The sequence below is a fragment of the Choloepus didactylus genome, chromosome 10 (genome assembly GCF_015220235.1).
Source record: "Choloepus didactylus isolate mChoDid1 chromosome 10, mChoDid1.pri, whole genome shotgun sequence".
Taxonomy (NCBI): Eukaryota; Metazoa; Chordata; class Mammalia; order Pilosa; family Megalonychidae; genus Choloepus; species Choloepus didactylus.
In genome coordinates, this window is record NC_051316.1 from 66,167,858 (window position 1) to 66,744,573 (window position 576,716).

The following is a 576,716-nucleotide window of genomic DNA, read 5'->3' on the forward strand; positions in this document are numbered from 1 at the left end:
AGGTGTATTTACTTTGTTACATACATAGTATTTGTACAATATAGTATCATGCTTTTTACATTATATAATGCTTATTTTAGATTGAAAACGCTAAATCCACTACCACAAATGCAAGAACGCCAAAATCATACACAGGCTTTTCCGTTTGTGTACACAGAGGATTAAATGTTATTGCTGAGGTAATACCCCAATTCAATTCTATTTACCTGGCCAGCTTTACAGTTGTTTTATATATATATATATATATATATATATATTTTTTTTTTTTCCTAAAGTCATTAAATCATATCATACCAAAAGGAAATGGGTGAGTTCCCGCGGGGCAAAGCGAGAAGGAGCAATGACTTATTGCCACTCCTTTCCAGGCTGCAGAGAGGCCAAGCTCAAAGGGCAGGCGGGGAGGCGGCAGGCAGCGCCGCAGCGTCTACCTGGAATCCGAGCCAGGCACCTGAGAAGTACTGGTACCTGGGCTGCCTAGTTGCAGCTACCCATCTGCAGTCCGCGGGGTCACGAAAGACATTCCCCAGAGCGGGAGAACAGTGTCTCCTCCCCTCTGACAACGCAGCCGGCCCGCAAGTGCGGCGAAACCAGAGCCCAGCGGCGGGCGCCAGGGCCCAGGTACCGAGGGCCGCAGCACCTGCCAGGCCAACCCGGCTCCCGGGGCGGGGCTTCCCGCGTCTCCCTTAAGAGGCCGCATCACCCGCCCCTGACGTCAGGGTGTCTCTCCGCACGAGCCCGCGTCCCGCGCCAGCTCCGCGCCCCCGCGCCCAGAGCCCCGGCGGCTGCAAGACTAGCGGCGGCCGGGCGAGCGCGCCGCCCCGCTCGGTTCTCCTGCCCAGCTCCGCCGTCGCCGCCTCCTTCCCGCAGCCGCGCGGGCGTCCTTCCGCACCATGTCGGTGGCCGGGCTCAAGAAGCAGTTCCACAAAGCTACTCAGGTGAGGCGCGTGACAGGTGTGTCGCGGGGCGGTCCCGGGCGGAGCTGTGAGGGGCGCGCTCGGCGCTCGCCGCCTGGCGGAACCGTTGAGACGTCGGCCCGGCTGGGAGCCTGCCTCGGCCGCGGCCCGCAGTGTCTGCCGCGGCGGCGGCCCCCGGGGCATCCCGGAGCTGGGAGCCCTCTCCGCCCCCGCGTTCCCCACCTCCACCGTGCCGCCTTTCTCCCACGCACAGCCTTGGCTTCGCGCGGCTCTGCGGGCGCCCGCGGGGTCCCCGACGTCCCGCCTGCGTGCCTCGCGCGCCGCCCCCTCACCGCCACGCGGGGGAGGGGAGAGGACCGCCGTTGCCCCGCCGCCGCGGCGCGCAGGTGCTCTGAGGCGCGGCGGGAGGTTATGTAAAGTCGCCTCTTTCACGATGACCTTGCGGTGTGGGTGCGCCCGGCTGTCCCGGGCTGTGTTGGCATGAGCGGTTACCCGCACTGAGGGTGGCTGCGGAGATGCTCGCGGTCTACGCTGTTATCCAGTGGTCCCTGAATCCCTTCTTCCAAGTCCTTCTCTGGCTGTAGAGGAATGGGAAGGGATGGAAGGGAAAAAGGGGCTTTCTTCAGGAAGTTATGTTAACTTCTCCCTGGAAAACTCAGTCGTGAAACTCCTTGGAGGCCAAGTCTTGACCAGCCATCTGCGTGCCTGTAAAAATTTGTTCTGGGTCTTGCTACCGTAACACAGTTAAATTGCTGAAGACTTAAAATCATGTATTTTAAAGTATTATTTTTAGTGAGCTTTTTGCATCTTGAATATGCCTGTTTTCCCTTATGGGGTTAATAAGCTGGGATTATAACAAAACTTACTTAATTCAGATTTTAGTGACTTAAAATTCATTGGACTAAGATGAAGGATTTTACATAGGGAAATATAAGTTGAAGGATTTTACATAGGGAAATATAAGTGAATACTTTTAATGTGACCTTTCTTATATAATGTGTATGATTGCTTTTTTCTTTCTTATCCTTTTGAAACCAGTTTTAGTCTAAAGGATCTTCAGTTAAGGGCTTTGTCTTTAAATATTTTCAATAATTTAGCCTTAAATATTTTTTCACAAATTAGCCATAATTGGCTTTATCATTTTTTTTTAGAAGTGAGGTTTTCCCAGGCTACCACAGTGGCAGCCCTTTTATAAACCACATCCAGAAGGGTGGAAGAGTGACTTGTGTAGAGGGTGACAGATGCATGAAATTCAACTCTTGTGTGTGTGTGCGTGCGCGCGCGTGTGCATGCGTGCCACGCACATGCCTGCCACCTCTATCACAGTAGACTTGACTTTATAGAATCAGTTAGTTGTACCCATCAATTTGGGAAATGTAGAAAATAAGGCTATATTGGGAAAATGCCCATTAGCAATTATTTTGCTTTTCAAATTGAAGCTTTCTGTGACCTCTCTTCCAGAAATGTTTTAAAACACAAGTGCATAGTTGATGTAGTTTGGGTCTTTAAAAACTTTATACTTCAGATTCTTTCAGGAGTGAACACTAATTTAAACGATGGGCTTTAATAGTACAATTATAAAAAGCTTTCATGGATTCTAACAAGTGTTTCATTAATGCAAGGTATTAGTAGGGGTGGTATATGGGAACTCTGTATTTTATGCATGAGTTTTTCTATAATTCTACAACTTCTCTAATTAAAAAAAAAATCTTTCTGGTGTACAGAACCAGCATACATGCTGCCTGCTGGGGCAAGGTTTCTTTGATGTCACTGACTTTTTAATTTCAGATATTAGTTACTTCTCTAAAATGGACCTCAGCACTGCATTTACCAACACCACGTTTTACTTTTATTCTAAAGACTTCCTTTGCAAAGCTTGCTGACCCCCCCCCCAAAAAACAAACAAACAAGCAAACAACAAACAAAACCATTAGGAACCTTGACTTTGGAGTGGGAAAGGCCAAAGTTTGAATTCCACCTTGGCTGCCTCTGTTGTTGAGCAAGTTATTTAACTTCTGAAACTGTCATTGATAAAATGAGGATGTATCTATTTCCTAGATGTGAGGATAAAGGAGTTTGTAGAACAACATAAGCTATCATCAGTAAGTGATAGCTATTAATAATGGTAATTTTATTATAAATATTTTATATTTCAGTAATAATGAGACATGAGGAAATTTTTGAATCTAGAATTTTTAGCTTTGCTAACTTAACAAAAAAATAATCAAATGGTTCCAATTCAGCTAAATCCAAAAGTTATAGCTTTATGTAACTTTGTGTTACAGACAACTTCTTAGGTGTTTGGAGGTGATCTGCTTGTGATAGAATTAGATTACTATTTATCACACCAGATACAGAATCGTTGCATATTTTCTTTTTACGGAAAAGCTTCTCATTTTCAAGGTGAAACAACATAGTCTTTTTATCCATACCTAGTGTAGCGCAGTCTTAGAAAGCCCAAGACAAAGTTTGCATTTTTTGTGTGTGCATGTGTATTTTGAAGGGTGTGTAAAGTCAATGCTAATGTTTGTATGTTATAGGGATGTTAGGGGAAGTGGTTGTGTCATACTGTTGTAGCCATTTTCCCCATAAAATTCCAAGAGGCTGATTTTTATCTGTAAAGGATGCTTTAGACTTAAAACTATTTTCTTAGAATTGATATTTTATTTTTTTGGAAAATAATGGACATGCTGGATTATAGCCTTTGTCAAAAGTGGAAGTCTCCTCATTAGGCAAACGTTTCTCTTACTGAGTTTTTTCTTTATGTTAGAATGATATTTGGATTAATAAAGCAATGTACCTTCAGTATTTGCATTACTAATTTGAAGTCTTTGATTAAGACATGTCTCAACTGTTCTCTTATTTTAAAAGTGATTATTTCTACCTTGTTGCTGGCAATTATTTTTCATACTCTACTATTTGGAGGTGAAAAAATGCTTTTACCAAGTAAATTTTATTAGAGGAAAATATCCTTTGGGTCAGGAATATATTAACATAGCAAAATATGATCAATTTGATATACTTTATTAATTTAATATATTTGATTAGTTACTTATAAGAAACTATTTTAACATGCAATTAGAATAAATGATTTTTTTTTTACTGTAAAATAGACTAAATGAGCATAAATTACTCTAGTTTTTGTGACTTTTCTTCATATTGAGATTTTGTTTTACCCAGAGTACTGCCAAGCTTTTGTTTTTGTTTTTTTTTTTTTTTGTTGGTAGCAGTTTAGGTAAAAACAGCTTTCTGATTACAGTTAACAACATCCTGCTTTTACAAAATCTATAGCTTTTTTTACTGCCCTCTATCATGCATTTGATATGGGTATATCATGCTTTACAGTACCATATGAAAGTCTGTTATATAGTGAAATTTATTAGGCTTTTTTTTTTTTTTTTTGCATTAAAGGATTTGCCACAGTATTCCTCTAAATATTGTCCTTGATTCAGCATTTAAAAGGGTGATTTTTGTAAATAATATATAACTTTTTATTGCATTGAATGAGGTATGCTTTCTTCTTTTTAATGAGTTTAGTTGAATATGTACCTGTTATAGATTATATCTTCTGATTTTTTCAATGGCAAAACTTATATTTGGGTAGTTTGTGTATTATGATACAGTCTGGTATGTGATTATTGTCATACATAAATTCTTCAGCTGGGAAAATTTAATTTCCTTGGTAGTTTATGCCTTTCTTGTTTTAACTAATTTCTTCATGCTTCCATCATATTTAAAATGCTGTATTTTATAGAGATGATTTGCTCAGGAGAGTGGTACATAAATCTGTTCATGCGTTTGATGATTTGATGAAATCTAAATTTTATTAAGGTATTTGATTAAATATATAATTATTTGTGATTTATAACTGATAGAATTTCTCACTTCTGTAATTGCCTGCTCTAAGCAATAAAATCTCTGCTGCCTTCAAAATCTCAAGCATGGCTCATTGGTTGACGCAGAGTTCCTGTACCTGCACCCTTAGGTTCTTAGCCTAGGATCCATAATAGACTTCTGGGGTCTATTTATTTCTAGAATGATATGCCACATTTTATATGTACTTTTTTCTGAAGGATAGAGTCCTTAGCCTGTCACCAAATTCTTAAAGGAATTCCCGATTCTTGTCCCTGCCTCTGAAGATAAAAAGCATGGCAAGAAATTGATCATTTCATTAGAGAATGGAGTGGTTCCTGCAATAACTCTCCTTGCAGTCATACTATTTTTTGGCTTTAGGATGTCTGATCAAAGTGCAGCTATTTTGGTTTGCTAAAGCTGCTGAAATGCAATATACTAGAAATGGGTTGGCTTTACAATGGGGGTTTATTAGCTTATAATCTGCAGTCCTTAGGCCATGAAAATGTCCAACCTGAGGCATCAACAGGACGATACCTGGACTCTGAAGATAGCTGCTGGCATCCGGGATGCATCTGTCACCTGGGAAGGCACATGGCAGGTGTCTGTTGGCCATTCTCTCCCGGGTTTCGTTGCTTTCAGCTTCTGGCTTCGGTGGCTTTCTCTCTTGTTTTTTGTGGGTCCTCTCTTGGCTTCTCTGGGGCTTTTCTCTGAACTTCTCTCAGTTTCATCTCTAAGCTTCTGTTAGTGTTTTATCCTCTTATAAAGAATTCTAATATGAGGATTAAGACACCCCCCCCCCCCGCCCCGGGTAGGCCTCAACTGAAATAACCTAAGCAAAATGTCCTACCTACAATAGTTCTGCACACACAGGAATGGATTGAAAGAGCAAGATCCTTTCTGGGGTGCATGCATCCTCCAAACTACCACAGCAGGCTTCTCTGAACCACTTTTAGGGATGATCAAATATAAAAAACCTTTCCCAAGATGTCAGGATTGAATGAGATAATACTTGTGAGAGTGCTGTGCTTGTATAAGGATAACTTGAATCATGTAAAAAAAAATTGTGACCTCTAACTCATTCATGCACTTGGCAGATGGACATGTAGGGTATGTGAAAGGAAAATGGTGAATGAAAATAATTTCCATGAGCCTGAGATTGTTCTTGATCAAAGTTTTTGTTGTTGACAGTTATATTTTTGCAAACTTTTCTCCCCACAATGATTCTTTAATGTTTTAAATTAAGTGTTATATGAATTTCTAGTTTCAGTCTACTTGGAAAATTTCAAAGTACCTCCAAGGTTAATTAGAGGTACCCTTGAAAGTGGTAAGACTTGGTTGGAGAAAACAGTGAATGTTTTGAGGACAAATAACATTAGGAGAGTGAGGGTTTGTTTTTTTGGTGGGTGGGGTGGGGAACTTAGATGTTCTTTCTTTAAATTTGCAGAGCAAGTTTCATTCTGCCAAGCCTCTCAGCTGCATACGGATTCCCAGGGTGTCAGGTGAATGCTGGGCTTTTAGGTTGAAGAAGTGGAGAGAGAAGGCTGGGACCCACTGATAAGTGAATAGAATTGAGCAAAGTGGCAGAGTCTAAGAACAGCTCCAGTGTTTGAAGTGAATGCTTGGTGGTGCTTTCCTAGGGATGAGAAATCCTTCAGAAGGCACAGCCGGGTAGGCAAGATACTGGGGAGGTAAGAAATCAAAGGATTTCCTTGACTTCCTTTTTTTTTATTTTTTTCCTCCTTTTACCCTTTTAATCCTTTGTACCCTTCTCAATTTTTTTTTTTGTTTAGCTTTTTCTGTTTTGCTAATTGCTTATAGAGCCTAAATGCTTTAGAGTGATGTGTATAGTCTGTAATGGATAATAAAGGCCAGGAAGAGAGCAATAAAGGCTAAGAAAAGAGTTATAGTTATAGCTATTAGAATGTCAAGATTGTGAGACCCTGTCACATCTCCCAGCAGGCTATTAAAAAAATATTCTCAACTGATGCTAAGTCACCAAGTGATGTCTGATGCATCAGGGAATTACTATATATAAAGATTTTACATTTAGTACCACTTCTAAATTCAGAATATGAGTTCTAGTAGCTCTTGACCCCACCCCCTCCCCAGGTCAGATTCCCTGATGGGTCTTTGCTTAGTACTTAAGCCTCTGAAGGACATCTAGGCAGTATTTGCTGGCCTCTTCTGAATTACAATAGCTGAAAGAAATAGAAATATGTTTATTATAATTCAAACTGAACTTTCTCATGGATCCTAAGAGGAACAGTTTTATGGTGCTAAAAAATATTTTGGTATCTGTGCCAGTTTGAATGTATTGTGTCCCCCCAAATGCCATTATCTTTGATGTAATCTTGTGTGAGCAGACCTATCACTGTTAATTAGATTGTAATTCTTTGAGTGTTTCCATGAAGATGTGCCCCACCCAACTATGGGTGATGACTCTGATTGGATAATTTTCATGGAAGTGTTGACCTGCCCATTGGGTGGGTCTGAATTAAATTACTGGCATACCATATAAGATCAGACAGAAGGAGCGAGTTTGCTATAGCCAAGAGGGACACTTTGATGAAAGCACAGGAGCTGCAGATGAGAGAGAGTTCAAAGATGGCCGTTGAAAGCAGACTCTTGCTCCAGAGAAGCTGAGGGAGGGCAGATATCCCAGGTGCAACTAAGAGTGTCATTTTTGAGGAACTGCAGCCTAGAGAGAAATGTCCTGGGAGAAAGCCGTTTTGAAACCAGAACCCTGGAGCAGATGCTAGCCACGTGCCTTCCCAGCTAACAGAGGTTTTCCTGGCACCATTGGCCATCCTCTGATTGTTGATGTGTTACCTTGGACACTTAATGGCCTTAAGACTGTAATGTGTAACCAAATAAACCCCCTTTTATAAAAGCCAATCCATCTCTGATGTTTTGCATTCCAGCAGCATTAGCAAACTAGAACAGTATCAAAGTATGGTGTTTCTTGGGCACATATAGCAGATAGTCTGCCAATACTTTAAGTGTGCAAACAATATTGTCCATAGTGAAAACTTCTGTTTGGGACAGGAAAGAATAGGAGTCAAAGCAGTTATTATCTGTAAGAGTGATGCAGTCCTGCTGGGTAGGAATTGTGAAGTTTCCCCAGCTCCTACAAAGAAGATGTTCCTTTCTTGATTTTTACCCCAATTTTGCAATCTGGGAAGAAATATTTTTTCCTTTCTTCTGTTTGGCCAAATCTGAATGATGACAGGGAGGGTGGCCTCTCTGGGAGCTGCAGAATGTTTTCAGTCAGCTTTCTCTTTATTTAAATTGGGGGATTATTTTACAGTCATAGGCTTTTAAGTACCAGGCTCATGGATGATTTGGGCAATAAAATTCCCTCATAAACTTAGTAGCGTTCTAATATATTTGCTTCTTGTCAGTTCCACTTGTCAATTACTACAGTGGAGGTTCCTGTTAGACTTAGTTTTCAACCCCTAGGCTTGGTTTTGCTTATCTGAACTTTGCAAGAGGGCCTAATGCTTTGGTTTAACCAGGAAGTCTTACTGGGCTTTTGCTGCTCAGAAACTTTTCATTCTTATTTTCTGTTACTTGCTTCAAGGATCCAGATGACTGAGGTTCTTCCATCTTTAACACGTCCTTTTCAAGGTTGGAAACCACATGGGAGATTTTCATGGGTCAGACCTGGAAGAGGAATGTGGTAGGCAGAATTATAAGAAAACTCTTAGTGACCATTCCCCTTGAATTATCCCCTCCCCTTTTATTGTGCCCAGAACCTGTTAATATGATGAGATATTTCCAAGACTGTTACTTTATATGGAAAATGTGAGATTATACAGGTGAGTTTAATCTAATCACATGAGTCCTTTAAAAGCAGAGTTTTCTCTGGCTGGTAGCAGAAGAAGTTGTATTTGAAATAGGAGAAGACTTCAACATGCTGTTGCTGGTTTTAAAGATGGGAGGGGACCGTTTCAGAAGGAATGCAGGTGGCTTCTAGAAGTAGAGAGCAGCCTCTGGATGACAGTCAGCAGAGAAATAGGAGCCCCAGACCCACAGCTGTAAAGAACTGCGTTCTACCAACATCCTGAAAAAGCTTCATGGGGAATTCTTCCCCAGAGCCACAGATAGGAGCCCAGTCTAGCCAACACCCTGATTTCAGCTTTGGGAGACCCTGAGTAGAGAACCCGTCAAGCCCATAGAATTCTGACCCGTAGAACTATGATCTAATAAATGGACATTGTTCTAAGCTGCTAAATTTGTGGTAATCTGTGCAAATGCAAAAAGCTAATGGAAAGAACAAGCATTTTTATGTTCATTTGGCTAAAACCAGTAACATGGCCACACCATACACACCTGAGTGCAGGGGAAGAAGGGATACTGGAAATGTGTCTGGAATGTAGAAGTGGGTTTTGGTGAAAAGCTAGAGGTCTTTTGTCTCCCTGGGATCTATAGCACATTGATTTTTAAAAAAACATTTTTTGCTGTGAAATATAGCATATATACAGAAAAGTGATAAATTTCAAAATACAGTGTAATAGGTAGTTATAGAGCAAATTTCAAAGTATAGTGTGGGTTATACTTCCACAATTTCAGGTATTTTCTTCTGGCTGTTCTAATATACTAGATATGAAAAAGAAATATCTATATAATGATTCTGTAGTCATAATGATTTGTTAAATCCTAATTTCTCTGTTACAACTCCTCCCTCTCATTTGATCAGTTTCTCAATCTTCAGGGATATTTGGGCAATGACCATTCTAACTTCTTCGTGTTGAAAAGGGGTGTCGACATTATGGGGTAGGGGAATGCAACTTACAGCACATTGATTTTTATGTGTGCTTACGAATGTATGTATAGACTCGTGTATACATACATGATATATATATATATATATATATATATATATACACACATACATGCATTTGAATCTGTTTCAGTCTAAATTTGCTGAAGTGATTTTTAGTATATAAGGGTCAAAGTTCTGTATGCCTTTTTAAAACATTTTACACTTCGTTATTTTTTCACTATGATGTTTAGTTTTTTTGATATTTAGATATTTTTCCCTGGTGAAACACCAGTTTCCTTTTGTGGTTCTTGGTCAGTTTTAAACAGTGTCACTCTTCACTACTTTCTGAGCATTTTCTTAGCTTGGTGGGCTGGTGGTACAATGACAGCTTTCTTAACTTTGGAATGGAGAGGCTGTAGAGCATGTGCAGATGCTTTGAATTACTAGTCTGCAGCAACATGCCAGGGTTTTTTAGGAGTGAGAGTAGAAGGCTCGGCTCTTTACCCTACATCTATTTTTGTGCTTGTGGAAGACCGATGCCAACATAGACATGTTGAAATGCCCTTGTCTACTACAGGTACATCAGACTGGTACATGGTAATTTGAAGTTGTTCATGAAGTTATGGAGGATTGTGGCTGTTTGTGGCACACTTGTACTGTACTGTTGCAGGAGCAGCACTGAGCCCTACAGCATGTGGGCACATTGCCTGTGATGTGTTAGTCCACGCTTTTTGCCATGATTCATCTATCCGTAGCCCTGAATGGCAGCTGGGTGGATAGTGCTGGACATATTATGTAATGGATGAGGTCTGGTATCCTGAGATGACCAGCGAGGACTTGTCACTTCAGTATCTTATCTGAGGAGAGAATGGTCAGGCATGGTTCTGTGTTTGAGCATGAAATAACCCAAAAGTGAGATGTCCTTTAGAAATTGATTGCAGGATGGCACAGCTTTCACCCTTGTCATTTTCTGTTTCATACTGATCACTGACATGACCCTGGTGTACCTCTTTATGTTGCATTAAGTCGTATTGAGTAGCATGATGGCCACATTTATACCATTCATTATTAAACTGCTTATGTAGCTATTTCTGGGTAGAGGGACCTAAAATCCAAACCCTTTTGCAATAGCCATCCTCCGTCATCTTTGTACACTGAATGAAGGAAGCGCTTTCTGGAGGCATTCACCATCAGTTTTATCACAACGATTTTGCTCATTAAAGTTAGTGTCCTCTTATCCAGAGATCCCATCTTGCTTCTTATGCTCAGCCTTGCATTTGAGTTCTGTTTCCTTTATCACCTTTTAATTATGCTTAACAAACACAGAATTTTCTAAGTTCTTTTCCATTCATCTCATCCACTGCTCCCTGTGCATCTTTGAGTCTTTTTAAGCTCACAAATCCAAAATCTTTGTGTTTTCCACTTTTTTTTGGTCATTACCTTCACTTAAACCTGGTTCAAATTTGTCAGAGATACACTGATAGTGCCTGTTGGGGATTGAATCATGTTCCCCAAAATGACATGCTCAAGTCTTAATCTGCATTCCTGTGGGTGTGAACTCATTTGTAAATAAAACTTTTGAAGATGTTGTTATTAATTAAGGTGTGGCCAAACTGATGAGAGAGACCTGAATCCAACAGGGCTGAGGTCCTTATAAGCAAAGGAAATTGGACATGGAAATAGAAGCCAGAAGTCAGCAGAAACGAGAGGAGGAGACACAACGAGAGAGAGATCACCATGTAACCGAGACTGCTGAAATGATACAGACTCTGAGAGAAAGTAGCCTTGCTGACACCTTGCTTTTGGACTTTGAGCCTCCAAAACTATGAACCAGTAAATTTCCTGTTGTTTAAACCAACCAATATGTGGTAGTTGTCATAGCAGTCCTGAAAAATTAAGACAGTGGCCATTATCCTTGTCTTCTCCAGATAGAAAACTCCTTTTTCTTTTTTAGCTCCAACTTCTGCTTCTCATTCTTTACAAAACTTAAATTGTCAACAAGTATTTTATGAGCATTAAGATGAATTCTTTATATGAAAGGATGTGTGTAAAAGCAGAAAGCTTACCATAGGTGCTCAGTATCTATGTGTTTGTCTAAAGTTGGGTGGATGTTACCCACCTCACTTCTATGAGGCAGTGGGTAATGCTGAAATCGTGTGATATGTACAGGCTTTCCTTTATAACATCTAAGTTCCTGGTGTTAGTCACACTGCTATGACTGATTCAGGTGAACTTAGGTAGTCAACTTTGGTAAGGTTTTGTTTCCATATGGTTATGCTGGAGTAGTTTGACTGTTTGCCATATTTGCCATTCAGTTTCGCCCTCATGGCTTTTAGGGCATCTGTGTTCATCTTGAAATCAACTGACAATTTTAATTTAAAAATGAATCACAGTTTAACTTTCATAAATGGAAAAACCACTATCACCATAAATAGAGGTACAGGAAATTATCATACAAACACAAAAGTTAAGTCCTGTATATTCTTGCTTGAGTAAATTTGTGAGCTTGAGGTTTATTCTGCCTTTGTTTAAAAAGGATGTTAAAAAAACATTAGAGAAGTGGTAAACATCCTAACAATACATGGAGATTTTCTCCTTCACTAAGTAGAACGTTTGATAGAAGAATAAGGCAAATGAGATCCTCATTGAGGGCATCGGTGTTACAAAGGATGCAAGTCTACACCAGCTATATTGTTCAAATGGGCTCCATTCCCAGCCCACCCGCTATTTGATGACATAAATAGTGGACCATTTTTGATCACCAGAGAGTCTGCCCTTAACATCTAGGGGATTTGGTTATGTATCAAGAAAGGAAAGGTCATTTGTTTAGTGCAGCACTAAGTCATCTGTTCTGTGCCTGATATTCAGAAGGCAGGCAGAGGGGTTCTTAAAGAGAAGCTCCTGAAATCATTTAGAAAATGGTGAAAGGTCTCCCATTGTTAGGCTGCGTAGAATGTGATCAATAAGATCCCAGGATTAGAAGGCCAGAGACTTCAGATCTCCTCTTAGTTTTCACATTGTGAGGACCTCAGTGATTCTTCTCCCTCCTTGTGGAAATATCCCTTCCCTCTTTCCCACCTTGTACTTGAATAATCACTCCTCCTCTTTGAGGAACTTAGCTTTATATTTTCTCAGGAAGATGAACTCGTCCCTCATTTGATGTGCAATGGAAGTCGCTCATCTTACTTCTCTTAGTGTAGTGTTTGATCCACTGCATTGCACAAGCGACTGTTCCATTGTTAGTATCCTCCAGGGTGGGCATAAAGAAAGGGAGCATGTCCATTCTGTCCTTCATGGTGTCCCCAATGCCTGGCCCATAGCATAGTGTGCATTCCATTGGTATTTGTTGAATGGATACATACATAAATACATACTTATTTAAAAGAGGTTATACTGTGCATACATTTTTTAGTTTATTTCTACTTAAAAATAAACCACATTTTTAAAGGTTAATTTAGAAGTTAAAACATACCATCATAAAAAAAGTTTTAAGTTGGTAAATTTAGAATAGCATTAGTAGCAAACATGACTAGTATGATAAGGCACTGTTCCAATTCACTTACTACCCACAACAATCCTATCAGATTGTAGCATTATTATCCCCCTTTTATAGAGGAAGAAACAAGCACAGAAAGATTAAGTGAGTTGTTCAAGGTTATACAGCTTCCGTGGCAGGACTGGGATTTGAATCCTTACTGGCTGGTTCCAGACCAGTAACTGCCAGAGATTTTCAACTGTAAGTCCTATTCTAGTGTTCCGTGTCAAACTAAGCCATGTCTGAAAGCTCTTAGTAATCAGTAAGAAAAGGATGAACATCTTGATAGAAAATTTAGAAAGAATGTGAAAAAGCGCTATATGAAAGGGCAATAAGTGGCCAGGATATAAATGTAAAAACATGGAAAACAAAATGTATGATCTTTTTTTCACTGTTTCGATGGACAGAGACTGAAAGAATAACATTCTAAGTTAGCAGGGAGTAAGAAAGTGGCTTCTCATTTGATGGGTAGTGTAAACCATTGTGACAGTTCTGGAGATCAGCAGTTTTCTTCCCAGTAATTCCATTTTTGGGAATCTATCCACAGAAAATAAATGAATGAGCATGTAAAACTTGTATGCAAGGTTCACTTCAGTGTTAATGTCATGAAAAATTGGAAGCAGCTTAAATGTTGAATGATGAAAGATGGGGAAGTAAATAATGGTATGTCTATATCACAGAGCACTGTATAGTGTCTGTATTATGCAGCCGTCTGTAGCTGTTTTGTTCATAGGGTTGTATTTATTGGTGTAGTGAAGAAACTAAGCCATAAAATAGATATGTAGGTAGCCTTATATTGTAAAACTGTAGTTATGATAGTAGCTAAAATACACCAAACACTTAAATACTAGGCACTGTGCTATATTTCTTCTCCTGTATATGTGTTTGTTTAAAAAAATTAACATTTGAACAGTGATTATACCTTGATAGTGGGCTTGTAAGTGAGTAATTGGCCTTTCTAAGTTTTCTTCCTTTCTTTGGTAATTAGATGTATCTATCACAAAATTTTCTTTCCACTATATCGTTATTTCTTGTACTTCAACCCCTCTTCTCCAGGTTAAGTTGAAAATGAGGAATAGCAGAATCTTACCAGCCATCTGTACGATAGGGAGGAAACCCAATTTCTAGCCAGGTACTAGAACTATAAATAGATGTTGGTTTACTCCATTAGGCAGTTAAGCTTAAGACTATCGGAACATCTGCCTTGCCCTCCATGGAGACCTGAATTAAATTGTGCTGCTTGGGTTTCTTCCGAATGTGTGGTTGCTTTTCATATTTCTCCAAGGAGAAGAGTAAAAGCATTGTAAATAAGAATGCTGCTAATGACTTTTGCTGGCATTTCTTTTAAATGATGATTTTTTTCCATGTCCGGCGCTGCCCCGCTCGGTCCCCGGTTCCCGGCCGGCGAGGGGAAACAGGGAAGGAGAGAGAGAGATGCAGACTGCGCGAACTAACCTGGTCATGAATCACGACTCGAACCACACGGCAGTTGTGAAAGCAAGCCCTTTACTACAGCTAGATGAACATTCTGTGTTACTGGTTCCCACACGGGGCACGGCGCCTCGTGGGAGAGCAGCCTCGATGTGGCCGTCAGGCACGGCTCCTTGTGGGCTGTCTCACCCTACCCCGTCCGGGTAAGACCTTTTATACACAATTAACAACCAATAAGCTTCTAGGCTAGTATCGCGTATACAGGATTTCGATTGGTAGGAGCGGGTGGCGGATACATGCGTCACTATGCGGAAACAGGATGCAGGCGCCATCTTGGCTCACTCGATGGGCGGGGGTAACTCTAGAGCAGGCTGCAGCGCATACGCTAGGCCCGATTCGGGAGGCGGCTTTCCACATCTCCCCCTTTCTTATTTATTTTTGACCCAGTGTCTCCAGTGATGAGCGTGCTCCCGTGAACCCAAATGGTTCACAACCTCTTTGGTGCTTTGGGGAGTCTGGACTAGGCCTCAGCCATCCAGCGGCGGAGCCTCTAGCACCAACCAGAATGCTCACGTCATATGGAGACCGGAGAGTCCGTAAGCTGGAAGCAACGTGACTCTCCCTGCAGTGCTTTGCCTGGCAACTGGGGAACAACGACGGGGGCAGGAACAGCAGTAACCAGAGTCGGGGGTGTCACTAGGTGTCTCTGTGCAATGGCTAGGGTCCAGTCTGGCCACAACTAGGACTCTGCCCTAGAGACCCACCTGAGACAAAATTATGACTACTGGTGTCGCCTTTTACACCCGAGAAACAGCCATGCGATTCGCTACAAATTTTGCTCCAATGCGCCCCACCTGAGGCGACCAGGAAGGGGTATGGTTAATAAATCGGTCACTATCGGGGGTAACAGAGGTGGGAGTCATAGCCATCATAGTGGTAACACGCAATTGCTGCTGCGCTTGAAACAGGCGTTCTAGCAAACATTTAACAACGACTAATCCCACCAATAATCCCACTACAATGAGGATCCAATTAGTTAAATTGGGCCAAGAGAACCAGGAAGAAACACTGTGCAATAGTTTCTGTAGAACCTCGCCTAACCCGGAGAGATCGACTTTAACGGGTTTTAACTTGATCCCCCCAATTGTGTCTAAACTAGATTCCACCTGTTGGGAGAGATTAACAAATTCAGGAAAATATGACCTTTTCAGCCAATCAGAGACTCTGGAAATGCTTCCGGTCACGTTGGCCCTGACAGGAGTGACACAGAGTTTAACCGTAAGCCACCGGGTGTCACATGTTTGCTGAAGCACTCTCCAGAGTCCATCTATTTCCAGTCCAAGTTCATCTATCTCCGCTTGGAGTTTCTGAATGGCCTGGAAATTTAAGTTCAGCATCTGATTGTGGCGGCGTAGCACGTCTCGGGTAAGGTTGACCAAGCCATTTACCGTTTCCATCGTTATGGCGAGCTGCCGATCTGTCCATGCTTGTAGCACAGCCTGCCCGATCGTTGGGACAAACAAAGAGGAAGCTACACTGGCAGCATTCGATAGCCATTCTTTTATGCCTCTTGGACGCCTAGACTTAGAGAAGGGGATATTGTTAAGTGAAACAACTTGAGAAACAGGGCCAACCCAGTCGGTTGCCTTGACGGGGAGCCAGACATAACTTGGGCGATACACTAGGATAGCGGGGCGGCGAGGCATCCGGGTCTTTGGAACGGTTGCAGACTGTAGGAGCAAGCCCTGGAAGGAAAAGGCACCTTTGAGTCTCCTTTTTACTCAAGATCCCTTCACAAGACTGGCGGCTCTTCCCTGTAACGTTAAGAAATTCAAGCAAGACTCCCTTACTTAACTCGCCATTACCAGTTTCACAAGTAGCATTCGCCGCAACTGTGGTGTTGACAACCTTGACAGAGAGGTTAGCAAAAGAGAGGATCAGTGTGTCATTGGTGAGGAGGAAGGACTCGTTGAAGCTTGTGGAGGAAATATAGTTCCACTAAAAAGAAAAAGGCAGATTAGAAGGATTGCTATAGGAGAGCAAAGAACAGAGTTACCGATCCTCTTTTTGGGCAACCGCGGGGTGGTCAGTCCTACTATTATCGTCTTGTCGGTCGTCGCCATCATCAGCAGGGTCGGAGGCTTGGTCTAATGGTTCAGGTTGTATATTCGTTGGCGTTTCTGACAGCTGTTCCTTGGCTTCTTCAGGTGATGTCACGGTTCTCACCAGTCTTTCCGGAACCCACACTGGTTGACGTCCTGGTTCCTGGGGAAAAACACAAACAGAGCCTCTGGCCCAGCTGAGCACCGGGTCAGGGCCTTTCCACTGCCCCGACAGGACATCCTTCCAACGGACTAGACCTCTATGCGGAGGACTCGGGGTGGTGTGTTGCAGGGCAGGTGTCATTCCTTGTGAATTTTCGTTTAAAAAATTATATGTGAGCAAGGCTACAGACAGTCGAGCTTTTGGGGACAGGCCGTGGCCTATACCCTCTTTCTGTTTTTTAAGCAAGTCTTTGAGAGATCTGTGCGCTCTTTCAATGATTCCTTGCCCCTGAGGGTTATAGGGGATGCCATGTTTTAATTGGACATCCATGTTGTCACAAAATTTTTGGAAGGATTTACTAGTGTAGGCAGGCCCGTTATCCGTCTTTAACGTCTTTGGCTTACCCCAAGCTGCCCATGCAGCAAGGCAGTGTGCAATGACGTGGGAGACTCTTTCTCCTGGTTCAGCAGAGGCAAATAAAACTTGGGAGCATGTGTCCACCGACACATGTAAGTACTTGATCTTACCATACTCTGAATGATGAGTGACATCCATCTGCCAAGTATCCCCTGGGGTGAGACCCCTAGGGTTGACCCCAACCGAGGGGACTGCTCTCTGCTCTGCACAATTGTTGCAGGCTCGGACAATATCTCGAGCAGCTGCACGTGGTATGCTGAACCGCTTAGCTAGGGTACCTGCGTTGATGTGAAACTTGGCATGGAATTCTCGGGCTTGTTGATACGGTACCAGCGTCGGAAAGATGTGCAGCTGTCGAGTGGCTACATCTGCGCTATGGTTCCCCTGGGCCATAGGGCCGGGCAAACCTGTGTGGGCTCTAATATGGGTTATGTAAAAAGGGTGTTGCCTGGTCCATATAACCTCCTGTAGTTTGGCAAAGAACGTCCTTACTGTAGAGGAATGTTTAACAATGCCCACCGTTTCTAAAATTTGTACAGAGTTCACAACATAAGCAGAATCCGAGACGACATTTAAGGGCTCGGAAAGGCTTTCCAGGACTGCAATGATAACCTGCAGTTCTACCCATTGAGGCTTTTGTGGTTGGAAGAGCACTGTTTTAGGAGTGTCCCCCTCCACACAATACGCCCCTGTTCCAGAGCTGGAGCCGTCCGTGTATACGGTGGGGGCGCCTGCTAGTGGCCTAGGAGAGGTTACTTTGGGAAAAATCACTGGGTGCCGGGTGACAAACTGCAAGAGAGGAGCCTTAGGGAACTGATTGTTAATGGGACCAAGAAATGTACACCGGAGAATGGCCCATTGATCTATGCATCCGGTGAGTATCTCAAGCTGCTGGGAAGAATAAGGCACCCTGAGATTTTTGGGCTGCTGACTGAAATGCTGCACAGCCCTTTTAATGCATTCTAGGGCCAAGTCTGCAACCGCTGTAGGATTTACTGGGCATGGCCACTAGAGGGAGCTCTCGGCAAGGTCCTTTGGTGGGACCGCCCAAGGCGTCAGTTGGGAGCTGGGGTGTCCCTGGGGGTGCAGCGGTAGACATTGGCGGGGCGGAAGGCCGCACGGGTGTGGCGGGAGGCTCCTCCCACTCAATTAGCGGGGATGCTTCCGCCTTCTCGTCAGTATCGCTATCTGACTCTGAGTCAGAGTCACTGGACTCCGGCGGTTTGCCCTTACAGGAGCCGTCCGCTGACGAAACTGACTGGGTTTCTTGGAGCGCGCACCGTGCTTCTTGCAAGACAGAGGACGGGCTTAGGCCGGTAGCCGATTCTAGTTCAAGGACCGCACGGACGGTCTCCCATATGGGTACTAGAATCGGGTCCATACACACGCCCGTCTGGCACGCTCGGTCTATGTCGCGACCGAGCTTCATCCAAGAGGGTAGGCTAAGGCTGCCGGTGCAGGCAAACCAAGGGGCAAAAGTATCAACATCATCAAGAAAACGCTGAAGGGAGCTTTTCCTGACCGAGATACCCCGTTGTTTCAAAAGGTTCTTTAAGGGAGCTAAGAGAGGTGAACTTCCGGACTGCCCCATGATTGCAGTCGGCACTATACTTCAGTCACTCGGAGAGCTCTTCCGAGTCCCCCGGGGTCACCTGAAAACCCACGGGCCCTAACTATCATGTAATAAGACGCACTCACCTTCTCGCGTTGATCAGGCGCGGGAAGTCCGCCGTAAGCTCGACGCGCAGCGCTGCTCTCCTCACAGAGGGACCGTCGAGAGCGAGGCAGGAGGAGGAGCTTCCCCGTACGGGCCACCACTTGTCCGGCGCTGCCCCGCTCGGTCCCCGGTTCCCGGCCGGCGAGGGGAAACAGGGAAGGAGAGAGAGAGATGCAGACTGCGCGAACTAACCTGGTCATGAATCACGACTCGAACCACACGGCAGTTGTGAAAGCAAGCCCTTTACTACAGCTAGATGAACATTCTGTGTTACTGGTTCCCACACGGGGCACGGCGCCTCGTGGGAGAGCAGCCTCGATGTGGCCGTCAGGCACGGCTCCTTGTGGGCTGTCTCACCCTACCCCGTCCGGGTAAGACCTTTTATACACAATTAACAACCAATAAGCTTCTAGGCTAGTATCGCGTATACAGGATTTCGATTGGTAGGAGCGGGTGGCGGATACATGCGTCACTATGCGGAAACAGGATGCAGGCGCCATCTTGGCTCACTCGATGGGCGGGGGTAACTCTAGAGCAGGCTGCAGCGCATACGCTAGGCCCGATTCGGGAGGCGGCTTTCCACATTTCCAGATCTTTAGTCTTGTGCTTACAAAAGGCAGTGGTCATGATTTGCATAAAGGGGTGGAGAGCAACTAGGATATGCTTGATATGGAAGTGTGTTTCTGCAAGATATTCTCAGTAATTTGGTGCAAGACATGCAGCCCTGTTCTTCAGTCCTTATACAAGGAGACTCCTGGGAGTGGTACTTCTTAGCTTTTCTGCAAAAGGCCTCTAGGCAATGCCATCCCAGCAAAAAACAATGAAGTGAGACACCTTAAGAAGATAGAAGACATTCCTTATTTTATCTTTAATGCAGAATACTGTAATTGTCTCTGGTGGAATTGAAATTTGAGGACAGCACATACAAAGTTAGAAAGTCGTGAATGCAGAAATAACACCCACCCTCTCCCCGTCCCCCCAAAGTAGAACAAAATGGAAAACCACTACCATGAAAACATAGTTCGGTTATGTGATGGGCAGGCCACATTCAGCTTCTTTCCAGGGAGGACATGTCTGGCAAGATAAACTAGAGTACTGAGGGTGGCTGCTTGTAGGGTACAAGTGTGCCTTTATGGATGGTTTGGCTTTCTCTGGGGCCTGGCACTCTCTAATGGCTTTAGTGAAAAGTGCTTTGAACTTGGAGACAAATAAACTGTGAAGTCATTTCTGGAGCAAAGCTTGCTTTTCCAGTCTCTGCAGCATCTCTCTTAATTTCTGGAGTAAATGTTAACTTGTAAATGAAAAGAGTTGAAGACTGCCTTAGGAAATTTGATTTCCTGCATGGTAATCTGATGGAAACAAATACTAAATTGATGCTTTAGGTCCTTTTAAAATTTTTTGGATTCCAACATTTAAAAATATCACTGTATAATCATGATTTTTGAATTAATGTAGATGTAGGATAATGGAACTTGGTTACCAATTGTCATAGTTCTCCTGAGCTACACTCACAAATACCACACAGTGGATTGGCTTAAACAATGGGAATTCTATTGGCTCACGGTTTTCAGGCTAGGAGAAGTCCAAAATCATGATATTGGCAAGGCTTGCTTTCTCCCCAAAAACTAGAGCATTCTGGTGCTGGCTGGTGGCACTCCTTGGGGTTTGTGGTTTTGCAGTTCCATGCTGATGCCCTTTCCTTTCTCCCTGTTCTTCCAGGATCCATTGACATCAGGTTTACTCCTCCTTGTGGGTTTCTTTTTGTAAAGCCTCCAGTAATCCAGATTAAGGCCCACCCAGGTTTAGTTTTCCATGCCTTAACTAAAAATTACATCTTCCAAAGGTCTTATTTACAGTGGGCTCACACACACAGAGAATTGGATAAAGATTAAGAACATGTGTTTGATGGGGTGCATAATTCAACCTACCACACACTAGTACATTTGGTACTATTGCACTTATGTGGTTCTTGAGTGGGAAGATATTGCAGGCTCCTTCTGTTATAAGTGGCAGTTATTGGTGGAAGGTGAGGTGTGAGTTATTTTGCCTGATTTGTAGGTATTTAAAACAACAGGTTATTAAAATATGCTTTAATAAGCTTACCTTATAACTTATCTGATTTACAACCTCTTCTTTTGCAAGATAGAGTCTTGATCAAATCAGTACTTTACCCTCCCTTTACTCCTGTATCACTTTTCCTTAAGAGTAGTAAATCATGGTTTTGTGGGTTATAAACATGCCAGTGTATGGCCCTTTAGTCACTATGGTTTGTGGTCTTGGCTTAATTTTATTGTAAATTCAGTATATTTAATACAAAGGAGCTCTCTTTTCCAGGAAGATAATTAATGTTCCTTGGAAAAGTGAAATTACTCAGAACTGGGACTCTAAAGTCTACTGTGGAGCATAGACTTTATTACAGGTTGCACTCCCATTTTTACTTTGTAGGTTCACGGATTAAAATAACTTATTTCTGCATTGTACAGTCTCACATTTTGGATGAAGCTTACTAACCATGGAGAATTTCCTTTTCTGATGCCATATCAGTCCCTGTGAAATGCTGACACTTATCATAATGTTGGTGTTGAAGCGCTGTGGAAGTGCCTTAGGCATGTACTTCTTGTCCCGCCCACCGCCTCCATCCTCTTCCTACCTGTGACCATCTCTCAGGAGCTTCCTGATGGTCCCCCAGAGTTCTCTCCTACCGTTCCAGTGAGTTCATGTTTTAGCCACAGGGATCGTTTCAAAACCCCAATCTGTCCTTGCTGCTTCTGCACTTAAAACTGTTCAATGACTTCTTGTTATGAAGACCAGAATTAAAATTGTGAGCTGCAAGGATCTCCTTGATCTGACTCTTGCCTTTCCACTCCAGTTTAGTGCCAGTTCACGCCCATGCTGTTTTCTGGTCGTCCATCTGTCTTACAGATAGTAGGCATTAAATCAATTCTATGCCAATTTTGGAGTTGAGAGAGGTGCATAAGATACTCATTCTACTCATTCTCTGCTGCTGGGAGACAGGCAAATAATCACACGAATATATAATTATAAATTATCATGAGTGCAGCAAAGAAAAATACGAGGGTGCTATGAGGGGCCGACAAAGAGGTCATACCTCACAGTGTTGTGGAAAGAGACCACGGTCTCTTCGTCACCTAAAAAAGGTTATGGTTGTTTATCTGGCACAGCCAGGGATGGTCTTACCAGAAGAGATAATGCCAAATATGTGTATGTGAGCAAGGTACAATTATTTCCACATAAAAAACAGATGATTGTTTCACAGACATTTGCACATTTAATTCAGAGAGGATGACCTTGAGGATAAACAACTACTTGTGTCTTACTGAAGGCAGGGACTTAGAACATCATCAGTTTTCTGTTGAACAAATAGAATTGTATGAAATGGTTTCTATCACTATCTCTATTAGCAAAGACTATGTCTCTGACTTTCAGAAGCAGCTAGTCAGGGAAGATTTCCCTGAGAATGTTACTTTAAACTGAGAAGTTGAGGGTGAGAACAACAAGCCCTTTGCAGGGTGCTGACCCAGGAGAGGGTCCCTAGAACAGGAGCTGTGCAGTTCTGCAGTTGGGCCCCTGAGGCTGGACTGAGCCCTTACCCTCCAGACTGCCCACCTCCTGTCACCCTGGGGCTAGTTTTTTTCCACTTATGGTTGAGCCCTTATGCAGATGGTGCTTCTTAGAAGCCCCTTCTTTGACTAGATTGTGTTAGGTTCCCCTTAATACGCTTACTATGGTTTGTGATTTTGCATTAGTTTGTGTGACTGTTTAATTAAATGCCTATCTCCTTCACTGGGCTCTAAATCCTGGAAGGCAGGGCTCATGTTTCTCTTTGTTTACTTTTGGTGATGATGATAATGATGAATAACATGTATATAGTGCTTATCATTTAGTTCAGTCCCCAAATAACTCCATGGGGTAGGTATTGTTATACCCATTTTATTAATGGGGAAACTAAGGCACAGAGAGGTAAAGTATCTTATGCAAAGTAACACAGCCATTAATTAATGGTGGTGCCAGAATTTGACACTGGCATTCTACCCTTTGGATGCTGGAATAGACTTTAAATGAATCATTTAATAATTCCCTTATTCAGTCAATGGAACAAAATAGAAAGTCTGGTAATAAACACAAATGTATTACAACAACTTAGTATATGATGAAAGCAGCATATCATATCAGTGGAGAAAAGAAGGGATTATTCAGTAAACAATGCTGGGACATTTAGCTCTTCATTTGGAAAATAATATAAAACTGGGTCTTTTTGTCACAGTTTATACTAAAATAAATTTTAAGTGGTTGGAAATTATAAAGGTAAAATTTATAAAGTAGCAAAAGGAAAATATGGGTACTCTTGAGATGGAGAAATACTTTCTGAACATGATTGATGGGAAGCAGAAACTGTAGAATGAAGGTTGATTATTTTTAGTACATATAAGTGAAGAATTGGTGAATAGAAAAAGCATTATATTGAAATGGCTAATGGGAGTAAGATTTGCACATAGTACTGAAAAATAAAATTGACAAAACCCAGCTTTGGTAAGGATGTAGGGTCAATGGGTACTCTTAGGTACTGCATTTTCCTGTTTCTGGGAATCAGGCCATATGTATAAATAAAATTGTATATTCCATTTGATTAAGGAATTATAATTTATCACAAGAAGGATAATTGGGGAAGTGTGTACTGGTGTATGTTCAAAATTCCTTATTCTGTTAAGGGTAGTGAAAGATTGGTGCAGTCACACAAAGGGGTTGATGTCACCTGTATTTATTCACTGGGAAATCTTTCCCTGATATGCTGGGATGAGGGGAGGTGGATTTTAGAAGGGCATGTGTAGTACAAGCCTGTATGTACCGTGTGGGTATGGCCTGTGCATGTGGATGGATGGTGGTTTGGGATGATGTTCACAATGTGAATGGTTATCTCTAGGTGTGGGCTTTTGAAAGTATTGTCTTGTTTTTTTTTTTTTCTGTGTTGTTTCCTTTAAAAATACAAACAATGAGCATATACCTTTTGATAACGAGAAAACAATTATCCAGGAAATGAGAATAAATATCTAAGACCATGTGTCTTTAGTTTTTTTTTTTTTTTCCAATCTGACCTTTTATCTTGCTTATGAAAAAAAAACTGACGTGTTGTCCTTTTGCAAGTACTTAAATTCTTATAACACTTATTTTTGGCTCCTATAAATGCTATTCTCACTTTTGGCCATCTTAGCCATTGCATTAGGGATGTTTAAAGTATTCAGGGTACTGAACAGCAGCTCAAGCACAAAGAAGGGAATGGGGGTTCAGAAGCATTTTCATTAAAATTGCGTGAACACTGGAGTTTATTCTGTAGCACAAACCCTTCCTGGATGAACTGAATAAAAGATTAATACAAACACAGCATTTTAAGCATCACTGTTCTTAAATTCGTTTGTTTTTACTTAAATCTCCTATGTTCTTTAGCCATAAAAGACAGAGTAACTAAGACAGGAGAAGAAAACCAAAGCGTCCAAGATAGGGGTATAAAGTTGAAGAGAATTTCAAACAACCCACCTACACACACCTCCCTCAGAGATAATATTAAACAGCACAGCTGGTTCAGATTCTGATCTTTTCCCAGTCAGGTCTTCAGAGAACAGTTTAATAAAGCATTATTTATGTAGCAGCCCTACACACATTGTAGAAAAGGATAATCTAGCTGCATAATTTTGCTAACGACCCGTCTGTAGAATGCTATTTCTGTCCTGTTGTGAGGTATCTGTTTTTTCTTTGGTTACTAGGGGTATGCTGATTTCAGAACAACAAACAGCATATAATAGTTTTATCTGGGTCAATGAATATGTATCATTATTTTGAATTTTGTGGGGAGTGAACTTCAAAGACTAATTTTATGAGAATCCACAGTGGGTAAACATACTTGAAATTTAAAAAAAAATCTTTACCATCGTTGTAGTTGAGGTATCGTTGGAAGGCAGAGCAGAGGGAAGAAAGGGACATACTGTTTAAATATGTAAAAAAATGCCATGTGAGCCTAGGGCTTAGGGTGTGGAGATTGTAATGAGGCTTGTTGCTGCGTTAGGTGATGGATCTGTATATGTTCACATTTTCCCTGTAGTTTTTCTTTTTCATTAGCTCTGTGCCAGTCATTGAGATTTCCCTGCCCACTGAGCATGTGTGTGTGAGTGTTCTTAACTATGAGCTTTTCCTTGGATGCTTCACGCGTGGTGCCGTTTCCCCTGTTGCAGGGCTGGGCATCTTCAACCAGCTGTTCAGATCCTGCTGTGCCTGGGTGTGTCCGTCCTGAACGGTCTCAGGTGTTTTTTTTTTTTTTTTTGTTTTAAAGCCCATGTTGTTTTAGTGATATCTTATTCTTTAATTTGAACCTATCTGTAAGCAAAAGACACTCAGCAAAATGGGTGAAAGGAGTTAAAAATAAACAGTAGGCTTAAAGTTAATGTTTAGAGGTTATTTTTAGATGTAGAAGCAACTTGCTGCTTTCCATGGAATTAGTCTAGTGTAATTAATGGCTCAGGTTTCCTTCTTTGGGACCTTTCTTTAATGGTTCAAATGCTGGTTTTAACTGTGTGTGTTTATGTTTAGTGCTCCAGAATGATATGAGTGGGTTTATTTTATCTAATGGCTGTGTGAACAGTATTTCCCTTTGTCCCTTTTAAAGTATCTTTTTTTAGTTATTTCAGAAATCAAATCTCCTTCCCATGTAAGCTTTGGAAAAGGTGAAGTTATATATTAAAATAAACCACCACAGTAATTTTTTTTCTATTTTTTTAGGATATAAGAGTAAGCCAATGCATGGTTAAATGGCATGGTTATATGGCCAAGTCCTTTGGAAGATGCTTAAGTAGAGGCAGAAGTAACTTTTTTAGGGCATTTTAATTTGGTACAGTTTATTTGGAAACTTATTGAATTCTCCCCTTGAACTGAGATATGGTCAGTGGTGGTAAATATTCATCTGTCTGCCACGAATTTGATTTCGTGAAATGGCTAAAAGTAATTCCAAGATCAGTAGTCAACTCGAGAGTCAGGAATTGTATATAGGGCTGGGAATATTACAAATAATTTCACTTACGGGAAGCTGAGACCTACCATTTTAAGAGCATTGTAGTAAGACTTCTGGTTTAACTTAATGGAAGTTAATTTTCCTTCCCAGACTGTCCCTCCCATCTTTTAAAAATTGGATTGGCACTCTTTATAGAAGGTGCTAAAAACTGAAGAACTCTGTTTATTGGATGGTATGATATAAAAGAGAAAAAGACTGAAGGGTGATTATCAAAAATCCATGACATTTTCTGGAGTCCAGGCAGGATGCTCTTGACATCCTTGCATCCTTCCTCAGGATTACGGTAGCTTGAGAAAGAAATGATCTTAGTGATTCCATTGGACCATGGCTTGAAATGGGTCTGCTGGGCTCCCTTCCCCACCCCACCCCCCTTTTTTGGTTGGTTGCAGTGACCTTTGAATTTGGTCTCAGTGCACTATCTAAACAAGCTCGGTGTGCTCTGCCTCTCTCCAGCCCGGAGGCTTGGCTGCCTTACAGGCTGCTTTACCCACTCTGTCCATTAGAAGTGGTCTAGTACCTGACTGGTCCTGTCTCCCCCAGGGATGCTCTGTCGAATGCAGAGGCCTTTTTAGTTTACTTTATTTACCTTAAATGCAGTCAGTGGAATGACAGGTTAATTGCTATTGCTTGAACTGTTTTGTTTTGCTTATGGACTCAGTGTTGGGTGACAGTTGATGTCTAACTTTTTTTAGGGCAGTTATGATGCAGCATACAACATTATCTCTGACTTGGTACATTTTAGCCAAAACATTTTTTTGTAACTTCTGCTTCTCTCTTTACAAGTGTTTTGTAGCACATTCTAACATAGAGGCTGCCACTGCCTTACCTTTTCCATCCCTGCTTCCAGGAGATTGGCAGGTGTGGTGACTGTCATAAGAAATAATGCCTTCTGGCAAGACTTGACCCCTCTTTTAAAGGATTGGCCTGGTCCCATTTAGACCTGTAAGTGTAAAAGTGACATAAATAATGTTGATTTGCAACAGAAGATTTTAAATGGTAACAAGACAGTTGATTACCAATTTGTTCTCCCTTCCATTTTGGGGGAAAATGAGGTGGAAAAAAGGTAGGAAACACCTGTACCAAAATGAAAAAAAAAACTTCTTGTACGTAGAAGTAACAAAGGACTTCCATTACTGAGGCATTTCTTTTTGCTTTATAAGTGTGGACTAACTGCAGGGTGATTAAAAGAAATCCCACAGTTATTCCAGAGATTGTTGTGCTGTCAAGAAAATCCACCTTAAATCCCCTGCAAAGTACATTTGAATCTTCTTCATTCTTGCACTGTTTGTTTGTTTTTTAGATTATTTTCTATAGGAAGTGTGTTTTTATTTTATTCTTCAATCATAGGCAAAGAACCACATTTGCAATGGGAGCCCAAGAAATTGAGCATTGCTGTGTGTACATTCTGTGTGACTGATTCCTGCAAAGTTCTGTAGACTCTCTGGGCCTGTGCTTAGCAAGGTCAGCTCAGTTCAGGCAGGGCGAAGGGTTCCCCCCAAACCCCCTTGGAAACCCAGAGTGAGTCACACTATGAGTTGGCTTCTGGTCACACTGGGTTGTGGCTTTCATGGTCCTGTGGTTGATGCTGAGGATCATACAGTGAGCAAAACTGTTGGTTGAAGGGACTTTAGACCTCATCTATGCCAATACTCTCATTTTACTGATGAGAAAACAGACTCAGAAGTGAGTTGATTTACCCACCTCATTAGAGAACTTAGTCTTTAAAACTTCTTGCTCATCCAGTTTTCTGTGGAGGCAGAATAGAGTATATTAAGAAACAGGCTGTGGAGTCATTGTGCCTGGCCTTCACTTTGACTCTGCTACTTACTGACCCAAGATCACACAGAAGATTGGCTCCCCTAAACCTGTGTCCAAATCTGTAATATGGGGATAATATCAGAATCCCATGAGATTGTTATGTGGATTAAATGAGCTAATCCTTATTAGGCACTTAACATACTATTTCTACATAATAGTAATGAATGAATGTTAGCTATTTTTAAATAATTATCATTTTTGTTAATATTGCTGTTTCTGGCACATGTTGCAAGGAGGATTTGTGGACAGAGAGGTTCTGGGATTGAGACTCATTGGTCACCAGTTATTAGGTGTGTTCTTCACCAAGTTGCTTAATTTATCCTAAGTTTCAGTTTTCTAGTATGTGAAATAAGGGTGGATGAAAATGCTTGTCTTGGTGTGGTGGTTGTGAGCAGGAAGTGAGTGATGTTCCTGGCAGAGTTCTTTGTTAATGGTTACAGTCTAGGTTACCTTTAGTGGTTAAGAGGGTGCCAGTGCAGGCAGGAGGCCTAGCATCTACAAAGTCATGATCTTGAAGAGCTGTGCTGAGAACAGGCAGCTAAGCTTCATCTCGGGCCAAGGGTGAATGTGTGTTCTCTTGGTTCTGCTTTCCAGGGCATCCTGCAGAAGGTGTCACCAACTCCTCCAGGTCATTTGTGCCTGAAAGTTCGTCAGGGGCCTGCAAGGTAAAGCTTAGCTCAGTTTGCAGCAGGGGCACAGGTGTTAGCATTATTCATAAGTACTTTTGTTTCTGGATCCAGATGATAAACATCCCCTCACTGCTGACTCGTTTTGTTAGCTCTGGATGACAGACATCCCCTCACTACTGACTCGTTTTGTTAGCTCTTTTTTACTTCTTAGACTTAACAGCTTTTGGAAGAAGACTTCATCCAAAATTGAGATTACCAGGAAGGCCATTTATGCTAAAGGAAAATTCGTTTAACAAACATTTATGCAACACCTGTTTGCATAGCTGAGGGTGAGAATCTGGAGCTCCAAAGGCAGAATGAAATGATTTTGCCCTGGAAAGACTCCGCTCTCTACTGTATATGGTCCTAGTTCCTGAGAACTAGAAGAGAACCGGGGAGAGACATGTATCTTAGCCACGGCTAAGTGAAGAGGGCTGGGGCCAACATGGCAGTCATCCCATGTATTATTGAAGTGTGGGATATGCAGTTGTGTCAGTGCATATATAAATGCTAACATATAGTGAAATATTTATAATAAGCTGCATATTATAAAATTCATGGTGTGCAATTTGTCATCCTCTATGACATCCAACTTAACCTCTCAGTATTGTGGACATGCAAACCGGGTGAATCCAGAATGACTTTAAAACTCTAATGCAGAACTGGCCCAACCTACCTTCCTGCCAGGGTATGTGCATACATTCTCCTACTCAGGCTCTGTCAGAAAGTGACTTCTCGTTCCGTCAAAGTCAGCAAATCATTTTACCTGCTGTAAAATTTCTGTGCTTGACCAGGCATTCCACTTTCACTCATGATTTACTCTTTTCTGGAGTAGTCTAATCTAGTAGTTCTCAACCCTGACTGCATGGGTTAGCATCACCTGGGTGAGCTTTAAAAAAAAAAGTCCAGACTCCACCCCTCCACAGACCAGTTAAACCAGAAACTTCACAAGTTTTCCCAACATGCAGCCAGAACTGAGAGCTGTTAGCCTTTCCTTTTCTTGAATAGTGCCTTTCCCTTCTGAGTAATGTGAGCTATGCTCATCTTCTTGCTTTAATGGTCCATGACTTTACCAATTGGATTTCTTCTTGTTAGCCATTCTGAGAGTTTTGATCTAGGAAACCAAAAGCCAAAATATATTTAAAAAGTGTTTTTAAAAAATTTTTTAATCAAATTTAGTTGATGCTCTCTGGTGAAGTGAAAGTTTGATGTCCTCGTATAGTGAGCTGCCTAACATTATCTGTTTGCCTTTGCTTCATTGAGGGAGCAAAGGAAGATTTTAGTGTTTGGTGTTTTATGACCCTTGGTGTTGAGAACTACCAAGACAGACAGATGTTCCGGTTTGCTAATGCTGCTGTTTTGCAAAGCACCAAAAATGGATTGGCTTTTATAAAGGGGATTTATTTGGTTACAAAGTTACAGTCTTAAGACCATTAAGTCTCCAAGGTAAGGCTTCAGCAACAGGGTACCTTCACTGAAGGATGGCCATTGGCATCCGGAAAACCTCTGTTAACTCGGGAGACATGTGGCTGGTGTCTGCTTGCTTCCAAGGTTGCGTTTCAAAATGGTGTTCTCCAAAATGTTGGTCTTGGGTTTTTTGTCCTCTGCTAGCTACAGCTCTTCTTCAAAATGTCACTCTCAGTTGCTCTTCAGAATGTACTTACAGCTGCACTGAGCTCCTTCTGTTTTGTCAGCTCATTTATATAGCTCCAGTGATTTAATTCAGACCGGCCCTGAATGAGTGAGGTAACACCTCCATGGAAATTATCCAATCAAATGTTTCACTCACGTTGATTGAGTCACACCTCCATGGAAACAAAGGATTCCAATCTAATCAACACTAATATGTCTGCCTCCAAAATATTTCATCAAAGAACATGGAGTTTTGGGGGACATAATACATCTAAAGCGGCACAACAGATAAATAAAATGAGTGTAATTCAAGATGTATCTTGGACTAGCTTCACTTTTTGTCCTAACAGCTTCTAGTCTAGCAGTGAAATGGCAATTTGGAAATAGAGCGTTAGCAGTTGAAAACAAGATTTCGCTGTTATTTTCCATGAACTCATGTGTAAGATGGCAGCACACCCACAAACAGAAGAGCATGTTCATGAGCTGAAACCCTTTTTTTGTTTTCCTCTTATAGAGACTGTTATAGGAGAAGGGAGATCATACTTCCAGGTAAAGGATTACTTTAATATGGTTGCTTAAAACTATGATAGCTGAAGGGTACAGAGAATATATATTAAGGCCATTTTCCAAAGTATTTTTTTTTTTTTGCAGGGTTACTATTCATAATCTCTATAAATTTATAGCACATTATGGGATATGCAATTGTATTTTGACTTGTTTCTTTACATTTTGAATGTCTAAAACTTCCAGCAGTTTCCAAAAGCTAGTCTTTTGTGATTGTTTCCATCCATAGCATAATTGACTGTTGAAATGACATGAAAATAATTGTGTACCAAGAAAGTAGTAACTTGGAAGAGGGCCCACCTGCCCAGACTCCCCAAGGGTGGGTAATAAATGTTATTGGAGAACATATGGTTGCAGCCCACTTGGTAGCAGAGATGTTCTCTGGGTTTTTTGAGCTAGAGGTGGTTTGTAGGTACCGGATGAGCAAGAGAAACCAATTTTGGAATGGAGATAGTGGGTGGGCACACAAAATGTTTCATCAGGAGCCCACTAACTAGTGAGATGGTGAAGTTTGAAGAGGGCCCAAGTGAAGTTCTCACCGGACTGGGGCAGGGTCAGCAAGCTTGCCAAAGGGCTGCATGCTTTGGACACAGCGAGGCCAAACATCTCTGGAAATGGATAGCCAGGAGGAGAATCCCCTTCCTCATGACAAGCTCAACTTCATGCTTGCTACAAAGGAAAAAATCCTCAAGGGTCCAGTCCATTCTCACAGAGCAGATAATGAAATGGTGACTTGGAGCTGAGAGACAATGAACTTATAACAGCACAGTGATGATACAGTTTTGGCCAAAGCAAGATACTTGGGAGAGTGAAATTGTCTTTTGTTTATAAATATGTCAGAATAATAAGCACACAAAAAAATAATTGTGAAACTTGGTAACGTCAAAAATTGATCATTCAAGCCCATGGATTAAATATCAAGTTCACTTCATGATTCAGTGAATGCTTTTCTGTTCAAAATACTTGTGTTTGGTGCTGGAGATATGATACAATATTTTGTTATTCTGAAAAAATTCAAGATTTTTCTTTTCTTTTAGCTCAAATATGATATTAAAATGGAATCCTTGTATTTTCAGGGAGGAATTTCACTTGTATCTGTGGAAGTTATTTAGAAAGAAAATAATTTTTTAAAAATTTGAAAGTGATTAAGCCTTAATGTAGAAATCTGTTAAAGGCAACTTTGATAAACAAAATTAGCAGATTTAGTTCTTCCTCACCCAGACAAGTTGTGAGCAACAAGTACTTCAATTTTGACTCATCCTTTCCCAAGTGCAGTTTGTTGATGGATGAAGCACTATGATATTTCAAGCTGCTTTGATATTCCCTAGGCAAAGTGTTGTCAGGAACAAAGTTCTGAAGTTTGAGAGAGTTGCAAATGCTTTCATGTTTTTTCACTGTCTCTCCTTACGGAGACATTTCAAGAGAGGAAATAAAGTTATTCCGTAAGGCTAAAGGCAAAGGTGTTGTCAACTGGCTTTGAAGTTGGAATTAGATGGAAGGAAAACATGAATTATTTTCAGTGACAAATGGAAATATGATTTAATCAATCCTTTTTAGTTTTAGTGAATTCAAGACACTGAAAATTCCATGGAAGTGGCTGCATGTTTCTTAATGTATATGGTTTTAAAAAATTTTTAGTAAAGCAGGTCTTTGTAGTGGATGGAGTTCTAAGAGACCCAGACACACATGTAGATGATCTTTCTTTTTCTATCCTTATCAACAATGATAAACCAAACCCTGTGTCTTCTACTTCTACATCACATGTTAGGGACTATGGGGGATACAGAGCTGATGAAGGCATGATCCTCGCCCTCCATTGGGCACAGGGCATGATCTTAATAGCCAAAATTATTGAACACATAATGAACAGTAATTCTCAGTCCAATGAAGTATTTACCCATATCACCCTCATTTTATAGATGAAGAAATAGAAGTGCAGAGATGTAATAGCTTGCTCATGGTCACATGGCTTGTAAGAGGGAGAATTAGTTTGAACCCAAGCTGTCTGGATTTTACACACTAAGCACCAAATTAGTAGTTTAGGCAGAAATCATTCCGGAGATTTGGTGAAGGTGCTTGGGTCTATCAGGAAAGAGAGAGCAGAGATGCTCACCCTTCTGTTTAAGCAGATCCAAGGCCTGTGTACCTATAAAATTGCCAAGTACAGGGTTTGCAAATCAAATGCCTACTGAAGCCAAGCAGGTAGAGCAGATGAGTGAAGCCAGCCAGTGGGGGGCTGTGGTGAGCTGGGATGCCTCTAGGGAAGGCAGCTCTGGCTCAGCTATTGCCAGTGGGAAAGTGAATGCAATATGACGGATTTTAGAAGGGCAACTAATTAAAGGTTTAAGAAACAAAACAACTGTGGGTCATAAAAATAGAACTTTTGAGATATATCAAGTTTGTGAATCTCTAATTTGCAACTTCTATACATGCACTTGATAAGGGTTTGGAGAGAATTATTGAGAATGTGTGTAAAACACTTCTCTTAAATAAAGTTACAGAACACATCGGAGAGACCCAGCTGAGGAGAGGCTGCCCTTGGGAAGGTAATAGGCTCCTAACTCATTACTGCCTGGGCCCTGGTTGATAGTGGAGGTGGAGGGGAAGATTCTCAGAAGCCATAGCAAGATGTTCTGCACCTGTGCTGCTCCCAGAGCCATTTTGTTGTCACCGAGAGCACCAGATACATGATTGTCCACTGAGAAAGATATTTTCTGATGCAAGCATATGCTCAAATATGTATTCGCTAAGTTAGGGGTGGAGCCTAGTTAGAGCCCTTGGTACAAGCAAATCATATTTTTCCTAGATTGGTCTATGATAGTAATACCTGTATACAATTTTAACTCTGTGGGTCTGAATTTGAATGAAGGTTCCACCCTGTTGTAGCTGTGCACCATGGGCAAATACTACCTTCTCCAAACTCAGCTTCCTAGGGTATTGCAAGGATTAAGTACCATCATGCACATAAGGGTCTGGCACACAGGGGCACTCAGCAAATGAAAGTTTCCTTTCTTTTCCTCCTTTTAATTGATCATTTTATCTAAGGAAGTGAAAACAAGCTTTCTGTACATCAGTGCTATGTGTCAACATAGCAGTCTGATTCAACACATGTATTCAATAACGATATATTCTAACAGGCACCTGCAAGGTCATCAGGGGAGTTAAAGATGAGTAAGGCATTTCTGATCTCCAGGAGTTGACAATTTAGTATAGGGAAGATACATAAAAGCTCATATTCTCATGAATGATTTAGGTTGATACATTTGGAATGGCTACTGTGACTGTTTAACAGGGGAAGGTGCACAGTACCGTGGCAACTTAGAATTTTGGGAAACTAGTTTGCTGAATCACAGGTAGAATAGTAATCAAAATAGTGCATTGCCCCCTCAAAATGAGGTCTTATATTATAGGATCACTTATTTAATGAACACATTATATTTATTTAGTTGTAGACTTTTCAGACAGAGTTATTAATGTGAAAAAATTACTCTTTGAGTAAAGAGAAAATGTTAATAATGCCATGGTGTTAAATAAGGATTCTTATTTCTTTTTAGTGAAGGTTTTCTCCCTCCCTCCCTTCCTTTTCTTTCCCTTTCACCATTTCTCTGACTGTAGTTATTCAATATGACAAATTTCATTTCATGAAAGATGTAAAAACTTATTTAATTAGCTTTCAGTGCTCAAAGAGTACACATGGTAAAATAAATATAACCTTGCAAACAGGAAGATAGCCTTTATCGGTCTTTTTTTATTTAATAAAATTAACAATTATTTTGCTACAAAGAAATATGCAGGTAGAGTAACTTTTTAAGACTGTCTTGTAATAAGTAAGTGAAGAACAGCTTTTTGCAAGTCTGCTAAACCTGTTTTTGAAGCTAATTTTAGAGAAATGTACCATAAATTCTGTATTTCTTCAGTATTTGCATGACTGTAAAGGTAACTTCCAAGAATAATTTTCATGGAATAAACGCAGGTACACGATAGACATATAGTATATTTGGTTTATTTTTTTCAAGTTTGCTTTTGGTTGAAATTGCTCATGGAAACTAAAATATATTCTACAGTGAAATAAGTTTTCTCTTATTCTCAGGGCCCTACAATTTAATAGAAAGGAAAGCTCATTTTGAACTTTATTAGCTTTAGTTACTTCTAGCTATAGGATAATCAGAGACTGAATTTTCATGTCATTTTGGTGGTGTGTTTGAGATGTGTGTGAATTGAGTATGGGACATCCTCTAGGAGATGTCTCTGACTGGTAACTGAAGCTCCCCATTATTAAGTTCATGAAATCACACTGACATTGGAGCTGGTGGAACTCTGAGCCATAGAATGAAACTTTAGCCACCTCTCAGCACATATCTCATTAACTTCGGTCACTCAAGATGTCTCCTTCTCTAGGGACTGATCTTGCTCCCACAAAGCCCTGTTCAAAGGGGGATCGGGGTGGTTATTGCCTTGGCCTCATTCTTCAGTGCCAGTAGGAGGAGACATCAGGAATTGTGGGATGCCAGAGTCTGCCCAAGTTCTCTTATCTTTTCTGCCCGTCAGGTCAGTCATAATGTCTCTCTGTCCTTTGTCCTGTACTGTGCACAGGAGGAGCAGGGAGGAAAGGACCTTTCTGGGAACACTCCTGGCTGTGCCTTGAAGCTGTGCTTGTGGTAGTAGCTCTTGTCAATACTTACTGCTTTAGGATGTGTTATGAATCCTTATGTGTCGCAGAATCTTTTGGTGGAGGGCTGAGCTAAACCTCTTAACCTTGTCCCACCTGGGAGCTTGCTAGAAAGGCACAATCTCAGGCTCCACCCTAAACATAAGGGATCATAATCTGTGCTTTATCAAAAGCTGCAGGTGATTCTTAGTTCTTTAAATTTGAGAAGTACAGCTTTAGAATATAGGGACGAGATTCTACAGTTGAGAAGAATAAAGTAAGGGGAAGACAGGACTGGGGGATAACTGAGGCGATGCATTTCATTTGCAAGTATGTTTGTTAGTGTGAGTGTTTTTTTTTTTAATTTTTAAAAATAGCAGCTTTATTGAGATCCATACCAGTTAACCCTTTTAAAGTATATAATCCAGTGGTTTTTAGTATATTCACAGACCTGTGCAACCATCACCACAATTTTAGAACAATTTCATCACTTCAAAAGGAAACCCCATGCCCATCATTACTCACTTGGTATTTTCCCCCAACACCCCCTGCCCAGAAGCTCCTGGTAACCACTTATCTACTTTTGTCTCTATGAATTGGTTTTTTTGGACATCTCATTTATGAATGAAATAATGCAGTACATGGCCTTTTGTGTCTTGCTTTTTTCATTCAGCATAGTTTTCACTGTTCATCAGTGTTGCTTCAAGTATCAGCACTTCATTCCTTTTTATTGCCATCAGTTTACTTCTCTTTTATTTTTAGTAGGATTAAAGGAATCCTGCCTCTTTTTTTTAGCCTTGAAATTGAGACAGTTTTTTCATTGTATAGTAATACCATACAGTACTATAGAGGAATTTCATTATACAGTAATACAACAAGAATAATAATTTCTTAGTACAATGCTTTTCTAATGCCACATCCTCTAGGATGTGAGAACTGTGTGACAGTGAAATACTAGGAATGTTGTTAAATTAATTCAACTGAAGAAATAAAATGTTAGTGTTTTTAACTTTCTTTCTAAGTGAAATGTTGAGTACTTAATTTTCAATCGCTTTTCTCATAAAAGCAGTGATATACCGTCCATATTCTGCTGAAAAGTGTGCCTGCCTTACAAAATATCCAGCTGATGTTACTGAAAATTAAAATGACAGAATATTGTGTTCAGATAAGCAACAACAATGGCTATATTTTTGGCAAGAAACCACCTGATTGCCCCTCCTCCAAGCCATCTGTTCCCTGTAGTTCTGAATGTTCGGTAATTTTAAGTGCCCCAGAGGAAGACAGCATTCTTTCCTTTGTTGTGTGCTGTAGGTTCTCAATGTTTTTTTTTTTTTTTTTTTTTTTGTCAAAAAAATTTTCTTTGTTAAGAAAATTGGTTAAGGAGATTGGAGAAAATCTTCGTTTGCTTCTTAGTGCTTTCCAATGATCATTTCATAATGCAAATAATGAAATAGTGACTAGGAAAAGGATGGTCAGGAAGATGTGTTTATACCTGCACAGGAGTCATTTTAGCATTGCACTGCTTTGTTGGTATTATACAGTCACTTGGAAATTATTATTTTGGTTTTAGCAACATGAAAAGCATTCCCGTTCCCTCCTCCCTGACTAAGCTCATCTTAAGGCCACTAAATTACCAGGGCCTTATTTGGCAGGCTGCCTGGTAAATCAAATGAATGACTACAGTACTGGAGATCTTGTGTGGTCACTTTCTAAAGGGTTTTGTGATTCCTTTGTGCTCTTGTCTCCCTTTCCTTCTTTGGTGTATAGACTCAATTATTTGCTTTTGTTTGAGAAGGCTTTGGGCAAAATGCCATTTATCTATCTTTTCATCTTTAAGAGCAATGCTTTCTTAACAGATTTCTTTGGGAGTTAAAATTCTTTCTTTAACCTGGTTACTATTTTTCTAGGTGCTACAAAGTGTTGATCATTCTCAGCAAATTACAAGCATTCTTTTCTTCCTCAGCATCCTAAGTTGTGTTTATTTATGTGTGTTTGTGTGGTATGCATGTGTCATGTTTAAAATACATGGCTTCTTGTTATTTTTGTGTGTGTGCTAATGAAGGTGTCAGGGATTGATTTAGGTGATGAATGTACAACTATGTAATGGTACTGTGAACAATCGAATGTACGATTTGTTTTGTATGACTGCGTGGTGTGTGAATATATCTCAATAAAATGAAGATAAAAAAATAAAATACATGGCTTATGTTTCAAAATAAAAATAAAAAATAAAAATCCTTGCCCCTTTTAGACTTGGAAATTAACATATTTGGGTTAGCCAGATCCCTCTGTTGGAGGGAATAAGAAAGATCAGATTGAGCCCTTATGTCAGAGAAATTGATTTGGCTGGATTTCAGGGAGCAGGATGGACTGGCCCACTAAAGATCTGTGTCAGTATCTTTAGTGACACTGGAATTGGGGCGGGATAGCTATTTTCTGCAAAATGACCAACTCTAGGGAATAAGGGCAGGCAACCAACATTCAGTTAGAAGCTACTATATGTCAGGGAGTGTTATATGAACACAGTGTACGTTCATGTGTAATACAGTGATCTTTTGAGCTATGTATTATTATTACTTATTACCAACACTGCTTCATGAATGGAGAAAATGAGGCTCAGAGGTTAAGTATGGTTTCTGAAGTTCTACAGCTAGGCAGTGGGCTATAGAGGCTGCTGCCCCAAAGCTGATGTCCTTTTCTCCACTGCCTCTGTTAAGTGATGTTTGTCTTGGCTGTATTTCTGCCCGTATACTTTGAAGAGCACATTTGTTACAAGGTGGTGTGACTAATGGAAAAACCAACAGACATAGAACAAAAATGCAAGGTCCCTTAAGAGATTCAGATTTCCAAATTCTTATTTACCAAATGGGGTACAGCAGCATTTCCGAGTACAGTGGCAAGCTTCTTGGGATGCACAGAGGTGTGTCCAGCTGCCAGTGGAGCTCCCTTCTAAGTAAGCCCTTCCCTCTCTGTTCTGAGGTGCCTCTGCCCTTCTGGCCGTTTCCATCTACTGTGGTGACTGGCTGTGTGCTGCCTGCTTACAGGTGCCAACTGACTGGTAGGGTAACCTATTGCTGAGTGTTTGTTGCAGTTTGGTGAATCATAGATTCCTGGTAAGAATCCCCTAGCAGGCTGAGGCTGTAGACTTGCTCCCAAAGTCTGCTTCTGCAGGAAATGTTTTCTGGACTTTTTAGCAATTCAAATAAAGCCATGTAAGTGACCACCTATACTTTCCATTAATAAATTGTACTTTTAGAAAAGTATAATCTTTCCATTTGTCAGTCTTCCCCATAACACTTTATTTTTATTTCCCCCATTAATACATGTTCGTTATGAGAACAAAAGATAAATGAAAAAAAATCACTACTCTATCACAAAGAGATTCTCATTGAAAGAATTCTGTAAATTCTTTTCTATAGAAAAAATTTAATGCTAACTTTGTAAAACTCAGTCAAATGGCAGTGTAATAATTTTGATCTGTTGATAATTTGTTCTAAGAGTTTGAAAAATGGGTTTGCACCATTTTGCTTTCTCAACCTCATGTTTGGTTGTAGTTCTATGAATAAGAAAGTTAAAATTTATGCTCAGTGGCAGGGACTCAGTGAGGCACTTACGAGAATTGAGATTCTGAATCAGTCTGCATTCTGCTTTCTCAGAGGACTCCTAATTAATGAGGCCATTGTTCAGTAGTGGAGAGTTATTTTCCCATTTTATTTATCCTACATCAGCCTTAATATTTTAAGGAAAGTTTTATTTACCAAGCTATTCTGAGTAAACCTGTGGAAAAGAGATAAACTAGGAAGCCTTAAGAATTTTTAAAAAAGAAATGCAAAGCTAGCAGAGAGGCATTATGATTGTGTGATATATAGAGTGAATCAGTGACCCATTTTTCAGGAAGTTGGCAGCTGCATTTTGTTTTCATGGGGAGGAAACAATATATGGGTACAACTTCAACTGTAGCTAATTGGTTGTAGTGATACTTTTAAATAATTGAAATCAACAAGAAATAATCTGCCAAAACTAATTCTATATGCCCTAAACTAATAAAAGAAGCTGTTATTTTTTGTGTGGAGATGTTATTTTAATTTTTTTGTGAGGTGGTGGAGGGGAGAGGAGGAGGCTGAAGACCTGGGAGTTCGATAAGGCTACAAATGACAGAGAAAAGTAAAAAAAAACTAGATGATAATGAATTTTTCTGAAATCATGACGGGAAATAAAATGTTACTGCTTTATCTGTTAAGAAAAAAAGCAAGAGGGTTTCAGGCTTCAGAACCATCTCATTCATCAGTAAATTCATTGTTTTGCCTCTTTACTAATATGTAATTTGCTGTTTTAGTAGAATTTTTGCATCTTAACTTCTTTGGTTCCTATTCTAAAAAGACAGGTAAAATTAATTTATATGCTTATTTTTAACTTTAATTTTATTTCTGAATATATGACATAGTCAGCATAATACAAAAGATTAGATAGTGATATCTCTGTCCTACTCCTCCCCTTAGCTAGTAACCTCCCCCAGAGGCAACTGATGTTACTGTTATCATCTGCTTCCTTCCTACCATAGTCCAGGCACATGTTCTCTTCCCTTCCCTCCTTTATTTACAAACACATTGTGGCATATAAACATAACAATCTGTATCTGTTGTTTTCACTTCATGTACTTTGGAGCTCATTCATATCAATACACAAGGCTTTCCTCCTTATAGTTGTGTAGGATTCTGTTGTATTATGCTATCATGATTTATTTTACCAGTTTGCTGTTGGTAGATGTTTAAGATGTTTCCAGTTTGCTCTTATGAGCAGTGCTGCAATTGATAAACATGCATACATTGGTAGATTTGTTTAGAGAGAAGTGGAAAAAGTGGCCGAAAGACTTTAGAATGGTTCCAGGAAGTTAGATCTCTCTGTCAGTGATTCCCAGGGCTCCTTGGAACCCTCCTCAGGGAAGTAGACATGATTGGAGTAGAAGGAAAATGGGATTTCATGGCCAAGTAAGTTTGGAAAATGCAGTACTCTGTTTTATTTTGGAGCTTTGTGAAAGAATTAACATGTTAAAGGCTAATGAGAAGTGAGAAATGGCTTGTTTGGAAAGCTGTAAGGGGAGGTGGGTTAGATACCTGGAGAGGAGCCCACAGTTTGGCTAAGGTCTTAAGTTGTAAAATCATGTTGCATTTTGGGACAAAAGCAGGAAGTTCATTTTGACTGGGGTTTAAAGTATTGTAGTGGTGGAGAAGAATGGTAAAAACTTTCCAAAATAAATAGCACCAGAGCAGAAGCTGCAGTTTGGAGTTCCACTGAGGTCATTAAACTATTTTTCTTTTGTTGCTTGTGCTTTGGGTGTAAAATCTGAGAAACCACTGTGTAACGCAAGATCCTGAAGATGCTTCCCAACATTTTCTTCTAGTTTTTTAATCTTAAATTTAAGAAAAAATTTAGTCTTTTTTCTTAAATTTAGGTCTTTGATCCATTGTGAGTTGAATTTTGTATATGTTGTGAAATAGGGGTCCTCCTTCATTCTTTTGCATATGGATATACAGTTCTCTCAACACCATTTGTTGAAGAGATTATTCTTTCCCTATTGAGTGGGCTTGGCAGCCTTGTTAAAAATCAGTTGGCCATAGATATGAGGGTCTGTTTCTGAACTCTCAATTCTATTCCATTGGTTGATGTATCTGTTCTTGTGCCAGTACCATGCTGTTTTGAACACTGTAACTTTTTATTAGTTTTAAAGTAAGGAAATGTGAGTCAGCCATCTTTCTTTTTCTTTTTCAAGATTTGGTGATTGGCTTTTTCATTTCTGCATAGAAGGTTGTTGGAATTTTGATTGGGATTGCATCAAAAGTGTAAATCACTTTGGGGAGAAGTGACATCTTACCAATATTTAATCTTCCAATCTATGAGCATGGAATATCCTTCCACTTTATTTAGGTCGTCTTTGATTTCTTTTAGCAGTGTTTTGTAGTTAAAGAGTGTAGTCCTTTACATTCTTGGTTAGATTTATTGCTATATATTTGATTTTTACAGGTGCTGTAGTAAATTGATTTTTTCTCTTGTTTTCCTCCTCAGATTACTCATAGTTTACAGAAACTGCTGATTTTTGCGTGTTGGTCTTGTACCCTGCAACTTTGCTATATTCATTTATTAGCTTTAGTAGATTATTTGTAGTTTTTTGGGACATTCTCTAAATAGGATCATGTCATCTGCAAATAGTAAAAGTTTTATTTCTTCCTTTTCAGTTGTATTCCTTTTATTTCTTTTTCTTGCCTGATTGCTCTTGCTGGAACTTCTAGTACAAGATTGAATAACAGTGGTGACAGTTGGCATCCTTGTCTTGTTTCAGATCTTAGAGGGAAAGCTATCAGTGTTTCACCATTGAGTATGATTTTAGCTGTGGGTTTTTCATATATACCCTTTAGCAAGTTGAGGAATTTTCCTTCTATTCTTATTTTTCTAAGCGTTTTTATCAAAAACTGATGCTGAATTTTGTCATATGCCTTTCATGCATCAATTGATCTTGTGGTTTTTTTCCTTTCATTTTGTTGATGTGATGTATTACATTGATTTTCATATGTTGAACTACCCTTGCATACCTTAGATAAAACCCAATTGATCATGGTGTAAAATTCCTTTGATGCACTTTTGGATTTGATTTACAAGTATTTTGGGAGGATTTTTGCACCTATATTGATAACAGAAATTGGTCTGTATTTTTTTTCTTATACTATCTTTATCTTGCTTTGCTATTAGGATGATGCTGACCTCAAAGAATGAATTAGGTAGTGTTCCCTCATTGCTCAATTTTTTGGAAGAGTTTGAGTTGTATTGGTATTAATTCCTCTTGGAATGATTGGTAAATTCACCTGTGAAGCTATCTGGTCCTGGGCTTTTCTTTCTTTGGAGGATTTTGATAGCTGATTCAATCTTTTTACTGGTAGTTGGTCTGATGAGATCTTCTATTTCTTCTAGAATCAGGATGGGTTGTTTGTGTATTTCTGGGAATTTGTTCATTTAATCTACATTTTCTAATTTGTTAGCATACAGTTTTTCATAGTTTCTTCTTATGACCCTTTCTGTTGCTGTAAGGTCAGTAGTAAAGTCTTGTAAGTAGTAATGTCTCCATTCCCATTTCTAATTTTATTTATTTACATCATCTCTCTTTTTTTCTTTGTCAGTTTAGATAAGGATTTGTCAATTTTATTGATCTTTTCATAGGAACAACTTTGGGTTTTGTTAATGCTCTCTGTTTTTTAATTCTCAATTTCATTTATTTATTCTCTAATCTTATTTCTTTCCTTATGCTTGTTTTGAGTTTAGTTTGCTGTTCTTTTCCTATACTTCCTCCAGGTATGTGGTTAGGTATCTTTATATGTCATTTCAGCTCTTTCTTCTTTTTTAATGTAAGCATTTAGGGTTATCAGTTTCCCTCTCAGCACTGCCTTTGGTGCAGGCTGTAAGTTTTGATATGTTGTGTTCTTGTTTTCATTCATCTCAGGATATTTACTGATTTATCATGTAATTTCTTCTTTGATCCAATATTGTTTAAGAGTGTGTTGTTCAACTTTCATCTATTTGTGGATTTTCCAGTTCTCTTCCTGTTACTGATTTCCAGACTCATTCCAGTATGGCTAGTGAAGATGCTTTGTATAATTTCAGTCTTTTAAAATTTATTGAGGCTTGTTTTGAGACCCAACATGTGGTTTGTCTTGGAGAATGACCCAGGTGCACTTGAGAAGAATATGTATCCTGCTGTTTTGGGATGCAATATTCTGTAAAAATCTGTTAGGTCTAGATAATTTATCATAGTATTCAAATTCTGTTTCCTTACTTGTCTTCTGCCTAGATTTTTTTTTTAATATTCATTTTATTGAGATGTATTCACATACCACACAGTCATACAAAACAAATTGTACATTTGATTGTTCACAGTACCATTACATGGTTGTACATTCATCACCAGAATCAATCCCTGACACCTTCATTACCACACACACAAATAACAAGAATAATAATTAAAGTGAAAAAGAGCAATTAAAGTAAAAAAGAACACTGGGTGCCTTTGTCTGTTTGTTTGTTTGTTTGTTTCCTTCCCCTATTTTTCTACTTGTCCATCCATAAACTAGACAAAGGGGAGTATGATCCTTATGGCTTTCCCAATTCCATTGTCACCCCTCATAAGCTACATTTTTATACAATTGTCTTCAAGATTCATAGGTTCTGGGTTGTAGTTTGATAGTTTCAGGTATCCACCACCAGCTACCCCAATTCATTAGAACCTAAAAAGGGTTGTCTATATTGTAAGAGTGCCCACCAGAGGGACCTCTCAGCTCCTTTTGGAACCTCTCTGCCACTGAAGTTTATTTCATTTCCATTCGCATCCCCCTTTTGGTCAAGAAGATGTTCTCCATCCCACAATGCCGGGTCTACATTCCTCCCCGGGAGTCATATTCCATGTTGCCAGGGAGATTCACTCCCCTGGGTGTCTGATCCCACATAGCGGGGAGGGCAGTGATTTCACCTGCCAAGTTGGCTTAGCTAGAGAGAGATGTCCACATCTGAGCAACAAAGAGGCATTTGGGAGGAGGCTCTTAGGCACAATTATAGGGAGGCCTAGACTATCCTTTGCAGCAGGTCTTCCCAAGGGCAAATCCTGTGGTAGAGGGCTCAACTCATCAAACCACCAGTCCCCTATGTCTGTGGGCATGTTAGCAACCCTTGCGGTGGGGCAGGCCAATACCCCTGCATTCTCTGCCAGCTCCTCAAGGGGGCTCTGCATAATTTTTTCCTTGTTTTTTTTTTTTCAAATCAGCTGTATGAAAAATTAAAAAAAAATTAAAAAAAAAAACATACAATTAAAGAACATTTCAAAGAGACCATAACAAGGGAGTAAGAAAAAGACAATTAACCTAAGCTAACTACTTTCTTCCAACAAGTTCCTACTCTACCCCAAGAAATTAACCTAATATAGCAACATTTCTGTGATCTTGTTCGTACTATACCCATCAGAAATTAACAGACCATAGTCGTTCTGGGCATTCCCAGAACATTAAATTTACCCACGATAGCTTATCTGTTCTTATTGGATTATTGTTCCCCCTTCCTTAATTACTCTCTATTGCTAGTTCCCCTACATTCTACATTATAAACCATTTGTTTTACATTTTTCAAAGTTCACATTAGTGGTAGCATATAATATTTGTCTTTTTGTGCCTGGCTTATTTCATTCAGCATTATGTCTTCAGGGTTCATCCATGTTGTCATATGTTTCATGACATCGTTCCTTCTTACTGCCATGTAGTATTCCATCGTGTATATACCACATTTTATTTATCCACTCATCTGTTGAAGGACATTAGGGTTGTTTCCGTCTCTTGGCAATTGTGAATAGTGTTGTTATGAACATTGGCGTGCAGATATCTGTTTGTGTCACTGCTTTCCCATCTTCCGGGTATATACCGAGAAGTGCAATCGCTGGATCAAAGGGTAACTCTATATCTAGTTTTCTAAGGAACTGCCAGACTGACTTCCAGAGTGGCTGAACCATTATGCAGTCCCACCAACAATGAATAAGAGTTCCAGTTTCTCCACATCCCCTCCAGCATTTGTAGTTTCCTGTTTGTTTAATGGCAGCCATTCTATTGGTGTGAGGTGGTATCTCATTGTGGTCTTAATTTGCATCTCTCTAATAGCTAGTGAAGCTGAACATTTTTTCATGTGTTCTTGGCCATTTGTATTTCCTCTTCATAGAACTGTCTTTTCATATCTTTTGACCATTTTACAATTGGGCTGTCTGAACTATCGTCATTGAGTTGTTGGATTTCTTTATATATGCAAGATATCAGTCTTTTGTCAGATACATGGTTTCCAAAAATTTTTTCCCATTGAGTTGGCTGCCTCTTCACCTTTTTCAGAAATTCCTTTGAGGTACAGAAACTTGTAAGCTTGAGGAGTTCCCATTTATCTATTTTTTCTTTTGTTGCTTGTGCTTTGGGTGTAAAGTCTAGGAAGTGTCCACCTAATACAAGGTCTTGAAGATGTATTCCTACATTATCTTCTAGGAGTTTTATGGTACTTTCTTTTATATTGAGATCTTTGATCCATTTTGAGTTAATTTTTGTGTAGGGTGTGAGGTAGGGGTCCTCTTTCATTCTTTTGGATATGGATATCCAACTCCCCCAGCCCCATTTGTTGAAAAGACCACTATGATCCAGTTCAGTGACTTTGGGGGCCTTATCAAAGATCAGTCGGCCATAGATCTGAGGCTCTATCTCCGAATTCTCAATTCGATTCCATTGATCTATATGTCTATCTTTGTGCCAGTACCATGCTGTTTTGACAACTGTGGCTTTATAATAAACTTCAAAGTCAGGGAGTGTAAGTCCTCCCACTTCGTTTTTCATTTTTAGAGTGTCTTTAGCAATTCGAGGCATCTTCCCTTTCTGAATAAATTTGATAACTAGCTTTTCCAGGTCTGCAAAGTAAGTTGTTGGAATTTTGATTGGGATTGCATTGAATCTGTAGATGAGTTTGGGTAGAATTGAGATCTTAATGACATTTAGCTTTCCTATCCATGAACATGGAATATTTTTCCATCTTTTAAGGTCCCCTTCTATTTCTTTTAGTAGAGTTATGTAGTTTTCTTTGTATACGTCTTTTATATCTTTGGTTAAGTTTATTCCTAGGTACTTGATTTTTTTAGTTGCTATTGAAAATGGTATCTTTTTCTTGAGTGTCTCTTCAGTTTGTTCATTTCTAGCATATAGAAACATTACTGACTCATGTGCATTAATCTTGTATCCCGCTACTTTGCTGAATTTGTTTATTAGGTCTATCATCGATTTCTTGGGGTTTTCCAGATATAAGATCATATCATCTGCAAACAATGACAGTTTCACTTCTTCCTTTCCAATTTGGATGCCTTTTATTTCTTTGTCTTGCCGGATTGCCCTGGCTAGCACTTCCAGCACAATGTTGAATAACAGTGGTGACAGCGGGCATCCTTGTCTTGTTCCTGATCTTAGGGGGAAGGTTTTCAGTCTCTCACCATTGAGTACTGTACTGGCTGTGGGTTTTTCATATATGCTCTTTATCATGTTGAGGAAGTTTCCTTCAATTCCTACCTTTTGAAGTGTTTTTATCAAAAAGGGATGTTGGATTTTGTCAAATGCTTTTTCAGCATCTATTGAGATGATCATTTGATTTTTCACTTTTGAATTGTTAATGTGTTGTAATACATTGATTGATTTTCTTATGTTGAACCATCCTTGCATGCCTGGAATGAACCCCACTTGGTCATTGTGTGTGATTTTTTTATTGTGTCTTTGGATTCAATTTGCACGTATTTTGTTGAGGATTTTTGCATCTATATTCATTAGGGAGATTGGCCGGTAGTTTTCCTTTTTTGTAGCATGTTTGCCTGGTTTTGGTATTAGATTAATGTTAGCTTTATAAAATGAGTTAGGTATTGTTCCATTTTCTTTGATGTTTTGAAAGAGTTTAAGTAAGATTGGTGTCAATTCTTTTTGGAAAGTTTGGTAGAATTCCCCTGTGAAGCCATCTGGCCCTGGGCATTTATTTGTGGGAAGCTTTTTGATGACTGATTGGATCTCTTTGCTTGTGATTGGTTGGTTGAGGTCTTCTATTTCTTCTCTGGTCATTCTAGGTTGTTCATAAGTTTCCAGGAAATTGTCCATTTCCTCTGCATTATCCAGTTTGTTGCCATACAGTTGTTCATAGTATCCTCTTATAATTTTTTTTAATTTCTTCGGGATCTGCAGTAATGTCACCTTTCTCATTCATTATTTTGTTTATATGGGTCTTCTCTCTTTTTGATTTTGTCAGTCTAGCTAGGGGCTTGTGAATCTTGTTGATCTTCTCAAAGAACCAACTTTTGGTGTTATTTATCCTCTCGTTTTTTAATTCTCTATGTCATTTATTTCTGCTTTAATCCTTGTTATTTCTTTTCTTCTACTTGGTTTAGGATCGATTTGCTGTTCATTTTCTAGCTTCTTCAGTTGATCCATTAGTTCTTTGATTTTGACTCTTTCCTCCTTTTTAATATATGCATTTAGTGCTATAAATTTCCCCCTCAGTACTGCTTTTGCTCCATCCCATAGGTTTTGGTATGTTGTGTTCTCATTTTCATTCATCTCTATATATTTAGCAATTTCTCTTGCTATTTCTTCTTTAACCCACTTGTTGTTTAGGAGTGTGTTGTTTAACCTCCAGGTATTTGTGAATTTTCTAAGTGTCTGATGGTTATTGACTTCTAATTGTATTCCATTGTGGTCGGAGAATGTGCTTTGAATAATTTCAATTTTTTAAATTTACTGAGCCTTGTTTTATGTCCCAGCAGATTATCTATTCTGGAGAAAGTTCTGTGAGCACTAGAGAAGAATGTGTATTCTGGTGATTTGGGATGTAATGTTCTATATATGTCTGTTAAATCCAATTCAGATTTATCAGATTGTTTAGGTTTTCAGTTTTCTTATTGGTCTTCTGTCTGGTTGATCTGTGTATAGGAGAGAGTGATGTGTTGAAGTCTCCCACAATTATTGTGGGAACATCAATTGCTTTCTTTAGTTTTGCCAGTGTTTCTGTCATGTATTTTGTGGCACCTTGATTGGGTGCATAAACATTTATGATGGTTATTTCTTCTTGTTGAATTGCCCCTTTTATTAGTATGTAGTGGCCTTCTTAGTCTCTCAAAACATCCCTGCATTTAAAGTATTTTTTCTGAGATTAATATTGCTACACCTGCTTTCTTTTGGCTGTAGCTGGCATGAAATATTTTTTTCCATCCTTTCACTTTCAATTTCTTTGTGTCCCTGTGTCTAAGATGAGTCTCTTGTATGCAACGTATTGATGTTTCAGTTTTTTTGATCCATTCTGCGAATCTATGTCTTTTAATTGGAGAGTTTAATCCATTTACATTCAATGTTATAACCGTGAAGACATTTCTTGAATCAGCCATATTATCCTTTGGTTTGTGTTTGTCATATGCATTTTTCCCTCTCTCTATTAATATCCTTTAATGTACCTATACCAAATCTCTTTAGTACCGAACCTTTCTCCATGTCTCTCTCTCCTTTCTTTGTTTCTCTGTCTGTAGGACTCCCTTTAGTATGTCCAGTAGGGCAGGTCTCTTGTTAGCAAATTCTCTCAGCATTTGTTTGTCTGTGAAAAATTTAAGCTCTCCCTCAAATTTGAAGGAGAGCTTTGCTGGATAAAGTATTCTTGGTTGGAAACGTTTCTCACTCAGAATTTTAAATACATGGTGCCACTGCCTTCTTGCCTCCATGGTGGCTGCTGAGTAGTCACTACTTAGTCTTATGCTGTTTCTTTTGTATGTGGTGAACTGCTTTTCTCTTGCTGCTTTCAGAACTTGCTCCTTCTCTTCCGTGTTTGACAGTGTGATCAGAATATGTCTCGGAGTGGGTTTATTTGGATTTATTCTATTTGTAGTTTGCTGGGCATTTATGATTTGTGTGTTTATGGTGTTTAGAAGATTTGGGAAGTTTTCCCCAGCAATTTCTTTGAATGCTCTTCCTAGACCTTTACCCTTTTCTTCCCCTTCTGGAACACCAATGAGTCTTATAGTTGGACGTTTTATATTATCTGTCATATCCCTGAGGTCCATTTCAATTTTTTCAATTTTTTTCCCCATTCTTTCTTTTGTGCTTTCATTTTCCATTCTGTCATCTTCCAGGTCACTGATTCGTTGTTCAACTTCCTCTAGTCTTGTACTGTGAGTATCCAGAATCTTTTTAATTTGGTCAACAGTTTCTTTAATTTCCATAAGATCATCTGTTTTTTCATTTAGTCTTGCAATGTCTTCTTTATGCTCTTCTAGGGTCTTCTTGATGTCCTTTATATCCTGTGCCATGCTCTTCTTCATGTCCTTTATATCCCATGACATGGTCTCGTCGTTCATCTTTAGTTCTTTGAGTAGTTGCTCTAGGTACTGTATCTCTTCTGATCTTTTGATTTCAGTGCTTGGGCTTGGGTTATCCATATCTTCTGGTTTTTTCATATGCTTTAAAATTTTCTGTTGTTTTTGGCCTCTTGGCATTTGCTTAAGTTGATAGGGTTCTTTTAGGATTTGTAGACCAATTGAAGTCCTTATCTCTAATTTGTCTGATCTACATCTTCGTGGAGTACGCTTTCTCTAGCCAGCAGGTGGCATCCACGAGCCACCTGTTCCCCTCAAGCCAGTTCTCCCCCGCTTTGCCTTTGTGGTGAGTGGGGGAATGAGTCTTGTGGGGTCCAATTGGTGTACCAAGCTTGTGTGTGTAGTTGGTATGCCTGCCCTGTATATGGGGCGTGTGACTGGGCGGTCAGGGAGGGGGTGCCGCTCTAACAATCAAATCTCCCGGGTATTCCTGGAGTTTTAAAGTTGCTGCAATAGTCTAATCTTTCAGTTCAGTCCTGCCATAGTTTGTCTCTGCCACTGACCCACAAGTCCTTGGTATGGCCCCTGAGACTTGCGAGTGGGTCTCTCTTCCAGGCCGTGCACCCCCTGGTCCTTTGTTGAGGGATGGCTGTGCTATGTCACAGGTGAGTGCCGTCCCCCCAGGGTGGTTCTGGGCTACAGGGCTGCTTAGGGAGGCTCCCAGTCTGCTCAGTGGATGCCCCCCTTTTCTTGGAAAGTTATGGTGTTTAGTGAATTTTCTCAGGCACTGGATTATTGCCTTTTGTCTCAGAGCTCTCTTAATTCTGCTCTTGTTTTGACCTGCCCAAACTGCAAGTCTTTGAGGCTTTCTGTATTGGGCTTCTTAGAGTAATTGTTTTAGAAAAAGAAAAAAAAAGATGGAAAAAAAAAAGGGCCCTCCTAGCAGATCTAATGGGTTATTGACATGCTAAGAGACAAAGCAATTAGGGCCATTAAGGAAAAGTCCATGGGGCAGAGAGATCAGTTTTTCTTCGGGATTTGCATATGAGCCTCAGGGCCTGAGCTCTGCCCTTCCCCTTTCTATGTTCACCAGAACTCCAGAAAGCCTCTGCTTTTCTTTTTGGGCTTTTCTTGCTGTTTCTTGCTATCCCTATCTCCTCTCTGCTGGGCTGGCTGCTCTCAGATTCTCTGGTGTCTGGTCTCAGTCTATCTATGGTTGGAGTTTGGATCAGTAGAATGAGTTTCCGATAAGAGCTGCCACTGCAGTTCTCCCTTCTCCTTCCCAGTGCTGATGGCTACTCCTCCCACGGGACTGAGCCTGGCAGGGAGGGGCGCGGGTCCCCTGGCTGCAAAAACTTACAGACTTCACTGATCTCAGCAGTTCAACATGTTCATAGGTGTTGTATGAAGTATGCCCAAAGTCAGATTGCTCTGCGGTGTCCAGTCCACGCAGTGCCTGGCTTTCTACCTACTTTCTTGGAGGAGTAACTAAAATATACACCTCAGCAATCTGCCATCTTCCCCTGCCCCCCTGCCTAGATGTTTTATCTTTTGATGAGAGTGGTGTATTGAGGCCTCCAACCATTATTGAAGAGGTGTCTATTTCTCCCTTCCATTTTTCTAGTGTTTGTCCCATGTATTTTGGTGCCACCATGGTTAGGTGCATGAATATTTATGTTGTTATTTCTTCTTGGTGGATTGCTCCTTTTATTAATATATAGTGTCCTTGTTTGTTTCTCATAGCAGCTTTTGACTGAAAGTCTGTTTTGTTCAATATTGTCAGATAGCTACCCTGGCTCTTTTTTGTTTACTATTTGCATGGACTATTTTTTTTCCATCCTTCACTTCCAATGTATTTTTTTCTTTGGTCTAAGGTAAGTCTATTCTAAACAACATATAGTTGGAACTTTTTTTTTTTTTAATCTATTCTGCCAATCTGTGTCTTTGGAGTGGGGAGTTTTATCCATGAACATTCAGTGGTATTACTGTAAAAGCAGTTTTGTCCTTTGTTTTTTATATGTCATGTCTTTTTTTCTGTCTTTTTTTTCCTTTATTGCATCCTCCTTTTCTGTATAGTTGACCTTTTGTGATGTATCTGATTGATCCCTTTCTTATTGCTGTTTCTGTATATTTTGACCCACCGTCCTTGTGGTTACCCTGGGGTTTATATTATGCAACCTGTATCTATAACCTAATTTGAAAAGATATCAATTTAGCTTCAATAAAATACATGTTCTCTTCTCTCATATACCTGTTTCCTCTCTACGTTGATTTTGTTCCACTTTATGTCTTTATATTTTGCATGTCCATTATTGAGAAATATGCCTTTTTCTTGTTCAATTGTGTTCTGACTCTTACAGGAACCAAAGAACAGAGTGATATATTGAGGACATGGTATTATTGGGTTTGCTTTTATCCTTTTAGTTACCCTTCTGAAGATCTTCGTTTTTTTATACTACTCACACCGCTCTCTCCTGTCTTCCCTTTTCAAAATCCAGAACTCCGTTTAGATATTCTTGTAGGACGGGTCTTTTGTTGACAAATTCTCTCTGTTTCTGTTTATCTCTGAATATTTAAACTCCTCATTTTTTGAAGGATAGTTTTTATGGGTAAAGAATTTTTGGTTGGCAGTTTTTCTCTTTCAGTACCTTAAATATATCATACCACTGCCTTCTCACCTCCATGGTTTCTGATGAGAAATTGGCATTTAGTCTTATTGAGGGTCCCTTGTATGTGACAACTTGTTCTTCTCTTGCTGCTTTCAAAATTCTCTCTTTATCTTTGTAACTTGACATTCTCATTACTGTGTATCTTGGAGTAGGTCTGTTAAGATTTATTCCGCTTGGGGTATGTTGTGCTTCTTGGATTTGTATATGCCTTTCATAAGAGTTGGGAAATTTTTGGCCCTTATTTTCTCAAATGCTCTTTCTGCCCCTTTTCCCTTCTCTTCTCCTTCTGGGACAACTGTGATGTGTATGTTTGTGTGCTTTGTGATGTCACTCAAATCCCACAGATACTGCCCAATTTTTTCTGTTCTTTTCTCTCTGTGTTCTTCGACTGTATGATTTCACTAGCTCTTTCTTCTGTACAATTTGCTGTTGTATGCCTCTAGTGTACTTCTAATCTCTATTATTGTGTCTTTCATCCCCATAATTTTTTTTCTTTTTATATTTTGAAATTTTTCTTTAGGCTCACACACTGTCTTCTTAATATCCTTTAGCTCTGTATCCATATTTTCCTTCATCTTCTTGAACTAACTTAGGAGATCTGTTTGAACTTCTTTTATTTAGTTGTTCCAAATTCTGTGTCTCCTCTGAAGTTTTAATTTGTTCTCTTGACTGAGCCATATCTTTCTGTTTCTTAGTATGGCTTGTAATTTTTGCTGATATTTGGGCATCTGATTATCTATGAGTTGACTCTGAAGGACAGTTTCTCCCTCTTGTCTAGGGTTTTATTGTTTTATTGGCTTTGTGTTAAGGCTCTTCCTTGATACTTGGGCCTACTTATTCTAGACCTCTTAGCGTATGTTTAACTGTTCAAGATTTTCTTTGTTCTTCTTCATCTAATTCTTGCCCTGGATATTTGGTACAATTGTCAAAATTTCATTTTTTGTGTAATTGTTTCTCCTTCAGGAAAGCTTTCTTTCCTCTGTTCCTTCTCTGGGAATCTTGATCAGTTCTGTGTGTTTTTGTGCAGCTTTTTCTCACCAGCTCATATGATTTGTTTAACTTCTCTCCCTCACTCAGGGTCCTCTTTTCCTTACACTTTTCAGTTCCATGACTGTCCTGTCTTACAGCAGCTCAGTCCCTCCCTCCTTTTTTTTTTTAGACTTTTCTTCTTCCGGTTTCTTCCCTGTTGTGGTATGTCACCCCACAGAACCTGATGGGGGCAATCCAGAAAGGTGGTCCACTCCAGAAAAGTCTGTTTTGTGTTTAGGTGGTTCACCCAACACGGAAACTGGATTGAGTGTGTGCACCTCCTGCCAAGAGTTCTGCTGTGTCTCTCTTGTCTCCCCTCCCGCACCCCAGCCCTGGGCCCTTTTTTATGCAGTACTACTTGGCAGTTTGTGTTCTGCCCAGGGTCTCTGTAGACTTGAGTCCCTGGGTCTGGATATGTGTAAGGTTCTATCTCCCTGCTGTGAGTGGCTCTATAGTCTGCATTTGTGGCAGGAGGGACCCAGGTTATGCTGCCTCTGTGTGACTTCCAAGCTGTGTGGGACAGAGTGAGGGGGAGGGATCTAGACTGGCCAGTCCAGGAAGGAAAATTCCTACCTGAAATTGTAGATTATCTTATATTTCTTCAATTCAGCATTTGTGGAGTCCTTCTCCAGTCTCTCTTCCAGAGTTCTAAGCAAGTGAGATTTGTCCTGTTATTAGGTGGTTCTGAGGGAAGACTTTTCCCAGGAATGTCTTATGTCACCATGTTGATGATATCACTCTTCCTTTCTTCTTTTTTACTGTAAGCATTTAGCGCTACAAATTTCCCTCTCAGCACTACCTTTGCTGCATCCCATAGTTTTGATATGTTGTGTTCTTGTTTTCACTCATCTGAAGATATTTACTGATTTCCCTTGTGATTCTTCTTTGACCCATTCATTGTTGATGAGTGTAGTATTCAACTTCCATGTATTTGTGGATTTTCCAGTTCACTGCTGTTATTGATTTCCATATTCATTCCATAGTGTCTAGAGAAGATGCTTTGTATAATTTCAATCTTATTAAGTTTAGATTCTCGTGCTCAGTAATCTGGGCGTGAGAAAGTGGTAGTTTTAAATTACAGTCCCATAGTGGGAGAGAAATTGAAACATGAGAAAGATTTTTCAATATGGAATTTCAGCAGACTTTATGATTGAATGTGGAGGGAGAGGGTAAGAGTCAAGGGTAAAACCTTTTTCTAACTTGAGCAACTTGTGAGGTGGTGGTATTCTTCAGTGGTTTGGGAAGTACTCAGGGAGAAAGAGGAGCATGGTTTTGGTGAGGGAGAGATAATTTTAGATTTGAATTTGTTAAGTTGGAGGTGTCTGAAAGATGGAGATGCCAGGAAGGCCATTTATCTCCAAAAGATTTGGGAGTTACTGTGTTTGAAGCTCACCAATAATTGCCAGAGTTGCCCTGTTTCGAGATGTTGGCAAAGCTTCAGTTGATTGGTTTGAAAATAAATAAGACCAAATGAGCCCATCATCTCCCTTGCTGTTTTTTTCACACATCACACATGTAAATTCCGATCGTGTCATTTTAACTCATTTTAATGCTTATAGACAACTTTGTAATATGGTTTTACTGTTATTTGCACAGTCAACAATCTGTGGATGCATAAGTTGTTGCTATTTTTTCTTTATTGTAAATAATTTTCCAGTGACTTTTTATGTATAAATCCCTTTCTATAATCAGGATTATTTATTTGGAGGTAGATTAGAACTAGAATTACTGGATTTAAGTATACATTGCAAAATTACTTTCTAGAGACAAGGGAGCTAATTTTTGTCTGCAAATGTGTGTGAGACTTACCTCTTAATCATCCAGTGAGTTGAATGTCATCCTGATGATCTTTGTGTCACCATTATTCACTTCCTACTTTTTGTAGCATATCCTGTGATCACAGTCAACTGATGCCTTTAATACTATGTCTTTATTTCATTATGCTCAATGGCTCATTCATGCAGAATATTGCCAAGGGAGTTTTACAAATCTCATAAGATGCGGGAGATCATGATCATTATTCTTTAACTCTCTACAAAATATTGATGCTGGGATGATATTTGAAGATCAAGATACCAAAGATTGGCTAATGGTGGTGGAGACACCTGGAACTCACTCTAAGAAGCATGTTCTTTATTATGCCTTTTGGATAATTCAGGACAAAAACAAATTTTACTTTAAATTACCTGATTATTTTGGGCCAAAGCAGGATGAATTTTTGACTGGAATTATGCCAATAATTGCCCAGTTTTCTACTTTGTCCAGTAAAAAATTTTCTCTACAACCTTCAATTTCTATAATTTTTCCACCTCAGTTTTCTACAGATAATGCCTCTATTTTGTGTAATTTTCTTTAGGGTTCTAATTCCTGCCTCCAGAGCCATGGGATCGGGCTTCTTTGGATTGTTCACACGTGTAACTTTTGAGAAAAGTGGTATCAGGCTGTTTCTCAATTTGTAATTTTGCAATTTTCTGCATTCATAAAATGACTGATCTTTTCCTTGTGACCTTAATGAATATGCATTATGAGTTTTCATTATTTATTAATTATTTTATTAGCCTGGTTATTCTCCAAAGTGACACATTAAAAAAAAAAGTTTGTCCATCCATCTGCTTCTCATATCCCCCTAAGGAATCATCAGCTAAAAGAATTTAATATGCAAATAAACCATCAGCCAGGTCAGAATGGCCAGGTCATTTGTCAGTGATCTGCCAGCAGTTGGGTTGTAATTTCAGTAGCATTCTTAAGTGGTGGGGAGATCTTAAGAAGTAGCATGATTTGGAATACTCCCATGTTACAGGGACACTTGGAATTGGGTGCCCAGGCCACTTGTGACTCAAGTCTTCTGTTTCCAGATTCAGCTTCTGCCTGTGGGATGCCTATGTTTCATCATAGGTGTCCTCAACTTTATTGCCATCATCTGTCTTTTTAACCTTCTACAAAGACAAAGTAAAACAAACCAAGTGAATGTGAAAGAAAATTAACTGGGATCAAACAGTACCTGTGGTTTTCTAGTGCAGACCTAGGCCTGTGTTATCCCCTGAGAAAGTGGGTTGGTAGGCTCCCTGTGTCCTGAATTTTGATATGAGGAAGGCAAGAGAAAGCGATCTTTGGTAAAGAATCCTGGGCCTGGTTTACTGGTCACTCATTTGACAGGGTTTGTGCCTGGAACATGAAAACGAAGACTTAAAACTATGACATCTTTCCTGTGGTGTTTTGAGAATAAAATTACGCCTGCTATTTTCTTAGTTCTTCCCTTTCTCTTGAGTGTTTTCCTTAACCATTCTCCTTAAGCTTCTTGTTTGGAAGTGTGAAATAAAGCATTGCTTCTGTTCTTCCCCTTTTCCCTTCCATCTCAGTGGGCCCCTTAGTGCTAATGGTGAGGAATAGGAGGTACTGTTTCTTCTTCAGACCCCAAGCTGTGTCTGAATGTCCCCCAAACCAGAAGCCATGTCCTGTCAGTGTCAGGTAGTGTTTGAGATGCTTGTGAGAATCTAGGTGGAGAGAGCCAGTGAGTAGAGCAGTGGGAAATAGGGACTTAGGATGGTCCTCAGCATGGGGTTGTTTGTTGTTTCTTTGTGAGAGGTTATACAGACTCAGTTGTAATATTTCATAGATGATGTTGTGTCCTTCTCAGGTCATCATACCTGGAGGCACATGCTGTCCATTGGTGATGTTACTTACAGTCAGTACTCAGGTATTTGTCTAATTTATTGACTGTGTAATTACTGTTTTATTTTTCCTCCCTTGCAACTAATAAGCAGTTTATGGAGCTGCTCTTTAAGTCCATTTAAAATATTCTGCTTCTCATCAAAATAAATGCTAGGTTTAACATCCCTTGATAATTCTTACTAGATCCACCCTTTACTGTGATGGATACAAAATCATGATTTTCCAACTCAATATTCCTTCCATATTTATCAGTTGGCCTTTACAGTTCTCCTGTAAGCAAGAGCCCTCCCTTCATTCCCATTTATTTATTTTTGATATGGACTCATACCCAAAATTCCTATTTTCCCAGTGGTTTAGAATTCATTATTGTACTCAGTTATTTTGGTGTTCATATTGTCCCAGAGTTGGCCAATGGGAGTCCCTTCAAATTGGCTCTTATGTCCATGTGGCATATCCCCATCATTTTATTGTAAAGAACTTTCTTACCTCTGGCATCTAGGCTCATCTTGAAACCACTTTACCTCACCCCTGGAATTGGCTGTTTCTTTGAGGATCTCAGGTTCCTTTAGTGAGGAAAGAGCACAGCACCCCAACATTCATCTTTTCAGTGATCTTCTCTGCCAGTTTCTTGGTTGATGAATTTTGGACCAAATAGAAATCTTAGGATACTGTGGAAGATCACATTTTATTTGCAATGGGTAAATGAAGAATATTTATTCAGAGTAGGTTTGAGATGAAAAGTGTTCTTATATGTAATGTGTTTGCAAGTCTTGGCTAGAGATAGCCTGAGAGATTGTGTCCTTTTTCTCTCTGGCCATATGTTTTAAGGAGGGGGCTGGCCATATGTTTTAAGTGTGGATAGTCTAGCATTCTCTCAGGCTTGCATGTTTTCTTAATTTAAATTTTTTATTAGAGAAGTTGTAGGTTTACAGAAAAACTATGCAGAAAGCACAGAGTTCCCATATACCCCTATTATAAACACTTTGCATTTGTTACAGTTGATGAAACAATATTATAATTATATTATATTATATTAACTATAGTCCATGGTTTATATTATGGTTCACTGTGTTATACAGTTCTTTGGATTTTAAAACTTTTATTTTAGTAACATATAAACAACCAGAAGTTTCCCCCCTTTACACATTCAAATATATAATTCAGTGGCATTAATTACACTTAAATTTTGTGCTACCATCACCACCATCCATACCAAAACTTCTACATCACTCCAGACAGAAACTCTGTACCAATTAAGCATTAACTGCCCATTCCCTACCCTTACCTCTGGCCTTGGCAACCTGTTTTCCAGTTTCTGACGATGAATTTGCTTGTTCTAATTATTTCATATCAGTGAGATCATAGAATATTTTGTCCTTTTGTGTCTGGCTTATTTCACGAAACATATGGTGTCTTCAAGGCTCATCCCTGTTGTTACGTGTATGTTGTTGCATGAATTCCTGTTTATTGCTGAATAAAAAGCCACTCTATGCATATACCACATTTTGTTTATCCATTCTTCTGTTGATGGACACTTGAGTTGCTTCTGTCTTTTGGCAGTTGTGAATAATGACGCTATGAACATCAGTATGCAAATGTCTGAGTCCCTGCTTTTGTTTCTTTCAGGTATAAATCTAGAAGAGGTATTGCTAGGCCATATGGTAATTCTACTCTTAAATTTCTGATGAAGCACCAAACTTTTCCACAGAGCCTGCACCAATTTACATTCCCACCAACAATGAACAGGTGTTCTTCTCCAGCACTTATTTTCTTTTTTTGTTGTTTTTTTTTTTTAATAACCATTCTAGTGGATGTGAAATGGTATCATTCTGATTTTGATTTGCATTTCCCTAATGGCTAATCATATTGAGCATCTTGTCATATGCTTGTTGGACAATTGTATATCTACTTGATAGAAGAACTGTCTATTCAAGCCTTAGGCCATTTTACTGGGTTGTTTATCTTTTTGTTGCTGAGTTGTAGGATTTCTTTATATGTCTATATAGTAAACCCTTATTGGATATGTGGCTCCCAGATATTTTTTTCTCTTTCTGTAGGTTGTAAAATCCTTTGCATAAAAATTTTGAATTTTGATAAAGTCCATTTATCTATTTTTTCTTTTGTTGCTTGTGCTTTGGGGGTAAAATCTAAGAAACTATTGCCTAACACAAGGTCCTGAAGATGCTTCCTTATGTTTTCTTCTAGGAGTTTTATAGTTTGGTTCTTATATTTAGGTCTTTGATCCATTTTTTGACTAATTTTTGCATATGGTGTGAGGTAGGCATCCACCATCATTTTTTGCCTGTGGATAGCCAATTTTCCCAGCACCATTTGTTGAAGAGACTATGCTTTTGCAATTGAGTGGACTTGGCACTCTTGTAAAAAATCAATAGGCCTTACATGTGAGGGTTTATTTCTGAATTCTTTATTCTATTATATTGGTCTATATGTCTGTCCTTCTACCAGTACCATGCTGTTTTGACCACTGTAGCTTTGTTATAAAATTCAGAATCAGGAAGTGTGAGTCCTCCAGCTTTGTTCTTCTTTTTCAAGTTGGTTTTGTCTGTTCAGGTCCAGTTATCCTTCAATATAAATGTGAAGATTGGCTTTTACATTTCTGCCTAGAAGGCTGTTGGAATTTTGTTTGGGATTGCATTGAAACTGCAGATCACTTTGGGTTTGACATCTTAACAAAACTTAGTAGTTCTTTCCATAAACGTGGAATGTCCTTCCATTTGTTTAGGCCGTCTTTGATTTCTTTTAGCAGTATTTTGTAGCTATTTGTGTACGAGTCCTTTACATGCAAGGTTAAATTCATTCCTAGATATTTGATTATTTTAGTTACTATTGTAAATGAAATTGTTTTCTTGATTTCTCTTCAGATTGTTCATTACCAGTATGTAGAAACACTACTGATTTTCACATTTTGATCTTGTACCCCACCATTTTGCTGAATTCGTTTATTAGCTCTAGTAGATTAGTTGTGGATTTTTCAGGATTTTCTATCTATATGATTATGTCATCTGCAACAGTGAAAGTTTTAATTTTTCCTTTCTAATATGGATGCCTTTAATTTCTTTTTCTTACCTATTTGTTATGGTTAGCCCTTCTAGGACAGTGTTGAAAAACAACGGTGACAGTGGGATCCTTGTCTTGTTCCTGATCCTAGAGGGAAAACTTTCATTCTTTCATCATTGGGTATGATGTTAAGTGTGGGTTTTTCATAAATGCTCTTTATCATGTTAAGGAAGTTTTCTTCTCTTCCCAGTTTTCTAAGTGTTATTATCAAGAAGGTGTGCTGGATTTTGTCATATGCCTTTTTGCATCAATTGCGATGATTATGTGTTTTTCCCCCTTTTTCTATTAATTTGGTGTATTACGTTACTTGATTTTCTTATGTTGAGCCACCGTTGCATACTTGGAATAATTCCCACTTGATCATGGCATGTAATTCTTTTAATGTGCTGTTAGATTTGATTTGTTAGAATTTTGTTGACTTTTGTGTCTATATTCATATAGCATGTTGATCTGTAATTTTCTTTTCTTGTAGTATCTTTATCTGGCTTTGATATTAGGTTGATATTGTCCTAATAGAATGAGTTAGGGAGTGTTCCTTCCTCTTCAGTTTTTTGGAAGAGTTTGAGTGGATTGGTATTAATTAAACCAACATCTTGGAATATTTGATATAATTCCCCTGTGAACCCATCTTGTCCTGGGCTTTTTGGTTGGGAAGTTTTGGATTACTGATTAAACTCTTTGCCTGTTAGTGCTCTGTTGTGATCTTTTATTTCTTCTGTAGGTAATTTGTGTGTTTCTAGGAATTTTTCCATTTTATCTAGGTTATATAATTTGTTGGCATACAGCTGTTCATAATATCCTCTGTGCACATGAGTTTGCCATAGTGGTTACTCTGCTCCCTCCAGAACAGAGCCAAGGACCCACAATGGGACCTCAGATTGGCTCCACTTTGCACCTGGGAGGGGGTGAGAGACGAGGGAGCCAGGAACTACTACTACCATTTTTAAAGCAGTGTTTTCTTGATTTGGCCCTCACCCAATTTTTGCTGTACTTTAAATGTTTTCCAGAGTTTTGAGACAGATGGCTCTGCCAGATTTTGCTAGCTGTTCAAAGATTCTATTGGGAATGTCACCCTAATGCTTCTCACATAGCCATCTTGATTAATCAGAACCTCAAACTTGCATTTTTAGTGTCCTCTTGTCTCATCAAGCCCTGCAGGCTTTCCTTAAATGTTGGATCTTCATGTGTAAAGGTGTAGGAGGACGAGGTGAGAGAGAGGATGTCCTGGCTCTTCCCACAGAAGCAGTCTGCAGATGCTATTTAGTGCACTCTTGTTGTTGATTGGATCCTGGTCTGGGAGCCCCACCTTGTACTCTTGTGTGGAATGGACAGAATCGGTACTGCAGGACTGTGGCAACATGTTTTGTTTGTTTGTTTTTGCTGTAACCCACCTCCCCTCACAACTCTTCCTTCTGGTGGTTTCTGACATTTTCTTACTGTGCTGGTTTGAAACTGTTATGGAACCAGAAGAGCCATGATCTTTTACTCCAGTCTTGTTGGGTGGAACCTTTTGATTGAGTGTTTCCATGGAGATGTGACTCACCCAACTGTGGGTGAGACCTTTGATTAAATTATTTTCTTGGAGATGTGACCCTACCTATTCTGGGTGGGTCTTTATTAGTTCACTGGAGTACTTTAAGAGAGCTCACAGAGAGGAGAAGCTCAGAGAAGCTGAGATAGACATTTTGGAGAGAAGCTAAGATATGTTTGCCCCTGGGAGAAACTAAGAGCCAACACAGACCCAGGTGCTTGGGGATGCAGACAGAAGGATGTATGAAGATGCTAAGGTAAGAGACGAAGCCCAGAGTTTACCCCAGAGAAGTTAAGAGAGGACTCTCGGATGCTTAGAGAGAAACGCCCCCGGAGAACCAAGCAAAGAGCTGAGAGAAGCCTGAAAACTAAGAGAGACAGAAGAGACATTTTGGAGAAAAAGCCATTTTGAAACCAGAACCCAAGGACCAGCAGATGCCAGCCATGTGCCTTCCCAGCTGACAGAGGTGTTCTGGATGCCATCGTCATGTTGATGCCTCACTTTGGACACTTTTATGGCCTTAGAACTGTAAATTTGTAACGTAATAAATACCCTTTATAAAAGCCAATACATTTCTGGTATTTTGCAAAGTGGCAGCTTTAGCAAACAGAACACCTACCAATTTGGAACTATTTTAAAAGTGTTCCTGAATTTTCTGTCTCATGGGATCCTCTCAACAACAGCCTTGTATGGTAATCAGGGGAGAGATTAATTGCATTTTATAGGCAAGGAAACTTAAGTTTAAGAGAATATCTCTCCACAGGGGAAACAGCTAATAAGTGGCACAACCAGGAATTTCCTCTGTGTCTTAATTTGCTGCTTCTTCCCTTTTTTCTATGTAAAGACTGAAGGCAAGTGAACTCTCTAGAAGTGGTTTACGTGGGTGACAGTTAATATTTCTTTCTTTTTAATCAGCTTCCTATCTGAGTTTCAGCTATCCAGGATACAATTTTTCAATGTGAAAGAGAGGCTGAGGTCTCTCTGCTTCCTCATGTGGAATACCTCCAAGGAAGTATGTCCTGAGCCTTGTTCAGAGAAAACTGAATAAAGACATGTCTCATTGCCTTGAGGATGATGAAGCAGAGCACCAAGGCTTTTTTTTTTTTTTTTTTTTTTTGTCCTTTGTTTTGGCCTCCCCCCATCTAATCTCCTGTATCTGAGCTGATAGGCTGTCTTGTGGGGGTGAGAGAGATGTCCTCTTGTTTCTCTGGTTATAGTTCACAGAGGGTGACTCTGGCCATAGGACAAAGCAGATGGAGCCCTGTGGGAGCCCATGTTTGTGTGTCTCAGCAGGTGTGGGTCTGGGATGAGTTCTTAACCTCTATATGGCACCTGTTCCTTTCAGTGCCTCCATATGTCAAGAGAATCTCAACCCCTATGAGCATTTTCAGATTTCTCCAGCCAGAGGCCGACTTGGGAATGGCATGAGTGATGCTGAGGGGACCGTTGTGAGGGCTGGTTGAAGGGATGATCTGCGATCGGAGGAACCCACAGCTGCACCTTCTAGAAGCCTCACTGGGCCCTCAGGCATGGCTTCAGGAAGGCCTTAGTTGGGCTGTTTTCTCATTGTTTTCGTATTTCCTCCTCCAGTCTTGTTTTTGTTATTTTGTTCAAGTCTTCATGCTCATGGACTTTTAAAAAAGCACTAATCTTTTTTGTTTGTTTTAAAGAGGAAAACCATGGTAATCTAGTGCAGTTCCTTCAAGACACATACTGGCTAATTTATTAAGAAATTGAAGGCTGTTAAGTCGGGGTTCATAGGGAATCTATGGATCCCCTGAAATTAAGTTACATGTGTGTGCTTAAATGTGTTTTTCTAAGGAGAGACTTCCATCGCATACAGCAGATTCTCAAAGGCATTTGATGGCCTTCCTCCAAAGTGCGGCCTCCAATACATTCCTACCTTCTGCTTGAGGACTGGCTTTACTTACTATATACCCTCATCAGTTTCTGAGCCATTTCATTTGTCAAAGAGTCAAGGAAGAGGAGGCCTTGAAAATATCCTCTTACGACAACATTTGAGGATGGCCCTCCCTCTTGTCCCATCCCCAGTCTGGTTCCCTGAGCTGGGGTATGTGGCTGGATGATGGATTCTTCAGCCTTGACATTGTGTCTAGCCCTGGATTACATTCTGTGTGTACCTTATCTCACTTAATTCTTATATTTATCTTGTAAAGTAGGTGGTCAAGATAAGATGACATTGTAAGCTATTAAACAAAAGAACTGGGACTACCCACTTATATCTGCCAGATTCCAAAGCCAGTGTTCTTTCAATATACTAAAGGAACAAAAACACCACCTGTCATTTTTCTTAGCACCCACGATGAGGACATCCTCTTGCCCACTCCCTTTTGTTCATCCAGCAGTGCCGTAAGTCATCCCAAGGCCTAGATAGTGCCTTTCCATGGGAAGCAGAGAACTGTCTCTCTTTTTGGGGATAAAACAGAGCTTCAGAAGGTGCTCGGTCCCAGCCAAGAGCTCTTCTGGAAGTGAAAGTCAGAAACTGTGGCTTTCTTGCCTGCAGAGACTCAGCTGGAGAAAGACAAGTAACAGAAACAAAGTGTTAGCAAGCAGAGCCCATCTGTTATCTGACTTAAAATTAGAAATAATAATTAAAGTAGTCATAGTTACAAGGTGTTTTTAATGTAGTCACATTGGCATGAAAAATATAAACATGAAACTTGGGGATTTTAATTCTGAAAGTGTAATTTGTGTGTAATTCTTTGAATATCATCAATTAACATAAATTACTGTGGCTGTGCTCTGATGACATTTTGAGAAGGTATTTATTATCCTTACTTGCTCCTCCATTCGTCTGTGATAACTGTGTGAACAAGAGATAAAACCCAGGTAAACATCTTGTGCTAGAGATTCCAGATGGCGCTAGCTGAAGACACCTGCATTCAGGGAGGCCCCGTGGCTTTTTTGTGCTTGAGCCATGGGTATTGCTTATTTTTATTGCTGCGGTGGCTCAGTAATACAACAGTGGTTTGGGAAGGTATGGCTTTAGGCTTCCCTCTCCTGTATTTTAATCTCTTTATACCTCAAGTTTCTTACTTTTTTTCTAGCCATTGCACAAGGTGGTTGTGAAGATGAGTGCACAAGAGATTTAAGAGCAGTCAGTTCTCTTGGGTCAAAGGAGTGATGTCTCTTTGTGGTAATATTTTTGCAGCATAAAGCACAGACATAACTGATCATGGAAAAGTTACTTAACTTCCTCTGAGTCTGTTTCCTCTTTTGGACACGATTATATCATTCAAAATAATTGGTTGTATTTTAAGTGAGCCAAAATAGATCAAGTATCTAGCATTGTTATGGGCACATAGGCATTCAAGAAGTATGTAACTCTTTTTCCCTTCAAACTCCATTACCTACCTAAATGCTCTCAGCCTAAGCTAGACCTTTTGATTGGCTGGAAGGAGAAGAGGAACATGAATCTGTTTCTCAAACTCAGTGCCAAACTTAAAAATGCTTCTCTAGTTCTGAAGATGACCAGATAAATTTATTTTGACATTGGCATGCATTTATCTTTATATGTAAGTATACATAAAGCTTGGTCCCACCTAATGAGATGCAGCTGGCCTTGATGACTTCAGATCTTTTGAGTCTGGTTTGAAGATCTCAAGATGAGAAAAGATAGAGTAACAGCAAATGTTTGAAGCAGAAAGCCTCAGCAACTGTCTTGGAGGCTTTCTTTTTCTTTTTTCTTTTTTCTTTTTAATGGATTGCTTTAATTTATTTATTTATTTTTTTTTTTTTTTCCAAAGCCATAACACTTTAATAATTTAAATAGAACCAACTTCAGGTACATACATACACATACATAACATTCAAGCAATTTAATTGAACAATATATTTAAATGCATCAAATTCTTAAAAATCCCCCCAAATTGACTCAAGGCCATAGATATGAAAAGATAAGTATGAAGTACTACAGACCACAGTAAAATAGACAAGGTAATTACTTTGCATTTACTAGTAAGAGAACAGCCTTTGGATACATTAGACCTTTATGAAAAGACTTCTAGAGAATATTAGAACAAAGGGTTGTTTAAAAGGAATACAAATGATCTCAGAGAGATGAATCTACAGCTGACAATTTCTTTGGTCCTCCAATTCCACCTGTTTTTACTTTAAAATATTAAACATGAGTTGAGTGCTTAGAATTCTACCTCTGAATGTCTAAATATCAAGCAGGATAATGATTATACTAGGTTAGGTTAAAAAAGGAATTCAAAATCAACCATCATTATACTTGAGAAACTCCAAGTACAGAAAAACTAGGAAATACCAGAAATCAGGAAGAATTAAAACAAAAAAAAAAAACTCTGCCATCTTATCCCATCATAATGCAAAGTGTCAGAGATAAGACTTATATAGGACAATCAAAATTAAGTCAAGCATTATGTAGTTCTTCTTAAAGTGATGGGATAAATTTGAAGACCATGATGTCAAACAAATATGAAAGTTCTACATGAAATAACTGTGCATGGGGGTGAGGGATTGTTCTGTTTTAATTTGCCCCACACTGCCCCAGTGAAGGAAATTTTATGGTAATTATTGATAAGGCCACAGCTTCCTGGACTAAAATACCTATACCCCTTGTACAGAACTACATTGAAAACAAAACCCACATGGAGCACATGGAAAACTAGCTGAAGGTTTCCTGGTGCATTTTTTCACAGACATCAACAACACAGATATCATTAGCACACTGGACATAGCTCACAAGGTAGTCACAGTTATTTCATTCTTCATTCTCATGTTCGTGGAAGTAATGGTTCTCAGACCCGAAAATGATGCACAATCCCAAAATTTTTTGGAAAAATACTTTATAAGACCAAAAGAAAAAAAGTTTTGAGGCATGTATATGGAACATTCAAAGTAAGTTCCCAGGAAACTTCTAAAAGTAAAACTGTGAGGACTAGTTAATTGCAGTGTCCCTACTAAATCTTATAAAATAATGGCTTTTTTTTAAAGGCAAAGGGTCTACACTTAAAAGGTATGATATTCTCATCAAGGCACAGAGAGTTAAATGTCTAAATCCCTGTATGTTGACATGAGAATAAACTTGTAACCAACTCCAGAAACTAATTTCCTATATTTGAATTTTAAAATAATAGAAGGTAGATATGTGCTTTTTAAACTCATAGTAAAATCCGAAGCACAGCTACCCCATCACTTCCCATTAGTGACTAATGTTATGACTTGATATTTAAAAGTTAAATATGCAAAAAATAGACTGTCACTGTTGGTTTAAACATGACTAAAATGGAACCTATTAGACTTTGAATTTGCGGAGCAATGTTTCACACTGTATATAAATTACAGTACTTTCAGCACTACACCATTTTTGTCTGGGGAGGAGAAAACAGTGTATTGACCATAGTTCTCTCCCATTCCCAGCACTCCTATGCTGAGTCAATTTGCCATACAATTTCAACAAAATAAATTAATTTTTCTCCCTTCCCAGCACTCTCAGGTATTTGAATGGCAGTGATTTTGTGTATATAACTTACACTATTGGCAGTTCAATTTAATGTCACCAGTAAAAGGTGGCAAGAATAAAGTAGAGGGTTCACCCCTTTATAAATTGTTTTTATTTTGACTTGCTATAAATAATTCTTAAGCACAATTAGTAACAAGAAATAAAGTTTACATCTGTAACAATTGAAAAATAGAATATACAAACAATTAAGACCAAACAATGCTAATGCTACTGGCAGTATGATGTGAAAACCACACGGCAGGCACTACAGTTCAGCTCCTAATGAGAGTGTATTAGTTAGGGTTCTCTTGGGAAACGGAATCAATGAGAGATGTCTCTGATTATCAAATTGTAAAAGTGACTCACGCAACTGTGGGTATGCACGAGTCCAAATTCTGCAGAGCCGTCAACAAACTGTCAACTCCAAGGAAGATGTCCGATGAACTCGGGAAACGAACCGACAACTTCGACGAACTCCTCAGGAAACGAACCGGCAACTTCGACGAACTCCCCAGGAAGTGCTTCACTGGGCAGTTGAAGAAGTGAAGGGTCTCTAACCGTCCAGTTTATAAGCCTTCAACTGATCACCCGGACCAAATCCAGCCAATTGCATTCTCTCATTGTGGAAGGCACGCCCCCTTGATGAGTCATCAGTCAGCTGCAGTCAATTGACTGATGATCCAACAAACCGGCTGATCACCCGGACCAAATCCAGCCAATTGCATTCTCTCATTGTGGAAGGCACACCCCTTGAGGAGTCATCAGTCAGCTGCGGTCAATTGACTGATGATCCAACAAACCAGCCCCTTGGTTTATTAACCAGCCTCAAATATCCTCACAGCAATTGTCAGGCCAGTGCCCGCTTGACCAGACAGCTAGGCCACCTAGCCAAGTTGACACATGAACCCAACCATCACAGTGAGTTAGAAACTCCTCCCGAGTCTTCCGGTCTTCCCGGAACACACCCAACATCGTGCTGGTCACAGTTTTGCTGTTCATTTTCTGTACCCCTTGCATTAACATACACATATGTGCTGCTTCAACCACTACCCCAACTCCAGCAGGTGTCAAGGCTTCTGTGATTGCTACAGCAGTTTGTTTCTTAAGGCGCTCTTGAACTTGTAATCTTCTGTAGATTTCTACAATTCTTGCAAGCTTGCTGAGGCCAAGGACTTGCTTGTTAGGAAGATAACGGATATGGACCTTTCCAACAAATGGAACTAGATGTTCACACATGGAAAACATATCTGTGTCCTTCACAATCACCATTTCATCATGATCTTCATCAAATATAGCATCATTTAGGTTACCTGAGATAGTCTCCTGGTAGCCCTTAGTGAAAAACTGCATGGCCTTGGCCGCCCTCCAGGGTGTCTTGAGCAGCCCTGCTGCTCAGAGTCCTCGCCCAATGAGCACAGGATAGACGAGCAGGCAGCCGTCAGGTTGGGGAGGTTCAGCTCGTTATCCTTGTCTCTGCGGGGCCGCTGGCCCTTCCAGCCTTCTGCGGGCTGAGCGCTCTTGGACTCCGGCCGCGGGGTCTTCTCGGTTGACCGGCTTGGCCCGGGCCCTGGCGGCTCCCGCTCGGGGAACCCATTACTGCACCTGATGCCCCGCCGCTTCGCCGGCGCCCGCACCATGTCCTTCCCCATGGACCTGCCGCTGCTGCCCGGGAGGGACGCTGGCGCGCTCCAGAGGCTGCAACTGAACTTCGCCGGTGGCTGTGAGCAGTAGGCTGCGGCGGAGTCACCTGAGGAAGAGAAGCGACCAGCGTGAGAAACAAACCTAGCCAAGAGCAGCAGCCGGCGGGAGAAGCTCGCAGCCTGCTTTAACTTCTAGCAAAAGTTCTGGGTAGATGTTGTTCAGCTACACAGAGAGTGCATATTGGGGCACTAATTATTAAGGGTTGAAAATCCTGCCAGTTGTCCTTTTGTACATCTTCAGGATGAAGCAAAGCTTGGTGCAGGTTGCCAGCTAAGAATTGATCTAGGATTCAATTCCGTAAGAGAAGCGTTAGTGTTTTTAGAAGTAACCCTCACCTTAGCACAGCATAGTGCAGTATGTAATGCTGACTGTTTATAAGAAAACCATGTTTTAATTAATTTCTAGAAAATTAAATTGTGTTTTTTTCTCTTAATGCCTTCTGTCCATCAGTCTGTATAAAACCTCATCCAAGTTCAGGATGTGGCTTTTGCTGAGGACTTATAGATAAATTGGGATGTTGACCTCTAGAAAACGAGGAACACATGGTATCTGGATAGGAAGGAGCACACTGAGCTAAAGCCAGGAGACCCGGGTTCTAACCTCTGTGCTGCCTTTCATGAAATGTGTGATCTGGGCCTGGTCACAAGGCTCATCTGCCCTCAGATGGTGCAGTTATTAAAGAGGTTGTATTATCTCCAAAATTCCACTGTGATTTAATTCTAATAAATTATCATTATAGCTTCATGATAGAAATGAAATAGTGTTTGTAAGATTCTCTTTCAAAATCATAATATATTCATTAGAGCCAAGCAGCTTGGGTGGTTCTGAAGCCTGGTTGGGGAGAAATGAGATTTAAAGTGTCAAGATACGGACTTTTGGAAGTCCAGTACTACATCCTTGCCATGTTCAGTGAATCCCCTCGTTATATATTCAAAGAGTATATTTATTTTTCATTTATCCAGATTTCACTTTTGATTGATGGTCCAGTGTAAGGGCCTTCTTCTACCTACACCTGTGACCAGGTATCTCAATCCACTGAAGTCCTGTAGCTGTTCATGGCACTGATTTGGATTTTCAGGTGCTTTTGTAAATATTTCTTTCTGTATATATTATGAATTTTCCTGGACCATTGTTTAAAATGTGGTTCCCAGGACACTTGCAATAGAATCACCTGGAGATGCTTAATGAAAGTGCACATTTCTTGTTCGCACCATATTCTTATTGAAGCCGGATCTTTTGGGGTAAGATATAGGAATCCTCATATTTAGAAAGCTCCCCAAGTGACTCTCAGATTTAAACCTGCCTCAGAATCACGGTGTTTTGGAACTGGGGCACTGTTTCTTCAGGGCCTAACACATATCTGAGTTCCATGAATATTTTTTGAGCACATGAATCAGTTCATGAATGGATAGATTTGTGGTAGCTAATTGGAAGGTTATAAAATATATTCACCAGCCCCTTTATATCTAAAGTCTTTGAAATAATTATTGAATGAACAAATGGTGGTAACTAGGTGATGAAGGTCATTTTTTAAATCACAGATTTCTAACATTACTTTTCATTTTACAACAGTCTTCCAAACACAGAATATCTCTTTAAGTGTTAGAGCAGTGAATGAGTATAGATTGAATATTTCTGAGTGCTGCTCTGGTTGTGCACAGGTGTCTTTTCACCTTGTTTTCACATATGCTCTACTCAGCTTCTTTTGTGAGAAGCTTGAAGGAGAGCATGAGCACAGGGTTTGTGTTAAGAGGGTGTTCAAGTGGACTGATTGGGAAGGACAGAAAGTGGTGGCAAAAAGCAAAAGGCTCAGGCACCAGCTCCTTGCTCTTTCTCATTGTTTTAAGAGCTTTGTGGTGGTTACATAACACCAGTGGAGCAGGAAAACCAAAGATTCACTGATTAAAGAATTACTGCTAATTAGCAGTTAAGCTGGAACTCAAATGTTTCCTTGGTATATTGTGTAATGATGATGTAGTCTTAGGGGCTTTCAGTCTCTTTTGGCAGATACAGGGGTAGGAGGTGGGAGGCTGATTCTGGGGCCAAGTCCTGGCTTGCTGCTTGGTGGGCAAGTCAGGGCTGGACCAGTGCTTGTTCTTTCTGTCATGGCCCCTTTCTCCTATAATGACTGTAGACTGTTTAGTACCCTCTAATTGTTTAGGAACTTGGGTATTCAACATACAGATCCAATCAGAATGATGAGAAAGAAAGATAAGTAGCAATTTATGTAATCTGTTGTGATCTTTGCTAACTTTAAAAAGTGCCCAGAACCTATGAATGCAGTGATTGCTTGATACTATAGTTTGAATTTGAGTTATGGCAATAACTTAATCCTTGGAAACTGTTCTGTTAATAAAACAAGCCTAAAAATGTGAAACCTACACTTAATGGCTAGTAATGTGCATGTAGCAGACTCTTTGTTGTTCTCACATTTCACCTAAGTAATTCTATTTTGGCAGTACATTTTGTTTTTGGAAAAATAAAAGACAAAAGATATAATTTTTATTAATTAATTCTTCAGAGGGCAAGATGGATACTATCCATCTCTATCCTCTCTAGAATTCACACTACCTCCCTCTCCACAATTGACATTTATGATGTTCCTAACATAAATAATTTTTTTAGCCCTCTGGGTCTTAGTTTCTCATCTTTAAAATGAGAGTTTTGTATCACAAGTTGATTTTAGAGACCTCTTCCAGCTCTAATAGTTAAGAGTCTGGGTAAGAGGCTGTATTTTCCAAATGGATAATTAGTATAACTAAGGTCACACTTTACTTCCAATATTTTCTATATCTTTACGTACATGGGAGATTTCATTCACCAGTTTCTAACATACCACCTTTCATTTTGTAACACTCATCCAAAAACACAGTTGATCTGTGATAGAGAAGTACTGAGTATTGAATAAGTCTCAGTTCTGCATTGGTATACACAGGTGTCTTGGTCCTTGGATTCACAAACATTCCACTCCCTTTGTGAGACTCTTGAGGGAGAGCATGAGCACAGGGTTTCAGTGTTAGGAGTTTTTTTCTTCTTGTACTGCCTCCATATTCCATCCTCCCACCTACCCCCATTTTCTTGTATTTATTGAGAGCATATTCTTTTAGTTTGGCTGAATTGCTATAGAATGTCTCTAAATGTTAGGTTTAACTTGGAGTTTTAGATATATTATTTGTATTTCAAAGTTGGGCCAACAGTAACTTCACAAATTCCATGAAAACTCCCAATGGTGAATTTATATGCCGTGCCATTCCCCAACTATTGACTAGTTCCCTCTCAGGTTTCAGTGCAGTGATGATGACTGAGGTGAGAGGCAAGGTTTGTGCAGGAGAGTGTAAAGAACCAAAACTCCATGCACACAGGACCTTTGTAACTGTGAAGAGGTCATTGAATGTCTCCTGGCCTTTGTTTGCTCATCAATAAAATAAAAGTTTTGTACTAGGTAAGTGTTGAAATAGATGATCTAATGGTAACGTTGGGTGCTTCAGGCTATTTAAAGCATCTTCTAAGTTGGCAAAGTGAAATTGTACTAACTATAGCTTGAATATAATACTAACATTTTGATTTACAAAATTTGGCAGTCCAAATATGGAATAGAATAGATCCCTGGTTCCACACTGGGCATGCAAGATGGTATGTGGAGGTAGAGGGAAAAAAATAGAACTTAATATTTCTGTTTTTCAAATTTTTTAAAAACTTGGATTTGTATTTTGAATTAATAGGGTATATGTTGTAAAAATATCAGGGGCCTGCATGCTCAAATATTTTGCTGAAAAGGGTTTGCATTCAAAGTTCAGAGACCACTAGAGCAGATTATATTTCTTTTTATCCAGAAGAATGTGTTTTATTAGTATATTCCAACCTCTGATTATTAAACAACAAGACCTCCTGCCTTTACTTGGTAAAGATTAATATGAAAGAGTTGTTTTGGGTTTGTCTAACTCAGCAAACTTATACTGACTACTGTGTCTCAGGGCAAGTTGAAGAGGAATGGGTTTTAAGGATGTGATTCTTGCCTTCCATAGCATATAGTTAAAATAAAAACAGCAGCAGCTTAGGCGTACTGACACCCTCCCTCTCATATCCAGGACTTCATGCTCACCTTGACGTACGAAGCACTTGATGAACTTTGGCTCCTCTAACTGTTCTGCTGTTTCTCTCGCTGCATTTACTGGATTGTATTTTAATGTTTGCTAACCTAACAACATATCTGTAGATGGAAAATATAAAGCCTTTATTTGATGGTAAGTGGTTCCCATGCTGGAGAAAATGAAGCCCTGCCGTGCTGGATGTTCCCAGGGCTGGGGCGACACTGCTGCTGAAGCAGTGCTTCGGAGGTACTAGGGTTAAGTGTTTTGAATTCCACTCCTAAGCATAGTATCATGAGTTTGGTGGGAACTTAAAATGTCCTTTATTTTACCCTACTTTCCACTGTCCTCTGTAAACATGCAACAGGTTTCTATACTTTTTCTGAAGATGAGCTTCTTTTATTTCCCAGTCCATATACCTGGAAGAGACTTTATAAAGCAGAGAGATTGGCTTATTGAGGGCTTTGGGGCTGCTCCTTGCTAGCATGCTCATGATTGCGTTTTTGAAATCAGCTTCAAAACTGTCATTACTTTGTTTTGGTTTTTAAGTTTACCTGATAATTCCTTTTGGGGAATGTTAAAATCTTAACTTTCTTGGCAGAAGAGTCTTCTTTTTAGGGTTGAGAAACTTTTTTAGGGTTGTTTCTGGAAAGACTTAAATAGAACCTGAGGGCAGTCTTAACCACATACAACATTATTTCCTCCATAAATTAATGGTGGAAAATCAATGAAAGCGTTAGTGTAACACTAATTAGTGAATGTCATTTGTTCTAACATTGGCCCAAATTGACTTTGAATTAGGACAGATTATTTTAAAAAATGATCAAATCATAGTTCCAGAAATGTAAAATAAAAGATTACAAATTGTTCTTTGTTATAAAAGCAATCTATCCAAGACAGTAAGGAAAAGTAGTATAAAAATGTCACAATCTCTAACTGTAACACAACTATTTTCAGTTTTTGTATGTTCCCTTCATCTTTGTTCACATAGATACAAATCATTTATTTGAACTAGAGTGATTGTTTTATATTTCTAATTTTTACTTGCTATTTGTATTTCATCACTGTTTTAATTTTTCCATACATTGTATAAAGTAGCACTGTATTGGCTGCATATTGTAACCCTTCTCATTTTGATAGGATTTAGATTGTTTCCAGTTTTTTGACATTATAGATAATGTTGCAGGGAACATGTTTTTGCCTATGGTGTTTTCTTTTATTAGTGTGCCAGTTTGAATGTATTATGTCCTCCCAAACACCATTATCTTTGATGTAGTCTTGTGTGGGCAGACGTTATGAGTGTTGATTAGATTGTAATTCTTTGAGTGTTTCTTTGGAATGCACCCACCCAGCTGTGGTTGATGACTTTGATTGGATAATTTCCATGGATGTGTTGCTCCACCCATTTGGGGTGGGTCTAAGTTGAGTCACTGGAGCCATATAAATGAGCTGACAGACAGGGGGAGCTCAGTGCTTCTTTGGAATGCACCCCACCCAGCTTTGGTTGATGACTCTGATTGGATAATTTCCATGGATGTGTTGTTTCACCCATTCAGGGTGGGTCTAAGTTGAGTCACTGGAGCCATATAAATGAGCTGACGGACAGGGGGAACTCAGTGCAGCTATGAGTGACATTTTGAAGAGGAGCTACAGCCAAGAGGGACACTTTGAAGAAAGCACAGGAGCTGCAGATGAGAGACAGTTTGAAGACGGCCACTGAAAGCAGACTCTTGCTCCGGAGAAGCTCAGAGAGGACAAATACCCCAAGTGCAACTAAGAGTGACATTTTTGAGGAACTACAGCCTAGAGAGGAACGTCCTGGGAGAAAACCATTTTGAAACCAGAACTTTGGAGCAGATGCCAGCCACGTGCCTTCCCAGCTGACAGAGGTTTTCCGGACACCATTGGCCATCCTACAGTGAAGGTACCTGATTGCTGATGTGTTATCTTGGACACTTTATGGCCCTAAGACTGTAACTGTGTAACCAAATAAACCCCCTTTTATAAAAGCCAGTCCATCTCTGGTGTTTTGCATTCTGGCAGCATCAGCAAACTTCCCTAAATTAATGCATTAGCATTACTTCTTTAAATAAAATTCCCAAGAATGGAATTTATGGGTCAGAATTAACTTTCAATACCCCTGATATAATATTCTGTTTTAGATTTTTAGAAATAGTTTTTCTTCTTCCAACCAACCAGAGCACATGACAGGTGAGCTTTTAAGTTTAGTGCTTGGAGAAGTCAGAATTGCACAAGTTAAAATAGCTCCCTGCAGACTAAATGCTCTTAATATATCCTTGTTATTTGGAGTCTTCCTGGAAGTAATTCTGCCAGAGGTTTCTGCTAATTAAATCAAATTGGTCAAGTTTTTTTTTTTTTTAATAGAAAATTGTCTGGAAGAATATGTGGCAGAGAGGTGGAAGAACAAGAACGCTTCTGTGTTCTGCATTTGAATTTTTTTTTTAATTTTATTTTGAAATAAATTCAAAGTTATAGGAGCAGTTGCAAAAACAATACAAACCCCATACACATAACTCCAGCATACCCTGACCCCCTCCCCTGATACCCCAGTCCACCGACTTTAACATGCTGTCACACCACTACATTTTTCCCTCCCTCCCTCCCTATCTATCATCCATCATCTATTGCTCTGTCTTCTGAACATATGAGAGCAAGCTGCACACATCCTTGAACAAACACTATAATTCACATATGCAACTCCCATGAACAAGAACATTGTTTTATGCAATCCCATTAAACACAGCTAAGAAGTACACGAGATTCAACATTGATACAAAGCTTACATTCTTTATTTCCTTTTTTTTGTTTCCTTATGTCTCAACTGTGTCCCTTTGAGCCTCCTGTCCTCCATCCTCAGATCCCATCCAGGGTCATCCTTGCCATTCAATTGTCATCTATTTAGACTGTCTTTTTTTTTTTTTTAATTCAATTGTGGAATTGCCTAAATCTTCCCATTCCACTCCCTCCCTAGCCTTCCATTAGTGGGATTAATCACATTTAGAATGTTGTAATGCTATCTCCTTCCCACTGTCCATTACTAGAAATTTCCCTTCACCTCAGACAGCAGCCCTACACTCATTTCTTAACTCCCCATTGCCCCTTCCCCCATTTCTCTTAACCCATACTCTACTTTTCATCTCTGTGGTCATATTCTCTGATAATTTCTTTGTGTTTACTGTGGGGCTTGAAATTCACCTCTTAAATCCATAACAGTCTTGTTTTTCTTTGATACCAACTTAACTTCAATAGGACACATAAACTATGTTCCTATACTCCTCCATTCCCCCACCTTTATATAGTTCTTTGTCAAAAATTACATATTTTACATTGAGTTCAAAACCACTGATTTGTCATTAGAGTTTGTGTATTTTATATCATGTAGGAAGTAAATAGTGGAGTTACAATTCAAAAATTATTGACTTCTATTTGTATTCCATTGTGGTCAGAGAATGTGCTCTGAATATATTCATTTTTTTTTTTTTTTTTTAAATTTATTGAGGGTTGTTTTATGTCCCAGCAGATGGTCAATTCTGGAGAAAGATCCGTGATCACTATAGAAAAATGAGTGTCCTGGTGATTTGGGATGTAAGGTTCTATATATGTCTGTTAAAATTCTCTATATCTCTTTCTCGTTTCTTTGTTTCTCTGTCGGTGGGCCTCTCTTTAGTATCTGAAGTAGGGCAGGTCTTTTATTGGCAAACTCTTTCAGCATTTGTTTGTGAAAAATTTAAGCTCTCCCTCAGATTTGAAGGAGAGTTTTGCCGGATAAAGAATTCTTGGTTGGAAATTTTTCTTTCTCAGAATTTTAAATATGTCATGCCACACTGCCTTCTTGCCTCCATGGTGGCCGCTGAGTAGTCACAACTTAGTGTTGTTTCCTTTGTATGTGGTGAAGTGCTTTTCTCTTGCTGCTTTCAGAACTTGCTCCTTCTCTTCAGTATTTGACAGTGTGATCAGAATATGTCTTGGAGTGGGTTTATTTGGATTTATTCTATTTGGAGTTCACTGGGCATTTATGCTTTGTGTATTTATATTGTGTAGAAGGTTGGGGAAGTTTTCCCCAACAATTTCTTTGAATACTCTTACTAGAGCTTTATCCTTCTCTTCCCCTTCTGGGACACAAATGAGTCTTAAATTTGGACATTTTATTTTATCTATCGTATCCCTGAGATCCTTTTCGATTTTTTTCCCCATTCTTTCTTTTGATCTTTCATTTTCTTTTCTGTGGACTTCTAGGACACTGAGTTGTTGTTCACCTTCCTCTAATTTTGTATTAGGAGTATCCAGAGTCTTTTTAATTTGGCCAACGGTTTCTTTTATTTCCGTTAAGATCTTCTGTTTTTTTATTTACTCTTGCAATTTCTTCTTTATGGTCTTCTAGGGTCTTCTTTATGTCCCTTAAATCCTGTGCCATGGTCTTCTTCATGTCCTTTATATCCTTTGCCATGTTTTCATTCCTCGATTGTAGTTCTTTGATTAATTGTGTCTCTTCTGATATTTTGATTTGGGTGTTTGGGTTTGGGTTCTCCATATCATCTGGTTTTATCATATGCATTAAGATTTTCTGTTGTTTTTGGCCTCTTGGCATTTGCTTTGCTTGATAGGGTTCTTTCAGGTTGTAAAAAAAAATACCAGTCTAATTTTTCAGAAATACAAGTGGGTGGCGTACACTTTCTCAAACTGACCAGCAGATGGTGTCTACGAGTCACCTATACCCCTCAAGTCAGTTCTCCTCAACTTTGTCTTCGTGGTGTGTGGGGAAATGATTCTTGTGGGATTCAGTTGGTGAACTCCGTTTGGGTGTGTTTTTGGAGCTGTCCGCCCTGTATGTGGGGCATGTGTCTGGGTGGTTAGGGAGGCAGGGTAGCTTTAATATTCAAACCTCCCAGGTGTTCCCGGAGATTCAAGGCTGTTGCAAGAGTCTAAGCCTTCATTTCAGTTTTGCCCCAGGTTTTCTCTGTCACTGACCCACAAACCACTGGCATTGACGTAGCGTCCCTGGGTTTTCCAAGCAGGCCCCCCCTTCTCAGCTGTGATCTTCCAGGACCTCTGCTGAGGGAAGGCTGTGCTATGTCTCAAGTGCGCGCTGTCCCCCAAGGGAAGCCCTGGGCTGCCTGGCCGTGCAGGGGCGCTCTCAGCCTGATGCAAAGATGGCTGAATGGGGCGTCTCAACACCCCTCCCCCTTTTCACACAGTTCCTTCTTCCCAGCTCCGGGACGACTGGTGAGGCTCTGGGCTGTGGGCACGGCCCCGGGCAGGAGTGTCTCCAGGCTGCTGGGGAGCCAGCTGCAAGCAGCAGGCTTTCTTTCTCCTTTTGGCTCTCCCCTCTGCTCCCCTGGCCCTGAGTGGGCTGTTCTCCACGCCAGACACTGAGAGGTTGGCTCAGCCCACTCCTGCCGTGCTTCACTGCGTGGTTCCCACCATTGCAACTGCAGCTGCTCCTGGGTTTTTCCCATTTTTTTTTTTTTTTAAAAGAACCAGTCCGTCTCCAAATGCCAACCCCTGGCTTCTCCACCCTGTGGCACGGCCACAGGTCTTTCAGCTGGCTTACTCATTCGTTTCAGAATGCAGACTCCCGGTTGCACCAAGTGCATGGCCCCTGTGGTTTTAGCAGACCTTGTCCAGCTGGTGCATCGCTGAAACCGGTATTCTGGGTCACCTTCTGGTTTTTATCTAGTATTTTTCATGGAGGTGTTTTTTTGCCCTGTCTCACCTAGCCGCCATCTTAGGTTCTCCCTGGTTAAGTTTATATTAAGGTGGTGGCTGGTTGTGGGGTTTTAGTCCTTGATATAGATTGTTGGAAAAATGGTTTCAATAAAAAGGAAGGATGTTAGCCTGAGGACAAAGGTAGTTTGGAGTTTTGCAGAAGGGCTGCCAGTGCTAACCAGCTATTAGTTGGAGCTTGCCAGCTCCCCCTTTTCTCTCTCCTGGGCCAGTCCCATTGGACTTTTTTTTTTTTTTTTTTTTAATCATCATTTTATTGAGATATATTCACATACCACGCAGTCATACAAAACAAATTGTACTTTCGATTGTTTACAGTACCATTACATAGTTGTACATTCATCACCTAAATCAATCCCTGACACCTTCATTAGCACACACACAAAAATAACAAGAATAATAATTAGAGTGAAAAAGAGCAATTGAAGTAAAAAAGAACACTAGGTACCTTTGTCTGTTTGTTTGCTTCCCCTACTTTTCTACACATCCATCCATAAACTAGACAAAGTGGAGTTTAGTCCTTATGGCATTCCCAATCCCACTGTCACCCCTCATAAGCTACATTTTTATACAACTGTCTTCGAGATTCATGGGTTCTGGGTTGTAGTTTAATAGTTTCAGGTATCCACCACCAGCTACCCCAATTCTTTAGAACCTAAAAAAGGTTGTCTAAAGTGTGCGTAAGAGTGCCCACCAGAGTGATCTCTCGGCTCGTTTTGGAATCTCTCTGCCACTGAAGCTTATTTCATTTCCTTTCACATCCCCCTTTTGGTCAAGAAGATGTTCTCCATCCCACGATGCCGGGTCTACATTCCTCCCCGGGAGTCATATTCCACGTTGCCAGGGAGATTCACTTCCCTGGGTGTCTGATCCCACGTAGTGGGGAGGGCAGTGATTTCACCTTTCAAGTTGGCTTAGCCAGAGAGAGAGGGCCACATCTGAGCAACAAAGAGGCATTCAGGAGGAGACTCTTAGGCACAAATACAGGGAGGCCTAGCCTCTCCTTTGCAGCAACCGTCTTCCCAAGGGTAAAACTTATGGTAGAGGGCTCAACCCATCAAACCACCAGTCCCCTATGTCTGTGGTCATGTTAGCAACCATGGAGGTGGGGTAGGCGAATACCCCTGCATTCTCCACAGGCTCCTCAAGGGGGCACTACATCTTTTTTTTTTTTTTTTTCCTTGTTTGTCTTTTTTCTTTTTTTTAACTTTCCCTTCTTTTTTCAAATCAACTGTATGAAAAAAAAAGTTAAAAAGAAAACAAACATACAATAAAAGAACATTTCAAAGAGACCATAGCAAGGGAGTAAGAAAAAGACAACTAACCTAAGATAACTGCTTAACTTCCAACATGTTCCTACTTTACCCCAAGAAAGTTACATAATATAGCAACATTTCAGTGAACTTGTTCCTACTACATCCATCAGAAATTAACAGACCATAGTCATTTCTGGGCATCCCCAGAACGTTAAATAGCTTATCTGTTCTTCTTGGATTATTGTTCCCCCTTCCTTAATTGCTCTCTACTGCTAGTTCCCCTACATTCTACATTATAAACCATTTGTTTTACATTTTTCAAAGTTCACATTAGTGGTAGCATATAATATTTCTCTTTTTGTGCCTGGCTTATTTCGCTCAGCATTATGTCTTCAAGGTTCATCCATGTTGTCATATGTTTCACCAGATCGTTCCTTCTTACTGCCGCGTAGTATTCCATCGTGTGTATATACCACATTTTATTTATCCACTCATCTGTTGAAGGACATTTGGGTTGTTTCCATCTCTTGGCAATTGTGAATAATGCTGCTATGAACATTGGCGTGCAGATATCTGTTCGTGTCACTGCTTTCCGATCTTCCGGGTATATACTGAGAAGTGCAATCGCTGGATCGAATGGTAGCTCTATATCTAGTTTTCTAAGGAACTGCCAGACTGACTTCCAGAGTGGCTGAACCATTATACAGTCCCACCAACAATGAATAAGAGTTCCAATTTCTCCACATCCCCTCCAGCATTTGTAGTTTCCTGTTTGTTTAATGGCAGCCATTCTAACCGGTGTTAGATGGTATCTCATTGTGGTCTTAATTTGCATCTCTCTAATAGCTAGTGAAGCTGAACATTTTTTCATGTGTTTCTTGGCCATTTGTATTTCCTCTTCAGAGAACTGTCTTTTCATATCTTTTGCCCATTTTATAATTGGGCTGTCTGTACTATTGTCATTGAGTTGTAGGATTTCTTTGTATATGCAAGATATCAGTCTTTTGTCAGATACATGGTTTCCAAAAATTTTTTCCCATTGAGTTGGCTGCCTCTTTACCTTTTTGAGAAATTCCTTTGAGGTGCAGAAACTTCTAAGCTTGAGGAGTTCCCATTTATCTATTTTCTCTTTTGTTGCTTGTGCTTTGGGTGTAAAGTCTAGGAAGTGGCCTCCTAATACAAGGTCTTGAAGATGTTTTCCTACATTATCTTCTAGGAGTTTTATGGTACTTTCTTTTATATTGAGATCTTTGGTCCATTTTGAGTTAATTTTTGTGTAGGGGGTGAGGTAGGGGTCCTCTTTCATTCTTTTGGATATGGATATCCAACTCTCCCAGCCCCATTTGTTGAAAAGACCATTATGGCTCAGTTCGGTGACTTTGGGGGCCTTATCAAAGATCAGTCGGCCATAGATCTGAGGGTCTATCTCTGAATTCTCAATTCGATTCCATTGATCTATATGTCTATCTTTGTGCCAGTACCATGCTGTTTTGGCAACTGTGGCTTTATAATAAGCTTCAAAGTCAGGGAGTGTAAGTCCTCCCACTTCGTTTTTCTTTTTAGAGTGTCTTTAGCAATTCGAGGCATCTTCCCTTTCCAAATAAATTTGATAACTAGCTTTTCCAAGTCTGCAAAGTAGGTTGTTGGAATTTTGATTGGGATTGCATTGAATCTGTAGATGAGTTTGGGTAGAATTGACATCTTAATGACATTTAGCCTTCCTATCCATGAACATGGAATATTTTTCCATCTTTTAAGGTCCCCTTCTATTTCTTTTAGTAGAGTTAGGTAGTTTCTTTGTATAGGTCTTTTACATCTTTGGTTAAGTTTATTCCTAGGTACTTGATTTTTTTAGTTGCTATTGAAAATGGTATCTTTTTCTTGAGTGTCTCTTCAGTTTGTTCATTTCTAGCATATAGAAACATTACTGACTTATGTGCATTAATCTTGTATCCCGCTACTTTGCTAAATTTGTTTATTAGCTCTAGTAGGTGTATCGTTGATTTCTCAGGGTTTTCTAGATATAAGATCATATCATCTGCAAACAATGACAGTTTTACTTCTTCTTTTCCAATTTGGATGCCTTTTATTTCTTTGTCTTGCCGGATTGCCCTGGCTAGCACTTCCAGCACAATGTTGAATAACAGTGGTGACAGCGGGCATCCTTGTCTTGTTCCTGATCTTAGAGGGAAGGCTTTCAGTCTCTCACCATTGAGTACTATGCTGGCTGTGGGTTTTTCATATATGCTCTTTATCATGTTGAGGAAGTTTCCTTCAATTCCTACCTTTTGAAGTGTTTTTATCAAAAAGGGATGTTGGATTTTGTCAAATGCTTTTTCAGCATCTATTGAGATGATCATTTGATTTTTCCCTTTCGAGTTTTTAATGTGTTGTAATACATTGATTGTTTTTCTTATGTTGAACCATCCTTGCATGCCTGGAATGAACCCCACTTGGTCATGGTGTATGATTTTTTTAATGTGTCTTTGGATTCGATGTGCAAGTATTTTGTTGAGGATTTTTGCATCTATATTCATTAGGGAGATTGGCCGGTAGTTTTCCTTTTTTGTAGCATCTTTGCCTGGTTTTGGTATTAGATTGATGTTAGCTTCATAAAATGAGTTAGGTAGTGTTCCATTTTTTTCAATGTTTTGAAAGAGTTTGAGTAAGATTGGTGTCAGTTCTTTCTTGAAAGTTTGGTAGAATTCCCCTGTGAAGCCATCTGGCCCTGGGCATTTATTTGTGGGAAGATTTTTGATGACTGATTGGATCTCTTTGCTTGTGATGGGTTGGTTGAGGTCTTCTATTTCTTCTCTGGTCAGTCTAGGTTGTTCATATGTTTCCAGGAAATTGTCCATTTCTTCTACATTATCCAGTTTGTTGCCATACAGTTGTTCATAATATCCTCTTACAATTTTTTTAATTTCTTCAGGATCTGCAGTTATGTCACCTTTTTCATTCATTATTTTGTTTATATGGGTCTTCTCTCTTTTTGATTTTGTCAGTCTAGCTAGGGGCTTGTCAATCTTGTTGATCTTCTCAAAGAACCAACTTTTGGTGATATTTATCCTTTCTATTGTTTTTTTGTTCTCTATGTCATTTATTTCTGCTTTAATCCTTGTTATTTCTTTTCTTGTACTTGGTTTAGGATTGGTTTGCTGTTCATTTTCTAGCTTCTTCAGTTGATCCATTAGTTCTTTGATTTTGGCTCTTTCTTCCTTTTTAATATATGCGTTTAGTGCTATAAATTTCCCCCTTAGCACTGCTTTTGCTGCATCCCATAGGTTTTGGTATGTTGTGTTCTCATTTTCATTCGTCTCTATATATTTAGCAATTTCTCTTGCTATTTCTTCTTTAACCCACTGATTGTTTAGGAGTGTGTTGTTTAACCTCCAGGTATTTGTGAATTTTCTAAGTCTCTGATGGTTATTGACTTCTAATTGTATTCCATTGTGGTCAGAGAATGTGCTTTGAATAATTTCAATCTTTTTAAATTTATTGAGGCTTGTTTTATGTCCCAGCATATGATCTATTCTGGAGAAAGTTCCGTGAGCACTAGAAAAGTATGTGTATCCTGGTGATTTGGGATGTAATGTCCTGTAGATGTCTGTTAAATCTAATTCATTTATCAGATTGTTTAGGTTTTCAGTTTCCTTATTGGTCTTCTGTCTGGTTGATCTATCTATAGGAGAGAGTGATGTGTTGAAGTCTCCCACAATTATTGTGGAAACATCAATTGCTTCCTTTAGTTTTGCCAATGTTTCTCTCATGTATTTTGTGGCACCTTGATTGGGTGCATAGACATTTACGATTGTTATTTCTTCTTGCTGAATTGCCCCTTTTATTAGTATGTAGTGGCCTTCTTTGTCTCTCAAAACATCCCTGCATTTGAAGTCTATTTTATCTGAGATTAATATTGCTACACCTGCTTTCTTTTGGCTGTAGCTTGCATGAAATATTTTTTTCCATCCTTTCACTTTCAGTTTCTTTGTGTCCCTGTGTCTAAGATGAGTCTCTTGTATGCAAGATATTGATGGTTCATTTTTTTTGATCCATTCTGCGAATCTATATCTTTTAATTGGGGAGTTTAATCCATTTACATTCAACGTTAAAACCGTGAAGGCATTTCTTGAATCGGCCATCTTAACCTTTGGATTATGTTTGCCATATTTTTCCCTCTCTCTATTAATATCCTTTATTGTACCCATACCGAATCTCTTTAGTACTGAACCTTTCTCCAAGTCTCTCTGTCCTGTCTTTGTTTCTCTGTCTGTAGGGCTCCCTTTAGTATCTCCAGTAGGGCAGGTCTCTTGTTAGCAAATTCTCTCAGCATTTGTTTGTCTGTGAAAAATTTAAGCTCTCCCTCAAATTTGAAGGAGAGCTTTGCTGGATAAAGTATTCTTGGCTGGAAATTCCTCTCACTCAGAATTTTAAATATATCGTGCCACTGCCTTCTCGCCTCCATGGTGGCTGCTGAGTAGTCACTACTTAGTCTTATGCTGTTTCCTTTGTATGTGGTGAATTGCTTTTCTCTTGCTGCTTTCAGAACTTGCTCCTTCTCTTCTATGTTTGACAGTGTGATCAGTATATGTCTCGGAGTGGGTTTTTTTGGATTTATTCTATTTGGAGTTCGCTGAGCATTTATGATTTGTGTATTTATGTTGTTTAGAAGATTTGGGAAGTTTTCCCCAACAATTTCTTTGAATACTCTTCCTAGACCTTTACCCTTTTCCCCTTCTGGGACACCAATGAGTCTTATATTCGGACGTTTCATATTATCTATCATATCCCTGAGGTCCATTTCGAGTTTTTCAATTTTTTTCCCCATTCTTTCTTTTATGCTTTCATTTTCCATTCTGTCATCTTCCAGGTCACTGATTCGTTGTTCAACTTCCTCTAGTCTTGTACTATGAGTGTCCAGAATCTTTTTAATTTGGTCAACAGTTTCTTTAATTTCCATAAGATCATCCATTTTTTTATTTAGTCTTGCAATGTCTTCTTTATGCTCTTCTAGGGTCTTCTTGATTTCCTTCATATCCCGTACTATGGTCTCATTGTTCATCTTTAGTTCTTTGAGTAGCTGCTCTAGGTGTGTCTCTTCTGGTCTTTTGATTTGGGTGCTTGGGCTTGGGTTATCCATATCGTCTGGTTTTTTCATTTGCTTTATAATTTTCTGTTGTTTTTGGCCTCGTGGCATTTGCTGAACTTGATAGGGTTCTTTTAGGGTTTGTAGACCAGTTGAAGTCCTTATCTCTAATTTATCAGATCTACAGCTTCGTGGAGTACACTTTCTCTAACGAACCAGCAGGTGGCGTCCACGAGCCACCTGTTCTCCACAAGCCAGATCTCCCCTGCTTAGCCTTTTTGGTGAGTGGGGGAGTGAGTCTTGTGGGGCCCAATTGGTGTACCAAGCTTGCGTGTGTAGTTGGTGTTGCCTGCCCTGTATGTGGGGCGTGTTTCTGGGCAGTCGGGGAGGGGGGGTGGCCCTAACAATCAAATCTCCCTGATGATCCTAGAGTTTTAAAGCTACTGCAATAGTCTAATCCTTCAGTTCAGTCCTGCCACAGTTTGTCTCTGCCACTGACCCACAAGTCTTTGGTATTGGCGTATGGCTCCTGAGACTTGCAAGTGGGCCCCTCTTCCAGGCTGTGCACCCCGGGTCCTCTGTTGAGGGATGACTGTGCTATGTCACAGGTGAGTGCCGTCCCCCCAGGGCGGTTCTGGGCTGCTGGGCTGTGTTGGGAGTCTCCCAGTCTGCTCAAATGATGGCTGAATGGGGCTCTGTTAATTCACACTGCTCCCCCTTCCCAGCTCTGGGACATTCAGCTGAGGTTGCAGGGAAGGCTAATGTCCACGCCCAGTTTTGTGGTGTGTGCCTGTTATTTGAAGCACTTCTGTCACACTGGGTTGTCTGGGGCAGCTCTGGGCTATGGGGCTGGCGATGGGCAGGAGTGTTTCCTGTCCACCAGGATGGTGGCTGTGAGCGGACACCCCCCTTTTCTTGGGAAGTTGTGTTGTTTAGTGAATTTTCTCAGCCACTGGATTATTGCCTTTTGTCTCAGAGCTCTCTTAGTTCTGCTCTTGACTTGACGTGCCCAAATTTCAATTCTTTGAAGCTTTCTGTATTGAGCTTCTTAGAGTAATTGTTTTAGAAAAAGCAAAAAGGATTTAAAAAAAAAAAAAAAAAAAAGGCCCTCCTCAGAGATCTAATGGGTTATTGAAATGCTAATAGACAAAGCAACCAGGGCCATTAAGGAAAGGTGCACAGGGCAGAGAGATCAGCCTTGCTTCGGGATTTGCATATGCGCCTCAAGGCCTGATCTCCGCCCTTCCCCTTTCTGTGTTCACCAGAACTCCAAAAATCCTCTGCTTTTATTTTGGAGTTTTTCGTGTTGTTTTTTTTTCTATGCCTGTCTCCTCTCTGCTGGGCTGGCTGCTCTCAGAGTCTCTGGTGTCTGGTCTCAGTCTATCTATGGTTGGAGTTTGAATCAGTAGAATGAGTTTCCGATAAGAGCAGCCACTGCAATTCTCCCTTCTCCTTCCTGGAGCTGACAGCCCCTCCTCCCCCGGGACTGAGCCTGGCAGGGAGGGGCGCGGGTCCCCTGGCCGCAAAAACTTACAGATTTCGCTGATCTCAGCAGTTCCACGTTTTCATGAGTGTTGTATGAAGTATGCCCAAAGACAGATTGCTCTGTGGTGTCCAGTCCACGCAGTTCCTGGCTTTTTACCTACTTTCCTGGAGGAGTAACTAAAACATACAGCTCACCAGTCTGCCATCTTGCCCCGCCTCCGCCCATTGGACTTTGACATTGCTTCCCACTGACTGCCACGAGAGGCTTTTCAGCCCCTTCTGTTGTAGGCCTTACCTCTCAAGTGGGTGTTGTTCTTGGTGGATTGGGGTGGGGGGGGCAACTGGACCATCTGGGACCTTTGAACCATGGGAGAATGTCAGTGGGGTAGTACTCTGTGGTGAATCTGTGTGCCAGTCCTGCCTGGCAGGAATAGAGTATTTATCTCCTTATGTCACTTAATGTATTCCCCTGGTGTAGGAAAGCACTGCTGCGAATGGCTGCATTGCCACCAGTGACATTAGAGTCTCCTGAGAAATTAAGTAAGCGTAGAGGTAACTGTTAAAAATGTTGTGTTAAATGATATGTTAGTTTCTAGGCTGCTAAAATAAATATACAAAGGGTTGCTTAACAAAAGGAATGTATTGGCTAATGGTTTCCGAGGCTGGAAGGCTTGCTTCCTCCCAGGGCGGGTATCTTCTGAATGGCTGGCAATCTTTGGGGATCCTTGGCTTTTCTGTCACATGGCAGTGCACATGGCAGTATCTTCTCTTTGTACTTCCGGATTCCATTGACTTCCAGCTTCTGACTGCTCTCTGTGACTTCTTTCTCTGTAAGAACTCCAGTAGTAGGATTAAAACCCATTCTGATTCAGTAGGGCCCTACCCTAATTGAAGTAACCTTATCAAAAGGTTCTATTCACAGTGGGTTCACACCCACAGGAATGGATCAATAATAAGGACATGTTTTTTCTCTCCAAACCATCAGAAAAGATAAAGCAGAATACAAAATGGTCTAGATACTGTGCAAATATCCTAAAATCTTTGCATATGGTCAAAATAATGCAGGAAAATATAAGTACCTGTAATAGGGTTTGGTGAGATTAGGGAACATTTCTTTCTCTCCCCCCACTCCCACCTTGTGTCTTAGTGTATAAGCACATTTTCAGTAGAGTTTTGAAGTTATTTTTGCAAATTATACATATTGGATTTTAAGGTCTGTGTAATGAAGTTGAATAAAGAAAATTTGTTCTTCTGGTTAAACTCTTGGGAAATGGAGAGGTAAACAGCAGCTTTTTGCCTGTGTACCTTCTGGATCTGAAATGAATACTTCTGCCCTTTTTGCTGTATGTACATGTGAATGTATTCTAAGATCTTTCTGGGGAGGAAGTATGTCTTTGGTTAAAGGAAATTGTCTGAATACCCAAATCCCTTCAGGAAGCCAAAGGAAAGTTTTGGGGTATCTAAATTTGCCTTCAGTAACCCTTGGCTATGCGTTCTGCACATTCTGCATCTCCATGATTCATCTCTTTCATTACTGGTTATCTCTTCTTGCTCACAAATACCCTCATCCCAGTTCTGAACAACCTGTATGAGACAATGGAGCATAGAGGTAAAGAGTGCTGATTCTGGACTCAAAATGCCCAAGTTTGAGTTCTGGTGGTAAGAATTTGTTTACTCTAAGATTGTTTCCATCTGTACAGTAGAGACCACAATAGTACTCCTCCTCTGAGATTTTTGTGAGAATTACATTAGTTAATATTATGAAGCCCTGAGCACAGTGTCTGATGTATAGTACTCAAGTGTAGTTATGACTGGTTATGTCTATGATAAATCCTCTAAGGTAGTTGAATATTTTGCTCATTATCAATTATATCAGTCAGGGTTCTCCAGAAAAACAGAAATGGATTTATGTTTGTGTGTGAGTTTTATTAACACCCAGAGTCCATAGGGCAAGCTGGAGGCTAGGCATTTTGGTAAGAGTTATGTTGAAGTCTTGAGTCTGGATTCCTGAGACTGGAAACTGTGGAGGGAATGGAGATATCGTCTTGAGGCAATTTCCCCCTCTCCCAACAGTCAGTTCTTTCTATTTAAAGTCTCCAACTGCTCGGATGAGGATCACCTACATTATCAAGGGTAATCTCTTTTCCTTGAAGTCAACTGATGGTAGATGCTGATCCCGTCTGTAAACTGTCTCCACAGTAACATCTAAGCCAGTGCTTGAACAAACAACTGGACACATAACCAAGCCAGGGTGACACATAAAATTAACCTGCATACCCATATACCCTTTTTCATTGCAGAAAATCAGAAGTACAGAAAAGCACAAAGAAGAAAGTAAACATAACCATTAATTCCACAATAGTTTTTGCTCTTTAAGTCTTCTCTGATGAGGAAATGAAAGGCTTTGGCCATTCAAGGAAGAAAAAATATCTTTACATGGGGGTGTTTCTAGCAGCCCTGAAATAGATCCCTCTGCTCTACTTATGCCTAGTATAATGCTAGGCATATTGTCACTCAGAAGAGACTTGGCTTCAAGTCTTGGTTCTGCTACTAATGTTTGTGATTTGGGAAAATTATTAGGCCTTTCTTGGGCCTCTTTTTTTCTAGCTAAAATCCAAGGTTAGGCTATATTTCATTCTTTCTCTTCTTACCTTTGTTTTGGTTAGGCTTGTGGTTTGTTTAGGACCTTTTTTCTTCTCCAGTGAAAGTGTAACCAGTGCCCAGCTGACAACAGTGCCAGGCAGAACTCTGATCCAGGTTTGGAGCTCTCGCTGCAGACAGAATTCAGAGGCAAAAGGGGCCAGTAGAAATAAGTAGTAAAGTTTTTTAAAGAAAAAGAGAAAGAAGATACACTGTAGAGATAGTGTGGGCATGTTCAGGGAGAAGTATGCATTGAGTGGGAGCGGGTTGGCTTGTTACATAGGAAAGTTTTGCTGGTGGCAGGTTTCCATAGTAACCTTTGAACACTAGGGGCTTACAAGGTTTGTATTAACCATGGTTGGCATTAACTAGGTATCTTCTTTGTTCTAGAAGGAGGTAGCTATCAGGACTTGTGGCTTTCTGTCACATACCCAAAATTTGTCTATGGCAGATGTGTAACAATCTTTATGACCCCATGCTTTTTGTCATTAACTAAGAGTTTGCTTTGGGCCCATGATTTTACAAGCTTTTTTGGTTTGGGGAGGCTTCAGAGCTTTGGGGGAAATTTTGGCTTCATGGAGTCTGCAGGTGAAGCTTGCAGATCTGCTTTGACTGTTTCAAAGCTGAATAAGAAGACCAGGGAACACAGCCTTGATGCTGTATTCTATCCTGCCTCAAAAGGAGCAGAGAAGATGACATTGGACACTTAACCAGTTAACAAATTTTGAGCACCAAGTAGATTCTAGGTATTCTTCTAGGCACTGGGAATTACAGAACTTAACAATACAGACATCCTCTGGGCTTCTTGGAGCTTGCAGCAAATATTTTCATGTCATGGTATGATGCATGCCTCTTTGGGGAAGCACAGGATCCAATGCAAGTACTTATTTTAATTCTCTAATTGGTATGAAGTAGAATAAGAGAAGGGTGGTATACAGTGACAGGGACATAAGACTCTGAGCCAGGAGGCCTGAATTTGAACTGCTGCATCTTCAAAAGCTTGACTTAATTCAGTAATCATGTAAGTTCCTAAAACATGGCTAGCACCTGCCTCCTGGGAACAGGGATTGACAGTTCCTTCTCTCAAGAGCACTTAGTGGAGCCAGGAAGGCAGTTGCACGTTGTGAAGGGAGGTCCAGGGTGCCATCAGTGTACACAACAGGGACTCCATCTGTCTGGGGTTATCCCTTTGGGATGTCTCTTGGAGTCAGCTGTGATGCCACTGGAAACATAGGGTCAGGAGAGAATGAGTAGGTCACTTTAGGCCTTCTGAGGGTTTCTTGGTCCAGAATGGAGTTGAAGAGTAGTGCTAGGAGCTTTGGAAGGATGGATGCCACACAAAGAATGGCAGTTGCTGTTTTCTCTAGCTGCCAGGGTTTATTTTTTATTTTTATAGCCAGGTGATGGCAGCAAGTAACCAAGAGGTCCTGAATGCGGTGGGTAAAGCTGTGTGTGGGCACATGACCTTCCAAACCATTCAAGCACAATGACACTGAAGCTTTACTCCCTTAGCACATCGTTTGGCTGTCTTATCTCTTGTCAACTTGCTATGCTTTTCATGGAATATTAACTGGGGTTGGATCTCTGGTGTGTGGGCAAGTACACACACTCTTATGTGCAGGTGCCTATGTATAGAATGTTAATGATGCAGTTTTAAAAAAATAATAGTCCCTTAAAAAGAAGGAGTTAGTACATGAACACCATGAATTGAGGAGCCTAAACTGTATTTTATTGCTGTATTTCCAAGTCCCAGCCCAGAGCTAAGGGCTGAATGGAAGTGTTAAATAATGGGTAGATGGCCTATGTCATGAACAACCTGCTTACCCTGTCTGGAATCCCCAAAATTTATCTCACACCCAAACTCCTTCTATCTTTCCAGATTATGTTTTCTTTTCCTTTCAACTAAACCATCTGTGTAAAGAAACCTTACATTGTAAGATAGCATTGTACAGCCTGAATCCATCATTCTATTTGCCATGTTAATCGTAACTGCAAAATACTTTTTTTTACTACTGGAATCATGTCATGATACAACTTCCAGTAGTTCAGCTGTCTTTATAAGTGAAAGGAAATTAGTTATCAGTTTCTTTTGGTCCAGGAAGACAGTTTCCCCAATGTGCAGATTTTACTAGTGGTAGAATTAACCCTTACCCTTATGTTAAGTCAAATATTTATCATATACTGGAAAACAATTTAAAGTGGACATTTAGTTCAAATATTGTTTCTCTTGTGTCCACTGAACTGGCACTAGTTACCTTTTCCTTGCATAGTCTTTAAAGCCAAAACCAAAATTAAGGCCATCTGTCTCTGTTTATTGTTGAGAAAATGCATGCACTTCTCTTCCTGGGTGGTGTTCTTTGTGGTTTTAAATTCATAATTATTCTAGTATGTTGGAACACGAGGGTAAAGGTGGTCTTCAGGCACTTTATACATGTGACTGTGTTGACAATTGCTAAATTTTATTCCATTTGCTTATAGTGCAATACCTGCTTTAACTTGCTGATTTGCCTCGAAGGAAGAGGAATTAGAAAGATGAACTTGGTGCATGAAGTATTTATTGTTTGAATGGTCTCTCTTTAGTAGGTTTGTCTTCTGAGAAGAATGGAAGTTGTTGGGTAGAGCTTTCAGTAAATTGTGGCATTTTAGCTATATAGCTTTTGGACATCAGCATAAACACTTAGCAGTTGATTCACGTAATGTTACATTTTAACCCATCACTTAAAGCCCTATCACAACTTGAGCCACTAATGAAGTTTAGTACTTGAATAAATGTTGCTGGTAAATAGAGAATGGTTGGGATAGGCCCATCAGAAGACAGGCAACCCAATTAAAACATGGGCAAAATATTTGAATAGACATGGTGTAAAAGAAGATATGTAAATGGCCAATAAGCACATGAAAAAATGTTCACCATCAGTAGTTATCAGAGAAACGCATATTGAAACCACAAGGAGATACCACTTCATAGCCACTGGGATGGCTCACGTTAAAAAAGGCTGTTAGTACCAAATGCGTGTGAGGATGTGGAAAAACAGGGACCCTTATTTGTTGCTGGTGGAAATGCAAATTGGGAAACAGTATGGCAGTATCTTATAAAGTTAAACATAATTTGCCAAACCCAAAACAATAATTACTATATGATTACATTTATATGAATTTCTAAAAATTCATATAAATGAAGTAGTGATAGAAAGCAGTTCAGTGATAGAAAGCAGAAGTAGTGATAGAAAGTGATAGAAAGCAGAAATAGTGATAGAAAGCAGTTCAGTGACTGTGTAGGCTAGAGCTTGGGAGATTGGTATTGACTGTAAAGGGCTATGTTATAGATTGAATCATGTCCCCGACAAAGACACGTACAAGACCTAATCTCCTGTCCTGTGGACGTGAAATCATTTGTAAATAGAATCTTCAAAGATCCTATTAGTTAAGATGAGAATAAACTCAGTCAATGTAGGCCTTAATTCAATATGAGTAGATTCCTTATAAGCAGAGGAAATTTGGATGCAGTAGCAGTAGGAGACAGAAGGAGATGAATGGCCATGTGATGGAGGTAGAGATTGAGTTATGTATTGCCAGCAAGCCACCACCACATGCTGGGCTGGTGAGAAAGCATGGCCCCGCCAGCACCTTGATTTTGGACTTCTAACCTCCAAATCTGTGAGTCAATAAATTACTGTTGTTTAAGCCAATCAATCTGTGATACTTTGTTACAGCAGCCCTGGCTAACTAAGGGCATAAGGAAACTTTTTAGGGTGATGGAATTACTATATACTGTTTGGGGGGGAGGTTACAAGGCTGTATACAATTATTAAAATTAATCAAATGGTACAATTAAAATGAGTGAATTTAATTTATTGTACTTGTAATTTATTAGTGACTTTATAAATTATACCTCAGTAAAGCTAAAATAATCTGAACAAAAATAACCTCTGCCAGTTTGTTTCTACCAATGAAGCATTCATGACATTTCTTAATTAAATATGGTAATAAAGTATTATACTTCTAAGCACTTCATACTCTTATTCTTTTGCTAATCATTATATGGCTAGAGTATTTGGGAAGAGGTTACTTTCCTCCCTCTCTCCCTCCCTCTCTCCCTCTGTTTGTTCCTTCCTTCCTTCCACCTACCTACCTACCTACCTACCTACCTACCTACCTTATTAATCCAATTCATAGGCCCTTTATTTCCAAGCATATTATTTCTACTTACTATTAAAAGACTGGTTAGGTTTATGGGGCACATATTCTGTTTTGAAGTAGAGAGCTTGTACTTCACAATTTTAAGGAATACCAACAATATTTGAATTCATTTTAAAGTCCCGTTCTTACCTGGTTTTCTCAGAACTCTGAAACAAGCAGAGTGATGCTCACCTTGTCAGGCTGTTGTGACAGAAACTGAGACCATCTAGGTCAGCTGCAGCCCTGGGCACCGGCCAAGGCAGGTCCTCAGGAGGACTGGAGGCTTCTTTACTGTGCTCCCGATAAAACTTCTGACAGTGTTCTGTTAGCCAAGGCCTGGGGATGTTTTGAAGTGTTTATTTGGAATTTTTGAAATGCTTAGCTACTGTGACTATTTCATTTACTTACTGTTAGTGTCTTCAAAATGAAGCCTGTATTATACAGAAACTCAGATGAGTATTTACACATCATTTAGACCTAATAAACTATTTTTTTCTTTTAACTCATTGCCTAATGTAGCATAATAGTTAATAGCATAGTATTTTAACTTAGTTGAATTCTAGGGAAAAATATAAGTGGAGAAAAGCTTGCCTTTAGAGATTGTCTAAATTTATATATAAATTCTAAGTAGAATTATGGAATTGAATTTAGATATAGAATCTTTATAAACCTTTTGATTATATCAAAGTTGAAAATTTCTGTGTTTTCTTTTTACCTGCATGAATTCCTTTTTAAAGTGATTATCATTATGCTTTGATAAATGGGCCTTTTTTGGGGGTAGATGCTGATTATTTTATCAGTTTCCCTCTCTGAGCTGAGTATTACTTTTCAGCCTTCTAATCTCAGTATTCAGTGTTTCCACACATATAGCTCTTCTATTTACTCTGAAGTTATGCCAGTAACCACTCCTGGCATGCATATTGCTAATGGTGTCAGGTCTGGGCAAGGATGCATCAATGAGATCAACTCATAAATTGATAAAGCTTCAAATTCAGATTCTTGTTTTCTAATGATCTGGAGTTAATAGGGCATAGAGTCCATCTTTAAATTGATTTGGAAAAGAAATGTGTTTTAAGAAAAGATGGAATATTCTCTGATAACTAGTATATTTTTGTTTCTCCAATGTATAAATCAATGCACTATATATTGTGAGGAAAGACTAAAATCAATAATAACTGACACTCAATGAGTGTGCATTGTGTGCCAGGCATTTCTAAGTGCTTATTACAGTGGGTAATTTTAGTCTTCATCAACAGCCCTATGGGAGAGCTGTTGCTTCACACACACAAATTCATATGCACACACACACACATGCACATATACACATACACTTTAACATTTGAGAAAACTGCAGCTTTGGATGATGCAAATGGTGGAGCTGGTATTCAAATCCAAACCCAGTGTTGGAGTTCTTAACTCTCACGATTAACATCCAAGGCCTCAACCTTCTCATCTGTAGAATGGGGGTAATACTATCTACTCACTAGCTTGTTGAAAGGGCTAAATAAAATAATGCTATAAAACACTTGTGGTACCACATAGTTAGCACTTAATGGTAATAATTATTCTGGCTACCATTGTGGAGGGATTGTAAAGATTAAAATAAATAATGTATATAAAGCACTTAGCACAGACTGTGCGATATTACTGTCAGCACTCAGAGACTCAAAGAGACAGATTTTAAATTGGACCTTGAAAATTGACAGAATGTTTATGTATGGAATCGATGCTTGGGGAAAGAGCATGCTCAAGATTAGGGGGAATGCAAAAATTCAAAAGTATTAAGGTGGAATTAAGTAGTTAGTTTAGGTACATTAAGGTGCATGTGAAAAGTAGGAAGCAGGGTTGGGCTAAAATTATTAAATATCTTAAATGCCAGGAAAAGAAGTGTGATTTTGTCCTTGTTTTGGAAAGTCAGTTTGTTGATTTTACTCATTCAAAAATGCACAGAATTTCTTTCTTAGCATTGTTGAATTAATTCTTTAGATGCCAGAGAAGGAGAGTTCCCGTGGAATATTTTCTTGTTGTCATTACTATTTAATATATTTATTTTCCAAAACGTACTGAGAATAGGGCTTTGATAGAATCACTGCTTTTCAGAAAACAAGCCATTGGCTTCTTTCAAATAGCTTCATAGAATTCTAAATTATTGTGTTGTCAAATCGCAAAAACTGTTTCAAGTCTGTCTTTTGGTATATCTGAAATATTCCAAAGAGTTTCCTATGATAATGGTTGATTCATTCAGGTTGAAAATGAGGAAAACCATTTCTGGAAACAACTGACAGGTATAGATTATGTATGGCAACCCAGAAGCAAAGTACTGTAGACTTCTCATCACATTATCAATCATTATTTTTTCAAGTTATAATAATAAAGTCTAACTATAAAGACTACTGCTCCATCAAGGATTTTATTGTTTTATGAGAAAATTGTTTTTCCTGTGTGATAGTGTGTGTGTGTATGTGTGTATAAAAATAAATAAATCTATAAATGCGGGTGTGTGTGTGTTTTTTTTTTTTTTTTTTTTTGCCTTTTTATGTTAACTCATGCATTCACCATAAGGTTCTACAGTACACATTTTAAAGGGCAGAGTCACAGCCCATGTTTTGAATTAAACAACTCACTTTAACTCATAGATCCTGCGTTCTGATTGGTCAGAGTTCTCTGTTTTGAGTATGCTTTGAATTAAAATATTGATTAATAATTGGATGATAAACATGAGTCTATATGTACTTTACCTAATGTATGATATTTAAAACGGCAGTGGCAAAGTGCCATAAAATGTACTTTTACGACTTCAAATGAAAAATAAGTTAGTTTTCTACATGTCTGTTTAACTTATACAAGTGAATTTGCTCTGCTAGACTTACCTCAAATGAGGCAACATGAGTTTTCTTTTGATAAAAATGTATATATGGCATCATTCCAAGCATGAGAAAAATGTTTTTAGTTATTTTTAATAAAACTTGTAATGCTCTTTTTTCTGAGATGTCTAAGTACTTTTTTCTGCTATGCCTGAATTTTGGGCATAGCCCAAACCAATTTTTTACACGTCTGTTGTAACAGAGAGAAATGAGGAAGAAATATCAGAGTTAACAGTTTTGACAGGTTTGTACCAAAGTGGTATTTAATATATCCAGATGTTCTGTCCAGAAAAAATGTAGAATGACTCGCAGTTTAAATTAATCTAAAAGAAAAATCTTCACATCCACCAATTTTTATTTAGTGTCCCACACATTTCTATTATACTGATAACTGTTTCTTCCCCGGAGAGAGTAAAGTTGACATCATACCAACTCTGATTAGAATTTTAACTAAAAACAACAGCTGAAATGATTTTATTTTCATTCAGATTCTCAACTTAGTTATGAAAAAAGTGTGGTATATGATGTGTATCAATATAAAAAAGTAAAATGTGATTACTGCCAAATAAATGACATCCTTGTAGTATCTGAATTACACAAAAGAGCATGAAATATGGTGTGTATGTTCCTCAAACCTTAATAATCATTGAAGATTATTTGAGGCAGTATCCACTTGATGTTTTCATGGTCAAAAAGCTAAAGCATATTTTTGTGAAAACATAGGTAAATGGTAATTTAAAGGATAAAGTGGATCTGAATACGTTATAGACTATGGTCTTGTCTTATTTGGAACATGAAATTGCTCATGATATTTCCTTATTTTCAAGCATCTTAAGCTTTCACTTTTTCTCATAGAGGATATTTCTTTCATGAAATATATGATTTCCTCCCCTTCACTGTGCACCCTGTTGTCCTAATACTATAACCATAAGAATTTCCCCAAGCTTGGATTCTGACACCTTATCACAGACCCCAGACCTTTTCTCTGATTCTTCTCTTTTGCTGTTTGCATGTGTCTGCATATATTTTCATATATCATAGATGGATAGATAGATCAAACAAATAAACGAACACATTTTGTTTCTCGATACTGTGCCGATTCTTTTTTTTCCATTATTTTTTATTGTCCTTAATTACTAAGGTGTAGTTCTTTTTAATATCTGACAGGATAAGCCTCACCCCCTTTTGCTTTATTTTCTTCCAAAAAAGTCTTAGCTGCAAATTTTCTTTTATTTCATTCTGTATTTTTAGAATTAGTTGGTGAAGCTCCCTCAAATCCCTGATGGGTTTTATGGGAAATGCACTGAAGCTAAAATTTAATTTTAGGGAAATTTGATATCTTTACAATGTTAACTCATCCTATCCATGAACATTTCTTTCCGTGGGTTTTTAAATGTCCTTTAAGTTTTTTTTTTAAATTAAATTCAGTTTTATTGAAATATATTCACATACCATACAGTCATCCATGGTGTACAATCAACTGTTCACAGTACCATCCTATAGTCATGCATTCATCACCCCAATCTATTTTTGAACATTTTCCTTACATCAGAAAGAATCAGAATAAGAATAAAATAGAACACCCAAATCACCCCCCCATCCCACCCTATTTTTCATTCAGTTTTTCTCCCATTTTTCTACTTGTCCATCCGTACACTAGATAAAGGGAGTGCAGTCCACAAGGTTTTGACAATCACACTGTCATCTCTTGTAATCTACATTGTTATACAGTCATCTTCAAGAGTCCAGACTACTGGGTTGGAGTTCGATTGTTTCAGATATTGACTTCTAGATATTCCAATACGTTAAAACCTAAGAGGTGTTATCTATATAGTGCATAAGAATGTCCACCAGAGTGACCTCTTGACTCCATTTGAAATCTCTCAGCCACTGAAACTTTATTTCGCATCCCCCTTTTGGTCAAAAAGATATTCTCAATCCCATGATGCGGGGTCCAGATTCATCCCCGGGAGTCATATCCTGCATTGCCAGGGAGATTTACACCCCTAGGAGTCAGGTCCCACGTAGCGGGGGAAGGTGCAGTGAGTTCACCTGCCGAGGTGGCTTACCTAGAGAGAGAGAGGCCCACAACTGAGCAACAAAGAGGCACTCAGGGAGAGACTCTTAGGCACACTTATATGCAAATCTAGCCTCTCCCTTGCAGTAATGAGCTTCATAAGGGCAAGTCCCATGATAGAGGGCTTGTGTCCTTTAAGTTTTTAACATTTTCCCCTTGAGGATCTTGTGCAGTCTTCATTAGGTTGATTCCTAGATATATTGTTTTTGTAGCTATTATAATTAATGCCTTGTTTTCTTGTTCTCTAGTTTGCTAATTGAATACTATGGTATAGAGGGACACTATTGATTTTACGTATGTTGGCTTTATATCTGACAACTTTGCAGAACTTACCCATTAGTTCTCCACTACCTTATTTACACTCCTTTGTTTTACTTTTCAGTATCCTATTGTTAATTAATTCTCTCAGCTTTTGTTTGTCAAAAAAGTCTTTATTTTGCCTTCTTCTTTTATATTCATTTTATTGAGATATATTCACATACCATGCAGTCATATAAAACAAATTGTACATTCAGTTGTTCACAGTACCATTACATAGTTGTGCATTTATCACCAAAATCAATCCCTGACACCTTCATTACCACACACACAAAAATAACAAGAATAATAATTAAAATGAAAAAGAGCAATTAAAGTAAAAAAGAACACTCGGTGCCTTTGATTGTTTGTTTCCTTCCCCCATTTTTCTACTCATCCTTCCATAAACTAGACAAAGGAGAGTGTGGGTGGTCCTTATGGCTTTCCCAATCCCATTGTCACCCCTCATAAGCTACATTTTTATACAACCGTCTTCCAAGATTCATGGGTTCTGGGTTGTAGTTTGATAATTTCAGGTATCTACCACCAGCTACCCCAATTCATTAGAACCTAAAAAGGGTTGTCTATATTGTGCATAAGAGTGCCCAACAGAGTGACCTCTCGGCTCCTTTTGGAATCTCTCTGCCGCTGAAGCTTATTTCATTTCCTTTCATTTCCCCCTTTTGGTCAAGAAGATGTTCTCCATCCCACAATGCCAGGTCTACATTCCTCCCTGGGAGTCATATTCCACATTGCCAGGGAGATTCATTCCGCTGGGTGTCAGATCCCACATAGTGGGGAGGGCAGTGATTTCACCTGCCAAGTTTGCCTTCATTTTGAAAGATACTTTTGTTGGGTAAAGAATTCTAGGTTTATGTTTTTTCTTTCAGCACTTTAAAGATGTCCTTTTCATATTTCAAATATTTCTCTAATATCGATATTACTGAACTTGTTTTAAATTCTTATTCCCTCAGTTCCCTCTTATTGCTTCTGTATTTATTTTCCCTCTAGTCCTTGTTCTGTGTATAAACCACCTGAAGTTTGCTTTAGCTTAGAGTATGAGGTAGGGACCATCACCATGTTTTCTCCTCTCTCATCAGTCTTGCTTGAGGCTATTCTAAATTATTTGCCTTTCAGCACACCACTTGTGGTTTATTCATCAGCTCTATTTTTTGGTCTTCTTCCAGTTCATTGATTTCTGCTCGTATCTTTATTCCCCTGTTTTTTCATTTGTTTGGCTTCATTCTCTTGGTTCTTTCCTCTTTAATTGAATTGAATTATTGGTTTCTTTTGTAATTTTGTTATTTTGTATTAAAGGTATTAAAAGCTCAAAATTTCCCACTGTTACTGTTTTAGTGCATCCCATAAATAATAAATTTTGGCATTAATTCTTCCATTGTCTTTATGCTATATTTTGTAATTTCCCATTTGATTTTGATTTTAAATAACAGGTTATTATTTTTACATATGTATGTAAATATATAAATATATACGTAAGATTTAAGATAGTGGAGTCTCTTCTAGTTGGTTTTTCTTATTTCTAGTTTTATTGTATTGAGGTCAAAATATAGTCTGATTTTTGTGTGTAATACTTGAGACTTCTGTTTGAGTCTATGAAATCTTCAAGTTGTGCAAGTAATCCATGAGTGTTTAAAAAGAGTGAAAAGTCTGTTTCTAAAATTCTGTGTGTTATGTATTATATCACTATTAATTATTGTATTTGCATTTTTCCTGTAATTCCTGAGAGGAATGCCAATATTATATGTAAGTTAATATTGTTAATCATTTATTTAAATCTTCTATCCATTTCTAAGGGGAGCATGTTAAATTACCCAACTAAAATAGTTGATTTATCTGTTTATTCCAGTAGATCTGTCATTTGTTCACTTACGTATTTTGAGGTCACATAATTAGGTACGTATAAATCTGTGAGAATTGTTTGCTTGTTTTGCATCATTCACATTACAAGTTAAGAATATCCCCTCTTAGTCTCATATACTGTGTTTGGTTTTAAATTCTATTTTATGTGAGAGATCACTACACTGTTTTTTTGCTTTTCCTATATAATTTTTTAATACTTTAGTGTTGACTGTTTAAGTCATGATTTAAAAAAAATCTAATCTGTGAGCCTGTCTTTTGGTATTAAGTTTAATTCATTTCCTTATAGTTAACTATTCTATCAGGTTTAATTTTTTAATGTAATTTTATTGAGATATATTCACACCATATAATCTATCCAAAGTATGCAATCAGTGGCTCACAGTACCATTATATAGTTGCCCACTCATCACCACAGTCAATTTTAGAATGTTTTCATTAGTCCAAAATAAAGAAAAAATAAAAGTAAAAAAGAACACCCAAACATCCCATACCCCTTATCACCCCCTATTATTTATATACTTTTTTATCTTTATGTTACTACTCATCTGCCTCTACACAGGATAAAGGGAGTGTCAGTCACAAGGTGTGCACAATCACACAGTCACTCGATAAAAGCTATATGGTTATACAATCATCATCAAGAAGCAAATCTACTGAATTACAGTTCAACAGATAGCAGAGCTAAATTAATTGATTTTCTTGTGTTGAGCTACACTTGCATACCTGGAATAAAACCCACTTGGTCATCGTGTATAATTCTTTTAATGTGTTGCTGTATTTGATTTGCAAGTATTTTGTTGAGGATTTTTGCATCTCTATTCATTAAAGAGATTGGTGTCTTTTTCTTGTAGCATTTTTGTCTGGCTTTGGTATTAGGGTGATGTTGGTTTCATAGAATGAGTTAGGTAGCTTTACCTCCTCTTCAATTTTTTTGAAGAATTTGAGCAGGATTGGTACTAATTCTTTCTTGAATACCTGATAGAATTCACATGTGAAGCCTTCTGATCCTGGACTTTTCTTTTTGGGGAATTTTTTGATGACTGATTCAATCTCTTTACTTGCGATTGGTTGGTTGAGGTCTTCTATTTCTTCTCGAGTCAGTGTTGGTTGTTCATGCTTTTCTAGGAAGTTCTCCATTTCATTTAAATTGTCTAGTTTGTTAGTATATAGTTTCTCATAGTATCCACTAATTATCTCCTTAATCTTTCTGGAGTCAGTAGTTATGTCCCCCCTCCCATTTCTGATTTTATTTATTTGCATCCTTTTATTCTTTGTCAGCCCAGCTAAGGGTCCATCAATTTTATTGGTTTTCTAAAAGAACCAACTTCTAGTTTTGTTGATTCTCTGTATTGTTTTTTATTTTCCCAATTTCATTTATTTCTGCTCTAATCTTTGTTGTTTCTTTCCTTCTGTTTGCTTTGGGGTTTGTTTGCTGTTCTTTCTCTAGTTCCTCCAGGTGAGCAGTTAAGTCCTCTATTTTTGCTCTTTCTTCTTTGTTAGTATAGGCATTTATGGCATTAAATTTCCCTCTCAGCACTGCCTTTGCTGTATCCCATAAGTTTTGATATATTGTATTCTCATTTTCATTTGCCTTGAATTGTTTGCTGATTTTTCTTGTAATTTCTTCCTTGACCCACTGGTTGTTTCAGAGTATGTTGTTTAGCCATCATATATTTGTAAATTTTCCAGCCTACCACCTGTTACTGATTTGCAGCTTCCCTTTATTATGATTGGGGAAAGTGTTTTGTATAATTTCGATCTGCCAAACGGGGCATCTCAGCCCCCTCCTCCTCACACAGTTCCTCCTTCCCAGCTCCGGGACAACTGACTGGGCTCTGGGCTGTGGGCATGGCCCCTAGCAGGAGTTTATCCAGCCCTCTGGGGGGCCAACTGTGAGCCACGCGGTTTCTTTCTGTTTCCGGCTCTCCCCTCCACTACCCCGAACTCAAGGCTATCTGCTGCGGGCTATCTTCCCGGCCAGACACCGAGAGGCCGGCCCAGCCCCCTCTAGCTGTGTTTTACTGCGTGGTTCCCACAATTGCTGCTGGAGCCGCTCCTTTTTTTTTTTTTAAAAGAGCCAGCTGGTCTCCAAACGCTGAACCCTGGCTTCCCCAGCCCACCGCACGGCTGCGGGTCTTCAAGCCAGCTTACTCACTCGTTTCAGAATGCTGACTCCTGATTTCACCAAGTATATGGCCCCTCTGTAGCTAGGAGCCCTCGTCCAGCTGGCGCATCGCTGTAACTGGTATTCTAGGTCACTTTCTGGTTTTTAGCTAGTGTTTTTCATGGAGGCATTTTTTTTGCCCTTTGTCAGCTAGCCGCTGTCTTAGTTTTTCTAATTCTTTTTTTATTGCGATTTATTCACACACCATACAGTCATCTAAAGTATACAATCAATCGTTCACATTGCCATCATATAGTTTTTCATTCATCACCCCGATCTATTTTTTAACATTATCCTTGTACCAGAAAAAAGTGTAAATAAGAATAAAAAAATAGTTTAAAAAAGAACACCCAAATTGTTCCCTCCCTCCTGCCCTACTTTTCCTTTAGTTTTTTCTTTCCTAATAAGGTCTATGTAGTGTTGCTGTGAGTTTCTGCCAGGTATAAAACTTTCCCAGGAAAAAGTAAAACCCGGATCTATTTCGTTTAGACAACTACAGAAGATGAGTATCCATTACTGATACCTTGTCTCTTTTAGTAGCTAATTATAATGCTTCCTCTTTGATTTCTCCTAGTGACATATTTTCGTTCCCTACTTCTTGGAATGTCTAACAAACAACTTTCTTTTCTCTGTATTTCATTGGATCATCACATTGGATGTTTGAAAGAAAACGGATTTATAAAAATTAATTTAAAAACAATACCAAATAATATTGCTTATTACATGTTTACCATATAATGCAACAGGGCTAGGCATTTTAACACATAATTTCATTTAAATTGCATAAGAATATTGCTATATATTATCCCCATAGCGCAGTTTGTTTGTTTTTTTACTTACACTAGATGTTTATTTGAAGGTGGCTTGAAGCTGCACTTGCATACTAAATACTCTGTAATACACTTATTTGGGAGTGTGGCTGTTGGGAAATATTTGAGTGTTAGCTGAAGTCTTCCAAGCTGCCCTACCAAGGACATGAGAAATGAGTTCTTTGGATTAAGTCATCCATCTTTAGGAGCTCCTGCTTAAAATGCAAATGTCCCTGGAGGGGTAAATGATTATCATTTACACCTGAATATGGAATTCAGTTATCAGATTATCTCCTCTGAGCAAGAGTGGAGCTGAAGTCTTCAGTAACTTTTTTTTTCCCTCACAGTGTACTATCTGTTGTTCATGGCATCATCACATAGTTGTACATTTATCACCACAGTCAGCACTTTTTAGTAACTTTTAATGGGAGAAAGTTCCGCCTTGGGAATTAACTAGAGGTGGAACTGGGGATACAGGATGGGAATATAGAGTGGGGAGGAAGAATAGGAAAAGGGACATGGGATAAGCTAAATGAAGACTGAAGCTCCCTGTATTAACATTGGGATCCCAAATTCTGAAGAAAAGTCCTTGTTTGGTCCTCTTGGGTCCTCAACCGTGTGTTCCTGGGAGACCTCTTCAACCCCACACTCTGGCTCAGCAGTAGATGCTGCTCCTCTAGGATAGGGGTTGGCAAAACCATCCTGAGTGGCTTTACAGGTGTGGGTGACAGTGTGGCAAACAAGCGTCCCTGGAATGTCTGCCCTTGAAGTAAGTGTGTGTGTGTGTGTGTATGTTCACACCAACATTTTCCCTTGTGTCTCTGGACTAGAGAGATGTTAATGAATGAGTAGAAGTTTAGAAAATATAGTAGTTAATCTATGGGTGTATCACTTAGATTTAGGGGGAAAAGTCAGTCCTTGTAACAGCAAATATTACATTTACGTGGCCTCCGGAATCTGAATTAGAAACTAGTGGTAAAACACAGAGATGAGCTTACCCTCAGGGTTCACTGATTATTTCATCTGACATGGCTTAGAATTATTACTACGTTATTGGTAAGAGTTGAAATTGGTTCACTCTGGAGGTAAAAGAATCTCAGTGATGACCTCCAAGCTAAATGAAAAGCAGTTGAGAAGTCAGGAAGTGTCTTCTAGTTGAAGACTCACTGATTGACAGTGCTGTATATCCTCTTAAGACTGGGAGACAAAAATATTCTAATTTTCTTAAAGCTGGGTTCTCAGTAATGACTTCAGGCCGGAATCTCTCAGAGACAAGAGTCTTTCCCCGGTCTGTAAATCTGGATAATGTTACCTGCCGTTGAAGATGGTTAGTAAGGATTAAATGGCAGTATATTACAGTTGTTAAAAAAATAGGCTTGAATTATGACCCTACCATGTATTAGCTATGTAGGCAACTTTAATCTCTTTGATCTACAGTTGCCTCATCCGTTAAAACTTTGGTTGTAATAAGAACTTAATAAGAGGATATATGCAAAATTTCTCAAATCTATTAAGTGGAATTTGCCATTCAAACATGGTTTCTTCTGCCAGGGCTGTGCTACATTTGAAATAGTTGCCAACATTTAAACATGAGTTGATTTTACTTTAAAGATCTGGATTTCAGAAATCAGAAGACTGAGCAGCCATGTGCCTATATCTCTGTGTGGCTGCAGTCCTCAAACTGTGTACCTGTTGAACTCTTTGGAAGGGATGTGTTCTCTGCTCAGTTAGACTGTCTAGCTAATCCTGTACTTTACCCCTGAGGTGCAGGCCTTTGTCTGTTTGTTTGTTTATTTTAATAGGAGGGTGTCATCAGAAGTTTGGAGACTACTGGATTGAAAGCTTTGTTTGTTGAGAGGTAGCATGGTGTAGTGGAAATTATAGACTTTGGAGTCACTATTCCTGAATATAAATTTTGACTTTAACACGTAATACTTAAGATCTTATATAAGTAACATAATTTCTTTTGAGTCTCACTTTCATTAATTGTAAAATGTGTATTTAATACTTACCTCATACGTATATTAGGATGGTTATGATGAGATCATTTTTCCTGTTCTCTTTCTGTTATTGATTTCTAGTTTGATACATATGGTCAGAGATTATACTCTGTAAGATTTCAATAATTTGAAATTTGTTCTTTTGTTTTATGACCCAGGATATGTTCTATCTTGGTGACTATTTCATGGGCACTTGAAAAGAATGCTTATTCTTTTTTTTTGGGTGGAGTGTTTTATAAATGTCAGTTAGATCCTATTGGTTGATGGTGTTGTTCAGTTCTTCTATATCTTTGCTACTTTTTTTTTTTCCTAGTGAGTCTGTCAGCTGCTGAGAGTGGGTATCGTAGATCCATGATGAGATGAATTGTTCTCTGTGCCTGGCACGATGTGGCCCAGAAGAGTCAGCTTAGAGGAGACTTATGCTGGCACAATATTAGGTCTTCATATATTTGCTGGAGTGCTATATGGAAAAGGGTTGGTTGCCCCTCTCTGGCATCAAAAGATAGAACAAATATAAGGAAGCTGTAGGGGGAAAATAGTTGACTCCACTCAAGAAAAATGTGTTCTAATCCTATGGCTTCCCATGAATTCAGTAATAGTCTGCCACTGTTAGCTGTCCAAGGTTGAAAAAAATACTGCCATCCCTTTGTCTCCCTCAGGGGTTTAGAGTAAGCTTAGATAGGAGAGCCCCCAATTCCTTCCTTATAAAATGCATTGGGTAGATTAGGCTTCGTGTTTTTAGTGTGGCTCTTTCATTCAGGCAGAGGCTGAAGTATTTGGCCCTCTTTTGGAATGTTAGCATGTAGAAATACATTTTCACATTTCACAGTAGCACGTGTGAAATCATATGCTTTTTGTCTTTGGCTAAATCCTTTCTTAATTAAACCTCTTGGAGAAGGATGTATTGTAATGCAAAAGAAAGAAGTTTATGTTAAATGACAAAAAATAGCCTCAGGCTTTGTGCCTTAACAAATCTAGTCATTCTTGAACGTCAGAAAACATTTTATTTCTCTATCTCCCAGTTTCTAAAGAAAGTTATCAACCTTGTTGGGCCCTTTTTCTCCCTAGGATTAGGAGAGATTAAAACAGATAGGTATCTACTGGTGTGAAAAAAATATATAAATAAACATCATCTTCTCTGAAAGATCAGTAGTCAGTCATAATCATAGCAGGGCAAATTCTGGAATTCTGGGATAAATTAATCAGAGAAATCTCTTTAAAATCTGGGAATGAAGAGCCTTAAAAGAAAGACTTCAAGACTAGAAAGGCACAAAATCCCTTTGCCTAGTCTGTATTATCAGCCTGAGTGGGGAGCAATTACAATCAAGATTTTCATAGACCCATAGAGTCACAATGTTAGAGCTGAAAGGGACCCCAGAGCATCTGTCCTCGTTTTAGAAAGACATTTTTCTTTTTTTCTTTTTTTGTGGGTTTTTATTGACTTCTGCACTCACTCCCTTGTTGTCAAAGAACCCAGTCTATTTGAGATAAATTCTTTGATATTTCAGATTTGCTTTGGAGCTGAGAATATCATTAGTTGCTAATTGCTGATGTTCCATATGTACTTGAAAAGATTGGGTTCGGGATTTGATATGTATCCATTAGATCAAAATTACTTTTTTCATATCTTTCCTTATTCAACTTTTATCTGCTTAATTATCTGTTTCCTAGGAAAAAATGAGTTAATATCTCCCACAAAATTGCAGATTTATCAACTTCTTTGTAATTCTGTCAGTATCTACTTTATGTTTTGGGGCTATATTAGAAGGTTCATAGAGGTTCAAAGCTGTCATAAATTCTAATGCATTTGATCATAACATACAGACACTTTAAAACTGGAAAGCTTACTAGGAATAAAGTATTTTCCCCTGATATTAACATAACTTCACTGAGTTTTTTTTAAGTTTTTACTTTGAAATAATTTAAAACTTACAGAACAGTTGCAAAAATAACAAAATCCATAGAGTGCTCCAACATATACCCCATCCATATCCACGAACTTTTAACATTTTGCCCCATTTGCCGTATCTTTGTATCTGTACATCCTTCTATCTATCCATCTATCTTCTATTCTCTATCTCCTTGAGAAGAGGTTGTATGTTTTGTGTTCCTTGAACACTTAATAATACTTCTGTATACATTTCCTAAGAACAAAGATAATCACTAATGTAACCACTTTAAGTAGAGTTATCAAGTTCAAGAAATTTAACATTGATATAAAGCTTACATTTATATTCTAATTTTTCATATACCCCAATGATGTCCTTTTGGACCTTTTCTCTTTCATTATTAGATCCAGTCCAGGAATATGTACTGCATTTAATTGTCTTTGCGTCTTTAGTCACTGCCCCCTCCCCCTTTTAATTGTGTAAACATGTAACAAACTCTCCCATCAGCCATTCCAGAACATGCCATTGTGGGATTAATCACATTCACAATGTTGTACTACGCTTACCACCATCAATTACCAGAACTTTCCCATATGCCAGACAGCAACCCTGCAATGTGTTATACATGAACTCCCCGTTCCTTTTCTCCACGACCCTAACCTGTACTCTGTTTTTTATGTCCATCAATCTGTATATTCTATTTTATATAAGTCTGTCCCTTTGTGTCTGACTTACTTCACTCAACATGATGTTTCAAGGTTTCATCCATATTGCAGCATGTAACAGAACATTATTCCTTTATAAGGCTGAGTAATATTCCATTGTATGTATATATCACATTTTGTTTATACATTTATCTGCTTGTGGGCATCTGGGTTGCTTCCATCTATTGGCTTTTGTGAATAGGCTGCTTATGTACATTGGTATACAAATACCTGTCCAAGACCTCCTTTTAATTCTTTTAGATATATCTCTAGAAGCGAGATTCTGTGATCAAATGGCAATTCTATGCTTAACTTTTTGAGGAACTGCCAAACTGTTTTCCATAGTGGCTGCACTATTTTACATTCTCCCCAACAGTGTACTAGGGTTCCTATTTCTCCATATCTTTGCCAGGATTTATATTTTCCATTTTTAAAGTAGTAGTTATTCTAATGGATGTTAGAATATCATTCTAATGGATGTTAGATTTTTTTTTCTTTATTAGAGAAGTTATGGGCTTACAGAACAATCTCTCATGTGGTTTTGATTTTCATTCCCCTAATGGCTAATATGTTGAGCATCTTTTCATGTGCTTATTGACCTTTTGCATATCTTCTATGGAGAAATGTCTATTCAAGTCCTTTGCCCAGTTTTAAATTGGGTTGTTTACCTTTTCTTGTTGTTGAGTTTAAGGAATTCTTCATATATTCTGGATGTCTATATGGCTTCTAAATTTTTTTTTCCCATTCTATTGGTTATCGTTTTACTTTCTTGATAATGTATTATGCACAAAAGTTTTAATTTTGAGGAAGTCCATTTTATCTATTTTTTCTTTTGTTATGTATGCTTTTGGTGTAAAGTCTAAGAATCCATTGCCTGTTAAAAGGTCTTGAAGATATTTCCTTCTGTTTTCTTCTAAGAGCTTTATAGTTTTAACTCATATATTTAGGTCATAGATCCATTTTGAGGAAATTCTTGTATATGGTATGAGATAGGGGTCCATTTTATTCTTTTGCATGTGGATATCCAATTTTTCCAGCACCATTTGTTGAAGAGACCGTTCTTTCCCCAGTGAGTGGACTTGGCTCCCTTGCAAGAAGCATTTGGCCACAGATGTGTGAGTTTATTTCTGCACGCTCAATTCAATTCCATTGACCTATATGTCTTGCCTTCTGAAGTATCATACTGTTTTGATTACTGTAACTTTATAATATGCTTGGAAATCAGGAAGTATGAGTCTTCCAACTTTATTCTTTTTCAAGGTGGTTTTGGCTATCCAGGTTCCTTGCCCTCCACACGAATTTGATAATTTCCTTTTCCATTTCTGTAAAGAAATCTGTTGAAATTTTGATTAGGTTTGTGTTAACACTGTAAATAGCTTTGGGTAGTATTGATATTTGTGATGGTTAGGTTCATGTGTCAACTTGGCCAGGTAATGGTGCCCAGTTGTCTGGTCAAGCAAGCATTGGCCTAATGATACTACGAGGACATTTTGTGGGCTTTAAATCATCAATAAGTTGACTGCATTTATGACTGATTACATCTAAAGTCGACTAAGGAGAGTGTCTTCAGCTATGAGAGATATTTCATCCAATCAGTTGAAGGCTTTAAAAGATGAAGTGATGACTTCAGCATTCAGAAGAGAGAATTTTCATCTCTACTTAAGCCAGTCAGCATCTCCTGGGGAATTGATTAAAAACCTTTATCATTGTTGCCAGCTTGCAGCCTACCCTACAGAATTTGAACTTGTGCATCCCCACAGTTGCATGGGAGACTTTTATAAAATCTCAAAATATTTACTGATATCTCCCATTGGTTCTGTTTCCCTAGAGAACCCTTACTAATACAATATCTTAACCATATTATTCTACCAATCCATGAGTGTGGTATATGCTCATTTTATTTAAGTCACCTTTAATTTCTTTGACTAATGATCTTTAGTTTTCTGCCACAAGGCCTTTACATCTTTGGTTAATTTTGTTTATAGATATTTGATTCCTTTAGTTGCTACTGTAAATGGAATTGTTTTCTTGATTTCCTATTTGGATTGTTCATCACTGGTGTATAGAAACACCACTGATTTTTGTGTATTTATCTTGTATGACACCGCTCTGCTGAATTTGCTTATGTGCTCTAATACCTTTCTTGTAGATTCTTTTGGACTTTATATAGCACTATGACATCTGCGAATAGGGATAGTTTTACTTCTTCCTTTCTAATTTGGGTGCCTTTTATTTCTTTTTCTTGCCTAATTGCTATTGATATAACTTTCAGTATCATGTTGAATAGCAATGGTGAGAGGAGGCATCCTTGTCTTGTTCCTGGTCTTAAGGAGAAAGCTTTCAGTCTTTAACCATTGAGTATGATGTTAGTTGTGGATTTTTCAAATATGCCCTTTATCGTGCTGGGGAAGTTCCCTTTTAGTCTTATTTTTCTGATTGTTTATATCAAAAAAAGGGTGCAGGATTTTATCAAATTCCATTCTGTATCGATCTAGATGTTCATATGGTTTTTATTCTTTCTTTCTGTTAATTTGGTGTATTTCATTGATTGATTTTCATATGTTGAGCTACCCTTGCACTCCTGGGATAAATGCCACTTGATCATGGGTATAATCCTTTTGATGTGCCATTGGGTTTGGTTTGCTCATATTTTGTTAGAGATTTTTGCATGTATATTTATTAATGATATTGGTCTGTCATTTTCTTTTCTTGTGGTATTTCTGTCTGGCTTTGGTATTAGGTTGATGCTGCCTTCATAGAATGAATTAGGGAGTCTCCTTTTCAATGTTTTGGAAGAGTTTGAGAAGGATTGGTGTCAATTTCTTTTCGAATGGCTGGTAAAATTTACAAATGAAGCCTTCTGGTCCTAAACTTTACTTTGGTGGGAGGTTTTTGATTACTGATTCAGTCTCTTTACTTGCTATTGGTCTGTTGACATTGCTTTTTTTGGGGGGGTGGTGAGGGGTAGGTAAAGTTAGGTAGTTTTTGTGTTTCTAGGAATTTGTCTTTTTCATATGGGTTGTCTAACTTTTTGGGGTACAGTTGTTCATAATACCTTCTTATTATCTTCTTTATTTGTGTATGGTTGTTAGTAATGTCCCCCCTTTCATTTTTAATTTTTGTTATTTCCATCCTCTCTCTTTTTTTCCTTGTCATTCTGGCCAAAGGTTTGTCAATTTTATTGTATTGATCTTTTCAAAGAATGAACTTTTGGTTTTATTGATTTTTCTCTATCATGTTTCTATTCTTATTTCATTTATCTCTACTCTAATCTTTATTGTTTCCTTACTTTTGCTCACTTTTGGTTTAGCTTTCTCTTCTTTTTCTGTTTGCTCTAGTAGGAGAGGTTAGATTACTTGAGATCTTTCTTTGTTTTCAATATAAATGTTTAGAGCTATGAAGTTTCCTCTGAGCAATGCCTTTACTGCATCCCATAAATTTTGGTATGTCATATTTTTATTTCCATTAGCCTTAAGATATTTTCTAATTGCACTTGTGATTTCTTCTTTGACCCACTGGTTGTTTAAGAGCATATTGTTTAATCTCCTCATATTTATGAATTTTCCAGTTTTCTCTCTGTCATTGATTTCTAACTTCATTCCATTGTGGTTGGAGAAGATACTAGGTATGATTTCAATCTGTTAAAAATTTGTCAAGACTTGTTTTGTGACCTAACATTGTTGACCTAACTTTCTTTTGTTATATTTGTTGTCATCCCTTTTTGTGCCACTGTATTTCAGATATGTCTCTTGTAAACAGAATATTGCTGGACTTCTTAAATGCACAGTCTGAGAATTGGTCTTTTAGATAGTGAATTTAATAATGAACGTTTACATTGATTGTGAGGATTGCTATATTGGGATTTATTTCCTTTATTTTTTTTCATTTTCAATTTACCATGCTTTTGCTTTTGTTCAGATTTCTCTATATTATATGTGTATTTGAAAAATTCTTTATTTTTCCATTCACTGGTTTGGACATTATGCATTCTATTTCTATTATACTTACATTTTAATGTATATATGCTAATTCATTTTACAAAGTAAAAATCTAGGTTTCAGTAAAGTTTGTGAATCAAAGAACTAGGAATTTATTCTAGTTTTGAAAAACATGACCACTCAGGGTTCTGCAATGTAGATCTTTTTGTTGTTGTTTTGCTATGACTCTAGTCTGACATTTCGTAATTACTTGTTAAGTATATTCTTATTAATGGTTCTGGGGAATTATCCATCATGGAGATGCCAAGGATGGTTGGTATAAATCTACTGTGGGATGATTTATTCTATGTCTGAGCACTGCAGACTTATTGTTAATGGATCTGTAATTAAAATGAAGACGTTGCTGCTGGCTGAACTTGAGTTGGAAAATGAAATAATCATTAGCAAAAAGACCAAAATAAAAAACAAAGCTCTCTTATGAAACTAAGAATATATTTGAATAACATGAATTAAAGACTTGCCATTTTCATTAATGCAGTGAATTTCTTTTTAATGCACACCAAGTGGCAATTTAAATGAAAGAAAGCTAAGTAAGAAAAATACTGAAACTAAATTGTTTTTCTTCTATCTTTAATATTTTCCCTTGGAAATTGTCTTTAGTTTTAACTTCACTGAATTTTCATTCTCAGAGCCTTCATTGAGTGTGAATAAATGAAATTGCTAGCAGCTAAAGGAACAGCTATTTGAACACAGAGTGTTATTAAGTTTAAATTTCTGATTAAAGGGTTTAAATTGTTATTTTAGTCTCCTTTGGATAAAAATAAATGCCATGCATATGTTTGCAAAGCGGACTTCCTGTTAATTTTTCTCTTACTGTATATAATGTCCAGAAATCTGTTGAAGAAAAACAAAATCAAATTAAGGTGATTGTGATGTGGAAATTAGAGAAGTCTTCTGGAACATTCAGTTCTTGCCTTCCTTGGCATTATTCATTCTGAGGTGTATGCACATCTCCATACCTCTTTGCTTTACTTATTCTTTGAGAATGAATATTGTAATGATCTTGAACTCACATAGCCACTAGACAGTCAAGAGCTTTAAAAAAAGGCAGTTTTGCATTAAAATACATTAAAGTACATTAATATAAAATTTATGAGAAACAACCCTTTATGACAAAGAAGGGAAAGTGACATTGATTCTATGAGATGATAGAAATATATAATTGTATAGAAAATTCAGAAGTATTCTTTAGAAGATGTATTAGTTTCCTAGGGCTGCAGTAAAAATAACACAAACTAGGTGGCTTGAAGCAGCAGAAATGTATTGTCTCACAGTTCAGCAGGCTGGAAGTTCAAAATCAAGGTGTAGGCAAGGCTGTGCTCCCTCTGAAACTTGTAAGTGGGAATCCTCCTTTTTTCTCCTAGCTGCTGGTATTTTCCAGCAATGCTGAGGACTAGCTTTGATCTCTGCCTGTCTTCACATGGCTGCCTTCTCCCTGATTTCTCCTCTTTTTATGAGGACATGAGTCCTAATGGGTTAGGGCCCACCCTTATTGTGTGACCCCATCTTAACTTTAATGTATCTACAAAGACCGTATTTACAAATAAGTTCACCTTCATTAGGTTCCTGGAGTTAGCATTTCAACTTATCTTTTTGGGAGATACAGTTTAACCCGTAACAGCGAGAGTCAGAAAATACTTTCCAACCACATTCGCATAGTGTTTCCTTTTAGTCCTTTCTCCTCTTTCCCTTTCATTTCCTCCACTGTACTAGAGAACAGTGACCTTACAAGGGGAGAGTCTTTAACAACACAGGGAGGGATTTAAGATGATTTTTTTGCTTGATTATATTTATGTTTATATTTCTTTTCTTTGATTATGTTTTAGAGAAACTGATTCTTTTTTGGATAACTTTTTATTTTGACTTAAAGAAAAGAACCAAACATAGTATAAAATTTCCCATCTGTTTCCTTTACCACATTCACTAAGATTTAACTATTTGCTCCATTGGCTTTAATATTTGCTCTTTCCCTTTATTTATATACATGATAATTATTTTCTGAACCATTAGATAATAAATTTCAATGCATATCTCCTAAGAACAGGGACATTTTCTTTGTAACCTCAGTACAGCTGATAAAAAATCAATGAATTTTACATTCAATGCATAGTCTGGATTTAAACTTTGTCAGTTGTCCCCCAAATGGCTTTTTTAGCTTTTCTCCTGCCACTGCGTCTTTCATCCATTTATGTGCATCATATTTAACTATGTCTTTCTAGTTTCTTTTAATCTGGAACCGTTCCTCATCCTTATTTTTTCTTTTATGATGATGTTTTTGGAGAATACAGGCAATTCTTTTGTAGAATGTAACTTAATTTAGGATTATCTGATGTTTCTTCATAATTGTGTTCAGGCTGTTTGCTTGTTTAGTTATTTGTATTTGTTATGGTCTCATGGATTCTTATTCAGTAGATTATAAACTGTCAATATCAATATCTATTTTGATGCTTAAATTGTCCCAAATGTGGCCAGTGGGTGCCCCATGGGAGCTGGCTACTTGTCCTTTTGGTATGTCATCATTGTTTTTTTTTTTTTGAAGAGAAGTTGTGGGTGTGCAGAAATATGCATCAAATAAGGGTTCCCATATACAACTCTATTATTTAACACCTTGCATTGGTGTGTTACATTTATTACAATTGATGAAAGGACATTTTAATAAATGTACTATTAACTATAGTCCATGGTTTAACTTAGGGTTCACTGTGTTGTGCAATTCCATGGATTTCTAAAAAAATTTTTTATTCTAGTAACATATATATATATAACCTAAAATGTCCCCTTTTAACCACATTCAAATATATAATTCATTCTTTAAACATATCCTTACTTTCAGGCCCAAAAATGATGTTCCAGACTCTGTTCCAGCCCTGGAATCAATTATTTCTCCAAGGAATTCTTCCTTTTAGTGGAGAATGGTATTTTGATCTTGGTGCTAGTTGTGTGCATTGCTACCAGGGTGTCATAATTTTTAGGCCCTCTTGGAGGTAAAAGCTAGAAAAAACATATACACATGTACACATGAATATTCATATACACATCTTTCTATTTATCCATTAAGAACTATGAATTCATACTGATACCTTCAGATTTCAATTCAGTACTACAGGGCTCCTTCTAGCATTCCCCCTGTCCATATTCACAACTCACACAGCAATGAGAAATCTGGCTCCCATTATTCTCAATATATCTACTTAATTGCTCAATGCTAAAAAACAAAGCCCTTTTTAGAATTTTTAACCCATACTACTGTGAAAAAAGGACTTAAGTACAGCTCAGTATTTGTTCATGGTTGTTTCTGTCTTTAGACTGAGAATATGCAGTCAGTTACTGTGTTCAGAAATTACTTGGGTTAGCCCCCAACCCCCCACCCCATTCGATGTATATATGTTAATTTGAAATACAGTTCAATTTGTACGTTTCTGTTGTATTCCATGTTGGGATCAATCCCCCCATACTTGCTGATTTTATTTGTTTGGATATCTAAAACTTTAATATGGCTTCAAAATCAGAAATGTCGTGCCTCTATTTTTTTCTACCCCATTCCCGTCTATTCCTGTAGGTAACTAGCCTCAATAGTTTCTATTTTAAAGTTCATGTATTTCTTTTGTAAAAATAAGCAGATACGTGTATATTTTCTTTTGCCATTCTTTCTTATACAAAAGGTAACATACTACATATGCTTTCAAACTGCTTTTTTCACTTAACGGTATATTCTGGAAGTCATATGTATTACTTCATAGAAATGGTCCTCTTTCATCTTTACAGCAGCATAGTATCCTTTGTGTGGCTATCACATAGTTTATTCAGCCAATTTTCTAAATATTGGCATGTAAGTTGTTTGCCATAATTTGCAATCACAAACAATGCTACAGTAAGTAACCTTGTGTGTGATATGTAAATGTGTATAAACATAATGTGTGTGTGTGTGTGTGTATACCTAATGTTGGAGGAATATATTTAGAGTAGATTCCTAGAAGTGGGATTTTGGGGTCAAAAGATAAACAGCTATGTAATTTTTGCTAGATAATTGACAAATTCCCCTCCGTAAGAGCTATCTGTACAAGTTTGCATTCCCACCAGCAACCAATGAGAGAGCCTGTTTCTTCACAGCCATGTTAACAGAATGTCAAACGTTTTATTTTTTTGCCAATCTGAAAAATGAGAAATAGCATTGCAGTATGTTTTTATTTGCATTTCTCTTTTACGTGTTAGGTTGTCCATATTTTCACATGTTTAAATACCATTTTTATATCTTATTTTGTGAATTGCCTGTCTATGTCTTTTGGCTATTTTCTTTTGTTTTTTAAATGTCCTTTCCTTCTGTTTAAACATTCATTATATAAGATATATGTATTTATACATATGTGTGATAATAGCTCTTAAACTGTGATATCTGTTGCAAGTATTTTTCTGCATTTGTCACTTTTATTTTTTGTTTTTATTTTTTATTTTAAAATCTACCCCTTGAAGTACAATTCACTTTTTTTGTTTTTGTGTTTTTTTTATAGCATTTTCACAAGGTTGTACAACCATCAACCCTATTTAATTGCAGAACAATTTCATTACTCCAAAAAGAAACCCTATACTCAGTCACTCCCTGTTTTCACCTCCTCCAGCTTCGGGCAACCTCTAATCTATTTAGTATCTCTATGGATTTGTCTATTCTGGACATTTCATGTAAAGGGAATTATACGGTGTGTGGCCTTTTGTGTCTGGTTTATTTCACTTAATATAATGTTTTTGAGACTCATGTAGCACGTGTCACTACTTCATTACTTTGTATGGCTGAATAGTATTCAATTGTGTGTATATACCACATTTTGGCATCAGTTGATGGACATTTGGGCTGTATCCACCTTTTTGACTATTTTGAATAATGCTGATATGGACATTTATATACACATTTTTGTGTGAACATATGTTTTCAGTTCTCGTATATATTTAAGAGTGAAATTGTTGGGTCGTATGTTAACGCTCTGTTTAACTTTTGAGTAACTGCCAAACTTTTCTCAAAGTAGCTGTACCACCATTTTCCATTTCTCACCAACACTTGTTATTGTCTGTCTTCATGATTATAGCCATCCAAGTGGTTGTAAAGTAGTATCATATTGTGGTTTTGATTTGCATTTTTCTAATGACTAATGTTGAGAATCTTTTCATGTGCTTTTTGGCCATTTGCATATCTTGTTTGGTGAAATTTAAGGCCTTTGACTATTTTTAAAAATTGGATTATTTTTCTTTTTATTGTTGAGTTGTAAAAGTTCTTTATATATTTTGGGTACCAGCCCTTATCAGATATATGAATTACAAATGTTTTCTCCTACTCTGTGGGTTGTCTTTTCATGTACTTAATGGTGTCCTTTGAAACACGAAAGCTTCCAATTTTGTTGAAGTTCAATTTTTCTTTCTTTCTTTCTTTTTTTTTTTTTTTTGGTTGCTTGTCCTTTAGATTGTCTTTGTCTAAGAAACAATCGCCTAATCCAGAGTCATGAAGATTTACCCTTCAAAGAGTTATATGGTTTTAGCTGTTACACTTCAGTCTTTGATCTATTTGAGTTAATTGTTACATATCATGTGAGGTAGAGATCCAGCTTCATTCTTTTGCATGTGGATATCCAGTTTTCCCAATGCCATTTGTTGGAAAGACTATTCTTTCCCCATTGAATTGTCCTGTCTTCCTTGTTGAAAAATCAATTGCCTATAAATGTATTGATTTGTCAGTTGTCTTTTGAGTTTGCTTGTGTTTTTTTTTTTTTTTTTTTGCCATGCTTACGTTTTGTTTTTTTTTTAGTTCAATAAATTTTATTTTGAAATAAATTCAGTCTTACAGGAACAATTGCAAAAACAATACAAACCCCATACATAGAACTCCATCATACCCTGACCCCCCTCCCCCGATACCCTGATCAACCACCTTTAACATCCTGTAACACCGTTTCTTTCTTTCCCCCCCTCTCCTTCCCTCCCTCCCTCCCTATTTATCATCCATCATCTATTGCTTTGTCTTCTGAACATATGAGAGCAAGCTGCACATATCTTTAAACAAGCAATATAATTGACATATACCTTTCCCATGGACAAGAACATTCTTTTATGCAGTCTCATTAAGCACAGCTAAGAAGTTCAAGAAATTCAACATTGATATAAAGCTTACATTCTATATTTCCTTTTTTTTTCTTGTGTCCCATCTGTGTCCCTTTGAGCTTCCTCTCCTCCATCTTCAGATCCCATCCAGGATCATCCTTGGCATTTAATTGTCATCTATTTAGACTGTCTTTTTTTTTTTTTGCAATTGTGGAAACATACATATAGCCTAAATCTTCCCATTCCACCCCCTCCCTAGCATTCCATTACTGGGATTAATCACATTTAGAATGTTGTAATGCTATCATCTTCCCACCGTCCGTTTCTAGAAGTTGCCCTTCACCCCAAACAGAAACCCTACTCTTAACTCCCCATTGTCCCTTCCCCCACTTCTCGGAACCCTTACTCTATTTTTCATCTCTATGGTCATATTCTCTGATACTTTCTTTGTGTTTACCATGGGGCTTAAATGTAACCTCTCAAATCTATAACAATCTTGTTTTTCTTTGATACCAGCTTAACTTTAATATGACACATAAACTATGCTCCTATACTCCGTCATTCCCCCACCTTTATGTAGTTCTTGTCAAAAATTACATATTTTACATTGAATCCCAAACCACTGATTTATCATTACAGTTTATGTATTTTAGATCCTGTAGGAAGTAAATAGTAGAGTTATAAGTCAAAAATACAGTAGTATTGGTGTTTGTATTTACCATGTGATCTTTACTGGAAATCTTTATTTCTTCATGTAGTTTCAGTCAGTTGTTTAGTGACTCTTCCTTTCAGCCTGCTCAACTCCCTTTAGCATTTCTTATAGAACTGATTACTGGTGATGAAGTCCCTCAGCTTTTGATTATCCGTGAATGTTTCATCTCCCCCTCATTTTTAATCTTCAGGTGTTTGTGTTTTCTCCAAGTCTCTGATGGTTATTGACTTCTATTTGTATTCCATTGTGGTCAGAGAATGTGCTTTGAACAAATTTTTTTTTTTTTTTTTTTTTTTTATTGAGGCTTGTTTTATGTCCCAGCATTCTGGAGAATGATCCATGATCACTAGTGTGTCCTGGTGACCTTTGATGTAATATTCTATATATGTCTGTTAAAATTCTCTTTTTCTCTCTCTCCTTTCTTTGTTTCTCTGTCAGTAGGGCTCCCTTTAGTATCTCAAGTAGGGCAGATCTTTTATTAGCAAAATCTCTCAGCATTTGTTTGTCTGTGAAAAATTTAAGCTCTCCCTCAAATTTGAAGGAGAGTTTTGCTGGATAAAGTATTCTTGGTTGGAAATTTTTCTCTCTCAGAATTTTAAATACGTCATGCCACTGCCTTCTCGCCTCCATGGTGGCTGCTGAGTAGTCACTACTTAGTCTTATGTTGTTTCCTTTGTATGTGGTGAATTTCTTTTCTCTTGCTGCTTTCAGAACTTGCTCCTTCCCTTCAGTATTTGACAGTGTGATCAGAATATGTCTTGGAGTGGGTTTATTTGGATTTCTTCTATTTGGAGTTTGCTGGGCATTTATGCTTTGTGTATTTATATTGTGTAGAAGGTTTGGGAAATTTTTCCCCAAAATTTCTTTGAATATTCTTTCTAGACCTCTACCCTTCTCTTCCCCTTCTGGGACACCAATGAGTCTTAAATTTGGACGTTTTATTTTATCTATCATATCCCTGAGATCCATTTCGAATTTTTTGATTTTTTTCCCCCATTCTTTCTTTTGTTCTTTCATTTTCTGTTCTGTGGTCCTTGAGGAGGCTGAGTTGTTGTTCAGCTTCCTCTAATCTTGTATTATGAGTATCCAGAGTCTTTTTAATTTGGCCTACAGTTTCTTTTATTTCCATAAGATCTATTTTTTTATTTACTCTTGCAGTTTCTTCTTTATGCTCTTCTAGGTTCTTCTTTATGTCCTTTATATCGTGTGCCATGCTCTTCTTCATGTCCTTTATATCCTGTGCCATGCTTTCGTTGCCTGTCTGTAGTTCTTTGATTAATTGTGCCAAGTACTATGTGTCTTCTGATCTTTTGATTTGGGTGTTTGGGTTTGGATTCTCCATATCATCTGGTTTTATCATATGCTTTAAGGTCTTCTGTTGTTTTTGGCCTCTTGGCATTTGCTTTACTTGATCTTTAATTTGTCAGAATTGCAACTTGGTGACATACACTTTCTTTCACTAACCAGCAGATGGCGTTCGTGAGTCACCTATTCCCCTCAAGTCAGTTCTCCCCAACTTTGTCTTTGTGGTGTGTGGGCATCTGATTCTTGTGGGGTCCAGTAGGTGCATTTAATTTGGGTATGTTGTCTGTGCTGTCCGCCTTGAATGAGGGGCGTATGTCTGAGCGGTTAGGGAGGAAGGGCAGCTTTAATAATCACACCTACCAGGTGTTCCCAGAAATTTAAGGTTGTTCTGTGCCACTGACCCAAAAGTCCTTGGTATTGGCATAGGTTCCCTGGGATTTCCAAGTGGTTCCCCTTCCCTGCCGTGCTCTTCCAGGACCTCTGCTAAGGGAGGGAGGGCTGTGCCATGTCAGAAGTGCGCGCCAGCCTCCAGGAAAGCCCTGGGATGCCGGGCCATGCAGGGGCGTTCCCAGCCCGCTTCAAAGATGGTTGAATGGGACGCGTTAACTTCCCGCTTTCCGCACAGCTCCGCCCTCCCAGCTCCGGGACAATCAGCCGTGGGTGTATTACAGCCACTGTCCATGGCGGATATTGTGGCATTTGCGCGCTGCTGCGGGAAAGACTCCCTGTCACACTGGGTTTCTTGGTGCGGCTCTGTGCTGTGGGTTCGGCCCCGGGCAGTAGTGCCCCCGCCCGCCGGGGAGATGGCTGCAAGTCATGCGTTTTTTTCTCCTTTTGGTTCCCCTTTGCTCCCCTGGGCCCGAGACAATCAGCAGTGGGTGTGGGAAGGGGTATCTTCTATGCCAGACACCGAGGCGTTATCCCAGCCTGCTCCCATCGTATCTGCAGCTGCTCCCGGGCTTTTTTCTTTTTTTTAAAGAACTAGTCCATCTCCAGATGCCAACCCACCGTTTCTCCACACTGCAGCGCGGCCGCCGGACTTTCAGCTGACTCACTCACTTGTTTCAGAATGCAGACTCCTGGTTTCACCAAATGCATGGTCTCTGCAGATTTAGCAGACCTTGTCTGGCTGGTGCTACTCTGGAAGTGGTGTTCTGGGTCACTTTCTGGTTTTTATCTAGTATTTTTCACAGAGGTATTTTTTTGCCCTGTCTCACCTAGCTGCCATCTTAGGTTCTCCGTTTTTTGTTTTTATATAGTCAAAAATTTCAGTCTCTTATCCTTTTCAAAATGCCTGTTCAGTTGTGTTAGCATCAATTATTAAAAGTCCATTTTTCTCAGTCATTTGAGATGTTGCCTATATCATATACTAAATTTTCATATACAATTAGTTCTCTTTCTGGTCTTTCTGTTCTGTTCCACTGCTCTATCTATTTATGCACCAATACTATACCTTTTTAAAAAAATAAAACTTTTTATCTTAAGGTGGTTGTAGATCAACATGCAATTGTAAGAAATAATAAGAGAGATCCCCTCCACTATTTATCCAATTTCACCCCAATGGTAACATCTTGCAAGACTATAATACAATATGTACAATATGACAAACAGGATATTGATGTGGATATAACCTACAGATCTTACTCAGATTTCTCCTTTACTTGCACTCATACTCCTGTGTGTGTGTGTGTGTGTGTGCATTTAGTTCCTTGCAGCTTTATCACATCTCTAGGTTTGTGTATTTGCCGTCATAGTCAAGATACAGAATTATTCCATCACCACAAGGATCACTTGTCTTGCCATTTTGTAGCCACACCCACTTTCCCCTCTACCCTGTCCTCAACTCCTGGTGACCAGTAATCTGTTCTTCTTTCTTTAATTTTGTCATTTCAAGAATGTTACAAAAATGAAGTCAACATTTTGAGATTGGCTTTTCTCAGCACAATTCCCTTGAGATTCATTCAAGTTGTGTGTATCAACAGTTTGTTCCTTTTTATTGTTGAACAGTATTCCAGTGTATGGTTGTACCATAGTTTGTTTAACCATTTATCTATCAAAGGATTCTGGGGTTGTTTCTGGTGTTTGCACTTACAAATAAAGCTGCTATGAATGTTTGTGTACAGGTTTTTGCATGAACATAAATTTTCATTTCTTTGTGATAAATATCCAGGAATACAATTGCTGACTTGTATGGTAATTGCATGTTTAGTTTTACAAGAAACTGCTGTATTGTTTAAATTATAGAGGCTTTTTGGTATGTTTCATTGTCTGTTGGACTGATAATTCCTGGTAACTTTTCTTTTTCAGTATTTTCCTTGCTGGGAGCAACAATTTTATTATGTCATTAACACATTTGTCTACCCTGGTTACTGAATTGCAAATGGACATCAAGTAGCATTTCGTTTGTTTTCCCAACTTAAATTCTAGCTACTTTTGGTTTAATTTAGTTTGGTAAATAGTTTAAAATGTTGTATTTATTTGTACCATTTCTGAATTTCTGAATGTTGCTTAAAGAAAATAAAATTATGGGACTAGGTTTTATTCCTTTTCTTCTTTTATCTACTTGATTTTATGATCTGCTTCTTTTATGGGACTTTGATATACATTAGTGATTCTGAAATTTTAGTGTGCATCAAAGTCACCCTCAAGAGCTTCCTAAAATACAGTTGCTGGGCACCGTCCCGAGGTTCTGCTTCAGTATGTCTTGGTTAGGGCCTAAGAATTTGCATTTCTTAGATCCCTGGTGGTACTGATGCTGCTGGTCCAGGGACCACACTTTGAAAAACAGTGGTTTCTATTGATGGTATAGCTCATGGAGTATCTTAGGGAAGTTTGCTAGATCTTATGAATATTTGAGTGATTATATAGGACAAGCATCGTGATGTCTGTGCTGCTGAAGAGATGAGATAAACAATGCTGCTATCTAAGAGACCTTCAAATTTTAGCACTGAAAAGGAGATAGAAAAGCCCAGCCTCCAGTCATCCTTTTATTTACTCATTCATTTATTCATTAGATTACTTGAGTCCCACTGATATTTGCTAGGCAGTGCAAAGGCCTCTATTTTACATATTGAGGAATTTTATTCTAAAAGAGTTACATATACTTTCCAAGATCTAACATTTAAGAAACAAAACCCTTGACTTCAGGACTCTTTGAATAACTATGACAGTTCCATGCTCTGTTCTGCATATAATTGACTTTTCCTATCTTGGAGCTGAGAGTTTAAGATGAAATTTAATTTCACAAACTTAATGGTCTTGATAACTGATAATGACACCATGGTTATCTTGCAATAACAGGCCTTTCTTTGGGTTATTTATCTAACCTCATAACAACTGTGTTACCCATATTTGACTGAAATTAAACCACTCTGGTAAATTCCTCCCATTTAAGTCTGTAGAATTGATTGGGTGCATCCATTGACTAATTTCAGATCCTAGTTGTCACAAGAGAGCAAATTAGATAATGAACTCAGCAACCTGATGTTTTATTTTGACCTGAATTTACTCTGGCATGTGAGTAAATACAGTTATTTAAAGGTCCTGAAAATGTAGATGTTCGTTTTGCTTATTTTGTAGTGGAGGTGATACATGCAAATATTAAAGTTTGTGGTTTGGCAATAGTTAATATGGGAGCAGAGAAGGAAAATTTAAGAAGTCTTGGTTTCCAAGCAACTGAATGAGTAATATCAGATGTGTATACCACTTGTTTAATGTTAAGATGCCCAGAGTATAAATAATTGATTGAGCAGAAGACTAAAACAGCCATTATAGTCAGCTGAATTCTAAGCTCCTTGACCTGAGCTCATTATTGTCAGATTAGTGAATAGAATGATGAGTTCTCCCACAAAAGGAGCCCAGATACCGTTTCTAGCATGTACATGGATGTTGAAAATTAGTTGGATTTTAAAAAGTACTTCATTTTCAAACTTTGGTTTAGTGGATATAGGAGTCTCAACCTACAGTCTGCCAGTCAGTAAATGAGCTTCAACAGAGCTGTGGCTTCTTTCCCTTCCTCTATGGGGTAGCTCCCTTCCCCCATATAGAGGATGTAAGAAGTGATTGTTTTTATAAAAGATACAAAGAGTAATACACCTTACCTTCATAAAACTCTAAAATAATTTTTATTTCTAGTTCTCCCTGAGATCTCTCTCTTTTTACTCTGGAAGCTTTCCCTTAATAATTTCATCCACATTCACATGGTTTTGCCTCTTGTGCTTAAATGGGTAACTTCCAAATGTATACCTCCAGTTTTATTCTCTTTCATGAGAATTTAGACTCCTGTATTCCAGTACACACTAGACATATTAACTTTACCACTTGTTGGTTACCCTAAACATGTCCTATAAGTATTTTATCTCTTACCTACCCTTTCTTCCAGAGAAGACTATTCTACCTGCTATGTCTTATCTTGATATGATGCCTGGGAGTTTAATTGGCCTCTTCCATTTCCTGCCCTATTACCCTTCCATCAAGTCATTTGCCATGGCCTGCCAATTCTGCCTCAGTAATGCTTCTCAAATACGTCCACCCTCTCTTTTCTTCTTATCATCTCTCACCTTGACCTTTGCAGTAGCTTCCTGACTGGTCTCCCTGTCCCTGGACTTGGCCCAGTAATGTTCATTCTCCATGCTGCAACCATAATTATCTTTTAGATACAAAATTCTGACCACGTTATTCCCCTGAGTTAAACACAGATGACGTCCAGGTTCCTTGGCTTGATCTAATATAGTCCACCACAATCAGACTCTTGTTTACCTGCCCTTCTCCACACATGCATTAGAGGATAGTAATTAAGAACTGCTTTTAGTCCCCTTGAGTCACCACGATATTTTGCACTTCCTTGCCTGTGATTGTGCTGTTCCTTCTTGCTGACACCTGCACCTCTCTTAATTGTTTTGCTTTTAAGACTTTGCTCTGTAGCCTCCAGAATGACTTCCTTGATTTCTCTTACTCACCTACCCATTACCACGTTAGCTTATGTTGGTTGATCGTCTCTTAAATTATTCATAGGAAACCATGTGTTTTTCTCTGTGGTAGAACTTTGTCCACTTATTGAATTCATCTCTTAAGTTCCTTGAGTAAAGGATCTGTATTTCTTTCTCCTTGTATCCCCCTTGCCTAGTACAGGTTCTAAATATGTTAGAAATTGATATATGTTTGTCTGTGGACGTATACAAAATTAACTGCATGAAGGAATGTCTGTGCCTTTTCCTTCAGTACCACTGATAAGTGGTGACATAGTCTTGGTATTAATCTTAGGTATTTGCTGCTGCATAAAAAACCATCCCAAAACTCATGGCTCAAGACACAGTTTGGTGGAAAACCAAGGGCTTATGTTTGGGTTGGGCTCAGCTTGGTGTTTCTTTTTTTGGTCCCTTCTGTGGTGGCTTATGTGTCTTCAGTCATCTGGGGCTCAGCTGGGGCTGAGTGGCCTAGAGTGACCAGTTTGGTGTTGGCTGCCAGCTCTGCTCTTCTCTCTCATTGTCAAAGGGGCTGGCCCAGGCTTCCTTATAGGACAACCTCAGAGCAGCCAGAGGATCAGAGCAGAAGCTGCAGGGGGCGGAAAAGCCACATAATGGCACTTCTGTCACATTCCGTTTGTCAAAGCAGATCAGCAGACCAGCCCAGAGTCAAGGTTATGGAGAAATGGACTCTGCCTCCTGTGGGAGGAGCAACAAAACCACCTTGTATAGCAGTGTGTGTAAGAATGGGAGGAATTGGCAACTTTTTTTGTTTTTAAATATCTAACAGAATTCCTTGTGAAACTGGATTGACACCTCTCTTTTGGAGCTCTTTTCCAACACTATTTGTATTACGTCTGTGATAGTCATTTTACATCCTTTACATTTATATGCTTTGGTAGGTCATATTTGTTCTTCAGTAGATCACTTTTTAAAATTTAGGAATAGTATAATAAACATTTATGTGTCTATAAAACATACCAAAATTTTAATGAGGCAGGTTTTCAGTCAGTACGTTTGGAGTATTTTTTAATTAAGAAATAATTCAAGTATACAGAAAAGTATGAGAATCATTTAATAAATACTCATCTACCTACCACTCTGAACATCTTTCCTGAGAGAGAATTCGTACTGTTAACTGATAGCGAAAATACTATTACCTGTTCAGTTACTTTGTACATTATAATAAGCTGTTGTTAGCTGACTTGAGCTTCTAACCAGCATTTATAACCTTCTTTAAATGGGAGAAGGAATTATAAATTTCAGGCACCCTGCCTTCCAAATTTAGTTGTGTCATGCTTTGGGGACTGCCTTTAAAGCTAAAGAAATACTCCTGCATGTGAGTAGTAGAAGCATCTGGGTAAGATCGGTGTCTATCTGAAAAGAATGCAATACTTATAGAGTTCAAATTGTATAGAGGATTTTTTCCCTTAGAACTTTGAGGCATGAGAGGGAAGGACCCAGGATGCAGATCAAAGTCCTTTAAGGATGTAGACATGCTGTCTCTAGTGCTTATTTGTTACCAGTAAGATCTTGGAAAAAAATTTAAAGATTTTATTTGCATGTTGGATTTGCCTCATGGTTGATTGCTAAAACCCAATAAAAATTATAACGTTTTTTACTTACATATTGCATTTGTTTCATGAATGATTTTTTCAGAGTCCTTAGAAGCTGTGTGTATACTAAGGGGACTAGGGAGAGAGAGAGGATAAATGATTTAGTGAGAAGAATGTAGAGAAGTATGTCCCAGTTTAGGGGCTGTGCATATTGTTAAGTTCATTTGCCTGTGTTAAAGCTGAGAAATTTAAATCCTTGTTGTCAGTCTTAATTCCTTATCTTAGTCTCTGGCATTTCCCTCTTTTTCTTTTCCTTCTTTTTTTACTTTTGTATAAGAATAAGCATCTAGAATGGGGATATAATCTTTTTTAACTTTTTTATTTTGAAATAAATTCAAACTTACAGAAAGTTGCAAAAATAATATAAAACCCATAAAGAGAACTTCAGCATACCCCCAGACCCAAATCCACAAACTTTTCAGTTTGCCACATTTGCGTTATCATGTATCTGTCCACCTAGCCATCTGGCCACTTAGTTGTCTATCCGTCTATCTGTCGGTCTGTCTATCTATTTTCTAAACCTTTGAGTGTAAGTTGTATATATCGTGCTACTTGAACACTGAATACTTCCATGTACACTCCTGAGAACAAGGATATTCACTTATGTAATCATCTTAAGTACAGTTTTCAAATTCAAGAAATTTAACTTTGATGTAAAGCTTATGTCTGTATTGCAATTTGTAGGAGAATCTTTTTTTAGGCCAAAGTTTTAAAAAGTAAATCACAGATATTACATTTTCTTCCTTAGTATGTAATTATGCATCTGTGAAAGTGACATTTTCCTATATAGCCTCAAAATAATTGTAACAACTCAGTTTTTCCCTTTTAAAACAAAGATGATGGTACCATCTTCATTGATTAAACAAGATTATAGCTAAGAAGGTCTAAGGCATAACAGGTGCTTCCCATATTGCTTACTTTCCCATCTTTGTCTGGTTTCCTTCCTCTCCTTTTTTTTTCCCCCCAACTTTTCATAGTTCTGTCTCCCCTCTTTCTTCCCTGGATTCTCTTATTGGCATCTCTACATTGCATTTCAAATATGCCTTAACTCCTCCATCTTGGCTGTCTTCCCGAGAGATGGGTGGGAGCCATTGCAGTGCCAGGGCTGCTCAGAGGAGATCACAGCCCAGTTCCAAAATGGCACCCTTCGGAGAAGTCATCCTGCTTCCCCATTTGCCTTCAGTCATCCCTGCATGCTTAGGGACTTCTTCAGGGGTGAGCAAGACCCTCTGTCCTAAAAGAATCTACATTTGTATCCTGACCTGTTCTCCATCAAGACTTTAAAAAATATATTTTCTGAAAATACATGATCATGTCCATTTGTGCACAACTGGAATCTGTTTTTTTTTTTTTTTTCCCTCATCGCCATGTTAACATCCACTGGATAATTGTGTTTTTGGCTGATATTTGACCCTAACACATATTAAATGAATTGGATAATCTTCCTAGTGATTCAGGGCTCCAGGGTTGAGAAAGTAATATTTCAATATTGAGTTTTCTTTGAAATATTATCAATTAGAAGCTTTTAAAGCATTTTATAACCTTCTACCAAGCAATTATTTTGGGATCCACAAGTTTGTATTTAGATATTACATAAATGTGAAACTATTTCATGCAACTCAGACTAAATTTTTTAACTGCTCCTACTTCTGCCAGCCTCCGAAGAATCGGTATTAAAAGAAAGTGACTGTATTAAAATAGGAAAAATAAGCAGAAGCTTATGATGGAAAGAATCACAAGTCTTTTCTAGGAAATATGTTACTATTAAGCATGGAACTAAGGATGAAAAGATAAGTGGCAACAAATGCTAGTATTATCAATTTGGAAACCCATACTGTTAGTGGAGATGAACAACACCATTATAATATTACCAATTCATACTTGTCTCTGCTTTTGTTCTACTTCCTTGATCCCATTGTATTGTTCTCTGGATCCTGATTTACCTGCAGAAACATAAGCACATTTCTGAGTCTGCTTAGGATTTCCTGTGACACAGTCATGAGTCACCAGAAAGCCTGCTGATTCTGAGTTAACATAGTGTCAGTGGGAAATGAGATACATTTCTCCTTTGAAAAACCTGGTTGGTTTGGATAAGTTCTTTGTTTTTTATATTAGACAAGTTGTGAGTTTACAAAAAGTCATGCTTTAAATACAGGGTTCCCATATACTACCCTATTATTAACACTTTGCATTAGTGCAGTACATTTTGTTACAATTCATGAAAGGACATCTTTATAATTGTACTATTAACTTTAGTCCATGGTATACCCTAGGGTTCACTGTTTGTGTTGTACAGTCCCATGTGTTTTTAAAAATGTTTATTCTGCTACCATAAATAACCTAAAATTTCCTCTTTTAACCACATTTAAATATATAACTCAGTGCTGTTAATTATGTTCACAATGTTGTGGTACCATCAACACTATTCATTACCAAAACTTTACTATCAACCCAAATAGAAACTCTTGTACAATTTAAGCATTAATTCCCTATTCCCTCTACCAATCCAGTTCCCTGGTAATTTATATTCTAGATTCTGATCATACAAGTTTGCTTATTCTAAATAATTTCATATCAGTGATATCACACAATATTTATCCTTTAGTGTCTGGCTTATTTCAGTCATTGTGGAGTCTTCAAGATTCATCCATGTTGTCGCATGTATCAGAACTTCATTCTTTTTTTTTTTAATCTTCATTTTATTGAGATATATTCACATACCACGCAGTCATACAAAACAAATCGTACATTCGATTGTTCACAGTACCATTACATAGTTGTACATTCATCACCTAAATCAATCCCTGACACCTTCATTAGCACACACACAAAAATAACAAGAATAATAATTAAAGTGAAAAAGAGCAATTGAAGTAAAAAAGAACACTGGGTACCTTTGTCTGTTTGTTTGTTTGTTTCCTTCCCCTATTTTTCTACTCATCCATCCATAAACTAGACAGAGGGGAGTGTGGTCCTTATGGCTTTCCCAAACCCATTGTCAACCCTCATAAGCTACATTTTTATACAATTGTCTTCAAGATTCATGGGTTCTGGGTTGTAGTTTGACAGTTTCAGGTATCCACCACCAGCTACCCCAATTCTTTAGAACCTAAAAAGGGTTGTCTATATTGTGCGTAAGAGTGCCCACCAGAGTGACCTCTGGGCTCCTTTTGGAATCTCTCTGCCACTGAAGCTTATTTCATTTCCTTTCACACCCCCCTTTTGGTCAAGAAGATAGAACTTCATTCTTTTATGCCTGAATAATATTCCATTGTGTATATATACCACATTTTGTTTATCCATTTGTCAGTTAATGAATGCTTGGGTTGCTTCCATCTTTTGTCAGTTGTGAATAATGCCACTGTGAACATTGGTGTGCAAATATCTGTTTGAATCCCTACTTTCAGATTTTTGGGTACATAACTAGAAGTGGGATTGCTGGGCCATCTGGTAATTATTTAACTATCTGAGGAACTGCCAAACTGACTTCCACAGTGGCTACACCATTTTACATTCCCATTGAAATGAATGACTGTTCCTGTTTTCCACACCTTCTCCAATGCTTATAATTTTCCAGTTTTTCGATAGGAGCCATTCTAGAGTGTATGAAATATTTTAGTGTGGTTTTTAGTTACATTTCTGTAATGGCTAATGTTCTTGAGAATCTTTCATGTGCTTTTTGACCATTTCTATATCTTCTTTGTAGGAATGTCTATTCAGTAGTCTTTTGCCTATTTTTAAATTTGGCTGTTTATCTTTTGTGGAGTTATAGGATTTCTTTATATATTCTGGATAGCAAATCCTTATCAAATATTTTCTCGCATTTTGTAGGATGTTGTTTTATTTTCACAATAAAGTTCTTTGAGGCAGAAAAGGTTTTAAATTTTCATGAGATCCTATTTATCTATTTACTTGTTGCTTGTGCTTTGGGTATAAAGTCTGAAGACCCATGGCCTAACACAAGGTCCTGAAGACACTGCCTTATGTTTTCTTCTAGGAATTTTATAATTCTGGTTATCATATTTAGGTATTTCATCCACTATAAGTTTATTTTTGTATATGGTATGAGGTAAGGGTCCACCTTCCTTCTTTTGCATATGGATACCCAGTTTTCCCAGCACCATTCATTGAAGAAACTGTTCTTTACCAACTGAGTGGATTTGGCACCCCTGCCAAAAATCAATTAGCCATAGATGTGGAAGTCAATTTCTGAGGTTTCAGATTTATTCCATTGGCCTATGTGCCTGTCCTTATGCTAGTACTATGCTGTTTTGATTGCTGTGTCTTTGTAATAAGGTTTAAGATTGGGAATCCTCCAACTTCATTTTTCTTTTTCACGATGGCTTTGGCTGTTCAGGGTCCCTTACTTTTCCATGTAAATCTGATGATTGGCTTTTCCATTTCTGCAAAGGCGGCTGTTGGAATTTTGAATTATTTCCGATGAAAATGCACATCAAATCAACTGGTAGTACTAAGAATTGAAGATATAAACTAGCATAAAAATTTATAAGCCTTTAACCATGCCCAATAATATAAGTATATACTTTGCCCTTAAAATCGTTTAATATCTAGAACCACTTATATATTTTCAGTTCATTAGGTCTAATTTCACATTTTTAATTTATCCCCTCATTTAATGTTATCTGATTAGCAAAGGTGATGTAAGGCATTGAAAGCTTACAATTCTCTGTGATTTCATCTGCAAGTGAATAAGTAATAAACTGAGTATAACGTGGATATCGTTAAATTACAAATCATGTTCCCTATAGAAAATTATAGTATTTCTCTTCCTGGCAAAATGGAAAATCTACAATGAAGATTTATCTATTCCTCTGAAACCGTCATTATTGTGACTATCTCTTATAGTTACATTTACTATGTTAGAGAGAAATAATGACATCTATTTCAAGGTTCATGAGGAAAGGATCTCAAAGATTAGTTCTATCTGGGACCTGCAATTTAGAAAGTAATTTTCATATTTGAGACTGTGGCAACTAAATGGGAATAAATAAAGATTCTTGCCTAAAGCAGTTCCATTATGTAAGAAATTTCATTTAAGAGATGGCTGATAGTATGTTTTTATAATTCTATAGTAGAGATTACATTGCATAATTTAACCTGGTAGTAGAGGCTTTTTTAGTGCATGAGAGTTAAACTTCTGCTACCTGTACTCCCTAAATTCATCTCTCCCAGTCTCAGTCTACTTAGAAAGTTCATATGCCTTTGAACTTGTTTTGACCTTGTTATGTGAATGGGATGTCCAACTGCCTAATGTAAAATGGTTCCAGGGTTATCCATTTCTGTCCTTTGAGTTCTGTTTTCTGAGGAGGCATAGAAGCACAGCATGACAACATTTTTGGACCAGTTTTGCAACCTGTAGAATTGTCTTTTAAATAGTGATTTTTCTTTTGTATGTAATATTTGATATAGCTTCCTTTGGGCAGTAATTGGGAAAAAAATGCGATTTGGGCTGGAAATTGAGTGAAAGGAGAATATTGGATATAAGAGGAGAAGTAGCATATTCTTCAATAAATAAAAACATTAGATAAATTATTTATAAGCAGGGGAAGGAAAAGGAAAAAAGATCCATTGTTAAGGAAAGAAAAGAAAAAAAGAAAGCAGGTGTCAAGAGCACTCGTAGTGCCTGTATCTTGGTTTTAATACCTTTTTCCAATAAAGGGAACCAGGGTTTCTTGTAGAAATGGCTGATTCTAAGACCGGGAAAGGAAATATACAGTATGAACCTGGAGCCTCTTGCTGTGCCAGAAAGTAAGGAGGTGCTCAAGAAAAAAAAACAAAAAAACAAACAAACAATGCAACACATTGATGGGGTATGTCAGAGGGTCACAGAGGCCAACTCAAGGGGCTCCCAGTGGCCAAAGCTGGAACAGTTTAACCCAAAGTATAAACTGAATGCCCATGAGTCTATACTGATATAAATAAATTATTGAATATATAAATAAATTGAGGGAAAGAAACAAATCTGTGCAGAAGCATTCCAAATAATTTATATAGTCTTTCTACAGGAGGAGGAGCATAGCTCCTTACTCCTTAAGTTTGGATTGCACATAGTGATTTCTTTCCAAAGAGTACCATAAAGAAACAGGGGAATAAAGAGTAACTTTATAGTAGAAAATCTTGACAAACACTACTTCATCCAGGTGATCAAGGTCAACATCAGCAGTCATAAATCATATTGTAGGTATGTACCCTTGATATGATATGATGACAATGGCACGTTTGTCTGTGGTCTTTTTCCCTAAAACGCATTACCCCAGTCTAATGATAAGAAAACCACCAGGAAAATTCCAGTAGAGGGGCATCCTACAATATACCTAAACGGTACTCCTCAAAACTAAGGTCATCAAGAACAAGGAAAGTGAGAAACTGTCAGAGCTAAACAGACATGACAACTAAATGTAATGTGGTATCCTGGGTGGGATTCCAGAACAAACAAAAAGAACATTAGGTAAAAACTAAGGAAATGAATAAACTATGGACTTTAGTTAATAAAAATGTATCATCAATATTGGTTCAGCAATTGTAACAAGAGTACCATACTAATGTAAGATGTAACAATAGGGGAAAGTGTGTGTGTATTTGTGTGTGTGTGTGTGTGTGTGTGTGTGTATCGGTGGGGGAGTGGGTGGATAGGGTTGTAATATGAGAACTCTCCATTCTACCTTCTCAATTTTTCTGAAATCTAAAACTCTAAAAAATAAAGTATATTTAAAAAAATAACAGGGGTCTAGCAAAATGTTATCCTAAGCAAAAGGGAAAGGGGGAAAAAACTATTCTCAATGGTAATTTTCCATGAGGAGTGTTTTGGCAGGTGAATTTTAGAAAATTAGACAGCAACTTTTCTTTTTTCCTTGACGTGAAATATAGATTAAGATAAAATGATCAAAGTACGGTAAAACAGTTGTTTTTTAAAGTAGGGTTTAATTTTACGTACAAAGTTCAGAAGAATATAATCTGTGAATCAAAGGAGATTGTCAGATTAGCAAAGGAGGTTTTTTATTGTTATGGTTTATTGTTGCTTTACTTTATAGATGGCATAGTTGAATAGTAAACAATACAAAACCAACCAGCCTAACAAACAAAATATCCAATAGAAAAAGGGTAAATTTAGCCCTAAGACAAATAGTTTGTAGCTAAGGTAAGGCTACTAGCTCTGGGTTGGCCAGCTTGGACCTGGTGCGTTTGCTGGAGAGAAGCCTTAAAATTGAAGAAACTGATTGGCTGATAGATGTCTGGGCAGTGGAAGTAAAAGGAGTGCTGACTTGGAGATTTCCATGTTTTGCTTGAAGTGGAATCAAGAAAGGGCAATGCCAGGAATTCCCATTCAACAATATCCAGAGGATATCTAGGAAGTCACAGTGAGACTCCTGGGCATGCAGTGAATTGTGTGGGCTTGAGGTTCACCAGCCATCTGTATTACATGTTTGACTCCTACAAAACAGAGATTTTATGCAATGATTTGAAATAAGAAAACAGGCCTTGGCTACAAGGACTGTACTTTGCAGACAAGCCAAGGTAGAATTATGCATTATGGTGTTCAATTTAAGTGAGAGTCAATAGTGGTGAACATTTAAGATCCATAATGTTCTTTTTGATGATACAAGCAGAAGCATGGTGCTGGGAGTAGTGTTGTTATGAGGTATAATTTTCCTGTGACTATGACAGTTGCTTTTTTTTAATGGAAAGACTGAATAAAGACTTCTGTATATCTCTAAGGTGCTGCCATGATTTCCTTCAGTTTTTACTTTTAACCTCTAAGATTATTATCTGGAAGAAGATGCTGAAGCAGACTCAGTCATCATTGCTGAGTAGTTACATAGTATCAGAGATCCCAAAAGAGCAGTTCATGTGAGCATTTTGGGGATTTACTTGCTTAATGTGGTGACCGACAAGCATGATAGATAAGTAGCTTTGCTCTCTATCTTGGTTTCTTTGCATTTCTTTGAGGGGTGGTAGATTGAGTCTTTCATTTGTGCATTTTTCAGCTGTTTATTGACTTTGTCCTGTTTGCCAGGTACTATGCTAGGTGCTGTCGATACAGCATTGAGAATCCCTATCTTCAAGGATGTCAGCCTAGATGCAATACAGGTGAGATCACAGTAAAAGAGCATTTGGCAAGTAGAGTAATAGATGCCTGCAAGCTAACCACCCAAGAGGCAACCTTATTGAATGAATGAGCTGTTTTAGTGGGGAGGGGTAGGTACAAGGACACATAAATGAGACATAATCCCAGTTATTTCAAGTTTCTTCCTGAAGGGACGCAGCCTACTATAGTTTGGGGGAAGCTCTGTCTCATTGTATTGTGATATTCATCTGGTTATTTGTGTTTCTATTGGTTCAGCCACAGGTTGCAGGGAGTATATTGGGGGCAGGCACAGACTTAAGCATCTGTCATAGGTAAGTTGTACGCATGAGGGCTGCAGACTGGACCTACCCTAGTAGCAGAGTCCTGATTACTTCCATCATGCATCTGCCCAAAGGGGCTTCTTCTAGTTTGTTAATGCTGCTGGAATGCAAAACACCAGAAATGGATTGGCTTTTATAAGAGAGGGTTTATTTGGTTACACAGTTACAGTCTTAAGGCCGTAAAGTGTCCAAGGTAATGCATCAACAATTGGGTACCTTCACTGGAGGATGGCCAATGGTGTCCGGAAAACCTCTGTTAGCTGGGAAGGCACGTGGCTGGCATTTGCTTCAAGTTCTGGTTTCAAAATGGCTTTCTCCAAGAATGTTCCTCTCTAGGTTCCATTTCCTCCAAAATGTCACTCTTAGTTGCTCTTGGGGTGTTTTTCCTCTCTTGGCTTCCCTGGAGCAAAAGTCTGCTTTCAACAGCCATCTTCAAACTGTCTCTCAGTTGCAGCTACTCTCTCAGCTCCTGTGCATTCTTCAAAGTGTCCCTCTTGGCTATAGCTCCTCTTGAAAATGTCACTCTCAGCTGCATGGTGTTCCTTTTGTTTGTCAGCTCATTTATATGGCTCCAGTGATTTAATTTAGACCCACCCTGAATGGGTGGGGTGACACCTCCATGGAAACTATCCAATCAGTCATCACCCACAGTTGGGTGGAGCACATCTCCATGGAAACACTCACAGAATTATAATCTAATTAACACTGATAGGTCTGCCAACACAAGATTACATCAAAGATAATGGCGTTTTGGGGGACATAATACATTCCAACCGGCACAGGGCTTTTTTTCATACATGAGGAAAACCAGCCAAGATATGCTGTGTTTTGGTTTGCTAAAGGTGCTGGAATGCAATATACCAGAAATGGTTTGGCTTTTAACAAGGGGGATTTATTAAATTACAAGTCTAAGGCCCTGAAAATGCCCCAGTTAAGGCATCAACAAGAGGATACCTTCTCTGAAGGCTGCTGGCATCTGGGGTTCCTCTGTCAGATAGCAAGGCACATGGCCAGTGTCTTCTGGTCCTTTGCTCCTGGGTCTCGTTGCTTTCAGTTCTGATTCCAGTGGCTTTCTCTCTGAGCATCTGTAGGTTCTCTCTTAGCATCTCCAGGGCGTTTCTCTCTCTCTAAGCTCTTTCCAAATGTTTCTGCCTATTTTCCTCTCATAAAGGACTCAGTAAAGGATTGAGACACACCTTGAAAGGGCTGGGTCACATCTCATTTGAAGCAGTCTAATCAAAAGGTCCCACCCACAATAGGTCTGCCCCCACAGGGATGGATTAAAAGGACATAACATAAAAGCTTCAAACCAGCACATGCTGTTAGTGATGTAGCTCATCACAGACTCAACATAACATATAGAATTGGAAATTGTTAGATGACATGGAGCTGGTTACCACAAATAAAAAACAAAGTTACTAGAAATGAATAATGAAAAGTCAAGTGTTTTAACTATAAAGATCTGTATAAATATAAATGGAAAGCAAAAGGGTTTTGAAATAATATGGAATAGGATAGGAAGGGCTTCAGTTGACAGACCTTGTTGATTCCATCTGTAATCTTTCTTTTACATGCATCATCAACCATTTCCACTTCAGTTTCCCTGAATTTAGATCCTTGTTATCTTTCAGCTATGTAATGGTAATATGCTTCTTCCTGATTTGCCTATCTCTAACATTCCCCCTTCAATCCAGAATAATGTTTCAGAATCATAGCTCTGAATGACTCACCAGTACATGAAGATTAAACCCTGATGTCATTCAAAACCCTACAAAGCCAGGCTGCAGTTGCCCTTTTTTCTCCCTTGTACAAATCCTGTGCTCTAAGAAAGTACTTCTCAAACTTGAATGTGCTTGCTAATCACTTGGGATCTCGCTGAAATGCACATTCTGATTCGTAGGTCCAGGCTTGAGAGGGAATTTCTAATAAGCTCCCAGGTGATACAGATGTTCCTGAGTATGTGGACCACACTTTGTATAGCAGGGGTCTAGGCAAAATCCCTTTGGAATGCCTTTGTCACATTTTTGCAGGTTTGGATTACACATACATTTTCAAGTCCAGTGCTAATGTCTCCTCTTTTTGGAGTATCCATGACCTACAATCCCCAGATGATCTGGCCCCTTCTTACCTCTTCAGTTCCATTTCTTAGCATTGACCTCTTTGTCACTGCTCCAGCTACAGTGGCATTGTTGCTGTTCCTTGAACTTGTCAAGGTTGTTCATGCCGCAGAGCCTCTGCTTTTCTCATTTTCTCTGTCTGAAATTCTCTTCCCCTAGATCTTCCTATATATTGCTCATTCCATTTAGGTATTTTGGCAAATTCATTAGAAAAGCCTTTCCTGATCATCCTACTTAAAATAGTATTTCCTATAGTCCCAGTACAATCACAGAATGTGTTCTTTTTCTTCATAGTACTCAGCGTTTCTTTAAATTATTTATTTGTTTATTTCTTTCCACCACACTCAAAAGTAGATCACATGAAGTTAGGGACTTTGTTCAATTTGTTAATCCTGTATCTGCAGCAACTAGATCAGTTCCTGGGAAATAGTTGGCACTCAGAAAATATTCATTGTGTGAATGAAAGAAGAATTCTCAGATTCTACCTCCCTCCTTTCCTCTGAATGCTTACAGCACATTCTCTGTGCATCTCATAGAAATTGTGCTCTGCTGTGCATTCTAGTTTTGTATGTGTGAGACCATTTCTCTTCTAGATTGCTAATACTGTAGCAGTTGCTTACCTCTGATTTATCTTGTACCCCCATCTCAGTGCATGGCATGGAAATTACTGCTCAATAACCATTTGTGGAATAAATAGTGCACTTGGTTTCAAAGGACCCCTCTGGGAGGCCTCAGGCACTGTGTAGAAGACTGGATACACTGAGTTTGTTTAGGGCCCCCTCCAGGACTTACTGCTCCCCACCACCATTCTGAACTTCTTCAGGCTTCAGGTCCCTTGATTGTGATCTTCTTATGGTTTTGGTCTTCATTCCCCCTCCATCATATGTTCTCTTTAGAATTGGAGACTGTGTTAATTTTTTTACCAAGGCCCTGACCTAAAAATCCTGTAGGATGCCACCTCATCTTCCACAGGAACTGTGATTATGAGGCACTGAGCTCCTAGGACCAGCTCAAGTTCCAAGATGTTGCCCACTGGATTGTTAGTGTGCCTGTATGGGAAGGAGGCTCAGCCTTGTGAATGTATGCTGCAGTTTGCATGAGGCAAGGTTGACACCTCCGCCTTTATTAAGAGTGCCAGGAAAAGTGACATTATTGGGAACACCGAGGTGAATAAAGTACAAAGACTTTGAAGAACTCATAATGCAGACAAACAGTCCTGATACAATGTGATCATTGCTCATGCCTATGGAAATCCAGATCATTTGCTTGTGAAGTTTGACCCAGGCCTCTTCTTGCATAATAAAGCTTGCCTGAATGAGTTGTAGGCATAGATTAGCCAGAATTAAACAGTCTTCAGCATCCTAATCTCCCAAACCCTACTCCCTAAATGGTGACAAAAATTGCAGTTTTAGATAAGCTCCTCCTACAGAGAGAGAGCTATGCTTTGGAGAGTGGGGACTTACTGATGCAGTTCAAAACCAGAGTCCTAGCATGCTAGTTAGAGTCAATAGTGACTCTGTCCTGGCAGGTGCCATACACATGATTTTCTGCCATCTAACATTTATATTTTTTGCTTTCACTTTAGTCTCCCAAAGGGTGAATAGTTATTTTTTAGATTTCTGAGGGAAGATTGACAAAATGACTGAGATTGCTCTGCACTTATCTCCTCTACTTTGGAATGAATTTCTCTAAGGAGCCTCATCCCATAGTTTCAGTAATCTTAAACACTGTTTTCACAATCTTTTGATTCAGGAGTTTTAGAGAATGGTTCCTTAAACAAGCCATTCCTGTGTTTTAAGGGCATTTTCATGACTGATAGGAGTCGAGATTGGATAAAAGTAGTTTTGCCATCATGAAAAGCAGCTTCAGTTTAACATGTCTGTGTTTTTTTTAAAAAGCAGGGAAGTATCATTGTGACAAGGCCCTGAATTCTGCTCAGATAATTCTTTTTTAAGATGATTTCTTTGTTGGAATAATCACTTATTCCCAATTTACAGTTTCAGTTCTTAATTCCTCATGTACCAGATTTTTTAAATAAAGTACAAAAATGGCCAAGTTGACTTTTTTAAAAAAAGAAATTTCTCTGCCTTCATATCTTTATTAAAGAAACAAAACTCCATTTCCTTTTGCCATGTCCCTCATTTCTTCTATTCTCACTTAGTTAATGTATATATTATTTTCTGGGGCAGCCTATGGTAAAATAGCTTAAAGAGTCTACTTATAATCTATCTTCTTTAATATAAAATTGAAGCCTTATGGGTAGTAAGTCAAGATAGACTTTTCTGTCTCTTGAGTCCCACAGTTTCTAGGTAACTGAAGTATCAGCCTTTGAATTTTATTTTCTAGGGTTTATAAATACCCTATCAGTAGTCATTTGCATCTTAGCATAACTTGATTAGATTTATTGTCAGCATTGACTGGGCACCAGTAAGGTGTAAGTGTTGATGGGGAAAAATATAAAAGTATATTTTGAAGCTGTGGAATAATGCTTGGAGAGAAAGATGTGCCAGGGTGTTACAGGGGGCAGCCTGAGGTTCTAAGAAGAGATTCATTTAGCAGTTAGGTCTTTAGCACCTCCTGGGTGCCAGGTACTGTTCTGGATGCTGAGTTATAAGCAGTGAACAAAACAAACTCTGGCTGCATGGTGCCATGTACCAGACGTGAAGATTTTGAGGAGCTAGTTCAAGGAATATGTCTTACAATTTTTTATAGTGTGGCCTCAGACTCATGCTATTTTCCTTTCTTCTCCAGAAGTTTTGCACTGTGATATTAATTGTTCTGCAGTGCACACTTGGCTGACTAGAACTATCATCTCTTAAACTCTTTGTCAGTGGAGTCATGTCAAGATTTTTTTTTTTCAGTTCTTTATTCCCTGTTCTAGTCATTGGTTTTTCAGCTTTTTTCCACAGTTCTTGAACCTTCTCTTTGATAACTAAATGGCCCTTTAAATTCTCCCTAATCCTAAATCCTCTTGTATTTCACCTCATCAATCAGAAAAAATTTGCACCATTTTCAATAAAAACATTAAAAAAGATGGATTGTCTTGGCCCATTTTAAAAAATTTGTTGGACAGATAATAGAAAATTGGCTATTAATTCATTGCTTTGAAAAATGTGCATACTTAGGACTTTCTTGTTAAACTTTATTTTTAGGGGAGTCTACAAATATGTCCCTGTATCATTGGTTTCAGCCAGAAATTATAACGTTATGAATGTATTCTTCAGTTTGTTTGCATATGTCTCCTACGTATGCAAACAAACCAAATATGCTTAGTTCATTTAATGTACAAAAAAACGATTAGATTTTTAAAATCTACAAATAAACTGTTGCTTTCTCCTCAATTTGTTGTTCATACTTTTGTTAGATAAAAATTGATGAGACTTGCTGTTAGAGGTTTTATACTAGCGTAGTTTGTGTATTTTATTTAAAATCAAACTTGTACTATCCTAGTAATATTAAGAATTGTAGATTTGCTCATTCTTTATTGTTATTTGAACTTTTTTTTTCCTGAAGGATTGTTTTTTATCTTGTAAGTATTTAATTTTTACTTTAAAGTTAATCTTCTTAAATGTCTTTGGCAGTTATTATAAAGTACCACACACTTCACATAAACTGCCTTATGTTGTTTGAGGGCTCTTCGTAAAGAGTTTTTGTGGCAGATTGAATTGTATACCCCAGTTTGGACATGTTTACGATCTTGGTCCACATTATGGTAGGGGTGGACACATTGTAAATAAGGTCCCTTCAAGTTGTTACTTTAGTTAAGATGTGGCTCAGCTGAATCAGGTTGGGCTTTAATCCTGATTACTGGAGTCCTTTATAAAAATAAAATAAAATTGAGACAGAGAGAAGCCACAGAGAGTGACCAGAAGCTGGAAGCCAATGGGACCCAGAAGAGAAGGAAGAAGAGACCATGTAGTAGAAAAGCCAAGGACCAGGGATTGCCCACAGCTGGCCTCAGAACACCACAGTCTTCAGGGAGAAAGCATTGCCTTGCTAACACCTCAATTTTGGACTTCTCCTAACTGCAAAACCAATAAATTCTCATGGTTTATTTATTGTGAGCCAGTAAGTTCCCATTATTTAAGCCCACCCATTGTATGGTATTTGTTTTAGCAGGTAGGAAACTAAACATTTATTTCAGCCATAAGAATAAACGCAAGAGTAGACCCTAAATTTGACAATATCGATTACTTCTGGAGTATGCCTACTTATGTATGAAATAACATACATGCAAAGTTATTAATTATAATTACAATTAATTACGATTATTTGCAAAATTTTTGAAATGACAAAATATTGGAAAGAGACCAAATAAATGTCTGTTGAGAAGATAGATTCAGTGGTGGTGAGTTTATACAGTGGAATACCAGGTAGGTGCTGAAAAAAAGCAGAGGAGGCACTCTGTGCATGGTAGAAAGGAAAACGATGCAGAATGCGCTTGTTTATTATGTTAGCTTTTGTGTAAGAAGTGGATGGTGTACACTGGTATTCTTACTTGCTTTTGTTGTTGTTGCCTTAAAAAACCCTGGAAGAATATCCAAGAAATAATGTGATTATTTGTATATGTTATGTGAAGGAAGTAGGGCAGATGGAGGCAGAGATGAGTGGGGAATTTTTTCACTGTATACTTTTTAAATAACTTTTTTGTTTTTTTGAAACGTGTGAGTGTATCCTCTATTGAAAATAATAGTTTTAAAAATCTTGAGAACTTGAGAACTTACATGTATACCAGTATTGATAACAGGTTTTGGAAATTTACTGTCTGTTTTGACCAAAGAAAAGGTGATGTTTGGACACATGGATTGGGGTTCTCCTTTTGAGGTTTTTGATTACTGATGAACTTGCTTCCACTGGCAAGTGCCTCAGCATTTCTTCTCGAACCAAAATCCCACCAGTAGGAAACCTGATGGATGCTCTTTTGTTGCATTAGATAAATGAGGAAACAGAGAGTGATGAACTAAACACACAACTTCTCCTTTCTATGATTTACCTGTGCTCCTCTGTAAAGTGGGAATTGAGATAATGTTTTTGTTTTATTTTGTTTTTTGGCAAATGTGAATGGTATAAAGGCTATTGAAACAAACACAGATAAAAAGAAAGGATGCTTTTTATTCTGCCATTCTATATGAAAGTCTTTCCACACATATATAAAAGGACAGCAGAATTGCACCTGAAAATATGTAATTTTCTCTCTAGATCATATTATTTTGGAAGAGCTGAGTTGAAGTTGCTAAGAAATTAATGGTTTCTTATTGGATGAATCATACAAGTTGTGAAATGGAACACATAGCACAAAGTCATTGACTGGGGTCCGGGGAGGTGTTTCATTTCGCTTCAGTATAGGTACTGAGCATCAGTATATTTGGAATAATAACCACCTGTATGTTTGGTTAGAATTTACATGTTAATAGTTTAATTTCTGTTAATTATAGTATTTATTATTGAACTTATGGTGGAAATTTAGGAAGCTTATTAATGACATTCTAAATTTATGTGAAATATTTGCTAAATTTTATTTTTCCTACTGTTCTAGTTTGCTAATACTGCCGGAATGCGAAACACCAGAGATGGATTGGCTTTATAAAAGGGGCTTTATTTGGTTACACAGTGTTAAGGCCATAAAGTGTCCAAGGTAACACATCAGCAATAGGGTATCTTCACTGGAGGATGGCCAGTGGTGTCCAGAAAACCTCTGTTAGCTGGGAAGGCATGTGGCTGGCGTTTGCTCCAAAATTCTGGTTTCAAAATGACTTTCTCTCAGAATGTTCCTCTCTCATCTGCAGCTGAGCAAAAATGTCACTCTTAGTTGCTCTTGGGGTGTTTGTCCTCTCTCAGCTTCTCTGGAGCAAGAGTCTGCTTTCAACGGCCGTCTTCAAACTGTCTCTCATCTGCAGCTCCTGTGCTTTCTTCAAAGTGTCCCTCTTGGCTGTAGCTCCTCTTCAAAATGTCGCTCACAGCTGCACTGAGTTCCTTCTGTTTGTCAGCTCATTTATATGGCTCCAGTGATCAAGGCCCACCCTGAATGGGTGGGGCCATGCCTCCATGGAAATTATCTCATCAGAGTTATCACCTACAGTTGGGTGGGGCACATTCCATGGAAACACTTAAAGAATTACAATCTAATTAACACTGATAGGTCTGCCCACACAAGATTACATGAAAGATAATGGTGTTTGGGGGGACATAATACATTCAAACTGGCACACCTACTTTCTTTTGTGCCTGCTATTATTAAGAATTCCATTGATGACGATTCTCTCTTTTTGCCAGCTGGAAACTTGCATATTATTCAGAAAGGAAAAATCCTGTTAAGGAAATTGGAGATAGAAGCAGAACATGCAGTATATCAGAGTCTGGTGTTGATTGCCCATTTTTTATGCCAACAAGAAAATATTAGTTCTTATTCTCTAGAGATTCTCAAATATTCTATTGTAAAAGTAACTGATTCTATTGTAAAAGTAACTGTTGCTTTTTAATACCATAACAACTAGATTTGCTGTATACTTTGCATGATGTGCCTGTAGCATTAACGACGATTTAGACTTCACAATTCAGTTTATAAAATTTCATTTTTTGTGTCCATTGAGATGGTAGAGCTGAAGCCAGGAGAGAAGAAAGCAAATATTTGAGGGTGTGAATGTTGTAAGAGTATGACAGGTGGCAATGAAAATCTCCACCTTTAGATAAACAAAGAGAAACCTTTATTATCTCTAGATTTCTGAGTGCTGAGGGTGGTAATTTCCCTACAGTGTTGCTATAAGGGTGTTAAAATAATTGGGTTAAAAAACAAACTTCATATTAATAGAACCTACTGAAATCTTTGGAAAGGGAGTTATGTAATGGCTCGCCCTCTTTTTTTCTGTAGGGGATGGTGTGGGGAGGCAGCAAAACACTTCAATTATATCTTGTACAGCAATCACGACGCTGAATTTTGAGGAAATCCAATAAAATTATAAAATGCTCTAAAGTGAATAGACAATTACAAAATAAAGGGAAAAAAGGCACTGCAAAGACTACCAGAGGGAATACAGAGGAAGAAAATAATTAGAAAACAGAGAGTTAGTTACAAATGTCAACCTAGTTTCTCTCCTGGCTGTTTTTTATGGCTTTGTTTAGTGTGTGAAATTTCTGGAGTGTTCACTAGTATCTCTTAGCTCAACATCTTATCAAATTTGTTTCATTTTCTCAAAAGGAAATGCAATCCCTCTGCCTTCTTAAGATAACAGCCACATGACAAAGGATGGAAGAATTCAGGAATCCCTTGAGCTTGATACACAGATTATATGCCTGAGGTGTCAGTCAATACTGGCAATTATTATTTCTCTAAGGTTAGAAACGTTACCTGCCTTCTCTCCTCTGCATGTATAAGGAGTAATTGGATTATTTTCTGTGAGTTGATAAGGTTTTTGGTCTCAGAACCTCAGTGAAACAAATGTGATTTCTTGAGTCTCAGTAAATTCCTGTAGATGGAAACTTTCTGTAATCAGAAGGTGTTTCGACTCCCTCTGTTTGCCTGAGGCCTTCTGACCTTGTCTATAAAAAGCCCGTTCTGTATTGATGCTCTCAGGTGGTGGCAGTGGGTCAAATGGCAGTTATATAACCACAGTGCCTTTTTCAGTTATGTGGCCATTATGCAGAGAGCTAGAGAGCTAGGAGTAGATTTCTTTGTGGCAGGAATCAGCAAAGAAAAAAATCCATTCTGGTTTTTTTTTTGTTTTTTTTTGTTGTTGTTGTTTTTTTGTTTTGTTTGTTTTTTAATGGAAACATCATGAAAACAAAACAAAACAAAACTCCATGGCTCTGATATTGGAGAATGGTGTTTCATCTGAGGGAACTGGTAGGAAATATCAGGGCCATTTCTTAGATTTGGTCTTAGTAAATAATAGAGGTTTTTGTACTGATGTTGCAGTTTTTAAAGGCATCTTGTCACACTGGGGGTGGAAACACCAGATCAGATAGGCAGGCCTGGGTTTTGGTTCTGTGTGTGGTTGTCAGAGTTGTCTGTCTCTGTTACAAACCACCTGACTTCACTGGTCTCTCCTTTCTCATCTCTTCAATGAAGGCCCTCGGTAATCCCCATCTCCTTTCTAGTTCTGAAACCCTGTTATTCTTCTTAGACATTTTGAGAACTCTGAGAGGCCCAACTACTGAAATTAAGAGGTCATCTTTTAAAGCTGGCTTTGTTACTCGAAAAGAGATATTTTAAATACAGATTGGATTACATTTGTGTTTTGCAGTGATGGTTTCAAATTTAGGTTTGTGCCCTGAAGCTGACTGTAAAGAAAATAGTTTTGTAAACAAAACCAAAGAAGATGTGATTGCATGTATTACAGCAGGAAAATAATCCTTTTACTCTCAGGGCTTTAGGTCCACCCCTCTTTTCTCTTGGGAAGGGGGAATCCTTCTTACCCCACACATTTTTGTGTGGATGCTAAAACTAAATTTGACCTCTGTGTACAGTATCTCTGTGATTCTTTTAACTTCCTTTAATTCCTTGGATTTTCACTCATTTGTAAGATAATTTTTAAAGACTGAACACACAGAAGCCTCAGTGCCTCTTACAAATATAACAGTTGATTTTTATAAATTTATAGACGAAAGGAGGGGTGGACCAAGTCCAATGTCAGGAACTTGTTGCCTTCAGAGACTGACTTCTCCCTTTCAGGTCAGCTACCTTGCACATGTAACTAGAGAGGCCACGTGGGATTTAGAAAGTGGGGATTCAGGGTTGGTCAGATATGTTGCTAGCAGCTGTATAGACAATCTCCTCTCTTCCATGTTTGTAGCCGGTTTTACACTGTCAGCCTGGGTTCATCCCCAAATGAATAATCATCTGGTATAGACAATTCCCTATTAGCAACTTCATTAGTAATCCTCTAGTGCATAATTTCTGTTAGTGACTTTGTCAGGGAAACCCCGTGATTGCCTGCCAAACAACCTTCTCGTCGACTGGGCTTGGAAGGGACCAAGGGAGGTTTTAAACTATCCCACAGTTTTACCGATGCTGAAACTAAGACTGTATCCCATGTCTCCTGACTTCTTGACCTCAGTTTCTCCTCCTACATTCTCCTTATTTTTCCATTTGCCTTATTGTCAAAATGAACAGAAGTAAAATGAGGTTAGCAATGACTCTCCAGCATCTGTAAATGGACTGTTAGGATTTGGACATCACATTCACTCTCTGCATTCCCTCTTTCCGTGTGCTTGCTACTATTTACCCACAATCTAGTCCCATCACCAGTCTCCTAGTCTTCTGTGGTCAGCCTTAAAACAGATTTGACCAGGTAGTTTCCTCTGCTACGTCTGAAATAACTTAAAGAAGAATATTGTTTGCTTAATAGAAAGAATCCTGGATAGGAAGACTTGCCTATCTGGATTCAATTCCAGATACAGCTGCTCATTTATTACTTTGGTCAACACCTTAACCTCTCCAGGCTTCAGTTACGTTGTTTAAAACATGTGCCTTGTGACTCTAAATTTCTGACTCATAAAATGATCAAGTGATATTGTCAATGATTATTAGTTTTAATATTAGTTAGGGAGGTAGGTAGCTTTCCAGGACTGCTCTGAGTTCTGGATTATACAAATAAATGAGCTTCTGTGTATCTACTGGCCCCAGGAAAGTGAAATTTTTGTAGCTGGTGCCAGTTTTGAACTTTGTTTAAACTGGCTTTTAGGTTCACACAACTTGAATGTTTTTCTATCTCCTGGTTTGTTCTAAAATCTTGAAGACTGGTTTAAGATGGGCCCTTCTGTATAAATAAGGAAAAATGGAAGTTTGGACATCATTATTTTCAGGATTTGTGGTCTTCAACTATGTCTTATATCAGGAATGAGGGTGCAGGGATGAAATGAACTCGAGATTTATAGCTCTGACATAGTGGCTCTTTGGGCCTTTCAGTTCAATTCCATTTCATCTATTTGATTTTGTTGGCCTCAACTGAAAAGCTCTATACCTTTTTACCTTTTTTTGTGTGTTGAACAGAGAAACAAAAGCCTTTGTTGGTCATTGTCCCTTAAATTAGAACATTTGGCATTATTTATGGGCTGGTGTGAGCAATCTGTGTGGGGAAAGCAATATAGTTGTTGAAAAACCTTATGGTTTATAGTTCTAGAAGAACAAAAGAGTGGGTTCTCATGCTCTTAATGCTGTTTGCTGAGACACTGCTTATTTTCTAATAAATAAGAATGCTCACAGTTATGAGGGAGGGACGATGTATGTGTGTGTGTCTGTGAGAGAGAGATGGAGATCTGCAATGTCTCAGTGAATGGGAAAGAACCAGAGTTGAGTCCTAGGAAATATATATATATTTAAATCTATGTGAACATGTTTATTTTGGAATGGTTCTAAATTCCAGACATTAGATAAAGTAAGACAGTAGGACATAATATTGAGGTAAAATTTTGTCAGCCAACATTTACGAATAATAGCTGAGAGAGGGAAAAAAAAGAATAAGAGACTAAACTTGATGAGTAAAATGATGCTAAGCAAAACTCTGGCTTTGTTTCTCCACATGTAAAGAAGCTGAACTAAATTGTGCTTTAAGTTCCAGGGCTGTATAGGTTATGAATACAGCAAAAGATGTTTCTGACCTTGAAGGAGAGTTAGATATTAGTCATATTTTTCTTTTAATAAAAATGTAGTGTCTTAGTTTGCTAGGGCTGCTGTAACAAGTACCACTGACTAGTTGGTTTAAACAAGAGAAATTTATTGTGTCACAGTTCTGGAGGCTAGAAGTCCAAAATCAAGATGTTGGCATGGCCATGCTTCTTCTTAAAGGGAGGAATAATTTTTGTGCCTCTCTCGGCTTCTGGGGGGTGGCGTGCAATCCGTGACGTTCCCAGACTTGTGACAGCATAACTCCATCTCTGCTTCTGTCACCTGGCTGTCTCTCTGTCTCTCTCACTTACTGTCCAGATTTCCTTTGCTTTTAAGGACAGTAGTCATACTGGATTAAGGGCCTGTCCTAATCCAGTTTAGCCTCATCTTAATTAGCAACCCCCTATTTACAAGTAAGCTCATGTTCACAGGACTGAGGATTAGCATGTAAACCTGTCTTTTGGGGGGGATTAAATGAAATCCATAACATGTTTTATATACAAATTTTAGAAAAGTTCAGAAAATACAGAAAGGTCTGACAATCATTTGGTGGAGATAGCATTAGATTTCTGTGCACTGTAACAAGAATGACCTGTTTCATAATATTCCACATGAAGGAAACAAGAGATCACATCTTATATTCCTTCAAACTAAATTAAAAGTAATTGAAATACTCACCTGCCAGATTGACAGGAATTTCAGTATCACCCTCCAGGGATATCCCCTCCCATGCCCTGTTCTCTCCCTCAGCCCCTGCTAAGTTTATACAGTCCAAAAAGGAATTTCACTGAGATCTGCTATCAGGCAAGGCAGAGCATTACTATCCTTCTGTCTCCTGCTGTTGTCCCTGCATCCCAGCCTTCCTGCCATGTGTGACCACTGTTGAACACTGGCCCTCCTGGGCTGTCCAGCAGGGCTTGACTGTGGTAGTGTGAAGCCTCATGAAATTAAGATCCCAGCATAGACCATGTGGCTCTTTGAACAAGGGCAGATCTGCTCCTTCAGTGCCTCCTCCATTTTGGGTATTCCATTGATGACATATGTCATCATTTATTTAGCCCGTCATCAATTGGTGAACATTTAGGTCATTTCTAGTATTTGTTATAAATAATTTTATGATGAGAACACACTTGGGCATATGAAGGTGATAATGATCTTTAAGTAAGACTTTTTTATGGAATCTATAGAGGGGAAAATTCTGAGAATACCACAATCAGAAATGAAACTAGGGAATATAAAAATAGAAAGCAAATAGATACAGGAATATTCTGGCATAAATTATTTTTATTTAACCAGTAGTAAAAGCCTTCAAATGTGTCTCCCAGACACCATCAGTAAATTAGGGTCAAAGAAGATTTTGGCACTTATGTTTGGTTTTCTGCATTTCCATAGTTCTGTATGTCCTTTGTTAAAATAGGAAAATAAGACTAAACCCTTTACCTGGGCAGAAATGTAAAACTGATCAACTTTTATGAACTATAAAATGTTCACTTTTTAAAAAGAATTTAAAGATGTAAACAAATGATTAATATATTAGTTGATGTTATGGGGAGCAAAGAATCTTGTGATCCATTCTGTACTTTTGATTGTTGCTTTAATAAAGGGTGTGTGCAGGTGCGTGGGAAAAGTTTATATATGGACATAGTATATATTTGGGTGTCTTTTACTATAGATTTGCATGTCAGAATAGTTGCACCAATTTACTTTCCCATCAAGAGTGCATGAGAGTGCTTTCCCTTGTCATGCTTCCTGGTGATCTCTGTGAAAGAAGAAAAAAGTTCTGGCTCCCACTATCTCAGAAAAGGAACATATGGCCACACACATAGGCAGAATTATCTCGAGAACTAACCTCCATGTGTTCAGGATTCATCTGCAAGGGATTTATAATTTTTCTTGGTTTCTTCATACATTTTTTTGAATTGATTGTCTCACCGCATTTGGATTTAGAGGATGGGCTATTTATCTCATGTTTTTTTTTTTAACTACGTTTGAAGGAGTGGCCAGATTTCTCTCACCTTCTGACTATCTCTGATCTATTCATTGTTGTTTTTCCAATATACATATGATTTACCAAGTAGCATAAATTTAAATTCAGGGCCTCCAAGTAAAGTTTCCCAAAACAATATCCTAAAACCCAGTTGTAAGTTGAAAATTGCCTGCAGGTTCCTGAGCCCATGGCTAGGTCAGTCAGTACTAATTTCGGAATCTCTCTTAGATGTTTTTCTGAAGATAACAGTTATTGTCTACCTTTTTTCTTCAGCCAGATTCACTTGACGTTCTGAATTTTTCATATTATCCCTGAATTTTGTATTTATTTCTTTAGAAATTTCCCTATTATAATATGCTTGTGATTAATTTGAAGGGTCTCCTAGAAATTACAGAGGCCCATGTTAAAATGCTGTCAGCAATAAGACCATGTGGTTTCCTAGATGTTCTGAAGACTAAAGAAAATGCTTATTCTAATGTTACGAAACAAACTCTGAGGACTTAAATGTGATATAAAGATGCTAGGGAAATGGCTTTTGTTTAGTTTGGGAGCAGTTATTTTATAATTTTATTTAATAACCAGGTCTTACTTTTCATACGTGTTTACTGTCTGTAGGGTTTTCAAAGTGGTGGCAAGTATACAGGTAACTAATGTATAGAACCTGTTTGGTAGATCTTTATCTTCATTACAGTTGCTAGACAACCATGCATGGGTATGGTGTGGGACTTCCCTTGTTCCTTTGGCCAGACACTTTGTTGAGCTTGGTGTCAGTGTGCACATCTGGCATTCCTATCCTTTGTGGCATATTTCTGGGTCTCTTTGCATGCCCTAGGGGCACTCTTCTTGAAGCCTTCTCCGTGGTTATGCTTATTAATGTTGATGGCATACTCTTTGGTCACCACCTTGTTGGTGGAAGAACACCTTCTTCTGTTTGTCATCCTTCTTTGCAGGACCTGTTCTGCTGGGAACAGGTTGGAAAGGAAGAGTGCAGAGGATTTGGACCTATAGCGCAAATCTTCACCAGGTTAAATTCCAAATGGAATAAAAATTTAAATACAAATAAGTGAAGCCATAAAAGCATTAGAAGAAATCTTGGAGAATTTTTAAAAATAATTTTGGTTTGGTAAAAGCCTTTCTTATTATAGCCCCAAACCCAGAAACTATAAAAGAATCAACATATGTGCCTATATGAAAAAAGAGAGCATACTGCATGGCAAAAACACCATAAGTAGAGTCCTGGAAAAATTTAAATGATGGAAAAGTAAGCAGTTCACCATTGTCAACTCATGGCTTACCTTGTTTATCTTGAAGCTAATTTTTGTTCTATCACTTTATTTAAAAAATCTGTATCCATATCCATCCCCATATCCATACCCTTACCCCCTACCCATATCCATACCACCTCCCTCTAAAGGGACTTTTTAAAAACATTGTGAAATACCCATTATCACAAATAAAGAATTAACAGTGATTCCTTAAGATTCATGATCATTTTTAACGCATAGGGAAATGAATCACTTCTGGTAAATAATATCCACATAAATGCATATAAAAGACACTTTTGATAACTTTGGAAATGTTACAAAATTAACATAAATTGAAAAGAGAGAGCATATGCTGTAGAAATTTCTATTAAACTTAATGTAGATGCTCTTTCCCCTTGCAGTTTTCCAAATGCTCTGAATCTGTTAATGCTTTGCTGTCAGCTGGTTATGTCACTTAGTTATTGTTTTGCTAATCCTAGGTCTTTCTCTGACCTGAATGGAGCCCTTTGCTCTATCCTGCCCTTAGAAATTGCTTAGTACTATAGCCTATGACAGCCCAGCAGTCTCTTAATACATCCTTCAAGGTGTGTATATATTAGATTTTGGTAGGAACCTCAATCTCTTGAAAGAAGGTTCAACTCAGATGAAATGTGGTCATAGTCTGGGTGCTTCCAGAATTTCCTACCATTCACTAAATGAAAATGAACTGTATTCTATGATAGTGAAATAAGTTAAGGATTTAATTGTTCAGAAGAAGAGAAATAAAAATTTCAGTGTTTTAAAAATGACTAGCTTAAGTGACGCTATTTCCCATGAAGATATTTAAGATGCTTGTAAGATCATTTGTGAGATTGATGAAGGTTGGATTTTGATATCAAAATCACAAACTTGACTTTTAAAATCAGTGTTGGTGAACGGTTTGTTTAGAATAACATGGCAGTTTTACCCACTTTGTTTTATTAAGACTAATTTAATAATTTTTTTGAGACATAGAACTAAAGACTAATAAAAAATAATATATGTCAGATTTTCAGTAAAAATTATAATTGTATCATTTGAGAGTTTACTCGTTTTATTCCAGAGTGACTGTTCCAAAGTACTTAATCTGCTGTTGGATCTGGATCCCAGGTGTCCTGAACTCATGCCTGTGCCTTTTCCACCGGGCCACATTTCTTCCTTTTATACCTTTAAATATGTTGTCTTCGTTTCTTTAGAAAGCATATGAAAATTTTCAGTAACAGATGATAGGCATGAATTTATTTTTATGCTTTGTCATTTAAGTTATTTTTTCCATGTTGTGTGTGATATGGAAGGCTTTTCCATGAACCTCCTGTCCTCTAAATTTCACCAACCTTTTGGTTCTGTCAAATGGAGCAGGAGCAATTGCTATTCCTAAATAAACCCATAATTCACTTTATTTTCTCTTTATCTTGTCTTACCCTGGTAAACTTTTATGGTCATTTACCTCTGTCATAAAAATGAATGAATGCAGTAAATATAACCATTTCTGTGTTAAATCCTATGGCATATCCATAATTATGTCTTCATTCTAGTTTCTTTGGGTGAATAGAAATTTTTGTTTATGAAGGAAGACATTGCATTTTTTTTCCTATGCAGTTTTAGAAATCTCACAGGTAGGTAACTCAGGGTTTTTGAACCGTCCTTGTTTTTCCCTTTCTTTCTGATGTGTAAGGCTAATCTCACACCATTCAAGTGCATAGTGAAAAAAAAAAAAATCCCACTTCCCATATAGGAGATCCTTAATTGTCAGGGAAAGTTAGAGGAAACTGCCACAGGGTTTTGCCTCAACAAAATAGTAAGTGTTGAAAGGAAATTTAAGCAGTGCGGGTTGGTACAGAAATTTAAGCAGTGCGGGTTGGTAACAGAATGTTGGTAACGTTTCAAAGTAAAAAGAGTTTTAGGCAACATCTATGTATAACCACTTGACTTAAGACTCTCTTTCACTGCTAACTGGTGACCAGCCTCCCTCTCCTCAACCCACCCAGAAGACCAGAAACTTAAGAGAACAGCCTGGAGGGACCAAAAGAAACTGTGCTGTGGAGGCTGGCAGGGCTGTATGCCTTGGCTACACTCCACGTGCTCTGTGATATTGTTCAAGACTCTTGACAATCTGATCCTTGAGGTCCTTATTGTAATCTCATTAGGCTGTTAAGAGAAGTAAATGAGATTGCAACAACCGTTATTCTTAACCGGTCCATTCCATTCTTTAATACTCTTGGTTCCGAGTCTACCTCTTGGGGCCACAAAATGTGTTGATAGTTTTATTAGCTGTTTTGGTTTGCTAAAGCTGCCGGAATGCTATATACCAGAAATGGATTGGCTTTTACAATGGGGGTTTATTAGTTAACAAGTTTACAATTCTAAGGCCATGAAAATGTCCTGATTAAAGCATCAACAGGCTTCTCTGAAGAAAAGCTGATGGCATCTGGGGTTCCTTTGTCATGTGGGAGGGCACATGGCTGGAGTCTGCTAGTCCTCTCCTGGGTTTAGCTTCTGGTTTCCCTGGCTTTCTCCAAAATGTCTCTGGGCTTCTGCCTTAGCTTCTCTTGTGGGTCCTTCTTGCTTCTCCCAGGGCGTTTTCTTTCTAAGAGTCTCTGAGCTCTCTTCAAAATGTTTCTGCCTTTTATCCTCTCATAGAGGACTCCAGCAAGGGGATTAAGACATACTTTGAATGTGTGGGGTCACACCTCCATGGAAACAACCTAATCAAAAGATCCCACCCACAATAGGTCTGCCTCCACAAGATTGGATTAAAAGAACATAGGCTTTTCTGGGGTACTTAATAGATTTAAACCAGCACAGTAGCTATCCCCTAGGGGCATTTAATTTCAGGTCTCAGTTGTTTCTCTAGGGCTGTCTGTTGTCCTTTGTGTATTTGAAAGTTGTGTAAACAAAGGACAAATGCAGACAAAACAGTAGTAAGCTGGAGGTACCTTATAGCATTATCTATGACCTACCTGTATTTTACTGTGTTATTATATTTTGAGTTTATGCTACACAAGCAGTCGCAGTTGTGGACTTGGCATATTTATGAATGGAAGCTCAAATTAAATTGTTTCATTTAAGACATAAACTGATGTGAAAAATTCCTTACTTTCTGTAGTATACATTATATTTAAGCACACAAGAGTGAGACTTGTCATTGACACCAAACAATTTACTATAGGGCTGTTAGAGTTTACCTCAATACCTTATCCCTAAGATTTGAAGCCCAGTCTATATATAGCCAATTCCACTTGCCACTGATGAGCAAAATCCCATCCCAACATAAACTAGTAATCAAGTAACACACTCTCATGTGCATACACTATTTTACACACACTCATCACATGTATTCACTCCTCACCTTCTTCCCTAAAATCAAGGTGAGATCTGGATAGAGATTCTATACTTGTCCTGCTTGGAAGCATGTGGATTATATGCATGATGAATCCATTATATTAGAGGGTACAAAAATAACTCAGCAACATTTTATCTCTTGGGATCCCATTAAGTATATTCTGGATTTGCTGCCCTCCAGGCCTCTGAGATAGATAGGGAACAGTCTGTCCCCAGATTCTGGATCGTTCTCCTTGGCTTGGCTTTTCTCTTCCCCTCATGTTCATCTTTCTTCTCAACCAATTGCAGTGCCTGCTTCTTGACACTTTTATCACCACTTCTACCACTTTCCTCTTTTCTCTGTTTTTTTTTGTTTGTTTGTTTGTTTTTCTTTCTACATTTTTACTTATACCTGGGTTTGGCTCTAGCCAGTGACACTGAATTTTGCTTAGGTTTAACTGATAGTCACATTTCAACATTTTATTTTTAGGGTTTGACTCTTCTTGGCCCTCTTTTATGTGAGATTTATTTCTAGAGAAGCGTAATTTAGGGACCTTAGAGTAATTTAGGGACCTTAGAGTAGAACAATTTTAGTTTAACAGTACTCTAACTTGAGTTTTTAATACTTTAAAGTTTGAAGACAGACTTAAAATTTGACTTTCATAGTAATTTTTCAACAAATATATAGTTAGCAAATACTATAGTTGTGTTACATTCCACTCAAAAATGTAATACTCTTTCGCCCTGAGCACACAAAGGTGTCTCTAGTGACTTTAACAGACTGCTTTACTTAACCTCATGTGGCTAAGATAATGCTCCCTGTAGCTTGAAAATTTTCTTATGTGAAGGAGGTTCATTTCTGAGATCAGTTTAAAATGGGCTATTTAAAGGCTGTTTGCATGGCCCCATTTAAGAAATTAGGCTATGCAAATCCGACCTGATTTCAAGATTTCAGGTTTAAGGGAATTTGAGAAGCATTTGGGGCTGGCTGTTACCATAGATCTTAAATTTTACTGGAACTAAAAGACTGATGTTTAGGCTTTTTAGGTTTTAGGTAAGAAGAATTCAAGAATTCCATTTTCAGCACAATCTTTCACCTTAAATTCTGAGTCCTCAGTGACCAGGCTATTATTTTTCTCCATCTTCAAAAATTGAGTCTGTTGCTTTGATACACATTTGTTCACCATCAGCTTATTTCCCGTTGTCATGATTCTTACTCTCAACAAAACACTTTGTTTCTTATATAAGTGAGTTGTTTAGTCCTGAGGTTCTGCTGATTCATAGCTTTCCTAGTTGTGCAAGTTAAAGTGTTTCCTGGGGCTTACTTGTTTGGGGCCCATGAAGAATGTACTTGGCCTGGAAAAAGCCTGTTTTGTTCATGGAAGTGTTATTGCATCTTACTTGCAAGAGAAGTCACTCCTTTGCAGTTAACCTGTTGTGGATGGAGTTTGAGGCTCCCTATCTCATAAGTTCCATTCCTTTTTAGCACCAACTCATAAATAGAAAACCCAATAATGTAGTCTGTGAAATTTTTTCTGCGGCAGTTGGCAGCCTTGGAAAGCCAATGAACCCTTTTGGACAATCTGACATTTTACTTTACCAGGAAGATTGATGGAGTTAAAAAAAAAAAAAAGCAATCATCTGGTATGCACAGTTAGAAACTGCCATTTATTTTAATTTGCTTCAGGAAAAACGTTATCCATAGCCTTTCATCAGATTTCACTGCATGCTGAGGTACTCTTCCAATCTCTTATTATTAGGCAGTGAAACCGTTCTTGGTCTGATATGAATGTAAAACAGAAGCTTACTGAAATCTTTAATCAAGCAGTCATACTTGATTCCTGATCTTTCCTGCACAACATGTCCCTAAAACCAAAGGCCTAATCCATGCACAGATGCATGATACTTTCAGCAGAGAGACTCCCTAGGCATTAGCCTTTTTCTGATACACTGTCTGATATGCAAGTGGAATGGGTCTCATGGCCTGTTTTCTTTCACCATACTTGTCTGGGGAACCAGAATGGCATTGTAAGGAGCTTAAGACCAAAAATGGAAACTAAAATGTGAATGACCATACCATAAATCATTAAATGTAAAGAAAACAGGTCCTCTCTCTCTCACCTTGTCTTTTCTCTCTCCCTCTTTTACTTAACACACAGACATGTGCACTCTTTTTCTCTCTATATATGTATATTAATTGTAATATGAGTAATATAATATCATTGAACTTGCATTCTGACTCCTCCATTACTTTATTATGGCAATATTTTTATTCTTTGGACATGCGTTAGTCCATTTAACAAATGTATATGGGGTTCCTTTTGTGTCCTAGGTAATGTGAAAAGGGTTCTGGAAATACAAAAATGAATAAATATGGATCTTGTTCTCAAGTAGCTTACAGTCTAGTAAGAGGGATAGAAATATAAAGCAGTAACAATGGAGTGAAAGAAGTGCTAATAGAGGTACTGTATGGACAAAGTGCTTTGGAACCTCAGAAGGAAGGAGGTACTTGGGGTGGGGGTAGGATTATTGGGAAGGACCTTGTGGAATACAATTTGAGAATGGGAGGGACAGAGAGTAATTGACAATCCCTGAGGAGGCATTTGCAGTAGTTCCAGGGAATAAGAATGAAGGTTTGAACTAGAGCAGAGTCAGTTGTGAAAGAAGCAAAGGAAGGGATTTGAGAAATATCCACCTTGACTTGATGTTTGGTTGTTTATGATGGAACCTGAGAAGGAGGAGTCAAGCATGAATGAAATTTATTCCTGTTTTGGATGTTACGTGAAAGTTCTTTTGGTGATGAGGCACAAACACAGATAGCCAGCCTCCCTTGAATACTTGGAGGACAGTTTGTTATTTCAAAGAGTTGGAGGAGGAGAGGGGAGAAGGAGCACCGGGCCCTGTCTTGCCTACCCTAGGCTTCTATGACAGTCCGTGGTGGAGGGAAGGGAGAGGAAGAGCACGTGTGGGTCCTGAGCTCTTGCCTTTATTGTGACCCAGAAGGTAGGGTAGGATTTTCCCGTGGTTACTGGGGATTGGAGGTTTTAAAGTATATGTGAAAGGCAGAAGGGCAGGGACCATTTGGAGAAGCTGAGGGAGTTTCTTATCATCTAAACCATATGGAAGCACCTGCCCTGCTAGTAATTTCTGCGATGCAAAGGAGAGAAGTGGCAAGGAGCAGCTTAGAGAAGCTAAGGGTGGTCCTTATCATCCAAAACAATATAGAGATGCAGGCCTTGCTAATTGTGGTTATACCCAGGACAGGGCTAACAGGGATGGTTGCTTAGAAGAGAAATATGTGACTAACTAGGCCAGGCAGGATCATGAGGCACCAAATATGATTTCTTTTATGCTATTACAATTTCCCATTAAAAGAGTTCACGTGTCTTGGTGAAAGACTTTGTGGAATGGACTCCTGTAGGGCTGGTTCACTCCCCATATTTTTTTTATACGAGTGGTTGTTCATTTGGAAGAAAGATTGCCTTCTAGATGGAAGTAATTTATGGTTTGACCAGTATTCTGCTTAGTGAGCAGGAAGATGTCAACAAATATTGTATTGATAGACAATCCCAGACACTGGCGTTTGCTAATAATATTTTTGAGTTATACAGCCTTTTATTTTGGATCAGGAGGAATTGTGCAAGCACTCCATACTGAGTAATTTTGCTGTTGTTTTCTTTTTAATTCAAACTTGGAGGGTTTAGATATGACTGCATTTCATGTTGTGAAGTCCCTTGAGTATTGACTGATATTAATTGGGAGATGAATAAACCTGGGTGCAGTAGTTTATAACTAGTAAAGTGTGTGTTTGCACATACCAGAGTATGTAGATGTGTGCCTTTGAAATTTAGGACTGAGATTTAGCTCCCACAAAAGAAACGGCCATTAAGGAGGATAGCCTGCTTTTACTCTGCCCAAGGGATATTGATTTCCGATTTTGGTTGTGTCTATGTTTATAAAAGATGCACAAAGCCACCTTAGAGTCTTTTGTGGAAAGAGGGAGGGATCCTAAATGAAGCCATTGAAACACATTGAAAAACGAACAATAGCTGCATATCTCAAAGTGTAGCCTTGGTACAATCAGAGAATGGCTTTTATTAAACAGAATTAGGTGGGGCAAGATGGCGGACTGGTGAGCTGTATATTTTAGTTACTCCTCCAGGAAAATAGGTGGAAAGCCAGGAACTGCGTGGACTGGACACCGCAGAGCAATCTGGCTTTGGGCATACTTCATACAACACTCATGAAAATGTGGAACTGCTGAGATCAGCGAAATCTGTAAGTTTTTGTGGCCAGGGGACCCGCACCCCTCCCTGCCAGGCTCAGTCCCGTGGGAGGAGGGCCTGTCAGCTCCGGGAAGGAGAAGGGAGAACTGCAGTGGCAGCCCTTATCGGAAACTCATTCTACTGATCCAAACTCCAACCATAGATAGACTGAGACCAGACACCAGAGAATCTGAGAGCAGCCAGCCCAGCAGAGAGGAGACAGGCATAGAAAAAAACAGCACGAAAAACTCAAAAATAAAAGCGGAGGATTTTTGGAGTTCTGGTGAACATAGAAAGGGGAAGGGCAGAGCTCAGGCCCTGAGGCTCGTATGCAAATCCCTAAGAAAAACTGATCTCTCTGCCCCCTGGATCTTTCCTTAATGGCCCTAATTGCTTTGTCTCTTAGCATTTCAATAACCCATTAGATCTCTGAGGAGGCCCCTTTTTTTTTTTAATCCTTTTTTCTTTTTCTAAAACAATTACTCTAAGAAGCCCAATACAGAAAGCTTCAAAGACTTGCAATTTGGGCAGGTCAAGACAACAGCAGAACTAAGAGAGCTCTGAGACAAAAGGCAATAATCCAGTGGCTGAGAAAATTTACTAAACACCACAACTTCCCAAGAAAAGGGGGCTGTCCGCTCACAGCCATCATCCTGGTGGACAGGAAACACTCCTGCCCATCGCCAGCCCCATAGCCCAGGGCTGTCCCAGACAACCCAGTGTGACAGAAGTGCTTCAAATAACAGGCACACACCACAAAACTGGGCATGGACATTAGCCTTCCCTGCAACCTCAGCTGATTGTCTCAGAGTTGGGAAGGTGGAGCAGTGTGAATAAACAAAGCCCCATTCAGCCATCACTTCAGCAGACTGGGAGCCTCCCTACACAGCCCAGCAGGCCAGAACCGCCCTGGGGGGACGGCACTCACCTGTGACATAGCACAGTCATCCCTCACCAGAGGACCAGGGGGTGCACAGCCTGGAAGAGGGACCCACTTGCAAGTCTCAGGAGCCATATGCCAATACCAAAGCCTTGTGGGTCAGTGGCAGACACACAATGTGGCAGGACTGAACTGAAGGATTGGACTATTGCAGCAGCTTTAAAACTCCAGGATCACCAGGGAGATTTGATTGTTAGAGCCACCCCTCCTCCCTGACTGCCAGAAACACGCCCCATATACAGGGCGGGCAACACCAACTACACATGCAAGCTTGGTACACCAATTGGACCCCACAAGACTCACTCCCCCACTCACCACAAAGGCAAAGCAGGGGAGAACTCGCTTGTGGAGAACAGGTGGCTCGTGGACACCACCTGCTGGTTAGTTAGAGAAAGTGTACTTCACGAAGCTGTAAATCTGATAAATTAGAGATAAGGACTTCAATTGGTCTACAAATCCTAAAAGAACCCTATCAAGTTCAGCAAATGCCAAGAGGCCAAAAACAACAGAAAATTATAAAGCATATGAAAAAACCAGACGATATGGATAACCCAAGCCCAAGCACCCAAATCAAAAGACCAGAAGAGACACAGCACCTAGAGCAGCTACTCAAAGAACTAAAGATGAACAATGAGACCATAGTACGGGATACAAAGGATATCAAGAAGACCCTAGAAAAGCATAAAGAAGACATTGCAAGACTAAATAAAAAAATAGATGATCTTATGGAAATTAAAGGAACTTGACCAAATTAAAAAGATTCTGGACACTCATAGTACAAGACTAGAGGAAGTTGAACAACGAATCAGTGACCTGGAAGATGACGGAATGGAAAATGAAAGCATAAAAGAAAGAATGGGGAAGAAAATTGAAAAAATCGAAACGGACCTCAGGGATATGATAGATAATATAAAACATCCGAATATAAGACTCATTGGTGTTCCAGAAGGGGAAGAAAAGGGTAAAGGTCTAGGAAGAGTATTCAAAGAAATTGTTGGGGAAAACTTCCCAAATCTTGTAAACAACATAAATACACAAATCATAAATGCTCAGCGAACTCCAAATAGAATAAATCCAAATAAACCCACTCCGAGACATATTCTGATCACACTGTCAAACACGGAAGAGAAGGAGCAAGTTCTGAAAGCAGCAAAAGAAAAACAATTCACCACATACAAAGGAAACAGCAGAAGACTAATTAGTGACTACTCAGCAGCCACCATGGAGGCGAGAAGGCAGTGGCATGATATATTTAAAATTCTGAGTGAGAAAAATTTTCAGCCAAGAATGCTTTATCCAGCAAAGCTCTCATTTAAATTTGAGGGAGAACTTAAATTTTTCACAGACAAACAAATGCTGAGAGAATTTGCTAACAAGAGACCTGCCCTACTGGAGATACTAAAGGGAGCCCTACAGACAGAGAAACAAAGAAAGGACAGAGAGACTTGGAGAAAGGTTCAGTACTAAAGAGATTTGGTATGGGTACAATAAAGGATATTAATAGAGAGAGGGGAAAAATATATATGACAAACATAAACCAAAGGATAAGATGGCTGATTCAAGAAATGCCTTCACAGTTATAACGTTGAATGTAAATGGATTAAACTCCCCAATTAAAAGATATAGGTTCACAGAATGGATCAAAAAAACTGAAGCATCAATATGTTGCATACAAGAGACTCATCTTAGACACAGGGACACAAAGAAATTGAAAGTGAAACGATGGAAAAAAATATTTCATGCAAGCTACACCCAAAAGAAAGCAGGTGTAGCAATATTAATCTCAGAAAAAATAGACTTTAAATGCAGGGATGTTTTGAGAGACAAAGAAGGCCACTACATACTAATCAAAGGGGCAATTCAACAAGAAGAAATAACAATCATAAATGTCTATGCACCCAATCAAGGTGCCACAAAATACATGAGAGAAACACTGGCAAAACTAAAGGAAGCAATTGATGTTTCCACAATAATTGTGGGAGACTTCAACACATCACTCTCTCCTATAGATAGATCAACCAGACAGAAGACCAATAAGGAAATTGAAAACCTAAACAATCTGATAAATGAATTAGATTTAACAGACATCTACAGAACATTACATCCCAAACACCAGGATACACATACTTTTCTAGTGCTCACAGGACTTTCTCCAGAATAGATCATATGCTGGGACATAAAACAAGCCTCAATAAATTTAAAAAGATTGAAATTATTCAAAGCACATTCTCTGACCACAATGGAATACAATTAGAAGTCAATAACCATCAGAGACTTATAAAATTCACAAATACCTGGAGGTTAAACAACACACTCCTAAACAATCAGTGGGTTAAAGAAGAAATAGCAAGAGAAATTGCTAAATATATAGAGACGAATGAAAATGAGAACACCACATAGCAAAACCTATGGGATGCAGCAAAAGCAGTGCTGAGGGGGAAATTTATAGCACTAAACGCATATATTAAAAAGGAAGAAAGAGCCAAAATCAAAGAACTAATAGATCAACTGAAGAAGCTAGAAAATGAACAGCAAACCAATCCTAAACCAAGTAGAAGAAAAGAAATAACAAGGATTAAAGCAGAAGTAAATGACATAGAGAACAAAAAAACAAGAGAGAGGATAAATATCACCAAAAGTTGGTTCTTTGAGAAGATCAACAAGATTGACAAGCCCCTAGCTAGACTGACAAAATCAAAAAGAGAGAAGACCCATATAAACAAAATAATGAATGAAAAAGGTGACGTAACTGCAGATCCTGAAGAAATTAAAAAAATTATAAGAGGATACTATGAAAAACTGTATGACAACAAACTGGATAATGTAGAGGAAATGGACAATTTCCTGGAAACATGTGAACAACCTAGACTGACCAGAGAAGAAATAGAAGACCTCAACCAACCCATCACAAGCAAAGAGATCCAATCAGTCATCAAAAAGCTTCCCACAAACAAATGCCCAGGGCCAGATATCTTCACACGGGATTCCTACCAAACTTTCCAGAAAGAACTGACACCAGTCTTACTCAAACTCTTTCAAAACATTGAAGAAAATGGAACACTACCTAACTCATTTTATGAAGCTAACATCAATCTAATACCAAAACCAGGCAAAGATGCTACAAAAAAGGAAAACTGCTGGCCAATCTCCCTAATGAATATAGATGCAAAAATCCTCAACAAAATACTTGCAAATCGAATCCAAAGACACATTAAAAAAATCATACACCATGACCAAGTGGGGTTCATTCCGGGCATGCAAGGATGGTTCAACATAAGAAAATCAATCAATGTATTACACCACCTTAAAAATTTGAAAGGGAAAAATCAAATGATCATCTCAATAGATGCTGAAAAAGCATTTGACAAAATCCAACATCCCTTTTTGATAAAAACACTTCAAAAGGTAGGAATTGAAGGAAACTTCCTCAACATGATAAAGAGCATATATGAAAAACCCACAGCCAGCATAGTACTCAATGGTGAGAGACTGAAAGCCTTCCCTCTAAGATCAGGAACAAAACAAGGATGCCCACTGTCACCACTGTTATTCAACATTGTACTGGAAGTGCTAGCCAGGGCAATCCAGCAAGACAAAGAAATAAAAGGCATCCAAATTGGAAAAGAAGAAGTAAAACTGCCATTGTTTGCAGATAATATGATCTTATATCTGGAAAACCCAGAGAAATCGACAATACAACTACTAGAGCTAATAAATAAATTTAGCAAAGTAGCGGGATACAAGATTAATGCACATAAGTCAGTAATGTTTGTATATGCTAGAAATGAACAAACTGAAGAAACACTCAAGAAAAAGATACCATTTTCAATAGCAACTAAAAAAAATCAAGTACCTAGGAATAAACTTAACCAAAGATATAAAAGACCTATACAAAGAAAACTACGTAACTCTACTAAAAGAAATAGAAGGGGACCTTAAAAGATGGAAAAATATTCCATGTTCATGGATAGGAAGACTAAATGTCATTAAGATGTCAATTCTACCCAAACTCATCTACAGATTCAATGCAATCCCAATCAAAATTCCAACAACCTACTTTGCAGACTTGGAAAAGCTAGTTATCAAATTTATTTGGAAAGGGAAGATGCCTCGAATTGCTAAAGACACTCTAAAAAAGAAAAACGAAGTGGGAGGACTTACACTCCCTGACTTTGAAGCTTATTATAAAGCCACAGTTGCCAAAACAGCATGGTACTGGCACAAAGATAGACATATAGATCAATGGAATCGAATTGAGAATTCGGAGATAGACCCTCAGATCTATGGCCGACTGATCTTTGATAAGGCCCCCAAAGTCACTGAACTGAGTCATAATGGTCTTTTCAACAAATGGGGCTGGGAGAGTTGGATATCCATATCCAAAAGAATGAAAGAGGACCCCTACCTCACCCCCTACACAAAAATTAACTCAAAATGGACCAAAGATCTCAATATAAAAGAAAGTACCATAAAACTCCTAGAAGATAATGTAGGAAAACATCTTCAAGACCTTGTATTAGGCGGCCACTTCCTAGACTTTACACCCAAAGCACAAGCAACAAAAGAGAAAATAGATAAATGGGAACTCCTCAAGCTTAGAAGTTTCTGCACCTCAAAGGAATTTCTCAAAAAGGTAAAGAGGCAGCCAACTCAATGGGAAAAAATTTTTGGAAACCATGTATCTGACAAAAGACTGATATCTTGCATATGTAAAGAAATCCTACAACTCAATGACAATAGTACAGTCGGCCCAATTATAAAATGGGCAAAAGATATGAAAAGACAGTTCTCTGAAGAGGAAATACAAATGGCCAAGAAACACATGAAAAAATATTCAGCTTCACTAGCTATTAGAGAGATGCATATTAAGACCATAATGAGATACCATCTAACACTGGTTAGAATGGCTGCCATTAAACAAACAGGAAACTCCAAATGCTGGAAGGGATGTGGAGAAATTGGAACTCTTATTCATTGTTGGTGGGACTGTATAATGGTTCAGCCACTCTGGAAGTCAGTCTGGCAGTTCCTTAGAAAACTAGATACAGAGTTACCATTCGATCCAGCGATTGCACTTCTCGGTATATACCCGGAAGATCGGAAAGAAGTGACACGAACAGATATCTGCACACCAATGTTCATAGCAGCATTATTCACAATTGCCAAGAATTGGAAACAACCCAAATGTCCTTCAACAGATGAGTGGATAAATAAAATGTGGTATATACACACGATGGAATACTACGCGGCAGTAAGAAGGAACGATCTCGTGAAACATATGACAACATGGATGAACCTTGAAGACATAATGCTGAGCGAAATAAGCCAGGCACAAAAAGAGAAATATTATATGCTACCACTGATGTGAACTTTGAAAAATGTAAAACAAATGGCTTATAATGTAGAATGTAGGGGAACTAGCAATAGAGAGCAATTAAGGAAGGGGGAACAATAATCCAAGAAGAACAGATAAGCTATGTAACGTTCTGGGGATGCCCAGGAATGACTATGGTCTGTTAATTTCTGATGGATATAGTAGGAGCAAGTTCACAGAAATGTTGCTATATTAGGTAACTTTCTTGGGGTAAAGTAGGAACATGTTGGAAGTTAAGCAGTTATCTTAGGTTAGTTGTCTTTTTCTTACTCCCTTGTTATGGTCTCTTTGAAATGTTCTTTTATTGTATGTTTGTTTTCTTTTTAACTTTTTTTTCATACAGTTGATTTAAAAAAGAAGGGAAAGTTAAAAAAAAATAAAAAGAAAAGAAAAACAAGGAAAAAAAAAGATGTAGTGCCTCCTTGAGGAGCCTGTGGAGAATGCAGGGGTATTCGCCTACCCCACCTCCATGGTTGCTAACATGATCACAGACATAGGGGACTGGTGTTTTTATAGGTTGAGCCCTCTACCACAGGTTTTACCCTTGGGAAGACAGTTGCTGCAAAGGAGAGGCTAGGCCTCCCTATGGTTGTGCCTAAGAGCCTCCTCCCAAATGCCTCTTTGTTGCTCAGATGTGGCCCTGTCTCTCTAGCTAAGCCAACTTGAAAGGTGAAATCACTGCCCTCCCCCCTACGTGGGATCAGACACCCAGGGGAGTGAATCTCCCTGGCAACGTGGAATATGACTCCCGGGGAGGAATGTAGACCCGGCATCGTGGGACGGAGAACATCCTCTTCACGAAATGGGGGATGTGAAAGGAAATGAAATAAGCTTCAGTGGCAGAGAGATTCCAAAAGGAGCCGAGAGGTCACTCTGGTGGGCACTCTTACACACAATTTAGACAACCCTTTTTAGGTTCTAAAGAATTGGGGTAGCTGGTGGTGGATACCTGAAACTATCAAACTACAACCCAGAACCCATGAATCTCGAAGACAGTTGTATAAAAATGTAGCTTATGAGGGGTGACATTGGGATTGGGAAAGCCATAAGGACCACACTGCACTTTGTCTAGTTTATGGATGGATGAGTAGAAAAATAGGGGAAGGAAACAAACAGACAAAGGTACCCAGTGTTCTTTTTTTACTTCAGTTGTTCTTTTTCACTCTAATTATTGTTCTTGTTATTTTTGTGTGTGTGCTAATGAAGGTGTCAGGGATTGATTTGGGTGATGAATGTACCTCTATGTAATGGTACTGTAAACAATCGAAAGTATGATTTGTTTTGTAAAAAAAAAAAAAAAAAAAAGGAAGTATATGTTGGATATTGTCAAATGTTTTTTATGCATCCATTGAGATTATCATATGTTTTTTTTTCTTTTTTTTTTTGGTTTCTTAATATGAATTAAATTAATTGATTTTTTTTTACTTTTTTATTAAGATTTATTCACATACCATACAATCATCCAAAATATATAATCAGTTGATCACATTACTATCTTATAGTTGTTCATATCTTATAGTTGATCACCTCAATCTATTTATTTTTTATTTTTTTATTGAGATGGTTTAGATACCATACAACTATCCAAAGATCCAAAGTGTACAGTCAGTTGCTTACGGCACCACCATACAGCTGTGCATCCATCAACAGAATTATTTTTTTCTCAATTTTTAGAATATTTTCACTACTCCAGAAAAGAAACAAAGACAAAAAAAAGGAAACTCACATCCTCCCATACCCCTAACCATGCCCCCCCCCATTATTGATTCATAGTTTTGGTATAGTACATTTGTTACTGTTGATGAAAGAATGTTAAAATACTACTGACTGTAGTATATAGTTTGCAATAGGTATATATTTTTTCCCTATATGCCTCTCTGTTATTAACCTTTAGTTATAATGACATACATTTGTTCTGGTTCGTGGGAGAGATTTCTAATATTTGTATAGTTAATCACGGACATTGTCCACCACAAGATTCACTGTTTTATACATTCCCATCTTTTAACCTCGAACTTTCCTTCTGTTGACATGCATGACTCTGAGCTTACCCTTTCTACCACCTTCACACACCTTTTAGCACTGTTAGTTGTTGTCATTACATGCTACCATCACCCCTGTCCATTTCCAGATATTTAAGTTCACCCTAGTTGAACATTCTGCTCATAATAAGCAACCGCTCCCCATTCTTTAGCCTCATTCTATTTCCTGGTAACTTGTGTTTCATGTCTGTGAGGCCCTGCAATATTTGCCTTTATGTGTCTTATTTCACTCAATATAGTGCCCTCAGGGTTTCTTCATCAATCCATTTAAGATGGTTTTGTTCAAACACTATATATTCCATCCTAAGTAAACAATCGTTGGTTCCCCAAAGACTCATGTATTTATGTATTGAGCACCATCGCCACTCTCTACATAAGGACATTTCTTCCACAAAGATGGAGGAAGAGTCAAAGAAGGCAGAGAGGCAAAAGAAAAAAGGCAAGAGAAAGAGAGGAAAACAAAGAAACAAACAAGCAATCAGAAAAACTTGATAGCTAGAAGGTGACAAGAGGAAAGGTAGCATTAACCTAAAGTAGAATAAAGAGTCAGACAACATCACCAATGCCTGGAGTCCCATATCCTTCTCCTATTCCGCCCCCCATATGCATTTAGCTTTGGTATATTGCTTTTGTTACATTAAAGGAAGCATAATACAATATTTCTGTTAATTCTGGCCTCTAGTTTGTATTGATTGTATTTCCCCCCCAATCCCACCTTATTTTTAACACCTTGCAATGTTGACATTCATTTGTTCTACCTCATGTAAAAACATATTTGTACCTTTTATTACAATTGTTGAGCATCCTAGGTTTCCCTGAGTTACACAGTCCCAGTCTTTATTGTTTGTCTTTTGTTCTGGTGTCCACATGATCCCAGCTGGCTCTCCAAGGTTAGTCGTCACCTGAAGCCCCTGTCTACCTGTTGGGGATTCGTATCTCTTAGTGAGCAGTTCACACTTGCTAATTAAAACCCCAGTTGGAGCTCAGCTGAGCTATATTCCCTTGTTGGGAGTAAGCTTCTCTCTGGCACCAGGAGGCTTTGTAGCTTGGGCTGTGGGGGAGGGGTCTCCCGATTTGGATCTGTAGTTTTTGCTTACAGATTTTATGCTGTGATCTTGGGCATTCCTCCCAACTAATGTTGGTGTATGATGAGTGGACAGTCACGTTTGTCCCCTTGCAGTTATTCCGGAATATTTACTAGTTGTTTCTGTTTTTTTTCAGTTGTTCCAGGGGGACTACTTAGCTTCCACTCCTCTCTATGTCACCATCTTAGATCCTCTCCAGTTGATTTTTTTTTGAATGTTAATCCAACCCCGCCCTTTAATGCTGGCCTGGGATAAATCTCATTTTGAAATGATTGATGTATGTTATACTTTTAATGTACTATTGGATTTGATTTGATAAAATTTTGTTTGGAATTTTTACATTAGGGATATTGGTCTGTAGTTTTCTGGTAATGTTTTTGTGTGGATTTGGTATTGGGGGTAATTTTGGCCTCATAGAATGAGTTGATAAGTATTTCCTCTTCTTAAATTTTCTGGAAAAGTTTGTGTAGAATCAGTTTTATTTCTTCCTGAAATGTTTAATACAATGAGTAAAGCTGTCTGGACCTGGAATTTTCTTTGTGAGAATGTTTTCCACTAGAAATTCAATTTCTTGAATAGATATAAGCTTATTCATGTTACCTATTTTTTTCTTGGAGTGAGCTTTATTAGATTATGTCATTCAAGGAATTTGTCCATTTTATCTAAGTATTCTGTATTGGCAGAAAATTCTTCTTAATAGTTCATATGTTATCCTTCTGAAATTTTGATAATCTGTAGTAATATCACTTCTCTCATTCCTAGTGTAGTGTCTTCTCTTTTTTTACCTGATAAGCCTTCCCTGAGGTTTATCAATTTTATTGATATTCTCAAAGAACCATCTTTTGGTTTCATTGATTTTTCTCAGCTGTTTTTCTGTTTTCTGTTTCTTTGATTTCTGCTTTGTTGCTTCCTTTACTTCTGCTTATTTGGGCTTAATTTGCTTTTCTTCTTCTAGTTTCTTAAGGTGTGTTTCGGTTTGCTAAAGTTGCTGGAATGCTAAAGACCGGAAATGCATTGGCTTTTACAATTGGGGTTTATTAGTTCACAATTTTACAGTCCTAAGGCCATGAAAATGTCCCAGTTAAGGCATCAATAGGACAATACCTTCTCTGAAGAAAGGCCAATGGCATCTGAGGTTCCTCTGTCATATGGGAAGGCACATGGCCAGAGATTGCTGGGCCTCTCCAGGGATTAGCTTTTCGTTTCCATTGCTTTCTCCAAAAAAGTCTCTGGGCTTTTGTTTTAGCTTCTCTCTCTCCACTCCTGTGTGTCCTTGGTTGTTTCTCCTGGGGCATTTCTCTCTAAGCATTTGGGAGTCCTCTCTTAGCTTCTCCAGGGAAATCTCTGGATTTTTTCTCTTAGTTTCTCTCCTGGTTCTGGTTTCAGCAGCTGTCTCCAAAATTATCTGGGCATTTTCTCTCTAAGTGTCTCTGAGCTCTCTTAACTAAACTAATGAGGACCCATCTTTAGTGGGTGGGGTCACATCTTCATGGAAATAATTGAATCAAGAGGTCCCACCCACAACTGGGTGGGGTCGCATCTCCATGGAAACAACCTAATCAGAAGATGGCACCCAAAATAGGTCTGGCCCCACAAAATCGTATTAAAAGAACATGGCCTTTTGTGGGGTGTTTACAGATCCAAACCAGCACAAGATGGAAGCCAAAGTCATTGATTTGAGTCCTTTCTTCCTTTCTAATATAGGTGTGTAGTGCCATAAATTTCTGAACTGCTGCTTCAGTGACATCCCTCAAATTCTAATATGTTGTATGTTAATTTTCATTCAGTTCAAAATCCATTCTAATTTCCCTTTATTTTTCTACCAGTGGGTTATTTTAGAAGTGCATTATTCACTTTATTCCTGTTGTTGGATGGAATGTTCTCTAAATGTTAATCAGGTGAAGTTAGTAGATAGTGTTGCTCAAGTCTACTATATGTCTGATTATTTTCTGTCTACTTGTACTACTAATTTATATTAAGAGATACTAAAATCTCCAACATTAATTTTGGATTTGTCTTTTCTACTTGCATGTCTATTTTTCATGTGTTTTGAACATTTATTACTGGAGCATACATATTTAGGATTCTTATATCCTCTTGATTAATTTGACCTTTTTATCATGAAATGGTGTTCTTTATACCAGTAATATTTCTTGCTCTGAAATCTTTGTTATCTGATAAACAAATAGCCACATATTTCTTGAACTGTATTAGAAGAGTGTATTTTTTTCCACCCTTTTACTTTTAACCTATTAGTGTCCTTGTGTTCAAAGTGTTTTTCTTGTAAGCAATCATGGTTGGCTCTTGCTTTTTTATCCAGTCTGACAATTTCTGCCTTTTAATTGAGATATTTAGACCATTTACATTTAATGTTATTATTGTCTTTAGGTTTAAATATATCATTTTGCTATTTGCTTTCTATTTGTTCCATCTGTTCTCTCTTCACTTTCTCCTTTTTTATTCTTCCTTTTTTGGATTGAGTATGTTTATATCTCAATTTATTTCCCTTGTTTTATTGACCATAGAGATTTCACTTGTTATTTAGTATTTGCTTTAGGTGTATATATATCTTTTAGATGTATAGTATACATATTTAAAATATCACAGTCTCCCGCCTAGTGATACTACTTGACATATAGTACAATAACCTTATAGCAGTTTACTGCATTTATCCACCTCTTGGTGTTTATGCTGCTTTTGCCATACATTTTGCTTTTACATGTCATAAACTCTATAATACATAGTTATTGTTGATGTTTACAAAGTCAGTTCTCTTTTAAATAGATTTTAATGAGAAGAAAAAATCCCATATGTTTACCCATGTAGTATTTTCAGTACTTTTTATTCCTTTTTGTGTTTCCAGATTTCCATCTAGTATCATTTTTCCTGTTGCCTCAAGGACTTCCTTTAACATTTCTTCTAATGTAATTCTGCTGATGATGAATTATTTCAGCTTCTGTATGTCTGAAATGTCTTTATGTTGCCTTTGTTTGGAGAAGATATTTTCACTAGGGTATGGAATTCTAAAGAGAGTGCTTTAAAAATGGTGCTCCACTGCCTTTTCACTTTGTATTGTTTGTGCTGTCAACCAGAATTTTTGTTCCTTTATTTCTCTCCTCCTAACTTATCCTTTTCCTCTGGCCTGCTTTTCAGATTTTTTTCTTTTTCACTGGTTTAGAGCAATTTGATCATAATTTGCTTTGGTGTAATTTACTTCACGTTTCTTATGTTTAGAGTTCATTGAGCTTCTTGGATTTGTGGGTGTATAGTTTTCATCAAGACTGGAAATTTTTTCAGCCATTATTTATTCAAATATGTTCTCTACTCCCTCCACCCCAACTTTCCTCCCCTTCACAGACTCACTCCAGTTACCCATGTATTTGGCCACTTAAGTTGTCCCACAACTCACTGATGCTGTTTTCTTTAAGATTAATTTTGTTCAGTATTTCATTTTGGAAGGTCCATATTGCTCTGTTTTAAAGTTCACTAATCTTTTCTCCTTCAGTGTCTAACCTGTTATTAATACCGTCCAGTATATTTTTCATCATAGACGTCGTTTTCATCTTTAAATGTTCAATTTTCATCTTTTTAAATATATTCCATGTCTCCAACTTTTGGAACATATAGAATACAGTTATAATTATTTTAATGTCCTGTGTCCTTGTCTACTAATTCTAATATTTGTATAAGTTCTGGGTAAGGTTTGATTGGTTGCTTTTTCTCATCATGGATTTTTTGTTGTTGTTTTTGTTGCCTTTTTTGTGTGTTCCTGGTTATCTTAAATTGTCTTCCAGACATTGTGAATTTTATGTTATTGGGTGCTGGGTATTTCTGAACATATGAGAGCAAGCTGCACACATCTTTGAACAAACAATGTAAGTCACATATACCTTTCCCATGGACAAGAACATTCTTTTATGCAATCCCATTAAGCTCAGCTAAGAAGTTCAAGAAATTCAACATTGATACAAAGCTTACATTCTGTGTTTCCTTTTTTTTTTTCTTACGTCCCATCCGTGTCCCTTTGAGCCTCCTCTCCTCCATCCGCACATCCCACCCAGGATCATCCTTGGCATTTAATTGTCATCTATTTAGACTTTTTTTTTTTTTTTCAATTGTGAAAACATACATACAGCCTAAATCTTCCCATTCCAACCCCTCTCTAGCATTCCATTAGTGGAATTAATCACATTTAGAATGTTGCAATGGTATCACCTTCCCACCATCCATTTCTAGAAGTTTCCCTTCACCCCAAACAGAAACCCTACACTCATTTCTTAACTCCCCATTGCCCCTTCCCCCACTTTTCAGAACCCCTACTCTACTTTTCATCTCTATGGTCATATTCTCTGATAATTTCTATGTGTTTACCATGGGGCTTAAATTTAACATCTTAAATCTAGAACAATCTTGTTTTTCTTTGATACAAACTTAACTTCAATGTGACACATGAACTATGCTCCTATACTCCATCATTCCCCCACCTTTATGTAGTTCTTGTCAAAAATTACGTATTTTACATTGAGTCCAAAACCGCTGATTTATCATTACAGTTTGTGTATTTTAGATCCTGTAGGAAGTAAATAGTGGAGTTACAAATCAAAAATACAGTAGTATTGGTATTTATATTTACCATGTGACCTTTACTGGTAATCTTTATTTCTTCATGTGGTTCCAGTCAATTGTTTAGTGTCCCTTCCTTTCAGCCTGCTCAACTCCCTTTAACATTTCTTATAGGACTGATCCACTGGTGGTGAGGTCTCTCAGCTTTTGATTATCTGTGAATGTTTTCATCTCCCCCTCATTTTTACCCTCCAGGTGTTTGTGAATTCTCCAGGTCTCTGGTGGTTATTGACTTCTATTTGTATTCCATTGTGGTCAGAGAATGTGCTTTGAACAAATTCATTTTTTTTTTTTTTAATTTATTGAGGCTTGTTTTATGTCCCAGCATACATTCCATTCTGGAGAAAGATCCATGATCACTAGAGAAGAATGTGTGTCCCGGTGACCTGGGATGTTATATTCTATATATGTCTGTTAAAATTCTCTATATATCTCTCTCTCTTCTTTGTTTCTCTGTTGGTAGGGCTCCCTTTAGTATCTGAAGTAGGGCAGGTCTTTTGTTAGCAGAATCTCTCAGCATTTGTTTGTCTGTGAAAAATTTAATTTGAAGGAGAGTTCTGGATAAAGTATTCTTGGTTGGAAAATTTGTTAGCAGAATCTCTCAGCATTTGTTTGTCTGTGAAAAATTTAATTTGAAGGAGAGTTCTGGATAAAGTATTCTGGGTTGGAAATTTTTCTCTCTCAGAATTTTAAATATGTCATACCACTGCCTTCTCGCCTCCATAGTGGCCACTGAATAGTCACTACTTAGTGTTATGTTGTTTCCTTTGTATGTGGTGAATTGCTTTTCTCTTGCTGCTTTCAGAACTTGCTCCTTTTCTTCAGTATTTGACAGTGTGATCAGAGTATGTCTTGGAGTGGGTTTATTTGGATTTCTTCTATTTGGCGTTCACTGGGCATTTATGCTTTGTGTATTTATATTGTGTAGAAGGTTTGGGAAGTTTTCCCCCAAAATTTCTTTGAATACTCTTTCTAGACCTTTACCCTTCTCTTCCCCTTCTGGGACACCAATGAGTCTTAAATTTGGATGTTTTATTTTATCTATCATATCCCTGAGATCCATTTCAAATTTTTCTATTTTTTCCCCCATTCTTTCTTTTGTTCTTTCACTTTCTGTTCTGTGGTCCTTGAGGAGGCTGAGTTGTTGTTCAGTTTCCTCTAATCTTGTATTATGAGTATCCAGAGTCTTTTTAATTTGACCTACAGTTTCTTTTATTTCCATAAGATCTTCTATTTTTTTATTTACTCTTGCAATTTCTTCTTTATGCTCTTCTAGGTTCTTCTTCATGTCCTTGATATCCTGAGCCATGCTCTCATTGCCTGTCTGTAGTTCTTTGATTAATTGTGCCAAGTAATGTATGTCTTCTGAACTTTTGATTTGGGTGTTTGGGTTTGGGTTCTCCATATCGTCTGGTTTTACCATATGCTTTAATATTTTCTGTTGTTTTTGGCCTCTTGGCATTTGCTTTACTTGATCTCTGATTTATCAGAACTGCAGCTTGGTGGCATACACTTTCTCTAACTACCCAGCAGATGGTGTCCGTGAGTCACCTTTCTCCTCAAGTCAGTTCTCCCCAACTTTGTCTTTGTGGTGTATGGGCATCTGATTCTTGTGGGGTTCAATTGGTGCACTAAATTTGGGTGTGTTGTTGGTGCTGTCCGCCCTGAATGTGGGGCATGTGTCTGGGTAATGGGACGCAGGGCAGCTTTAATAATCAAACCACCCAGGTGTTCCTGGAGATTTAAGGCTGTTGCAGGAGCCTAAGCCTTCATTTCAGTCTTGCCACAGATTGTCTCTGCCGCCGACCCACAAGTCCTTGGGATTCGCTTAGGGTCCCTGGAATTTCTGAGTGGTTCCGCCTTCCCAGCTGTGCTCTTTGAGGACCTCTGTTGAGGGAGGACCACGCCACATCACAAATGCGTGCCGGCCACCAGGGAAGCCCTGGGTCGCCAGGCCATGCAGGTGCGCTCCCAGCCTGCTTCAAAGATCATTGAATGGGATGCGTTACCTTCCCCCTTTTTGCACAGCTCTGCCCTCCCAGCTCCGGGACAGTCAGCCGTGGGTGCATTGAAGGCCACTGTTCATGGCCGATATTGTGGCGTGTGTGCGGTGCTGCGGCAAAGACTCCACATCATACTGGGTTTCTTGGCGCAGCTCTGGGCTATGCGTCCAGCCCCGGGCAGGAGCGTCCCCCACCCGCTGGGGAGATGGCTGCAAGGAATGCAGTTTTTTTTCTCCTCTTGGCTCCCCTCTGCTCCCCTTGTCTTGAAACAGGGGTATCCTCCACGCCAGACACTGAGGTGTTAGCTCAGCCCGCTCCTGCCGTGCTTCACTGCGCGGCTCTCCCCATGTTATCTGCAGCTGCTCCCAGGCTTTTTTTTTTTTTTTTTTTTTAAAAGAACTAGTCCGTCTCCAAACGCCAGCCCACCGTTTCCCCACACCACAGCGCGGCCTCCGGACTTTCAGCTGGCTCACTCACTCGTTTCAGAATGCAGGCTCCTGGTTTCACCAAATGCATGTTCCCTGTGGATTCCGCAGACCTTGTCTGGCTGGTGCTATGCTGGAACTGGTGTTCTGGGTCACTTTCTGGTTTTTGTCTAGTATTTTTCACGGGGGTGTTTTTTTGTCCTTTCTCTCTAGCCGCCATCTTAGGTTCTCCCATCTGGGTATTTCTTTATTCCTGTTAAAATTATTGAACTTCATCCTGGGATACACATGAATTACATGAAGACAGTTTGATCCTTTTGGGTATGGATTTTAAGATTTGTTAGGCGGTAATAGAGCAGCAGTTAATCTAAGGCTAAATAGTTTTACTCCCCACAACTGAGGCAAAAATTTCCAAATACTCTACCTAGTGCCCAGTGATTTTCTAGTATGACTGGTGGGAAAAGGCACTGTTTCTGAGCCTGTGTGAGGCTGGGTGCTTTTCCCTGTACTCCTCTCAGAAGGTTCTTTTCCCAGTGTCTGTTTAGTTTCCTCACTCACATACATGTGCTGATCTGTACTCTGCTGCGTGGTATCCAGTGAGAAATCATCATGGAAGCTTATTGAGGGTCCACTGTATGTCACATGTTGCTTCTTCCTTGTGGCTTTCAGAATTCTCTTTCACTTTGACATTTGACAGTTTGATTTTTTTTTTAATTCAGTTTTATTGAAATATATTCACAAACCATGCAGTCATCCATGGTATACAATCAGCTGTTCACACTATGATCATATAGTTATGCGTTCATCACCACAATCTATTTCTGAACATTTTCCTTACATCAGAAAGAATCAGAATAAGAATAAAAAATAAAAGTGAAAATAGAATACCCAAACCATCCCCCCATCCCACCCTATTTGTCATTTAGTTTTTACTCCCATTTTTCTACTGATTTTTTTTCAATTTTTTAACTTTGTTTATCAAAAAATTAAAAACAAACAGGCAAACAACAACCAAAAAAACCCCACAACATTTCAAACAAAGCAATGGATTAAGGAAAACAAATAACCTAAAATAACTACTTTGCTTCTAATATGTTCCTACCATACCCCAAGAAAATTAATAAACCATGTCCAAACAGAGGAGTAAGAAAAACAAATAATCTAAAATAACTACATTGCTTCCAACATGTTCCTACCATACCCCAAGAAAATTAACAACCCCTAAGAAAACAAAGGAATAAGAGAAAAAAAAACCTAAAATAACTCTGTTGCTTCCAACATGATCTTACTATATCCAAGAAAGTTTACAAACCATAATCATTCCTGAGCATTCCCATAACATTGAGATTACCCTCCATAGTTTATCTGTTCTTATTAGATTATCATTCCCCCTCCACTAATTGGTATCTCTAGGTTCCCTACATTATATAGTATAAAACATTGTACATTTTTCACAGAATTCACATTAGTGGTAACATACAATATCTCTCTTTTTGTGCCTGGCTTATTTTGCTCAGCATTATGTCTTTTTTTTAATCTTCATTTTATTGAGATATATTCATATACCACACAGTCATACAAAACAAATCGTACTTTCGATTGTTCACAGTACCATTACATAGTTGTACATTCATCACCCATATCAATCCCTGACACCTTCATTAGCACACACACAAAAATAACAAGAATAATAATTAGAGTGAAAAGGAGCAATTGAAGTAAAAAAGAACACTGGGTACCTTTGTCTGTTTGTTTCCTTCCCCTATTTTTCTACTCATCCATCCATAAACTAGACAAAGTGGAGTGTGGTCCTTATGGCTTTCCCAATCCCCTTGTCACCCCTCATAAGCTACATTTTTATACAACTGTCTTCGAGATTCATGGGTTCTGGGTTGTAGTTTGATAGTTTCAGGTATCCACCACCAGCTACCCCAATTCTTTAGAACCTAAAAAGGGTTGTCTAAATTGTGTGTAAGAGTGCCCACCAGAGTGACCTCTCGGCTCCTTTTGGATTCTCTCTGCCACTGAAGCTTATTTCATTTCCTTTCACATCCCCCTTTTGGTCAAGAAGATGTTCTCCGTCCCACGATGCCAGGTCCACATTCCTCACCGGGAGCCACACTCCACGTTGCCAGGGAGATTCACTCCCCTGGGTGTCTGATCCCACGTCGGGGGGAGGGCAGTGATTTCACCTTTCAAGTTGGCTTAGCTAGAGAGACAGGGCCACATCTGAGCAACAAAGAGGCATTCGGGAGGAGGCTCTTAGGCACAACCATAGGGAGGCCTAGCCTCTCCTTTGCAGCAACCGTCTTCCCAAGAGTAAAACCTGTGGTAGAGGGCTCAACCCATCAAACCACCAGTCCCCTATGTCTGTGGTCATGTTAGCAACCATCGAGGTGGGGTAGGTGAATACCCCTGCATTCTCCACAGGCTCCTCAAGGGGGCACTACATCTTTTTTTCCTTGTTTTTCTTTATTTTTTTTTTTTAACTTTCCCTTCTTTTTTAAATCAACTGTATGAAAAAAAGTTAAAAAGAAAACAAACATACAATAAAAGAACATTTCAAAGAGACCATAACAAGGGAGTAAGAAAAAGACAACTAACCTAAGATAACTGCTTAACTTCCAACATGTTCCTACTTTACCCCAAGAAAGTTACCTAATATAGCAACATTTCTGTGAACTTGTTCCTACTATATCCATCAGAAATTAACAGACCATAGTCATTCCTGGGCATCCCCAGAACGTTACATAGCTTATCTGTTCTTCTTGGATTATTGTTCCCCCTTCCTTAATTGCTCTCTATTGCTAGTTCCCCTACATTCTACATTATAAGCCATTTGTTTTACATTTTTCAAAGTTCACATTAGTGGTAGCATATAATATTTCTCTTTTTGTGCCTGGCTTATTTCGCTTAGAATTATGTCTTCAAGGTTCATCCATGTTGTCATATGTTTCACGAGATCGTTCCTTCTTACTGCCACGTAGTATTCCATCGTGTGTATATACCACATTTTATTTATCCACTCATCTGTTGAAGGACATTTGGGTTGTTTCCATCTTTTGGCAATTGTGAATAATGCTGCTATGAACATTGGCGTGCAGATATCTGTTCGTGTCACTGCTTTCCGATCTTCCGGGTATATACCGAGAAGTGCAATCGCTGGATCGAATGGTAACTCTATATCTACTTTTCTAAGGAACTGCCAGACTGACTTCCAGAGTGGCTGAACCATTACACAGTCCCACCAACAGTGAATAAGAGTTCCAATTTCTCCACATCCCCTCCAGCATTTGTAGTTTCCTGTTTGTTTAATGGCAGCCATTCTAAACGGTGTTAGATGGTATCTCATTGTGGTCTTAATTTGCATCTCTCTAATAGCTAGTGAAGCTGAACATTTTTTCATGTGTTTCTTGGCCATTTGTATTTCCTCTTCAGAGAACTGTCTTTTCATATCTTTTGCCCATTTTATAATTGGGCCGACTGTACTATTGTCATTGAGTTGTAGGATTTCTTTATATATGCAAGATATCAGTCTTTTGTCAGATACATGGTTTCCAAAAATTTTTTCCCATTGAGTTGGCTGCCTCTTTACCTTTTTGAGAAATTCCTTTGAGGTGCAGAAACTTCTAAGCTTGAGGAGTTCCCATTTATCTATTTTCTCTTTTGTTGCTTGTGCTTTGGGTGTAAAGTCTAGGAAGTGGCCGCCTAATACAAGGTCTTGAAGATGTTTTCCTACATTATCTTCTAGGAGTTTTATGGTACTTTCTTTTATATTGAGATCTTTGGTCCATTTTGAGTTAATTTTTGTGTAGGGGGTGAGGTAGGGGTCCTCTTTCATTCTTTTGGATATGGATATCCAACTCTCCCAGCCCCATTTGTTGAAAAGACCATTATGACTCAGTTCAGTGACTTTGGGGGCCTTATCAAAGATCAGTCGGCCATAGATCTGAGGGTCTATCTCCGAATTCTCAATTCGATTCCATTGATCTATATGTCTATCTTTGTGCCAGTACCATGCTGTTTTGGCAACTGTGGCTTTATAATAAGCTTCAAAGTCAGGGAGTGTAAGTCCTCCCACTTCGTTTTTCTTTTTTAGAGTGTCTTTAGCAATTCGAGGCATCTTCCCTTTCCAAATAAATTTGATAACTAGCTTTTCCAAGTCTGCAAAGTAGGTTGTTGGAATTTTGATTGGGATTGCATTGAATCTGTAGATGAGTTTGGGTAGAATTGACATCTTAATGACATTTAGTCTTCCTATCCATGAACATGGAATATTTTTCCATCTTTTAAGGTCCCCTTCTATTTCTTTCAGTAGAGTTATGTAGTTTTCTTTGTATAGGTCTTTTACATCTTTGGTTAAATTTATTCCTAGGTACTTGATTTTTTTAGTTGCTATTGAAAATGGTATCTTTTTCTTGAGTGTCTCTTCAGTTTGTTCATTTCTAGCATATAGAAACATTACTGACTTATGTGCATTAATCTTGTATCCCACTACTTTGCTAAATTTGTTTATTAGCTCTAGTAGCTGTATCGTCGATTTCTCAGGGTTTTCTAGATATAAGATCATATCATCTGCAAACAATGACAGTTTTACTTCTTCTTTTCCAATTTGGATGCCTTTTATTTCTTTGTCTTGACGGATTGCCCTGGCTAGCACTTCCAGCACAATGTTGAATAACAGTGATGATAGCGGGCATCCTTGTCTTGTTCCTGATCTTAGAGGGAAGGCTTTCAGTCTCTCACCATTGAGTACTATGCTGGCTGTGGGTTTTTCATATATGCTCTTTATCATGTTGAGGAAGTTTCCTTCCATTCCTACCTTTTGAAGTGTTTTTATCAAAAAGGGATGTTGGATTTTGTCAAATGCTTTTTCAGCATCTATTGAGATGATCACTTGATTTTTCCCTTTTGACTTGTTAATGTGTTGTAATACATTGATTGATTTTCTTATGTTGAACCATCCTTGCATGCCCGGAATGAACCCCACTTGGTCATGGTGTATGATGTTTTTAATGTGTCTTTGGATTCGATTTGCAAGTATTTTGTTGAGAATTTTTGCATCTATATTCATTAGGGAGATTGGCCGGTAGTTTTCCTTTTTTTGTAACATCTTTGCCTGGTTTTGGTATTAGATTGATGTTAGCTTTATAAAATGAGTTAGGTAGTGTTCCATTTTCTTCAATGTTTTGAAAGAGTTTGAGTAAGATTGGTGTCAGTTCTTTCTGGAAAGTTTGGTAGAATTCCCCTGTGAAGCCATCTGGCCCTGGGCATTTATTTGTGGAAAGATTTTTGATGACTGATTGGATCTCTTTGCTTGTGATAGGTTGGTTGAGGTCTTCTATTTCTTCTCTGGTCAGTCTAGGTTGTTCATATGTTTCCAGGAAATTGTCCATTTCCTCTACATTATCCAGTTTGTTGCCATACAGTTGTTCATAGTATCCTCTTATAATTTTTTTAATTTCTTCAGGATCTGCAGTTATGTCACCTTTTTCATTCATTATTTTGTTTATATGGGTCTTCTCTCTTTTTGATTTTGTCAGTCTAGCTAGGGGCTTGTCAATCTTGTTGGTCTTCTCAAAGAACCAACTTTTGGTGATATTTATCCTCTCTCTTGTTTTTTTGTTCTCTATGTCATTTATTTCTGCTTTAATCCTTGTTATTTCTTTTCTTGTGTTTGGTTTAGGATTGGTTTGCTGTTCATTTTCAAGCTTCTTCAGTTGATCTATTAGTTCTTTGATTTTGGCTCTTTCTTCCTTTTTAATATATGCGTTTACTGCTATAAATTTCCCCCTTAGCACTGCTTTTGCTGCATCCCATAGGTTTTGGTATGTTGTGTTCTCATTTTCATTCGTCTCTATATATTTAGCAATTTCTCTTGCTATTTCTTCGTTAACCCACTGATTGTTTAGGAGTGTGTTGTTTAACCTCCAGGTATTTGTGAATTTTCTAAGTCTCTGATGGTTATTGACTTCTAATTGTATTCCACTGTGGTCAGAGAATGTGCTTTGAATAATTTCAATCTTTTTAAATTTATTGAGGCTTGTTTTATGTCCCAGCATATGATCTATTCTGGAGAAAGTTCCATGAGCACTAGAAAAGTATGTGTATCCTGGTGATTTGGAATGTAATGTCCTGTATATGTCTGTTAAATCTAATTCATTTATCAGATTGTTTAGGTTTTCAATTTCCTTATTGGTCTTCTGTCTGGTTGATGTATCTATAGGAGAGAGTGATGTGTTGAAGTCTCCCACAATTATTGTGGAAACATCAATTTCTTCCTTTAGTTTTGCCAGTGTTTCTCTCATGTATTTTGTGGCACCTTGGTTGGGTGCATAGATATTTACGATTGTTATTTCTTCTTGCTGAATTGCCCCTTTTATTAGTACATAGTGGCCTTCTTTGTTTCTCAAAACATCCCTGCATTTGAAGTCTTTTTTTTCTGAGATTAATATTGCTACACCTGCTTTCTTTTGGCTGTAGCTTGCATGAAATATTTTTTTCCATCCTTTCACTTTCAGTTTCTTTGTGTCCCTGTGTCTAAGATGAGTCTCTTGTATGCAACATATTGATGGTTCATTTTTTTTGATCCACTCTGCGAATCTATATCTTTTAATTGGGGAGTTTAATCCATTTATATTCAACGTTATAACCGTGAAGGCATTTCTTGAATCAGCCATCTTATCCTTTGGTTTATGTTTGTCATATTTTTCCCCTCTGTCTATTAATATCCTTTATTGTACCCATACCGAATCTCTTTAGTACTGAACCTTTCTCCAAGTCTCTCTGTCCTTTCTTTGTTTCTCTGTCTGTAGGGCTCCCTTGAGTATCTCCAGTAGGGCAGGTCTCTTGTTAGCAAATTCTCTCAGCATTTGTTTGTCTGTGAAAAATTTAAGCTCTCCCTCAAATTTGAAGGAGAGCTTTGCTGGATAAAGTATTCTTGGCTGGAAATTTTTCTCACTCAGAATTTTAAATATATCGTGCCACTGCCTTCTCGCCTCCATGGTGGCTGCTGAGTAGTCACTACTTAGTCTTATGCTGTTTCCTTTGTATGTGGTGAATTGCTTTTCTCTTGCTGCTTTCAGAACTTGCTCCTTGTCTTCTGTGTTTGATAGTGTGATCAGTATATGTCTCGGAGTGGGTTTATTTTGATTTATTCTATTTGGAGTTCGCTGAGCATTTATGATTTGTGTATTTATGTTGTTTAGAAGATTTGGGAAGTTTTCCCCAACAATTTCTTTGAATACTCTTCCTAGACCTTTACCCTTTTCTTCCCCTTCTGGGACACCAGTGAGTCTTATATTTGGCCGTTTCATATTATCTATCATATCCCTGAGGTCCATTTCGATTTTTTCAATTTTTTTCCCCATTCTTTCTTTTATGCTTTCATTTTCCATTCTGTCATCTTCGAGGTCACTGATTCGTTGTTCAACTTCCTCTAGTCTTGTACTATGAGTGTCCAGAATCTTTTTAATTTGGTCAGCAGTTTCTTTAATTTCCATAAGATCATCCATTTTTTTATTTAGTCTTGCAATGTCTTTTTTATGCTCTTCTAGGGTCTTCTTGATTTCCTTTATCTCCCATACTATGGTCTCATTGTTCATCTTTAGTTCTTTGAGTAGGTGCTCTAGGTGCTGTGTCTCTTCTGGTCTTTTGATTTGGGTGCTTGGGCTTGGGTTATCCATATCGTCTGGTTTTTTCATATGCTTTATAATTTTCTGTTGTTTTTGGCCTCGTGGCATTTGCTGAACTTGATAGGGTTCTTTTAGGATTTGTAGACCAATTGAAGTCCTTATCTCTAATTTCTCAGATCTACAGCTTCGTGGAGTACACTTTCTCTTACTAACCAGCAGGTGGCGTCCACGAGCCACCTGTTCTCCACAAGCCAGTTCTCCCCTGCTTAGCCTTTTTGGTGAGTGGGGTAGTGTGTCTTGTGGGGTCCAATTGGTGTACCAAGCTTGCGTGTGTAGTTGGTGTTGCCTGCCCTGTATGTGGGGCGTGTTTCTGGGCAGTGAGGGAGGGGGGGTGGCCCTAACAATCAAATCTCCCTGGTGATCCTAGAGTTTTAAAGCTGCTGCAATAGTCTAATCCTTCAGTTCTGTCCTGCCACAGTTTGTCTCTGCCACTGACCCACAAGTCCTTGGTATTGGCGTATGGCTCCTGAGACTTGCAAGTGGGCCCCTCTTCCAGGCCGTGCACCCCGGGTCCTCTGTTGAGGGATGACTGTGCTATGTCACAGGTGAGTGCCATCCCCCCAGGGCAGTTCTGGGCTGCTGGGCTGTTTAGGGAGGCTCCCAGTCTGCTGAAATGATGGCTGAATGGGGCTTTGTTAATTCACACTGCTCTACCTTCCCAACTCTGGGACAATCAGCTGAGGTTGCAGGGAAGGCTAATGTCCACGCCCAGTTTTGTGGTGTGTGCCTGTTATTTGAAGCACTTCCGTCACACTGGGTTGTCTGGGGCAGTTCTGGGCTATGGGGCTGGCGATGGGCAGGAGTGTTTCCTGTCCACCAGGATGATGGCTGTGAGCGGACACCCCCCTTTTCTTGGGAAGTTGTGGTGTTTAGTGAATTTTCTCAGCCACTGGATTATTGCGTTTTGTCTCAGAGCTCTCCTAGTTCTGTTCTTGACTTGACCTGCCCAAATAGTAAGTCTTTGAAGCTTTCTGTATTGGGCTTCTTAGAGTAATTGTTTTAGAAAAAGAAAAAAGGATTAAAAAATAAAAAAAAAACGGGCCCTCCTCAGAGATCTAATGGGTTATCGAAATGCTAAGAGACAAAGCAACCAGGGCCATTAAGGAAAGGTCCACAGGGCAGAGAGATCAGCTTTTCTTCGGGATTTGCATATGCGCCTCAGGGCCTGAGCTGGGGCCTGAGCTCTGCCCTTCCCCTTTCTATGTTCACCAGAACTCCAAAAATCCTCCGCTTTTATTTTGGAGTTTTTCGTGTTGTTTTTTTTCTCTATGCCTGTCTCCTCTCTGCTGGGCTGGCTGCTCTCAGATTCTCTGGTGTCTGGTCTCAGTCTGTCTATGGTTGGAGTTTGGATCAGTAGAATGAGTTTCCGATAAGGGCTGCCACTGCAGTTCTCCCTTCTCCTTCCCGGAGCTGACAGCCCCTCCTCCCACGGGACTGAGCCTGGCAGGGAGGGGCGCGGGTCCCCCGGCCGCAAAAACTTACAGATTTCGCTGATCTCAGCAGTTCCACGTTTTCATGAGTGTTGTATGAAGTATGCCCAAAGTCAGATTGCTCTGTGGTGTCCAGTCCATGCAGTTCCTGGCTTTCTACCTACTTTCCTGGAGGAGTAACTAAAACATACAGCTCACCAGTCTGCCATCTTGCCCCGCCTCTGACAGTTTGATTTTAACATGGCATAGTGTAGGTCTATTTGAGTTCATCCTGTTTGGAGTTTGTTGAGTGACTTGAGTGTGTATATTCGTGTCTTTTTTTAAAGTTTGGAGGTTTTCAGCCATTATTCTTTGAGTATTCTGTCTGCCCATCTCTCTCTCTCTTCTCCTTCTGGGAGATCCACAGTGTGTTTGTATATTGGTACGCTTGATGGTGCACCACAGGTTCCTCAGGCTTTGCTCAGTTTTACTCATTCTTCCTTCTTCTCCTCAGACTAAATGATTTCAGTTGTCTTATCTTCAAGTTCACTGATTGTTTCTTCTGCCAGGTACAGTCTTCTTTTGAACCCTTATAGGGAATTTTAATTTTCCGTTACTTTGGTCTTTCAGCTCTGTTTCATTCGTTTTCATAATTGCCATCTTTGTTGAGATTTTCTTTGTGTTCACCTATCATTTTCCTGATTTCCTATGTTTTCATTTTAGCTATTCAAGCATATTTAGGACCATTTTTAAAAAAGTTTTTGTCTGGTTTGTCCCAGGTCTGATCCTCCTCATTGATGATCTTTAAGTGAATTCCAATCTTGTAAGCTAGGGGCTCTACTGTTTCTCTATTATTTAACACTTCACAACTCCATATGGCAATTGTAATACTTCAGGATTTATCATAGGGAGAAACAGAGAATAACTTTCAAAACAAACAGTGGCACTGCATTGTTGCCTTTGTCATAATAAATCAGGTGATCATATATATGAGGCCTGCTGCTGTCTCTCTGTTCTCAGCCTTTGGTCTCTTTATCCATCCCACGCTCACATGTAGTGAGTGTCAGCTGCTCTTAAGACTTGATATCTTGTAATTCAAGTCCCTCCTTTTATCAGAAAACAGACAATCTCTTACCAGGGAGATAATGAACTTTGTATGCTGAGAGCCAGAGACTCTTGTCTGTGCATTTCTGAATTAATAGTAAAATTATACAATTTCAGTAATAATAAATAATATATGATAGCTTAATAATAAATAATAATATGATTATAATTATAACCAACATTTAAGCACTCACTGAATGCCAGGGACTCTTCAAAGCACTTTTACGCTTGTTTAATCTTTACAACTATCCTGTAGAGGGTGTGAACCTTCAACTTTGTAAGCATATTCCAATTATTAACCATAATTCAGATTTCCTAGGGAAAAAGAAAAGCAAACTTTTCACTGCTTTAAGAGTATAATATGCAAATCAAAGGTCTGTTGAAGAAGGGTGGAGGACAGCATGCCACTAATTAGCATACATTTCTGTATGGAGGCATCTTTGATGCACTAATGTTTACTGCTGTTAACTCAACAAGGGAGGAAAGCAGTAGGGGAAGCATCTAGGAAATTTAAGATACGAATATCTCATTAGCAGCATTAGCAGTAATTTGTAAATGCGCTACTTAAGAAGGGCCACATTTTCCCATCTCTTTTAAAAGCAAAACGAAAATTCTCATGACGTCTAGATCGTGTTCTTAATCAGTGGCACTCTTTCCCTTGGGCAAATGAAATGTAGCCCAAGAATCATAACAAGGATTCACTCTCCACTTGTAAATACACTCTGTAGACTCTTGTTTTCAGATGAGGAATCTGAGGGTGTTGAGAAAGTGAAATACCTGCCCTGTGTGCTATAACCACGAAGGGGGAGGATGGAACTCAGGAAGGGGCAGTATCAGAGCCCAGGAAGTGTGGCTTTCAGGGCTTACTCTCTTTATTTAAGTTAACCTCTTACCTGATCTGTACCTGCCGAGAGAAGGCAAATGTGATTAGGAAAATAATATGTTTGGTGAACTTTTTTTAGTGTCCACTTTTAAACAAAATGGCTGTTCTTTACATATGAAATACCAACTTATATGTTCTCCTAGGTGTGTGTCTGGTATTTTCTCTGTGCTGAACAAGAGCTTGTTGAATATAGTTAACACCCCATTATTCAAGAGAAAACATTTTCTCCGAGGCTTCATGAACATTCATTTCCTTTTGGAAATATTCATTGTGTTTTTGAATCTAACCCTTTGGCTGTTGAGTGTGCAGTAAAATATTGGTTTTCAAAAATTCCTTCTATTTAACAAATGGTGCATCAGGATTCACACACCTCTGGGTCTCTTGCCCTCATTGTCTAATGGAGCTGCTGCCATCACTACTTATTTTCTTTGTTCATTAGTCCTTTTCTTTGGTCAGTAATTTGACTGTAACAACTTGATTCCAGTAGGAAGCAACAGATGTAGGTGAAGGAAGCATATCCAGGGCACACCAAATATAATTAGCTGGCTCTTTTTGTTAGCTCATTATCACTGTTTCACTGATGCCCCATGCCCCTTTCTCTTCATAGATGTCTTTTATCTAAATCACCAGTGCCCAATTAGTAATTTTGCTTCAGCTGTGAAATATAAACAATACTCTACATTAAAAACACATTTAAAATACACTTGCAGAAAAGTCATACAAAAAGCAATGCTTCCTGGATGCCAACACAGTACTTTTGTCTACAATATCACTCACGTGGTGTGTTTATAAACTGTTATTAAGAATGCAGCCCCTTCTTTATGAAGATTAAAAATAATTCTGTACATTTTCCATACATCAAACCTAAATACAGAAAGGCTCCCTGACAAGTCTGGTTGAGATTCATATCTCAGTACTCTGTTGGACAAGCACATTGTGATAGAGATGAAAGAGATGTTTACTTCTCATAGACTTCCGAATCACATACATGAGGATTTTTCTCTCTGTTACCTTTAATGGAAAGGCAAGTTTTAGGTAAAACCTTTTGAAAAGTGAGACCTATCTTTTTGTTTGTAACTTGCTCTCTCAGCATTCCCTTGCCCCTCCCCTTTCTTCCTCTGCTTGCTGGAGGATTCCTATTGCCCACCAAAATCCTTCTCAGTTATTTGTTCGATATCTTTCTCTCTTCAACAATTAAAACTTCCTTGTCTGTTCCCAGTTTATCTTTCAGCACTTGGAATACATCGCCTCACCACCTTCTGGCCTTTTTTATGAGAAGCAAGCAGTTAATGTTATAGTGGTTACCTTGCATGTGGTGAGTTGTTTGTGTTTGCCCTACTTGGAGTTTGTTTAGCTTGTTGGAAGTGTAGAGTAGTGTTTTTCATCAAATTTGTGGAGTTTTCAGCCATTATTTCTTTGGATTTTCTCTCTTTCTTCCTTCTGATACTCTTATTATGCATATTTTGTTGTGTTAATGGTATCCTCCATTCTCTGAATCCCATTTTTCTTCTTTCTTTTGTCTTTCTGTTCTGCAGATTGCTTAATCTCTATTTGGTCTGCCTTCAAGTTTGCCATCTCAAATCTGCTATTGAGCCCCTTTATTGAATCTTTTATTGGATTTTATAATTTTAAATTCCAGAATTTTCATTTCATTTTTTATTTCTCTTTATTGAAATTCTCTATTTAATGAGTCATTCATTGTTAACATACATTCCTTTAATTCTTTAAACATATCTTTCTTTAGTTTTTTGAATGTATTTATAATAGCTGCTCTGAAGTCTTTGATAAGTTTATAACTTGGACCCCCTCAAAGACATTTAGCCAGGTTCTGGTAGCTCAGGTGGTCTATCTCCAGTGTATCCCGAGAGGGTACAGTCCTTGGCATGTGCACATTCTTTCAGGCTATCTGTGGTGAGTATGATTTATTTTTAAGGCAAATTCCTACATGGCGCCCCTGGGTCAGAAAATCTTATTTTTCAGTAAGTCTTTGGTTATAGAATGTGTTTAAGTCCATAAGACTTCTGTATTTCGCTGATGGATCTGTCTGGCTTTGGGAATTCTCTCAAGTCTGCCCTATATCCTGGTAATGATTGCCTCTGAGTGGGAGCACCCTAGTGTATGTGCTCATCCTTCGGACCCACAGGGTTGTGTATGAGCTCTGAAGCACTGTTGATTATCTGTCTCTTTCTGTGACTCTCTGTTAAATTTCTGACTGGTCTACTATTTCACGTGTTGCTACTAGTACCATGAAGTTATAATATAATGCAAATGTGTAATATATACATTATTTATATATGGTTGTTTTGATGGGAGGAGTGTCTGCTGAGCACATCAAACTGTCATTCTGTAAGTTCCACCCTTTGTTCCTGGTTTTTCAAGGCTTTGCACAAAGCTAAGTGACGTCTAGCTCATCTGGTGGATGAATCCTTCATTGTGGTTGAATGTGCTCCTTAGGTTGTGACCTCCCTTGTCTTTATTTTCTTTATCTGCTCATAGTAAGATACCAGATTCATAGTAAGTGGATGAATGAAGGGAGTGTATGCCATATTTTCCAAGTGATGTGTTTGTATTTACCCAAAGGCAGTGATATGAACAGTGGGATTTCAGACATTGTGTCTCCACAGGGTGTGACAGTAGGGTTAGATTCTGCGTACACAGCCCAGATATAACCTAAGCTTTTAAAAAATAAAATGGGTATGAAGAACTACTACACACAAATAAGCAATTGACAGCCATTTAGCCAAACAATAGTAGCATCAAAAATGTGGGAGTACTTGATATGCAGAGATAGCTCATATGGTAGGAATCACAGATGACTGAGTAACATGAAAAGATGTCCTACCTCTCTATTAACCATGAATATGAAAATTAGAACAGTGATGGGATATCATTTCATAACTGTCTGATTTGCAAAAATTAAGAAGTCTGACAAAACCAAGTATTGGGGACAAAGTAGAGAAACAGAAATTTGTTACATTGCAGGTGGGATTATGAATTGGTGTGACTACTTTGTAGAATAATTTGGCTGAAGATTCTCCTACCTAATGAACCAGTAATTTCACTTCAAGGTATATATATCATAGAGAAAACTCTCTTTTGTATGCAGCAGGAGACACTCAGAGGGATGTTCATTGCAGCATTGATTGTAATAGTGAAAAACAGAAAACAATTTAAATACACATCAGTAAGGAGATGGATAAATAAAATATATACAGGAATTAAAATGATTGGTCTGTTTATCGGGATAGTAGCATGTATAAATTTGATATGTAACAAGAAGTTGTAGAAGAATACATACAGTATAATACTAATCATGTAAGTTAAAAAAAAACAGAAAACAAATTTTTATATTGTTTATGGATACTGTAGCTTAGGTGTTAGCAAACTATAGCCTGTGACCCATGAGCCAAGAAATGATTTTTACATTTTTAAAGGGTTACAAAAACAAAGAATAATATGTGACATAGAATGTACCTGACTCAAAGCCTAAAATATTTCTGTTTGCACCTTTATCAATAAAAGTTTGCAAACCCTTGGCATGCTTATCATACCTTCTTGATATTAATTTATTATGAGAATAAAAGGCTTCTGTATTTAACTAGTAGATGCCTGGTGTGTCCAAGGTCATACTCCCTCAGCCTAGCCCCTGGGAGAGTTCCAGCATCCCATCTCCAGCTTTTCTGCCTCAAGGATTTCTGCCAAGCCTTGAACTTTAGCTCTTCGTGGGTGCAACCTGAAATAGTCAATGATTACAACACTGGGAGGCAATTTTTAACCAATGGAAACATGAAGCAGCCAGTAATTGTCTGAGCTTCTTCCTCTTTGTCCAAGGAACAATGCTGAAATGTGTTCTATGTAGTTCCTTGCTGGGGCCCCAACTGGGCTCAGCCTCAATGCCTAATGTGGTGACCAGCTCCTGAAAACACCCGCCATTGGCCTTGCCCTTCCCTGCCCCACTCTTCTTGCTCCTTCCTCTGCTTCCTGGGACCACCTCACAAATAAACCACCTGTCACTTAGTCCCTGTCCCAGGCTCTTCTTTGGGGAACTCCAATCTAAAACAGATCCATGGGCAGTAAAAATATAAAGCTGCCATTGGGAAGGAGAGTGGTTATCTCAGGCAGGGCAGGGACCATAAAGGGAATTTAATTGTATTCATAACATTTTTTAAATTTAGAAATATATATAACAAATACAGCAAAATGTTAACTTTTTAAAAAACTGGGTGGAGTGTGGATGAGGGTTTAAATTTCTATATGAAACTAGTCTTCTTCAATGACTTTTAATTTTTCTTCAGGAAAAATCCAGTTTTTACCTTGGCATGCTTGTCATACCTACTTGAGTGAAATTAATTCATTATGAGAATAAAAGAAAGGTGCCTATATTTAACTGTAGTAGAGGAGGAGTTGTACCATGGTAATCAAATTGACAGGCATTTCCTCTTTATTAAAAATATTTCACAGTATAACATTCTTGTCCAGCTGTGGTGTGATATCTAAAACTTTCTGCTTTATTAGAAATATTCTCCTGATTTTAAATGACAGGCTGAGCATGCCCTAACTTAGAGAATATTATGTAAGAGTGGATGGTAATTCACTCGAGACATAATTTGCAGGAAACTATAAAATAATTCATTGGGAAATTTTCTCTTAGGTTTCAGAAAATTAAGTCCCTCTATGCATTCTCGTAAGTTGTGTGGGGTGGGGAACCAAACCAAAAGGAAAAAAAAAAGAAAAACAAAAGTGCAACAACAAAAACTGTATTCACTAAGCTTACTTAGAGAGCAGGATGTTTTCATTAGCAAATTTGAGACTTGATGTGCACAGGACTTCTTCCAGAAAGAAACCACATGTTCCCTGGTGCCTGCCAGCCTTGTGACAGTCATGATTCTGTGGTTCGGCTAAGGAAAGAAAGAAGTTTTGTAGCCTCTGTATGTTAGCAGGAATGAAACCTTGTCTTAAAGCAACATCCTTTTGTGATGCCAACCCCTCACTTGGCTAAGTGGTTTTTGTGTAAGTATATCTAGAGTGATGTTTTAAAATCATAAATCCTATCATGTTTTTCCATTTTGTTCTTAGGCTGAAGGTCTTCAGTTAGTCCAAAACACCCTGCAAGGTTTTGCTCCTTCCGGAATCTCCAGCTACCTCTTAGGTGTTTTCTCCCACCTCTCTGCCCTTCACCGAGGCTGGCTTCTTGAAGGAGCCATGCATCCTCCATACCCCCTAGGGCCTTTGCAAATCCTCCTCACCGTATTGTCAGTGAGCTACATAGAGACATTCAATAAATGTTTGTCTAATGAATGAATGGCAGACATTAAAACGATAGCCAGGTTCTAACATGACGATGGTGGTGGAGATGCGGTTGGGAAACAAGCATATCCAAAAGGTGTTATCTGTGACTGCTGTGTGTGATCACTTCTGTTTTAATTGGGCATTGAGTAGGCCAACTTTGGCTTTCAGTTTACTTTCTCTAACATCTTTTTGTCATATTCTGAACAGTCATACCAGAATATTGCCTTTAAAAAAAACCTGTTGGATATTGTAAGTACAGTGAACAAATTTGTCTGTGAGTTAAGTTGAAAGAGAAAGGCTAGGGGCATATATGACACCAGAAGGAAAGATAAGACGATAAAGATTGGGGCTATATAGTTTAGTGAAACCAAGAGTGGTCAATGATGGTGACTAAATGTACAAGTATAAGAATGTTTTTAGATGAGGGAGAACAAATGAATGTCAAGCTTGCAAGCTATTGGAAATGGGAAGGTATTGGGGAAAAAATATAAGTGCAAAATGGAGTCTATGATTAACAGTAACATTGTACTGTTCTTGTGATAAATGTAACAAAGGCGATATACCGAAGCTAGATGTCTATGAGAGGGGGATATAAGGGACGGGTATGGGATGCTTGGTAGTGGTGTTGTTATCCTATCTTATTATTCTATTTTAATTTTTCTTTTATTTTTTTATCATTCTTTAAAAATTTTTTTTTGGAATAATGAATATGTTCAAGTGTTGACTGTAGTGATGAATGCACAACTATATGATGATACTGTGAACAGTGGATTGTACACTGTGGATGATTGTATGGTATGTGAATATAAAATTGCAGGAAAAAACATAAAACAGTGGGATACAAGTGCTGGAGAAACCATGGAGAGAGGGATGTACTTATTCACTGTTGGTGAGAAAGTAGAATGGTATAGCCTATCTGGAGGACAGTGTGGTGGTTCCACAAGAAGCTAAGTGTGTGGGTGCCATAAGATCCTAAAATCTCATTGTGGGGTATATACTTGGAAGATCTGAGAACAGGAACACGAATGGACATTTGCACAGTAGTGTTTATGGCGGCAGTATTCACGATTTGCAATGGATGGAGGTGGCCTAAGGGTACATCGACTTATGAACAGAATGGTGAACTGTGGTGTATGCATACAATAGAATATTGAGCAGCTGCAAGAAGGAATGAAGCTGTGAGACATCCAACCAGGTGAATGGATCTGGTGGACAGCATTTTGAGTGAAGTATGCCAGAAATGAATAAACAAACATAACGCCTCATTTATATGGACTAACTATAATGTGTAAACTCTGAGAATTGAATCTTAGAACACAGGTTATTGGGGGAACACTTATTTTAATGGTCCCTAGATTGCAAGGTCTTAGAGCAGTCACATCTATTCCTGAGTTGCAATGGTTATCTCTCAATTCCAAGATGCTGATCTCTTTGTGTATAACCTGGTTAGTCTCTAGAACTTTGGATATCTGTGTGACACCTGAAACTCAGAGCTAGAGCTTGGCAGCTATGAATGTCAGTATCACCTCATACAGCAACTGTTAAAAAAAAGCTGAAAAAGAGTTCAGACTTCAATTTGAGGCATGAAAAAAGTGGATCTGATTAGGACCAAGGCAAATCAGGCCAAAGGATAAATGGCAGTATTGACTGTGTTTTAAAGCTTCAACTTCTGTGTGAGATCAGGGAAGGGATGTTTATTTGATGCAGGATCTATATTTTCTGCAGCACCCTAAATAATTTACCTTGCATGGTCAGTTTATTCAAACACCATAATTACATGACTTCGAATGGGAAGTGAGATCTGGTGGGTTTGTACAGGTTAGTGTGAAATCCTGATACATCCCAAAGTAATTTGGGCAGAGAATAAAAATATATTTGCAGGGTTCCCTTGAGGAACTAGGGAAAAATGTGGAAATGTTGGAATTTCCCACCTGGGTTATTACTGATATTCTCACAAACATTGGGGTCTGCCAATTCAGTGAGCTGAGCCCTCAGTCTTGGGGCTTGCCCTTATGAAGCATGTTACTGCAAAGGAGAGGCTAAGCCTGCTTATAATTGTGCCTGTATCACCCCCAGAGAACCTCTTTCGTTGCTCAAATGTGGCCTCTCTCTATAAGCCAACACTGCAGGTAAACTCACTACCCTCCCCGTTATGTGGAACATGACTCCCAGGGTGTGAAAATCTCCCTGGCAACAATGGGACATGACTCCCAGGGATGATCCTGAACCTGGCATTGTGGGATTGATAAAGTCTCCTTGACCAAAAGGGGGAAGCGAAATGAAACAAAATAAAGTTTCGGTGGCTGAGAAATTTCAAGTGGAGTCGAGGGGTCAATCTGGAGAATATTCTTCTGCGCTATTTAGATATCCCTTTTTACTTTTTAGTGTGTTGGAGTAGCTAGAAGGAAATATCTGAAACTGTCTAACCACAACCCAGTAGACTTGATTCTTGAAGATGACTGTGATTTTGAAAAGCTTGTGGCTCACACTCTCTTTATCCAGTATGTGGACAGATGAGTAGAAAAATGGGGACAAAAATTAAATGAGAAATAGGGTGGGATGGGAGGAAGGAATGCTTTGAATGTTCTTTGTTACTTTTATTTTTATTCTTTTTTTTTTTTGAGTAAGGAAAATGTTCAAGACTGTGGTGATGAATACACAACTATATGATGGTACTGTGGATGATTGTATGGTATGTGAATATATCTCAATGAAACTGAATTTAAAAAGAAAAAAGATTCCACTATTGGAGAATATGTCCAGAGTTGCTGCTAATTACCCTGTTTTCTCTGACCACATTTTGCCTTCAAGCTTTGCCTTTGTCAGAAGAGTATTTAGTGAGAAAGAGGAAAAGGCAAATATAGTGACTGTTTACGAGAATGATAATCAAAGAAAATTGGGTAGAAAAGAGAAATTGAAGAAAAAAATAATCAGGCCAAGTTAGTGCAGGGGGTTTGGTGCTCTGTTCCACTGCATTTTTGTGTGGAACACAAAATGTGGAATGAATTTTGTGCTCATACATTGCAGGACACCCATGGGCTAAGACCTGCTCTGGGAAATAGAGATGGACAAGATCAAAACCACTGTCTGTCCTCAAGGAGGTCTACAAACTTAGAGAAGCAGTCAGATGCACAAAATACAAGAGTACAGGTGCTGAGTAGAGTCAGGCACTAGGGCTGTGGAAGCACACAGGGATTTGGAAGTCTTCATAGGGAAGGTTACAATTGAACTAGTGACAGTATGATTCAGTAGGGATATAGGCAAAGGAAGGAAGTTAAGACTTTATTATTGAAGGACAGCAAATTCTAATTGGCTTTAATCAGTTCTTGTTAGTTATCAGGAAAGTGTTTACCAACAATTTTCAGCAACATCAAGTATAGAAAGAAAGCTAAAACATTTTAAAGAAATTCTGCATGTTAAAGTATCCTCTGATGCTGCTGATTTATGGCTCTTGATTATAGTAAACTCAAGTAGAACCTGCCCTGGAAAACGGGATTTTTATTGGATATGGAATCAGGAGACCTGGTTTCAGTCCTGTCTCTGCTACCAATTGGCTATCCAACCATTAATATATCTGTTCATCCCACCCCCACTTCTGCAGTGGTTCTCACCCATGCACTTCTCCCCTCACCTGTCTCCCCAACACAGATAGATACATTTGGTTTGGCATATTCCCTATCAAGAACAGTTCACCACTGCTTTGATTCTTTTTTTGGTGGGTGGCCAGACTTCTCTCACAGAACTCCACTCCAAATCAGAATTTGAATTCCTCATTTTACAAAGCAACAAAAAAAAAAACCCACCACCACCCCCCACAAAAAAATACATATACTGTATTCATTTTCCTCTCACTTTCTCCTATTTAATCTCTGCTCATTAACCAATACCATAAGAACAGTAGTAACATAAGTTCATTTGATAAGAAGACTTAAGAGGTCACTTCTGAAAAATGCATTCTTAGTATAGCATTGCATTCTGAAAAGTAAATCTCTAATTTATCTTTAACTAGTAACAAGTACCTATAGGCACATCATTTTGCTTTTAAAGATCCTCATCTGGAATAATGCCATTGAGAGTAATGTGAAATTCTTAAATTTAGTATGCAGATTGTTGCATCAGTGAGAATACTTTTTGGTTATAAGTAACAGAAAATCTGTTATCAAACTGGTTTGAACAATAAAGGGAAATTATTCACTCATGTTACTGGAAAAATCAAAGTGGGGAAGTGATACCTTCAGATTTAGTCATATAGAATTCCAGCTCCATTTCTCTGTGGCTCTCTTTAGTGTGTGCTCTTTCTCTTCTCTCCCCTATGTGTGCAGCTCCATCCTCAAGCTGGCTTCCTCAAGGTGACAGGAAAATGGCTGTCAGCACATCTAGGCATGTATGCTTCCAATCATAAGTTCAGAAGGAGAATAAGTGGCTCTGTCTCAGCTTCTAATCAAGAGTCCTGAGATTCATTCTTATTGAACTGGCTTAGGTCACAAACCCACTCCAGATGCATTCATTGTGGCCTGGAATAATTGAATGTGCAGATAGACATATGCCAATCAGGATTCAGCAGTAGAGGTCGGAAACTGGGTCATCTTTCCCTGGAACAAGGGTCCACATGAGAGGGGGTAACCCAGACAAAATTAGGATGCTGTCAGTGTACAGTATTCTCAGGCAGAGATGGGCTGCTGAGCATTCAGGAAATTCTATCCAGGATTATAAGTGGAAAAAATATATATATGTGTAACTTTGTCCTGTAACTAAGATACTTTGTAAATTTTTAGCTTGGGGGATAGAACTTATGCATATATGACAGTTTTCAAATTTGGTAACTCAGATAGGGATCCATCTTACTGAGTTTTGTGTCATTATTATTTTGGTCCTAACTTAATTCCTTTATTGACAGACAGTGTTCTTATTTACTACACAACAAGGTGAGCAATTTTCTGCCGTAAGATAGTGGGTTGGTGTCTCTTAACTTGCACATCAACCTTTTCCACTTTCTAGACTATCTCTAAAGTCACTCCCTGTCTCTTCTTTATTGTTACTTAAGGTAAACTTATAATTTATTACAGCTATGAGTATGGTGCCAGCTTCCTTTGGCTTAGAGGAAGTAGAAGAAAATTTGTCTCGAGATAGAGCTTGGCTGCCATATTTGGTGGCAAAGGATGCAGCATGGGGAGCTGAATATATCAAGGTGTGAAATACTTGCATAAAGTTTCTCAAACGTCTTCAGGTACTCATTGGCTTGAAATTTGTCCCTGATGTGTGCTGTCTGCAAAGCCAAAGTACCTACCATGCATGGATGGAGGAATGCTCCTCAAGCCTTAGTGATGGATGTGGAGTGTATCCTAAATTGCCTGCCTGCAGCTGTAAGCCAACAATTGTCAGTTACTCTACTTTTCATGAGCAAATGATATTTCCTGAATGATATTTCTGTAGGCAGAAAATGAGATAGAAGAGAGAAATACTATACACAAAAATGAGGATTTTAGTTCCTATTGTCTCATTCCTGGTATCCCTTAGATCACGTTTCTTTTACTTTGTGCCCAGTGTACTGACTACACCCCATATAGAGCAGTTTGTTTGCATGTACTCTGGACTATCACACCCTTGAAATTCTGCTGGCTCTGGAATAATTGTTCTAATCTCCAGGTCTCTTCCACTTTACCCATCCTCTGGACTTACTTAGACTCATTTGAGAAATGACCTCATCAGCTGCTGTGACCCTCTCTTTCCCAGTTTTCCATCTACTTTTTTTACTTGTTTTTCTTGGCCTTTTTGGTTGATTCTTTCCCTGCCAAACCTTTAATTGTTAGTGATGTTCATAGTCCCCTCCTTCACCCACTTCGCTTTCTTAATACATGTTCCCCCTTAACAATCACATCCACTCATATGATTTTACATTCAAATGGTTATGGCCCATATTCTGACTCTCTCCTCAACCACTCCCTTGAGGTTTGGAGTCAGTGAGTCAGTCTCTGTCTCTCTCTCTCTCTCTCTGTTCTCTCTCTCTCTCTCTCTCTCTCTCTCTCTCTCTCTCTCTCTCTCTTTCTCTCTCTCTCACACACACACACACACACACACACACACACACACACACACACACACACACACACACACGCCTGCTGGACATATTTACTTCAACCTCAAACCCAGTGGGTCCAGAGCTGAGGTCTGTTCATTTGTATTCATCAATCATTTGCCAAAGCTTGAGACCTGTTACTAAGCAATGGGCTCGCTGTCCGATACGCATAGAAGCCAATACTGTGGACACCAGGATTTGGATATAAGAGTTTTACCGTGAGGTTGACTGGCAAGGAGACGGGTGGCAAAGCTCAAATCTGCCTCCTCAATCATCAGGTCAAGCAGGTTTTTATGGACAAGGAGGAGCTTATGGCACAAGCGTGATGAAGGAGCATGCACAGAGGTCTTACATGCAGTATCATGCGTCACATGTTAATAAAACAGTGCCTTAGGCATGCTCTGCTAGAGGGGGGCATTCTGAGGAAAGGTTTCTTAAGGTTTGTAATTGGCAGCAAGTGCACGTGTGTCTGTCTGGCTGGGGAATTTTACAGGCCGGTCTGGGCTGGTTCTTGCCCATATCAGGCAGTTTGTGATAATGGCAAATAAAAGGGGAAGTTATGACAATGGCCCCACAGTTTCCAACCTGGGAGTCATCCTAGAATTCTCTGCTTCATGCCCGTATAAAATCAGTCACAAAGTTCTGATTATTTTGTATTCTAAGTACTTACTGAGTCCATCATTACTCCCAGGGTTCTAGGTTCTGGTCTCCCTTGTCTTTCACCTGAATGATTGTAGTAGCATTCTAACTGGGTCCCTGTCTCCAGTCTTGCTTTCCTCAAGTCTGTCTTCACTGTGTATTCAGATGACGTAAAAATTAATTTAGCTATGCCACTCCCCGGCTTAAAACTTATTAATCACTTCCCATCTACTCTAGGATAAAATCTAAGGTCTTATGGTTCAGCCAATTTAAAAAACATTTTGTCAATTTCTTAAAAAGTTAAATATACACTTACTGTAAGACCCAGCAATTCCACTCCTAGATTTCCACAAAAGAGAAATGAACACATATGCCCATACAGACTTGTATGTGAATGTTCATATCAGTATATTCATAATAGTAAAAAAACTGGAAGCATTTGAAGCTTCCATCAACTGGTAAATGGATACACAAGATGTTATATAACCATGCAATGGAATATTGTTCAGCAATAAAAAGTAACTACTATTCATGCATGTAACAAGGATGAATTGCAAATGTATTATGCTAAGCGGAAGAAGCCAGATATTTAAAACTTTCTATTGTTTGATTCTATTTATATGAAATTTCTAGAAAAGTTAAAATTATAGAGAAGAAAGCAGATCAATGGTTGCTTTGGGGTGGGAATGGGATTGGCTAAAATGGTATAAGAAAATCTTTGGGGTGACGGAAGTGTTCTAAAACTGGATTGAGATGGTTGCACAACTGTATAAGTTCACTAAAACTCAAAGAAAAAAAGAAAAGAAATCTGAAATCTTTAGCATGGCATATAAGGCCACCACCATTTGCTCTCTCCCTGCCTTTGCTGCCTCAGTTCTTACCATTCCCTACCTTACGTCCTGACTCTAGCAGCACTGGAATGTATGTACTTCCCCCACATACCATGTTTGTTGCTTGTTTGCTTTTGGTCCAATAGATAGAGGCTTCTGCCTGGAAAACTTCTTCTGTATCCCATGTCCATCTTCCTGGCTTATGTACACTTTTTTTGAGAATTAGACTAGTGTGCAGGAAGCTTTCCCTAACTTTGTCTTCTCACCCATCTAGGGCTCAATTGTGTATCCTGGGCCCTAATGATGCTCTACTTTTCTTTAAGTACTTACCCCATGGTATTGAGATTGTTTATATATCCATATATCTCACTAACTGTAAATTTCCAGAAAGCATGTGTCATATACTGTTTGCATTTGAAAGCTCCTGTTCTAGCCAAGTCCCTGGTACATAGAAAGCACTGAATTTGAGTTCTGTGGTATTTATTCTGTTTGATTACTTTAATCCTAATGATGATTTATAGTCTTTGTTTTTTTAAAAATGGGATAGATTTGCATCAAAATAACCTCGATTTAACATTTTTTCTTCAGATATTTTACATGAATTTTCTCTTTTCCTCTTTTTCCTAATTTATTCTCTGCCTTTAGTATACTACAAGTAGCACTGTAGCAGTTAGAAATAGACATCAAATTTTAAGTTATGAGGGACCTTATAACTCTGGTTATACAACCCCACCCCACCTTGCCCTGTTTTGTGGATGAGAAACTGTGGCCCAGAGAAGTTCATGGCTTTTTTCAGGCCACAAAACTAGTTAGTAAGAAGAAAAAGACTTCTCAGTGGTCTGACTTAAATGAAAGCCAAGAGTAACTCACACTTGCCTTATCTAGAGAGTCAAAAGCATGAAGTTCTAAGTGGCCATTTATTAACCAGGTCTGAAATTTTTCATCAATTTTTTTTCTTTTGAGTTCTGGTTTTTGTTTTTTTGTTTTTTTGTTTTTTTCTCAAAGGAATTTATAACCAAGCTTTAAATAGAATAAGAAAATACAAAATTCAAAAAAACTACTACATGGATAATTCCAGCCCCAAGTCTGAGAGTCTGTTTTAGGCAGACACTTTTTATATTTTGTTCAATTTCAGTGGCTTATTGCAGAGGACTATGAAAATGTGCAATATTTGTCCCATTACCAGAGATGGGAAACTTTATGGACATACCATCCCCCTCTCCTGCACACCCTCTAATAGCCCCTTACCTGAATAGGAACTAGATTATTTGAGGGAGTAAAAAAATAGAGAAAGGCTAGTTGCTGTCTTTTATTTGTGTGCATTGCACACAACTTTTTAAGAAAAATTCTAGAAGGCAAAAATAGGATCATTGTAAGTGAAATTGTGGATTATAATTATAAACTAACTTTCTAGTGAGGGACTGAAATCTCTGCATGAAAACTAGAATAATTTCTTCCAACTTCCTCTGAGGGATGTTATGTAAGTAATTAACACGTATTCTATGGGAAATTTTCACTTTGGGGAGATGGAGCTTCAAAAGTTATTATTTTTAACCCCATTGAGCCACACCAGAAACAATTAGAGCATCATGCAAATCAATTTCTGTATTTCCAATATAGTATTTGACAAGTAGCAAAGATAGGCTGGAAGCTGGGGAAAAAAGAAAAGTGCTTCTTAGCTCACCCAAACTCATTTTGAAGTTTTCAGCTTTAGATACTCAAGGAAAATCAGTCTTCATTCTGTAAAATTCTTGTGGGGGTTTTAATATTATGTAAGAGGAACTTTTTCTACTTTGCTTTTAACATGCAAATTCCACTTATAGTAAGAAACAGTCTGACTTAGCTCAAATAGGCAAAAAGGCCTTTTCTCATTTTCTATGAAGTCTTAAATTTCTGGTTGAAAGAAATGAATATATTTAGTTTGAAATCCATTTTCAAAACATCATGGCATTTAAGCATTCCAGTTTAATGACAGCTGAGAAAAACTGGTGTGAGACTTAAATCCTATAAAGTGAATCCACCCTGCCTTTAATTTCTGGGAATAGCTCCATCTGGAAATACAAGATCTGCTCTTTAGTCAAATACCAGGAAAATACTGGTGTAATTTCTATTCTTGTGCTTCCCATATTTTCTATGTGATCAAGGACTGTCAATGTAATTTTTATTTTTAGTTCCTTTTTAAATAATAATGATTGATTAAAGAATTTTCATGAAGAGTCTGAGTATGACATGGTTGCATGGAACCTAGAATGGGGAATGAGATCTTGTTATTCTTTACAGGTTAGTATGATACCCCGATGTACCCTAGAGTATTCTGGGCAGAAAATAAACAAGTATTTGCAAAGTCTCCTTGAGGGACTGGGGGAAATTTTGGAAATATTAAACTTCCCCACCTGGGGAATTCCTGATATTCCCACAAGCATTGGGGAATCCAATTTCATAGTCAAGCCCTTGATCTTGGGGCTTGCCCTATGAAACTTATTCCTGCAACAGAGATGCTAAGCCTACTAATAATTATACCTAAGAATCACCCCCAGAGAACCTGTTTTGTTGCTTAGTTGTGGCCTCTCTCTCTCAGCCAACTCTGCAAATAAACTCACTACTCCCAGGTGAGTAAGTCTCCAGGGATGAGCCTGGCCCTGGCATCATGGGATTGACAATGCCTTCTTAATCAAAAGGGGGAAAAGAAATGAAACAAAATAAAGCTTCAGTGGCTGGGAGATCTCAAATGGAGTCAAGAGGTCAATCTGGAGGTTATTCTTATGCATTATATAGATATTCCTTTTTAGTTTCTAGAGTATTAGAATAGCTAGAAGGAAATACCTGAATCTGTTGAACTGCAATCCAGTAAACTTGATTCTTGATGATAACTGTATAATTATATAGCTTTTATTGTGTGACCTGTGAGAGTGTAAACCTTGTGATTGACACTCCCTTTAACCAGTGTATGGGCAGTTGAGTAATAAAATAATGACAAAAAATATATAAATAACAGGACATAAAATTACAAAAATACATAAATAATATTGATATACATAAATAAATTAAGGGGAATGGGATGGTTTAGGTGTTCTTTTGTATTTCTTTTTTACTTTTTTAATATATGTTTCCTTTATTTTGGAATAATGAAAATGTTTGAAAATTGATCAAGGCAATGAATGCACAACTATATGATTATACTGTGAGATCCTGATTGTATACTTTGGATGGATTATATGGTATGTGAGTATATCTCAATAAAATTGCATTAAAAAAAGTCTAAGCGTGGGCTTCTTTTACTTATGGAAGGCAATGCCTTTGTGCACATATTGGGAAAATAATACACTGACACACAAGGATAGTAATTATGACTTTTCTAAAGAAGAAAAGCAAAGAGCTTGTTTAATAGTGATTTTAAATTAACACTTTCAGAATTTTTTTCCCAAAGTGTAAGAAACCAATTTAAAATTACATTTTTCATGTGAACCAGACTGCTTAAGTCATAATAATCCCTTACTTTAATAATGATTTTAGATAGTTTAGAAAGTATTCTTACACATAAGTTCTAATTTAATTCTCATAAAATCTAGTATGTGGTGATGTTGATTTTCAGTTTTTTGGGTGAAGAAGTTGAGGCACTTAGAGTTTATGCATTTTTTCTTTCACACAACTGTTAGGTTATATTGTTGTCAGGACTGGAATCCACGTGTCCTGACTCTAAATCCAGCATTGTTTTTCTCTCAAGTGACTTTCATTTACAGAATTGTTAATGAAATTTCACTATGCATAAATAAATTATATGCTTAATCCGTGATGTAGATTGGTCAGGAAAACGTATGAGTTCTAATTTCTGCTCTTAACAAATTAGATATACTCAATTTATGGAATTTTAAATATTCTTTTTTAATGTGGGTAAAATGTAGTGCAGTCCTTAATAAAATTATTTTTCATGATTTTTAAAAAGCAGTTTGGAAAAGCATTGTATTGTTTTCTATTATATGTGTCACACACACACATTTGCCCACATATGTGTGTGTTTATATACATAATATTTATATAAAACTAATATACATATATATTTAGACAGAACAGGATTAACAGGAAGAATATATATCAATACTCACTATAATTGTATGAAAATTAATATGGTAGATGAATATAGCATGGCTATAATTAAGATATTTCTTTTCCCAGTTATAAATAAAATATCACATCGTACCTTGCTGAATTTTCAATTTTTTTGCCTATTGTTGATAGAAAAAAATGTATTTTATATGGGAGATTAAACTCTTAGAAAGGAGATGATTAATCAGTACTAACTCGTGGTTAAGGATCTTTTTTGCCTATTGTTGATAGAGAAAAATATATTTTCAAGGGGAGATTAAACTCTTTAAAAGAAGATGATGAATCAGTACAAACTCATGGTTAAGGATCTTCTTTGTGTTTATTTGTAGCTTTTTGGTCTTAGAATAATACATTGACATAAAACTTCTTCAACTGATAGTTAAATGTCTGTTCTGCAAGCACTATCTTAGGTACTGCTGTCTCAGACATTTTCAGATGAGGAATCCTATCATATGATTCCTGCCTTCAGCATCTAACAGTTCAGATGAACAGAGGTACTCAGCAAATGGTTTGTTCTAAGTAGTCTAACAGATGATGGGTGTCATTAAGAGTACAAAGGAAGTATGCTAATTTCCACCTGATGTGGGCAGTCACAGATGGTGGAGAAGGTGCAATCTGAGGGTTTTGAACAGAGGAGTTGTTCATGGGTTTTTAGATGGTTCAGTAAAGCATTTGTACTTCTCTGTTTGATTCCAAGGCCTTTTCCTGGTCTCATTTAAATAGGTGATCAATTTCCCATTTGACAAGCATATTAGCCAAAGTATACTTAGCATCAGAATATATTCAATATTATGAAATCTTGGTTTTAAGAACCACCTCACTGGAAAATAGTGGCAAAATTATTCTTAAATAAATGGTACTACCTCTTGTTTCAGTCATATGAGCTCACCTTGATTCTTACACATAAAACTGTAGGAAGTTTTAGTGACGTTATTTTAAGAAAAGGAGAAGATATTTGCCATTCTCCTAAAAAATGAGTCAGTTATTATTTAGCCTACAGTTTAATTCGGTACCTTGATATATTTAGAGCTTTTGTGACTTAGGAAAAGATAGCCCAGTAAACAATGTAGCTGTCACTTTAAACATTGCTTTTTTCCTAGGAATCTAATTAGATCAGATTTTTTTTATATCAGCCAACCAATCAAGCCAGTGCTGGTACCGAACTGCTAACATCATTTGTTATGTCTGTTGAACTGTTTCTCAGAGGAGCTCAAATGTCAGCTTTTATAGAAATGATCTCTTTCTCTCTCTCTCTCATCCACCCACCAACATACACACAGTACTTGTAAACTGGATGGCTAAATCCAGTGGACTAATCATTGGCCTCAGTGTGGGTTACCAGGACTAGATCATAATTATTAATGTTGAGAGTAATCTAATGTGATACAGTGAGCCAGCTACTGTGGTACTAAGCTGTTAGTGGTTGAAAAAGGGGAGAAATTAAAATTGCTATCAGTTACTTGAGCAATATAAGATTGAAAATGTGGTATCAGCTCTTGTTCTTTTTTGTGTTTTTTAATATTTTTGTTTTGTTTTGGTAACATAGACTCTTGTGCTTTTGTGAGGGCCGTGTTTTATTCCCTAGAGATTGTCAAAATATGATTAACCCAAGGTAGCCAAGGATTCTCTAATGCTATTATAAGGGTAAATGGAGACACTTCTCAGCTACATGTTTTTTTGTGTCAATTTGGAAAATAAAAAGTGGAAGTTTCATTATACATTATGGGAGGGTTCTATGTATACTGTTTCTCTTTGATAATACTGGGACCTTAGAATATAGTAGGTTTCCTGACATTGGATATAGCCAAATGGTAATGAGATGACAGTGTTTTTATGTAGCAACTACTTATTGGGTGGGAGATAGACTAGATTAGAGTTTCTAGCCTTTATTTTATTGTAAACCATATTCTTCAAAAATAAGCTACAAGTGGTGCTGAAATCTGAGCTAAAACTGCTGTAACTGAGCAAAGTGAAAGGGAGGTAATCTGTGTGACATGGTAAAAATGTACTTCACTGATGCCAGCACCACGGACAGTTCTCCAAAGCTGTGGTGCAAGAGTGGGAAAACCACTTTCAGATCCTGGTTCCACCTCTTCCTAGCTGAAAGTCACTACCATGAACAGGTAATTTAATTTATGCAGCTATCAGATAGAAATAATATGTGCTCTACACATACCAAATGATAAATAAGAAGTAAAAAAAGTGTACAGCAGCTCTACAAATCAAAAATGTTAATATGCTTTTTATTAACTATTCACTTTTAATTATTGACCTTTCTCTACCTAATATTATATTATGTTAAGGAAAATTGATAGATTCTTCTCAAGGAGTTCATAAACTTCTCAGCAGTTAAATAAACCGGTTGGAGAAACAAGAATACTATAAACAAAAAGGATTGGTGAGAGAATGGAACTAGGATTTATTCTATACCTTGTAGGTTCAGACATAGGTTCTTATATTTGTTATACCAGTTAGTTTACATGACAATTCTGTGTTAGGTATTACCCAGAAAATAGGAGAGGGTGAGTCCATGCCATGTTCTTTCATCAACCACATTCCTTCTGTTACTACAAGTGGCCTGAAATGGATGTCATCTTGTATGTCGGCCAAGAGGAGTGACAAAAATCAGACTCTTAGCTTTTCCAACAGTGGTCTCTTCTGAAGGTTATCTTGATTTCAGAAAGCTTGAGTGAAGGACAGAGAGGAACAAGGAGTAAAGAACACGCCTTAGCTCCGAAAAGGGCCTATATGAGCTTCCATGGCTGGAGATGGAGCCAGGTATCCAGAGGCTCCTTTTTGCTGAAGATCTGGCCATGGTGCGGATTTTTTGCAAAGATCTTCAACCCAGTGGCTATTGAAAGAAATTAAAAATCGTAATTTGATATCTGTGTATGGTAACTTTATGTAATGCAATGACATGTTAGTGAAAAGCAGCAGTTTCTACAACATTAACATTTAATAAATATCTGTCATTGAGGAAACCAAAGTATTTTTCTTGTTCCTTTATATATTTTTATTAGACTTAATTTGAATCTTATTTCTAAATAGAAGAGTTATGTCCAGTTTTTTTATGAGCATGAATTTTACATTTGGAAAATGACCTTTTGCCTATGTAGGTTAATGTATCTAAAATATGTGATAATGAGAAATGATTTGGTAGCAAGAAATACCCTTTGCATCATCATATGTACATAAGGATGGAGACAGCTACAGGAAACTTCATAAGACGACTATTCAAGTCCTTTTATATGAAAGTCAGCTGGACTGATTTTTTTTTTTTCCCACCAGTTTGATAGATATCTGTGTATCTGTTCAATAGCCCATTTAGGAATAGATTGAAACAGTAGTGATTTTCTACCTAGGTAGCATTTTAGATCCATTATCAGAATGAAAGGATTATTGTATGATGCACTTATCCTCAGATTTTTCAAAGGGAAAATTTTAGTTTTTAGTTATGTAATGGTTTATGTAATAGAAAGATCACTGCACTGGGATTAAATTCAGAAAATACAAGTTTGAATCCTTAACTTCATGATAAGTTGCTATGAAAATGGGACTGTCCATATATGTCATAGAATGATGTGAGATTATATTAGATGATGTTTGTGAAAGTGCTTGGAACTTTTAAGATGTCTTTTTTAAAGAAACCTTATTTACATTCTCTTTTTTTGGCTATTTTCTACAGAAAGTGAGTGAGAAAGTTGGAGGAGCTGAAGGAACGAAGCTAGATGATGACTTCAAAGAAATGGAAAGGGTAAGTCTTTGTCCACTCAGAGCTCCCTTTTGCATGGAAATTGTCCACCAGACTAAGAGAAAAGAGGAGAAATGGAAGGGGAAACTGTTCTCCACTTTAATCATTCTTAAAAATACTCTCATTTTAGTATATGTTTTCAGACAGAAAACATAAAGTCTCCTGACTTTTCTTTGAGCTATCCTGAGAACAAAACCTCAACAAAAGTGAAATGTTACAATACACTTTTCCTGTTGGATTTTCTTATCAGTCTTCCAAGTAGGGACAAAGTATAGCTCGTGTTTGAATTGGTATGAGGTGGGGAGAAAGCAGGAGGTGAGGAATGATGTCACAAATATTTTCTGGAGAGCTTGAGTCTCTCTCTGGCTTTAGAGGACTTCCCTCACAGGACTGTACCCCTGGAGGTAGTGGGGTGTATTAGAGAGATTGGAGTTTTGGTGCCTGCCAGACTTTGGCCTAGACTCCACTTCTACCTCTTGTTGAACAAGCCAATTTTATTTTCCTGAGCCTCCATGTTTTATAACAGGAATACTGATATCTATTTTGCAGGGTTTTGTTAAGGACTAAAAATAACATAAATTATTTAGTGTTCTGTTGAAAGATATCAGGTTCTCAACAAGTGAGGCTGAGGGTAGGGAACAAAATATCTCATTTTGTTTTTCTCACAGAGTAAGCCATATTTTCTCTTTCATGTGTCTTTCACTTTGAGACTTTGTAGCAATTGGTATTTGGGCTTATGGGAAAAAGCATTTATTGCAGAGAAATATTTTAGGTGCTAAATTCTTAGTTCATGGATATTGGATCCGGGGATACAGATCCTGCATTTGAACTAAAGAGGATGTTGCAAGCCTTAGGATACCTAGCAACCACACGTAAGCATTATTAAGGATAGCACTTTTGTACATTATCATAACAAAGTAAATTTTTTTCTTTATGTTCTGATTTTGGCTTTACCAGACATTTTTTAGAAGCCTGTTTTTTTTCTTGGCCCATGTCAGTTCCAGTGGACTCCTTCAGTTTTGCTATTTTTCCCTATGTTTGAATGAAGAGTCAAACAAAGAAAATTCCTGGATATTCTCTGCCTTATCTTTTTCAGTTTTTCTCCTGATAAATTCGTTGTTGAATTCAACAAATATTTGTTGATTGCCCCCTGTGATCTAGGCACTGAGAGTACAGCAATGAACAGGTTAGACAAGGCTCCTTACCTCATGAATTCGTAGTCTTATGGGAAAGACAAACTTTTTATGAATAATTATCAGTGTGGCAAAGGTAACAGTACGTGTTGCTGGAGAAGCCTGAAACAGAGGAAACTCACCCAGACAAGGAGTGTGGTCCGGGAAGGATGTCCTGACATGCAAGTGGAGATGGGAAGGATGAATATGAGTGAGCAGAGCCAAGTGTGTTCCTGGTAAAGGAAAAAGCCTTAGAACAGGCAAGAGAAAATGGAACACATTCAGATTTTTGAAGAAAAGGGGAGGTGTCAAGAGGCAGGTGTCTTCTGGAATGAGACTGTATGGTGGTGCTTACCTTGTTGGCTGTCCTGGCTAAGTTCTCAAGATTGGCCACACTGACAGGTACCCACTGGTGGGGAACTGGCCTCTTACACCTAATTCCTGGCAGCCACTTGCCCCCACTGGACCAAAGTCTTCATTGGTCCTCACTACTCATTTCTGAACCATTTTAAACCCCACTTGATTTTCAGTCAAAGCTGGTAACCACCACTGTTCATAGTCCTAGGAACAGTACTCTACCTTATCCTTCTACAGCATCTGAGTCTCCAGGCATTGCAATAACCTGCCCAGAATGATTCGACTTTGACTCTAGACTCCTTCACTCCCCATAATGTTGGAGTTCCCCACCGCCCATCATGGACAGCCCCATGGATCTGTGGATTCATACCAGCCTCTATCTACATCCGTTGCACCCAGTCTTGCTTAGTACTCCCTTATCCTTTAACAACCTTCCCACCCCTCCCCCACCCCAAGGAAGTTTATAGTATGCTACATGGCCAATGCCATGTCATTAATGACAGGTTAGGTAGGTATTTAGGAATTTAGAACTAAGAACCAGGAGTCAGAATTTAAGTCCCGCTTTCAGCATCTGCCTTGACTAAAAATAAGCTGGTTAGTTCAGTTGAAACTAAGCAAACTAACTTTCTGTTTCTTAAATGACACTAAAAAATAGGATATTTAGAGAACAGAATTCTACTCTGTAGTATTCACTGAGTAACTAATGAACCCTTTGTAAAGTGATTTTGATACAGTCCATGTCAATCTTATGAACTAATTAAAAGATCTTGCAAATATTTTCTTTTAGCCAGGTAGCCGCCTAAATCCATCTGAGTCTGAAAATGACATTTATTTCTCATATTTCCTAGAAAATAGTGCATTTCTGAAGATTTTATTTCAAAATCTAGATATTCCCACAATAACATAAACTGCTAGTTGTGCAAAGAACACATCTGTGGTTCTGCATTTCAGCTTATACCTAGTAAATTGGGAGATTTAGATTTCAGTTCAGTGTATATGTTGTTTTACTTTATTTTAATCCCACACATCTTTAAGTCTTATCTGTGGCTTTCTTGCAGATCTTGTATTCTCTACCTATGCTAAATTTGCATTAAATTTAAAGATTTCTGTGGTAATTGAAAACACATGCTTTGAATTTAGAATATAAAATCTTTTCCCTCCTGTTAATTTTTTATTACTCACAAAAGTATTTTAGCCCAACCTCCTAAGCCTACAGTGGAATCACCTTTCCACGGTGGGTCTTCTGATTAATAGGCATTTGGGATAAAGAGACTTTTGCTCAGCTATATTCTCAGAGGTGCAATTAGACAACAAAAGGAAACAGATTAGAGGTTTGTATGAAGCAGCACTACTGGGAGAAAGAGGTGGGGATTCCTAGGGGTTTCTTTCTCTAAAGCAGCCAGCCTAGCTGTACTCTGCTGCCGTGCTGCAGTAAAATCACGGTGTGAGTCGCTCAGCCTTGGCAGTCTTCCTCTCCTTGAGTTGACTGAGTGGAATCCTGTGGCTGTGTGTCTCTGTAGGAACCCTGCCCATAACAATCTCTCACTTCTCTTAAGTGCCTTACATGGAGTCGTTTCTGTTTTAAAAATTACCTGCTGCTTACAAGCTTCATTAAACACAAGCTAAATTTCTTACCGTGTGTATTAGTTAGGGTTCTCTAGGGAAAAAGAACCAACAGGAGATATCTGTAAATATGAGATTTTATGAAAGCATCTCATGCAACTGTGGGGGTGCATGAGTCCAGATTCCATAGGGCAGGATGCATGAGTCCAAATTCCGTAGGGGAGGCAGCGAGCTGGCAACTTTGATGAAGGTCTTCGATGAACTCCCCAGGAGAGGCTTGCTGTCTGAAGAAAAGGTTCTCTCTCTTCTCCCTTAAAAGTCTTCAACTGAATGTATTAAATCCAGCCGATTGCATTCTCTCATTGCAGAAGACACACCCTTTGTTGATGTAATCAGCCACAGGTGTAGTCAATTGATGATTTAATAAACCAGTCTTCTGGGTTATTAACCAGCCACCAATGTCCTTGCAGTAATGGTTAGGCCAGTGCTTGCTTAACCAGACACCTGGGCACCATCACCTGGCCAAATTGACACATGAACCTTACCATCACAGTCCACTCCTTGTCAACTTGGCAGCTATACACGTCACCTTAAACCATACTTAATCTCTAAATAGACACAATTACAGACATAAGTTTCATCTAACAATACTCAGCTGTCCTGCATACAACCGGAAATGCACTAGATCTCTCCATAATAGGGTGCAAGTCCTTGGGTAACATTTACTCTTACACTTGACATCCTGTAACTTAAACATTACGAAATGAACAATACATCTTATGTCATACGATAAGGGGATAAGATAGAGAAGAAAACAAAGATATTTCCTTTATGTACAAATACAGACATACTTAACAAAACAAGGAGGAAATATTCACACCATCATAGTCCTCATTTCTGTAACTGGTCACGTGGTTGTAGTTTGTATTTATCACTACATTTTTCTGCTACCCATTCCATTTTCCTTTTGCCCTCAGCAAGCAATTCAGCTGGCCATGGTTCTTTACCTGGTGGGGTGACTCACACCTTCATTCCTGAAGTTTTTTGGCCATTGGTAGCCCTGCCTGGTTTGGGTTGTTGCAGTTTTCCATTGACTTTAATCACAGGTCATGGTAGTAATAAGAGACGCCCTAGAGGATCTTCTGTATTCCAGGAAAACTCTTCTTTACCTCCATTCTGTAGTTGCAGTCCTATTCATGCCCTTTGTTGGTGTAATGAGCTACAGATGCAGTCAGTTGACTGATGATTTAATAAACCAGCCTCCTGGATTATTAACTATCTACAAATGTCCTTGTAGTAAGGGTTAGGCCAGTGCTTGCTTGGCCAGACACCTGGGCACCATCACCTGGCCAAGTTGACACGTGAACCTAACCATCACACTCTGGTGTTTCAGACATTAGGTGGATTTGTTAACTGAAAAGCTGCAGACTTTTGGTCAAAAGGAAGTTCTGGAATTTGAGAGGTTCCTTCTCAAGTTTCCATCATTTGCTGCTGCGCTTCTGTCTTTTTGTGTCATTACATTCATTCATCACTTGGCAAATCCATGAATGCCTCCATGTGCTAGGCATTTTGTTGGGCACTCGGAATGCAAACATGATTGTATACAGCACAGTCTTCAAGGTATGGATCCACAACATCCTAGTGTGGATTGAAGAGGTGGCATGTAAATCAGTGGCTTGCAGGGTTTGGTGCCCTGGTGATAAATGCCATTCTATTTCAAGAGCAGCCTTAGGAAAGTAAGGATTTTTCACAGAGTGGGGTGGAGGAAAGGCCTGTACGAAAATGTCCAAGATCATTATTTTTATACACTTAATTAGCCATTGTGTGGAGAGGGAGTAGGCCTTTTTATGCAACCCAAGTTGGTAGAACTAGAATCAGTGAGAAACAGTGGGGAGATTCTGGCTCAATATGAGAAAGAGCTTCTGACCATCAGAGCTATAAATAATAAAATCAAAACAAAAATCAGCCTCAAGAATTAGTTTCATTACTGCCCATGATAAGAGGCTAAACCCAGTGTTCCACCTGCCAAGTAGAGCATGGTAGTCTTCATAGGAGTTTTGTGGCAAGTAATTCGTTGCTTTATAACATCACTTTTATTAACTTCACTGTTACTTGAATTCCGGTGATCATCTCAAAAGGGAGACAAAGGAGTAAAGCTCCAGCTAGCCTTCTCAGAGGACCACATATCCCTGAGTGCACCCCTGGGCACCTGCCTTGCCTGTGAATGTCTGCTTCATGGGTGTGGTGGTGGATGAGAAGCTGGGAGTTACTGTACTAAGGCAGTCACTCACTGGTGTAGAATTGTAAAGAGGGGAGAGCCCCAAACAAGGTGTACTTTAAAGATATCTTTCTTCTTGTCTTGAAATCAGTGAAAACAAATTTCCTCTCAATTACTTGTTTACAATGTATTTCCAATCTAACATTAAAAGTGATGTCCTAGAGGAAAAAGGCAGCAGGACAACCTCAGCCAAATGCCTTGTTTATTTTTGTTTTTCAACAAATCAGGCTTTCTCAGTTTGTGAGAACTGCTTCAAGGGAAGGCAGTTTAGGGATCTGTGGATTAACTCTTCCATATCAGTAGGGAACTATTAAAACATTATCATTGGAACAGCTTGTATCTCACTGTCAGAAATCTTTCCCAAGATGCTGCTTTCATTATGTCTCTGTGACTTATTTCGCTGTCCTGGTTCAGTGTTCTCAGTACCTTAAGTTGGTGTGTGTTTGGTCTTCACAGTTGCATTTTCTTAACTTTGACATTAGGAAAATTGAGAATTTGAAAAGGTTTTAGTATTTCATACAACATTTTAACATTTGTTTTATGTAACCACTGTGAGTTACACCATGTCTAAAAGGGTGCTTAATTCGTCTAGTTATTTTTGATGACTAAACCCACAAACTGTGTTCCATTTTTTAAGATGTCTAATTTTTCTTAAACTCTGCTGTTGCTTGCCTGTGGTAACATCTGGCATAATGTAGTATCTGACATTATGAAATCATATCTTTCAATACTTTTGTTGCTCCACAACGAATGCCATGTGGTTCAGGTGTGCTTCAGTTGTGCTTCTAGCTGAGTTAGGAAACACTGATCTATATTTACTCCAGTGAAGAAACGTAACCAGACACCTCTGGAACAATAAACTCATTCTAGTCAGTTCACTGCTTTTCAGTTTTCTTTCATCTTTCCTGTAAAGACTGATACTGGCTTGTGAAATGATCAGCAGTATCGTAGGTTCACAAAGGCCCACCTTAGTAAAACTAGCACCTTCGAACAGGGGTCACCCAACTTTTCCTGTATTTTAGGCTCTGTGAGCCAGTTGGTCTCTGTGGTCTCTGCTGCACCTACGTTTACTGCTGTTTAGCTGCAGAAGCAACCATTGACCAGATCTAAAGAAATATAAAACTTCATATAGGGTCACTGAAATTTGAATTTCCTGTTATTATTATTATGAAAAATGAAATCTTAGCCTACTTTTGAATTTTTCAACCATTTACAAATAAAACAGGCAGTGGACTGGTACTGGCCTGTGAGCCATAGTTTGGCAAACCGTGTGTTAGTATGAAGAAAAAAATGTTACATTGGAAAAGAAGGTTGAGGGAGCTGTTTCCTCTCCCTATCCAAAGTTATAAATTTCAAGACTGGATGGTGGAGAAAATGCTGAGAGTTGCTAAAATCATAGTATTGAGAAATTTGTGGAAAAAAGACCAAAGGATATATGCCTATCATGCTTTCTGAAAGAAGCATATTTCACACGGAGAAGTTATTTCCCAAAAAAATGCCTATATTTGTGTGTGTATGTATATATGTTTATGTGTGTGTATATATATAGTGTGTGTGTATATGTGTATATTTAAACTATATATACATATTAGTTTCATCTCCTCTAAACAGCTTTCACTAATGGCTTGCCACCCCTACCCCAAGAAGCAAGGTTAAAGAAATGGAGGCCTCATGAACTCACAAGAAGTTGTTTTTATTTAGGACTCATTAAAACTTATTTTCACATAATGAGTAAAGTTCAGCAGTGAGGAAGTCATCAGCTATATGTCATCAGTTTTAAACTTGTTCTTTTCTCAATGAGAGTATGTTCTTGCCAGTTATAGTAAGGTATTTAAGTAGAAGTCTTCCTAGTTCATGCAGATTATATCAAACCTGTTAATAAGAAAATATGTACTTGGGTGTTGCCAGATTAGGTATATAAATAGCTTTCTGAGCAGGTGCCTGGCAGGGTTCATTCAGGGTTCTCACAGGGTTCTATCTTCGGCTTGTCCATGGCTGACACAGTATAGTTTAGTGAAAAGAATCCTGGACTAGGACTAGGCTGTGCTTCCGACAGCTCACTAGTTGTGTAATCTCGGGCAATTCGTTTCCCTTCCCTAGACCTTAGCTTTGCGCATTTAAAAAATTAAGGCTTTGGCCTAGATGCTCTGTGTTCTCGTCCTCTGGTGTTCTTTAACTCTTTATCAACTGATTATCTTTCAGAGTACAATCAAGAGCAAGGTCAGTTCCCTAATAGCAGTTCCCTGTTTATTGTATGTCCTGATAATGCTGTACACAAATAACTGTATTAAATGAAGTTGTTTTCAGAGGTAGACTTTGAGTGAATGTTGTTTAACTTATTGATCACAAGGGCTTAGATATAGCTTGTTCTGTGATAATGCCTGGATTAGGTAACCGAAAGTGTTAAAGCAGTCCAACACAATGGGCAAAGTTCTGTAAAGATATGGGGTAGCATGGGCTTCTTCCTGGGAGGCTTGGCTCTAAGCCACAGGGGACCCTGGGGTAGTTTTTATGCCTACTTGTCTTCTAAGATCAAATCCTGCTCTGGGCACCAAACTGAATGCTCTAATATAAGTATCTCCAGAGTTACTGTGCCTTCCCAAGACCCTGGCTTTAGTCAAGCCAGTAGCTTCTGTCTATAAAGCCCGAGTGTTTGGGCTCTCTGTGTATAGTGCTCAGTCTTGGGCAGAGGTTCTGAATGCCAAAGGAGAACCACTTTTCTTAGTCTTCTTTGCTGACCATCCATATAAACCACTCTGTCACCCAGCCTCTGTATAGCCTTATACCTAAGGGTATTGTGGCCAGTCAGGCCAACATGGGAAAGCCTCCCTTTCAGAGAATCCCTGGGTATAGTAGTGCTTGTGGATGATGTTCCCACAGACTTTGAGGACTTTCAAAAACAAAACAGTATATGGATGGCAGGTGTTTTCTAATAAATGTGTCTGGGGCAAAATGTGATTAATTATATACACTTTGTTTTTGTAAAAAGGTAATGAAATATATTCTGAAATGAATTTTGGGAAATTGTCAGGTTCCTCTTTGGATAAATAGGAAAAACCTTGATCTGATGTTACTGAATGCAAAGCCATGATTACTTCTGGCATATACTCAGCCTCCGCTACCTTCTGCAACAGGGCTTATCATTGCTCTGTTGCTCAGCAGTGGTTATAGATATATTCAAGTAAAAACTGAGTTTCTAAAACTAATGATTTTTGTCAAAATTATTTATTTTCTCATTTCAGAAAGTAGATGTCACCAGCAGGGCTGTGATGGAAATAATGACTAAAACAATTGAGTATCTTCAACCCAATCCAGGTAAGAGATCATCTTATACATTCAAGGTATCCTTCCAAGGTAAATTTTAGTTTCTCGTTGATGGGCAGTTTAGATTTACCATGCTTCTGCTTCTACATTCTACTTTTCTGGAGGTTCAGCAACTGACTTCATGGATAACATTTGATTGTTGGAGAGGAGTGTTTAAGAAGTAACTGGAGGATTCTGTGGTGTTGTATCTGACTGTGGTATATTTAACAAAGAACATTGTGTGGACAGCTTGGGTGGTACATAATGTCAAGTTAACTGCAAGCTGTTATTAACTGAACTTTGTCAAGGGAGAGCAGGAAAGAAAACTGGGATAGCATTACAATAATATATGGTAATTCTAAGAAGATGTGAAAATGTAGGAGGTTGAATAGGTTTTGTGAAATAACAGAAGTTTTCTGTTCATACTGCATTGCAGTCTTCGGAGGGTTGTCCTTAATTTTGATTGTTCTCCAGGCATGTCACAAATCACATTTGTCCCTGCTAACCTGTTCAACTCTAGAAGAAAGGAGTTATAATAGAAGTAATGGAGTTATAACAGAAGTAATGGAGTTATACCTTGAAAAGAGAGCCAAGCAGAACTGGGACAATCTCTGTAGGCATCAGGTGTAACAGAACAAAGCAGACTACATCATAGACCTCCTCACTATTCTTCCTTTATATCACTTCCTAGCTGCATAGTATAAAAACTTGAAGCAAGGCTGAGTGCATCTAAGTGAGGTAGTAGTCAAAATGCTACATATGAAGTCACTGAACTGCTTGCTTTTGAGACTAGTTTCCTTGGGAGTTTCAGGTTGGGATTTCAGTGTCTTAGTGGCTCTGGGGAAAATGGTCTAGGTAATCATTTCAGCTTCAATGTATTTGAAGTGCTCTTAGGTACTTGAGGATTAGTGACAGTGAAAGATAAGACAAGGGAAGGATGTGGGATAAGAGAAAATATGGCAAGTACAACATTAAATGCTAACTAGCTCTCTACTGTCTCCTGCAGCTTTCTGTGGCTTTCATTCAGCCTTCACATATAACAGCATAGCTGCTATTTTGAAGATGAACAAAAATACATGGAGATAGCATTCTTGATTTTTCCGTTCTTAAAATATATCATAGATGGGAATACGTGAGTGAGAAAAATATAAAAATAAGTATGGTAAAGCATAGGAGCCAGGAATTTGACAGGGCACCAAATATATTTTCAAATGGTCAGCAGATTAGGCAAAGAGCAACAAAAATCAGCCTTCTAATTTTTACCCATAGCCTCCTTTCTGAACTTTCTATTTCACAGAGGCAAGGATTTCTTAGATGTGCATTTTTTCCTTAGTACTTGAAAAACTGTACTAGATCACATTCTGAAAAGAGAGCCCCCTGCCTTACCACAAGAAATCACTGTATGTGTTTGAGAAATTTTTCTCTTTTTCTCTGCATAGAGCATTGAAGTACTCTGTGATTTCCTGGTATTTATAAATGAATTATGCTAGTAACTTATTGCTGTAGGGCTAAGAGAAACATAGGGAAGAGGAGCAGAAATACAATATTTATTGAGCACAAATGAATTTTCAATACAGTGGTAGTTATATACACTCATTTTTTAAAGAAACCTTTTTTTTTCTGATTATAAAGCTGAAACACATTTGAACAATTCACAGTATAAAAAAGAGACAAAAAAATCCACTAATTATCAGTTGTCAGTGGAGAACCCTCAGTGTTCGTAAATATAGTGGAAATATGTTCTGTGGTAGGTAGGTGTGCCAGTTTGGATGTATTTTGTGTCCCTCAAAACACCATGTTCTTTGGTGCAGTCTTGTGGGGACAAACCTATTAATGTTGATTAGGTTGGAACCTTTTGATTGTTTCCATGGAGATGTGACCCACCCAACTGTAAGTGACACCTTTGATTAGGGTGTGACCTCTTGATTGAATGTTTCCATGGAGGTGTGGCCCTGCCCATTCAGGGTGGGTCTTGATATAATCATCTGGAGTCATCATATAAAAGAGTTCACGGACAGAAGGCCCTCAGAGAAGCCAAGAGTGACATTTTGGAGAGAGCTGCAGCTAAGAGAGACATTTTGGAGACGACCATTGAAAGTAGACTTTGCTAGTCCAGAATTTGCCTGGGAGAAACTAAAAGAACACTCCTAGATGCCTAGAGAGAAATGTCCTGGAAGAAAGCCATTTTGAAATGCAACATAGAGCAAGCAGACACCAGCCACGTGCCTTCCCAGCTAGCAGAAGTTTTCTGGATGCCATTAGCCTTCCTTTGGTGAAGGTATACTTGTGTTGATGCCTTAATTTGGGCACTTTTATGGCCTTAAGATGTAACTGTGTAACTAAATAAACTCCCCTTTAAAAACCAATCAATTTCTGGTATTTTGCATAACGGCAGCATTAGCAAACTGGAACAGTAGGCAGACCTTATTTTAAGCAGGAAAATACATGGGCCAGAGAATTTAAAAATCTTCCCCAAAGTTGCACACCTAGGAGGGAATGAAGACAGGATTAGAATCCAGGTCTGACTGCCACCTAAGACCATGCACTTAAAGTTTCACAGTTTTGCCTCTGAGAAGAATGGGCTCAATTTCATTTAGGTGGATAGGGTCCCTTATTTTCACAGTGGGTACAATAGAAATTCAGTTAAGGAAACAAATTGTGAGATTGAGACATTTTTATTTTAATAAAAAAGATTACAGGAAGAAGTAATTGGGGGACATTTTAATTTTTAGAAATGATGCATTTTTGATGGAATGATGAATGTGCTAATCAGCTGCTAACATAATGGTTTTATGATTATTTCAGAATTGAATTGAATGGACATCTGCCATACAGGAGAACAATTATGGCTATCACAGGCAATCTCATATTGGTTTCAGAAAAGCAGTTATATGGACAGGCCACATACATACACAAATAAGTGCCACCCAAAAGAGATCAGAACAGACAAAATATTACATAATCATTCCACAGATTTTAGAAAATCTGTATTTAATTGGGTTATGATAGGATATTTTTCCTTCATGAATTTCTCACCTGAGAACAAACACTGGCTGTAGAGCTGCTGAAATGTGGCTGGTCAACTACACTTCCTCAGAGCCCAGCTGTCCTGGAGGAGGGAACCCAAGGCACTTAGTCCTCCGGCTTAGAAGAAGAACGTGAATACATTGGTACCTCAGTACTCATTGTTAATTGGTCCTGGGAGATGTGATGAGTACCAAAAACAATGAGTACCGAACAAATTTTTCCCATAAGGAATAATGTAAATAAATTTAATGTGCTCCCAAACCAAAGACAAGGACATTTTTAAGGAAATATGTAAAAAGATATGGCTGTATATCATGTATTACTTTACATGAGAAATAAACCTAAAATTAATAAATACTTAGATAAAATAAAATAAAACCTCCACTTTAGCTGTACTGAGAAGAGTCCATGGCCTAATGGGATGGTGGGAGGAGAGTGGTGGGGAGGAGACGTTACATGGAGTGATGCTTGGAAGGAGAGTCCCCTCCAGTGGAACACTGGGCACTTGCACCACAGGTGTTCTTTCTCTTTTCTGCCTTTTTTCAACTTGCACCACAGGCTCTGACACACTTTTTGTCACTTTCACTAAAAACTTATCAAAGAGAACTGCTTCTGTCTTCTTTTCAGAATTCCTCAAAAATGTGAAATTGTTTGGTCACTCAATAAATTCACATTTCTGCTTTGGTCACTCAATAAATTCACATTTCTGCTTGTCAGAGTTTTGTGTGGGTGGTGCTTCTCCACAAAGTTTTGAACTTCTGCCCATTTTGCACACACATTTTTTTTTTTTAATCATCTGAGGACGTCCTCCCTTATCTCCTCCTCACCTGAAGAAATCTCTTCAGCCACCTCTAGTTGCTGTTCCTTCTGTGGTTCCTGCAGCCCCTCCATGAGCTGTCTCAGTAAAAAGATCAGTAATATGAATACTGCTCACATTTTTGCCTGTTTTTTCTTTTTTTTTGCTCAGTGGTAGTGCGAAGTAATCTTTTCTGCTCAGTGCTCTCACTGCTCATTTTCTTAGGACCCATGATGAGAAAAAAAAAAGTGCAAAAATACACAAAATGAACACAGAAACTAAGATAAGGCCACAAAGGGATGTGCACAGGGCACACATGACTAACACAAGACCCTTTGTTTAGGCTGGAAAGGGTAGCTAGTCATGAGGCGACTGATATTTGCATGTGGAGTACCAAACAAACAATGAATACTGGGACAAAATTTTTGCATCAAAATGTGTTGAGTACCAAATTCGAGGCGTTTCAAAGCAGTCAAATACCAAGGTACCACTGTATACCCAAACTCATGCAGTTTTCTAAATACTATTCCCATGTGGCTACTCAGTGACCCCAGGAGCTTCCTCAACCAAAATGGACAGTGGATGCTTGTCCTGAATAAACTCAGTCTGGCTTTGGTCAGGGCAGGGACAATGCCAAGTAGCAAATTTACATGGACTGGACAGGAGAATTAATGGATATTAAAGTTTTAAGGGTACTTCAAGAGATTATTAGATTAATACTCTGGGGTGCTTGCTGGCTTTCAGATCTTATGGTTGTGAGCATATACTTCTGTAATAGTCTCATAACTCAGTTCCTATTGAAATGATGATCAAAAGCGTTTTGATTTATTTTCAAGAATCCTTGGCTATATTCTGTGAATGCCCCACATCCACTCTTGCCAATCTTCAGAGTGTTATTTTTAAAAGCAAATCTGATCATATCATTTTCTTGTGCTAAACCTTTCAATGGCTTGTCATTGCTCTTAGGATTAAGTTTTAAATTCCTAACATGGCCTAAAGGGCACTCCCTGCACAGTTGGCCTGCCCTTTCCCTTCCACCTCACTAGGCTAACACCTACTTCTCCTTCAGGTCCAGTGTGAAGGTCATTTAGAAGCCTTCCTTGACCCCCTGGCTGTATTAGGTTCCCCTGCAAATGTCCCTCTCATAGTTTAAGGTACTTTTTGTTGTAATTGAATGGTATGCTTTGTTTTGTTTGTTTTTCATTCCTTGTGAGGGCAGGACTGTGCCTATCTTATGCGCTATGTCCCTGACATCCAGCTCAGTGCTGGGCAGCTAGTAGGTACTTGGGTATTTGAATAAATGAATTATGAAACACAGTTGGAAATCCATACCTAATATGATAAAACTACCCTAGCAAAAGAAGAGGAGAAACAATTCTCTTTACCCTAAACCATCAGATTCACCCATGTAACCAAGAATTATCAAATGCATTATCTTTTTTAATTTTTTTTAATTGTGGTAGTACAAAAGTTGCCATTTTAACCATTTTTAAGTGTACAGTTCAGTAGTGTTAACATATTATACTATCATCAGCATGATCCATTACCAAAACTTCTTCATTACCCTCTAAGAAATAAATCCCCTTCACATTCCCTCCCTCCCCCCGGACCTCTGCTCTTGGTAACCTCCAATCTACTTTCTGTCTCTGAATTCACATGCCTTTACTTTTCCACAAAGACCAAGTCTAGATCCTAGGTGGGCTAGAAATAGGGCCAAGATTAAGTCCCTTCCCTCTTGAGACCTCACAGTCTAGTTACATGAGTTACACACACTGAAAGGTGTGGCCCAGAGTGCTTTCCAGATGATTCCAGCTACCTGAGGAGGCGAGGAAGGATACATGAGGTCACAGGCCTGAAGTTCTGCCCTCGGAAGCAGGGATTCCGAGAATGGAAAACAGAGAGCTCTAAAGGCTTTCTATTTGGACTGTGGAATTACCGTGACTAGAACAGCATAAACTGATGAAAATTTCCAAACTGCTTAGATAAACAATGATTTGAACATGAAAAATAGTTTACATCAGTTCCATTTTGTTGGTTGTGAACTACTATTCTCATGATACCTGGGAAGGAAGGTCAGTGGAGAAGATAATAAATCAGTTTTCCTATTTGAGAATTTTGATGCCTTGTAGGGAAGAAAAAGGCACTAGATCACTGTTGCCCAATAGAAACATGATGCAAGCCACATTTATAATTTTGGATTTTCTAGTAGCTAGCCACATTTCAAGTGTGCAATAGCCCCATATGGCCAGTGATATCCATAATGGACAGTGCAGCACTGGACAATTTGCCATTCAACCTATTTATTATAGTTTCATATATGGTGGATGTTGAGCTCTGTGGTTTTAATATAATATAATGACTAATTTTTCAGTAGAGAGATGGGGCCTTGATATAGGATCAGGATGTCACTACAGAAGAGATTTTTCCCTTGAATAAAATAACAGACCTGGCTGGATTGGGTTGTGTTTTTGTTCCAGCCTCAACATACTTATGACAGAGAGCTGCAAAATTTTTCTCTTTATACTCAGAAGTTATTTTGGCCTCAATGATATAATCCAATGTGAATTTCCAGGCTGCTTAGTTAAAAAGCAGTTTGAACATGAAAAATACCATGCACAGTAGGAGTTTGCTTCTCTACAGAAATGCTTTACCCTTGTATGTCCTCATGGTGTAGCTTTCTCCACCATTCCTGAGATTGGGGTGTTAAATTATGGTCATTAGATGTCTATTCAGAGTTTTTAATAATAACTTCAAACCTCATTTGTGTAATGTTCCCTGTGGAAATAAAAGTTAACTTTTAAATAGCTTAAAAATATCTCATTATTTCCTGGTAGGAGATCGTATCAGAATTCTTCTTTCCCACAGACTTCCCTCTTAATCATCTCCTAGAACTGCCTTCTCCCTGCTCCCGTTATGGCTGCTCCTTCCCTTCTCTCCATCCCTAATCAGATGTCATCTCCTCGAGCAATCCTTCCCTCATCACCCTATCTAAAAGAGCTTCTCCCAATCCTCTCATATCCCCTTCTATTATTTCCTATCACCATTTGAAATTATCTTCTGTTTTATCTTTTTGTTTATTGTCTGCCTGTCTCCCCCATTTCCCATCTAAAATGTAATCTCCACAGGGGTGAGAACTTTGTATTATTTACTATCTCTAATATCTAGTGCTTGACCCTCAATATATTTTGATTGAATGAATGCTGTTTATCTTTCCCACTGTAACACAAACTCATGGAGGACAAGCGCTATGTCTCTTTGTGCTTGTTTATACATACCAGTGCATAGCACAGTGTTTGGTACTTAATAGGTACTTTGTTAAATGAATGAATCAAATCCTGTTAAAACTGTTTAAATTGCATCTTATGGTAGTAGCTAACCTTTCAGGTAGAATCTTGGACTGTAGACTTCAGATGCCAAGATCAGTACTGTTTCTCTCTATATGTCATATCTGCTTAGTGCCATGCACAATTAATACATTTCACAACTGATTTTGAAAAAGTGTGGATTTGCATATTCTCATGTTTAAGATCATTGGACTGAAGCTTTTGATAGATAAGATTTGTTAACTATTTTCAGATGAGAAAACTAAAGCTTAAAGAGAGGATATATAATTTGCATAAGGTCATACTAGAAGAACTAGAATTCATATTCAGATATGATTATCTCCAAAGTCCATTTTGTTTTCACTGTCTCCTGCTACAAAATATGAAGATACCTTCAGTTTTGGTATGTGTGATGAGTAAACTCTAGGATGACTAACCCTTATCCCCCAGTAATTCAATGTACAATCCCCCACTTTGAGGGTAGGTGGGACCTATGACTTGCTTCTTACCAATAGAATGTGGCAAAGGTGATGGGATGTCATTGCCATGATCACCTTATGCCATTTAAGACCCTGCCTTAGCAGACTGGAATGAGATACATGCTCCTGCTGGTGTAGAAGAAGCAAATCTCCATGTTGAGAAGTGCCTGTGGGGATGGCCAATGGCAGAGAATTGTGGGTGGCCCCTGGGACCTGAGGGTGTCCTCCAGCTAACAGCCAATAACAAGCCAGGGCCCTCAGTCATACAGTTGCAAGGAAGTGGATTCTGCCAAACAGCATGAGTTAGTTTGGAAGCAGATTCGTTCCCACTCAAGCTTCCAGATGACAGGGCAGCCTGGCCCAAGCAGAATACCCAGTTAAGCTCTGCTTGGGCTTCTAAACCTGCAGAAAATGTGAGACAAATGTTTGAAGCTGCTAAGTTTGTGGTACTTTTATCCAGCATAGACAACTAGCACCATATGGCTGTTTGAACCCCAACCAGAGCTCCTATTTCAAGCACATAACTGCCTTCCTGGGCCATCAGTCCATTTACCCCTATCAATTTTGCTCTCTAGATATGTTATATTGAAGAAGGAGGTGAATTGAGAACACCTGTCACTATATTTTCATCCTAAAGTGAGAGTTTCTGAATCTCCTAGGGAGTGGTAAGGGCTGTCTCTGCTGGGAGGCTGAGTGGGTCCTTTCTGGCCCTTAGCACTGCATGCCAAGACTGAAGGTGTCTTTGAATTTTGAAGCATGAGGCAGTGAAAAGTACCTGTCCCAGTGCTTGACACTTAGCAGAGGCTCAAGAAATGTTACCTTCTCTTCCCAGAAATCCTGTAGCCCTACTGAGGGCATGTCAGGTGTGTACCCAGCAATTCCTCCACAGGCAAGACCTCTAGAAAAAGTGCCACTGCAGGATTCTCCCTCCCAAAATTTCCTAGTATCAAGATCCCAACCTTTGTTTGCTCTGAAAACCTGAAGAAGCAAAGGCTCATGATGTTAGTACACAGAAGGATTGTGTATTTTTTCAAATCATTCAAATCGTATTATGTCCCTGGAGAAATTGCCTGCTTTTCCAGGGCATGCTGTAATCCTGTGCCTACACAGTGTCACACCTATCCTGAGATGGAAAATGTTTGTTTCATGGGTTCTTAGGGCTGCTGACTATGCACCACAGCACAGTGTCCTAAAATACCTCCCGCTGCTTCCCACTCAGGGCATGAGAGAGCTCTGTCGCCTTGGAGAAAGTGTTACATAAACAGCATTATTTGGGTTGAGAGTAGCATGATCCAGTGCTAGAGTTACATATTTGTATGAGTCAGTGGGCAAATCTTCCTCTTGCCGTTCATCATTCCCTTCTAATATTTAGCTTCAAGAGAAACTGCAGAAGCTTGAAGAAATTTACCTAAATCCTCATTACCATGTAAATCTTTTGAGTCATTCAGTAATTGTTAGTGTACAAGGCAAGGGGGCACCTTGCTCACAACACACAGTGCACCAGAGGGCCACATTCAGACTTGTGGATGTCCTGAGATTTTGCCTAGAAAGATTAGGCCATTATATGCAATCACCACGGGTTGCCAACATGAAATATATGCTGAAAGGTTATTTCACACCTTTTCTTGCAAGCATTAAGCCCTGAATATAATGTATCATGACCTGGACATGTATATTCATATTCCAGTAATCTCTGTTTTAGATTTTTTACAAATTTAGCTAAAATAATTCAGAATTATTTTTTTCCCTCCAACTAAAGAGATAGTTGAGCTTTGAGTCTATAACTTAAACTTTTAGTAAAAAGGAAGTAGATTTTTAGCTATTGATGGTTGCTTCAGTGAAATGGCTATCAATTACAGTTTTCTCTGGCCAAAATAGGGAAACAGGAGAAAAGAACTAACATTGTTTAAATGCCTACTTAGATTACACACATCATCTCTTTTCGTCCTTACCACTAAGTATTATCTCTTCCTTATAACCAGGCAAACTGACACTTAAGATGGTAAGCACCTTCCCTTTCCTGCCCAGCCTAGCCATCAGCATTTAGGCCCCATCCTCTGTTATTCCTTTAGTACCATGTGCCCTTGCATGAATTAGTAGGCAATGATAAAAGATTCCCTCACTGGAGAACACAGTTTTAATTATTTTATCTTCAAAAAGAGGCTGTATTTTCAGATTTAGATGTCTGTCTTTGGACCTCTTTATTTTAACAATGCTTATTCATAATGTTGCATTTAGCATTATTCCTTATAAAATTTGACAGTTTTCTACAAGAAGGGGAATAAGTTACTTTTTTGTTTTCCTTGAAGTATCTATGATCTTTTAAAAATAATACCTATTTTTGTAAAGACCCATAAGCAGAGACCAGATTCTTAGGAAATGGTCTGGCTGGAGTATACATTCTTTAGAAATTTTTTTAAAGGATTTAAAAATTAAAATTAAAATACTTCCATTGAGTTTTAAAGTAAGACCTATTAGTTTTGCTCTTAGAAATGGTTTTGCAAAAACATTTCTTTGGTTTTGAAAATTTGCATAAGGGTTCTGTGTTCACTGGGATAGATACCATTTACTCATTTGCAAGTGATGTAGTCTTTTCATCCTTTGAATTCTAATGCATGTGTTAGAGACCTTTAGATTTGAAAGGCTTACAGAAATCTGGTAAGCCGATTTTCTTATGTTAGCGAAGTGAGGAAGTAGAAGTCCAGAGGGGTTAGGCAGCTTGCCAGGGTCACGCAGAAAGACCTCAAATTTCCCAACTTAAGGTGTGGTGTTCATCCTGCTTCCTGAGTCATATCACCTGTCATGCTGCCTCCCCTCTGCATTTTAAACACCTAACAAGTGTAAATATAGCACAAGCTCTCAGTTTTACTTCTGACAAGTCTTAATTTGACCTCTTTTAATAAATAAGTACTAAAGTAATGAGAGCTGGTACAGCATTCTGGGAAGAGAGTTTTGAGACACAACTAGGATTCAAATTCTTGTTGGCTCCTTGTTGCTATTATGTCCTTGGGCAAGTTATGTAACTTCCTTGTGCTTCAGTTTCCTTATCTGTGAAATGGAGAAACAAAACCTCTCTCAAGTGTTATGGTGAGAATTCATGAGGTGATGCATATGAATTACACATAGTAGATACTTCTGAAATGATAGCCTTAGGGTGAAATGTGGCCCTGATCTTCAGCTTTTCAAAGCTCTTTCAGAGCTCTAAGTTTTCAGACCAGATGGCAGCATTTACGAATACTAGTACAAATTATTAAGCATTTGTCCTGGTAAATAACTTGCTCTTTCTGGATTTGGTTTCTATAAGGAGGTGGAGATGACAAAGGAATTTACCTCCTAAAAGCTGTAAAGGCTTCTGGAAAAATTGTTCCATGTCTTTAGTCTTCCTGGTACGTGGAAACTAGTCCATTAGGTTTCCACTAACCTTTCCCATAGCAGTCATAACATGGAGATGTGACTTGGAATAATGTAGCCACCTGTTCTGCCTGAGATGTCAGCTGTGTCCATCAACCAAGCCTAGGACTGGGGTTGGATTTCCTTCTTCCCTGTTGTGACAAACAGATGCCTTGTCAATATGTTTTCTTATTTGAAATTTCATAGTTAAAGAGGGAAGGAAGCCACTCTTGAGAGCATAAAATAGCAATTTTAAGCAAAGTCATAATATTTATTTGCAAAAGGGGAATTGGTAGCTCCCCAAACACTTTTGTCATGATCAGTGAGGGTGGGGAGAAGATAGGGTGCAGAAGAGCAGACTCACCACCTCTTCTTGCCCCCTCCGACAGTGAACGTTCCTTTGCACCACTCATGCTTCCCTACTTCTCACCATATGCTCAGATTTGTGCTAGGCTCTTTAGTCCAGCTTTCCGTTTTCCAAAGACTGCTAGTTTCCGGAGCTACAGAAATCTCATTTAGTGTAGATCTTGATTTCAAATTATAGTAAATGAAACTGATAAAAAAAATGACATCAGAGCTCTCTGTTTTTTCCTTTAGAAAAAGGAACACTCCATCTTCTGCCGTCACGGTCTTTGGAACCAACCCCCCTTAGAAAACACCACTTCTCCTTAATCCCAAAGACTTGTAGTCCAAGTGTCTTGACATTTCGTGGTGACTTTCTAGACATAAATGTCTATCAAAACCTCAGCACACATTCATATGAATGTGCACATTCATGTTTTAGAAATGGGATGGAAGTACTAGCACGGAAGTACCTGTTCAGAAATTGTTAGGATCCAGTGGTTGAGTCTGAGATAAAAAGCTTGATCATTGTTTTTAACAAGAATAAATCAGAGTAGCGTATTTAAGTGTGTTGTTATCTCTGTATTTCTTCTAAATTTGAAATATTTTATCATTATTTAAAGCAAAGAAGTATAACAATAGGCCATCACAGAAGAGAAGAGGGCGATAAAATTCCCTGCAAGCTGGGGCAGGGAGGAGGGGGACAGGTAGCCAGTGGTGTACTGGTAAAGGTTTAACAGCTGTCTCTCCAGCAGAAAAGCCCTGATTGTAGCGTTCACCAATAACTGTGATGTAAAGGCTCCCATGACCCTTTCCAAGGGCCTTTTCATGACATCACTGAACATAAAGTTGGGAAGAGTAATTTATAATTGGCTCCCACAAGCCTTTGCTAACTGGCTCCAGCACTCCATAGGATGCAACCACCAGGGAAAAAATAGCTCCTACAGGTTGGTAGATACTGAGTGCTCAGTAAATATCTGTAGATGGAGGAGGGAAGACCTTTATAGCATGAAAGATGTTAGAGATAAGCCTCCTATTTCTGAAAATCTTAAATTACACGTTTATTGGCTGATTTCACATTGATGTGCTTATGAAAGTAAAGCTCTTCATCTACAACACATCTTCACCTGAGACCATAATAAACCATGTAGTCATGAAACTTTGTATTTCTGTAAGGCTTCTTTCAAAGTTAATATTTTTCTCAGATGACCTTATTGAAGAACAAACCCAGATGGAATCTATAAACAGTGTGGCTTCAGAAATCTGTGTGAAATGAAAATTATTTAAAAAATGGTTTTCTCGTAAATATAGGAACTGAGGTAGTTCTTAAAACTTAGCTTGCAAAATTTGTTAAAATGATCAGATTTTAAAAGATAGTAATAAAATATTTCAAATTGTTCCTAAGTCCCTGCAACACTCACTTTGGGAATCTTCACAGACTCAAAAGACAATTAGTCCCACACAGTTTGAGTAGGCCTCTGGCATTGCATTCATTTAGAAGGATATCAAGACAAAGAAATGCCGCATGCCAGCAGTGTGGAGTCATGTGTTTTCTTCTGTGGGGTTCTTGCAGGAATTAGTACAGCAGTTAGAGGTTATTTTCTGGGCCCCAAAGTGACAGCTCCAGTTCTAGAGGATGAAAGTACAATAGTTTGTGGGTGCAGGAATTGACCCTGGCTTAGAAACCCTATGTCCCAGTAGGAACCAGTATCACCAATATCACTTGTAACAGCATAGCTTCCAGGTCCTGGCAAGAAAAATGCTGTCACAAGAGTCATTTCACTTGTGGGAGCCCTGAGCTAAGGCTTCCCACCAGGTGTTTAAAGTTCATTCACAATCCTCTGAGTCCAGATGTAGTGTATCAATCAGGAGTCATTTTTTACCGTAAGCAATGTTGCCTAGTAACAACTAGCTGTTCACCTTTATCAACTTTCCCGGGAAACAGAGCTAGAAAGTTAGCCAGAGGTCATATTTGTCCAGAGAAAAGGAGAAAGGGAATTTATCATTTTACTCATCATCCTTAGCTAGCAAAGTAAGTCTAGACCAAAGCTTCTTTCTGTGGTCAACTCTACAGGCTTTTCAGGTTTAATCCACAGACATGGAGGTCTGTGGTAGGGAGAGAGGAAGAAGTGGGAATGTAGTTTCCTGAATTTCCTCTGGTGCCTTGCTCCTTTTTTTACATCGTCGTTTACTCACTCTATTCCCTTGGCCTGGGTTGACTTCTTGTTCTCTCCCTTAGTGTTGTACTAGAGGCAACGTTTGATATTTACATCTAAGTCACAAACTCTAAGAACTTTCCCCTTGCCCATGATAAATCTGGGAAGGCCATATTTATTCAGTTCAGTCTAACTCGGTTGAACTACTTCGCATATAACAATTTATCATTATAGCCTCCATCTTATTACTTTACAAATACCATTTCCAATCTTCATAATAACCTGGCAAGGTAGATTTGATTTTCTTCATTTTATAGATGAGGAAAATCATTTATTTATTTAATTTCTGGCACATTTATTCTATGGCAGTGTTCTAAGGATTCAGCAGTGAATGAAGCAAGGCTGTTCCCTCATGGAGCCTACACTTTATTTTTGGGGGGGGGGGGTGGTGGACAATATCTTTATTTTACTTTAGACAGGATCTCTATATTTTTATAATAAGAGCAGGACCCATTTTTGTCCATTGAAGCCTCTCATCATTGGTGGGCTTCCCAGGAAACAGATGTTGTGATGGGGGTTTATTGAGAAGTGGTCTCAGGCTCAACCCCTGGGAGGGAGCCAGGGAAGCAGGATGCGACAGAGGGGGGAGGTGGATGTAATGCAGTTGCAACAGATGCCTCAGCAGGAGCTATGAAGCAGGGATGGTGCATCAGAATTGCCCTCATTTCTTTTTTTTTTTTTAATTTTTTAACTCTATCGAAAAATTAAACAACAAAACACATTTCAAACAAAACAAAGGAAAGGATTAAGAAAAACAAATAACCTAAAGTAACTATTTTGCTTGCAACATGTTCCTACCATACCCTAAGAAAATTAATAAACCATATCCAAACAAAGGAATAAGAAAAACAAATAATCTAAAATAACTATATTGCTTCCATCTTGTTCCTACTTTACCCTAAGAAAATTAATAAACCATATCCAAACAAAGGAATAAGAAAAACCAAATAACTTAAAATAACTACATTGAAGTTAATTTTTTTAATGCAATATGTTTTACTTTATCAAAAAATTAAAAAAATTCAAATAAAACAAAGGAATAAGAAAAACAAATAACCTAAAATAACTACATTGCTTCCAACATGATCCTACTGTACCCAAGAAAGTTTGCAAACCATAATCATTCCTGAGCATTCCCATAACATTGAGATAGCTTATCTGCTCTTATTAGATTATCATTCCCCCTTCACTAATTGCTGTCTATCTCTATGTCCCCTAGAATATCGTTATATTCTATGATATAAAATATTTATTCTACATTTTTCACAGAGTTCACATTATTGGTAACATACAATATCTCTCTTTTTGTATCTGGCTTATTTCACTCAGCTTTGTGTCTTCAAGGTTTGTCCATGTTGTCATATGTTTCATGACATCATTTCTTCTTATTGCACAGTATTCCATCATGTGTATATACGACATTTTATTTATCCATTCATCTGTTGAAGGGTATTTGGATTGTTTCCATTTCTTGGCAATTGTGAATAATGCTGCTATGAACATTGGTGTGCAAATATCTGTTTGTGTCACTGCTTTCAGATCTTCTGGGTATATACTGAGAAGTGAAATTGCTGGATCAAAGGGTAACTCGATATCTAATTTTCTAAAGAACCACCAGACTGTCTTCCAGAGTGGCTGTGCCATTATACAGTCCCATTAACAATGAAAAAGAGTTCCAATTTCTCCACATCCTCTCCAGCATTTGTAGTTTCCAGTTTGTTTATTGGCAGCCATTCTAATTGGTGTGAGATATCTCATTGTGGTCTTAATTTGCATCTCCCTAATAGCTAGTGAAGATGAACATTTTTTCATGTGTTTTTTAACCATTTGTATTTCCTCTTCAGAGAACTGTCTTTTCATATCTTTTGCCCATTTTATAATTGGGCTGTCTGTACTACTGTTGTTGAGTTGTAGGATTTCTTTATATATGCAAGATATCAGTCTTTTGTCAGATACATCGTTTCCAAATATTTTTTCCCATTGAGTTGGCTGTCTCTTGACTTTTTTGAAAAATTCCTTTGAGGTACAGAAGCTTTAAATTTTGAGGAGTTCCCATTTATCTATTTTTGTTGCTTGTTCTTTGGGTTTAAGGTCTAAGAAGTGACCTCCTAATACAAGGTCTTGAAAATGATACCCTACATTATCTTCTAGGAGTTTTATGGTGCTGTCTCTTAGATTGAGGTCTTTAATCCACTTTGAGTTAATTTTTGTATAGGGTGTGAATTAGAGTTCCTTTTTCATTCTTTTGGATATGGATATCCAGTTCTCCCAGCCCCATTTGTTGAAAAGACTGTTATGTCCCAGTTCAGGTGGCTTTGGGGGCCTTATCGAAGATCAATTGGCCGTAGATCTGGGGTTTATCTCCGAATTCTCGATTTGATTCCATTGATCAATATGTCTATCTTTGTGCCAGTACGATGCTGTTTTGACTACTGTGGCTTTATAATAAGCTTCAAATCAGGGAGTGTAAGTCCTCCCACTTGGTTTTTCTTTTTTACAGTGTTTCTAGCAATTCGAAGCATCTTCCCTTTCCAAATAAATTTGGTAACTAGCTTTTCCAAGTCTGCAAAGTAGGTTGTTGGAATTTTGATTGGGATTGCATTGAATCTGTAGATGAGTTTGGGTAGAATTGACATCTTAATGACATTTAGCCTTCTGATGTTGGATTTGTTTTTAATTCAGACCTGGCAAAATTTACTGACATATTGGATACTGGGTATGAGACAAGGAGAGGCAACAATAATACTGTGAGGTTTAGGGCTTGAGCAACTAGAAGAATGAATGGAGTTGCAGTCACTAATATGGGAAATACTGTCGGAGGAGCACATTTGGGGTGGTGGTGGGAAATCTGGGGTTTAGTTTGAACATGTCAAATTTGAGATGCCTAAATATTCTAGTAAAGTCAATAGATATTACAATATTTAAGTCTGTAATTCAGTGGAGAGGTCAGGGATGGAGACACAAATTTGGGAATCATCAGCTTATCTACTCAAATAGGTTAAATAATCATCCAGAACCAGTAAGTGATGGGATTCCAATGCCCAGCTTTTCTCTTTCATATCTCCCTCTGAGACACATCTGCAATCTAATCATCCTTGGATAGTTATTTTAAATCAACAAGGCTGATGAGGGTTCCTCAAACCTATATTTTAAAAAAGTTTTCTAAGTAATTCTGATACACACCAGGTTGGTAACCATGGGTAAAGGTCTCTAGAGGAGGAGTTTTTATTTTCTCTTTGAGCTATGTGGAGACTTAAGGGTTTTCACCTGCAATATTAGTCCCATAGGTAATTTGATGGAATGAGAAAGAGAATGGACTTTGAAGTTGCTGACCTGAGTCTGACTGCCGTGATTGCCTCTTAGTAACTTATGTGAACTTGGACTGATCTTTCAGCTTCTTTGAGCTCTGAATTCCTTAATTTATGGATATAGCCCATCATTCTTTCTACAAAGGGGAATAATACAAGCAGAACTTGTGAAGATTAAGTTCAGTTATTTACATAAAACTCCTGGTTTATGGTAAGTGCTAAATAAGGTTAATTTTTACCTACCAAATATACAACTATCTGAAGAAAAAAGAAACCTTTTCTAAAATATTGTTTCATCTTGATTTGTTTGGGATTTTCTGCCTCTTCTTCCTATTACCTAATGGCCTAGTCCCAAGATTCCAGATATTATTAGATAAGCTACTTCTTTACTTGTCCCAAGCATCAGTATTTTTCCTGAACTTTTTATTGAACTATAATAAATATGCAGAAAAGTGCAGTGCACAAGTAATAAGTATATAATTCAACAAATTATCACAAACTGACACTCTTGTACAATAGCACCTAGTTAAGGAAATTGAACATTACTGGCAACCCAGAAGCCCCCTTCCCAAACACAAGCTCCCCTGACTTCTAACACCATACAATTCTGTCTGCTTTAGAACTTTACTTAAATGGAACAATAGTGCATTTACGCTATTGATCTGGCTTCTTTTGCTGAAAATTGTTTTTGTTATTGTGTGTAGTTGTTGTTCTTTATTTGCATTGCTGAATAGCATGCCATTGTGGGATTATAGCACAATTTATTTATCTGTTTTCCCACTGATAAATGTTTAGGTGTTTCCATTTTATGGCTGTTTTGAATAGCTCAGCTGTGAACATTTTTGTCCATGTCTGTTGTACCTGTATACATTTATGATGGATATGTACCTAGAAGTAGAATTGCTGGGTCACAGGGTATATATGTCTGTTCAGCCTTAATAGATACTATCAAATTGTTTTCCAAAATGGTTCTATCAATTTGTACTCCCACCAGCAGTACTCGTGTTCTGGTTGCCCTAAACCCTCTTAAACACTTGATATTTTGTTTTTGTTTTGTTTTGTTTTGTTTTCATTTCTGCCATACCTATACATGTGTTTAGTTGTGATTTTAATTTGCATTTCCAAAATGACTAATGAAGTCAAGCACTTTTTTAGATGTTCATTAGACTTTCTGAGATTCTTTTTCATGAGCTTCTGTTTAAGTTTCTTGCTTTTTTTTGGATGGGGGGAGGATCTGTTTCTTCATATATTCTGTATACAACCCCTATTGGATAGATGTATTATGAATATCTTTACTCACTTTATTAGTTGCCTTTTAACTCTTTTGAAAGAAATTCTTTAATATAGTCTGATTAATCATTTTTTTCTTTTATTTATATTGCTTTTCGTGCTGTATTTTAAGAAACTTGCATACTCTATAGATCATGGATGTGTTCTGTATTATTTCCTAAAGTTTGTACTGTATTTCCTTCCATATTTTAGTGTACAGGACACTTGGAATTGATTTATTTGTATGGCGTGAAGTGGAGTTAAGATTCAGTATTTTTCCTCATGGAATCTTGTTGACCCTGGATCAATTTTGAAGGAATCAATATTTTTAAAAACTCCCAAATCATTCTAATGTGCAGCCAACCATTGCCCTAACATCTTCACAGGTGGCCCCTCTTCAAATTGGTTACCTGTTCTAATTAGTCACCTGGTTCTGTTAATTCACTCCCCCAAGGGACTCTAAAAATCATCTCTTTTTTTTTTTTCTCTATTTCTTACAGCTCATCTGTTACAGTATTCTCATAACTGGTCTTTCTGCCTCCAGTATCTTCCCATTTCAACCAATCCCCTACACCGATGATAGGGTTCTCCTTTCCAAACTGAAACCTTACTAAATCTAAATTAAAGCGCTTTGATAGGTCCAGATGTTTCATGATTTTCTGTTGGAAACCATTGAATAGGAATCATTGTCTTCACAATGGAATCCAAGCTTCTTAGCATTAAATTCTTAGCTCTTCACAACCTGGTTCCAACTTTGCACCCTCTCCATCTGATTTGTTCTCTTGCCCTTGTACCTAAACCTTTTGAAGTTTCCAAGCACACCAAGCATTTTTGTATGTCTTTGCTCATATCCTCCAAATGCTTATTATTGCTTTTCCTACCTTTTCTGCCTTTACAGCTCACTCATCCAGAAAGCCCAGCTCAAGTGTCACTTTTGTCATGAGGTTTTCCAACCACACTCTTCTAGGCAGAATTCATTGCTCTCATTTCTGTGATGTAAGTAGATTAAAACCTTATCCACAATATAGCCCAGGCTCTGCCTTGTATTCCAACGAGTGGAGCACTTTACAACTTTCCAGCCAGATAATAAGCTCCTTGAGAGCAGAGGTTGGAGGCCCTTGCTTCTCTAAGTCTCGCTAGCATAGTCCCTTTCACATAGTAGGTGCTTAATAAATTCTAATTTTGATCATTTTATCACAGAGAAAGTCTTAAAAACAACAATAGCAACAACAAATCAAAATGTATTTTTGGTAAATACCAATTCTACCAGGCAGTACAACTTCAGAATTTTTGTGAATGGACTGCATAATTGTTTCCAGTGCAACCTATTTATTGATTTTTTTATCCTAAGTTTATAATTTAACTTAGGAATCTTCTTTTGTTGGGGGAAACAAGAGCCTTTTTCTTCTCCATGCTGGTAGATTACATGATTGCTTTACTATCATTCTCATATAAAACAGGTTTTCACGGCATAATTTAAAGATGAAGTACTATCAAGGAGCCAGTAGTAATAAGGGAAAGTTGGAATGCATGGGATTGGCAAATCATGGCCCCTTAGACTAGTCTAAATAAGACTCCATTCGTTTGCACTTTAAGAAATGGAGTCAGGAGAAACGAAAAGGCCCTGCAGCCTTGGAAGTCTTAAAATCTAATCTGAGTAAGGGAAAAGAAGGAAAGACTACCAACAGCAGGGCCTGCTCTCCCCGACCATCCTGTCAGACCACAGACTTAGTGGCCTAATCAGATCTTACCAACAGCCTCTAGCTCCATTTCAGAGTACAGTAGGAGGTCATGGTGCATTTAAACAGGAAGTCTTTCCTAAGGATTAGAAAAAATGATGAGTACAGAAGAATTTTATTTTAAAAAAATTGAAAATTTTTAATTAAATCATTTGGCAAAGCAAGCACCAACTATATGGTAGTCCCTTTCTTAGAATTCAGCAGGACACAACTTTTCCCCTTACAGCATGAAACAGCATGCAGAAAAGAAAACTAAAGTTATGTGAGAGACGATCACTGTATGAACAGGGCACAGTGGTGACATAAGATGATAGAAGGGGTCATTTTTACTTGGAGACAGTAGAGGAAAGGGATTGGGGAAGGTTTTGTAGAATAGGTGTGTCTGGAGCTGTGTCAGCAGGTGGCCAGGGAGAAGGAAGGTCATTCCAAGAAGAGGAACAATTCTAGAAACTTAAGGAAAGTTTCCTTTGACTAGAGGCCAGGGCATGCTGTTTTTGAGAAGTTTTGTATCCAAGAAAAATGACCTTAAGTAAGGGAACCTGAAAGAATTTTGGGAATAATCCAGCTTTTTCCATTTATGGATGAAGAACTTGAGACTCAGGAAGGTTAAGTAACTTGAAACAAAATCACACAGCGAACTTGCTGGCATGCCTGGCACTCATAGAAATAGCCAATATTTATGAATGTTTTTTATCATGTTCCAGCATTGTGGCATACATTATATCATGTAATCCTTACATCAACTCAGACTGATGAGGTGGCGGTACCATTTAACAGATGAGGCAACTGAAGCCCAAAGTCACCCAGCAAGAAATAGAGCCAAGGTTTGAAACCAGATGGTCCATCTGCAGTGTCTGTCTTACTCACTTTGTTATGTTGGCTCCTTATTCTGTTTGATTACTGCTTTGGACAGGGGTAATTTTTGTTCTTTTTCTGTCTTCCAATTCCCCCTCATATTTACTTTCTCCCAGTATGCTCATAGCATAATTTTTGTTAAACCACTATTCAGTTTTTACATTTTATGCCCCTGTGAATTTTGTACAAAGTTGAGGCAGGTAAAATAATGTGATTATATTTCTTTTCTTGTACAACCTTTTTGTTTTCCCTGGAGTCAGTAATGTTGTCTTATTTTGTCATTTTCTTATTTTTTTTGTGTTTGTATTGTCATTAGAATTTAGAATTGTACAAGCAATTTCTCTTCTTGCTTATGCTTTTCTCATGTTCAGTGACCTGATTCTTGTTACTTTGTATGTAAGCTATCTTTTTCTCTCTGAAAGGTTTTAGGGAGCTTATCCTTGTCCCCAGTACTGTGAGAGTTGACATTGATGGCCCTTGCTGTGAACCTTTTTTATCCATGCATTGAGCACTCACTGAGCCCTTTCAGTCTAAAAACTCTTGTCCTTTGGTAAACTTTTAGAATTTCTTCACCTTCCGTTTCTATGTTCTGTCTTTCTGGAACTTTCATTATTGAGCTGCTAGACTTCCTGGATTGATCCTGATTTTATCTTTTCTTTCCTGTTTTCCATCTCTTTGAGTTTTTATTGTATTTTGGGGGACTTTTGTCTCAACTTTTAGCATCTAATACTTCCAAGGATTTTTTAATTTTATGTTTTATTTAAATTAACATTTAAATTTAAATTATATTTTAATTTCTAAGAGCTTTTTTTCTTAGTTCCTTTTTTAATTTCATGGATAAAATCTTTTCTAAAGTACCTGAGAATACTAGTGATATTTTTCCCTCCCTGAATTGTGTACTATAATTTCCTCTTTTTTAAATTTCTTGATTTTGGTCTCTTATGTTAGAAGCTTTTTTCAAAATCTGGTGATAGTTGCTGTCCCTTTCCATTTAGGAGTAGGACACTAAAGCTGTGCAGGGCAAATGGGGCTTATTACCTGTAATGGCTTCATTCTAGGTTGATCAGCCTGCAGTTGTCGCATTGGATGCTTCCAGTTGTGAGTGTTTTCAGGTCTCTTCTTTTGGAGTGGTTGTATTCCCCAGAGAAGAATCTTCCAATTTCCTGTTCAGAGGATACAAGCCTGGCTGCTAGTTCTTTGGGAGATAGTGGGGGATGTAGGTCTCACCATTCAATATGTGGACTGGCCCTAATCCCCTATTTTAATATGGAATCCCACTCCCAGCAGGGATAGGTGTCACCTCTTCTCTCTTAAAAGAAAAACAAAAACTATTGGATTACCACACATTTAAATTTTCAACAAAAGAAACCAGTTTTCTAGATCCCATTCTCTGTTATGCTTCAAAAAGCTTTTAGATGCATTAGCCAAACAATGAAATGAAATGAGCCTGCTTCTGAAGACTGCTGTGATGGGTGTATCTTTTCCAAGCTAGTTTATTCATTCATTTATTTATTTCTTCAGTAGGTTTGTGTTAAACAGCTACTGCACACAAGGCTTTATGCTGAGTGTCTGTGAAAGATACATGCATGAATATAACCAAGGTCCTGCTCTCAAGGACCAGGGAGAGATTGTTGTTAGGAAGCTGTTTCTGCAACAAACTTAGCAGAGGCAACCTGAACTAGGATAATGATGGTAGGAAAGAAAAGTTGATAGTGCAAAGAAGAGAAAGGAGTTAGATCCCTGGAGGGACATCCAACTTGATGGAGCAATTCAGGCTGAGACCATATTATAAGAATTTAAGTGTCTTGAATTTGTATTTTCAAGCCTCACTCCTTTTTTTTCCCCCTTTTTTAAAAATTGAGATTGTTCAGATACCATACAACTATCCAAAGATCCAAAGTGTACAATCAGTTGCCCACGGCACCACCATACAGCTGTGCATCCATCAACACAATTATTTTTTTTTCGATTTTTAGAATATTTTCACTACTCCAGAAAAGAAATAAAGACAAAGAAAAAGAAACTCACATCCTCCATACCCCTAACCACGCTCCCCACCCCCTCCGTTATTGATTCATAGTTTTGGTATAGTACATTTGTTACTGTTGATGAAAGACTGTTAAAATACTACTGACTGTAGTATATAGTTTGCAATAGGTATATATTTTTTCCCTATATGCCTCTCTGTTATTAACCTCTAGTTATAGTGCATACATTTGTTCTAGTTCATGAGAGAGATTTTTGATATTTGTATAGTTAATTGCAGACATTGTCCACCACAAGATTCACTGTTTTATACATTCCCATCTTTTAACCTCCAGCTTTCTTTCTGGTGACATGCGTGACTCTGAGCTTACCCTTTCTATCACCTTCACAGAGCATTTGGTACTGTTAGTTATTCTCATTACATGCTACCATCACCCCTGTCCATTTCCAAATATTTACATTCACCCTAGTTGAACATTCTGCTCATAATAAGCAATTGCTCCCCCTTCTTTGGCCTCATTCTATATCCTGGTAACTTATATTTCATGTCTATGAGTTTACATATTATAATTAGTTCATATCAGTGAGACCCTGCAATATTTGCCTTTATGTGTCTGTCTTATTTCACTCAATATAGTGCCCTCAAGGTTTCTTCATCAACCCATTTCTTTTAGGATGGTTTTGTTCAAACACTATACATTCCGTCCTAAGTAAACAGTCATTGGTTCCCCGTATAGTCATGTATTTATGTATTGAGCACCATCTCCACTCTATATAAGGACATTTCTTCCACAAAGATGAAGGAAGAATCAAAGAAGGCAGAGAGGCAAAAGAAAAAGGCAAGAGAAAGAGAAAACAAACAAAAAAACTTGATAGCTAGAAGGTGACAAAAGGAAAGATAGCATTAACTTAAAGTAGAATAAGGAGTCAGACAACATCACCAATGCCAGGAGTCCCATACCCTTCCTCTGTTCTCTACCTCCTACCCCCATATGCATTTAGCTTTGGTATATTGCTTTTGTTACATTAAAGGAAGCATAATACAATGTTTCTGTTAATTCTAGCCTCTAGTTTGCATTGATTGTATTTCCCTCCCAATCCCATTCTGTTTTTAACACCTTGCAGTGTTGATGTGCAGTGTTGACATTCATTTGTTCTACCTCATGTATAAACATATTTGTACCTTTTATTACAATTGTTGAGCACCCTAGGTTTCCCTGAGTTACACAGTCCCAGTCTTTATCGTTCGTCTTTTGTTCTGGTGTCCCACATGATCCCATCCTTCCTCTTTCAACCATATTCACAGTCATCTTTGTTCAGTGTACTTACATTGCTGTGCTACTATCTTCCAAAATTGTTTTCCAAACCTCTCACTCCTGTCTTTTCCTTTCTGTTTGCAGTGCTTCCTTTAGTGTTTCCTATAGAGCAGGTTTCTTGTTCACAAACTCTGTCATTGTCTGTTTGTCAGAGAATATTTTAAGCTTTCCCTCATATCTGAAGGATAGTTTTGCTGGATATAGGATTCTTGGTTGGTGGTTTTTCTCTTTCAGTATCTTAAATATGTCACCCCACTTCCTTCTTGCCTCCATGGTTTTTATTGAGAAATCCACACATAGTCTTATCAAGCTACCTTTGTATGTGATAGATTGTTTCTCTCTTGCTGCTTTCAGGATTCTCTCTTTATCTTTTATGTTTGATAATCTGATTATTAAGTGTCTTGGTGTAGGCCTGTTCAGATCTATTCTGTTTGGGGTACTCTGCGCTTCTTGGATCCGTAATTTTATGTCTTTTGTAAGAGATGGGAAATTTTCATTGATTATTTCCTCTATTATTGCTTCAGCCCCTTTGCCCTTCTCTTCCCCTTCTGGGACACCAATGACACATAAATTCTTGCTTTTTGTTTTGTCTTTAAGTTCCCAGAGATGTTGCTAGTATTTTTCCATTCTTTTCTCTATCTGTTCTTTTGTGTGTAGGCTTTCAGCTGCCTTGTTCTCCAGTTCCTGAGTGTTTTCTTCTGCCTCTTGACAGCTGCTGTTGTATGTTTCCAGTGTGTCGTGCCTTTCATTTCCATAGATTCCACCAGTTGGTTTTTTGAACTTTCAGTTTCTACCTTATGTACGTCCTGTGTTCTTATTATATGGTTCAGCTCTTTCGCCATATCTTCCCTAAACTTTTTGAATTCACTTATTATTAGTTGTTTCAATTCTGCATCACAGTTAAAGTGCAAGTTTGTTCCCCTGACCAGGCCATAACCTCATTTTTCTTGGTGTAGGTTGTAGTTTTCTGTTGTCTAGGCATGGTTTCCTTGGTTACCACAATGAGGCCTCCCCAGACCAGAATGGGCTAAGGTCCCAGAAGGAAGAAATAGTCAGTATCCGGTTTCCCTGAAAGTGTGTCTTAGAAAATTGGTACACCCTCTGATGCCTCCAGTCACTATGCTTTTCTGCCCAGCAGGTGGCAGCTGTTAGCCTATAATTCTTGACTGGTGTAAGTTCTGAATGAAAGGCAGGTAGTAGAGCTGGGCCCCACCCCATTCCTCTTAGAGAAGTTAGACACCCTAAGGGGAGCTTATTAGCATTTCAGTGGTCTCTCTCTGCTTGTGCTATACCCTTGTCTGGGTCACAGAACTGGGAACTGAAAATGGCTGAGGCTTTCTCCACCGAGTTGAAAAGGAACAGAGCTAGTCTGAGGCAACCCTGCAGCCCTCCAAGGTCAGTCGTCACCCAAAGCCTCTGTCTGCTTGTTGGGAATTCATACCTCATAGTAAGCAGTTCACACTCGCTAATTAAAACCCCAGTTGGAGCTCAGCTGAGCTATATTCGCTTGCTGGGAGAAAGCTTCTCTCTGGCAGCACAAGGCTTTGTAGCTTGGGCTGTGGGGGAGGGGTCTCCCGATTTGGATCCACAGTTTTTACTTACAGATTTTATGCTGTGATCTTGGCATTCCTCCCAATTAAGGTTGGTGTATGATGACTGGATGGTCATGTTTGTCCCCCGCAGTTATTCCAGATTATTTACTAGTTGTTTCTGGTTTTTTTCAGTTGTTCCAGGGGGACTACTTAGCTTCCACTCCTCTCTATGCTGCCATCTTAGATCCTCCTCCTTGTTTCTTAAGATACTACTTTTAGAAGTGTTTTTTAAACTATTGCATTAATATTTAAAGGTGGTTAATTTAGAGCCTGGTAATCTATTTGAAAAACACACAAGTTTTACTAATCCAAGCTTCTTAATTACAGTGTAATGAGGTTATGAATGAATTTAAAAGCCAGCCTCTTCAAATATGTGGATTAATAGTTATTTTAGAGGATCAGAAGAAATAGATAAACTAGTTGAATATGGCTTGCTCCCCCTTCTCCTGAAAATATAGGATATATCCAATATATTTTTAAGTAACTAGTAAGAGAATAAGGCTCTTCCTAATTGTACAACATTCAAAACAATGCATTTGAAAATCACACAATATATTAAACAGTTTAAAATTACTTACCAGAATACAACTCTTAATAAAACTGAGATATAAGCAAAATCAATAACCATATTCCATGAAAGGAATAAATTTTTAAAATGTTAAGTGATTAAAACAGGGTTTGAAGGGATTTACCACCATTTGTGGTTTTCATTACTCCACTTCTTTGATCTCCATTTATTGTCTTTTCCTCCTATTCGCTATCCTACTTTTATTTGTGCTTCTTTTACTCCGTATTTGTGTTCCCCTAGTACCTTGTGCATCGTAGCCATTATAGCCTTTATCATGTTGTTGCCACTCTATTTATCTGATTTTTCACTATACCTTGAGCACCTTGAGGACAGAGATTGTATCTTTCCTGGATTTCAGATATGGCTTAGTGTAAGACTTTGAAAATATACTCTAATGATGTTATCCCCTCAAAAATGTGGGATTATGTGACATTTTCAATCTTTGGAAGTTAACATGAGAGTTAACATTTAATGAAAAGCAGCATAAAGAAAAATATAATTTTATATTTTTTCCAGTCACCACCAGGCTTTGCTTATGCTGTTAGCCTTCCTAACGCTACTCACTGTTTGCTTCTAAGCTCAAAGCCATTTCCCTCCAGGAATCCTTCTTTGCCATGTCCTACCCCCACGGACTAGAGTTGTGCCGTATTTCTGTGACTTGCTGTAATCTCCCATCATGGCACTTAGTATATATACTTTATTCTAATTGCTTTTTAATTAGACTCTGCCCTCAGTTCACTATAAATTTTGTGGAAGCAGGCACTACAGCTGTCTTACTCATTGTAGTATACCCAGGGTGGGCACAGGGCATGGGGAGTCCCCATAAGATACCTCTTCTCATCTCCAGTCTCAACCTCTAAGGCCCAAAGTTTAAATAGAAGCCTATTTGAAATAAATGTTCAAGATTAAATGCCAGTCACTGAATGTTCAGACGGCCTTTAGCTGTACTTTATCAGGGGTTTCCATGCAGTGAGATCTTGGGCACAGTCCTAGGTTAATGTACCATCCAAACTCTTAATAATGAACCTGGGGGACCCATGAAAGCTTCCTAGCTTCAATTAAATCGCTGGCTTTAATGGTTTGTTAATTAAACTCTTTCTTTTACTAGTGCCAGAATTGCTTTCTAGGCGTATCTTCTATAAAAATGAAAGCAAAAAGTAAATTTAAGTTGTAGCTATCTTTGTGCCACAAAACTAATTTTCACATTCATGCAGTTATATGCTAGAGAAATGATTAAGTCTTTTTAATGAACACAGTATTTCTGTTCTTCATGGAACTGTTTACCATCAGAATCCTAGTTGAGAAATGATTTTGAAAATAGTTCTAAGTGAAATATGGTATAAGTCCCATGTTGCAAGAATGCCATTAATTTTTTTAATTCATAGACTTCTGGAATTGAAATATAAAACTGGTATCCTGAAATTTGGAGAGCATGTAATCCAGTCATTTTCAAAATGCCCACCATGCAGCCACCCAGTGGCACTGCTGGGGTCACCACAACAAAGTGAGGATGGAGAAGGATATAGAAAATGGGGTCAGAGCCCACTTCATTCAGAACAGCTTTGCCTTGCCTGCTTAGGTCTTCATAAGATTTTGAGGAAGAGTTTAGTACTTAAAAAATATATAAACCAAGCCCAGAAGCTTAAGGTATACTTTTAAATACCTGAGCTGGTTTGTAGGCTGGTTTAAGGCCTGATTCTTCATCCTGTCCTGTTTCTACTATATCACGTTGCTTGCCTTGAAAACCTGTTGTATCTTCACCTTCAGCTTCCAGAGCTAAACTTAGCATGATCAACACAATGTCAAAAATCCGCGGCCAGGAGAAAGGGCCAGGCTATCCTCAGGCGGAAGCGCTCCTTGCAGAGGCCATGCTCAAGTTTGGAAGAGAACTTGGAGAAGACTGCAACTTTGGTAACAATGATTGCTCACAATTCAATTTTTTTTTTGTCCGTGAGGATTTTGGTACCAGTAAAAACTCTGTAGGAAGTTATTAAAATCATTTTACATTTGGATTCTTAGCTTTAGATAATGTGGTACACATAGCCCCAAAATTTGCTTTCAGAATTGTTTAATCATTTTTAGCATTTGTTTTAGGGGTTGATGAGATCTCAATCTTTACCATAGCTTTGATTGGTATACTCAGGTGCCTGCACACTCTCTATTGGGTTTGTCTGGCAGTAACTGAATTTTGAGGCAGAATGAGCAGTTAAAACTCAGCATGCAAGATTCAACTCCCTGCCCCATGGACTTTCTCTTAGATCTCTGCTCTTTCGTTTCTTGGTACCTATTTCCACTGCCCTAGGTGAGACCTGATTTATTCCTTTACCCCTTTCTCCTCCAATACTCAGATACTCAGCTACCATACTAAACACTTTCTATTTCCAGTCACTCATGAGGTGTGGTCTCAGAAAATAATTGTGCTTCCTGGTTAAGCCCTCCCCTCTATTCCTGGTGTTTGCTTCTGCTAAAGGAATTGGTGGTAAGGCGCCTCACGTCACCCATTAGGGAAGGCTGATACTTACAAGAGAGGGAAGGGAGCTTCCCAAATCTTTGAAGAAAAGTACAAATCTGCTTTCTCTATGATAAGGCATAAAACCACCTTAGTCGGCATCGAAGCTTTTGCAGTGTATAAACCGCTGTGAGTAGAAAATACACTGTTCTCTGGAGGCCCATTACATGCTCTCTCTTGTCTAGGTTGTCTTCAGAAGGCAAGCAGTAAACCCTGGGTTTTCATCTGTGTAGGGCCCTGTTATTGCAAAGCCTTTCATCTTTGTTCTTTACATAAAAGAGGTCTATTGTCCCATTGCAGGCCCAGCCCTGGGTGATGTGGGAGAAGCAATGCGGGAACTCTCTGAGGTGAAAGACTCTTTGGACATGGAAGTGAAACAGAACTTCATTGACCCCCTTCAGAATCTTCATGACAAAGATCTGAGGGAAATTCAGGTATCTACAACTAGTCTTCTGGGAAATGGGCAGGTGATAGATGCAGATGTCCTTTTCCTTTAAAAAACATGTTTTAGCCTACCTTGTTTGCTGTCAGCACTGGCACATGAATTATAGACCATCCCTGAGATAAATTGAGAGAAACTAGAACTGCAGTATTGTTTGCCCCCATTACGATGTTCTGACTGTACCACTCATGAGTGTTACTTTTGACTTCTCTCCATTCGGTGTTCACATTGAATATTTTTTCTCTGGAAGTATAATTATCCTTTCCCTGAAAATACACAATTTTTAAATTATTCTATAGTTGTATTGGCTCACAGTAACTCTAAAATGCTAGCTTCACTGATTGTTAGCATAAATAAAGTTACTCCGTCTATAGTCCCATGTTTTTATATTTTCATGATTGTTAGGATTGAGGAAGAATACTCAACTATCCTCTTTTCTAAAAGCAGATAGCTCAGTTGAACTATTTCTAATAAATAAAGTTTAACTAGATTTCCCTCTAAATGGGTGTGTTTATTTGTTCATTCATTCGACAAATATTTGTTAAATCTGTCTGTAGCTTAATTTTCTTGACTTCCGTAACTTGCAATGAGGTGTCTACTAGATTTCTGTCTTCCTAGCTTAAATCTCTTTCAGTCCTAACCACTTGTTCAAGGTCATATAGTTACTAAGTGGCAGACTCACTCCTAATATTAAAAAGTAACTCTAACTCCAGTGGTCTACCCTACACCTGACCATGGGTTCAAATGTTTTCAAAGAATATTTAATTTGGATCAGGGCGTGAACTGGGGGCATGGGGTACAGTGGAAAAGAAGTTCTGAAATATAATTCTTTCTCCTTGACTTCTCATTTTCTTCACCACTCCCCACAAAGTTTTCATTTCCTTCCTTTCCACTCCATACACACCCAGGAGGAAGGAAAAATCCAGTACTTTCTCCCATCTGTTAGTATTGGAAGACTACAACCCTCAGGGAAAAAAAAGAAATGCTTTTTAGCTTTGGGAAACTACTTTCCCACCTGGTCATTATTGCTATTGGGTAGAGGCTGGACAACCACTCATCAGAGAAAATGGCAAGGAGGGGAGGAGTGGGTTGAACCTTAGCATGGAAATTAAATGAGATGCCTTCTAACATCCTTCTCATTTTAGATTTCATAACTGAGTTTCATTAACTGTCAAATGGGAGACTTAAACTAAGTCAGTGGTTCCCAAAAGCTGCATCAGTCACATGGGCTCCAGCCCTAGGTATTTTGTTTCATGGGATCAGGAATCCGTATTTTTAATAAGCAACTTAGGTGGTTTCAATTGACTGAATTGCCTCTTCCAACACTAACATTTTAAGATTCTAAAAGCAAAAGCACTATCTTTCTCACTTTATTTCAAGGAAAGTGTTTTTCCTCTGCCTTCTCATGAAGTATACTTGAAGATAGGGACTTGTATATGTCCTTTCCATGTGCACACACATCCCCAAATTCTGTCATGGAATGGAAAGGCATATTCTAGGTTGGCTTTGGCCCAGAAGTCCAGAAAAGAGAGGTTACTGGTATTTCCCAAATTTTATCTTATTTATAAATATTTTTTAAAATGTTTCTCTACATTTAGCCTTTGCAAATGTTTGCCCCACTGATGTGTTCCCTTAATTCTCTGATGACATGCTATTTTAAAAGTTAGCCTATCTTAGTTTGGAAGTGAATGGGCATGATGGAAATTCAGCAGGAGAAAGACCTCCATGGGTCCTTTCAAAGCATATTCCTGCCATTGACTTTTTTGTTTTTCATTTTGTCTAATTTTTTTTAAATAAATTCAAAGTTATAGGAACAGCTGCAAAAACAATACAAGCCCCAGACACAGAATTCCAGCATACCCTGACCCCCCTCCCCTGATACTCTAATCCACCAATCTTAACATGCTGTCACACCGCTCTTTCTCTCCCTCCCTCCCTATCATCCATCATCTATTGCTCTGTCTTCTGAACATATGAGAGCTAACTGCACACATCCTTGAACAAACACTATAATTCACATATACAGTTTCCATGAACAAGAACATTCTTTTATGCAATCCCATTAAACGCAGCTAAGATGTACAAGAGATTCAACATTGATACAAAGCTTACATTCTATATTTCCTTTTTTTTTTTTTTTTGTTCCTTATGTATCCCTTTGAGCCTCCTGTCCTGCATCCTCAGATCCCATCCAGGGTCATCCTTGGCATTCAATTGTCATCTATTTAGACTGTCTTTTTTTTTTTTTTTTTCCAATTGTGGAAACATATATACAGCCTAAATCTTCCCATTCCACCCCCCCCCCAGCCTTCCATTAGTGGGATTAATCACATTTAGAATGTTGTAATGCTATCTCTTTCCCACCATCCATTACTAGAAATTACCCTTCACCTCATACAGCAACCCTGCACTCATTTCTTAACTCCCCATTGCCCCTTCCCCCGTTTCTCTTAACCCATAATCTACTTTTCATCTCTATGGTCATATTCTCTGATAATTCGTTTGTGTTTACTGTGGGGCTTAAAATTAACCTCTTAAATCCACAACAATCTTGTTTTTCTTTGATACCAACTTAACTTCAATAGAACACATAAACTATGTTCCTATACTCCTCCATTCCCCCACCTTTATATAGTTCTTTGTCAAAAATTACATGTTTTACATTGAGTTCAAAACTCATGTAAATCTAATGATTTGTCATTAGAGTTTGTGTATTTTATATCATGTAGGAAGTCAATAGTGGAGTTACAATTCAAAAATTATTGACTTCTATTTGTATTCCATTGTGGTCAGAGAATGTGCTTTGAATATATTCAATTTATTTATTTATTTATTTATTATTATTTTTTTAAATGAAGCTTGTTTTATGTCCTGGCATATGGTCCATTCTGGAGAAAGATCTGTGATCACTATAGAAAAATGAGTGTCCTGGTGATTTGGGATGTAAGATTCTATATATATGTCTGTTAAAATTCTCTATATCTCTTTTTCCTTTCTTTGTTTCTCTGTCGGTAGGGCTCCCTTTAGTATCTGAAGTAGGGCAGGTCTTTTATTGGCAAACTCTCTCAGCATTTGTTTGTCTGTGAAAAATTTAAGTTTTCCTCAAATTTGAAGGAGAGTTCTGCTGGATAAAGTATTCTTGGTTGGAAATTTTTCTCTCTCAGAATTTTAAATATGTCATGCCACTGCCTTCTTGCCTCCATGGTGGCTACTGAGTAGTCACAATTAGTCTTATGTTGTTTCCTTTGTATGTGGTGAATTGCTTTTCTCTTGCTGCTTTCAGAACTTGCTGCTTCTCTTCAGTATTTGAGAGTCTGATCAGAATATGTCTCGGAGTGGGTTTATTTGGATTTACTCTATTTGGAGTTCGCTGGGCATTTATGGTTTGTGTATTTATATTGTGTAGAAGGTTTGGGAAGTTTTCCCCAACAATTTCTTTGAATACTCTTTCTAGACCTTTACCCTTCTCTTCCCCTTCTGGGACACCAATGAGTCTTAAGTTTGGGCGTTTTATTTTATCTGTCGTATCCCTGAGATCCATTTTGATTTTTTCGATTTTTTTCTCCATTCTTTCTTTTGTTCTTTGATTTTCTGTTCTGTGGACTTCTAGGACGCTGAGTCATTGTTCAGCTTCTTCTAATCTTATATTATGAGTATCCAGAGTCTTTTTAATTTGGCCAACAGTTTCTTTTATTTCCATAAGATCTTCTATTTTTTTATTTACTCTTGGAATGTCTTCTTTATGCTCTTCTAGGGTCTTCTTTATGTCCCTTATATCCTGTGCCATGGTCTTCTTCATGTCCTTTATATCCTTTGCCATGTTTTTGTTCTTCGATTGGAGTTCTTTGATTAATTGTGCCAAGTACTATGTCTCTTCTGATATTTTGATTTGGGTGTTTGGAATTGGGTTCTCCATATCGTCTTGTTTTATCATATGCATTAAGATTTTCTGTTGTTTTTGGCCTCTTGGCATTTGCTTTGCTTTGCTTGATAGGGTTCTTTCAAGTTGTAAAAAAAATCCCAAGCTAATTTTTCAGAAATACAAGTTTGTGGCATATACTTTCTCTAACTAATCAGCAGATGGCGTCTGTGAGTCACCTATTCCCCTCAAGTCAGTTCTCCTCACCTTTGTCCTTGTGGTGTGTGGGGAAATGATTCTTGTGGGGTTTGGTTGGTGAACTCAGTTTGGGTATGTTGCTGGAGCTGTCCACCCTGAATGTGGGGCATGTGTCTGGGTGGCTAGGAAGGCAGGGCAGCTTTAATATGCAAACCCCCCAGGTGTTCCCAGAGATTCAAAGCTGCTGCAAGAGTCTAAGCCTTCATTTCATTTCTGCCCCAGACCCTCTCTGTCGCTGACCCACAAACCACCAGCATTGATGTAGCGTCCCTGGGTTTTCCGAGAGGGCCCCCCTTCTCAGCTGTGATCTTCCAGGACCTCTGCTGAGGGAAGGTTGTGCTACATCACAAGTGCGTGCCATCCCTCAAGGGAAGCCCGGGCTGCCGGGCCGTGCAGGGGCACTCTCAGCCCGATGCAAAGATGGCTGAACGGGGCGTCTCACCCCTCCTCGCACAATTCCTCCTTTCCAGCTCCAGGACAGCTGGTGTGGCTCTGGGCTGTGGGCACAGCCCCGGGCAGGAGTGTCTCCAGCCCACTGGGGAGCCAGCTGCAAGCAGTGGGGTTTCTTCCTCCTTCTGGCTCTCTCCTCCGCAACCCTGGCCCTGGGGGAATCTGCAGCGGACTATCCTCCACGCTAGACACCGAGAGGCCGGCTCAGCCCGCTCCTGCCATGCTTCATTGCGCGGTTCCCACCGTCGCAACTGCGGCCGCTCCTGGGTTTTTCCCTTTTTTTTTTTTTAAAGAACAAGTCCGTCTCCAAATGCCAACACCCGGCTTCCCCACACCGCAGCGTGGCCGCGGGTCTTTCAGCCAGCTTACTCACTCGTTTCAGAATGCAGACTCCCGGTTTCACCAAGTGTACGGCCCCTGTGGTTCTAGCATACCTTTTCCAGCTGGTGCATCGCTGAAACCAGTATTCTGGGTCACCTTCTGGTTTTTATCTTGTATTTTCATGAAGGTGTTTTTTTGCCTGCCATCTTAGGTTCTCCCCCCTGCCATTGACTTTTTTCAGCATCATCTAAAGAAGTTGGAGGGTCGACGCCTGGACTTTGATTATAAGAAGAAACGACAAGGCAAGATTCCAGATGAAGAACTCCGTCAAGCTCTGGAGAAATTCGATGAGTCTAAAGAAGTTGCTGAGTCAAGCATGTTCAATCTTCTAGAGATGGATGTGAGTAACTTTCAGTGCCTTTTAATTTAATCTTGCCATTTGAGGCACAAGATTAATGGGTTAAAGAGTTATGTAATTAAAATGTTAGTATCAGATGACACTGTGTGTTGAGAACTTCAGTAGGCAGTTAGTTCTTTTAAATAATTAGAAATTTTAAAGTAGGTTGAGAAATGGTGAAGCGTTTTCTGTATTCCTGTTGTTTAACTAGAATTCTGTCTACTAATGAATCTTAAAGTATTACCAATAATGGGAAGGTAAAGAATGTTTCCCTTGATCCATGTAAGAGCCTAGTAACCTAATCAAATACTTCATTGAAACACAAGACAGATTGCTTTCATATTGTAAAAGAGTATCAATTGAGGTGGGGCAAGATGGCGGACTGGTGAGCTCTATGTTTTAGTTACTCCTCCAGGAAAGTAGGTAGAAAGCCAGGAACTGCATGGACTGGATACCACAGAGAAATCTGACTTTGGGCATACTTCATACAACACTCATGAAAATGTGGAACTGCTGAGGTCAGCGAAATCTGTAAGTTTTTGTGGCCAGGGGACCCACACCCCTCCCTGCCAGGCTCAATCCCGTGGGAGGAGGGGCTGTCAGCTCCGGGAAGGAGAAGGGAGAACAGCAGTGGCAACCCTTATCAGAAACTCATTCTACTGATCCAAACTCCAACCATAGATAGACTGAGACCAGACACCAGAGAATCTGAGAGCAGCCAGCCCAGCACAGAGGAGACAGGCATAGAAAAAAACAACACGAAAAACTCCAAAATAAAAGCGGAGGATTTTTGGAGTTCTGGTGAACATAGAAAGGGGAAGGGCCCTGAGGCACATATGCAAATCCCGAAGAAAAGCTGATCTCTCTGCCCTGTGCACCTTTCCTTAATGGCCCTAATTACTTTGTCTCTTAGCATTTCAATAGCCCATTAGATCTCTGAGGACGGCCCTTTTTTTTAATCCTTTTTTCTTTTTCTAAAACAATTACTCTAAGAAGCCCAATACAGAAAGCTTCAAACACTTGCAATTTGGGCAGGTCAAGACAAGAGCAGAACTAAGAGAGCTCTGAGACAAAAGGCAATAATTCAGTGGCTGAGAAAATTCACTAAACACCACAACTTCCCAAGAAAAGGGTGGTGTCCGCTCACAGCCATCATCCTGGTGGACAGGAAACACTCCTGCCCATCGCCAGCCCCATAGCCCAGAGCTGCCCCAGACAACCCAGTGTGACGGAAGTGCTTCAAATAACAGGCACACACCACAAAACTGGGCGTGGACATTAGCCTTCCCTGTAACCTCAGCTGATTGTCCCAGAGTTGGGAAGGTAGAGCAGTGTGAATTAACAAAGCCCCATTCAGTCATCATTTCAGCAGACTGGGAGCCTCCCTACACAGCCCAGCAGCCCAGAACTGCCCTGGGGGGATGGCACTCACCTGTGACATAGCACAGTCATCCCTCAACAGAGGACCCGGGGTGCACAGCCTTGAAGAGGGGCCCACTTGCAAGTCTCAGGAGCTATAAGCCAATACCAAGGACTTGTGGGTCAGTGGCAGAGACAAACTGTGGCAGGACTGAACTGAAGGATTAGACTATTGCAGCAGCTTTAAAACTCTAGGATCACCAGGGAGATTTGATTGTTAGAGCCACCCCCCCTACCTGACTGCCCAGAAACACACCCCATATACAGGGTGGGCAACACCAACTACACACGCAAGCGTGGTACACAAATTGGACCCCACAAGACTCACTCCCCCACTCACCAAAAAGGCTAAGCAGGGGAGAACTGGCTGTGGAGAACAGGTGTCTCGTGGACGCCACCTGCTGGTTAGTTAGAGAAAGTGTACTCCACGAAGCTGTAGATCTGATAAATTAGAGATAAGGACTTCAATTGGTCTACAAATCCTAAAAGAACCCTATCAAGTTCAGCAAATGCCAAGAGGCCAAAGACAACAGAAAATTATAAAGCATATGAAAAAACCAGACGATATGGATAACCCAAGCCCAAGCACCCAAATCAAAAGATCAGAAGAGACACAGCACCTAGAGCAGGTACTCAGAGAACTAAAGATGAACAATGAGACCATAGTACGGGATACAAAGGATATCAAGAAGACCCTAGAAGAGCATAGAGAAGACATTGCAAGACTAAATAAAAAAATAGATGATCTTATGGAAATTAAAGAAACTGTTGACCAAATTAAAAAGATTCTGGACACTCATAGTACAAGACTAGAGGAAGTTGAACAACGAATCAGTGACCTGGAAGATGACAGAATGGAAAATGAAAGCATAAAAGAAAGAATGGGGAAAAAAATTGAAAAAATCGAAATGGACCTCAGGGATATGATAGATAATATAAAACGTCCTAATATAAGACTCATTGGTGTCCAGAAGGGGAAGAAAAGGGTAAAGGTCTAGGAAGAGTATTCAAAGAAATTGTTGGGGAAAACTTCCCAAATCTTCTAAACAACATAAGTACACAAATCATAAATGCTCGGCGAACTCCAAATAGAATAAATCCAAATAAACCCACTCCAAGACATATTCTGATCACACTGTCAAACACAGAAGAGAAGGAGCAAGTTCTGAAAGCAGCAAGAGAAAAGCAATTCACCACATACAAAGGAAACAGCATAAGACTAAGTAGTGACTACTCAGCAGCCACCATGGAGGCGAGAAGGCAGTGGCACGATATATTTAAAATTCTGAGTGAGAAAAATTTCCAGCCAAGAATATTTTATCCAGCAAAGCTCTCCTTCAAATTTGAGGGAGAGCTTAAATTTTTCACAGACAAACAAATGCTGAGAGAATTTGCTAACAAGAGACCTGCCCTACTGGAGATACTAAAGGGACCCCTACAGACAGAGAAACAAAGAAAGGACAGAGAGACTTGGAGAAAGGTTCAGTACTAAAGAGATTCGGTATGGGTACAATAAAGGATATTAATAGAGAGAGGGGAAAAATATGACAAACATAAACCAAAGGATAAGATGGCTGATTCAAGAAATGCCTTCACGGTTATAACATTGAATGTAAATGGATTAAACTCCCCAATTAAAAGATATAGATTCGCAGAATGGATCAAAAAAAAACGAACCATCAATATGTTGCAAACAAGAGACTCATCTTAGACACAGGGACACAAACTGAAAGTGAAAGGATGGAAAAAAATATTTCATGCAAGCTACAGCCAAAAGAAAGCAGGTGTAGCAATATTAATCTCAGATAAAATAGACTTCAAATGCAGGGATGTTTTGAGAGACAAAGAAGGCCACTACATACTAATAAAAGGGGCAATTCAACAAGAAGAAATAACAATCGTAAATGTCTATGCACCCAATCAAGGTGCCACAAAATACATGAGAGAAACACTGGCAAAACTAAAGGAAGCAATTGATGTTTCCACAATAATTGTGGGAGACTTCAACACATCACTCTCTCCTATAGGTAGATCAACCAGACAGAAGATCAATAAGGAAATTGAAAACCTAAACAATCTGATAAATGAATTAGATTTAACAGACATATACAGGACATTACATCCCAAATCACCAGGATACACATACTTTTCTAGTGCTCATGGAACTTTCTCCAGAATAGATCATATGCTGGGACATAAAACAAGCCTCAATAAATTTAAAAAGATTGAAATTATTCAAAGCACATTCTCTGACCACAATGGAATACAATTAGAAGTCAATAACCATCAGAAACTTAGAAAACTCACAAATACCTGTAGGTTAAACAACACACTCCTAAACAATCAGTGGGTTAACGAAGAAATAGCAAGAGAAATTGCTAAACATATAGAGACGAATGAAAATGAGAACACCACATAGCAAAACCTATGGGATGCAGCAAAAGCAGTGATGAGGGGGAAATTTATAGCACTAAACGCATATATTAAAAAGGAAGAAAGAGCCAAAATCAATGAACTGATGGATCAACTGAAGAAGCTAGAAAATGAACAGCAAACCAATCCTAAACCAAGTAGAAGAAAAGAAATAACAAGGATTAAAGCAGAAATAAATGACATAGAGAACAAAAAAACAATAGAGAGAATAAATATCACCAAAAGTTTGTTCTTTGAGTAGGTCAACAAGTTTGACAAGCCCCTAGCTAGACTGACAAAATAAAAAAGAGAGAAGACCCATATAAACAAAATAATGAACGAAAAAGGTGACATAACTGCAGATCCTGAAGAAATTAAAAAAATTATAAGAGGATATTATGAACAAGTGTATGGCAACAAATTGGATAATGTAGAAGAAATGGACAATTTCCTGGAAACATATGAACAACCTAGACTGACCAGAGAAGAACTAGGACCTCAACCAACCCATCACAAGCAAAGAGATCCAATCAGTCATCAAAAATATTCCCACAAATAAATGCCCAGGGCCAGATGGCTTCACAGGGGAATTCTACCAAACTTTCCAGAAAGAACTGACACCAATCTTACTCAAACTCTTTCAAAACATTGAAGAAAATGGAACACTACCTAACTCATTTTATGAAGCTAACATCAATCTAATACCAAAACCAGGCAAAGATGCTACAAAAAAGGAAAACTACTGGCCAATCTCCCTAATGAATATAGATGCAAAAATCCTCAACAAAATACATACAAATAGAATCCAAAGACACATTAAAAAAATCATACACCATGACCAAGTGGGATTCATTCCAGGCATGCAAGGATGGTTCAACATAAGAAAATCAATCAATGTATTACAACACATTAAAAATTCACAAGGGTAAAATCAAATGATCATCTCAATAGATGCTGAAAAAGCATTTGACAAAGTCCAACATCCGTTTTTGGTAAAAACAGTTCAAAAGGTAGGAATTGAAGGAAACTTCCTCAACATGATAAAGAGCATATATGAAAAACCCACAGCCAGCATAGTACTCAATGGTGAGAGACTGAAAGCCTTCCCTCTACGATCAGGAACAAGACAAGGATGCCCGCTGTCACCACTGTTATTCAGCATTGTGCTGGAAGTGCTAGCCAGGGCAATCCGGCAAGACAAAGAAATAAAAGGCATCCAAATTGGAAAAGAAGAAGTAAAACTGTCATTGATTGCAGATGGTATGATCTTATATCTAGAAAACCCTGAGAAATCGATGATACAGCTACTAGAGCTAATAAACAAATTTAGCAAAGTAGCGGGATACAAGATTAATGCACATAAGTCATTAATGTTTCTATATGCTAGAAATGAACAAACTGAAGAGACACTCAAGAAAAAGATACCATTTTCAATAGCAACTAAAAAAATCAAGTACCTAGGATAAACTTAACCAAAGATGTAAAAGACCTATACAAAGAAAACTACATAACTCTACTAAAAGAAATAGAAGAGGACCTTAAAAGATGGATAAATATTCCATGTTCATGGATAGGAAGACTAAATGTCATTAAGATGCCAATTCTGCCCAAACTCATCTACAGATTCAATGCAATCCCAATCAAAATTCCAAGAACCTACTTTGCAGACTTGGAAAAGTTAGTTATCAAATTTATTTGGAAAGGGAAGATGCCTCGAATTGCTAAAGACACTCTAAAAAAGAAAAACGAAGTGGGAGGACTTACACTGCCTGACTTTGAAGGTTATTATAAAGCCACAGTTGCCAAAACAGCATGGTACTGGCACAAAGATAGACATATAGATCAATGGAATCGAATTGATAATTCAGAGATAGACCCTCAGATCTATGGCTGACTGATCTTTCATAAGGCCCCCAAAGTCACTGAACTGAGTCATAATGGTCTTTTCAACAAATGGGGCTGGGAGAGTTGGATATCCATATCCAAAAGAATGAAAGAGGACCGCTACCTCACCCCCTACACAAAAATTAACTCAAAATGGACGAAAGATCTCAATATAAAAGAAAGTACCATAAAACTCCTAGAAGATAATGTAGGAAAACATCTTCAAGACCTTGTATTAGGCGGCCACTTCCTAGACTTTACACCCAAAGCACAAGCAACAAAAGAAAAAATAGGTAAATGGGAACTCCTCAAGCTTAGAAGTTTCTGCACCTCAAAGGAATTTCTCAAAAAGGTAAAGAGGCAGCCAACTCAATGGGAAAAAATTTTTGGAAATCATGTATCTGACAAAAGACTGATGTCTTGCATATATTAAGAAATCCTACAACTCAATGACAATAGTACAGTCGGCCCAATTATAAAATGGGCAAAAGATATGAAAAGACAGCTCTCTGAAGAGGAAATACAAATGGCCAAGAAACACATGAAAAAATGTTCAGCTTCACTAGCTATTAGAGAGATGCAAATTAAGACCACAATGAGATACCATCTAACACCTATTAGAGTGGCTGCCATTAAACAAACAGGAAACTACAAATGCCGGAGGGGATGTGGAGAAATTGGAACTCTTATTCATTGTTGGTGGGACTGTATAATGGTTCAGCCACTCTGGAAGTCAGTCTGGCAGTTCCTTAGAAAACTAGATATAGAGTTACCATTCGATCCAGCGATTGCACTTCTCGGTATATACCCGGAAGATCGGACAGCAGTGACACGAACAGATATCTGCACGCCAATGTTCATAGCAGCATTATTCACAATTGCCAAGAGATGGAAACAACCCAAATGTCCTTCAACAGATGAGTGGATAAATAAAATGTGGTATATACACACGATGGAATACTATGCGGCAGTAAGAAGGAACGATCTCGTGAAACATATGACAACATGGATGAACCTTGAAGACATAATGCTGAGCGAAATAAGCCAGGCACAAAAAGAGAAATATTATATGCTACCACTAATGTGAACTTTGAAAAATGTAAAACAAATGGTTTATAATGTAGAATGTAGGGGGACTAGCAATAGAGAGCAATTAAGGAAGGGGGAACAGTAATCCAAGAAGAACAGATAAGCTATGTAACGTTCTGGGGATGCCCAGGAATGACTATGGTCTGTTCATTTCTGATGGATATAGTAGGAACAAGTTCACAGAAATGTTGCTATATTAGGTAACTTTCTTGGGGTAAAGTAGGAACATGTTGGAAGTTAAGCAGTTATCTTAGGTTAGTTGTCTTTTTCTTACTCCCTTGTTATGGTCTCTTTGAAATGTTCTTTTATTGTATGTTTGTTTTTTTTTTAACTTCTTTTTCATATAGTTGATTTAAAAAAGAAGGGAAAGTTAAAAAAAAAAAAAATAAAGAAAAACAAGGAAAAAAAGATGTAGTGCCCCCTTGAGGAGCCTGTGGAGAATGCAGGGGTATTCACCTACCCCACCTCGATGGTTGCTAACATGACCACAGACATAGGGGACTGGTGGTTTGATGGGTTGAGCCCTCTACCACAGGTTTTACCCTTGGGAAGACGGTTGCTGCAAAGGAGAGGCTAGGCCTCCCTATGGTTGTGCCTAAGAGCCTCCTCCCGAATGCCTCTTTGTTGCTCAGATGTGGCCCTCTCTCTCTAGTTAAGCCAACTTGAAAGGTGAAATCACTGCCCTCCCCCCGACGTGGGATCAGACACCCAGGGGAGTGAATCTCCCTGGCAACGTGGAATATGACTCCCGGGGAGGAATGTAGACCTGGCATCGTGGGACGGAGAACATCTTCTTGACCAAAAGGGGGATGTGAGAGGAAATGAAATAAGCTTCAGTAGCAGAGACATTCCAAAAGGAGCTGAGAGGTCACTCTGGTGGGCACTCTTACGCACACTTTAGACAACCCTTTTTAGGTTCTAAAGAATTGGGGTAGCTGGTGGTGGATACCTGAAACTATCAAACTACAACCCAGAACCCATGAATCTTGAAGACAGTTGTATATAAAAATGTAGCTTATGAGGGGTGACAATGGGATTGGGAAAGCCATAAGGACCACACTCCACTTTGTCTAGTTTATGGATGGATGAGTAGAAAAATAGGGGAAGGAAACAGACAAAGGTACCCAATGTTCTTTTTTACTTCAATTGCTCTTTTTCACTCTTATTATTATTATTGTTATTTTTATGTGTGTGCTAATGAAGGTGTCAGGGATTGATTTAGGTGATGAATGTACAACTATGTAATGGTACTGTGAACAATCGAAAGTACGATTTGTTTTGTATGACTGTGTGGTATGTGAATATATCTCAATAAAATGAAGATTAAAAAAAAAAAGAAGCTACCAAAAAAAAAAAAATATCAATTGAAATACATTCAATATTGAGTGTCCAACATAGATTAAGTTGTTCTGTATTTTGAAGTAAAGTTGACATTTTCTTTCAAAAAGTGGTTTCTGTAGAGATTAATGATTATACCATAGAAACTATATCTGAGGCATAGATTAGATAGTTTAAAAGTTTCTTTCATATTTTCAGAGCACTAAATTATTATTCATGACTTTCAAAGTTACATTCTGTTGAGTTATTTAAGCTTCTTAAAGCCCTATGGACAGTTCTTCCTTCCTGCACTCATGTAATAGGACCTATTGACCAGATTTCCTTTCCTTATTCATCTTCACTTCCCTTGCTGACCAACTCTGCCAAGATGTTATATGGCCCTTTGTACTTACTATTTAACTGTTTTTGTCCTGACAAGTGGCAGGGGAGGCATGTTTCCCACCACCCAGAGACACATGGCCTGGGATGTGAATGTGTTTAAGTGACGCCACCTATATTTGCCTGACTAATCAAGAGAAATACTGTGGCATGAGGGATGGCCTGAATGACAGTGCTCCTTCTCTCCACCCAGGGCCCTACTCCAACCCCAAACTCACAGGACAGCATTGCCTCCATGGATGTTAAGGCTACAGCTCAGCTAGATCACAACACGAGGTACAACACGAAGAGTACCAAGGATGCTTAGAATATTAGAACTGGAATAAATCCAGAATATCACCTGATCCAGCCCTCTTACATTATGGATGAGTCTCCGAAAAGGAAAAGGTTTTTCCATCATATCACACACACTGCCTCCCGTGGTACCTTGTGTGAGAAATCAATATTCACATTTTTATTAGTAGCAGTAGTAGCAACCTAGAGTGAAAAATATGGGCAGCAAAGCATCAAGTCCTTTGGTCAATGCATATTTTTTTGACAGGAAATCAATAAAAGAAGCCAAATACTAATCAGAAGGTTGTAGGTAAGAATGAGACTATTTAATGAGAACTATGTGATATTCATGAGGATTCTTATCACTGTTGCTTCTCCTCATGGTATTGAGTTTCCAAGCAAAGGATGCCTTCTTATCCTTAATCAATTTGGAACCTATCGTAGAGCTGTCTGTCTTAGCCTGGCTCACAACACAACCCTCAGTCTCACCAAGGGGTGGACAGTGTATTAGGGGCAGCAGCCCTTCCATATGTGCTGGGTAGTAGTAGTTGCTTAAGAACAGTGACCTGGTGTCTAAGGCTCATGATTTCCCCTATTGATCTGCAGATTGAACAGGTGAGCCAGCTCTCTGCACTTGTACAAGCCCAGCTAGAGTACCACAAGCAGGCTGTGCAGATCCTGCAGCAAGTCACCGTCAGACTGGAAGAAAGGTATTTTGCAGTTCCCTTCATTTTAAATTTGCATTTTCTTCCTATAATGTGATGTGTAAAGAAATGTGATTTGGAAGCAGGTTTATACCAAAATTCCTGCTGATCCAAACCAGGCACCTTTTGGATCATTTGTTTTGATTTTATTTTGCCTTGTTCTTTGTTTTGCTTTGTTCTTTTGAATCTTGTGTTTATGAGATGCCATAGATGGAACACGAGGATGCTTCTGATGATAGTGGATGTGATTTTCTGAGCAGAAATACTGCGTGGGTACTGAATATATTTTATCATCAATCCTCATAACAGTCTTGTTAGCTAAGTTTTTTTAGCCTCACCTAATAGAATGAGCAAACTGAGGCTCCAGGAGTTGAAGTAACCAGCCCAGGGTCACACAGCTATGAAACTGAGATTCACAGTCAAGCATACCTTATTGGAAAGCCTGTATTTTTTTCATACCTTGTGTTTCTCAGAATGATGATAATGTCTTCCACCATCAGAGCTGCCTTCATCTTTCTCTTCTACCTCCTTAGATGTGCCCCCAAGTGGGGCTGGAGTAGTTTACTAGGTGAACAGTACTCCCTGGAGTTGTGCAAGCACAGCCTACACAGCCATATGTGGTGGCCCTGCACTACAATGTGTCTTATGTTATTTAGCCAGATTAAGCAGGATGATTTTGCTCAATACATATTGGAGGGAAAACTGAGCAACCTTTATTCTCAGATTATGGGCATATTAGACTCTCATAGCTGCAGAAATGGCTAAATGCAAAATGAAGGTTCCAGACATATTGTGCTTTACTATTGGAAGCCTCCTCGCCTGCTTCCATCTCAGTATCTTCTATGATGAAGGCTTTGATTGTGCACTTACCTTCAGTGCACCATTATGGAAATGGATATACGTTTCCAAAGCCTCTAGAAAGGTTTTAAACTATACACTTTAAAGTACTAGAGAAATATTAATATGCCTTTGTGACATCTTTGTGTGTGAATGGGCCACTTTCCTTTTTTTTCATCTGAAATATGTTCAAAGTCAAAATCATTCTATAATCACCATCCCCTAAATGCTCCTCACCCTTGCAAATCTGTTGTATACTTTGCTTATTGATTAGCTAAAACTGTGGCTTATACTTTGGAGTTGTGTAGAATGTATATTTGTTGGTCATATTTTCCACCTCCCTCATGTCTTCTCTCATTGTTTTCCCTCTCCCACAGCAGTTTCATAACTGCTTCCACACCTTCTCCTTATGCTTTGCATGGGATGGCTTTCTGCCACATGTTCATATGGAAACAATTCCTATATATATCTTTTTTTCTCCTTCCTTACACCTTCTTCAACTTCCTCATGGAGAGGTAATCTCCATCCCCCCCACCTCACCCCTCCCACCCAGTGTTCCTGTAGCATTTCATATGTCTCTATAATAGTACTTACTACAGTTTATTGTAATTGGTTGTATATATTCTGTGTCCCTTACAGAGCATAAACTGCTTGAGGGCAAGAACTATGTCTTATTCATCATTGTGTTCCTGGCACTCTGCACAGTGCATATTTGCATAGTGAGCACTCAATAAATGAGGGAGGAAGAGGGATTGAGACAAATAAATGAGGGATTGAGAGAAAGAATGAAGACAATGAGTGTATGACCATGAAGGGACATCGGCAAAATCACTTACATACATGCATAAGAAAACTAAGGGTCCTTTTCAGATTTCTCATTTTCTAGAATAATAGATTAGTGGGTGACTCTAGCATATCCTAGATATTATTGCTTTTTTTTTTTTGCTTCTTAATGGGCTCCTAAACTTTTTTTCCCCCTTTTATTTTCAATGCAGAATAAGACAAGCTTCATCTCAGCCTAGAAGGGAATATCAGCCTAAACCACGGATGAGCCTGGAATTCCCAACTGGGGATAGTAGTCAGCCCAACGGGGGCCTTTCACACGCGAGCACTCCCAAACCTGCAGGTGAGGAGTTCAGACCTGCAGGTACCATTTATATGGGCCTAGGACTTGTTCCGTTGACCTTTTCCAGAAATCCTGGAATCAGTGCAATCTGGCCATGTAAGAAATATACAGTAAGATATTTCTCAGGGGATCATTTTGTCAGATATAAACTCTTAGAGGAATCCTCTATTTTCATTCATCTTTTCTTTCTCTGCTTTTCCCTCTTCTTTCCTCTATAAAACTTTCTTTGCATGTCCATTTGTCTCTCAATCTCAATCGTAAGTGCAAACTAACTTGCTAACACATCTGATTTTGACCCTCCTTTTTGGTAGTAAATCACATTAACATGTCAGCATGGTGCTGAGAGTGCCATGTTATCTTCTTTTCTTCTGTTTTTTTCTTCCCCTGGATGTGTGTGTGCACACTCATACTCACATGTGAGTCACATGAACATATGGGTTTGCAGATGAATGTATTTTGAAACCCAACACTGGCTGGGTCCCCCCCACCCCACCCCTGGTTCTTTGTGCTGTTTTACTGGGGTTGGTACAATAAAAGCTAAATTTATTTTCTGTCAGGAATATTGATACATACACAGTAATATCTTTCAGTTGACACTAACACTCTCCATCTCCCTTCACAGATCAGACAAAAGACCATGTTTGAGACGTTTTAAATCTTAACAAGTACTTGACTGAAAAAGAGGAAATAGTTTTATACAATACATGGCTTTTAAAGATATGCAGCTTTCTCCTATATTCCCTGTACCCCAAATACTTGTTGTTTTTCAACAGTAGGAAAGTTTTAAAAGATGCTCTGAGGAGGCTACAAAGGAGAGAAGTGAGGTCTGAGACAGCAGTTGGAGCTCTCTGCCCTATGTGCTCACCTCTGCTGCTCAGATCTCTGTGTGATGGTACAAACAGCAGTGGCTTTTCAGAGTTAGTTGGTCACAAGAACTGGTCACGTAAGTTATGTATAGTTGTGCTTTTCCCTGCCAGAAACCAAGCAAGTATTTTATTTTTCACTTGGAGACAGATTAATTTGTTACTTTCTATAAGTCCAACAAATAAATTAGACTGTTTCCTTTCAAAACTATCTGGATGGCATGAGTGCCGTATGCACTTGTCTAAGTCTATTTACTTATGTTTATGCATACTATAGTAATATATTTGGCCATTTTAAATGATCCCTTTTGAGATATGACTTTATCCTAAATTATTTTACTCAAGATAGAGCAAATTGTTTTTATACCATGAGTTTGATAGTCTTTGCATTTACATATGCAAAAATTTACCAAGTGCCAAATTATATCATTTTTTTACATAATCTCATTTAATAGACAAGAATCCTATGAAGTAAGTGCTGCCATTTCCATTATTAGACAAAAACACTGAGACCAAGAGTGAAGGGCTGTGTCTATGGTCACAAAGAGTAAGAACTGGAATCCAATGTTTTATATTGTTCTGTTTATGCTACATTATAGGTACTTCCCAAGGGCTGGTGTCATTATTTTTAAAGAGTGAGAAGTGACCTGTATTATTCTTAGGATGCAAAACATCGTTCTTGTAATTAACTATACTGCTTCAAATGTGCAGAGATTTTTTAAATGCTTACACTGAAAGAATGCTGGCCATGCTGTGTCACTAACTGAAATCTCATTATAAACTCCGGAAACCATTGGGTCGTCCATCTCTGGGCATTATCAGGAAGGCAGACTTTGCTGAATAGTTCTGTGTAGCACAAGAATAGATGTAGTCATTTTTCATACTGAAAACAGAAGCAGGACTATCCAACAACTTCCAGAAATCTGAGAAAGCTTCTGAAGGCTGTTGGAGAGCAGGGTGCCCATGCAGCAGACACCTGGGACCTAGTAGCAAGAGGCAGCCTCAGCAGGAAGAGGGATGAGGGAAAAGAGAAGGGATAGCAGCTATCTAGGTGGGTACAGCCTGCAGTAGATACTAGGGAGTTAAATTCCCCTGTCCTTTTGTCATCTTTTCTCCCCTTCTTACTCCCAGGTGCCCCGATGGATCAGCCCTGTTGCCGAGCTCTGTACGACTTTGAACCTGAAAATGAAGGCGAGCTGGGTTTTAAAGAGGGTGACATCATCACACTCACCAACCAAATTGATGAGAACTGGTATGAGGGGATGCTTCATGGCCAGTCAGGCTTCTTCCCCATCAACTATGTGGAAATTCTGGTTCCCCTGCCCCATTAGAATGTAATGTTGGCTGGCTCACCTCCTCTTGACCCAGATAGTTATGTTTAACCACTGCTTTGGTAATGCTGCTTACAACATATCCCAAGCGCAGGCTGCAGTGGTCCAAGTCATCAAGCCCCACCAAGTATCTTTGGTTGACGTGTGCGATCCCACAAGAGTCATGGTGATGGATGGTATCTTCTTAGCCTGGTGGGCATGGCATGTGCTTTTAAAACACCATCCAAGACCAACCAGTAGTCACAGAACTGCTGTTTATACAGTTCTCAGGAGGCAGTGGCTTCTTAGAATATGACCATGAGCCACAGCCAGAAAACCCATCCTACTGAAGATATCACCCAGAGGCCATCTTGTGGTCTCAAGTTCTCCATTTAAAGGGAAAAAAGTTATTCCTTTCACATTACCCCCTCCCAAATAAATGAGTGCAGAATTGTCAAAGAAACCTCCCTCACCAGCAAATTGTCTTCTGGTCTGAATGAGTTTCTCCCTAGAAGCTATCAGTAGAAAAATGTTGAGTGTGGGTTCAAAGCCTTCTCTCAAGCAATCACCTTTGTGTTCCCCCTCTCATGCCTGTTTCTAAGGTACAGCCAGTTTTCTTCCCTCCTTGCTATTAAAGGGCTAGGGAGTCCCATTTTATTTCTGGATAAGATGATTAGCAATCAGCGTATTGTGTCAGGGGCTGGAAAGAGAAGATTCTCCATAATGAGGAATTGGCAAATAATCTGGGTTCCAAGCATAAATTCCTTGCTTTACAGAAATGTATGTATCTAAGACATTTCTTAAGGTTACAAGAATGGAGAACAAATATATTCACCTCAGTTTTATTTATGAATTATGTGTTTCATAGATTCATTTGGCACAGAGACACAAGGAGAAATACACTAGAAACCAGTTTCATGCTAGTTCATAGACCAAGAAACAGTAAATAATTTTCCTTTCCACCTTTACCTTGTGTTCTTGGAACATCATTTGTGCATATTCTGCCCTCAGTGAGGACCAAATAAAGATGATCTTTGTGCTTAGCAGTTTAAGATGTGTGGCTGCATATGCAAAACTCTTTCCCAATTCAGTTGTTACTTTTACTTCTGTCCCTTCTACCCATCTTCATTTTGTGTACGGTGCTGTGCGCGTAAGCTTATCAGTGGTTTTTTTGTTTTGTTTTGTTTTGTATCAGTCATGAAAGTCCTGTTAGTTATCCAGAGTTCTATTTATCTAGCTGTACAGACTCTTCCAGAGGTTTAATGTGCTGCTTCGGATGTGCCACCTGCAGTAGTGGATCATGTGGAGTGAAAGGCAAATCTTACTGCTTAATGTATAAACTCTTACCATGGGAAGCATTGCTGTTTCCAATAAATATTGCTGAAGAGAGAACCAGAGACTCCAGTCCTTTATTTTGTGTCAGTTCTTTGGGTCTGACAGGTGGATTAGGGCTCATTTAATTCTCATTGACTTCTAATGCAGTCACATCAGACCTGGTTCCAGCCTCAGATCTGTGTCTCTGAAGTAGAAGTTTCAACATCAAGGAGTGAGCTAGACTGGACACTGGTAACTTCTTGGTAACCCCAGGAAGGAGGAGAATTTGGAAGAGAGGATCATAAAGTGAGGAAAGGAGGTCTTCTAGGAGAAGTTGAATGAGATATCATTAGTAGTGGTGCCGTCAGAAGGATATCATGTTCAAAGGACCAAATAAAATAATTAATTTCAACCAGTCTTTTATTTTCTCTCATGTTCAAAGAGAGATAAATTGACATGGGAAAAAAGCCAACATGTTCTCTTTGTGTGTGCATTTGTGGGGGGGTTGCTCATACAGAATATATATTTTTCAAGCTTGGAAAATAAACATGGTCTTTATATATTGGATGTCATTCATATTCTTTTACAATAAGGTCTGTAGTCCAGATGTTCTAAAACATGAGTAGTTTTTTATAACAAAGTCTATATGTGAACTAGTGTGACAATAATCTTTTTGCTGGCTACATGAGTTACAGGATTAGAGATAAATTCTTAAAACTAATTTTAAAAAAGGAAATCACCAATGACATTATAGTGAATGTAGAAAATTCCAAAGAATCCACAGTTAGAATAAAAAACTGAATTTTAGGTGAAAAGGCAGCCTACTCAATGGGAGAAAATATTTGGAAACCACATATCTGGTAAGGATTTAATATTCAGAATATATAAAGAAAATCTATAGCTCAACAATAAAAAGACAAACAACCCAATTTAAAAATGAGCAAAAGACTGGAATAGACATCTTCCCAAAGAGGACATACAGATGGCTAAAAAGCACATGAAAATATGTTCAACATCACTAGCTATTAGGGAAATGCAAATCGAAATCACAATGAGATATCATGTCACACCTACTAGAATGGCCATTATTTAAAAAACCAGAAAACTGCTAGTGTTGGAGAGGATGAGGAGAAATAGGAACACTTACTCACCACTGGTGGGAAGGTAGAATGGTGTAGCCACTTTGGAAGGCAATTTGGCAGATCTTCAGGAAGCTGAGTATAGAACTGCTATATACCATTACTAGGTATATACTCAAAAGAACTGAAAGCAGGGTGCCGAACAGACATTTGCACACCAATATTCATAGTGGCACTATTCACAGTTACCAAAAGATGGAAACCAAGTGTCCATCAATTGATGAGTGGATAAAGAAAACATTGTGTATAAATACAAGGCAATATTATTCAGCAGTAAGAAAAAATGAAGTACTGAAACATGCAGCAACGTGGATGAACCTTGAGGACATTATATTGAGTGAAATAAGTCAGACAGAAAAGGACAAATATGGTATGATCTCATGAATATAAGTTAATTATAAGTAAGCTCATAGAGTTAAAATCTAGATGATAGGTTACCAGGATGTAGAATATGGGTAGAGAATAGGGAATGGATACTTAATGTGTGCAGAATTTTTAACCAGGTTGAATTTAAAAGTTTGGAAATGGATAGTGGCGATGGTGGCACAATATGCTAAGTGTAATTAACAGCACTGAATTGTGTAAGTGATTGTGGTTGAAAGGGGCAGTGTAGAGTAGAGGAGGCAAACCATGGACTATAGTTAACAGTAGGGTTTTAATGTTCTTTCATCCAGAGTAACAAATGCACCACACCAATGCTAAGGGTAATAATAGGGGGAATAAGGGGTATGGGATGTGTTGGTATTTTTTGTTTTGTTTTGTTTTGTTTTGAGTAATGAGAATGATTGTGGTGAGGAATGCACAACCATGTCATGATTCTGTGAACCATTGATTGTACACTTTGGATGGATTGTATGATATGTGAATATACCTCAAAACTGCAAAGAAAAAAGTGAGTTTATTAGGATTACTGCATATGAGATCAAAATTCAAAAATCTGCTTTGTCTATATAGCAGTGCTATGGGTTGAGTTATGTCCCCCTCCCCAAAGATGTATTCAAGTCCCAGACCTGTGAATGTTATCTTATTTGGAAATAGGGTCATTGCAGATGGAATGGAATTAGGCAGTTTGAAATGTAGTCATATTGGAGTAGATTGGGACCTTAATCCAATATACCAGTGTCTTTATAAGAAGGAGAGAGGAGACACTGACAACACAGAGAAGATGGCCATGTGATGGAGGGGGAGAATGAGTTGTGCCATAAGCCTGGGAACGCCGTGGACTGCCAGCCACTGCCAGGAGAGGGGCATGGAACAGACTCTTCACTACAGGCCTCAGAAGGAGGGAATATGGGCCTTCTGACACCTCAGTTTCAGACTTCCAGCCTCTAGAACTGTGAGACAATACATTTCTGTGGTTTAAGCCACCTAGTTTGTGGTACAGCCCTAGAAAACCAAGATAATGGTAATAATCAATGAGAAAAATGTAATTTTTAAAAATAAGCCATTTACAAAGTCATCAAAAAATCAAATAAATCTAAGAATTGCACAAAGATCTCCACATAGAAAATTATAAGCATAGTGGAAAGAAAACAAAGCTTAGTGATTGAAGAGATATTCTTTGTTCATGGATTGGAAATCTTGGTATTGTTAAGATGTCACTTCTCCCCAGATTTATCTGTAGATTCAGTGAAGTTTCAACCAAAATCTCAGGTGTGTGTATGTGTGTGTGTGAGAGAGAGAGGGAGGGAAGGAGGGAGGGAGGGAGAGAAAATTCACAAGACTGTTCTAATATATGGAAATGCAAAGGGATGCTTTTTCTTGAAGAACAAAGTTGGAGGACTTATTCTTCCTAGATAGTAAATATTATCAAGTTAGAGTGTCTGTGTTAGTGTGGTGTTGGTACAATGAAGGGAAAACAGATGAACTGTACAGAATAGAGTCCGGGAACAGATATATATGCATTCAACCATGTTTAAACTGATGAAGCATTCCATTTTCTTTGTTACACATTCAGATGTAACTGTACCTGTAAAATAATGGTTCCGTGGCTCCAAAGGGAAACTAAGCAAGATCCTGCACAAAATAGAGTAATCACATTATGAGTCCATGTTGAATGAAGCAAAAATGCCATAACCACAGATGCCAGGAGGAACTTAAGAATATTTATTTAAGGGAATATTTTGGAGAACATCAATAACTCACAAGATTCAGAAGTGTCTGGACACTCTGCTTTTTTATTGAAGTATAATAAATTCCTTTTTATGATACTTCAGATGCAAAAAGAGCAGTCAACTCTGTAGAACACCACTGGGAAAGTTGAACTTACCCCAAAACACCTGTCTTCTAAGACTAATCGCAGAAGAGTGAACTGTCTGTACTGGAAATGGATACAGAACTAAACTAAATAACTAAAGTAGAAAATGTGCAGTGGGGCAACTGTCACATCTTGTTTTTCTAATAATTAAAATGAAAACTTTCTGGGAAAAATTATTTACGTTTAGTTTCTCTTTGCTATTAATAAGTAGACTATAGGAATAATATCAAAAAGGGAAATTTCCCTGGGATTATGTATAGCAGAAAACATGTATCATGGAATATGCCAAGTCCTGTTCTGCAAACATTGCTTAGGAAATAAGGATTATCCCAGGGTTCAATTTTCAAGGCAGCCTCTAGTGTGCTGGATGGAAGAGCATCAAGTTTCAAGGCCCCCTCATCATCTGGATTAATAACTACTACTAAAAAAGTGGGTTGCCTTTCATCCCATGGGGATAGTAGAGTAGGAAAGACTTAATGCTGAAGGAGAAGGCAACCTGAACCCTCTTTTCAAAGTCTGGGTGATGACTGGTGAAGATGTACAGTGTGGCATGGAGCGGTGGCCATACCAACAATTGGGGACCTAGGTCACAGCAGCTGTCAAGGAAAAGAAAAAAAAGTTACGTTTGAGGGCCCAATGAATGCTAACCACTTAAAGGCCAGGCTGTGGAATGTCACTCAGGGAGCTGTCTCATGCCTAAGTGATGGCAGCCTTCCACTGAGGGCAGGAAGAATTGTGATTCTTGATGGGAAGAGAGTGGATTGTCAGCTCTGGGAGCAAAAGAATGGAGAGCATCTCAACAATATTTCTCGAAATGAACCCTCGACTTTTTTGTAGCACCCTATGTGATTAGACACAGTCACCCATACATACAAAGACTAAGACATTGGAAAGTAGCTTCTGACAATAAATAGCAAAGATGTCCACCATAAGGGGGTAGAGAATAAAGTTTGAATATCAGGAAAACTAGAAGGAGGCCTTTCTTTAACCTGAATTCTTTATGTTTTCCCCATGGCAAATGTGGTCTCAGAAAAAAGCATTTCGTGTATCCTTCTGTGTATCAACTGAAATAGGTTTGCAGGATCTGCTAAGCCAAGACCTTTCCTTTCTTTATATTCTAGGCAGGTGAAATGTAAATTTGTTCATCTGGTGGAATCTCCTGATTATAGGTTTTAGTGGCCTTTAAGCGATAAAAATAGCTGTTTGAATTTCCCATATCTTTTTTGTTCACACCAGGAAATCAAATTCATTGAACACTTTAATGAGATGATATTTGCAGTTGAAGAGGGAAGAAAAGGAAACCACCATTTATTGAATATCTACCCTGTGTCAAGCACTTTGTTAAGTTCTCTGTACATGACTTTGATTGAAGATTAATGTTACACCTTCAGCCCTGAACTTTGTGGTACACTGAAAGGAGGAGAGTTTGTGAGCAGGTTGATTGTTTATTCAGTGTAGAGTTGGGTATCTGGGGCTTAAAAAGAAGAACGAGAAAGGAAATTTATCAACGTTATGAAATATCTTAGAAATCATGAGCTTGATGGTGAAATAAAAAGATACTGTATACTTATAAAGGGCTAACTTTTTTGAATTTCAGATGTAGGAGATAAAGCAAATGGGTAAGGTGAGAAAAGATTTAAAAGCAACATTTTTCACATTTGTTTATTTCTCTGCTTGGTATATGGTTTCCTTAAAATCTTTCTGTATTTGACAACAGATATATAACAAATCTTTATTTTCTAAACCATCCCCCTTCCCATCAGAATTGTCAGGCAATACTATCTCAGTTTTGGCTTTGGGGAGGGGCCCCTTGTACTCCGCCCTGGCAGTGTTGCTTGTGGTCTATCTGAAGGAGTGCAGCTCACCCGCTGTGCCTGAGCTTGGTGCTGGAATCTTTGCTGAGGACCCCAAGCTGGAGCACCAACACTCTGCCTCCCTCGGCACAGAGCCTTCCCCACTGAAAGTTTAACCCTTCTTTAAATCACCTATTACAGGGGAACGAGACAAAGTGTTTATAGCAAGTTATTCTACCATGTATCCAAAATACAGTAATTCACTAAGGTTTGGGGAAGAGCCAGAGAATCTGTGTTTTTACCTGTACTAATGATTCTGATGTACATCTCATTAAAAATCTACTTCTGTCAAGACTCATGGAGATGAAGAAATCAGGGGAGCCCCTAGACAGTTTCCTAAACTTGGCAGATTCTTAGAGTTGCCTGGGGTACTTGTCCAAATCAGATTTCCAGGTCCTCATTGAGGCTGCTCAGAATCACAATTTCAAGTAGAGGAGCCTAGGAAGCTGTATCAGAAAAGTTTTGGCAACAATCTAGTACAGTGTTCTTAAAACCCTAACATACTTTGGAGTCTACTGAAGGACTTGTTAAAACACAGATGCCTGGGCCCACCCCCAGAGTTTTTGACTTAGTTGATCTGGGGTAGAGACCAAGAATTTGCATTTCCAAGAAGCTACATAATGACAGTGCTGCTTGTCTCTAGACCATGCTTGGACTAGGACTGGTCTACTGCATCAACTTCTTAGGAAGAGCCAGCAGTCTCCTGATGTTTATTTAGGCTCTGCCTTCAGTGTCGAGAACAATGAGGAAATACAGACACTTTATTTAGTTGTTTTCTGCAACTAAATCAGTCTTTGTTTTTCCACACTGAATAGAATTTTCAGTGGCAAATGATGGCTAGGTAAATCCAGACATGTTTTTGCACACCTGAGAATTCCCACATCAACTGTGCTTTGGTGGCTACTTAAACATACTCCTCAGTAATTTCAGCACACATCCCAAGTGACTCTCAGCTTCAGGCAAGCTTAGGAAGCACTAGTCTATATAAAAATGTTTTAGTAGGCAACCAGCTGTTTGCTGACTTTTTGTTTCTATTTTTGCTTTGATTTTTTGAATATTTTCACATATATTGATTGTTTAATTAATATTTGACACACTCATTTCCACCCTCAGAGTGATCTTGCAAATTTAGGGCATCCAAATGTTTTTTCCCAGCTTTGCTAATGACAGAAAATACTAGATCTGAATCCGTCATTCCTTTATGCTTTGCTGCTCACTTCATGTTCTTCTGAGGGAATCAGAGAGAAGTATGTCTACAGTCAAATCTGTCAAAAGAAACTGAGTCACCAATAATAATCAGTGCAATGTGTTTATTGAAGGAGAAACCTCCAGCAGGGAGGTTTCAAACAGAAGTAAGAGTTTCAAATGTAAGTCACATTGGCTTATAAAGGCAATTAGAGGATTTTCAAAGGGGAAGTTACAACAACTGGTTGACATTTAAGTTCCTTATTACAAAGGAGGGTTTTACAAAAGTGGGGAATGATCGTAGGTTGGTTATTATAGCATACCTTTCTATTTCTGATAAGTTTTCTCTACTGGACTGAAAACAGATTATTTTTAATTGTTGCTTAAACTTCAACTTTTGAAGGGTACATTCCATTTTTTCCAGAAAGTCCCAATTAATTTTTAACTCTCTAGAAAGTCCCTGTCACTTCTTAGAAAAAAGAGATTGCTCTCTGACAATACCAATGTAGGCAACCAATTTATTTTACTTAACGCATCCAAGAGCCTCAGACAGGTTCTTGCTTTTCTTTAGATCAGTGGATCACTTCATTTCATCTCAGAATCATGAGGGGCACATGCTTAAAAGCAGATTCCTGACACCAGAGATTCTGAGTCAGTAATCTAGATGGGAACCCAGGATCTGCGTAGTTAGAAACCATCCTGCCCTATCCCACTGTTCTGATGCAGGTGATCTTCAGACCACCCTGAGGATCCCTGGTCTGGACTTAGGAATGCTTAGATTTGTGAGTGTCATGGAAAAGGAACAAGTGTTAGACATGGACTGGTAACAGGAGGAACCAGCTTCCTTCTTGAAATGCAAGCACTTCCCATGCAAAGAGAGAGTTTGAAAGAATTGCCTGGTATTAGCACCAAAGCCTTTGCTCTTGCCTTAATTTTTTTTCTTTTTCAGAGCATCAGAGGATCTGAATTTTATTATATAGGAGATAGAGATGGAAGGAAGAAGGCAGACAATGGGAGGGAGTAAAATGATTCATGAGTCTGAGGAAACCTGGACTCATTGATTTTAATATACTCAATCACCAGAATTTTCAGTGACATCTGATTATTATATTCTTTCTTTTTCTTTTTCTTTCTTTCTTTTTTTTTTTTTTCCTTTTTCCTCTTTTCTCTTTCCTCAAGTAGTTTTCATGGGACCTAGATTGCCCTCTGCTGGCTACAAAAAAAAAAAAAAAAAAAACTCACAAATTTCCTTGGGTATGTTTGTTTATTTTTAAAGCAGCTTTTGATTATCCTATAATCATTTATAAGCAGAGCCTAAGATCTTCATCTTCCTAGCAGTGTGATGCACAAGCTCTTACTCCTTTAATAAGTTAGTCATTTTTAGCACTTCAGTGTCAGATTGATAACCAGTGAAATAATGTGCCATCTGCAGAAAGAGAACCGAGTTCTTGCTCTCCTAATATAAAGCTTGGTTGTGGATGCCAAGTGACTGGCAAATCAAAATGGTGGTGAGTTTAGAGCATAGGAATTGCCGAAAATGTCTGAACTACCCGGTACTTGATAGGAATGCATTCTTGCCTCAGCTTTCTGAAGCTAAGTTGAAAAGGAAGTTCTAGATCACAGAATTTCACCTTGGACAGCAGTCTGGCTTCATTCCTTTAAGAAATGTCAATTCTGTAGACCACAATAAAAGTTACAATATTCTTGGAATAACTTATTATTGAGGTATAACTTACATTCCATAAAATTCACCCATTTTAAATGTACAATTCAATGATTTTTAGTAAATTTATAGTAGTGCAACCAGCACTGAAATCCAGTTTTAGGACATTTCCATCTCCCTAAAAAAAGATGCCCTGTGCCCATTTCATACCCACTGCCAGGCAACTAAATCTGTAAGTAATGTTCTCAAGTAAAAAAATTGAAGCATTTTATTTCAGTGGAAAAGAGAATGGTTTAATTGATAAATGGTACTGGCATAATTGGCTGTCCATCTGGAAAAGAATTCCATCTAACATCCTCATCTTCCTGAGTCTTCTCACCTCTTTCTTAGCACTCTGCAAGGCACTTCCTGCATCTCCACCTCATTTGCTGTCAGCATCATTATATGCAAGCTTCAGGGGGCTATCTGACAGCATATTAGGATGGGCTCCAGGGGTTAAGTGCTCCAACAGTGGAGAATGCCACCTTGTCAATAAATCCCCATTCAGCCTTGTTTTCCTCACACACATTCCCAGTTCAACATGCATGAGATCGACTCCCACTTATCTTTTTCTAGTTCCCTCTGGGACGTATAGGCCTGCTATTCTTTCAGTGTGTAAACTATTTCTCCTAGAGCAGGAACTGCATTTCTCTGCTCTGGGTATACTGAGCAGTAACCCAGGATTATAAGCCTAAAGCCCTTAAGATGCAGCAGGGCAGATATTGTGAAGCACCAGTCTTGGATGAAGTCTTTGCAGTCTTTTAAAACATCAGGAGGTGGCTCTCCTCTAGCAAAGTGGAGCGATTTGCTTCTGTCAGATGAAATGATGCAGGGGCATCTTAGAGTTTAAGATTCTGAGCCTTGTCCCCCTAACGGCCCCATCCCAGTCCTCTGGGTCCTGTTCTTTCTGACTTTAACATAAGAGAACAGTCAAGATTGTGTATTCCAGTATTTTCTTTGTAGTTTTGCTTGCCAGATTCTGAGCTTGATTTCCAGTGCAGGCTACTTTGCAGCCGCAGGAGACAAGGATCTCCTAAACACATCCATAAAAGACCTCTGGTTTTCACAGTTTATGTTTGGCTGACATGTAACTGTCATTTTCTTTTTTTTTTTTCAAAGCAGTCACTAAAGCCAGTCAATGCCACAATCATTATAATTACCATTGCCCTATATATTCAAGTACCAATTCTTCACCTTCCACCTATACCTACTACTAATCCCACACAAGTAAGGGTTAATAATTATGATGCCATGTCCCTCAGTGACCACCACAAATAGGATCCTTACCATCTGTCTGGTGGATGATCCATCTCCAAAATGCCATTCTGAGCATCTGCTTTATAGGCCACTTCTGATAACCAACTGTCTTGGCCTGGGTAGGCCAAAGGCAGAGCCTCAGACAAAGGTCTATATGTGTATAGAGTCTGGGGAATTTTGATCCCAAGAAGCAGGAAATTGGGACAGGGAAGTATAAAAAGCCAATTCAAAGGCATATTATTGCTCTCACTCTTTGGCAACTACTGCTGATCCCACTGGAAAGTACCAAGGAGAAATTTTCACTTGGGGAAGGAAAGGAGAAAGCATTTATCTGTTGGCTCCTATCCCCCATACTTCTGGGTTTCACATGGCTGAATACAAGAGTGGGTTCCCAGGAAGCGAGAGGTAGACAGTTCTAACCTAAGGCAAGACACTGACAAATACATCTGTGCAAAGTCAGTCAAAATTTGCATGGAATTGGATGTTGCAGCTGTAGTTAGATAAGAAGTGGAGCCAAGAGTGTCAGAGGTTGTGCCCTCTATAAACCCCAGTGCAACTTCTGTTCAATCCATCTTTGCCCTCCCCACCCTGTTTTCTGCATCTCTTGTTGTATTCAAGTGATATTTATCTTTCACATCAGGTTAAGCCTCTTACTTAGAGGAATTGTATTCTTCCTGACATCTTTTGAGCCCCTGGACAGCTCACTAAGCATTCCCCCCTTCACAGCTTCTGCTGCACACCGTTTTTGAGCCTGAGGATTCTCTCTCTCTCCTAGTTTGCTGAAAATGGTAATACCCTCACCCCTTTTGTTTCCATTAATCTTGTTTTGTAGGAAATCCAGGGGTAGAAGTGGGAAATTTCTGTCTCAGACTGCCATGTTAATCCTGGAATTCCTACTCCACTCCACCTCTAATCACAAGGAGATAGAAATGTCAGGTCTCTAAGTGAAAGGCAAGTCCGAGAGTTTCACTTTCTTTTGTATTATTATCCATGTAAGGCCAAACTATTCAGATATTAACTTTGTTGATTTTAGACCCCTGTTTGAAGGCAGGATTTCTCAGTTGTCTTCACAATCCAGACCTGAGAGCCAGCCTGGCTCTCTTGGTGATGACTGTGGACATGGAGGGGATTTGCCTGCACATAAGCCAAGCCTGTGTAGTGGCTACCAGGTGAGTATTCCCCGGGGAGAGAGTATGTTTTGTTATTTTTCATCAGGGTGGAAATTTTAGGCCAATGGTGATGTCTAATTGCAACTCTTCATACTTCATTTGTGGCAGATAACTCTCTGTGCTCTTATAGAATCATAAAAATCAAGCAAGCATGATTTCTAACCAAAGAGGGACTTTTTACATTTTTTCTTCCATTCCTGTATATAAATGGCCTATTTCCTAGGGAAGGACTCAGATACTTAGGTATCTTGTTTAGAAATCTATAGACAATAGTCTACTAATTCCATTTGCATGGAGAGATTTTTCTGAGGATTTTCCTAACTGCTTGAAATATATTTCTTCATTTAATTCACACAGCAATCCCAAGAGAAGGATGTTAGTTGTGAAGGGACTGAGGTACTGAATTCTAACCCATGTTTTTCTGACTCCAAAGCCTGTACTCTCCTTGCACCGTACCACACAGCATTTCAAATAACTCATATTTTGTGGATGAAGAGCACAAGTCTCCAAATTCAAAATGTATGACACACACACCCTTTACTAGCTCTGCTATGTGGGAAAAATATTTAAATTCCCCGTGCCTCCGTTTCCATATTTGTAAAATGGGGATATAATAGTCCCTACCTCATTATTGTGGGAGTTGATGAGGATTAAATGAGTTAATATATGCAAAAATTTTAAAATTGTATGTGACACAGAGTAGACGTGCCATGTGATTTAACAAAACAAACAACGACCAAGTTTCACAGATTCTGAGACTCTTTCAGGCCTTCTGACTCCTGTTTCAAAGCTTCCCTCTATGAAACATTTCTGAAATGGTAATTTAAGTCAATGGGAAAATAAATTTATTTTCCAAAAGGCTTTTTATGCACCTGTTTTCAGCAAACAATTATAACATTAAACAGGGACAATTTATGACTTTTGTTATTTGGAGGTTGCATCCAGTACAGAATAATTCAAATTCATTCAAAAGAGACAATTTATTGTTCATGCCAGGGAGAGGGCAGGAGCTTGTAACCAATTGGAGCCAGTGGGTAATGAGGGTAGCAAACTGGGGAGACCAGATAAATAGAGGCTCAGTGGGCAGGACAAGCCATGTCCTTTAAGGCTTAGGAATTGATAGAGCTCAGACCTGCCCTACACATTACAGTAGTGCAGCTCTTGGTTGCAAATGACTGTAACCTAATGTGTACTGTAACAAAAACAAAAGAATGAATTGGGTATGAGCATTTAGGAGGTTCAAGGGTAATAACTCTTTCAGGGCAAGACTGGATGTAGGGCCTGAAGAAGTATCATTTTATTACATTTTTTTTTTTTAATTTTCACATTTTAGTATGTTGGCTTCATTCTCTTCTGCCTCAGACAACTCTTTGCACATGATGGGAAAGATGAATGCTGACAGCTTCAAGTCTTCATCCTTTCAGGAAGAGAGACCCTTTCTCTCCAATATCCATATAGAAAAATCTATGGAAGAAATCTGATTCGCCCTCCTAGGATCTGTGCCCACCCCTTGAATCAATCACTATGGCCAGATGGATAGGTCCTATGATAGTTCCAGCCTTGGTCATTGCCCTTCCCCACGGAGTAAGAGAAGTGAGGGTTTAAAGGTATAGGGAATGCAACTACCCATTGAAAGGGAGAAATGCTGGATGAACAAAAATCAATTGATGGCCACTCGACCCTATATATACAGTTTCAGGCTCTCACTTGTTCTTTTCCTCTTTCACCTCCAGTCTAGTTACCAACTGGTTTATTTACCTTTTATAAGGCCACCTCCCTTGGAGTTGATGTTTACTTCTGATCCCTCTGATCCTTGACTCTCGGCCACATCTCAAGGATTTGGGCTCAGACATGGTCTACTCTTTTTACTTTGGACTTTGAGTGAGATTTCCTTCTTTGGCAAGCTCTGCAGAGCATAGTTTATAGCCCCAGTTTCATCTTTCCAATCCCCCTGAACTTTGCAGAGGTAGAGATCTCATATGAATCACGGTTGCAGTGAATTTAGGGTTCATATGACAAATAGTGAATACTAAAGCTTGAGTTTATATAAATACCCTGAAGGGAATGAGGGGTGGGATCTCAAGAACATTGGGGTAGGAGAAACCTGAGGACTACACTGTGTCAGAGTACGAGCCTTGCTGTAGCTCAGGTTCTGAGACAACTATGGGACTTTGAGATTAAAGGGGAAAAGGGTCACTCCAGGGGCCATGAGAAACATAGGGACATCAATATAATTTCCTTTTATTTCTTTTCTTTGCAGGAGGAGTTGCTTTGTCTCTTAAGACTTATTTAATCTGTTTCCCCATCCATATCTTTTTCCTTGCAGTTTGTCATATAGTCTAGATTTGGCTTATTGCACACCCAGGGTGTTGTTTTACATGTTCCTCTTTCTTCTATATTTCCTGTAATTTGGAAGTTGGATCTAGAGAAGAGACTTGATCAAATTCAAGCTTGAGCTTTTGGCAAGATGACCTCTAGAGTGGTATGTTCTTCCATTAGGAGTCATATAATATTTGATCATTTATATTTTTGTGATTTTGGCAGCCATTGATGACTATTGCTTAGATCCATTAACTCATTTATTAGCTAGAAGACTTCTATAAAGAGACTCTTCCTTTTAGCTACTCTTTGTTTCCCAGTGTATAAGGGATGAAGGAAAGGCAGGATAAATTCCCAATTTTTTCTTTTATTTTCCTGTTTTCAAAATAGTGAGTTAATTCACTAGCATCTCCAGTGGTTGCCAATAATATATATTTTTAAATTTAGTGTAATTTTGAACTCATGGATCTAACCATATTTAATATGTTTCAATTATTCAGTGCCATCCTTGTTGATACCCTATTTTGGTCAGTGAGAATCTCTTTAAGTTGATGCCTCAGTCTTTTTAACACAGCCCTATTTGTTTATCGTAGATTCCTTGATTCCTGGTAAAATGAGATACACTAGGTTCATTTGGTAAGTTTCTTGCCCCAGAGCTGAAATCAGCCATTTCTTCAAGGAGTCCTGGTTCTTTTTAGCAGGAGATAGAATCTCAAGACCACAGCCTTGGTGCAAGGGGGTTATTTTATTGTCTGAATAAAGAAGAATAATGAGTTATTCAATTACAATCTATATAAGTAAAATATAGGCTCTGACTGTTGCTAGTTCCATGATAAGACTACAGATTTTCAGAAAATTTAGAGGTAATTTTTGACAATATGGATATACTTAAAATAATTTTGTGCAATACCTCCAAATTATCTTTGGAAGGTCCTCAGGGGCTTTTCAAAGATATAGACTGTTATTTTCCAGAGAAGCTGAAACTGACATGTGATGACTGACTTGTGGGGCTGCTGCTCAGGCAAGGCATGGTAAGTGAACATAGAAATCAAATTGTGGTTGCAAATATAAGCTTAAAATTGAAGTCACTGGACCAGATGCTTCACATTTCAGGCACTGATTTGTGCAAGCTGTTTCTCACATGGGCAACCCTACGTAATCGGCCTCAGGAGGCTTGGAAGCAAGAAATTATATATTTAATGATGGTTGAACATCCACTCAGGCACTGTGGGATGCCAGCTGGTGGGAAAAAGAACTATCACAGAGGCTGGATGTCCGGCGCTGCCCCGCTCGGTCCCCGGTTCCCGGCCGGCGAGGGGAAACAGGGAAGGAGAGAGAGAGATGCAGACTGCGCGAACTAACCTGGTCATGAATCACGACTCGAACCACACGGCAGTTGTGAAAGCAAGCCCTTTACTACAGCTAGATGAACATTCTGTGTTACTGGTTCCCACACGGGGCACGGCGCCTCGTGGGAGAGCAGCCTCGATGTGGCCGTCAGGCACGGCTCCTTGTGGGCTGTCTCACCCTACCCCGTCCGGGTAAGACCTTTTATACACAATTAACAACCAATAAGCTTCTAGGCTAGTATCGCGTATACAGGATTTCGATTGGTAGGAGCGGGTGGCGGATACATGCGTCACTATGCGGAAACAGGATGCAGGCGCCATCTTGGCTCACTCGATGGGCGGGGGTAACTCTAGAGCAGGCTGCAGCGCATACGCTAGGCCCGATTCGGGAGGCGGCTTTCCACAGCTGGAGAGTCCATATCATCCATTCTGGGTGTTATTTGTGTAGGTGAGCTTTGCAGAAAGCTAAATTTTAATCTCAGTGTGCTTAATCTGATTTCAGCTACGTGATTGATCTTAATGTTCAACTTCACCATGCTCGCATACCCCGACACAATTATTTCCACCATGTGGGCATTCCTACCAGGTGGTGTGGAATGCCCTTTCCACTAGTCAAGTTGCCCCCTTCAGTGGATATTGCTGGTGACTATTCAAGTTGTGTGAAAATCAGGACTCCTCTTTATAAATGAGTTAACAACACCACTCCCCCTTTTCTCTTGAAAAAAAAAAAAATGACATTTTATGATGCAGGTCAATTTATAGGAGCCTGGAATCTTTAGCTGGGGAATTCTAGGTCAGCATGGGCCTTACACTTAGTACTTGTTGAAATTCATGAAGACTTTTGAGTGGCCCTTGTCCACACGTGTAAAGAGGGCTATTGACTTTGCTTAAATGACTCACTTTATTCTTCTGACCTGAAAATGGGCAGTGGAAACTTCAGGAGGAACATCTGATTCACAGAACTGATTGGCCTCTGGGCAAGAAATTCCCAGTATACTTGCATGTTTGGGGCTATCACCAAGGTAAGGCTAAGGATGTAAAGTGACTAAATCCAGTTAATGGTCAGATCCTGGGATACTGTGACATCTTATCATTTTCCAGCTAACTTTAAAACAATGTAAATCTTAAGTGGTGTCTAGACCATGTTTGTGGTCTGTCTAGCTAATACAAGGATGAGAAAAATCCCAATGATATTTTTATGAGTATGTTGACTACATGATTTTACCTCTGAAAGAACATGTAGCTTTCTTTCGTTGTCACCTCATGTTAATTTACATAAAGAATTTATATGTGTCAAAATGACACAATTTGGCCACTATATAGGAGTGGAGTTTCTAGTGGGCAGAAAAATGAATTATACATGATCAACATTAGTTAAATGCATACTGTATGCCAGGAACAGTGGGAAGCATTTTAGGTGGATTATTTCTCACAGTTACCCATAACAACCCAATCAAGTAAGTAACTACTATTAATCCCCATCATATGGATGAAGAATCTGAGACCCAGAAAGATTTAGTTATGATGAGTATGTGTCATGTGCCAGCAACAGTGCTAAGAATTTTACTTGGATTATTTCCTATAATCCCTTACCACAACCCAGTGAGGTAAGTTGTAATCCCCCATTTTATGGATGAGGAAACTGAAGCACAGATATTTCATAACTTCTCTAAGATCACACAGCAGTGAATGGCAGGGCCCCTTCCTTCTTGGGATTGTATCAGCCTCTTAGAATTCATCTCCCATATTACAGTTTGTAAGTGCTATTTTGGAAGAGGGGGTGTTTCAGTTTCCTTAGCTGCTCAACCAAATATCATGAAATGGATCAGTTTACACAATGGGAATTTATTTGCTTACAGTTTTGAGGTTAGGAAAAAGGTCCAAATCAAGGCATCATCCAGCTGATGCTTTCTCCCCAAAGACTGGTCTGGAACTGGCTCTTGGTGATCCTTGGTCCTTAGCTTGTCACGTAGCGAGGCACATGGTGGCCTCTTCCAGGTTCCTTAGATGTTAGCTTCTGGCTGCTTCCTCTGTGACTTTCTCTCTCCCTGTTTGAATTTCATTCTGCCTATAAGGGGCTCCAGTAATAGGATTAAGACCCATCCTGATTGAGGTTTACTACATCTTAACTGAAGTAAACCTCATCAAAAGGTCCTATTACAATGGATTTGCAGCCACAGGAGTGGATTAGGCTTAAGAACAGGTGTTTCTGGGATACATACAACTTCAAACCACTACAGTGGTCGTCATCCTTAAAAGGCCATGTGCAACTAGGGTGGAATTCAGGGCAAAAGAAGCAAAGATGGGCACCTGTCCTTCAGAGTCCTCATGGCCCCACTGTGGCTGGGCACTCACTCTTGGGATGTAGAGAGGGCCATGTGGAAAAGCCCAGCTCTGGATTCAGGCCTCACTGACAGTTTTTAGGCAGCAGGGCCTTCAGAACCCATGCTACCTGGAAAGACTGCACTACTGCTTGCTTCTGACACATCATTTTTATTGGTAATAGCAATTTATAACCAAGTAAATTTTTAAAAGAAGTGTGTATTTATAGTCTTAAAGCACATATAAAACAAGAGAGTCCATACTATAGCAGCAGAGAGGTATAGTGGAATGACACTGGATAAGGAAGGTTGGGGGTAAGGGGGTAAAAGATCTTACATCAGTCCCTTTCTTCCTCTTGAATCTCACTTCCCTCATCTAAAATGGTGGTTTAGACTAGAACAGAATCTCAATTAGAACAGAATCTCAAATAGAACAGAACCTCTTGGGGTGTGATCCTGGAATCATCATTTTAAAGACATTCCATGTATGACCAGGTAATGTTGAGAACCATTTACTCAGAGGAGTAAAGTCAGTATCCTCCAGTTTTCCATTGCTGCTTCCAAACCACAGCTCATTTATCCTTTTATAATCAGCTCTCCTCCTGTGAGGCTCATGCTCTCTGACTCTTCCCGTCCTTTATCCTTTCTGTCACTCACCCCCACATTCATTGATGACTTTCATATGTGGCTCAGAGACTTCCTCTCCACTCCCAGTCTCATTGTCATCCTGGTTACTTTCAGTGTATATGTGAATGGCAAGTTCAACTTCCTGGCCTCCCTAGTCTTCCTTGGTATTTTCATCTCCAGTGATCTTCACTTCTTTTATACCACCACCAACCAGAACTGCATTGCCTCTGAGACCTTTAACTCCAGCAGTCTACTCTCTGCCTAAATTCCATGGTCCCCTCTCCATGCAGTCTCTAAGCAGTACCCTGGGCTCCTTTGCCACTCTTTCTGCCATGTTCCTTGCAATATCCCATCCTATGAGCATCCAACTATGTACCTTCTTCACTCATTCTTCATGTCCTAGAGCTGCCAAGCTTACTAGAGAAAATGACATAATCATGCAGATATGCACTACAACAATGTGTGTTTTCTAGTTCCAGCTGAGAATTTAATTTTGCCTAGTAATATATTTTTGTGTTCCTAGTCCGTTTCCTTCCCCCTTCCTCACAACAGCTGTTTTGGAAGCACCTCAGCAATGTCCAGTGAAAAAGATGCTTCTCTTGTGAAGGATTCATTTTTCCAACTGTATTTTGGATTCTACTCCTAAGATATAATAGTTTATTGCAATACTAATTTGTGCTTGCTGTACGTTCTTTACCACCTCTACCACTTTGCTCAGGATGGCTTATGGCAAGGTGAAAAGCAGAGGTTGCTAGAAGTAAGTGACTCTTCCTGTTCTCTGTGAGTGCCTGAGCTTATTGAAGAGGCTATATTGGGTGTGCTAGAAGGGGAAGGTAGAGAAGAGATGGCTTATGAGGGCAAGAAGAGGGGGAGTGGAGTGACTACCCCAAGATCAGGAAGATGCTGAAGGTGGAGAGTAGAGGGGAATTCTGACTGGTAATGGGGATTCAGTGGCAGTGCCCTAGGGGATGCTGGGTTGTCTGTGAGATCAACTGAAGGGTCGTGACCCCCAGGGCCATGGGCTCCCAGTCTCCCCCAAAGAAGACAGGACCCTTTGGCTGGGAGAGTTTGTTTTAACAACTGCAGTCAACAACTAGAGTAGCCATCCAGATGTTTTGATTTTGTGCTGGGACACTGGGATGCTTGCATGAGCTCCAAGAGGTGGGGGTTGAATTTCCTACCAAAGAGTTGGATTTAAGTTGCTTTAGAAGGAAATTTGATCTGAATTTGTTTGCAAGGTTCATGCCTACAACTCCTTTCTGAAACATCAGGGATCTCACCTATCAGTTATCTCTCTTACCTCTCTCATACTTTTGACCCACCTCCTCTGCCTGTTCTTTACCTTCAATATGTAATCACATTCAAATCTCCCACATCTTGAAAGATAGCACTCCCTGGGCCCATGGCCTTTCCTAACTATCCTTCAATCTCTCTCCTTTTTTTCATAGGCATCTTCTTGAAAGACGAGTCTACTTTGGTCATGTCCATTTCATTCCTTCAACTTAACTGGCTCTGTCTTGGCACTCAGCACTCCACGGAAACCGTCTGCTTAAAGTCACCAAGGGTGTCCTTTTCAGGCTCTATTGCACTCATCCCCCTCTGAACCCTTTCTTTTCTTTGGCATTGGAAGCACCAAATTTTCTTCCTTTTCTGTCTTGCTGTTTCTTAGTTTCTATATGGCTTTTCTTCCTCTCTCTTGAATTTCAGTGATCATGACGGCTTCTCCCTGAATTTCTTCTCTTTCCTCCCCTCTCCTTCCCCTTTCTTCTTCGTCTCTCCTCTCCTTCTCCCCACCCCTCCCCTACCATCCTCTCTCTGTACTCTCTATATAGCTATATAAACACACTGAGAAAAGAGTAACTGTTTCTACTTCCATGGCTTCAGTCACTCTATACATGTTGATATGTTGCAAATCTTTACCTAAGTCCAGATTTTCTGAGTTCCAGATATAAAATTCAGCTGTCCATTGGGCATATCCTCTTGGCCCCTCAAGCTCAGTGTGTTCCCTGACAGAATTCACCATTTCCACCCAATCCTAGACCTGTTCTTCCTCTTAAATTCTGCATATTCCTTATTATCTAAGCCCCAAACTTGTGATTCATTCTTGATTCCTCCCTTCATCTCATTTTATAGCTCCGCCCATAAGTGACCAAATCCTATCCATTTTGTTTTCTAGATACATTTTTTTATATCCCTCCCTTCTCCTCTATTCCCGGGAATTCAGAGCTCAGGCCCTGATCTTGCCCCCCACCGCAATTCCCACTTAAACCCTTGTAAGTATTATCTTCCTTTGTCTCCTTGCCTCCTGTCTTGCCCTCCTCCAATTCACTCTCTGCTTGTTATCAGACTGATGTTTCTGAAATACCAATTTTGTTTGTGTTACAGCCCTTCTTAAAATTGTCCATTTGTTCCTCATGTCATAGAATGCGAGTATATTAATATGTATGTTTTTGACTATAAATAACAGTATATAACCAAGAATGGCTTAAGCCATAAGGATTAATTGTCTCTTATAACAAGAGTCCAGAAGTAGGAAGTGCCAGGGGTGGTTCAGCAGCTCAGAAATGCCATCAAGGACTGCAGTCCTCACAATGTCTGTGTTCCTTTTCATAGTCACCAGGTGGCTGCAACAGCTTGAAGGGTCACATCTACACGTGACAACTTTGACAAACAGCTTGAGAGAGGTGAGCTCTCATGAATGCCTCCTATTTTATTATAAAATCTCAGCCATCCCTCTAGCAAATGTCCCCTTACATCTCATTGGCCAGGATTTGGTCACATAGCTGCCTCTAACTTTAAGAGCAGCTAGGAAAGTCAGTACCTGGTATTTTCAGCCCCAAAGACGAAAGCAGGCCAGCAAGAAAAAAACAGTTCGGAGAATGTCTGAGTAGGTAATGAAGTGTAATTGCCACAAATTTCATCTTCTAGAGTCCCTCAAGTTGTTCTGTCTCACCTCCTTGACTTTGCATACATAAAAATATATCTCCTCACATACAAACCACTCCCCCTCTTTCACCTGGCTAACTCCTACCCCTTATTCAAACCTTAGCTCACGTATCACATCTTTTATAGCCTTCTTAGACCCTTCCTGTGCATCCCTATGAAAACACCCATATCCCAACCTGTTAGATTAAATGTCCATTTTGTATTCTGGATTACATAATTCCTTCTACTCTATTATAATTCAAGATTTCTGCTCCTCATACTAATCTCAAGCCCTTTGAAAACAGGGACTGGAGTCTTTTTCACTGTTATAACCACAGCCCATTTTCTTTGGAGAGAATGAAATACTTTTAAATAATCCCATTAATGGATTTAAATATCAAGTTGCTGCGTTGTGATCCCCTCCCCCTGGTTTTGTTAGCTACCGATGGCCAGTAGGGGTCACCCTGGCCTTTGACTAGAGTGCCCTTAGGGGTGGTTTGATTCCTATAGCATTAAGCTTGCTTTTCTTTTTATTTTCCCCAAAATAGGTACCAATTTTGAGTTTCCCAATCAAAAGACTGAAATCATGCATTAGCTATATGAAGTCAGATTTTCCTGTATAATGTCTGTGTGGAATATATTGATGTCATTTGGAGTTAAAGCGTACCTTCAGTTATTTTCTGAAGTTTATTACTAAAATAATGTCCACTTTAAATTCTCTTCCTTGGGCAGAGTGGGTGCAGCTGATGATTTATTGACAGTAGCTGAAGTGATCTAAGGAGCATAATCTGGTGTTTTGAAAAATGTTGTAACCTTTCACCTGCTCCAAAGCCTTTTCCATTCCCTCGCCTTTGTGGGAAATCCTGTAGGCCAGGTTGACTTAGAATAGTTTTGATAAGTTGTGACGGTAATGCTTATTTTATTTTAGGACTTGAGGGAGAATGAGGATATTCATTAGGAAATGAGGATAGCATATTATTCATTCAGTCAAACTTTCATACATTTCATAAGTATTTGAGAGCCTCCTATGTGCCTGGCATTATTCTAGGCACTGGGATACAGTAGTAATTGATTAAATCCTTGACCCCATGGAGTTTACATTCCAGATAGAGACACAAATAAAAGAAATAAACAAATGTTTACTATAACAACAGGTAATGAAAAATCCTGTGGAAAGAAAAAAATAAGGCATGATAATGGTTTAGAAATTGGGGGCACATACTGTTTTAGCTACATGCCATAGAGGGAAAGAGAATATTCTAGACAGAATGTTCAGCAAGTGCAAAGACCCCAAAAGACCCCAAAGCAGGAAAGTGCCTGGCATGTTCCAGGAATTGCAGAGGCCAAAGGAGCTGGAGCAGTGGACTGAGGGGGTGGGGAGGAGGTAAGCTTGGACAAGAAGCAGGAGTACTTCCAGTGAGGAATCTGGACTTTATTCTTAGCATGATGGGAAGCCACAGGAGGGCTTTGAACAGAGGAGTGACTTGATCCGATTTATTTTTAAAAGGAAAAGTCTGGCTGGCTTAGGAGGGGGGAGCCCAATAGTAGAAGCAGAGAGACCAGCCTAGAGCTCTTGCAGAATCCAGGCAAGAGGTACCAGTACTAGACCACACTAGCAGCAGTGAACGTGGCGTATAGTGGTCAAACCAGGCAGTATATGAAAGATAGAGCCGCCAGGATTTGCTGATGGATTGATTATCTGAAGAGTGTGAGAGAAACACAGTTGCCAAATTCAAGGATCTCAGTTTTTCCTTTCTTTTTCTGAGGGGGAAGGTACCAAACTGGTCTTTAATCTTGAACTCTTTTGTACCCCTAACTCCAAACAACTTTTGTTTATGCTGTTGTTAACAATGAATAGCTTCGATTTCAAATAAGAGAACCACAGAACGTGGGCTTCCTTCATTGTTCTATGACTGACAGCAGTCTGTTAGGTTCGGATGGCCTGTGTTAGTGGTCTCAGTTTCTCCCCCATGCTGCTCTTTTATCTGAGATGACAGCATTTCGTTTTGTTAGCTGGAGCAGACCACCTTTCAATTGTTCTTCCCTATAACTCCTGAAAGAACATTTTCTGTCCCCTCTGAGAAAGTATAGTGAAACCTCAGTGGGGCATTTTTTTTTTTTTTTGTCATTACTTCAGGACTTGGGTTTGCAAAATCCAGTGTCAGGGCAGAATTCAGTAATTCAGTACCTTTGGGTCCTTTGCCTGTAATTCAGAGAGCTGCCACCAAGTGGCGCCTGCAAAGCCTAACAGGCTAGATCCCCAGGCAGGAGTACCTGAGAGCTGTTGTGAATATTTCCAAAATGCAGAGTCACTTTTATTTTTTTTAATGAACTTACAGTTTTTAAAAAATAAGCTTCATTAATAATTATACCCAATAACTTGGAAAGAATATTTGCATAATAATTCATAATGAAAAAAAAAAAACCTGACTTTTCCCAAGTCCCTCACCTTCTCTACATCTCACCATTCGGTTGGGGTCCTGTCCTTGTCCTCAGTCTGTCTCCCCCATTCTCATTAAAAGAGCCACCAAACTGAAGTCCAAGACTTCACCTTTCTCACCTAGTCCCTCAATTTCATTAGCCCGCAGTAATCTTTCTAAGTCACAGATTTGATCACATCATTCTCTCCTTTAGAAATGTTGTTACCCATTGCCTGTACAATAAAGTCTGAACTTTAAGGTCCTTTACAATTTGGCCCCAATTTGCCTTTATATTTTCCTCTCCCACCCCATCTTTTCAAGCCTGTGTTATATTGGCACTGGACACTCAGGGTTCGTTTATTAAAGATGTAATGTCAAGTCTTTGCTTTCCACACACTGTCCCTTCTGCTTGGAATGTTCTTTCCTTTCAGATGGGAAACTCCTCCAGGGCTCAGCTCAAAGCATCTGATTTGTAAAACTTTATACAGTTGCCCCATGTCAGGTCTTTCTGCCTGCTACATTAGCAATTTGGCCTCTATTATAGCTCAGAAACTAATAATCACAGCTATTATATTTCCTAAGGGCTTTCTATGTGCCCAGGATGTTTTTAGGTCCTTTCCGTTTACAATAATGTGAATTCATGTCTCCAATACTATACCACCTGAGGGTCAAGTCTTGTTTGCATTCTGTAACCCTTTTTAGGGTTTAGTAATGTGTTGGATTCATGGAGATGCTTATGAAATGCTCATTGCTTAAAGACCCAAATACTTTGTTTTTGACCTTTTTGGTTCCCAAACAGCTCCTGATGACTATAAAGTTCCTGTAAGATTGTGTAAGAGTTCCCATAAGAACTCTAAGAACACTAAACTATGCCTCTTCACTGGGATGAGGTTTGGGGATGCCTCATTTTATGAAACATGGGTTACGCCTCTATTTACCATAGAGACAAAATCAGGTCACCCCTCTCTCTTATGAAGAGTATTTCCCCCTTCCTAGCATTAATTGTAGATTGAACATGTTTTGGATAATAAGATTAAATATAATAAAATTACCCAAGGTATTGTGAAGTTCTATTCAGAAATAAATAACTCAGTGTCTTTCATATCCTTTCATCCTTATACAATTTAGAATATTTTTGGAGTTCTGGTATAAAAATAGAAAGCAAGTGAAAATTTTTCCCTTTATTCCAAAGAGTTTCAAGGGTTACTAGAAATTTCTATATACTCTTTTAGAGTTAAGAATGTCACAAATATGGGAAATTATGTGGATTCAGCCTTTAGCTCATGCTGCTTTGGACCCAGAAGGGTGGAAGCTTGTTCCTGTATCTGCAGGGGGAAGAGGCTAACCTAAATGTTTACCGTGGGAATGCTGGTGAATGAAGGAGTACTATTTTCATGAGAGAAAAGAGAGGGTAAAAAGTAGATGATAGGTTGATTGATAGGTGTGCAGGCAGGATATTCAATGCCTGGATTAAGTCTCTTGAACAATGTAGGGAGACTAAAATTATTACCTGTCTCCAGGTTGAGTGCCCTGAATATGCATAAACATCGTGCTGAGAACCAAAGCAGTATGATCAAGTTCAGGGTCAGAGGAGAAAAGTAATTTTTAGCCTAAAACTAGGTGGTACCATTCAAATGCCTTTAAAACAAAACCCAGGAAACTTGAACCTAAATTCCTCAAGTTAGGAGACTAAAATACCTGCAGGGCATGCACCTGTCCTGGACTCTAATAAGAAGCCACACATACTGGTATGAAAGGAAGCCTTCCCCACTTACTTCTGAACAGGAAACTAGCCATGAGAGAGAATCAGTAGCAGCTTCAAAGAAAACCCCCAGAGGGCAAGCAAAGGTTTAAACTGACAGAGAACTTCCCCGGCTAGTGAGGTACTAATCACTGAGAGACTTATCTGGGAAGAGAGGAACTTCAGGGGGCTTGGAGTTCTACTCATTTTATTGTATCCAAGGGAAGCTGGAGTTAGATTTCTCTTCTAAGGATTAAGAAAAAAAGGAAATGCAGAAAAACACAAAACACTGAAAAGCTTATCTGTAAGCTGCGCTACCAGGCACTGCCCAGAGTTGATTCACCTTGATGAAGCTGGTGTGTGCATGTGCGTTGGGGGGAAGGTGTGATGGTGGCTTAGGAACATTTCCTTTATAGCTCTTGCTGTGTTGTACTATGATGTGTTGTATCTTTCTCTCTTGCCAGATTTAAAAATGAATAATATGTGCTTCTTTCTCCTGGTGAAATGAGACATATTAATCATTTTTGGACCTCTAGAACCTAACATAGAAACTGGACTGTTGGTTGATCAGCAAATTCTGGTGAATGAATGGATTTATCAATGAATCAATCAATGAATGAATGATTAACATGGTTTGGCCTGACTCCACATGCTGCTTTCTAATAAGTCCTTCACTGGTGTCTGACAAATTTGACCCCTGGCACTATCCTTTGCATTGTAAGGGTGAAGCGTTTAGAACAATTGTTTATCTTTGTAGATGGAGCTGGAAAAGACAGATTCATTTCAGAGGGGACAAGACAAAGACTGTTCTTTGACTTGTGCCTCCAGACACTCCCTGCAGACTCAACCACTCTCGCACAGCTCTGATATTAGACCAAAGCACCACCCACCTCTGCGAGAACAGCTGGATGACAGGGAGCCTGTGAAGGAACTGTGCATGGTGAGCGTGGAACAGCTTCTTGTGTGGGACCATGCAACCTAGGCATCTGTAGGAAATTCAGTACATAGTGTTGTAAGCACGTTACCAAGTATGTTTTTTTTCTGTTTTTCTTTGTATTTGTTGCTTTGTTTTTCAATAAGCTTGTCATCATTATCGTCAATGTCATCATCATCATCACCATCAATATCATCAAAATCTGCTAGGGCAATTTAGGTTTCAAATGAACAAAACTCAAATACAGGCAAACACAACAGAAAGGTGGTGGCAATACAGATGAAGGGAGTTTGGGAGAAGTATCTTTTTTTTTCATGAGCATCCTTGTATTTCGTGAGTAACTTAAAGATATCTTACCTCTATGGTTGGGCTATGCAGAATCTCTGAATGGAATCTCTGTTGGCAAAAACCAACTCTCTATTCTAGGATGATTATAAATTAGTTCATAAGTTTTTTCTGATTCCAAAATGGGGAGAACATTTTATCATGCTGCAGTTATTTTAGCATATACTAGGGTGGAAATGGTTTGGTCCACAGCTGTTTTTCAGCACTTTACAATTACCTCACTATGAAATTGCTTTAAAAGTAATTAGATTTAAATGATTTAATTATGGTGATTTAGGTTTCTGTGAGGTTTGCTATTCTCCAACATTTAAGCTTCTACAAGATGCTGTGGGACTTGCATCTGGTGGAAAGAGATTAATAGGTGGTTAGATGATCCAGAAGCTTCAAACCCTATTTTGCCCCTGTCTCCAACCCCCTTGAGGCCCTAAAGAAAGAGAGGATAAAGATAGGAAAGGGTCTGATGGGGATTGACATGGTGTGTTGATCTTCCAGCTTTTCTGGATTCAGAGGGTCTTTCTCACTTGGAGTTACCTGGTCTAAGACCCAGTTTGACTACACAAAGGGAAACTTCCTGACCCCTTTTGTCCAGTTTACACTGATATCTCATCTCTTAAGCTTACCCTTAAGGGGGAGGAAGGGCAAGTCAAAGAAAAAAGTATTCTAAGAAAGAAAAGGAGCCTCATGCTGCAAAAGCCCCATTTATCTATTTTTCTCTTGTTGCTTTTGTTTTGGGTGTAAAGTCTAAGAAACCACTGCGAAACACCAGGTCTTGAAGATGCTTCCCTATGTTTTCTTCTAGGAGTTTGGTAGGTATTTGGTCCATTTTGAGTTGATCATGTATAAGGTGTGAGGGAGGGGTCTTTTTTTTTTTCAAATGGAGATCCAGTTTTCCCAGCACCATTTGTTGAGGAGACTATTTTTTCCCAATTGAGTGGTCTTTGATCCTTTGTCACAAATCAGTTGGCCATAAATGTGAGGGTTGATTTATCAGCTCTCAGTTTGATTCAATTGGTCTAAATGTCAGTTCTTGTGTCAATATCATGCTATTTTGATTACTGGAGCCTTGTTTATAAGTTTAAGATTGGGAAGTGTGAGTCCTTCAACTTTATTCTTTTTCAAGACATTTTAGTTATTTGGGGTTCCTTACCGTTGCATATAAATTTTTTTAAATGCAATTTTATTGAGATTTATTCATACATCATATAGTTCATCCAAAGTACGTAATCAGTGCCTCAAAGTATCATCATATAGTTCTACATTCATCACCACAATCAATTTTAGAATATTTGCATTATTCCAAAATAAAGGAAAGAAAATAAAAAATAAAAAGGAACACCCAAAATATTCCATAAACCTTATGCCCCCTATTATATATATATGTATATATGTGTGTGTGTGTGTGTGTGTGTGTGTGTGTGTGTGTGTATGTATGTCTTTATTTTATTACTCATCTGTCCATACACTGGATAAAGGGAGTGTCAGTCACAAGGTTTCCACAATCACACAGTCACACAATAAAAGCTATATAGGTATACAGTCATTATCAAGAATCAAGTCTACTGGATTGTAGTTCAACAGATTCAGGTATTTCCTTCTAGCTATTCTAATACACTAGAAACTAAAAAGGGTTATCTATATAATGCATGAGAATAACCTACAGAATGACCTCTCAATTTTATTTGAAATCTCTTAGCCACTGAAACTTTATTTTGTTTCATTTCTTTTCCCCCTTTTGGTCAAGAAGACATTCTCAATCCCATGTTGCCAGGGCCAGGCTCATCCCTGGGAGTGATGTCCCACATTGCCAGAGAGACTTACACCCCTGGGAGTCATGCCCCACGTAAGGGGGAGGGTAGTGACTTTACTTGCAGAGTTGGCTGAGAGAAAGAGGCCACATCTGAGCAACAAAAGAGGTTCCCTGTGGGTGACTCTTAGGCATAATTATTAGTAGGCTTAGCTTCTCCTTTGCAGGAATAATTTTAATAAGGTTAAGCCCCAAGATCAAGGGCTTGACTTATTAAATTGGGAGTCTCTAATGCTTGCAAGAATATCAGGATTCCCCAGGTGAAGAATTTTAATATTTCCCCATTTTCCCTCAGTCCCTCAAAGGGACTTTGCAAATACTTTTTTATTTTCTGCCCAAAAGATTCTGGGATCTATTGGGGTATTACATTAACCTGTATGGAATAACAAGATCTCATTCCCTAATCTAGGTTCCATGTAATTATATTGTTTAAATAAACTGACCATAAAAGTTAAATTAGAAAGTGTGCTGCAAAGAATATAAAGTTTGTACCAAATAAACGTCTTTTAAATAGCAGTTAAAACTGAGGAGTAGATGGGACTGCGAAGAGCTTACAATCTGTGAACCTTTAAAATAAGCCTTATTGAATATTCTGTACTTCTGCATCATCAATTGCCCAATCTCTGCACATGTTCTATCCTCTGATAGCCTATGCCCTCAAATTCAATTCTTAGTGTTTGCTCATTATAGTTAGTTTCTATTAATGAGGCCTTACAATATTTACCCTTTTGTTTCTGGCTTATTTCCTTCTATATAATGTCCTCAAGTTTCATTCACGTAGTCACATGCCTCACAACTTCTTTCCTTCTTGCAGCTGTTCAGTATTCCATTGTATGTATATACCATACTTCACTCTTCCATTCACCTATCGATGTACCCTTAGGCCACCTCCATTTATTGCAAATCATGAATATTGCCACCATAAACACCATTGTGGAAATGCCTATTCATGTCCCTGCTTTCAGTTCTTCCAAGTAATTACCAAATAATGGGGTTGCAGGATCATGTGGCAGCCCTACACTTAGCCTCCTGTGGAACCACCACACAGTCCTCCAGAGGGGCTGCACCTTTCTTCTTCCCTACCAACAATGAGTAGGTATATCTCTCTTCCACATCTTCTCCAACACTTGTATCTTTCTGTTTATATTTTAAACAGTTTTATGTACACAGTATACAATCCATTCTAAGCTATTGTTCAATCAGTAGCTCCCAGTATAATCATATAGTTATGTGAAAACCACCACAATCTATATGAGAACATTTCTGTTTCTTCCGCAAAAAAAGAAGAGGAAGAAAAAAATAAATAAAAGAATAAAGAATTAAAAAATAATTAAATAAAACAAAAAAAAGGAGAAACAATAACAGTAACAACAACAAGGATCACTTACCCATCCCTTATATCCCCTTCTGTTGGACATTTAGCTTTGGTGAATAGCCTTTGTTACAATTGATGGAAGAATATTACAATGTTACTGTTAACTGTAGATCGTAGTTTGCATGGATTGTATTTTTCCCATACACCAACCCATTTTCAGCACTTTGCAATGTTGACATTACTTGTTTTCCCTCATGTAAAAACTTTCTTATATTTCTACATTTAATCACTGTCATTGGACACTCTAGTTTTTGCTCAGTTATACAGTCCCAGTTTTTATCCTGTCTTTTCTTACATGCCCCTAGCCTTCCTTTTTCAACCATATTCATACTTAGCTTTGTTCATTATACTTACAGTATTGTACTATCATCACAGAATATTGTGCTATCCATTTCTGGATATTTACCATCAATCCTGTTGAACATTCTGTAGTCCTTCAGCATCAAATGCCCAAACTCTACCCTCTTTCTACCTCCTGATATCCTGTGTTCTTAACTTGAACTCTCAGAGATTGCTCATTATAGTTGGTTCACATTAGTGAAATAATACAGTATTTGTCCTTTTGTTTCTGGCTAATTTCACCCAACGTAACATCCTCAAGATCCATCCATGAATCTTCCAGCTTATTTTATTTATTTTACCTTACAGCTGTGTAAAATTCAATTGTATGTATATACCACAACTTGTTTATCAGTTCATCTATTGATGGGCATTTGGGCTGTTTCCATCTCTTGGCAATTGTAAATAATGTTATTATATACATCAGTTTACAAATGTCCATTCATGTCCTAGCCTTCAGTTCCTCTGAGTATATGCCTCGTAATGGGATTGCTGGATCATATGGCAATTCTATATGTAGCTTCCTGAGGAACTGCCAAAATGCTTTCCAGAGTGGCTGCACCATTTCTACATTCCCACCAAAAGTGAATAAATGTACTTCTTTCTCCACATTCTCTCCAACACTTGTGATTCTGTTTTTTTTTATTTTATAATGGCCATTCTAGTCAGTGTGAGATGATATCTCATTGTGGTTTTGATTTATATTTCTCTAACAAGCTAGTGAAGTTGAACATCTTTTCATATGTTTTTGAGCCATTTGTATTTCCTCTTCAGAAAAGTGTCTGTCTGTGTCTTTTGCCCATTTTTTAATTGGTTTGTTTGTCTTCTTGTTGTTGAGTTTTAGGATCTCTTAATATAGTCTGGATATTAAATCTTTATCTGATATGCGGTTTCCAAATATTGTCTCCAATTGCGTAGGCTGCCTTTTTTACTTTCCTGATAAAGTCCTTTGATGTACAAAAGTTTTCAATTTTGAGGCAATCCTATTTATCTATTTCATTGTTTGCACTTTGGGTGTAAGGTCTAGGAACCTACCTCCTATCACAAGATCTTGAAGATATTTTCCTACATTTTCTTCTAAAAGTTTTATATGCTTAACTTAATGTTTAGATCTTTGATCCATTTTGAGTTAATTTTTGTAAAAGGTGTGAGATAAGTGTCCTCTTTTATTCTTCAGGATGTGGGTATCCAGTTCTCCAACCACCATTTGTTGAAGAGGCTGCTGTGTCCCAGTTGAGTCGACTTGACAGCCTTATCAAAGATAATTGTCCATAGATGAGAGGTTCTATTTGTGAACACTCAATTCGAGTCCACTGGTCAGTATAACTACCTTTATGCCAGTACCATGCTGTTTTGACAGTTGTAACTTTGTAATGTGCTTTAAAGTCAGGTAGTGTGTTGGGATTTTAATTGGTATTGCATTGAATCTGTAAATCAATTTGGGAAGAATTTACATTTTAACCATATTTAGCCCTCCAATCCATGAACTCAATATGTCCTTCCATTTGCTTACATCTTCCTTGATTACTTTTAGCAATTTTTTGTAGTTCTCTGTGTATAGGTGTTTTAAGTCCTTGGTCAAATTTATTCCTAAATATTTGATTCTTTTGGTTGCTACTGTAAATAGAATTTTTTCTTGATTTCCTCCTCAGATTGTTCCTTACTAGTGTATAGAAACACTACTGATTTTTGCACATTAATCTTGCATCCTGCCACTGTGATTTTTAGGGATTTTCTACATATAGGATCATGTCATCTAAAACAATGAAAGTTTTACTTATTCCTTTCCAGTTTGAGTGCCTTTTACTTCTTTTTGTTGCCTAATTGCTCTACCTGGAACTTCCAGCACAGCGTTGAATAACAATGGTGACAGTGGGCATCCTTGTCTTGTTCCTGATAATTGAGAGAAACCTTTCTGTCTTTCCCTATTGAGTATGATGTTAGCTGTGGATTTTTCATATAATCCCTTTATCATGTTGAGGAAGTTTCCTTCTATTCGTATCCTTTGAAGTGTTTTCATCAATAAAGGACGCTGAATTTTTCAAATGCCTTTTCTGCATCAATCAAGATGATCATGTGGTTTATGCTCTTTAATTTATTGATGTGGTATATTATGTTTATTGATTTTCTTTATCCTTGCATACCTGGAAGAAAACCCACTCGGTCATGATGTATAATTCTTTTAATGTCCTGCTGGATTCTATTTGCAAGTATTTTGTTGAGGATTTTTGCATCTATATTCATTAAAGAGATTGGTCTATAATTTTCTTATAGTATCTTTGTCTGGCATTGGTATTAGGGTGATGTTGATTTCATAGAATGAGTTAGGTGGTTTTCCCTCCTCTTCAATTTTTTTTGAAGAGTTTGAGCAGGATTCATACTAATTCCTTCTTGAATGATTGGTAGACTTCATGTGTGAAGCTGCCCAATCTTGTCCTGGACTTTCTTCTTTGGGAGTTTTTTTATTCAATCTCTTTACTTGTGATTGGTTTCTTAGGTCTTCTGTTTCCTCTCAAGTCAATGTAGGTTGTTTGTGCTTTTCTAGGAAGCTGTCCATTTTGTCTAGTTTTTTGTGTTTTTTTTTGTTTTTTGTTTTTTTGTTTTTTTTAGCGTATAGTTGTTCGTAGTATCTTCTCATCATCTCCTTTATTTCTGCAGGGTCAGTAGTTATGTCCCCCTCCTATTTCTGATTTTATTTATTTGTGTTCTCTCTCTCTTTTTCTTTGTCACCTTAGCGAAGGGTCCAACTATTTTATTGATTTTTCTCAGAAAACCAACTTCTGGTTTTGCTGACTTTCTCTATTGTTTTCATGTTCTCAATTTCATTTATTTCTGCTCTAATTTTTGTGATTTCTTTCCTTCCCTTTTCTTTGGGGTTAGTTTGCAGTTCTTTCTCAAGTTCCTCCAGGTGAGCAGTTAAATCCTCAATTTTTGCTCTTTCTCCTTTTTTAATATAGGCATTTAGGGTGATAAATTCCCCCCCAACTTCACTGCCTTTGCTCCATCCCATAAGTTTTGATATATCATGTTCTCATTTTCTTTTGCCTCAAGATATTTACTGATTTTTCTTGTAATTTCTTCCTTGACCCACTGGTTGTTTAAGAGTGTGTTGTTTAGCCTCCAAATATTTGTGAATTGTCCAGTCTTCTGCCTGTTACTGGTTTCTGACTTCATTCCATTATGATCTGAGAAAGTGTTTTGTATAATTTTGATCTTTTCAAATTTATTGAGACTTGTTTTGTGACCCAACATGTAGACTATCCTAGAGAATAATCCTTGAGCACTTGAGAAAATGTATATCCTGCTATAGGGTGCAATGTTCTGTAAATGTCTTAGTCTATTTCATTTATCATTTTATTCAAAATCTCTTGTTTCCTTATTGATCTTCTGTCTAGATATTCTATCCATTGATGAGAGTGGTATATTCAAGTCTCCAACTATTATTGTATAAGTGTCTACATCTCCCTTCTGTGTTGTCAGTGTTTGCCTCATGTATTTTGGGACACTCTGGTTCCATGCATAGATACTTTAGATTATTATGGCTTCTTGAAGGAGTGTCCCTTTTATTAATACTTAGTGTCCTTCTTTGTCTCTTTTAATTGTTTTACATTTGAAGTCTCATAAGTCTGATATTAGTATCACTACCCCTGCTCTTTTCTGGTTGTTGTTTGCATGAAATATCTTTTTCCAGCCTTGCACTTTCAACCTGTTTTTTTCCTTAGGTCTTATGTGAGTCTCTTATAGACAACATATAGGTGCACTGTTTTTCATCCATTCTGCCAATCTATGTCTTTTGATTGGGAAGTTTAATCCATTAACATTTTGTATGATTGCTGTAAAGGCTGTTCTTTCTTCAACCATTTTTCCTTTTGGATTTTATATGTCATATCTTTTTCTTTCTTTCTTTTTACACTTTTAGTTACCCTTACTGTTAATGTTCATTTCTACACTCCTCTCCAAACCTCTCTCTCCTGTATTTTCTTATCTGCCTATTGTGTTCCCTTTAGTATTTCCTGTAGAGCAGGTCTCCTGTTCACAGACTCTCTCAGTGTCTTATTATATGTAAATATTTTAAACTCTCCCTCATTTTTGAAGGACAGTTTTGCTGACTATAGAATTCTTGATTAGCAGTTTTTCTCTTTCAGTATCTTAAATATATTATACCACTGCCTTCTTGCCTCTGTGGTTTCTGCTGAGAAATCCGCATATAGTCTTATTGAGCTTCTGTTGTATGTGATGAATCGTTTTTCTCTTGCTGCTTCCAGAATTCTCTCTTTATCTTTGACACTTGACAATCTGATTAGTAAGTATCTTGGAATAGGTCTGTTTGGATCTATTCTGTTTGGGGTATGTTGCATTTCTTGGACATGTAATTTTATGTCTTTCACAAAAGTTGGAAACTTTTCATTGATAATTTACTACATTATATTTTCTGTCCCTTTTCCCTTCTCTTCTCCTTCTGGGACACCCATAACATATGTATTTGTGCACTTCATGTTGTCATTCAGTTCCCTGACACCCTCCATGTTTTCCCATGCTTTCCCCTATCTGGTCTTTTCTTTGTGGGATTTTGGATGTCCTGTCATCTAGTCCACTAATCCTTTCTTCTGCCTCTTCAAATCTGCTGGTGTATGTCTCCATTTTGTTTTTCATTTCTTCTGTTGTGCCTTTCATTCCCATAAGTTCTGTCATTTGTTTTCTCAAGCCTTTGAGTTCTTCTGTATGGACGCCCTATGTCTTCTTTATATCCTTCATCTCTTTTGCCACATTTTCTTTTAACTCATTTGGTTGATTTAGAAGATTTGTTTGAAAATCTTTAGTTGTTTCAACTCCTGTATCTCATTTGAGGTGTTAGTTTGTTCCTTTGACTGGGCTGTATCTTCATGCTTCCTGGTATGACTTGTGATTTTTTATAGTCTAGGCATCCAGTTTTCTTGATTGGTTTACTCTGGAGGTCATTTTCTCTCTTTTACCTAGTGTTTTCTTGTTGGTTGGCTTTGATCTCCATTTGTTCTTTTTCTCTCTTGCCAGCCAGTTGTCAGATTGGTTCTGCCCCTCAGTCTCCCCGCAAAAATCAGGTGCCCCCAGGGGCCTGCCTCAGGGATGGGTGGTAGGCACTGGGCACCCCAGCAAGGTCTCTGTGTGTGGTGAAACAAGTTTGCAGGCTCCCAGTGGTGCTCTGTTTTTCACCAGCCATCAAGACCTGGGTTTATTTTAGAGCCCTTCCTTAACAATTGTGTTGTCCATATTTCTCTGCCTAAACAGGGCCAGGTTTCTGTACAGGGTGTGCCAGTGGTCCTAAGATAGTTCCTGGAGGGTCTTTTAAAAGCCTTCAACAGATGGCACTGCGTGGTGATTTAATTGTCCTCAGAAGCTGTTTTGCCTTTGAGCACTGGCTGCATCTGAACAGGTGGGGCTGAAACTGCAGGATTCCTGTGCCTTCAGTTTGCCAGCCCAAATCTAGCTTAATTTTGGCAGAAGTCTCTCCCAGCTGTCCCAGTTTTTTAGTCATCCCCCAGGCAAGGAAACAGCCACCTGCTGCTATTACCCTCAAGGGTGGGGGAAGGGCTTTTGAACTCAGGGCTGGAAACACAGTCTCTGTCCACATTTTCTCATATTCTTTGTCCTTCACTGACATGGGCCTTGAAATGTCCTTCCCTGTCTCCTCAGTCTCCAAATGATGGGAGTCTGTTTCACTGCTAAGAGAGATTTTATAGTCTATGCCCCTAGTGATAGGGGTCTCAGCTGCTGTTTCTGTGCCTTTTCCACACTGTGTGAGACCAAGTGAGGGGGAGGGGAGAGGACTGGCTAGTCTGGAAAGAAGATTCCTATCTGATATTTTTTCTCTTTCTTCAATTTGGCATTTGTAGGGGAATTTTACAGTCTATATTTTCATTCAGAGTTCTGAACAATTCAGAATTGTCCTTTTTTTCCCCATTGAATCTCTGCAGAGATGTTTTCTATAGCTGTTTATATCACTCTGTTGATGACATCACCCCCTTCCATATAAAGTTGATGATTGGTTTTTCCATTTCTGCAAAGAAGGTTGATAGAATTTTGATTGGGATTGCATTGAATTTATAAATTTCTTTGGGTAAGATTGACATCCAAACAATATTTAGTCTTCCAGTATATGAACATGGAATGACCTTCCACTTATTTAGGTCTTCTTTGATTTATTTTAGCAGTGTTTTGTAGTTTTCTATGTACAGGTCCTTTACATACTTGGTTAGATTTATCCCTAGATACTTGATAATTTTAGTTGCTATTGTGAGTGGAAAGTTTTTCTTGATATCTTTTTCTGGCTGTTCATTGCTTTTGCATATGATTTTTGGGTGTTGATCTTTTCCTCCTGCCACTTTGTTGAATTCATTTATTAGCTCTAGGAGCCTTGCTGTGGATTTGTCAGGATTTTATGTATATGGGATATTGTCATCTGCAAATAGAGGAAATTTAACTTCTTCCTTTCCAATTTGGATGCCTTTTATTTCTTTTTCTTGCCTAACTGCTTTGCAAAATCTTCCAGTACAGTGTTGAATAACAGTGGTGACAGTGGGCATCCCTGTCTTATTCCTGATCTTAGAGAGAAAGCTTTCATTCTTTCACCATTCATAGAATGTTGGCTGTGGGCTTTTCATGTATGCCCTTTATCGTGTGGAGAAGGCTTCCTTCTATTCCTAGTGTTCTAAGTGTTTGTATTTAGAAAGGTTGAAATTTGTCGAAAGCCTTTCCTGCATCGATTGAGAAGAACAGGTGTTTTCTTTTCCCTTCATTGTGTTAATGTGGTGTATTACATTAATTGATTTTCTTATATTGAACCACTTTCGCATACCTGGGATACAACCCACTTGATCATGGTCTATAATTCTTTAATGTGCTATTGGATTTGATTTGCAAGTATTTTGTTGAGGATTTTTCCATCTTTATTCATAAGAGAAAATTGGTCTGTAATTTTCTTTTCTTGTACTATTTTTATCTGGCTTTGGTATTAAGGGGATGTTGACCTCATAGAATGAGTTATGTGGTATTCCCTCCTGCTTAATTTTTTTTTTTTTTAGTCTTCATTTTATTGAGATATATTCACATACCATGCAGTCATACAAAACAAATCGTACATTTGATTGTTCACAGTACCATTACACAGTTGTACATTCATCACCTAAATCAATCCTTGACACCTTCATTAGCACACACCCAAAAATAACAAGAATAATAATTAAAGTGAAAAAGAGCAATTGAAGTAAAAAAAGAACACTGGGTACCTTTGTCTGTTTGTTTGTTTGTTTCCTTCCCCTATTTTTCTACTCATCCATCCATAAACTAGACAAAGTGGAGTGTGGTCCTTATGGCTTTCCCAATCCCATTGTCACCCCTCATAAGCTACATTTTTATACAATTGTCTTCGAGATTCATGGGTTCTGGGTTGTAGTTTGATAGTTTCAGGTATCCACCACCAGCTACCCCAATTCTTTAGAACCTAAAAAGGGTTGTCTATATTGTGCGTAAGAGTGCCCACCAGAGTGACCTCTCGGCTCCTTTTGGAATCTCTCTGCCACTGAAGCTTATTTCATTTCCTTTCACATCCCCCTTTTGGTCTGGAAGATGTTCTCCGTCCCACGATGCCAGGTCTACATTCCTCCCCGGGAGTCATATTCCACGTTACCAGGGAGATTCACTCCCCTGGGTGTCTGATCCCACGTAGAGGGGAGGGCAGTGATTTCACCTTTCAAGTTGGCTTAGCCAGAGAGAGAGGGCCACATCTGAGCAACAAAGAGGCATTCGGGAGGAGGCTCTTAGGCACAATTATAGGGAGGCCTAGCCTCTCCTTTGCAGCAACCGTCTTCCCAAGGGTAAAACCTATGGTAGAGGGCTCAACCCATCAAACCACCAGTCCCCTATGTCTGTGGTCATGTTAGCAACCATCGAGGTGGGGTAGGCCAATACCCCTGCATTCTCCACAGGCTCCTCAAGGGGGCACTACATATTTTTTTCCTTGTTTTTCTTTTTCTTTTTTTAACTTTCCTTTCTTTTTTAAATCAACTGCTTAATTTTTTGGAAGAGTTTGAGCATGATTGGTATTGATTTTTCTTGGAATGACTGGTAGAATTCAACTGTGAAGCCATCTGGTCCTGGGCTTTCCTTTCTTGGGAGTTTTTTTGATGACTTATTCAATCTCTTTATTTGTAATTGGTCTGTTGAGATACTCAGTTTCTTCTAGTGTCAGTGTAGGTTGTTTGTATGTTTTTAAGAATTTGCCCATTCCATCTAGGTTGTCTGATTTGTTGGCTTACAGTTGTTCATAGTATCCTCTTTTGATTCTTTTTATTTCTGTGGGTCAGTAATAATGTCTCCCCTCTCATTTCTGTTTTTATTTATTTGTATCTTTTCTCTTTTTTTCTTTGTCACTCTAGCTAATAGTTTGTCAATTTTGTTAATATTTCAAAAGAACCAGCTTTTGGTTTTGTTAATACTTTATTGTTTTTATACTCAATATCATTTATTTCTGTTCTAATCTTTGTTATTTCTTTCCTTCTGCCTGCTTTGGGTTTAGTTGGCTGTTCTTTTTCTAGTTCCCCCAGGTGTGCAGTTAGGTCTTGGAGTTTAGCTCTTTCTTCTTTTTTAGTTTAAACATTCAGGGCTATAAATTTTCCTCTCACCTCTGCCTTTGCTGCATCCCATAAGTTTTGATATGTTTTATTCTTATTTTCATTCATCTCAAGATGTATACTTATTTCCCTTGTAATTTCTTCATTGACCCACTGATTGTTTAAAAGCATGTTAACTTCCATGTATTTGTGGGTTTTCCAGTTCTCTGTCTGTTATTGATTTCCAGCTTCATTCCATTATGGTTAGAGAAGATGCTTTGTATAATTTCAGTCTTTTTAAATTTATTGAGACTTGTTTTGTGACCTAACATGTGGTCTATCCTGGGGAACAATCCATCTGCGTTTGAGAGGAATGTATATCCTGTTGTTCTGAGGTGCAATGTTCTGTATATGTTTCTTAGGTCTAGTTCATTTATCTAATTAGTCATGTTATCTGTTTCCTTATTGATCATCTTTCTAGATGTTCCATCTATTGATGTGAGTGGTGTATTGAAGTCTCTAACTATAGAGGTGTCTATGGGGCTCCATGGTTACGTGCATATATATTTATGATTGTTATTTCTTCTTGGTAAATTGCCCCTTTTATTAATATATAATGTCCTTTGTCTTTTATTATATTTTTGTATTTAAAGTCTATTTGTCTGAAATTATTATAGTTACTCCAGCTCATTTTTTGGTTACTATTGGCATGAAATATCTTTTTCCATCATTTTACTTTCAATCTATTTGTGTCTTTGGGTCTCAGGTAAGTTTCTTGCAAACATATGGTTGAATCATGCTTTTTTATCCATTTTGTCAATCTGTGTCTTTTGATTGGGGAGTTTAATCCATTAAAATTCAGTGTTATTACTGTAGAGGCAGTAGTACTTCAGCCATTTTGTCCATTGGTTTTTATGTCATTTATTTCTTTTCTTTCTTTCTTTCTTTTTTTTTTTTTTTTTTTTTTCTTTTTTGGTCTATCTTTTCCTATAGTGAAAAATCCTTTTCTGTATAGTTGATCTTTTGTGGCACATGTGACTGTTCCCTTTGTCATATTTATTTCTCTATATTTTTAAAATATACTCTATTTGGTCACCCTAGGGTTTATATTGTGCGACCTACATCTATAACCTACTAATTTGAAAAGATACCCACTTAGCTTCAATAGCATACATGTTCTCTCCAAGAACCACTCCAAGAACCACTCCAAGTCACTCCCTATTGTCTTTTCCTTTCAACCTCCAGAACTCCCTTTAGGGATTCTTACGGAGCAGGCCTTTAATTGACAAGCTCTCTGTTTCTGTGTGTCTGTAAATATTTAAAACTTTCTCTCAAATTTGGAAGACAATTTTGCTGCATAAAGAATTTGGGGCTGGAAATTTTGCTCTTTCATTACCTTAAATATATCATATCACTGCTTTCTCACTCCATGGTTTCTGATGAGAAATCAGCACTTCGTCTTTTTCAGGGCTCTTGTATGTGATGAATCATTTTTCTCTTGCTGCCTTCTGTCTCTACTAAAATTCTCAAATTGCTCATTCATTATTTTCCTGTTATTCTTCAGTCCTTTCTCTGTATTTTTCTTCATTTCCTTGAGCATTATTAAGATCATTTTTTCATTTTTTAAAAGGCTTTGTTTGGTATGTCCACATCTGGTCTTTTTTGTTGGTGTTTTCTGGGTTTTTATCCTTTTCCCATAGATGAGCCATCATTTGCTGTTTATTTGTCTTGTTCTGTTTTAATGTACATTTTAATGCCTGTACATTTTAATATTTTAAAATGTTCACTCTGGGATTTATTCCCTGAGATGTCTGTTTCTTGATTTTGTAACCAGCTGCTGATAAAGCAGATTTTATTGAGCTTCACCCCTCCTATCAGGAAGGTCTGCCCAAGGTGAATGCACTGTGCAGGGTTTTCCCTGTATTTCTGGGCCTCTGTCTTGTCCTGGGCTTTTGCTTGTTAGGTGTTTTAGAGCTTCCCTGTTTATAGGAGTTTATAGGTCTCTGTTTCCCAGGAGACAGACCTCCCTGTCCTGGATGTTTGAAGCAGGCAAGCTTTTCCCCTAGATCTTCTGCTGCTATAGCTTCTTACCCTCCTTCCAGGGGCTCAAGCTGCTTTTGCCTGGGGGGCAAATTCTGGGAGGGAGGGCACGCCTGAGACTCCTTTCCCAAATCGGTCTTTCCCAGCCAAAACAGGGCCAGGGAACCACAAGGGGCACAGACCATCTCCACAGTGCCCTGAGGGGGAATCAGGAAGGAAACCAAGAGCTTCTTGCACAGCTCCCCAAGCTGAGCTGCCTTGGATGGCCAAGAAATGCATTCCTTCCACTAATTGTCCCCTGAAGCCCTGAGGAAGCACAGTGTCCTTCAGTCTCCCCCACTGCCACCCCTTTCAGGGGCATTTTGAAACAATGGCTGTTGCTGCTTTTGTCCAGGGTAGGTTGAAACAATGACTACCCTCCAAGCAGGGACCTCCGTGACTCAAAGTCACTAAGCAAATGCTGTGATCAGTGACTGGCCATGCACACCCCTGGTCTTGGGGAAGACAATCTTTATGTTCCTTTCTGTCCCAGTGAGCTGGCCAGGAGCTGGACCCCACAGTGGCTTGCTGCAAGAGTGGAGGATGGGTGCCGGTAGCCGCTGTGTGGAGAGATCAATTTACTGTTCTTTACCGTAATTTATCAGCCTCTTCCTCCCATTCTCCCTTGGACGCTCTACAGTGTTCTTCTGGCCTACAGGGTTTCAAAATAGTTGTTTCAGATGGTTCCTTTCTGTATAATAATTGTTCTGGTGGTAGGACTGTGTCCTGGAGCTCACTACTCTGTCATCTTCTCACCACCCTCTAGCCTGATCCTTAACCATCTTTTGAGATATTTAACTATGGTTTGCCCAGGTGGGTGGAAATCAAGATTATAACTATACATATTCTAGATATTAATGGCCACACAAACAGATGTTCAATGTATGTTTGCTAATTATTTTGTTTCCTGAATTAAAACCTTGGTTGACCAATGCTAAATGCTTCAACATTGAACCTACATAGAAACTTGTGTACCGCTAAAGAGAACATGGGAATACAGTGAAATGGATTGTCTAAGTAGTAGTAAGGAGTCAGACTTTTTGCAAAATATGCTTTCCGAAACCTAATTAGTCAATAATACTGAGAGGCATTGTAGACTGTCTCTGTCCAGTGATTTCAAAGGTAAGCCAGTCTCTGGAATAACCAAGTAGATTAAGGGACTGAATGAGAAGGTCCATGTGAAGGTTCATATGTTTTACATGAAGTAGTACAAGGGAAATTGAGCATATCTTTCCCTCCCTTACTTGAGTTTTATATCTCTTTGAGAAAAGGATCAGGACAGAGAAAAATCTGGAAAAGAAAATGGAGTTGTGCTTAATAATCAAATATTGGAATGTAGGAAAAAAAGCAAAAGGCTTTAGCACAGAGGAGCCACTGATGGGGGAAGGCAGAGCTTGAAGAATGATTTAAATATGTATGCCCAAGTCCTGTATTCATGTAAAACTGGGCACAGCCCATTTCCAACTCCTTGACTCCTCTGGGCCAAGTCTGAAGGAAATAAATACCTGAGCATACCAGGCCACAGGGGGAGGGTGCATGTGCCCGTTGTTGTAGGGATGGCAGAGAAATCTCAGAAATGAAGGGCATGGGGATGGGGATCCAGCAGAAGTGTTAGGGCATTTAAGAGTGATTATACGATTTTTTTTTTTTTTTTCAGTTTTTGCTCTTTTAATTTTTTCCTGGGAGAAGTTATTAACTGTTCTGTGTTCAGAAATAGTTTAAGCTAAACATAGCATAGCTGTCAGGGATAGTTATAAAATAAGACCTGGGTGTGGGAATGCTGCCTCTTAACTGTAACTCTTCCCCAGGATAAAGTAATGTCAATATGTCAATGCTATGAACTCAAACCCAGATGAAACTTGAAAACTGAGTGCAAGATCTCTTTGCTTCAGATCTCTTTACTTCAGAGTTAGTTCTTATGGGTATGCAACCTGTCTAAAGTCAGAGTGTCCTTTTCTTTAATAGTCATCATTTTTTTCAGAAGTGAAAGAGACCATTATTAAGAAAATTTAATTCAAACTTCTGATTTTGTGGATGAGAACTACAGAAGTAATTTACCCAAGCTCACACAGGTATTTGGTGGTAGAGATAGGATTTCTGGTTCCGTTCTCTTCCCACTATACCATGCTGTTTCTCTTAAGTTATAGTTTTTTTTCTCACTAGAGTATGATTAAATATGAACATGAATAGAATATAATTAAAACTTGGAAGAGGTTGTGCACTGGCCCAGTTTAAAACTAGGGGTAGAAGGAAGAGGACTGTAGCTGGAGATGAGGCACACTCTGGAAAATAATCAGAGGCTTTAGTTAGAAACAGGTTTAGCTTTCTGCCCATTAGGAAGTGTGATCCCAGGAATGCTGGAAAGATGTTTCCAGGTGTGTTTGAAGAGCTGCCCGGGCATTTAATGTATGGGTGCCTGTTTACGAGTGAAGCAGCAGTTTTTCCTAGCTGTATGCATTTTATGTCATTAGGCTAGGAACCACCAGAAAAGAGGGAATGTGGCTGGGTAAAATCACTCCCTTGTATGCCTCATTGGGAATCATTTCCTGCTTGCCTCACTCCAGCCCATCCTGCATGGTGATTCCAAGCAACAATTTTTTTTGTGTTTGCTAAGTAGTAAACACTTAGAAAGTTGTGTTTATTTTTTTCTTTTAATCTTTTAAAAAATATTTTATTTTGAAACAATTTCAGACTTACAGAAATGTTCTAAAAATATTGGGAAGAATTCCCATATATCTTTTACCCAGATTCCCAACATGTTGACATTTGACCAATTTGATTTATCATTCTTTCTCTGATTCATTTTAAAGTACACTGAAAATATAATAATTGCTCTTTACAGCCAGATTCTTCTGGGTGTATTCTTGAAAGCAAGAGCATTCTTTTACTTAACTACAGTACAATTAGCAAAACCTATCTATAGACCTTATTCAAATTTTGCCAATTGTCACACTAATGTTTTTTATAGAAAAAGAAAAAAAATTGACATAGAATCCAATCTAGTATCACATGCTGCATTTAGTTGTCATGTCTCTTTAGTCTTTTTAAATGTGGAAATGTTCCTTTCTTTAGTTTTAATGACCCAGACATTTTTGAAGAGAACTGCTCAGGTACTTTGCAGAATGTCTTTCAGTTTGGGTTTGGCTGATGTTTCCCCATGATTAGATTCAAATTATACCTCTTTGGAAGTAATACCACAGAAATCTTGTTTGTTTCTTTGTTTGTTTTTTTCCCCTATGTATCATCTCAGAAGGCAAATGGTACCTATTGCCCATTATAGGTTATGTTAACTTTGAAAACTTGAGTGTGGTGTCTACTGGGTTTCTGCACTGTGAAGTACTATTTTTCCATTTGTAATTAAGAATTTTGTGGGGAGTATGGTGTTTTGAAGCTGTACGTACCCCAGAAAAACATATTCTTAAATTTAATCCCTTCCTGTGGCTGTGAACCCATTGTAAGTAGGAACTTTTGATAAGGTTACCTCAGTTAAGGTGTGGCCACCTCCATCAGGATGGGTCATAATCCTGTCACTGGAATCCTTTATAAGCTGAGTGAAATTCAGACACAGACAGAGAAAACCAGGAGCAGTCAGAAGCTGAATATCAAAGGAACCCAGAAGAGAAGGGAGAGACCAGGATACGCTGCCATTTGGCTTGCCTTGTGACAAGCTAAGGACCAAGGGTCGCCAGTAGCCAGCCCCAGAGTACCACGGTCTTGGGGAGACTTTAAGAGCATGAATTAAAGAGGCCTTGATGATGCCTTGATTTGGACTTTTTCCCAGCCTCAAAACATGAGTGAATAAATTCTCATTGTTTAACCCAACCTATTTCATGGTATTTTCTGGAGTAGCCCAGGAAATTAAAACAGGGAGGTATTTCCAGACAGAAATATTCTGTTTCTTATCAATCTTTTATCCATGGAATTTAGAATCCATTGGTGATCCTTGCCTAAAACAGTTATTACTATGATGTTTGCCAAATGGTAATATTTTTCTCTAATTCTATCATTCCTTCTACATGGATTTCTATCATATCTTCTCTATTAGTGGCCATTCCACTGAGGAAGAGCTTTCCCTTTTCCTATCTATTTATTTGTGTGTTTACACAAGTGGGGCTCATGAATTTTTGTATTCTATGGGTTATAATCGGTACTATCAATATTTATTTTGAGACTCAAATTGTCCCAGATTAAGTCCCCTCAAGCTGACTCCTTATCCTTTTGACATATCTCCACCTGTTGTTTGTTGTTGTTGTTCTTTGTTTGTTTGTTTAATCACATCTCTACTTACTGGCCTATAACAGTGTTTCAGGTTTGTCTTGTATTTTCCCACCTCCAGCCCTAGAATCAACCATTTATCCAAGTAGCCCAGATTCTTTTAGTGGAGCATGGTATTTAGACTTCACGATCTGGGTGCTAGGATTGTTTATTTGGAAACGGTATTTTTTCAAACCACAGCTTTCATCATTTCACTTCTGGGAAACTTTCTGGACCTTTCTGCCAGGGTCTACTTTTCTAATCCCAAGCCAGTACCATGTGCTACCTCTTGTCTTCCATAAAGAAGCTTCCATCTGATCTTACCTTTGCAGTAACATTTCTTCTCCAGGTGGCTACAAAGTTGGATGCAAGTTCCCCAAAGACCTTCTTTCCAACCAGTTCTTACGGTGACTGTGTCTTCTGAACATGACCTCCCAAGTTTGAATATACTTATAAGTAGAATGGAACAAGGTATTTGAAATCAGTGTAGTCCTAGAAATTTTATCCATCAACAAGTACAAAGACCTCACCTGTATTTTAAAAATGGGTGCATGGACATGAAGAGACAAAATTGTTAAATGTGGGTAGAACTCAATGTTTCCAAATATTGCTCATCTACTTGTAGCCTGTTCCCAGGTCAATAGTTTCCTTTTTCCTTAGAGGGTTCAGGGATGATGTCTGCCTCTTATACCTCTTTAATTCATGCCATTAAAGCTCATAAGCCCCACTTTCTTTCTCTCATTCTAGGTACCTCAGGAATGATTTAGTCCTCATCAAAGCATCTGCTCTCCATACAAATTCCTAAATGTTCAAAATATCAACCCACCAAAAGAAGACCAAATATAGTGTGTGATGGTGGACAGGAAAAGTAACAACCATAACATGCAAGTTTCTTTTTCTCTGTCCTGGGAGATTTTTTTGGCCAAGTCTAGCATGTTTATTATATCTTAAACTTGTGCTTTGTGATCATTTCATTTGAAAACATATCTTTGTATAAAAATATGTTATTTAATGCCAATTGTAAATCCTGAAGCATCTTCCTGGGGTAATAGTAATTTTCATTAATCTTGATAACTGTAGCCTTTTCTAATGCAAGGGAAGCACAAGTACCAGGGCTTGCTAGAGCTGACTCCCAGCTCAGGGTTTCATTTCACTATGTTGTCTTAGCAAATCATGGGTCTTGTTTACCTTTTCTACTGTTGTCACTAGCCAATCTGGTAGCATTGCTTGAATTAGAAGTTCCTAAAGGTCTCAAACTCAACTCACTAGTAATTAGTTGATCATTTCTACTCACCATTCATTGGCCAGAATTAGTCACTTGACTTTCCCTGTTCACAAAGCTGTCAGGAAGGGAAGTCCTACCTTGCTCCCAGAATGGGGAGAGAACAGGAAATATTTGGCAATAAGAATGATGACGACCAAATGTCTTACAATTGGTTATATTTTACAATTAATTTTTCAGTATTTTACCTTTCTTAGTGGTACATAAAATAATGGTGCTTCTTACAATATGCAAACTCTTTGCTTCTATGAAATATGGTAACTTTTATCGATAGTTTGAGAATATTTACAGAATTACCCTATGGTCGTACCAATACAAAGAGGTAAAAATCAAAGTCTGTGATCATGTTACCACTCGCAGCCAATAAACCAACCCAAATGCTCACAGGACTGCCTTGCAGGAGCTGCCTTACCATCTGCATGTCTATAGGAGGAGCCGTGTCCTCTGGCCACCACTGTTGCTGCATGCACCTTCTCTCTTTGCCCTGAATTCTTCCCCTATCTTGTGGCCACTGCAACTGCTGCTGCCATGCCTGGGCCCGAGGTCTCTGTGCTTTTCTGAGTCCTGGTAGTCTCTGTGGCTCTTGCCATGAATCCTACTTCCCCTGGGACCCTGCTTGCCTTGATCTGCCCCATTTCAAGCAAGAACTGCACTTAGGCCAAGGCCTGGGAACTGAGCCCTACTGCCATTCATCTCAGCCTGAGCCCTGGCACTAACCTGAGGCAAGTCCTCTGCCTGCAGCCTAAACGCATGCTCCTGTCTGGGTCCAATGCTGGTTACCACTTGGCTGAACTGCCCCAGAATGCCACATCTTGACTACAGAACCTGTTTTTCTCCAGTTGCAAACACTAGTCACCAGCAACATGTCCTTTTCCTTGAGCACCCCATGATGGTGCTGAGAAGACTGTGTTTTTCCTGTTACAGAAACTGTTAATGAGCTTCTTCTAAAGGAGAGAACCCAGATGAGAGAAAGCCTGTCCCTATGACCTGTGAAGTTTAAACCTTGCAAGGCTTAGACTTGCTTTGTGAACAAATCCTTGTTTTCCCTTCAGACCCTTCTCAATCACTCCTGTCCTTGCACTTTATACTCCAGCCACACTAAGCTACCTTTTCCAATATACCAGGCTCTCTCACACCTCAGGTCTTTGCACTGGTCATTTGCTTAGAATATCTGTTTCATCTTACTCTTGCTACACTGATTTCTATACATTCTTCAATGTCGGGCCAAAAGCTACCACCTCTCTTACATCTTCCCTGATTTCTGCAGCCTTAGCCAGCATTCTTCTACCTTACTTCCTCCAAACTCCCACTGAATTTCAGTCATACCAATGTAAATCTAATCATCGTATTACATTATAAACAAGTTTATCTCTGTATCTTCACTGTGAGCTTCTTGAAGGTAGGGGACGTGTCCTTGCCCTTCTGTGTACCTCACAGCATAAAACCTGTCACATTGTAAAAGCTAAATACATGCACATCCATGCACTTGATGAAGAGAATGGGAAGTAACTCACCAGGACATGCAGACTTGAAGGCTGCAAGAAGGCTCTCACACTGGAAGTGGGGCGACACCAGACCTCGTGACTGAATATGATTGAGAGGCAGGAGAGGAGATGCTATCCCTCTCAGCTTTGCTCTGGTGTAGTGAGTGGGGAGAGGGCAGAAAGCAGCAGCGATACCAGTATCACCAGCAGCCAGCCCCAGAACACAACAGTCTCAGGGAAAAAGCCTCACCCTGCTGAACCCTCAGTTTTGGACTTCTAGCCAATAAATTCCCATTCTTTAAGCCAGCCAATGGTATGGTATTTGTTTTAGCAGCTGGAAAACTAAAGCAAGTACTATATCAGATATATTTATTGGAAGTATTTTCCCCTAGTCTATGGCTTGCCTTTTCATTCTGTTAGTAGTGTCTTTTAATGACAAGAACTGTGTTTTGTCTTCAAAATTTTATAACATATTATTTATATACTTTTTCTTGGGAATAGTACTTTCTATATCCCATCTAAGAAATTTTGACTGATTGTTAAGATACTCTCTTATACTCTATTCCAGAATCTTTATAGTTTTAGATATTGCACTTAGGTCTATGATTTCAACTTGGATAAATTTTCTGTGAATGGTGAGAGGTAGAGGTCAAGATTAACTTTTTTTTCCATTTGTTGAAGAGTTTCCTTTCCCCATTGAAATTTTTGGTCTCTTTATTGAAAATCAACTGACTGTGTAAGTATATTTATGGACTCACTAATCTGTGTCATTGCTCTATTTATCTTTAAAAGTATCACACTATCTTGATTACTGTAGCTTCACAGTTTGTCTTGAAATCAAGCAGTGTGTATTCTGTAAGTCTTTATTCTTTTTCAAGACTTCTTTTATTCTGAAACTTGCGTCTCCATATAAGCATTTGACTCAGCTCAGCAATTTCTACAGAAAGTCTGCTGGAATATGGTTGGGATTATTCTGAATCTATTGATTAATTTTGAGAGAACTGACAACTTAAAAATGTTGGTACTTTTAATCCATGCTTTTTCTTGGGTTTTCTTTAGTTTATTTCAACAATACTTTGTAGTTTCAATTATAAAGAATTTAAGTATATTTGATTAAATTTATCCATAATATTTTGTATTATTAATACTATTCTAAAAGGTATCTTTAAAAATTTCATTTCAGTTAGCTCATTGATAGCATACAGATATAGAATTGATTTTTACATATTTACCTTGTGACCTTGCTAAATACATTGATTTGTTTTAGTGGTTGTTTTGTAGATTCCTTAAGATTTTCTATACATTGCAATCATATTATCTACAAATACAGACAGAGTTTTTTCTTCCTTTCAAGTCTTCATGCAAGTTTCTTTTTCTTGCTTCACTGCACTGGCTAGGACTACCAGTATTATTGCCTTGTTCCTAATCTTTCAAAGCATTGAGCTTTTCAACATTAAATATGATGTTAGCTGTTGAGGATTTTTTTAAGTCAGATTGAGGAAGTTCCCTTCTATTTCTGAGTGCATTTTTAAATAATTAATGGGTTTTTTGGTCAAATGATTTTTCTGCATCTTTGAGGTGATGATGTGATGATGTGAGTTTTCACCTTTATTCTGTTAATATGGTGAAATATTTGTTTGATGTTCATATGTTAAACTGATCTTGCATTCCTGGGATAAAACCCATTTGGTCATAATGATTTAATATTTTTATATAGCTGTATTTGATTTGCTAATATTTTATTAAGGATTTTTGATGTTTATATACTTGAGGTACATTATCTATAATTTTTTTCCTTATAATGGTCTTGTCTGCTTTTGGCATCACAGGTATGCTGGTTTCATAAAAGGAATTGGGGTGCGGTCCTTCTTACACTATTTTCTGGGTAAGTGTGTAGCAATATTGATATTATTTCTTCATTAAATTATTGGTAGATTTCCTTGGTGAAGCAAAGTGAGCCTAGAGTTTGCTTAGTGGGAATTATGAGGTAAATTTTCTTATCATATATTCAGATTTTCTGTTTCTTCTTACATTGATTTTGATAAATGATGTCTTTAAAGGATTTTTTGTTTCATTTCATCTAAGTTATGAAATTTACTGGTATTAGGCAAGAAAAAATATATCTTTATCATCCTTATACTGTCTAAAGAATCTACTATAATGTCCCTTCTTTTGTTCCTGAAATGGGTAATATATTTATTTTCCCTTATTTTCTTTCTTTTCATTTTTTGATAAGTCTAGCTAGAGGTTTATCAGTTTTATTGATCTCGAAGAACTAACTTTTGGTTTTCCCTTTCTTTTCTCTTTTAGTTGGTTTATTTTTTATTTCATTGGTTCCTCTTCCTATATTTATTATTTTTCCCCTACTTATTTTTTGTTTATTAGTTTAATTTTCTGTTCTTTTCCTAGTTTCTGGAGGTGGAAGCTTTGATTGTTTATTTTTAAACTTTCTTCTTTTTTAATAAAAGCATTTTGAACTATACATTACTCTCCTAGCAACACTTACCTTTTTCTACAACTTTTAATGATGTGATGTCATTATCACTCAGTTCAAAATATTTTCTACTTTCTTTTATGATTTCTTCTTTATTTAGAAGTATCTTATTTAATTCTCAAATATTTGGAGAGAATTTTTGGTTATTATTTTGTTATCCATTTCTAATTTGAGTCCATTTTAGTCAGAGAATATTCTCTGTATGATTTTAATTCTTTCAAATTTATTCACACTTGTTTTGTGGCCCAGCATATATTCTATCTTGATACATGCTTCATAAACACTTGAAAAAATATGTATTAAATGGTTCTTGAGTGTATTGTGCTCTATAGATGTCAATTAGATTAGGTTAGTTGTCAGTATTGTTCAATTCTACATTGTTGTTTTAAACTTTTTGGTCTCTGGATGCTTTTATATGTCTAATATCATTGAGGATCCCAAAGAGTTTTATGGGTTATTTCTATTGATATTTTCCACACTAAGAAATTAAAACAGAAAATATTGAAACTCAAGAATATACAAGCTCACATTCCATTAGCATCAGAGTGATGATATAATCATACATCTCATGGTTTCTTGGAGAACTCCACTTTATAGTCATAAAAGAATAAGAGTGAAAAAAGCAAATAACCTCTTAGTAGTATTAAAAAATAGTTTTAAGTTTACAGACTCCCTAGAAGAGTCTCAGAGACCCTCAGTAGTAGTGGGACCTTGTTATGAAAATCTATACTCAGTATCCTGACTTTTTGTGTGTACCTGTTCTATTAGAAGTATGAAAATCTCTAACTATAATTGTGTATTTTTCCACTTTAGTTCCATGATATTTTGCTTCATGCATTTAAAGGTGTGTTATTTGGTACATGCACATTTAGGATTTCTGTCTCTCCTGACTTACCATTTTACATGTCCATCGAGTGATGTATTTTGTTTTGTATTCATTTGTCTGATATTCATATAACCACTCCAACTTTTAAAAAAATAATGACTGCATAGTTTATATTTTTTGATTCTTTACATTTAACCTATCTGTGTCTTTATATTTAATGTGCAAATCCTGTAGACAACACATAGTTGTTCTTGCTTTTTAAAGAACTGAATCTGACAATTGCTTCTTAAAATAAGAGTATTTAGTCCATATACATTTAATACAATTATTGACATGGTTGAGTTTAATTCTTCTGTCTTGGTATTTGTTTTTATTTGTCTGATCTGTTTTGGGTTCACTTTTCTTCCTTTCTAGTTTATTTTGGATCAAGTATTGTTTCATGTTCCATTTTATATGCTTAATTAGATTTTAATTACAGCTCTGTATTTGATTTTTTAGTTGATTTGGGGATTAAAATATTGATCTCTAACTTAGTCTACCGCTAATCAATATCATACCATGTCATGTACAGTTTAAGATCCTTTACAGTATCTTCACTTACCTACATCTGTTCTTTGTGTTGTTGTCATACATTTTACTTCTACATATGTTACAAACCACACAAAGCATTGCTTTCAATTTTGCTTTGCACATATAACTATAGCGTCCTTCTCTTAGGCAGGCACAGTTCCATCTTCAGCTCAGGTATATTTTCTTCTATGACTTATTTAGTTACGTTTAATTATGGTCTCACCTCCATCTCTTCTTTTTTCTCCTTTTGGGACTCACATTATTTGCGTCTCAAGTTACCTCAATTTATTCTCCAAGGCTTTTATCTTCTCCCTTGTAGCTTACTTCACTTTTTATTGTCCTTTGTTCTTTAAAATTTAATTTTCTCAATTTGTCTGGCTTCTGATTTGAATCTCAGTGGTTTTCATTCTTTTGACAATTCATGTATTTAATTTATTAAGTCTAAATGATGTTTTTCAGTTCTGAGGGTTATTTTTGCATTGCTCCCCTGAGTCCCTTTAATTACTTTTTTTCCTGTCCAATTTGTTGTCAGTCTCTCCAGCAGCTCTGTTTCCTTAGGGACCTGTTCAGAATGTTTCATTTGTTTACCCTCTCTCTGACTGCTAGACACCCCCATGTATAATTTGGTTTGATTGTCTGTTCATGTAGGCTCAGGCTCAGTTTCTGATATACTTTAAATGTGGTCATCTGATGAGCAGTGGAAGGCCTGGTGTTTTCTGCTGCTTTGAGCCAGTAGTGGCGCAGTAGGCAGTTTGTCATCTTTTACTTATGTGTCAGCATCAGGAAGAAGCCTTTCTGCCACCCAGTTTTCTTGGGTTGTCTGACCTTAGGAATAGAGAGAAGAAAGAAGTCTCCTTTTTCAGTCCTCTTCAACATCTTAGGGGCAGGGTGTGCAGACGCTCTTACCCAGGACTAGTTGCTCTTCTCTTGTTGGGGTTGGGGGCAGAGACTGCATATGTATCTCAGTGGGCTAAGTTCTCCTCCTGAATTCTTGGCATCAAAGTCTCCAGTGCTGCTTCCAGGGTTCTCAGCTGGCCTAGGTGGAAAATGCCCTTCACACATAGTGATACTCACCTTCACTGTTGTCACCTGCAGCCCTGGAAGTGCTTAGTTCAGGAGAAATAGCTGGATTGGAGAAGGGAGTGAAGGGGTCCAGGACACATCAAGCTGCCCTCCTCTCAAAATCTTCTACTCCAGGGACTCTTTTTAAGCAAAAGAAAACTGACCACAGAGATTACCCAAGGTAATTATCACATTCTCTACAGCATGGTAGGTGAAGCAGTGCATGTAAGGGAGAGGATTTGGCGTCATTTAGCCCTGGCTTAGAGTCCTGGTTCTGACACATACTTACTATGTGCAAGTTACTTAAGGTCCTGTATAAAATAAATAAAATGAGAGTCCCTTCATAGGGTTGCTAATATTAAATCAGGTAATACATGGAAAGCTCCTACCATCCACAGCTAGCACCTGGTGGGTTCCCTTCTCCCCCTTTTTAATCCTTTTTCTGCTGACTTACCCCTACTTTCATGCTTCATTCACCAACTTTTAGACATGTCTCATACCCCAGACAAGGGTACCCACAGGATCTCAGCTCCAGCTCACGTTTTCCAGTTTCAGCATTTCCCCAGCTGTGTAGCCGTGTAATGCTACAATATGTTCTTGTACTATAAACAGCAGTGCACCACACCCAGGCTGTCCTGAAACAAGGAAATTGATGTTATGTGAGATTCAGGGTTTGAGGTGGAGAACGAATGTTTCCTACAACCCTGGACTTAGCTCTGGATATAGCCTTGGTCAGGTTAATATGGGAGAGAGAATCCAGATCTGAGCAGAGGGAGAGGGACTAGGAGGATGAAGGCGAATGTAATATGAATTAGGACTGGTACAGGGACAAGGACAAGTTTTGAGAAAGAGAGAGGGACTGGGATCAAGGAAGGGAATATGGAGCCCAGCAGCCTTCATACCGACAGGCCTGTGAGAGCATGCTGGTGCCTCATGTGGAGACAGGCACAGCACCGTCCCCTGGGTACGGCACACGGTCGGAGCAGGCTGCCAGCTGATGGCCAGCTTTCCTGTAATTTATAAGGCCACCTGATAATCGACACATCCTACATGCCCAGAGAACCCAGAAAGGCAACCTGCTGACTAATTGAAAGTATCTTCCACCCAAAGTCCTCTTTAGTTTGTTCCAAATACTCATTCTTGCCCTGCTTCTCATCTTTGTCTCTAGTTTCCTATTTTTCAACTATGCTCCTGATTTTGGTGCTCATTGAGGCTCTAGTGCTTGCTGAGAAAGCTTAAAATCATCACTCCCATTAGCTCCAAAGAATGACCCCATCCTAGTTTCAGCACCCGCTCTTGGAATAGGGGTCAACCATCAGCCTGGCATGTCCAATTATATCACCTCTCTGGTATGTCCAACTATGTCTCCTCTGTATCTCACCCCTTCCATGACTTGAGAGTGTCTTTGTTTTAAGGTCTAGTTTTTCCAAAAGATGCTCTCTTCATCATCTATATCACCACCACTATGATAGTGACTACATTAGCAGCTACTGTTTGTTGATGTGTCATTAGTACTTAGAAAAGTTTGTATTTTCTTATTTAATTGGCATCAATTGTTCAATCAGATTTGCTAATCTGCCAGTGTGGTTGAATGAAAAGGAGGAACCATAAGTCAGAATGTGGATGGGAGATGGGAAAGATATTTCAAGAAAAAAATTGAGGATTCCTGTCATTTATAGAAGACAGAGTTATTAGGTAAGATAGCTTGCTAGAAGAACACCAAAGCTAAGTTTCTTGTACTTAGTATTTTACTTAGGGAAAGCAAGATTGAGGGCTGGGGACAAACTTTTCTGTTACCATTTTCTGTTAATATATAGACAGTTCTTCTAGTTAAGGGGCTAGGATTTCTAAATCCAAGTTGTCTAAAATACATTTTGTCTTGAAACTCATCTTGTATGTCCCAAATTAACCTAAGCTCCCATATTAAGAGTCTGGGGGCGAGGGTAGAGGGAGAGTGAAATAAATCCAAAGCAAACAAAAGGAAGGAAATTACAAATATTATAGCAAAAACAAATGAAATGAAAGCAGAAGAGCAGTACATAAATAAATGAAACCAAAAGTTGATTATTTGGAAAGAGCAACAAAATTGATTTATCTGGATTAGTGGTTCTCAACCAGGATGCTTGTCAAGATCTAGAGACATTTTTAATTGTCAGACCTTAGGGGAGGTGTGCTATTGGTATCTAGTGGGTGTTAAACACCCCACAGTGTACTTACAGCCCCTCCACAATATCAGTTACTCAAACAATATGTCAGCAGGGCAAAGGCTGAGAAACCCTGATCAAGAATGGCCAACAATAAAAAAGAGAAGACAAAAATTACCAAAATCAGGAATGACAGAGGAGATGTCACTACCAACCTTAACAAAAATCAAAATGGTTATAAGACATACTATCAATAGCTTTATACCAACAAAATTAGGCAATTTTGATTAAATAGAAAAATTTATAGAAAGACAATGAAGTTGACTGAAGAAGTAGAAAAGCTGAATAGACCCATAACAAGTAAAATATTTGAATTAGTAATTGAAAATCTTCCCACAAAGAAGAGCCCAGATCTAGATGGCCTCACTAGTGAATTCTATAAAACATTTAAAGGCAAAATAATATGAACCCCTCACAAAGTCTTCCAGAAATTAGATGAGAAAATACTTCCCAATTAACTCCATGAGGCCAGTATTACCTCGATACAAAAGCCAGACAAAGACATCAAGGAAAGAAAACTACAGACTAGTATTTTTCCATGAATATATATCCCAAACTCCTCAGCAAAATATTAGCAAAATGAATCCAGAAACATATAAAAATGATTATACACCATGACCAAATGGGATTTCTCCCAGGAATGTGAGGTTAGTTTAATATTCTGAAAATAAATTAGTGTAATGCCATATTATAGGATAGTATGAATGAAGGAAAGAACCACATGATCATCTCAGAAGATGTTTAACAGTCATTCATGATAAAAACTCAATAAATTAGATATGGGAAAAATTTTCTCAATCGAATAGAGGGCATCTATGTAAAACCTACAGTGAGTTTCATACTAATGATGAAAGACTGCATACCTTTCCATCTAAGATCAAGAATAAGGCCAGAAAATCTGCTCTTGCCATTTCTGTTCATCATTGTATTGGGTTCTAGCCAGTGAAATCAGGCAATAAAAAAGAAGTAAAAGGCATTGAGACTGGAGATGAAGGAAGAAAACTATCTTTCTGCATGGATAGCATTATACTGTAGATAGAAAATCCTAAAGTCTCCACCTAAACAAACAAATTAACAAAATTCTAGAACTAACTAATGAGTTGATTAGGTCACAGACTCAAGATTAATATACAAAACTCAATTGTATTTGTATATACTAAAAAGGAACTATATGCTGTGTACTAAATCTGAAAATGAAATTAAGAAAACAATTCCATTCATAATAGCATCAAAAACAATAAAATATTTTGGAATAAATGTATAAGGATAACATTTTTATGCTGAAAACTACAACACATTGCTGAAAGAAAAAAAATAAGATACGAATAAGTGGACAAATATCCATGTTCATGCATTGGAAGTCATTAAAATAGAGTTCTCCCCAAAGTGATCCATAGATTCACCACAACTCCTATTAAAATCCCAGCAGGTATTTTTTGCAGAAATTGACAAGCTGATCCTAAAATAAATGTAGATGCAGAGGACTTAGAATAACCAAAGCGATCTTGAAAAAGAAGAAAAAATTGGAGTAAACACCCTGATTTAAAAATTTATTTCACTTACAACTTAAAAATGAAAAGACAAATAGCCCAATTTAAAAATGGGCGATGAACTTGAATGAAAAGTCTTCAAAGAAGACATACAAATGGCCAATAATCACATGAAAAGATGCTCAACATCATTACTTCTCAGGGAAATGCAAATCAGAAGCACTATGAGATACCACTTCACACCCAAGATGGCTATGATCAAAAAGACAGATAATAAGTGTTGATGATGATACAGAAAGATCAGAACGCTTATAAACTGCTGGTGAAATGAAAAATTGTACCTCTTTGGGAAACAATTTTATAGTTCTTCAAAAGGTTAAACACGGAATTAACATAAGAGTTGTCATTTGATCCAGCAATTCCATTCTTAGGTATATACTCAAGAGAAATGAAAACATGTTCACACAAAAACTTGTACACAAATATTCATAGCAGCATTATTCCTGATAGCCAAGAGGTGGAAAAGACCCAAATGTCTATCAGCTGATGAATGGATAAATAAAATGTAGTATATCCAGACAATTAAATATTATTCAGCCAGAAAAGGGAATGAAGTACTAATAGGTGCTACTAGATGAACCTTGAAAACATTATGCTAAATGAAAGAAGCCAGTCACAAAAGATCACTGTTCTAGTTTGCTAATGCTGCTGGAATGCAAAACACCAGAAATGGATCAGCTTTTATGAAGAGGGTTTATTTGGTTACAAAGTTACAGTCTTAAGGCCATAAAGTGTCCAAGGTGAGGCATCAACAATCGGGTATGTGCTTCTCTAGGCTGCAGTTTCTCAAAAATGTCACTCTTAGTTTCTCTTAGGGTGTTTGTCCTCTCTTAGCTTCTCCGGAGCAAGAGTCTGCTTTCAATGGCCTTCTTCAAACTGTCTCTCTTCTGTAGCTACTCTCTCAGCTTCTGTGCATTCTTCAAAGTGTCCCTCTCGGCTGTAGCTCCTCTTCAAAATGTCACTCTTAGTTGCTCTTCAAAATGTCACTCACAGCTGCACTGAGTTCCTTCTGTTTGTCAGCTCATTTGTATGGCTCCAGTGATTTAATTTAGACCCACCCTGAATGGGTGGGGTAACAACTCCATGGAAATTATCCAATTAGAGTCATCACCCACAGTTGGGTGGGGCACATTTCCATGCAAATGACTTAATCCAAACATTCCAACTTAATCCCCACTAATATGTCTGCCCCACAAGATTGCATCAAAGAATATGGCTTTTTCTGGGGGACATAATACATTCAAACTGGCACAACCATGTATTATATGTTTCCATATATATGAAATACTCAGACTAGGCAAATCTATAGGGAGATAAAGTATATTATTGGTTGCTAGGGCTGGGGTCAGGTGGGTAGAATTAGTGATTGATAATGAAATGATATGTGGTTTCTTTTGGGGACAATGAAAATGTTTTAAAATTGATTGTGTGATAGTAATACAACTCTGGATATATATATATATATATATGTAGATAGAGAGAGAGAGAGAGAGAGCAAGAGAGACTGAGAGAGAGAGCCATTGAAGTATACATTTTAAATAGGTAAATTGTATGGTGCCATAGTTTCCTGGTTGCTAAAACAAATACCATACAATAGGTTGGCTTAAACAAGGGAAACATATTGGCTCACAGTTTTGAAGCTAGGAGAAGTCCAAAACTGAGGCATCAGCATGACAGTGTTTTCTCCCTGACAACTGGCATTCTGGGGCTGACTGCCAGTGATCCTTGGTCCTTGGCTTTTCTGTCACATGGCAATGCACATGGCCATGTCTTCTCCCTTCTCCTTCAGTTCCATTGACTTCCAGCTTCTTCCTGTGGCTTTCTGTCTGTGCCTTAGAATTTCATTCTGCTTGTAAAGGACTCCAGTAATCTAGATTAAAACCCAACCTGATTGAGTTGGGTCACACTTTAAATGAGGGAACGTCTTTAAGAGATCCCTTGCAATTGGTCCACAACCACCAGAGTGTGGACTGAGATGAAGAACATGTCTAAACTGGATGCACAATTCAGTCCACCACATATGATATGTGAATTATATGTTTTATTTTTATCTACTTATTTATTTTTATTAGAGTTTTAAGCTTACAGAAAAATCAGGCATTACATACAGAGTTCCCATATACCAACCTATTATTAACAACTTGCATTGGTGTGGTACATTTGTTATAATTCATAAAGGAACATTTTCATAATTGTACTATTAAAACTTGTTATGAAACTATGGTACTGTCATAAGCCTAGCCATAAAGATCAATGGGACAGGATTGAAAGTCCAGAAATAAACCCTTTAATTTATATTCAATTGAATTTTGACAAAGATGCCAAGGAAATTCAATAGAAATGAAAACCACATATTATCCATTCGTCAGCTGATGGATATTTGGATTGTTTCTACCTTTTGGCTATTATGAATCATGCTGCTATGAACAATTGTGTAAACGTTTTTGGGTGGACATGTTTTCATCTCTCCTAGGAGTGAAATTGCTGTGTCAAATGGCAACTCTAACTTATTAAACTTATTGAATTATACAAGTAAAATGGATTGTTTACTGTATGTAAATTATACTTAACAAAATTCTTAAATATATCCATGTGTGTAAATGATCATTAGAATGTCTGAGGGCTTTGGCCTTAGTTCTGGTCTGATCTCTAATTTGCTGACTATCGTTGATGAAATTACTCTATCATTTCTAGTCTCAATTTCAACTATAAACTGAAAGAGCAGGACTACTTGATTTGCAAGGTCTCCTCCAGTTCTTCTACTAGTCTATGCATCTGGGTGCTTTCATGTGAATTGCGTCTCATGGGCCAGGAGACTGAAGATCAGACTTGGCTTTAGAAAAAGCTGCTACTCTGTGCTTTAGAGACTGTTAGGACGGGCGAGGATCTTGGAGATCAAGTATGGCTAGGTTATGCCCTTAACTGTGTAGGTGAGAACACTGATGGAGTAAGTGCCTTGTTCAAACTGAAACAGGCATTTAATAACCTAGTTGGGACGAGAATCTACTCCCCTGGCTTCCGTGATGATGTTCTTTTTCAGGAAAGAATGTCTTTTCTTGTATCCTTTTTAATTTCTCTTATTAGCAGTTGAAAGAGAAGCTTGTAGGTGGAGGAGGAAGAGTAAGCAAGAAATCATCCTCAGGTGCCTGCATTTGGCGTTATATCTTCATGCAGGTAGATGCTAGTCTAGAACTGAAAGCAGTTGAGGATCATGGGGAAGGGTGTTGCCATTTTTATGTCCAGCATCTTCCTTGAAGGATTGTAAACACACACTTCCCTTTTCTAACCATCTTTTCCCCCCTTTTCTCCCTATTACTGAAGAAAGTCATCCTAAGCACCAGCTTTCAGGAAAACTTCTGTTTATCCAACAGGTATTTTATTCATACAAAGGCCAAGTAACAAAAGGAATTACATAAAAGTCAAAGTACTGTAAACTCCCCGTAAATCCATGGCCTGTTTTCAGTGGTCCCATCCTGGTTTTGTTTTTGACTCTCAGCACATGGGTCTAGGTTCATTTCTCTTTCCTCTTTCATTGTTCACTGTTTTCTTGCTGTTTCTCACCTAAGGGTGAGATGCTTCTCAACTAGATTCCAGAGGATGCATTTGGATGCCAATTTGTCTGCCACCTTGTGGTTAGAATCATGTGTTGTAAGTTTAGTATGTTGAATTTAGAGAATTGGAAATTTACATTTGACTTTCAGGGCAGTAAAAACCTTAATATGCACTATAAACTGCAATAACAGCTGTCATTTATTAAGCACTTACTCTGTGCCAAGCATTCTGTGTAGCTCTCTACATGCATTAATACATTTAATTCTCAAAACAATCTTTGACACAGGGACTGTTATCTCCGTTACCCGAAGAAGCAACTGAAGTTCAGAGACGTTAAATAGAATGATCAGAGTCCTATAAAATAAGTGGACGAGGCCCCCAAGTCTGTCAGATTTTAGAGTTGAGCTCTTAATGCAAACCGTGCACTACCCTGCCTTTCAACCCATCTCATCCTAATCCAGTTTCATCTAATGCTCAAGTCTCACTACCATACTATTGTGAATGGTTTACATCATGACATGGAACTCACTAGCACCCCCATTCAGTATAGACTGAGTTCCTGCAACTTCTATCTAGTCCTTGTCCTATTTAACACAAATAAGTTAAAACCAGGCCTTTCAAATTTTATTTTTTAAGAAAATGTGACTCTTGCCCCTTGAGTTTTCTTTTCTTTACCCAAAGCAGTCTCAGTTCTTGAAGTCTCTATGCAGTAGCATCTTGAGCTTCCCTATCATCCTGCTTCCCTGCTTTCTCTCTTTTGAACATGTCCCAGGTTATCACTACCCCTCTTAAACACCACTCTTAAAATGTGATGTTTGGAACCCACAGGACAGAGGGGTCAGTAGCATCACCTTCCTCTTTCTAGTTTCTGTACCTCTTTTAATGCTTCCTACATTTTGCTTAGTCCTTTGGTTGGTCATGTTATTTGGTCAAATACCTTGAGTAATCCATTTTCATCTATAGATGGTTCAAATAAATTCAATTTAAAAATCACAGCTGAACACATAAGCCATCAAGAAATACTAGTTAAATGATCTTATATAGTATTCACTTTATCTAATTTCAGATTAATTGACCTGCTGATGATTTCATTTCTGTATCTTATACTCCACATTTGGCCAAGGATTTTCACTGATTCCTCAAAAAAATTCCCTTTCCCTGAGAGGAAGAAGAAACAGACCCTTCTTTTTGTGGAGAGCATGGCTGAGCCCGTGTGGTCTAGAAGAAGGGGGCAGGTCCTCTGGGCTCATTTCTCTCCTGACTGTTCTCCAAGCGGCATACTTGACAAGAAAAGATGCTAAGGAACTCTGCCCACTCCAAGTTTAGCCTTGATCTTGTTGAGCTGCAAAAATGTCTCTGTGTTAATGGCTAAAATTACCTAGTCAAGCTCTCTCCATTCCTGGCCTGTGTTTTCCATCATGTTTATTTGTAGTGGGAAGAGCTCATCTTCCAAAGTGGGCCAAAAGCAGATAGATTCAGCTCTAACCCCCACCCCACCCCACCCCCCCACCCCCGTTGGGGCATAATAGTTTTCTAAATCTGCCTGGGGACTTAGTTTAGTTCTGGATGCTTCCCTGTCACTTGGATTGAGGGCTTGTCCCCAGCATTAATTTATTGACAGAGATATAAATTTTTGCTGCCTATCGAGTTTTTAACCAGTGCTTAAGACTGAGTTTTAAAGCCCCGTAAAGATTAAAATTAAAAAGGCAAAATGCTTGCCGATTTCTGTATCTCTTAAAGCACTCAAGCAGTAGTTCCTCTCTGATGCCCTTAAATCCTGGGAACATTTCCCAAACCAGGCCCCCTGTCCTGTAATTCTACCTTAAAGCAACTTAATCTGTGTTTGAGGCCATTACCTGCTTCCTAAGGACCAATGCATAAGATGATTCAGTGAGATGGAATCCAAGCTGAACTTGTCATGTCTGATTTTTAGCACATGTATAAAGAATGTATTTAGCTGTCACAGAGAGATCTGACAGTTTGTGGGAGAAGTGCCATGTACAAAAGACCAGCAGTGGGCATTCCCAGCACACACCCACTTAAAGCATGCTGTTCTCTGAGCTGCTTCTTTCCCCAGAGCCAAACACACAGAATGGAGAGATGCTTCAAACACTGTAATAAAAAACAATAAAACAACCCCATTTACAAGGCACCAGAATAAGCAGAAACCATGGTTTTTGGGTCCACAAGGACAATGATGCAGGTAGAAACAAGTATCCAAAGGAAGTTTGCTCACCAAGAGTGCATTTTCATCACTGGATTAAAAGAATAAATGGAACGTTTGATTCTAGCTATCGTCAGAGATTGTGGAACCAACAGAATTTCTCAGCACTGGGATTTCTCATTTGTTGGGCTACACCTAGGCTCAGCTCCTAAAAACCTTCCTCCTTCCATCCTTTGGACACTTAAGCACCATCTGAACACAAGATATCACACTAAGCAGTTTATTATCTCATTCAACTTTCACAAATACCCTGTTTGGTGAACATTATTAACTCCATTTTAGAGATGGGAAAAACAAAACTAAGAGAGGATAAGAATCTGCCCCAATGCCGCATAGCAGCCAATGGAACATAAGGTCTTCATCTCTAAAGCCATATTCTTAACCACTATGCTGTTTCACGTCCCTTGGACCTTCTCAGATGTGTGCCCAATCTCTGCCCTGTACCCTTTCAGTTAAATTAAGTGTTAGGACTTTGGATCTTTGGATAATTGTATGGTATCTGAACAATCCCAATAAAAACTAAAAAAAAAAAAGAAAAAAAAGAAAAAAAAAATTAAGTGTTAGGATTATCCCCAGTTATCTAATGTTACCTCCAGGGAAATGATTCCCTAAGATTAAAAAAAAAAACTTACCATTTTCTCTGACAAAGGAGAGGCCTTGTAAAGAAAGAGATGCTCACCTAGTCTCCAGCTGTGCCAGTCGTCTGCACCCAGGCACCCAGCCTCCAGATGCCTGCAGTGCCAGCCAGCCATGGAACTGCCACTGCATGAGAGACCCAGGTGAGAACTGCCCATGTGAGCCATCAACCACAGAACCATGGGAGAGAGTGTTGTTTAAGCCACCATGTGTTAAAAAGTTTGTTATGCAGCAATGGATAGCCAGAATACTACTGTGAGAGAATCAGTATTTTCTCTCAGTTTCCCAGTCTCTCATAGTATGCCCAAGGCAGAAATACCTACTATCGCCCAAACACAAACAAACTAAAGGACAAACTAAATACAAAGAAGTTCCAAACCCGCAGATGACCACTGGCCACTCAATTGAATTTTATTGTTCTTGGGATAGAGATAGTAATTAGAATGTTAAGAAAAATTTTTTACTCTCCTATGTTGCCACATAATGCATTAGAACGGATCTGGGGGATCAAAGCTTTTAAGTTCATTATTTGTATAGTTTATTACAACATTTATACTTCTGACATGTTCAACATGTCTTTCTTGATTTTCCAAATGATACAGTTTACCAGAACTGCTAAAAAATAGCTCATGTCTTTGAAGACAGGGTGTAAATTCTCTGAATCATCAGATGGATCACCAGCGAACAAAACAGGGGTGGACCTCATATTTTACAAATGCTTCCTGTGTGCCAGAGACTTTCTGAGAATTATCTCATTTGATCCTTATTCAAAAGCTCAAGGAAGTTGCATTTCTCCCCATTTCATGAATAGGGAATGGATTCAGAGAAGTTAAGTAATTTGGGGGTGATTGAAGAGGCAGGGCTTTAACTCCAGGTCTGACTCCAAAATCTATTCTCTTTTCCCTCATGAATGTCACACATATGCAGCCAACTACTGTGTTTTCTCTGCAGATGTCAAAGCAATGTGAAGGGGTCTTTGCTGCCTCCATCTCTAAGGCAGGAGCCATTCCTTGACTTTTCTCCAGAATTCTATAGCCATCACTGAACCAAATGTATATTGCATGGGCAAAAGCTTGTGCTGCATTCTGCTCTCCCTCTATCTAGGTCCAGGATGTTGTGTTCCTGCCCTTGGAGAAAGTGGATACCTGCTGTGGTTAGTGCTCCCTGGTGTGAACATCACTAGGGTTACCCAGCTCTTGGGCTACCAACATGTTCTCAGGTGTTCAGTTATTCAGCACAGGGTCCTAGATGACCACATATCTTCATTTAAGAGGAAACAGAGGTCTTTACTTGTGAATGTCCTGATCTTTATGATGCCACTCATCTGTATCCCCCTCCCATCCCCATCACACACATTTATCATAGCTGTGCAGTCCCATTCACTGCTTTCATGTGTAGTGATAAACACCTCTCTTTATTACTCCATAACTGAATTCAAACTTCCTCACAAACTCCCCTTTCCCTCTAATGATGACAAGCACTTATTTTGCTATTTTAAGATAACTTGGTCACCTATAGTTTTAAATGTGGTTGCTTTTTAATTTAATTCTTTAGTTTAATCTAAACTCTCAATAGCTTTCATGGCTTCCTGGCTAGGGGCGATGCCTCTGTCCACATGCTGTCCTTTGTTCTTTATTGACTGTTGCTTTGCTGTCCCTCCCATCTAGGCCTCACACGTGGACCTCTGTCCTTGCTGCATCCTTGGCTGAAGCGTCTGTAGCTGGGGAAATCTGTGAGTCTCCTCCTGGATCCCAGCCTCACCACACCACTGTGGTTCCACCTGGGCTGTCAGGGATGGGGCTGACCCCTGAGACTCATCTGTGTCCTCATCCGGCCCCGGCTTGAAGTTGTCCCCTGATAGCTTTTGCTGTAGGGTCTCCTCTCTGAGCTGCCCAGGGCTCTGGCTGGCATGCTGACTCCCCTTTACCATGGAAACCATGGTCATCCTTAGTACTGTTCACCAAATAACTGTGGATTACACTTCCTGGGCCCCTTGTGGGTGGCTAGGGTCATGTGATCATTTGGCCCATTAACAAAAATGGATTGAAACAATCTAAATACTTAGGTGTCTTGGAAAAATCCTTCACAGTCCTCTTTCCTCTGCCAGAGCAACTATCAACATTCAAGATGACTATTACTTCCCCTCCATGGGTCCCTGAGTGTTGAAGATGAGTTGACCTCTCTGCCAACTGGTGATGGACATATAGTATAAGCAAAAAATAAGACTTTAAGTTTCTTAAACTTCAGGGCTGTTTGTTAGTGCAGCAGAACAGCCTATTCTGTTATAGGAGTTTTTTGCACATTACTTTTCCTTGCCCCATGGATACCAGGAAGACTTATGGGGTGGGAGAAGGAGACTATTTCAGGCCCTCGCTGCATAACTTGCCTTGTTGCCATATTTTCTGTGCTCTGGCTGCTCCATGGGACTGAGGCAGTCTGTGAGTATACTTCAGAAAGCAAGCCTCCCCTAATTTCAGTTACCTAAACCACACTGGATATTTCCATCCTGTCTCCATCCCTCACTGGTTTTGACTTTGAGGAGTGAGGCACAGAGCAGGGCCAGCTCCTGGTTCTCTCTCGTGATCCTCTCCAAGGTTTCCCCTGAACCAAGGAAGGATTTTTACCACTTTTGGTATGATAGGAACACTTACTTTTATATCATACCCTTCCTCATTCTCCACACTATGGCTAATTTTATAGACCTAAAACCCTAGTCTTCCAGGCTTGGCTTGTATCTTCTTCCACCCCTGATTTTTCTCCCCAAAAGTCCTGGCTCTTAACAAATCAAGGCACTTGGCCTCCAGACTTGTCCTAGCCAGGCGCAAAAGCTCTATTTTGAAATGGAAAGCTGAGTTTTTCCACTGAGGACCTTGATACAGAAAGCCAACTCTGCTGCCTGGCATGTGCGGGAAAAGAAATGGGGAAAAAATCTTTAAAATAAACCATCATTCAATATCATAGCCTCTTGCCGCCCACATCTGTGCACCCACCCAGGCCCCACCTCCTTTCCTGCCATTCGTGCTCTGATCCCAGCCTGGCTTTGCCTCTCATTCTCTTCTCATATCTGCTCTCGCTCTCTTTACTGGCCCTATCCCCTCTCAACATTTAAACGTCCTCATATTTTCCACATCAAAACAAATGTACAAACAAAAACTCAACAAAAATCCTTTCCTCGTTGATGCCGATTTCTAATTCTCTCTTCCACAGGTGTCTTGAAAGGGGAGTGTATTTACCATCCATTGCCCACTCCTATCCCTTCTAATCTGGCAGCTGAATCCAGTGGGCATGTGGCCACCTCATCTGACTTGACCTCTCAGCAGGGTTTGCTCCTATTGACCACTTACTTCTTCAAGCTCTCTCCTCCCCTGGACTCTCCTGTCCTTATGCCCTCCTGTTTTCCTCCTGTTCTTTGGCCGTTTCTCAGCCCACATAGCAGGTTCCACAACTGTGGTCACCTTTCAGCATTGCTGTTGCCTGGCTTCTGCCTGCAGCCCTTCTTCCTACTTACATCCTCCCTTCAGTGACCCTCATCCACCCACCTCCAAGGACTCAGAGACCACCAGATGGGCTCTCTTGCATTTGCTTTCCAGTCCTTTAAAGTTTGTTCTTTGCTCCTCTGGTAACTGGCCTTGTTAGCCTTCAAACTGAAGGTGGGTTTGCTGGGGGGTGTGGCGCTCAGGGAGGAGGCCCCTTGCCTGGGCAGTGCTGTGGCTCTCCCTTAGCCTCCCGATCTGTTGGCAAGGCCTTCCTCTGTGCTCTGGAAGGCCTGTCTTGTCCTGAGCTCGCCTTTGATCTCCACTGTTGCCATCTCAGTTTCTTGGAGGAGTAAATGTAGAGCCTCTTTCACTGTCCACTCCCTGATGAGAAATGGCCAGAGAAGTAGGAGGAAAGCCAGGAGGATGTCAGTTTCCAACAACGCTGCTGTTTCCTGTACAAATAGATTTTTTGCTCCATGAGGTCTCAGGTATTTCTCTCAGAGAGAACTTCAGCATTTGTGTGGGGCTGGGGCACGGCCTCAGTTGGCTTGTCACGTGAATACCACGCTTCTGAGTAGGATCGACTGTGCACTGGGTAGCGACAGTCTCCGTGTTGGGAAGGACTCTTCCAGACTGCAGCATGCCCTAGCCTTGAAACCCTTGTCCTGGCAGATCCCCCTGCCTCCATGTCTCTTACCCTTTCCATCCTGCTTGCTGCAGGTATCTGCTCAACTGTAAGCTTGTCTGAGAAGGCTTCTCTGGCCACCCTACATTAAATAGCACCCAACCAACCTTCTCTATCCCCTTATTTGGCTTTTTCTTTCTTCTTAGCAGTTATCACCATTTGACATATTCAAACCTATTGTCCTTCTCTCTCCGCTGGAATGTGACCTCCAGGAAGGCAGGGATGTTTGGTACTTTGTTGACTGCTGAATCGCCAAGGCGTTAAGACAGGGCCTGACATACTCACTACATATTTGTTCAAAAAAAATAAGTGAGCAAATGAATGAATCACAGTATCTCTTCCCATGAGAGTAGGTAATCTAGAACAGTAGTTTTTTTGTTTTGTTTTGTTTTGTTTTCTTGTTGGTTCTATCCTTTTTTTAAACTTTTGTTTTAATTAGAGTAACTGTAGGTTTACAGAAATATTATGCAAAAAGTACAGAGTTCCTATATATCCCCCTCCACAGTTTTCCCTGTTAACATTTTGCATTAGTGTGGAATCTTTGTTAAAATTGGTGAAACAATATTATTATAATGATATTATTAACTATATTACATAGTTTACAGTAGGGTTCATTGTGTTGTATAGTCCTATGGTTTTTTAAAATTGTTGTTCTGGTAACATATATACAACCTAAAATTTCCATTTTTAACCACTTTCAAGTATATAATTTAGTGGTGTTAATTACATTCACAATGTTGTTCCACTATCACCACCATCTATTACCAAAACTTTTTCATCACCCTAGGCAGAAACTCTATGCAATTTAAACATTAACTTCCCATTCCCCACCCCAGCCCCTGATAACATGTGTTCTAATTTCTGACTCCATGAATTTGCTTATTCTAATTATTTCATATCATTAAGATCAATATTTGTCCTTTTGTATCTGTTTTATTTTGCTCAGCATTATGTCCTCAAGGTTCATCCATGTTGCATGCTTCAGGACCTCGTTTCTTCTTACTGCTGCATAATAGTCCATTGTATGTATATACCACATTTTATTTATCCATCCTTCTATTGATGGACACTTGGGTTGCTTCCACCTTTGGACTATTGTGAATAATGTCGCAGTGAACAACAGTGGGCAAATATCTGTTTGAGTCCCTGCTTTTAATTCTTTTGGGTATATACCTAGAAGTGGGATTGTCAGGTCATATGGTTAGCCTGTACTTAACTTTCTGAGGAACTGCCTAACTGTTCTTTACAGTGGCTGCACCATTTTTCATTCTCATCAACAATGAACGAGTGTCCCTGTTTCTCCACATCCTTTGCAACACTTGTTATTTTCCATTTTTTTAATAGTAGCCATTCTAGTGGGTACAAATTGTCATTGTGGTTTTGATTTGCACTTCCCCAGTGGTTATTGATGTTGAACATTTTTTTCATGTGCTTATTGGCCATTTGTATATCTTCTTTTGAGAAATGTCTATGCAAGTCCTTTGTAGAGCTATAATTTTTAAACATCCTCAGAACAACCAAGCCAAAAGCTTGGGTTTCATCCTTGACTCTTTCCTCTCCCCAACATTCAGTATCACTGAACCAGTCAGTTCTACACATTGAATGTCTCTTGAACTTAGTCCTCATTTCTCTGCCTTTACTCCCAGCTAAGATTCACATCATCTTTCACCAAGTTATGGCCTCAATCTCATGCCTACTCTTTCTGACTTTAGTTCCTCATCTTCCAAATTAAACTTTGCACTGTAGCTAGAGGGCTAGAGGGTGTTTCTAAAACCCTAAGCTGCTAATGGCACTATCTAACGTAAAGAACTCCAAATACTTCTCATTTCCTCCAGGGTAAACCTCAACTCTTGCATGACAAATACAGCTCTTGATATCTGGCTTCTACTTAACTCTGCAGCCTTATCTCTAATAGTTTTCTCCCTACACTCAGGTCTCCACCCATTGTCCCCTCTGTTTTCTGCACCTATCCAGACAGACAAAGGAGCATGGATTGGGAAGGGCAATCCTAAACCAAGAGTCTTCATAGACTCCAAAACAAACCAACGAACAGCCACACAGTTTCTGCTGCTTCCCACCCCAACTTCCTTCTGTGTTCACAGAGGGCCCTGTGTTTCCCTTTGCCAGTTATGCAAATATAACACTTTGTTTTAATTTCTTGCTTATTAATCTCTCAGACTGAGTTCCTTGTGGGCAGGGTCTTCTTATGTATCATTTGTGTGTACACAGTTTCAAAGGTGGCAAAAAGGAAATATTGGTTGAAAATACAAGTGAATATAATTTTAACAAACACATTAACTATATTCACACAAATTGATAGAAAAATAGCAACAGTCTTAGAAAATGGGAAAAAACTAAGTTATTTAAAAATAATTCATCTTCCTAATAAAACAGTTCTCATATTTTGCATTGTACCTTATCCAGGATATGTAGTGTTTATTGAAATATTATTTTTGTGTTAGGTGTACCTGCATGCTTTAAAAGTGAATGTCTCTTGTATAGCGTGTAGAAAAAATATAACCTGCTATCCTGAAAGAACTCAGCTGAATTCGCTGATACGTATGTTTTGGCATTTGAAAACTGGAGTGTGTTTAGCATGTTAGCATGTTCCTCATGCAGGTGCAGGACAGTGGGGTGGCACTTCTCTGGGTTGCTTTCCCAGCTTCCCCTCTTCCTGCCTTGGGGTTGATGGCACTCAGAAATGGAAGCGGTTGTACAGTCTCTAAAGTCTATTTGATCTTTGGCCTAGTTATTGAATTTGCCACAAAGGAGGCCAATTAGTTCCAGGTGCGATGCCTGGGTCTCTGATGTGGAACTTCCCTGTTGGGAAGTTGGCTCACACCTGCCTGCAAAATGGGCCCCCCATCATTAGCAAGCCTCTGTTTGCCCACAGACTGGGAAGGGAATGCTGTTAGCTTGTTTTATTGCAAAGTCAGTGTCCCATATCTCCTTGAGAATGAAGTGTGCATTTAGTGATTTTCCTTTCAAAATGTGAGAATTCAGTGCTATTTAAAACATAGAAGAAATGACCCGCTGAAAGATTATGTCTCAAAGCACACTTTTATTGAAAAAACTTATTTTCTCCTCTTTACTAGTTCAGAAAAGACATCTGTGTTGATGAAGCCATTCTTGCCTCTCATTTACGGTGTGGCTCTTTTTGCCCAAATGGGTGATCTGTCTCCAGGGAGAATGACATAACAGTTTCTTTCTCCCATGAAGGAGCATAAAGAAAAACCGTGCTGAATTTCACATACTGTAAAACGCCTTGCTTAATGCTTTCCAGCATAGAGTACTCATCTTAAACACCCTTGCAATGTTCCCAATTACAGTGTTCCATTTTCCAGCGCCTGGGAAAACCACTTTTACTATTTGTTGTACACACTTGTGGATCCATGTTTTCTTTTTCAACCAAGAATTATAGTAAACTCTCAGCAGCTGATGTATATATAGGGAACTTACACTGTTCATTCTTTAAAAAGCTCCCTATAGTATCAAATATATCACAAAATTCACAGGGCAGGAAGGCAGCCCCAACTCCCTAAATGCTTGTGGCTCACTCCGTTCATCCCCCAACTCCTGCCAGGCCCCCAATCCCTGGAGTTTAAACAGAGGCCTATGACCTCAATCTTGAACTTTGGGGCGATTGTCCACACCCAGATGTAAAGAGCATCTAAGAGCAGAACATAAGGATCTGATTAGGAAATGTGTTCAGGACGTTGGATGGTTATATACCAAGAAATATACTCTCATTCTTATGTAACATTTAAACCAGCGAGCAGTTTATGATTGATTAAGAAATATTGGAATTCTATAGCATAGGGAGTGAACTAGCAAAGACTGTTTGTGTTACCCATTCAGCCTCAAAATGGAAACAGAGGAAGTACCTTATTTGTAATGCTCATGTCTAACTTAAAAATCAAACACATTCAAGAGTAGAATAAGGTAAGTTTGTGTTTTCTGCATGATGTAAAGATAACAATTATTAACCAGGTACCAAACTTTTTTTAATGTTGAGATAAATTTCAAAAAATCATATCCTTATTGTAACTTTCATAAAAATGGACTATTTTCATAGCACCAACAAGGAAAAATATAACTATTAAACCACAATCTTATATTCTAGCCACTGTATTTCCTTTGGGCATCAAATTTTCTAAAATTTCCTAAGATCATTGTCTGAAGCATGTTTAATGTATCTCCTGATCTTTGGAATGGAGGTTAAGGCATAAAACAGAATTGCAATTTTTTGAAAGAAAAGAATCTTCTTTAGAGACTGTGCTTAAAAAAAAAATTAAAATAGCCAATTTGATGCCTTATAAACTTAAAATGACACTGGTCCTCAATGATGTAAAATTCTTGTTTCCTAGAAGTTACTGAGAGATTAAGGACATATCATGAACTAAGAGGTCAATTAGATTATCGATGTAGTATTCATGAACCCACAGGTAGTGCTAGGAAGAAGAGGATCAGAAATGATGGGGAGGCAGTTGCCATACAATAGTACTTTGAGCATTTGAAACTTTAAGAAAGCTGTGACTCATTTCATTCTTCGTACATAATTTAGCCACTAACCATTTGATACTGATGTACAGAAAAAGACCTAAAATCAGTGGTAAGATATATTCTTCTAACAGAAACCTTTCATTTCAATTATTAGGAGTTAGCAATTGTGGTAACTTGGCCCTCTTGTTATGATTATCAAGGAAAACAACAAGACCTATATTATGGAGGTTTGCCAGTGTCTATGTCGTAACTAATTGCACTGTGGATATCACACACCTCAGATTCTTTTTGAATGAAGTGGAGTATAAATAAATACAATCTAATAAAACACTCAAGCATAATTGAGCAAAGATTTTTATTTCAAATATGTGAAATTAGAATCAGGAAAATACTCATTTCCTATAACATTTCTAGATTTCTACATGTTTTTAAGCTTTGTTACTTGTGAGTTTCTTTTTTTAAACAAATTTTCCTATTTCAGCTGAATTAGAAACAACATTTACAACATCAATGCCTTACTTGTTTGGGAAATATGATATGCTCTAGTGATTCCCTGTAGGAATACAGAAAATGTCCCTAATAGTTAAGCTGCAAGATGTGTCATCTGGGGCATTTTTATAAGCTCTCCATAGACAATTCTGGATACTCCTGGATATAAGCAGATGTTTCCTTCATTTAAATGACCCCATGGTTAATGTACCAGTAGAAAGGAAGGTGTTTTCAAAATTTTATACACATTGGATGAGTCATCCTGCATGCACCAGGCATATATATACGTTTATGTCTCAGGAAAGACCTGGAAATTACTTGATTTATTATGCATTATGTATAATTGTTGGTTCAGATTTATTCAAGTTGAGAACTGTAATGGATTTTTTGAGTCTCTCCTCTTTATTAATGCATTTCCTCTCTCCTTTCACTGTGTTGTTGATAGTTTGCTCTTCCTCCATTAACCCCTCGGAAAGAATGTCTGTCAGGCTGTGGTATCCTACTAGCCATAAATCCTGTTGTTGGCCTGCTCTAATATCCTGCGTTCCTCCCTCCAATATTTGAGACACTTCCCAATGTTCCCTTGGTCTGCAGAGTGCATGACACATTGGAGAGCAAGACCAAGTGTGCTTCCTTTTGTTTTGGAGGTAAACTGAGAAAATTCTTACAGCAAATCATTTGCATTCTCAGTCTCTTCATCATCAGCTGACATCTCCTTTCCTAAAGCAAAAATCGTAGACTGTAACCTGACAGGTACACTGTCTTCTAGGTGAGATCACATTGCTCTTGAATTTAATGCTAATATGGCAAAATGCTTTTGACTTTTTAACCAATGGGATTTCCCCCACCTTCCTTTTGGTATTTTTCACTTTCCCTTGCTCCCTGTTCAAAGGAGCAGATAGCCTTTGGGAAGGGATGCAACAGAACTGAGAGCTTCCCTAGTTATTGATTCCAAAAACCTAAGCATGATAAGTACATTATACTAGCTGCCTTAGAGGCAAACCTCAAGAGGAAAGGAGCATCATGCAGGGGCCTCAGATGGTAACCTTACTGATATCTGTGTCAAGCAAAAGAGTTTGGCTTCCTTCTACCTATTATCCCAGGCTAGAAAATATCCCAAATAATTGGGGTTGGTAAGTAGACAGAAGGTTGCTATTACCAGAAGTTTGGAGTTTCTTTATGGAGTAGAGGTCCAGGGAGCTGTCATACTCCAGGGAGCTGTCAAGACACTGGGGAGGGAATAATCTTTCCCTACTGTATTTAGACAGATGATGCCACAGTCAGCCTCACTGAAATTTGTGTGCTTCAAATGCGATTTGGAGGAAGAGGAGAAGCCACCAGGCTAAATAAGGAGCCATGCAAACATGAGCAAAGCCTGTGTCAGGACAACCAGCATACAGAGATGAGCTGAGGACCAAATGTCCCCACCCCTCCTTCAATAGAAATAAACCCCCATCATGTTGGCACATGTTCCTGAATATTATGGTGACCTGAGAGAGAAATTAAATTTTGGCATTTTGTTGCTCTTTTTACAACAGTGACCTTATTTCATTTATGAGTGATAAATGCCTATTATAAAAAAAAATAATATACAAAGAAGAAAAGCAACAAATCATGCTAAATACCACCACCTAGAGATAACCTTTGTTAACAATTGGTGAACCTCATTCTAGACATATCTCTCTGGGAAAGCACAGATAAAAGGATAGATGTCGAGATTCTTTGGATAGATGAATAGATAGATTGAAGTAAGTTTATTGAAATGGGATCATACTATATTGCTATATTTAAATGAGAATGATTACATTTAATTTTTTTACAAGCAAAATAGTGATTATTTTATTAATATTTTATACAAAATATGTATTATGTATAATATTGTGATTTTTTTTAGTTTTTTTTATTATTCATGTTGTTGAGATATATTCACATACCACGCAGTCATACAAAACAAATCATACATTCGATTGTTCACAGTACCATTACGTAGTTGTACATTCATTACCAAAATCAATCCCCGACACCCTCATTACCACACACACAAAAATAATCAGAATAATAATTAAAGTGAAAAGGAGCAACTAAAGTAAAAAAGAACACTGGGCGCCCTTGTCTGTCTGTCTGTTTGTTTCCTTCCCCCATTTTTCCACTCATCCATCCACAAACTAGACAAACGGGAGTGTGATCCCTATGGCCCCCCCTAATCCCACTGTACCACCTCATAAGCCACATTTTTATACAATTGTCTTCAAGATTCATGGGTTCTGGGTTGTAGTTTGATAGTTTCAGGTATCCACCACCAGCTACCCCAATTCATTAGAACCTAAAAAGGGTTGTCTATATTGTGCGTAAGAGTGCCCACCAGAGTGACCTCTCGGCTCCTTTTGGAATCTCTCTGCCACTGAAGCTTATTTCATTTCCTTTCACATCCCCCTTTTGGTCAAGAAGATGTTCTCCATCCCACGATGCCGGGTCTACATTCCTCCCCGGGAGTTATATTCCACGTTGCCAGGGAGATTCACTCCCCTGGGTGTCTGATCCCACGTAGTGGGGAGGGCAGTGATTTCACCTTTCAAGTTCGCTTAGCTAGAGAGAGAGGGCCACATCTGAGCAACAAAGAGGCATTCGGGAGGAGGCTCTTAGGCACAATTATAGGGAGGCCTAGCCTCTCCTTTGCAGCAACCGTCTTCCCAAGGGCAAATTCTGTGGTAGAGGGCTCAATCCATCAAACCACCAGTCCCCTATGTCTGTGAGCACATTAGCAACCATCGAGGTGGGGAAGCCCAACACCCCTGCATTCTCCACCAGCTCCTCAAGAGGGTTCTGCATATTTTTTCCTTGTTTTTTTTTTTTCTAAATCAACTGTATAAAAAATAAAAAAAATAAAAAACAAATAAAAATTAAAAAAAAACAACATACAGTAAAAGAACATTTCAAAGAGACCATAACAAGGGAGTAAGGAAAAGACAACTAACCTAAGATAACTACTTTACTTCCAACATTTTCTTACTCTACCCCAAGAAAGTAACCTAATATAGCAACATTTCTGTGAACTTGGTCCTACTATACCCATCAGAAATTAACAGACCATAGTCATTCCTGGGCATTCCCAGAACGTTAAATTTACCCATGATAGCTTACCTGTTCTTCTTGGATTATTGTTCCCCCTTCCTTAATTGCTCTCTATCGCTAGTTCCCCTACATTCTACATTATAAACCATTTGTTTTCCATTTTTCAAAGTTCACATTAGTGGTAGCATATAATATTTGTCTTTTTGTGCCTGGCTTATTTCGCTCAGCATTATGTCTTCAAGGTTCATCCATGTTGTCATATGTTTCACAACATTGCTCCTTCTTACTGCTGTGTAGTATTCCATCGTGTGTATATACCACATTTTATTTATCCACTCATCTGTTGAAGGACATTTGGGTTGTTTCCATCTCTTGGCAATTGTGAATAATGCTGCTATGAACATTGGCGTGCAGGTATCTGTTCGTGTCACTGCTCTCCGATCTTCCAGGTATATACCAAGAAGTGCAATCGCTGGATCGAAGGGTATCTCTGTATCTAGTTTTCTAAGGAACTGCCAGACTGACTTCCAGAGTGGCTGAACCATTATACAGTCCCACCAACAATGAATAAGTGTTGCAATTTCTCCACATCCCCTCCAGCATTTGTACTTTCCTGTTTGTTTAATGGCAGCCATTCTAATTGGTGTGAGATGGTATCTTATTGTGGTCTTAATTTGCATCTGTCTAGTAGCTAGTGAAGCTGAACATTTTTTCATGTGTTTCTTGGCCATTTGTATTTCCTCTTCAGAGAACTGTCTTTTCATATCTTTTGCCCATTTTATAATTGGCCTGTCTGTACTATCGTCATTGAGTTGTAGGATTTCTTTATATATGCAAGATATCAGTCTTTTGTCAGATACATGGTTTCCAAAAATTTTTTCCCATTGAGTAGGCTGCCTCTTTATCTTTTTGACAAATTCCTTTGAGGTACAGAAACTTCTAAGCTTGAGGAGTTCCCATTTATCTATTTTTTCTTTTGTTGCTTGTGCTTTGGGTGTAAAGTCTAGGAAGTGGCCACCTAATATAAGGTCTTGAAGATGTTTTCCTACATTATCTTCTAGGAGTTTTATGGTGCTTTCTTTTATATTGAGATCTTTGGTCCATTTTGAGTTAACTTTTGTGTAGGGTGTGAGGTAGGGGTCGTCTTTCATTCTTTTGGATATGGATATCCAACTCTCCCAGCCCCATTTGTTGAAAAGACGTTTATGACCCAGTTCAGTGACTTTGGGAGCCTTATCAAAGATCAGTCGGCCATAGATCTGGGAGTCTATCTCCAAATTCTCAATTCGATTCCATTGATCTATATGTCTATCTTTGTGCCAGTACCATGCTGTTTTGACAACTGTGGCTTTATAATAAACTTCAAAGTCAGGGAGTGTAAGTCCTCCCACTTGGTTTTTCTTTTTTAGAGTGTCTTTAGCAATTTGAGGCATCTTCCCTTTCCAAATAAATTTGATAACTAGCTTTTCCAAGTCTGCAAAGTAGGTTGTTGGAATTTTGATTGGGATTGCATTGAATCTGTAGATGAGTTTGGGTAGAATTGACATCTTAATGACATTTAGCCTTCCTATCCATGAACATGGAATATTTTTCCATCTTTTAAGGTCCCCTTCTATTTCTTTTAATAGAGTTATGTAGTTTTCTTTGTATAGATCTTTTACATCTTTGGTGGAGTTTATTCCTAGGAACTTGATTTTTTTAGTTGCTATTGAAAACGGTATCTTTTTCTTGAGTGTCTCTTCAGTTTGTTCATTTCTAGCATATAGAAACATTACTGACTTATGTGCATTAATCTTGTATCCTGCTACTTGCTAAATTTGTTTATTAGCTCTAGTAGCTATATCATCGATTTTTCAGGATTTTCCAGATATAAGATCATATCATCTGCAAAGAATGACAGTTTCACTTCTTCCTTTCCAGTTTGGATGCCTTTTATTTCTTTGTCTTGCCAGATTGCCCTGGCTAGCCCTTCCAGCACAATGTTGAATAACAGTGGTGATAGCGGGCATCCTTGTCTTGTTCCTGATCTTAGGGGGAAGGCTTTCAGTCTCTCACCATTGAGTACTATGCTGGCTGTGGGTTTTTCATATATGCTCTTTATCATATTGAGAAAGTTTCCTTCAATTCCTACCTTTTGAAGTGTTTTTATCAAAAAGGGATGTTGGATTTTGTCAAATGCTTTTTCAGCATCTATTGAGATGATCATTTGATTTTTCCCTTTTGATTTGTTAATGTGTTGCAATACATTGATTGATTTTCTTATGTTGAACCATCCTTGCATACCTGGAATGAACCCCACTTGGTCATGGTGTATGATTTTTTTAATGTGTCTTTGGATTCGATTTGCAAGTATTTTGTTGAGGATTTTTGCATCTATATTCATTAGGGAGATTGGGCAGTAGTTTTCCTTTTTTGTAGCATCTTTGCCTGGTTTTGGTATTAGATTAATGTTAGCTTCATAAAATGAGTTAGGTAGTGTTCCATTTTCTTCAATGTTTTGAAAGAGTTTGAGTAAGATTGGTGTCAGTTCTTTCTGGAAAGTTTGGTAGAATTCCCCTGTGAAGCCATCTGGCCCTGGGCATTTATTTGTGGGAAGCTTTTTGATGACTGATTGGATCTCTTTGCTTGTGATTGGTTGGTTGAGATCTTGTGTTTCTTTTCTGGTCAGTCTACATTGTTCATATGTTTCCAGGAAATTGTCCATTTCCTCTACATTATCCAGTTTGTTGCCATACAGTTGTTCATAGTACCCTCTTATAATTTTTTTAATTTCCTCGGGATCTACAGTAATGTCACCTTTCTCATTCATTATTTTGTTTATATGGGTCTTCTCTCTTTTTGATTTTGTCAGTCTAGCTGGGGGCTTGTCAATCTTGTTGATCTTCTTAAAGAACCAACTTTTGGTGTTATTTATCCTCTCTCTTGTTTTTTTGTTCTCTATGTCATTTATTTCTGCTTTAATCCTTGTTATTTGTTTTCTTCTACTTGGTTTAGGATTGGTTTGCTGTTCATTTTCTAGCTTCTTCAGTTGCTCCATTAGTTCTTTGATTTTGGCTCTTTCTTCCTTTTTAATATATGCGTTTAGTGCTATAAATTTCCCCCTCAGTACCGCTTTTGCTGCATCCCATAGGTTTTGGTATGTTGTGTTCTCATTTTCATTCGTCTCTATATATTTAGCAATTTCTCTTGCTATTTCTTCTTTAACCCACTTGTTGTTTAGGAGTGTGTTGTTTAACCTCCAGGTATTTGTGAATTTTCTAAGTGTCTGATGGTTATTGACTTCTAATTGTATTCCATTGTGGTCAGAGAATGTGCTTTGAATAATTTCAATCTTTTTAAATTTATTGAGGCTTGTTTTATGTCCCAGCATATGATCTATTCTGGAGAAAGTCCCGTGAGCACTAGAGAAGTATGTGTATACTGGTGATTTGGGATGTAATGTTCTATATATGTCTGTTAAATCCAATTCATTTATCAGATTGTTTAGGTTTTCAATTTCCTTATTGGTCTTCTGTCTGGTTGATCTATCTATAGGAGAGAGTGATGTGTTGAAGTCTCCCACAATTATTGTGGAAACATCAATTGCTTCCTTTAGTTTTGCCAGTGTTTCTCTCATGTATTTAGTGGCACCTTTATTGGGTGCATAGACATTTACGATTGTTATTTCTTCTTGTTGAATTGCCCCTTTTATTAGTATGTAGTGGCCTTCTTTGTCTCTCAAACCATCCCTGCATTTAAAGTCTATTTTATCTGAGATTAATATTGCTACACCTGCTTTCTTTTGGCTGTAGCTGGCATGAAATATTTTTTTCCATCCTTTCACTTTCAATTTCTTTGTGTCCCTGTGTCTAAGATGAGTCTCTTGTATGCAGCATATTGATGGTTCATTTTTTTTGATCCACTCTGCAAATCTATACCTTTTAATTGGTGAGTTTATTCCATTTACATTCAACATTATAACTCTGAAGGCATTTCTTGAATCAGCCATCTTATCCTTTGGTTTATGTTGTCATATATATTTTTCCCTCTCTCTATTAATATACTTTAATGTACCCATACTGAATGTCTTTAGTACTGAACCTTTCTCCATGTCTCTCTCTCCTTTCTTTGTTTCTCTGTCTGTAGGGCTCTCTTTAGTATCTCCAGTAAGGCAGGCCTCTTGTTAGCAAACTCTCTCAGCATTTGTTTGTCTGTGAAAAATTTAAGCTCTCCCTCAAGTTTGAAGGAGAGCTTTGCTGGATAAAGTATTCTTGGTTGGAAAGTTTTCTCATTCATAATTTTAAATATGTCATGCCACTGCCTTCTTGCCTCCATGGTGGCTGCTGAGTAGTCACTACTTAGTCTTATGCTGTTTCCTTTGTATGTGGTGAATTGCTTTTCTCTTGCTGCTTTCAGAACTTGCTCCTTCTCTTCCGTATTTGACAGTGTGATCAGAATATGTCTCAGAGTGGGTTTATTTGGATTTCTTCTATTTGGAGTTCTCTGGGCATTTATGATTTGTGTATTTATGGTGTTTAGAAGATTTGGGAAGTTTTCCCCAACAATTTCTTTGAATACTCTTCCTAGACCTTTACCCTTTTCTTCTCCTTCTGGAGCACCAATGAGTCTTATATTTGGACGTTTTATATTATCTATCAAATCCCTGAGGTCCATTTCGAATGGGGATTTTTTTCCCCATTCTTTCTTTTGTGCTTTCGTTTTCCGTTCTGTCATCTTCCAGGTCACTGATTTGTTGTTCACCTTCCTCTAGTCTTGTACTATGAGTATCCAGAATATTTTTAGTTTTGTCAGCAGTTTCTTTAATTTCCATAAGATCATCTATTTTTTTATTTAGTCTTGCAATGTCTTCTTTATGCTCTTCTAGGGTCTTCTTGATGTCCTTTATATCCTGTTCCATGCTCTTCTTGATGTCCTTTATATCCATGCCATGGTCTCATCATTCATCTTTAGTTCTTTAATTAGTTGCTCTAAGTACTGTATTTTTTCTGTCTTTTGATTTGGGTGCTTGGGCTTGGATTATCCATACCTTCTGGTTTTTTCATATGCTTTAAAGTTTTCTGTTGTTTTTGGCCTCTTGGCATTTGCTTAACTTGGTAGGGTTCTTTTAGGATTTGTAGACCAATTGAAATCCTTATCTCTAATTTGTCAGGTCTACAGCTTCGTGGAGTACACTTCCTGTGACTAACCAGCAGGTGGCGTCCGCGAGCCACCTGTTCCCCTCAGGGCAGTTCTCCCCCGGTTTGCCTCTGTGGTGAGTGGGGGAGTAAGTCTTGTGGGGTCCAGTTGGTGTACCGAGCTTGCGTGTATAGTTGGTGTTGCCCACCCTGTATGAGGGGCGTGTGTCTGGGTGATCAGGGAAGGGGGCGGCTCTAACAACCAAATTTCCCTAGTGTTCCTGGAGTTTTAAAGCTCCTGCAATAGTCTAATCCTTCAGTTCAGTCCTGCCACAGTTTGTCTCTGCCACTGACCCACAAGTCCTTGGTATTCGCTTGTGGCCCCTGAGACTTGTGAATGGGTCCCTCTTCCAGGCCTTGCGCCCCCTGGTCCTCTGTTGAGGGATGACTGTGCTATGTCACAGGTGAGTGACGTCCCCCCAGGGTGGTTCTGGGCTGCTGGGCTGTGTAGGGAGGCTCCCAGTCTGCTGAAATGATGGCTGAATGGGGCTTGTTAATTCCCACTGTTCGACCTTCCCAAGTCTGGGACAACCAGCTGAGGGTGCAGGGAAGGCTAATGTCCACACCGAATTTTGTCGTGTATGCATGTTATTTGAAGCACTTCCATCACACTGGGTTGTCTGGGGCAGCTCTGGGCTATGGGGCCAGTGACAGGCAGGAGTGTTTCCTGTCCACCAGGATGATGGCTGTGAGAGGATGCCCCCCTTTTCTTGGGAAGTTGTGGTGTTTAGTGAATTTTCTCAGCTACTGGATTATTGCCTTTTGTCTCAGAGCTCTCAGTTCTGCTCTTGTCTTGACCTGCCCAAATTGCAAGTCTTTGAGGCTTTCTGTATTGGGCTTCTTAGAGTAATTATTTTAGAAAATGAAAAAAAGATAGAAAAAAAAAGGGGGGGGCCCTCCAGGCAGATCTAATGTGTTATTGAAATGCTAAGAGACAAAGCAATTAGGGCTATTAAGGAAAGATCCCGGGGGTAGAGAGATCAGTTTTTCTTTGGGTTTTGCAAATGAGCCTGCGGAGGCTGTGCGCTGCCCTTCCCCTTTCTATGTTCACCAGAACTCCAAAAAGCATCTGCTTTTATTTTTGAGTTTGTCTTGCTGTTTTTTTGCTATGCCTGTCTCTTCTCTGCTGGGCTGGCTGCTCTCAGATTCTCTGGTGTCTGGTCTCAGTCTATCTATGGTTGGAGTTTGGATGAGTAGAATGAGATTCCGATAAGAGCTGCCACTGCAGTTCTCCCTTCTCCTTCCTGGCGCTGACAGCTCCTCCTACCATGGGACTGAACCTGGCAGGGAGGGGCACGGGACCCCTGGCCTCAAAAACTTACAGATTTCGCTGATCTCAGCAGTTCGACGTGTTCATGAGTGTTGTATGAAGTGTGCCCAAAGTCAAATTGCTCTGAGTGTCCAGTCCACACAGTTCCTGGCTTTCTACCTGCCTCCCTGGTGGAGTAATTAAAACATACACCTCACCGATCCACCATGTTGCCCCGCCTACATTTAATTTTACTTGAATTAATACAGGAGAATAGATCCTGAAGCAGAACTAAAGGAATTGTGGTACTTCATATATTGTTTCTATACTACAAGGATACTAATTCCTATGTGATTCCTTGAAATTAGGGGGAGGAAAAAACCTTAGGAGGTTGAAATCATTATGTTTTGTTTATAGCAATGCCTTTCAATTTTATAAAGCATCAATTGATTCCATTATAAAAAAGATGAGATTGTATTTTTGCATTTCCTATCACCTCTCCTTCCCCAAAGCCCCAAGTTTAGTTAGCTGTGTAAGTCCCATCTCAGTGATGCTGGGCCCATGTGACCCTTCTGGCCAATGGTATGTGATTGGACATGATGTTTGTCTCTTTGAGGCAAAAGAATGTAATGCAAGTTTGGATGTTTTTGCTTAGGACTTCTTGCTTTAGCCCTCCACGATGAAAACAACATGTTCTAAAGAGTGGCTATTGTTTCAGTCTGGAATCAGCAATGAGAAAACATGTGGAAATGAACCCTCCAAAGGTGCAGCTGATTCACAGTCCTTCTCTAATGTGAGCAAGAAATGAGTGTTTGTTATTGTAAACTTGCAGAATATTGTGTTTGGTTGTTACAGCATCAAAAGCAATAACTACTTTTTAAAGTTTATATATTTGTATACTACCCTATAAACATATTTCTGTTATTGTTTAGTCTTAGTTTTATATGTAGATGGATTCAGTATTTGCCATCAATTATTTTACACTGACTTCTTCATTTCTTAGTGATCTATTTTGAGTCATCTCTTGATTAGCTAGATTTCATCTTTAAGTAGGTTTTCTAGTTTGCTAATGCTGCCAGAATGCGAAACACCAGAAATGTATCAGCTTTTATAAAGGGGGTTTATTTGGTTACAAGGTTACAGTCTTAAGGCCATAAAGTATCCAAGGTAAGTCATTAACAATTGGGTACCTTCACTGAAGGGTGGCCAATGGTGTCTGGAAAATCTGTTAGCTGGGAAGGCACGTGGCTGGCATCTGCTCCAGAGTTCTGGTTTCAAAATGGCTTTCTCCCAGGACATTCCTCTTTAGGCTGCAGTTCCACAGAAATGTCACTCTTAGTTGCTGTTGGGGTGTTTGTCCTCTCTTAGCTTCTCTGGAGCAAGAGTCTGCTTTCAACGGCCGTCTTCAAACTGTCTCTCATCTGCAGCTACTCTCTCCGCTTCTGTGCATTCTTCCAAGTGTCCCTCTTGGCTGTAGCAAGCTTGCTTTTTCTGTCTGAGCTTATATAGTGCTCCAGTAAACTAATCAAGGCCCATGCTGAATGGGTGGAGCCACACCTCCATGAAAAGTATCCAATCAGAGTCATCACCCACAGTTGGGTGGGTCACATCTCCATGGAAACACTCAATCAAAGAATTACAATCTAATCAACACTAATACGTCTGCCCACACAATGATTAGCATTTTTGTTAGGGAGAAGAGCTCATTCACTTGGAATTAAAAAATCACGAAGGCAAGGAGCACCAAAATTCTCACATAGATCCAGGAACAAATGTGAGGAATCTTTTCTGATTTATGAGAAAAACCATACTCCCCCTGGAGGATTGATTCAATAATTGGTGCTCTTGCCACATCTACCATTCCCTAATTGTTTACACCTTTTGGGTCATAAATGTGAACATGTTGAAAAAGGCACAGAGTCCTCAAACTTCCCATAGAGCCCTGGGAAAGAGAACGGTCCAGATCCCACATGGCTCATTCCACCAGCCATGGCTTGCCAGAGCAGAGCCCATCAGATCTGGCCTCCTTGGATGGCCTTTCAGAGTTCTCCTTCATCACTTTGCTTGACGTGCTGCCACCTGAGGCTTTCCCCTGGATGACCTAGGTGACTACACAGGCAATATTGAGTTATTTTTTTCCCCTGAAGATTGATTTTGCCAAGGACTTAAATTTCAGTGGTATTCTACCTCTCTAGGGGGGTGGGGGGATGAAGTGGGGGCAGCGGTGTGGTGAGGGGATGGGGGTGGGGGGTTAGAGTTTCCTGATTGGAGCTTGAGGCTGGGAAGGAGGTGTCTAGCCACTGGTCTCTCCTCTTTGCTTGCTGAGAATTCCCCCAGGCAAATCTGGTAGCTGAGCCACATTTTCTTGGACTTCCCAGTTACACAACATCATTTTGTATCAGAGCCTCCTTCCTCTTAAAAGCTAGCTTTGTCTCATGCAAGATATCATCAATGTGACCATGACTCAGTTAATTTTTCCTGAAAAAAAACCTCCATACTCTCTTGGTATCATCAGTAAGTGAGTAGCTCATTCCACCACAGGTAATATTTCCAAACAAATATATTATATTTGAAGGGATGGATGTGGTGTAAGGTCAAGCCTGAAGTCTGGACCCATTCTCTCTATGATTCTAATAATAATTAATGCTGTAATAAGATAATTCTTTCAGTAGGGTTGTGTGAGGATTAATTAAAATAATGCATGCAGAGCACATGGCTCAGTGCCCAGCATATAGTAAGTGTTCAATAATAAAAATACACAAGGCTTCTTTGAAAGTCACTGTACTGGTGTACATGTGTCTGTGACTCGCATATACATTTATTAATTATTTTAATCACTTGACCAGGTTAACCTACATTAAACATGTGTGGAAGGTTTCCTAAACCAACTATGTAGGCTTGAATCTCTCAACAATTCATAGGAAAAAATATAATATGTGGAATAAAATATAATATATGACTACATTATATATGCATGTGTTGAATAAAACATTATATGTATATTATATATGTAAATTAAACCAAGCTGCATTTACTAATGATTTTAAATTTTACTGCTAATTTATGGAGCTCTGCCCTATATGCCAAGTTTTACACAAAGCATGATACAAGTGAGATCTTATATAATCCTACATCAGTTCTTCCAGGTAGGTACTAATGTTATTCCTACTTTATGGATGAAGCAGTAAGCTGGGAGGCAGGGGTGTTAAGAATCCTTCCTGTGCTCACACAGCTACTAAGTGGACAAGCTGAGATTTGAACCCAAGCATGTCGGAATCCAAAGCCAATGTTCTAATTCTCAAAGTACCACTGTTTCTCCCACTAGCTGGTTACTTGCTGGGTTCAATAATAAAAATACACAAGATTTCTTTGAAAGTCACTGTGCTGGTGTACATGTATCTGTGACTCACATATATATTTATTAATTATTTTAACCATTGCCACTCACAAATTTTTCACCCTTCCAAGGAGATCTGATACTGACTATAACCCTAAGTGTTTCTTTTCTTTATCTTATTTACTCTTCTCAACAATTCAGTAAAATAGCTTATTATGTCCTTATTTTACAGTTGAGGAAATAGAGGCTCAGGGAGATTAAATCACATGGCTCTTAAGTGGCAAAGCCAGAATTGACCATGAGCCTAATTCCAAAGTCCTTCATCCCCTTTCCACTTCACCACACCCAAGCCCATACAACAACCACCCACCCACCAATTGGAAACATCTTCCCTGTGCAGGCAGCAGGACAACTGCCAGATTGAGGCCACCCCAACAGCTCCACCCCCTGGCCATGCATATGCTGGAGGCTGCTCAAAGGGGAAAAGACCAGTGGATCAGTCAGTGACTTGGCCCTCTCGGAAGGCCTGCCTTCAACCCTCTGCTCCTGCTCAGGCCCATAAGATTATGAGCCCTGACAGACTCACAGCTGGAGGTGTAGCCAGCCTGCCAGTGGTCTGATAAATGATATTTGTTACAGTTCTAACACCAGGTGTTATTGTTTTAGCACTTCATCTTTTTCCCTTTTCACGGCTGGTGGTGGAGATTTTCATCATCTTTAGCTTAACCTTGAATAAAGAGGAAGCTAACAGGCACTGAACATGTCTGGAAGAATTTCAACCCCAATTAAGTGTGTATTGTAGCATGATTTGATTTGTGGGCGATGCAGAATGAGGAATTCAGAATAAATCATATCTAACATGAAACCAGGGACTAAATTTAGGTGCTTAACAACATGAAATGTGTAGTCGCCTACCTAGGAGCATAGCTATCCCTGCAAATTCTTGCAGGCTGCTTATGCTAGCTGACTCTCCAGATGTTCATGGATATCCCCAAAGTTTTTTTTTTTTCCCATCAAACTGCAAAAGTAGGAATCACCATTTGGACAGTCCCTTATTTGCTAAGAGAGTTGTAAGGAAGTCTGCTGTCTATTCGTTGATATAAACATGCTGGCTTAATGCAAAATAAATTCCCCAGTGTTGTATACCCTCATTTCCACCTGGCCCAGGGACTCACACTCAGACCTGGTCTTGGGGTGCTCAAGACCCATTGCTTATAGAGGTGTGTGTCAATTTCAGGCATCCTGGTTACTTACCAAGTTGTTTCTTCACATTCTCCCTTCCCTACCCTGAGCTTCGTATATATTCATCAAAGGGAAATGGCAAACTCAGCAGTTATTGAAGAGTTCATTTTTCCCTCCAGTCAGTTCCGCAGAACAGCCCAGAATAGCCCAGGGTTATAGCTCTGTCAGCAGGTTCTGTTAAACCTTTCTACCACATCTGACCCCACTAATGATCTCTTTCTTTTTGGAAACTCCCTTCCTTCTTTGGTTATATAACACTACCTTTTCCTCTGCCTGTTCCTGCCTTTCCAATTGTTCTGCCTCCGTCTCCTTCACTTCTTCACTTCCTTACTAATACACCATTCTCTCATTCATTCATTCACTGAGCCAAATATTTATTGAGCAGTTTCCATGTTCCAGGTATTCTGTTCAGCATTGTAGATATAATAATAAACAATAGAGATGTGGTCTTTTCCTTCATAGAGATAGTTGAATCCTCAGGCAAAAGAAAAAAAAGAAGAAACGGAAATGTGCAGAGGATAATGGTTGGCTTTAGAGTCAATCTGCCCAGCTCAGTCTTAGCTCACCAATTGTCTGACTGTGGGTGGGTTAACTTATTTCTCTGAGCCTCTGTTTCCTCCTCTATAAAATGGGGTGACAATACCAGATCCTGCCACATAAGGTTTATGTAGAGAGCAAATGAGATAATGCATTTAAGCACTTAACCCAGTAACTGGCAGGTACTGATTTCTCAATAGCTATTATTAGGAAACAAAAATTCACGGGTCCAAAATTAAATCCACTGGCTTTTTTCTCCAGAGCAACTCTGTGGCGGCCAACTTGTCTTTCTGTGCATGGTTATGGAGCAAGTTGCTATATGATACACCATGGAAACCCAGGCTTAGGCACAACAGAAACTGTCAGCAAATGACCACTTTATTACTTATATAGCACAAAGGTCCAAAAGAGCAGAAGAGATTCCATTGTAGCCAGTCTCCCAGGGAGGACAACTGCTCAGATCAGGGTTGGTGGATGGCAGCTACACATGCCTAGCATGCTATGTCAGAGAGGAGAGACAAATCTGTGCTGCCTGAAGGTGGAAGTCTTTATACAATTCAGGGGGTGGGACCCTGCCATGGAGAGTTCCTGCCCTGATAAGAAGCCAGGGCTGCTCTTTCCTAGTTTCCAGGTTACAGACTTTTTCAGTAGACTTAAATATCTCCCCAGGACTGTGGAATGGAAACATACTGAAAGATCTGCACCAAATACAAAAGGAAGCAAAGTAGGCAGGGACTGGGAGGTGATCTCTAGGTGTGTCCTTGACTTTCCCAGAAATGGGACTACCTTTTCCCCCATGTCTAGGTTTGTAACATTATTGTCACCTTTGTTCAGACTCTGCTCTTTCCTGTTTGTCTCTGGCTGGACCCACTGACCCTTATGCCTAGCTAGCTTTCATTGGGTCCCTATTATCTACAAGAAAAAATGCAGTGGCAGAGTTTCTTTTCATTTATTTTGCTTGAAGGGTAAATGAGAACTTGTTTTAAAGAAAAATTTTATTAGAGAAGTTGTGGTTTACAGAACAATCATGCATAAAGTACAGGATTCCCAATATACCACTCTACCACCAACACTTTGCATTGGTGTTGAATATTTGTTAAAACTTATGATAGCACTTTTTTATAATTGTACTTTTTTTTTAAAAACAGTAGTTAACCTTTGTTAAAATTGATGGAAGATTAATAAAATAGTACTATTAACTATTGTCCATAGTTTACATTAAGTGTATTTTTTCTCATTTAACACCTTATTATTAAAACTTTGTATTAGTGTCCTACATTTCTTATAATTTATGAAAGAATATTCTTATACTTGTACTATTAACTATAGTCCATCGTTAACAATAGGGTTCATTGTGTTATACAGTCCTATGTTTTATCTTTTAAATTTTATTCTAGTAACATATATGACCTAAAGGTTCCCCTTTTAACCACATTCACCTGTATAACTCAGCACTGTTAACTACACTCGCAAAAATGTGCTACCATCACAACCATTCATTTCCATACCTTTACAAGCAAACTAAATAGAAATTCTCTACAAATTTAAGCATCAGCTTCCCATTCTCTAACCCCAGTCTATCCCTTGAAAACCTATATTCTAGATTATGACTCTATGAGTTTACATATTATAATTGGTTCTTACCAGTGAGATCATACAATATTTGTCCTTTTGTGTCTGGCTTGTTTCTCTAAGCATAATGTCCTCAGGTTCATCCATGTTGTTGCATGCATCAGGATTCCATTCCTTTTTACAGCTGAATAATATTCTGTCATATGTATATACCACATTTTGTTTATTCATTCATCAGTTGATGGACCCTTGGGTTGTTTCCTTCTTGGGGCAATTGTGAATAATGTCTCTGTGAACATCAGAGTGCAAATATCTGTTTGAGACCCTGCTTCTGGGTCTATAGCTAGTAGCAGGATTCTCAGGTCATATGGTAATTCTATACTTAGCTTCCTAATGAACTGCCAAACTGTCTTCCACAGCTAGTGAACCATTTTACATTTTCACCAGCCATGAATGAGTGTTCCTATGTCTCTGCAACCTCTATAACACTTGTAGTTTTCTGTTTTTTTGTTTTGTTTGTTTTGTTTTGTTTTATAGTAACCATTTAGTGGGTATGAAATGCTATCTAATTGTAGTTTTGATTTGCGTTTCCCTAATAGCTAGTGATGTTGAGCATCTTTTCATGTGCTTTTTTAGCCTTTTGTATATCCTCTTTGGAGAAATGTCTATTCAGGTCTTTTGTCCATTTTTTTAACTGGGTTGTTTGTCTTTTTATTGTTGAGTTGTAGGACTTCTTTATATATTCTGGATATTAAACCCTTACAGGATATGTGGTTTCCAAATACTTTCTCTCATTGAGTAGGTTGGCTTTTCGTATTCATGAAAGTCCTTTGATATGTAAATTTTTTTTTTTTTTAATTTTGGTGAACTCCCATTCATCTATTTTTTTTTCTTTCATTGTTTGTGCTTTGGGTATAGTCTAACAAACCATTGCCTAACACAAGATTCTGAAGATGCTTCCCTACATTTTCTTCTAAGAGTATGATAGTTGTGATTCTTATATCTAGGTCTTTGATCCATTTTGAATTAATTTTGTATATGGTGTGAGGTAGGGGTCCTCTTTCATTCTTTTCCATATGGATATCCTATTTTCCCAGCATTATTTGTTGAAGAAACTACTTTTTCCCAGTTGAATGGACTTGGCAGCCTTGTCAAAAATCAATTGACCATGGGGGCAAAATGGCAGAGTGGTGAGGTGTGGGTTTTAGTTACTCCTCTGCAGCAGTTGGTAGATAGCCAGGAACTGCGTGGACCGGACACCACAGAGGAATTGGAGTTGGACATACTTCATACAATACTCACGAACACGTGGAGCAGCTAAGATCAGCGAAATCTGTAAGTTCTCATGCCAGGGGGTCCATTCCCCTCCCTGCCATGCACAATCCTGAGGGAGGAGGGGCTGTCGTGCTGGGAACCAGGGGGGAAAACTGCAGTTGCAGCACTGATTAACAAACTCAGACTGCTGAACAAAAACTCCAACCATAGACAAACTGAGACCAGATACCGGAGAATCTGGGAACAGGCAGCCTGGTAGAGAGGAGATAGGGCTAGCAAAACAGCAAATAAATAAATAAACAAATATATTGGTAGATAGATAGAAAGATAGATAGAAAGATAGATAGATAGATAGATAGATAGATAGATAGATAGATAGATAGATACTTTTGGAGTTGGGGGTGAACATAATATGGAGGAAGGCTGGGCTCAAACAGAATCAGACATATATGTAAACCCAGGAGGCCAGGGCCCTTCTCTGAAAAGCCAGTTTTTCTGGTTTCTTGACTCTTCCTTAATCGCCTTCAACTCCTTGTCTTTTTGCATTTCAGTAGCCCATCAGAACTGCAAGGACTGAATTAAGGGCTTTTCTTTAAATAGTCTGTACTGGGACCCTCTTTTTCTTTTTTCTCTTTTTCTCTTTTTTGAAAAATAACTATTCTAAGAAGCCCATTACAGAAAGCTTCAAAGACTAACAAATTGGGCCCAGGCAAGAGCAAAGCTAAAATAGCTTTGAGATACAAAGCAATAAGTCTAGTGGTGGAGAAAATTCACTAAAGACTATAACTTCCCAAGAAATGGAGGACATGGCCTAGCTCCAGTGGCAGCCCTCCTTTGAAGAACTCACACACCAAGGGCTGGAATTTAGAAAACAGCTTCAGTCAGCCATGGCCACGACAGGGTCAGTATCACCCAGAGAACTAAAGGCTCATCCCTTCTCACACTGTTGGGGGAGCTGCACGTTGGCAAGTGCCACCTGCTAGACAACATAGGAAAAGCACAGATTATCAAGGCCTCATCAGGAGGATCTCATTCTCAAGGAAACTCCATACCCTCCTCCTAAAACCTAGGCCTCTCTGGACTGGGAAAACCTGACTGCGGTTGACCATATCTGAGGAGAACCTCACACAAAAAGGCTACATAGAGGCAGGGCAAGAAACAGAAAAACAAGAGGTGAAAACCTCTGGTCAACTAAAGAGAACCTAAGTTAGAGGCCTAAAATTAGCTGAACCACATACCAAAGGTTAGAGAACAAAGCCAACCAACAAGAAAACCCTAGGTAAAAGAGTGAATACAAGCTCCGGAATAAACTAATCAAGAAAGTCAGATGCCTAGAGAGCTCAAGAGAATGAGACATACTAGGAAACATGAAAATATGGACCAGGCAAAGGAACAAACTAATAGTTCAACCAAGATACAGGAGTTGAGGCAACTAATGCTAAATCAAGTCAATGAACTGAAGGAAGATATAGCAAAAGAGATGAAGGATATAAGGAAGACACTGGATGACCATAAAGAAGAAGTCATAAACTTGAGAAAACAAATGGCAGAACTTATGGGAATGAAGGGCACAATGGAGGAGATGAAAAGACATGAAGGGATACAACAGTAGATTTGGATAGTCTGAAGAAAGGATCAGTGAATTGGAAGACCAGACATTTGAATTCATACACACAAAAGAACAGATGGTGAAAAGAATGGAAAAATATAAGCAGGGTCTTAGGGAACTGAGTGACAATACGAAGCACATAAATATGTGTTACGAGTGTCCCAGAGGGAGAAGAGAGGGGAAAATGGGCAGAAAGAAGAATAGAAGAAATAATCACTGAAAATTTCCCAACTCTTTTGAAAGACAGAAAATTACAGATTCAAGAAGTACAGCACACCCCAAACAGAATAGACCCCAATAGACATATTCCAAGACACTTACTGATCAGATTGTCCAATGTCAAAGGCAAAGAGAGAATTCTGAAAGCTGTAAGAGAAAAGCAATACATCACATACAAGGGAAGCCCAATAAGACTATGTATAGATTTCTCCACAGAAACCAAGTAGGGGAGAAGACAGTGGTACAATATATTGAAGATACTGAAAGAGAAGAACTGCCAACCAAGAATTGTATATCCAGCAAAGCTGTCCTTCAAAAATGAGGGAGAGATTAAAATATTTTCAGACAAACAGACACTGAGAGAGTTTGTGAATAAGAGACCAGCACTACAGGAGATACTAAATGGAGTGCTACAGGCTGATAAGAAGAGAGAGGTTTGGAGAAGAATGTAGAAATGAAGTTTATCCAGAAGGGTAAAAGGAAAGAGAGGAAAAAATAAGACATAACATATAAAATCCAAAAGACAAAATGGTAGAAGAAAGTGCTGCCCATACAGTAATAACACTAAATGTTGTAACACTAAATGGATTAAACTCCCCAATAAAAAGACACAGACTGACAGAATGCATTAAAAAACAGGAGCCATCTATATGTGGTCTACAAGAAACTCACTTTAAACATAATGACAAGAATGGGCTGAAAGTGAAAGGTTGGAAAAAGATATTTCATACAAACAGCAACCAGAAAAAAGCAGGAGTAGCTATATTAATATCAGACAAAGTAGACTTCAAAAGTAAAACAATTAAAAAAGACAGAGAAGGACACTATATATTAATAACAGGGCCAATTCATCAAGAAAACATAACAATCATAAATATCTATGCACCAAGCCAGATTGCTCTAAAATTTATGAGGCAAACACTGAGAACACTGAAAGGAGAGGTAGATAACTCCACAATAATTGGAGACTTCAGTACACCACTCTCATCAATGGACAGAATATCGAGTCAAAGAGTCAATAAAGAAACGGAGATGCCGAATTGTATAACAAATGAACTAGACTTGACAGACATTTATAGAACACTACACCCCACAACAACAGGATACACGCTTTTCTCAAGTGCTCATGGAACATTCTCTAGGATAGACCACATGTTGGGTCACAAAGCAAGTTTCAACAAATTTAAAAATATTTATATTATAAAAAAACACTTTCTTGGATCATAACAGAATGAAGTTGGAAATAAATAACAGGCAGAAGATTGTAAAACTGAAAAATACATGGAGACTAAACAACACACAGCACACTTAGAAAACTAGTGGGTGAAGGAAGAAATTACAAAAGAAATTAGTAAATACTTTAAGGCAAATGACAATGAAAACACAACATATCCAAACTTATGGGATGCAGCAAAGGTGGTTCTGAGAGGGAAATTTATTGCCCCAAATGCCTATATTAAAAGAGAAGAGAGAGCAAAAATTGAGGAATTAACTGTCTACCTGGAGGAATTAGAGAAAGAACAGCAAACTAACCCCAAACCAAACAGAAGGAAAGAAATAAAAAGATCAGAGCAGAAATAAATGAAACAGAACAGGAAAACAATAGAGAGAATCAACAAAACCAGAAGTTGGTTCTCTGAGAAAGTCAACAAAATTGATGGACCCCTAGCTAGGCTAACAACAACAAAAAAAAAAGCAGGTGCAAATAGATGCAATCAGAAATAAATGGGAATGGAAATGTAACTACTGACCCTGCAGAAATAAAGGAGATGAGAAGATACTATGAGCAACTGTATGCTAATAATCTAGACAACTTACACAAAATGGACAACTTCCTAGAAAAGCATAAACAACCAACATTGACCCGAGAAGAAATAGATGACCTCAGCAAACCAATCACAAATAAAGACATTGAGTCAGTCATCAGAAAGCTCCCAAAAAAGAAAAGCCCAGGACCAGATGGCTTCACATGTGAATTCTACCAAGCATTCAAGAAAGAATTAGTACCAATCCTGCTCAAACTCTTCAAAAAATTGAAGAGGAGGGAAAGCTACCCAACTCATTCTGTGAAGCCAACATCACCCTAATAACAGTTTCAGACAAAGATACTACAAAAAAAACATAGACCAATCTCTTTAATGAATATAGATGCAACAATCCTCAACAAAATACTTGCAGATTGAATCCAGCAGCACGTTAAAAGAATTATATACCATGACCAAGTGGGGTTTATTCCAGGTATGCAAGGCTGGTTCAACACAGGAAAATCAGTTAACATAATACACCACATCAATAAATCAAAGCAGAAGAACCACGTGATCATCTCAATCAGTGCAGAAAAGGCATTTGAAAAAATTCAACATTCTTTCTTGATGAAAACATTTCAAAGGATAGGAATAAAGATGGAATTTTCTCAATATGCTAAAGGCAATATATGAAAAACCCACAGCTAACATCATACTTAATGGGGAGACACTGAAAGCTTTCCCTCTAAGATCAGGAACAAGACAGGGATGCCCACTATCACCATTGTTATTGAACACTGTGCTGGAAGTTCTAGCTAGAGCAGTTAGGCAAGAAAAAGAAATAGAAGGCATCCAAATTGGAGAGGAAGAAGTAAAACTTTCAGTCTTGGCAGGTGACATGATTCTATATGTAGAAAATCCAGAAAAATCTACAGGAAAGCTATTAGACCTATTCAATGAATACAGAAGTGGCAGGCTACAAGATCAACACACAAAAATCTGTAGTGTTCTTATATACAAGTAATGTGTAACAAGAGGAAGAGATAAAAAAAAATCCATTTATAATAGCAACCAAAAGAATCAAGTTTTTATGAATAAACTTAACGAAGGCCACAAAAGACCTATACAAAGAAAACTACAAGAAACTGCTCGAAGAAATCAAACAGGACCTAAAAAAATGGAAGAACATACTGTGTCCATGGATTGAAAGACTAAATATACTTAAGATGTCAGCTCTACCTAAACTGATTTATAGATTCAATGTAATACCAATCAAAACCCCAACAACTTACTTTGCAGAAATAGAAAAAGCAATAACCAAATTTATTTGGAAGGGCAAGGTGCCCTGAATAGCCAAAAATATCTTGAGAAAGAGGAACGAAGTGGGAGGTCTCACACTGCCTGACTTTGAAGCATATTACAAAGTTACAGTGCTCAAAACAGCATGGTATTGGCATAAGGATAGATATATTGATCAATGGAATCAAAGTGAGTGTTCAGAAATAGACTCTCATATCTCTGGACAATTGATCTTTGATAAGGCAGTCAAGCCAGAGCAACTGGGACAGAGCAGCTTCTTCAATAAATGGGGTTTGGAGAACTGGATACCCATTTCCAAAACAATGAAGGAGGACCCCTATCTCACACCTTATACAAAAGTTATCTCCAAATGGATCAAAAACCTAAATATTAGTGCTAAGACCATAAAACTCTTAGAAGAAAATATAGGGCAATTTCTTAAAGATCTTGTGATAGGAGGTGGTTTCCTAGACCTTACACCCAAAGCCCGAGCAACCAAAGAACAAATATAGAAATGGGATTTCCTCAAAATTAAACACTTTTCTACATCAAAGGACTTTGTCAGAAAAGTAAAAAGGCAGCCTACACAATGGGAGACAATATTTGGAAACCGCATATCAGATAATGGTTTCATATCCCAAATATATAAAGTGATCTTACAACTCAACAACAGAAAGACAAACACCCCAATTAAAAAATGGGCAAAAGACATGGACAGACACTTTTCCGAAGAGGAAATTCAAATGGCTCAAAAACATGAAAAAATGCTCAACTTCACTGGCTATTAGAAAAATGCAAATCAAAACCACAATGAAATAGCCATTATCCAAAAAAAAAAAAAACAGAAAACAACAAGTGCTGGAGAGGATGTGAAGAAAGAGGCACACTTATTCATTGCTGGTGGGAATGTAGAATGGTGCAACCACTCTAGAAGACAGTGTGGCATTTCCTCAGGAAGCTAAGTATAGATTTGCCATATGACCCAGCTATTCCATTACTAGGTATATTCTCAGAGGAACTGAAAGTTAAGACATGAACGGACATTTGTAAACCTATGTTTATTGTGGCATTATTCACAATAGCCAAGAGATGGAAACAGCTCAAATGTCCATCAGCAGACGAGTGGATAAACAAACTGTGGTATATACACACGATAGAAATTAAGCAGCTGTAAGACATAACATAGACATGGAACATATAATAACATGGAATTATCTTGAGGACATTATGCTGTGTGAAGTTAGCCCAAAAGAAAAGGACAAATACTGTATGGTCTCACTAATATGAACTAACATTAAGGAGCAAACTTTGAGAGTTAAAAGCTGGTAACACAGGCTATCAGGAGATAGAAAGAGGGTAGAGATTGGGCATTTGATGCTGAAGGACTACAGAATGTCCAGCAGGCTTGATTGTATAGATCCAGAAATAGATCGCATAATACTGTGTGATAGTAGCACAATATTGTAACTACATTGAACAAAGTTGTCCATGAGTAAGGCTGAAAGAGGTGGGCTATGAGCATGTATGACACCTGAGGTAAAGATAGAAAATAAAGACTGGGACTATTTAACTTAGCAAAAACTGGGGTGGTCAATGATTGTGAGTAAATGTACAAATATAAAACTGTTCCTGCATGTAGGAGAACAAATGAATGACAACTATGCAGAGTGTTGGAAAGAGGATGGTAGTGGGGAAAAAATATAATCAAAGGAACTGCAGTCTATGGTCAACAGTAATATTGTAATATGTGTCCATTAAATGTAACAAAGCCAATATACCAAAGCTAAATATGTATGAGAGGGGGATATAAGGGAGGATATGGGATTTTTGATAGAGATGTTGTTGTCTTTCCCTACTATTATATTGTATAATATTTTGTTTTTATTTTTATCTTTTTTATTATTCATGAAAAAAAGCTTTTTTTTTTTTTTTATAGTAATCAATATGTTCAGTTGCTGACTGCAGTGATGAACACACAACTGTATGATGATACCCTGAACAAGTGATTATATACTGTGGATAATTACATGTGAATATAGCTCTAGAAAATTGTATGGAAAAATATGAATGGGGATAAAAGTGCTGGAGAAAACATGGAGAGAGGGATGTACGTATTTACTGTTGGTTAGGAGGTAGAATGGTATAGCCTTCCTGGAGGACAGTGGGGTGGTTCCACACAAAGCTAAGCGTGTGGATGCCATAAAGTCCTGCAATCTCATAAGGGGGCATTTACTTGGAGGATCTGAGAGCACAGACATGAGTGGACATTTGCACATTGGTGTTTATGGAGAGAGTATACATGATTTGCAGTGGGTGGAGGTGGCCTCAGAGTACATCAACTGAGGAACAGAATGGTCAACTGTGATGTGTGTATACAACGGAATATTGAGCTACTGCAAGAAGGAGTGAAGCTGTGAGACACACAACCAGGTGAATGGAACCTGTAAACAGTATTTTGAGTGAACTATGCTGGAAGCAAAGGCAAACACTATAACTTCCAACCAATATGGACTAACTACAATCTGTAAACTCAGAATTGAACCTTAGAGCACAGCTTATCGTGGGAACGCTTATTGTAATGGTCCCTAGATTGTAAGCTCTTAAGCAGTCACATGTATTCCTGAATTGTAATGGCTATCTCCAGAGTCTAAGATGCTGATCCCTTTGTGTATAACCTGATCAATCCCTGGAACTTTGGGTATCTGAGTGACACCTGAAACTCAGATCTAGAACTCAGCAGATATGGATGTCAGTATTAGCACATATAGCAACTGTTAAAAAAGCGGAAAAAGAGTCCAGACTTCAACCAGAGATATGAATGAAGCACTTGTGGTTAGAATTAGGCCAAATCAGGCCAAAGGGTAAAGGACAAAACTGACTGCATTTTAAAACTGCAAATTCCATGTGAGTCCAAGGAAAGAGAGGTTTAGTTGGCACAAGAGCTATACTTCCTAAACAGTTTAACTCACACAATTCATTCAAATACCATAATTTCATGGAACTTTTAATAGGAAGTAAGACCTGTAGGTTTGCATAGGTTAGTGTGAAATAGAGACACATTCCAAAGCAATTTGGACAGAGAATAAAATTATATATGCAGGGCCCCCCTGAGGAGCTGGGGAAGATGCAGAGGTGTTGGGCTTCCTGACCTGGATTGTTGCTGATGTTCTCACAAACATTGAGGACTAGCGATTTGATGTGCCGAGCCCTCTATCATGGGACTTGCCCTTATGAAGCTCGTCACTGCAAAGGAGAGGCTAAACCTGCTTTTAATTGTGCCCAAGGGTCTCCCCCTGAGTGCCTCTTTGTTGCACGGATGTGGCCTTCTTTCTCTAGCTAAGGCAACTCAGTGGGTGAACTCATTGCCTTCCCCGCTACGTGGGATCTGGAATGTAAATCTCCCTGGCAATGCAGGGTATGACTCCAGGAGATGAATCTGGGCCTGACATCATGGGATTGAGAGCATCTTCTTGACCAAAAGGGAGATGCAAAATGAAATGAAATAAAGTTTCAGTGGCTGAGAGATTCCAAATGGAGTTGAGAGGTGACTCTGGTGGGCATTCTTATGCACTGTATAGATAACCCATTTTAGGTTTTAATGCATCGGAATAGCTAGAAGTAAATATCTGAAATTATCAAACTGCATCCCAGTAGCCTTGATTGTTGAAGACGAGTGTATAGCATTGTAGCTTACAAGAGGTGACAGTGTGATGGTGAAAGCCTTATGGATCACACTACCTTCATCCAGTGTATGGATGGCTGAGTAGAATAATGAGGACAAAAAACTAAATGAAAAATAGGGTGGGGGGGGGGGTTGGGTGTTCTTTACTTTTATTTTTTATTCTTGTTTTCACTTTTTCTAGTACAAGGAAAATGTTCAAAAGATAGACTGGTGTGATGAATGCACAGCTATGTGATGGTGCTGTGAACAGTTGATTGTACACTTTGGATGATTGTATGGTATGTGAATATATCTTAATAAAATTGAATAAAGAAATAAATTGACCATGGTTGTGAAAATTTGTCTGAATTCTAAATTCAATTCCATTGGTCAATATATCTATGCTTGTTTCAATGCTATGTTGTTTTTACTGCTGTGGTTTTGTAAGGTGCTTTAAAGTCAAGAAGTGTGAGTCTTCTAACTTCTTTCTTCTTTTTCAAGATGTTTTTGGCTATTTAGGGGGACTTTACCCTTCCAAATAAATTTTGTAATTGGCTTTTCAATTATCTGCAAAATAGACTGTTGGGATTTTGATTGGGATTTTGGGTAGAATTGACATCTTAATGATATTTAGTATCCCAATCCATGAACGTGGAATATCATTCCATTTATTTAGGTCGTCTTTGATTCCTTTTGGCAATGTTTTGTAGTTTTCTGTGCACAAGTCCTTTATATCCTTGGTTAAATTTTTTCCTAGATATTTGGTCCTTTATTTTTTTCTTGATTTCTTCCTCACATTGCTCATTTCTCATTGTGTGGAAAAACACTATTGAATTTTGCCTGTTAATATTATACACCATTAGTTTGCTGAATTCCTTTGTTAGCTCCAGTAGCTTTGTTGTAGATTTTTTGGGATTTTCTATATATAAGATCATATCATCTGCAAATAGTGAAAGTTTTGCTTCTTCCTTTCCAATTTGGATGACTTTATTTCTTATTCTTACCTAACTGGTCTGTATAGAACTTAAAATATTAAATAACAGTGGTGACAGTCGGCATCCTTGTCTGGTTCCCAGTCTAAGAGGGAAAGCTTTCAGTCTCTCACCATTGAGTGTACTGTTAGCTATTGGTTTTTCATATATGCTCTTTATCATGTGGTTGAAGTTTCCTGATATTCTTATTTTTCTAAGGTTTTTATCAAGAAAGGATGCTGGATTTTTTCAAATGCCCTTTTTAGTGGAGGTGATATGTGTTTTTTTCCCCAAGGTTTTGTTAATGTGATGTATTATATTAATTGACTATTCTTACATTGAAACACCCTTGCATGCCTTCAAAAAATCCACTTGATCATGGTGTATAATTCTTTAAATGTGCTGTTGGATTCCATTTGCAAGTATTTTATTGAGGATTTTTGCATCTATATGAGTAAGAGAAATTGGTCTGTAATTTTCTTTTCTTATAGTAACTCTATCTCGCTTTGGTATTACAGTGATGCTGACCTCATAGAATGAGTTAGGTAGTGTTCCCTCCTCTTGTTTTGTGACCCAAAATGTGGTCTATCCTGGAGAATGATTCATGTGCATTTGAGTAGTATGTATATTCTGCTGTTTGGGGGTGTAATGTTCTGTATATGTTTGTTAGGTCTAGTTCATTTATAATATTATTCAAGGTCTATGTTACCTTATTGATCTTCTGTCTAGATGTTCTATCTATTGATGACAGTGGTGTATTGAAGTCTCCAACTATTATTGTAGAGTTGTCTATTTCTCCCTTCAGGTTTTCCATTGTTTGCCTCATGTGTTTTGGGGGCACCATGGTTAGGTGCATAAATATTTTGATTGTTATTTCTTTTTGGTGGATTGACCCTTTTATCAATGTTAATAATGTCCTTTGTCTCGTTTAACAGATTTTGATTTTCTTTGAGAAAAAGACTCTTTTTCTCAATATTGGTGTAGCTACCCCTGCTCTTTTTTTTTTGGTTACTGTTTGCATGAAGTATCTTTTTCCAGCCTTTCACTTTAAACCTATTATGTCTTTGGGTCTAAGATGAGTCTTGTAAACAACATACAGTTTCATCATGCTTTTGTATCCATTCTGCCAATCTGTGTCTTTTGATTGGGAAATTTAATCCATTAATATTCAGTGTTATTACTGTAAAGTCAGTGCTTAATTCAGCCATTTTGTTCTTTGTTTTTTGTGTCATATCTTTACATTTTGTCTCCCTTTTCCTTGACTGCAGTCTACTTTTATGTATAGTTGATCTTTTGTGATGCATTTTATTAGTTCCTTTCTCATTTCTGTTTCTGTGTTTAAAATAATTTCTTTGTGGTTACCCTGGAGTTTATATAACACAACCTATATCTATAACCTACTAATTTGAACAGATACCAGTTTAGCTTCAATAGCATACATGTTGTCTGCTCCCATGTCTGTTTCCCCTCTTTATGTTGCTTTTGTCCCACTTTACCTCTTTATATTTTGCATGCTCATTATCAAGAAATACACCTCTATCTTGTTCAATTGATTCTAATTCTCATAGGAATTAAAGAATGGGATTGTATATTGAGGATATAGTACTATTTGATTTTGCATTTATGCTTTCAGTTACCCTTACAAATAATCTTCATTTCTTTACTCCAAGCCACCCTCTCCTGTCTTTTCCTTTCAACCTGCAAAACTCCCTTTAGTAATTCTTGTAGGGCAGATTTTTTTTATTGATAAATTTCTCTGTTTCTGCTTATCTGGGAATATTTTAAAGTCTCCCCCATTTTTGAAGGACACTTTTTCTGGTTCAAGGATTTTGGGCTTGAAGTTTTACTCTCTCAGTACCTTAAATATATCATAACACTGCCTTCTTGCCTCATGGTTTCTGATGAGAAATCACCACTTAGTCTTATTGAGGATCACCTATATATGACAAATTGCTTTTCTCTTTCTGCTTTCAAAATTCTCTCTTTATCTTTGGCATTTGACATTCTGATTAGTATGTGTCTCAAGGTATGTATATTAGGATTTATTCTGTTTAGAGTACCTTGCACTTCTTGGACATGTATATTTAATGTCTTTCCTAAGAGTAGAGAAATTTTTTCCATTATTTCCTCAAATATTCTTTCTGCCCATTTCCCTTCTCTTCTCCTTCTGGGACACCTATGACATGTAAGTTTGTGTTCTTTGTTCTGTCACTCAAATCCCTGAAACACTTCTCAGAATTTTTCTATTCTTTTCTCTATCTGTGCTTCTGACAATATGATTTTGATTTCCAATCTTCTGGTTCACTGATTCTTTCCTCTGCCTGCTAGAATCTGCTGTTGTATGCTCTAGTGTATTTTTTAAATTCAATTTTATTGAGATATATTCACATACCATACAATCATCCAAAGTGTAAAATCAATTGTTCACAGTACCATCATATAGTTGTGCATTCATCACCCCAATCTATTTTTTGAACATTTTCCTTGTACCAGAAGAAGTGAAAATAAGAATAAAAAATAAAAGTAAAAAAGAACACCCAAATCATCCCCTCCCTCCCACCCTATTTTTCATTTAGTTTTTTGTCCCAATTTTTCTACTTATCCATCCATACACTGGATAAAAGGACTGTGATCTACAAGGCTTTCACAATCACACCGTCACCCCTTATAAGCTGCATTGCTATTCAGTCATCTTCAAGAATCAAGGCTACTGGAATGCAGTTTGATAGTTTCAGGTATTTATTTATAGCTATTTCACTGCACTAAAACCTAAAAAGAGTTATCTATATAGTGCATAAGAATGCCCACCAGTGACCTCTTGACTCCATTTGGAATCTGTCAGCCACTGAAACTTTATCTTGTTTCATTTTACATCCCCCTTTTGGTCAAGAAGATGTTCTCGATCCCACGATATCAGGTCCAGATTCATCCCTGGGAGTCATATCCTGCATTGCCAGGGAAATTTACACCCCTGGGAGTCAGATCCAACGTAGGGGGGAAGGCAGTGAGTTCACCTGCCGAGTTGTCTTAGCTAGAGAGAGAAAGCCACATTCGAGCAACAAAGAGGTACTCAGGAGGAGATCGTTAGGCACAACTATAAGCAGGTTTAGCTTCTCCTTTGCAGTAACTAGCCTCATAAGGGCAAATCCCATCATAGAGGGCTCAGCAAATCAAACCGTCAGTCCTCAATGTTTGTGAGAACATCAGCAACAATCCAGGTCAGGAAGCCCAACACCTCTGCATTTCCTCCCAGCTCTGCAGGGGGGCCCTGCATATATATTTCATTCTTTGCCCAAATTACTTCGGGATGTGTCACTATTTCACAGTAACCTATGCAAACCTATCAAGTCTCACTTCCTATTAAAAGTTCCATGTAATTATGGTATTTGAACAAACTGTATGAGTCAAATTGTTTAGGAACTATAGCTCTTGCACCAACTAACCATCTCTTCCGTTGGTCTCACATGGAATTTGAGGTTTTAAAATACAGTCAGTATTGTCCTCAACCCTTTGGCCCAATTTGCCCTAGTCCTGACTACATCTGCTTCATTCATATCTCTAGTTGGAGTCTGGACTCTTTTTCAGCTTTTTTTTAAACAGTTACTGTATGTTCTGATACTGACATTCATATCTGCCAAGTTCTAGCTCTGAGTTTGAGGTGTCACTCAGATACCGAAAGTTCCAGGGATTGATCAGGTTATACATAAAGGGATTAGCATCTTGGAATCTGGAGACAGCCATTACAACTCAGGAATAGATGTGACTGCTTAAGAGCTTACAATCTAGGAACGATTACAATAAGCATTCCCATGATAAGCTGTGCTCTAAGGTTCAGTTCTGAGTTTAATACATTGTAGTTAGTCCATATTGGTGAGGCATTATATTGTTTGCCTTTGTTTCTGGCATAGTTCACTCAAAATGCTGTCTACAGGTTCCATTCACCTCATTGCGTGTCTCACAGCTTCACTCCTTCTCACAGTTGCTAAACATTCCATTGTACACACACATAGCAGCTGACCATTCTGTTCCTCAGTTGATGTACTCTTAGGCCACCTCCACCCATTGCAAATCATGCATACTCTCTCCGTAAACACCAGTGTACAAATGTCCATTAATGTCCCTGCTCTCGGATCCTCCAAGTAAACGTCCCCTAATGAGGTTGCAGGACCTTATGGCACCCACCATACTTAGCTTCGTGCGGAGCTATCCCACTGTCCTCCAGAAAGGCTATACCATTCTACCTCCTAACTGATAGTAAATACATACATCCTTCTCTCCATGTTTTCTCCAATGTTTTTATCCCTGTTCGTATTTTTCCATCAATTTTATAGCGCTGTATTCACATACCATATAATTATCCACAGTGTACCATCAGTTGTTCATGGTATCATCATAAGTTGTGCAGTCAGCACTTGATCCTATTGATTACTATGAAAAAAAGGGTTTTTTTAAATGAATAATAAAAAAGATAAAAAGAAAAATAAAACATTATACAAACAATATAACAGTAGGGTCAGACAACAACATCACTAGCAAGAATCCTGTATCCCTCCCTTATATCCCCTTCTTGTAGACATTTAGCTTTGGTATATTGTCTTTGTTACATTTACTGGAAGCATATTACAGTGTTACTGTTGAGCATAGACTCCAGTTTGCTTTGATTATGTTTTTCCCCAATACGATCCCCTTTCCAACACTCTGCATGGTTGGTATTCATTTGTTCTCCCACATGCAGGAACATTTTTATATTTGTACATTTAGTCACAATAATTGACCACTCCAGTTTTTGCTAAGTTAAACAGTTCCAGTCTCTATCTTCTATCTTCACCTCAGGTGTCATTCATGCTCCTAGCCCACCTCTTTCAGCTTTACTCATGGACAACTTTGTTCATTGTGGTTACAATATTGTGCTACTACACACAGTATTATGTGATCTATTTCTGGATCTATACAATCATTCCTGCTGAACATTCTGTAGTCCTTCAGCATCAAATGCCCTATCTCTATCCTCTTTCTAGCTCCTGGTAGCCTGTGTTATCAGCTTTTAACTCTCAAAGTTTGCTCCTAAATGTTAGTTCATATTAGTGAACTAACTATACAGTATTTGTCCTTTTGTTTCTCGCTAATTTTCCTCAACATGATGTCCTCAAGGTTCATCCACGTTGTTATATGTTCCATGTCTTTGTTTTGTCTTACAGCTGTGTAATATTCCATTGTGTGTATGTACCACAGTTTGTTTATCCACTTGTCTGTTGGTGGACATTTGGGCTGTTTCCATCTCTCGGCTATTGTGAACAATGCTGTGATAAACATCGGTTTACAAATGTCTGTTCATGTCTCAACTTTCAGTTCCTCTGAGTATATACCTAGCAATGGAATAGCTGGGTCTTATGGCAAATCTACACTCAGCTTCCTGAGGAAATGCCACACTGTCTTCCAGAGTGGTTGCACCATTCTACATTCCCACCAACAATGAATAAGTGTGCCTCTTTCTCCACATCCTCTCCAGCACTTGTAATTTTCTGTTTTTTGGATAATGGCTATTCTGTTAGGTGTGTGATGATATCTCATTGTGGTTTTGATTTGCATTTCCCTAATAGCCAGTGAAGTTGAGCATTTTTTCATATGTTTTTGAGCCATTTGTATTTCCTCTTCAGGAAAGTGGTCTGTCCATGTGTTTTGCCCATTTTTAAATTGGGTTGTTTGTCTTTCTGTTGTTGAGCTGTAAGATATCTTTATATATTTGGGATATTAAACTGTTATCTGATATGTGGTTTCCAAATATCATCTCTCATTGTGTAGGTTGCCTTTTTACTTTTCTGACAAAGTCCTTTGATGTAGAAAAGTGTTTAATTTTGAGGAGATCCCATTTGTCTATTTGTTCTTTGGTTGCTCGCACTCTTGGTGTAAGGTCAAGGAAACCACCCCCATCACAAGATCTTTAAGAAATTGCCCTATATTTTCTTTTACGAGCCTTATGGCCTTAGCACTAATGTTTAGGTCTTTGATCCATTTGGAGTTAATTTTTGTATAAGGTGTGAGGTAGGGGTCCTCTGCCATTGTTTTGGAAATGGGTATCCAGTTCTCTAAACCCCATTTATTGAAGAGGCTGCTCTGTCCCAGTTGCTTTGGCTTGACTGCCTTGTCAAAGATCAATTGTCCATCTAGTGTATTTTTAATCTCCACTATTATGCCTTTCACCCCATAATCTCTATTATGTTTCTTTGTATACTCTCAAGTTCTTCTTTATGCTTAATATTCTTTAAGCATATCCTTAATCCATATTTGCCTTCATTTCCTTGAATTGATTTAGGAGATTTACCTGAACTTCTTTGGTTAGTTGTCCAAAATTCTGTGTCCCCTCTGAAGTTTTAATTTTTTTCTTGACTGAGCCGTATCTTCCTGTTTCTTAGTATGGCTTGTAGTTTTTTGATAATATCTAGGCATCTAATTACCTTGATGATTTAACTTTAGCGGTCATTTTCTCCCTCTTGTCTAGTATTTTATTGTTGATTGACTTTGTGTTAAGTTTCTTGTTTGTTAATTGGTCCAACTTATTCTAGACCTTTAGAAGAGCCTGTGTTTAACTGATCGGATTTACTCAGCTCTTCTTCATCAGATTCTTGCCCTGGATATGCAGTACAATTTTTAAGATTGCACTTTTTGTGTAACTGTTTCACCTCCAGGAGAAAGGTTCCTTTTCTTTGTTCCTTCTCTGGGAATTTTGATCTCTTTTGTTTATTTTTGGGCAGTCTTTTCTCCGCAGCTCCTATGATTTGTTTAAATTCTCTCTCTCATTTAATACCCTGTGTTCCTTGCACTTTTTAATTCTGAGACCCTTCTGTCTTACAGCAATTCAGTTTAACCCACTTTTTTTTTTTTTTTTTTTTTTTCTGTGAGCCTTTTCTGCCTATGGTTTTTCCCTAATAGAGTATTCTTCTGCCCCAGGGAGTCTGATGGGATCAATCCAGAAAGGTAGCTCACTCCAGAAAAGCATTTTTTGGATTTAGTTGGTCCAGCAAACAGAAACTGGATTGAGTGGCATGCCAGTTGCCAGCAGTAGTTCTACCATTGTCTCCCAACCTCCACCCAGGGCGGGGAGGGCTTTTCGTATGCAGCACTCCTCAGTGGCTTGTGTTCCATCCTGGGTCTCTGTGGACTGGATTCCTGTTCCTCAATATACATGGAGTTCCAACTCACTCCTGTGAGTGGCTCTATAGTTTTTTCCCCAGTGTTACATGGGAAGTATCTTGGCCGCTGCCACTGGGCAACTCCCAAGCTGAGAGCGACTGAGTGAGGGGGAGGGAAGAGAACCAGCGTGTCTGGGACAGATGTTTCCTACCTGATATTTTTCTTTTTCTTTGATTTAGCATTTGTGGAGTCCTTCTCCAGTCTCTACCATCCTCCAGAGTTCTAGGAAAGTGGGATCTGTCCTTTTATCCACTGAATTTCTGGGGAGTTTTTTTTTTCAGGGGAAGTCTTACATCACCATGCTGACAACATTCCTCTAAAAGAGACCTTATTTTAATCTATAAACTCTTTATTCAGCCCAGAATAGTTTTCTTAAGTTATATCTCTGCTTATTTACTGGTGCTCAGTTTTTCTAATTGCTGCTTGAAGAATAGCCACAATTCTTATATGGCTGTTCTTTGTTTCCATATCTGTCATATTTTATGCATCTTTTGCCATTTTCATGTTCTGAAACTTTGCATTTGGAAGAGCTTCTCATGTTTTTCCTCATTCATTTATTCAACCAGTATCTATTGAACTAATACATGCAGTTGTCTTAAACAATCTTAATTCATGTAATGTCAATTTTTTTTATTTCTAAAGCAGATTGAAATTGTGCTATTGAATATTTAGTTTCTTAGTGATCTCATTCATTTACTGATCAGCCATTTCCTCTTATTTGTTGTTTTATCATTTCAGCCTTTATTCATTGACTTTTTGCTTCTCTGTATCTTTGTACTGAGGATAAGAGACAGTTTTCGAAAATTCCCTTCTGGTTATTGTAATAAATAATTTTCAAATATTGGTTCATCCTCTAAGTCTTTGGTTTTAGAGTCTCTTTCCTTTGTCTTACATTTTTTATAGGTCCAGTGTCAATATTTTTCCTTCTTTTCTTATCTTGAAAGGAAAGAGAAAGTATTTTCCAAAAATGGGGTATGTAGTTTGTCTTTGATCTCATTATTCAAATGATCAATTGAACAGCATGTTAACATGCATATCTTCAAGACCCATTCTCAAATTGCAGGCTGAGAAATCTCAAGTGCTCCTGTTAGATTGATAGGGTCACTAGTCACTGCCACTTTCTGTTCACTCTAACCCACAGAATTGATAGAAGTTCCGAAGAATCTAATCCATAGTATGCACTCCTCTCAGGACTGTTCCTGAGAGGCAGTCCTAGCTGTTGCAATTTGCTTCGGGGTATTGTGCCTTCCATGTATTTTCTGGGATTTCCCATGTCTGAATAGATATTGACAGGGATGGAAAAGAGGGATATTGGCAGAGATAACAGGAGGACAGCAGATAGTACCAGGCTTCATGTAGCATTACCCAGGTGTAGGGATGGCCTCAGTTATCTGACTGGTACATATCTTGCATTTCTGAGCCAGAGATTAGATGCTTAAGTGGGCAAGGTCTTCTTACTTATCCTGTGCTTACTTTCAGTGGGGAAAGTTAGCTATATTTCCAAAAGTTTTAGCACAAAGTATCATGGATTGTGTTTTTAGTCCCATTTTGTCAGTCTTACAGTTAATGGAAATTGATCCTAGATTCTGAAAATAGGCTGTTAGTTCCAGTATTTGTTAGTGGCATAAGTTTTCTCTCTTTCTTTCTTTTTTTTTCCTGTATATTTATATGTATTCTGTTCAGCTGTTGGAGAGGTTGAATAAGGGCCTCTAAGCCAGAGCCATTTTAAACCCGCTTTCTCTCAGTCTTCATTTCTTAAAAGTAAAAAAGCTCTTTAGTTAAAAATAAGGTTATGTTGATATCCTTGTTGATAACGCATCATGTACATGACAGGAAAGAAAGGTCTATTCAACTGGGACTAGTTCTCTAAGGCAGGAAGATTTCTAATGAGGAATAGGTTTCATGTAACAAAGTTCCTCATTGTCTGGAAAGACTGCACTGACAGAAAGACTACATTGATGAAACCATCTGATCTTTTACCCCATTCACCTTATGTAGAGAAATTCTGTAAATTATAGTGATCTAATAGCAGAGCTTTGAAACACCTGAATGAAAAAGTCATCCAATCCTGAGAGCAGATTGTTTATTTCCATGCTCAGGGGTCAGTTACTGCGGGATGTTGACCAATTTCCCTGCCTCCCCTGAGGACCATCACTGCAGCTCGTTTTCAAGCATGTGCATTCAGCCCAGTATGACTTCACCACCAGGGGACACTTCTCACATGTGGGATGGGAGGAGGAGTCCCTTCCTCTAGTCATAGGGATGTTGACAGAGCTGAGTCTTTGCTGCATGGGAACAGTGTGTGGACAAATGTTTGGCACTGGAACAGGGCTTGGGCTCCAACATTTGAGCTGCTGAAGTCCGGTACAGTCCTGCAGCCAAAACTGGAGAGTCCAAACAGCTTGTTTTACAAAACCTGAATTTAACAAGTGTCACTCTAGACTCAGTTTGATGGACTGCCCTGCAAACTGGTGATTTCATGTAAAGCCCTCAGGATGAGTTTTGTTGGGTGGAATAAAGATAGGTGTTAGTGTATTTGCTTCTGTTTTCCTGCTTGTAATTGACCAGGACTTAAGGACCCTGTGCCTGGCCCCCAGTAGTTTTAGTAGCACAATATGGCTGCGAGGCAGTATCAAATAATAAGTTGACATATCTTTAAAAGTCTCTTTGCTGAAGCAACACACTGATTTTTAAATGTGCTAAACTAATTAGGTGTTGGGGTTGTACTAATGAGAAGTTGGTCGTAATCTATCTGCTCACTGGTACTCCATCATCTACACAGCTCTCAATAGAGAATTACATATGTGAGAATGCTTATTAGGCCCTGACAGGGTTGGCATTGGAATTGTGTGGCCAGTCACTGAAACAGCGTTCTTACAGATGTTACTTGTAGAAGTGAGAAAATGCATATGCTTGTGTCTTTATATATGTTTAGGTTGTAAAAGTACAGCCTACTCTTAATTATGCAAAGTCTGATTGTCAACTTTGAGAACTTCCTAAGCATTTCCCATTTTGCTTTATTTGTTCCTGTCTTAACTGTTTTCCCTTCCCCATATGGAGAAGAAGGGAAAACTCACAATCAAATCAGATTCTTGGGTTTATTTCTAGCCCCTATCCCTCATCAAGAGATAATTACTCAGATGATATCTATCTTCCCACCATCTCCTGGAGGGTAAGTGTGATCCTGGCAGGATAGACAAAGGACAGGCCAAGCATCCTGTCTTATCCATGTTGTCTCTGACTTGAGGCTACCAGATTGTTTCAAGTTCATTCTAGAATTTTCCCTGATGCCATTTAAGTTTCTCTGATAGCCTTGGATTTTCAGTTAGTCTCAGAAATTTTTTATTCTATTTTATTGAGATATATTCACATACCATACAATCATCCAAAGTTGTACAATCAGTTGTTCGCAGTACCATCATACAGTTGTGAATTCATTACCTCAATCTATTTTTTGAACATTTTCCTTGTACCAGAAAAAAGTGAAAATAAGAATAAAAAATAAAAGTAAAAAAGAACAATCAAATCATCCCCCCCACCCTATTTTTCGTTTTTGTACTCATCCATCCATACACTGGATAAAAGGACTGTGATTCACAAAGCTTTTACAATCACACTGCCACCCTTTGTAAGCTGGATTGCTATACAATTGTCTTCAAGCATCAAGGCTACTGGGTTGTAGTTTGATAGTTTCGGGTATTTACTTCTAGCTATTCCAATGCATTAATACTTAAAATGGGTTATCTATACAGTGCATAAGAGTGCCCACCAGAGTGACGTCTGACTCCATTTGGAATCTTTCAGCCACTGAAACTTTGTTTCGTTTCATCTTGCATCCCCCTTGTGGTCAAGAAGATGTTCTCAATCCCACCGTGTCGGGTCCAGATTCATCCCTGAGAGTCATATCCCACGTTGCCAGGGAGATTTACACACCTGGGAGTCAGATCCCACATAGCAGGGAGGGCAGTGAGTTCACCTGTTGAGTGGCTTAGCTAGAGAGACAAGGCGACACCCATGCAACAAAAAGGCACTCAGGGGGAGACTCTTAGGCACAATTATAAGCAGGTTTAGCCTCTCATTTGCAGTATCCAGCCTCATAAAGGCAAGTCCCATGATAGAGGGCACGACACATCAGACCGTCAGTCCTCAATGTTTGTGAGGACATCAGCAACAATCTAGGTGAGGAAGCCCAACACCGCTGCATTTTCCCCCAGCTCCTCAGGGGGGCCCTGCATATATACATATAAATTTTTTTATTTTTTATTGAGATTGTTCACATACCATACAACTATCCAAAGATCCAAAGTGTACAGTCAGTTGCCCATGGTACCATCATACAACTGTGCAGCCATCACCACAATTAAATTTTTTCAATTTTTACAACATTTTCATTACTCCAGAAAAGAAATAAAGGAAAAAAAGGAAACTCAAATCCTCCCATACCCCTAACCACCCCCTGTCCATTATTGATTCATAGTTTTGGTATAGTACATTTGTTACTGTTGATGAAAGAATGTTAAAATACTACTAACTGTAGCATGTAGTTTGCAATAGGTATATATATTTTTTCCTATATGCCCCTCTATTATTACCTTCTAGTTATAGTGTCATACATTTGTTCTAGTTCATGAGAGGGATTTCTAATATTTCTATGGTTAATCACGGACATTATCCACCACAAGATTCACTGTTTTATACATTCCCATCTTTTAACCTCCAGCTTTCCTTCTGGGAGCATACATGACTCTGAACTTACCCCTTCCACCACCTTCACACACCATTCAGCATTATTAGTTATTTTCACAACATGCTACCATCACCTCAGTCCATTTCCAAACATTTAAGTTTACCCTAGTTGAACATTCTGCTCATAATAAGCAACCACTCCCCATTCTTTAGCCTCATTCTATATCCTGGTAACTTACATTTCATGTCTTTGAGTTTATATATTGTAATTAGTTCATATCAGTGAGACCCTGCAATATTTGTCCTTATGTGTCTCTTATTTTGCTCAATATAGTGCCCTCAAGGTTCCCTTCATCAACCCATTTTTTTAAAGACGGTTTTGTTCACACACCATACATTCCATCCAAAGTAAACAATTGATGGTTCTCTGTATAGTCACGTATTTATGTATTCAGCACCATCGCCACTATCTATATAAGGACATCTCCATTTCTTCCACAAAGAAGGAGGAAGAGTCAAAGAAGGTAGAGAGACAAAAGAAAAAGAAAAGAGAAAGAGAGAGAGAGAAAAAAAAAAACATGATGGCTAGAAAGCAACAAAAGGAATGATAGCATTAAACTAAAGTAGCATAAAACATCAGACAACATCACCAATGCCGGGAGTCCCATACCCTTCCCCTGTGCCCCCCTGCCCCCCATATGCATTTAGCTTTGGTATATCGCCTTTGTTTTAGTAAAGGAAGCATAATACAATGTTTCTGTTAATTATAGTCTCTAATTTTCATTGATTGTATTTTCCCCCAATCCCACCCTATTTTTAACACCTTGCAATGTTGACATTCATTTGTTCTGCCTCATGTAAAAACATATTTGTACCTTTTATTACAATTGTTGAGTGCCCTAGGTTTCACTGAGTTTATGCAGTCTTAATCTTTTTCTTTTGTCTTTCGTTCTGGTGTCCCACATGCTCCTAACCTTCCTCTTTCAACTATACTCACAGTCATCTTTGTTCAGTGTACTTACATTGCTGTACTACTATCTCCCAAAATTGTCTTCCAAACCTCTCACTCCTGTCTTTTCCTTTCTGTTTTCAGTCCTTCCTTTAGTGTTTCCTGTAGAGCGGGTTTCTTGTTCACAAACTCTGTCATTGTCTGTTTGTCAGAGAATATTTAAGCTCTCCCTCATATTTGAAGGACAGTTTTGCTGGATATAGGATTCTTGCTTGTTGTTTTTTCTCTTTCAGTATCTTAAATATATCACCCCACTTCCTTCTTGTCTCCATGGTTTCTGTTGAGAAATCTGCACATAGTCTTATCAAGCTTCCTTTGTATGTGGTGGATCACTTTTCTCCTGCTGCTTTCAGATTCTCTCTTTATCTTTGATGTTTGATAATCTGATTATTAAGTGTCTTGGCATAGGCCTATTCAGATCTATTCTGTGTGGGGTATGCTGCACTTCTTGGATACATAATTTTATGTCTTTCATAAGAGATGAGAAATTTTTGTTGATTATTTCCTCTATTATTGCTTCTGCCCCTTTTCCCTTCTCTTCTCCTTCTGGCACACCAGTGACATGTACATTCCTGCATTTCATTTTGTTCTTAAGTTCCCGGAGACATTGCTCATATATTTCCATTCTTTTCTCTATCTGTTCTTTTGTGTGTAGGCTTTCAGGTGTTCTGTTCTCCAGTTCCTGAGTGTTTTCTTCTGCCTCTTGAGATCTGCTATTGTATGTTTCCATTGTGTCTTTCATCTCTTGTGTTGTGCCTTTCATTTCCATAGATTCTGCCAGTTGTTTTTTCGAACTTTCAATTTCCACCTTATGTACGCCCACTCTTTTCATTATATGCTTCATCTCTTTTGCCATATCTTCCCTAAACTTTTTGAATTGATTTAACATTAGTTGTTTCAGTTCCTGTATCTCAGTTGAGGTGTAAGTTTGTTCCTTTGGGCCATAACTTCGTTTTTCTTAGTGTAGGTTGTAGTTTTCTGTTGTCTAGGCATCTGATTTCCTTGGTTACCCTAATCAGGTTTTCCCAGACCAGAACGGGCTCAGGTCTCAGAAGCAGGCAACAGTATCACATCTCCCTGAGGGTGTGTCTTAGAAGATTGGTACACCCTGTGAGGTCTAAAGTCACTGTGCTTTTCTGCCCAGCAGGTGGGGCCTGTCATCCTGTAGCTCCAGACTGGTGTAAGGAGGTGTGGCCATGGCTGTTTTCCCCCAGGCTCTGGGGACTGGTTCTGACTGGAAGGTGGGTAGTAGAGCTTGGTACCACCTTCTTCCTCTTAGGGAATATATACCCCCTAGGGAGAGGTCATTTACATTTGAATAGTCTCTCTGCCTGTGCTATCTCCACCCTTGTCTGGGTCAGAACCCTGGGAACTGAAAATGGCTGAAGCTGTCTCTACTGAGCCAAAAAAGGGACAGAAAGCCCCCTTCAGGGTCAGTCCGCAGCCACCCTCTGGCTCTCCAAGTCAGTCGCCACCTAAAGCCTCTGTCTGCTTGTTGGAGATTCATATCTTGTATTGAGCAGTCCACATTTGTTAATTAAAACCCCAGCTGGAGCTCAGCTGAGCTATATTTGCTTGCTGGAAGAGTGCTGCTCTCTAGTACTGTGAGGGTTTGCAGTTCAGGCCATGGGGGAGGGGCTCTCAGCTCGGGTCCGCAGTTTTTACTTATGGATTTTATGCAGCAATCTTGGGTATTCCTCCCAATTCAGGTCGGTGTGTGATGAGTGGGCAATCATGTTTGTCCCCCCACAGTGATTCCAGATTATTTACTAGTTGTTCCTGGTTGTTTATTAGTTGTTCCAGGGGGATAAACTAGCTTCCACTCCTCTCTGTGCCACCATCTTCAGTCTCAGAATTTTGAGGCCATGCTTGTCCAGCTATCAAAAACCAGGGTTTTCTATAGTAAAAGAACCTCAAAAATCTCAGTGACTTGCCACAGTAAATGCTTATTTCTTGCTTTATGTCTGAGTCAGTTGCCATTCTGGCTTGCTGGCCTCAGGTGGAATTAACTCCAGGTTATAGGTTGGGTTCATATCTGCTCCACAGGTCTTCTTCTCATTCTAGGGCTCAAGGTGAAGAGGCAGCCGCTGTCTGCAATGTGTTGTCCTTATGAAAGAAGGTAGAAGGTCAGGAGGGGTGAGTATAAACATACAATGTCTCTTGAAGCCTCTGATCAAAACTGACACCCTGACACTGCCATTCACAGTCCATTGGTCAAAGCAATAAATTCACAAAAGCCAACTCAAAAATCAATGGAGTGGGATGTAAACTTTGCCTACTAGGAGGTTTAGGCAAGCCACATGAGGAGAGATGTATTATCCTTTTATGGGGACACAGCAACCTTATATAGTGGCCTGAAGAAAAGGTCCACCATAATTCTTGCCTATTTTTACTAGATAGCCTCAGTTTATAGGTAATATAATAGCAGAAGAGTGCTTATATCAATCATGATCTCATTCAACTTAATTCTTCTAGAAAGCTAGAAAGTTGTTCTACTAATCCTCACCCCTAACCTCTCAACCTTATCATGTACGCACACTAGAGGACACAATCATCAAATTATAGAAGATTATTATTTCTCCTCTTCAGTGGGGTGTGTTTTGGAAATAATTGGGAATCTATTTTCAGATAGACAAGAGTTTCAATCCCATTTAGGAACTAAATATCTGGGAGAGAACTTGGGCAATTTATTGAGTTTTCCCAGACTTTATTTCTTCATATATAACATGGGGGTCACAGTATCTACTTCAATAAATTGTTCTGCTGATTAAATGAGATGAAATATATCAATTACTTAGTGTGAGTCTCATAGAGATTAGTTTCCTTTTCATTCTACTAAATTTCATCCACCATACAAGGCCAATTTTCAATCCCCATGCCTTACTGAAGCCACCTTCAACTTCTTTCTGCCTTCATAGAACTGTGTCTCCTCTTAACTCCTACAGTTCTTAGTGAAGGGATCTATAAATCACTCCTGGTTTCATGAATGGATTTCAGGAAGTTTATGTTCCACCCACTCTACTTTGGAATCAATATAAAATTTTGTGCATATGAGCTACATGCATATTTCTGGGGAGAAACCCCATAGTCTTCATCTGATTGAGCTTCAAAGTACTGCTGGACCCAGAAGAGATTCAGGACCATTGATCATGGACTGAACTTGGTAACTTGACTCTCCTGAAACACTATCTTATATGTTGGGCATTGCTTTATGCCTATAGTCCTCTTTCTCCACCTTGATTATGAGCTTCTTAGGAATGACCATATCTTCCATGCCTTCTGGAGCTTCCACAATTGGTAGCACAGACTGAGCCCTTGGTGAGAATTCAAGAAAGATTTGTTAATTAATCACCCAGACAAGGGCACTACCACCACCAGGGTGAGTATAAAAAGTCAAACATTAAACAACAATGTTGAAAGCATGTAGAGAAAAAAAATCATTTAAAATCATTAAGAACAAAAAACTTTGGTGGTAACAGAGTCAGTCTGTGGGCTCTGGTCTTAGCTGCATGGTGCCAACAGCCCCTTACCCTATCCTATTGTGTGCCATGTGAAGCATAGCCTTACTGATTGAAACACATCTCCTTACTTCATTTCCTAAAAGAAATTGGGAATATTTTAGTGATAATGAGTATGGCTGTAGGTTAGAGGTGGTACAGGGAAGTTGTCAGAGAAGTGAAATTAGGACAGTATGTTGGAATATAGCACCGTTCTCTTAGAGAACTCTTAGCTCTATCTGTAAGAAGGACCTCTGCTAATCCATAGGTTGATGTTTGGGTCTAAAAATAATCTGAAAAGAAACAAAGAAAAGAAGAAATAAATATAAATGAACTTTTTTCTACTTCACCTTCCTTTCCCAGAAAGCAAAACGAACAGGGTTGAGATCACTAGCTGGAACCAAAAACCCCACTGAAAGATAATTTTTTAGAAAATGAATTTCTATCCATTTATAGGCCTTTATCATTTTGGAAGTACCAGGTAGGCTTGCAGGGAAAAGAATGGTTGGGAAACTCTTCACTGAAGATAAAACATGTTGTCAAAAATCAAGGTCCTGTGGTTCCATCTTATTGAGTGTGACTTCAAGCCTTTGATTGAATCAAAGAGTCAAGTCTTTGATTCCCCAAGATTTTCAAAATGATTTTAGGGTACATCATCATCAAGAACAGCATGAATGTAGAATTCACAAGGCACACTCTCTACATAAAAATTCACAAGCATACACATTCACAAGTCAGTCCTCTAACACTTTCAGAGGGCCAGATTCCATATGCCTAGCAACAATTCTATTTTTTGTGTGTTTTATTCCTCTTCTCAGTTTCCTTGCTAGGCTTTAGGGAATTAGCAGGACTTACCACCAATTGAATTGCAGAGCTTTTTGGCCCAGAATTAGGCTTGCTATCATCAGGTATGTAAAATCTTGCCCAGTGTAGTCAGAAGTTAAAACCAAACCATCATAAACCTGCAGGACTTATGACCCTGAAAGCCCTGGGGGAGTTTCCTGGACCAGACCTCAATGGAACTTTGCCCAAAGCCCCAAATGGGAAATATATATGAACTGATTCTGTGCAGTCTGAAGGCCGAGGCAGCAGCAGAATGCTTTTATAGACTGATACAATGATAGATTAGTACACATTTAATCCTAGGCTGGGGGTTTAGAGGAGTCAGTCTTCCTCAACCCCTCATTCCTCTCTGTTAATGTTAACAGCCAAGAGTGAGGGTTTAATGGCAATGGGAATTTTTGACGCAATTATTCTATATTTAAGCCAATTAGAAAGCCGTTCCTTAGGGAATGAAAGTGCCAACGGGACTTAATATGGCTGAGATTTGCTGTAGGATTATAGATGTCTATTTTAATTTGCGTTGTAGAAAAAAGGAGATCATAGGTAGTTTCACAGTTATTCATAGACAAATAGCTTATCATATTTTAAAGTATATATGTATATCTGCCTTTGAAGAAGCTCACTTATATACAAACTTACAGAACTAGTGAATTAGGGGCTATTGTTTACATTACAAAAATCTTTGCTTTTTTGCTAGGGTTTCATTAAAGGGTAAGTTTGCTGATTACATTTAATACATATTTGATTTGCAAACATCCAATTGGTATATTGCTTTCCAGGAGCCAAGAAATTTTGTAAAGTAAGATACTTTACAAAGTTGTTAAAAGATGCCATGTTGAAAAATACTTTAGGATATAAACACAAAGTTCTTGGCCACAGTTTACGAGGAAGATAGGAATTATAGGCTGTGTTGGGAAAAGCTGAAGAAACAGGCCCACGTGCCTGAGTCTATCAGTCTGCTCCCTGGTGTGTACATGTAATGTAGTGAAGTATTTTGATCATGGAAATGATCTAGCCACACACTCTAACAGAAAATCCAGATGACACCAAAGCTGTAGGTTTGAGCACTCTTTGTTAGGTTCCAGATCAGATTCCATCAGAGCCACAGCAAAAAAGTAAATAAACAAATAAATAAATAAGAATTACAAGCCACTGAAGGAGTATCAGAAACCTCTTTTAGATAGTTCCTTGTATTTGATATCTCTAAGACACCCAACAAACCCTTCCTTTGATTTCTAGATATTTTAAGTTGTCTGGCTTGTCAGAAGCTCTAAATATCAGCACTTGTAGCTAACGATTTCTACATCCTATTCCCATGCTAATGGAAAGCAGGAAGTTTTCCATTAGCAGAACCACTGTATGTATTTATATTTATATGTACAGTGGTTCTGCCAGAATAACCAGCAGCCATGAACTTTTCTCCCTATGGCATTGGAAATTGCCCAGGGATCTCTACAATAGGGGAAGGGTATATGTCTCAAAGACTGCAGTCCGCTTGATTTTTTCTTCTGGGGATTTTCTTCCCGTCTCTGAGTAAGTCTCTGTAAGGCCTTAAGGGAAACAGAAAAAAAATACTTGATTTGGAAATATGCTGTTGTTAGCATGGCATTAAGAGTTCAAGAGTGCTATGTTTAGTTTAGAGTGCAGACCCAGATTTCAGCTTCTGGATGTGTCCAAAATCTCCTACTTACTGGGGCTACACTGACCTTTAAGATTTAGGTAAAATTGGTTTGAAACCCAAGAAACATGCAGTGGTATAACTAATCTCTTTTCTAACATATCTAGAGGGTCTTGGTGGTGGTGATGATGATAAATGGTGGTGGTGAGTAGGGACGTGTGTGTGGCAGGGGGTGGAGTGGAGGAGTTTTATCCTAGTAACTTCTGGTTCTGAATTTTTACTTGAAATGAATCCTCTGTGTTATGCTGGCTTTTTCCTCTTGTTTCCCCCCTCAAGCATCATATTACCCCACTGGGCATAAACCGAATCCCTTCTTTTCTAAAGTGTATGAACTCAAGACTATGTATGGGGGTTCTCTCTAATGGTTTGGGATTAGGATTACTCAATATGAAAGTCTAAAATAGAAATTTGATGTCCTTCTTCTTAAAGTATTGTGGAAATTCCTGCAACCTGGCATTTTTGCTCCCTCCTGTTTTTTCAGTCTCTGACTCATTCATCATCATTTTCTCTCCTCTCTGTCTCATTTACCCTTTCTCCTCCTCCCTTCAAATTCATGTTAGGTTATATAGAGATCAGCTTAGCTAATTCTACGTCCCAATTCAAATCCATCTTAATTTTTCCTAAACTACATTCCCAAATAACCTATTTAGCCTAATCAAAGATGAAGCCTCCCCTAAAAAGAATTATACTACTTAGCAAGAGTTAAGTAACTATGCCCAGTGCATTCTCACTTCCCAGCTCCAGTACATACCTGTCACTCAACCAGTACAAACTATTTTTTGAGCACCTACTTAAGGCAAGATCTTTGGGTCTTTTACACTCTGATTAGTAAGATCCCTCTGTGGGCATGTGAGAGCAGTGGCCCTTTTTCGTAGAGCCACACTGGCCTTGGAGGTAGACTCACAGAAGCCTAGGGATTTCTCCTCTGCCAACTCTGTCCCTTTTGTGCTAATGGGTAAAATTGTGAAGAATATACAGGTTCTTCTTTTCCAGTTTTTCCCTAAACTCTTCTATGGTACCAACAGACTCCTGCCCTGCTGCCTTTACTGCTCCTTGTTCTCTCTGCCTTGCCACTTCCAAAGCTAGGCGCCAAATACTCTGCTGAGAACTGCTGCTGTTCTCATCCCAACTGGAAATTGCTGTCTCTCTGCAGTAGAGCAGCCCCAGTGATGGTCCTTCAATTAAAGTACTGCAAAAGAGCCTTAGTCCATCCAAAGTACCTGTAGGTACATAAAGGATAGATTTTAAAAGGCTGTTTGTGGGTCCATTTGTTCCTAAGTGCATCACAATTAAGGGCTTAAACTTTAAAACCAGGCATGCTGTTTTCTTCTGTGTTGATATGTGTTCTGTTGGCTGTCTTTTTGAAAAAGTAAACCATTTTGCCTATATTGAAGTTCTTTTGTGGCAGGACCACCTCCATCTCCTCACCTTACCCCATGACCTCTACAAGTGATGTGAGAAATACCTTAGCAGCTACAGGATCCACAGTGACAGGCTTAACACTCACTTCAATGTTGGGCAGACTTGAATGGACCTGGAAACAATGGAGACTTGGGAAGCATTGAGACAAAAAGGTTTCTGCAGCATGTTTCTGCAGTATATTTTCATAGTTAAGTTCTCCAATACCTGACCTTCTCCTGAATTCATTAGGCTGGTAGGCTTTTGATATTCAGGGTAAGTGGTCCATAACATCAACCAGCTTTCCTTCTCTTGTACTGATCATGGTCTCTTGCCTAGGCTCAGAGATTTTCTCATTGCTTGATTTGCTCTTTGTCCTTCAAAATTATGCCCACTAATGAATCCCTCCAATCTGTCATCTTCTTGTTTTCCAGATTTAAAAAAAATATATTTTTCTTCCCATTATCATCATAACCTTTTCTTATTAGCACTTTTGATGGTCTCAATATCTTTTACTCACAAAAATTAAGCACTTCTAAGAAATAAAAGAAATAGAAGCAATCATGATACAGACAAACAAACCAGAAGATGGTTGAGCCTAAAATGACTGACATGACCAGTGACATCATTTGGGGGTGACAGCAGAGTTCATAATCTTTTGCTGTGAGATATCACTTTGTTCATGATTTTGAAAGAACATTAATTGAAAGTTTATAACTAGATGATGTCTGTATATCTCTCTTGCTACTGAGGAATTCTTGCTAGGCTCCCCAAAGGCTGGATCATGGTGCAGTATCAGCCTGTAACGCATCATTAGCATTTCTAATTGAATCTCTATTCAGAGATACACTCAATAATCCTATGCTGCAAGTACAGCTAGTTTATTAACAGCAACTGTTCTATCAAGTGCTGGCAAAGATTTACTCTGCCTTTCTTGGCTCAAGCATCCTCATCTTTGTGACTCATTGGGGCATGGAGAGAGGAACTAGAGTGGGCACTATCTATATTTCTGCTGAAATTCCCTTCACGTTTCTTCCAGGAGGCCTAGATGCTGTCATGCACTTAACTTTCCTGATGGCCAAACTCCTTATCCCAGAGTTCCCAAGAAAGAGCTCTAGATTAAATTCCTCATCATGATCCTTGCTACAGTGATATGGATTAATATCAGGACTTGCAAACAAAGTTTTTCCTCTATTTCTCTCTACACTAGCCAGCCCCCAATAGTGAAATACGTTCCAAAGATTCAGTGAAATCTTTGCTATTTCCTCTCCATCCCTGGGGAATCCCAGACCAGAGGGAGAGTGAAGGAGCTAGATGTGATCCCAGGGCCAATCCTTAGGAAGCATGGACTATTTGATACTCTCAAGAACTTCTAAAAAGCTCTGCTCCACTAATTTTACAAGATTTTGCCCTATAACTTAACCCAAAAGATGCCAAGACTTTACAGTAAATGGTTACCCTGGAAACTTAGGGAAACCCAGCATAAACGCAGAGTATGAAATCATCATTTAGAATGTCCAGGCCTGCTCTTTCTAATTCTCAGTCAACACATTTTGGACAGGCTCTCTGTTGCTGAGGAGAAGGCCCGAATCTGTACATTCTTCATACACAGAAGAGAAATCAAGCTACTTCAGAGAGGATCTAACCTGACAGGCAATGGTCCATGCTTTGAACTTTACCAAGATGCCTCATTTGGCCTTAATTCCATGGCAAATAAAATGCAAACCTCTGCCTGTTTCTCCTTTGTGCTGTCAGCCAGACACCTATTAACATTGTTGCTCAGGTTTAGAGGCATCACATGCATTTTATTAGACCCATTTTGGCCTTGGAATTATTGGACAGCATCACCTCATTTAAAAATTAAGGAGGAAAGAAGAGTAAGAGAGCTATTTGCCAGCAATAAAATTGTGACAAATATTTTAAAAAGACATGAAAATTTAGAATTGTCAAGGTTTCAGGGAAAAGGGGCTCTCAGACCTTGCGTTTGGTAAGGTGAATTAGTAAAGACTTTCTGGACAGAAATCTAATTTTATACAAATAAAACCTTAAAGAGTTTAATGAAATGAAGAGGTATTAAGGAAGCATTTGTTACAGGAAGAATCAGGGAGCAGAGATGGGGAGGGACTGCTAATGGGTAGGTGGTTCTTTTTTATTTTTATTTTTTTTATTTTATTAGAGACAATGTAGATTTATAGAAACATCAAGCAAAAGTAACAGTGTTCCCATATACTCCCCTAGCACACCAGTTTTCCTTATTAGTAACATTTTGCATTAGTGTGGTACATTTTTACGATTGATGAAACAAGATTATTATAATTATATTATTAGCTATAGTCATGTATAGAACTTTATTCCTTTACACTGTGTGTATATATCACATTTTATTTATCATTTTTCTGTTGATGGGCACTTGGGTTGCTTCTACCTTTTGGCAATTGTGACTAATGCTACTATGAATATCAGTGTGCAAGTATCTGTTCGAACCCACACCTTCAGTTCTTCTGGGTCTATACCTAGGAGTGGGATTGCCAGGTGTTTTGGTTTCCTAAAGCTACTGGAATGCAATATATCAGGAATGGACTGGCTTTTATGATGGGGATTTATTACTTTATAGATATACAGTTTTAAGGCTATGAAAATGTCCCATTTAAGGCATCAACAGGATGATACCTTCTCTAAAGAAAGGCTGCTGGCATCTGCTGATCCTTCTCTTCCAGGATTCATTGCTTTCACGTTCTGGCTTTTTCAGTTTCTGAGGGTCCTTGCTTGCTTCTCCCTAGGGCTTTTCTCTCCAAGTGCTCTGGTTGTCTCTCTCTCTCTCTATGAGCTCTCTGGCTTTTTTCTGTCCTTTATCTTCTCATAAAGGATTCCTGTAAAGGATTAAAATGCACCTTGAATTGGGTGGGTCACATCTCAATTCAAACAACCTAATCGAAAGGTCCCATCTGCAATAGATCTGCATCCACAAGAATGGATTAAAAGAACATGACCTTTTCTGGGGTGCATAACAGCTTCAAACCAGCACACCAAGTCATATGGTAATTCTATATTTAGCTTTCTAAGGAACCACTGAACTGTTTTCTACAGTGGCTGCACAATTTTACATTCCCACAAACAATGCATGAGTGTTCCTATTCCTGCACATCCTCTCCAAAACTTGCCATTTTCCAATTTTTTAATAGCAGCCATTCTAGTGGGTGTGAAATGTTATCTCATAGTGGTTTTGATTGCATTTCCCTAATGGCTAATGATATTGAGCATCTTTTCATGTGCTTATTAGTAATTTGAATATCTTCTTTGGAGAAAGTCTATTCAAGTCTTTTGCTCATTTTTAAATTGAGTTGTTTGTCTTTCCATTGTTGAGTTCTTGAATTTCTTCATACATTCTGGATATTAAATGCTTATCAGTTATGTGGTTTCCAAATATTTTCTCCCATTCTGTCTTTTTTCTTTCATGGTGAAGTTCTTTGATGCAAAAAAAGTTTTTTAATTTTGATGAACTCCTATTTATACATTTTTTCTTTGCTGGCTCGTGTTTTTGGTGTAATGTCTAGTAAACCCTTGCCTAAAACAAGGTCCTGATGATACTTCCCTCTGTTTTGCTCTTGGAGTTTTATAGTTTAGGTTCTTATATTTAGGTCTTTGATCCATTTTGAGTTAATTTTTGTATATGATATGAAATAGAGGTCTTCTTTCATTCTTTTGCACATGGATATCCAGTTTTTACAGCACCATTTGCTGAAGAGACTATTTTTCCCCATTGTTGGTACCCTGCTCAGAAGTCAGTTAGGCATAGATGTGAGGATTTATGTCTGACCTCTCAATTTGATTCTGTTGGTCCATATGTCTATCCTTGTGCCAGAAACATGCTGTCTGGATCACTGTATCTTTGTAAAAGTTTTAAACTCAGACATGTGAGTCCTCCAACTTTGCTCTTCTTTTAGAAATGTATTTGGTTATTCGGGACCCTTAGCCTTCCAAATGAATTGGTTGGTTGACTTTTCCATTTCTGCAAAGAAGGCTGTTGATATTTTATTTGGGATTACATTGAATCTTTAAATCACTTTGGGTAGAATTGACATCTTACAATATTTAGTCTTCCAATGCATGAACACAGAATGTCCTTCTGTTTATTTGGGTATTCTCTGATTTCTTTTAGAAATATTTTGTAGTTTTCCATTTTAGCTGCAGTTTTGGTTAAATTTACTCCTAGATATTAGATTATTTTAGTTACTACATTAAATGGAATTTTTTTATTTCCTCTTCAGATTGTTCATTACTACATTTTTTTTTCTACACTGCTGTGTAGAAGCACTGCTGATTTTTCTATGTTGAGTAGCCAATATTCAGCCAATTTGCTGATTTCCTTATTAGCTATTGTAGCTTTATTATGGATATTTCAGAATTTTCTTCATATAGGAACATGTCATCTTCAAACAGGGAAAATTTTACTTCTTTCTTTCCAATCTGGATGCCTTTGATTTCTTTTTCTTGAGTAATTGCTCTGATTAGAACTTCCAATACAATGTTGAATAACATTGGTGACAGTAAGCATCTTTATGTTGTTCCTGATCTTAGAGAAAAAGATTTCAGTCTTCACCAATGAGTATGATGTTAACTGTGGGTTTTATCATATATGTCCTTTATCGTGTTACGTATGTCTCCCTCTGTTCCTAGTTTTCCAAGTGTTTTTATCAAGAAGGGGTACTGATTTTTTTCAAATGCCTTTTCTGGGTCAATAGAGATGATCAGGTGGTTTTATTCCTTCTTATGTTGAACCACCCTTGCATAACTGGGATAAATACCACTTGATCATGGTGTATAATTCTTTTAATATGCTGTTGAAGTCAGTTTGCTAATATTTTGTTGAAGATTTTTGTGCCTATATTCATAAGGGTTATTGGTCTGTAATATGGTTTTGATATAAGGATGATTTTGAACTCAGAATGAGTTAGATAATGTTTCCTCCTCTTCAAATTTTTGGATGAGTTGGAGGAGAATTGATGTTAATTCTTAGTTGGAATACTTTTGATAACTAATTTAATCTCTTTACTTTTTGTTGATCTGTGAGATCTTCTATTCTTGAGTCAGTATAGGTAGTTTGTTTCTAGGAATTTGTCCATTTCATCTAGGTTATCTAATTTGTTGGTGCACAGTTGTTCATAGTAGCCTGTTATAATCCTTTTTACTTCTGGGAGGTTGGTAGTAATGTCATCCTTTTCAATTCTGACTTTAGTTAGTTGTATCATCTCCCTTTTTTTGTTTGTTTAGTTAAATGTTTGTCAATTTTATTGTTGTCTTCAAAGAATCAACTCTTGGTTTCGTTGATCCTCTGTAATGTTTTTAATTCTCTATTTCATTTATCTCTGCTATAATCTTTGTTATTTCCTTCCTTTTGCTCACTTTGTGTTTAGTTTCCTCTTCTTTTCTAGTTCCTCAAATTGTGGGTATGTTTCTGATTTGTGATATTTCTTTTTTTTTAATGTATCATTTAAAGCTATAAATTTCCCTCTCAACACTGCCTTTGCTTCATTGCATAAGTTTCGGTATGTTGTGTTTTCATTTTCATTCATCTCAAAAAATTTCTTAATTTCCTTTGTGAATTCTTCTTTAACCCATTGGTTGTTTTAGAGTATGTTGTTTAAGGTCCATATATTTGTGAACTTTCCAGTTCTCCCACTGTTATTTATTTTTTTGTGACTTCAGTGTATTGTTGCTGGAGAAGATAAATTGTATGATATCAATATTTTTTAATTTGAGACTTATTTTGTGACCTAACATATGATCTATCCTGGAGAATGACCCATGTTCACTAGAGAAAAATGTATATTCTACTGCCTTTGGGTCTAGTTGGTTTATATTATTATGCAAATCTTGAAATTCCTTATTGACCTTCTGTATATATATTCAATCCATTATTGGAAGGGGTGTAGTGAAGTCTCCTATTAATGTACAATCATATATGGCTCCCTTCAAATCTGTTAGTATATGCTTTCTATGTTTTGAGGCTCTGCCATTAGGTGCATATATTCATAATTGTCATGTCTTCTTGTTAACTGACTACTTTATCAATATATAGTGACCTCCTTTGTTCCTCATAACAGTTTTGACTGAAGTCTTATTTATCTGATATTAGTATGGATACCTCAGCTATCTTGTGGTTACTATTTTCATGGTATATACATTTTTCCATCTGTTCGCTCTCATCCTGTATATGTCCTTGAATTTAAGGTGAATCTCTGTATGTAAACAGCATATAGTTGGGTCATGCTTTTCTATCCACCCTGCCATTCTTTTCCTTTTGGGTGGAGAGTTGAATCCATCTACATTTTTTTTAATTCACTTTATTGAGATATATTCACATACCATGCAGTCATACAAAACAAAGTGTACATTCAATTGTTTACAGTACCATTATATAGTTGTGCATTCATCAACTATATCAACAAATGTCAAATAAATTTTTGACATTTTCATTACTACACACACAAAGATAATAAGAATAAAAATGAAAGTGAAAAAGAACAATTAAAGTAAAAAAGAACACTGGGTGTCTTTTTTTTTTTTTCCTTCCCCCATTTTTCTACTCATCCATCCATAAACTAGACAAAGGGGAGTGTGGTCCATATGGCTTTCCCAGTCACATTGTCTCCCTTCATAAGCTACATTTTTATACAATCGTCTTCAAGATTCATGGGTTCTGGGTTGCAGTTTGATAGTTTCAGGTATTTACTGCTAGCTGTTCCAATTCATTAGAACCTAAACAGGGTTGTCTATATTATGCATAAGAGTACCCACCAGAGTTACCTCTTGGTTCCTTTTAGAGTCTCTCTGCCACTGAAGCTTATTTCATTTCCTTTCACATCCCCCTTTTGGTCAAGAAGGTATTCTCCATCCCACAATGCCGGGTCTAGATTCCTCCCCAGGAGTCATATTCCACTTTGCCAGGGAGATTCACACCCCTGGGTGTCAGATCCCACGTAGTGGGGAGGGCAATGATTTTACCTGCCAAGTTGGCTTAGCTGGAGAGAGAGGGCCACATCTGAGCAACAAAGAGGCATTTGGGAGGAGGCTCTTAGGCACAATTATAGGGAGGCCTAGCCTCTCCTTTGCAGCAACAGTCTTCCCAAGGGCAAGTCCTGTGGTAGAGGGCTCAACCCATCAAACTACCTGTTCACTATGTCTGTGAGCACATCAGCAACCATCCAGGTGGGGAAGCCCAGCACCCCTGCATTCTCCACCAGCTCCTCAAGGGGGCTCTGCAAATTTTTTTCATTTTTTTTTAATTAACTTTTTTTTTAAATCAACTATATAAAAAAAATTTTAAAAAACATACAATAAAAAAAAAAACATTTCAAACAAACCATAACAAGGGAGTAAGAAAAAGACAGCTAACCTAAGTAACTGCTTTACTTCCAATATGTTCCTACTCTACCCAAGAAAATAACCTAATATAGCAACATTTCTGTGAACTTGTTCCTACCATACCCATCAGAAATTAATAGACCATAGTCATCCCTGGGCATTTCCAGAACGTTAAATTTACCCACGATAGCTTATCTGTTCTTATTGGGTTATCATTCCCCCTTCCTTAATTTCTCTCTATCACTAGTTCCTGTACATTCTACATTATAAACCATTTGTTTTACATTTTTCAGTGTTCACATTAGTGGTAGCATATAATATTTCTCTTTTTGTGCCTGGCTTATTTCACTCAGCATTATGTCTCCAAGATTCATCAATGAATTTCAAATTTCAAAAATGAGCTCCTTAGAATGAGAGAAAAAAAAGAAAAAAGAATAAAGAAAAAGGAAATAAATACCCTTTTCAGAGCCAATCCCAAGCCCCCCAGTTTCACCAGTCAAGAGCAGGAGTTGGTTCCCAGTTCTTTGTGCCCCTTTTCTTGGCACACAGCCCTTTTCAGTATTTTGAGCTCAGCCAACTTCTAGAGATGCTGTTTTTATTTATTTACTAAATTTTTCCCATTAGCCCTGCCTCCTCTTTGCCAGGAGAAACCTCAGTTTTCCTTGCATACTTGCTCTGGGTTTATCTGTGCTCCCAGCTTGTATTCAGTAGCCCAAATTTGTTAATTAAAACTAAATTGGGGCTTGGTTGAGCTAACTTCCATTGCTTCCAGCAGAGACCATTTCTTTTTCCCACAAGGGAGTGTTCCAACTCAGCCTGCCATGCTGGCTGGGGAGGGGTGCCAGCCTCCGCAGTTTGGGGGGCTTTACTTATAGGTCAATGCTCTGATCTCAGCCCTTTCACCCATTCCAGGCTGGTGTAAAACATGTGTCTATCACGGATGTCCCCCAAATAGTTCCAAACTGTTTACAAGTTGTTCCTGGCTGTTTCCTAGCTGTTCTAGTCAACAAAACCATGTAAATGGAAGGTCCATGATTATTCAATATTTGTTAAAATATCATAGCATACATGTGTCTATTTATATTTAGAAAAGATTTTAAATTCTATTAAAAGATGAACTAAAACAGTTAAGTACTTAAACATTACAGATTAATCCTTCTTCTAAATATCTCCTTTCAAAAAAATGGAAATTACAAATCATCCAGAAATTAAAGGAAAAATATCATTTTATCAGGACCCACAGGATATAGTTAAGCTGTACTTTGAAGATAATTTTTATTATCAAGAAAATAAAAATTTCACTAGTTTGCTTTTGTTGAAAAGCAAACTAAAAGGATAACTAAAATGCAGTAGAAGACTAAAATGAATGAAATTGAAAACTAATAAAATTTTTATAAAGATAAACCAAAAGCTTTTTAAGGCCAATAAAGTAGATAAGAACCTTGTAAACTTGAGTTTCTTTTTAAAAGGTAGAAAATAAAATACACAACGTTAACATAAAAGAAAGATTATCACAAATTACAAATGATAAAAAAATTAATTTTAAGAGAGTATTAGGCAGGATCTAAGATGGCGGCATAGAGAGGAGTGGAAGCTAAGTAGTCCCCCTGGAACAACTAAAAAAAAAAAAAACCAGAAACAACTAGTAAATAATCCAGAATAACTGCAGGAGGACAGATGTGAACGTCCAGTCATCATACACCAACCTGAATTCGGAGGAATGCCCGAGATCACAGAACAAAATCTGTAAGTAAGAACTGCGGATCCAAATCAGGAGACCCCTCCCCCATAGCCTGAGTTACAAAGCCTTGTGGTGCCAGAGAGAAGCTTTCTCCCAGCAAGCAGATATAGCTCAGCTGAGCTCCAAGTGAGTGTGAACTGCTCACTACGAGGTGCAAATCCCCAACAAGTAGACAGAGGCTTTGGGTGATGACTAACCTTGGAAAGCCGGAGGGTCTCCTTGGACTGTCTCTGTTCCTTTTTCAACTCAGTGGAGAAAGCCTTGGCCATTTTGAATTCCCAATTCTGTGACCCAGACAAGGGTGTGGCACAGGCAGAAAGAGACCATTGAAATGCTAATGACCTCCCCCTAAGGCATCCATCTTCTCTAAAGAGGAAAGGGGTGGGGCACAGCTTTACTGACTGCCTTTCATTCAGAACTTACACCAGTCAAGAATTATAGGCTAATCTTTGCATCAGGCAGACAGTGTCCCGGCGGCCCGGGGCTTAGCTTGAGGGATGACGTGCACAGCCTTCCCTCAGCAGAGGTCCTGGAAGATCACAGCTGAGAAGGGGGGCCCGCTTGGAAAACCCAGGGACGCTATGTCAATGCCAGTGGTATGTGGGTCAGTGACAGAAAATCTGGGGCAAAACTGAAATGAAGGCTTAGACTCTTGCAGCAGCCTTGAATCTCTGGGAACCTGGGGGATTTGAATATTAAAACTGCCCTTCCTCCCTGGCCACCCATACACACGCCCCACATTGAGGGCGGATGGCTCCAGGAACACACTCAAACTGAGTTCTCCAACTGAACACCACAAGAATCATTTCCCCACACACCACAGAGACAGAGTTGGGGAGAACTGACTGGAGGCGTATAGGTGACTCTCAGACGCCATCTGCTGGTTAGTTAGAGAAAGTGTACGCCAACAAACTGTTTCTGAAAAATTAGATCGGTATCTTTTTTTTTACAACTTGAAAGAACCGTATCAAGCAAAGCAAATGCCAAGAGGCCAAAAACAACAGAAAATCTTAATGTATATGATAAAACCAGATGATATGGAGAATCCAACTCCAAACTCCCAAATCAAAATATCGGAAGAGACACAGTACTTAGCAAAATTAATCAAAGAACTACAATAGAGGAACGAAAACATGGCAAAGGATTTAAAGGACATCAAGAAGACCATGGCCCAGGATATAAGCGACATAAAGAAGACCCTAGAAGAGCATAAAGAAGACATTGCAAGAGTAAATAAAAAAATAGAAGATCTCATGGAAATAAAAGAAACTGTTGGGCCAATTTAAAAAGACTCTGGATAGTCACAATACAAGATTAGATGAAGTTGAACAACATCTCAGTGTCCTAGAAGTCCACAGAACAGAAAATGAAAGAACAAAAGAAAGAATGGAGAAAAAAAATCAAAAAAATCAAAATGGATCTCAGGGATACGATAGGTAAAATAAAACATCCAAACTTAAAACTCATTGGTGTCCCAGAAGGAGAAGAGAAGGGTAAAGGTCTAGAAAGAGTATTCAAAGAAATCGTTGGGGAAAACTTCCCCAACCTTCTACACAATATAAATACACAAAACATAAATGCCCAGCGAACTCCAAATAGAGTAAATCCAAATAAACCCACTCCGAGACATATTCTGATCAGACTCTCAAATACGGAAGAGAAGCAGCAAGTTCTGAAAGCAGCAAGAGAAAAGCAATTCACCACATACAAAGGAAACAACATAAGACTAAGTAGTGACTACTCAGTGGCCACCATGGAGGCGAGAAGGCAGTGGCATGACATATTTGAAATTCTGAGAGAGAAAAACTTCCGACCAAGAATACTTTATCCAGCAAAACTCTCCTTCAAATTCGAGGGAGAGCTTAAATTTTTCACAGACAAACAAATGCTGAGAGAGTTTGCCAATAAAAGACCTGCCCTACTTCAGATTCTAAAGGGAGCCCTACCAACAGAGAAACAAAGAAAGGAGAAAGAGATAAAGAGAATTTTAACAGACATATATAGAACCTTACATCCCAAAGCACCAGGACACTCATTTTTTCTCTAGTGATCATGGATCTTTCTCCAGAAGGGACCATAAGCTGGGACATAAAACAAGCCTCAAGAAATTAAAAAAAAAAAAAAAAAATTTGAATATACTCAAAGCACATTCTCCAACCACAATGGAATACAAATAGAGGTCAATAAATTTTGAACTGTAACTCCACTATTTACTTCCTACATGATATAAATTACACGAACTCTAATGACAAATCAGTAGTTTTGAACTCTGTAAAATATGTAATTTTAGACAACTATATAAAGGTGGGGGAACGGAGGAGTATAGGAACATAGTTTATGTGTCCTATTGAAGTGAAGGTGGTATCAAAAAAAACAAGATTGATATGGATTTAAGAGGTTAATTTTAACCCCCACAGCAAACACAAAGAAATTATCAGAGAATATAACCATAGAGGTGAAATGTAGGGTTTGGGTTAAGAGAAATGGGGGAAGGGGCAATGGGATTTAAGAAATGAGTGTGGAGTTGCTGTTTGAGGTGAAGGGAAATTTCTAGTAATGGATGGTGGGAAAGAGCATTACACATTCTAAATGTGATTAATCCCGCTAATGGAAGGCTAGGGAGGGGGTGGAATGGGAAGATTTAGGCTGTATATATGTTTCCACAACTGAAAAAAAAAAAAAAACGTCTAAATAGATGACGATTGAATGCCAAGGATGAACTTGGATGGGATTGGAGGATAGAGGACAGGTGGCTCAAAGGGACACAGTTGAGACATAAGGTAAAGGAAATGTAGAATGTAAGCTTTGTGTCATTGTTGAATCTCTTGTACTTCGTAGCTGCGCTTAATGGGTTTGCATAAAATAATGTTCTTAATCATGGGAAGTGTATACGTGAATTATAGAGTATGTTCAAGAATGTGTGCAGCTAGCTCTCATATGCTCAGAAGACAGAGCAATAGATGATGGATGACAGATAGGGAGGGAGGGAAAAAAATAGTGATGTGACAGTATGTTAAAGTTGGTGGATTGAGCTATCGGGGGAGGGGGGTCAGGGTATGATGGAATTCTTTGTGTGGGGTTAGTATTGTTTTTGCAACTGTTCCTATAACTTTGAATTTATTTCAAAATAATTAAAAAAAAGTGTATTATATCAATTCCATGACAAGTTTGAAAATACAGAAAATATGAAAATTACTGAGAAAAATATAGGTGACCATAAGTGATCCCAGAAGATAAAACTGGATTAGACCAATAACCATACATAAAATAAAATAGTAACCAAATAGCTATCTTTTTGAAAATTCACTGGACTTAGATTTTACTGCTGAATTTAATATAATGTTTATAAGAGAAAGGCTTTTGTTATTTAAACATAGAGCAAAGAAAAATACGGAAATATCACCTATTAATTTTGTGAATCTCTTGTAAGCCTAATACCCAAACCTGATAACATTACTGCAAAATAGGAAACAATAGATCAATTTCTTTTGTCATATGAATGTAAAATTGTAAATAATAGCAAAAGGAATCCAGCATTGCATTAAAAGAACAATGTAGAAAGAGCAAGGAGTGTTTACTACAGGAATGTATGATGGTTTGACATGAAGAAATCTATCAACGTTCTTAATTTTATTAACAAATTAAGGTAGAGAACCCATTTCACTATATTAATAGGTGTCCATAAGGCACTTGAAACATTCTTAATAAAAGCTATAAAATAAAACCCAAACTTATTTAAACAGGATAAAGATTATTTGCCAAAAAACAACAGGATACGTGACATTAAATGGAAAAATATTAAAGTCTTTTCAATTAAAATAAACAAAAAAGATAACTGTGAGGATGACCGTTTCATTAATCAAAACTACCTGCATTGTTATAACAAAAGAAATAAAGAAGAAATTGAGATAATTAGTATAGGAATTGGAAAAGAGAATATGAAGTTTATTTGTATATAATATGATTGTGTACCTACAAACACTAAGAGCCTCTATTAAAATTATTAGATTTAATAAGTGAGTTCATATCATGGCTTATTATAAGATTAAATGTATAAAAATCAGTAGCTCTTCTCTTTATGAACAACAAATTAGAAATGCAAACTGAAAAAGTTTTCCAAGAGCACTAAAATGTATAACATACCTTGAAAAAAATTAATGATTAAAGTTAAAGCTTATATGAAGAAAGTTAAAACTTTATTAGAGGTATAAAACAAATGGGTATGGAAAAAATTTTTTTTTACTAAAATTCTTAGAAAAAGAAATGCAAACCTGCAATTCATACATAAAAAAAAATCTAAATCACTAGTATTTACAAATAATCAACAATGTGACACCATGTTTCATCTAATGGATGAACCAAGTTAAAGCATGCAATAACAATACTGATGAGGATCTGATTCAGATTGTTGGAAGTATTGGTGATATTTCAATATCTGCTAAAATGAAAAAGAACACCTAATCTTTGACCAACTAAACCTACCTGGGAACTTATTCTACTGTGGTGATAACGTAAGTCAGTGTTTTTTTTGTTTTGTTTTGTTTTGTTTTTTCCCAATTTGTAACCTTAAATGTTCAAACATACAAAAATAGAGAAAATAATTCAGTGGTCTCCCATGTACACATTACCCAGCATTATTAACAGCTGTTAGTATTTTCCCAACTTGTTTCATCTCTTCTATCCCCATTTTTTGTGTTTTGCCAGAATATTTAAAAGCAAAAATCCAGTCATATCACTTGTAATTATTTCAGTATGTATCTCTGAAAAGGTTTTTTTAAGCATAACTATAATACTATTAGCATTGTTATTCTTCACTATTATCTAATATCTACTCCATGTTCAAACTTTTCTAAATATCTCAAAGACGTGTATATTTACTTTGAGTCCTTGCTAAAGTTACGTATCAGTTCTAATAGCTTTTTTTGTAGGTTCCTTAGAATTATTTCCTTTTTTCTGTTAATATGGTGTGTTGAGTTTTGAATAATCAGGTTAAAGCTGGTTTCATAAGATGAGTTAGAGTGTTCCCTCCTCTATTTCCTGAAGGAGGTTGCTTAGGATTTACATTATTTACAATCCACTCCTAAAGCCACCTGGGCTTGGAGTTTCATTTGTGGGAAGGGTTTTAACTACACATTCAATTTACTTAATAAATATAGGACTAATCAAGTCAATTATTTCTTCTTGTGTCAGTTTTGGTAAATTTTATCTTTCAAGAAATTTTTCCACTTCATCTAAATTATCAAATTTTTGACGCGAAGTTATTTTTAATATGCCTTTATTATTTTTGTAATGTCTGTTTAATCTGTATGATGACTCTTTTTTCGTTGCTGTGTGTCCTCTCTCTTTTTATGATGAATCTAATTAGATGCCTATCAATTGTATTGATCCTTGCAAAATACAACTTTAAATTTCACTGATTTTCTCGCTTTCTTTTATTATACTTAATGGATTTCTGCTCTTATGTTTATTACTTTCCTTTTACTTACTCTGCTCTTAATTTTCCAGCTTCTTAAGGTAGAAAATCAGATGGCTCATTTTAAAAATATTTCTCTTCTAACATAAGCTCTCAAAGCTCTAAATTTCCTTCTAAGTGCTGCTTTAGCTGCATCCCATAAATTTCACATGCTGTGATTTCATCATTATTCAGTTTAAAATATTGTAATTTCTCCTTTGACCTACAGGTTATTTAAAAATGTGTTATGTAAATGTTATGGGGAAAAATTTGCTGTTTTCCCCAATAGTGTTTTGTTGTTGATTACTGAGTTAATTCCTCTGTGGTCAAGAACTTACTCTGTATGACTTCAATTCTTGTGCAATTGTTGAGACTTGTTTTATGTCCAAAAATATGGTGTATCATTTGTGAATGTTCTGAGAACACTTGAAAAGAATGTGTATTTTGGTTTTTTTAATGTAGTGATCTATTAATGTCTATTAGATAAGTTGGTTGATAGGTCTTCTATATCCTTCCTGCTTTTCTGCCTACTTGTTTGTCCCAGCTGCTAAGACAAGTAATGTGCAATGGCAATTTATTGGCTCATGGTTTTGAGGCTAGGAGAAGTCTGAAATTGAGGCATCAGCAAGGTGTTTTTACCCTGAAGACTGTGGCATTCTGGGGCTGGCTGCTGGCATTCCTTGGGTTCTTGGCTTTTCTGTCACATGGAAATGCACATGGCAGCACCTTCTCCTTTCTCTTCCAAGTCTGTTGACTTCTTTATACTCCATATGGCTTACTCTTCGTAAAGCCACCAGTGATAGGTTTAAGGCCCAACCTCTCTCAGTTGGGCCACAGCTTAACTAAGAAGAACGTCTTCAAAAGATCCCATTCACAATGGATTCACATCCACAGGAATGGTCCAAGACCAAGAACATGTTTTTATTCTGGGACACATAATTCAACCTATCACATTGTTCTATCAATTGTTTAGAGAGGGGTGTTGAAATCTTCAAGTATAAAAATGGATTTGCCTATTCCACTCTTAGCCTTGCCTTTTGTGCTACATTCACTTTCAAGTCATGTTATTGGCGTATCATTATGAATGATTAGGATAATTATAAATATTAAGATAATTATTTCTCCTTGATGAATTAAATTCCCTTTATAGTGAAAATCCCTGATGGCACCTGGTAATATTTTTTGTTCCAAAATCCACTTTATCAGCTACTAATATAACTATTCCAGCTTTTTCACAGTTACTGTTTGTATGGCATATTTTTCTATTCTTTTACTTTTAACCTGTTTGTATCTTTATATTAAGATTTATCTTTTTCTGGTAGACAACATATAGTTGATCTTGCTTTTTTATCCATTATGAAAATCTCTGCCTTTATTGGTGATTAGATCTTTCACATTTAATGTGATTATTGATGTGGTTGGGTTTAAGTCAACATCTTGCTGTTTATTTTCTATCTATTCCATCTGTTTTTGTGTTTCTTATTTTCTCTCTTTTCTTGTCTTCTTTTGGATTAACTGAATATTTTTATGATTCCACTTTATGGCCGCTATTGGCAAGTAACTTATTAACTATACCTCTCTGAATTAGTTTTGAGTGGTTGCTCAAAGGCTTACAATGCCTTTTAGATTTTCTATGTTATGCCATAAATAATATTATACCACTTCATTTATAATGAATGAAACCTACAGGAATATAGTTTCATTTCCATCCTCATGTCCTTTGTCCCATTTTGGCCATGTATATGTTACAAATTCACAATACATTATTATTATTATTGCTTTAAACATGCATATGCTATAAAACTCACAATACATTATTTTTTTTGCTTTGTCTTTAAAAAATGAAAATTAAAAATTTTTAATATTTATCCACATACCATTTCCAGAGTTCTTTTAATTGTGAATATATCCAGGTTTTTATTTGGTTATCATTTTCCTTGCTCTTAAAGAACTTCCTTTAACATAGTTGCTGACAGGAAGTCTGCAATATCTCTGATCTTAGTTCTGTTAGTAAAGTATCTTTTTCCCTGTGACTACTTTTTTTTAAATGCAATTTTATTGAGATATGTTCACACACCATGTTATCCATCCAAATCACTGACTCACAGTATCATATAGTTGTGAATTCATTGCCACAATCAATTTTAGAACATTTTCATTACTTAAAAATAAAGAAAATATGTATATATATGAAAGAACACCGTAACCCTTGTTCCCCCCTATTATATATATACATTTTTGTCTTTGTTTGATTACTCATCTGCCCATATACTGGATAAAGGAAGTATTAGTCACAAGGTTTTCACAATCACATGGTCCCATGATAAAGCTATATAGTTATGCAGTCATCAACAAGAATCGAGTCTACTGGATTACACTTCAACAGATTCAGGTATTACCTTCTAGTTATTCTGATACACTAGAAACTAAAAAGGAATATCTATATAATACGTAAGAATAACCTCCAGAATGGCCTCTCAATTCTATTTGAAATCTCTTAGCCACTGAAAGTTTATTTTGTTTCATTTCTTTTCCCCCTTTTTGTCAAGAAGTCACTCTCAATCCCTTGATGCCAGGGCCAGGCTCATCCCTGGGAGTCATGTTCCACATTTTCAGGGAGACTTATACCCCTGGGAGTCATGTCCCACATAGGGAGGAGGATAGTGAGTTTATTTGCAGAGTTGGCTTAGAGAGAGAGGCTCCTGTGGCTGTTTTAAGATTATTCTTTTATTACTAGTTTTCAGAAATTTGATTAGCATGTGCTCTCATGTTGTTTTTGTTTTGTTTTGTTTCTGGTATTTATATATCTTTGGGTTTATTGAATTTTGTGTATCACCAAGTTCAGAAAATTTTCAGCTGTTATTTCTTCTAATATTTTTTTCTGCAACTCCCTCACCCTTCTGTGACTCCAAATACACATATATTGGATAACTTGCTATTGTTTCACAGATCACTGATGTATATTCATTCTTTTCAGGCTCTCCCCACATCCCCTCTTCATTTAGGTAATTTTTATTACTATGTATTCAAATTCACTCATCTTTCTTTACATTGTTTAACACTTTTCATTTTAGATATTGTGTTTTTTTCCCTAGAAGTTCCATTTGGTTAAGTTTTATATGTTCACTTACTTCCTCATTATGTTCACATGTTTCTTTAAATACTTAATGTAGTTAAACAGCTATTTTAATGTTTTTGATTGAAATTCCATCATCTCTATCATTTTCTGATATATTTTGATTGAAAAAATTATCTTGGTTGTGCATCACAATTTCCTGCTTCTTGGCATGTCTAGTAATTTTTGATGGGGTGTTAGAATGTGGATATTACTTCATGAAGTATCTTCATCTTATTGTTATCCTTTAATGATTTGGGAGGCTTTCTTCTGTTTTTTTGTTTTATTTTGTTTCTTAAATTCAATTTCCTGTTCATTTGGATCCTCTTAAGACTTTTTAAAACTTTTCTTAGCGTGATAATAGAGTATCCTATATTCAGTGATATTTTAATCCTCTTTAATGTGTAGCCCTTCTGGGGTTTCTACTGAATGCCTCCAGTAATCAACAAGACTCTAACCTGTGTCTGGTCAGAAACAGAGCACCCTTCAGCCCTCCATGAACTCTGCAAACCATTTAGCTCATAGTTCCTGGGTTGCTGATTGCCTAGGCTCTTGAATTTTCATCCAATGAATGTAGGCCCTTAGTATTCAGCTAAGACTCAAGAGGACCCATTTGCAGGTTTCTGAAGATGTTTTTCTGCATAGGTCCCTACTCTCTAGAACTTTTCACTTCCACCACCAGACACCTCAGTCTTCCTGAACTCTGAACTCTGTCTCCTTAACTTAGCAAGCCAGCTGTACTTGTTTTGGGATCCCCACCTTCCTGTGTAGTCTGGAAAATGCCTTCAGATGGAAAGCTAGGGTGATCAAAGGGATTACCTCTTTTGGTTTTCTACTCTCAAAGATCAGAGCCTTGTTCTGCACATTGGCCAATGGCTGAAAACAGCTGTTTCATTTTTTTAATTATTTCTAGTAATCTATTTTGTGAAGGTAAATCTTTGCTTTAGTCTTGCTACTTATTCATGGCTGGAAGTATAATTTTTCAAGTAAGTCTTTGTTTACTTACTTAGTGGTTTGAGTCTGGATCGAAACAAAGTCTACATGTTCCTTTGAATGTTTGTGTCTAAAAATCTATTATTCTGTAACTCATCCTCTCTCCATTTTTTTCCTATGCTATTTATTTTTTAGATTAATTAGTAATTTGTACTTTTGGATTCTGGATTTGGCTTTCTTCTTTGTGTTGTCATTTAACTTGTTCCTCCATTCTTGTAGACATGTAGTTAGTTCTCGAGATTCAGTGATTCAGGTGGAGTTTTTAGGCAGCAATGTATTTCATAAGTGCCATGTAATTTTCTAATGCATTACAAATAATGTCTGGCTGTCCAATACAGTAATGCTAATATTGATCAGTGAGGTCAGGTAGTACCAGTCCAATACCCCTTATAAATTTTACCTCTCAAAAAAGTTCCATTTTAGCTAATAGCTTTAGCATTTATTTATGATATTTGACATTATTATACTGGGATTGAAAATTCTGATTTTCCAATTCTGCCATTCATTCTGCATTTAATTTGCTTGAATCCTATCTTCCAGTAGGCAACACTCAATGAAATTTCTAAACTTTTATTCTCAATTTTAAATATTGAGAATTTTAAATATTGGAATTTTGGTGGAAAACATATGTGGTGTTATATAATTAAAAAAATCATTTTTTAAAAATTCAGTTTTATTGAAATATATTCACATACCATACAGTCATCCATGATGTACAACCAACTGTTCACAGTACCATCATACAGTTATGTATTTATCACCCCAACTTATTTTTGAACATTTTCCTTACACCAGAAAGAATCAGAATAATAATATAAAAGTAAAAAAACAAAAACACCCAAGTCATCCCCCCCATCCCACCCTATTTTTCATTCAGTTTTTGTCCTCATTTTTCTACTCATCCATCCATACACTAGATAAAGGGAGTGTGATCCATAAGGTTTTCACAATCACACTATCACCCCTTGTAATCTACATTATTATACAGTCATCTTCAGGAGTCCAGACTACTGGGTTGGAGTTTGATAGTTTCCGGTATTTACTTCTAACTATTCCAATACATTAAAACCTAAGAGGTGTTACCTATATAGTGCATAAGAATGTCCACCAGAGTGACCTCTCGACTCCATTTGAAAGCTCTCAGCCACCAAAACTGTATTTCATTTCATTATGCATCCCCTTTTTGGTCAAGAAGATATCCTCAATCCCATGATGCTGTGTCCAGATTCATCCCCAGGAGTCATATCCTGTATTTCCAGGGAAATTTGCACCCTTGGGAATCAGGTCCCCCGTAGTGGGGAGGGCAGTGCATTCACCTGCCAAGGTGGTTTAGTTAGAGAGAGAGAGAGAGGGCCACATCTGAGCAACAAAGAGGTACTCAAGGGGAGACTCTTAGGCACAATTATATGCAAGTTTAGCCTCTCCTTTGCAGTAACAAGCTTCAAAAGGGCAAGTCCCATGACAGAGGGCTCAGCACATCAAACCACCAGTCCTCAATATTTGTGACAAAAATCATTGTTTTTTGAATTTTGTTAACATTTTAGTAGTTAGGTAGAACACAGAGCATGCATATTCAAATGAAATGACTTAACTTTTTCTCTTTTGCTTGTCATCACCTATGGTTACTTTGTTGGCTCTGAGTATAACCCTGGGTATAGTACTGAACCACATTTTCATGTTTTAAAGCCTATTTAAGAGTAGATAAAATAACAGTTTCCTCAAACTGGAAGCCACCTGAGAGATCACCAACTCTATTCCTCTCATTTTAAAATTAATTTAATTTAAAAATTTCTAAAATTTACAAACACTCTATACCCATGTGGCAACAAATCCATCTGCCTCCCTCTCCCCATCCTCTGGTAAACTCTAATCTAATTTCTGTCTCTACAGTCTCTACAGATTTGCTATTTCTAGATATTTCATTTAAGTTAAATAATATAGTATTTGTCCTCATGTGCCTTGCTTTTTCACTCAGCATAATGTTTTCAAGGTTCATCCATGTTACAACATATCTCAGAGCCTCATTTCTTCTTCCAGCTGAATAATATGATGGAAATTATACCATATTTAGTGTATCCATTCCTCTCTTGATGGTCACTTGGATTGTTTCCACCTTTTGACTATTGTGAATAATTCTGCTATGACATTGGTATATAAGTTTCTGTTTGAGCCCTGTTTTCAATTTCTTTGGGTATATGCCTGGGAGTGGAATTGCCAGGTCATTGGTAATTCTATATTTAAGTTTTTGAGGAACTGCCATAGTGATTTCTGCAGTCATGCACCATTTTACATTCATACCAAAAGTCAACAGTGGTTCAAATTTCTCTGCATACCCTCCAGTACTTGTTATTTTCCATCTTTTTAAAAAGCACTTTTATTGGGATATATGCACATATCATACGAACCACCCAAAGCATACAATCACTGGCTTGTAGTATAATCACAGAGATGTGTATTCATCATCACAATCAATTTATTTTGCATCTTTTTAATAATAACCATCCCTATGTGTATGAAGTGGCATCTCATTGTGATTTTGATTTGCATTTTCCCTAATGATATTGAACATCTTTTCATGTGTTTATTGGTCATTTGAATATCCTCTTTGGAAAAATGTCTGTTCAAGTCCTTTGCCCATTTTTAATTGGGTTGTTTTTCTTTTCACTGTTGAGTGTAGGAGTTCTTTATAGTCTGGATATTAAGCTTTTATCTGATATATGATTTACAAACATTTCCTCCCATTCTATGTGTTGTCTTTTCACTTTCTTGTTAATATCCTTTGATGTACAAGTGTTTTCAATTTTGATGAAGTTGAATTAATCTGTTGTTTCTTTAGTTCCTCATGCTTTTGGAGTCATAGCTAATAATCCATTGCTGAATATAAGGTCATGAAGACTTGCCTCATGTTATCTTCCAAGAGCTTTATGGTTTTAGCTCTTATATTTAGGTCCTTGATTCATTATGAGTTAATTTTTGTATATGGTGTGAGGTAAATCCAACCTCATTTTTTTGGATGTGGATGTCCAATTTTCCCAGCAACATTTTTTGATGAAACTGTTCTTTCCCAATTGCATGTACTTGGCACCCTTGTTGAAAATCAATTGGCCATAGATGAATGGTTCTATTCCTGGATTTTCAATCCTATTCCATTGGTCTATATGTCTATCCTTATGCCAGTAACATATGGTTTCGATTACTATAGTTTTGTAGTAAGTTTTGAAACTGGTGAGATTTTGTCCTCCAACTTTTTTCTTCTTTTTCAAAATTGTTTTGGCTATTTGTGGGCCTATTCCTGTTATTTTTATTGATGATGAAAATGAAGTTCAGAGAAGTTAATAAAGCAAAATTAAGTAGTGGCAAAAGCAAAGGCTCTGAGATCATTACGGATCTGTGTTTGCTTCTTGACTCCACAGTTGACTACTTGTATGACTTTCATCAAGTTATATAACCTCTCAAGGTTAAGTAGACATTATTGAGTGTTTGTGTTGTGCCTCATAACATCACATAGTGTGTTCGTGGCAGCTCTAAGACTAGAACCTTGGTTAACCATTCTGGATTCAGTGCTCTTTGTGCTACTTTAATACTTCCCAAGTATCAGATTTTGGTGTACCACCACCATGACTTTTTACTATACCTCATATCACCTGACACCACAACTGTAATTTTGGGGGTTAGCACATGGTGAATTAGCATGGTGCTACCAACTTTAATCTCTTCTAAGCAAATATGTTTCTTAAAGCACAAGTCTGATACACTGATTATATTCTTTTTGAATTTGCATTGATATGTGTATATCCACCAAAATTACCTTCCTCTCTTTAACTTACACACTATCAGTGATGAACATCAATATTTTGGGACACCCAGCCATACTCTACCCAGTATTTTGCAGGATTTTCATATCTTGAAACTCTGTTAATATATTTTATTTTGGGGACTATAACTTGCTTCAATGAGGTGTGGGTTAATTAGCATGAGTACCAACCAGAATAGCAGCAATGGTTGCTGATATATGATGTTATTAGGCATCAGCATTTAATAAACTCTCCTGAGAGCTTCTAGATATGAGTAATTTGGAAAAGAAATGTAGTGCCTTGAACTGTTTGAACACTCCCTCACACAGGCAGTCCCTCTTGGTCACTGCATGCTAATGCTTTTCTTGAAAGAAGAACTGTTAAAAGCTTTTCCTTTCCTTTTCTTTTTTAAAGAAATCTTATGTTAGCACTCAAAGTCTTGGAATTTGGTGTTGATTTAAGTAAACTTGCCAAATACTTGCATGTCCTAAATAAAACAGTGAGCTATAGAATGGGAAAGACAACCCAATTGAACATGACACAAATCGTCTCCAAATTTTTTGCAATGTAGGAATGAGTTGGAACAGCGAACAGGAGGCTATAGATTGCAGCATCAGCAATGATACAGCTGATCAGACCAGGGCTAACTTAGTTTGGCATGGCTTTAAGGGCTGTGGTTTCCTTTTATTTCCCCCATATGGGTAGGACATTTCAGACAGTCTCTCAACAGCACATGCCACACTTTCAATTTTCCACCTTAGGAATGCAGGATTCTCTTCTCCCCACAGTAAGAAGACATTCTATGTCCTCACCTTGTCCCTCATGGTCTAGTTTAGTTGAAATAAGACAAGAGCCATAAAACCTGGATTATATGCTTAGCATGTCCACATACTTACTGTGTGACCTTAAGCAAGAAACCAGCTTTTGTGAGCCTCTCTTTCCTTATCTGTAAAATGGCAATAATAGTAGTTCAAATGAAATTGTACTGTGAACAAATGAAAAAATTTACATGAAAGCAATTTGTAAACTGTGAAGTGCTCCATTGTTGAAACATTATCCTCAAGTGCCTCTTTAGATGAATATCCTGCTTAATAATTCCTTTGCTTTCACAAATGTGGGGAGGAGGGGGAAAATATCATCAGATCATCTTGTTCTCATCTTTTAACCCTTAAGTAAGAGCTTTGCATTTTCACTTTGAATCAATTTCATCTGGCCCCTGCTAACCTCTCTGACTTCATTTCCCTTTGGTTGATATCTTTCTTGCCACACTGGCTTCTGATATTTCCCTGAACATACTGAGGTTGTTTCCATTTCAGAGCCTTTAGATTTTATGCTTGCTTTGACCTGAACTTTTTCCTCTTGCAAAGCTGACTCCAGACCTTCACAGGACTAAGCTTAAACCTCACCTTCTCAGAGACCTTTCCTTGATTGCTTTATCTAAAAGGATCCTCTGGGTTTCATTATTCTTCCTCATGGCACCTTATGTAGTTCCTTCTTATCAATGACTATAAACTGTAATTGATTTGCATATTTATTTGAGTGCCAGTTTTTTTTCTGTCTTTTCTCACTAAAATGTAAGCCCTTTGAAGGAAGGGACCATTTCTTTCTTTTGTCTTAAAGGATAAAGCTCAACAAAGGAAGCCTTCATCCTGGTAAAAGTCATATGGGTGCTTTGGGGAGGGGAATAATGCCATTGTGGGGTCAGCTGAGCAAGAGATTTAAGTCCTCTTCTTTGCTTCCATCCAGCAGGATATGGTCCTCCCTGGAATATGTCTCTTATTTTATTCTTCATTAACCCATAACATATAGCACAGTGCCTGGCACACAGCTAGGCCTCAGGATGCTTTGGTTTGGACAGAATGAAACCTGCTTCTCTTTTCTATAATGACTACTGGCTGAACACGTAGCTGCCTGCCTGATCCCAGAGAGCCAGCATCTCACGGTGACCTCGCAGACCACCTCAACAGTCAACCTTTGATTACGCTGCAGTCCTGGAAATGCCTTTCTCTTTCCCTCACCCACTGGCTTTCACCTTTACCCCCTGGGTCTGTCCAGAAACAGTAGGAGCTTTCCAATTTCTCTACTACTTGCTGAGGGGAACACTTAGGAGCACTTGTTAAAAATAAAAATAATTGCTGATAACATTCGTAATAATATGAGCTAAAACTTATAGTATACCGTGCACCAGGCACTACTTCAAGCATTTTGCACATATTGACACATTTAATCCTTACAAAATCCCATGAGGTCAGTTACAATTATTTCCTACATTTTATAGCTGAGGAAACGGAGACATGGAGGGACTGAGTAACTTGTCAGTGACAGAGCTGGGACACGAGCCCAGGCAGTCTGACTCCAGGGACTCTGCACTTAGCCATTCTGCTATAAACATGGTGACCCTTAAAGACACATCTTTTGAGCCTATCAGCCTTCCAGATATAAAGGCCAGAAGTTATATTTGGCTTTTAGTTAAATACTTATTGTTTCATTTGTATAAGTAATACATAAAATAACTTATTCTTTAAAGCAATTAAAACATTCAAATAAAATAAAAGTCCCCTTTGACCACCTTCTATAACCCCAAACTGCTCTTCCCTTGTAGTCTTTGTTCCCAATTTTGTATATATTCTTCCTAAATGTTCCCTACACATTTAAAAATATCTGTGTGCCAATAGAAACTACAAAATATTGCTAGTGGTTTCTTTTTCTTTTTTAAATAATAAACTTTATTTTCATAGCAGTTTTAGGTTTACAGAAAAATTGCACAGAAGGTACAGATTTTCCATATTAACACCTCCTAGCCACACACACACACACACACACACACACACACACACACAAGCACACACACACAGTTTGCCCTATTTTTACAATTTTTAAAATTGATGAATCAATATTGATACATTATTAGTAACTAAAATTCATATTTTACATTAAGGGTTGCTCTTTGTGTTGTGCAATTTTATGGGTTTTGACAAATGTGTAATGTCATGTATCTACCATTATAGTATCATACAAAATAGTTTCACTGCCCTGAAAATGCCTTATGCTCCATCTATTCATTCCTCATAGTCTCTTTTTCAATTGTACATCAATAATAACATGTATAAACAATTTCGACTGTATATTTTAAGCCCCTCCTCTGAGAACATACATTTAGGTTCTCTTTTCCCAGATGAAAGGCTGATATTCAGCTGTCACCCAACAGTATGGCTGTATCTATGGCTGAAATTCTGAAACATTTCTGTGTCATTTGGTAAACAGTTTCCCTGCCTCTCTTCTGAGACCAGGGTTACCTATCCATCAGGTGCCTCAGGCCCACAATACATTCAGGGGCCCACAAAAATGTTTTAATTTTAACTTCTTTTAAAATCAGAAGAAAAAAATTAATGTAATGAGTATAAAATAATGAATCCAGCCTGGATTATTCTATTCCTCTTTATGCCCACAGAGTGATAAAATACAATTAAATTTTTTAGTGGAGGAAGGGGCCTACAAAAGCAGAAGTGCACAGGACCTCCCAACTCCACCATGATCCAGCAAGTGCAGGGTCAGTGTCTGGCAAAGCAGGGATCGCCTAGGACCCATTGCTAGGTTTAGGCCATACTATATTGATGGGTGAAATTTCTTATATTAAGAAAATGTGTTGCCTTATAGAGGGATATTATTGATGCAGGCAACAGAAATCTACTCAAAAAAGCTTAAGAAAACTGGCTGTGTATGTGGGATTCTAAAGCAGAAGACTGGCTAGGCCACAGGGAAGATGAGAAAGTCTTAGGTAAGTTGCCAGGGACCCAAGTACCATGCCTCAGAATCTCTCTGCCTCTTCAGGTCACGTGGTGGCTTCTCTTCTGCTTCCTTCAGCATATCTGCTTCCATCCTTTCTCTGTTTGTACCAGGTTTTCACTGCTGCTCCAGAGCTCTGCCATTAATTAGACTTACCTCCCACTCAACAGTTTCTGTGTTTCTCATTGCAAATTCTTGAGGGAGAGAGAATCTGTCTGGCCTAGCTTAGGTCAGGTGTCTTTTGCTTGTGCAAGAAACTCATCCAAGAAAGGAAATGGCAACTGGGTGGGGATCAGGGTGGTATCTGCACAAAAACTCCAAGATGCCAATATCATTCTTTCTCTTAATTATCCAGCAAACTCTATCTGCTTCCCACATATGCAATGCCATTGATGCCCTTGCCTAACATGAGTTGATCTTCTCATAAACAACTACAAATATACTCTCTCCATTACCAGGGGCAGCAACCCATGATTCCAGCTAACACATGCAGAAGTCAGAAATGGAGCTAAAGGCTCTCAGAGTCCAGGATCTCCTGATGGTGTTTATTCCTGAACCAAAATTAACCATTTGAAAACTCATTAGCTAAATGGTAAGTTTAATAACCATACACGAAATGGAGGAAAAGAATAAAGAAAATGGAAGTGCTGAGTATTTAGTCAATCCTTGTACACATTGGTAGCAAGCATGGAAGTACAGGTGTTGATTATAGATGCTATTTCTGTAGCTGGTCACAAGACTCTGGCTGGTATTTTGAGTTTAAAGAAAATTATAGACTAAAAGAACATTCTGGAAGGCATCCCTTAGAAACTTTTCAGGCAAGTAATGAAAATATTAAGGAATCAATTTCTTTCTCATAGAAGTTGACTTTTTCTTCCCAAGTACTTTCACGTCTTCCTTGAAATGAACTTGTTCTAGCTCAGCCTCTCTTGGGAAGTACTGTAATTTGGACTCTAAGGCCATCCTTTTGTCTAGGTTAATAGTTTGAAGAGCCACTAATCTTTTTACTGTCTTAGGACCAAATCAACAAAACCTCAGTGATTGCCCTAGGGAATCTGTGGTTTATTCTAAGCATCCACTCATAAAGAAGAAAGAACAGACCAGAAAATAGGAGACTCTGCCTCCCCTGACATGCAGGAGACTGAGAACCCGAGCTTCTTGTTTACAGGGCTAATAAATCAAAGGTGGGAGAGGGATGAGCATTTATAAAAGAAAGAATGTACAAGTTTGGAGGTCTCTATTTCTAACTATAAATGAAAACCTGGAAGAATGAATCAATTTGGCTGTAATATCCAGCTGACTTGTTTTAATAATTACTTGTAAATATTTAAATATGATACCATATATTTAATAAGGATATATTGTATAATATAAGATAAAACCTTGGACTTTAAAAATGTATAATTCAGTAGTCTTTGAAATCTGCAACTTTACCAAAAGGTGAAGATACCACTCAAAGATTTTTTTAAGCTTTTACTTAGATTGTTTTCTATGTTGACCAGGAACTGTTTGTATCCACAGAACAATATGTTATAACAACCCCCAAATTCCCAAAATGTCCCCTCAACACAGATGTGCCATATAACTCTGTAATGAAGGGTAACGTTGTAGCATAAAGCTCTGGTGGAAATATTCTTTTTGTTTTCCCATGGAGACAGAATGAATATGGGAATGTCCAAATGTTGTTATAACACCACATGTGCTGCAATGACTTGGCACTCGGCAGCTGGGTTACAGGTGCTCTGGCAAGTTGTGCTGGGAAGGCTGCTTTCTTTTTGTATTTTTAATATCATGTGCATGAAATGAGTTTAATGTGTTTTTGTGTATGTGTGCTGGAGTGATACTACAGACATTCCCTATGGGCCAAGCAGTTTGTCTTTGAATGTGGTTTCCGGAAACAGGTGACAGTCCCATTTTCTTTCTTAAGAGGAGTCTTTGTTCTCGGTCAGTCATGCCAGGGATTGTTAGCTGGACCAGCTTTCTTTTCCTTTCCATTAAAATTGAGGAAAGGAAACCTGAAGACAAAACTGATCCGAAAAATTACCTTATTAAAAATACAGCTTCAGCAATGTTGCTCTAGAAAGATCAGTCAGGTCAGGGCAAGTGAGTAACAAAATATTGGCAAAAGCTTTTATGAATGAAGGCACAATTATATGAATTCTTAACTACCTTTAATCCAGAACCATCCTGGCTTTTGCCACTGGAATGCAGTTTGCCTGCAGGGAAGAGGATGGTCCTGTAATGATAAAGCTATTATACACTCTAGGGTAGGTATGGGAGGGCATATGCCTCACCTAGATACCTCCCTGCTCTGTTGGAACTGTATCTGACTGGAACACACCATCTAAGAGCTGATCTTTTAGCATGTGAAATAAAGAGAGTAGGGAGAAATGCAGTCACCCATACCACTGTGCTGAAATAAAACTGTTCTTCATTAGATTCTGACCATTCCCCATTGTGCATTCTCATTCGATGATGTAAAGTTGTTTGGGTACGGGAAGCCATACCATGAAGCTCAGGAAATAGTTTAAATCTTTTGAAATGTTTTTAAGGTTAAATAAATGGGGAAATGACTGTAGTTGAAGTTGCCAACCACTTCAGAGCAATTTTCCTGGCAGATTTTTTTTTTTTATTGTGCACCTCTGAATTTATATGCACAATCAAGGTATTCTGGTGTAGCACGGTCCATGGGTGCAGGATATGCTTTTTAAAGCGATTGTTGTCAGTTCATTGATTTCTCTGACTCTATTCAGACTTGGTGGCCTTTTGGGAATACTCATCACTGAGTTAAGTACATCTGACTTATCTGACAGGAATTTCTCTATGGATGATGTTAAGAGGTGAGATTTTAGGGGTTTTGGTAAACATCTGTTGTTGCCTTTAATAAAACCAATAGACACATGTATAATCTACTTCAATGGAAATGTTACATTTATTTCATCAGCCCTTCATATATGATGAATACAAAGAAGTGGTGAGATGTTGGTTTCAATGACAAAATCTGAATTTAAATTGAGACAGAAAGTCAAGCTCATTGGCTAACTTGTTTGAAAAGCTGTGCTGTTCTCCAAGGCAGAAGTAACCAACATTTGATCTAAACACAGCAGAGTAGGACATGGTTATGCATATGGTCCTCTAACCACTAACTTTTGGTGGTGTAGCTCTGGGCAAAGCAGGCTTCTTGTTCCTCTTCCTTCTATGTAGTATCCTGACATTTGACTGCTTGATCTCCAAAGAGTAAGGCAGGAAGGGAAAGAAATTAATTTCAGGATACCCTTTTGTTATGGATTATATTTGTAGCCAGCTCTCTCTGTCTTCATTAGAGCATATAGCACATGTAATATATTGTAATAACTAAACATTTAAATTCCTGTTAGTCCTGCTAGTCTCTTAGTTTCTTCAGGGCACTGTATCACATTCAACTCTCTATTTCCAATAGTTAGTAGAGTGCCTATACACCGTTAGCTCTTCCTTGATGTAGATTGAATGACTAGACAAGTAATGAAAGGTAAATATAATGGTTAACATATGGCTAAATATTTTATGTCAACTCATTAATATGTCTAAGATGTTTTCTTTAAAATAACAGCTTTCTTGTGATACAATCCACATGTAAAATTCATCCTTTCAAAGTGTATAATTCAGTGGTTTTTAATATTTTCCCAGTACTGTGCAACCGTCATCACTCTAATTTTAGAAGAGTTTCATCACGTCACAAAGAACCTTGTACTCATCAGCAGTCATTCATCATTCCCTCCTCTTCCCAATCCCTACCAACCAGTAGAGGGTTCTAATTTATATTTCTGTGGACACTTCATGTAAATAGGATCATACCATATGTGGTTTTTTGGGTCTGACTTCTTCTACCTGGTACAATGTTTTCAAGGTTCATCCATTTTGTAGCATGTTTCAGTACTTCATTCCTTTTTATAGCTGAATAATATTCCATTGTGTGTATGTACCACATTTCTTCTATTCATCAATCAATGACATTTGGATTGCTATACTTTTTCACTATTATCAATAATAGTGCTCTGAATACTCATGTATAAGTTTCTGAGTAGACATATGTTTATACCTAAGAGTGGAATTGCTGAGTCATTTGGTGATCTTCCTTTAACTTTCTGAGGAACTTCCAAACTGTTCTATAAAGTAGCTGCACCATCTTGCTATCCCACCAGTAATGTATGAGGGCTCTAATTTCTTCTCACCCTCACCAATATATATTATCTGTCTTTTAATTTTAGCTCTCCTAGTGGATGTGAAGTGACATTTCATTGTGGTTTTGATTTACATTTCTCTAAAGACTAACGATGTTGAACATCTTTTCATGTGCTAATTGGCCATTTGTATATCTTCTTCGAAGAACTGTCTATTCAGATCACTGCACACTTATAAATTGGGTTACTTATCTTTTTATTATTTAGTTGTATTCTACACACAAGTCCCTTATCAGATATAAGATTTGCAAATATTTTCTCCCATTCTGTAGATTGTCTTGTCATTTTCCTGATGTGTCCTTTTGACGCCCAAAAGTTTTAAATTTTGACAAAGTCCAAGTTATCTATTATTTCCTTTGGTTGCTTGTGCTTTAGTTGTCATATCTAAGAAACCATGACTTAATCCAAGGTCATGAAGATTTATGCCAATGTTTTCTTCTAGGAGTTATTTAGTTTTACCTCTTACATTTAGGTCTTTGATCCATTTTGAGTTAATTTTTGTTTTTGATGTAAGGTAGAGGTCCAGCTTCATTCTCTTGCATGTGGATACCCAGTTGTGTAAGTATGCTTTTAACAGACAGTGAATTTATCAGAAGAATTGAGTGGAGAACATAATACCTCAATAATTGAAATTCCACTACATTCAAAACTAATGATATTTGGATATTGACTTTTGTGATACTTATGAAGAAAGGCTTTATCAAGGAAATTATTAATAAATTGAATTCCACAGAGAAATGTCATTGTACCTAGAAAACTCTTCTGCAAATCCACTAACTACATCCATTCACTCTCAAATATTATTAATAATATTTGTATTCATTAGTTTTAAAATGTATGCTGGGCACTTTAGTTTAGTTGGGCTCTTTGAGTTGCGAAGAACAGGGATACTAACCAGTAACCTTAATAAAAATGGAATTCATTAGAATGAATCTGGAAAGGTATGAGAAATCAAATCTGACCCCTACACCCTTAAAAGGGCTTTGTGTTGCTTAGTTCCAATTTAAAAAAGAAGGGAGGCCTTTTGGTATAATGGGATATAAAAGCTATATAAGAAGGTTAGCTCCCCCACAAAGATTGTCCTATTTTTCTTTAAATATCTCATCCTGAGACCAGAACACCTTAATGGCCTTCCTCTTGGAAAAATACCAGGGGCTGTGGAGAGGGTTCAAGGGAGAATCTCTCTGCCCTACTGAGGGAGTAGCCATGTGGGACCCCCAGGGACTGGGACGAGGGCCTTAGCTGGGTAGAAAGCCAAGGAGCACCTGGTGTGACTTCTCCCCACCTTCCAACTCTGGGTTCAATTTTGTTATTTGATACGGTAGTTAGAAACCCATGGTACAGATTTGAGGGGTTTTATATGTGTCTGCCTGAACTGTTTTTATGTATGCAGAGATGTGGGAGGTGGGTGAGCAAGCAGAGTGGGAGAAGATGCACCTTCCCTCTCTGACACACTGGACTTGTAACCTCCATCGCGTAGCACGCAAAGTGAGCCATCAACCAACCGATTTCTCAGGTGTTTTTTCTCTGATTGTCCTCTAAGCCTCTTGTCTCCGAGTTAAGGGGCACTATTCTTGGGTTACACCAAGACATCTGGGGAATTGGCTACTCCCTTTGTGACTTATGTTTCTTTCTCACTAAACAGCTCCTTTTTCTTCTTGCTTCTGATTTCCTTCCTCATCCTCTTCTCTAGGTAGTTTGTCTAACTCATAGATTCTGCCTATTTATGGTGATTAATTCTTCATAAAATCTTGGCATAAGCTCTGTCACCCTTGATTCTACTTTGTCCCAATGCATCCTTTCGGCTTCATTTCCAAGGCTCATTTCAAATTCCTGTGAAAGGGAATTCAGTTGGTCTAGGCCAGCCTTTCACACCAGACCTCCTTGTGTGTTCCTGACCAGCTTTTACAATGCGTGCCCCTGGCTCTCTAGCTTAGCTGATTGTGGCTGGGTATGGGACTTAAGATTGGCTAGCAGAAGCCCACGGGGAGGGTCAGCCGTCTAGAACCTGTGAACACGGAAGGCCCTATGATTTTCAGATGTAGACATTGCGTACTATGGGATGGAAAACAGACATAACTTGGATAACTGTGGAAATGAATGTAGACATCCATTTCTTTTCAAATAAAAAAATCAGTAATTTTCTCATTCAAATTCATTAATTCAAATATTTCATGAATTCTCCAATGAGGACCAGTCAGTAAGATTTTTTCTTTCTTTAATAGTTTATTTTAACTACTCATATTCTTTAATATTATAGGAGGATTGGGACTCTGCTATTTTTCTCTAATGTCCCTATATAAGAGCTCACTTTTTTTCTTTTTCTTCTTTTCCCCTCAATGTAAGGAAGTTCTTTTAGGGGTAAAAGAAGGAAGCAAAGGTTGCATACCTCTGAACTCAGTTTTATTTTCTTCCTAGCACATGTGAAATGAGTTCATTTATGCACTTATTTACATATTTATTACCAGTCCCTCCTCCTCCATGAGGAGAGAACTTGCCTTTCTTGGACATTCCTGTACCCCCAGCACATAGCAGACCATTACATATTTTCTGAGTAAATGGATGATGGTATCATTTTGGTACACCTTTATGAATGAACACATTGGAAATCTTTTCCATCTCTTAGTATTTTACTCAGTTGATCACTCATTTCTCATTATGCTTTCTACGTTTAGCTCTTGTGAGACTGTGCACCTCTTATTTAACCTCTTACCTCTAGAGCCACCCCTTCGCCATCTCCTTTGCTAGTTCCTCTTCTTTCTGACTTCTAAAAGTTGGCGCTCCAGTTCTCTGTGCTGTTCCCGCATCTCTTCTTCAATGATGCAATATTGAATAGTGACTAAAAATACAGATTCTTGAGCCAGATTGCCTGGATTCAAACCTGGCTCCACCACATAATAGTTGCATGATCTTAGGCAGGTTGACCTCTCTGTGCCTCAGTATCCTTATCTGTAAAATGGGGATTGTATGTGTCTTAAAGCAATATTGTGAGATTTAAATGAATAGTATGTGTAAAGCAGTTACAATGGCACCTGGTGCACAGAATGTATTTAGTAAGCGATATGTGTAATTATTTTTATATTAATTTATGTTAATATCGTTTATCACCTATCCCTAGGTGATTGTATCCAGTTCCACGGCTTAATAGTCCTAAACAGAGCCTGAGCTCCACACTCACATAGTCATCATATATCCTACTGTGGTAGGCAGGGTTCTAAGATGGCTTCAAGGTTCCTACCCCTGATGTACACACCCTGTATTATCCCTTGATCAGGTGGAACCTGTGAATCTGATGGGATATCACTCCCGTGATTAGCTTTGAGTTAATCAAAAGAGAGATGATCCCAGGTGGGACTAATCAGGTAAGCCTTTAAAAGAAGATGAAGTGTCAGAGAGACACACTCCTGCTAGAAGGTGGCAAAGTGGCCATGGTGTGAACTGCCCTGTGGGAGCCATGTGGCAAGAACTATGAGCAGCTTCTAGGAGTTGAGAGTAATTCCTGACAGCCCACCTCAGTCAAATAGCTGATGGGCAATGAATTGTACCAAAAGAAAGAAGATGGGCTTGGAAGAGGATCCTAAGCCTTAGACAAAAATCCCAGCCCCAGCCAACACCTTGATTTCAGCTTGGTGAGACCCTGGTGAGTCCTGTATCTGGACTTCTGACCTACAGAAACTGTGAGATAATAAATAGGTATTGTTTTAAGCTGCCATGTTTTTGTAATTTGTTACACAGCAATAGAAAACTAATGCTGGGTTTACTTCTCTCCATCAGTGTCTAAAATATGAATCTCACACTCTGCGCATCCAAAAATAACTCTTGATTTCTCTCCACTATCCTAGATTTTCCCTTCTTCCTCTTAGTAAGTCACTCAGGCCTAAAAACAAGAATCACCCTTGATGCCTCTCCTTCTCTCAGACCCCTATCGGCTTTGACATTGAAATATATCCTGCATCCAACCCCCTTTACCACTTCCACAGCTGCTATCCTGGTTCAAGCCACCACCATCTCTTTTCAGTACCCCTGCAATAGCCTCCTAGCCCTCCATGTTCCCTTACAGTGACTCCTTCTCACTGCAGTCATAGTGAGTGTTTTAATGTAAGTCAGGCCATTTCACCCTGTGCACATCTAGCTATGACTTTTCCAGACATTCAGAATAAAATCCAGATTCCTTACCATGTCCTGAGGGCCCCATACGATCTCGTTCCTGGCTACCTCTCTGACCTCATTTTGAACTACTGCCTCTTTCCTTACTCTGTTCCAGTTACATTGTTCTTTCTTCTTTACCATGATGATGCCAAGCAAAGTGACACCCCAGGACCTTTGTATATGTTTCCCCCTTTGCCTGGAACATTCCTCCCAGATCTTCAACTCCCTCCCTCACTTCATTAAGATTTCTCTCCAAATGTCACCACTTCTAGAGACCTTCTCTGATTGCCTTATCAAAAATAGCTAGCCCCACCCCCAATCACTGCTTATTAGTTTTCATTGCATTTAGCACTCTTGGCATTGTAATACGTGGTGGGTTTTCTCTGTGTTTATTTGCTCATTGTCTGTCTCCATGCTAGAATAGAAGTTCCATCAGGGCAAGGAGTTTGACTTGATCATCACTCAAATCCTCAGAGTTTAATACAGTGCCTGGTGTATAAGTTGGCAGTTGAGTAACCTTTATTGAAGTAAGGGCTTAGAGAAATATTTGATAATTTTACACTAAGAGGAATTGAAACATCTGTCTTTTCCAAGAATGTCCTGATTGTGACACCTGTTAAAAGCAGGAATTGAATAATCATATTTTATTGAATTGAGAAATGCTTACACTATCAAATTGCTTGGTGTTTTAGAAAAGTTTCATGCTATTAAAACAATACTAATGAAATTGCTGACGTAATTTTTGCTGATATAAGGTTATGGGGGTTGGGCTCCAGGACGTAATACTATTCCCATGATGTCCTTTTCCCTCCTTCCCTCCCTTCCTTCCTTTCTTTCTTTTCCAGCAATGAAGAGGCGATTTCAGTAATCCAAATACTGAAATATCATTTCTGGCCCTGATCAAGACAGACATGAAAATTGAGCTGTGATAAGACCATGTTCTAGGTCAAATACAAATTGCCTTGCTAATCAATGGCAAACAGAGCAAGAAAATTTCCAAAGTATATGTGACGTGGAGTTGTTTAGAGTCCATCTCATGCTTGAGATATCTGGATGGATCATAAGTTCAAAATTTCAACACAAGAAATAGATGTCATTACAGTGAAGTTTGATATGTTAGAAAATTTTTCCTGGTATAAAAAGGACTTAAGTGATCCAAGATGTATTGGTTTTTAAGGCCAAACTTCCAGGTTTATAATTATAAGTTCATATGTAGAGACATATTCATCCCCCTTCCTCCTTCTTACAATGGGGGTTTTTATGTCTAGTGAATTAGCTTTCCTACAATATAGAATATGGCGTATTGATTATGAGGATTATGAAGAACAACGCAATATATGTTCTTCTCCATCCGATATCGTAGGTTTCTACTCTTTCAAAACCATTAGAGCTCAAATAATGCACTTATTTTTTTTTCCTTAACAGGTCACCTCCTTGCCAATTTGAGAATTCTTTAACAGCTTATTATCACATAATTTATGAATGAAATATTTCTTCTAGGTTGGAAAGTTTTATTCATGCAAATCAAGTTTAACTGCCCTCTAAATTATTCTCAAAAGAGAATAAATATAATGCAACAATATCCTTAATATTTAAGATAGATATGAAAATATTGACTGTTACTAAAAGCAGACTTTTTTGTAGTCCAGTCAAGTGTGGAAGTATGCTGTTTATTAAAAATCTGATCTGATAAAATGACACATAAATATTTTAGCGGGAATTTTGGTCCTAATGCTCAGGAGATGGTTGTAAATCTGCCTGTGATACAAAGCTTGCTCTCTTTTGACAATTTCAGAGAGCCAGCTCTGTGGGTATTAAAAACTCCTGCCCAGATCACTGTTAATGCTAATCCTGATGGAATTACTTAATAACTATTAATTATTAATTACTTAATAACTTTAATTATTACTTGATAACTTATTAATTTCTTAGTAACTTTTATAATGTCATAGTTGTATGCCTATTATATTGCATGTCTTCACTCTGACTGGATTCTAGCTTCTTCCATTGTACACATGGATGGAAATCATGGTCTGCTTCTCGTGAAGGTGAGTTTAGTTCTTCTTGAATGAATATTATAAAATAATTATTTCTTTTTAGTGAATTTCAAGATTGTGCCCATATCTTTTTAAAAATCCTGGATTTTATTTAGACACAAAGTAAAGACAATATTTTCAAGATACAAAAATTCATGACCAGAAACAAACTCAGTTCAAATAATTTGAACTTCAATTGACAACGTTGTTAAAGGGCTAAAGGTTTCTGAGAACTTTCTAGCTTACACTTATATTATAGAATAGCAGTTGCTCTGTTTGGAGAGGTGAAAGTGATACAGATAAGCAGCAACTCACAAGCCAGGGTGACATGTTCACAAATAGACTTGTAGTTTACCAGCAGTTCTCCTCCTGTCACCTCACTCACTTCACAGATAGATACAGATGTCATCTTTATCCTGCTATTAGTAATGAAATAAACCCTGTACCTCTTATTTACGTCACAGGTTTTCCCTGCAGGTTAATAATGCATTAAAATATGTTCAGAGATGACTAGATACGACACTAGTGATTCACAATGTTTATGTGATATCACTGGGTTCAAATACCTGTGAACTTATGTGCCAACCTATTATTTCCTCAGTAATCTTCATACTATTCCTGTGAGGGGTGGAAGATATTTTATCAGTTTGACGAATAAAGACATTGTTGCAAGGAAGGAGCTGAAGATTTTCCAAATGTCACACAAAAAATGTCCAGGTAGAAAATTGGCAGCAGATTCCAGGTTTAAAGACTCCCTGCAGATTGCTTATTCCACCACGGCACAATCCATTGACCTTCACATTTAAAAGAAAATGTCTGTATCTATCCAGACAGATACAGAACAGGCACCCTGGGCTTGTGCTGGCCTCTTTTATAGGGAAAAAAAACCTGTTTGTTTTTCTTTTTTTTTTTTTTCGGGGGACGTGGAAGTCTTCCTTATGGAAAATTATGGAATTTGCTTTTTAATTATGTAAAATGTTCACTTTTGGAAATAAAATTTACACATTTGGGCAATTTAGTAGGCGATTTTTGATTGTTAAACTGCCACTGTATGCACTTGTGATTCTCCAGGCCCTCATCGTCACACCTGGCCTCAGCAAACAGAGCAGTCATAGCTCCTGCAATAATGCCACTTAAATCTTTCCTGGACTCAAGATCTTTCTTTGACAGTGTATTGCAAAATGCCAAGACTTAAAAATTAAACTTGGCCATTAGAGCTCTCCACTAACCCTCCTTTGCCAACCTTCACTGTCATATGTATATTCATTTGATTATTATTGATCAATTATCTATGTATATAAGAGATTAGCTCTCTGGTATTCAAAGACATATAAACCCTCATATTTCAGCCCTTGAGGAACTCAAGGCATGTAAAGAAATGAAAAGTAAAAGTACAGAATCCCTTTAAAGAGGTTTGTAATATTTAAGAGAGAAAATAATTCGGAAAAAGATTTAGCAGCAAGGCTATTCACCACAGTCTTGTTAATCATAGAAAAGAATTGAAAAGTATTGGAAACAGCTATCCTAGAATAGAAATAGGTTAATTAATCATGGTCCAAGCATAGAGTTTGTATGTGTATAACTCCTAACCACTTTCCAGCCTCTGAAGGAGTGAGCTGGAATCTCCTTCCACCAGTACTGCCAGTTCTCCACAGCCACCAACCATGGAGTGGCTGAAACTTGGCTGGGAGCTCTTTCTGGCGTGGTGGAGAGCCTTTCACAGAGCCCTTTCCTGCTGCCTGCTCAGGGACCTTCTGGGAGTTATAGTCTTTGATTGCGAGAGAGGTACTTAAGGGGAATTAGGCATATGCTATTCTCCTTCCCACAAAAAACAGCAATCACTTGGAAGAAGGAAGGTTCCTCAGTTTTGTGGTTGGAACAAACTTTAGAGATTACCCTAGTAACTGATTCTCTTGTGGATGCCTAGGCTGGCATAGCATCACTGTTCTTCCACCTAGTCCTGTTAGTCTTGTGGTTAGAAGAAATTCCTTCAGATTCTGGCAATAGCTTAAATGATGGTACTGTTTTTCACCATGGTTGTCAATTTTCATGTTTTTTTTTTTTTTTTTTTTTTTTTTTCTTTCTTTCTTCTGAGTCATTGTAGGTATTTAGAGGGAAGTTAGGGGAAGCTTTTTCTGGGGCCTATGCCAGCAGCATTAAAACACACTGTGAATGGATTCTCTATGAATTTGCTTGAACCTGTCTTGAATATACACTTATTAAACTCTCTAATTTGAGATTAAGACTTCCATTTTTCTCTTTGTTGGAGGGTACAGTTCCAATTTGACTTTTTAAAAAATGTTTTGTTTGGCCTTTACAATTTTTTAAAAATTCCTTCATGCTGGATAGTCATTCTCCATTTTTGCCATAGTCTGTACTACTTTCTACTGTCTTACTAGTGAAACATTTATTCATTTAAGTTACCTGCCTGCCCATTAAAGCCATCAGTGTTTGTACTTTATAGGCATAGCAGAGAAATGGGGAGAAAAATCACCTGGACAGGTGTTATCGCTGTGCAGGAATTTCTAACATTTCAACTGAGAAATCAGTAGGAACCAACAGTAAATTCAAACAAGGAAACCTTAATGGATCCCAGCATTTTCCATTCATTACTAGGTACAGGGAGGGAAGTTCCCCAATACCTGTAAAATCTGCCTTTAGTCCTTGAATGGAGGAAGGAATGTGAGGCCTTACAGAATCCATGTATAAAAGGAGTAGAAAATGCAGGCTATAAGAAATGACATGTCATGGGAATCTTGCCAAGTAATAAAACATTTGCCTTTCAAGCCAGGCACTAGGCCCAAATCAACTAGCTGAATCCTTCATGGTTCAGATCCTCTTCATTTTCTGACTCTCCATCTTGCTAGTCAACTCTGATGTTTTCCAAACATTTAGAAACTGGAATGTAATCCCAGAAAGTGAGGGATTTCCTCCAGGCAGCCACCCTGATCTTGGAAAGAAACAAGATTTCAGATGCCACACCCTCTTCCTGGAAAGCCCATTTCAGATTCCTTTCTGATAGCCTGGAGGAATACAGATGACATCAGGGAAGACCTGAACCTCCCTGTCATTCAGTGGATTCCAAAACAGTGAACCCTGAGTTCTCATTTGGGAGAATTTGTACTAGATTGAAATATTTGGGGAGGTATAGAAGACTCTATGATCTACATTGAACAGGCAGTCAATTTTTATGCAAAGCATTTATCTCTTTTATTTCGAAATATTAAGACAGAGGAGGGAGATTCTTAGACCTTGTTAAGAAACACAAAGTTTGGGATTTTAGGTGTGAAATGGGACCTGGTAATTTGCATGTTTAACAAACATGCCAGGTGATTCTAGAATAGATGGTCTAAGGACCATGCTTTTAGAAGCCCTGCTAAGATTTTGATTTATTCACACCTGAAATACATTTGCAGCATTTTTCCACTGTGCACTTTCAATTATTCTTGATTATGAGGGAACTGGATAATATAAATCTTTTAATAATTCAGAGCTCTCATTTTAGTCACTGTTCCTGCATTTTCACAAATCTTCAGACCCTGATGGAAAAGATTCTTCCCTAGAACAAGCAGTAGAAGCAAATGCCATCAATAATCCATCAACTGGATAATCAATCCAATTTTACTTTTGAGATCAAATTAGAGCTTTAAGAGCAAATTAGGATTTTCAGATTTTGAGGGCACAAAAACTTGCAGAAGGAAAAACCAGTTCATTGACATGCGACTTAGTTCAGGATTTCCTCAGTGTAAAGACAACACAAAAATAATTGGGAATGTCAATTCATTTGTTATAAAATTAGAAGAACAATAGCAAGAAATATGTTATTTCTTATGAAATTTGAGGAATACAGAGAATTATGTAAAATAACTTATGAAATGTAAATGTCCAGTTGTCAAATTTTAAGATCATGTGTTTACACGTCTTTGAAACTTGGGTCAGTTTAAGCTAAATGCCTCCTAAATGTATGTTTAAAAGTATACACACACACACACACACACACACACACACACACACACACGCACAACCATCGTAGGAGCTGGAACTTTTGAATGTATGTGAAGTTAATATGGTATGGGTTGTAATTAATAGACATTTTTTGGCGATTTTGCTTAGGTTTAGTAATGATTTTATTTGAGGTCTTAAGGACTGAGTTCAAAAGGAAAATGGACTCCTATTTTTTTTTTTTTTTTAACAACATGTTCTTGGAAATGTTTGGGAAAGTGCAAATGTTGCATAAGTGAGCAAATTCCTGAAATAATTCACAACTTTCACCCTTTTATAAAGTATCACTGTGTATCGCATACCTTATTTTCACAAATAAGTCTAGAATTCACTTAACATAACTGTTAGTAAGGAGCTTTATAATCCCTGATAAGACTGTTTTAGACTTGAACAGTTTCCAAAAATTGTTCCATCAGCGACTAAAGTAATGTGTCCTTATTTGCACATGTAACTTGTTGAATACATTCATGTACTCTAAGGAGCAGCATTGGAGGCACAAGAGTTTCAAGAAGCTCTGTTTGCTTTCTATGTTTGCTTATGAATTTCTGTTTTACTCTTTTGAAAGAGGATGGGATAAGGCACAAAAGCATTTACTCCCAAAGTAAAGTTTTTACATATTATAGTTAAATCAATGAAGACTGGCAGGTTAATTCTATTATGTCCCTTCCCTGTATTTTAAAGTTATTTTCACAAAGTGGCACATAATATAAAGGCTTAAAAGCAAAAATGAAATCTAGTCTGTATTTTTTTGTTCTGTTTCTTTCTCCAGCACAGAGCCATTTAAAAATTTGCATTCATCATGTATTTCTGTGATTTACTTTTTAATTAGTTTACTTGCTTATATAACTAAAAGATTATAGCTAGACTTCATCTTCTAAGGTTTAACAGCTTTCTGAGTTTTTGTGCTTCTCCTCTCCCTCCATTTCTCTGTTTCTCCCTCCGTGCCTTCCTTCTTCAATGAATATGAATAAGCTCCTACTATGTGCCAGGTCCTTGTTATGAGCGCTGGGGATGCAGAGGTGAGAAGACACAGGGGCTTAAAGCTTAGTTAGAGGTGCCAAGAAGTAAACAAACAATTACAACACAGGGTTGATGTAATGGGCACGATAATATGGGCAGTGAAAGAGGGGGAAGTTGAAGGTAAGTAGGATCACCAGGGAGGTCTCCTAATCTAGTCTTAGGAGGGGTCAAACAAGATTACATGGAGAATCTCCTTTAGGTTGTTGCTAATTTATGACGATTTCTATTATTTACTTCCTCTTGCTCTTTGTAGAAGTATTCAGTTTTCTGGAAGTTCCCTTGACCTGAAAGGATTTTTCATATATTCCCAGCTACCATGCCATTGCCCAAATTTTACCTATTTATCCCAAACAGCTATTATTTTATGCCATGCATCTGTAATATCCCCTTGACCCTGAGTCAGGCCAAAGATGGGAGCTGCATACCACAGCTCTGAGTCTGAGGTCCTTTGGAAATCACAGATGAAGTCTGAGAAGATGCCTAACCCCATTTTCTGGACCTTATGTTAACAACTTGCATTTCCTATTTTTTTTTTTTTTTATTTTTTTTATTTTTTTATTTTTTTTTTTTTATTTTTTTTTAAATCATCATTTTATTGAGATATATTCACATACCACGCAGTCATACAAAACAAATTGTACTTTCGATTGTTTACAGTACCATTACATAGTTGTACATTCATCACCTAAATCAATCCCTGACACCTTCATTAGCACACACACAAAAATAACAAGAATAATAATTAGAGTGAAAAAGAGCAATTGAAGTAAAAAAGAACACTGGGTACCTTTGTCTGTCTGTTTCCCTCCCCTACTTTTCTACACATCCATCCATAAACTAGACAAAGTGGTGTTTGGTCCTTATGGCTTTCCCAATCCCATTGTCACCCCTCATAAGCTACATTTTATACAACTGTCTTCGAGATTCATGGGTTCTGGGTTGTAGTTTGATAGTTTCAGGTATCCACCACCAGCTACCCCAATTCTTTAGAACCTAAAAAGGGTTGTCTAAAGTGTGCATAAGAGTGCCCACCAGAGTGACCTCTCGGCTCCTTTTGGAATCTCTCTGCCACTGAAGCTTATTTCATTTCCTTTCACATCCCCCTTTTGGTCAAGAAGATGTTCTCCGTCCCACGGTGCCAGGTCTACATTCCTCCCTGGGAGTCATATTCCACGTTGCCAGGGAGATTCACTTCCCTGGGTGTCTGATCCCACGTAGGGGGGAGGGCAGTGATTTCACCTTTCAAGTTGGCTTAGCCAGAGAGAGAGGGCCACATCTGAGCAACAAAGAGGCATTCAGGAGGAGACTCTTAGGCACAAATACAGGGAGGCCTAGCCTCTCCTTTTGCATTTCCTATTGATACCTACCTTCTGTCAACTTCATTTCTTCTGAATGTCCTACTGTGTTCCTTTTTTATGTTGTCTTCCCATTGAAAAGTTTAAATGTGCAATTTAAGGAGGAAAATACATGTTCAAGAAATTGTGCTACAAGAAGTAAACACTGAATTATTCTTAGTTTCTTTTATCAATTATATTATGATGTTACTTCTAATAACTAAATGCTAATAAATCCATGGGCATGTATGATAAATATTATATATATATATATATAATAGGTAGGATAAAAAAAAAAGTTCTGAAATTTTTCAGGGCCTGTAGTGCTTCACCCATGCAACTTGACAGAATCTGTTTTTTTTTTTTTTTTTAATGGGCACTGTAATTTATCAGGTTTCATGACTGCTTGAAAGTTCAGAGCCAAATCTGTGGCTGTAGCCCTTTATGGAATGTGCATTTGTATTAACTTCATTCTTGGCTCCATTTTAAGGCCATATCTTTATTTTTCTTTCTCATCCAATTTTTTTTTGCCCAAATAGAAATGTCTTTATCATTTTATTCAATTACAGAGTCAATTCATGCTCCAACTAACAACATTAAAACAATATTGAAAAATACAAAGTAGAATCTGAAAAATTCCAATAATCCCACTCTGACCCCCACTCCCAGAGACTGGCAACGTTCTCTCCTACTTTAATTAGATCTCTTGATTTATTTTTAAAACATATGTCTTTATAAATTGCCTTAAATTATTTCTGGAGCATTGCAGTGTACCACTCAATAACAAATAAATATGCTTTTTAGCTGCGTTTCACAGTTTACAAAGCACTTTTCACATGCTTGAGTTCATTTAATCTTACAAGCAAAGGTCAGTAGTATCTTCTAAAATACTAGACATTTATGTTACCAAAAACCTTGTTGATTTGGCTAAATTTCTTTCTTTCTTTCTTTTTTGGCCAGTGACTATGTGCTCTGGTGTATCCAATTCAGAGAAGACTATAAGTCATGCTTCAAACTTTATGTTCAATTCTTCCCAGTGGATGGTGAGATCATTGGTAGCTACGTCTTGGAACAGAAAAGACAAAATATAAGGCTGTGTAGTGCAGTGGAAGAGGTAAAAATATATGAGTCATTAATCAGATGTTGAAAGTAGCAATTACTCTAAAATTATGTTCCCTACCACAATTTGTGTTAATTCTGATTCTATAATAAATTCTTTTACTAAGTTTTTTTCTGAGAATTAAACCACGTATCCTGTGCTTGCATGTGTTTATTCTCATTGTACGATTTTCCATTTTTTAGAGCAAAACTGAAGGGATTGTGTCCACGACGACACTGATATTTCTTTCAGAACAAACCAGAGGTATAACATTTGCCACTCCCTTCTATTGATGCCTTAAGGCATCAGTTAACAGGTCTGTTTTCCTTTTGTTTGCACACTGACTTCAAAGCAAAAGGTGATTAGAATAGGCAGAAGCTCTTCACACTTAGTCATAGCCAACAACTGAAAAGTGGAATGTTGCTTAGAGGAGAGAAGACAACATTTTGCTTTTGTCATGTATGGTAAAGTGATTTTATCAGACACAGAAATCCAGCTCCCGGAACTTATTTTTGAGGTCTGATGACACAACAAACTTCAGATGCTGATTTGGAAATAAGTACTTCATCCACCAGCTTTCTAGGTATGTTGGGAAGCAGAGAGAACATGAATCTGCTATTGTGCCAGGATGATGTTGTAATGAAGCGAACCCTACCAAAACACGGAAAATATTTGGATTTCAAAGTGCATTCTTTTATACTAGAACAAACCCTTATAATAAAATGCTAAATTAGTTGACTGAGAACTGTACTAAACCACTACAGTAGTTTGTAAAAAGGTATAGTTTATATCTTTGAGATTGTCATATCAGCACTATAGAACAGTAAGGATTCTGATATTTTATTATCTATTATCCAGGCTTCAGGTAGCTGGCCATAAATACAGAATCAGTGTTTGTTCCTCCCAATGTTTGTCAGAGTGGTTCATGTTAGAATAAATGCTCAGTGCAGTTTATCAATTATTGATTGAGTGCTTGCTGTGTGGCAGGTTGTGGAGGCTACAAAAAAGACTGCATCAGGTACATTGCTCTCAAAGGGCTCACAAAATAATGGAGAAAAGTACTTTGTAGTTATAAATTTCTTCCCTAAATGTATTTTGTGAGACTCCAACTTAATTTTGCATTTAAAAACCTGGGATCATATCTTTTACTTCTTTTACATATTTTTTAATGTCTAGTACAAAATGGAAACTCGATATAACTGTTGACAGACTGTGACATAGAAAAATTGTTGCCAAGCTCAGGTGAACAGTTTCTGAGGTCTCCAGAGAAGATGAATGGAATTAATAAGTCTGTTTCTAAATGTAATTTTTGATCTCTTTGTAATCCCTGTTGTCCTTTGCTGTATTATTTGGGCAAATCCTTCAACACATGGAGAAAGAATGACAATTTTTTGAAAAGGTTATTATTATAGAAGATTTTGCATATGATAAAACCACACCCAATGGGCCTCACCCAGAGGAGCTTATTTATGTTATTAGACTCAGGAATGTTAAGTGTGTTAGATTTGGTCCCTGTTGGGCAGTCATATGACACAAACAGTGACTCTGAACTGAAGCCATAATATATGGTTTAACCTCTTAACAGTTTGTGATGTCATTTTTTTATGTGGTAAGAAAAACAAATGCTGTCACATTTTATATTTGAGACTCCTGCAAGCCAATATCAAGAGATTAAGTATGCACATTACTAACACACTATCACGAATGCAGTTAGATGGACGCCAGGAAATCACTGCGACCTCAAACACTCCTCAGTAACTCAGTGTTATAGAACAGAAAGATAAGTCTGCTTATAAGTTATAACCCTCATGAGACACTTTTTCCCCTTAGAAGGAAACAGAGGAAATTTTAGATATTTTGATATGAATGTTAATTTATATAACTATGTTTATCTAGTATCAGCTAATCTTTATGCTTACAATTTAAAAATCCAAAAAATCAGTGGCTAATTTTTAAAAATCTGTATTTTCATATAAAAGACAATTAGAACAGAGATTAAATTGGAACATAGAGTAAGTAAAACTGCTGGTTCCCAGTGTTTACTTTCCTAAAATATGGTTTTGAGATACTTCTGTGAAAATATATACATTCTATTTTATGTTTCCTATCATTTTTTACTGTGCACATAATTTAACATTTTGTAATAGTTGAAGCCATATGTCTTTGTGGACTGTTATATTGTTGAAACTGCTTCACTCAAGTGAGGAGACTTTTGGTTTTATAATTCAGGTGTATTTATTTTCTTAGAACAAAGTGTGTGACATTCAGTTTATCAAAAATGAACATTTTGCTTGACTGAAAAGCTTTGCTCTGTGTTTTGCTTGTCTGCCAAGGCAAATAAAAGATGACAAGGAGGGTATGCTGGTTTGAATGTATTATGTCCCCCAGGAAAAGCCATTCTTTGATGCAATCTTGTGGGGCAGACATATTAGTGGGGATTAAGTTGGAACCTTTGGATTAGGTTGTTTGCATGGAAATGTGCCCCACCCAACTGTAGGTGATAACTCTGATGAATGGCCCCACCCATTTAGGGTGGGCCTTGATCAGTAGAGCCTTATAAATGAGCTGACAAACAGAAGGAACTCAGTGCAGCTGACAGTGTCATTTTGAAGAGGAGCTACAGCCAAGAGGGACACTTTGAAGAAAGCACAGGAGCTGTAGATGAGAAACAGTTTGAAGACAGCCGTTGAAAGCAGACTCTTGCTCTAGAGAAGCTAAGAGAGGACAAATACCCCAAATACAACTAAGAGTGACATTTTTGAGGAACTGCAGCCTAGAGAGGAATGTCCTGGGAGAAAGCCATTTTGAAACCAGAACTTTGGAGCAGATGCCAGCCACATGCCTTCCTAGCTAACAGAGGTTTTATGGGCACCATTGGCCATCCTCCAGTGAAGGTACCCGATTGCTGATGTGTTACCTTGGACACTTTATGGCCTTAAGACTGTAACTGTGTAACAAAATAAACCCACTTTATAAAAGCCAATCCATTTCTGGTGTTTTGCATTCTGGAAGCAGTAGCAAACTAGAACAGAGGGCATTTCCAGTTAGCTAAAGACCCCAAGAGGGGAATGAAGCAGAACTTGGGCCAATTATCAGAAAATTCAGTTCTTGCTGAACATTTTAGAACATTGGCAATATAATCATTAATAATAATTTAGCTAAATCTTAGCTCTGGGTAACAGAATGTGGGACTCTCCCTTTCCCCTGCTTCTAAGTATTTAGTAAAAAGTATAATTTGTATTGTGGTGGACTTAGTTTAAATTATATACTTTTCAATTTCTCCTTATTGGGAAAACTTCCGGTAATGGTGAGGAAAATAATTGGCTCTGTACCACACTTCATCATATAAATATAAATATTATATATATTTAGAAGAAGGAAAGACTTTTGGTATATTTTATTATCTATTCAGAATCACACATAAGACTACAAATTTCTGTTTGGGGAATGCCTAGGAATTTACATGATTAGGTAGTCTCCTGTTTTATTAGTGGCTTTTACCCTTTCATTTAGTCAGTCAGTCAGTCATTTTTTGAGTACCTGCTATGTTCCTAGGACTCTCCTAGGTACTGGGATAAAGGTCAATAGCATATACTGCCTGTCCTCAAGGAGTTTGCATGTGTGTCTTGCTTGATGGTTAAAGTCCCCATGTCACCCCACTGAAAGAAGTGAAGTATTAATTCATTCACCTATTAATTCAAGAAGTTTCAGTTTTATCAAACATGATGTGCTAGGCATTTGGGCTGGGTAGGTTTGGGACCAAAATAGTGAATGCTGGGATTTACAACTTAGTGGGAAAAGGGATGTGATGGTTAAAGTTCACATGTCAACTTGAGTAGGTTCTGGTGTTGAGGTATTTGATAAAGCAAGAACTGGGCTGACTGTTACTGTGAGGATATTTCATGGATTTAAATCATTAGTCAGTTGACTGCATCTATGCCTGATCATATCTACAATCAGCAAAGGGGACTGCCTTCAGCAATGATAAAAGTATCATCCAACCTGTTGAAGGCCTTAAAGGGAGAACTGATAATTTCCGATGTTGGAAAGAAGAATTTCTGTTTCTAGTTCAGCCAGCCAGCTTCTCATGGGGAATTCTTTGAAACCTTCATCATTGGGACTGGCCAATCCCCATAGTCTTGTGAGCCAATTCCTATAATAAATCTCATATATATATTCTGTTTCCCTGGAGACCCTGACTAATAAATACATTTTGGTCAATTAATCACATTAGTAAAAGTAAAATTACAAATTTGAATAAATTCTCTGGAGGGAAAGAATACAGATATATGAATGCATAAAAGTAAGAAATCCAGCCCAAATGCAGGAGGAGAGACCCAATAATGGGTAAAGTTAACTAGATGAAGGGATGGAGGGAGAAGGGGACAGCATGTTCAAAAGTCCTGTGCCTAGAAGTAGCATACCCACGATGGAGGAACAGCCAAGCAAAGAGAATGTTTCAAGAAGGAAGGAGGGTCAACTGTGCCATGTGTTTTGAGAAGTCAAGTACGAAGAGGATCAAACAACATTCACTGGATATGAAGTGTGGAGGTCATTGGTGACTGGAGCAGGTTCTATTTTTGTAGAATGATGGTGGCAGAGGCAAGACTGGAACAATAATTGGAATAAAGATTAAATAGAAAAGGAGGAAGGCAATAGAGGGTATAAGGAAAACCTCCAAGAAATGTGGATGTGAAGAGAAGATGATGTGGGGTGCTGAAAAAATTCCTTTATTTATAAGCTTGAGCATGGCTGACTATTGAAAGGTAGAATCCAGTTTAAAGAGAGTTAATATACAGTAGAAAAAGGATACTTTGTAGTAAGTACCTTAAGAAAGCATTAGATCCAGAGCATTTTGGAGAGAATATCCTTAGAAAACAGAAGAGGAGACGACAGTTGTGGATATAAGTAGGTTTGGTGGAAAAGGTAGAAGTAGAAGTTGTTCCCATTCAACTTACTCAGTTTTCTCTGAAAAGTTGGAGCTCTGGATATTGTTTAGAGGGAAAGGGAAAAGAGGGGTTGGAGGTTTGGAGAAAATGCAGAAGGTTTGAAATGGTCATTGTAGAGAGCCATCTGAGACTGGTAAAGATGCTGTTATGATGATATTATCTAGTCTATTCTGTGACTTTCTCCTACAGTGTTTGGTTCTTATAGGGTAGGCACCAAAAGAATAGATCACAGTTCATTTTGGGTTGAGGCATGAAGAAAAAGCCAAAGGGAGTATAGGGAATTGAAGAGTAGGGTATTGAAATTATGATCCCTGAATTAAAAAAAAAGATGCAGGATAAAAAGGTACAGGAAAAAAAAGTGGGAGGTAGAGAAAGGATTGACCCTTGGTACAGCAGTCATTAGAGTAGAGGAGCCACTGAGAACAAAGGGAAGATTCAGTGCCAGTCTGGCCATCATGCATTCTAATGCTCCAAAGGAGCAATACTTTCAGGGTTGTTATTCTGCAAGTACAGATGGAAAGGTTTGTCGTCCAGAGTACAGGCTCTGGCAAGCTCTGGCAAGACTGGGGTGAGATGAAGAGCTCTTAATGGTGGCTGGGGTCTTCTGATACCCGATGTGGATTCACCATCTGAGGAATGTGACATTTCTTAGTCCTTGTGTCACATTGAGATCATTAAACCAATAAACAGATCAGGACATCCATTTGAAACATCCTACATTTTATGTTGTATCAAGGAATTGGTTGATTGTCAGTGGATGAGAATGTTACTATTCTTCCTTCTCATTCAGCTATTCTTTAAGCTAATAAAGACATATATTATCAAAAGTGGTTTAAGACAGTGCTGAATGGCATGTGAATGTGGTGGAAAGGGGAAGTTTAGAGTCAATGGTGTCACCAGAAGGAAAGTTGGAGGTTAAAACATGGGAATGTATACTACAGGGAATATTGTGGTAGATGATGACTGTGAGTAACAGTACAAATATAAAAAAGTTCTTCCATGAACTAGAACAAATATATGACACCATTACAATGAGTTAATAACAGAGGGGGGGAGGAATGTACCTATTGTGAGCTATGGACTATATTTAACAGTAATATTTTAATACTCTTTCATCAATAGTAACAAATGTACTACACCAATATAATAAGTCAATAATGGAGGGTGAGAGAAGGCATATGGGAGGATATGAGTTTCTTTTTTATTTTTATTCCTTTTCTGGAATAATGAAAATGTTCAAAAATTGATCATGGGGTTGTATGCACAATTATGTGATGATGCTGTGAGACGGTGAGTATATACTTTGGATGGTTTGTATGGTGTGTAAATATGTCTCAATAAAACTGTCTTTTTAAAAAGTGGTTTAAGAACCTGTGGCAAATTAAGCAAACAATGAACAAATAACAAAATCAGACTCTTTGCTAATATTTGAGTCTGGAGTCGGACCTCTTGTATGGAAGTGGTCTAGGGAAGCGCCATTTTCTCATACTCGATGAGAATAAACAATGGTTTCCTTCTCCCGTACATCTTTCCTAATGCCCACTTTGTTTTCCACCAGCCAGAGGGCATCTCCTGTAATGGAAGCCTAATTACCTTATGGCTGGTTTACAGCAGCAACTTCCTAGCTGGTCTTTTTCCTTTTGGACTTTCTATCCTTTTTTACCCTAGACATAATTGCCCCATAAATTAACTTTAAATTCCTGTTTCTTTCTGCTACTCTATTGTGAAAGGAATAGCAGCTCACTCTTTTCTAACCACTTTGAGGTGGGAATAAATTTATCTGCCTCTAAGTGTAAAATATTGGACAAGTAACTTAATTTTCTTGGGCCATAGTTCTTCACTCATTTTTTTTTTTTTCTTTAAGTGTTGTTTTGGACTGGAGGGCCAAGCTCCGGGGTTTGGAGTATGTGGTTGAGCTAGCGCTCCCTTCCCACATTAATATTCTGTTGCTGTATTCCTTTCTTGGGATCTTTGTATGTCAAGTTGGGATAATCTGTACCTATCTTTGGGACTGTTTAAAGATTTAATCGAGTTTATGTTTGGGATTGTTTGAAGATTTAATCAAGTTTATGTTGTCTAGTTATGTTGTCTAGCACTCCTACCTGTCACAGCAGTGTGGGTTTCTCTTCCTTTTTCCAGCCTGGTGCTTTAGACACTTCCCCAAACCCAGCCTTGCGTTCTGCTGCTTAACAAGCCATTTGCGATCCTTCATAGGAACACTTCCTAGTTTCCAGCTGCTGTGGTCTTTGTTCTTATTTTTTGTGTTTGTTTGTTTCTAATGTTTTACTCTTTTCTCTTTACCAATTCAAATTGAAAACCTTGCCTAAAACTCATTCAGAAATGGGTCTCTAATGATTTTGATGTTTGGTAGAGCTTTGGTCTTCTGGGATTCTAATCTCAAAAGGAAACTTTTTTTTCACTTTGGCTTTTTTTTTTACATATCTTGGGAGCTGAATAAATATGCACATAATGAGAAAACAGACAAATTTTGAGAAACATCCCCCTTTACCATATACAAGAACAAAACCTCTACTCCATACACAAACTTGCTGATGCTAGTGCATATAACATTCATTTCCCATGGGCACTTCTGACTTGACTTTGCCTCATTCTCTGTAAGCAGAAAATTTGTGTCTGGTCTGTTAAAAACTGCAGTTAAAATGGGCAGGATCTTTATCCATCTGTTTAAGCACAGCCCCAGGCGTATAGTAGGCACTTAGGAAATGGGTGGTGAATGAATGGTTGCTAGGGAGTAAGGCCCTGTCTGTGTCTGTCTTTTTTTTTGCTGGGCCCTTCCCAATGAGTGCACGTGGGAACTTCATAAAAGTTATTTCACGAGCGCCGCACTGAATCCCCTTATCGTACCGTGTTTACTGAAGTAGAGCCAGCTCTCCGCCTCTTCTAGCTTTACTGCCAAGGTTAGAGAGGGGTGGAGTGGCCTGGAAGGCGGTTAGAAGAAGGGTGGGGAATTTGCTTTTCTATAAAGATGCTTTGGGAGACTGGCTCTGGAGCACCAGATTTTCGGGGTGGGGGGTGGGGAACAAACTGGGTCCCAATGGAAGAGAATGCAACAGGACGCGATATTTATTTGTTACAGAGAAAGCCTGAAAGTCTCAAGTGTATTTAAAGACCGCGGCCCAAACCTGAGAAGGAGACGCCCTGGCTTATCCCCAGAGGCCTCTTGACTTGAAGTAAGAGGACAACCAGCGAAGCCACTCTTCACCGAATCCATTTCTTGGGCTTCCTGTGCGTTACGCCGGATCGTGGCTCACTGTCGCTGCCTAGCTGTTGTAGGTCCCCGCTACCCGCGAGCGCAGTCCCGCTTTCCCCAGCCCTAGGCTGCAAAACAAATCAACTTCGTGGGAGAATCTGTATGTGCGTCAAGATGAAGAGTCCCCACAGACAAACACACCATAACGTTCAGCTCTGTCCCACTGTGCTGGGTAGAGAGTTTCTTCATTTACCCCAACCCCCGCACAAACTCTTAACCATGCCCTGGAGGACCTTGCGCAGCTCCCACGGCGGCTCCAGGCGCGGATCTCCGAGCTCCAGGGAAAGCTAAGCAGGGAATGGCCCGGGGGACTCGTTCCGGGAAAGCGTCAGCGTCCGGGGGAAAGCCTTTCCTTCTCACCCCGCACCTTCCAGTGCAGGCATGGTGGCATTCCAAACGCGCAGAAGGTGTGCGGCGGGCGACTCTCCCTTTAAAAAGAGAAAATAAATAGAATAAACAGGCGCGCAGCTCCGCTTGGGTTTCCCGAAACGCGCACCGCAGCTGCTGTCCGGGCTGCCGGGTGTCTGCGCTCCCCGCCTTCGCTGGGCTGACACAGGAGGGGAGGAGCAGGAGCCAGAGGGTGTGCTGGGGGGGGGGGGGGGGGAGCGCGAACCATCCGGAGCCAAGACAAGCAGCACATTCACAAATAACGCCCCCACCCCCAGCACACGCGCTCCCATTCGAAGCAGCCCGGCTCCCTGGTCGCACGGACGCTCGGAGGACGCACCGTCGGCACCAGCGCAGACCTTTCTAGTGCGAAGCACCCCCTTTAACTCGTCGGCCGCCGTCGCGGAGGCCGCGCAGTTTGCGCAGGAGGCGGCTACGGCGTCCAGGGAGGGAGGGTCGCCCCGGATTCCCCGCCCTCCCCGACGGGGGACCATGGCACCTCCAGCGGCGCCCTGGCGCCCAGGACTTCTGGCCCGCATCCTTGGCGGCACTTGGTGCCTGCTCTACGTCGCCGGACAGGTAGGGCAGCACGTGCGTGTTGCGTCCCACCCGTCCTGCGACTTTTCTTTTAGTCTGTCCTAAAGCGAGGAGCACAGACTTGGGGCATCTTCTCTCCTGCAAGGGTTGGTCCTGGGGTTGCGCTGCCGCTTGAGGTGGGACAGGTGGCGCGGAGCTGGGGCTAACGCGGCCCCTCACGGCGAGCTCGGGGCTGGCGGAGGCAAATCTTGCGCAGAGCCTCGGCCCAGCCTCTTGGGGCCTCCCCGGCTTCCCGCCCGCGCCCGACTCCTGCCTCCAGCTGGGCAGAGTCGGGGCTAAGAGGCGGTGCCTGAACCGGGGAGCGGCCTTCTCCTGGAGAGCCCGCGTCCCCTCCGCCGCCGCCCCTCCCGAACTATCCTTCCTGACTCCGGGTCTCGCTCGTGGTGGAGTTTCGGGAGGCGCCGCTGAGGCTCCGGCCGCTGGGACACTCCTCATTTCCGCCCTTCCCCGGACTCAGTGAACTTCTGACACCCTCACCCTAGGACCACCCGCGTCCCAGTGTCGGGGGCGGAGCGTTGGATGCGAGAGCAGGTGGCCTCCGCTGTGGAGAAGTGGCTCTGGGCCGCGCAGGAGGACTTGTCCTGCCACGCCCCCTCCCTGTGCTCCTTGGGCTTTCTCCTGAGCCAGACTGAGATTAGGAATTGGGGGTCCTTCTGAGTGGGTGGTTCTGGCTCCGAGGCGGCGCAGAAGGGCCCTAGGAGACAGTGTCTGATTCAGTTTGTTTGGTTGTGGTTTGTTACTGAAAGACCCTGGGGAGAGGGTCGAGTCAAGCAAGTGATAAGTGAGGTGTTCTCGGTTTTCACGCTTGCCAAAGTCAGGTAACTTTTTGAGGAAAACCCACGACGTTGGCAGAGTGTACACGGTTTAGCCTACATAGATTTGTTTTTCGCAGGATAACTTGGGTAATTCTGGAAAAATGCCCAAATGCTCTTGGCCGGAATTATCACCAGATAGCCTCCCTTTCCTCTGGTTTGCTCATGGAGACTTGTCTTAATTGGGGGATTTCCTTCCCTCCTTCTTACTTTATGATTTGAAAGTTGTTTTCACATTTCTAATTTAATGGTCACTTTGGTTGCAGTAGTGCACTTTTGGAGGTTGAGAGAGGACCGAGAATGACAGGAAGGGCCCAGAACCTGCTAGGACCAGATGGGCAGGGACTACCTAAGTGATAGAAATTTCGGCAAGAAACACCTGCTTAGATTGGGGTTTGGAAAACAGTGAGAAAGCTTCATTATCAGTAAGTTTACTCCCCCCCATGTCTTGTCCATGGTGGGGATTCTCAAGGGTGTTTGATATCAGAATCACCTGGGAGAGAAAAATTCCCTGTGCCTGGGCCACATCCCAGCTGGATTAAATTAGAACATTTGATGTTTGAGTCCGGGGCATTAGAACTGCTAAGGCTCCCAGGTGATTTCATTTGCAAACTTTGCCGAAAACCACTGTGCAAAGATGACCTGCTTTTATAGAATCATGGCCTCAAAAGGAAACGCAAAAAGAAGGGAGTACACAGAGGCTGGGGAGTCTTGACATGCAGCTTCAAGTCCTGGCTCTGTCCCTAACTAGCTGTGTGTCATTTTGGTCAAGGCCCTTAACCTTCCATTTCCTCATCTGTAAAATGTGGGTGCTGGCCTGTGTTCTCTAAGGTATTACCAGCTCCAGCATCAGGCAGGTCCATGTCTGCACCAAATCAAGCCAGAAAACCTTCTGCCTTATTTTTAAATATCCACAGGAATAGAAATTCGACCTTCTTGAGATTTTAAAATGCCTACTAATTTTGGATCCAGAAAAGATTCTAAAGAGTAGTTTAATGTAGTTTCTTTGACACCTGACAGTCTCTTTATACTTTCCCACTCTGCCTGCGCAAACCTACTTCAGGTCATTTGGTGCCTTCTTGGCATTCATGACAAACTGATTTTCCTAGCATTACACACCTGCTCTTTTTTTGCTCTGCTTCTCCATCAACTTTTCTCTGGATGAGGATGTTGAAAGCAGATTCGCTTTTGTGTGTGTGTGTTGGAAGTGGTCTGTTGTCTAATTTCGAATGGGTCTTTGTTGTTCCCCTCTGTAGGGCTGCTCTCCACATGTGAGGAACCTGATCAAACTTGTCAGGGAAAAGATAGAAATGAGTTAAAAGAGGTAGATAAGTTTGGTATTCTGGTGGAATGCAAGACATTTGTGAGCATTAACTTAGGTAGTTGTCAGAAGCACTGGACTTGCCACAGTTTAATGTCCTCAATTTTTTTTTTAACACAAAGGAATTACATCTAATTGGCCAATTAAAAAGATCAGACAGTCGAGGATGCTTAATATCAAACCAAGAAGAAATCAGTCTATAGGCAATAGCCTGTGCCAAATGTTTGGAATTTATACATGCACTCAGTACAGACACACGATTCCCAGAATTCTCAGACTTCCCTCTGGTAGGGTCTGTGTTCAGGAGCTCCTGACTACCTAAGTTGAAATTACACCTGAGCTCTATTCTCTAAAGAGACCAAAGAACAATTTTAGTACAAATGAAAACTATTTGGAAATCCCAGCATTTCTCCTATTTTCTCCTTGCTGAATTTCTGCTCTCAGGGTTATTTTTCTCTGTTCTGTTCTGTTCTGACTGAATTACCCTCCTAACTTGCAAGATGTTTTCTTTCCCTGTGCAAGTTTAAAGTAGCTCACTCCTTTGGTTCTTATGATATATGATTATTTTACCCATAATTCCATTTCATAAGCTGAACCCAAATTCATCTCATTGCCCAAATTGCTTCCAGGTAAAGAAGTGCGTAATTGACTGGTTTTAACCAGTGGAGATGATCAAATCTTAATGATTTCTACAACCCAACTGAGACCGTCCACTGTAAAATGAACAAGGTTGCTTGATAAGCTGTGTGGCTAGATTGGCACAAATTTATTGCTGTTGCGTAAAACTATGACTTAGTGACAATTCATGTCCTTTTGGTGGTACATATATTATATCTCATTCAAACATAAAGACTATTTTCATTTATGGTATTCTAAATGGCATTCTTATCAGGAATTCAGTAATGAAGTAAATAGTTCCATGATGTCTGGAAAGAATTTGTGACTTTATGGGTGCCTGATTTTCAACCAAAGACCTTGAAGAAAAGAAGGCTCATGTTTCTTTTGTTATCCTCCTGTATTTCCTTGCTTTTATATTTTATTTTTACTTTTTCCATGATTTTTAAAAAATAAAATACTACAAAAGTTTTATAAGTAAATACAGGAATCTCTGGTCTTACTTTTTCTTCTTGTCTCAGATCCCCTGCCCAAAGGCAACCTTTTTTGGTTTGTTTGCTTTATATTATTTTTGAAGTATGATTGACATGCAATGAAGTGCACATGTTTAAATTGTACAATTTGATAAGTTTTGACATGTGTATACACCTATGGCACCAGAACCCAAGATAAGGGTTTTCCATCACCTTCAAGTTTCCTCATGAGCCTTTCTTTGTCTTGCCTCTCTCCCACCCTTCCCTGTGCCCACATCCCCAGGCAAATGATGATCTACTTTCTGTCACTATAGATAAATTAGCATTTTCTAGAATTTTATGTCCCCCCCCCCTTTTTTTGCCTGGATTTTCCCCTCAGCATAGATATTTTGAGCTTTTTCATGTTATAGCATATTTCAGTAATTCATTCCTTATTATTCCTGAGTAGCATTACATTGCATGGATATACCTGTTTGTCATCCATTAACATTTACCTGTTGATGGATAGAGTGATGGTTTTCAATTACAAATAAAGCTGCTGTGAACATTTGCGTACAAGTCTTTGTAGGAGTATATGGTTTCATTTACATTCATCTGCAACCTTACCAACACCTGGTGTGCTCAGCCTTTTTGTATTATAGTCATACTAATAGGTGCAGAGATAACTTGTTCTAATTTTAATTTGCAGTTCCCTATTGATCAATGATTTTGAGCATTTTCGTCATTTATTTAAAATCCACGTATCTCCTTTGGTAAAATGTCTGTTCACATCTTTTGCCCATTTCTTATTGGGTTGTTTGTTTCCTTATTACTAAGTTTTGAGAATGCTTTATGTATTTTGGCTGTAAGTCTTCTGTTGGATGTGTGATTTGCAAATATTTTCTCCCAGTCTGTGATTTGTCTTTTCATTTTCTTGGTGGTGTCTTTTGATCATCAGAATTATTAATTTTGAGTAAGTCAAACTTAACAAATTCTTTGAAATCTTTGCCTAACTCGGGGTAACAGTTTTGTATTTAGCTGGTGTTTCATTTTGATTTAGTTTTTGTATGTCATGCAGAGTATAAATCAAAGTGTGTTTTTTTTGTGTGTGTTTATGGATAGACAATTGTTCTAGCACCATATTGTGAAAAGACAGTCCTTTTCCACTGAACTGCCTTTGCACTTTTGTTGAAATTCAGTTGTCCATGTATGTGTGGGTCTATTTTTGGATTCCCTATTCTCTTCCAGTGAATTGTATGTGTGTTGCTATTCCAATAGCACACTATCTTGAGTATTATAGCTTTATAATAGGTCTTGAACTCAGGAAGTGTGATTCCTCTGACTTTGTTCTATGGGACAAAATTTGTCTATTCATATGAATTTTAGAATCAATCTGTCAATTTAAAAGATGCGTCAGGAATTATGATTGGGAGTATGTGAATCTATATACCAATTTTTGGAGAAGTGACCTCTGAGTATTGAGTCCTATGACCCATAAATGTTGTGTATCTCTCTATTTAGGTTTACTTTAATTTTTCTAAGCAATATTTGGTAGTTGTCAGTGTACAGTTCTTGCACATTTTTGTCAGATTTATCATTAAGTATTGTGTTTTTGATGCTTTTGTAAATGGCACTGTTTTTTAAAAATTTGAATTTCTGGTTGTTCCTTATTAGTGTGTAGAAGCAATTGATTTTGGTATGTTGTTCTTATATTCTGTAACCTTACTAAACTCACTTAGTTCTAGTAGCTTTTTGGTAGACTTCATTTGCTATACAAATGATCATGTCTTATGAGAGTAAAGACAGTTTTCTTCTTTCTCTTTGATTTGTGCTAGTTTGAATCTGATACTTACCCCAGAAAAGACCATGTTCTTTTAATCTGTTCTTGTCTGGGAAAACCTATTGTGGGTGGGACCTTTTGGTTAGGCTATTTCAATTGAGGAGTGACCCAGCCCGTTTAAGATGGGTCTTAATCCTTCACTGGAGTCTTTTAGGAGACGATAAAAGGCAGGTGGAGCAGGGGAGCATAGAGAGAAACCCCCAGAGACATTTGGGAGAGAGCCATTGTAAATTAGAACCCGGAGAGAAGGACCAGCAGATGTCGTCCTGTGCCTTCCCTTGTGACAGAGGAACCTCGGTTGCCAGCACCCTTTCCTCAGAGAAGGTTTCTTCCTCTTGATACCTTAATTTGGACATTTTCACAGCCAAAGAACTGTAAATTTGTAACTTAATAAATTCCCATTGAAAAAGCTAACCCATTTCTGCAATATTGCATTCTGGCAGCTTTAAAAAACAAACAGATACCTTTTTTTTTTTTTTTTTTTTTTTTTTTATTGTATAATAGCACTGACTAGTACAAGGTTGAATAGAAGTGCTGAGAGTATATATCTTTGCCTTGTTTCTCAGCTTAGAATGGGCCTTTCACCATTAAGCATGATGTTAGGTGTAGGTTTTTCATGGAAACCCTTTATCAGGTTGACTTTTATTCTTCATTTGCTGAGAACTTTTATCAGAAATAGATGCTGTGCTTTGTCAAATGCTTTTCTGCTTCTAATTATATGTATTTTTTTTTCTTTTGGAGTTTAATATTGTGAATGGCATTGATTTTCAAGTATTAAGCCCACTTTTCATTCCTGGGGTAAGCCCCATCTAGTAGTAATATATTACCCATTTTAGATGTTGTTATATTCAAATTACTAAAATTTTGTTTAGAATTTTTTCATCTATGCGCATGAAGCATATTGGTCTGTAGCAGTCTTTGTTTGCAATAGCTTTGTCTAGTTTTGGTATCAGGGTAATCATGGCCTCATAGAATAAATTGGGAAGTATTCCCTCATTTTGAATTTTCTGGAAGAATTTTTGTATGATTTCTTCCTTTGAAGTTTGGTAGAATTCATCAGTGAAGACATCTGGACCTGGAGTTTTCTTTGTGGGGTGGATTTTAACTACAAATTCAGTTTATTGAATGGCTATAAGACTATTCAGGTTATCTATTTTTTCTTGAGTTGAATGGATATAAGGCTATTCAGGTTTTCTGTTTTTTTCTTGAGTTAGCCATGGTGGTTTTGTCTTAAATTTGTCAATTTCAAAAGTTCTTGATTTTTTTTGGCATAAAATTATTCATAATGCTCCTTTATCCTTTTAATAGCTTTAGAACCTGTAGTTATGTCACCTCTATCATTCCTGATATTGGTAATTTATTTCTTCTTTCTTTTTTTCCTGATTGATTTGGCTACTGGCTTATGTATTTTACTCATCTTCTCAAAGAATCAGCTTTTAGTTTCACACATATTCTATATATATATTTTTAACTTATTTTGAAGTAATTTCAAACTTAAAGACAGTTGCAAAAATAATACAGAATTCATGTAGAGAAATCCAACACACACTCTCATACCCAGATCCACCATTTTTAACATTTTGCTGCCTTTGCTCAACTGTAATTGATAAATCTATCGATCGATCGATCATCTCTCTATCTATCTTCTGAACATTTGAAAGCAGGTTGGACACATCATACTCTTTTAACACATAATACTTCTATGTTCATTTCATACGAACAAGGAGATTCACTTATGTAATCACCTTAAGTGCTTTTACCAAGTTTAAGAACTTTAACATTGATATGAAGCCTACAATTCTATATTCTGTTTTTTTTCTTATTTTCCAATAATGTCCCTTTGAGCTTTTTCTCCTCTATTCTTAGATCCTATCCAGTATCATGTATTGCATTAAATTATCATTATCACTTTAGTTTCTCTTTCTGTTTTTCAGTTGTGGAACCATATATACAATATAAGTCTTCTCATCCCAGCCTCTTCCAATTATACCATTCAGTGGGATTAATCACTTTCACAATATTGCAGTCCCTTACCACTATCCATTAATAGAACTTTCCCTTTACCCCAAACAAAACCTACACTCATTTTGAATTAAATTCCCATTGCCTCTGTCCCCCTCCCCTGGTAAATTGTACTCTATTTTCTGTCTCCGTGAGTTTGCTCTCTTCAATCCCCTGGGAATGTGTTCCACCCTCTCTGAGGTCTGGGGTGGCAGGACTCTTCCTGAACATGGAGGCAAATGGTCAGTCCTCTGCCTCCAGGGCAAACTCACCACATGCATGGGTGGGTCCGCTCTCCTGGCCCGAGATTGCTTGGCTTCAGACCTTGGCTTCCATGGTTCTGCCTTCTCTGAAGAAATTTTTCTTTTAGTCTGTCCCTTTTCTGTCCCTTTTAGTCCAGACTGGCAGTGGTTCTGTATATACAGATCTCACAAAAATTTGTTGGCTTGTCATGCAGCATACAGGGATCAAAACCATCAGACAATAGTACTGATGGTTTCCTCCCTGGAAAACTCCATCTCCAATCCTGACTTCTGTTGAAATGGCTGTCAGGTTCCACATTTAGTTAAATCTGCATGTGAGGCACTGTTCTCTGGGGTCTCACTTTCTGGAAACCCAGAATTTTCCAGATCATCAATTTCTGGTTTCTTTGTACCCAAGAGTTCAGTTCTCAGCTTATCTTTTCCCTCTCGCATTTTGTTATAAGCTGCAAGGAGAATCCAGGCTATTTCCCATATTTAGTTTGGAAATCTCTTCAGCTAAGTATCCCAGCTCATTGCTTTCAAATTCTGCCTTCCATCCGAACCAGGACTCAATTTTGCCAAATTCTCTGCCACTTTAAAACAAGAATTGCTTTTCTTCCAGTTGGCTATGACACATTCATCTTTTCTAAGGCCTCATCAGAAATATCTTTAGAGTCCATATTTCTACCAACAGCCGCTTCAAAGCAATCTAGACCTTTTCTCTAAGTTCCTCATAATTCTTCCAGAATCTTCCCCTTACTCATTTATAAAGCTGTTCCAGCATTTTTGGTGTTTGCAAATCACAGCACCCCACTTCGCTGTTACCAAAATCAAAGAACCATGGCCAGCTGAAGTACTTGCTGAGGATAAAGGGAACATGAATGAGTAGTGGAAGAAGGTAGTGATAAATATGAACTACGACCATGTGACCAGTTACAGGAATGAGGACTGTAATGGTATGAATATTTCCTCCTTGTTATGAGTATGTTTGTACTTTTACATAAAGCAGATATCTTTGTTTTCTTCTCTGTCTTATTCCCTTATCATATGATGTAAGTTGTGTTGTTCATTTTGTAGTATTTAAGTTATAAGATATCAAGTTTAAGAGTGCACATTGCCCAGGGACTTGCACTCTATTCTGGAGAGATTTAGTGTATTTCCAGTTGTATGCAGGACAGCTGATATTGTTAGGCAAAACATATGTCTGTTATTGTGTTCTATTTAGAGATTAAGTATTGTTTAAAGTGATGTGTATAGCTGCCAAGTTGACAAGGGACTGTGATGATTAGGTTCATTTGTCAACTTGGCCAGGTGATTGTGCTCAGTTGTCTGGTCAAGCAAGCGCTGGCCTAACCATTACTGCAAGGACATTTCATGGCTGGTTAATCAACCATAAGCCTAGTTTCTTAAATCATCAGTCAGTTGATAGTATCTGTGGCTGATTACATCTATGATCAACTACTGGAGTGTCTTCCACAATGAGAGAATCCAATCAGCTGGAGCCGTAAGGGAAAAGAGAGATTTCATTTCTTCTTCAGCCAGCCAGCCTCTTCTGGGGAGTGTTCATTGAAGAACTTCATCAGAGTTGCCAGCTCGCAAGCGGCTCTATGGAATTTGGACTCATGCGTCCTCACAGTTGCATGAGACAATTTTATAAAATCTCGTATTCACAGATATCTCCTGTTGGTTCTGTTTCCCTAGGGAACTTGGACTGATACAGTGGGTCTTGTCTTGTACATACTCGTTTGACCCTGGGAATTCACTCATATTTACATGTCTCCTCTTACCTAGGAAACAGTTTCCTTTTGGTCCTGGGCATTGCACTGTGTCCTACTTACAGCAGTCCCTTGCCTCAGGCAGCCGCTTGATTGTTCTCCCACAGTGTTCTGTAGGATAGCTTTGTGAGCCACCTACTATATGCAGAGAAAGTTCTGGCAGCGAGTCCCAGGCCACCACTAGACAGTCTGGCCTGGACATACATGTTCCCAGAATGTGTGATTAAGGGTTACTCTGCTTCCTCCAGAACTGGGACCAAGGATCTGCACTGGGAGCATTGACCAGTAGGGGAGGGGCAGCTGGGGCACAATCCTTCCACTTTTAAATAAACTTTTTCGTGGTTTGGTGCTTGCCCTGTTACTGCTGTTCTTTGACTGTTTTCTGGAACTTTGAGAAAGATATTTCTGCCCGTTCTTGCTGGTTGTTCAAAGCTTCTGTTGGGTGATGGATCCCTGTAGTTTCTCATTCAGTCATCTTGACCAGATGGGGCCCCTCTTGTTTTTATTTCCTGTTTCATTCATTTCTTCTCATCATTTTCTTTTTTTCTGTTATTTCAGTCTTCATTTAGTCTTATTTTTTCTTGTTTCTTAAGATGAATGCTGAAATCATTGAAATGAGACCCTTTGAATTTTCTAACAGGTGTTTAGTGATATAAGTATTCCTTAAATGCTGCTTTAGTGGCATACCACAAATTTTGATAGTTGTATTTTCATTTTTATTCAGTTCAGATTACTAATTTCCCTCTGAGTTCCTCTTTTAACCATGGATATTTAGAAATGCATTGTTCAGTTTCTAAATATTTGGAGATTTCCCAAATATGGGGTAATTTATTTTTCATTTAATTCCAGTGTAGTCAGAAAACATAATCTGTGTTCTTAAAGTTTATGGACAATTGTTTTATGATCCAGAACATGGTCTATCTTGATAAATGTTCTCTGTACATTTGAAAAGAATTATATTTTCTACAGATTTGTGTCTTCTGTTTTTCCTGAGCAATTGGCTGTTTTTGAGTGGAAATGTTTCTGTAAATGCCAATTAGGTCAATTAGGTTGATACTGTTCAAATTATCAATATCTGTACTAATTTTCTATATGCTTATTGCATCAATTATTAAGATAGGGGATTTGAAATCTCCTTTACCATTGTAGATTTGTCTGTTTCTTTTGCAGTTCTATTAGCATTTGCTTTGTTTATTTTGAATCTCTGATATCAGGTGCATAAATGTTTTAGCATTATTATGTCATCATGGTGAACTGACACATTTATCATTATGAAGTAACCTTTTTTATCCCAGGTAATAGTCTGTGCTCTAAAATCTGCCTTGCATTTGGCTCTATTGATATTAGATTTCTTAATTATTTCTTAATTGGTGGAGGTTTATCATATGATATTTACCTCATTTCCTATAGTAGGCCTTTTAAAGTGATTTCTTGATTTATCATATTCTATTAAATTCTCTCTGTGGTATGATTTCCTAACTCTTTTTCACATCCTTTACCATTCTCTCATTATCTTTGGTCACATTTTTAAAAATCCATGGTCAGTATATTGTAATAGCTATAGTAAGCCAAGTAATGCATTATTATTCTGTTGTCTTTCTAGTATCCTTTATATTGGAGTTGGAGTTACCCTGGATTACAAAAAAAAATCCCTTGATTTATATACTTGTAATTCTTTTCCTCTAGTACTTGCTGTAGAACCTATCACATTCCTATGAATAATTTTTCTAAGTGCTAAGGAATGATTCCCAAACACTCTTATCAGTTCTTTTTCCTTGCTGGAGTTCCTACTTTCACAGTCCTCTGTCTTCTTCAAATCTCTTTGCTGTCTTCATAGTCACATAGCTGTCATAGTGGGGCGTCCCTTTGCTTTTTTATTCTATTGAATTTCCTGTTTCATATATTCAGTAACCTTCAGCAAAGAAAATGTGTGTAGAAATAAAATTTTATACCCTGTTTCTGCTCTCACACTTGATTGCTTATTTGGCATGACATAGAATCCTAGGTTGAAAATTAATTTCTTTCTGACCCCACATTCCGTCTCCAAATGTTGAAGGCATTGCTGCACTGTGTTCTGGCATTCTGCATTGCTATTTAGAATTCTAACGCCATTCTGAATCAAGTTCTTATGTTTTCAGCCTGTGTTTCTTTTTCTTTTTTTTTTTTTTTGGCTCCGGGAACTTCTAGAATGTTCAGTTTGTCTCTGCTGCTCTAAAGCAGGGGTTGCAAATCATTTTCTGCAAATTCCAGATAGTAACTGTTTTAGGCTTTGCAGGATATAGAGTGACTGTTGAAAGTACTCAACTCTGCCATTTGAGCACAAAAGCAACTATAGACAATGTGCCAAGGACTGAATGTCTTAGTTTGCCAGGCTGCTATGACAAATAGCACACAATGTGTTGACTTAAACAACAAGCATTTATTTTCTTGCTGTTTTCAGGGCTGGAAGTTCAAAGTCAAGATGTAGGCAAGGTCATGCTTTCTCCGAGAGTTAGTGGTAGCATTCTGGTAATGACAGTCCTTCATTACAAAGACACTTCTCTCTCTCCTCTGCCTTCTTCTGGTTTCTGGCTCCTTCTGACTATGCTCAAATTTTCTGTTAGTAAGTCTTCCAGTCATGCAGATTAAGATGCAATTTGGCCACACCTTAACTAATAATATCTTCAGAAGGTCTTATTTATAAATGAGTTCACATGCACAGGAATGCAGATTAAGATTTGAACATGTCTTGTGGAGCATGGCAGTGTTCCCATAAACTATTTACAAAAAACAGGTGGTGGGCCAGCTTTGACCAACCGCTGCTGTTGTAAAGTTTCATGATGCTGTGCCTTGGTGTGGGTTATTAAAATTCAGTGTACTAGGTTCTTGGTGGGCCTTCAATCTAGGGGATCTATGCCCTTCAGTTTTGGTAATATTTATTTTCATATGTCTTTGATAATTTCCTTGCCAACATTTTACATGTTTGCTTCTCATTATTATATCCCTCTGCAGGCATAATTCTATTAAATCAGTTACAATTCCTCCACCAGTTCTCCATATTCCAAAAATTTATTGGCATCTTTGTCTGCTGTCGTCTCCTTTCCAGTTCTCTTGTCATCTATATTTATTTACTGTTATTTATTGGACTTTTGGGAGAGAAGGGAGAAAATATTGTTGTGTTCAATCTGCCATGTTTAACTGGAAGTCAGTCAACTATTTATTCTCTTTCATTATTTATATTTCCCTGTCCTGATCCATCTCCAAATCCCATTAATGCTCCTTCTGGTTATGATACACACTTCAGAAATTGATTCTTTTTTATTTCCCATGAGAAGTAAGACTTTGGTCAGTATTAATAAAAAAAAAAAAAAAAAAAAGTCACTAGATTTAGGGTCTAGAGGCCTGGATTCTAATTCTGAGTTATGACCTTCTCTGCAACTATGGAACCCACGGTTTTGTAAGGGAGGGGATCAAGGCTTCCTGACTGCCTTCTGGTTGCCCCCAAATTTAATAGGTATCCTCCCTCTCCCCATTTTTGTGTTTTGGCTTTTAATATTTCAGTAATTGTTCTCCTCTCAGTTTCTGTTTAAGTAAACGTAGTCTAACCTATTTGCTCAGAGTTAGAGTACAGGAATATTTTGTTTTATGAATTTAGGTGATCATATGTGAAACAGTTTTTTTTTTTTTTTTAATGAGAGAACGTGGAGTTAACATGATGTAAAGATCTGGCCTTGACATATCATATGTGGTATTAAATTTATTCTCTAAGGTGTGTTTGAGGTTTTTAGGCTCTTTTGTAGGGAGAAATGGAAATGAGGTGAAATGAATGGGGAAAATAGTTCTAAATATAATTAATTCCTTATTCTACTATTTTGTTTTGTACTGGAATTATCTCTAAGTAGAGAAATTATGCACTTTTAAGAGGTGGAAAAGGTGGTGCAGAAGCTACATATTTCTTTTCTGTCTACTCATAAGCATATGGATAATATAATGGGAAGGATTCTTAGAGATTCTTTAGTCTTCTTGTTCACAAACTTCAGGGTGCATAGGTCAGTTTCTGCCATATTGCACAGTTACAGAGGTCAGTAAGAGAAGAGAGTTGTGCAATGTGGCAGACCATTCTGGACCACCTGAGAAGCTTTTAAATGCTTCATCCTCAACCCTCACCCTCAGAGATTGATTTCACTTCTGACTAGGATGTATTCCAGGAATCAGCATTTCTTACAGATATACCTTCCCCTTGCCCACAGATTTAGACATAGTTGGACCAAAGACCACACTTTGGGAAAGCCTGATCTGGCCTTTCTTATTTGCTGATGATAGGAATAAAGTCCAAGAAAGTTAGCAATTTGTCCCAGTTTGCTAATGGAAGGAGGTGGGAGTGGAACCTGCATCTTGTAATACTGTTCAGTGATTTTCTCACCAGACCATGTTCTATTATTTTAGTGTCTAGTTACATCATGAACTAAAGATATGAACCACTGGCTTAAAGTGTCTTTATTTGTAGTAACCTCAGTTTTTTTATAAATGGTTTTCAGATGTTTGAGAATAGCATCAGCTCTCAGTCACTCTGATGGCAAGAGAGAAATACTCATGAAAAAGGAAAAGGAAAGCTCTCCACACTTACCCCTCTCATGTAATCTGCTGGAAACTGGCTTCTGTGTATTTTCTCCTGGAGTCATCATGCCCCAGGAAAATTAACAGTTACTTATTTAGAAAACTGTCCAAAGCATCCAGGAAATTGACACTTGCTGAAACAGAGTAGGGGCTGGGGAACACCTTCTTTAACCAAGTGCAATGTAGCAACCTGTTGCTACATTCTTGGAGAGAAGGAAGGAAATGCTTTATCTGCCCTGTTATTTAGGATGTTCTCCCCATCTCCCCCAGCCAAACAAAATACATACATACCCTCTAATGTGTCATGCACATTCTATGATATAGTAGTACATTTGGAAAGGAAAACAGTTTTCTTTACTGCTAATAGTCATCGTTATATAATTTGTATACTTTACGAATAATAGTCATTGTGAGTTTTCTTTCAGAAATCAATTGCAGAGAAATAAAGATTGCTTACTATTAAAGAGTACCTTCTTATTGATTTAAGCTGAAATTCAAATTGTCGTATTCTAATGTTCCTTTAAAAATTCATGATGGTGTGCTGGATTATGCTGTGATAACAAACAACCCCCAAATCATAGTGGTTTAGCAGTGTTTGCCCCTCCAGCCCACATATCCAGTGAGCATTGCCAGGGGGCTTGATATTCTGTGTGTACTCGGGAATCCATGCTAATTGCAGTTCCAGCTCAACCTGCGCTTACAGAATTCCCAGGGCAAGGAAAGGAGAGTGCTTCTGTGCCTTCCACTGGCAATTAAGTGCTTCCATGCAGAGGTGACATACCATGTCTGCTCACATTACATTGGCCAGATCAAAGTCAAATGGAAATACCTACATTGAAGAGGGTTGAATGAACACTGTTACCATCAACCCACCGTGTTTAGGAAACATCAACAGTAACAAGTCTCTTTCATGCTTTGGTTTCAACCTCGTTAGATTTCCTAAAACTTCAGACTCCCAAGATATGGCTTAGATGTTTAAGTTTTGTGACATGTGTGTATATGTGAACAGAGGTTCTTTGATGTTACTGTAAAACCACTTAGAATAATTTTTGACTTATCCCATTTGTTATATGTGCTATTTTTCTCTCTGTAAAAGAGAAGCAACTCCTTCCTATTTAGACCTCTAGTTTCTCTTTTGCAGGCTCAGGAAACAGTTATTTTTGACTTAAATGTGGGACTAATAGGCTCATTTGGGAATCCTCAGCCAATGGTTAAAACAAAAGCTGAGTGACACTCCACTCTATAATCTCCATCTCCTATACATTCAGCTGAATCAAAGGAGCCAGGGGATTTGTGTTTAGTCTTGAATGTCATCTGTGAATATGCATATTTTCCAAGACAGCAGATAATATTGGCAAGGACATCTTTTCCTACAAAGATCCAGGAGCATAGATGTGGTAGAATTATGTACCCCAACAAAAGGCATGGTTTTAATCTGTGTTCCTGTAGGTGGGAACCCATTTGTAAATAAGACCTTTTGAAGATGTATTATCAGTTAAGGTGTGGACTCTTTTGTGAATAATATTGATTTTCTGAGATCCTATTTAGGTGTAGCCCAACTGAATCAGGGTGTGTCTTTGTCCATATAAAGAGAACTGGGGCCTTATAAGAGAAGTCAGAGAGGGCCACAGGAAGGAACCAGAAATCAGAGGAAACCAGAAGAGCAGACACAAGGAGAGAGAGATTGCCAAGTGGCAGGAGGCAGAGGTGCAAGCCAAGGAACCCCAAGGATTATAGCAAGCCAGCAGCAGAATGCTACAGACTTTGGAGAGCAAGTATGCCCTTGCTGATGCCTTGATGTTGGGACTTCTGTTTTCCAAACCTGTAAGACAATAAATTCCTGCTGTTTAAGCCAACTTACTGTGTGGTATTTGTCATAGCAACCTGGCAAGAAAATTATATTATTTTCTTCCTTTTTGTGCATCTGACTGAAATATTGTGTGAAGGGAGGTCAAACATGAATCAATATGTAAAATGTACTCATGCAAACTAATTACACACCTGGTGTGGATCCACAGAGACATAGGGTTGAATTTTGGGAAATGTGCTGAAAGAAAAGGCAGTAGACCAGATTCCAAATTCTACTTGCTACTTGCTATTTGCATGACTGAACAAATTAGTTATGTAGCCTTTCTGCATTTCATTTGTTTCAATCTATAGAATGAATGGCTTGGATTACCTGATCTCATGGTTTGAAGCCAGTTAACCATAAAATTTCTAAAATGATGAACAACAGGTTTCCAACGTTTTCTAGTATGAAGCTCTTTTAATTGAAAAAATAAATGGCCCTGGTTTCATGTACTTTTTATTTTATTTTTGGGGGATGATCATGGCACTCCCCTGCTCAAAGCCTTCAGTGGCTTCCTGTTGCCCTTAGACCAGTATTTCCAAACCTTATTTCATTATCACCTCCTTAAAAAGCCTTTTTAGGTATTTTTTTTTTCATAATCCGCACTGACTCCCCTGAAATTTTAATACCATAAATAAGCTGTATATCTGTTCTCATGTGCTGTGGTCCTTTGGAAGGCCACATACAATTGTAATTATCTAAATCTCCCCCACTCCCCAGGAACCAATTAATATTAACTTCCTTGGGGGTATAGCCCCCATTGAGATTGTACATTTAGACTGTGATTGAAAGTCTTTCCTATGGTCTTAAAGGCATCGCATGATCCAGCCCCTGCCCATCCCTCCACATTCCTCTCTTCCATCTTTCCCTTGCTCTTTACCATCCAGCTGCACTGGGCTTTTTCACTTTCTTCAGGGCATCAAGCTTGTTCCTGTTTTAGGATGTTGCACAAGTTGTTCTCATTGCCCAGAGGTCTCTTTCCTTTATTTTTCATTAATTGGTTTATGCTCATTTGTCTGGTCTCCAGCTTAGAGATTACTTCCCCAGAAAAACCTGTGCCTCCCCCACCCCTACTCCAATCTGAATCAGATTGCTTATCATTTGCTCTCACAATGCCCAGTTTCTTTCATACACCTGTAACTTGGAATGATGTACTTATTTGTATCTTTATTCTATTTTGCCTTCCCCAATAAATTGTAAGCTCCTTGAGGCCAGGGTCTCACTTATTTCCTGCTGTATATGTCACATCTAGTTCAGGGCCTGGAATTGTTGAATAAAGAATTAATGAAGTGTTTTTGAGAGAATATGCCATGTCTTAGTTTCCTGGGTGTGCCGTAACAAAGTACTGCAACAAAGTACCACCAACAAGGGGGCTTAAAACAACAGAAATTTATTGTCCTTTAATTCTGGAGGCTGGAAGTTCAAAATCAAGGTGTTAGCAGGGCCATGCTTCCTCTGAAATCTGTAGGGTCTGGTGATGACTTGCCGACAGCCCATGGAACCTGGGAAGATTACCTACTGAATGGGAATAAGTGGTATGTGCAGAGTAGCCTCTTGCCAGCTGCAGGCAAACTAAGCCCAAGCGGTGTTCTGGTCAGGCTGCTTGCAGCATTGTCCTGAATAAAATGGACCTTTTTACTGATGGACTATGTTCTGTTGCCACATCACTTGATAAGTCCAAGTCTTTTGATGAACTACAAATAAAAACCAGTTCTCCATCCCATGGGACTGTTAATTAAATAGTGTCATGTTTGTTTAAAGGGGGGAAAATGCCTATTACATGTCTGGTGTGTATTATCACAAGGCAGTTGTAACTGATCTATGAAATCATGATCCTGTACTTTATCTGAGCCAAAGCTTACCTGGCCACCCTTCAGGTTTGCCATCCGCCCCACCCACCGGATAGAGCAGAAATGCAAGCCTGGGTGCCTCTTGTGTGCAGTTTGCGAGCTTTTCTTTTCAGTCTTCTCCCTAGCAAAAAGAGAAATACTTCAGAGCCCGGGGAATGAGACAGTGCCTTATTTCCCAGGGCTGCTGTAACGAAGGGCCACAAACTGGGTGGCTTAAAACAACAGAAATTCTTGTCCCAGTTCTGGTGGCTCAAAGTCTGAAATCACGTTGGCAGGGCCATGTTCCTTCTGAAATCCGTAGGGAAGAATCTGTTTGGTGCGTCTCTCCCGGCTTCTGGTGGTGGCTTTTTGGCAATTTGTGGCATTCTCTGTTCTGTCTGTCTGTGTCCAAATGTCCTCCTTTTGTAAGGACAACAGCTATATCCACTTATGGGCTCACCCTACTCCAGTGTGACCTCATTTTAACTTGCCTAATTCCCTCTCTAATGACCCTATTTCCAAATAAGGTCACATTCCTAGGTTCTGGGGAGTAGTGCTTCAGCATATGTGTTCAGGCGACACAATTCAGTGCATAGACAGGCTGCTGTAGGATTTCTATTTTGAGTCTATTGAGGAACTTCGGAGACATGCTCTTTTCTCTTTTCAAGTTGGGGTGGGGGTGGGGAAACAGCATTTGGACACCGACTTAACCTCCAAATAGAAAAATGTATATTCTAAACTCTAAAATTTCAAAGAAGGTACTTTGCAAATTGGACTTTTTAAAGAAGTATTAAATATTTCCCCCATCCTGCCTCTTTCAACAGCCTTTTGTGTTTTTTTTTCCTTTGGCAAAAGGTGCTGTTTCAGATCAGTTTTGTCATGCTTTCTATGCTTCTGATGAAGCTTAAAAATGGTTAGAAATTTATCAAAAAAATGTGGGAGCTGTGAACATAACCCCCAAAAGCAGGCTGGTGAGGTCACACTGGTATCTTTCTTTGTGCCTTAGAAGGATTAGTAAGGAGGTTTATGTTAAATTTCCAGAAGGCCAGAGCTAAAAAATGAGGGACCTCTCAAATCCATGGATCTATAGCTTAGCAAATTCTTTACAGTCCTGAATAGCAACAAGTTGGTGATAATCATCTTCCTCTGGGTCTTATGAAAAGCTGTCTTATTTGGAGCAGGACCACTCTGTGGAGGCTGGGTGGAAACTGCTCTGTGGGAACCCTGCTGTTTGGGGCATTTGAGTTACAGTTTATTCAAATCCACCTGTGAAGAGCTTTGGCTGTCCCTGTCTTTGGCAACATAACATTTCCTGCTGGATCTTGTTCTACGTCTTTCCCAAGCAGAAGATCCCTGTTCCGAGGAATGCTAATTGAGTGGGATTTCAGAGTCTGCCAGCCAACCATGAGCTCAAGCAGTTATCCCTCCTTGCAGCTGTACTCAATTATGTTTTTAGCTGCCACTGTTAATGAGTCAAAAGCCACATCTGCTGGAGAGCTGGGTTGGCACTTCCTGGGCGGTCGGCCGTCTCTCTGTCAGTTGTTCCAGAGGGTCTGAAGTGTGGAAGGGATAGGGCTAAATGCTGGGTGTGTGGTTCTTTGAGGCTGCTTTGGAGAGAAGAAGTGAAATGATTAAATTTGACATTGAATGACTTGCCAGTTACAGTTGATACCTCTTTTTGTGCCCTGGTTGCTGTTGTCTCAACTAAAAGACCTCCTTAATGGTGAACTCGTTTTTGGTCAAAGATGCAGAGTTCTCCTATCTATGAATTTTAAAGACTCCTCCTATAGAGTTATTAGTTACTTGGATGATTTCTGGATCTGGGATTTCAGAGCAGATGACAAGAAGCCCTTCCACTAAGTGTATTTTTACGTGTTGGGTGGGAATAAATATATTCCCTTTAGTGCAGTCTATCCTGGAAAATGTTTTAATTTTAAATACAGTGATCTCAGCAATAAACTTCTTATAATAACTTATTATTCTCCATGCTGTCCTGTTTTGAAACAAGTATGGTTAAAGTGCAGGCTCTCTGGAATTCATTTAGGAATCCATGATTTTGAAGTAGCACAAAGATAATGCCTCTTCTATAGTGACTTGATACACTATCATTTCCCCATATTTTAGGACACATTTCAAGTGGTTTGACTTATGTTCTGGATTTGACTGATCATTTCTTTCAGCTCAATTAAGCTAGGTAGTTAAAACCTTCAGGGAAAGAACCAAGCCCTGGGCATCTTTTGTACACCCTAAGTGCCCAGTTTAGCACCATGCAGATTAGACACTCCTTAAAGTCGTGTTCACATCATGGTATTAGTTTCCTGTAGCTGCTGTCACACATTACCAAAAGCTAGGTGGTTTCAAATGATAGAAATATATTCTTTCACAGTTATGGAGTTCATAAATTAAAAATCGAGGTGTTGGTAGGGCACGTTCCCTCCAGAGGCCCTGGGGAGAGCCTTTCCTTGCCTCTTCTAGCTTCTGGTTGCTGTGGGAGTTCTTGGGCTTGCTCAGCTAGTGTCCACATCGCTGCCTCTGCCTTCACATCACCTTCTCTGTGTGTGTCATATCTTCAAATCTCCCTCTACTTCTCTCTTGAGTGGCATCTAACCCCTCCTGGGTAATCCAGATGATCTCCTCATCTCAAATTCCATAGCTTAATCCCAGCTGCAAAGACCTTTTTCCCCTTTTGCTAAAGATGGGATGGGGCATGTCTTTGGGAACCATTATCAGCCTACCACACCCAGGTATGGTTTCTGCATAATGTTGTGGCAGGTCACCTGCTCTTCATTTTTTTTTTTTTTTTCATTTTTATTGAGGTTGTTCAGATACCATACAATTATCCAAAGATCCAAAGTGTACAATCACTTGCCCCTGGGTACCCTCATACAGCTGTGCATCCATCACCACACTTAATTTTTGTTCAATTTCTAGAAACTTTTCATTACTCCAGACAAGAAATAAGGTGAAAGATGAAAAAAGAAAAAAAGAAAAGGAAACTCTAATCCTCCCCTATCCCTAACCAACCTCCCTCAATTGTTGACTCGTAGTATTGGTATAGTATATTTGTTACTGTTTATGAAAAAATGTTGAAATACTACTAACTGTAGTATATAGTTTGCAATAGGTATATATTTCTTCCCTATAGGCCCCTCTATTATTAACTTCTAATTGTATTGTCGTACATTTGTTCTGGTTCATGGAAGCGATTTCTAGTATTTGTACAGTTGATCATGGACATTGCCCACCATAGGATTCAGTTTTATACATTCCCATCTTTCGACCTCCAACTTTCCTTCTGGTGACATATATGACTCTGAGCTTCCCCTTTCCACCTCATTCACACACCATTCAGCACTGTTAGTTATTCTCACATCTTGCTACCAACACACCCCTGTTCATTTCCAAACATTTAAGTTCATCCTAATTGAACATTCTGCTCATACTAAGCAACTGGTCCCCATTCTTAAGCCTCGTCCTATATCTTGGTACCTTATATTTCATGTCTATGAGTTTACATATTATAATTAGTTCCTATCAGTGAGACCCTGCAATGTCCTTATGTGTCTGGCTTATTTCACTCAGTATATTGCCCTCGAGGTTTTGTCATCAACCCATTTTTTTTAAAAATATGGTTTTGTTCACTCACCATAAATTCCATCCCAAGTAAATAATCGATGGTTCTCTGCATGGTCATACATTTATGTGTTCACCACCTTCACCACTATCTATATTTTCCATTCTGTCATCTTCGAGGTCACTGATTCGTTGTTCAACTTCCTCTAGTCTTGTACTATGAGTGTCCAGAATCTTTTTAATTTGGTCAACAGTTTCTTTAATTTCCATAAGATCATCCATTTTTTTATTTAGTCTTGCAGTGTCTTCTTTATGCTCTTCTAGGGTCTTCTTGATTTCCTTTGTATCCCGTACTATGGTCTCATTGTTCATCTTTAGTTCTTTGAGTAGCTGCTCTAGGTGCTGTGTCTCTTCTGATCTTTTTATTTGGGTGCTTGGGCTTGGGTTATCCATATCGTCTGGTTTTTTCATATCTTTATAATTTTCTGTTGTTTTTGGCCTCGTGGCATTTGCTGAACTTGATAGGGTTCTTTTAGGATTTGTAGACCAATTGAAGTCCTTATCTCTAATTTATCAGATCTACAGCTTCGTGGAGTACACTTTCTCTAACTAACCAGCAGGTGGCGTCCACGAGCCACCTGTTCTCCACAAGTCAGTTCTCCCCTGTTTAGCCTTTTTGGTGAGTGGGGGAGTGAGTCTTGTGGGGTCCAATTGGTGTACCAAGCTTGCGTGTGTAGTTGGTGTTGCCTGCCCTGTATATGGGGCGTGTTTCTTGGCAGTCAGGGAGGGGGGGTGGCTCTAACAATCAAATCTCCCTGGTGATCCTAGAGTTTTAAAGCTGCTGCAATAGTCTAATCCTTCAGTTCAGTCCTGCCACAGTTTGTCTCTGCCACTGACCCACAAGTCCTTGGTATTGGCGTATGGCTCCTGAGACTTGCAAGTGGGCCCCTCTTCCAGGCCATGCACCCCGGGTCCTCTGTTGAGGGATGACTGTGCTATGTCACAGGTGAGTGCCGTCCCCCCAGGGCAGTTCTGGGCTGCTGGGCTGTGTAGGGAGGCTCCCAGTCTGCTGAAATGATGGCTGAATGGGGCTTTGTTAATTCACAGTGCTCTACCTTCCCAACTCTGGGACAATCAGCTGAGGTTGCAGGGAAGGCTAATGTCGACGCCCAGTTTTGTGGTGTGTGCCTGTTATTTGAAGCACTTCCGTCACACTGGGTTGTCTGGGGCAGCTCTGGGCTATGGGGCTGGCAATGGGCAGGAGTGTTTCCTGTCCACCAGGATGATGGCTGTGAGCGGACACCCCCCTTTTCTTTGGAAGTTGTGGTGTTTAGTGAATTTTCTCAGCCACTGGATTATTGCATTTTGTCTCAGAGCTCTCTTAGTTTTGCTCTTGACTTGACCTGCCCAAATTGCAAGTCTTTGAAGCTTTCTGTATTGGGCTTCTTAGAGTAATTGTTTTAGAAAAAGAAAAAAGGATTAAAAAAAAAAAAAAAAAAAGGGCCCTCCTCAGAGATCCAATGGGTTATTGAAATGCTAAGAGATAAAGCAACCAGGGCCATTAAGGAAAGGTCCACAGGGCAGAGAGATCAGCTTTTCTTCGGGATTTGCATATGCGCCTCAGGGCCTGAGCTGGGGCCTGAGCTCTGCCCTTCCCCTTTCTATGTTCACCAGAACTCCAAAAATCCTCCGCTTTTATTTTGGAGTTTTTCGTGTTGTTTTTTTTCTCTATGCCTGTCTCCTCTCTGCTGGGCTGGCTGCTCTCAGATTCTCTGGTGTCTGGTCTCAGTCTGTCTATGGTTGGAGTTTGGATCAGTAGAATGAGTTTCCGATAAGGGCTGCCACTGTAGTTCTCCCTTCTCCTTCCCGGAGCTGACAGCCCCTCCTCCCACGGGACTGAGCCTGGCAGGGAGGGGCGCGGGTCCCCCGGCCGCAAAAACTTACAGATTTCGCTGATCTCAGCAGTTCCACGTTTTCATGAGTGTTGTATGAAGTATGCCCAAAGTCAGATTGCTCTGTGGTGTCCAGTCCACGCAGTTCCTGGCTTTCTACCTACTTTCCTGGAGGAGTAACTAAAACATACAGCTCACCAGTCTGCCGTCTTGCCCTGCCTCCCCCCCACTTATTTTTGAATGCAGACTTTGGTCCTGCTCTGTAGCATCCCAGGGGAGAAAGGAGCTTAGAAGACTGAGTGGAGCACAGCAGCCGGAGAAGAATCACCACTATCTATATAAGGGCATCTACATTTCTTCCACAAGGCAGGAGGGGGAGACAAAGAAGGTAGAGAGGCAAAAGAAAGAGGAAAAAAAAAATGACAGCTAGGAAGCAGCAAAAGGAAAAATAACCTTAAATCAAAGTAGAATAAAGAATCAGACAGTACCACCAATGTCAAGTGTCTAACATGCCTCCCCTATCCCCCCCTCTTATCTGCATTTACCTTGGTATATCACCTTTGTTACATTAAAGGAAGCATAATACAATGATTTTCTTAGTTACAGTCTCTAGTTTATGCTGATTGCATCCCTCCCCTAATGCCTCCCCATTTTTAACACCTTGCAAGGTTGACATTTGCTTGTTCTCGTAAAAGAACATATTTGTACATTTTATCACAATTGTTGAATACTCTAGATTTCACTAAGTTACACAGTCCCAGTCTTTATCTTTCCTCCTTTCTTCTGGTGTCTCACATGCTCCTCACCTTCCTCTCTCAACCGTATTCATAGTTACCTTTGTTCAGTGTACTTACATTGTTGTGCTACCATCTCCCAAAATTGTGTTCCAAACCACACACTCCTGTCTTCTATCACTCTGTAGTGCTCCCTTTAGTATTTCCTTTAGGGCAGGTGTCTTGTTCACAAAGTCTCTCATTGTCTGTTTGTCAGAAAATATTTTGAGCTCTCCCTCATATTTGAAGGACAGCTTTGCTGGATATAGGATTCTTGGTTGGTGGTTTTTCTCTTTCAGTATCTTAAATATATCACACCACTTCCTTCTTGCCTCCATGGTTTCTGCTGAGAGATCTGCACATAGTCTTATTAAGCTTCCTTTGTATGTAATGGATCGCTTTTCTCTTGCTGCTTTCAGGATTCTCTCTTTGTCTTTACATTTGATAATCTGATTATTAAGTGTCTTGCGTAGGCCTATTCATATCTCTTCTGTTTGGAGTACGCTGCGCTTCTTGGATCTGTAATTTTATGTCTTTCATAAAAGATGGGGAATTTTCATTAATTATTTCCTCTATTATTGCTTCTTCCCCTTTTCCCTTCTCTTCTTCTGGGGCACCAATGATACGTACATTATTGTACTTTGTTTCATCCTTGAGTTCCTGGAGACGTTGCTCATATTTTTTCATTCTTTTCTCCATCTACTCCTTTGCTTGTAGGCTTTCAGGTGTTTTGTTCTCCAGTTCCTGAGTGTTTTCTTCTGCCTCTTGAGATCTGCTGTTGTATGTTTCCATTGTGTCTTTCATCTCTTGTGTTGTGCCTTTCATTTCCATAGATTCTACAAGTTTTTTTTTGAACTTTTGATTTCTGCCTTATATATATATATGCTCAGTGTTTCCTTTATAGCCTCTATCTCTTTTGCAATATCTTCTCTAAACTTTTTTAATTGATTTAGCATTAGTTGTTTAAATTCCTGTATATCAGTTGAAGTGTACATTTGTTCCTTTGATTGGGCCATAACTTTGTTTTTCTTAGTGTAGGTTGTAATTTTCTGTTGTCTAGGCATGGTTTCCTTGGTTATCCAAATCAGGTTTTCCCAGACCAGAACAGGCTCAGGTGCCAGAGGGAAGAAATATTCAGTATCTGGTTTCCCTGAGGGTGTGTCTTAGAAAATTGCTCCACCCTTTGATGCCTCAGGTCACTGTGCTTTTCTGCCCAGCAGGTGACTCCTGTTAGCCTATAATTCTTGACTGGTGTGAGGAGGTGTATAGTTTGCAATAGGTATATATTTCTTCCCTATAGGCCCCTCTATTATTAACTTCTAATTGTATTGTCATACATTTGTTCTGGTTCATGGAAGCGATTTCTAGTATTTGTACAGTTGATCATGGACATTGCCCACCATAGGATTCGGTTTTATACATTCCCATCTTTTGACCTCCAACTTTCCTTCTGGTGACATATATGACTCTGAGCTTCCCCTTTCCACCTCATTCACACACCATTCGGCGCTGTCAGTTATTCTCACATCTTGCTACCAACACCCCTGTTCATTTCCAAACACTTAAGTTCATCCTAGTTGAACATTCTGCTCATACTAAGCAACTGGTCCCCATTCTTAAGCCTCGTCCTATATCTTGGTACCTTATATTTCATGTCTATGAGTTTACATATTATAATTAGTTCCTATCAGTGAGACCTTGCAATAATTGTCCTGCAGAACACCACACTCTCCTTTCTTCCTGCCTTCTATGTTGCTTATCGTCTCTCTCCTCTGCCCCCAGTGAATCAGCTGTTTTACTCTTTGTTTTTTTCTAGCCTCACTACCTTGGTAATGTCACTAAGGTTCTTGGCTTTAAAGACTAGTTAAACTCTGATATCCAGATATCTATGTCTAGCCCAGAACTTTCCTGAACTCCAATATCATATATTCTCCACCTTCCTAGCATTCCTACATGGACATTTAATAGGCATCTCATTAACTGGACATATCCAGAACTGGGCTCTGGATCCTCACCAAACCAAACCAAACATGTTGCTTCACCTACAGAGATTCCATCTCATGGAATGGCAACTTACTTCTTCCATTTGCTCAGGCCAAAAACATTGGAGGTTTTTTTTTTTTTTTTTTTTTTTAATCCATTTGTCAGTTGATGGGCATTTGGAATCTTTCTACTTTTTGGCTAATATGAACAATACATCTATGAACGTATTCATGTACAAGTTTTTAGTTGGGCATATGCTGTCATTTTTCTTGGGTATATACCTAGAAGTAGAATTGGTGAATCATATGGTCTCTTTATGTTTAACTTTTTGAGGAACTGTGTTCCAAGGCAGCTGAACCATTTTACTTTCCCACCAGCAGTGCATGAGAATTCCAATTTTTACAGGTCCTTGCCAACACTCATTATGGTCTTTTTGATTAGAGCCATCCTAAATGAGTATGAGGTGGTACATCATTGTGGTTTAAGTTTTAATTTTATTTAATTTTTTTATTGGAAATGACATAGGTTTACAGAAAAATCTTGCAGAAAATACAGTTCCAATATGCCCTCTCCCCTCAACACATACTCAGTTTTCCCTATAAGTAACATTTTGCATTAGTGTGGTACCTTTGTTATAATTAATGAAACATATTATTCTTGTACTATTAATCCATAGTTTCTATTAGAGTTCACTGTTTGTGTGTTTGTACAGTCCTGTGTCTTTTTCTTTAAATTTTTTTTCTTAGTAGTATTATACAGCCTAAAATTTTCCCTTTTAACCATGTTCAAACTGTGATTTGGTGGTATTAATTACATTCCCAATGTTGTATTACCATCACCACCATACATTACCACAACATTTCTATCAACCCCAAGACAAACTCAATATTACTTAAGTATTAACTCCCCATTCCATTCCAGCCCCTGGTAATCTGTATTGTAGTGTTGGACTCTATGAATATTAAATTTGCTTATTCTAATTATTTTATTTCCAAAAGATCATATGATATTTGTCCTTTTTTAATGCATTTTTAATTGTGAGCTTTATATACATAACAGTGATAACTTTCAAAGTATGATTTAACAAGTGGCAAATTTCAAAGAATGGCATGGGTCACAGTTCCACAACTTCAGCTATTTCCATTTTTGTAAAACAACATACATATAGAAAGGTGTTAACTTTTGATGTATAGCTCAATAAACAATTACGTAGGTAATCTCAACAATTTTTATGGGTTACAGTTCCACAGTTTCAGTTCCTTCCTTATTATGCAATGTAGGGTATATACAGAAAGGTGAAGACTTTCAAACTAGAATTCAATGAGTAGCTATAGAGCCAATTTCAAAGGATGTTATAGGTTACATTTCTACCATGTCATCCACCTCCACCTCCTTCTAGCTATTCCAACACCCCAGCATCCAAATATATATATATTTTTATATATATATATTTGTATATATATATAAAGTTATATATATATGTATATATAAAGTTATATATATATATATAAAGTTTCAGTGTTCACAGACCTTGTGCCAGTTTGAATGTATTATGTCCCCCAGAGAAAGCCACGTTCTTTGATGCAGTCTTGTGGGGCAGATGTTTTGGTGCTGATTAGATTTGCATGGAAATGTGCCCCACCCAACTGTAGATGATAACTCTGATGAGATATTTCCATGGAGGCGTGGCCCCACCCATTCAGGGTGGGCCTTGATCAGTGGAACCTTATAAATGAGCTGACAAACAGAAGGAACTCAGTGCAGCTGTGGGTGATGTTTTGAGGAGGAGCTACAGCCAAGAGGGACACTTTGAAGAAAGCACAGGAGCTGCAGATGAGAGACAGTTTGAAGACAGCCGTTGAAAGCAGACTCTTGCTTCTGAGAAGCTGAGAGAGGACAAATACCCCAAGTGCAACTAAGAGTGACATTTTTGAGGAACTGCAGCCTAGAGAGGAACGTCCTAGGAGAAAACCATTTTGAAACCAGAACTTTGGATCAGATGCCAGCCATGTGCCTTCCCAGCTAACAGAAGTTTTCCGGACCCCACTGGCCATTGTCCAGTGAAGGTACCCAATTGCTGATGTGTTACCTTGGACACTTTATGGCCTTAAGACTGTAACTGTGTAACCAAATAAACCCCCTTTTATAAAAGCCAATCCATCTCTGGTGTTTTGCATTCTGGCGCGTTAGCAAACTAGAACAGACCTGTGTTAAATCTTATCTTTTTGATGCTACCCCTTCCTCTCACTTAATCTCTTTCTCTGTCTTCAGGGATGTCTAGACAGTGAGTACCCTAACTTGTTCACATTGAAAGAGGGTATCGATAGTATATGGGGAAGGGGGCTGCATTTGATTGTTGTTCTTAAAGAGGCTGTTGCTTCTGGGTTTTATGACTTGTTTGGCATAGGAACACTCTGGTGGATTTACGTTTCTGAGAGATAAAACTTAGTGAGTGAATCTTTTACAGAATTTCAAGTAGGGATTTAGGTATTTGGGGACTACTTTTGGTAAGGGCATGGCATGCTGTGCCTTTGTCCTTTTTTGTCTGACTTATTTCATTCAATGAGATGTCTTCAAGTTTCATCCATGTTGTTGCATGTATCAAAATGTAATTCCTTTTACAGCTGAATAATATTCCTTTGTGTGTATATACCACATTTGGTTATTTATCTGTTGGTGGAAAGGTGTTGTTTCCATCTTTTGGCAGTTGTGAATAATGCCACTATAAATATTGATGTGCTAATATCTGAGTCCCAGCTTTCAATTATTTTGGGTATGTACCTAGAAGTGGGGTTGGCAGGTCATATGGTAATTTTCTACTTAACTTTTTGAGGCATTGGCAAGCTGTCTTTTCTATAGCAGCTGCACCATTTTACATTCTCACTAGCAATGAATGAGTGTCCCTCTTTCTCCAGATCCTCATCAACACTTATTTTTTGTCTTTTAATAGTAGCAATTTTAGTGAGTGTGAAATATCTCATTGTGCTTTTGATTTGCGTTTCCCTAATGGCTAATGACATTGAATAACTTTTCATGTGCTTTCTGGCCATTCATATATCTTCTTTGGAGAGATGTCTATTCAAATGTATTATGTCCCCCAGAGAAAGCCACGTTCTTTGATGCAGTCTTGTGGGGCAGATGTTTTGGTGCTGATTAGATTTGCATGGAAATGTGCCCCACCCAACTGTAGATGATAACTCTGATGAGATATTTTCATGGAGGCGTGGCCCCACCCATTCAGGGTGGGCCTTGATCAGTGGATTGTTTGCTTTTTTATCATTGAGTTGTACAATTTCTTTACATATTCTGGATATTAAACCCTTATCAGATATATGGTTTCCAAATATTTTCTCCCATTCTCTAGGTTGTCCTTTAAATTTCATGATGAAGTCCCTTGATACACAAAAGCTTTTAATTTTGATCAAGTCCCATTTATCTATTTTTTTCTTTCAGTGCCTGTGCTTTTGGTGTAAAGTCGAGGAAATAATTGCCTAACAAAATGTCCTGAAGTTATCTCCCTGTGTTTTCTTCTTGGAGTTGTATAGTTTGGTCTTTGATTCATTATTAATATTTTTTTAATATGGTGCGAGTAAGTATCTATCTTCATTCTTTTGCATGTGTATATTCAGTTTCTGTAGCACCGTTTGTTGAAGAGACTGATCTTTCCCCATCGAGTGGATTTGGCATCCTTGTCAGAATCAGTTGGCCATAGATGCAGGGTTTATCTCTAAACACTCAAAAACTTATATGTCTGTCCTTGTGCCAGTATCATGCTCTTAGGATGTTTTAGGATGTGTGTTTTCCAACTTTGTTCTTTTTCAAGATGGTTTTGGGTATTTCCCTTCCACATAAATTTGATGATTGGCTTTATTTTTTCTGGTAAGAATGCTTTTGGAATTTTGTTTGGGGTTGGATTGAATCTATAAATCACCTTGGGTAGACTTGACATCTTTTTTTTAATGCATTTTTTATTGTGAACTTTAACATATATACATAACAGTGATAACTTTCAAAATATGATTCAACAGGTAGCTAGGGAGCAAACCACAAAGAACGTTATGGGTCACAATTCCACAACCTCAGCTATTTCTATTATTGTAAAATATGTCATTCATAGAGAAAGGTGTTAACTTTTGATGTATGGCTCAATGAGCAGTTATACAGGTAATTTCAAAAATAGTTATGGCTTATAGTTCCACAGTTTCAGTTCCTTCCTTATTATGCAATATAGGGTATATACAGAAAGGTGAAGACTTTCATAACACGATTCAATGAGTAGCTTTAGAGCAAACCTCAAAGGATGTTATAGGTTACAGTTCCACCATGTCATTTACCTCCTTCCAGCCATTCCAACACTCCAGCATCTAATATATATATATATATGTATATATATATGTATGTATTTATATGTATCTATATTTATATAAAGTTTCAGTATCCATAGACCTTTATTAAATCCTATCCTGCCTGCTGCCACCCCTTCCCCTCACCCATTCTCTCTCTCTATCTTCAGGGGTGTCTAGGCAGTGAGCACCCCAACTTGCTCACATTGAAAAGGGGTGTTGACAGTATGGGGAAGGGGGCTGCATCTGATTGTTGATCTTAAAGAGGCTGTTGCCTCTGGGTTTTAGGACTTGTCTGGCATAGGAACACTATGGTAGATTTAAGTTCTGAAAGATAAAACTTTCTCAAGTAGGGACCTAGGTATTTGGGGACTACTTTTGGTAAGGGCATGGCATACTGTGGCCATTTGGGATGTCTAGCTGGAGCTTGCGTAAGAGAAATCTCCGTGATACCCTCTCGACTCTATTTGGGGTCTCTCAGCCACTGTGACCTCAGCTTGTTACTTCTTTTTTGGTCAGGTAGGCATCTTCAATCCCTCACTGCTAGGGCCAGGCTCATTCTTGGGAGCCATGTCCTTTGTCTCCAGGGAAACTCATTCCCCTGGGAGTCATGTCCCTCTTAATGAATTTATTTGCTGAATTGGGCTTAGAGAGAAAAAGGCCACATCTGAGCTACAAAAGAGGTTCCCAGGAGGTGCCTCTTAGACATAATGATAGGATGGCTCAGCCTCCCATTTACAACCCTAAATGTCACAAGATCAAGCATCAAGTTGAGGGCTTAATTAATTAAGTAGTGGGTTCCTGATTTTAGTTAATATATAGTTTATCCCAAGATAAATGGTCAGTTTCTTACATTTTCTTCACTTAGTTGTACAATCATCATCTCTTTCAACTTTAAACAATTGACAGCTTATTTAGAAATGACATCTTAACAGTATTTAGGCTTACAATCTGTGAACATTACATGAGCATGGAATGTCCTTCCATTTGATAGTTTGACTGGTATGTGTCGCAGCATGTTTCTCTTTGATTTCTTTTAGGAACATTTTATAGATTTTTTCCTTATGAGTCCTTTACATTCTTGGTAAATTTTATTCCTAGATATTTGATTCTTTTAGTTTTCCATTGTTAATGGAATTTTGATCTTGATTTCCCCTTCAGATTTTTCATTATTCATATATAGAAACACTAATGAATATTGCATGTTGATCTTGTACCCTGACAAATTGGTGAATTTGTTTATTAGCCCTAGTAGCTGTGTGGTGGAGGATTTCTTCAGGACTTTTCAGTATATGTGATCATGTCATCCGCAAATACGGAGAGTTTTACTTCTTCCTTTTCCAATTTGGATACTTTGATTTCTTTTTCTTGAATTACTTTAAATATTTTGTCCCAGTGCCTTCTTGTCTCCATGGTTTCTGATGAGAAATCAACATTTAATTTTATTGGAACTCCGTTGTACATAACATGTTGCTTTCTCTTGCAACTTTTGGAATGCTTTCCTTGTGGTTGACATTTGATAGTTTGACTGGTATGTCGTGGCATGTTTCTCTTTGAGTTTATCCTGTGTAGGGTTTATTGGTATTCTTGAATGTATATAACCATGTCTTTTGTTAAATTTGGGAAGTTTACTGTGATTATTTCTTTGAATATTTCTTCTCCTTTCTCTCTTCTCTTTCTGGACTCCCATAATACATATATTTTATGCTTGATGGTAACCACTTTGTGGTTTCTGGATTTTTTTTTTTTTTTTTTTTGCCATACATATGTTATTTAGTGTTTCATTTCATAGCTTTGGACACACAACTCAACATATTGAAATAATAATTCCTTCAGGGTGGGGGAATGGAAAAAAAAGGAAATAAAAAAAAGGAAATGTTAGCTCTGTTTCACTTTTTTTGCATTCTTTTTTCTTTGTGTTCCTTGGCCTGACTCATTTCAACTGTCTTGTCTTTGAGGTCACTGTATCTTTCTTCTGCCAGCTCCAATGTGCTGTTGAAACCCTCTAGGGAGTTTTTCATTTCAGTTATTGTGGTCTTTAACTTCAGTATTTCTGTTTTGGTACTTTTTACAATTTCTCTTTATTGAGATTCTCATATTGTACTGTTTTCGTCATATCCATTAGTTCTTTCTCTGTGTTTTCCTATATCTCCTTGAGTATACTGACAATCTTTTTTTTTTAACTATTTGTCCTGTATGTCCAAAGTCTTATCTTCTTTGTCAGTGGTTTCTGGATTTTTATCTTGTTCCTTTGAATGAGTGATCATTTCTTGTTTCTTTGTTTGACTTGCAGTCTTTTGCACATTGTACATTTTAATATTTTAAAATGTTAACTAAGAGATCTTGTCCATAAGCTGTCTGTTCCTTAGTTTTTCATATAGCTAGTGATATGATAGTGATTTTCTTGAATGTCTGGAGCTATCAAATACAAACAAACTAATGAAGAAAACTTTTTCAGTCATTGCAAATTGGCTCTGCATTGCCTGGTGCACTCCTTCAGAGTTTATTCCCCATATTAAGATCATCCAAGGCTAATGTCAGGTGCAGGGTCTTCTCCATCATTTCTGAGGGTGCGTCTTTTGCTGGGCTTGTGCTTTCTTGTGGCTTTGGGAATTCCCCTCTATACAGAAATTCAGAAGCCCTCTCTACTCCCCTTAAATAGACGTTCTTTGTTTCCTGGTGCTCCATTGTATGACTTAGAGCAGGCAATCCTTTGCATCAGTCTGCTTTGACATAATTGTTTCTTATATTGCTTTAGCTGTCTGCAAGCTACTTCTGGCTGCAGGGCAAGTTCTGGAAGGGTGAACCAGGGGTGGATCTCCTGGTTAAGTCTTTCAGGCTGCTCCCTGATAGATTGGCAGAGATACTGGCACCACTGCATGTACATGGAGGTTACTCTGCTCCCGTGGGAAGGGGGCTAGAGACCCACGATAGGAGCACAGGCAAGGGTGCCACAAGCTTCTCCTACCATTGTTTAAAGCTGTGTTTTCTTGATTTGGTACTTGCTCCATTACTGCAGCCCTTTAACAGTTTTCTTGAGTTCTGAGGAAGATATCTCTGCCAGTTTTTACTAGTTGTTCAAAGATTCTGTGGGGGAATGGCACTCTGGAGTGTCTTTTGCTGTCATCCTGGTCAACTGGAAGCCTGGAATGTTCTCGACTCTTCTTTTACTCTCCCAGACCACATTTAGTTCACTAGTAAATACTCTTGGTGCCTACATTGAAATAGATACAGAAGCACAAGACTTGTTGTATTTTCAAAGTCACCATCCTGGTTCAAATAATCTTTTTATCATGTGGAATATTGTAAAAGTGCTATTCAACTGGTATCTTAGCTTCTGCTCTTATCTACCTGCAGTCTGTGCTCAATACAGCATGCAGAGTAATCCTGTTAAGTCTAAGTAAGGTTATATTGCCCCGCCGCTCCATACCCTCCAGTGAGTCCCCTCTCTCTCAGCATGAAGGCTAAAGCTTTAAAGTGGTTCAGAATGCCCTATACAACTGGCCCCTATTACCAGTCTGAACGTCTCTCTTGCCAGCCTCCCCTTTCTGACTGTGCTCCAGACTCACTGGCCTGCAGCTGATCCTTGAATATGCCGTGCATGCTCTTCCTCAAGGCTTTGTGTTTAGTATTTAGCTCTTGGAAAAAAAAACAAAACAAAACTGAAAAACAAAGAAAGCAAAACATGATGTGTTTATTTACTCACATTTTACTCCTTCATTTTGTGGGCAACTATGAGTGTGTATGTGATTTTTCGAGGAATAATTTCTTTGCTTTTTGCTAAGTAAAAGCTATTTCTATGTGAAAGAGTTTACACATTTACACATAAGACCCTTGTGCCTTATGTCATTTTATAGATTATGTCTCCCTTTTCAACTCCACAGAATATTTGAAATTCTCATTTATATATATATTTGCCACTGTGGCTCATTTCTTGATTACAATTATTTTATCACTACTTACTAACTATTGGGGTGTGCTCAATGTTCACCCACACCACAGACATAGAAGAAGATTGAAGGCCCTCCTGATACCAGCAGAAGTTCACAGGTAGGAGGGACTCAGGTTACAAACAAGACTTCTCCATCCAGGACCTGGGAGGGAAAGAACACAGGCTAGGTGTTGGCTCTGCACGTAATTGGCTGTGAGACCTCAGGCAATCCCTGTAACCTCCCTGAGCTCTCGTTTCCCATCTGTAAAACAAAAGTGGTTTAACCAGTTGATCTCAAGGCCCTTTCCAGCTCTAACTGTGAATATGGGCAGGGACACCACTCCAGCAATAAATACTTGCTTGATTATATTGTGGTCTCTCCTTTTCCTAACCTGCTCTCTGCCAGCTTTCATATTAATTTTTTCCACCAAACAGGAACACCAGAGGCTAGAGGCTTACAGCAGGTACCACCCCTGCTGACTGCCAAATACCTCCCAACCCAGCCACTGCCTGTGGAAGGACTTTTGGTAGAAATTGGCCAGCTTTAGTCCCCTTCCACTAATAAACTTTAAAGTACTCCCCTGAAGAGTGAGAAGCTGCTAGTAGTACTGGCATTGAGTTTTATAATTATCTTCTGAGAAATTCCATGTGACTTTTGGTTTGAGGGCAGTGTTTTTTTTGTTGGGTTGTTTTGAGGGGTTTCCCATGGACATGGTTTATTCCTGCCAGCCACGGAAGAAAGCAGAGTGCGATGGGAGAGCTCCTCCTTCTTCTGGCCCTCTGAGACCCCCAGTGTGTGTGGATTGTGATCTCTGCAGCCTCAGCCATTGTTGACCATCCACCATTGCTTATGCCTTGCCCTTGGCTGCTGCTGATCAAGAGTCGGGTCCTAGAAAGCATTTTCCCTAAAATGATGTTTACTACAGTGATGAGGGACAACCCCAACAGCACAGTGCTATGTGTGAGCCTTGGGGTGGCCTTGTCTTTAATCCTCGCAGTAGCCCTGCCAGGAGAGGCTTTCCCTCCATTTTAGAGATGGGGGAAGTGACCTACATAGGGGAAGTGAATTAGCAACCTGTAAAGAGTTGAGCTAAATTTGAGTACAGACCTTTCTGGCCTCACAGTGCATCCTCTCTCTACTGCTTTTTATCACATCTTAGCTGTAATTGCTTGACTTCAGATCTTATCCTCTCTCTACTGCTTTTTTACTGCATCTTAACTGTAGCTGCTTGACTTCAGATTTCTTATGGTTAATTAGATTTTGCTGGGCTAGTCAGGAACCCAGAACTTAATTCTGTAACACTGATTCTATGGAAAAATTGATTCCTATTTTTAAACAGACTTAGAAACTTTGGCAATGCAAATATTTTGTAGATTGGAGAGACTCAGTACACATGTTGATTTAAGTTCCATTTCTTGATCATTACTCAGACAGTACTTAGAATAAAAGATTAAGACAACGGAGGTTAGTTGAGAATTGGCCTTCTGTATATTGTTCGCCATATTATGCTTCCTTATCTCTCTCTTCACAGAAGTTGAAATTAGGAAGTGGTATCTTTTAAATAATGCTGTCTTTTAAAACACGTCGATCTTGAGATTTGAATCAAAATGATAGTGTTTTGCAATCCGTAGCTATTTGTGACACAACATGCCTGCTTGCTTTTAAGAAGAGAAGTTACAGGGGTATAAAGAAGGGTGGGGGGAGAAAGTGACGTGAACACCTAGTAACTCTTCTCCAGTGATATCCTGGTGAGTTAAGAGTAAATGAATTAAAAACAGATGGATTCATCCCCCTTGAAATACACATGGGTTTAGAAACCAAGGGAAAATATGCTTGGAAAAAATGTGCTTTGTTAAAGCCCGAATGTTTGAATTATAATTTAAGATTTTCATAGGTTCCAGCAAGTAGTTGTGTGCACTCCTGCCTCATTTAGATGGGGTGTGTGCATAAGCTGAGCATTTAAACTATTCTGTGGGGCTGCTGTCAGGGAGGCATAACAGTCCTGTAAAATGACATAAGGCACAAGGGCCTTATGTGCAAACTCGTTTCACATGGGTTCTTGAGTATTGAGTAACATGAATTTCATGTAATTTGATTCTTGAAAATTTTGTAATGTTTTACCTCAGTCCTTGTGTGTGGAAGTGGAAACAGTTTCAAGGGGATACTTAAGGTGCTCTCCAAGGCATCCCTATTCTCTATCCTTCTGCCAGGGCTGGGTGCCATCTCCTTAACCGATTACCCTTCAGGTACTGTGGTCATTGCTTCATGTTTGATTGAAGCTGATATTCCCCATAATTTGTTCCACTAGCTGCAGGTGTTCTTATGATCTTTGCCGTAACTCTTGACTTCAGTGTGAAGTAGAAAACTGCAGAAAGGTGTCCGCTGGTTGTCAGAAAAGCCCCCATGACCAACTAAAGGCTAAGAACTAGAAGAATTTGTCACATGGTCTGCCCTTGCTGTTTGCTTGGCTCCCCTTGTTGTGGAATCTTTCAGGAACTGTGGGAATTGTGACCTGTGGAGAACACATTTTTTCCTGATTATGAAGCAGTTAAACCCAAGCAGCTCTCCTGACTTCCATTGCTTTTCTTTGATGTTTCTGATTAGGCATCTTGCCACCATCTTAAACCAGACATGGGGAAGACCTAGTACTTTGATAAATCGTTAAACAGCTACTCTACCTCTTCCCTCTTGGGAAGGAAAATATCCCTCCTAACACTTATGTTCTCTCCACACTGACCTCTTATCAAATCCTTCCATTTCTTTCTCTCAAATATCTATCATTTCCCATTCTTATTCTCCCTTTGTATAGCATGGTATCTTCTCTGCAAAATTTAACATCTTCAAACCATTTTTATCTTGATTTTCCTTGGCCCCCTCCCTTTCACTGGTGTGAACTAGTTCTAACAACATAAATATGATAGATATGATATTACTTAACTTTGCAAAGCCTTCCTTTGCTTTAATCCTATAATCATCATCTAGTTTCCAGCCAGTTTCTTTAGTTCTAATAAAACTGCCACTTCTTGGGTCCCTTTCCTTCTCTCTCATATTCATGAATTACATTTTGTATTGCTCCCAATATCTAAAATACTGTCTTTTTCACTTCATCAAAAACCTTCAGGATTCTCTTGAAAAAATGTGAACTTGGCATGTAACAATGATGTATGACTGTTGATTATAAAATTCTACCTCAAGGGAAGTTTTAGCTCATTCAATGAAAGAATGATGGTTATGATAATAATGACTCTTGCTGAAATTTTTATTTTTACAGCTGGCCTTGATAGTCTGCATCATTCGTTCATTCACTTACTCATTTGGCTCACATGTGTTGAACACGAACCATATTCCCATACTATATTAAGCACAGGCAATAAAAATATAAATAATATATGATCCTTGCCCTTGGGAAGTACATTATCTGAGACAATAGAAATGTATAAATTTTAATATAAGAAAGTGTATCTACTTTGATGGGATGTTTTGATGGAGTCCTGTGGGCATATCAAGGAGGGAGTGATAGAATCATCTCAAGAAACGGGGAGGACATCACTGAGAAAGTGATGTGGAACTTGAGTTTTACTGGGTGGGTGGGGGAATGAGGAGAACCAGGATGCTGGTGGAGAATAGCATTAAGGAGGCATGGAATCATGAAAAGAAGCATGGGGAAGAACAAAACAATAGGCTTGGTGATTATGACATATGTAATAGGAGCAATAGCAGGGCATAAGGCAGAGTGGTTGGTTAAGTCAGATTTGTGAAAACTTTTTGAACCCTGCTAAGGAGTTCAGATGGAAGTTGTTTTATGCTTTTGTTTGTGTGTGTTTGCCTTTTAGCATAATGACATTATATAATTTGTCTTTAAGATGGATTGTAACCTTTACATCATTGTGGAGGACGGATTTGAGAAAGGGGAGATGAGTTGGGAGGGTGTTCCAAGGTGGGAGATAAGGGCTTGAGTAGCAAGCTGTGGCAGTGGGGATGGAAAGAAGGACAGATTTCTCACAACAGAATTTAGTAGCAAATTGAATTCAGGGGCCAAGTAGAGACAGAGAAGCCACTGACGTTGCAAAAAGATACAGCTTGGCTGGATGGCAATGCAGTTTACTGGAGTGGGACACAGGAAGAAAAGCCAGTGTGGGGCTGACAGGTATAGTGAGTTCAGTTGTTCTTTGGAATAGGCTGTGAGGCCCCTTAAGTAAATCGGCCTGGTGGGCAGTTGGAAATGCAAGAAGGGCATGCAAAAGAGGAGTTTGCTTTTGAAATAACAACCTGGTCATGTCCCTAGTCTTTTTGGCCCTGAGTAATGATGTTTTTATATATGCTTAAATCTCTTAAGGACAGTACTGCTTATGCCAGAATTACCCTCTTGTTTCTGGGGCCATTTTCAAATTTTCATGACAGATTGGTCCATGAGCAACTCTTCTGTGGCCACCGGTTTGGTCCTGATTTTATTTTATTTTATTGTGTTGTTATTTTGGCCTCAGTTTCATTTCTTAATTGCCATTTTGAAGTTGTAGTTCTTTGCGTAACCATGTTTTTGTCTGTATTGTTTTAGACATTTCGGGTAGTTGATTTCACAGCTGATGTCTCTTAGAAATCTCCCCATCCTTCTCCTTATCTCATTGGGCAAACTGGAAATTTCCACAGCTGTGATTTGCAATTTGTACCTTTAAAAATTCACGGTCCGGTTGCCAACCAAAGCAGCCAATGTGGTAGTTAGCCAGTGTTGCTTAAAAAGGCCTCACCCATTAATCTAGCTTGTAAATACTTGGAGCTTATTCTTTAATTGAGGAGACCACTTTTTATACTGGTTCAGTATAGAATCCCTTAATTTTCTTAGTTGAAGCAGTCTCCAAAATATTTCTCATAAATGAGCAGAATATCCTGTATGTTACTATCAAACATATGTCAGATTTCATTTTTCAGTCCTGAGCTTTGAGGGTAGAGTCAGGAATAATATTAACTACTTGATAACCGATAGAGTAATATGTATGGGTATGTGTGTATATTTGTTTATTGTTTCAAAATATATTCCTTTATAATCTCTAAAGTATATAATATACACCATAAAACCGCTTACTAAGCGTAGCTCAAATTGTTCATCAGATCGTTGTAATCATTTCCAAGTCATATGTTAATGCTTAGAAATTGTTGGTGGGATCTTTTGTTTGGTAAACGATATCCCTGTCAGAGCTCTGATTTGATTCAGGGAACTTCATCAAACTTGACCAAATTCCTTCATTAAATCGATGAATCAGTTAGGTCTCTGGAATTGTGCTTTGTTATAACTGAAATACTGTGGGGCAAGGCTCACCTGGGAGCCAGAACCTCCCAAGTGGCTTGGGGAGAGTCTATTCTTTGGCCTCTGCCTACAACACTATCTCTGACCCTCACGCCCTGTGGGACAGGCTCGCCCTTGTTGCTGCCACCACCTGGATCCTCTCAGCGGCCACTGGAGGCAGCACACATCCGAGCTGGCCCCACTCCAAGGTCCATTACCTGCTCCCATGGCTGCCACTGGGAGACCTAATTAGGTATCTTGTAGTCAGAGTAAATATAGGATTTCTTTTTGCCAACTGGTAATGAAGTTTTTCAGTATTTTTAACCCCCAGTACATACCGTCTGAATGTCAACCCTGGTTTTAATAAATGTGCTTTATATAAGAGAGTTTACAGGAACAGTGTTCACTAAGCATAGCCTCTAATGGCTTATTTCTTGAAGCTTAACATATTGTACCTGGCCTTGACCTGGATTGCATGTTGAAGTAGTGCATTTTGAGAAGTTCAGAGGTATTGCTTTGATTTTAAGATGGGGTAAAAGACCATTCTCACCTCAACACAGGTTTTTGCACAGAGACCATATTTTGATGTCCAAAATACTTTCTTGAATACCATGGAAGTAGAATGGCAGGATCCCTGTTTAAATTACTCTGTTGTTTTGTCTGGGCATTGACACACATATTTTGTCTCCTGTCTACATGGATAAAAGTACCTTATGGATTATGGGTTTGAACTGTTTTAGAAACATTCTGTTAAAGCTTCAGAAATCCTTCGTTCTCTAGAGCCCTTCATCATAGTTCAGCAAACATGCGATTTTTATTTGTACTATTTTATATTAAAATGTATTGGCATCCTTTAGAAAATCTGCTTTTGCTATAAATGATTTGTGTGTGTTGATACTTCTTTTGTACTGAAACAGCTGATGGTGTGTGTGTGTGTGAGTGAGTGAACGGGAGGTTGTGGAATGAAGTAGCTTTCCTCATTCATTCATTCCTTGTTCATGGATGTTGCTCAGTACTGACAGCCACCTCAATATGGCCTGGTTTTATAATATTAATAGACTTACCATTTATCAAGCCATGCACTGTGTGAGTCTTTACCTAAATTTTTGCTAGGGTGACCATGAAGTTTGATGTTAAAAAAGGTGAAATTTTATGATTGACAGTGGACAGTAAATAATCAAAATAGTAGACTTTTCTGAAAAACTTATTAACCAACAGATTGGTTTTATTTTATTGACTGACTTACAAAATAGTTCTATTTCAGTACAATTTTCTGAAAAAAAAACAATTCTAAAAAATAACGTAAATTAAGTTAAAATTTTTAAAATTCTTTATATTGATTATCTGAACATTAAAAGCAAAAAAAGCAGAATAATTAATCTTGGAACATATGCACATAATTTAATCAATTTTCTTGCCATTTCTGTCTCTGATAATATGTCTCTAGTATTTTTATGAAGATTCTATTTTTAAGTATTTTTATATATGGTCGCCTGAAAACTTTTTCCATCTTGTGCTGATGAAAAATAAATTTGAAATTATTGACACTTCTCTGTAGATCTTCGTGTTTTCGATAGAAAGAAAAGTGTGTCTGTTGTTACTGAGATACCTGGTAAAGCAGAGAAAATTATGATATATGGAAGATATTCTCAATTCCATATTTTTTGGAATTAAATTTATAATTTTTCCGCTCATTTAGAGCACCTTTCTTTGGCAAGTATTTTATAAAATTCTTAAAATAATTGGCCCCTAGTTATGATTCTTTATAATTGTATGCTAACTTTAAATGCTGTGAAATTTTAGGCCTTCTGGACTTTTTTCATTCTGTTACTGCATGTAAATTTTCCAATTAAAGGTATCAGTAACAAAATTTCATCAGAAGTTTCTTCACACCAGTGGAGCAATCCAAAATGCAGTTAGAGAATTTCAAAGTAAATCTTGTACACTATTTGAGGAGCTCTTGTTATTGCTTCCTTGCTTTTGTAGGGATTAATTTCAGAGTCTTCCTGGTTATAAGCTTTGATTTCAGAACTGCTTTGCTAAAAGCTTCAAAAGCTTAAATGTTTTGGTGTTTTGTTCGTTGGCAGTTTGATAACTCTATTAAAGATTTGTAATTGATTTTGAACAGAATGTAATATGACTTAAAGGATTTGTTTGCAAAAATAGGTCAATACCATTGTAAAACCCTAGGATTGATTTACAAAATGGTTCTATAAGTTTGCTAAAATCCAATTGATAACAGGGAGCAAAGAGAGAAAATACATCCTGCTGTGCAGAAGTATGTGTAAGCAGCATCAGCTTTGCCAACAAAATTTTGTTTTTATTATTTTAACTATATTTGTGTATGTGTTTATTTAGTTGTAGTTACTTAATTATATAACTATAAATATATATTATTTATATGTAGTTACCTTATATAAAGTTACTAAAAAATTTATGAAGTTATATGCATATGTGTGTGTGTATAGTTAAAGTAACTAAAATTTCAATGGCAAAGCTGATGTTGCTTATACATGCTTCTGCTTGGCCATACGTTTTCTTTGTTCCCTGTCATCAATTGGATTTTAGAAAACTTGTAGAACTAGTTTGTAAATCAACACTAATGATGTCCTACAATGGTATTGATCTTAAGGATGTATATACATATATACACATACATATAAACACATGAGCAGTATATATGTCTGTAGACACACATACTTAGTAATTTTATATAGTACAGCTGTTTTGATTGGTGGAGTATCACTCTTTGGGCAGAGTTTTGAATTATTTCAAGTGTATTTCTGCTCCATGGATTTCTTAACATAGTAAGAACATTGTTTTTATAAGGGTGCTATATTCTGCCGTATCTGTGCTTTATTTTCATCACGAAACAAATACTTTTATATTCAGTTATAAACTTTTTTTTTTTTTTTGGCTTTTATAAAGGGGTTTTATTTGGTTACAGATTTACAGTTCTAAGGCCATAAAAGTGTTCAAACTAAAGCATCAAGAGGATACCTTCACCAAAGGAAGGCCAGTGGTGTCTAGACAACCTCTGTTAGCTGGGTAGGCACGTGGTTGGTGTCTGCTGATACTTTGCTCTGTGGTTCTGGTTTCAAACCGGCTTTCTCCAAAATGTCTCTGGGTTTCTCAGATGTCCTTCTGTCTGCATCTCCAAGAATCTCTAAGCATCAGCAAACATCTCTTGGGGCATTTTTTAATTCTCTTAGCTTCTCTGGAGCAAACTCTGGGCAAGCATCTCAAAGCATCAGCAAGGTCTGGCCTTGGCTTGGCACATCCGGGACATTTTCATCTCTCTGCTCTCTGTGCAATCTCCCTTTAAAGGACTCCAGTAAACTAATCAAGACCTACCTTGAATGGGTGGGGTCAGATCTCCATGGAAATATCCAATCAAGAGGTTACACCCTAATCAAAAAGATTGAATTAAAGAATATGGCTTTTTCTGCGGGGCATAATAGATACAAACCAGCACACACTCCACCCCCAACAAAATCAGTATTATTTGGAAACTTGTTAGTAATGCACAATCTGGGGCCTCACCCTAGACCTGCCTGAGAAGAAATTGATAGCCCACTGGGGATCCTGATACCCATTTCAGTTTAAGAGCCCCCTAATATGATGACTTTCTAGATTATAAATTGTTTACAATTCACATCCAGGCTGGTCTGGCCTTCCAGACCCTTCACCAGCATAAAATCCATAATCCATTGCCCTTTCCAAGCTAGGCCGAAACTGAGCTTGGATTTTCCTTTTTTTTTTTTTTTTTTTTAATCTTCATTTTATTGAGATATATTCACATACCATGCAGTCATACAAAACAAATGGTACATTCGATTGTTCACAGTACCATTACATAGTTGTACATTCATCACCTAAATCAATCCCTGACACCTTCATTAGCACACACCCAAAAATAACAAGAATAATCATTAAAGTGAAAAAGAGCAATTGAAGTAAAAAAGAACACTGAGTACCTTTATCTGTTTGTTTGTTTGTTTTCTTCCCCTATTTTTCTACTCATCCATCCATAAACTAGACAAAGTGGAGTGTGGTCCTTATGGCTTTCCCAATCCCATTGTCACCCCTCTTAAGCTTCATTTTTATACAATTGTCTTCGAGATTCATGGGTTCTGGGTTGTAGTTTGATAGTTTCAGGTATCCACCACCAGCTACCCCAATTCTTTAGAACCTAAAAAGGGTTGTCTAAATTGTGCATAAGAGTGCCCACCAGAGTGACCTCTCGGCTCCTTTTGGAATCTCTCTGCCACTGAAGCTTATTTCTGAATTTTCTGTGATAATCACAGTACTGTCAGCTGTTTCACTTAAGATGGAGTAAACTTCCCAAAGCTTTATTCCAAGAATTGGGTGGAAATCAAATAAATGACCTCTGGCATTTGCCTAACTGACTTATCTTTGAAGCATCTGATGACAGTGATTTTTTAACTTTTGGCAAATCTCTGGTAATAAGCCAAGCTTTCCATTAATGGTATACTTCATTTTTCTTATATGCACACAAAAAACTTGGAATTGAAATAAGTGAGATTAGAGCAGCAACTATTTTACCTAAATGAAAAGTTACACATTGCAGAATGAGCCATAAACATGTCTTCTGCAGCTCCATGCACCAAATCATCATCTTCAGGCACAACCTTCTGAAAATAAGCACCATTTTTTGAAGTAGATGTTGATGCTTCTTGGGCAGATTAATGTCTTCTGGTGTCCATGTGGTCAGTGATTCACCATGGCCTTATGGTAGGTGGTAAATTTGACAGATATTCTGCTCAAGTTACATGTTCACCATCAGTTTTTTTGAAATGGAAATTCAGTGCTTATTTTTTCACTAAATACATACTTCCGTTATTTTTTAGCTCATTGCTGCCCATAGTGTTCATTATAATATTTCAAAGTGCTACCAAAATAAATAAATAAATAAATTGATAGTTTGTAGCTTTCCAATGAAATAAGTGATAGTTAAAAAATACTGTAGCAAGTGTGTTCAGAATACTCTTTGCATGCTATTCAGCAGGACTTCTCAGCCTCTATTTGCTACATACATTTCACAGATATCTAATCTCTGTTTATCCCTATTTTTCATTTCCCCAACTGACTGGTGAACTAGTAATTTCATACCTTTCTTGAGCCAAGACATGGACCACAGCCCAGCCAACCAGGGTTTTCCAGGTGGTTGGCTGGGATAGCAGCATAGAATACTTCTCCCATCACTACTTGATACCAGGAGTGGCTGTCTCCAGCCACTTTATTAGAGTGCACTTTATTTTATTAGGGAGTACTAATATGTATACTGTCCTTGCAAGTGGAATAGCAACTATGTCAAGGAAATTATCTGGGAAACAGAGTCAGCTTAGGACTGGTTGTACCATATGGTACAGTGAGAACTCAGTTTACTGCACAAGTGTGTTACACACTACTAGACAAGACTTTGGCAGACACTCAGAGTACAAAGTGGTTTATTGCAATATTAGAAGACATTCAAAATGAGTTAAGCCACCCTGGTTTATTTTAATGTGACTTTTAATAAAAAATATATTGTTTAAAAATTAAAAAACAACAATAGGACAAATGTTAAACTGGGTGGAATACCAGGACAATGGATATAAATCACGACTGTCCACACTAACAGGGACATATGATTCTGCTAATTATCAGTAATCCTTCTGACAAGGTTTGTCGTCTTACCACTTCTTACATATGAGGAGACTGAGGCTCAGACAAATCAAGTATGTAGCTAGGGTCAGATAGATAGTAAGAAACACCTGTATGATTTCAAATTCTCAGTGCAGTATAAAATGCTGCCTTTCTAGTATCTGGCCACCTTTTGTAGAAAAATGAAGGTACAATATTCAAAAATATATGGGTTCCAATATATGCTTGTCTTTAACACAAATTAAAATGTCTATACTTATTTAAGGAGAATTTATATTGTATGTAAGAGAGTTGCATGATAGGTTGACAGGTTAGATATGACCACTTTTCCGGAGATGGCCTCATGGATCTTTGAGACCTGGTGGTAGAAGTGAGGAACGCAGGCTATCAAGAACAGAGATGAGAAGTTACAGTCAAGCCTGAGCATAAAAGAACTGAGTGAGTGGATATGAAGTGCTTGTCTTATGCCCAGCAGGTACTGAAGAAAAACAAATTAGGTTATTTCTACTATTAGGAAGACCTTTGAAGGAGAGCGAAGGTCTTATATCCAGAGTTCAGTGGTGTTCTAGTTTGCTAATGCTGCCAGAATGCAAAACACCAGAGATGGATTGTCTTTTATGAAAGGGGGTTTATTTGGTTACACAGTTACAGTCTTAAGGCCATAAAGTGTCCAAGGTAACACTTTATTGAGTACCTAAAATATCACACTTAGTTGCACTTGGGGTATTTGTCCCTTCTTAGCTTCTCTGGAGCAAGAGTCTGCTTTCAACGGCCATCTTCAAACTGCCTCTCTTCTGCAGCTCCTGTGCTTTCTTCAAAGTGTCCCTCTTGGCTGTGCAGCTGTGCTGAGTTCCTTCTGTTTGTCAGTTCATTTATATGACTCCACTGATCAAGGCCCACCCTGAATGGGTGGGGCCACGCCTCCATGGAAATAGCTCATCAGAGTTATCACCTACAGCTGGGTGGGGCACATTTCCATGCAAATCTAATCAGCACCAAATCATCTGCCCTACAAGACTGCATCAAAGAATATGGCTTTTTCTGGGGGACATAATACATTCAAACCGGCACAAATGGGAAGACTTCCTAAGGCCTTAGAGAAGGTTGGCTGGTTGGGATTTGTTTTTGTTTTTCTCTTTCATTTGCAAGTGGCATATTGCAAATGTTTAAGACCTTCATTCATTTATTTGGAGTCCCAGTTCTTCCATGCCACAGCAGTCTAGATTTCAGCAATACAGACAAAATGATATTTTCATCTTATTCTTATTGACAGAATGGTGGGAACCTAATGCCTTGCTCATCTCTCTTCCTCAGGATTGACAATATCACAACTCCCAGATGTGTCTTGTGTATTTTCCGAAGTAGCACCCCTAGCCAGCATGTGGCATTGTTCTCTTTTCAAAGATGACCACATGGGATGGGTTTTTAGGTCTCTGATACAATTCCCTGAAATGCTTCTGACATTTAGCACCTCCTCTATTTGACAGCAAAAGATTGAAAGCCAGCCTCCGCTCCAAATTGTGTTACATGCTGATACCATAATGCTTCATGTTTTTGGATTTTTTTAAAGTCTTTTAAAATTAAAGGAAAAGAAAGAAAAGAAAAACAATAGTACAGAGAGTGCTATAAAAATACCTACGAACCCACCACCTAGAAATAATATGAGTTGACATAGTATCAAATGGCCTTAGTATTTTATTTTATTAAATAATTCAGTATTACAGATATTGGGAGATTCCTCTTTGAACTGTTTTTCCTAATCCTATTCTCATCCTGCCCCAGAGGCAACCACTACCATGAGTTTCATGGGTTTCCTTTCATCCCTCTTTTTATACTTTTTTCCACATTTGTATGGATGTATGTATTTTTAAAAATTTTAACATTTATATAAATTTTATTTATTACACTGCATGAAGCAATCTGTAAAAATTGCATGCCACATGATGCTTTGGTGATCTAGCTATTTTGTTACATGGAGATTTAGTTCATGAATTTTAATGGCTTTATAATATTTCTATCAGATGCATGTTTCAGAGTTTTTGCATTTTTCTCTGTTGATAAACATAGAGGCTACTATCTGTCAGGGTCCCAACAGGAAACAGAAGTCGCACTCATTCTGGGTAATTGAAGAGACTTTAATAAAGGGACTGTTTATAGCAGTGTGGCAAAGATTTCAGAATACAAGTGTGGGTGTAATGTCCCAGGGGAGCAACATGGACTTGTTACCACCCCTGGGCCTGACACGGGGTAATTGTTTGCTGGAGAGAGAGTGCTGCCTAACATCAGGGGCTGTGTTCCTCTTACAGATGCCTCCAGAAAGAGAGGAGGGAGAGTAGACACCTCTGCGAGGTTCTCTTCCCTCCCACATCTTCACTGCATGCCCTCAACTGGAGGCCAGAGGGCATAGGAGCCCTTTGTGTAGTCCTTAAAGGTCAGCCGGGGTGACACAGAGCATAGTGGAGAGGGCTAGGCTGGACTGTGGTTCTGGAAGGGTAAAGAGGAGACAGGCAGCACGAGGTGTTTCCTGCTTTTGACAACTACAGAAGATGCTTCAGAGGCCATCTTTGTATGGAGTTTCTCCAGGGTATAAAAGTAGCAATGGAGTTATGTAAGCTAAGGCATGCAGAATTTTATCATCACAACGTGGTTTGGAACTTACTTCTTCCTGATCTTCTAGGAGGTTGAATATCTTTTCCTATGGTCAGTAGATATTTTAATTTCTTTTCAGTGTTTTCCTATTCATAGCCATTGATCATTTTTCTACTAAGTTGTCTCTTAATGAGCTGTAGGAATTATTTATGTAATTTGGATTTGAATTCTCATATTTGTTGCAAATATTTCCTCCTGGTGTGTGGCTTATCTTTTAACTTTGTTTATAGTGTTCTTTGTTCTAATATATTACATTTTTATAAAGTCAAAGGTCTCATTTTTGTGTGTATGAAATGTTCTATTTAGGCCCTGTCCTTCCTTATCCTGATATCATAAAAATATTTTTTTAGAAGTATTTTTCTAAAGTTTTGAAGTTTTAATTTTCCCTTGTAGGTCTTTAATCCATTTGGATTTGTGAATGTGTGCATGTGTGTTGACTGTGAGATAGACATCAAATTTAATTTTTTCCATGGAAAATACAGTTGTTAGAACACATTGCTGACTAGTCCATCATTTACCTGCCTTTTGCCTCATACTCAGGTTCCCATACAAGCATAAGACTGTGTCTGGGCTCTTTATTCTGCTTCATGGATCTTTTTGAATACTTCTGCATAGGTACCACTATGTTTTAGTTACTGTAGCTTAATCTGTATGCTATATTATAATGTCTCATCTGGAAAGCAATTTCCTCCCCTACTCCTCACAGCCCTCCCTCCTCTTCCTCCTCCCCCTCCCCCTTCTCCTACAGAATGTCTTAATCTTATTGACTCTTAAAAAAATTTTATAATCAATTTGTCAAGTTCCAAAAAATGTCTTGATTGCATTTGCACTGTCTTCATTAATTTGGTTAGAAATAATATCTTTATGTTATTGAGTCTTTCCCTTTTTGAATTTGATCTATCTTTCCACTTAAACAGATCTTCTTCTATATCCTTCAGGAAAGTTTGATAGTTTTCTCCAGAAAGGTATTGTACATCTTTGGTTGGATTTCTTCCTAGCTACCTTGTTATTTTTGTTGTTACTGTGAATGGAGATCTTTTTTCAGTATGTTTTCTAACTGGTCATTATCAATGTGGAGGATGCTATGTATTTTTATATATCACTTTTTTGTATCCGATCATGTGATTCTGTGCAAAAAACCTTCCAGTGGTTTTCCATCTGAACTAGTGTCACATCCCAAGTCATTACCATGGCCCGTAAAGCCCTGTTGATCTGGCCCCTGACCCCTTTTTGTGTTTGTCTCCTGCCCTTTTCTCCTTATAACCCTATATAAAATCCAACCCTCTGTCTCATTATTTTCTATCTCCTTTGCCCTGCTTTGTTTTTCAAAGCCCTTGTTATGACATTTTATTATTATTGTTTTTTTAGTTTGTTCTTTTTCTGCCTCCTCACATTAGAATTAAGCTCTACAATGAAAGGGATGTTTTTTGTCTTCTTAATTCAATTTTATTGAGATATATTCACATACCATACAATCATCCATAGTGTACAATCAGTTCACATTACCAACATATAGTTGTGCATTCATCACCCCAATCTATTTTTTGAACATTTTCCTTGTACCAGAAAAAGTAAAAATAAGAATAAAAAATAAAAATAAAACAAGAACACCCAAATTATCCCCCTCCCCCCACATCCTATTTTTCATTTAGTTTTTTGTCCCCATTTTTCTACTCATCCATCCATACACTGGCTAAAAGGGGTGTGATCCGCAAGGCTTTCACAATCACACTGTCAACCCTTGTAAGCTACATTGCCATACAATCATCTTCAAGAGTCAGGGCTACTGGGTTGGAGTTTGATAATTTCAGGTATTTACTTCTAGCTTTCCAGTGCATTAAAACCTAAAAAGGGTTATGTATATAGCGCATAAGAATGCCCACCAGAGTGACCTCTTGACTCCATTTGGAATCTCTCAGCCCCTGAAATTTTATTTCATTTCATTTCGCATCCCCCTTTTGATCAAGAAGATGTTCTCAATCTCACGATATCACATCCAGATTCATCCCTGGGAGTCACATCCCACATAGAGGGGAGGGCAGTGAGTCCACCTGCCGAGTTGTCTTAGCTAGAGACAGAGGGCCACATCTGAGCAACAAAGAGGTACTCAGGGGGAGACACATAGGCACAATTATAAGCAGGTTTAGCCTCTCTTTTGCAATGATAAGCTTCATAAGAGCAAGTCCCGTGATAGAGGGCTCGGCATATCAAACCACCAGTCCTCAATGTTTATGAGAACATCAGCAACAATCTAGGTGGGGAAGCCCAACACCTCTGCATTTCCCCCTAGTTCCTCAGGGAGGCCCTGCATATATATTTTTATTCTCTGTTCAGATTACTTTGGGATGTGTCTCTATTTCACACTAACCTATGCAAACCTACCAGGTCTCACTTCCTATTAAAAGTTCTATGTAATTATGGTATTTGAACAAACTGTATTAGTTAAATGGTTTAGGAAATATAGCTCTTGCACCAACTAACCATCTCTTCTGAAAGAGATGTTTTTTTATTTACTGCATATCCCCAGGACGAGAACAGTGCCTGACTCATGGTAGGTTCTTAATAAATATTTGTTAACTGGGCAAATAAATGAATCCAGCAACTTTGATAAATTTTCTATTGGACAATCCAAAGACAAAATATTAGAACTATGCTGACAGTCTACAAATCATGACAATGTTGAAAGAGCCCTGCCCTTTATAGCAGCCTCTTCTCTCCAGGACCCTAATGTGAGCACACACAATTGGCTAACACTAGGCACCCATCATTCTACTCCTAGTTGCTTCTCCTCTGAAGGTCTTCTGTGTGCTCTGCCCCTCCCCTTTCTTGGTGAGTTGCTTCCCTGAGACTCCTCAGCATACCATGGAAGTACTTGCCTGGTGAAGTTCTTCAGTATTCCATTGGGATGTGAATTGGGGCATGTCTAAATTCATTGGGGGGCCTTGTCATCTGCTTTGACTGTACCTTTTCTAAGCATTGAACTGCATGGCAATTTTCCGATAGACCAGAGCTGCCTATTGCAGAAAGCTTTATCCATGAGTCACTACACTGCCCATACTCCAGGTTGTTCTCACTGTTGCTAATGGTGTTTAGCAGTTGCAAGTATGTTTGTCCATTCATTTATTTATTTATTCCACTGTATTTAATTGAACAAGAGCATACTTAAGACACCATGTCTGGTGGTGTGGCTTGTCAGATAACTAAGGCAGAAACTCTATCCTTAGGGTGTTCATACTCTCTTAGTGAACTAGTTAAAACACATTATGTTCATGGACACAGTGGAGGGTAATTCATCCTTCCTGACAGAATTTTGGGAGGCTTCACAGAGAAGGCAACAGTTGATCTTGGCCTTATTTATTAAAGGATAGATAAAAGTTTGTCAAAGAGAAGATGGGAAAGTAGCTTTACAAAAGCAAAGCACTTTTGACCCAGACATTTCACTTATAGTAATTTGTCCTACAGATATACATGTGCACAAAGACATGTGGCTCTTCATATGAGGATGCTCATTCAGCATTGTTTGTAAAAGCGAAATAGTGAAAATTGTCTAAATGCCCACCATTATGGGGCTGATTTAGTACTCTGCAAACTTTAACAAGTATTATGTAAGCCTGTACATAACATGATTAAGAAAGATACAACTTTAGATTTGAAAGAACTCAAAGCTCTAGAGCAATGTGTATAAAGAAAAATGATATGTTTGTATATGCATAGAATAATTTCTGGAAGGATATTTTTCCAGCTATCTATTGCTTCAAAACAAAGCACCCTAAAACTTAGTGGCTTTAAACAGTTCATTTTTTTATGCTGTTGATTTTGTGCATGAGGAATTTGGGTCAGACACAGTTGGGAAGGCTTGCTTCTGCACCGTGACAACTGGGGTCTCAGGTGAGGTAGTTTGAATGATTAGAGATGGCTGTATGTTTGAAGGAGGCCATATGTCTGGTTGTTGGTTGGGTTCTTTGGTTTGTTTGTACATAGCATTCATGTTTAATATGATTCTTTCACTCCCAAGTTTGGTGTTTGGGCTGGGCTGGTTGGAAGCTCTCGTCCTGACCAGGGGGAGCGCTCCATCTTTTTTTCTTTCTCCCCTCTCCCACCATAACCCTCCCTGTCTCTCTCTTTCTCTCTCCCCATGTGGACTCTTCAAGGATGTAGCTTCCGCACAGTATATTGGTCTTAGTAAGCCGTCTCACGTGGTGGCTGGCTTCTTCCAGAGGGAGTGTTCTAAAAGGCCCAAATGGAAGCTGCAGGGTGCCTTGTGAGCTAGTGTTGGAGGTTTCAGAACATCACTTCTGCCACATCCTATTGATCATGAAAGTCACTGTCAGCTCAGTTTCAGTGAATTAAGCACTACCTCTCAATGGAGGAACAGCAAAGAATTTTCAGCCATCTTTAACTCAGAAAAATAGGAAGTTTGTTAATAGTAATTGCCCCTGGAGAGGGGCTCAGGGAGACTGGAATATTAGGAAGACATATTTCATTGTGTGTTTTTCTGAATGGTTTAATTAAAAACAACAGTAGTTCATCAGCTATCTCTATTTTGCTTCAATTGGGGGAAAAAACAGCACTGAAACCTAGTTATTGATTTAAAAACTCAGGGTGTGTGGAATTGTGCTATCTGATGTGGCATGGCAAGGAGTTATGCTCTGTTGTTTAAATTGTCATTCAGGTGCCCATGAAGCATTTGCTCTTGCACAAATAGGGAGTTAGATCCTGAGAAATAGGAGAAGTGGTGAGGTTTTAGTCTAAGTTAACAATCTTAAGTTATAGAAGGGGGAAAAATCAGCATAGGTCTGTTTAGGGTTTTCACTTAAAATGGAAATCACTCTGTACAGGAGAGGTTCATGTTTCCCCTGAACTTCCTGAATTTCTTCTCCTTCCAGTTCAGCCGTTTGATGCTTCTGGACCTGGAGTCTGTCACACCAAAGGTGAAAAGGCACTGGGCTGCTCTCAGCCTCCTGCGGCCCCTCAGACATGGAACAGTAGCATCCAGCTTATGAGACAGAGTTAGATGCCAATGGGTGCAACTGCAGTTAAAAATAAAGAAACGATGAATATACATATATATATATGTATATATATATATATGTATATGTATGTGTATTTTATGTTATATGTCATTTGGGTAGCAAGATATAATCTGCCATCTTGCATAAAACATATTATGGCATGACTTGCTCTTAATTCAAATGTGCCTGCTTCACCTCTCTTGTATGATGGTGAAGCCTGCTCACTGTGGCCCTCAAGTTCATGGTAATGCTTCAGGCTGCCGGTTCATCAGAGAGGTCATTTCCTCCTGGGACCCAGGAGAGGAGACTGTTGGCTATAATGTTAGCAAAGGGGAAGGAGGACTTTTGCATGGTTTGCTGAGGCATGAGTCTTGAAAAATTCCAAATTTAGGATTGTGATTAAAATATTTTGGGGGATTCTAATCTTATGCTCCTTTATTCATTTTTGGAAAAAAAATTTTTTGATCTGAAAGCTCTCAAAAAGAGAAGAGAATTTTTCAAATATTTACTGAAGTTATTTAAATGGCAACCAAATACCATGTAAAAACCTGGATAGTTCAGTTTTTTTAAATCCAGATATCCACAGTTATTTAGGTGATTAATACTACATAGATCAAATATGTTATTAAACTGAAATTTTCATTTTTCATGTATATATTTTGCCTTATAATGCTTTTCGAAGGGGTTATGCACCCTTTGGAGACAGATACCATTGATGTTTTGCAGAGAGATGATCTAAGTCTCATAATCATTACCCTACATCTAAAAAATAGTTTGTAGACCCAAATTTTGACATTTGTTTGCTTTTGGTTTGTTTGACTACACTGTATTGATGGCACTAGAGTTGGCAATATCGTTGGCAATGTGTTTGCCTTTTGACATAAAACTATTAGAAACTCCAATATGAGGTTTTATTTGATTTAAGCAAATTAAAGTCTGGAAGAAGGTGGCAAAGAAAGTTCCAGAATAAACCATCTTGTGCTTGAGAAACCTAGGTGACTGTAACCCGGCATGCCTATGCTTCTGTTGGATGACTCAGGGCTCCTCCTGGCTTTCTCTCTTTGGCAGCCTCTTCTAGATTGCTGCACTGGGGCCCTTGCTCTTCACTTGGCTTGAATGTGAAAGTTAAATACTGAGTTCGCCTCTGTACTTTTCCTCATTGGCTTGCAACAATTACAACCATCCCAATTTGGTGCTTTCTTAATCGTTTCCACTGACAAGCACACTGAAATTATATGGCCTTTAGATGATCTAGAATGTTTTTCTTCTCCTAGATCTTCTTTGAAAATGAAAACACAAGATAAATGATGCTCAAGTGTTACCAATTTTAAGTGAGAAAACTGGTAGTGGAAAGCTTGATTGGAATTCAAGGGTAGATCTAAAACTAATATTAAACTTACTAAAAATAAACAAAATGCTCCAAAAGGACTTACACCCATGCTTCCCTGGTTCAAGAAACACTGCCTGAGAGGCAGATAGCAGAGTCTCCTACCTAGAATTCTGCCCTCCACTCCCTTTCCACGTTTCAGATACTATGCTCCTTCTCTTTAACCCCATGCTTGGCTGGATGGTTATTACTAATTGATGCTTTAGGCAGAAATGGACTCTGAATGTCACGTGCAGGGCAACATTGCCATCACTGGCCTTGTGAATTTCTGGGCTTCTGATATTTCCATCCTCAATCTTTTTCATCATCTTTACTGCTCCAGCTACTGCTCTCTTGCTTGCCTAGTTTTTGCCTCCCCACAGATCAGTCTTTTTGGTAAGAGAAGTGATAACTCAGACTTGGTCCCTGTTTGCCTCCTACCAAATTATGTTGTTCTCACTTTGTCTTACTTTCCTCCAGCTGCTTATCTCTCAAGTCCTTATTCCAAATATCTCTTCTTTCATTCTTCCATCTGTGCCTAGAGTCATTTCACCACTTTCCATTCAGACTCCACTATTTAAGAGGGCATGGTAAATTTTGGCTGTAGAGTATAAGCCATCCTTTCACACAAAACTACCTTCTTAGTTCGTTTTGAGAACAGAATAGTGGAGCCACAATAAATGGTGTCAAGATCTGTTTTTCCAGTAGACACTCAGATGATATAGTGGGGAAAAGAAGCAACTTGTAGAAACATTCCCTCCATCTTGGGAAATACTTAGCAGTCTTGTTTATCAAAGGCTCAAGTTTTGTGGGCAAGTTTATCACATTAATTTTTTTGTTACAGGAAGATTATTTTAGCTGACATTGTTATTCTAAGAAAAATTACTGGAGTGCTAACAATATCTTGGGCTGAATCCTGAGCCAGAATAATTTGCTTATTCTTAAATGAGGAATCTTTCATTAATTGGGCATTGGACAAAATATTCTTTTCTTCTCTTTGTCCTCAATTACATTAATTAGTTGGAATTTTTGTGACATTGTATGTTTTGTGTATAGCACATTCCAAAAAAGTTCAAACAAGGTGATTTAAAAATTGGATTTGTGTATCAAAACCAAAAACAAAAATCCACATTTTCTTCGTGCCAAGGAAAGGAAAGCAAGACCAAAAATTATATTTGAGACCATGTGAGATCTTGCCTGATATAAACAATATGGTACCATTATGGAAAGATAATCCTATTGAATTTCATGAGAAATTTGGTTTTGTCCTGATTCCAGACACTAGTTGAGAAGATTAAAAAAAGTCCACATTAACTTGGTATTAATATTGTATATTTAAATCAGGGCAAAACCAAATTCTAACTAAGCAGAAATTTAAATTTTCTGTTTTATCAGGACCTTAAAACTACTGAGTTGAGTACTTCACAAGTATGTCCAGAATTGAGACTTTCTGTTCACTCTCCTTTCTTACATTATTCTGCATGTAGGAATTTTATTAATTCAAAATAATTACATTATAATTTTATTTTTCAAGTGCCAATATAAATTCTGAACCTAGTTTAAAATGTGAAAAGGAAAACTTGAAAGAATTTCTAAATATCTTGAAGGTATTTGCCTTAAGTGTTCAAAGACAGTAAAGCAAAATTAAATTTGTGCCTAGAATTTTGCTGAATAGCATGTAAAATTTTAGTTACATGACTTAATGCCCTACTCTTTTCTCATCTGAAATGTCTTTCAAGGCTGCTATATTTGGCTTTTTTTTTCTGTGATTAAATATTTAATTGTCATTGTAGAAATAGATGATAATGTTAATGCCTCCGCTCCACCCACAACTTTGCCAAGTATTTGAAATATATAAAGATCAGGGTTAAGTTTTTATCATTACCTGCTTCCTTTTCTCTGTTTTCTCCTTTCTTCTCCTTACTATCCCTGCATCCTCTGCCACACCATGAGTTTCTCAGTTTGATTTTCCAAGTCCCATCTAACATATCCATAAAGAGAGTCTTTATACCCTTCTGCTAATGTGGTTTGGGCACTGCTTACTTTTCAGGTCTATCCCAGGAGTCACTGAGAGAAATAATAGCGTATTGGTTAGAATTAATTTCAGCTGTGACAGAAAACTCAGCGTTTCAGAGGTTTACACAGGATTAAAACATGTGTTTCATTTTCCCATTAACCCTGATGATTCAGGGCTGGTTTGGTGGCTCCATGATTGTCAGAATCCCTGGCTCCCTTTTCAGTACACTTTTCATCTTTGGTCCAAAATGGCTGCTCCAGCTGCACTATCATGGCTACATTCCATCCCACAAGGAGGAACAAAGGGAAAAAGGAGAGTGTGCCCCTCACATGATGGACACTTGGTGAAAGCTGTACATCTTATCATATCTGCTTGTGTCTTATTGGGCAAAATTTAGTCACATGACAGATCTATCCTTGAGGGAGCCTGGGAAACGTAGTCTTTATTCCATGAAGCTATTCACCCAGCTAAGGACTAGGGTTCTATTGTGGAAGAAGAGGAGAAAAAATACTGAGTAATAGATAGCAGTCTTAGCCATTGTTACGGAAAGAAAAGTCAGAATGTCTTGGAGAAGGTCTCGAGCTCTGCATGGATTAACTGTATGACCTTCTGCAAGGCACCCTCTCTGGGTCTCAGTTTCCAAATATTCATTTTATAATAACGTGAGCATTAATTCACCTCTGCATCATGCACAGCTCTATGCTGAGTACAGAGTGGATAGGAAAGCACATAACACTGTCCTTTTCCTTCAGGACTAATAATGTAATGGCTGAGAAAGATGTCCTTTTCTCTCTGTCCCTATGCCCATCTCCATCTTTTTAACATCTCATCTGATGATGCATCACCACCTCCATCTATGCTTTACAGACTTTGTTTGCTTTTCACAGTGCCTTTCATTTCCATTCCACATTGTCAGCCTAGATGGTTTCTGGCATATAGTAAATGCTTAATGAACAGTAGCTGTATTAGGTCTCCAGACTGTCCATCTTTGTCCTTTCCTACTTCTCTAAATGAGTGTGATTCTGGATCAGTTTGAGAAGCCTTTGTTAAGTTAATTTCATTCTGGAAATAAATAGTTTAGTAAGGCTAGAAAACGGTTTTAAAGTATACTGGAAATGGTTCACTTTTCCTATGTGAAATTTACCTGCGTTGGGAATTTTGGGGAATTTACCTATGTTGGGAGTTTTTGAGGCAGCTTGGCATAGGTCTAGGGGTTCTATTACTGGGGAAGCAGGGGAGAAAGAATGCTGAGGAATAACTAGCAGTCTTGGCCACTATTAGAGAAAGAAAAATGAGGATTCCTTAGGGAAGGTTTCAAGCTCTGCATTTAACTAACTGTGCAACAGAAGTCAATTTGGAATCATTTGGTCCTGGATTTGCACTTGGGTTCTGCCAACTGCTAGCTATGTCATCTTGGATGAGTTTTCAGTGTCTTTGAGCCTCTGTTTTCTTATCTGTCTAATGGATATAATAATAACTTTTCATGAATGTTGTGATTATTTATAAAGAGATTAAAGGATGGTGGTGAGCTAAACTTCCTTTTTGATTTTTATTTCTGTTGTTATTCCACCATTTTAAACATGATTGTAGAAAATGTGCTAATTTGGTCTCAGGTTCAGATCCATCTCTGTCTGAAGCATCCTTTGTAGTTCTGTGAAGCATCAAGAGTGAGAAGGGCATGCGCTGGGAACTCCCTCTCTGCTTGCCTGCTGCCCTTTGTTCCTGAAGTCCTTTCTGCCCAGGCTGAGGGGATTGTCAGGTGGAGCAGGATGGATTTCGTTACCATAACTCCAGCCCATCCTGAGAACCCCAGGAATCTGGGTTCTTTTTCAGGATTTTGTGGGTACACAGGATTAGACTAAAGTGGAATTCCTGTGTTAATCCCAGGAACACAGTAACTCACTTTTACACAGAGATCTATCATTTTAAAACACCTTCCTGTGCAGCAGGGAGGTTGGGTTATCTTTACAATACACAGGAAAAATTTGAGTTTTATAGAGGTTAAATGACGTGGCCAGAGGTGACAACCCAACTGGGCAGAGTGGCGGATTGGACCCAGGTGTCCTAATCCCCAGTTCTACTTTATTAGGTTGTGTCCTGATCTCTTGGCTGACCAGGCTAGAAACCAGAACCTCAGCAAGGTCTTCCCAGCCTCAGCTGGCACCTGAATGTCTGTAACGAGTCCATGCTCAAGGACTGGGAGGGGAAGAAAGGCACGGTGGATTTTCTTCACTATGTGTATTACAAGATACCTTCTGAACATTTTCGTGTTAGTCTTACATTTTTCATCTTTTTGGTCTTTTACTCAGTAATCAAGTGTTAAGAGCTTTCTCTTTGGAAAAGAGTCACTTTTCTACATTGAGCATCTCTCAGGACTATGCTTTACCTTATATACCCAGTGCTAGAGCAAAAATCCAGGGCCTGCTTTATTTTTGTAAAGAAAACCTCTCCTAGAACACGTTAACTGAATCATTAATGAGTGTAATTGTGACATGGCAGACAAATGTGAGATCCTGGCACTGGCCTGTTTAAAGATAAGAAATTCCAAGTTCTAGATCTACTTATGATCCTCTACGGGGAAGTTCCTTGGACAAATTACACAATTTCTCCCATATGATGTTTTTTTAAAAAGTTATAATTCCCTCTAGAGTCGTACATTTCAAATATCAAGGATGTTTTCATCCATTTTCCTTAAGAAATATGTTCAATTCTTTTTCCTTTGAAGACAACTTTGCACAGCCTGTAGTTATTTCATGGATTGAACGGTGACATCATACTCAAAGTACACAGTCTTGTTGCCAAGTTTCCCAGTGAAGTAATTGTCGGTTGGTATTCAAGGACCTACATCAATTGCAACTATTTCTCATGATGTCACCCTGTGTCAGGGCTGGGGTCCAGAAGATAGGATTCCTTCTGACCTTCAGGGCACAGAAGCATGCAGATAGCTACCTTTTGGCAAAGTGCCCATGAGATAAGTAAATGAGATTGAGGCCCACTTGAACAATTTCCATTAAGTCTTTTTTATTTTTAATTTTATGATAATTTGCCCAATTTTATCCACTTATTTCTGAAGATTAAGTTTTTTTTTCAATTTATTATAAAAAATTTCAAACATACGGATGAGTCAAAATAAATGTAACAGTGAAAATCCATATACCCCTGCAAAGATTCTACTGTGAACATTTTCCTTTGTTGCTTTATCATGTATCATCTATCTATACCCTAAATATAGGGACTTTTTAAATGTCACAAAGATAGTAAATAAGGCTATCTATTAGATGGTGGATATTTGGAAATTTTAAGGGGAAAATTAGGGCATGACTAAGAGTCACTCAAGAAGACATTTCAATGGTGATTTTAAAATAAAAGATTTCAAAATAAGATTTAAAGAGTTAAAAATAATTGTAGTACTAAAATGTGACAGCAGCATTTTGAAATTGAGATTGAAAGTGAAAAAAAAATCTTCCATATAAAAAATAGTAGGGACTCGAGAAATCAATACATTTATAGGGAATCCTTACACTTTGATGTCTGCATGTTGTTGACTATAAAGGGATAGACACTCAATTCAGGGAGCATGAGTTCGAGAGGGTTCCTTTTTTTTTTTTAATTTTTTTATGGGTAGCTTCATTATATAACATTGAGTAGTCCAGATTGCGTTCCAAATTGAAGGACACTGAAACTGTTATGGCCCTTATCCCTCTGGCCTAACAATTCTTTGTTAGTGATCCTTCAATTTTATTGTTGAAAAATGCCCAGGAATAACAGAATTCTATACCCTGACTCCTCATTTTCCTACTTAAGGGCCAAATTTTTTAAAAAAGGAATCCTCAGTGATAGCTGGAATAGTACTGCTGGCTCTGACTTTTCAATTCCCCTCAGTGATATTTTGCTGTGCCTCTGACATACTAATAGATTTATGTCCTTCAAATTATTACTTTTTACTTTAGCTGAATATGCAGCACAAAAATTAGACAAACTTTTACCAAGTGAGAAAACTTCAAAACTGGCATTATATGTTGAAAAAACAGCTCTTTTCTGAGTAATAAAAATATTTTGTTGGTCACTTGTAACACCATGTGCTTTGGGTGGCAGTAGTTATCGATGTCTGCTAACTTGTTCATAAGATGTGTCATCCCTGTGTCTTCCTTCCCTAGAATTTTGCCTGTCACTTTACACTTTTAACTCTTTATTGACTGGAACCATATATTATCCAGACTTTATAACAATGTCTCATACTGCGTGATTCTATTTATATAACATTCTCGATATAACAAAGTTATAGAGATGGAGAAGAGATGAGGTTAGGCAGATGGAGACAGGCAGGAGATGGGAATAGTTATAAAAGGTTAACACAAGTGATCTTTGTGTGGTGATGGAACTTTTCTGTATCTTGACTTTGGTGGTGGGTACATGAACATACGCATATGACTAACTATATAGAACAAAGTACACACACGCACAAGTGAACAGATTTAAAACAGTGGAAATCTCAATAAAATAGATGGATTGTATCAATGTCAGTATCCTAGTTGTGATATTGTACTGTAGTTTTATAAACTGTTATCATTGGTGTAAACTGGGTGTACATGATATTTCTCTGTATTATTTCTTACAGCTGCATATGAATTTACAATTATCTCAGAATTTAAGTTTAATTTTTACTCAGTGACTTTCTTTGCGGAGAACATTTAAAAACAGAATTCAGGCATTCACTTGATCTAGCATTGTTTTTTCATCTAGCATTTTTACAGTTATTTTTACATATATATATAAAGTGGGAAAACTTGGAAATTAAATGGAATCATGGTAAAAAAAGGTAATTAAAAAAAATCTCATAGGAATTTTCAGATATATTTCAGCAGGACAGTCCTGTTTTTTTTTTTTTCTGAGTACATGGGAGAAAATAGTTTCACACCAGAATAAAATGAACAATTTATTTAAAAAACAAAGAAGAAATATGATTCACCCCTAAATTTGCATATTTTGTACTTTGTGTCTCTAGAGAATACAGTTACATTAAATACTGATGAATTATAAGCATAAAGTCATGCATATTGATTTTTCATTGATTAAATTCTGAATTTCTGGCATTGTGGAAAAAAATATTTTGTCAGTGTTAATTACTAACTGATGTGCTGTATTTGGCCTGATTTTTTTAAAAAATTAAAGCCGTCGCACAGCTAATTATTTTAAGTTTATCTAATCATCAGAGACAAAGTGAACCAATTGAGACGTGGTAAAGATCTCTATGGTATTCTTAAAGAAAATTCCCTTATAATATGATAAATTGAAGGAGTCAGGGTTTTGACAATTTCTATCACTAAAAGGAAATTCTTCTCAGAATTTCAATTCAATGAGGCTTGAATAATTGATTCTGTGAGAGTTGGAGGCCCCAAGGGCATGCGAGTACCCATCCAAGTACTATGTGGTTGACTGCGTCTCCAGGCCATGGGAATGCTTAGATAGCTTTGGTCTACTCAGAACTCTCAGATATCCTAGTCCTCCGGGTGATTCCATCCTACATCACAGAAATAAAGCCAAGCAGCTTTTTTGCTGATGACTGCACATCTATTAGCCAGGGACTGCTGCCTGCCCAGTCATTATGTCCTCTCTGCTTTGTCCTTCTCCTGCCAAATTTTCAATCAGTGAATAGAAGCAAATTAATGTCATATTACTGAGTATCAGCTCAGCGGACTAAAAGTGGTTTCTTACATTGTTGCAAGTCTAAGTTTTAAATATACACATTTTAGGAATGCTGGGGCCAATCAAGAGTTCATAGGATAGATCCAGTTTAAAAAATGGTCTAGGAAACCTTAATAGGAATATAACAGCACCTTCAGGCATATTAGTTTTTTCCTTTTCTAAGGAAATGAGTCTATAGGGAGGGCAGAAGAAATACGTGTTTATAATACTGAATGACAAAGATGGAGATTTGTTTACTTTTTTTTTTTTTTACTTTTTACTATAAAATAAAACACAGATAACAGAAATCACAGGAATCAAATGTATGGCTTATTGAATAAATTCCCAAGTCAAGTGCCATCCCTTCCACGTGCCACATTCCAACCACAAACCCCACTCTTCTGCCATAGTAACAATTATTCTGCCTTTTATAAAAAGTAATTACTTTCTTGTGTTTTTATTTTTATAGTTTTATCACCAAAATGTGTATCTATACACAATATAATTTGCATATTTTAAAATATGATATTCCTTCTAGTTCTTTTTTTAATCTATAGGTTCTCCCTCCATCCCTTTCTTTTCTTTACAGTTTTCCATTGAAGAACCAGGGCCATTTGATCTGTAGTTTTTCCCACAGTCTGGGCTTCTCATGGTACATTTCAACATGGTCCTCTGTCCTTGGTATTTGTATAAATGGACAGCTAGACCCAGAAACTGGGTAGGTCATCAATTCCACCTGTTTGGTAAGAGACTTTGTCATCTGTAGCCCATATTGTCTGGTTGTCTCTCTTCTATGTGATTTTGGCAACTGTTGATACTTAATACTTACATCCCTTCATTCACTGCGATTTGCAGATGGTGATATTATAATTCTAGCATTTCTTTTTCATTTATTAGCTGTAGTATTTTTATGAAGAGACACTTTTCCTCATCCATGTTTCTAGTAGTTCAGTTCACATAAGAAAAGAAGAATAAATGCTTGAATCTTTCCTTTTTAGCAGTTACCAAGATAATATATTGGTTTTCTATCATCTTCTGAAAGTGACCAATGTTTTAAAATATCATAATGAACTCATGGATTTAGATGTATTTGGTTTTCATACCTTTGTAATACTTATCATTACTGAAATTCAAATCGACCAAAATCAGATGTTTCTCCAGAAAGCCGTAATTTCTTTTAGGAAGAGTGATATTTCCAAGACCATAATACGGATGCCAAGGGAAACATTGCTAATGGGTTGATCATTGTTTCTAGGGCTTTTCAGCAGACACAGGTAGGAAACAAACCAATAAAAGGTGTATATACATATATATATACACATACATATTCATACCCACGTTCATTTCTAGAATTAGAATTTCTAGTTATTCCAGTATATTCCCTTTTAAGGTTCTTGATACTTTTTGCCAATTATTTTTCCAGATAACTAATTCCAAGTTATACTCCCTCTGCCATATTTTTTATCATTTTGTGGTTAACTGGTTTTATTCTTTCTGCCAATGCAATTTGCCATGATTTGCTATTCTTTTGTTCTTAATTTAGACTCATCTATAAGTTGTTTAGTATCTTTATAATTCTTTAAAGATGGGTAATAACGGTAGTAAAAACTAATGTTTATTGAGCAGTTATTGTGTCAGGTGCTCTACACAGCACTTTACACCCATTTAATCCTCAAAACAACCAAATTAGGTAAGCATATTATATCAGCTTTATAGATGAGGAAGTGAGGTTTAGGGAGGTTAAGTACTTCCAATTTATATTATAAATCTACATTTGAATTTTTCTTTCCTTGTCATTCTACCTTACCTGATTTGCTTTGCTTTTTCATCTCAGCCTTTTCTTTCTTTGTAGATTTCTGTTCAAGACTCACAGAGGCCTTTTTGTGTACTATGAGGTACACAGAATGTTCTGAAATATTCTTTTGGTTCCTGTAGAAAATAACTTTAAAAACTATACACTTTCTCCACATCTTCAAAATGTCAAATTTTCCTTGTTTTGTAGTACTTTATCTTGGGCCTCATAGTTTTCTTATGTTTATCCACCCTGGGATAATGAAAAGTCTATCCATACTTGGTATCTGCCAACACTCAGGGTGTGTAGCTTGCTCTTGGCCTTGCTCACTGATCACTTGTGCACTGTAAGATCGTTTTCTACAAGTGGAGAGCAAGTTGCAATATACAACTCGTTGTCCAATGTTTGATCAGCAGGCATTTGTCTAATATAGTTTAGTTGTTTAAAAAAGAATCTTCTGTTCTCTTCCTGGTTCTCTGAAACTGAATTGACTGATTTAATTGAAGGCTAGAAATCTTACTGTGTGTGCTACCAAGGTTCTCAGAGCTTATCGTCTTTTTCTCCCTTGTCTCGTGATGTTTGGCTTGTTGATTCTATACCTTCCAGAATGCATTGTGTCACTGGCAGTTCCTACCCTTTTACCTCCGTGTATGTATGTATGTGAGTGTGTATAAGTATGTGTGTGTGTATATACATACATTTATGTATATAGGTGTATGTATGTTTTTGTATGTGTATATAATGTATGTATGTGAGTGTATATGTGTGTATATATACATTTATGTATATATATGTATGTATGTGTATGTGTGTATATAGATATAAATATAGTTCTTTTTGTTTCTTCCTTAGTATTGCAGTTTCTAAATATATGTCAGAAGAGACGAACTGAGAGGATAGTATGAGAACAGCAGGCTGGTGATTTCAGATTGTTACACTCATGCTGTAGAAGAATAGCTGCCCAATTTTCGAGTTAGTTCAGACCCTTGCTTTCCCAGCCAACTGCTAGGCAAAGGCGAACAGATGAAATTATATCCCCAAATTCTTTCAGGCTGATGAGTGTGCTTTGTTTCAGCTGGTAAAGCAGACATTAGCTACTTATGTTTGATTTTTACTTTAGCTCAATTGGTCTGGTAGTTAGTAGAATTCTTCAGGATTCTGGCAATGTGTTATTCTCATTTATTGGAGCTGGTTTGACTTCATCTATTTCTATGTCTTCATAGAAATTATAGTGTAATTTTGAGAAAGGCTGTGTCACAAACTAGCTAGTGTCATGCCATTTTAAAACCTAACAGTCATGAATTAATTTTGATAGGTTATTTTAAAGATCTTTTGAATACTTCTTCAATAATGTATTGACAGTCCTTCATTTAGATTTCAAACATAATTTCTTTAAATGCAGAATGGTATATAACTGCCTCAATGCTATTTCATTTAGGATGTTTTTTTTCTATTATAAATACTGCTAGTAATGGCTTTTAAGTTCTTTGGCCTATGTTGTGGTTTGGAGCTATGTACCCCAGAAAATCTTAGTCTGTTCTGGTGGGTATGAACCCATTGTAAATAAGACTTTTGATGAGGTTACTTAAGTTAAGATGTAACCCAGCTGTAACAGGTTGGGTCTTAATCCTTTTACTGGAGGCTTTTATAAGTAGAATGAAATTAAGACACACAGAGAGAAGGCCAGAGCAACCAGAAACTGGAAGTCAACAGAACCCAGAAGAGAATCCAGTACAGGCTGCCATGTGCATTGCCAAGTGATGGAAAAGCCAGGGACCAAGGATCAATCAGCAGACAGCCCCCCCATGCCACAGTCTTCTGGGAGAAGCCACCTTGATGACGCCTTGAGTTTTTACTTCTTCTAGCCTCATAGCTATAAGCCAATAAATTCCTATCATTTAAGCCAACTTATTGCATGGTATTTATTTTAGCAGCCAGGAAACTAAAACAGCCCGTAAGATATTTCTGATATATTCCACTTGTCCCTTCCTTTCAGTCTTATTTCTGAATTGTGTTTCAGGCGTTCTGTATGATAGAACTTCTTTGTTCCTCCTCCCAAAGCTTCAGGTCCTTATTTTCTTTCCTGATTGAATTATATTACCGCCTGCCTAGAATTTTTTTCTTTAATGAAAAAATTGAGCATTATTTTGATAATTAGTGTAGGTACTACATAAATATCGAAGAACAAGTAGAACAGAACTGAAGTGCTCACTAGATTGGCAGTTAAAATCAAATTTTTCTTTGCTATTGGAAGAAGAAAGTAAGCTTTTCAGGAAATAGGAAGGATATGTGAGATTAGAGAGTACTGTTTCTTGAGTGATTTCACCCTTCCTCAGCAGGGGCGGCAATGTGACATTGCTTCTTGGAATAGGAAAGGAGACTGAGTTACTAGAGAGGAAACTCTGAGATAGGGGAGGTGGACTTTGCCTTCACGCAGTATCTGGATTCAGACACATCATCCTACTGTTTTCTAATAAGCAAACAGCAATTATAGTCAGTGAATCCACACCCTTTGGAAGGGTTTAAGGTCATATTCAGTCATATTCTTTCCTTTATACATCTTGCCTTTTTTTCCAAAGCTAAGAAAATGTACATGAAATTCTGTTGGGTATTAAACACTGTTTATTCTCTGTAAAATGGATCAGAAAAAATTTGGGAGTGATAGTCTCGAGGTAGAAGATGTGGTTGGATTGAAAACATATGTCTTATCTACACATTAAGTTATAATTTTTAGAAATTATTTTAAGTAAATTGACTATTAGATAATTTTGAACTCTAATATTTCTAATTAACATAGTACCAAAGTAGAAAATAATTTTATAAAGGAAGAAGTTTTTGTGTCATATGTGAACTTTTCTTGGTATTATGAGAATACCATATTTAATTTAATATGATATTGCCTGCTGTATTAAAAATCTATGAATTTCCTTGTAAAAGTAAAACCTTGTAAAAATAATTCAGGTAACAGCACTAAAATGAAAAGTCATAATGCTGTATATTGGCATGTGAAATAATGTATATGCTTGACACCCTGACGCCTTATGTAATTTCTGCTACAGCACAGTCACAAACCCAGGTTGGTTTGTTGAATTAAAGGAACAATCACATGAACTTGTGTGTGCACTTTGGATAAAAATACAACAATGTAATAGAGTATAATGTGATGTTATATTTTATCGCATTATTATATTCTAAAGTACTTGGAATAGACATATACTAATTTAAAATAGTAAATCACTACCTTTCTATTTCCTCAAATGCTGTTTTTTAGTGCCTTCTGGGTCTGAATGCTATGTACATTCAAGGACCTGCCTAGTGTATCCACAGTTACATAGTTAGAGAACGAGTAGCTCTCTAGTTAATATGATGAAATGCAAGGCTTAGGGGAACATGTGAAAAAAGGACACATGATTGTGGTTTTTCATACAGGCCATGTGTTTATGTGCCTGTATATGTGGCTTCACACACAGAAATTGGGTGACTTGTGCTTCTCCTACGTATCACTGTACAAATACAGTAAGTGTTAAGTTCTTTAAATTTTTTTCCCTCTGGCAATGGAGGTATAAAGGAAGACATTTTAGCCACATTTCTTTTATATGTTCTAGAACTGGTTTACATGCAGAGTCAATGACATGTCAACATATTTTTCTCAAGGGAGCAGGGTAAGCTGTGTTTTATTTGCTAATTTCTAATGGTGAGTTCTGCCTGCTGGAGTCTAACTTGGCTACTATGTTAAATGTTCTCATATCCGGTGCTGTTACCTATTTCTTTTAAAGGTTAGATTTAAGTCCTTTCTTCCTTCTTACCTACCTACCTACCTAGAGAAAGAAGTTAGGACACGCATAGATCACTCTGATAACCTTACCCTATTGCAGTGGGTATCTTCCCTTCATCAGCCCTCACTTCTTGGCTAATCTTCAAGGAGTGTTTTCAGATGCCTGCTGTACATCTCCACTTGGGTTTTTAACTGATTGTTGGTACTTAAAGTGACCTCATCATCATCCCCCATCATCCTATCCTAGACCGTCAATACTTCCTGCTTCAATTAATATTCTACCATCAATTCAGTTGCCCAAACAAAAAACATGGGAGGCAGCTTAGTTTCTTCCTACCCATTATATCATATCATTCAGCAAGTCCTCAAAACCATCCTCTCCACTCTACCACTACTATCTTAATAGCTGACAATAATCTCCTTAGCTGGTCACATCATTCATTTGAACCTCATGCCATTTTCCTGTTTAAAACCCTTCAGCAGCCCACCACTCTCCTCAGGACAAGTTTGAAGCTGGTGGGCTCAGGGTTTAGGCCTTTAACTTTGTGCTTCATTGATTCTGAGCTGTGTGCAGATGGTTAGGGCACACTACTCTCCTCCTTTCTGTGCATTTGCCACTTCCTGTGTACAGAATAACATTCCTGTTCTTAACCCCATGCCCTTTCTCTCCCTTCAAGCCTCAGCTTCTCCAGGATGTCACTCCTGGGTCCGCTCCTCTTCATCCCACAGGTTGGAGTAGGTGCCTCTTTCTGTGCTCCATAGACACTGTGCCCTTTTTCCTATTGGTGCATTGTCTTTGTGTACCTTTGGCATTGCACTGACCAAAAATTATCTGCTACGTGTCTTCCCCTTGAAACTCCATCCTCTTTGAGGGTAGGAATCAAGTCTAATGTGTCTAGTACAGTTCCTGGAGCATGACAAATGATTGATAAAGTGAACTTATGTTTACAATTATAAATATACCTTCCTTTAAATAATGGATGTTTTCCTAAACAGTTGCATTTCTATTTGCTGTTTAGTAAAATTGGTTGTTGATTAATGTATATCTGTTTGTACACATACATGTCTAAGTCACTCCATATATATTCCAGAACCTTGATTTCTGACTGTGCTGGTTTGGATGTATTATATTTCCGAAAATGCCATTATCTTTGATGCATTCTTGTGTGGGCAGGAAACATATTGGTGTTGATTGGGTTGAAAACTTTTGATTGGATGTTTCCGTGGAGATGTGATCACCCAGCTGCGGGCGAGATCTTCCATTGGATAATTCCCATGGAGGAGTGGCCCCGCCCATTCAGCATGGGCCTTGATTAGTTTACTAGAGCACTATGTAAGCTCTGAGAGAAGGCACCAGGCTTGCTACAGCCAAGAGGGACACTTTGAAGAATGCACAGGAGCTGAGAGAGGAACTGCAGTTTATAGAGACATTTTGGAGACAGCCTTTGAAAGCAGACTTTGGCTCAGAAGAAGCTAAGAGAGGACAAACGCCCCAAGAACAACTAAGAGTGACATTTTGGAGAGAAGCTGAAGCCTAGAGAGGAACATCCTGGGAGAAGCCATTTTGAAACCAGAACTTCGGTGCAGACGCCAGCCACATGCCTTCCCAGCTAACAGAGGTTTTCCGGATGCCATCGGCCAGCCTCCAGTGAAGGTACCCGATTGTTGATGCATTACCTTGGACACTTTAAGGCCTTAAGACTGTAACTGTGTAACCAAATAAAACCCCTTTTATAAAAGTCAGTTCATTTCTGGTGTTTTGCATTCTGGCAGAATTAGCAAACCGTAACACTGACATTTGGCCTTAATGCTATTTGTTTAATGGATAGCAGTCTAGTATGAGAAAATAAAATGTACTATCAGAACACTATTTTATTTTAATTGACTTTTTGGGAGATGGGGTAAAGGTGCAAAAATGCAGTCAGACAAACTGTCAAGAGTCCTTTGAACATCAAAACAAACTTTTTCTGGAGCCAGCTGTTGGCCTTGAAAAAGAGTTCCTTGTCTTCTCATCTAGAAGAGTAAATTCCTTAGGATCTGTAAACTAGTGAATAGTTTTGAGACCTAAATTTGTATTGGCTTGTTCACCTCCAAGTGCTTAATAAATATTAAGGCTTGTTTATCTCTGGTTTTAAATGGGATTTCAAATCTAGGATACACACTGTCATAGCTAATTAGAAGTTTTAGAATTGGTGTATAATTTAATAAACCTACAGGTATAAACTTTTTTAAAAATAGAAAAATCCTTAATCAACAAAACACTTATGCTATTGTTGGAAAGGTAAATGTTTATATAGTATGATTCTTTTTATTAAAGCAATTTTTCCATGTCAACAGATGTTTTTAAAGCATGGCCTAGTTTAAGTAGTTCTACAAACTTAACTAAATGGAGCTTTTATTAAATATTATTTCTTAAAATTAAGTTATGTTTTAGTGGTTTTTCTGCCTATATACTTGAATATGCCTGCCCAAAAGATGTGTTTTAAAATATGACCATTGGTCAATAGAAAATCATTCTTTCAATTGCTTACTTATGGAAAAAGAATGTCAACTTAATTACAGAATTAGTGGAAAGAAAAAAATTAACATATCACTACTAAAAATAAAATCAGAACCCAGCTGAATGAGATTTCTTGAGATATTTAAGTTTTGAATGTTTCTGAGCATGAAACATTATATTCTACATTCTGTAAGTGGTTCTAAAGATCCTATTTCTGCTTTTCAAGAAAAACACTATGAAATGACATTAGTTTTAGTCATTTTTAGTATATCCAACCTAGACCCCAATGAGGCAAAAGCTATAGCCTTTACAACTGTGGCCATATTTCCTTTTATATGGATTTTTCTGTGTAAACTGTTTCTTCATTAGAAAGAAACAGTTAACATTCCTCACACTTTTATCTTCAGTAAGAAATAAGAAAGACTTCTGCTTCCAGCAATATGGCCAACTATACCATCTGGAAAGGTCTCTTTTGCCAGACATTTAGATGCAGTTTAAATACAATAAACTCATTTTAATAGAATCCTGAGTTTACAAAAATATGATGATAAGGCCAAGGGCACAAACAATCATGGGGCTCAGATCAAAGTGGTCAGGAAATGCTGAAGTCTGGTTGCCATGGTGGCAAATGACAATTCTAGGGTCCTATAATCTCATGACTAATGGCAGTTATGGGGAATGGAATACTAGACTTTGGTGTGTAGAAAATGAGAAGCTGAACCTGAGACTTTCCATGTGAAACTAGCATCCTTAAAGTGGCTCCTTCCTTAGTGAAGGTGTGTGGCTAAAGGAAGGGTCAGAAAACCATAGGTCTGTTCTTATGTGGGCCTGGGCTATGAATTTAGACTACTCAAGTGATCTAAACTCCAAACAGAGAAATTAAATTGAGATGGTTGCAGTTTGGTAGCATCCCTAGCCCCTGGAGGAATCAAACACAAATCCTCTCTGGATGAAAGCATCCTCAACCCAGTCTCCCTCTTCATTCTTTCAGCCCTTATATCTAGTATCAGTTTCCTCTGCTTAGAGATTAATTCTTTAGGATTTCATTTAGTAAGGATCCATTGGTCTTCTGATTTCCATTGTTGCTGTTGAGAAGTCAGCTGCCAGTCTAACCTTTGTGTTTGAAGGTCTTGTTGTTTTCTGACTTTTGTTTTCCCCTTGCCTTTAGTTCTGCTGCAGTTTCACTATGATGTGTTTAGATAAGTAGTTATTTTTAATACACTGGCCCTCTTAAAATTGTGGATTGATGTCTTTAGTGTCTCAGGCTTATCTCTTCAGATACTGCCTTTGCCCCATTCTTGGTCTCTTTTCTTTCTGGGATTCTGATTTCTGTATCTTCCCTATATACTTCTTGCTCATCTGCATTTTCCATCTTTCTGTCTCTCTATGCCACATGATGGAGAGTTGCCTTTCTCTTTTATTTTCCTTTTTAATCCTCTAATTCATTAATTCTCTTTACTCTTCCCAAACATGCCCTTTGAGTTTTAATTATGATCTCTATATTTTCCATTTCTAGTACTTCTACTTGACTCTTTCCCAAATCTTTTCTGTCATATTTCTATGATTCCCTATTCCCTGCATTTATTTGCAAGCTTGTTATTTATTTAATTAAAATGGCACTCATAGTTATTTTGATAATTTTAATATCTAAAGTCTGTATGGGTCTTTTTCTGCCTGTTTGTGCTGGTTCTTGCTCATGTTGCCTTGTTTCCTTGTGTGCCTCATTAATTTTTACTGCTTGCTTGTCATCAGCCTTGAAAGTTGTTTGTGTGAGCTCTCTTTATGGTCTAAGATCCATGTGCACTCCTTCAGAAAGGCTTTGCATTTTCTTCTACCAGGCACCTGAGGTCACTACTAGTCAGGAACCACCTCCATGTATTTATGGATCAAGGTTCCCTGGCCCACTTAGGCTTCATTGGGGTACAAATCTAATCAAGGTCCGATTTTGTGGACACAAATTTTTTGTAATAGGTTCTTTACCGTTTTCCTTTTCTGTTCTTTTCAGTACATAGGGATCTTTTTCTACAGTTCCTGAGAGTTGTTGGGGATTGGGAAAGGTTTAATTCTAAGTCATGCTTACCATTATGGTAAAGCCATTTGGGTACCTATTTAGTGTGGCTGAGGCCATCCCGTAAGACTCTCCACAGTGGGTGAACTTTGGCCTTGACTTCTGCAAGGTCAAGAAACAGAAGCTCAAGTGTGAGATATCAGTAATTGTGCTCAGGGAAAAGGTGACCTTGGTTTCAGATGTCCTTAAGAAGAGAAAAGATGTAATTCATGGTTAAACTACACCACTTGCTTATACATTTAACATGCCCACAAATGTATACTTTGAATACTAGTGTTCCTCCAGCTTATTTGACAGTTTTCCTTGAGGTTTCCCTGAAGCTTCCAGTTATACACATTCTGTATAACTGTATAATATACAATTACTGCATATTCATTCCATGACATTAGTTTTGTGACAAAGCCATGAAAAGTATACTGCGTTCAATCAGATGTCAAATATCATTTAAATACCTGTAAGAATTGTGGGCCTGCCAGACAAAGAAGACTGTGACTATATTTAAGAATAAAATCAGGCAGGAGATAGACTAGCTAACTAAGTGTGGGAAATAAAGGCTTAATTCAAATGGCAGAATCAGATAATGTGTAAACTGCCTATAATACCCATTCCATTTATGTGGTATGAGGTACTAGAAAAGGGCTGTCACAAGAAGAATTCAGCATTATAGGAAGCCCTCCAGACTCTGTCAGAATAAGCAGTCTCAGTTCACTGAGATGGAAAGGCTAGTTCTTGCTTGGGATGGTATAAATATTTCCTTAGAGCAGAGGTTCTCAACCCTAGCTGCATAGTATCTTCACTTGAGCAAAGTGGAAAAAAAAGAAAATCACGCCAGGGCCCATCTGTGAGTTAATTGCATTGCACTGGGGCTAGACATTAGTGCCTCTTTTTTTAAAAAAAAAGAATCCTAGGTGATTTAAATAGGTAGCCAGGATTGAGAACCTCTGCCTTAGGGGGTAAGTGTCCTTTAGCCCTAGAAAAGTCAGCATTAAATATAAAAATAAAAAATAACTTAAACTTTCTTAATAATTTTGTATTACATTATAGAATAAACTCTATGTATGATTAGTGTTTAAAGTATTTTTAGTGCATAAGAGAATTTGATATGTTATTTAATAGTCAAGCCTTGTGATTCCAATTTAAGATGTGTGATTGAGTAATTGGTTTTAGAATTTGGGATTTTTTTTTTTTTTTGCAGTTTTATTGAGCTATATTCACACACCATTCAAACCATCCAAAGTATACAATCAGTGGCTCACAGTATCATCACATAGTTGTGCATACAGTCCCATGATCAATTTTAGAACATTTTCATTACTCCAGAAAAGAAATACAAATGAAAAAGAAATCCAAATCCTCCCATACTCCTTAACCGTGCCTCCCCTGCCCCCCCATTATTGACCCATAGTATTGGTGTGGTACATTTGTTTGATGGAAGAGTGCTAAAATATTATGTTAACTATAGTCCATTGTTTGCAACAGGTACATTTTTTTTAATCATATACCCCTCTATTATTATCTTCTTCTAGTATGTCATACATTTGTTTTAGTTCATGAAAGAACTTTTTAATATTTGTGGAGTTATTCATGGGCATTGTCCACCACAAGATTCATTGTGTTATAAATTCCCATGTTTTAACCTCCAACTTTCCTTCTGGTGACATGCATGACTCTCAGCTTCCCCTTTCTGCCACATTCACATGCCATTCAATAGTGTTAATTATTCTCACAGTAACATGCTACCATCACCTCTGTCCGTTTCGAAACATTTAAATTCAACCTAGTTAAACATTCTGCACATATTAAGCAGTCACTCCCCATTCTTTAGCCTCATTCTGTATCCCGGTAAACTATATTGTATATTTTAAGTCCATGAGTTTACATATTATGATTAGTTCATATCTGTAATATCATAAATATTTGTCCTTTTGTGTCTGACTTATTTCACTTAACATAATGTCTTCAAAGTTCATCCATATTGTTGCATGCTTTAGGACTCCATTCCTTCTTACAGATGAATAATGTTCCATTGTATGGATGTACCACATTTTGTTTATCCATTCATCTGTTGATGGATACTTGGGTGGTTTCCATCTTTTGGTGATTATGAGTATTGTCACTATGAACATCGGTGTACAGATATCTGTTCGTGTTCCTGCTTTCATGTCTTCTGGGTATATCCCAAGTAGTAGAGTTTCTGGGTAGTAAGGCAACTCTATACTTAGCTTCCTGAGGAAATGCCAAGCCACCCTCCACAGCAGCTGTACCATTTTACATTTCCACCAGCAGTGAATAAGTGTTCCAATTTCTTTGCATCCTCTATAATACTTGTAGTTTCCTGTTTGTTTAATAGTGGCCATTCTAATAGTTGTGAGGTGATATCTCATTGCGCTTTTGATTTGCATTTTCCTAATAGCTAGTGAAGCTGAGCATCTTTTTAGCCATTTGTATTTCTTCTTCAGAAAAATGTTTATTCATGTCTTTTGCCAATTTTTTTACTTGGGTTCTGTGTCTTTTTATTGAGTTCTAGAGAACATGGGGTTTTTAAGTTGAAAGTTATAAGGTAATTTGGCCAAGTTTATATAGACAGTTGGGACTGAAAAGAACTTGAGAGAAACCATATTTATGTCTAATTAATTAGATTTATTGGGATTAAGAACCTTGGAATGTTTATTTCTTGGTCAGGCTTTTGAAGTTTTTAAAAAGAAAATCACCCATCTAAAACTTAAAAATACAGTTCGAAATGATTGGGACAGTTTATCTAATTTTGTGTATGAGACCAATTGTTAACCAAAACCTCCCTTGAAGGTGATTTAAAAATATATTTCTGGGTTTATAAATAGATATTTATAAGTTAAATTTAGCTGATTAAGGAATAGCAGAATTTTTAATTTATAATTTTAATAAGTTTGATATTATATTTTAATTTGATTTTATTGAGATTGTTCACATACCATACAATTATCCAAAGATCCAAAGTAAACAATCAGTTGCCTACGGTACCATCATGCAGCTGTGCATCCATCACCACAATTATTTTTTTTTCAATTTTTAGAACATTTTCATTACTCCAGAAAAGAAATAAAGACAAAAAAAAGAAAACTCAAATTCTCCCATACCCCTAACAATACCCCCTCCATTACTGACTCATAGTATTGGTATAGTACATTTGTTACCATTGATAAAAGAATGTTAAAATACTACTAACTGTTGTACATAGCTTACAATAGCTCTCTTTTTCTCCCTATATACCCCTCTATTATTAACTTCTAGTTATAGCATCATATATTTGTTCTAGTTCACGGAGTTAATCACGGAGATTTTCTACCACAAGATTCACTGTTTTATACATTCCCATCTTTTAACCTCCAACTTTCCTTCTGGTGACATTCGTGACTCTAAGCTTCCCGTTTCTACCACATTCACATAACATTCAGCACTGTTAGTTATTCTCACACTAATGTGCTACTATCACCTCCATCCATTTCCAAACACTTAAGTTCATCCTAGTTGAATGTTCTGCTCATAATGAGCAACTGCTCCCCATTCTTTAACCTTGTTCTGTATCCTGGTAACTTATATTTCATGTCTATGGGTTTACATATTATAATTAGTTCATATCATTGAAACCATACAATATTTGTCCTTATGTGTCTTACTTATTTACTCAATATAGTGTTATCAAGGTTTCTTCATCAACCCATTTTTTTAAAAAAACAGTTTTGTTCACACACCATACATTCTGTCCTAAATAAATGTTTAAATCGATGGTTCCCTGTATAGTCATGTATGTATGTATTCACTACCATCACCACTATCTATATACAGAGATCTCCATTTCTTCTACAAAGAAGGAGGAAGAGTCAAAGATGGCAGAGACAAAAGAAAAAGAAAAAGAAAAAAAAATCATACCAGCTAAAAAGCAACTAAAGGAAATATAGAGTTAACTTAAGTAGAATAAAAGAGTCAGCCAACATCACCAATGCCAGGAGTCCCATACCCCTTCCTGTGTCCCCCTCTTATAGGCATTTAGCTTTGGTATATTGCCTTTGTTGCTTTAAAGGAAGCATAATACAATGTTTCTGTTAACTATAGTCTCTAGTTTGCATTGATTGTATTTTTTTCCCCAATACCCCTCTATTTTGAACGTCTTGCAAGGTTGACATTCATTTGTTTTCCCTCATGTAAAAACATATTTGTGCATTTTATCACAATTGTTGAGCACTTGAGGTTTCACTGAGTTATACAGTCCCAGTCTTTATCTTTCCTGTTTCCTTCTGGTGTCCCACATGCTCCTAACCTTCCTCTTTCAACCATACTCACAGCCATCTTTGTTCAGTGTACTTACATTGCTGAGTTCCAAACCTCTCACTCCTGTCTTTTCCTATCTGTCTGTAGTGTTCCCTTTAGTATTCCCTGTAGCGCAGGTATCTTGTTCACAAACTCTCTCATTGTCTGTCAGAGAATATTTTAAGCTCTCCCCCATGTTTGAAGTTTTGCCGCATATAGGACTCTTGGTTGGTGGTTTTTCTCTTTCAGTATCTTAAATATATCACATCTCTTCTTTCTTGCCTCCATGATTTCTACTGAGAAATACGCACATAGTCTTATCAAGCTTCCTTTGTATGTGATGGATCGCTTTTCTCTTGCTTCTTTCAGGATTCTCTCTTTGTCTTTGATGTTTGACAATCTGATTATTAAGTGTCTTTGCCTAGGTCTATTCAAGCTCTATTTTGTTTGGGGTACGCTCTGTTTCTTGGATCTGTCTTTCATAAGAGTTGGGAAATTTTCATTGATTATTTCCTCTATTATTGCTTCTTTCCCTTTTCCCTTCTCTTCTCCTTCTGGGACACCCATGACATGTACATTCTTGTGTTTCATGTTGTCATTCAATTCCCTGAAACATTGCTCATATTTTTCCAATCTTTTCCCTATCTGTTCTTTTGCATGTAGGATTTCAGGTATCTTGTTCTCCAGTTCTTGAGTGTTTTCTTCTGCCTCTTGAGATATGCCGTTTTATGTCTCCATTGTGTTTTTCATCTCTTGTGTTGTGCCTTTCATGTCCATAGATTCTGCCAGTTGTTTTTTTTTTTAACTTTCAATTTCTGCCTTATGTTCACCCAATGTTTTCTTTATAGCCTTCCTCTCTATTTTTATATATTCTCTGAACTCATTGATTTGGATTTTGATTTGATTTAGCATATTTCTTTGAAAATCTTTAATGTTTCATTAAAGTGAAACAATATCTCAACTGTATCCTGATTGAAGTGTAAGTTCTTTTGACTGGGCCTTGTCTTTGTTTTTCCTAGTGTAGATTATAGTTTTCTGTTGTCTAGACATCTGGTTTCCTTGGTTACCCCAGTCAGATTTTCCCAGACCAGAACGGGTTCAGGTCTTAGAATGGGATTATATTCAGTTTCAAGTTTTCATGAGGGTGTGTCTTAGAAGATTGACAGACTTTCCTGTGAGGCCTCTAGCTGCTGTGCTTTTCCTAATCTACACAGCAGGTGGCACCTCTCAGTCTGTCTCTCCTGACTGGTGTCAATTTCTGTTTTGGCTGTTTTCCCCCAGGCTCTTGGGTCTGCTTCTGAAGGGAAAGCTGGGCCCCACCTCCTTATTCTTAGGGAAGATACGCCCTCTAGGGAGTTATCATCTGCATTTGAAATATGTCTCTGTTATCTCCACCTTGTCTGGGTCAGAGGGCTGCTAACTGAAAATGGATGAGGCTCTCTCCTCTGAGCCCCTCAGATTGAGTGAGAGAAAAAGGGAAGAAAGCCCCCTTTTAGAGCCAGTACACGGCCCCCCAGTTTCACTCATTGGCCAGAGGTAACACCTAGTCTTCTGGGCTCCCTTTCCTGGGACAGATGATTCTTCTGCTTCTTTAAGGTCAGTCGTCACTTAAGAGCCTCTGTCTGCTTGTTGGGGGGGGTTGTAGCTTGTATTCAGCAGTCCACATTTGTTAATTAAAACCCCAGTTGGAGCTCAGTTGAGCTATATTTGCTTGTTGGGAGAGTGCTGCTAGTTTCTACCACAGCAAGGTTTTGCAGCTAAGCCTGCTGTGGGGGTAAGGGGGCTCCCGGCACAATTACGCAGTTTTTACTTACAGATTTTATGCTGCGATCTCAGGCATTCCTCCCAATCCAGGTTGGTGTACGGTGTGTGGACAGTCATGGTTGTCCCCTAGCAGTAATTCCAAATTATTTACTAGTTGTTCCTGGTTGTTTATTAGTTGTTCCATGGGACTAAATTCCACTCCTCTCTATGCCGTCATCTTGCCCCCCCATCTGATATTATTTTAAAAGTAGCCACAGATGTTCTTTTTTGCATTCGACAGCCATCCTCAAGAATACCGAGAAGTTAATTTGACAACTGCCAGATTCCTGTGATTTTTTCTTTTTACCTTTATAAGGTTTTTTTTTTACCTTAATTATAAACTAATACATAATACAGAGTACCAAAAGAGGTAAAGAACTAAGTGAAACTCACACTTCCAGCACCCAGAGGATATAATTGTTTGTGGTTTGACCTAGTCTTCCCATGATTGGTGGGTTGATTGGTTGAATTAACCGATCTGTCTATATTTCTCTGACATCTATCTATTAACATCTGATTGACTAACTAAATGGGATGATATTATATTGACTGTTTTGTAACCTTTCTCATTTAATAGTCTCTTTTAGGCATTTTTTCTTATAAATTTTAACTGTAAAAATTGAATTGTATTCCATTAAAGGGATTTACCGTGATTTATATGAGCAGTGTACCTATTGATAAGTTATTTCCAAACATATCTATAAAAAATATTACTGTGAGGAGCATACTTTGTTCTTTGTGTTTAGGCATCTGTGTAAGTACTTTTATAGGATTCATTTCTAGAACTGGAAACTGTAGTTGTGAAATTGCCCCTCAGAAGGTCCTTAAACCCTTGTGGGCAAGATTGAGGATATAAACTTATTCTTTTGATGGCAATTAAACATTTTCAGATAATCTAAAACTTTCCTCATTTTGAAATGTGTTGGTGGCTGAATTCTACTTCTGATTTTGGCTATGCTTTAGTGGCAAGATTTTGGAAGCCTGTGTCTAAATCCTTGCCTAAACACTGTTTACCTTTGTAATTTTGTTACTTAAATTCTCAAAACCAATTTTCTCATTTCATAAAGTGAGGATAACAATATTTGCCTTACGCCATTTTGTGAGGAGATAGCTTTGAGAAAGTGGCTAGGTATGGTCCTTTTGCTGGTTTGGAGCTGTTATCTACCCCAGAAAATACCATGTTCTTTTAATCCATTCCTGTGGGTGGAGACCTGTTGTGGGTGGGGCCTTTGGGTTAGGCTATTTCAGTTGAGATATGACCCAGCCCATTCAAGGTGGATCTTAATCCTTTACTGGAGTCCTTTGTGAAGAGAATAAAAGACAGTAAAAGCCCAGAGAGCGGAGAGAGAAATGCCCTGGGAGAAACAAGCAAGAACCCACAGGAGCTGAGAGAGCCATGGAAACCAGAACCCCGGAGAGAGGGACCAGCAGATATCACCAAGTGCCTTCTCATCTGATAGAGGAACCCCGGATGCCAGCAGCCTTTCCTCAGAGAAGGTGTCTTCCTCTTGATGCTTTAATTTGGACATTTTCATGGCCTTAAAAATGTAAATTTGTTACCTAATAAATTCCCATTGAAAAAGTTAACCCACTTCTGGTGTATTGCATTCTAGCAGCTTTAGTAAACCGAATCAGTGCCTAATACACAGGAAGAGCTCAGTGAAATTTTTAGTTCTATGACTGTCTGAATTGCATAAGAGATTGGGGCACAGCTTAATTTTGCAGCTTTCAGCTTGCTTCTGACTTTATTCTGACCTCTTTTTTTTCTTTCCAAGCGGCTGATGCTAAATAAAAATTTTGAATAAAATGAGGTTCTCACCCTATTCAGCATAGAAACTTCTTACATGTTTTTCATGATGGAAATGTATTTTGCAAATGTTAAAACTTCCTTTGGAAAGATATCTAGGAAAACCATTTAAAAATAGTTATAACTGTGTTTTTTATTTTTACACACATCATAAATTTTAAATTGATAGATCCAATCACAGAGAAAATTACTTGAAAAACACTTTCTAGTACTGAGTACTACACAAAGAGGTACTTGAGCTAAGATATAAAGGTGAGACTTAGCATTCAGTTTATAAGACAAGGAGGAAAGGTTTGCCTGAAATGCAGAACTGTTTTACCTGATTTATTACCTGATTTATTTGAGTGGATGCAATTTGGTGAAACGAATTTTTTCTCTGAATAACTGCATAAATTGCCTAATTGTACATGGACTCCTACAGTCTTTCAATAGCATGTGGGGAAGAAGCTTTGAGGTCATATAATCCAAACCCTTCATTTTATAAATGAGCAAAATGAGATTGAGGGAGGTACTGATATGTATTTTATGATTTCTTTAAAGAGAGACTTGTGGAGTTTTGTTAGAATGAATTGCAGACACCAACCCCTTCATTTTATGCAAGAGAAGGAGAGATTCTCCCTGAATACCCTGAAAAGCCTTCAGCAGTGATTGAGCCAGAATCCAGGCTTGGGCCCTTTTTTCTGATGCTCCTTTGGCTACAACACTGATCAAGACACATGTTCAATGGGCAAGAATAATAAACACTTTTACTAATCAGCCTGGAATTCATTCTATAGGTGATGAAAAATTTAAAATTAATTGAGGTGATATGGAAAATCAATTGGCCAACAGATAATAGTTATTTGCAAACCATTTCGTTTGTCCTTGGATGTATCTTAGAGTTTATGAATGCAGACAGTTTTCAAGGGTATGTTTTAAGGAATTTTAGAATGTCAGTCCCATATCCCTAAGGTAAATTGGTTGTTAGAAGACTCACATTTTTTTAACTGCCAGCTGCAGTGACTCTTGTCCTTAGATGCTCAACTTCTGGCACTCTCTGGTTATCTAGACGAAGGCTGACCTATTCATTCACGCCGATTGTCCACCTGGTGGAAGTCTGGGAATTTTGGAAAAACTCCCCAAAAGTTATAGTTATGAATGCTTACTGGAATAGAAAGTAGTGAATCAGAGGAAAACTCAATGTGAACAAATGTCAGAAAAAAGAATGATCCAAAATTCCATATCATTGTATAAATAAATGTTCTTAAGTCTTCTTTGTTTTTTGTCACTGCATATCATGACACAGAGCTGGCATGCCCAAATTAGGACTGTGTGGAATTTAAGCAGGCTAGATATTTAAGATTCTGCTAGTTGTCCTTATTGAAGTTTGAGTTTTCAGGTGAGCCCTCACGCTTTGCCTGTGTGAGCAAATCCTGAGAGCATGGCATTGCAGCACAATAACCTATTTCAAACTCCAGGTGTGTATGGAATATCATTATTTGGCCTTAAAAAATTTATTACAGATGTCTGGAATTGAAAACTGTTGACTAGGTGCAAACATTACCTCATACTCTATTTGACACTAGCACAGTTGGGGGGAGATTATAAAGGTAAATAAAAATGTGCTGAAATGTAAGCATGTGCTATTTCTTCAGCAAATTAGGTTTTCTTGTTATAGCCATTTTAGTGTTTTATGAGTCAGATAATAGAAATCCTGAAATTAATTACAGATTTACAGCTTGTTAGGAGAACAGTTCCCACTAATCTGTTGAGTTTTTGATGTTCTTGGTATCTTTCATGGGCTGAGTAAGAATAACTTTTCTTTCATGTCTGCTGGAGTTTACAGAGAGTTTTTGTAAATTTTGATGACAGAAAAAAGAGTCACTGTCTTTCATTTAGAGATCTAAAGTAATGGCAGTAGTGGGTACATCGGGGCAGTTAACACAAACTGGTGTTACTATCTTAGTGTTCATATCTCATTTTCTCATCCATCTAGATGCTAAATCCCCAGGTGGTAAGCCCCATATTGTAATTTGGGGACAGGGCACCTAAGAGGTAAAGCATAGAGAACATTTTATATCATTTAATGTTTATCAGCAACAAAAAGTGGCTACAGGGAATTAAATGTCACTGCAATCTGGCATTATTTTTATATAGGTTAAAAAGTGACATGCAGATCTGATTTTTACAGTTAAAACAAATGATTTAAAGATATTTTTATGGAAGAGGCAGGTGTTTGGAATATTTGGATCATTTTGGACTTAAGGACTTAGTATGTTTGTAATGGGTTACTAAGTAGCCTTTAAAAGGGCTGGGCAGGAATAGCCTACCTTGGTCAATGACAACACCTGAAATGTTCCTGTAGAAGCATCTGTAATATAAGAATTGATTAACTATCAAATCCTTGTAGAACTCAGCCAGCAACATGCTCATGATAGTCCCAAATGCCCTGGCTTTGGAACCACTGAAACCTTTTCCTGCCTATCCTCCAAATGTATGAACAGAGTGAAGTTCCGTAAATGTGCTGCTTAAATGTGGGAGTCAAGTGCAGTCATAAGAAGCTTAGACAAGTGGCTCCTGAGAGAGCTCCTATTTACTTGTTAATCTCCCTGTGATAACCCAGGTATGCATACTTGTCTTTACTGAGATCCCTGACCCAGGAGGCCAGTTTATTTTTGCATCTTTCTTTACATGAGCTATGACAATATGTTTTGGTCCATTAAAATAATAACTGCAAAAGTGCGCTATTGATTCGGTTCTGTAATTTTTTTTTTTAATTTATGTTGCTTGGTGTTGATTGCTATGTCCCATTATTCTGACATTTATGTCTGTGTTTCATCTTGGAAACCATGTACATTTGTAAGTAGGAGTTGGCAGGTGTAAGAAGAGACTAAGTGAGCTTTATTGGCATTATTTTATTCCTGAAGATTCCTTTCAGAAAGTGAAATAAGAAACATTGGGAGGACTAGAATGTTCAGGCCTGTTAAAGGTGTGATCTAATTCTGTATTCATGTTACTCTTTATTGACATTATTGCTGTACTGACAAATATAACATTGGGTTGCAACAATTCACCACAATAATAATTTTTCCCACAGTGAACAGTAAGCAATTAAAGCAAAACTGGAGAGCAGATGGCCCCTATGCGAATATGTTGAAAATTTCCCTAGGGATTATTGCACCAATGTGAAAAATCACAAGAGTGTTCATACTGGGCCCATGTGTTATTAGTTACATATTTATTTTATATAAAATCCCCTTATCAGTCTTTTAAAAAAGAAATCAGTTTGTTGGAGGAGACAGCCAAGAGTACCATCATTTTAAAGTAGAATATCTGACGTCACCTGCCAAGAGGAAAATTTGATGTTAGGATCTGTTAATGATTTAACTTTTTTTCCTGCTGATATCAGCATGAGTGTGTTACTGCTTTCAGTTATCAGTGAGGTGTATTGGCTTTTTCAGAGGAAGAAAAAAAAATATGTAAAATATGTCAGAATAATTTTAGTTTTTATTATAAATGATTATATGCTTAATGTGAATATTGGTAACAAAGTTTCATCTTGATATAGTTCAGTGTTTCTTAATCCTTTTTTCATTATTGTCCCTTAGGAAGCTTTAGTTAGACATTTTTTTCCTAATTTCAACCCCACCCCACCCCCATATGAAATTAAATACTAAGGAATAAAATGTTGTCAGGTGGTTTCACACCCTCCACCCCCAAACCAAATTTTGCCCTGTTGGGAGTGATATAATACTCATTGACAATACATGGCCTGTTTGGAATGAATTTATGTATAATAGACTCTTAATTTTAAAAGTTTTCTTATTTATTGCAAAATAATTTATGTACCTTACAAAAAAAAAAAGAGAATATGAAGCAAAAGAACATAAGACACACCCATAATCACACCCACCCAGACACAGTTATTTTAACTTCTTGATGTATATATACCCTTACATATCCTTATCTTGTTATGTTTGTGTGTTTAATGTATTTAAACAAACAAAATAGGTTGCACTGTATAAAATGTTTTATAACTTTATTTTTTATTTAGTAATGTTCTGTAAACATCTTTTCAGGCCAAAAATAGAACTGTATGAAATCATTTTACTGACTGAATATTCCATTGCTCCATCATAGTTTATTGAATCAATACCATATTGTTTTGGCATTTAGGTTGTCTTAAAAATCATTGTTTTAGGAACATCACTACAGTGACTTTCATTGTAACTAAAACTTCTTGCACATTATTTCCTTAAAATAAAAAATTGCAGCAGCTGAGTTAAAAGCCATGCATACTTTAAAGCCTTTTTATTAAGAATCCTGCACCAGTGTACATTACCACCATCATTAAATGAGTGAGCCCATTTTCTTGCAACTGAATGAATGCAGTATTTCACTTTTTAAACTGTTTGCCAATTTGGTAGGCAAAATGCTTTTTTGTTTTAATAGATATTCTTTGATTTCTTAGAAGGGTGATAATTTTATCATATATTTATATTTTGTTTAACCTTTTCCTATTTTAGAAAATGAGTGTCTGATTCTTTCTTTAAGCATGCAAGTGTACAAGGTCACTGTAAAAACTTCTTGATGTGAGAACAAGCAGTTCTTGAATATAAGTTCACAGCAGGGCAAAACAAACATTTGTGCTTCAAAACACAGACCCGTAAAAGGAAAACACGATTATTTAAACAGAACCTTCTCTGAGATAGGAGAGAATTAGGGGGTCTAAACAAGAATGACCTTCAGATTTAGGGTTTATTAAAATAAGTACTCTCCCTCAAAGGAGAAGACTTCTTGTTAAGTTGCTGACATGGCACAGATAAATCATTTCTGTCTTTTGTCTGTGAGCTTACTTTTTGTATGACAAAACTTGACGTTTTAGAAGAATTTGAGAAATAGCTCTTCTGTTTGGGATATTTTGTAGATGACCATTTATTTACTTTAATTCACATCATTAAGCATCAAAAGTTTCACTGATGCTTGAACTTCTTTTATTTTGTTTTTGGGCAATTAAATCAATTCATCACCACAAAATAGTAACTAATTTTTGCTGAGACTCTCGGTGGCCATTAACTGTTACTCAAAAGAGAACTTTCAAGGTCTATGATTCTTTCTCACGTATATTAAAATTTAAGTCATTGCACATAATTTATTGGCCCCACTTTGAGTTGAGCTCATTATACTTAATTTCCTGGTTGTCATATTTAATTATTAAGCCCTATTTCCAAACAAAAAATAAAGAACCCAGAAAGTCAGATGATTTTTTAATGAAGTATTTAGAAATAGTTATAACCTTTGCTTTTCTTCCCCCCTAGGCTGAGCCATGGTTCTAGATAATAGTGTTTTGCTTTTTAAATTGCATGTTATCAAAGGACTTTTTTTCCAGATGCATACATACTTGTGTGACTTCTGCTAGCTAGCTTCGCTTCACAGAGCACTCTGAATCTGGGCTGTATAGGAAGGGAAGAAAACGACGTTCCTTAAGTCCTTCTCCTGTGCCAGGTGCTGTCATACACAGGCACTGCTCATATTTCACAGTTAGACTGTTTCACGTGTTTTTTGCCTTTCTTGCAAATTCCTTTACTAAGCTAAATTTAATCTAATAAATGATTCAGCCAACTCATTAGGATTTCATGATTTCACTTGGAGGTGCTTCCCTGGTAGCATGGGGCAGACCCCCACACCTGCAGTACCCTGCCTCAGATCCCTGCTGAGTTTCTCTCCTCTGGAATGGAGGCCCCTAACTATCAAGGACTTGGTGCTTGACCTCTCACACCAGCGGAGGTCCAGGACATGGCTTGGCCTTGCTCAGCCCAGCTTCCTGTCCCACCTGAGTGCTGTTTATTCTTTCCCCTCCCATGGGGTGAGGCTCCTCTTTACTCACAGGCCACACAGAGTGGAAGTAGGAAGGAGGGAGGAAAGTCTCCTTTCCTGCACCCCTGTTCTAGTTTATCCTTTACTGATTATACACAGGCCCTTGGAAGAGGTGGAGGGGTGGTGCAGAGAGAGTAGTTGAGGCAGGGGTCACCTCCTCCTCCTGGGAATCCATGGTCCTCTGAAAATTGAGTCCCATTGCTATGCTGTTCGTAATTCTAATTTGTTTTATAAGTTGGTGCCTTCTAGTATTTTGTTGTTTATATAATATATTTAATGCCATTCAAATTGTTTGATCTCAGCCATCTATTTTTAAAGGTTTTTAAACAAATGTTTTCAGTGATGGTTTTGCTAACTTTGTTTCTTTTTAGACAACTTCTTAGACTTGGTTTCTTTACCTCTGGGACATAGATGGTACTGTCCTGTGTCTTATGATAGGAAAACTGAGATATCACATGACTAAAGAGTGAAGGCAAGATTTAAACCCAGGTTTCTGTCATTCTAAAACCCATACTCCTTACATTATCCATGCAGTACCCACATTATACATAGACCTTGACTGAATGGTAAATTGCAAATGTGGAGAGAGGAGTATTCATCTCTTTGAACTCATATATGATATTAAGTTTACTAAAATGAATAGCCAACTTATTATTTACAGCCAACTGTAAATAATATCTATCCCAATGCTGTATTCAAACGATGAAAGAAGAAAGTAATAATTCCTACTAGCATGGGATTTACTTCTCTAGAGATTTACATAGCAGCTCTTCATGAAAAAGATTATAAAAATGTTGGTAGCTTATCTCGTTGGGTGGAGTTGTAAGAATTATGAAATCATGCAGAAGGGTGTAGTGCACATCTGGCCTTTTATGAAGTTAAGAGAAAGTGGGACATTCATTCCTATTCAAAATGCAAGATTACACATTTGGGCATGGATTTTTTTCTCCCTCACTTTAAAGATTTTTCTCTACATATGTTTTCTAAAAACAAATGGGTGACCCCAATACATGAGTGAAAAGCATGGCTGAAGTTCAGGCCTTTCAGATTGTCCAAAAAATAATGTGATAGTAGTTCAGAGTGCTGTTCAACTAGAAATTCTTTGCCTATTGGAAATGTGTTTATATTCATATCTGTTGATCATAAATTTTCATTTTTGGGCAAACCTGTTCCAATTTGATGGAAAGTGACAAGATTCCATCGTTGTCAGCAGTCTCAGCTTGGTCACCATTAGTTTTTCTTTTAGTCACTTTCCTTGCAGGGATTACATAGTTGTGCTATTTAATGGTGGTAAATTGGGGGTAAATTGGGGGTGGTTGATTCTTGAACTTTTTCTATTACAAAGTGCTGTTGGAATCTTTACTTTCTTAATGAAACTGACTATTAGATTCTGTAACTTCTTTTTGTTTGTTTGTTTTTCCTTTATTATTTTCAAATTTCTCATTGTCCTGATTTTCATGACTAAAACTGTACATCCACATGTTGTGAGATTCAGGTATGCCTCTGTGGAAAATGGTTAAAAGTCTCAGACATTCTTTACAAACCTGAATCTCCATGTTATTAGGAAACTGCACCTACTTGTCTTACTTATCTTTGTCTATTTTTCTGGCTGTCCGAGAAGTCTTCAGAAACTAACTGTTCGGGTTTGCTAAAGCTGCCATTATGCAAAATACCAGAAATGGATTGGCTTTTATAAAGGAGATTTATTAGGTTACAAATTTACAGTTATGCGGCCATAAAAGTGTCCAACTAAGGCACCAACAAAAGGATACCTTCACTGAAGGAAGGCTGATGGCACCTGGAACACCTCAGTCAATTGGGAAGGCACGTGGCTGGCATCTGCTAGTCCTTTTCTCCTGGGTTGCATTTCAAAAATAGCTTTCTCCAAAATGTCTCTGGGCTTCTGTCTCTCTTAGCTTCTCTAAGCTCTCTGCTTGGTTCTCCTGTGGCATTTCTCTCTAAGCATCTGGGAGTCCTCTTTTTGCTTTGCTTGGGCAAACTCTGGACTTCACCTTTTAGCTTACAATCTCCAAATATCTTTCTGTCTGCATTTCCAAGCATCTGGGTCTATGTTGGCTCTTAGCTTCTCCTGAGGGCAAACTCTGGATTACATATTTTAGCTTCTCTCCAAAATGTCTCTCTCAGCTTCTCTGAGATCCTTCTCTCTGTGAGCTCTCCTGAGGGACTCCAGTAAACTAATCAAGACCCGCCTTGAACAGGTGGGTTCATACCTCCATGGAAATAGTATCATCAGAGTTCCCACCCACAATTGGGTGAGTCACATCTCCATAGAAACAACCTAATCCAAAGATTCCACTCTAATCAAAAGACTAAGTCTTCCCCCACAAGATTGCATTAAAGAACATGGCTTTTTTGGGGGACATAATAGATTCAAACTGGCACACCAACTTATGTATGGATGAGGTTTTTTTTTTTTCTTTTTTTTTTAATTTGACTTATTTGGTTTCCATTTCTAGACTCTTAGTGAGACTTTGCTATGCTTCCTCTCATCATAGATTATTTCTTTTCCTTATTCTGTTGACTATACAGAAATTAGCCTTTTGGTCATTCCATGCAGTTGGCAAGGGTGATACTCAAGACACTTAAGAATCAGTTCTGTGCAGACACTGACCAATCTGGATGATGACTCTGGCCAATCATAAAGGACATTGGCCATGAAGATCTGGGGTGACCATGTCGGGTGTAGGTTGCATAGTTGCTGTTGGGAATATTTGTGGAATATCAATGTCAGTCTGCCTTTGTGCTTTTCACTAATTATACAGCTAGTATCGTAGACCAAAGAAAATGTTGGGAGAGAAACCATAGCAATAGTCACTCGAAGTGATACTGATGAAAGACCAATTATTATAAAATAGCTTTTATGTCATTTTCATGTAGATCTTATACTAATTAGATGGTTCACTGCAATTCAAAAATACATTTGTTAGATTTGTGAGATATTCACTAATAATTTTATGTCATCTTTCTTCTGTGAATGGAACATAATTCACAAAAATTAATTCTCCAGCACTTGTATATAATGTATGGGAGTTAATTACCCCATATTTAAGATAAAGTGAAGAAATTAGATTAAATCTGAAAGCTGTCAGGTCAGTGGTAAATTGAGGGCCAAGGTTCAAATTGAGATAGTTCACTTACAATCCTGATTTTTCACATGGCTCTGAAGTCCAGGCATGAATTATTCTAGGTAGATAGGAATGTTTAAACATTTTTAAGTGATTTATTAAAGTAGATGCAATAGTGTTTTCTGTATGATGTGAAATCCTTCAGTGATTACACAATTAAAAAGGAAATAGATGACACCCGCCCTTTACAGGACCAAAATTCCCTGCGGCTGAAAGCAGGCTTGGAGAAAAGAGATTAACCATTTTTAAAGAGAGATGTAATCTGTTGGTGTTTTTTTTTTTTTTTTTTTTTTTTCTGTAGGAGAGGTTCTTTCTCACAGTTAGAAGGTGTGGTTTAGCATTACATAGAGGATCTTGTGCTTCTCTGCCTCCATTTTTTTCGTAACAGAGGATGGGAGGGGAGAAGTGTACAGCCAGTGCTGCCTTTTAGCCATGCTTTGCATTCATATTTATGTTTCCCATTTCTTGGTTAGCTGCAGGACCTAGCGTCTTTCAACCCCTTCTTTCTGAAGGGCAAGAAAGAGGAGGGAAGAAACACTGTTCATCATTCTGTTAGGCCAAGTCAAGGTAAGTCAAATGACATTTCTGATAGGGATAGGAAAATATTCCTTGAAGATAGGGCTGCTTTGACTAAATCGAGGCGACTAGAAAGAATGCTGAATTATCTCTGCTGAATAAATAACGGCAATTCGAGAAAAACAAGGCAGATTGCTTGAAGTGAAGAGTTAAAATAAAGCAAAAGATTCAATACAGAGGAACTTGTGTTTAGGGACAAAAGGAAATTAAATACACAACTATAGCAGTGTCATGAAACCCTTTTATTTTTAATTAATTGGAAGTGGTTTGGTCTGTACTAATGAAAAGTCTGAAGAGTAAAATTTTAAGTTCAGTTTTATTACCTTAAAATAGATAGTAATTTGTTAATTCTAACTTTTTATTCCACAGATTTCTTGTCAGCTTGATTCTCAACAGAACGAATTCAAGAAAAGCCTTCATAAAGGTTACTTGAATTAATAGAAGAGATACATTTGTAATTAGTATTTATATAGCAGGAGTTAGGATGCTAAAAGCTTAAACATGCTGTATTATATATGGCCCAGTGCATAAAAGTGCTGGTTCTGAAATCAGACCACCCAGATTCGTATTCTGGCTCTGCCACCTGTTGGGCTTTAGGCACTGTACTTACCCTTTGCCTCAGTTTCGTCACCTGTGAAATGTCATAGTAGATGTAGCTAAGTCACAGAGTGGTTCTGACGATTAAACTAATGTAGATTCCTTAGAATAGTGCCCGGCCCAAAGTGCTCTATGAATGTGAGTTGGGATTACTGAATCTTTTAATACTGCTAATATTTTTATTACCCTCTTTTTTATGGATAAACGCCAGTCTCATATATAATAAATTATCACATTCTAAATTACTAGTGTTCAAAGAGCATTTTAAGTTCCTTAAAAAAAAAAATCTTCTGCAAGCTTCCCATTGTTATAGTCCCTCTCCCTCTCTTCCCGCTCCCTGTCCCCCAGCCCTTCGTTAAGGGACCAAGCACTGTATTAATTATGAGGATGAGTACAGACCTTGACTTGTTTTCTACTTGGTGGCTTTTACTTCCCTGGCACACAAACCAAGATGTTAGACAAGATGGGCCTGAGGATAGCAGAGACCCTTTCACCATAGGGTGAAGATGAGACTGATTGGGCCACAACGTTCTTTTCAGTTAAAGTAACTGCCTCTTTTGTTACTTACTCAGAGTGAGCATGGAGCTGAAGATTAAACAAGGGGATCCTTGGGCAAAGCCGAATGGATTCTTGGAGAACTTTTCAACACACTGCCCATAGTTTGGAAAGGTCATTGCAGTGCTACTTAATATTCTTAATGTACTGAGTACTGTTTTCCATATTGACTCCCAAAGTGCTTTCAGCTAGTCGTTAGCTGCCAACCAACCCTTTTGCATTCCTTCCCCTCCCTCAGCCCCCCTTCCGCCATCTCCTCTGCTTTATTCTTCTTCTAGATCTTTGTGCATCACATTTTAGCCCTACCACTTTCCTCTTGCCACCACTGCCTTTTGAATATTTTATGATAAATAAAATATTTGTGCAGTGTCAGGTCCTGGGGTAAGGCAGCATTTGTTTTTGCCTATCTTTTCAGTAACATAAATTAGAGAAGAATGATGAATACTCTCTCATTTACAAACAATATACAAGTAATTCCACTTAACTGGAGATAACAGCTTGGGTTACTCTCTTATTTAACCGCATGCTATTTCAGATAAAGAACCTACACAAGCTTTCATTTGAACAGGCATTTTGCCTAAAAATTGACCCTTTGATAGTGAGTTTCTCAGGGCATTTCAGCATTCCACTGGTGCCATTAGCCTTTCCTATGCATGCTGAGAAGTAGTATACGGAGTTGGATTTATCCCAATCAGTTTAGAGTCTAGCTGAAACTGGCACTGTACATAAAAGAAAAAAAAAAAAAAAATAATGCAGGTTGCTCTAAAAATAGGTTTCCCAATTAGAATTAGAAGTTTTTGGTTAAGGCCCTTTCTTTCATTTTGATATTAACTGTAAACAACTTGGGTGTTGGTTACAATTTTATGGAGCTCAATTATCTTGCTGAATAAAGAATGGGCTGGTATTGGTTGCATCTAAGATTTATTGTGTCGTGTATTGGTGAGGAAATACACATGTATCATATTATAAATGAGAACATTTGTCCCTCCTAAATGCTGTAGCCAGGAAATTAATTCATTGGAAATCTTATTTGCACATATGTTGGTAATATTTATTACTTGTCAATTTTAAGTAAATGGCTGTACTTTCCTTAAAGTATCTGTTTGAAAATGAAAATATTGTTCAGCAGGGCTTTCAAAATAGTCATGCCTGACTATTTGTAAACAGGGTACTGGCTCTTCAGTTAACACATGATTGTTCTACACATTAAAAATAAAAAACAAAATAATTCTGATTCTTAGGCAGTTTTCTTCCATAGTGCAGATTTGACTTGCTTCTGCTTCTTGCTGTGTCACAACTATGAAAAAACACCCCACATTTCAAAGTCTTTTGTCCTGTCTTTGTGACCTTTTGCATTTCTCTTGGTTTTAGCTGTAATAATACTTAATATACATTCAGATTAACACTCTTCTCTCACACACAGTAGTGCACATATCCCCACTCCCCATCCCTCTTTGAATTTTCATATGTAACTCAAGTGACTATTATTATTAAGAAGAAGTTTCAGGGAGAAGGAGTTAAACCAAAGGTGATTATCATTAGTTCAGCCGTACATTCACATAAAACTCCAAGCAGTTAAATGGTACTATAGTAAGCTCTAAGCCTCAGTTTTCTCATCTGTAAAATAGGAGTAATAATAACTACCTGAAGGGTTCTTTTGGGAATCATACATGCAAATATATCCAGTACATGGTACATGCTAGCATTTCACAAATGGTGGGTAGGAAACAGAATTCCCATAAAGATGGAGACCCATGGAAAATTGCATCTTTTTTATTGGCTCTCTCTTGCCTTCAAGCTCCTGATGCTGCAAATTAGCTTCTGACTACTGTCCCCTACTGAAATTGCCATAGTGATTGTACCTAAACGCTACCTGAAATGACTGGCCCTGCCATATTCTCCATTAATAAAGATGGAAATAGGTGGATCAGTTAGGGATCTCACATGGTCTGAGCCTGTCCTTTCCTTAGCAAGCTGGAAAAAGCCAATTTAATCCAATAAGGAGAAGCAGATATATGTTAAAATAATACATATTATATATCCACATGTGCTTGCAAACATATGTCCACATGTATCTATATATCCAATGCTTGTGGAAATTCCATTTATTATTGGAAACCAGCCTCTCTAGAGAAGGCAGGACCTAGTACTCAAAGTAAAAGTAGTAAACAAGAGATGAGAAGAATATGGTTAGCATACGTGTGTAAGGAAATCATAAAGGAGTCAGAGGGCCGGGAGTCAGAGCTAGCTGTACAGGGGAAAGGATGAAAAGTAACCTTAGGTTGCTGGTACATAATCATACCAAGCAAAGGGTAGAAATGGAAGTAGACTCACAGATAAAGCCATGTTCAGCGAGTGGCTTTTCTTGAAAGCCAGAAGAGAAGGAAGTATCTTCCACAAGCTGTGAGGACTTCAGTAACATGAGGGTATATTTAGCTGTATTTCTGTCATTTTTTTTTTCTTTTAATAATCTGGGGAAAGTAAATGCTTTGGAAAAGGAAGTTGTAATGAGGGGAAAGAGTCTTAGGGAGTCAGACTGTGGAATAGGTTGGTGGGTTCTTTATAAGTATTTAATTTCCTGTCTGGGAGGTAAATTTTCTGACTTTGTGTCTTTAAAATGAGGTGACCTTTTAAGTGATTTGCTGTGACGTATGCTGCTTGCCTGCCTGTTTTATCTCCTGGATGCCTAGAATAATCTGAGAAGAGCAACAGAAAGCAAGCATATGTTCAATACAAAGACCCCGTGAAATCTGCAAGCCTGCTGTACATCAAGTCAGTGTAATTCATTTATTTTTTTAAGGCAGTGATGATACACTCTTTCCTCTGGATGACAAATTACAGAGCACATCTGAAAAGCCCTCTCTTTGGGGAAAACGTTCTGCCTTTTTTTTTGTTCCCTGCATGGAGTCTTTATTGTATATGATGAACAAAGAAAGCGACATTCACTGAATACCCTTAAAAAGAAAAAAAAAAAAAAGTGACAGAAATGGTAGAATTGAAAGTGTGATTGTGATAATGGACACAAACATAATACATACTGTATGCATAGCATTAAGCTAGGAGAATTGATCCTTTTTCAGTTTTTTACTGTCTAGCATGAGCTCTGGCTAAGTTCTATTGTATTTTTGGTTTGTTTGGAGCAGGGACTAAACTGGTTAAGTCTATTGTAGCAGGGGCCAGAGTGGAAGTATATGTAAGCTCTAATAATTTAGCTGGCAAATTGTGATACTTCCCCAAGAAATATACCAAAAGTATAACTTGCTTTCCACAAACAGAACTTTCACCAGTTACATTAAGATGTTTATTTATCATTGTAGCTTTTTATTATACTTGCAGTGGAAAATGATTGCTCATGATATTTTAACATTATGAATCTATTAGTAACCCAGAAATCTTCCTCATTTTTGATTTCTTAGTGGGCTTCACAGTCAACCATTTCAGATACCTTTTCTTTCTTCCCCACATAATTATCTCGTTTAGACTGACCTCTCTCATTTGTGCTTCTCTTTAGCTCCGTGTTTCCCCCACCTCTTCTCGCCCATAGACCCAGAGCCATAGGAGATTCCGAGCCAGGTCCCTTTGTCATTGACAATTTAAATTCTCTTCCTTCCTGTCTTTTCTTCTATGCCCATCCCCTTCCTTTCTAGCACATGCATTTCCTCCCTACTTCTAGGAATTTCTTTCAAGCTTCTGTGAAGGTATAGGTCCCCCTTAAGTTTGGGAAAAAAAAACCCTCTCTTTGATTCAGTTATTTATTCATCATCATTCATTCAGCAAACACTTATTGAATACCTATGTGTCACTTAGAGTTGGTTGCTTGCAAGCAGTTAACCAACTTTGGTTATCTTGAACAAAGAAAGGTATGTATTAGAAGCTATGAGGTATCTCAAAAATGGGTGGAAAAGATTCTGGGTCCAGCTTTTGAGAAGACATAGGTCAGAGCAGCTTGGGGGAATCCAGGTAGCTGGGACTAAAGAAAATTGCTTCCAAGTTGAATCAACTCCCATTACTCTCAGCCTGTGTGTCACTCTTGTCAGGATTCCAATTCCAGACAGTGACTGATTAGCTTGTGACCCAATTCCATTCCTAGACCTGAGAAGGGTGGGAGACCTGGATTGACAGCCCACCAGGATTGCATCCAGTGGGAGAGGAGTAGTTTCCAAAAGTAATATCGGGATGCTATAGACAGGAGAAAAGGAATGATACCAGGGAGGCAAAAACAATGGATAGCCACTATAGCCTACAACATTCAGGAAGCCTCTTGTGCTATTCTTTAAAATAGAAACACAAAGGAAAACCAACATTTACTAAAAGGAAAAAAAATACAAGAAAAGTGGTAGACTTAAATGTGAGATTTTAACAACGAGCCCAAAGTTAAAACATTTTTCACACATAGTATTAAATTTGGAGAAACAGTTCTTTTTCAAAGTCCAAAGAATACAACTGTCAAAACATATGATTTATGGCCAGTCACACTGTTTTTCCCAATACTTAGACAAGAGATTACAGTTGGTCCAATATGAATAAGACAGTATCTGTTCTCAAGAAGTTTATAGTCAATGGAGAAGTCAGTTGCATGAATAGGTTAATTTAAAGGAAATATCATTAGAAAGCTTCTGATATAATGTGACCCCTGAGGAAGTGCAACTAATCTTAGGGAGGGCTGATTCAGAGGAGGCTTCCAGGAAGAGAAAATAGCTGGGATTTAAGCAAGGAATTGTCTGTGGTACATAGAATGGCATGGGGGGAGCAGGGAAAAGGGCATTCCAAGAAGAGTGGCTAGCCGGAACAAAGGCAGGGAGGTCAGACACAACATGTGTGTATAAAGATTTGTGGGGCTTGCATTTTTGTAGAGCAAAGAAGGCAGAAACCAGATGGTGGTGATCAAAGAGTGGAATAGAGGTAAAGAAATTGGCAGGATGTGGAGACTACTCTGTAGAGAGGTTTAGGTGAGAAGGAAGGAAGGGAAGTTGACTCAGAAATGGAAAGGATTGTGGAATGAAAGCTGTTCTTTTATACACTGAAAGGATGAAGACAGTAGAGAAGAAATGACTGAAGATACAGAAGGAGAGTGATCCTGAAAGATCAAAGTTCTAGAGTAGATGGGAAGGGATGGAATCTAGAAATAGGAAGAAAGGAATTTTGGCCTTAAATCGAAGGGAATTACTACCTTCTAATACTGGAGATCAGAACATATGAATAGATATTGAGGGAGGACGTTATGGATAAACTCAATTTTGCCAGAGAAATAGGAGACTAGACATACTTTGGAATTAAAAGAAACCTGAGTTCACACTCTGGTTTCACAAGCTGGATGACCTTTGGAGGGTTACTTAACCATGTTGAACCTCAGTTTCCTCTTCTGTAGAATAGAGACATTAAAGAGTCTGCCTCAAAGGGTTGTGACAAAATTACATGGCAAAACACCAGGTACTGATTCTGACACCTAGTAAGCACCTAATAAATATTATCTATTAATATTATAACCATAAGTATATGTGAACATAGTATTAATAATCTACTTTATAATAAACACGGTCTTGTTTAAGGCAGTGTAGTGCAATGGTTAAGAGTAGATCCTGGAACTACTAAGACTCGGTTTGAATCTCAGCTTTGCTACTTATTAGCTGTATGGTCTTGGTGATGATAATATTACCTACCTTATAGGGTTATTGTGAGGATTAAATGAATTAATTTGTGTAAAACACTCAGTGAGGATTTTATAAGTGTTGGATATTATTAGTATTTTTATATTATTCAGGGTCCAAAACAACACTCTGTGGTAGGTGTTACTTCTGTTTTAGAGGGGATCACCTCAAAATGCAGAAGAGTTAAATGACTTACTCAGAGTTAGCCAGACAGAGTTGGGCTAAAACCCAAATTCCTTGTGTCTTCAGATTTCATTTACTTGCCATTATACTATGCTTTTGACCCACTGCCCACCGTTGACCCTTGGCACCTGCTTACTGTACTCTAAATTGTTCACTGGTGGCTTCTTCTTGACCATTGGCTTCCAGGCCTATCTTGGGGCTAGCCTGCTTCCATGCTAACCCCTTCTTCTTGTCCTGTCTGCTTCAGTTCCAGCTACTGACAGCCTGTGTGTATGTGTGTGAGGAAGCATAAGGGTAAATAGAAATCTTATTCACCCAAGGGTTGTTCTACAAGTTCATAATGGATGTCGTAAATGCTTCAGAGAGAGAGGATACCATAATACCTACAAATACCAAGTATTAAGTTTGAGTCTGTGAATGCAGTGAAATCTGGACTGGCCAGTTGCAGTGATGTTGCATACCTTTGCACGCTCTACCTGCACACCTGTCTTTGTTTCTCACCAGCATGCCAGTTGTTCTACTACAGCATGATTCAGCACTTCAGAAACACCCAAAGACTTACCATTTGGATTATAGTATGGCTGCCTGATGATAAAAGTCTGAACTATTTTTGCTCTTGTAGCAAATTTGGTGAGGGATCTCAGTTTCAAACGTTATATGACATCATGACCTTTCTTTGATGTATCATGGTGTGGCAGACAGATGTACTTAAGCATTGACATTCACAATATTTCAGACTAACCCTGTTCTTCACACCATGATTAGGAGACAGAATGGGCCTTCTGTACAATCCAGCTTTACCCTATAAAAGACTTATGCAGAAAGCAGTCTCCATATTTAGAAATAAGGTTCTTTGGGGGTCAGGTTTTATTTGATTTAAATACACTTAGGTTTTTACATTCAAATTGTTTTCCCACTTCATGGCTTTAAAGAGTCAAACATTAAAGGTAGAAATGAGAATTCCAATAGTGTTTAAAATGATTGAGCTGCAGAATGTCAATGTTTGGACACCTAAAAAGAAAATGTTTCTTTTAATGATTGCTAATGTAATCACTAATATACAAAGAAAAGGTCCATATGGACCACTGAATTCATTAATGTTTTAAAGAAGGTTAATGTTAGTTCAACTCTAAGGAAATGTTTCATTTCAACTAGAAATTAAAGGGTTTTATGTATAAATGAAATGATTTTACAATATGGAAAGCATTCTAAGGGGGAAAAATCTAAGTATCAGAAATACTAAACAGGGAATGTGAAGGAAGGGTCAGCATGAGAAGAGGGCAGGGGAGAGGGGTGCTACCTGCAGTAGTTGGGGGGAGGGTCTTTGTTTCAGTCTTTTGGCTGCTTCTGTTGGGTGCACATTGGAGGCTGCTTCTGTAAGTGGAAGGAAACTGATGCAGAGATCCTAGGGAAGCCTTATACATTGATACGTGCCGTACAAAACACAGATCAAGTAAAGACAAAATGATGGAGAAGGGCACAGTGGGGGTCCCACCACATACCAAGGAGAGGTGCATAGAGGTGAGCTGCTTGTGTGTCATGCACAAAGGTTTCTATTGTTCTCAGTCATCTAAAACCCATAGGATAGATGTCACTTTTAGGCCACGTTTGCTAACCAAGAAGCCTAGGATTCTTGGACACCCCTCTGTCATCTGTAAGAAACTGTACTGTTCCTCAGTCTCATGGGGATGGTAGAATAGTACCTCTGCTGGGTTATATGGTGTGGCTAAGGATAAGAATTTGATACTTATATTTCCTTGGAAAATGTGGGAAGCTAGTGTCATTTGCTAGAAGAAGGAAACATTGAAACAACAGGATTTGTAAAAGCATTGATTTTAGGAGGAAAAATGAATAGAAACTTGGGTGCCAAAAACATAAAGAGATGGACCAAATGTAGCCAACTGTCTAAAAAGGTCTAAGATCTTTTACTTATGTAGCAAAAATGTTTAAAGCACCTACTATATGTATTGGGTCCTTCATATGCAGTGGCAAGTAAGATAGGCATAGTCCTTGACCTCATAGAGAATACTGTCTTGCAAGAAGTATAGACAAATAAGCAAATGGTGACAATGAAGTTTGATGTGAGCCCTGATGATAGATTCCAGCATAACAAGGGCAAAGAGCAGGAGCACCAACCGAGTTTATGGAGCATTGTGGAAGTGTTTTCAAGAAAGTGCACTTAAATGATATCTGAAGGAGAGTTAATAACCAGATGAAGAGATGGGGGACAAACATTACCAGAAGAATGAACGACAAGGACCTGGAAAACATCTCAAAGGCCTGCAGAGCTCACTAGAGAAGGTGGCAGGAAAGGCAGATCATTCTCCAGAAGGATGGTAAGGATGAGAGGTAGCGTTTTCTCAGTGTCTATCATGAGCCATGTGCTTTTTATACATTATTATATTTAATCTTTGCAGAGTAGATTATGCTTTCATTTTACAGATGAAGGAAAAAAAAGTGCAGGGAGAATAAGTAACTTGACCAAGGACATACAGCTTAGTGCCAACCAGTCTAGAACTCAGCTTCAGCTTGTCCCTTAGCCTCTGTGCTTCCCACTACCCTAAATACCTTGGTTTTAAGAAAACAGTGACATATTTTATGAAGATGACTAAATTACGAACCAAATAGGTCTCATCCTTTAAATAAAAGCAAACTTTTTTCCATGAAACATCATGCCTTGTTTATAGTTTCTGAACATATGAATACTAAGTGTATGGAGTACAGTGGCAGCAGTATAGTGCAGACATAACAGTCTTTGTTTTCTGTGGATCATCAGCATATTCCCTGATATTTAGGTGAATTTAGTGAAAGCAGATCAAACATTACCTCTTCTTTGTACCATCTTAGCTGTCATACAGAATCCATTGCTTCCTGTTCGGTTCATATTGTGATCACAGTGCTCTTGTGTAGTATATAGATAGTTTGCACAGGTCTATCTCTTCTACTAGTCATAAAATCTATCTCACAAAGTATGTGAGATCGTGTGTATGTGAATACCTAGCCCAGTAAACTGGACTGAAGTATAATCTGTACATATTAGTGGAATGAATGCAGTGGTGAGTTGGTAAATGTTGAACAACCATTTCTCTGAAAAAAATCTTTTTAAGCCCTGGTGAGTAGCATTTGCAAATGTCCATAATGTAAATACTTTGAGCTACCAATGTGACATTACAGAATGTGGACTTGGGAAGAGATGTGTCGAAATGGTCCATTACAATTTCCACCATATACATGCACTTGATGTAAATAACCTCGAAAGCAGAGATCACACTAAACTGTAGGAAAATAATTATTATATTTTTGTTTAATGTAATTTATTTAAACACAAATTTATATGATTTAATTTTTAATGATGGCTGAGTTTAACAACTGACTCAGAAACTTCCTGAGGTTTTATCAATTGGCTCTTAAGAGCTGGTGGCAGCTGGCTCCATCACATCACTGAATTGTGCGTATCCAAGGATGGAAGCCCTGTTTTGTTCATCGTTGTGTTCTCAGTGCCTAACGTATGGCCAGAAACACAGAGGATGTTAGGTAAATCAATAAATTTATGAACAAAAAATGAATATGCAAAGGTAAAACCAAATCAGTTCTGCATATGATGTTGTCAAAGATGTTAACCCATCTCTGAATTTCCTGAAAGATTGTAGATATGTCACATAACCTCTCTTGGCCTCAACTTGATCTGTAAGGCAAGGGGCTTGGATGGTTTTGATTGCCATAAGGCTCCTTCCAGTGTTCCCATTCTACGTATTCTAATGAACAGAAGCAAATTCTATGATTATATCAACTAATTTCTTAGCTGTTTGCTTATCTTGAGATAACTTATCTCACTTGGGACTTAAGTACTAAGTAAACTGGAAAGTCAGAACTGGTTTCCTTTATCTTGAACAGGAATGAAGACTGCTTAAATTTGCTTTGTTTGACTGTTGGATTATTAGAACATTTGTCTAGATTTGTTGGAATTGGGAATTATGACTGCTCTTATAAGTTTGGATTTAATGAAAAGTGGTCTAAAGAAAGAAAGAAAAATAGGTAAATTCCTCATCTTTTAACATTTAATTAAAGCTTAAGTGGTCATTTTGGAGCTCTGAGCCTAAGATTAATTTTGCCATGCACTTCCCTTGAAAGGGAGTTTAAAATAATTAGAATAAACAGTAAAGGTGAAGTCTTTAACTTAGTATTAGCCAGGTTTCTCAAACTCAGATCATGGAACTCCATTTCCCTATAAATTTCAGTAACACAGCTCATGGGACACTAGTGTTTCATGGAACATGATTTGGAGAATGCTGTTCTGGAGGCTTCTTTTCTCTGATAACTAGCCATAAACTGGAACAGAAATAAATGGTTAGAAATATTTGTTTATACAGGAATAATTTATTTTTGAACAGTTTCATGTTTTCAATTCTTAATTTAGAATTCTACCTTTCCAACTATCATACTACTAGATCTACAAAGCTGTTAGTAAAACCAGATGGTATGTTAGACTAATCTTAGAGTGAATGTAGAGAAAAACTAAAAAATATTTTCCTCATATCCAGATTTCCTGAAGATATCCAGTGTGATTTGCCACGTCATTCACCTTATTTGTAAAATGTGGCAGGTGGATTAGATAAGCCCCACGGTCTCTGATTTATACGTTTATATTCTACCAGCCCCGGAGTCTGATTTATACCCTTAAAACCCATATAATCATTGCATGGGGATCTCTAGTGATGGAGAAGATTGTGGTACTAAAATCTTAAACACGTTCATAGAGGTGAAGGGGGAACCCAAGAGGAGTTTAATTAAGCTAAATGTCCTGCTATTTGAATGTTGACATACTCAACCTTTCTTAGATCCAAGAAAAGTTTAAAAAATTTTCCCCTAGGGAGAATAGACTTGATTTACATGGTACTTCTTTCATTAAATTCAGTGAAGCCTGCAAAACTTGCTAATGAAGGAAAATTATGAGGTATGCTGGCTCATTCTGCTTGCTTTTTCCATAAACATTTGGCCTTAGACCATCTTACACAGAATTCGAAGTAAGCAGATTTCAAAGTAATTAGCCCTTCATTCTTTAGCTTAAAATTCAAAGAAACGTGTTTTGCTCTTACGAGAAAGATTAAGAAGATATAGAAAAAAAATGACTTGGTAATTTCATTTTCACTGTAAGACATTTAGGGTAGGTTAGAGACAAGATTTTAACATAGCCTTAGAATATTCTTAGATGTCCCCATAGAGCTTTTTGATTTTTCTGAAGCAAATTACTACTGTGTCAGCCCTCAGGACTCAGGTCTAGAAGAGATGTTTAACTGGTGGGTGAAAGGGGTAAATAGGTCTTTGCTGTTTAGCAATTTGAGAATTTCATGTTGCCCCCACCAATCCATTCAGTGCTTTGCATTCAGAGTGACCAATATTGACATGCAGACCTGAAGAAAATCCTGCTTAAATCCTTTAAAAGAGGTTGTGATGCTCTCAGCCTAAGTTATAAACTCCTTAGGAGGGCTTGTGAGACCCTGTGTAATCCAGCTTTTGTCTGCTACTCTAAGTTAGGACAGGATTGGTTATTCCATGGTAACAACAATCCCCAAATCTCAGTCACTTAACCCAACGCAATGTTTTCATGTGCTAAGAATAATTCCGGTCAGTAGCAGGGATTTGCTCATTGTGGTTCCCTCAAGGACTCAGGCTGATGGAGCACCCCCAACTTGTGGTTGCTGGTTGTTGTGCCAAAGGGAAAAAGGACTTTGGTGAGAGGGCTACCTCAGCAGTTAGGCACTCTGGTCGGAAGTGACACTTGTGCTCCCACCTCCTTGGCTCCCACTAGTCAAATAGCTGCATCTCAACACAAGGAGCCAGGAAAATAGTGCTTTGTGTCCAGAGGGAGAGGAGTGTGCTAATGACTACACAAACTTCATACTTCTTACTATTTGCCCTCCCCTATAGTCTGCACATCAGCTGTATGAGCATTGTGAAGAAGGCATCATTCATTTAATCATTCTTGTCCTCATCATGTCACTAGATCTGTTCACTCAGCTGGCTCACCCATGCAATTCACTCATTTATTCTTCTCTAATCCTTCTCTTTGCATTGATGCTCCCTTTGCCTTGGAATATTCTTTCTACTTTTCCCTCCTTCTACCCTCTTCCTATACAACTCAGTTTTTCTATCACTTTATTCAGGAGGCTTCCCTATCTGTACCCTCTCTGCAAACCTGATTTACCAACCCTTTGCCTGGTCTCTCGAAAACGCTGTACTCATTTCTACCATAAACCTTAATACATTGCAATGTAAGCTCCTATATACTCATCTTTCTCTCACACTGGAGTGTAAGCTCCTTGTCTTCTTCACCATCATATTCTCGATAACTTGGATGGTGCCATTAAGCAATTAATAAGCACTTAATTTACTATTTGCTGTTTGAGTCAATTAGTGACAAGAGATTATGGTAAAGAGCTTATGGTGAATAATTTAGCACTATTATAGGTAGGTGAAATTCCTTTTATTCTAGTTTTCAGACTATTGCTCTGGTTTATATATATATATATATATATATCCAATCATAGGTTTACTGGGTTTGTTCTAGGAATGGGAAGAATTCAGAGAAAGAATTTCAGATTTCCAAGTGGCTGAGAATGTAACCAGTTTCTGAGGCCTGTGGTGTGGGGTATGGGGTTGAGCAGTAGTTTGTAAGATCAAGTTTAAAATCAAAGAAGAATATTCTAACTGAATAGATGACATGAACTTAAAACTAATGGCCACCAAACAATTCTGCTTGTTCTTAGACTCCATCCTTGCACATATAGGTGCTGAACACAAACATGTCAATTTCCTTTAAATACATAATTTTCCTTTTTTGAAAATTTAGAAAGTTGACTAGAAGACAGAGATAATATAAGCATTTCTTGCTGTTGACTGCAGTCTTCAAAAGGATCTTTCAAGCTCATGCATCAGTGATACAGGAAATATAAACACAAACTCCATTTTTGTAAAGTAATTTTCTTTTTCATTTCACAACTGATATTATATGTGGTTAAATTACCCGGTGGGGCCATTCAGAACACCAATCACTGCACATTGGCCTGCTTTTCAAATTCAGTTTTCACAGCTGTCCGAGTTTCCAGATGAAGCTCAAGCAGCTCTGAGAATTAACAGAAATATTAAAGTAGATCCTTAAAATATAAGAATTAGTAGAAAAATTACCATAATACTAAGGGGATAATAGTATTTAGGTATATTGCAAACTGTAAAGATAAAGTTAGTTTTATAAATATATGTGTGTGTGTGTATATGTAGATCTACACACACATATGTACTTCTACATCTGGAGAGATCCTTATGAGAATATTAAACATTAAGGAAAATTGTTTTAGGGAGAAAGAACAGATCCAAATAAAGGATTAAACAACACATATTCTAATTCTGTAAAATACTTACCGAGAATGTGATGACTTGTTCTGGTTTCTCTCAGAGCCAAGACTGAGCGAGATTAAGTGAATAAGTGTTGAGGCCAAAATATAACATCTGCTGAAGGACAGGTGTCAGTTCCATGGGACATTGGGGGAGAGTGAACCTATTGATATCTTTATTGCTGTTTCTCTCCTTTCTCAACCTAGTAAATGGATGCAGCAGAGTGAGTGGAGAGCTAGCTAAGCCAAATAGGACTCTCAGACCTATATTTATAACATTTCGTCAATTGAATCCTAGACCTAAGTGTGTTTTTTGCATAATTACCTTATCTAAACACCATTTTGCAATATACCTAAATACTTTCAACTTTAAGCCATATATGCAATGCACAATTAATTTTGCCCATGAATCTATGTGATTATTGTGTCTGGATATGTAGTTGCTCTTGTTTATCAGTTTGTTTAGATTATTTTATAATTTTGCTAGGTAGTAAGTCTCTGGAAGACATGAACATGTGTGGAATGAAAAATGAAAAATTCTTTATAATAGAGTGTCAGGTATCCTCTGAATGGTAAATACTTGTTTAAGAATAATAATGAGAAAGTTTTAGTCAGAAAATGACATGAGACTACTGAAAAATTCTTAAGACTTTGTAGATAGCCTACAATTAATGTTTGATTTGGGGAAAGAAGAGAAATAAACCAGAAAAATTCTTTCTGAACTATAAGATTAAATTGAAGGTAATTTGAGAGCCAATATTTACAAAGGTAATAACAAAAAATTGTTTGAATTATTAATGTTATAATATAACCCTAATCTCAGTCAAAAATTTTCCAAAGATTTTAATGGAAAAATGTTTAACAACTTAAACAAAAACAAAAAAACAACCTCTTATCAAGCCAGGAAATGGAACAGGTAAATGACTCTTCTACCCAATGGTATATTTACTCCAGAAAGGGAGTGAAGGAGGTCACTGTCATGCCCATGAGAGAAGGATAGAAGATGGCAGGCATCTGCCCCAAGCATTGGTGTTTAGGTTCTTAAAATTAGAAAAGGCAGGTCTATGTGAGGTCACTGGCTCTGGAACTCTGCCTTCTCCCTCTCTTGACTCTTTTGTTGGATGGATTGTGAGCCTGCCAGAGTTCAGGATCCAGCCAAAGCTGTCAAAAGGAAATATCACATGACAGAGCATCTTAAAATCAGTGTTGTGGAGTTACAAGGAGTGGTCACGACCTCCTGGCCTTTCTCCTTCATTGTACAGATGGGAAGTCTGAGGGCCAAAGGGTTTTATGACTTGCCCAAGCTCATGTAACCTGTGAGTAACAAAAAAGTGAAATTTGGCTTCTAGCTCAGTATATTTTCCATGATGCAATACAATACATGAGTCATCTGGAGAAAGGAACCTAGAATTACAATGGGTGGTGGCAGCAATTGAAGAGAACTTTAGTTATGTAGCTTTGGCAGAGTTCCCTCTCTTAGACAAAGGGATGTTCTGAAGAAAAAGTCTCCAGCTTTAGCACTGAAGAGACCCAAAATACCCATGGGATATTCAGCATTTGGAGTAAGAAGTTTCCTTTCTAGAGAAAACAAAACAAAACAGGTTTACCCAGACCAGGGTACATGTGTAGTAGATGCTCCCTGTGTGGCCGGATTCACAAAGGCTGGTCTTGGCTTGTCAGAGAGAACCCACCATGTTAGGGTCTCCCTAAGAACTGTGGCACACAGGCATCTGCCACTGGTAAGTGTGGCCCTGGGAAGGGTGGTGTCTTGTAACCAACGGCTCCCATCTGACCACCAAGTCAGAAACGCTCTTATGATAAAGGCTGCTGATTTCCAGGTTTCTGGCAAGTGTGTTACAAACAGGATCAAGAACTTCTGGAGAACTTGGAACCAAAAATGCACTTAGGTCATGGCCTCTACGCAAGTGATCAGCAAATTGCGTCATTGAAAACTCTCTTTTTGAAGCATTAGCTGTAGGTCTGGAAGCAGTACTTAGGTGAGCCCATGTAAGTGGAGCCTACTTCATTCCCCCCGTTTCCCTGGTTTGGGCTTGTACTGGAGCCCAAGTCTTATATGTGAAAGTTGCTTTCCAACTAAGGAATTTAAAAACATGAGGAGAGAGAATAGTTATGGACACATGGGGGGGGGGTGCTGAGACAGGTGGCAAAAGACCCTTGAGCCCTTACAAATATCTTAGGGATATTTGGAAGGAAGATGGGGGATTGTAAACTTCTCCCAAGAGATCTAGAGACCTATTTTGATCCTTGCCAGCATTTTTCACAGTTTGAATAAGTTTCATAAACTGGGGGCTTTGTCTTTCTTGTTCCTTCTTGTATTTTCTGTGTCTTGAAAGAAAGAAAAAATAATCGGAAACTTAACATGTATGTTATAAATTTTACTCAGAAATTACATCTGTAGAAATGTTCTTTTATGGTTAGGACTTGGAATCTGGGATGATTCTCTTTATTTTGGATCCTCTAACCCCAATGGCAGTTATCATTTTATCCACCTATTACTTTGTAATTTTCCATTTGCTTTTCTCTTTTACCTTTAGACTTTAAGTTCCTTAAGAGCTTTCCCTCACAATTTTTCTTGTTGTACCCTCACCCAGCACACAGCACTGTACTTATTGAAAGACCAAAAGTAATGACATTATAGTAATAATTGCCAATGATGATCAATTAGTAATCATATGTGTGCAGCATTTTATATGTCTATAAAGTGTGCTTACAGAGCACTTTCACATATGTTGTACCATTTCAAACTTTAACTAAGCCTGGGAGATAGAGAGGGCAGGTGGGCTTTGACTCCACTCAGGGTCTTCCAACTACAAAAATAATTTCTACATTTCAGAACAATGTGTTCATTAGAACCTAGTCTGAACAAAGTTGATGATTTTTTATGTATACACAATGAGATAAATGCTAATGATGGAGGTGTGTGCATCTTACACTGAGTGTTTATATATATTTTCAGAGCAAAAACGTTTTGTAAATTTTTAAGTGAAGGAGCTTTATGATGGTAAAGTGTTGATATAAAAACAAAACAAAACAAAGCATCGCTATAAAAGCCAAACCAAACCAAAAAATCAAAGGGACTTCAAAATCTTAAATATGGAAATTCTTTAATAAAGAAAATAGTAATTCTTTAGTCCCATGCCTTCATTCATATCATTTAACTTTAGTTTTCCCGTCTGGAAAATGAAGGAGTTGAACCAAATGGCGCCTTTGTCAATTCCTATTATGCAATTTCATGCTTCTATTATTCTAATTAAAAGAGTTAGAAAGTAAGAATTTAATTATAGGTATATAAAGCAAAGTACATTTCTTGAGGGGACCTGTCTCCTCTTGTCTTGCCACCTGAACTGAGAATTATTGAGTTGCTGCTAGTTGGAATTCAACAGATAAAGTTCTCCATATACAAAATGGTTAAGAATTAGAAGCCAGGACTTGAAAGAGTGCTTATTAGCCCTTAACTATGGGAAAATAGGGAAGCTGGGGCTGTGTTCCTCAGGCCTTTGAAATGCATGCCCCTACAAAACTTTTTCATGCCATCTTCCACAGATTTTTATCAGTCAAGAACAGGGCCAAGCACATTTGCTAAAATTGCACTGCAGTTTGTATTCTGAAAATGAGAGGGCCATAAAATATGCTTTTCACATCTTTTTTGTGCTGTTGCTTCTTCTCAACCCTAGGATCTGTGGCTGCTGAGCTCTGTGCCCCCACTTGAGAATCACTTCAAGGATACTACACTTAAATGGTACCAGTGCCTCACTGGCAAAATGAGATACTAACAAATAACATACAGAGCCTGAAATCCAATGCATGTGAAAATTCAGTAGTATTTCAGCAACCTCATGGCATGGATTTACAGCCATATCAAAGCATAATACAGGAATGGAAGCTTTGGTTACTTAGGAAATGTGAGTCTAACTTCTCTTTACACATGGAATTTCCTAAAGGATGCATATTTAACTCCTCTGGTGAGAGAACACAGAACCTAGAATAATTCCAACAATAAAATATTAAAATGACATGATGAAAATAAATTCATTAAGGGGTTATACCTTAGGCATTCAAAACTTAATCAATTTTGATACGAAATGGGGTATGTGTGAAAGGCCCAGAAAACTGCAGGCTGAATCTTAATGCAGTCACTTCTGCATGGAAAGCCTTTTTAACTAGAGATTTGAAAGCAAAGTTGTTTGTGCTGGAGGATAATGTTGCATCAGTGGAATTGCTTGCAGAGGAAAAGCAGAGAGGTCAAGGCAGTGGAGACTGAAGACAGCTTGGGTCTTAATCATTTAAAATGGGGTAAACTGTTGCACCTAAATGCATCAGAACGATTTTCTCTAGGTATTGGAATCATTTCTAGGAGTGGAAAATCACTCTGTGGGCACTTCCCTTCTCTGAGATGATAATCCTGTATCCCATTAAGGTACTATGTATAAAAACGTACCTAATGATTTCTGTTGGTGATTAGGTGATTATGAGGTTAAATTTAATTTCAAATTGGTGAGCGGCCAATAGAATGTGGTCTCTGAGTTTAGATTATCAGAAGTACTCTTTGGCAGTTTTAAAATCAGTATACTTATAGTGATGTAGATGGCTTTGTGGTAGTATTTGGGGCTGAATGATTAGTTTTTTTCCCAGAAATTGAAAACGAATAAGTTAGAGGAGATAATACGGCAATTTGCATACTAGTGGGATGGCAAATACTAAGCATGTGTACCCTTATTCAATCCTCCCGTACCCTTGGAAAATATTACTGCGTGACCATTGTACTTTATCTCCTCTCTTTCTGGTTCACTACAAACATGGAGGCAAAAGTCTTTTAACATTGTTAAGCAGGGAGTTACCACCAATGTATCAGAGTTAGAACAAAAGATAAAGCCTATTTTCCATCCCTAGTATAGCAAGTTAGTTTAGTATTCATGCACAATACCTCATTAATGTTGTTATTTGCAAGTTAAAGTCCTATAAAATATAAGATGGTTGGGATTATATAAAACATGGCAGAGCTCCTCCTTAGTTAGTTTTGAATGATAGGTAGATTCCTCAAGTATTCTTTTTTTGAACATGCATTCATGTTCCTAAATCCAGCAGGGGGAGTATCTTGCTTTTCTAGACCCTGCTTGGTTGCTCTGCTGACAATTTATTCTGTATTCTTCTCAAACTGGAAGAGCCATTTGGGACCGATCATGCTGGGGCCATACAGGATAGAGCACCAAGGAATTAGTGCTCAATTTCCCCCACAACTCATGGAGTCTTAACTGTGGTACCGCTTGCTCTTCTCTTAGATTTGGCACCACAGCCACATGGTGGCCTAATGATGTGGGCTGCAAGCATTTTTGTTGGAAATCCTGTCTTTAGAATCGAATGTGAAATCACGATCAACTTTTCTCTTGAGTCTAACAGCTCTCATGGTTTCCCCTGCCCCCACCCTTTTGGAGGAGCTGTGTACTGGCTGTGTTCCAACTTAGGTAATTATATCCAAGCCCCCAAATTCCATCTTTGTTTATATGGTTCTCTTTCTCTGCTTGCCCTCGTTAAATGTATATTGGCAAAGAAAGATCATGGCATTCCTTACAGGAACAGGCTGCCTTTTCCTGACATGTGAAGTAATGTCCCTTTGCTTAATGGTGTCATATCTGTCCAATCACTGCACAGGTAATGGCATGCTTTATAATATAAGGAACACTTTTCTCTTTGTTGACTTAAAAACTTTCCCTCAGTATCAGGAATTGGCAAATTATGGCTTACAAGGTAAATGCAGTCTGAGGTCTATTTTTGTGCAGCCTGCAAGCAAAGAATGTTTTTTACATTTTTAAGGGGTTGTAAAAAACCCTACCATAGGACACATACAAACACATGCATGCACGCATGCATGTACACACACACACACACACATGACTATGCAACTGAGACTGTATGTGGCCTGCAAAGTCTAACAGTTTTATATCTGGCCTTTTAAGTTTGCTGACCCTGCTTAAGATGATCATAGTATTATAAATAATAACTCACTCATATAGCACTTACTATAGAATATCTTAAGCATTTTTCATGTTCTAACTCATATAACCTTCACAGAGATACTGTGAGATAGTGTGATGGGCAGCCTTTGGGAAAATTCCCCCTCCTGGCTTTCATGCCCTTGTGTAATCCCTTCCTCTTGAATGTAGGCTGTATTTAGTACTTTCTAAAGACTAGTGACCTCTTCTAATAGAATATGGCATGGGGTAAAGAATATATAGAATATGGTGATGAAATGTCACTTCTGATATAAGATTACAAAAGGACTGTGGTTACCTTCTTGGGTGTACTTTCCCTTGTGGTCCCTTGGTGAGTCAGTATGGGAGAAGCCAGCTGCTGGGAGAGATGCCTGCAGGGTAGGGGACAGAAGCTACCAATAACCACGTGTGTGAGCCTGCAAGTGGATTCCTCCCCTCACCCAAGGTGAGCCTTTAGATGAGGCCACAGTCCCAGCTAACCACCTGACTGAAACCTCATGAAAGACCTTGAGCCAAAAACCCAGCTAAGATGCGAGCAGATTGCTGACCCGCAGAATCAGAGATGATAATTTTGTGGTTTTAAGCCACTAAGTTTTGGGGTATTTGTTAGGTATCAATAGATAACTAGTGCAGATTTATAATATTGCAGAAGTGATAGGAAGACACTTCAATGTTAGGTTTGCTTCTCTGATTATAATACTGTGGATTCCATCCTGGATGTTCTCCTTCTGCTTTCTTCTGAACTACTTGCTCTGGGGACGGCCAGTTGTTGTGAAGCAGCCTGGTGGTGTGCAGATCCTCCTTCTGTCCCCAGCCCAGCCTTCAGATGAGACCATGGCCCTGGCCAACAGCTGCATGCCAGGAGCCTGAGCCACCCAGCTCCTAGACTGTTGACCAACAGAAACTGTAATATACTAAGTGTTTGTTGTTTGAAGCTTCTGAGTTTGGGGGTAATTTGTTACATATAAAAAAAATAGTTTATACAGGTAGCTATGATTATTATCTCATTTAATAGAATAAATTAAAATACAGAAACCACTCCAATGCCATAAAACTAATGAGGGTGTGGAGGTAAGATTTGAACCCAGGCATTATGACTCCAGAGTCTACATTTTCAACCACAAAGGTGATAGAGACTAAAGTAAAGTAGCTGAAAAATTTTGCATTTGTTAAATGAATGAATAGGGCACAGAAACTTTGGGTCCCTTGCTGATGTATGTGTATGGGTATGTGAGCACACACATGCACATACACTCACACAATGAATACTCTTGGAAAGCAGGGATGATACCTTTTGGGAATTTACCCTATTTCTAGTTGGTGCAGGGTACATATTATGTATTTGTAAATAGCCCTTTACTTTCTTACAGTTCTTCAAAAGTCCAGGCTATCACTTTGTTGCCTGGGGATTCTGGAATAGTCTTTGTCTTCAAACACTCACATTTTAGTGAGAATCTGTGTGTGATAGTAAGCTTAAAACAATGAGATAAATCTTATAGCAGATGTTCCCCAATTAATGTTTATAACATTATGCACATTATGAATAAAATATGGATTTCAAAATACTAATTTAAATAACTTGTCAGCACATATAGAAGGTGATTGTTCTGAAGTTGTGGTTTGCATGGAAAGGGAAAGCACAACATTAATCACTTCTGTGTTCAGATTAAAGTGATACCCCTTTAAAATGAAGCTAAATCACCAAATTCTCATGAAGAAATCTCCAATGGGACTATCACCTGTAATAATTTGGAGTGTATCAGATACTGATATGCCAGGGACACAAATATACTCTTTGGTTCCAGGACTATAATAAACTCCTGGGTGATAACTTCAATTTGAAGAATTTAACAGAATTCACTCTTTTTAAACATTCTGGTTGTTTCTCCTTTCATAAAAAATGCAATCCTGAAGCCAAGATTTTGTGGACACAGCTCAATAAATAGGTACATGGCTCACATTAAGTTCTCTTGTTGTAAAGGGGTGGGGTAGAGATGAAGAGAATGTGAGGTGTAGAGTAAGGGGGTGTGTGAGTTTCAGCTAAGGGAGGCTGTTTCTGTAAGATGACTGGGTTATATTAAGATCACATGTCAGTTGTTAGCTTCTTTCTCTGGATTTCTTAGCAATAGGCGCTGACTGACTCAGAAAGAACCTCTTGTAATATGCATCTGCTTCATCGATGCTTCTGAGACATCAGTTTTGTTTGCTTGCTGATCAGCTACATGTGAAAGAGTGAGCAAAGCCTCTCTGCCTTTGAAACTGGTTTGCACTGTCCCTTTTCCAAAGCTATGATTGTATCAAAGAGAAAAATGTAGATGTTTCTGTGGTGAGTGTAACTTCAGCATCAGCTTTTCTTCTCACACTTCCTAGTGATCAGGGCTTGATACTTCCAGTGCCACTCCAAGTGTGAGCTGGTAGTGTCAACATCACCAGAGTGGATATTAGAAATACAAAGTACTGTGTTCCACCCTAGATGTAATGAACCAGTCTCTGGGGCTGGCCCCAGCGATCTGTGCTTTAACAGGCTCTCCCAGTGATTCTGACACAGGCTGAAGTTTGAGAAGCACTTGTAAAATTTGGACCAGAGGTTTAATTAACTTTGATTATCATAGGTTTTCTGAAATATGACCTATACAGTTTAGTACTTCTGGTAAGTTTATTTACAGTAAATATTTATCTTAACACCTCATTTTTTTTTCTCCTATATAGTAGTGATATTTGAAATGTGGTTTACAACAAAAAAAATCACTTAGAAAGGGGGAAAGCCCTTAACAGAACAGGTTTATGTTCACACATGCTGCATTTCCTCCCATTGTTGACTCTTCTGTAATTTTGGCTGTCTGGAGATTAATGTTTCTTTTCATTTGAAAAAATGCTGCTAATTGTACTAATGCAACCTTTTCAGAATTTAAGTTTGTGCTTAGAACTGAAGCATCTATCCAAATCCCCTCTCTACAAAATAAGTGATTGTTGTCATGGTTCTATGGAACAAGCATAAACTTTCAGTGTCATAAGAAAATAGTTATTAGCAAAATCTAATAACTGTTTATTAATACACAAAAAGTTATTTGATCATATAACTTCTCAGATGATGCTATTTAAGAGAAGATAGACATAGGAAGAAGGTGGTGGCATAGAGAGGAGTGGAGGTTAGTTAGTCCCTCTAGAGAAACTAATAAACAACCAGGAACAATTAATAAATGATCTGGAATAACTGCTGGGGGACAACCGTGACTGTCCATACATTGTGTACCAACCTGGATTGGGAGAAATGCCTGAGGTCACAGCGTGGAATCTGTGAGTAGAAACTGCAGATGCGAGCCGGGAGCTCCCTCCCCCCATGGCAATACAAACTGCAAAGCCTTGCTGACGTAGAGAGCAGCACTCTCTGAACAAGCATATGTACCTCAGGCCAGCTCCAACTGGGGTTTTAATTGGCCAACATGGACTGCTCAATGTAAGCTGCAAATCCCCAACAAGCAGACAGAGGCTTTTAGTGACAACTGAACTTGAAGAGCCATGGGACTTCTCTGTTTCAGGAGGCAGGGAGCCCAGAGGACCAGGAACTGTTTCTGGCCAATGGGTGAAACTGGGGGCCGTGGACTGAACCTGAAAGGGGCTTTCTGTCCCTTTTTCTCTCTCTCAACCTGAGCGGCTCAGTGGAGAAAGCCTCAGCCAATTTCAGTTCGCAGCACTCTGCAGTGGAGAAAGCCTCAGCCATTTTCAGTTTGCAGCACTCTGACCCAGACAGGGATAGAGATAGCAGAGTCAGAGAGACAAAGAACCTATTTAAATGCAAATGCAAATTCTCTAGGGGTTGTATCTTCCTTAGGAGGAAAGAGGTGGTGCCCAGCTCTACTACCTGCCTTCCATTCAAAACCAGACCCCAGGGCCTGGGGAAAAAGAATCAAACCAGAAACAACTTAAGCTGAGGATTTAAGGGGCCACACCTCCTTACACCAGTTGGGAGCAACAGGTTCACAGGTGCCACCTGCTGGGCAGGTTAGGAAAAGCACAGCACCTTGAGGCCTCACAGGGAGTGTCAATCTTCTAAGACACCCTCAGGGAAACCTGATGCTGAATATTTCCTCATTCTGGGACCTGAGCCCATTCTGGTCTTGGAAAACCTGATTGGGTAACCAAGGAAACCAGATGCCTAGACAACAGAAAACTAAAACCTACATTAAGAAAAACAAAGTTATGGCCCAGTCAGAGGAACAAACTTGCACTTCAACTGAGATACAGGAAGTGAAACAACTAATGCTAAATCGATTCGAAAGGTTTAGGGAAGATATGGCAAAAGAGATGAGCCAATAATGAAAATAATGGGCATACATAAGGTAGAAATCGGAAGTTCAAAAAACCAACTGGTAGAATCTATGGAAATGAAAGGCACAACACAAGAGATGAAAGACAATGGAAACATACAACAGCAGATCTCAAGAGGCAGAAGAAAACTCTCAGGAACTGGAGAACAATGCACCTGAAAGCCTACACACAAAAGAACAGATAGAGGAAAGAATAGAAAAATACAAGCAACGTCTCCGGGAACTTAAGGACAAAATGAAATGCAGGAATATATGTGTCAGTGGTGTCCCACAAGGAGAAGAGAAGAGAAAAGGGGCAGAAGCAATAATAAAGGAAATAATCAACGAAAATTTCCCATCTCTTATGAAAGACATAAAATTTTGGGTCCAAGAAGTGCAGCATACCCCAAACAGGATAGATCTGAATAGGCCTACACCAAGACACTTAATAATGAGATTATCAAACTTCAAAGATAAAGAGAGAATCCTGAAGGCAGCAAGAGAAAAGTGATCCATCGCATACAAAGGAAGCTTGAGAAGATTATGTGCAGATCTCTCAGCAGAAACCATGGAGGCAAGAAGGAAGTGGTGTGATATATTTAAGATACTGAAAGAGAAAAACCACCAACCAAGAATCCTGTATCCAGCAAAACTGTCCTTCAAATATAGGAGAGTTGAAAATATTCTCTGACAGACAATGACAGAGTTTGTGAACAAGATACCTGCACTACAGGAAATACTAAAGGGAGCACTACAGACAGATAGGAAGACAGGAGTGAGAGGTTTGGAGCACAATGTTGGGTGATGGTAGCACAGCAATGTAAGTACACTGAACAAAGATAATTGAGTATGGTTGAAAGAGGAAGGTTAGGAACATGTGAGACACCAGAAGGAAATAGGAAACATGAAGGCTGGGAATATATAACTCAGTGAAACCTAGAGTGCTCAACAATTGTGATAAAATGTACAAATATGTTTTTTCATGAGGGAGAACAAATGAATGTCAACCTTGCAAGGTGTTAAAAATAGGGAGGTATTGAGGGAAAAATACAATCAATGCAAACTAGAGACTGTAATTAACAGAAACATTGTATTATGTTTCCTTTAATGTAACAAAGGCAATATACCAAAGCTAAATGCATATAAGAGGGGAACATAAGGGAGTGGTATGGGACTCTTGGCATTGGTAATGTTGTCTGACTCTTTATTCTACTTTAGTTTAATGCTATCTTTCCTTTTGTTGCTTCTCTGCTGTCATGCTTTTTTCCCTCTTTCTTTTTTCTTTTTCTTTTGTCTCTTTAACTTCTTTGACTCTTCCTCCTGCTTTGTGGAGGAAATGGAGATGTTCTTATATAGATAGTGCTGATGGTGGTGAATACATAAATATGTGACTATACAGGGAACCATCAATTGTTTACTCAGGACGGAATGTATGGTGTGTGAACAAAACTCTCTTAAAAAAAATGGGTTGATGAAGAAAACTTGAGGGCACTATATTGAGTGAAATAAGTCAGACACATAAGGACAAATATTGCATGGTCTCACTGATATGAACTAATTATAATCTGTAAACCCATAGACACAAAATATAAGTTACCAGGATGTAGAACGAGGCTAAAGAATGGGAAGCAGTTGCTCATTATGAGCAGAATATTCAACTAGGTTGAACTTAAATGTTTTGAAATGGACAGAGATGATGGTAGCATGTTGTGAGAATAGCTAACAGTGCTCAATGATGCGTGAATGTGGTGGCAAGAGGAAGCTCAGAGTCATGTATGTCACCAGAAGGAAAGTTGGAGGTTAAAAGATGGGAATGTATGAAACAGTGAACCTTGTGGTGGACAACATGCATGATTAACTGTACAAATACTAGAAATCTTTCATGAACCAGAACAAATGTATGACACTATAACTGGCAGTTAATAATCGAGGGGCATATAGGGAAAAAATATACCTATTGCAAACTATATACTACAGTTAGTTGTATTTTAACATTCTTTCAACAACAGTAACAAATGTACTATACCAATACTACGTTATTAATGGAGGGTGGGTGGTTAGGGGTATGGGAGGATTGGAGTTTCCTTTTTTTGTCTTTATTTTTTTTCTGGAGTAATGAAAATCTTCTAAAAATTCAAAAAAAAATTAACTGTGGTGATGGATGCACAGCTGTATGGTGGTACCATGGGCAATTGATTGTTTACTTTGGATCTTTGGATAATTGTATGGTATAAGAACATTCTCAATAATATAAAATAAAATAAAAGGAGATAATGATCTCCTCATCTATCTGGGAGTCTTTTCATTAATTGTTACTTGAACTGTTTCAGGAAATTATTCCACCATTTATATCCGATTTTAAGCCTATTACAGATGTGGAGCCTCATTTCAAGACATTCTTAATCTTTCCTGTTTCCTCAGAACAAGAATAATAAATATTTTTGATGAACTATAATCAGGAACCAGCCTGGTAGTTAATGAACAGATCAGAGGTGGCCATGATATTTTTTTTTTAAGTTTTAATTTCACTTTTACAGAGATACATTCACATACCATACAGTCATCCATAGTATACAAACAGCTGTTCACAGTACCATCATATAGTTGTATATTCATCACCCCAATCAATTTTTGAATATTTTCCTTACTCCAAAAAGAATAAAAATAAGAATAAAAATTAAAGTAAAAAAGAACACCCAAAGCGTGCCATCCCCCTCCATCACACCCTATTTTTCATTTAGTTTTTGTCCCCTTTTTCCACTCATCTGTCCATACACTGCATAAAGGGAGTATGAGCCACAAGCTTTTCACAATCACAGAGTCACACCATGTAAGCTACATAGTTATGCAGTTGTATTCAATAATCAAGACAAATGGGTTGCATTTCCACAGTTTCAAGTATTTCCTTCTAGCTATTCCAATACACTAAAAACTAAACAGGGATATCTATACAGTGCATAAGAATGCCCTCCAGAGTGACCTCTCTATTCCATATGAAATCTCTTAGCCACTGAAACTTGATTTTGTTTCATTTCACATCCCTCTTTCAGTCAAGATTTTCTCAATCCCAGGATGCTGGGTCCAGGCTCATTTCTGGGGTCATGTCCTGTGTTGCCAGGGAGATTTACACACCCTGGGAGTCATGTCCCACATGGGGGGAGGCAGTGGGTTCACCTGCCAAGTGGGCTTAGAGACAGAGAGAGGGGCCACATCTGAGCAACAAAGAGGTTCTCTGGGGGAGACTCCTAGGCACAATTATAAGTAGGCTTAGCCTCTCCTTTGCTTTAACAAACTTCATAAGGGCAAACCCCAAGATTGAGGGCTCAGCCTACTAAATTATTAGTCCTCAATGTTTATGAGAGTATCAGTAATAACCCAGGTGGGGAGGTCCACCATTACCGCATTTCCCTCCAGTCCCTGGGGGTGGGGGGTTGTGGCTGCAAATGTATTTTTATTCTCTGCCCAAATTACTTTGGGATGCATTGGGATTTCTCACTAACCTGTACGAACCTATCAGATCTCACTTCCTATTCAAAGTTCCATGTATTTATGGTGTTTGATTAAACTGACCGTACAAGTTAAACTATTTAGTGTACTGCAGAAAATATAGACCCTGCACCAAATAAACCTCTCTTCCCATGGTCTCACACAGGGTTTGAAGTTTTAAAACACAGTCAGTATTGTCCTTTACCCTTTGGCCTGATTTGCCTTAGTCCTAACCAGATCTGCTTCATTCATATCTCTAATTGAAGTCTGAACTATTTTTCAGCTTTTTTTAACAGTTGCTGTATGAAGTAATACTGAAAGTCGTAGCTACCAAGCTCTAGCTCTGAGTTTCAGGTGTCACATAGATACCCAAAGTTCCAGAGACTGACCAGATTGTACACAAAGAGTTTAGCATCTCAGAATTTGGAGATACCCATCACAACCCAGGAATAGATGTGACTGCTGTAAGACCATTGCAATAAGCGTTCCCCCAATAAGATTCAATTCTCAGAGTTTACACATTATAGTTAGTCCATATTAGTGAGACATTACAGTGTTTGTCTTTTCATTTCTGGTATACTTCATTTAAAATGCCATCCTCAAGATCCATTAACCTAGTTGTGTGTCTCACATCTTCAATCCTTCTTGCAACTGCTCAATATTCTATTCTATGCATGCACCACAGCTCATCATTCTGTTCATCAGTCGATGTACATTTAGGCCACCTCCATTCATTGCAAGTCGTGAATACTCTTGCCATAAATACTGGTATGCAAGTATCCATTCAAGTCCCTGCTCTCAGGTCTTCCAAGTATATATCCCATAATGAGTTTGCAGGACCTTATGGCACCCACATGCTTGGCTTCTTGTGAAACTACCACAATGTCCTCCAGACAGGCTATACCATTCTACTTCCCCACCAACAGTAGATAGGTACACTCTCTCCATGTTTTCTCCAGCAGTTGTATTCCTCTGTTTATATTTTTCCCTGCAATTTTTTAGAACTATATTCACATCCTGTACAATCATCCACAGTGTACAATTAATTGTTCACAGTATCATATTTGTGCATTCATCACAATTGGCACTTGAACATATTACTCCAAAAAATTTTAAGAATACTAAAAAAGCATAAAAAAATTAAAATATAATACAGTACTATACAATAATAAGGTCAGACAACACCACTACTTAGAATCCCATACGCTCTCTTATATCCCTCTTTATATACCGCATTTAGCTTTGGTATATTTCCTTCATTACATTTAATGGGAGCATGTTACAATGTTAGTGTTAACCATAGACTCCAGTTTGCGTTGATTATATTTTTTCCCCAATACCATCCCTTTATCAGGACCTTGCAAGGTTGACATTCATTTGTTATCCCACATGTAAAAGCATTTTTATGTTTATACATTTGGTCACCATCACTGACCACTATAGGTTTCATTAAGTTATACAGTCCCAGTCTGTATCATCTATCTTTCCTTCTGGTGTCACATATGCCCCTAGCCCTTTGCTTTCAGTTCTACTCACAGACATTTTTGTTCAGTGTACTTAAAATATTGTTCTACCATCACATGGTATTACGTTTTCCATTTCTGGATCTATATAGTCAATCCTGTTGAACATTCCATACTCCTGCAGCATCAAATGCCCAATCTCTACCCTCTTTCTATCTCCTGATAACCTGTGTTCTCAGCTTTAACTCTCAAAGTTTGCTCATTAATGTTAGTTAATATTAGTGAGACAGTACAGTATTTGTCCTTTTGTTTCTGGCTCACTTTGCTCAACATAATGTCTCGAGGTTCATCCATGTTGTTATATGTTCTGTGACTTTGTGCTGGCTTACGCCTGTGTAATATCCCATCATGTGTATATATCATAGTTTATCCACTTGTCTGCTGATGGACATTTGGGCTGCTTCCCCTTCTTGGCAATCAGGAATATGCCACTACAAACCAAGGTTTACCAGTGTCTGTTTGTGTCTTAGCTTTCAGTTCCTCTGAGTATATACCTAGTAATGGAATTGCTGGATTATATGATGCTTCTATACTTAGCTTCCTGAGGAACCACCACACTGCCTTACAGAGTGGCTGCATCATTCTACATTCCCACCAACAGTGAATAAGTGTGCCCCTTTCTCCACATTGTCTCCAATACTTGTAATTTTCTGGGTATTTTTTTGTTGTTGTTGTTAATGGTCATTTTGGTAGGTGTGAGATGATATCTCATTGTGCTTTTGAATTGCATTTCCCTAATAGCCAGTGAAGTTAAGCATCTTTTCATGTTTTTGAGCCATTTGTATTTCCTCTTCAGAAAAGCGTCCATGTCTTTTGCCCATTTTTAAATTGGTTTGTTTATAATTCTGTTGTTAAGTTGGCAGATCTCTTTATATTTTCTGAATATTAAACCCTTATCTGATACATGGTTTCCAAATATCATCTCCCATTGCTTGGGCTGCCTTTTTTCCTTTCTGACAAAGTCCTTTGATGTACAAAAGTGTTTAATTTTGAGGAGATCCCATTTATCTATTCCTTCTTTGATTGCTCGTGCTTTGGTGTAAGGTCTAGGAAACCACCTCCTATCACAAGATCTTTAAGATATTTCCCTATATTTTCTTCTAAAAGTCTTATGGTCTTGGTGTTAATGTTTAGGTCTTTGGTCTATTTTGAGTAAATTTTTGTATAAGGTGTAAGAGAGGAGTTCTCTTTCATTCTTTTGGATATGGAAATCCAGTTCTCCAAACACCATTTATTGAAGAGGCTGCTCTGTCCCAGTTGCCTTATCAAAGATCAGTTGTCTGTAGATGAGAGGGTCTATTTCTGAACACTCAAATATATTCCATTGGTTGGTATATCTGTCTTTATGCCAGTACCCTGCTGTTTTGACCACTGTAGCTTTATAGTGTGCTTTAAAGTCAGGTAATTTGAGACCTCCTACTTCATTCCTATTTCTCAAGATATTTGAGAAAATATCTGCCCTACAAATAAATTTGGTTATTGGTTTTTCTGTTTCTGTAAAATAAGTTGTTGGGAATTTAATTGGTGCTGCATTGAATCTATAAATCAGTCTAGGTAGAATTGACAAATTAGGCTATATTTAGTCTTCCAATCCATGAACACAGGATGTTCTTCCATTTTTTAAGGTCCTGTTTGATATCTTTTAGCAGTTTCTTGTAGTTTTCTGTGTAAACGTCTTTTATGGCCTTGGCTAAGTGTATTCCTGAATTCCTGATTGTTTTAGTTACTATTGTAAAAGGGTTTTTTTCTTTGATTTCCTCCTCCTGTTGCTCATTACTCATGTATAGGAATATTAGTGATTTTTGTGTGTTGGTCTTGTACCCTGCCACTTTTCTATATTCATTGATTAGCTCTAGTAGCTTTGCTGTAGATTTTTCTGGATTTTCTATATATATGATCATGTCATCTGCAAACAGTGAAACTTTTACTTCTTCCTCTCCAATTTGGATGCTTTTTATTTCTTTTTCTTGCCTAATTGCCCTAGCTAGAACTTCCAGCACAATGTTGAATAACAATGGTGACAGTCAGCATCCCTGTCTTGTTCCTGATCTTAGAGGGAAAGCTTTCAGACTTTCCCCATTGAGTATGATGTTAGCTGTGGGTTTTTCATATATTGCCTTTATCAAATTGAGAAAGTTCCCTTGTATTCCTGTCCTTTGAAGTGTTTTCATCAAGAAAGGATGTTGAATTTTGTCAAATGCCTTTTCTGCATTGATAGAGATGGTCATATGGTTCTTCTACTTTGATTTATTGATGTGGTATATTACGTTAATTGATTTTCTTGTGTTGAACCAGCCTTGCATACCTGGAATAAACCCCACCTGGGTCATGGTGTATAATTGTCTTCATGTGCTGCTGGATTCAATGTGTGAGTTTTCTGTTGAGGATTATTCAGTAAAGAGATTGGTCTATAAGTTTCTCTCTCTCTCTCTCTCTCTTTTTTTTTTTTTGTAATATCTTTTTCTGACTTTGGTTTTAGGGTGATACTGGCTTCATAGAATGAGCTAGGTAGCTTTCCCTCCTCTTCAATTTTTTTTGAAGAGTTTGAGCAGGATTGTTTCTTGAATGCTTGGTAGAATTCACATGTGAAGCCATCTGGTCCTGGCCTTTTCTTTTTTGGGAACTTTTTGATGACTGACTCAATCTCTTTACTTGTGATTGGTTTGTTGAGGTCATCGATTTCTTCTTGAGTCAGGGTTGGTTGTTCTTTTCTAGGAAGGGGTTCATTTCGTCTAAGTTGCCTAGTTTATTAGCATGTAGTTGCTTGTAGTATTTTCTCATTATCTCCTTTATTTCTGCGGTATCAGTAGTTATATCCCATTTCCCATTTCTGATTGTATTTATTTGCATCTGCTCGCTCACTCTTTTTTTTTTTTTGTTAGCCTAGCTAAGGGTCCATTGATTTTATTGATTTTCCCAAAGAACCAACTTCTGGTTTTGTTTATTCTCTCTATTGTTTTCCTGCTCTCAGTTTCATTTATTTCTGCTGTAATCTTTATTTCTTTCCTTCTATTTGTTTTGGGGTTAGTTTGCTGTTCTTTCTCTAGTTCCTCCAGATGAACAGTTAGTTCCTCAATGTTTGCTCTGTCTATTCTTTTATTATAGGCATTTAGGGCAATAAATTTCTCTCTCAGCACTGCCTTTGCTGATCCAGATGCATTTGATATTTTGTCTTTTCATTGTCATTTACCTCTAGGTATTTACTGATTTCTCTTGTAACTTCTTCCTTGTTGCAATGGTTGTCTGAGAGTGTGTTGTTTAGTCTCCATATATTTGTTAATTTTCTGACTTTCCACCTCTTGTTGATTTCCAACTTCATTCCATTATGATCCAAGAAAGTGTTTTGTATAATATCAGTATTTTTAAATTTGTTGAGACTTGCTTTGTGACCCAACATGTGGTCTATCCTGCAGAATTATCCATGACCACTTGAGAAAAATGTATCCTACTGTGGTGGGGTATAGTGTTCTATCAATGTTTGTCAAGTCTAGTTCATTTATTGTACAATTCAACATCTCTATTTCCTTATTGATCCTCTGTCTAGATGTTCTATCCATTGATGAGAGTGGTGTATTGAAGTCTCCAAGTATTGTTGTAAAGGTATCTACTGCTCCCTTCAGTGTGATTTCTACACTCTTCTCCAAACCTCTCTCTCCTGCGTTTTCTTAACAGCCTGTAGCATTCCCTTTAGTATTTCTTGTAGTTCAGGTCTCTTATTCATAAAGTCTCTCAGTGTCTATCTGAAAATATTTTAATGTCTCCCTCATTTTTAAAGGACAGTTTTGCCAGATATAGAATTCTTGGTGGTTTTTCTCTTTCAGTTTCTTAAATATATCATACCACTGCCTTCTCACCTCCATGGTTTCTGCGGCGAATTCTTTACATAGTCTTTTTTAGCTTCCGTTGTATATGATGGATCACTTTTACTGCTTTCAGAATTCTCTCTTTGTCTTTGACATTGGACAATCTGATCAGTATCTTGGAGTAGGTCTATTGGGATCTATTCTGTTTGGGGTACAATGCATTTCTTGAATCTGTAATTTTATGTCTTTCATAAGAAAGAATTGGGAAATTTTCAGTGATTATTTCTTGTTATTCTTCCTGCCCCCTTTCCCTTCTTTTTTCCTTCTGTGACACCCATAACACATATATTCATGCACTTCATGTTGTCATTTAGTTCCCTAAGACCCTGCTTGTATTTTTCCTTTCTTTTCCCTATCTGTTCTTTTGTGTGTATGATTGCAAATGTTCTGGTTCCAGTTCACTGACCCTTTCTTCTGCCTTCTTATTTCTACTGTTGTATATCTCCACAGTGTTTTTCATCTCCTCTCGTACCTTTCATTCCCATTAGATCTGCCATTTTTTTTTCCCAAACGTAACCAGTTCTTCCTTATGTTCACCCAATGTCTTATTTATATCCTTTATCTCTTTTGCCGTATCTTCCCTCAGCTCATTGATTTTATTTTTAAATTAATTTAGCATGTTTGTTTGAACATCTTTAATTAGTTTCTTCAGTTCCTGTATCTCAGTTGAAGCTTTAGTTTGTTCCTTTGGCTGGTCCATATTTTTATGTTTCTTAGTATGGCTCATTATTTTTAGCTGTCTAGGCATCTAATTTTCTTGATTAGTTTATTCTGGAGCTCGTTTTCACTCTTTTACAAAGGGTTGTCTTGTTGGTTGGCTTTGTTCTTCTCTGTCTGTTCTTTAGCATTCAGTTCAACTTATTCTAGACATCTATCATAATTTGTTTAGTTGATCAGAATATTTCACATCTTGTTTTTCTGTTTCTTTGCTCTGCTTCTATGTAACCTTTTTGTGACACAGTCTCTCCAGATATGATCGAACCCAATCAGATTTTCCAAGTCCAGACAGGCCCAGGTCTCAGGAGGAGTGTAGGAAGTTTCCCTGAGAATTAAGACCCCATAGGTTGGCAGACTCTACTGTGAAGCCTCTAGACTCTGTGCTTTTCCTATCCTGTCCAGCAGGTGGTGCTTATGAGCTCGCAGCTCCCCACTGTTTTAAAGAGGTGCCACAGGTACCTTTAATTCTCCACAGACCCTGTCCCTACCAGGGGCATGGCTGACTGCAGCTGGTTTCTGTTTTTTAGCCCCTGGGGTCTGATTTCATTGAAGGAGGACCGCCACTTGAGCTGGGCCCTGCCTCTCTTTTCTTGGGGAAGTTATGCCCTTTTGGGAATTGTGTCCCCCACTAGACACATTGCTTTGTCTCTCAGACCTGTCTTAGTTCTGTACTTGCCTGGGTCCAGCAGCCAATTGCAGATATCTGAGGCTTTCTTTAATGAACTACTTAGAATATTTATTTCAGGAAAAAAAAAAAAGAAAGAAGAAGAAAAAAGAGAAACCCCTTTTCTAAGCCTTTCCCCAGCCCCCAAGTTTTGTCATCCCATTATAGGCTATTTAAGGATATGCCTTTTAGGCTATTATCTCTTTACCTGGATAGTTACTCTCAGACTTTTGTTCTGCCCTTGCCTGGGACAGTGCTGAAGCAGGAGCTCTGATGGGCTATTGAAAAGTAAAAAGATAGGGAGTCGGAGGGCAAGAAAAGAAAAGAAAAAAATAAAACAAAAAGTTTTCAGAGCCAGACTCCAGCTCCCTGGGTTTGAAAACAAGAGCCCAAATTGGTACCCATCTGTTCTAGTTTGCTAATGCTGCCGGAATGCAAAACACCAGAGATGGATTGACTTTTATAAAAGGGGGTTTATTTGGCTATACAGTTACAGTCTTAAGGCCATAAAGTGTCCAAGGTAACACGTCAGCAATCAGGTACCTTCACTGAAGATGGCCAATGGTGCCCGGAAAACCTCTGTTAACTGGGAAGGCATGTGGCCAGTGCCTGCTCCAAGTTCTGGTTTCAAAATGGTTTTCTCCAAGGACATTCCTCTGTAGATCTCAGCTCCTCAACAATGTCACTCTTAGTTGCTCTTGGGGAGGTTGTCTTCTCTTAGCTTCTCTGGAGCAAAAGTCTGCTTTCAAAGGCTGTCTCCAAAGTGTCTCTGTAAGCTGAAGCTCCTCTCTCAGTTCCAGTGCATTCTTCAAAGTGTCCCTCTTGGCTGTAGCAAGCTGGCTCCTTCTGTCTGAGCTTATATACTGCTCCAGTAATCAAGGCCCATGCTGAATGGGTGGGGCCACATCTCCATGGAAATTATCTCATCAGAGTTATCACCTTCAGTTGTGTGGGGCACAGTCCATGGAAACACTCAAAGAATTCCAATCTAATCAGCACTAAAATGTCTGGCCCACAAGATTGCATCAAAGAATATGGCTTTTTCTGGGGGACATAATACATTCAAACCGGCACACCATCTTTGTGCCCTTTTTCTTGGAGCCCAGCCCTTTTCCAGTATTCTAAACAACTGCAGCTCCCAAAGTCTCTGTGGTTTTTTTTTTTTTTTTTTTTTTTTTTTTTTTTTTTTTTTGCTGCTGTTGTAAGCCCTGCTCCTGGTTTTTCTGTCCTTGGAGCTTTTATTCAGCAGTCCAAATTTGTTAATTCTGCAGTTGGGGTCGGGTTGAGCTCCTCTTATTGCTCCCAGCACAGATTGTTAATACTACTGAATTGTGCACTTCAAAATGGTTAAAATGGTAAATTTTATTATTTTGCTACCATAATAAAATGAACTCTATAAGAAATAATAAAATTACTGATATTAAAAAGCCTCATGTCTCAAATTGTACTTTCAATATAATATATATAGAAATGAGTTTAGTATTTTCTCAAGCTAATTTATTTTTATTGTTTGTAAGCCACCTTGTGGCTGTCTTCCTTTGTGCCTAATTCATTATTTCTCTGGAAATCATTTTAGATATAACACAGGGGTGTTATATGAGGGTTAATGTACTTTTGTCAATGATGAGGATGTCTAGCCTCAAGGAAACCACTTTTAGCTCATCTTTGAAATGTTATTGAAAGCATTCCATCACATAATCACCCCCTGATATCAGACTGTAAAATTATGTAACGATTTGTTACTCAGTGTTTTGGGCTGGTTCTAGGCATGATTGTAGGCATCTTCAGAAATGTGGTAAGAGGAAGAGAAAAACGGTTTCAGAAATTTTTAAGGTTTATATCTTCTACCTGACTCTGGATTCTGTTATCCCCAAAATGTGTAGCCCCTTCTGCCTTGCCTGTGCCTCAATGCACTGTCAGCTCAAATTTTGGATAATTGAGGGTTAAAATATATTTTATGGATCTCTATTTCAGGATAAATTACTGTATGAATATAAAGCAGCAATTTACCTAGGACAGTGGTTCTCAAATTGTAGGATGCACTAGAAGCACCTGGAGGGTTTGTGGAAGCCCTGATTGCTGAGTCCACCCCCAGAGTATCTGATTTAGTAGGTCTGGGGTGGGGCTGGAAAATTTGCATTTCTAATAACTTCTCAGCTACTGCTGCTGCTCTCTTGGTCTGAAATCTTACTTTCTCAACCACAGATGTGGAGACTAGGAGTAGTCTGTTATTGTGTCTTTGTGGAATGAAAACAAAAACTAAAAACCTTGGGGTAGGATATTTTCTGAATGAATGACCCGATGGGATTAAGAACCCCAAGATCATCCACTTTCTCTAGGCTATCTTTAATCTCCAGGAAAGTCCCTGTATCTGGGTCATTAATTCTTTTTTTTTTTTTTTTTAATTGGGATTGCTCAGATACCATACAATTATCCAAAGATCCAAAGTGTACAATCAGTTGCCCCTGGTACCCTCATACAGCTGTGCATCTATCACCACACTTAATTTTTGTTCAATTTTTAGAACCTTTTCATTACTCCAGACAAGAAATAAAGTGAAAGATGGAAAAAAAAAAAGAAAAGGAAACTCAAATCCTCCCATATCCCTAACCAACCCCCCTCAATTGCTGACTCGTAGTGTTGGTATAGTACATTTGTTACTGTTTATGAAAGAATGTTGAAATACTACAAACTGTAGTATATAGTTTGCAATAGTTATATATTTCTTCCCTATATGCCCCTCTATTATTAACTTCTAGTTGTATTATACATTTGTTCTGGTTCATGGAAGAGTTTTCTAGTATTTGTACGGTTAATCATGGACATTGCCCCCATAGGATTCAGTTTTATACATTCCCATCTTTTGACTTCCAACTTTCCTTCTGGTGACATATATGACTCTAAGCTTCCCGTTTCCACTTCATTCATGTACCATTCAGCGCTGTTAGTTATTCTCACATCTTGCTACCGACACCTCTGTTCATTTCCAAACATTTAAGTTCATCCTAGTTGAACATTCTGCTCATACTAAGCAACCACTCCCCATTCTTAAGCCTCGTCCTATATCTTGGTACCTTATATTTCATGTCTATGAGTTTACATATTATAGTTAGTTCTTATCAGTGAGACCCTGCAATATTTGTCCTGACGTGTCTGGCTTATTTCACTCAGTATGTTGCCCTTGAGGTTTTGACATCAACCCATTTTTTAATTTTTTTTTTAAGATGGTTTTGTTCACACCCCATACATTCCGTCCTAAGTAAACAATCGATGGTTCTCTGTATGGTCACATATTTATGTGTTCACCACCTTCACCACTGTCTATATAAGGGCATCTACATTTCTTCCACGAGGCAGGAGGGAGCGTCAAAGAAGGTAGAGAGGGAAAAGAAAGAGGAAAAAAATGACAGCCAGGAAGTAGCAAAGGGAAAAGCAACCCCAAATCAAAGTAGGGTAAAGAGTCAGACAACACCACCAATGTCAAGTGTCCAACCTACGCCTTCCCTATTCCCCCCTCCTATCTGCATTTACCTTGGTATATTGCCTTTGTTACATTAAAGGAAGAATAATAAAATGATTCTGTTAGTTACGGTCTCTAGTTTACATTGATTGCATCCCTCCCCCAATGCCTCCCCATTTTTAACACCTTGCAAGGTTGACATTTGCTTGTTCTCCCTTGTAAAAGAACATATTTGTACATTTTATCACAATTGCTGAACACTCTAGATTTCACCAAGCTACACAGTCCCAGTCTTTATCTTTCCTCCTTTCTTCTGGTGTCTCACATGCTTCCAATCTTCCTCTCTCAACCATATACATAGCTATTTTTGTTCAGTGTACTTGCATTGCTGTGTTACCATCTCCCAAAATTGTGTTCCAAACCACGCACTCCCGTCTTCTCCTATCACTCTGCAGTGTTCCCTTTAGCATTTCCTGTAGGGCAGGTGTCTTGTTCACAAAGTCTCTCATTGTCTGTTTGTCAGAAAATATTTTGAGCTCTCCCTCATATTTGAAGGACAGCTTTGCTGGATATAGGATTCTTGGTTGGCGGTTTTTCTCTTTCAGTATCTTAAATATATCCCACCACTTCCTTCTTGCCTCCATGGTTTCTGCTGAGAGATCTGCACATAGTTTTTTTAAGCTTCCTTTGTATGTGATGGATTGCTTTTCTCTTGCTGCTTTCAGGATTCTCTCTTTGTCTTTGACATTTGATAATCTGATTATTAAGTGTCTTGGCATACACCTATTCAGATCTCTTCTGTTTGGAGTATGCTGCGCTTCTTGGATCTGTAATTTTATGTCTTTCATAAGAGATGGGAAATTTTCATTGATTATTTCTTCTATTATTGCCGCTGCCCCTTTTCCCTTCTCTTCTCCTTCTGGGACACCAATGATACGTAGATTCTTGTACTTTGTTTCATCTTTAAGTCCCCAGAGATGTTGCTCATTTTTTTTCATTCTTTTCTCCATCTGCTCCTTTGCATGTAGGCTTTCAGGTGTTTTGTTCTCCAGTTCTTGAGTGTTTTCTTCTGCCTCTTGAGATCTGCTGTTGTATGTTTCCATTGTGTCTTTCATCTCTTGTGTTGTGCCTTTCATTTCCATATATTCTACTGGTTGTTTTTTTGAACTTTCAATTTCTGCCTTATATATGCCCAGTGTTTTCTTTACAGCCTCTATCTCTTTTGTGAAATATTCTCTAAAGTTTTTGAATTGATTTAGCATTAGTTGTTTAAATTCCCGTATCTCAGTTGAAGTGTACGTTTGTTCCTTTGACTGGGTCATAGCTTCATTTTTGTTAGTGTAGGTTGTAGTCTTCTGTTGTGTAGGCATCTGACCTCCTAGGCCACCCCAATCAGGTTTTCCCAGATGAAAACAGGCTCCAGTCACAGACAGAGGTAATATTTCAGTATCTGGTTTCCGTGATGGCTTTTCTTAGAGGATTGAGACACCTGTGCTTTTCTGCCTGGCAGATGCACCTGTCATCCTGTCACTGCCCATATAAGAGGGTGTGGCCTGTGGCTCTCCTCCCCCAGGCTTTGGGGACTGGTTCCAGAAAGACTGAAAGATGGGCAGTAGAGCTGGGCCCCTCCCTTTCCTCTTCGGAAGCTATGCCCCCTCCAGAGATGTCATCTACATATCAATAAGTTCTTTGTTTCTGTGACTCTGCTGATCAAAGTGTTTTGGTTTTAAAATGGCTGAGGCTGTCTTTACTGCAAAGTGTTGCAGGCTGAGAACAGCTGAGGTTTTCTCCACAGAGAGAGAAAGGGACAGAAAAACTCCCAGGTTCACCCGTCAGCCAGAGATAGCACCCAGTCCTCTGGGCTAACTGTCCTGAGACAGATATGTACCCCGACTCTCCCAAGGTCAGTTGTCACCAAAAGCCTCTGTCTGCTTGTTGAGGATTTGCTGCCTGTATTGAGCAGTTAATATTAAAACCTCACTTGCAGCCGGGCTGAGAGAGTGCTGCTCTGTAGCACCGCGTGGCTTCCGTGAGGGAGGGGCTCTTGGCTCTCAGTGCAGGTCCGCAGTTTTACTTACAGATTTTATGCTGTGATCTCGGGCATTCCTGTCAATTCAGGTTGGTGGATGATGAATGGACAGTCACGTTTGTCTTCCCACTGTTATTCCAGGTTATTTACTAGTTTTTTGGTCATTTATGAATTGTTCCGGGGGGGACTAAGTCTTCCACTCCTCTCTATGCCGTCATCTTCTCTGGTTCCCTGGGTCATTAATTCTTAAACTTACAGTCTGTTGATGGAGGTAGGGTGGCTGTTGGCTTTGGGATTTTGTTTCCATTAGGCAGGAATCAAGTAGTGTTATGGTATACCGTCTTTCCCAAATTTTTCCTGTCTGGTGGATTGTGACCATCTATATGTAATATTCCAGGTCAGAGCATTTGGATACTTTTTCTGTTTTTTTGTGTAAAAACTCCAAATAGTTGCAATTGTGTCTCTTCAAAGACTGCTGTTTAATCATTTTCAATGAAAGCAAAGATGAAATTTGCTAAATGATGGAGACAGTCAAATATGTGATAGTGCAGCAATCTCAGGAAAAAAATTTATTTGGTAAAATGTAACTGATAGAGAACCTCAGTTTATTACGCTGTAGTATACCGGAAGAAAAATTTTGAGAATTAGATACTGAGATACTCAGTTAAAATACTTATTACTTTGTCTTTCAGTGTCTTCCCTCACTCCATTCCTTCCTCTATCTCTCTCTCCCTTCCTTACATGTCTGTCTGAAATTAACATTCTGCATCTGATTTCATCTTAAATTGATCAGATACTTCAATATATTCTACCGTTTAAAATAAATTGATAAAAATTGATTTATAGTGGTTTTGTCTGGGTAATTGTAAATGTTTTAGAATTTCTGTGGTCATTAACACAAAGGAAAAAGAGTGTTTTAAAATTGTGCCAATATTTTTGTTTCCTTTTTTCCTGACCCTTAGGCTTATATTTATTGTGATAAATACAGTCTTTCCATTCTTGATTTGATTCCTTATTGAGGACAATTGTTAATTGCTTTTCAAAATTAGTAAATCATATTCTTTCAGACTGAGTTAGTTGTACTCTTCTCGTGATCCTGGCCGTAGTTTGGGAGTGAGGTAGTTTTTATAGTGCCACTTTTATGATAACAAAGTACTTACTAAAGTTTCTTACATGCTATAAAAGTAATTTTTAGCACATCATTTCCCACTTTGTTTCATTCTGTGGAATACCTCTAGTTGTCCAAAGTCTGCTCCAAATAGAGATACTCATCTCTAAAGCAAAAACAACAACAACAACAACAACAACAAGAAAAAAAATAAGGAGCTTTTAGGGAAGGTCTGTTTTCTGGATGCAACACTGGGATAGAACTGGGGTAGAAACAAGCTACTAAAACAGAAGTAGAAACAGCCTCTCAATATAGTGTCCTGATATTGAACTTCTTGACGAACCTGTTTCATATTCAGTCCTCAGTTAACTCTTACACTCACCTTCATTCATCTTTGCAGTTTATACTGTAGTAAGCATCTACAGGTTGCACCTCTTGAGTACACCCATTAGCCTGCCTTCTTTTAAGGGTAGAGACACCACCTCTTATATATCTCTGTAGCACCCACATAACCCAGCACACTAGGTATTTAGTATGTCTATATTGGTTATTTCCTTCTTTTCACCTTAATGCACATTATCATAAAGTTATCCTCTCTAACTCATAATTTTGCCTGTATTTTCACTTCTTCTGTATTCATTCCCTCTTCTTCTCTCCAGAGCAAGCTGTTAGACAACAAAGCTAATAGCACTTTCTCTCAGAATCTAGCTCTGTTATTCTGTATCCTCTTGCTTCTTAAATTGCTTCCTTATTTCTTTTATTTTTTCCTATAAACTTTTCTCTTTCCCACCTTGGAAAAGAAACACAAATTTTTTTTTTCTCTCTAACCCTTTGGGTTAACACTCCCAATTTCTCACCCTTCCACTACTAATCTCCTAGATAAAATAGCTTGAGCCTTCTGCCTCCGCTTTCTCACCACCTGCCTACTCACTCCCTGACCCTCTTGCAACTCAGCATCTGCCTTATGGCCTCACTGAAACTATGACTTTCTATTTCCCAAAGTAGAAACTTTCTTCATACTCTCCTCCCTTGGCTTCTTTGGCACAATGTTATTTTGCTTCTATTCATATTTCTATTGACCATTCCATCTCTGGTTTCTTTGTCACCTCCGCCTTCTGTTGTTGAAATGTGGATATTCTCCAAGCTTCTGCCTCATGTCCACTTCTGTTTTTTCTTTTTTCCCACACTCTCCTTTCTGTTTGTTTCCACTGCTTCCATGACTCAACTTTCACTTTTATGCACATAAGTCCTACATCTTTATAGCAAGCCTTCAATTTTTTGCCAAGCTCTTATTCCATATTTCCATCTGGCTCCTGAAAAAATCCATTTGGGTTTGTCACCATGACTTGAACTTCAGCATCTGTAAATGTAAACTCATTTTCTTTCTTTTTCCCAAATATCTGGGGTGTATCTTCTTGACCCCTATATATCTGTGAAGAAAACCGCCATTATTTTAGCTGCCTCAGCCGCAAACCTCAGTACTGTTGTTGGGAATATCCTCTCCTTCACCCAGTCACCAAGTCCTGGCAGTTCTTCCTCTGATATTCATGTCTTCATTGCCACTCCACCCTCGCCACCCTAAGTCCCTCCCTCATTAACTCATTCTTGAACTATTGCTACATTGCTACAAAGATTGTATAAGTTGTTTTGTTCCTTTCTTCATTTTTTATCCAATCAGAACATCCTAAAGACTCTTCTACTCTTATTTTTAAAAAAGTAACAGAAAAGTTGTATTCTGCCCTGCTCTGAAAATGCCAATATGTCCCCATGTCCTAATAAACAAATTATGATCTCCTTGGTCTGGTAATCAGAATATTCTAGCCTTAATTCACCTGTCCCATCAGATCTGAACTCTGGCATGGATCTGTGTTCTAACCATTTACCCTGTTAGGATTGCCTCAGATATGATCCCATATCTGTTCATTCTGCTGATATAGGTAATTCCAGTAATTAAAATACAGTGCTGTGGTGTTCTGGACCCAGGACATGTCTGATAAAGAACAATCAGTACTATATGTTCCAAGAATTTCTGCAGAAGGAAATACTAGATCAAGCCACAAGTTGATGAGTCCAAATGCTGACATTAAATTAAGACTTCCAGGGTGGCTTTTTCTTCAGTCTTCACGGAGTCTTTTAAGGGTGCAGGTGATTCAGGTGATCGACAGAATTTCTGCAGGGAAGGAATGCAGAGTGCATCACTGAAGGATTTATATCTTAAGACAAAAGACACATTGGAAACTTACTAAAGAACTGGCCAGAGTAAGGGAGGAAAAGGAAGTGACAAAGAATGACTAAAAGCTGACCAAGAATTATTTGAGAAGAAGATCAGAGAGTTGGAAGAACAGAATGAACTTAATCAAAGAACCGGAAGCTCTTAGGCTACAATGTAGAGAATGCCAAGAACTTCTAAGCCTCTATCGGGAATATCTATCAGAACGGCAGGAGAAACTCACCTTGACTCTCTCAGAACTTGGTGCTGCTAGAATGCAGGAGCAACAGGTGTCACAGTGACAAGCATGTGGGTGAAGATGATAGGAAAGAGATAGGGAAGTGATGTAGGAAGTCTGCAGAATCGAATGTCCCCCTTTCCCTTGAAGACAGTTTTTTCGCTCCCCTGGGCACTGCACTGTATGTCCTATTGCCAGCAATCCCTTGCCCTAGGCGGCACAACTTGATTGCTCTCCCATAGGGTTCTGTAGGAGAGCTTGGTGAGCCATCTTCTACAGGCAGGGTAAGTTCTGGGACAGCAAGTTCCTCAGGCCAGATTGGGCCGGATATCCATGCTCCCAGTATGTGAATGAGGGTTACTCCGCTCCCTCCAGAACTGGGACCAGGGATCTGCCCCGGAACGTGGGCTGGCTCCATGTTCTGCTGGTCAGGGGTGGGGGAGGGGCCAGCCAGGGTGAAACAAAATCCTACCACTTTTAAGTGACCTTTTTCTTTATTCAGTAATCACCTTGTTACTGCAATCCTTTAATTGTTTTCTGGAGCTTTGAGAAAGATGTTTCTGCCAGCTCTTGCTGGTTTTTCAAAGCTTCTGTGTAAGAATGGGTTTTTTGTACACAATATGTGCAGTTTATTATGTCAACTATTCCCCAATAAAGCTGTTAAAAAAATAATAATTTTTTAAGAATTAAAATCATTAACCTTTATCAAAGAGTAAATTGTACTTTAATAAGTGTTTTACTAAACAAAGGTCTGTGTGCAAAGAGAGAGTTTTGAAATCCCTGAAGCTGTTCCTCTACTTCGAAAGTTCTCAGCTTGGACAGGATTAGACAGGAGCTTTGTTTGGCCAAGTAGATGAATGCCTGTTAGTCATATTCATGGTGCATTCTTTCTGCACATCCTGGATTAATTCAGAAGAGGAAAAATTATATACTTTCATTGAAGTGGGCTTGTTCTTTCCTCTTGGTGGCCAAGTGGAGTATCAGAAAGGTCAGATTATGTTTGCTGTACTCCAAGTGGCAGAGGTATAGGGAGGAGTGGTGGAACATTGGTTATCCCAGGGAAACAGTGGTTGTTTGGTTTGCTCAGAATGTTATCTCTGCACATATTTTTCATGGAATTCCCCCTCACCACCTTGTCAAGGCTTTGTTCAAATTCTCCCTACTCATGAAGCCTGCCTTGGTCATCTTATTTTAAATTGCAACCTCTTTCTCTCAGATGCTCTTAATCCCCACTAACCTGCTCTATTTATTTTTCCATAGTACTTCTTGACAGTTTCCTTGTTTATTATATTCATTGTCTGCTGGACCCACTAGTATTGACTCACTTGGACATCTAGAATGATGGCCTGACAAGTAGTAGGTGCTCAGAAAATGTGTGTTGCATGAAGGAAGAAATTCACTTATTCAAAAATAATTTTTTCTTGTATGTGCTAAGAACGGTGCTAGTGTTGGGGACAAATAGTCGAAAATAAAACAGACTTGTTCCTTGCCTTCCTCTAGCTTATGGTCTAGCCAAGAAAACGTACAGCAAAATTACAATGAAATGAGGTGTTTTGCTCTGTGAACCTGAGCAACCCAAGAGAACTCATGTAGAAGGTCCATGAAGGCTTCCCTGGAAAAATGATGGCCAAGCAGAGACCTGAGGGATGAGACCTGAAGGATGAGCCAAGTAAGGAGTGACATAGAGGAAGGAGGTGGCCTCTTCTGGAACAGTTTAAAGCATTACTAGTTCAAGGAATTTAAAGTCAGATGGCTGGAGTATAGAAAGTAAAAGGATGGCTGCTGCTAGGAAAAGAGGTAGGGAAGAAGTTGGAGAGGACCTTATAATTCCTCCTAAGGAGTTTTGTACTATTTCAAAAGGACTGGGGCTTTCAGTAGAGTCACCACTACCCCATATAGTAGAGTATGCTTAAGAGTATGCGTGTCTTCCAGTTGACTTCGCTCTTCCACAGACTGAGAATACTTTGTAAAGAAACATGCACTGGGTCGGGGTAATTCTAGGTATAATATCACATTTTTATTTTTAGCATTTGTGGCTGTGGAGCAATCACAATTCTTACTGTGGAACGTTTGGTTTGGCATTTGCCAACAGCTTGTTGTTTAAATAATTTTCAGACTTTGCTTGAAACAGCATAGCACAATTCAGCATTATTCTCCAGAGTAGTCAGATCTGTGACATATATTGTGGAAGCAAAGAACAAACTTGAGTAGGTATCAAATATCTTTTTTGCTAAAGACCTACTGTGACGTAGGTCTCTATTAATTACTTACATATTAAGATCCTCTTGCTTTTAATATATAGGCGAAAACTCAGATGACATTATTGAGATGGGTATTGCTTTAAACTTCCCCTTAATACTCTCTTCTTTTAGTCTCTTTATTGCCACATTTGTTTCCTCTGCTACTTTCTGATTGCATATAGGGACACCCTACTCCTGTTATTACACAGCATTATTGGTTGTATATGATCAATCTGTGGTCTCTACCACTAACAACCTCAAAACTTTCCTTTGTCCTCTCCCTTCCGGGTGATTTAACTCATCTCTAATGATGCTAATTCACTCTGATGTCTTTATGACTACTGTACCTCCTGAAAGTATTTTCACTTTAAATGAATTGAAGTATTTAAAATGATGCATTAAGTCAGTTTGTATGCATGAAACTTCAAGTTTCAGGGCAATTGTGTTGGGAACATCTTGTTTCTAAGGGAAAAATGAGAATACAAGGTGGGATTCGTAGCCTTGTGATTTGACCCTTGTATGTCTAACAGTTGGCCTATTTCTAAGGCCTGTCAGTTTCCACGGAATCTATCTTGGGGATAAAATGTTCCACTAGGAACTTTATTGCCTCCTGAGTGTTTGTGGCAGACTGCCCTATTTTGGGTGAAACTGCTTAGTAGTTTAGATCAAAAACATCAGTGTTAAAGGTAGAAGACAGAGCTCTGTTTTCTGATATTCACAAAAATTGATATGTTGTCTAACTTCCTGGAGGCTTGTTTTCTAATTCCTCTAGTCTAAAATGTAATTCTTGTCACGGAGTAGTAAATGAACATTAAATGATTGACAAAGTATTTGAAAAATATGAAGTTAATGCAATAGGAGATAGTAGTTAAATGACTTCCTTTAAGAGTTTGAAAGATTTTGGTTGTTTACATTTTAGGGTGGTTGCTCAAATGAAGAATTCCAGCCCATTGCAACTCAAATGCTGATGTATATAATAAAGTTTAAAAGACTTATGTCTTTCTTTATATTTAGCTAGAACTCACAGTTAAAACTACTTAAGTGAAGTAAAATTGCTTCATTTAAGAAAAATGCATTCCCTCCAAATAGAATATGCAGAAATAGTATCTGCATATTTATTACAGAAACAAAACAAATGGTGCACAATTAAAATAGGCATGTTCTCCAGGAAAAAAGTCCCCAGCAGGCCTCAAAACCATGACTCTACTTTTGGATTTGTCTGGTCTGTCATATATATCAAGTATCTAAAGTCTTTTAAGGTGAGGCAGTCTTTTATTTTGGTGATCATGAGGATACACAGAATCAAAGGGTACTATGGGAAGTGTGATTCAGAACCTGACCCCACAAGAGACAGAATATGCAAGGGTTAGTGACCTGGTCCGACCCTACTCCTGAGTTTGCCGCCATCATGGCTGTTAATTTGCTTATCCATCGTTGGAAGTGTCAGCCCCACCTCTGTCATCAGGTGGACCATCTGCTCAGGCTGCTTGTCCATGCGAGTCTCGGATATTCATTCCAGGGTGGCTATTAATGGGACAACAGCTTGGTGACATTTCAAAGTGGCAGTTTTTGGCTGTTGCCCTTTTTCTGGGTCTGTGGGGATCTCAGAATAGTCTGCTCTCCACGTACTTCAAAGCCCAAACCAAAATCAAAACCAAAACCATTCCTGCCAGCCGTTAATTAATGAGGAAATCATGAAGACCTAATCTCCCTGAGAAATCAACTTTGAAAGATTTTTTTCACTGTAAATAGAAGTCTGATTTCAAAAGCATTAAACATATTCATAATCATAATAGCTTTCAATGTGATGGACAGAGAATAGGAGAAATCAGCTGAATGAGGTAGCATGATTTAGAAACGAGCAGTGGCTTAGAGTCATTCTGACTTGGGTTTCAGTCTCAGCTCCACTCGTTCCTCACTGTCTGACTTTAAATAAATTACCACTAACTTTTCATATCACATTTTGGAGAGGACTGACTAGATAATGAATATAAAGCTCCTACCGACTAGGTGCAGAATACTTGTTTGTTCCTTCTATCCATAAGAATGAAAATGTTACGGAAAGACCATTGTCTAAATTTACTGGGACCATAACTTCCCAGATAGTTGAAGTTCAGATTTTTGACAGTAAATACAGATGATAAAGCTGTGAACGTATAAGTAAGTGAAAGTGAATAGAGTGAACCACCTGCTATAAGCTCATGTACGTCGCTACATAGGAATAACAAAGAGCTAGCTCCTGAACCTAATTCATATTCCTGAAAAGGAAACAGTAGCCCTGGACCTCTGTGATAACAGAAATAAGGAAAAGCTAACACTAGCTGAAAAAGAACTTTACCAAAGGGGGAAAAGAATTTGGTGCCATATCTAGGAACAAACTGCTTTGCTAAACACAATAGAGTGATTATCTTGTGCCATCAAAAGAAGACCGAGTTATGTTTGGCATATTCATTTTCTAGTATAATACCATTAAGTAGTTAAGGTTTGAATACATAAAGTTACCTTCACTTATCTGGTAAATGTTACTATATGGACCATCACATTGACAGATTAATGACATAACACTATATTTGATGCTTCTCTTAATGACAAAAAATGACTTCCCTGAAGTTTTAAAAAAAACTATTCCTCCCAGAGAGAATCATAGTAAATCAACAGTCTTCCAATAGTTTTGGTGGGCTCAAGAATTAGTATGATTGTATTATTGTTGTGTTTTTATTTTATGGATTTTGTTTTCTTGGAATGGGGTATCCTTTGTAGAACAAACATTTTTTACAAGTAGCTTTAATTTTCACAGTACACTGAGTGAACTGAATTAGTTTCCCAGGCTATTAACTGGCATAAATGTAAAAAATTTAGACCGGGGAAACTGTCAAGTTAACCCTTTGAGACAGATACACCTATATACCCAGAAAAAAAACCTGCTTATTTTATCCTGTTTTCCTTATTACCATAGATCAAGTGATTTTATTAAAATTAAGATGTTAGAACACCTATTGTTTTTATTGAGATGGTTCACATTCTATACAGTTATCCAAAGATCCAAAGTGTACAATCTGTTGCCCATAGTACCATCATACAGCTGTGCATCCATCACCACATTTTTTTTTAATTTTTAGAACATTTTCATTACTTTAGAAAAGAAATAAAGACCAAAAAAAAAAAAAAAAAGGGGGGGGAATCTTAAATCCTCCTATCCTAACCACCACCTCTCCATTGTTGTCTCATAGTACTGGTATAGTACATTTGTTACTGCTGATGAAAGAATGTTAAAATACTACTAACTCCAGTATATAGTTTGCAATAGGTATAATTTCCTCCCTATATGCCCCTCTATTATTAACTTCTAGTTATAGTGCCATACATTTGTTCTACTTCATGAAAGAGATTTCTAATATTTGTACAGTTAATCACAGATATTGCCCACTGCAGGATTCACTGTTTTATGCCTTCCTGTCTTTTACCCTCTAACTTTCCTTCTAGTGACATACATGACTCTGAGCTTCCCCTTTCCACCACATTCACACACCATTCAACACTGTTTGTTATTCTCACAATGTGCTACCATCAAGTCTGTGCATTTTCAGACACTTAAGTTCAGACTAGTTGAACATTCTACTCATAATAAACAACCACTCCCCATTCTTTAGCCTCGTTCTATATCCTGGTAACTTGTATTTCATGTCTGTGAGTTCACATATTATAATTAGCTTATAATCAGTGAGACCCTGCAGTATTTTTCCTTATATGTCTGACTTATTTCACTCAATATAGTGTCTTCAAGGTTTCTTCATCAGTCCTTTTTTTTTAAGACGATTTTGTTCACACACCATACATTCCATCCTAAGTAAATAATCGATGGTTCCCTGTATAGTCACATATTTATGCATTCACCACCATCACCACTATCTATATAAGGACATCTCCATTTCTTCCACAAAGAAGGAGGAAGAGTCAAAGAAGTTAGAGAGACAAAAGAAAAAGAAAAAAGAAAGAAAAAAAACAAACATGACAGCTAGGAAGGAACAAAAGGAAAGATAGCATTAAACTAAAGTAGAATAAAGAATCAGACAACATCAGCAATGCCAAGAGGTCCCATACCCTTCCCCTATGTCCTCCTTTTATATGCATTTAGCTTTGGTATATTGCCTTTGTTACATTAAAGGAAGCATAATATAATGTTTCTGTTGGTCTCTAGTTTGCATTGATTGTATTTTTTCCCCCAGTACCACCCTATTTTTAATACCTTGCAAGGTTGACATTCATTTGTTCCCCCTCATGTAAAAACATATTTGTACATTTTATCACAATCGTTGAGCACTCTAGGGTTCACTGAGTTATACAGTCCCAGTCTTTATCTTTCCTCTTTCCTTCTGGTGTCCCACATGCTCCTAACCTTCCTCTTTCAGCCATACTCACAGTCATCTTTGTTCACTGTACTTACATTGCTGTGCTACCATCACCCAAGACTGTGTTCCAAACCTCTCACTCCTGTCTTTTCCTATCTGTCTGTAGTGCTCCCTTTAGTGTTTCCTGTAGAGCAGGTATCTTGTTCACAAATTCTGTCATTGTCTGTTTGTCAGAAAATATTTTGAACTCTCCCTCATATTTGAAGAACTGTTTTGCTGGATATAGGATTCTTGGTTGGTGGTTTTTCTCTTTCAGTATCTTAAATATATCACCCCACTTCCTTCTTGGCTCCATGGTTTCTACTGAGAAATCTGCACATAGTCTTATTAAGCTTCCGTTGTATGTGATGGGTTGCTTTTCTCTTGCTGCTTTCAGGATTCTGTCTTTGTCTTTGACATTTGATAATCTGATTATTAAGTGTCTTGGCATAGGCCTATTCAGATCTATTCTATTTGGGATACACTGCTCTTCTTGGATCTGTAATTTTATGTCTTTCATAAGAGATGGGAAATCTCGTTGATTATTTCCTCTATTATTGCTTCTGCCCCTTTTCCCTTCTCTTCTCCTGGGACACCCATGGCACATATATTCCTGTGTTTCATGTTGTCATTCAGTTCCCTGAGACATTGCTCATATTTTTCCATTCTTTTCTCTATCTGTTCTTTTGTGTGTAGGATTTCAGGTATCTTGTTCTCCAGTTCCTGAGTGTTTTCTTCTGCCTCTTGAGATCTGCTGTTGTATGTCTCCATTGCGTTTTTCATCTCTTGTGTTGTGCCTTTCATTTCCATAGATTCTGCCAGTTGTTTTTTTCAAACTTTCGATTTCTGCCTTAT

The 576,716-nt window shown here is 38.4% G+C and overlaps 1 protein-coding gene and 1 pseudogene across 1 annotated transcript; one reads left to right on the forward strand and one right to left on the reverse strand.

Moving 5' to 3' along the window:
* Positions 1-729: 729 nt before the first annotated feature.
* On the forward strand, positions 730-264,617 carry SH3GL2 (SH3 domain containing GRB2 like 2, endophilin A1). Its single transcript, XM_037797766.1, has 9 exons — positions 730-935; positions 206,412-206,480; positions 215,090-215,162; positions 243,124-243,267; positions 244,166-244,299; positions 249,437-249,595; positions 258,992-259,095; positions 260,922-261,052; positions 263,047-264,617. The coding sequence occupies exons 1-9, from the start codon at positions 891-893 to the stop codon at positions 263,244-263,246; spliced, it is 1,059 nt and encodes a 352-aa protein (XP_037653694.1). The 5' UTR covers positions 730-890; the 3' UTR covers positions 263,247-264,617.
* LOC119505065 lies at positions 21,981-68,308 on the reverse strand (annotated as a pseudogene).
* Positions 264,618-576,716: the final 312,099 nt, after the last annotated feature.

Coding starts and splice junctions, on each gene's coding strand:
- SH3GL2 (XM_037797766.1), top strand. CDS start 891: ATGTCGGTGGCCGGGCTCAAGAAGCAGTTCCACAAAGCTACTCAG. Junction 215,163..243,123: donor GTATCTTCAACCCAATCCAG/GTAAGAGATCAT, acceptor CTTCACCTTCAG/CTTCCAGAGCTAAACTTAGC. Junction 261,053..263,046: donor GAGCACTCCCAAACCTGCAG/GTGAGGAGTTCA, acceptor TCTTACTCCCAG/GTGCCCCGATGGATCAGCCC.